This window comes from Prenolepis imparis, unplaced genomic scaffold (genome assembly GCF_030444845.1).
Source record: "Prenolepis imparis isolate NDT839.2.m4 unplaced genomic scaffold, iyPreImpa1.0 SCAF_4, whole genome shotgun sequence".
NCBI lineage: Eukaryota > Metazoa > Arthropoda > Insecta > Hymenoptera > Formicidae > Prenolepis > Prenolepis imparis.
The window spans coordinates 1,413,932-1,884,558 of NW_028141162.1; the positions used below are offsets into that span (position 1 = coordinate 1,413,932).

The 470,627-nt window shown below is 35.8% G+C and overlaps 67 protein-coding genes and 1 pseudogene across 124 annotated transcripts; 34 read left to right on the forward strand and 34 right to left on the reverse strand.

Annotated features, from left to right (window-relative positions):
* Window positions 1–5,500: 5,500 nt before the first annotated feature.
* On the reverse strand, window positions 5,501–7,880 carry LOC145935463 (FGFR1 oncogene partner 2 homolog). Its single transcript, XM_083036847.1, has 5 exons — window positions 7,744–7,880; window positions 6,958–7,177; window positions 6,334–6,468; window positions 5,986–6,237; window positions 5,501–5,913 (listed from the first exon to the last, which is right to left on the reverse strand). Exons 3-5 carry the CDS (start codon window positions 6,466–6,468, stop codon window positions 5,686–5,688), a joined length of 615 nt encoding a protein of 204 aa, XP_082892973.1. The 5' UTR covers window positions 6,958–7,177; window positions 7,744–7,880; the 3' UTR covers window positions 5,501–5,685.
* Window positions 7,881–8,612: 732 nt separating this feature from the next.
* On the forward strand, window positions 8,613–21,244 carry LOC145935452 (protein meiotic P26). The gene is made up of 9 exons (XM_083036822.1): window positions 8,613–10,397; window positions 10,980–11,311; window positions 11,411–11,615; window positions 11,709–12,216; window positions 12,526–12,696; window positions 12,834–13,087; window positions 13,190–13,547; window positions 13,660–13,892; window positions 14,202–21,244. The coding sequence occupies exons 1-9, from the start codon at window positions 9,690–9,692 to the stop codon at window positions 14,304–14,306; spliced, it is 2,874 nt and encodes a 957-aa protein (XP_082892948.1). The 5' UTR covers window positions 8,613–9,689; the 3' UTR covers window positions 14,307–21,244.
* Window positions 21,245–21,351: 107 nt separating this feature from the next.
* Ric8a (ric8 guanine nucleotide exchange factor A) lies at window positions 21,352–24,907 on the reverse strand. Its single transcript, XM_083036839.1, has 10 exons — window positions 24,665–24,907; window positions 24,245–24,384; window positions 23,721–23,833; window positions 23,336–23,631; window positions 22,997–23,163; window positions 22,660–22,909; window positions 22,255–22,399; window positions 22,006–22,153; window positions 21,813–21,932; window positions 21,352–21,615 (listed from the first exon to the last, which is right to left on the reverse strand). Exons 1-10 carry the CDS (start codon window positions 24,755–24,757, stop codon window positions 21,489–21,491), a joined length of 1,599 nt encoding a protein of 532 aa, XP_082892965.1. The 5' UTR covers window positions 24,758–24,907; the 3' UTR covers window positions 21,352–21,488.
* A 149-nt stretch (window positions 24,908–25,056) lies between these two features.
* On the forward strand, window positions 25,057–28,923 carry Mtmr6 (Myotubularin related protein 6). Of its 2 annotated transcripts, none has more exons than XM_083035646.1 (13): window positions 25,057–25,353; window positions 25,547–25,678; window positions 25,765–25,927; window positions 26,093–26,250; window positions 26,334–26,459; window positions 26,550–26,684; window positions 27,013–27,145; window positions 27,256–27,482; window positions 27,670–27,920; window positions 28,003–28,146; window positions 28,222–28,348; window positions 28,448–28,708; window positions 28,775–28,923. In XM_083035646.1, exons 1-13 carry the CDS (start codon window positions 25,330–25,332, stop codon window positions 28,916–28,918), a joined length of 2,025 nt encoding a protein of 674 aa, XP_082891772.1. In that variant the 5' UTR covers window positions 25,057–25,329; the 3' UTR covers window positions 28,919–28,923. The 2 variants fall into 2 exon arrangements, with proteins under 2 accessions (XP_082891772.1, XP_082891773.1); XM_083035647.1 differs by having other exon boundaries at window positions 25,565–25,678.
* Window positions 28,924–29,966: 1,043 nt separating this feature from the next.
* On the reverse strand, window positions 29,967–34,030 carry LOC145934849 (calnexin). Of its 3 annotated transcripts, XM_083035649.1 has the most exons (9): window positions 33,744–34,030; window positions 33,587–33,662; window positions 32,966–33,221; window positions 32,536–32,831; window positions 31,746–32,405; window positions 31,521–31,661; window positions 30,678–30,797; window positions 30,269–30,463; window positions 29,967–30,105 (listed from the first exon to the last, which is right to left on the reverse strand). In XM_083035649.1, exons 3-9 carry the CDS (start codon window positions 33,210–33,212, stop codon window positions 30,052–30,054), a joined length of 1,713 nt encoding a protein of 570 aa, XP_082891775.1. In that variant the 5' UTR covers window positions 33,213–33,221; window positions 33,587–33,662; window positions 33,744–34,030; the 3' UTR covers window positions 29,967–30,051. The 3 variants fall into 3 exon arrangements, with proteins under 3 accessions (XP_082891775.1, XP_082891774.1, XP_082891776.1); XM_083035648.1 differs by having other exon boundaries at window positions 33,587–34,030; XM_083035650.1 differs by lacking the exons at window positions 33,587–33,662; window positions 33,744–34,030 and adding an exon at window positions 33,292–33,311.
* Window positions 34,031–35,013: 983 nt separating this feature from the next.
* On the reverse strand, window positions 35,014–36,385 carry LOC145935665 (transmembrane protein 14C). The gene is made up of 3 exons (XM_083037181.1): window positions 36,139–36,385; window positions 35,419–35,608; window positions 35,014–35,345 (listed from the first exon to the last, which is right to left on the reverse strand). Exons 1-3 carry the CDS (start codon window positions 36,212–36,214, stop codon window positions 35,285–35,287), a joined length of 327 nt encoding a protein of 108 aa, XP_082893307.1. The 5' UTR covers window positions 36,215–36,385; the 3' UTR covers window positions 35,014–35,284.
* An 880-nt stretch (window positions 36,386–37,265) lies between these two features.
* On the forward strand, window positions 37,266–42,505 carry Gclm (Glutamate-cysteine ligase modifier subunit). 6 transcript variants are annotated; one of them, XR_014425254.1, is made up of 8 exons: window positions 37,319–37,705; window positions 37,885–37,947; window positions 38,034–38,151; window positions 38,220–38,419; window positions 38,498–38,612; window positions 38,692–38,803; window positions 39,782–40,152; window positions 41,692–42,505. XR_014425254.1 is itself a non-coding variant. In XM_083037174.1 (7 exons), the coding sequence occupies exons 2-7, from the start codon at window positions 37,616–37,618 to the stop codon at window positions 38,841–38,843; spliced, it is 738 nt and encodes a 245-aa protein (XP_082893300.1). In that variant the 5' UTR covers window positions 37,266–37,348; window positions 37,411–37,615; the 3' UTR covers window positions 38,844–39,688. The 6 variants fall into 6 exon arrangements, 4 of the variants coding, with proteins under 4 accessions (XP_082893300.1, XP_082893301.1, XP_082893303.1 ...); XR_014425253.1 differs by lacking the exon at window positions 41,692–42,505 and adding an exon at window positions 40,890–41,659; XM_083037174.1 differs by lacking the exons at window positions 39,782–40,152; window positions 41,692–42,505 and having other exon boundaries at window positions 37,266–37,348; window positions 37,411–37,705; window positions 38,692–39,688.
* Window positions 42,506–45,072: 2,567 nt separating this feature from the next.
* LOC145935656 (uncharacterized) lies at window positions 45,073–95,440 on the forward strand. Of its 8 annotated transcripts, XM_083037159.1 has the most exons (12): window positions 45,073–45,210; window positions 47,157–48,012; window positions 48,602–48,635; window positions 57,292–57,416; window positions 69,784–70,259; window positions 78,784–78,970; window positions 79,493–79,766; window positions 90,975–91,197; window positions 91,538–91,734; window positions 91,941–92,155; window positions 92,396–92,702; window positions 92,994–95,440. In XM_083037159.1, the coding sequence occupies exons 5-12, from the start codon at window positions 70,081–70,083 to the stop codon at window positions 93,533–93,535; spliced, it is 2,124 nt and encodes a 707-aa protein (XP_082893285.1). In that variant the 5' UTR covers window positions 45,073–45,210; window positions 47,157–48,012; window positions 48,602–48,635; window positions 57,292–57,416; window positions 69,784–70,080; the 3' UTR covers window positions 93,536–95,440. The 8 variants fall into 8 exon arrangements, with proteins under 8 accessions (XP_082893285.1, XP_082893286.1, XP_082893283.1 ...); XM_083037160.1 differs by lacking the exon at window positions 57,292–57,416; XM_083037157.1 differs by lacking the exons at window positions 45,073–45,210; window positions 47,157–48,012; window positions 48,602–48,635; window positions 57,292–57,416 and adding an exon at window positions 64,087–64,868.
* On the reverse strand, window positions 95,383–99,427 carry Oaf (BRICHOS-like domain-containing protein out at first). Of its 2 annotated transcripts, XM_083037173.1 has the most exons (5): window positions 99,069–99,427; window positions 98,692–98,805; window positions 98,285–98,603; window positions 97,942–98,181; window positions 95,383–97,456 (listed from the first exon to the last, which is right to left on the reverse strand). In XM_083037173.1, exons 1-5 carry the CDS (start codon window positions 99,162–99,164, stop codon window positions 97,446–97,448), a joined length of 780 nt encoding a protein of 259 aa, XP_082893299.1. In that variant the 5' UTR covers window positions 99,165–99,427; the 3' UTR covers window positions 95,383–97,445. The 2 variants fall into 2 exon arrangements, with proteins under 2 accessions (XP_082893299.1, XP_082893298.1); XM_083037172.1 differs by lacking the exon at window positions 95,383–97,456 and having other exon boundaries at window positions 97,494–98,181; window positions 99,069–99,425.
* Window positions 99,428–100,594: 1,167 nt separating this feature from the next.
* LOC145935151 (uncharacterized) lies at window positions 100,595–101,298 on the reverse strand. The gene is made up of 3 exons (XM_083036262.1): window positions 101,086–101,298; window positions 100,886–100,980; window positions 100,595–100,784 (listed from the first exon to the last, which is right to left on the reverse strand). The coding sequence occupies exons 1-3, from the start codon at window positions 101,296–101,298 to the stop codon at window positions 100,655–100,657; spliced, it is 438 nt and encodes a 145-aa protein (XP_082892388.1). The 3' UTR covers window positions 100,595–100,654.
* Window positions 101,299–102,638: 1,340 nt separating this feature from the next.
* Window positions 102,639–155,909, reverse strand: LOC145935664 (chymotrypsin-1-like). Its single transcript, XM_083037180.1, has 4 exons — window positions 155,905–155,909; window positions 103,282–103,577; window positions 102,922–103,173; window positions 102,639–102,779 (listed from the first exon to the last, which is right to left on the reverse strand). The coding sequence occupies exons 2-4, from the start codon at window positions 103,495–103,497 to the stop codon at window positions 102,645–102,647; spliced, it is 603 nt and encodes a 200-aa protein (XP_082893306.1). The 5' UTR covers window positions 103,498–103,577; window positions 155,905–155,909; the 3' UTR covers window positions 102,639–102,644.
* On the reverse strand, window positions 106,241–117,642 carry 7b2 (Secretogranin_V domain-containing protein 7B2). Its single transcript, XM_083036237.1, has 12 exons — window positions 117,597–117,642; window positions 117,057–117,144; window positions 116,304–116,661; window positions 115,743–115,930; window positions 115,559–115,627; window positions 113,509–113,515; window positions 110,171–110,484; window positions 109,811–110,062; window positions 109,590–109,665; window positions 106,941–107,287; window positions 106,601–106,852; window positions 106,241–106,375 (listed from the first exon to the last, which is right to left on the reverse strand). The coding sequence occupies exons 2-12, from the start codon at window positions 117,126–117,128 to the stop codon at window positions 106,241–106,243; spliced, it is 2,070 nt and encodes a 689-aa protein (XP_082892363.1). The 5' UTR covers window positions 117,129–117,144; window positions 117,597–117,642.
* Window positions 107,124–113,637, forward strand: Trf (TATA-box binding protein-related factor). Its single transcript, XM_083037178.1, has 11 exons — window positions 107,124–107,263; window positions 107,339–107,634; window positions 108,104–108,196; window positions 109,407–110,136; window positions 110,227–110,503; window positions 110,567–110,850; window positions 112,234–112,440; window positions 112,504–112,610; window positions 112,699–112,942; window positions 113,034–113,232; window positions 113,331–113,637. Exons 7-11 carry the CDS (start codon window positions 112,342–112,344, stop codon window positions 113,405–113,407), a joined length of 726 nt encoding a protein of 241 aa, XP_082893304.1. The 5' UTR covers window positions 107,124–107,263; window positions 107,339–107,634; window positions 108,104–108,196; window positions 109,407–110,136; window positions 110,227–110,503; window positions 110,567–110,850; window positions 112,234–112,341; the 3' UTR covers window positions 113,408–113,637.
* On the forward strand, window positions 123,065–127,561 carry LOC145935655 (uncharacterized). The gene is made up of 2 exons (XM_083037155.1): window positions 123,065–125,407; window positions 125,885–127,561. Exons 1-2 carry the CDS (start codon window positions 123,239–123,241, stop codon window positions 126,782–126,784), a joined length of 3,069 nt encoding a protein of 1,022 aa, XP_082893281.1. The 5' UTR covers window positions 123,065–123,238; the 3' UTR covers window positions 126,785–127,561.
* On the forward strand, window positions 128,768–142,925 carry Vglut (Vesicular glutamate transporter). The gene is made up of 9 exons (XM_083037165.1): window positions 128,768–128,905; window positions 131,208–131,340; window positions 131,606–131,829; window positions 132,109–132,425; window positions 132,778–132,952; window positions 133,068–133,360; window positions 133,487–133,867; window positions 134,016–134,225; window positions 134,684–142,925. The coding sequence occupies exons 2-9, from the start codon at window positions 131,267–131,269 to the stop codon at window positions 134,927–134,929; spliced, it is 1,920 nt and encodes a 639-aa protein (XP_082893291.1). The 5' UTR covers window positions 128,768–128,905; window positions 131,208–131,266; the 3' UTR covers window positions 134,930–142,925.
* Window positions 144,928–150,028, forward strand: LOC145935660 (pancreatic lipase-related protein 2). The gene is made up of 7 exons (XM_083037169.1): window positions 144,928–145,220; window positions 147,005–147,122; window positions 147,555–147,703; window positions 148,371–148,625; window positions 148,943–149,134; window positions 149,307–149,475; window positions 149,659–150,028. Exons 1-7 carry the CDS (start codon window positions 145,157–145,159, stop codon window positions 149,771–149,773), a joined length of 1,062 nt encoding a protein of 353 aa, XP_082893295.1. The 5' UTR covers window positions 144,928–145,156; the 3' UTR covers window positions 149,774–150,028.
* Window positions 150,765–165,934, reverse strand: Syt1 (synaptotagmin 1). 3 transcript variants are annotated; one of them, XM_083037168.1, is made up of 10 exons: window positions 165,544–165,934; window positions 161,079–161,199; window positions 160,596–160,718; window positions 159,973–160,118; window positions 159,793–159,885; window positions 159,185–159,379; window positions 158,814–158,990; window positions 158,393–158,644; window positions 157,712–157,928; window positions 150,765–157,363 (listed from the first exon to the last, which is right to left on the reverse strand). In XM_083037168.1, exons 2-9 carry the CDS (start codon window positions 161,194–161,196, stop codon window positions 157,734–157,736), a joined length of 1,299 nt encoding a protein of 432 aa, XP_082893294.1. In that variant the 5' UTR covers window positions 161,197–161,199; window positions 165,544–165,934; the 3' UTR covers window positions 150,765–157,363; window positions 157,712–157,733. The 3 variants fall into 3 exon arrangements, with proteins under 3 accessions (XP_082893294.1, XP_082893293.1, XP_082893292.1); XM_083037167.1 differs by having other exon boundaries at window positions 150,765–153,681; window positions 159,793–159,891; XM_083037166.1 differs by having other exon boundaries at window positions 159,793–159,891.
* A 2,267-nt stretch (window positions 165,935–168,201) lies between these two features.
* On the forward strand, window positions 168,202–176,245 carry LOC145934724 (uncharacterized). Of its 2 annotated transcripts, none has more exons than XM_083035417.1 (4): window positions 168,202–168,545; window positions 168,675–169,125; window positions 169,203–169,582; window positions 169,668–176,245. In XM_083035417.1, exons 2-4 carry the CDS (start codon window positions 168,742–168,744, stop codon window positions 170,383–170,385), a joined length of 1,482 nt encoding a protein of 493 aa, XP_082891543.1. In that variant the 5' UTR covers window positions 168,202–168,545; window positions 168,675–168,741; the 3' UTR covers window positions 170,386–176,245. The 2 variants fall into 2 exon arrangements, with proteins under 2 accessions (XP_082891543.1, XP_082891544.1); XM_083035418.1 differs by having other exon boundaries at window positions 168,827–169,125.
* An 811-nt stretch (window positions 176,246–177,056) lies between these two features.
* On the reverse strand, window positions 177,057–180,585 carry LOC145934726 (serine/arginine-rich splicing factor 7). Of its 3 annotated transcripts, none has more exons than XM_083035419.1 (4): window positions 180,318–180,580; window positions 179,652–180,031; window positions 177,574–177,791; window positions 177,057–177,484 (listed from the first exon to the last, which is right to left on the reverse strand). In XM_083035419.1, exons 1-3 carry the CDS (start codon window positions 180,324–180,326, stop codon window positions 177,578–177,580), a joined length of 603 nt encoding a protein of 200 aa, XP_082891545.1. In that variant the 5' UTR covers window positions 180,327–180,580; the 3' UTR covers window positions 177,057–177,484; window positions 177,574–177,577. The 3 variants fall into 3 exon arrangements, 2 of the variants coding, with proteins under 2 accessions (XP_082891545.1, XP_082891546.1); XR_014425095.1 differs by lacking the exon at window positions 177,057–177,484 and adding an exon at window positions 178,414–179,011 and having other exon boundaries at window positions 177,655–177,791; window positions 180,318–180,585; XM_083035420.1 differs by lacking the exon at window positions 177,057–177,484 and having other exon boundaries at window positions 177,649–179,011; window positions 180,318–180,585.
* A 436-nt stretch (window positions 180,586–181,021) lies between these two features.
* On the forward strand, window positions 181,022–182,963 carry Ift52 (intraflagellar transport 52). The gene is made up of 6 exons (XM_083035332.1): window positions 181,022–181,278; window positions 181,401–181,618; window positions 181,724–181,832; window positions 181,900–182,182; window positions 182,299–182,547; window positions 182,642–182,963. Exons 1-6 carry the CDS (start codon window positions 181,145–181,147, stop codon window positions 182,912–182,914), a joined length of 1,266 nt encoding a protein of 421 aa, XP_082891458.1. The 5' UTR covers window positions 181,022–181,144; the 3' UTR covers window positions 182,915–182,963.
* Window positions 182,964–183,123: 160 nt separating this feature from the next.
* Window positions 183,124–189,002, forward strand: LOC145934688 (uncharacterized). The gene is made up of 9 exons (XM_083035330.1): window positions 183,124–183,494; window positions 183,770–184,538; window positions 186,229–186,609; window positions 186,752–187,018; window positions 187,087–187,381; window positions 187,663–187,891; window positions 187,985–188,234; window positions 188,304–188,488; window positions 188,584–189,002. Exons 1-9 carry the CDS (start codon window positions 183,404–183,406, stop codon window positions 188,691–188,693), a joined length of 2,577 nt encoding a protein of 858 aa, XP_082891456.1. The 5' UTR covers window positions 183,124–183,403; the 3' UTR covers window positions 188,694–189,002.
* Window positions 188,979–192,528, reverse strand: LOC145934689 (lymphoid-specific helicase). Its single transcript, XM_083035331.1, has 7 exons — window positions 192,304–192,528; window positions 191,572–191,921; window positions 190,877–191,490; window positions 190,036–190,688; window positions 189,551–189,945; window positions 189,206–189,464; window positions 188,979–189,115 (listed from the first exon to the last, which is right to left on the reverse strand). The coding sequence occupies exons 1-7, from the start codon at window positions 192,374–192,376 to the stop codon at window positions 189,045–189,047; spliced, it is 2,415 nt and encodes an 804-aa protein (XP_082891457.1). The 5' UTR covers window positions 192,377–192,528; the 3' UTR covers window positions 188,979–189,044.
* A 426-nt stretch (window positions 192,529–192,954) lies between these two features.
* Window positions 192,955–197,942, reverse strand: LOC145934687 (sterol regulatory element-binding protein 1-like). The gene is made up of 8 exons (XM_083035328.1): window positions 197,712–197,942; window positions 196,710–197,258; window positions 196,273–196,504; window positions 195,806–196,194; window positions 194,805–195,740; window positions 194,296–194,600; window positions 193,607–193,768; window positions 192,955–193,479 (listed from the first exon to the last, which is right to left on the reverse strand). Exons 1-8 carry the CDS (start codon window positions 197,809–197,811, stop codon window positions 193,126–193,128), a joined length of 3,027 nt encoding a protein of 1,008 aa, XP_082891454.1. The 5' UTR covers window positions 197,812–197,942; the 3' UTR covers window positions 192,955–193,125.
* A 627-nt stretch (window positions 197,943–198,569) lies between these two features.
* Window positions 198,570–199,872, forward strand: Rpl21 (ribosomal protein L21). 2 transcript variants are annotated; one of them, XM_083035909.1, is made up of 2 exons: window positions 198,570–198,710; window positions 199,345–199,872. In XM_083035909.1, the coding sequence occupies exon 2, from the start codon at window positions 199,356–199,358 to the stop codon at window positions 199,833–199,835; it is 480 nt and encodes a 159-aa protein (XP_082892035.1). In that variant the 5' UTR covers window positions 198,570–198,710; window positions 199,345–199,355; the 3' UTR covers window positions 199,836–199,872. The 2 variants fall into 2 exon arrangements, with proteins under 2 accessions (XP_082892035.1, XP_082892036.1); XM_083035910.1 differs by having other exon boundaries at window positions 198,653–198,778.
* A 168-nt stretch (window positions 199,873–200,040) lies between these two features.
* Window positions 200,041–203,178, reverse strand: Usp12-46 (Ubiquitin-specific protease 12/46). Its single transcript, XM_083035908.1, has 8 exons — window positions 202,774–203,178; window positions 202,153–202,233; window positions 201,786–202,002; window positions 201,632–201,712; window positions 201,265–201,560; window positions 201,041–201,178; window positions 200,701–200,844; window positions 200,041–200,599 (listed from the first exon to the last, which is right to left on the reverse strand). Exons 1-8 carry the CDS (start codon window positions 202,774–202,776, stop codon window positions 200,492–200,494), a joined length of 1,068 nt encoding a protein of 355 aa, XP_082892034.1. The 5' UTR covers window positions 202,777–203,178; the 3' UTR covers window positions 200,041–200,491.
* A 759-nt stretch (window positions 203,179–203,937) lies between these two features.
* Las (lipoyl synthase, mitochondrial) lies at window positions 203,938–205,885 on the forward strand. The gene is made up of 6 exons (XM_083037071.1): window positions 203,938–204,129; window positions 204,263–204,574; window positions 204,752–204,908; window positions 204,988–205,045; window positions 205,162–205,317; window positions 205,450–205,885. Exons 1-6 carry the CDS (start codon window positions 204,073–204,075, stop codon window positions 205,817–205,819), a joined length of 1,110 nt encoding a protein of 369 aa, XP_082893197.1. The 5' UTR covers window positions 203,938–204,072; the 3' UTR covers window positions 205,820–205,885.
* A 374-nt stretch (window positions 205,886–206,259) lies between these two features.
* On the reverse strand, window positions 206,260–208,240 carry Prosalpha6 (Proteasome alpha6 subunit). The gene is made up of 5 exons (XM_083037075.1): window positions 208,081–208,240; window positions 207,272–207,522; window positions 206,937–207,096; window positions 206,635–206,844; window positions 206,260–206,495 (listed from the first exon to the last, which is right to left on the reverse strand). The coding sequence occupies exons 1-5, from the start codon at window positions 208,081–208,083 to the stop codon at window positions 206,286–206,288; spliced, it is 834 nt and encodes a 277-aa protein (XP_082893201.1). The 5' UTR covers window positions 208,084–208,240; the 3' UTR covers window positions 206,260–206,285.
* Window positions 208,241–209,417: 1,177 nt separating this feature from the next.
* On the forward strand, window positions 209,418–210,990 carry LOC145935582 (uncharacterized). Its single transcript, XM_083037070.1, has 2 exons — window positions 209,418–209,622; window positions 209,686–210,990. Exons 1-2 carry the CDS (start codon window positions 209,596–209,598, stop codon window positions 210,847–210,849), a joined length of 1,191 nt encoding a protein of 396 aa, XP_082893196.1. The 5' UTR covers window positions 209,418–209,595; the 3' UTR covers window positions 210,850–210,990.
* Window positions 210,991–211,041: 51 nt separating this feature from the next.
* LOC145935579 (elongation factor-like GTPase 1) lies at window positions 211,042–250,745 on the reverse strand. Its single transcript, XM_083037068.1, has 5 exons — window positions 247,501–250,745; window positions 247,142–247,264; window positions 246,694–246,842; window positions 211,968–212,155; window positions 211,042–211,686 (listed from the first exon to the last, which is right to left on the reverse strand). Exons 1-5 carry the CDS (start codon window positions 250,026–250,028, stop codon window positions 211,498–211,500), a joined length of 3,177 nt encoding a protein of 1,058 aa, XP_082893194.1. The 5' UTR covers window positions 250,029–250,745; the 3' UTR covers window positions 211,042–211,497.
* On the forward strand, window positions 213,208–220,451 carry Aos (protein argos). Its single transcript, XM_083037072.1, has 4 exons — window positions 213,208–214,424; window positions 219,103–219,323; window positions 219,631–219,802; window positions 219,972–220,451. The coding sequence occupies exons 1-4, from the start codon at window positions 214,170–214,172 to the stop codon at window positions 220,215–220,217; spliced, it is 894 nt and encodes a 297-aa protein (XP_082893198.1). The 5' UTR covers window positions 213,208–214,169; the 3' UTR covers window positions 220,218–220,451.
* Dsx-c73a (doublesex cognate 73A) lies at window positions 230,676–246,261 on the forward strand. Its single transcript, XM_083037069.1, has 5 exons — window positions 230,676–231,412; window positions 242,789–243,043; window positions 244,923–245,073; window positions 245,319–245,441; window positions 245,531–246,261. Exons 1-5 carry the CDS (start codon window positions 230,780–230,782, stop codon window positions 245,611–245,613), a joined length of 1,245 nt encoding a protein of 414 aa, XP_082893195.1. The 5' UTR covers window positions 230,676–230,779; the 3' UTR covers window positions 245,614–246,261.
* Window positions 250,746–253,283: 2,538 nt separating the features above from the next.
* LOC145935094 (very-long-chain 3-oxoacyl-CoA reductase) lies at window positions 253,284–257,178 on the reverse strand. Of its 2 annotated transcripts, none has more exons than XM_083036160.1 (4): window positions 255,109–255,400; window positions 254,651–255,026; window positions 254,072–254,415; window positions 253,284–253,952 (listed from the first exon to the last, which is right to left on the reverse strand). In XM_083036160.1, the coding sequence occupies exons 2-4, from the start codon at window positions 255,023–255,025 to the stop codon at window positions 253,694–253,696; spliced, it is 978 nt and encodes a 325-aa protein (XP_082892286.1). In that variant the 5' UTR covers window position 255,026; window positions 255,109–255,400; the 3' UTR covers window positions 253,284–253,693. The 2 variants fall into 2 exon arrangements, with proteins under 2 accessions (XP_082892286.1, XP_082892285.1); XM_083036159.1 differs by lacking the exon at window positions 255,109–255,400 and adding an exon at window positions 256,828–257,178 and having other exon boundaries at window positions 253,286–253,952.
* A 1,365-nt stretch (window positions 257,179–258,543) lies between these two features.
* Alg3 (Alg3, alpha-1,3- mannosyltransferase) lies at window positions 258,544–260,152 on the reverse strand. The gene has a single exon (XM_083036154.1). The coding sequence runs from the start codon at window positions 260,111–260,113 to the stop codon at window positions 258,788–258,790; it is 1,326 nt and encodes a 441-aa protein (XP_082892280.1). The 5' UTR covers window positions 260,114–260,152; the 3' UTR covers window positions 258,544–258,787.
* A 973-nt stretch (window positions 260,153–261,125) lies between these two features.
* Manf (mesencephalic astrocyte-derived neurotrophic factor) lies at window positions 261,126–263,545 on the forward strand. 2 transcript variants are annotated; one of them, XM_083037289.1, is made up of 5 exons: window positions 261,126–261,320; window positions 261,768–261,870; window positions 261,955–262,079; window positions 262,178–262,319; window positions 262,404–263,545. In XM_083037289.1, exons 2-5 carry the CDS (start codon window positions 261,792–261,794, stop codon window positions 262,580–262,582), a joined length of 525 nt encoding a protein of 174 aa, XP_082893415.1. In that variant the 5' UTR covers window positions 261,126–261,320; window positions 261,768–261,791; the 3' UTR covers window positions 262,583–263,545. The 2 variants fall into 2 exon arrangements, with proteins under 2 accessions (XP_082893415.1, XP_082893416.1); XM_083037290.1 differs by having other exon boundaries at window positions 261,771–261,870.
* Window positions 263,546–263,708: 163 nt separating this feature from the next.
* LOC145935727 (sushi, von Willebrand factor type A, EGF and pentraxin domain-containing protein 1) lies at window positions 263,709–278,218 on the reverse strand. 3 transcript variants are annotated; one of them, XM_083037283.1, is made up of 32 exons: window positions 277,464–278,218; window positions 276,987–277,274; window positions 276,662–276,917; window positions 276,006–276,188; window positions 275,678–275,842; window positions 274,220–274,402; window positions 273,768–273,983; window positions 273,487–273,687; window positions 273,068–273,316; window positions 272,427–272,675; window positions 271,889–272,098; window positions 271,675–271,769; window positions 271,269–271,584; window positions 270,989–271,201; window positions 270,606–270,767; window positions 270,226–270,528; window positions 269,894–270,036; window positions 269,705–269,804; window positions 269,417–269,630; window positions 268,756–268,913; window positions 268,528–268,616; window positions 268,355–268,464; window positions 267,718–267,890; window positions 267,224–267,438; window positions 266,911–267,118; window positions 266,620–266,793; window positions 266,148–266,239; window positions 265,692–265,828; window positions 264,665–265,547; window positions 264,322–264,493; window positions 263,976–264,167; window positions 263,709–263,894 (listed from the first exon to the last, which is right to left on the reverse strand). In XM_083037283.1, exons 1-32 carry the CDS (start codon window positions 277,767–277,769, stop codon window positions 263,716–263,718), a joined length of 6,834 nt encoding a protein of 2,277 aa, XP_082893409.1. In that variant the 5' UTR covers window positions 277,770–278,218; the 3' UTR covers window positions 263,709–263,715. The 3 variants fall into 3 exon arrangements, with proteins under 3 accessions (XP_082893409.1, XP_082893411.1, XP_082893410.1); XM_083037285.1 differs by lacking the exons at window positions 276,662–276,917; window positions 276,987–277,274; window positions 277,464–278,218 and adding an exon at window positions 276,520–276,556; XM_083037284.1 differs by lacking the exons at window positions 276,662–276,917; window positions 276,987–277,274; window positions 277,464–278,218 and adding an exon at window positions 276,520–276,544 and having other exon boundaries at window positions 275,678–276,188.
* On the forward strand, window positions 274,397–276,453 carry LOC145935732 (uncharacterized). The gene is made up of 3 exons (XM_083037291.1): window positions 274,397–274,890; window positions 274,969–275,086; window positions 275,323–276,453. Exons 1-3 carry the CDS (start codon window positions 274,760–274,762, stop codon window positions 275,461–275,463), a joined length of 390 nt encoding a protein of 129 aa, XP_082893417.1. The 5' UTR covers window positions 274,397–274,759; the 3' UTR covers window positions 275,464–276,453.
* A 57-nt stretch (window positions 278,219–278,275) lies between the features above and the next one.
* LOC145935728 (uncharacterized) lies at window positions 278,276–282,456 on the forward strand. The gene is made up of 7 exons (XM_083037286.1): window positions 278,276–279,612; window positions 279,692–279,970; window positions 280,126–280,237; window positions 280,354–280,993; window positions 281,092–281,267; window positions 281,488–281,691; window positions 282,015–282,456. Exons 1-7 carry the CDS (start codon window positions 279,344–279,346, stop codon window positions 282,285–282,287), a joined length of 1,953 nt encoding a protein of 650 aa, XP_082893412.1. The 5' UTR covers window positions 278,276–279,343; the 3' UTR covers window positions 282,288–282,456.
* Window positions 282,457–282,516: 60 nt separating this feature from the next.
* Window positions 282,517–285,350, reverse strand: LOC145935729 (protein SHQ1 homolog). 2 transcript variants are annotated; one of them, XM_083037287.1, is made up of 9 exons: window positions 285,062–285,350; window positions 284,778–284,968; window positions 284,457–284,644; window positions 283,886–284,290; window positions 283,690–283,813; window positions 283,454–283,617; window positions 283,223–283,377; window positions 283,100–283,144; window positions 282,517–282,760 (listed from the first exon to the last, which is right to left on the reverse strand). In XM_083037287.1, exons 1-9 carry the CDS (start codon window positions 285,202–285,204, stop codon window positions 282,625–282,627), a joined length of 1,551 nt encoding a protein of 516 aa, XP_082893413.1. In that variant the 5' UTR covers window positions 285,205–285,350; the 3' UTR covers window positions 282,517–282,624. The 2 variants fall into 2 exon arrangements, with proteins under 2 accessions (XP_082893413.1, XP_082893414.1); XM_083037288.1 differs by lacking the exon at window positions 283,100–283,144.
* A 484-nt stretch (window positions 285,351–285,834) lies between these two features.
* On the forward strand, window positions 285,835–288,934 carry LOC145935301 (serine/threonine-protein phosphatase Pgam5, mitochondrial-like). Its single transcript, XM_083036491.1, has 5 exons — window positions 285,835–286,281; window positions 286,381–286,568; window positions 287,933–288,147; window positions 288,249–288,379; window positions 288,470–288,934. The coding sequence occupies exons 1-5, from the start codon at window positions 286,115–286,117 to the stop codon at window positions 288,618–288,620; spliced, it is 852 nt and encodes a 283-aa protein (XP_082892617.1). The 5' UTR covers window positions 285,835–286,114; the 3' UTR covers window positions 288,621–288,934.
* A 278-nt stretch (window positions 288,935–289,212) lies between these two features.
* LOC145934669 (nuclear speckle splicing regulatory protein 1) lies at window positions 289,213–291,567 on the reverse strand. Of its 2 annotated transcripts, none has more exons than XM_083035295.1 (2): window positions 291,437–291,567; window positions 289,213–290,547 (listed from the first exon to the last, which is right to left on the reverse strand). In XM_083035295.1, exon 2 carries the CDS (start codon window positions 290,397–290,399, stop codon window positions 289,398–289,400), a length of 1,002 nt encoding a protein of 333 aa, XP_082891421.1. In that variant the 5' UTR covers window positions 290,400–290,547; window positions 291,437–291,567; the 3' UTR covers window positions 289,213–289,397. The 2 variants fall into 2 exon arrangements, with proteins under 2 accessions (XP_082891421.1, XP_082891420.1); XM_083035294.1 differs by lacking the exon at window positions 291,437–291,567 and adding an exon at window positions 290,611–291,154 and having other exon boundaries at window positions 289,216–290,547.
* A 131-nt stretch (window positions 291,568–291,698) lies between these two features.
* On the forward strand, window positions 291,699–302,815 carry Svr (Carboxypeptidase D svr). The gene is made up of 15 exons (XM_083035261.1): window positions 291,699–292,160; window positions 293,156–293,400; window positions 293,531–293,686; window positions 293,912–294,087; window positions 294,177–294,327; window positions 294,431–294,528; window positions 296,443–296,942; window positions 297,457–297,912; window positions 298,133–298,407; window positions 298,753–298,927; window positions 299,001–299,374; window positions 299,457–299,598; window positions 299,731–301,222; window positions 301,346–301,522; window positions 301,618–302,815. The coding sequence occupies exons 1-15, from the start codon at window positions 291,699–291,701 to the stop codon at window positions 301,743–301,745; spliced, it is 5,007 nt and encodes a 1,668-aa protein (XP_082891387.1). The 3' UTR covers window positions 301,746–302,815.
* Window positions 302,816–302,972: 157 nt separating this feature from the next.
* On the reverse strand, window positions 302,973–306,311 carry LOC145934667 (ATP-dependent clpX-like chaperone, mitochondrial; annotated as a pseudogene). Its single transcript, XR_014425085.1, has 5 exons — window positions 306,025–306,311; window positions 305,793–305,831; window positions 305,517–305,658; window positions 304,325–305,088; window positions 302,973–304,231 (listed from the first exon to the last, which is right to left on the reverse strand). The product of XR_014425085.1 is annotated as an ATP-dependent clpX-like chaperone, mitochondrial (transcript).
* Window positions 306,312–306,727: 416 nt separating this feature from the next.
* Window positions 306,728–309,040, forward strand: LOC145934668 (mitochondrial outer membrane protein SLC25A46). The gene is made up of 5 exons (XM_083035293.1): window positions 306,728–307,032; window positions 307,368–307,647; window positions 307,745–307,801; window positions 307,875–308,151; window positions 308,232–309,040. The coding sequence occupies exons 1-5, from the start codon at window positions 306,858–306,860 to the stop codon at window positions 308,643–308,645; spliced, it is 1,203 nt and encodes a 400-aa protein (XP_082891419.1). The 5' UTR covers window positions 306,728–306,857; the 3' UTR covers window positions 308,646–309,040.
* Window positions 309,041–309,215: 175 nt separating this feature from the next.
* Window positions 309,216–314,065, reverse strand: Clpx (Caseinolytic protease chaperone subunit). Of its 5 annotated transcripts, none has more exons than XM_083035282.1 (8): window positions 313,928–314,065; window positions 313,186–313,330; window positions 312,849–313,052; window positions 312,536–312,684; window positions 312,198–312,390; window positions 311,028–311,932; window positions 310,696–310,938; window positions 309,216–310,025 (listed from the first exon to the last, which is right to left on the reverse strand). In XM_083035282.1, exons 2-8 carry the CDS (start codon window positions 313,253–313,255, stop codon window positions 309,999–310,001), a joined length of 1,791 nt encoding a protein of 596 aa, XP_082891408.1. In that variant the 5' UTR covers window positions 313,256–313,330; window positions 313,928–314,065; the 3' UTR covers window positions 309,216–309,998. The 5 variants fall into 5 exon arrangements, with proteins under 5 accessions (XP_082891408.1, XP_082891406.1, XP_082891407.1 ...); XM_083035280.1 differs by having other exon boundaries at window positions 313,850–313,984; XM_083035281.1 differs by lacking the exon at window positions 313,928–314,065 and adding an exon at window positions 313,450–313,710.
* Window positions 314,010–320,760, forward strand: Pgm2a (phosphoglucomutase 2). Of its 4 annotated transcripts, none has more exons than XM_083035276.1 (10): window positions 314,010–314,136; window positions 315,091–315,314; window positions 315,423–315,679; window positions 315,760–316,222; window positions 316,302–316,489; window positions 316,566–316,743; window positions 316,841–317,064; window positions 317,146–317,251; window positions 318,627–318,850; window positions 319,418–320,760. In XM_083035276.1, the coding sequence occupies exons 2-10, from the start codon at window positions 315,237–315,239 to the stop codon at window positions 319,518–319,520; spliced, it is 1,821 nt and encodes a 606-aa protein (XP_082891402.1). In that variant the 5' UTR covers window positions 314,010–314,136; window positions 315,091–315,236; the 3' UTR covers window positions 319,521–320,760. The 4 variants fall into 4 exon arrangements, 3 of the variants coding, with proteins under 3 accessions (XP_082891402.1, XP_082891403.1, XP_082891401.1); XM_083035277.1 differs by lacking the exon at window positions 314,010–314,136 and adding an exon at window positions 314,320–314,432; XR_014425084.1 differs by lacking the exons at window positions 314,010–314,136; window positions 319,418–320,760 and adding exons at window positions 314,579–314,967; window positions 317,786–317,883 and having other exon boundaries at window positions 318,627–318,743.
* Window positions 320,761–321,179: 419 nt separating this feature from the next.
* On the forward strand, window positions 321,180–328,705 carry Hip1 (Huntingtin interacting protein 1). Its single transcript, XM_083035271.1, has 18 exons — window positions 321,180–321,600; window positions 321,771–321,983; window positions 322,249–322,312; window positions 323,006–323,363; window positions 323,450–323,511; window positions 323,639–323,913; window positions 324,020–324,216; window positions 324,791–324,929; window positions 324,998–325,085; window positions 325,203–325,291; window positions 325,363–325,566; window positions 325,645–325,825; window positions 325,935–326,222; window positions 326,370–326,611; window positions 326,701–326,853; window positions 326,973–327,073; window positions 327,247–327,476; window positions 327,559–328,705. The coding sequence occupies exons 2-18, from the start codon at window positions 321,942–321,944 to the stop codon at window positions 327,720–327,722; spliced, it is 2,877 nt and encodes a 958-aa protein (XP_082891397.1). The 5' UTR covers window positions 321,180–321,600; window positions 321,771–321,941; the 3' UTR covers window positions 327,723–328,705.
* A 358-nt stretch (window positions 328,706–329,063) lies between these two features.
* Window positions 329,064–343,168, forward strand: Polybromo (protein polybromo). 8 transcript variants are annotated; one of them, XM_083035263.1, is made up of 27 exons: window positions 329,064–329,219; window positions 330,143–330,259; window positions 330,358–330,603; window positions 330,724–330,852; window positions 330,937–331,116; window positions 331,189–331,633; window positions 331,746–331,858; window positions 331,965–332,063; window positions 332,269–332,331; window positions 332,416–332,568; window positions 332,639–332,806; window positions 332,886–333,049; window positions 333,123–333,417; window positions 335,146–335,351; window positions 335,438–335,777; window positions 335,876–336,460; window positions 336,568–336,725; window positions 337,107–337,279; window positions 337,363–337,535; window positions 337,696–337,767; window positions 338,626–338,808; window positions 339,172–339,294; window positions 339,931–340,171; window positions 341,090–341,240; window positions 341,328–341,377; window positions 341,653–341,770; window positions 341,872–343,168. In XM_083035263.1, exons 2-27 carry the CDS (start codon window positions 330,155–330,157, stop codon window positions 342,089–342,091), a joined length of 4,953 nt encoding a protein of 1,650 aa, XP_082891389.1. In that variant the 5' UTR covers window positions 329,064–329,219; window positions 330,143–330,154; the 3' UTR covers window positions 342,092–343,168. The 8 variants fall into 8 exon arrangements, with proteins under 8 accessions (XP_082891389.1, XP_082891390.1, XP_082891391.1 ...); XM_083035264.1 differs by lacking the exon at window positions 329,064–329,219 and adding an exon at window positions 329,749–329,891; XM_083035265.1 differs by lacking the exon at window positions 329,064–329,219 and adding an exon at window positions 329,772–329,914.
* A 376-nt stretch (window positions 343,169–343,544) lies between these two features.
* On the reverse strand, window positions 343,545–344,307 carry LOC145934685 (uncharacterized). Its single transcript, XM_083035327.1, has 2 exons — window positions 344,190–344,307; window positions 343,545–344,017 (listed from the first exon to the last, which is right to left on the reverse strand). Exons 1-2 carry the CDS (start codon window positions 344,284–344,286, stop codon window positions 343,878–343,880), a joined length of 237 nt encoding a protein of 78 aa, XP_082891453.1. The 5' UTR covers window positions 344,287–344,307; the 3' UTR covers window positions 343,545–343,877.
* Window positions 344,308–344,975: 668 nt separating this feature from the next.
* LOC145934684 (succinate dehydrogenase assembly factor 4, mitochondrial) lies at window positions 344,976–346,056 on the reverse strand. Its single transcript, XM_083035326.1, has 4 exons — window positions 345,827–346,056; window positions 345,494–345,722; window positions 345,321–345,419; window positions 344,976–345,145 (listed from the first exon to the last, which is right to left on the reverse strand). The coding sequence occupies exons 2-4, from the start codon at window positions 345,543–345,545 to the stop codon at window positions 344,976–344,978; spliced, it is 321 nt and encodes a 106-aa protein (XP_082891452.1). The 5' UTR covers window positions 345,546–345,722; window positions 345,827–346,056.
* A 601-nt stretch (window positions 346,057–346,657) lies between these two features.
* LOC145934674 (putative protein phosphatase 2C T23F11.1) lies at window positions 346,658–348,452 on the forward strand. The gene is made up of 4 exons (XM_083035302.1): window positions 346,658–346,844; window positions 347,406–347,611; window positions 347,712–347,937; window positions 348,041–348,452. The coding sequence occupies exons 1-4, from the start codon at window positions 346,658–346,660 to the stop codon at window positions 348,379–348,381; spliced, it is 960 nt and encodes a 319-aa protein (XP_082891428.1). The 3' UTR covers window positions 348,382–348,452.
* A 268-nt stretch (window positions 348,453–348,720) lies between these two features.
* Arfgap3 (ADP-ribosylation factor GTPase activating protein 3) lies at window positions 348,721–352,188 on the reverse strand. 2 transcript variants are annotated; one of them, XM_083035286.1, is made up of 8 exons: window positions 351,869–352,188; window positions 351,375–351,566; window positions 351,124–351,255; window positions 350,987–351,019; window positions 349,973–350,269; window positions 349,624–349,895; window positions 349,190–349,544; window positions 348,721–349,072 (listed from the first exon to the last, which is right to left on the reverse strand). In XM_083035286.1, exons 1-8 carry the CDS (start codon window positions 351,941–351,943, stop codon window positions 348,815–348,817), a joined length of 1,614 nt encoding a protein of 537 aa, XP_082891412.1. In that variant the 5' UTR covers window positions 351,944–352,188; the 3' UTR covers window positions 348,721–348,814. The 2 variants fall into 2 exon arrangements, with proteins under 2 accessions (XP_082891412.1, XP_082891413.1); XM_083035287.1 differs by lacking the exon at window positions 350,987–351,019 and having other exon boundaries at window positions 351,869–352,187.
* A 132-nt stretch (window positions 352,189–352,320) lies between these two features.
* Window positions 352,321–355,183, reverse strand: LOC145934673 (uncharacterized). 3 transcript variants are annotated; one of them, XM_083035301.1, is made up of 8 exons: window positions 355,099–355,183; window positions 353,879–354,057; window positions 353,740–353,803; window positions 353,542–353,645; window positions 353,256–353,472; window positions 353,049–353,182; window positions 352,618–352,782; window positions 352,321–352,554 (listed from the first exon to the last, which is right to left on the reverse strand). In XM_083035301.1, the coding sequence occupies exons 2-8, from the start codon at window positions 354,049–354,051 to the stop codon at window positions 352,452–352,454; spliced, it is 960 nt and encodes a 319-aa protein (XP_082891427.1). In that variant the 5' UTR covers window positions 354,052–354,057; window positions 355,099–355,183; the 3' UTR covers window positions 352,321–352,451. The 3 variants fall into 3 exon arrangements, with proteins under 3 accessions (XP_082891427.1, XP_082891425.1, XP_082891426.1); XM_083035299.1 differs by lacking the exon at window positions 355,099–355,183 and adding an exon at window positions 354,493–354,634; XM_083035300.1 differs by lacking the exon at window positions 355,099–355,183 and adding an exon at window positions 354,312–354,453.
* LOC145934679 (MIT domain-containing protein 1-like) lies at window positions 354,977–356,795 on the forward strand. The gene is made up of 4 exons (XM_083035316.1): window positions 354,977–355,154; window positions 355,348–355,586; window positions 356,050–356,246; window positions 356,332–356,795. Exons 1-4 carry the CDS (start codon window positions 354,977–354,979, stop codon window positions 356,492–356,494), a joined length of 777 nt encoding a protein of 258 aa, XP_082891442.1. The 3' UTR covers window positions 356,495–356,795.
* A 5-nt stretch (window positions 356,796–356,800) lies between these two features.
* Insc (INSC spindle orientation adaptor protein) lies at window positions 356,801–361,922 on the reverse strand. Of its 2 annotated transcripts, XM_083035272.1 has the most exons (5): window positions 361,472–361,922; window positions 360,800–361,129; window positions 358,226–358,660; window positions 357,933–358,140; window positions 356,801–357,848 (listed from the first exon to the last, which is right to left on the reverse strand). In XM_083035272.1, the coding sequence occupies exons 1-5, from the start codon at window positions 361,759–361,761 to the stop codon at window positions 356,874–356,876; spliced, it is 2,238 nt and encodes a 745-aa protein (XP_082891398.1). In that variant the 5' UTR covers window positions 361,762–361,922; the 3' UTR covers window positions 356,801–356,873. The 2 variants fall into 2 exon arrangements, with proteins under 2 accessions (XP_082891398.1, XP_082891399.1); XM_083035273.1 differs by lacking the exons at window positions 360,800–361,129; window positions 361,472–361,922 and adding an exon at window positions 359,786–360,054.
* A 66-nt stretch (window positions 361,923–361,988) lies between these two features.
* On the forward strand, window positions 361,989–440,236 carry Eya (eya transcriptional coactivator and phosphatase 2). Of its 3 annotated transcripts, none has more exons than XM_083035291.1 (9): window positions 361,989–362,126; window positions 436,864–436,985; window positions 437,364–437,529; window positions 437,788–437,968; window positions 438,036–438,171; window positions 438,497–438,583; window positions 438,859–439,124; window positions 439,470–439,920; window positions 440,055–440,236. In XM_083035291.1, exons 2-9 carry the CDS (start codon window positions 436,874–436,876, stop codon window positions 440,234–440,236), a joined length of 1,581 nt encoding a protein of 526 aa, XP_082891417.1. In that variant the 5' UTR covers window positions 361,989–362,126; window positions 436,864–436,873. The 3 variants fall into 3 exon arrangements, with proteins under 3 accessions (XP_082891417.1, XP_082891416.1, XP_082891418.1); XM_083035290.1 differs by lacking the exon at window positions 361,989–362,126 and adding an exon at window positions 433,228–433,367; XM_083035292.1 differs by lacking the exon at window positions 361,989–362,126 and adding an exon at window positions 433,228–433,367 and having other exon boundaries at window positions 438,500–438,583.
* Window positions 370,082–377,811, reverse strand: LOC145935155 (cilia- and flagella-associated protein 70). Its single transcript, XM_083036265.1, has 18 exons — window positions 377,619–377,811; window positions 377,253–377,411; window positions 376,913–377,211; window positions 375,335–375,511; window positions 375,120–375,220; window positions 374,912–375,039; window positions 374,650–374,774; window positions 374,426–374,562; window positions 374,187–374,310; window positions 373,351–373,494; window positions 372,933–373,118; window positions 372,737–372,870; window positions 372,460–372,608; window positions 371,996–372,159; window positions 371,491–371,637; window positions 371,110–371,240; window positions 370,895–371,015; window positions 370,082–370,363 (listed from the first exon to the last, which is right to left on the reverse strand). The coding sequence occupies exons 1-18, from the start codon at window positions 377,809–377,811 to the stop codon at window positions 370,199–370,201; spliced, it is 2,784 nt and encodes a 927-aa protein (XP_082892391.1). The 3' UTR covers window positions 370,082–370,198.
* On the reverse strand, window positions 378,290–404,083 carry LOC145934654 (uncharacterized). 2 transcript variants are annotated; one of them, XM_083035259.1, is made up of 27 exons: window positions 403,856–404,083; window positions 403,262–403,549; window positions 401,166–402,887; window positions 395,801–395,965; window positions 395,038–395,223; window positions 394,736–394,912; window positions 394,385–394,550; window positions 392,732–392,843; window positions 392,532–392,652; window positions 391,380–391,431; window positions 391,121–391,296; window positions 390,671–390,861; window positions 390,448–390,589; window positions 389,599–389,744; window positions 389,362–389,518; window positions 388,949–389,175; window positions 384,507–384,619; window positions 383,043–383,281; window positions 382,750–382,890; window positions 382,000–382,431; window positions 381,298–381,516; window positions 381,135–381,236; window positions 380,816–380,994; window positions 380,535–380,730; window positions 380,166–380,314; window positions 379,909–380,067; window positions 378,290–379,490 (listed from the first exon to the last, which is right to left on the reverse strand). In XM_083035259.1, the coding sequence occupies exons 1-27, from the start codon at window positions 404,081–404,083 to the stop codon at window positions 379,370–379,372; spliced, it is 6,306 nt and encodes a 2,101-aa protein (XP_082891385.1). In that variant the 3' UTR covers window positions 378,290–379,369. The 2 variants fall into 2 exon arrangements, with proteins under 2 accessions (XP_082891385.1, XP_082891386.1); XM_083035260.1 differs by lacking the exon at window positions 382,750–382,890.
* On the forward strand, window positions 398,296–404,007 carry LOC145934671 (carbohydrate sulfotransferase 11). Of its 3 annotated transcripts, none has more exons than XR_014425087.1 (6): window positions 398,296–398,610; window positions 398,905–399,053; window positions 399,149–399,480; window positions 399,706–399,905; window positions 400,050–400,355; window positions 403,871–404,007. XR_014425087.1 is itself a non-coding variant. In XM_083035296.1 (5 exons), exons 1-5 carry the CDS (start codon window positions 398,461–398,463, stop codon window positions 400,278–400,280), a joined length of 1,062 nt encoding a protein of 353 aa, XP_082891422.1. In that variant the 5' UTR covers window positions 398,296–398,460; the 3' UTR covers window positions 400,281–401,171. The 3 variants fall into 3 exon arrangements, 1 of the variants encoding a protein (XP_082891422.1); XR_014425086.1 differs by lacking the exon at window positions 403,871–404,007 and adding an exon at window positions 402,615–402,751; XM_083035296.1 differs by lacking the exon at window positions 403,871–404,007 and having other exon boundaries at window positions 400,050–401,171.
* Nero (deoxyhypusine hydroxylase nero) lies at window positions 407,744–409,232 on the reverse strand. The gene is made up of 4 exons (XM_083035305.1): window positions 409,080–409,232; window positions 408,608–408,980; window positions 408,207–408,527; window positions 407,744–408,133 (listed from the first exon to the last, which is right to left on the reverse strand). The coding sequence occupies exons 2-4, from the start codon at window positions 408,885–408,887 to the stop codon at window positions 407,820–407,822; spliced, it is 915 nt and encodes a 304-aa protein (XP_082891431.1). The 5' UTR covers window positions 408,888–408,980; window positions 409,080–409,232; the 3' UTR covers window positions 407,744–407,819.
* LOC145934653 (small subunit processome component 20 homolog) lies at window positions 410,804–422,445 on the reverse strand. Its single transcript, XM_083035258.1, has 10 exons — window positions 422,272–422,445; window positions 421,909–422,189; window positions 416,615–421,813; window positions 416,149–416,404; window positions 414,048–415,728; window positions 413,545–413,978; window positions 413,183–413,452; window positions 412,058–413,068; window positions 411,195–411,511; window positions 410,804–410,998 (listed from the first exon to the last, which is right to left on the reverse strand). Exons 1-8 carry the CDS (start codon window positions 422,314–422,316, stop codon window positions 412,919–412,921), a joined length of 8,316 nt encoding a protein of 2,771 aa, XP_082891384.1. The 5' UTR covers window positions 422,317–422,445; the 3' UTR covers window positions 410,804–410,998; window positions 411,195–411,511; window positions 412,058–412,918.
* Window positions 423,171–426,064, forward strand: Nf-yc (nuclear factor Y-box C). Its single transcript, XM_083035297.1, has 5 exons — window positions 423,171–423,517; window positions 423,755–423,887; window positions 423,955–424,422; window positions 424,502–424,675; window positions 424,769–426,064. The coding sequence occupies exons 1-5, from the start codon at window positions 423,495–423,497 to the stop codon at window positions 424,940–424,942; spliced, it is 972 nt and encodes a 323-aa protein (XP_082891423.1). The 5' UTR covers window positions 423,171–423,494; the 3' UTR covers window positions 424,943–426,064.
* On the reverse strand, window positions 425,339–445,545 carry 26-29-p (C1 family peptidase 26-29-p). The gene is made up of 26 exons (XM_083035285.1): window positions 445,418–445,545; window positions 444,598–444,645; window positions 444,356–444,523; window positions 444,057–444,229; window positions 443,829–443,933; window positions 443,590–443,749; window positions 443,270–443,462; window positions 442,984–443,201; window positions 442,753–442,853; window positions 442,483–442,614; window positions 442,182–442,371; window positions 440,047–442,097; window positions 439,400–439,911; window positions 438,792–439,138; window positions 437,345–438,240; window positions 436,251–436,467; window positions 433,985–435,357; window positions 433,577–433,744; window positions 433,266–433,500; window positions 431,053–432,034; window positions 430,369–430,610; window positions 430,099–430,229; window positions 429,882–430,028; window positions 428,750–429,361; window positions 427,820–428,284; window positions 425,339–427,444 (listed from the first exon to the last, which is right to left on the reverse strand). The coding sequence occupies exons 2-12, from the start codon at window positions 444,635–444,637 to the stop codon at window positions 441,913–441,915; spliced, it is 1,665 nt and encodes a 554-aa protein (XP_082891411.1). The 5' UTR covers window positions 444,638–444,645; window positions 445,418–445,545; the 3' UTR covers window positions 425,339–427,444; window positions 427,820–428,284; window positions 428,750–429,361; window positions 429,882–430,028; window positions 430,099–430,229; window positions 430,369–430,610; window positions 431,053–432,034; window positions 433,266–433,500; window positions 433,577–433,744; window positions 433,985–435,357; window positions 436,251–436,467; window positions 437,345–438,240; window positions 438,792–439,138; window positions 439,400–439,911; window positions 440,047–441,912.
* A 293-nt stretch (window positions 445,546–445,838) lies between these two features.
* LOC145934682 (trafficking protein particle complex subunit 2-like protein) lies at window positions 445,839–447,914 on the forward strand. The gene is made up of 7 exons (XM_083035324.1): window positions 445,839–446,096; window positions 446,286–446,409; window positions 446,924–446,967; window positions 447,147–447,319; window positions 447,408–447,495; window positions 447,589–447,668; window positions 447,759–447,914. The coding sequence occupies exons 1-7, from the start codon at window positions 446,058–446,060 to the stop codon at window positions 447,799–447,801; spliced, it is 591 nt and encodes a 196-aa protein (XP_082891450.1). The 5' UTR covers window positions 445,839–446,057; the 3' UTR covers window positions 447,802–447,914.
* A 916-nt stretch (window positions 447,915–448,830) lies between these two features.
* Window positions 448,831–451,834, forward strand: Cct2 (chaperonin containing TCP1 subunit 2). Its single transcript, XM_083035289.1, has 7 exons — window positions 448,831–448,989; window positions 449,353–449,662; window positions 449,742–450,178; window positions 450,261–450,338; window positions 450,428–450,652; window positions 450,886–451,267; window positions 451,406–451,834. The coding sequence occupies exons 1-7, from the start codon at window positions 448,987–448,989 to the stop codon at window positions 451,576–451,578; spliced, it is 1,608 nt and encodes a 535-aa protein (XP_082891415.1). The 5' UTR covers window positions 448,831–448,986; the 3' UTR covers window positions 451,579–451,834.
* Window positions 451,835–451,974: 140 nt separating this feature from the next.
* LOC145934675 (NADH-cytochrome b5 reductase 3) lies at window positions 451,975–456,702 on the reverse strand. Of its 2 annotated transcripts, none has more exons than XM_083035303.1 (4): window positions 456,478–456,702; window positions 453,306–453,635; window positions 453,042–453,230; window positions 451,975–452,902 (listed from the first exon to the last, which is right to left on the reverse strand). In XM_083035303.1, exons 1-4 carry the CDS (start codon window positions 456,499–456,501, stop codon window positions 452,519–452,521), a joined length of 927 nt encoding a protein of 308 aa, XP_082891429.1. In that variant the 5' UTR covers window positions 456,502–456,702; the 3' UTR covers window positions 451,975–452,518. The 2 variants fall into 2 exon arrangements, with proteins under 2 accessions (XP_082891429.1, XP_082891430.1); XM_083035304.1 differs by lacking the exon at window positions 456,478–456,702 and adding an exon at window positions 454,087–454,636.
* An 860-nt stretch (window positions 456,703–457,562) lies between these two features.
* On the forward strand, window positions 457,563–458,341 carry LOC145934683 (transmembrane protein 60). The gene is made up of 2 exons (XM_083035325.1): window positions 457,563–457,912; window positions 458,165–458,341. Exons 1-2 carry the CDS (start codon window positions 457,703–457,705, stop codon window positions 458,339–458,341), a joined length of 387 nt encoding a protein of 128 aa, XP_082891451.1. The 5' UTR covers window positions 457,563–457,702.
* On the forward strand, window positions 458,249–460,655 carry LOC145934680 (uncharacterized). 5 transcript variants are annotated; one of them, XM_083035319.1, is made up of 5 exons: window positions 458,249–458,387; window positions 459,443–459,691; window positions 459,861–459,995; window positions 460,087–460,192; window positions 460,279–460,655. In XM_083035319.1, exons 2-5 carry the CDS (start codon window positions 459,449–459,451, stop codon window positions 460,437–460,439), a joined length of 645 nt encoding a protein of 214 aa, XP_082891445.1. In that variant the 5' UTR covers window positions 458,249–458,387; window positions 459,443–459,448; the 3' UTR covers window positions 460,440–460,655. The 5 variants fall into 5 exon arrangements, with proteins under 5 accessions (XP_082891445.1, XP_082891444.1, XP_082891443.1 ...); XM_083035318.1 differs by lacking the exon at window positions 458,249–458,387 and adding an exon at window positions 458,701–458,870; XM_083035317.1 differs by lacking the exon at window positions 458,249–458,387 and adding an exon at window positions 458,924–459,066.
* On the reverse strand, window positions 460,278–463,701 carry Apc4 (anaphase-promoting complex subunit 4). The gene is made up of 7 exons (XM_083035274.1): window positions 463,575–463,701; window positions 462,993–463,366; window positions 462,713–462,913; window positions 462,286–462,567; window positions 461,963–462,186; window positions 461,309–461,871; window positions 460,278–461,216 (listed from the first exon to the last, which is right to left on the reverse strand). Exons 1-7 carry the CDS (start codon window positions 463,678–463,680, stop codon window positions 460,795–460,797), a joined length of 2,172 nt encoding a protein of 723 aa, XP_082891400.1. The 5' UTR covers window positions 463,681–463,701; the 3' UTR covers window positions 460,278–460,794.
* Between the last annotated feature and the right edge of the window lie 6,926 nt (window positions 463,702–470,627).

Genomic DNA, 470,627 nt, shown 5'->3' on the forward strand with positions numbered 1-470,627 from the left:
TTGCGCGACCGGCTGGCTGCCGCTCCTCCCTCTTCTTCTTTTTCTTTTTTTTTTTTCCTCTTCTGCTTCTTCTGCTTCGCCAACGCGAGTTTAGGCACCGAAAAAAATGCTCGTACAAACTCTAGTGCGTGTATATATGCACATGATGCGGCGCAATATCTTTTTATACAAATAATTAAATCTTGACACAAAAACCATATGCGATATTAAGATGAGAATCTGAAAAAATTTATTAGTCCGATAATGACAATTGATTTCTGTTGAAAAATATGTAGACTTGTTTTTCTCTGAAAGGAAGTGAAGGGAATATATATATATATTATATATCCGCGGTTATATAAAGGGCGCATATTTGAGTATACATATAAGCACGTCGCATATTCTCGCACAATCGATGCTCGTTGATTGTGCAACATATATATGTTTCTCCTTACAGCTGCATGAATTCATCGCGTTCTTATTCTTCCCTTTAGCCTTTGAACTGACCTTTTCTTTCATACAACATATATCAATAGAGGAAGTTGTTATCGTGTTCCTCATGAAAACGGTAGCAAATCAAGATAAGCATTGTTTACATTTTCCAAATAGCTTCGAATAGCTCTATCTTGCTTCGCGTTCATTGCTGGAAACTAACTGCACATGCATGGACATCGCGGTAATGACGAGAGTCACCACAGCAAACACAAAAACGTCAAATATAGTTTCTTAGTCAATTTAAGATATGTTGTACAAATATGTCGACAAAGATGCTGAAAAACAACAAGAGTAGCGACTTCTTTGTCAAATTTTATTACATCCGGTCTGACGAGAAACTCTCATCTAATATCAATAATTATATATTTGCATTTATATATAAATCAATCATTAAGAAATATCTTGAATAAATCTTTACAAGAAATTCTTTGACATCACGTAGGTACATCGTGCTTTTTAACTGTCTTTTGTCATCGCGAAAAAATTACAATACAAGATAGAAAAATGTTTATAACATTTATGAAAATTGTACTGTTAAATAAAGAAATAATTTCTAAATGCAAACGCTTCCAGGTCAGCATAGACCTAAGAAGGAAAATATCATTAAAAAAAATATAATTAAAGAAAAAATATATCATATCAACTATACATCGAAGTCAAAAAATTCTACTGTACGATTATTTCAAAATATAATTTTTCTATATATATTATATACACGCAATTCAAAGCACAAGACAAAAATTCTACTTTGTCAAGTAATAGTAAAAAAAGACGTCGAAAAGTCGTCGAAAAAAATTTCGCGAAAAAAAGCAAGATCTTTTCGCTCCCTCGGCTCCCCTCGGCGGAATGCTAATAATTCGCGGAAGGAAGACCCCCCGGTTACGTGTGCAATTTCAGCATACGACCTTGTAACACTTCCGCGGTAAAGGAATCTAACAAAAAGAAAAAAAAAAAAAATGAAGAGCTCGCAGTGAGCTCGCAATCAAGGAGAAACTGGTTTCTATTTGCGGGCTTCCGCCCGTTCGACAACCCCGTGGTCGATGCACCGGGCGTTTCTCGTTCAACGACTTTTTCGGCTGAGAAGCGACACGGAGCAACGACTCCTGACAGGATTCTTCTAGAGGGAATTGTCTTAAGAGGCGTTGCCACGGCCGGCTTGAAAGTTGAGTCGCTCTACGGCAAAATTCAAGCTTTCAAAAGCTATTGCGTTTCAGCTTCTTTTTTTGTACTATATTAGATCGGTGCACAAGTTTTTGCCGATTTTTTGACATTTTTCTTTATCGTAATAAAAAAATATATACAACATAAATTAAATCAAAGTATTTCCTGTCCATTTCTTACGACATTCTTTCATCTTTCAACCAAAACCATTTTTTCTCACAAAATTATATTAACGCTTGCATAAAGGCATCGGCAAGAACTTTTGCACCAACCTAATATAATAATAAATAATAAATATAATTTTTTGTGTAAACGATTAGCCGGAGCATCCAGTTACGCTGCTGTTAAAATATACATAAAATGCGCTTATTCTTATTTTGAAGTAAAAGTTTAACATAAAATTAATTTTATTTTTTTGCGGATTAATTTTTATATACTTTTAGAAATTCTTTTAAAAAATCTGTGTATCATGAAAGCAAGAACGATTTTGACGTATCAATAATATATCTGGCATTTTTTATCAATAAAATGGAAGTTTTCTTTTCACTTATGTGCGATTGTCAAAAGCTATTTTCCAGAGAGAAAACTTTCATAATAAAAGTCAAACTTTTGTTGTTGAAATATGAAGTTCTCAAGCACTCTGGAAAGATTATAAATTAATTTAGAGCAGAAAAAAGAGAGGGATAACGAAAAAGGGGGAGAAAGGGAGAGAAAAGTAATACTATTTGGAGCAGGGGCAGAAATCCGTAGAAGAAGAAGAAAGCAGAAGCAGAAAATCGATGATCGTCAATCGGATCGACAAAGAGCAGCGGTTGTAACAGGTGCCGCGCTGTTAGATAGCGCAGGAAAATGCTAGCCGGTCATTGTCAGAATTCCAAGGACACATCGTTATAAAAACCCTTCTATCGCATCCAAGAGAGAATATATAAAAAAAGAGCTGAGGGGAAATAGAGAGACAAAGATGAAAGATGGAGAGAAAGAGAGGAAAGAGGGAGGTTGACCTTGGTGGATAGGGTTGTCCAATGAGGACTCGAAAGAGAACGCATAGATGCGTGGTGAATTGTGCGTGAACTCGCGTACGTGTGTAAGTCACTTTCCCCGTGTACGTGTAGCATGTAAGTGAACAGCCGTGAATGTGCACGCCCGTTATACAGGGTGTCCCACTGTGACGAAAAAAAAAGATGCATAAGCAAAAACTGTGCTTTTTTTATCTCTCTATTTGATTTTTGCAAAATATTTGTTATTATGAATTGTCGATACGGGACTGTATTTTTTTCTTTGCCCTTTAGAATATTCTACATAAAAGATATAAATGTTTTATATCTTTCTTTTTCAAGATGTGCTTTTATTCATGTATTTTTTTTTTTCGACCATTACCTCAGAGAGCCCGCAATTGCGAGTCGTGTACGGAAAAAAAAAGGTCGCGCGGCCTTGACTAAATGCTTTTTGAAGTTTTTTTGGAAGAATTATTTCGAAACCTAATAAATTTTACCCTCAATTGAGTTAGGGCAAACCTGTATTATATAGGGAAGCATAGTGGAAACAGAGTGGAACTTAAAAAAAAGTCGTCCATAACAGATTTCATAGAGTCACCGAGGCGAATATGTTACTCGACATATTTTGTGCAAATGTCGCGATCTATTTTTATTGTCCTTGTCATGCCTGTCGGGCAAAAAGAGAATGAAACTTTCGTTCGACAGTTTATGACACTTGAACGCATTCAATTAGAAAGAAATAGTAGAGTAACAGTAAAGATTCCCGTTAGATAGCGACGATTCTTCATTATTTGTGTCTGACCTGCAGAGAATCGACACATAGTTTTGAACGTGACCTTTTTTTTCGTGACTATCAGTAATTAAGAGAGTAGAAGCGGAACACCCTGTAGCTATCCGAAAAACGGAGCCGCGGACTGCAATTCGGGGCCGGTTTAAAGTTACTACGCTATCCCGCTGCCGAGTCGACGTTCGAGGGCCTCATCAGGTCCCCCAAACGCTATATACATGTGCTCTAGAAATGTGTACAATCGGGTGAATTGATGTATAATGCATGTGTACGAGACGCGTTACATCTAATTATCAAATTTCCTCATAATATTTAAGAAACATATATGTCTTGCGCATTAAATGTATGATTAAATTGCCTTGTGCTTGAATGAAAAGAAAAAACGAGAAGAATCTGTCCTCGTAAATGCAAATGCATCGGTTAATGACCCCGATTGTACCCAATTTCTTCACAATTGCGCGATATAATAATAGACTAGAGAGGCGCCCATATATGTCTTTCAATATTCATTAAATACATTTCCCAGATGTATTTTCGAAAGAAATTCATCATATCGCAATTATTTATAATCAAGGAAAATAAAGTGAAATATTGAATATATCTGACGAAAAGCGAAAATATGAATATTATTTTCAGTATTAGATGTGTCAGAAACAGTGACATAGATATGATAATACGATAAATAAATTATTAAATAAAATAAAACAATAACAATAATAAAAAAGTTCTCTCTCCGTTTTTTTATATTATTAAAAATACGTACATATAAACGTAGCTGCATATGTCTTTTTGTAATCAATTTCTATATTTTTTTGTTTTTTATATAAAAATTAATATAAAACACAAACTTTGTTTTATATAAATATAGTCGATATAAAAAAAAAACTTTATTTTCTCGAATCAGAAAATACTCTCACGAATTTAGAACCGTAATTGATTTCTGCATACGGAATTACATTGCCACATACATGTAATCTTCGTTCACTGATCTTCGAATAATTAACCGATTTCATGTGCTAAATTCAAAATTTCTTTCTTAAGAAACAAAATAAAGGAAAGAGCTCTCTATTCATTGTGAAAATCGATACCATAAAATTTTCTGTCATCGAAAAAATGAACACAACAAAGCTACCTTTACAATTCAATAACGGCTTTATGATCAATTGTCATGTGTTCCTATAAAAATATTTATAGTCTTTTACTATTTACTTTTTGCATACTTTTTCAAGAAAAGGAATAGTATACGCGCAAAAAAAATGCGAAGATACCAGAAAGCTATTAGAAAGATTGATATATCTTGCTGAAAAAAATCGTGAAAAAGGTAAAAATAAAAAACCGAGAAAGTGCGACTCACAATATTCGACTAATAAATATTTCCTAATTAAAAGAACATAAAAATTTGCAATAATATATGAGCGCCTCTTTATCTTTTTATTCCTACCTAGATAAGAGTTATCAAGGTAAGAATACAGGCAAACAAAGTTTGTATCTTTGTAAACATATTTTTATCTATGCATTTTATGAAATCTACTTTTTATATCGAACACGAATAATAGATAATAGATGGTTCGATCGATATTGATCGAAATATATTTTTATCAAAAACGTGGTTGTGTCAAAAGTGTTTGTTGCACTTATATTTTACATGTAATGATGTAAATTTAAAAGAATATTCCAAAACTTTTCTAACGGATCAAAATGCAATAAATTTTGTTTCGCCCTTGCTATTCTTTTTTGTACGATTCTTCCTTATAACTGTACAGATCTTTTTCTTTTGAAAAATAGAGAACAGTTATTTGGGAAATATTTGCTATTATATAACAAAAAAATTTGCCACGACAAATACATATCAAACTTTCTCTTTAAGAATAACTTAAGTGGTATTGACATATATGTATATATGTATATATGTATATGTAGAAAGATGAAAAAAGGAAAAATTATATATTTTTCCTTTTTAATGTTTCTTTCTTTTTCTAGAGAAAAAAATTTTGTGAAATATAAAGAAATGTATAATTAAAAATAGCATAATTATAATAATCTTAATTTTAAATTAATTGTAAGATAAATTAAATATGATTGCAAATGGCTTATACAATTTATTACAAATGTTTAATAGATATATATATACATACTACAACTTGCACATACACTTCTTGCCTATAAATAGGATTCTATCTAATAGTAATATATGTCATGAAATTTTGTGTGAAATAAATACTGTCAACTTCTTATAAAAAGGATCGAAGGATCTAGGAGCGAATTTCTTTAATCTATTGGGAAATCCGTTTGAACAGTTTTGTTTTCTACAGAACATTCTTTGTTTAAAGAATCATATTTATTTGCAATATTTACTATTTCTCGAAGTGTGGCATTTTCCTGTTTTAAAGAATGAAATGCTTCCTTTTCCTTTAATTCATTTTCCTCATCTAAAGCAGCAGCTGTTTGCATTACAGCTGCCATTTCATTAATTTTTTCTGCTTGACTGGTTATTATCTGTATAAAATGTATATGAAGGAAACATTGCATTTATTTTTAAACTAATAAATAAATTTCTTTGTAACTTACGTTGGCATATTTTGAATTGTGCAACGATGAAAAATCGGTTTTGTTGAGACGTAACATGGAGGCCATTTGTTGACGATACTTGGACATTATTAGCTCGAGTGCGTGTTGGTTATCTTCTAATGCGTTTCTCAATTCTTTATTTTCTGCTTGTATTTCTCGCAAATGTTTGTTTTCCCTTTGGATTCCAGCAATTAATTGCAAATGTGGCCTTTGCTTAGCTTCCGTATTTAAAATATCTACTTCTTCTTGATACTGCAAACATAAAAACCCATATTATAAATATATATAACATAGAGCAAGTTATGTAATAAGCTGTTACACAAAATATGTAACGAAAACAATATTTACCTGTTTCATATTATCAATTTGCCCACATACAGCCTCTACCTCGCTTATCAGAGTATCCGCTGTATTTTCATGGTCCGAGATTCGAATGACCAACTTTTTGGCATCTAATATAATTTGTTGAAATGTCAAAGACATCTGTAAACATATATAGATGGGCTCTATTTACTAACAAAGATTGACACAATTATTTTGTTTATCTTTAAGCGATTATAACTTTGTCAAGTAATAAAACAAATACACTAATTTTTAAACAAATGAAAGCAAAATGCTATTACACGATATCAAAACACGCGCGCGTTGGTCTTTTAAAATGTAAAAGTTTTAAATAATCCGAGTGTGCAAAACGTAAAGAGCAAGAAAACAAAAATTAGAGATCCATTAAAATGATTCCATCTGGAATGATTTCTATTTAAAATGATTTGCATGCTTGCTCTTACGTTATACAATATTTTCTTTTTCCGTTTTATACGATGTTATATTTCTCCAATTTTTATTTGCTCGCAGGAGCTTCTTTTCGCGAGGAAAACTTTCGTTAAACGAGTCTCTCGAAAGCCCTCATCGTGCGAATTATCGTTCGCTTCCGCAATAATTGTACGCATAGTCGATAACAGGAGACCCACGTACCTTTTACAACTCACGATGGTCCAGACTCAGCAATGCGCGACTACAAAGTTCATTCGGTGTCGATGAAACGTCTACGACGACGTCGAGGTTATGGAGGAGACGATCGTACAAAGTTTTTTAACTCCCCTCGCGTATCCTGCTGCACGGTATATATGGCCCCGTGTATGGCCTTTAACGCTTGTACCTTGTACTATTCCTCCACGTATTCAGTTTGCTACACCTGTTTCAATGTATATATATATATATATGTATTATGTATGTATGAATAAATCAGCAACGTCAGCTGGTAGTCGCGCAAAAGTAGAAGTGTGCCGCCGCATGTAATATACATACACATATATACGTGTCACGCACATATGTATTATGTATGGATGAATTATGTATGTTGTATACCTACACATACGCGACACGAACGATGAAAAGAAAATGGCTCTCGCGCGATTTGACATTTGCCCGCGAGGAAAACTCGCCTTGACATTTGCCCCGCAAATCAATCTTTTTACTTTTAATTATAGGACTCGATATTGATTCTCTTTAAAATGTACGCCATATTTATTCTAATAATGTACTATAAACGCTAAAAAGAATTCTTTGCTAGAGATTAAACTTTTTCTCCTTCTCCGAGTCTCTCTCTCTCTCTCTCTCTCTCTCTCTCTCTCTCTCTCTCTCTCTCTCTCTCTCCTCTCTTTCTCGATCAAATTCTTTACAAAGTTTTAACAGATTTCATTAAAAGAAGAAGAAAAAGAGAAAAAATACAAAACGCACACATGTTTTTAATATATTTACCATTTTTGTTTCTAAATTTCACGTTTAAATGGAGCCTAAATATCTTGTGGTTGTTGAAGGACCGTTGATTAATTTGGACGACGAGTTTACCGGTTGTTGTTTCAAGTTTCAATTGACTATGATTATATAGTCTATATACATACACTAGACGTCGAACGTGCTTAATAAAGCGAGGTAGATTTCTATTCGACGATACGCAAAGTTTCGTTTAATCGACCAATCAGGATGAAAGAAACAAAGGATTAGGACCTATCAAATTATTTCTTCTGCATATGCTTATGAAATTAACCAATCAGATGTCTAAGGCCGGTATTTATAGTCGGTTCTTATATTTAAGAATGTCTTAAGTACAATCTTAAGATGTGATTAACCAATCACAGAGCCGTATTTGCATCTTAAGACATTACTTAAGACGGTCTTGAAATAAGAACGGACTATGAATACCGGCCTAAGGCCTTGCGCACAATAAAGAAAATATTAGGAATAAATATTAAATATTAGGAATAAGAATTATTCTAAAATAATAAAATCGAAAAAACTCTGATATACAAATACAAATTCAAATATAAAGGGCTCTTATTAGCTTATTAGCCTTTATTAATCCTTTATATCCGAATTTGTATTTTTATATTAGTCTTTTCGATTTTATTATTTTAAAATAATTCTCTTATTCCTAATATTTTCTCTATTGTGCGCAGAGCCTAATGTATAAAATGCTACCATATGAATATACAAATTTGTCCGGATGGACTCTAATTAATTGGTTCCATTTGGTCAATCAAACGCTTCGTAATCTCATAAATTTCGAAGAGATGCGCGGCCAATGATTGGTCGCCGCGTCGCTTCCTATCGCGCATGCGCGCGCAATCACTCGCGCAGCCTCGCGCTTTCCCATCTTGACGTCGACTATTCGAAGGTCCTCTGCATCGAGGGGATGAGCTCTTCTTGGTTCGAATGATTTATTCGTTTGTTCCACGTACGAAGGACTGCGAAATACTCGCGGACGAAATACTCGAGGCGTTGATAGCAGGGCAAAATTTCCAACTCGTCGTCGTGGAAAATAAAGAAAGGAGGATCCCGCGCACGCATGTCGAGAACTAAATAATGTTCAAGAGTGTTCCCGATACGCGAGTCGCAGTGCCGAGCGCAAAGTCGACGTTCGGATTCGGGAAGTTTTAGTGCTGCTACAGCGCGACGATATACACGACTACGACGACGAGGAGGAGGAGGAGGAGGAGGAGGACGACAACGATCGACGCAGTGCGTGATTAAGTATTGTGATGTGAGTAAATGTACGCGCGCGATCGGTTGCTATTCCGCGATTCTCGTGGTCCTTGTTGAGGAAGGACGCAATCTCGAAGTAAGAAATTGCGTGATATATACGAGTCGAACAACCGTTAGTCGCGCACACGTACAAACACACATACACATATAATATAAATCTATATATATATATATTTGTATAGATATATATATACACATATATATAATATCACACACATACACATCTACGCGGCCAAGCTCGCGCAAGATAGATTTTTTTTTCTCTCGAGTATACGTTCTTGGTGTGCGGTCCGTTTCGCGCGACTTCTTGCCAGGACGACCAGCCGAGAGCCAGTCGGTCCCGATCATCCCGTGTTTTGTTTCTCGCGCGTTCTCGAGCGAGCGAGCGCGACAGTACGATGTTTCGCGCCTCGTGAGAAGAAGATCCGAGAGAATCTTCGCCATCCCTCTCTGCCTTCGCTCTCTCGCTCTCGGCGGAGCCGCGTGCAGAGGCGACCAAGAGTAGGGAGGAAAAAAGGAAGAGAAGAAGAAGAGGAAAAAAGTATACACTCTCTCGCGGGACGATCCGAATCCGCGAGCGCCCGAGATAAGCACGAAGCACGGTCGGAGGACGACGACGTAGGGACATCGCTCTCCCCCCTCCCCCCTCTCCTTCTTGCAGGATGGCATCGTCCGTTGTCACGGTGGCCGTTGTTCCGTCCGGGGCCGCGACGGTGCCGCCTCCGGCCACGACGAACGGCGGCATCGTCACCGGGGCTGGCACCGAGGAGCTCGACGGCGGCGACATGTTCGGCGAGCAGTGCAACTCAGTCGGGGGCGGCTACAACGGCGGCAACCCCGGGGACGCCCTGGAGGAGATGACGTGCGGCAACGGCGAGGCCAACGATCAGAGTTGCGCCTTGTGTATGAGCAAGCTCTGCTCGCCCAGGGTGCTCACCTGCCTCCACGTGTTCTGCGAGGCCTGTCTGGACAAGCTGCTCATGGACGAGGCCGGGGACTCCAAGGTGGGCTCGATCATCAGCTGTCCCGTATGCCGTCAAGAGACTTCCGTTAGTTCTAAGGGCGCCGCGTCGCTCACGTGCGACTACGTTCTCACCAATATATTGGACATGTCTGCTATCGAGAACATGGCAGTACTGTGTACCTCCTGCAAGGCCAAAGAGAGCGCCGTGGCGCGTTGTTCGGATTGCGCCAATTTCCTCTGCCCAAATTGCAACACGGCGCACCAGTTTATGCGTTGCTTCGAGCACCATAAAGTAGTTGCCTTCGAAGACTTGAAGCAGTCCAACGAAGCTATTCCGATACACAAACCGATATTTTGTGAAGGCCATCCCGCTGAAAACATGAAGTTCTACTGTTACACGTGTCAGGTATTATATAGAAATGCTTTTCCGATTATTTAATACATTGTGTAAATATTGCTCGACTAATATTATCTTAAGAAATTGTCAAAAAGTAAACCCTACATTGAGACATTTAAGTATTTAGAATAATAACGGTAAGGCATTGCAATTTAAATTAAAAATTTTGCATCGATGGGTTTTTTTAATTAAATTTTTGTATAAATATAAAGTTTTAAATATACAATATGTACATGGATTGAAATTTATGATTCATATAGTGTGGAAATTATATTTTACTCTATACACATACAGAAGAAGAATTGAGACATTAATTTCTTAAATAATTTACAAATATAATTACTGATTGTAGAAAAGATAATATATATATATATATATATATATATATATATATATATATCATTATTTTATAAAGAGGAAAATAATTTATTATATGACAAGAAAAATTAATAATTGATATAATAACTTTTATTTATTTATCTTGACATATTTATGCATTATTTTGTATATCTTTGAAATAATTATCTCGCAATCAACTTAATTCTGATATTAATAGAATCTCAACTATAAAGTTAAATTATGTATGATTAGGAACCTATTTGCAATGAATGTCTGCTTGTGGAGCACAAAGCACCGGAGCATCAATATGAACGACTGAAGGATGCGGAACCACGACAGAAGGAAGAGTTAATCAATTTGATGACTGAAAGTAAAGTAAAAATGGTTGAATGCAATCAGGTTTCAGTACAATTGGAAAATGCACTTAGCGAGCTTCAAGTACAACATGACCAAGCAAAAGATTTAATTACCGAGACTTTTCAAAGTTATAAGGCCATATTGGAAAAATGTAAAAACAATGCGTTAACCGAACTCGAGAAATTGCATTCGGACAGAGAACTTGAAATCATGGATACTATGCACAGGTATATACACATTTGATATAGCTGTCTATACTTTATTAACAAAATAAGACAGAAAGCAAAATATTTATATACTTCTAATATATTTAAATTTTGTTGCAGTGCTGAAAAAACCGTCGATAAAATAGATGATGCTTATCGTTTTACTTCGAGACTCCTAGAACACGGTGATGCAGTGGAGATTTTGGCCCTTCGCCGTGTTGTAGGAGCTCAGTTAATGAATTTAATTAAAAATACACCAAAACACAATGTAACATTCTCTATCGAATTTCAAACGGATTATAATCAATTTGAGAAAACTGTAAAGGTAAATATGCATAAATATAATTATATGATTGATTAAATTAAATTATATTATGTATAAATTCAAGAAATTTCAAATGTAAAATATTTGTTATAGGAGGTATTTGGGAAATTTCATACTGAAAGTACACTGGAAGTGAAACCTCTTCCTGAACCAATTTCAACAGTATCAGGAGTCTCTACGAATCAACAAATTGTTCATACCACTTCAATGGGTTGTCCAAGTTCTATCAGCACAAGCTCTCCTATTTCACTTCCCACATCAATGCAATCCTCTTTTGAAGGTGAACCCTCATTTGTTATACCACCAACTTCGAGTCCTCAAAATATTCCACCACCTCCACCACCCGTACCTCTTCCACCAGGTACGGTTCCTATCCATGGACTGACTAGTATCCAAGAATACAATCTACAACAACTGGCCAGCTTAGCGGAAAAAGTAGATATGGTGGGCGACACTGGCGTAGTTGGACCTAGTTCGAACCCTAGTCCAACTCCGTCCTTCACTTTGGCAGACTTATTTGCTGGGGATCTAAGTTCAACAAGCCATGCCATCAATAATTTACAAGCTCTTGCAAAATTAGGAAATACTCTTGGTAATCAAGGTAAGGAATGCAATGTTAAAAAATTTATGAGTTTATAGTGCGCTTCTATATACTATGTAATACCATAGTCTTTTAAGAATTTGTTAATCTACATTTAAGTTTTATACACAGATATTTTATGTACAACATATATTTGGCTATTGCTGCTTAATATTTAATTGCTATTATGTTTTTTATGTACATATTCTTTTCTCTTTATAAAATTAAAAATCTTTTACTTTATTACATACACTAAAAATTGTTTTAAATTTACTACACGAGTTATTATTTTATCATAATGTATCTAACAAATTTATTCCAACAATACAGATCTGGGAAATGCCACTATTAACGGTGGAGGTGGATTAGTATTGGGACGTGGACCTTCACCAGCCATTGTAGATACCCCAAATCTAGGTTCTTTGGCTGCCAATAATCTATTAAATGGAGGATTTCAGTCATTGTCCTCTTCCACTTCGCCGATACTTTCACAGGGTGCTGGTAAGATTATCCTAATCTTTAATCTTTCATAATTAATGTTGCTTAAAAAAATTTTTTTTGTTCATAAATAACAGTTATAAAAAAATGATTTTAAATTATTGCATTTATTTTTATTAATATCGATATTTTATTTTTAGACGACTTAATAGGTGATTCTATGCACAACATGCCTGTAGTAGGAAATACCGTTGCCAATGTAACTGGATCAGGGACAGGGAATTACCCTGCTCACCCGAGGTCATCTCAGAATACGAAATTGACGCCTATGCATATCCGGAGCAAGTTTGGACAATTAGGACCCAGTAAAGGTCAATTCAATTCTCCTCATGGATTTTGTCTGGGAACTGATGAAGATATTATCGTTGCAGATACGAATAATCATAGAATTCAGGTAGTTATCTCAACATATAGAGACTTTAACTATATCTTTATAGAGAAAAAACTGTATAAATTTTATAATAAATTATATAAATTTTATACACGTTAATTCCAGATTTTTGATAAGACTGGTACCTTCAAATTTCAATTTGGTGTTCCTGGTAAAGAAGAGGGACAATTGTGGTATCCCAGGAAAGTGGCCGTCATGAGAAATAACGGCAAATTTGTTGTATGTGATCGTGGAAATGAACGATCTCGAATGCAGATATTTACAAAGAACGGTCACTTTATTAAGAAGATCGCTATTCGTTACATCGATATCGTAGCTGGCCTAGCTGTTACCAGCCAAGGACATATTGTGGCTGTTGACAGTGTGTCGCCAACTGTGTTCGTAATCAGTGATACTGGAGATCTTTTGAGGTGGTTTGATTGCAGCGATTATATGAGAGAACCAAGTGATATCGCTATCAGTGGTAGGCATCATTATTATTTCCTTTTTTCTTAATAATACAATTCTTATAATTTTTGTAACAAGATTACTGATGCTATAATTCTATATGTTGATAATTCTTTCTGAATTTTTAGGCAAAGAATATTTTGTTTGCGACTTCAAGGGACATTGTGTCGTGGTCTTTAGTGAAGAGGGTAAATTCCTGCGTCGCATTGGCTGTGAGAATGTAACAAACTTCCCAAACGGGATTGATATTAGCGATGCAGGAGATGTATTAATTGGAGATTCACATGGTAATCGCTTTCATGTAGCTGTCTTCTCTAGAGCTGGCTCTTTAATTTCAGAATTTGAATGTCCATATGTAAAGGTAAGAGCACACTATATATTTTATCAAAAGACAATTTAAGATATAATGTATATACATGCACACACATTTTTTTAAATATATATATATTTAGGTGTGCCAGTAATAATGTATTCTTGTACTGGTTAATCAAATATAAAGAGAGCTTGATAAATAATTTAATATTAATATCTTTTATATTTTATATTTTATTGCATTTCACGTTTTGTTTTATTTACTGTCTTATTGATTGATATTATAGATATAATAGATTTTTATCAAATTTGTTAATACTTGCACATTTTGATAATGTAATAATGTTGTATATTATAGGTGTCTCGATGTTGCGGCTTGAAAATAACTTCGGAGGGATATATTGTAACACTGGCCAAAAACAACCACCATGTCCTTGTATTAAACACTCTTTATATATTGTGAAGTGGCATCAGACGAGTAAGTATGTTGTAACTTTCTCCCGCAAGCGAAAAACTTCTTTGGAAACTGCTCTCAACGAAAGAGATGAGAAGGGCATGCCCAAGGCATTACGTTCCAATTTTGGGCCTATCGAAGCAATAGAAACAAGTGCAGCATGCAGCTTTAATAGTTATAAAAATATAATGCGTCCCCGTTTTATGAAAGTAACAATATTGAAAACAAAAAAAAAGCAGAAAGGTAACGTACGTCTCCGACCAAACAGTATAATAGTAACTTAGCAATTTGCATTTTGGTAAACTGCCAAAGTAAATTAAATTAACTAAGTGAAAGCAGTTAATTGAGAGAAAGAAAGAGAAAGAGAAGCAGTAAGCTATAATCGACCAACCAGCCAGTTGGGTCGCTTGTAGTAGCGAAAGCAATTTACAATGGCCTTCCGTCAAAATTGGTTGTTGTACATCATTTTTGACACACGTCAGTATTTTAAGTATGTTTATAAATCAAATTATTCTAGTCTCCGACGAGCACTTTTTGCGCGCTGGTTTCGATTCGTGCTCGAAACAAGATGTTCTCTCGTCTTGATTTTTTATTAATCAAGAATGTTTGTCTTCTTAGTCCTAACTGATGCTTCAAGATGCATATGAGTACAGAGATTATGTTTAAAAGGTTTTCCTTTAAGAGCTTCGATAAGTAACTAATAAGCTCACAGCAGGATAAAAATTTCACGATAAAAAGGATCAAAATTTTTCGCTTAACAGAAAAAAGAAAAAAAAGAAAAAAAGAATGTTGCATGCTGCGAGGTAGTTGATAGTACTTCCTGCTCTTATCATATCGTATTTCTAAAGAAGAGAATGAAACAATACTCCTCATTGCAGCAGGCACAAAGCTTAATAAGAAGCCATGTTCCTGATTTCTTTCTGCGCGTTTGAAAATGATAGTTGAGAACATAATATAAAAACAACGTTAATGTGCAAGGAATAGATTATGGTATGTTGAAAATCAAACATTTAATATCTTATATAAGAAGTGTCGTACAGAGAGGATACACTTTGAACATAACAAAAAGGAAAATAATTATAATATTTACATTTACGAAAAAAACGAGTAGATCCCATTTGTGCATTGTTAAAATTAGACGAGACACATAATGGTTACAATATTTACTCAGGATGCTTTATTATGTGTGGTCCACCATATGAATATGAACATATATGCGTGTGTGAATTATATTGGTTTGTGGTGCTAGTGAATAATGTATCCATACCGTGTAAATGTATTTGTTATAAAATTACAGAAATCGTTCCCGCGCATTTTTTTACAAAATGCAAGGCGACGATTTCGCGTAATATATTATATAAGATTCATAAGAGTACCATATACCACCGGTATCATAGGGACGATACTTTATCTATGTAAAGAAAAAAAAAAGAACGTACAGTTTGCTAAACAACCTCTATTTATGTATATAATTAACGTGAGATCCATTGAAAAAAAAAAGGGAAAAGTAAAATTACATAAAACACATACATATATAGAAATACACATATTTTTTAGGGTTGTTTACATGATCAGCCTTAAGATTTGATTGAACTAAAATGCAATGTGTATACAACATATGTAAATCGGATATTTGGCAGATTGCTACACACTGTGTTACCTTACATTATCTACAATAATGTTTAATTAACAAATACTATCTTGCCATACCAAATGCTAGGTAGCACACCGTCATATATAAATATATATATACATAAATATATATATATGTATATAATATATATTTAATATATATATATATATAAAATATATATATGTTTATATTTATACTTGACTAGCTTTATCAGATTCGTTTGCATACACAGGAAATTTTCGATAATATCTGATTTCATTATTCGTATAAAACAAGTAAAGAAGGGAAAAAAAATCAGACGAATGAGAAACACACAAAGAGAGCAGTACTAGGAGGCTATTTTAAAGCTCGCGCATATAACATCGGCATTTGTAGTAAATTGCACGAAGCCTACGTATACATACACCTAAGCTAATCAGTCGTACTCATCTCTCGTGTAACGTTAGAAGTTTTAATTTTATATGTAAAAAGGAGAAAAAGAAAAGAAAAACTAATTCTGAAAAATATTTAATAGTCATGGTTAGCAGAGTTATATAAATAATGCCTGTGATAATAGTATCGTCAGGATAAGTTGTGTCCTTAAAGAGTCTCTGATGTTGTTGCTAGGTAAATATATTGATTAGAAGTGTGTGTATCAATGCGAGAGATTATCATTGGTGCCGACTGGAAGGTGTGTTTCGCAAGCACAATATAACACCTAAAATGCCAGAAGGCCATCAATCGTCTCTCCGATGATACACGTTAAATATAAAAAGGAAAAAAAAGATATTCAAAATAAAAGAGAGAACACACGTTGCAAAAATTTTTGCCAGTCATATTAAAAACTCATAGCGTGTAACGAATGGATGACCATTAACGAGAGGGTCTTTTACCTCACAAAATTATTATATTACGCTCACACCTTATATATACTTGAATATTTTAGTATAGATTTACTCTATTTACATATTTTTATCTGTGGAAGACTACTTGGCTAATTTAGGCCACTGTTGAAATTCACCCCTTATTTGCCTTGATGTTTAAATTACAACAATAATATAAAGAAAAATGAATAATAAAAGAACGAGAATTACTTGTTACGTAAATGGTAATTGTGATAGATTTTTTGATGATTTTTACAATCTCAAAAGTCTTATTATATCCTAATATGTATAGAATTATATAGTCACTCTGTACGTAATAGATAAAACTTTGCTTACATTGTTAAACTAATATTTAAAAAAAAAGAAGCTCTCATATATAACTATATCCACACTAAACAGTTTTACAACTGACAGTGTAATCGAAGAGAAGATCGTATTTTGGATATATGCAATAGGTTCTCGTGTATTACTTTAGCAGTACTATTTTTATTGCTATACAAAACTTCCAAGGCCTTTTAGGTGCCACAGAGATTCTCTCCGATATAATTTCGAACACAGAATTATTTGATTTTATACTATACGACCGGATTTTTCTTTCTTTTTTTTTACGCGCTATATTTTCGTGCTATGGAATTTCATTTACGGTATCGTTTCCTTTTATATAATGTATAATGTACTTTTGTAGTCGTCACTTATTTTATTTAGAAATCAAAATTAGCACAATTTAACAATATTGCATTTGTTCCCAATTCAAAATTTGATTTCGACATATACCATTTTACATAAACACTACTTTACGATGCAACACACGAGGAAGACAATTACGAGCGCTTTTCGAGCTGCTCTACTCTAATCTAAAACTTGAAATTACGCAAGACAGAATATTTGTCAATCATAAAATATGTCGTGTATTCGAAGAGAAAACAAAAATTGCTATACATATATATCACACACACACACACAACATACACAGATACACGAATATGTTCCTGATTTTGAAAAGAAAAAGAATCGCATACAATTAATACAATAAGAATTACTGCTGTGCGAGGTTCATAACATCTACAATTATATAAATAATAGGACTAACATGACACGACATAAACTGAATTCTAGCCTACGGTTAATCATAGTCTTCCTAGAATCCTAAAAAAAAAAAGAGTTATGACTTTGCTATATTGATTAGGGCATGGCCAATTAACACTATATAGCTGGTTATAAATGAGGAGAGAAGCGTAACAAAAGGAGGATGATCTTACACTAAATTTACAGCAAATGATTACATTTTATTATATTTTATTACACATGGCTTATACATTAAAGGTCCGTGATCATTTTTTTTCTTTTTTCTTTCTTTTTTTTTCTTTTTTTTTCCATATCTTCAGCATAATTTAAGTTATATATTTATACATATTTATAAGTTATATATTGAAAGAAAAGGAAAGTCTATGATCAAAAAGAGAAAAAGGCAAAAAAAAAAGAAAAAGTTGTAGTTTATTATGTGGTAAGCGTTCTGCATTATTTTTGTAACAATATTTTTATTCCTTACTCGCGCGCTCATATACACCGTCTTATATATCATTAATTTTATCTTTATGCAAGCATTATGTGTTCGATTGGCTGTTTTCGACGCTATTATAGCGTACTCTTATCTGGATACATATTAGAAATAATTCCTTCGGCAAATATATTGCCAGAGGTTTACGGTTGAGCTTTGCTCCATTTTGATCTATCACATTTTTATTTATGCGATATTTAAAAAAAAACACGGAACTGCTTCCATATAAATGTGTATTTATATTATTTATATATTGTTTTGTTTAATTGGTTTTATTAATTTCTCGATAGTTGTATCTCTCTTATTTGAGAGAGCATGAGAAAAAGAACGTATATATATATATATATATATATATATATATATTTCTATTGCACAACAATATTCATTTGCCTTTTAGTTGTATTCTTTTTCACGTTTATTTCGTTTTTTTAAATTTTTTTAAATTGTCATATTTTCTTTTTTTTTTTTCTTTGTTTAAAATACTCAATCTGAGGTGGGATGACAACGAAATTGTATTAACAGCTTGTCGTACTACTTCACTTGAAAGGAGCAGAAGGGAGCGATTATATAGTTCATATAGATGTAACGAGTATTCATGTTAATTGTAACTTTACGATTTAACTGCATTCCAAAAAAGAAAAATCAATTATTTTATCCTTCACACATTTTTATGGGATAGATAAATTAAATTCTTTAGTGCCAAAACACCGACTAATCAGAGTATTTATATAACATATGTGTATATTGCTTATGACTTGTTTTTATTCCTTACGAGTTTATTTTATTCGTCTCTTTTGAGTTTTTTTTTTCGCGTCGCGTCGGGATATCGAAGTTTTTAGAGTAAGAAGACAAAAAAATTATAAGATTATAAATCCTTACTTAGTCAGTTAAAGTACAAATATTTAATATATATTCTATCTTTAGACGATAAGTGTAACGCGAAAGGTGTGTTAAAAGGCGTATATACTGTTACTTGGTTTCATTCCTCAAACAGCACTAGCTTTATTTATTTGCATTAGTTTACACGAATTGTAATACTTAACAGGCTGAGAAATGAGGGTAAAAGAGAGAAATGCTTTCGCCATTGCCCTGTATATATTCATACACAAACACACCATATATACGCGTGTAATATTTATTTTAAATATTACAATACACGTTCCTTTTGGAGGTACTTTGTTTACATATCAAATTGACCACTGAAACACGCGTTACATACAGTTGCATTCCAACTTGGTATGCTAAAAGGTGTCGACGTTTCAAGTAGCATACCCACGAATTAATATATCCCTGATCTCTCCCGCGTTTTTTCATTTTACTTTTAAGTAGCAACCGCGAGGCTGAACGAAAGAGCAACTTTTTGCGGTAAAGCAATTACTTACGTATTTATCATCGGCATTATCGGTTTTCTGTTCGTAAAAGGCTTTTTTTGTTAGCAACGGATCTTTTTTGTAAGCGCGGAAAAAAATGAGCATCTGTTGTAACATCCAAGAGCGATTGCTTTACCCAAAGTTTAGCCTCTGGCTCCGGTACATTTTCTCTACGCAAAATTAGTTTTAGCATTAGTTTCTCTCGGATTTATCTCTAACACGATACACATAAATAACATGTATTCGGAATGAACTTTTCAATTATTTAACTTGCGTTACACAACATAATATATAATCTGTAACAGCTGTATTGTGTGCGAAAACCGATTATGGATTACGCTGTGTGTAAACCATGTTTTCCTGAAACCTCCATTGGTATTTTGCATTAAGAAACTATATCTCTGAAAGAAGAAAAAAGGAAAAGATCTTAAATAATGTTCCGACATCACACTTCTCTACTTCAAAATGTAAACTTGTATAAGAATAGTACAATGATGATGAGAAAAAGGTAAATTGTAAATGCAATATGGAAAGCGTGTATACCGATATATTTTTTATATGCTAATGGGATGGCAAGGAGCATGGTCACCTTGTAATGTATTATTTAGAGCTATACACGTCCAAATCGCGCGACTGTGTACACGCAAATCAGTTTGCCCGAAAACTATTATTCAGCCTTTGTATTATGCACCTCCCTCCTCCCCCCTGTCGTCGGACTACTTGAATTTCAAAGTATTTCAATATGTATCTATCTCTCTTAGTTTACGAGTTTTACGAATTTTTAATCTTCCAAAGTTTGTCAAGGCTAGTCCCCGAGATATCTGTAACAGATCTACAATTCTTTTTTTGTTTTCCTCCTTTTATCTTTTTATTTACCGCGTATCAGCTTTTTTTCTATATATATCTTGTATCTATCTACAAAATTTTAAGTTTCATTTTTATATAAAATATATTCAAATTTAATGGTATTATACGTATACACATCTATATACACTTTTACAAAAAAAAAAAGGGAAAAAAATATTTTAATCTACATACCGTATTACATAATTAAAGATATGAAACATTTGCTACTTATATATATATATAAATATATATTTGTCAAATGTATTATATTGAAAATATTTTATTATAGGATGGACACAGAATTTAGCCTTAAAAAAAAGAAGAAAAAAAAAGATAAATGCTCTTCGTTGATCGTACATTGCTTCATCATATCAACTCAATTTGCCATTGCCTGTCAATTCATATGTACTATCCTATACTAAGATATTCTCAAATGATATATCACTATATGCAGTTATTTGAAACGTGTAGAGGTATACATTCTTGTCTGCGCATAGGCTGCAATGCAATAATAATATATTGTGATGCTCACAAAGCACATAACACATTTTACCAAAATTGTAATGTTTAATATTTCATGTGATTTTGGAGAAACTGTTATATATTTTTTATTTCCTGCCAATTGTTTAATTTGTAATGTTGTTCTTTGTTCTTTTTCAATAAAGTAATCAACTGAATGTCCAATTCTTTTTATTGACAGCAATCTCCTCGCGATTTAATTTATGCGAAATAACTTGCGAATTTTCGATATTTTTTATCATAGCAATTTTTATGTTTACAGGTATCCAAAAAGCAACGATTTGGTACATGCCTACACATACACACATATGACAGAGATAAATTATTCACTTTAGACATCTTTATTCGAAAGAATATCGATATATCTATACATGCAGATCATATCCTGTTTTGGAAATGTATTTATTCGGAGTCGGAGTCCTTCCTGCCGTATTGTTGCCTCGGTAATTCGCTCTGTAATTCGAGAACGTGTTCTATGGGTTTCGGTTTTCCATCATCGCCGATGCGGCAAGGGCGCACGATTCCCTCTCTAAACAAAAACATTGTTTTGATATATTTTTTTATACATAGAAAGATATACGACCACGCATTGTAGTTGTTTATAGCCGATAATATATTACAGATTTACATATATATATTATATAGAGACTATGATGTAATTGTATATCTCGCGCATATCTTTTTGATCTGTGACGAATAAATAAAGTTTCAATATACACAACTCACCTCGTTAACTTATCAACAAGATTTACTAGTTGTAAGGCTTCATATTCCTTTTGCGCATCCGTCATACCTTCAAGTGGATTTGGTTTAGGATTCTCGAAACATCCGGTTACTGGGTTTATTCTTGACATGAAAAATATTCATTTGTAAAATATTCGAGAAAGAATTTCATTCCTAAAATATATCTCATACTTACTGCTCTTTAAACTTTATGTATTCTTCCGTTTCGCTATCTTCCGATGACGAAGAATAATTTGTTTCCGCCTGATTACGACCCAACAGTCCTTTCTTGGCGAACATACCCGCCGCATTTCCATATCCTGTATATTTCACCATGCGGCTAACTGTAGATAATATTTACTCTATTATAACGGCGCTGTATTAATTCTAGATGAAATCGCGCTATAAAAGTTGTACGAGATGTTTTAATACAACAAATAAATACCATTCTCTTTACAAAGGATAAATAAAAGTTCTGCAACTAGGTCGCGCAATTCTGTGATAGGCGAGGTTAATAATTTGCATAACTTGGCTCTTAACGTCGTCCCTTCTTCAGGACGATTCATCACATCCTTTAATGGAGGTAGAATCTGAAACATTTGTAGTTTATATTTGTAAATTATCTGTACTATATTTGGGGCAGCTTTAAATTTATATTAATTTTATACTACAATTATTAATTATATACAAGATCAAGATTTTTAGGAAAAATTTGTTATTTCTAATGGTAATTTTCTTTTCTGAAAACAAACTTCCCAATTTTTTTTTTACAGTATGAGTAAATTATTCATGAAAAAATTTTATTACTACAAAAAAATTATTTATATGCTAATTTGATCATGAATTTTACCTGCAATCTCACATATTTGCGAATAATCTTCTCCGATTTGACGAGTCTGATCAGTGCAGTAACTACTGGAGAAACATTTTCTATCAAATTTGTCTTACAGTCTAATCGTTGATCTAAAAATCTAAGTAGAACGCATATTGCGCTCATATCGATATTTTTAAATACATTTTTGCAATCATCGCTCTCAACAGGTTGTACAATTGGTGCATAACAGCTAGATGGTATTACAGTCAATAAATTGATGACATTGCTAAAACAGGATAGTAAATATCAAATTATATATAATTTTTCTTATAACATATGACAATCATTACACTGTATCACAAATATATTTTACCTTTCCAAATCATCTTGTTGTAGTGAGTATTTAAAAATTAACAATTTATATAAAATTAACACCAAGTTTCTATATTTCTCTTGATCTTCGACTCCAGTATCATCAGAATGTATATACAAATTAAATAGAACTTTCAAAACTTCACAAACTACTGTTAATTCCTCAGTCTGAAAATAAGGAAGAGATTTAAGGTAATTTTTAGATACAAATATATGTAAGTATGATTTGGGTCACAAAATGTCTGATAAGACATTGTGAATAAAGAGATATATATGTATCTATAAATGTTGACGCATATATGTATAAACATTCTTTACAATATGAAATAAAACTCGTTACCTTAATTACTGTTGTTCTATCATTACAATTTTGTGTCACAAATTCCTCTATTATTTTAATAAGATATATATCACCGCATAAATCAGTTTTGACTATATCTCTTGTAGATATATTTAATGCAGTGAGAAGGAATAATATTCTCATGTCAAATAATTTGACATGGTGAGGAACATTAATTGTATAATTTTTGACTCGGTCAATAAGATAAGGCAAGGAAGATATTAATACTTTCGACTGTTGTACTTTTATACTATTAAATAGTAAGTTGCACAACAACTTTAATGATTCTATTGTAACTGCAATTTAAAATATTTATATATAAAAATACGTATATTGTCTAATAAATGTAGAAGATACAAATATGTATGAAAAAATTCATTTTTACCAGTTGTATATGAAATTTGTTCTTCCTCGCATATTTTTGTCAAGTCTGCATTTTGCAATATAATTTTTATTGCCTCGTCAGTAATTAATTCATTCAAATTGGTTTTATCTCGGCTGAAACAAGAAAAAATAAAATATATAGAAATTATAGCAAGTGTATAGAAATGTAGCATGTAAAACTTATTTATGACATTCATATTTCTTAAATCTACAAAATAGTAGATAAATTCTTGTTTTTACATTAAATATAAGTTTAATCAGAAAAAATAATTGTAACATTAAGCTGTATAATATAATACTCTGCACATACTGTGCATTCAATGATAAATAAATTATGTAATCTATTTATTTTTATATTGAAATATAATTATTTCTTAAAGAGCTCTTTTATGATAATTATATTAGATGTCATTATTATAGTCAATAATGATCTATTATGGATATTTTATACTATCTCAATTATTCTATGAGATATATATATATATATATATATATATATATATATATATAACATAGTCAAATTACCTGAGTATTCTTAAAGCAGCTAAACAATGATGATGATGGTCTAGATGAGTGTAATCTGTTAAATAATGAAATAATCTCTTCCAGAGCTTCTCTCGTAAACAGTTATTATTCAATTCTTCAAAATTAGTCTTCTTATCATACTGAAACATAAATTGCAAAATATGGATAATTTGTCATTTACACTATTCTAAATACTAATGTTGGTGCGCACAGTAGAATGATTAAAATAAAAAAAAAATCAATTTTTGAATGATTATCTTCTATGAGATAAATTGTTTAAATTTCATTGCACAAGATTGCTATTGAAGTCAATGAATTGAGGTGAAATAAATTGGCAAATAAAGTACTTTCAATGTAAATTTACAAGTAATAATATATTTTCTATTACTCAATCACATGTATGACATAAAATATACTCACAATTTCTAGAAACACAACAATACTGTCAGAAAATTCTTCATAAGTGCCGGAGATTAATTTTGAGATCAGCTCGCCTGTATTAACCTTTTCCATATCCGTTTCCTTTTAATAACAGGCACTTTCAAATCGCATTATATATTTTATTTCATAATAAATTCAAGTAGGAAAGTTTTGACAGCTGAATTCTCGTGCAGAGGAAATATTCGCATTTGCAAGAGATGTTTCCGCCTCTGTTCACATCATCGTATCCGACATCTGTCAACGCTATCTGTCAACTTTTTACTTGAAAATCTTCAGCACCGACTGATAATACATTTCTACATTATCCTCTGCAGTTTTTTATAATTCAAAAAGAAGAGCTCGAATCTATAACGATATACTTCAAGCCCCAAATGACAGTTTGACGTTTGACGTTTGACAGTTCGTGTGTTTGTTTGCGTGAGTGTTAGATATTGCAATCTAACACTTTGGGAAAAGTGATGGCAGCAATTTTGCCTATTAGTTTTAGTTATCTGACAAGCGATAGATTACACTTAGAATAAGTGACATTTTTATTCTACTCGTGAAAGTTGAACAATATATATTATTAATCGCGCATATGTTAATCTCGTCGCCTAAATAAAATATAATTATTTGATAACAACTTTTTTTCAAAGACTACAAAGATGGAGCAGATAAAGATTCCTAAGGTATTAAACAATTTTCAATTTAATATTCGTTTTAATTTTGCTAGTAACGACAGACAAGTGAATATTAGGATCACGTATGAGTTTCATAACTTGCAAACATTTCTTATTATAATTAAACTATGAATAAAATGTGATAGCGATTAAAAGAAGTCTCCTTGTTTTTATATTTGTATACACAGTATAAGTTTTCCAGGAAACAATACGTTTGCAGGTAGAAAATGTGAGAATGTTGGATAAATATAGCAATAATCATTCCATCGGTACTCTCTACTTAACGGTGACACATCTCATTTTTGTCGAAAGAAGTGGCAAAAAGAAAATATGGGTAATTTTAGTTATCAGACTCGTTATATCTATCGATTGGTTTGAGACAAAAGTAATGGTTCTTTATACATAATGTTATAATTGCAGGTATTATACACGCATGTCTCTAACATAGAGAAACAGCCATTGACAACTACAGGATCACCATTGTACATTAAATGCAAACACTTCTTTATTGTCACATTTGTTATTCCAAAGGAACGCGATTGTCATGAGATTTATCTCACGTTATTAAAATTATCTTGTCCAGGTAAGGGTTTATGTATCTCTGTTTATATCTCATTGGTATCTTCTAAGGATCTTTTAAAGAAAAATTTTATTTTATTTAGAAAACTATATTTATTATATAATATAAAAGACATTTTAAAAAGCAGTTTTTGGCATAATAACAATTTATCTTTTCTTCTTCGTGTAGCTAGTTTAGAAGATTTGTATTGCTTCAATTATCAAGAGAACGAAGATACTTTGCCTCAGCATGCAGGGTGGAATTTCTTCAATGTACAGAGTGAATTTCAACGGCAGGGTGTTCCGAATGAAGAGTGGTCGCTTTCATATTTAAATACTAATTATGAGGTATGTATCCTCCTCTATTTCTATCATTCTCTCAATATGCATTTTCTATTCTCAATAATATACCAAATCATCAATTTTTTCAGCTTTGCGATACTTATCCAAGGTACTTATACGTTCCTAGTACATGTACTAACAATATTTTATTGGGTAGTGCAAAGTTTAGAAGCAGAGGAAGACTACCAGTTTTAACATATTTATATTCAAACAAGGTAGAAGAAAGAATGAATCAGATGCATTTGAATGAAATCATTTAAATCAAATAAAATAATATTAATCAATCAAATCAAATAATATTTCAGGCTGCCATCTGTCGCTGCAGCCAACCACTCTCGGGATTCAGTGCAAGATGTCCTGAAGATGAACAAATGATGTACAATATATTATGTACAAATCCCAATTCGAGATATATGTATGTTGTCGATACAAGACCGCGGGTGAGTATATTCAATTAAAATATATATAATGTTCTGTTATATATATATAAAATTCGTAAAATTGGAGATATTAAATCTTACATTTTATTCCTGTATATTTTGTATTATCTTTTCCTTTTTCTTTATAATTACAAATAAAAAATCTTTTTCCAAAAGTTTGGAAAGCATAGAGTTTATTCCCGATTAGTACTTAGATCAAATTGATATTTAATTATTAATGAACGTATTATAAATATATGAAAAAAAACAATGATTTTGTATCTCCAATTTCATAGATGTAAGAGATATCTTTAAAAACTAAAACTTAATTTGTTTTCTATTGAATTAGATTAACGCCTTTGCTAATAGAGCCGCGGGGAAAGGATACGAGAACGAAAATTTCTACGACAATATAAAGTTTCATTTCTTCGGAATAGAAAACATTCATGTGATGAGAACAAGTTTAAATAAACTTTTGGATTGTAAGTATAAAACTTTTTCCTAAAAGTTACCTGTATTGAATAAATATTACAGTCGCTTTCACGTTATTGTCAAATCTCTATCTTTGTTTATTTTGTTTTGTGCACCTTAGTGCAAAGATCGACCTCCATGAGCGCATTTTTGAGCGGCCTAGAAAGCAGCGGCTGGTTAAAACATATTCGTTCCATTCTGGAAACCGCTTGGTTTATCGCACGGGCTGTTGCGAATGGTGTAAGTGTAGTGGTACATTGCAGTGACGGATGGGATCGCACTGCACAAGTATGTTCTCTGGCTGCATTATTGTTGGACCCATTTTATAGAACCATCCAAGGTTTTCAAGTAAGTAACCCTTTTATTTATTTCTCAAAATTATTAGATAATAATGCGTATTATTATACAACATATTATTATACAACAAATACATAATATGTGACTCTTTTGTTTAACACCCTGTATATTTCACTCTGTGTGAATACAGCGAGTTATAAACTATAATATAGTTAAAAATAAAAAATTACTTTTTAAGGCTTTAATAGAAAAGGATTGGCTGTCGTTTGGTCATAAATTTAGCGACCGTTGTGGCTACATCAGCAGCGATGGTAAAGAACTCGCGCCGATATTTACACAGTTCATAGATGCGACGTATCAATTGCTGCAACAGTATCCAAACAAATTCCAATTCAATGAATATTTTCTTTTGACACTACACGATCATGTACATAGCTGTCAACACGGTACATTTATCGGAAATTCGGAGAAGGAACGACAAATGTTGAGGTATTCTTTCATTCAATCCCTTTCTTTATGTGATATAAATGAAAAAAAAAGTTCTGATAAAAATTGTCAATTATTATTTTAGATTATCCGAACGAACGTATTCATTGTGGGGTTACTTAGCTAATAATACAAACGAGTATATAAATCCAATCTACAGATGCAATCGTTACAATAATGAGGACTCTGCTGATGTTCTTCAACCTAAATTGGCACCTCAATCTATCATGTGATAAATATGTTGCTTTTATATAACGAAACTTAATAGTCACATATATGTGAATAAATTCGAGTTATTTTTCAGTCTTTGGAGAGGTTTATACTTTAGATTTGAGAACGGAATACATCCTAGAGAAACATGCGAAGATCTACTTCTAACGATCCATGATCACACAAGCTCTTTAGAGGATCATGTGAAGCTTCTGCTAAAAGTATGTATCACAATTTTGACAGAGAACTTAGAAATAGATAATGTTTTAGTTGCTGTAAAAAAAATCGATGTTTTTTAATTTGTACTTTGACTTCAACAGCGAGTCAATTCTTTGGGGCAACTTTTAAATACAAATAACTCTCAAAAGAAGGGAAAACATAAATTCGATAATAAATTTATGAAGGAGACTCTATCGGAGACTATAATAGAGAATACTACAAATCATGAAGAAAAGATGAAAGCTAAATTAAAAGTAAGTCAATTGGAGAATGAATTGAAAACGATTGCTCTGGAATGGAAATCGTCGCGAAATATAGAAGAATGCGGATGTTCCACCACATTTGATGCCTTTAACAAAAAGGTATATTTTTCTCAGTTTGTAACTTGAAATCATTTGTTCTTGTATAATGCGATGATTTTATTTCAGCATCATTGTTGGTCCTGCGGTGATGTATTGTGCACAAGATGCATGGCGGTACACACGAAACTACCCGGACATCTATCACAGCGCGCCGTACCTACGTGTAAAACGTGTTATCAAAGTTCCGGGATATCCGCCACTAGTCCATAAACTTAGTACTTTATTCAATATCGACATATAGTTATATAATTCATATTTGTATGTGTATGTCTCTCAAGCGAAATAATGAAGAAGCCTAGCATATATCATCAAACAATATATTGTATTTCAATTTCATTTATATTTGGTTTTTCTATCTCTTTGAATTTTATTTTTAATTCAATTTGGTCGATCAATACAAACAACGTAGTACCTGATTACACTAATACATTATCATACAGACTTATTCTTAACTTAAATAACTCAGTAACACATTAAAGTTCGTGAATATTATATAAATAATCGTAACGATAACGGCAAATTATTGATGATTAACTATTATACAGTACAGTGAGTAATAAATTGATTGCATTTTTCAAGTTACGTATTTTTGTAAATATTAGAAAAAATGGTATATATAGTTATTAAAAGATAGAAATAAGAATTAATTTCTAATTGAATTATCTGCGTCGCAACTAAATTTGCGACCTTTGATTCTGCCATAGTAGTCGAATGATACAGTAATTATTGAATCGCGTGAAAAACTTTTATGACATTTCAGGATATGTAAATTATTATTGTAATTTAACATCTCTTGCATTCGCATATTATGTTCATAGTTTAGTTGATTTTTTACTATCTTTTACTACAATTTATCCCATTTTGACATTAAAGATATAAACTGAATAAGATAAATTTGTTTTCAATCTTTAATTCTAAAACATTTTGACATTATAAGCAAAAATACATAAATGCAACACGTTAATTAAGGCAGTGTCCAGGTTAACGGACAGCACTCTTGCAAATTTATATAATACATATGCATCACATATCATTTATTACACGAAAGCATATGTAATCTCAGAGAATTTTTTCGAATATATCAATGAAAACTTGCATATATATATATATATATATACACATATATATATATATATATATATATACAAAGTAAAAAATCAATATCCTTAGAAGGAATTTAATACTTATCGATCACATCATTGCAATGACTGAACTTGCTAGAGTGACTGGTAACCATCTACTATCCACAGTAGCAAATGTGATGTGGAATGTGATAGTATTACATAAATATCAGCAAAGACCGCGCGCGCGATAATAATTTCTTTTTATAATTTTTCTTCTTCCTATTCTTTATTTGGTTTTCTTCGTCGTGGTCCTTCACCAATTGGAGATGTATCCTGCAACAATTATACGCGTTTTCATGATTAAAGATTGCAACAGTAAAAATATAAAAAGAGGAACGCATTGTGTATATTGTAAAAATTTTAAATTATTATAATTAAGATTGCAATTCCTCCTGTAAAAATATATATATATATACTTTAAAATTTAATTACTGACCTTATCACTTTCAATTACTTCCTCTGTTCCAATCTCTTTCTCTATATCTTCCGCTTCTTCTGTAGTAGATTTTTGCTCAGCTGGTTCAGAATTCAAAGATTGAAGATTTTCACCTTCTGCATCTTCTGCGATATCATTGCTTATTCCTAAAGGTGCTTTTTCTTCTTCTTCTTCGTCTTTGAAATCCGATTTATCCTGATATATTTGAGGAGCGATATAAATTATATTTTGACACTAATAATATTAATAATGTAAATTACTACGATTTTTAATGTACTCTACAAAGCAATCAACAGAAAAATATGGCAAGACAAAATATTTGCTTTATGGTTTCTAAATATCTGTAAAAATATACTACTTTGTGCAAGAATACTTGAGTTATTCTTATTTTGTATTGACCAAATTATACCTCTGAGAAGCAGCAAAAATATATTATCAGTACTACAGGTATTGCAGCTAGCAATATATATACTGCCCATATCCATGGATGCTCCGCGGTAAAAGTCGCGATTCGATTCCATATAGTCCACTGCATCAGATAATCGTAAAATGCTACACATTATATACATACAAAAGCCTATTATATACGTAGAAAATATATGCGAAATTCGAACAGAATTAGCAAAGCCATTGCTAATCTTTAAACGATAACGAGATTCCTTTATTACTCGAGGTATTACGTGAGGATTGTATATATATCATATGTATATACGTATAATTCGTTAATATTACTCCACATAATTATATGTATAACTGAATTATATAACTGAACTTATTAAAAGGTGTAATATAAAATAAATGCTATACAAATGTACAATTTATAAAATATGCATTATTGGAACTTGTATAGGATTGTTACGCTTTATCAAGCAAATACTTTTAACGTCTACACGCGAATGTTGTACCTCGCGAGCTCGTTTGTACAGATACCAGATGTAAGCTACAACTGGTATTGCACAATACAAGAAATACAGTGCCCACCAGCCTGGTTTATAATTCATCGCTTTCATCATTCGACCCCATAAAGAAGCCTGCATATTTAATCCATAATCCACTAATGTAAAAACTGTTATCAATCTTCAAATGTTAATCGTTAATTTCGGTAAGCTAATTATGACTGTTTTTATATACTTACGCAATATTATCTTTATATACAATACATATCTTTTCAAGTGTACGCGTTTATATTGTAAAATTATATTGTTATAACGACGAAATAATATTTAAAAAATATAGATAAAAAGATACTTACACTTTCCTCAGCAATTTTAACACGTCGAATTTCAAAGCTATCATCCGCCCATTTCATTGCAACTTCCTCATCATCCGTTATAATTAAATTGTCGAAATATATGTCGGGTGACATTGACCACAGTTCAAAACCAACAGCACTCTAAAACATTTTTATACGTTAAATACGATTATGATTGTTAATACAATAATCATGCAGTTGACAAACATTCTATCGTTTACATACAATTGATAACATCTTGAAGGGATATTCGTCGTTAAAGTAATCAGGATTATGTATAAGTTTAGGCTTCCATTTTCCCTTGTAATTAGGGTTGTTGATGAGCGGTGCCAGCCATTTTCCTTTATATCGCGGATTCTTCTTCATTCTTTGCTTATAAGGTCCGCAACCAGGAGCGTCCGCGCATTTTGGGTTCGGTATTTCTGGCGCTTCCCATTCGCCATCCATCTCGACGTCCCAATCATCGGGTTTAACCGAATCCGGATTCGGTATCATCGGCGGTTCGTCCTCGAGCCATCCCTCAGGCATAATGTCTTCCTCATCGACTATCTGCGCTGGAGCGTCTTCATCCCAATCCTCAGGTTTCTCCGCCAATGGATCGGGAATCTTTTCTCTATCGTCCCAATCTTCGGGCTGTTTATCATCGGGATCTTCTATCTCCAGAGGCGGATTCACGGGAGGCACAAAATCGTCCAATAACGAACCCGAATTTAAGATCTTATTATCCACTTTAATCTCATAACTATTATCAGGCCGTATGATCAAAGTATACAGATGCGGCTGTTTATCTTTGAAATAATCTTCCAGTCGATCCTTTGATTTCTTACAGTGTTTCTCCGTGATTGTACCGTTTAATGGATTTTTATGTCGAAATATAAAATGCAGCTGAAGAAACAAATATAAATTTTAGATAAAAAGCTCAGGAAAAATTAAATCTCAATCAATTTTAGTTATATCTGTGAAAACAGATCCACATAATATATAAAAATTGTAAGACAAGTATATGTATTAATACCTTGTGATCATTGCCACATTTATCAGGCCCAAACATTATAGCATACGGTGTTTTATCATGGAATTGTCTAAGGTCGTCATGCTTATCGTCTAATATGAGCAACTTAAGATAGGCGCCACCACATTCCTGTCCTTCTTGGAAATTAACTTCATATTGTACAATTAAAGGTTTGTCTTCAAAGTAAAACGGCTTAGTTAATAAAGTAGAAACGGCAGCATGTCTAGCTTTGCTCTTAAGCACTAATCCTAGATCTCCTTCCTCGGCATGTTTCTTAAGTTCTTCAATGGACCAAATTCCTAATACAAATAACAAATATAAATAAATAAATAAAAAATAAGAGAATGAATTAATTTCATACTCTTTGAATAAAATCTATTAAATAAATAGTAAAAAATGTCAATTCTGTATTAATATCATATTCTGTTTTTACCATCATATTTAGCGATATCATCGTCGGTATCGTCTTTCTTCGCTTCCGATAACAGCCAGGAATTTCGAAATCCCTCTTCACTATCAAAGTTCTCCGCTAAGTAAGCAAAACCGGAGGGTTTTGGACTTTCGTAAGACGGCTTCTGTATTTCATCATTGCCACTGCCATCATGACTCTCATCCGCATTTAATATATTACAACATGCACTAAGATAAACTAACACGATACACGCTACAATTCTTGCCATTTCATATTCCTAAAATAAAAAAAAAATATATATATATATATACATAGATAGACCTCTTTTCGTTCAATTCAGTAATTACATTCAATCGTGCCTTCAAAGACTTGACGAAATATATATTCTAATTAACGTAGAAAAGTTTCATCAAAGATCGAGAAGAGACATTTCATTCACCATAAAGTATTTAATTAAATTATATTTTTTAAGTCGTCAGGCGAAACTTAACCTCAAAATTACGCAGACCACGAAATTACATATATACACTTTCGCGAGAGAAACTGACCGTACACGACACAAACATGAGTTCTATGTGTCATACGATCAAATTACATTAATGTTACACGTAGCTTGATATTTCGTAGAAAGAAACGTCTTACCGGTATGAAGGAAATATTAAGTTCGTAGATTCCTCGGAGAGATATATATATATATATAAGTGAAACTGGTCTAAAGCTGCGAAAAACGGAATACGTATTATTCAATTATTTAATAATGATAATTTAATCTACTTATACACGTAAGAGACTCGCGTACGCGATGCGTTCCGAAAAGGAGCGGCACTTCCGGAAATTAATACCGGCGAGATTGCATTAATCGAGACAGTATCCTCCCCTCTCTCTCTCTCGCGCTGCGTTTAATCGAATTTATTATTCCACTCGATTGCTTATTATTGTGTCTATAAACGCGTGACCCAACGACAAACTAAACGCAACGTCAAACGTGTAGAACAGCGATACGTCTCGTCGATGACATGTCAACTCGAGCGATAAATCTGTTCTTTTGATGCAGCTGCCCCTTTTACACCCTTCTGACCATTCTGCCTCTCCGCTCTTTCTCCCTTCGAAGCTTGAATATATATCTGTTTCGCTTTATCTGTAAATCTATATCTATAATTTGTGTTCGAAAAATTTCTATTCGTCGAGTAATTGAATGACCAATCAGAACAGAAGGAGCAAACATTGCTTCGTTCCGATTGGTCAATCACGCGTTTCTATCAACCAATGAGAGGTCATCGTGTGAAGTTGGATAAAATTCATTCAGGCATACTCGAGTCGAATGTCTAGATATTCGTGCGTCATGATATATTGAGTTTAGCAACTGAATTTTACGCGGCATTTCTTTCTCTCGTGTAAAGATATATAAAATTAAATGCAAGTTAAATTATTAAATTAATATTAAGGCTCCTGGCTCCTTGCCGACCATGTCGAAATCGTGACGTCAGAGGCGAGAAAATTAAATTTCTTAGATGCCATTTCGAAATAAAAAAATATTTCGATGAAACAGCACTTCAGATGGCTTTAGCACACTCTTAAAAAACCCCGAAAACTATCCTTTCCTCTTTATAATCAATCAACAGCTGTAAAATGTAATATTATGAAGCCCAGTCCGTCTGGTCTTTGCACATGCGCAGTCATTCCGCATGTCAAAGTCTGATATCTCGATCATTTTACAGATGTTGATTAATTATAAAGGGAAAAGAATAGTTTTCGGGGGTTTTTAAGAGTGTGCTAAAGCCATCTGAAGTGCTGTTTAATCGAAATATCTTTTCATTAAAAAATGGCATCTAAGAATTTTCAGCGTGTGCTTTCTCGCCTCTGACGTCACAATCCAATATGGCCGCGGTGAGCAACCAGGAGCCTTAAGTTAATTAAGTAAATATTCACTGCCAACGTCCTCGTTCCACAGCTGTCAAATGTAAGACCTATAATTGATGATAAATATTGATTTCCTATCAAAAATTTTATATTTTACTGAATTACATACACAGTTTAGATATAATAGAGATAATGAAACACATTTTAGATTAAATTTAAACAGATAGATTTATTTCAACAGAATTTTAAGACATTTTACTAATTGATACACTTAATTGAAGTTATTAATTGATATACTTAATTTTTACAAAATCTTGCCATTATATACATAATATATAAAGTCAAAATTAATTCAACCATATTATTATATATAATTACATTTGCTTATTAATTCTTATAAATCTATCAAATTACATTCTTACCCTTTTACCAAAGAATAGTAAATTAGATTAATAAATGCAATAATTCAAAAGTTAATATTCACTCGGTTTTCAGCGGTGGTGAGAAATATCTCGTAACTGTCCTTAGAATCATCGCAGCACTGAAAGTTATTCCAACATTAATACATTTGCATATCTAACACACGGATCATAACGTAAACTGCATTAGAATACCTTAATATAGCAATTACTCCAGCTGGCATTATTTTCCCGCTATTGTAAAATCGATATCCCATCAAGCCTCCAAGGGCTGTACTTGTTCCTAGAAAAACTGCTACGTTAGTAGGATCTTGAGAGGTCTGATAAGCTCCGTAGCCGAGAATAGATCCGAATAAAAGACCAGCAGCCAACGATGGAATAGAACCTTTTAAGAAAAAAAAATAGAATCATATTATTTTGAAACTCTGAGCACGTAAGAAAACTGTTAAACATCAAACATATATGTATAAAAACACTTATAAAAAATATTATAAATGTATGGCTCTGATAATAAATAAGGTAAGGGATAAAGGGCCAATTGAGAGCCAAGCGCGGTAATTGATACGCTAATGTATTGTGGTTAATTAAAAGAAATTTATTTGTACGTTTCGGTCCTCAATTTTTGGACCATCTTCAGCATCTATGGAATGTACAACAAGTTTTACTAAGTAGATTATTACAAACAATAAAAAGTTGTCGTTTATACATACGTGATTTTAATATCAAGAAAATTCTAACGAGTACAAGGGACTACCACGACCAATGTCTTATAAAAAAATAAGATATATAAAATATTAATAAAAATATTTAAAAATCGTATATTTGGAAATCCTGGAGCATGAAAGCTATTAAATGTCGAATATATGTAAACACATATATGGCTGATAAGGAACTTGAATGACAATTAAAACTCACTTGATTTCACGTAACCTAATATTCCGCCGCCAGCCACCGCAGCAGCGTACGCGAATGCGGGGATATCAATGGGCATTTTTGTAAAAAAATTCACACAAATCTCTTCAATTGTATGCTACGATGGCCCGTGCGCTATCGAGTGATAAGCGAGATATCAGATTTTCTTCCGGTCACTCTGTCAATGTTGCAAATATTATGCAAACATCGGTGTAGCAAACTCCTGGGAGAAGCTTTTCCCTATTCGTCTATCTTGCCTCTTGACAACTCGTTATTTTAACGAACAGCTCTGTAACAAGCAAGATTCATATATTCATCTACATTTATCATCAACATGGCATAATTTATGATACATTGTATATATGGATATATAATAAATATATCGCAATATACGATTTTTCACAGTAATTTTAGAGCTGCCATGCATCGTTTGTCGACCAATCGTTGCATCGATATTCGTATTAAATCGAATTCAATATATATAGATGTCTAAACTAACTAGCATAGATATCTATATGTTGTCACAAACTTCATATACTTCTATATATTAACATAATCTTATAAATAACATAATCTTCCTTTATATTTCGATTCTTTTGAAAATATACTTCATGGAATTAGCAGACTGGATCAGTCTGGATAAACTTTTAAGGTATTTGTTGCACAATTATTTTTTTCTTTCATATTATTTTCAAAAATATATATCATACAAAGATATGAGATAAACATCAAATAAAAAATAACTATATACTTTATTTCATCTATTTAAAAAATAATATATATAGTGCTTTGCAAAAAGTCCACTTTAATAATCGATTATTTTTCGCGTAAAAAGAGCAAATACAACACTTTATCACATATATATATAACTCATCTATTTAATTATAAAAATGTTTAATAAAAAATATCGATTTAAATATATCGCGTTGAGCCGCCATTTAACAAATATAAAATTTGAAATGTTTTGAGCGCCTGTGGCGGAGATAAATTCTTTTTATAAAATAAACTTGTTATATCAAAATGCCTCGAGAGAGATGAGCTATTTTGCGATAACAAAAGATGTTTACATAAAAAAAAAGCCTCTTTCATGCGGATAGGAATGCGCCGACACATGAATTTGCGCACAATCGGAGCATATATATGTATATGTATGCAATACATATATTATGCGCTAATTTATGTGTTCAAAGGCATTCCGTCTCCGCGTGTGTATGTACGTACACTTGCTTCATTTCCGCAATAGGAGAAAATTCTATATATATATACTCTCAACAGGTGTGTAAAACTGGCTGTGTTCAAGGATCTCGAGAATCGAGGCATGATGTAAACTCGACGCAATCTCGTAGGATTTCAGTTTTCCTAGCCGTAAATTGAAAAGTCACGATAGCGATGACATCACTTTTCACCGCAAGCGTATAAATGTACGGACAATTGTCAACTTGGACGGACTTGCCGCGAGAAATTCATATCGGTCGGCAAAATGCTTTCGCATAACTTACTCGTCAACACCGGGAATATACTTTCCCTGAGCGAGGCGAGGCAAAAGGCGAGTCAAAATTCCACGGACGAGGTCAGTTGACAGGCATTGCGTAATATTATGCATGCTCTCCCTAGTAGCGTCGTGTGTAGTTGAATGATGTCTCTCGTCGCCTCCGTGATTTACGTTGAGGAGTCGAGGTTATATCTTTTGTTACACTCTTCGAAATTGTTCGCTCGAAAAAAATTAAATTCTTCATTGATCTTTTTCAGTTGATTGAGACGTTAAAAATTATCCTGAATGATAAGCAAAGCAAAGGAGATGGCACAACAATTGTACGTATATACAATTTATTAGTAATTATTAATTGGAAATGTATATGTCTGAGTATTCGGTAAAGTTTTGTTAATTATAATTGTAGATCAATGGAAAGGAGGATACCAGTTTACAGGATGTCGATAGAAAAGACTTGAAGATTACTGTAAAAGTATTTATCTCTTCACCCGATGTTGACTCGTTGAAGGAGGCATTAGATCAAGGTACGTTATAAGTCGCATTATAATAATATATTTATGATAGATTTCTAATCTATTATATTTTATTGTAGCATTTAAAGCATTAGGTACAAATATCATAGAATCCTTAGTGATAGCTTACAAAAGCGCTGAAGATCCAGAGAATATGTTATCGTCATTAAAAAGAATATGGTCTGCGGTGGGAGAATACGTAAAAGTTGGTAAATTATCCAGTGTCGGATTGAGCGACATTAACACAAACACATTCATCGAATTGTTTCAGTGGGCTGATGTAAGTATAATTTGCTATTTAAAAAAATATTTTTTTCCTAATTTTTTTACCTTTATTCTTAATATTTCTTTGTTACAGGTGAAGCCAAATATTGTACAAATTAATTTAGCCACGTGTTGCGTAGTACCACCAGCCTTGCAAGAATTCACTAAGGAAAATGACATTCAGTTGTTGACGCACAGTGATCCGTCTGGTGAGTATCTTAATCAATTAAGACTATTGATTATTAAGCGTAACAATTGCTTTATCTATCTCTGTATACATCTCTATAGAGATACTTCCTCAAGAGATATTAGAGGGTATATTTGGCAGTGCTGCTCACTTGCGCTGGCTGATAAGATATCAAATTCATCTTAAATGCCGTGGAATTTTATCATCGAAAGGGTACTTATTGTATATTAATAAGTCAAACTCTAAAACTTAATGTTGGTAGTACTGCTATAGATTATTTCCATTTTTCATAGTACACAGGTTAATATAGTGTGCATATGGTACACTACACATACACAACACACATATAGTTTCATATTAATTTATATTAATGTGATTTTCACAAAAAACTTAAAATTGTTAAATTTTGTGATTATTAGCATGTTGACTATTTTAATGTGTATATAAGCATTTTTTATAGTATATATAAAACACTGCATATATGTGTTTTATATCTTTATCTCTTATTAATTAGATCTTATACATTTTTGTAAAATTTTATAGAAATTTTTATAGAAAAAGATACGTAGAGAAAATGCGCGTTTTTCTTTTTTAGCGAATGTTATCATGTGTTGTTTCTTCATAACTTATCAATAAATTATTTGAGAATAATAAATCGTATGTATATACAGCGGACCAATATTTTGCCCAATTTCGTGTGAAAAATGACCGTTTAAATTGGGCTTTGTATAAAGTAGTACATTTTTTTTAAATCTGCTGTGAAATAGAATCTAGATACGTATATATAAATCTTCGCTAGTAGCCCATAAAACTAATGTAAAAAGCGATACAAAACTATTAAGTAGCATTGGGTATAAAGCTATAAGGTCTCGTCAAGAATTAGAAAGTGTTAGAAAAACAAAGCGAGCGAAACGACACGATTATATTATATAAGTTTAAACTATTGGCTAATAATAATAATATTAATATTATTAATTTACTTTAACTTTATTTTTTTTTAATTAAATTTTGTCTAAAGAAGTTATTAAAAATGACTATTCAATGTAGAAATATCTCTAAAAATCTTTTACACAAAACAAGTTTTACTTAAAATATCTTTCCCAAAAATTAATTTCTAAGGAAATGTTTTCAATATGTATTATGCTTTTGTATACGTTTTATCTTTTTTAATTTATCTTATTCTGTGTGCAGACTGTATGTCTAATAGTTTTATCGTCCTTCGAGCGGCTCGCAGCCCTTGCTAGCGGTAGCCGATCGGGAGCCCGGTGGACAGCGATGACACCGGAGGAGAGTCCTTCCTTTTGTGTGTGTGTGTGTTCCCGGCGTCTCCGTCGTCGTAGACCGGCCTCGATATATGCCGCTTCGTTTTTTCCCTTTGCCATCACCGCCTTGTGCTGCTGCTGCTGCTGCTACCTTCTCGGATCTTTTCCTTTCCCGCCAGTTCTACGCTCTCTGCTCTCCTCCACCGCTCCCAAGAGCCCTTTTGCGTTAAGCCGCACCGCGTGGCACACACATTTACTGCGAGGCCAACGAAACGATGGGACCGTATCTTTGAAGGACTGGTAAATAGCATAAACTCACTGTACCTTCTTTCTCTCTTCTTTCTAGTGGCGGATTTCACGAATATTAGATTGCGTACGCGAAAAAGCAACAAATGAATAGAACCATTCCAAATTTCGAAGAGAGACTGTTTTATATAACATTCAATTAATATAAATATTGAGATATTATTTTGTAATATTTGATAAGATATATTCATTGTCTTATGGCAAAAAATAAATACCGAATATATAATAATATACAGATTGATGTAATTAAATGTAAGATAGAGTTAATAGCTTGAGGTGCTTAAATGCGAGGGCCTAAACATGTGTGCGTTTATTTAGAAATCCGCCACTGATCCCTTTTTCTTGCCTTTTCCTCTTTCGTCCTTTTCGCGCGAGTCCTTCGCCGACGCACGCACACATGCTTTGTGGAACGACGAACGCTTTACCGCGTTTGTCGTTCCACCCTCTTCGCTCTGTTCTACACATATACATATATACATTCAACAGTGGTTCCTCTTCTTTTCTTTCATCTTTCTCTTTCTCGGATACGCACATGCATGCGAACAAGCGCGTAATATATTCGCTTTCTCTCTCTTATATTCGCACACATATATATCTATACACACACACAGCCACTGCGTCGAGAAGTAGAATATGCGAACGCCGCGATACTATGTTATGCCTACGGATTGCGGGTCTGACATACTTTGTATGTTAATGCAACATAATGTCGGTTTTGTTCCTCTTTTCAGCATTTATTTGTTCGGCTCTCCCTCGCACAGTTGCTTTTGTCGCGAGCGTGGACACGACGTGATGCTACCAGGTATCCCTGTCTCCCAATCAGTCTCGTCTAATTCGCGGAAGAGATCTCTCAGATATTTAAAGAGGGAAGATTTTGAGTTGAATGGATGAAATTTTATTCCCTGGGAATAGTCGCGCCTGCCAAGAACGAACCGATATTACTATAGGAAGGTGGTTTTACCTCTTTTTTTTATTTAACTATAATATTAAATGTATCTCCTCTGTCTTTCTCTCTCTCTCTTTTATTTAAACGCGTAAAGCGCTAAGTTAAAATAAGTTCGAGCGACTCGTCACTCGGGGTTCATTGTTCCTGGACGACAAATCAGCGTCAGAATTCCCACAAGTCGGCCGAGTAACGCACGATATAGACCTGCGATTTTACGTTGACAGGTGATGCGGTCTCGCGCGGAATTGCCCTTCGCAATACGCGACCGCATCACGGCGGTGTCGCGCGAGCAAAGTGATACACCTCATCGCTATCATACGGTCGGAAGAAAATGAGAAGGAGATGTCGCGCGACCGAAGGTACACGAGACAAAGAGGAAGGAGGAAAGGAAAGAGAAGGAGGAATCACGTTTATTGCCTGGCATAAGGGCTCCCTGTCTTTTGAAGTCGAAGACACACAGCCGAGGAACATATAATTACACGAACCCCATTTAAAAAAAAAATAGCTGATCGAAAAAAATAAATAATACATTGTTACAAGGTACGGTAAAACACTTAAGTATCGAAAATAATCGTAACGTTTTACAGCGCAAGAAATAAACAACTAATTAATGAAGCTGTTAAGAGACGTCGGACAGGAGGATATGATTAATGAGACGACGCGAGAGTGACATAATCCAAGTTACGTACGCATTGCAAAACCGGCATTGAGAGGAAGGAAAGAACCGGGAATCGAACGAGAGAATAGGCGGTAACAGCAACGACAACACAACGACAATACTCGGCAGTAGCCGAGTAAACGCAAAAGCACCCTCGCTCGGTCCCCGGCGCGATGCAAAGACGGGGTATAAATAAGCGGCTGTCGTTTGCGGAAGCAGAAAACGGGCAAAAGGACAGAAATAAAGAAGAAGTCGAGAAAGAAAGGGAGCCACAGCGACGGAGAAAGGAATAAATAAGTCGGGGGAAGGCGAGCGCGCGGAGCGAAAAAAGAGTGAGAAGGAGAGAGAGAAGAGACTCGGCAGCATCGGCAGTTGGTCCAGCTCTCAAGTCCCTTGTCGCTTTGCTCGACCAACGCAACGTCCCGATCTACTACTTTCGCGGTTTACGTCCTTTCGCATTGAAAGCTTTTATTTCCGCCGTGTACAAAAGTCCAACCAGCAGCCTGGCAGGTGTATTCGCGTCTCGTTATCCGTAGGACCACTTCTTTCGAATAGTAAAAGGATACGTCGAAGATGAAATAAATCACGAGAGAAAGAGAGAGCAGGGAGAGAGAGATCAAAATAATAATTTAATCGAATAATTTGATAAATTTATATCGGCATCAAAGAGATTAAGGGAGGCTGTAGGACAAACATGCAAATTTCAATTTTCAATTAAATTCAAATTATTTTCTTCAATTTAATTTTCGAAATACGCTTTCAACTATTAAAGATACTAAAGCGATATTTTTTTAAAAGAAAAATGCTACTGCGAATTCGAATATCGTTAGAATCTAACATCGAGATCGCTGAGGAAACACCCTGTGTACGTGTGCATGCGTATGTGTCTTGGTGGCTGCGAACAGAGCACAGAACTCGAGAGCGGAACCGAATGAGAAACGGAACAGCGGCGAACGCAGCGGAGAGAAGCGCGAGCTGACTGCGGCAGGGGCGCAGCATGTTTATTGGCGCATCTCCCAGTCTTAAATCTTTATGTTGTCTCCGCGACGGGGTCTGGCCATCCTCCCTGCCTTTCCCTTCCACCCCTGCCCCCTTGGTTGGCGGGGACCATCCTCGCGCGGGAGAAAAGAGACGGAGAAGTCCCGTGTGGCACCGGCTGCAAGGAAAGGGGGCGAGAAGGAAGAAGGAACGCGGAGTCGGCGGTCGAGGGACGGGCGGCTCGCAGGGCGCGCGTACAGGGGAGAGATATATCTTCCCGGCGGAGTTTTGCGGTCGCGAAATCGAGTCAAGAGAGTCGGACAAACCGAGAAGAGGCGCGCAGCATCCACCGCATTACGCACACAGAAGCCGCGATTTTAACGTGCCTCTAGAAATGGCCGCGTGTCGCGCCGAGCTCCCCGAGGGGGAGCCGGTCCCTCTCGACGATGCTAAGAGCGCATCCGAGAGACGGGAATCGGGAATTATTAATGACCCGGGCTGTTGGGATACGCAAGGGAAGAGCGACAGAGCGGGAGAGTTCGAGATAGTTGGTCTCCGCGCGTTCACCGCTCGATGATTACGTCATCAGCGGGTTGATGGGAAACGGATACGTAATCACTGCGCGCTGTCATTTACGATTTTTAAGATTGGTCTCGACGTCTCGATGTTATTTTAACATATAATATTTTCACGTATTTTTTTTCATATATATATATATATATATATATATATATATATCACACACACACACGTGTATAAATTATTTTTAATAATATGTGTAAATTTATTATTTTATCGTATAATTAATTGTATAGATTAATATAAATGTATTTATAACAATATTTATACATTAATCGTATAGATAAATATAAAGTATAAATGCTCTAATTCGCGATCTTCCGACGACGATCAATTTTAAATTAAATCGAGGACCGAGTCGCGCGAGATCGAGATATCGATTAACTTCGATCTTTAGCGTCCGTCAGTCAGGTTGGACGAACGCGCGCTTCACTCGACTCGCTGTCGAAAAATGAGCTCGTTGCGGAAGACACAGCTCATCGTGCCGGTGATGTTATAACGCGCTATATCGTTATTATCGTTATCGTTATCGTGCATAAAAGATACGCCAGCTGAGCGTCTTTGACAGGAGCAAGTGAAAAACAATCGATAGTGGTTATGGGCGACGTCCGGGGTAAGTTTATAGCCTATAGCCGATATATGTCGTTTATCGGATTGAGCATTTATTAATTAAATATGGTGGTAATCGGAGATAGCTAGCTTCGTTGCTCTCTCTAAGTTTTGGAGCGAGAAAATTAATCGGCGGATTAATAATAGCGAGATAGTTTCAAAATTGTCATCATATATCGCTCTCTAGTTCTTTTGTTGGCAAAGATATATATCGCTCTCGAATTATTCTCCTTTCAAATTAGCAATGGCGTTCCGAACACGCTCGCTCGCTCATGAATCTGCTTAATTTGCGAGAGGTGGCGCCACCGAAACGTGCGTAGGTGCCTAGGCTAGGTATCGTCATATTTAAAAGTTGAACGTTGAACTTTTGCGACCTAACGACGACAAATGTACTCGCAGTTTTGCTCAACGGTTTACCGGGGTTTTTATCATCTGCATTATATATTTTACTACTTGAAATATACAATCGTAATAGTTGATACATAATATGAGGTTCGAGAGGCTAAACGGTTAGTATGAATCATTATGTTGAAAGAATCAATTTTTATAACCTTGATTCTTTGATATTTCGCTCCGAAAGATGCTCAACTTGCGCATTTACTTAATTAGACGATTGCTTTCATAAATAATAGATAATTTATTTACAGATATACATAAACACACATTTTATATATTAGGTAATTTATTCACACACACGCACGCACGCACATATTCATATACAGAAAGAATTTTCTCGTAGAATTTACCCTGAAAATCATGGTAATCGTTGGACAATATGATATGGAAAGAATTTTATGAGAATTTCTCTGATTAATATTTATCACAATAAAATATAAAACATGTTTGATTAATTTTATACTATGCATTAGTAAAATATTAATCAAACATGTTTTATATTTTATTGTGATAGATATTATTTTTATTGTGATATTTTATTGTAATAAATATTAAATATTAATACCAAATATTAATACCATGAGGGTAAATTGTAAGAGAAAATTCTCTCCGTGTATATATAATATATATTTTGCTATATATATTAATTCCTTTTTTGTTGTTTTTAGATTCCATCAACACACGGAGTAATCAACTTGGAATAATTTTGTGCGTGCAATGCTTGGACCGTTCGAGATTATCAGCGGAGTGAGGCTGCATCATACAAACATCGTGAAAGGTGCGTCTTCGATATGCATGTCATCAATTCGAAGAAAGAAGGAGACGCGGCATTTCGCATCGCGTCGGAATCCCCCGCTCGCAGGAAGGATTTTGACGATCCCTAAAAGTAAGTGAAATATCATCGGCAATCATTCACGCGAGATCTTTATCGCGGCGCGCGGCCAACGTGATCCCTGACCCTCGCCGAACTCGGGAGCAGTTTTATGCCGAGCCCCCGCGGTGCGCGAAGAAGCCGATCGCCAGGAGGGGAGGAGGAGGTATCTATCGATCCGCGGAGATCGCGACGCAGGAATGTGAAACGCTTCCTCTCGAGGAGTCGCGGATCCACGCAAGGATCGCGCTCGTGAGTGCGGAAAAGTATTTGCTTGCGACGTCGCTCGCCGCACGCAGGCGATAATAAATAAACTTCGACATTTCGCGCGTTTCTTCCCGCATATACAGACACGATTTCCGATATTCGAGTATCTTTTATCTCTGCTGGTCGTCGAGCCATTGCGGAATGCGATCGTTAGATTGGATAATAAAATTAAGACACGCTTTTTAAGCTTTGAGCTTTAATAATTCGACTATATCGAGATTTTTTCTTCTTTTTGCATATTAACGTTTCATCTATAAAGTGTTTCTAAAATTAGTATGCGCAGTTTTTACTCTATTGTACTATATATAGTTGTAAATATTATCTCGACGTATTTATATTTTTTAATAAAAATCAGCTGATAACAGTCAAAAATATTAATCAAGTTTAAGGAATTATAACTTATTATTTAAAATATATTATTATTTTAATTTGTATAACATTTTTATTTTAAAATTTAATTAACAAATTAACACCGTATTAATATTTTTTCTCAGAAATCAGCTGATTAAAGAGTTAATTTGCTAATTAATTTTTAAAATAATATGTTTTAAATAATATGTCATAATTCTTTAAACATTATTAATATTTTTGACAGTTATCAGCTGATTTCTGTCAAAAAATATTAATCGCAGATAGGTCATTATAATATATTATTTATAACATATTACTATTTTACATTTTATAACATCTTATTATTTTAAAAATTAATTAGCGAATTAACGCTTTAATCAGCTGATTTCTGTCAAAAAATATTAATAAAGCATTAATTTGCTAATTAAATAATAAGACGTTATAAAATGTAAAATAGTAATATGTTGTAAATGTTATAATTCTTTAAACTCGAATAATATTTTTTGACAGAAATCAGCTTACTGTGAAAAAAATATTAATCGAGTTTAAAGTACTATAATATTCTATTTAAAACATACTATCATTTTGATTTTTATAACACACACACACATTATTATTTGAAAATATAATTAACAAATTAACGTTTTAATCAGCTGATTTCTGTCAAAAAATATTAATAAAGCATTAATTTGCTAATTCAATTTTAAAATAATATGTTATAAAATGTAAAATAGTAATATGTTGTAAATAATGTTATAATGCCTAATACTGTCAAAAAATATTAATCGACTTTAAAGTGCTATAACATTCTATTTAAAACATATTATTATTTTAATTTATATAACATATATTATTATTTTAAAAATTAATTAGTATATATGTATATATATATATACATATATACATATATAAATTAACTCCTTAGTCAGCTGATTTCTGACAAAAATATAAATTTGTTAATTTGTTAATTAAATTTGAAAATAATAATATATTATAAAATGTAAAATAGTAATATGTTGTAAATAATATGTTATAATGACCTATCTGCGATTAATATTTTTTGACAGAAATCAGCTTACTGTCAAAAATATTAATAGAGTTTAAAGAATTATGACATATTGGTTAAAACATATTATTATTTTAATTTTTATAACATTATTATTTTAAAAATTAATAACCAAATTAACTCCTTAATCAGCTGATTTCTGACAAAAAATATTAATCGCATATAGGTCATTATAACATATTTTTTACAACATATTACTATTTTATATTTTATAACATATTATTTTAAAATTTAATAAACAAATTAACACCTTAATAATATTTTTTGACACTGCCAGTTACGGGACGCGCAACACATCAAGGTCGTCAAGTCGGAGTTGCCCGGACCGCCGAGCCGAGCCGAGCCGAGCCGAGCCGAGCCGAGCCGAGCCGAGCCGAGCTGAGCCGAGCCGAGCTCCGACGCACGTACGCCGCGACCACCGCCATTACGACTTTGCGACCTTGTCGTGCTGCACGTCCCGCAACTGGCACAAGCCTGTCTGTTGGTAGATGCATTTACGGTTCGCGATCAACGTTTGCGCGCTCATCGCCGGTCCGCGACAGTACGAGTGTGAGTTTAGTGTGTTTACGTACTTAATTATCGTACAAATCCGATCGCGTCGCGAAATCGTGTACCGACATCGTGATCGCGATCGCACGGACCAGTCCATTACGCGACGCCATTACACGGGCGGATCGAATTACCGTTGCGCTTTCGACGCGAATTTCCGGAGTTTTTCGATCCGATTTCTACGTCGTTGAATTGTGATATATAAAACATAGTGAAATGTAGTGCCCATTTCTTGGGATCGACGACTCTTGTATGCGTCGTGAAGTAGTCACCGCATCATCGTCGTTCGATGAGGCCTTCCGATAAGTGGGCGTTGAAAAAAGCGGCGACGCGAAAACAGAGCATCGGTTTTATTCGCGCGCGAATAAGCTCTCGCGATTCTCGCGTTTTACCGAAACGCGTCGAAATGTGATAGCTAAAATCCGGGCGTCGCCGCGCGTCGCGAACGAAAAAAATAACGCGAGTGCAAGTGTTTGGAGTCGATGCCATAACCATAAAGGAACGACGCGGAGAGTCAGAGAGAGGGAGAGAGAGAGAGAGAGGTGGCCCGGGGAGGCATCGGGCAACGGCAGAGCAACGATAGGGTATATATTTTTTATTTAACTTTTCATTTGTTATTTGTGAGATTATCTATAACTTTGCGATAATGATTCAAATTTTACATTGTTGTATAATAATAAATATAAAATATCCTGGATTTTATATTTTGAAATGCTTAGAATATTTAATAATATAATAATTTTTTAAATAATTTAATAATAAATATTTGTATATGTATAAAATACAATTTCTACATTGTATTTTATTTAAGAGATATATGTAGATACAATTATTTATGTAATGCGTATCTAGATTCTCTTACTATTAAATATTTTAATTAAAATATTTAATAGTAAAAATAAATAGTAAAATATTTTAATTTAAATATTTTTTATAATTATTTCTATCTTTCTTTAAAAAATATTTCTTTTCAAATTATGTAGTTTTTTAATATTTATAATTAAAGTAAATAACAAAAGTTAATTATGCGCATAATATAATCATTTTTTGAAACATTAAAATTAATATTTAAATTTTCTCAAATTAATTTTAATATTTGATTTGAAATATTATAAATGATTTAAATATTTTAATAATTGTTTTATATAATATTTATACGTTTATATTTTACAGATTAACATGGTCTACAATTCCGCACATCAAATTGGTGAGTGTTGAATTATTTTAAAAAATATTAAGGTAATGTATTTGTGAAAATTATATCAGAAATATTTTAATACATATATATAAGATAAAAGTATTAGGAATAAACCTTTTTTCTCTGATAATTATAATATAATTTGCAATAATAGATGTATCGGTAATGTTCTTTTTATTCTTATTTTAATTCTTGCAAATTGTTTGATATCTAAATTTACCTTCTTTATACTTATTACATATTAAAAGAATTAAAGTCTCAAGTTAATCGTAATATTATATATAAATATATATTATATATATATCACAAATTCATTATCTTGAAATAAATGAATTGAGATCAATTATTGTATATATGTGTGTTTAATTTTTGAATGTGTATCATAATAGAGATTTTTTCAACATGCATATGTTATAAACATAAAAAATAAGAAATGTTTAATAGTTATTTTATAACACATTTCAATTAATTTAATAGAACGCGCGTTAATAATTAAATTATATCTATTTTTATAATGCGCTAATTTTATTTTTTCTCCAAATTTATTTATGCAAAATATTTTTAATTTTTAATACTTGGATATTTTAAGAAGTCAATTATTAATAATATAAAAAAATCTTTATTTTTATAGTAATATCTTATTTTAGCAACTGTAGTAATAAACATGTAGATATAATTTGATTGAAAAATAATTCAATAAGCTTCTTAGAATTATTTTCATGATATAATTTATTCAAATTAATTATGTTATGAAAATAATTGTAAGAAGCTTATTGAGTTACTTTTTAATGGAATTATCTACCTACATGTTTATTACTACAGTTAATAAAATAATATATTACTATAAAAATAACGATTTTTGTTATATTATTAATAAATGACTTCTTAAAATATATCCAAGTATTGAAAACTAAAAATAATTTTACATTCTTGAGAATTCAAACAAATTTATATCAAAATATCTATTTATTTAAATACATATTCTTTCTTTTTCTATTATAAAAAAAGACATGTTAAGTTGATTCTCGCAAGTATTGTTGCATCTTTTCCGCGATGCTGATAGACTGTCTCGATTGGTATTATGCGTTATATTCGTAGCATCGAGAGGCTGTCATTGCGAGGATTAGCATTTTAACAATTTGTTTAAAATAAAATTAAATAAAATAATGTTTTAAATAATATGTTTTAATACTTTAAATTCGATTAATATTTTTGACAGTTATCAGCTGATTTCTGTCAAAAAATATTAATCGCGGACAAAGTATATATTATAAGTATATATTATTTACAACATATTATTATAATTAAAATAATAATATTTTATAAGTAATATAATATGTTATAATACTTTATCCGTGATTAATATTTTTTGACAGAAATCAGCTGGATAACTGTCAAAAATATTAATCGAATTTAAAGTATTAAAACATATTATTTTATTTAATTTTACTTTGTTTACGCACAACGCGAATTGAGACAGTCAATCAACATCGTGGAAAAGATGCAACAATACTTGCGAAAATCGACTTAATATGCCTTTTTTAGAAAGGAAATAAATAGATATCGGGTGCAAACAAAATACAAAGTTATTGTATTTGCGAAATGTGTGAATGTAATACGAATTTATATTTACGAAATGTGTCCGCCTTAACGGGGCACATTTACCAATAATCAGTGCTCCGATATCGATCGAATCGATCTAACGTGGGAGGTAAATAGAGAAGCCGTTTGCGTTATCTCGATGTTTACGCGTTTCGAGCCGCCCCTCGTTGCCCGAATGAATAGACGGCGAAGGAATAGGTGCCGTCGGTTTCGCAAAATGATAATTAGGCTTTTTACGGTACACGGCCAATTCCAATCTACATTGTGTGTTTGAGGTGAATTCTTGCGCGGTAAGGAAATCGCGCAATACTTTTCGGGGGCCCCCCGGACGTGCACGCGTTGCGAAAAAGTGAAATGTGTTGTGTACCATTGCGTTTCCATTGTTGTGTCACGGGGAGGCGTAAAACGGGGCAAGGTTGCCACTCGCGATTGTTGGGGAAAAAATCCAATACAAGTTCGATTCGCTCCCAAATCCTTCGTATTTGCGCTAGATATCTATCTCTCTTATTATAGCGTATTAAGTATATATATGTATATATAATACACACCGATATATCGACTAACTGAGCTTAATCCACGAGTCTCTATATATATATATTTTAATTTAATTATATACAGAGAGAATTTTCTCTTAGAATTTACCCTGAAAATCATGGTAATCGTTGGACAATATGGTATATGGAAAGAATTTTATGAAAATTTCTCTGATTAATTTAGTACAATAAAAATAATACCTATGACAAAAATAAAATATAAAATATGTTTGATTAATTTTATTATACAGTTCAGTTAGATATTATTTTTATTGTGATAAATATTAATCTGAGAAATTCTTATAAAATTCTTTCCATACCATATTGTCCCATTATTACCATGATTTTCAGGGTAAATTCTAAGAGAAAATTCTCTCTGTGTACGCGAATATGTCGAGATAATATTTACAAGGAATTATTGTAGAATAGAGTACAGAATTGGGCGTATTAATTTTAGAAACACTTTGCGCGACATTAAATCGGTGACATTAACTTTCTACGACGATCACGAGACGCACGACGTTCTTGACAAAAAATTATCCTGAAATACGCAATCTCTGTGGCGTAAATGAAGACGTTGCGGTGAGAGAGGAGAGTCGGATGATGAGAGAGCGAGAAAGAAAGAAAGAGAGAGGGAGGGAGATTCTGCGAGTGCGCGTTTCCCATTGTGAAAATCTCGGGGATCCCTGACCTCTGGTGGCTGCTCGCTTTAATTACGTTTGTCATTTCATAGCCCGGTGTCTCATTATAAAGAAAGTTCGAGACATAACTCAGCACACTTGTTGCGAACCTAGGTGGCCTCTTTCTGGTAACGGCACTAACCAGCCCAACCAGACGACCAGCACCAACCAACCAACCAACCAACCAACCGACCGACCAGTCATGAGCCCCCTTTTACCTTACGTATAGCCCTCCGCGTGCCTCTCTTCGCATCGCCGCTCTAGATCTTCGGATAAGAGTCGAACACCATTTTAGCGGTTCCTTACACATCAGACATCCGCTCTTTTCCTATATGTATATGTATATATATATATATATATATATTTATATATATACGACGGCACTCGGGAGAACCTAGCTGCATTTTTTTCGCGCGAATGTCAAGCGGAGGGAAAGACGCGAAGAAAGGAAGGGATGATGGACGGGTAAAAAGAGAAAAAGAGCGATGTGTGGTGGAGAAGAGTGAAGGAAAGAGAAGCCGAAAGAGAGGAAGGAATTAAAAAAGGATAGGGACACACGTGTCAGAACCGAAACCTTCTAATCCTTCGTACGCACACGGGTGCCCGGTTCATAAGTACGCGTGAGACCGGAGGTAGAAAACGGGATACGTACCGTTTTGTGTATACGCGATAAGGGTTTCGCTCCTCGGCGTATAATATTCCCTGCAATCAGAGCGACGCGTTTATTGTTTGACGTTTAGCTGGACCGAGAATTCCGCTATTGTTTCGATGGATCATGGTCATCTTATCTCTCAGCGTTTGTTTGAGAAATATTCGATTAAAAATACGCGTCGGGCAATTTTTACATATATAAGATCGAGATATGATTAGCGAATGTTGTTTAGTTAATTGATACAGCAATCTCTTCATTTTTTTTAAATTATTCATTTAAATTATTCATTTATAAATCGATGGTAGATATTTTAGAAACTGATTAAACAACTGATTAAAATTAAACTTACGTGCACATTCTCTGGATTTTCTCTGGATTTCACAAGCGGATGTCGCTTATCTAGCGAGGTCTTCGCTGTTATCCCGTAACGTTACTTCGTCCGCGAGATGCCTAATCGCGCATGCTTCATATTCAGGTTAATTTCGCATTTAATTGCAGATTTATCTGTTTACGAGACCTATCCGCTATACAGTTAGAGCGATAATCAATCTCACCGGGAACGGTGAGAAGATCCACTTTAGGAGAACCGTCACTTTATAAAATTATGTGCTGCCACATTGTAGAGTCATATTTATAATTGTAGCAACGCGAGGAATAATTAATCCTAGTATAGAGCTGGCAATTATAATTAATGGCACAGGAAATTGTGCGCATTTATTACAACCGAATATAGTATATTCAAATACGATTAGAGAGTATTTATTAATTTAATTAACACAGTATTCGGATAATCAAATCTTCGATCGAGGGGCTATATAAATCGGGATAATTGACAGATTTTTCTCTCACAATCAGTATATATAAAAAAAAATATAGACATTCCTTCCTCGCTCTTTTTCTATTATAAATACATATATACATATAGGATACCGATTTCGGCCGAATCTAGACAACGACGTCGTATATATAGCTTTTCGCTGCGAAATATCGTCGCCGCAATTTCCCCGCGATTGACTCGGCGTTGCATGTAACTCGATTGCGATTTGCGTACGAATCCCGACGGCACGGCCTATTCGATCGCACATAAAATCTAGCTTTGCATGCTGATAAGAGGGTCCCGGCGCACCTGTGTGCTGCGCGTCACACTATGCCGCTCTCGTGCGTGTATACGTGCAATAACGCACACGCGTAAAGAGACCTCGCCGCGCTATATTACACCTCTCTCCCTCCCCTCGTTTCCGACCCTCTCCTTCGTCACCTTCTCCCTCTCGCGCGTTCTTTTTTTTTCTCTCTCTCTCTCTTTTTCTTTTTCTCTTTCCTCTCTTCTAAGCGTATACGCGCGCACGCAGATCCCGCGTGTCGATGTGGGTACGGTTATTAGCCCAGAAAGCAAGGCCCCTGCTTCCGGTGTAGGCACTTCAGTTCGAGAGTTTCTTAACCCCTTCTTATACACGACTCTTGCTCGGCCTGGCCTGGCCTAAGACTCTGCCCCGGCTTGGCCTGCTGTCGGTTGCGGGTGGTAGGTAGCTAGAGTACCGTAGAGGTACACGAGCAGAGCTATAGCTTATACAGGGTGTTCCCAGACGAACCTTATTCGCAGACTCCTCCCAATCTGGAGCCGGTTTTTTTCCCTCGAGATGTCGAAATTATTCTTGAATTGTAAAATCGATCGAGTCAATTGAGAATGACAAATATGAATAAATCAATTTCGAGCAGATTTAATTTGTAAAAAATTGGATATATTAAAAAATAAAAAAGAAATAAATAAAAGAGGAAATCAAAGTAAGAAATCGTGATATAGAGACGTGAAATCGAGTCCTCATCGTGGGGATAAAATCTCAAGGCTTGTCGCGAAAAAACTATAGATATTTCTCGAGCACACATTATACAAACACCCTGTATGTATAGAGATATACAGAGATAAATATATATCCGGCGTGCACACGCCGGGGTGGATTATCAAATGGCGATTTTTTCCCGCGACGCGGTGGACCCGCGACCTGTCTCACCAGGAGAGCTCGTAGATTTCAAGAGACACCACGAACGATGCGCACGATTTCGATGCACGCGATCTCGATTATCCTACAGTAGCGATTCGCGATTGCATTAATTTATAGACTATATAGAGACAAACGGCTTTATATCGCAGGATAATTGACAAAGAATTTAGAGAAAAGATATTTTTATCGTAAAAATAGTATGCGTTAACGAGGCCAGCCGAACAGCTGTCATCTGTCATCTAACGTCATCTGTCAGATTTAAAACTTTGGAAACTAAAATTGCAATCAAATTCGATTGGATTCAATATAGGTCTGAAATTAACGATTAACGACGATAGAGAAAGAGAGAGAGACGAACGTAATTTCTAGACAGAACGAATTTTGCGGTATTCCTCAGAGTCGCGAAGTCGTTCGTACATAGAGTCGAGACGTTCGCGGTCTTTCGAAAGTGATGACCCCGCGAGCGGTAAAGGTGCGTGCAGCTGCTTCCTCCTCGGAAAGCATTTTATACGTATGGAACAACACTAATGCGATGGAGATTAGCTTACCTGCTAGTTCCCATGAACTATTTTTGAGCTTAATCGTTGCGCTGATCTGCTGTTATACGCCGTAAGGAGGCGCTGCGTTGTAACAGATAATTACTTGCGTGCTGGCGGGGAATAGACGTTCCTGGATCGCTGCTAATGAGCCTCTCTGAAATATTATCGATGCGCGTACGGTAGCGTGTTTATAACCGCTCTTCTTTTCCCGGGGACGAGGAATATTTTTCCAACGCGCTCTCGTCGGAAAATCCTTTGTTACGTTCATTTCTTCTTTTGCTTTCAGCCATACTTTTCTTCGTGAAAAGAGAGAAATTTTTCAATCTCGATTTTAAATTATCGTAAAAAAAATTTGCGTTCGTCATTCGCTGGCGCGTATCGCGTCTGGGTCACAGGTGAGAGATTAAAGAATCCGCACCCGACTTCTCTCTCTCCAGTTGAGAGCTCACGTGGAAATGGGATCGTATGCTTGCACGCAACCGTTGTAATGGTCGTCATCGATTCAAGATGCGTTGATGTAATTCGCAAGCCGACCGATGGGGCGTTTATTTTACTCTTCCACGTGAAGGATTTACGCGTTGATGGATGAAATTATTTTAATTATATTTGTATTAGAATTTTTAAAAAAATTAAATTCACATTAAATATATAATACATATATGCGCGGTCGCGACACGAGATTCTCTTGGCATGAATTCGCGTGATTCGAATCGTGGTCTCGCTAAAATCGCACAGTAAAAACTATTGCAACGTCGGAAGTGGCAATGCCCGGCAAGAGAGCGTACGGTTCTCAAAGGGTTAATTGGGCATAGTAACTCTTCAGGTGACCAAGCTCCATGGGAGTGTGACGGAAAGAACCCGGTTTCGTGCGCGCGGAATTAAGTATACAGTACCCACGTCTCTATTTATAACACCTTATAGGCGAAAGGACCTTATAGGAGAAGACTCGCGTCTTCTCACTCATTTTGCCGAAGCGAAATAGGGAATGTCCTTGCGGCATCGACGTTCGTTACACCCTGCTATAACAGCGAAATGTTATTATCGCGCGTCCGTTCCCATATATCTCTCTATCTACATATTACATTGTCTCATTAACGCGATAACATTTCCATTCGTCAACATTTATATTCTCATCTGCTTTCGCTTGGAGATGTGAAAGAATAAAGAAGAATTTTATTTAATTTTTATTTATTAAGATAATTAAAGATGGATTATTTAGAAACTGCATGGCTCTATTTAAAGCTATTTACAATATAAGATACTTTTTGAAATGGTATATTAAATATAGTGACTCTTATTCGTATATAAGAATATATTGTGCGTACGATATTATATGCATACGGTCGTTTAAAATCGATGACGTTATACTGGGAACTCGAGCCTTCATTATACTCCGTCTCCAATCACGTGTGACAAATTATTCGCGCGTCACTTCCTTTAGTGCACTGACGAGATTTCCACGGGGTACGACCTGAGAGACAGACAGTCTGACAGCCATGCCCAATTCTCTGTAATACATAATACATAATACATGCGCATCGCAAATCGAAAGAGTAAAATAATTAAAATTAATCGGATGTATATTTTGTCGAAGCAAAGAATTCGAGGTTTTTAAATAAATAGAAAAAGAGCTTTTTTGTAATATAATAAGTTTCGAAAAATTAATTTTTCAATTAAATTTCATCTTACGATTCTCAATTAGCGGAAAATTAAAAGATTGCCGAATAAATTATAGTCTTCTACAGACTTTTCGTTCAAGAGGAACGTTCTCACGATATCGACGACTGACATAACGTAACGTAACAAGTCTTAATGGGATATTTCTTTAGATCGTGTGCATATTTTATCGAATTTTCGATATCCTATAATATGCAGAGAGAATTTTCTGTTAGAATTTACCCTGAAAATCATGATAATCGTGGGACAATATGGTATGGAAAGAATTTTACGAGAATTTCTCTGATTAATATTTATCACAATAAAAATAATAATATCTATTCCAATAAAATATATAAAATATTTTTGATTAATTTTACTATGCAGTTAAAAAATAAAATTCTTTCCATACCATATTGTCCCACGATTATTATGATTTTCAGGGTAAGATCTAAGAGAAAATTCTCTCGCAATCAGTGTATCATATCCAACTCTCGATTCGGCGCGTTTCGAGAATTAAATGTCATAAAACCATTTTTGTCTAAATTCCACGATAAGAAAAAAAGGAAAAGCGCTGTAAACTAGCCTGAAAATGATCTCTCTGCGAAAGATGGAGAAAATATCGATAAAAATCTGTCTCGATATTAAAAAATGGCGAACAACGTCGCGCGATATTCTCGCCGACAGTATACACCGTGCGGTTCAGGTCAAGTCTCTCTCTCTCGCTCTCTTTCTCTCAGAATAGGATATATTAAAAGAAAAAAAAAAGTATCATCCTTGCGTGTCGGAGCCGCGGCTGAGGTCGAGGAGCAGCGGCGGCGCGGTACACCACACGACGCCACAGCACACGAGGCGGTCGTGCATAAGTCAGCACTCAGGATATTTCGTCATTTCCTGCTTCTCACGCGATACAATCTAAATTAACTATGTTCGCTTGGCTAGGCCTCCTCCCTCGCACGGAGAGTCTCTCTCGCATCTCTCAAGAAAATTTCTTATTTCCTAGTGAGGAGGGCCGCGTCGCCGCCGCTGCCGACGTCGCCGACGTGCACAAGGTGTACACCGAGGGGGACGAGAAGGCCGAAGAACCCGAGGACTTTCGCAATGTTCCCGTTTTGCGCCGTCAAATGAGTGAGTTGCCGCTAATTCTTGCATTTTCTCCACGGCTCGGAAAATCCGGCCTTTTAATGTGTCCTCTCCAAACCGGAAGAGAGATTACGCGTCGCCCTCTTCGCCCTAGGAGAGAATCTCCTAAGATATCTGTCTAAATTCCACGATACGAAAAAGAGGAAGAGCGCGCGACGAGTCTAGAAATTATCTCTACGCGAAAGATGGAGAAAATACCGATAAAAATTTCGCTCGATATTGAAAACAAAATTTAGGACGCTTCGTTGCAACGTAAACAGTGTCGTCGTCGAAAGAAAAGTCGAAGCTAGGCGATTTAGTTAGGTTTCACACACCGACCGGTTGCCAACCCGACTGTGACTTTTGCGGATTCCCGGAGGATTCTAATTTGCGCGCCTATCCTCGGGGGGAGAGGCCGTTTTACGGCTCGAACGAATAAGCAGCCGTGCGGAGGAAGTAGGGCGTAAAGTGCCTTGAACTTTGAACCGCACGTTTTTTTTTTTTTCTTTCTTCTTTTTAAATGACGCGAATAGGGAACTCTCTGCGAATGGGAAACACGCGATAATCTCTGTGTCAGCACCTTATAATTAGTATTAATATTCTTAGATCGTCATCAACGTTAATCTTAAAAATCAAAGTAAAAATACAAGATGATATTTTTAGATCGTCAACAACATTCATCTCAAAAATCAAAGAGAAAGAGAGCGGGAGAGAGAGAAAGGCAAACATAGCGTTTTTATAATTATTTTCTTATTTCTACTTTTGATGCCGTGATCACAAAATTTTCTCACGCTATATAATTGATCATAAAAAAACATTGTATAGAGATTTCAGTCTTATTCTATAATTTTATGTGTTTCGGAAATTAGGGGTACTGAATTTCTTTTCCAAGTCTTTTTAGCTTCCCAGAAATATTCATTAAACTAAAACGATTCCGCCATTTAAAGGCTTTTAATTAATTCGAGAGTTACGGTAGAAGGTCACGCGCGAGTCCACCAACACGTGGCTTCAATTTTGGACGAACGTCTGACCAGTGATGGAGCGCATCACTTGCCGGATGGTTCCTCGATATTCCTCTCTTCCTCTCCTCGCGTTCGCGCATAAACTCCGTATATGCGCGGGAAAGGCTCGCGAGAATCGCGATTAAACGACACGCGCGATGATCACGATCGGACGGTACTTTTTCAGCAATTTTGTAATTACGATCGAGCGATTAAGTTGCATTTTTTCTCCTCGGAATCCTCGAGGTGGTAGCAAACTTCAAAGAACGCGCGAAGGGAACGAGCGAAAGAAAGGAGATGATATCGGCCGCACATGGGTGTGTGAAGCGCGGAAATGTTGTGCGGAGAACACGCGCTCTAGTGTGTGAAAAAGAGAGAGAGAGAGATAGAGCGAGAAAAAGAGATGCAACTGACCATGGTGCGAATACACGCGTTCGTAGAAAAACGGGGGATACACGGGTGTTTTGCATAGGACGAGCGTGACGAGCGAGCTTTCCCTTCTCGTCTCTTCTCGTCTTCTCTTGCTCTCGAGTAACGCGACAACTATCCAACCCCAACCAATGATCGCTAATCAACGATTAGCGATCATTGGTTGGGGTATTCATAGTTCGATCTTATATCAAAGATCGTCTTAAGTCCGAGCTTAAGATCCAGACCAGACTTAAGATGATCTTAAATATAAGATCGGACTATGAATACCGGCCATTGATTCACTCTAATATAATTAATTTTTTCCTAAGAATATTCGACAACCTTAACCAATCAACGCACCCATCTTTCGCCCATGGTTTTCCCATATCTCGCGAGTCTCGCGAGTTCGCGCGAAACGGGGCCGACCAACGTCGCGTGACGTGTCACACGATATACACACGCGCGATCGGGTCCCCCGGTGCCGGTGGCGTTTCTAACAAATTAACGGCCGATATCTCTCGTCGTTTACCCTTCTTCCTTTGCCTTCTGGCTCCACCTCCCGGCCCGAGAGAACGCGCGCGCGCGGGGTCGCGGGCGCGTCTGGAGAGAGAGATCATTTTTGCCACGTATTTGCAAACTGAATAATAAATACCACGGATGTATGTACGCGAAAGAGCGACGCGTTCCGCCTTCACGCAACTCGCGCTTAGCGCGGATTGGTCGCACCGGCCGCGAGGGGACGGTACGATATTCATTCCGTCGTCTCTCCTCCGCTCCGTGGACCTACTTTGTACACGCACACGCGCGTACTCTCCCCGAGTCCCCGGGTTGCACGTGCAGGATGAATTCCCGTGGAGGGGACACGTATGCACGCCGTTGTGTGCGCCGTGTATCTTTCTCTGTCTCTCTCTTTCTCACTCTTTCTGTCCTCCCGTCTCGCGGAGAGAAGCGGCATTCGGCTCGAACGAGTCCGTCTCCCTTGGTCCGCTTCTCTATGTCTCTCTTTTTCCTCTCTCTCTCTCTCTCTCTTTCTCTCGTTTTTTGAGTTCCTCTTTTGTCATCTTACTATATTTGGTCTTATAGATTGCGCAGATGCATTTTTTGGTAGATTTCTATTTCTTTTTTCACATAATTATATGTTATATAACTTTACATAATTTATTTTTATTATACATTACAGTTTTATTTTATAAGAAATTTTTGCATGCGATGGAAATTTCTCGTTTTCTTTTCCCATCAGTTTTATATCGCTTTCCTTATTTGGTCCTAATATTTTTATATTTAATACTTAATTTTTCTATATTGCATCTTGTTTTACTTGGAAAAGTTCTTTCGAAAGAATACAATAAATATCTCTCTTCTTTTCTCTACGTCCATTTCTCCCTTCGATCTTTGATGGGTCAAAAGTATACCTGCCCGCATAACCACAAACGAATACACATTCATTCTCCAACAAATGCTTTGCTCAATAGGATATTCTGTCCTCGTTGCATTTTCGGCTTCCCTAAATCTAAACCTGTCATTTAGCAGGAAGCGAGAAAGATACATGGCTGACGAGAAACGTTTTGTCGGGAAAATTTAAAGATTTCAAGATAACCGAGATTATCAATAATAGATCAATAATAATCAATAATAATAAAAACAATATTTTGCAATAATATGCCTGAAAATATACGTGTCCTATCTTTGTTATTCGTACAAGTTTTTCGAGAGATTCAACTTGGGATAATAAAATAATTTGAAACGCTAGCTATAGAGAAAGAAGGAGCAGATTATAATTGCGAGAATATCAAATTTATAGGATAATAAATTTGATTTGCGAGAGAATAAATTTAATTATTTTTTTATCGACGTGCGAGAAGAAAACTTCGCGTTGAAAAGATAATATCATCATGATTGATCAATAATAGAAGATCAATAACAACAGAAACAATATTTTGCAATAATATGCCTGAAAATATACGTGTCCTACCTTTGTTATTCGTACAAGTTTTTCGAGATATTCAACTTGGGATAATAAAATAATTTGAAACGCTAGCTATTATAGAGAAAGAGAAGGAGCAGATTAATTGCGAGAATATCAAATTTATAGGATAATAAAGTTGATTTGCGAGAGAATAAATTTAATTATTTTTTTATCGACGTGCGAGAAGAAAACTTCGCGTTGGAAGGATAATATCATCATTGAAGGGATTAATAATAATAAGAAGCAAGACGGAATATATCAATGATAATATACGCGACGTTCCCGTCACGGCTGTAGAGAGAGAAAGAGAGAGACTTTATTTCGTTTTAGGGATTGTTCGAATAGCATAAATATTTATGCGCGTACGCAAGCATTACGCGCTTGCCAGCGCATTAACGAGCACAATGCACCTATATCGTTTCATATACATACCAACTGCTCAGGTGAGTGACGACCGCCCGAGCGTGTGATGTTTTTCTCAGTTTACTTTACGGTTCTTCCTCGGGGATGTCGCTCTCTTTCGTACATCATCAGCTTCTGTGTTGTGCGTTTCTATTTTTATATATATCTTTTATAAGGAGTAATAAATATACAGGGTGTCTCCGGTATCATAATACAATGTGGCGATTCTCTTCTCGTGAAAAAATATATAAAATAAGTTTTTTTAATTATAAAAAATTTAGTGCAAAAAATTTAATCTGTATTTATTCAAATCTTCTTTGTCCGTCGTACATCGCGATCTATGCAGGTTGCGAGACGCATTTCGTATTGCTAATAGATCAAAATAGACCGATAATAGTCTGCTAAATTATATGCATGGAGAGAGATTAATAGCGAAGAATTTTTTTTCGAATGTTTTCGTCTCCGTTCGCGCGGCGGCTACGCGAGACGGCTACGTCATCGAGATCGATATCGATCGTATTATCGAAAGGGCAGCATGCCGGTATGCAAGTCGAGCGAGTTAGCACGACTTAACAGCCCCCCGTATCCTCTCCCTCTCTCTCTTTTTCTCTTTCTCGCGCGCGACTTGGTTCATAATCTTTTAAATATTCAATTTTGTACGGTCGGTTTTACATTCACTATAGCGTATCGTACAGCCGCTACGCTAGACGAACTCGCACACACGTGCATACATGCTCCAACTTATGGAAAGAAAAAAGAAAAACGCATTTGCAGATCGTAGATCGAGCCACCGTTGATTTTTCTCGAGACGTCATTAATTAAACTATCAATTAAAGATTGATTCTCGATAATATATTTCTAAATTAACCAAGATATTAAAGCTTAATTTAAATTAATTAGTCTCGACGACAAGATTACTGTATCTTCGACGAAATTCACGCGATACTCGAGAAAAAATTCTTTCGAGCGGATAAAAGAAAATGCGCTCGAAGAGACTGACGCATGTTTTTTTTTTTTTTCGCGTTAATTTGCGATGCGTGATTTTGCGCGCGCTCGGAATAATTAACGCATCTCCTCCCCCCTCTTTTACACACTTACTTTACACGGGATAAAGTTCGACGCGTAACGAAGCGTCCGACATTAACGAAGCGTTAAAGCGAGGCAGGTGTGTTGCATTAATGTAGTAAGACCGGGAGGAATAATAAAAATCGCATAATCGCACCTCGCGGAGAGGTCGTATTAGTAATAATAATGGGATAAAGATGCGCGCGCGATTTTTATACCGAGGAGATAACCACTCTCGCGTAGTTTATATTTAGACTCTCGCGCTTAGAGTGAATTTATAGTCATTGCTATCGGGGGGGATCCTTTATGCACACCGTCCCTTGGCGATATTGCGGTTGTGCCTACACTCCTCTCTGTACGCGCACCTTTTCTAGGTTCTCAAACTTTTTTTCGCTCGCGGCGGCGCACTATTATCCCGTCGCGAAGTCGAGTTCTTCGTCAGAAACTTCGTTGGGCCAACAACCAATTATATTTATCGCGACGAATTATATAATATATATCGCAATGCATCATTTTTTATCTCTAAAAGTGAGGCAAAATTCGTATAAAGGAGGACGAGGTGTAAATCATTTGATGTCCGCGAAAATGTTTCAAATCTTTCAAACGATGAAGCCTTTGAGAATCACTGCTCTAGACGTTAAAGAGAGAGAGAGAGAGAGAGAGAGAGAGAGAGAGAGAGAGAGTATGTGTGTGTCTATATAATCTCTCTAGGCTTTTTTTTCACGCGCGTGTGATGACACCCACGTGGTCTCGCCGCGACTCTTGGCTCGCGATTCGCATAGAGCCAATATTCTATATGGCCGCAACCTTTCTCCTTCTTCGTGTGCTAATCAATCTGCGTGCTTCCTACGCTCTTTTACGCGATTACGCAACCGCGGCATTGTGAAGCGAGAGTGCGCCTCGCGATGAAAAATTTAAAAAAAAAACGCCAAATCGAGAATCCCGCACGCCTCGCATTCCGAAGAACCGCGAAACACCTCAGGATCTCGTCGCGTGCGAACTCGCGCGCGGCGATTCTCGGCGAGTGTTCTTTATATATACACACGATATCTCATATTCCAATGACATTTGCGGATACTTAAGTATCTAAGAGGATCGACCGTTGAAACGCGCCGCCGCGCGCTAGCTGCGCACTTTACACGCGCGCGAAATTATTGGCGCGTTCGACCGCCGGAGGCGCGATTCGAATCGCCCATTCCGCCAAGCGATTAAATTCACTCCAATCTAATTTCCATAACATATAATTAGTGTATTCGAATTGTGCGTCGAATAAAAAGCGATCGTTAAATATTTCCGAGCCCATTGTTTTACATATCTGTCAATTATCGTCAAATCGATATTTCGCGCGAGCGCGCCTCTTTCGAAGGATTTATATTAAAAAAAAAATTCTCTCCAAGAATTCCTTCTCCTCCGCCAAAAAGCTCTCTTTTTTCTCGTCCATTTTTTTTTTCCTCGAGAATCGCGCCCTCCGAGGAAACTTTCGCGGCGATGGCGAACGTATATAGAAGAGATGCACGCCGCCTATGCACGGGCGGATCCGCGAGGCTGCGCGCTGCCTCGAGGGGGGCACTCGCTTAGCTCGCGCGGGGCACCTTCTCCCGCCAGGTACACCCGTGTCCACCAACACGCGCGCGCACATACATATGCAACGTGTACCGTGTACACACATATAACACGCATACGGAGAGTGTGTGTTTCCTTCTCGTATACGCTCGACCGGTCGCAACATCATCGCCGCCGCCGCCGCCGCCGCGATGTGCTCGTGGTGGTTCGCCGCGCCGGGCCCCGGCCCGGCCCGGCCCGAGTAAGCAAGTCACCTCCGCTCACCTCGGCCCGACTTCAGTTCGCCGCTCGGCTCGAGTCGTCGTGCAACACGGAACGGAACGCGCAGGCAAGCGGGCCGGCTCGCTGTCGCGCGCGGGCCCCGACGTGCTGTATTACAGTGCACGCGTATAAGCACGCGTTGCTCCGCTTCCGATAAGGACAGCTTTGTCCGCTCTCGCTGTTATTACGAGAGAGACACGCGTGACGTGATATAATATAATACGAAATTATCGCGCGCGCGAATCTCGAAGGATCGGAGTTCCTCGAATGTTTATAGTTTTGCGGAAAATATATCGGAGACGTTTTCGCGAGACAAGAGAGGATTGAGAAGCCGTGGGCAAAAATTCCGCGCTCTGCGCAGGCAGAAACGGAAGAACGGAGGTATTATGTCACACTCCCACGCGAGCGACGGCCGTCGCTGCCGTCGCCGCTCCTGTTGCTGCAGCTGCTGCTGCGAGGCCCGACAACATCCTCGTCGTTTGACATTTCCGCGGGCGCGCAGCGCCTGACAGATCACGCGCTCCATTGTGCGGTTCATCTTGTTACGCCCCGGTGCGTCTCGATACCGATCATCGTACGAGATTTCGCGAGAAAGAGAGACATCTTCCCGAGTGTTTTTCCCGAGTGACGCGATAAGAGAGAGAGCGCAGTAACTTCTTCTCGATCATCGCTAAATAAGAGACTCGCGCGCCAAAGATCGAACGAAACTCTCGCACCGTCGGCTCCAGAAAGATCGTTCCCGAATCGCATCGTTTGACGACCTCCCGTGACAGGAAGAAGGCGACAAAGGTAACGATAGAGCGAAAGAGAGGAAAAAAAATTGGCGCGAGCGCGCGCGTTTTCCACGATCAAAATTCGACCTGCTCGCTGACAAGCGTCCAACGGTGTCGCGTATCGGTATGGCACACGCGATACCGTCGTCGACGACGACGACTCCGTATGAATGTGTCGACGACTCGTCTCGGCTTGGCTCGGCGCGGCGGATCGATCGCGACGCCGTGGTATGAAATCGGTAATGAGCTGTAAATCTCCGGCGTGTACATCGAACCGCGTATATATGCGGGTGAGTCACACGTCACAGATACACGTGCGCGCGCACACATATACACAAGGATACACATATGTATGACGCACATAATGTACGTAGACGTACACCTTCTCCTCGGTATTCTTTTCCCTTCGGTAGAGAAAATCGAAGGAAAGGATAATAAGCGAGAAATACACTCTCTCTTACCCGCCGGCCGGTTCCGTGGTTGGCCGCGCGCGCGTGGGCGTAAACAAGAGAGAGAGAGAGAGAGATCGGTATAAGGAGAGAGAAAAGAGGCAGAGGCGATTTTCTGAAAAATCCACGGTGAAACGTTCGTTAACGTTCGGTTTAGACGGCACATAACTATCCGCGTGCCATCCATCGCCCGCGGCGGATAATCCTGTTTTCGATCGAATCGATTCGACTCGTCGGAAATCGATCGTCGTCAAATACGATCGGCGAAAGCTTGCCGGAAAGCATTAGAATTTGTTTCCGTCGAGAATGCAATTTTATGCGCGTTGTTTTTTATTAACGAAGAGATATAATGCATGCGGCGATTTATATTACATTGTCCGATAATTTAATGGGCACATTAAAGAGCGATTAATTTTGCGCGATCGCGCGTGCGATATTCGACGTTCGAATCAGCTGACGAAGCGGAATCGGTCTCTCTCTCTCTCTCTCTTTCTCTCTCTCTCTCTCTCTCTCTCTCTCTCTCTTTCTCTCTTTCTCTCGTCACGATTACGCGAATGACTTCTGAAAATTCGCGATAGAATATCTCATACACGCGATCGATGCGCAGTATCGTTTTACTACAACGCGACTCGAGATCGAGAGACGGCATCACGCTATTCTCAATTATGCTAATAATAATAGTTTCTTCTAATGCATGCAGGAATTCGACAATTATTGCTGCAAACTTTGTTTCGAAATCACACGAGAGAGAATGCTCCGAAAATTTAACTTAGAAAAAGATCTAACATTAATGTTTTTTTCGCGCATTTTTTGTTTATCTCGCAACTTTCTTTATTCAATTGTAAGTAAATGTAATTCATCTTCACGCATCTGTGCATTCTTGTACTAGATATAAGATATAAGATTCGAACAATTTCTGAGATGGAAAAGACGCGTCGCGTAAATAATTCGATATTAATTACAATAATAATTTAATAATCCTGTTTCGAACCATCAGTTCATAATTTGATATTAATTATTATAACACTAGCGGATCCTGAAGTCGATAATGGAGGGGGATTTTTACAAAATTACTTGATTTAATACTGAAAATATTTTCGCAAATCGAATTATAATTATTTCTTTTAATTTGGAAGGGGGGTTTTAACTCAACCCCCCCCCCCAAGAATCCGCCAGTGAATAATAATAATAATAATTTATTATAATAATTGCGACATTAATTCTCCTTCGTAACTTTATCAGGATTGACAAGTCGGGATGGGAGAGGATAGTTTTACACACTTCTCGCGAGAAGACAACGCTATTTCGTCTCCTCGATTTTTCCGAATCACGTAAAAACGCAGAGATCGCTCATTGCGCGACATTAGAAAGTAATATTGATTTATACTTCGATTTATCGAGAGATATCCGTCCCGCGATGCGGGTCTCATCGGGGGACGATCCCCTCGCGATCGCGCGCGTGCTCATTAAAAGACGGACCTCGTCACGATTACGCATATTAACCGCGATCGAATACGCACGCCGACTCTACGCAATACTCCGAGTATCGTAGAGAAGAGCGTCACGTGAAGGGGAAGGGGGGAAGGCGACGCAACACACAGGTCTCGCGCGCGCGCGAACGAAAACAAACAAACTCTTGACGCGGCGGTGGGGAAGCGGGGCGCGCAGAATCGTGCAGTAATAATAAAGTTTTCGATTGAAAAGGCGCGACGTTCTCCCGTTGTCGCCGCGCCGCGCATTCCTTCGTCTACCTTCGTGACATCGGCATCCTCGGCATACGCGACGGACGTATCGATCTGCCATTGTGATTATTATCGCGTTATGCGTACGTCTCGCCGCGTACATATGTATGTATGTGTATGTGTGCACGTGTTTGTATCTGTGCACGCGAGGATTGAGGATTGAGACCTCCGTTGGCGACGTGTGATGCCTTTCCTTATGCTTTTCATCGTTTTGTATGTATAATATGTACGCACATGTACGCGTTATAGATCCTTTTCTCTTTTTTAAATTAAATTATTTAATTAATAATATTAATTTTAATTATTTTAATTATTTTTTAATTATTTTCCTTCGTACTCGAGGCGCGTCTCTCTTCCTTCCGTCTCTAATTAAACGTCGCATCGAAATGCGCTCTCTCTCTCTCTCTCTCTTCGAATGATATTCCGGGATAGTCTCCGATTACGTTTTGTATGCGTCGAGGAGAGATTCCGTGTACTTACATCCACGTAACCGCGTCTACGTAATCGGATAATCGCGAACGAGTTGCACGCGAGTATCGGGTTTCGTAGGTTTCGGCGTTCATCGCATCAGGACTTGTATACTCATTCGTAACATTCCGCGCTTAATTGCCATTCGCTTCGCGTACCGGCGAAACGTCGCGGGCGTTTTACCGGCCCGGTTATTTACTGGCGATTAATCCGATCCATATATATATATATACGATATCGCAGCGCGATTAAACGCTCCGAGCGCTTTAACCAGCTGGGATATAACACAGTGTCCTAACTCGCGCGGTGGTCGAGACGATCAATTTCGTCGCGAAAATTTAAACAACGAAACTGTTTCTTTCTCTCTCGGCTATGTGTGCGTGTATATATATATATTTTTTTTTTTTACGTCGCGAGTCGAATTGATCAATTCGGACGTGTAACTTATTTAAATTAAATAGATATCGCGTCGTGGATCTAATTGGATCTAATTGGAAAAATTGAGTATTCGTTGCTTGCATGCTTATCTTTGAAATTCTTTCGAGAATATATGTACATAAGAAACTTTCTTTATCACGATTTCTGTCGATATAAATTATATTAATTGATATATTTTCTGAATTTTAATGAGAATGATAAAGAGCTTTTAATATTGCTAGCTGACATAATGAAAAAGTGTCATTCAAGTGGAAACTCAAAGTGTAGTTGTTCAATCAATAACTTTTAATTATTATTAAGTTTTTAAATTATATCTTATGTACTATTTGTGATATATTTTTTAATGATTAAATATCTCGGATAATTCTCAACACAAACACGACATCGGCGTTCCTTCGATCGTTCGATCCGCGTTTTAAATTCCTGCCTTTCAATAATTTTCTCAATCACGGGCGAGAAAAAATACGATTCGACGATATTAATTTTTGCGCGATGGAAACTCGCGAGTGATTATAGTCATTTTCGTAAGATATCCTTACACGACGGCTATTAACCGTCGGAATCGCCCAAGCATAGAATAGAAGTCGATCGAGATATCCAGATGCCGATCGCTATCCGACTTTTCGAGCCCTTCGATTACGTGAGGCTCTTTCCCTTCTTTTTAACCTGTTTACGATTAGAAATTAAATTAAAACACTTTTATTAAAATCGCGTTTATTCTGCATTTAAACCGAGAGAGAAGGGGGACGAGAGGAGGAAGTTTATATACGGGGTGTCCGGTAATAGTCGCATCAACCGTTGTGTGCAGATTCCTGGGATCATTTGGAGACGATTTTTCCTCAGCGAAAATGTCGAGGGAGGTCATTATTTTTTGCATGTTTTCAATTTTTGCCATCATGTATCTTTGTAACTAAGCCTTAAATTAAAATTCTATTAAAGTAAACTCTACCTAAAATTAACTGAAGAATGTGAATTTATTATTATTTTATTTCCACAAGGCTTAGTTTGCGAAAAACCCTTTATTTTCAATCGCTTATAACTCGAAAATTATTGGTGTCTCGACATTTTTGCTGAGGAAAAATCGTCTCCAAATGATCCCAGGAATCTGCACACGACGGTCGATGCGACTATTACCGGACACCCTGTATATAATCGCGGGATTTAATCACTCTGTCAAAAGGTATCCGAGCGCGAGATTTGGCAGCTATTGAAGAAACTGCACCTAAAAATACTCTACGACACGAATTAAGATCTAATTAAATATATTTATCAAGTAAATATAATTTCGAATCAAATTATACACAGAGTGAATTTTCTCTTAGAATTTACCCTGAAAATCATGGTAATCGTTGAACAATATAGTATGGAAAGAATTTTATGAAAATTTCTCTGATTAATATTTATCACAATAAAAATAATACCTATTACAGTAAAATATAAAATAAGTTTGATTAATTTTACAATGCAGTTTAGTAAAATATTAATCAAACATGTTTTACATTTTATTGTGATAAATATTAATCAGAGAAATTCTCAGGATAAATTCTAAGAGAAAATTCTCTCAGTGTATTGCGCGTGAAAAATAAATCTTGGCCGATAGGGTATTTATTTATTGTCTCATTATCGTCGGGAAAAATTGTCACGTGTCTCGTTTCACCCGACGGCGAAAATAATTCTCGTTATTTAAATTCATCGACGGTCATCGACATGCGAGTCGCGCGACAGGAGAGTCGTCTCTCTTTTTAATAACCCGCCTTCATCGATTATCCGTCTAAATACGTATGTATACGTCATTAATACTCAAGTAAATGAATCTATTTTCCATGATTAACAGGCGACGCGCGTGCGAATGGAGGATCGCGCTGGGAGCTAAACGGACGATTTCACGCTGCGAGCTCGACAGGACAGGACGATGTCATTGTCATTGAGTGTCGCGTTTCCTTATACGTTGATACGAGAGTGCGAGTGAATTACGAAGACAGAAAGAGTGAGAAGAGACGGGGGGGGTAGAGGGAGAGGGAGAAAAAAAGAAGAGAGGAAGAAAACGGAAGGACCGAGAGAGGGAGAAAGAGTGCATCAAATGCGTGTGAGATGGATGATAGGCCAAAGAAAAGCGAAGCAGTGCTAATATATGGATGCCCATGGGTGGAACTTGGCCGAAATGTGCCAGCGTTACCATCACGCTATTCCGGCAGCGGCGGCGGCGCAGAATTCCTCGCCAGCTAGGGATCCTACCTCGGCTGCCATCGTCCAAGGCCTGTCAACAGCCCCGCACATCGATCAAGCCAGTCCGTCTTATTCTCACTACACGTAAGTCAAAATCTATATTTTTTCTTTTCTTTTCTTACTTTCTTTCTCCTCTTAACCCTCCGTCAGCAATCCTGTCTTTTTATTAATTTTACCATCAGCAAACTGGGTTTTTAAGTTCACCCCCCGTATCATTTTTATGTTCTAGACTTTCCAAAAATCCCCCAAAATTCTGGATTATTTATTAATATCTCTATTACAATATCCAATAGATTTTAAAGCCAAATATTAATCCCAATGGTTTATACAAAGCGAAATTTGAACAGCAATTTGAAAAAATAGAAATTTACTTGTTCCTTAAACCCAGATTGCTGACGGAAGGTTAATTATTTATTTCATGAAATTAATATCCGGCGTAATCGGGACGTGCAATCGATTCGACACCGAGAGATCTCTCTACTTTTCGCGCGAGCATAATAGAAATGTCGAATCGGGGGGGCTTTCATCAAGAAAAGATTCGTGATACATGTTACCTTGACGCTTTCGCAAATAGCGAGACTCTTTAACGACGTACCCGAATTTCGGCGCGCGTGGCCCTCCACCTCCTTCCTCCCCTCATCCCCTAGATATCGTGAACGTTATCGCGGGGCTCCGTGGTCCCGTCCTTCCTTTCTCTCAATCGTATCGCGTATATATTAATAACGATACGGCGAATTAGGGATAAGTATACGACCGCGCAGTCAGGCCCCCCCGGTAATCCTGTTATTAGCGCTGCGATTAGGGGAAGATGATCCCCGGGCAAATTGCAGGGGCGTGTACCGCGCGTGTTTGGTTAACATAATCGCCAATCGCGCTCTATCGCCGATCCGCGCGAGTCTCTCGAGAGACGATACACGTACATATGTATATATACATGCATAGGCGAGAGGTGATGGATAAGGACGTTTCTCTCAACCCCCTCGTCGGGATCTCGTTTCCCTACTTTTTAAGTTTTCTTGCTTCTTCTCCTCTCTCTCTCTCTTCCCCCTCTTCTCCACCCCCACGTTCCTCCACCCCCACGTTCCTCCACATGTCTTGGTGTGTTGAAAATCCATTAAATTGCAGTTTACGCTCGAGATTCAATGTTTCACTATCATTACGTCGTACGAAGGCAAAGAGGATAAAAGTGGCTCTCTCTCTCTCTTTCTCTCTCTTTCTCTCCCTCGACCCTTTGGGACTGTTAAGGAGGAGGTTGAGAAAATAGCATGCGCACTGCTGGCCGCGGCATGCGTTTCTAACGTATCGTATAATTTCAGCTATTTCTTATCTCGTTTGCCCGCAGTCTTATTTGCTTGTGTCTTCTTACGGCACACGTATTTGCGAGATGCTGCGAAAATTTCGCATTCAACGTGTTCTTCGTTCTTTACCCTTGCGCGTCCGTACAAAACTACCGAGATTTGAAGGGTGCAAAAAAAATATCGCGAATGCTGTGAAAATAAGAGAGAGTTTGCCTTAAATTTTATATGCAATTCAGATCTCTGTTAAGTTTATGTGTCGCGCGTGGCTAAAAATTGCGCGTAAAAGGATACCTATTAGTAACGATCGGTATTTTTTTTTCGACTGCGGTGTTTCCTGACGACGAAAATCAGCTTCATTAAAATTGTTCCGCCCATTTGTCTCCATTTGTTGCTGCCAGCCGTCGCACGGATCGCGTACCACGTCACGTTATTTCATACGCACGCACGCAACATTCCGGCAGATGTTATTCGAAACTTTGACGAAAAAGTTGGAGAGACTTTTAACTTGTTTTACTTTTAAATTCACGGAAAAAAAATATTTAGCTGACCCTATCTTATACCTGAAATTTAGTTAATCAAACAGGTGCACAGAGAGAATTTTCTCTTAGAATTTACCCTGAAAATCATGATAATCGTATGGGATAATATGGTATGGAAAGGAAAGAATTTTAAAAATATGTTTGATTAATTTTACCATACTTTTAGTAAAGTTTACTACACTTTTAGTAAAATTAATTAAACATATTTTATATTTTATAGTGATATTATAGATATTATTTTTATTGTGATAAATATTAATCAGAGAAATTCTTATCAAATTCTTTCCATACCATATTGTCCCACGATTACCATGATTTTCAGGATAAATTCTAAGAGAAAATTCTCTCTGTGTGTAATATATAGGGACAGCTAAAATTTAGCTATGGTGGCTAATATTTTTTTTCTATGAACATTAATTTTTTTGTTGAGATTTTTATAAGATATATAATATAAAGTATGAGTTAATTTTTAATTGTAAACATTTTTAAATGTCTTTCCTTTTGTAATGTATCTTTGGGTGGTCTGTGAATTTACGATGAAGATAATAACGCTGTAATAACGTCGCGATACGTGCTCACTTGTCGATCGATTCTCATATCAACAAGGTAGAATAAAAATGTCCAATGGAATATATCGAGAGATGAGGATCTTTTTCGTCCGGTATTAATTGTTTTCATCTGTCGGCGATATCTCGGAAACGTTTAATTCGCATCAACGGGGATTTCCGTTCGTTTTATCCAAGATTAAAAATAAATATTGGTCGTCAATTTAAAATATCAGTCACACACACTTGTTTCAAGTATCTTCACGCTACGTGCCGCGGCATTTTAATTTGACGTTTCACGCAAAGGCAAATTATCGCACGCGAGCATAACTTTTATTCTCCCGCGTGATAAGAATTAATATCTCGACGCGGTTGTCGCGCTTACTCGAGGCGCTCGGAGGCTCAATTTGCAAACATCGATTACATATATATCGACAGGAACGTCAATAATTCCGTGAACGACACATTACACCGTCTCGCGGGTCTCCGGTTTTTCTCGGTACTCGCGACTCGAGCTGGAAAAATAATAAGTCCTCCTCGAAAAACGCGTCGTCGTTTCTTATTAAATTTGCACTTATGGACGGCTTGATGAATCGATATTTCGGTGCGGGATTTTTCAGCTTTTTGTTACGCCGTTACGTCGGAATGCGAAATCGAAGAAGCCGCTTGTTATGGAGCGATGACGTCGCGTTTGACCCCTGGCATGATGCGTGTCGACGACGACCTTGTAATTTCTACGATCGCGGTGACTCAGATCGGTGACTTGACGATTAAGCAATGACTGGCAGTTAATTACGGATTAACAGTCGGTTATAGTTATTTCGACGATTTAAATATATACGCTCGGCAACAATTTGATGAGACACGTTTACCGATGTTTGCTGCGAGAGATGTTGCGTGCGTGTGATGTCACGATTCTTCATCTATGTATATCATTCCAAGATTTTCTTTCGATTCACATATGTATGTTTTCTTTTTCTTTTTTTTTTTTTTTTTTTTTCCAAAATGCTATATTGTTATCGTTTTTTGCGCCGAATACGAAGATTGCGAGATAATAAACTTATATTTGCATCGTAAACGTGGATTGACGCAATCAATGTAAGCTTGAAACTCGTGTACACTCGACGATCGCTGCATATCGAACGATCGGTTTTCGATTCGCGGATACGTCAGTATACGAAAGAGTTGGACGATTTTAGGACGATCGTAAATCTGCAGTGCATTTAAACGTAATGGCGAGATAGCGACTTATCGACGAATCGAAACTCATTTGCAGCTACGTAAATTTGCATCGTTGAAAACAATGGCCACGCGGGATTAATGAATTGAGATAGAATTAAATGTGTCCCCCTCCGTGATACGGGCAAATATATTACCGGATGTTATTCGATCGATTGACGCTTCGTTGAGGAAAAAAAAAAAAAAAAACAAAACAAAGTTTTTTCGAGACATCACTCGAGGTAAACAGATGAACAACAACAATTTTAATGTATAATATTTTTCCACGTGTGTGTAAGTAATCTCGATGAAAAATCTTATTGTCGTTTTTTTTTATTCGAAAAATATTCGCGTAGAATTTTTTCAACGGACCGTTATGTCGACTTTGCGTCTCGACACAGTTCCGCAATTAACGCAACCGTATTCCGGTGAGGAGAGGGAGGGGGGATTAAACGGCCGCTATATCCTCTCGAGAAGCTAGGCCTGGGAATTTTCGTCGCTCGACGGTATCTCCGGTCGTATCGCGCGCGGACACCTCTTCTTCCCGAGGTGTGCTGTGTAGAAATCTTCGATTCTTCCTTACTCGGTCGCAGGAAGTCGTACGTAATGGCTCCGCCGTTGCCTCTGAGGTCAGAGAAGGTGTACTATACGAGAGAGAGAGAGAGAGAGAGAGAGAGAGAGAGAGAGAGAGAGGCGGGGATAAAGACACGAACAAGAGAAAGAGACGTAGAAACGGACAGACTTTTGCACGGCAGTCCGTTCCGCAGTCTTAAACAACCCGAGTAAAGGTTTCGGGGATGCGCTTTCTTTCGTTCTCAAATCTGAAACGCGCCGGAGCGTTAGTAGTGCAGAGGTGAGCGGCTGGGGTCGTCACTTCCGCTTACCAACCGAACCCCAGCGTTGGCCATTCGATTTGAAAGTTTAATCGGGGGCTTATAAAATTACGGTCTCTGTATCTCTTCAGGTTTGCTTCAGGCTTATTTAGTCGAGGCGAGCGAATTTTTTTGCCGCTTTTCTTATCGCTCGTAAGGATTATATATATCCGTATTGCATAGGGATCGGATTTCTTGAATTTTGAGCATCAAACGGCCGTAATATCGTTCGTTAATATGCGCGATGCGCGTTAATAAACACGCGCCTTGGTCGTGTAACGGTACAGTGTCTCCCCATCCGTCGTGATTTATTTATGATTGGCGCGATCGGGTCCGCATCGGCGCATTTCGCGCATATCGGCGCGAATACAGATCGATTCTCCACCCACACACGTGAATATACGCGTGTTGCACGTAATGGTTCTGCACGCGCGTGCACAATAGTGTATATATACGCGTGTATATGCACGCGCGCGCGAGTATGTTTCGCCACTTTTATGCGAATGCGCCGCGTCTCGTCTCGTCTCGCCTCTCGTCGAGCAATGCAAAGGGTGTGTTCGATCCGGCGCGATTATTTGAATAAAATGCGCCACGACGTCACAGAGACGCGCGTTTCGAAAGCTTTCTCCGTTCTTGTCTTCGACAATTCAATCCCCTCCCCCCCTTCCCCCCTTTCCCCGTTTTGATTCAGAAGGGGAACGAGAAGGAAAGGAATCATTTATCCAAGGAAGGAAGCGAATTATTTATTTAACCCTCCGTCAGCAATCTGGGTCTTTTAAGACACAGCATTTTTCTCAAATTGCTGTTTAAATTTCACTTTGTATAAACAATTGGCTTTAAAAACTATTGAATATTGTAGTAGAGATATTAACAAATAATCAAGAATTTTTTGGATTTTTTGAAAGTCTAGAACATAAAAATAATATGGAGTGAATTTGAAAGACCCAGTTTGCTGACGGAGGACTAAGGATCTAGAGATTATATAATAATTTAGCCAAGTATGCAAGCGAATTTTTTGCAACAACTTTCGCAATGACAAATTTGCGCGGTTTCATCACGTATAGTGCGAAATCAGCTTGCGTCATTCCAGACAATTATTTGTTGAACACCATTTCTTTGATCGAACCTTGTTCGAAGAAAGATATACGTATCTCCATGAAAAATCTCGGTCTAAAGATCGCAAAAAAAAAAAAAAAAAAAAAAGAAAAAACATTCAAGTGTGTCTTGTTGACGGGAGAGAACGACTCGTGCGAGTGCCTGCTCCGGTTGCCTGGTCCGGCCTGCGTGCCGACGAACCGTGCAGGACGAAAGCACGGCGGTTTTCCTTCTTCCCTCTCGAAGGAGAGCGTCGTCTCCGCGACGGCGGAGATTCATGAGGCTCGACGGACGGACGTGCCGATTTAGAGGATCGCCGCTCCGTTGTTGTTCTTTGTCTCCTCGCTCGGCCGACTCTGACGTGTATATAGCCGCGTATATAGCGTGTCTGCTCCGGTAGGTCGTGGCCTGTGGCAGCTCCTCCGTGGAGCTTATTTGTAACGTGGCAGGCGACGCGTTTCGGTGTGTGGAAGGATAACTGTCCGCTTTTCCTTGACACGCTTTGCGCCGACGTCTCGTCACCGTCGCGGCATCTTGGCATCGACTTTTTTTCTTTTTTCTTACGATGTAGACTGAGATTTTTCGGCAGAGATGCGTGTTTCTCTCGCCGGACAGATTTTCGAGACATCTTCAAAGACACTGACGGATTCTGATGCCGATCATGGGAGGGGTTTCGACAAAATTATTTGGTTTGATATTTTTCTTTTGGTATCACAAAGCTTTGCTTTTACTCTAGGATCAACAGCATGAAATTTCTAATCTCATTTTTATTTTTTTCAATTTTTATATTAAAAAAAATTTTTTCTTTATTATTTATTGACTTCGAGTTCTGTTTAATCTAAACAGGCACCAAACATCTTCAATAGACGACGTCATTAAATCATGAAATTAGCATAACTGATTTTTTTTTTATTTGAAAGAGGGATTAACTCTAAAACCCCTCCCTCTAGGATCCGCCAGCGATCAAAGAAATGATTTATCTCGCGTGAATCCGAAATAATCGTACGGCGCGTAGACTCGTCATCGCGAAAATTTGCGTATGCATTATGTTTGCTTATGAACGCGATGCATCAATGCCCGGCGATGACTCTTGGCGAATTAATATTTTCGAAACGACGCGTGCTCATTGCATTCGCGATTGGAGACCCGCGTGTGTGCTTCCTTCAACTCTCGCGGTGCAATCACCCCACATGAATCATTAAAGAAACAATGCTGAAGGCAGTGGCGTATCTATCGTACGCGTGGGTGGTGCAGCTGCGCCGACGCGGGCGAAACCCGGGGAATCTTGGCCGCGGGTTTAACGGCTTTTAATTTTGTATCGTATCTGGTATCCGCCTCGAGAGGTTCCGCCAATATTTTTTTTTTTTTTTTTAATCGGCGATGAAGAGTACCTTCTTCGCGAAGAGCTTTCAAGAGCGATATTTCGCTTACGTTATCATCATCATTTTTATTTACCGTTATTATTACGTTGTTATATTGCTGTTCTCTCTTTACAACCCGAAACAGATTATGGACTCTACAACTTATCGTTATAAATTGATTTTCCAGATTCTAGCGAGTTTTTAAATACTTTTTCAAGAAAAGTGCCCTCTATGTACAATCTTACTCCATTTAATCACGATAAAGCCGCGTTCTCGCCTCGGTTAAGCCGTGCGATTCGTATCGGGCTTCACATATCGATATGTCGAAACAGGAGCGCGCGAGGTTTTATCAGCGCGACGGAGAAGGCGGTGGGAGGTAATTTCTCGCTACGTAAGTAGTATGAGGGGTGGCAAAAACGCCGCGGCCAAGTTTATTGAATGAAAATGCCCGCGGTACGTTTTTGTCCCCGCGGAGTCGCGGCATCTCGCCGAACCCAATGAAACAATGGCCATTATATGGAACACTCGCGCGCGCGCGCGCGCACGCATATACATACATTAAGCGCGCACGTGTGCATTACATGTGTCGTCACGGTTTGCCTAGGACCAAATAGTCGTCTGTATGTATGTGTGAGTGAGCACATGAACCCATCTCGCGCGCGCGCGCGCGCGCGACAGACAGCTGTTCGTACTATTATACTCGGCGCACGGTCGCATAATGCCTTAAGGACAATCGTGGGAATTCCATTAAGTGGCCTTGAATGGTTCATTCATGTCGATCAACTCTTTTTCCTAACGGAACGGTTGACAGATCAATCGGCCGCTCGGGCACGCGGAGAGCGACCCACGGGATTTCGCTTCGTTCGGTTCGCGTTTCTCGCTTCTTCCTCGAGAGAGAGAGAGAGAGAGAGAGAGAGAGAGAGAGAGAAAAAAAGAAAGAAACTATGCACAACCAAAGTCAATTACTATCGCGCAATCCGCGATACGAAATCGATCTCTCGCGCCGCTCGCCCGATCATCATTGCCTATCGGGTCTCAATAAGAAATCGAACGCCGTTCGAATCGATCGGGGAACTCTCCTCGCTTTTATCGTCGCGTTCGTTTCTCGGAAGAATCGATGCAACATTATCGTCGAACTTTCCACCATCATTCGATAATCGATAAACATTTCCATACACATATTTCATATATACATATATAGTTTTAAATACTATTACTTGTATAAAATGTATATATATGTATATTTTACATATATTTATATATAAAAATTTCGAATATTATCTTCTATTTTCAAGATTTTTATTTTAATAACCCCTTTATAATTTTAATAATTCCTACACAGAGAGAATTTTCTCTTAGAATTTTTTCTGAAAATCATGGTTATCGTGGGACAATATGGTATATATGGAAAGAATTTCATGAGAATTTCTCTGATTAATATTTATTACAATAAAAATAATAATATCTATCACAATAAAATATAAATTATGTTTAATTAATTTTACTATGCAGTTTAGTTTCTCTCAGTGTAGATGAGAAAAATATCGAGGCAAAGTCATTTGCTATGATTTATGATATTATTTTCTCGCTTATATTTCTTTAGGGAGTTTATTAAAATAAAAATGTGGAATTGTGTGTGAGATTTATATTTCATTAAATGTTATATTAATTTTTCTGCAGGATGCTGGACAATTATGACAGGGGTGAGGTGACACCACCGCCGCCGGTGAGCGGTTACGGCGGCTCGCCCGGACTCTTGGCACTCCATTCCTCGCTTTACGCGACTCCCACGTCGAGGGCCTACGACATCGACTCCGGCATCGACGGCAACGACAGCTCGATGCCCATCGATACCCAAATCATCTCGGTACGGTCTTTCCGCCAATTGCGAATATCGCTTATATATATAGAGGGGAATCATCTCGTTCCCGCGCATACCATTGTATTATATATAGTATATATACATTCTCACGCGTACCTTGGTGTTGTAAATATACACCTACGTTCCTCACCTTATTCACGACGATTCGTTTGCGTTACGAACTCTTTATTCGCGGACGAACGCGTGAGAATAAAGTCAAAATTCTCCGCCGCGAGAGAAACAATGGCGGAGGTACGATAGTAAAATTGCACGCGCCGATCGACTCATTAATCTCGCATGCTTGTACTTCAACGACACGCGTTATCGGTGTCGAGTACAGCTAAATAAATATCTATTGTTCGCATCCCCCTTTCTCGCGAGACGGTATTTTCTTCGTATTTCAATCCTCCTCGTCGCTTCGCGTATCTTTAGTCAGCTAACTCTCTTAAAAAAGAAACACCACCACCGGGTTACATAAACGTTTCGCGGGAAATATGTTGCGCGAGGTACATGAATATCCTTTTCCAGATCCCGAGCATGCTGAGCGGTCCGGCGCAACAGCGGCTGGAGGACATGCCCTGGCTGGCTTCCGGCCCGTCGTTGGAATACCAGCCTGGCATCTCGCCGATCCCTGCGGGAGTGAAGATGTGCCATCCCGGCGGCGGCACTGCCCAGAGGAGCCTCAAGGAGCAACGGATACGTCGCCCGATGAACGCGTTCATGGTCTGGGCAAAGGTCGAGCGCAAGAAGCTGGCCGACGAGAATCCGGATCTCCACAACGCCGATCTCAGCAAGATGCTCGGTAAGTGTGTTCGTTCGCGAATGGAAAATAATATTTTTCCCTTCTCGCGCGCGGGACTCTCTCGTTTATATGTATATTATATATAGTCGAGTCAGATTGTCTTTCAAATCCGATCTCTGAATATATATATATTAATAAGTTAGGAGAGAAGAAACGTTAATTTTTTCTTCTCTTAGCGAGAAGAGGTGTAAAAATTCTCACGGAACTGAAAAATCCACTATGCCGCTTTTAATAGAATCACTGAATATTCAACCTTTCATGTAAAACGCAAAACGTATGTAATTAAATATAAATATTGTATCGTTTAAAAAACACAATTAAAACGTATCGGGGTTGGAGACCCGTTAATATGGAAATTTTTTTTTCTTTTTTTTATTCTCGGATACGAGGACGAAGATGAAGATGCGCGCACACAAGATTAGAAAGGGTCTCGGCCTTTTTAAAAATACATGTAACGCTGAAACAATGCCGCGGTGGTTTCTCGCGCGGGAAAAAGACTTTTCCGCCCAGGGGGGAAACTGACTCTGGGAATAAGAAAGCGGGAAAAATCTCGCTCGCGCGGCCCGTCATTATAAAATTAATTGCAACGTCGGGCGCGGAATGGAATTAATCTAATTGCACGTCGGAGCGCGAAGGGAAAGAGAGAGAGAGAGAGAGAAGGAGAGGTGAGAGACTTCCTCAGTTGATGGATGAGAAAGAAGAAAAAAATAGCGTTACGTTATATTCCGACCCGACTCGTTAACACCAATGTTTATTCTGTCGCAAATGCGCGTAGCCGATATAACTCGCGGCGTCTCACCATAGCTCGTATCACCAGCAGCCACCTGCGCGATCGAGATAGGGAAATCGTTCTCTTATCGGCGTCACGCCGTATATTCGAGGTTTCTTGTCAAATCTCGCTCCGATCGCTGCACTATCGCTCGGCGATAGTTTCCCAAGAGTAACATCTCTTTCTCGCTCTCTTTAAGGCAGCGCGGTACAGACATTTCGAGGATAGCTTTGCTATCTCGTGTTAGTACACATTCGTCGATTTCGCGTAAAGCGAAACGCTTTCAGCGGCAGACGGTGGTTTTGCGGTTGTTCCTCTCTCTTTGTTCCTTTTTTTCTCTCTCTCTCTCTCTCATATTCTTTCTTTCCCTCTCATTCTTGTATGTCTCGTGTCTCCCTAGTGTTAAAACCGAGAGAACCCATCATCCGGTACCATCCTAACGATCTGTCAGCGCCGGATCTCGCGCGCGCGCTTGCGCGTTATTGTGGGGCAGGTACACCTTGAATTATCGGCAATTGGCATCCGCAACATTATTGGCATTTGAACGATCGAGCGGCCGTCGTGCAGAAAATTGTAAACTTCTCTCCTCGCGTGTGTAACCACCTACCTCTACCCACCACCCTACCCCCGTACTCATTTCAACGCTCGGTGTGTCGTGTCTTATATGTTTATACTCGCGCGTGCCCTCTCATCCCTCCTATAACGCATCTTCTTCCTTTCTTCTTCATCTCCAGGGTACTCTCTCTCTTTCTCCGTCCGTTTTCTCGATTCGTTCGTCGAACACACCTGTAAATCACCGATCTCTCTGAACCCTCCCTTTCCTCTTGGCGCCGGTAAGGAAAACTCGTCGTCACGGGTTTCTCGATCGAACATTAGGCGATGCTATATTGGCATGATGCGGTTCTCCGATTGCTATGCGCGCCGAGTTGCCTTTGCCGCCCCCACCTTCTCTTCCCTCCCCCTCGCGTCTTTTCTTCTTTTTTTTTTCTTTCTTTCTTTCCAGACATCCTACATATTCATGCGCGTGCTGTGTGTCGATCCGTCCGTCGTATGTCCGTTAGCTCGTCCATCCATCCGCGCGTGCTGCGGCCTGCGCGCGTGCATGTGTGACGTCACACACGCACGCACGCACAAACATATATATACCAGCACCAGAACGCGATGATGGGGGCGGTGTGGGCACCTTATATCCGGTGACACGCGTGCCCGCGCATCTTTATTAATCGTTCTCCCCCGCGTCAACTCGTCCTCGAGATCTGTCAACATCTGGTGAAAATCGATTCCGCGCTTCTCGCTCGAGTATTGTTTCCGGCTGTCATTTTGATTATCGTCACGCGTCTCTCGTTCCTCTATACACGCGCTCCGTCCGCCGGAGGTTCCCGGACGGTCGTTAATTTCGTTGTTAATTAGCGGAGCGGTGACGACGTCGGCGATTCGCACGCCTGGTATATCGCGAAAGATCGGTCCTGGCTGGCGGAAGGAGAGAAACCGCACGTCGTTATCGTCCTTTATACAGTACGACGACGCGACGCCACTGCGTCGTGTCACGGGAACCTGGGGCAGAGGGGGACCACCTACGACATATGTGGCAGCCCGCAAATAATACACCGGGGCGTGCGCGTGTGTTGTATACATGTATACATCGGCGACACGGCGGAGATACAGAGCTCTGAGCTCTGACTGCCAACGCGGTATCGCGTAGTTTAGTGCCTCTGATTACCCTCCCTTACTTCTCCTATGAAAGACATGTATATATACGGGATGTTGTCCCCCTTCGATCGCGGATGTTGAACAAGAATGCGTGAGAAAAGCCTTGCGTCGAATAGACCGATCTTTATTAATCCGATGAATGTTTAACTTAAACGGAAAAAAAAGAACTGTTGTCCAGATATTTATATATTAAAATATTATATCGATGAACCTTTCATCTAGATAAATCTGAATTCCTAATCTGATTTGTTAAAAAAGTTTTAACTTTCGGAGAACGATTTTGAGACACCCTGTATATTCTTCCCCAAGGAAGAGAGAAAGATCGTTTCTTCTCTCTCGTAAAATACCAAACTGCCTTCCGAACGCGGCCGGATTCGCGGTCCTTAAACGACGTGTATGTATGGTATCTCTCGCTATAATGGTGCTCGGTGCGGAAGGGCCGATAACAACGTCCCGATCTCCGGTTGGTCGATTTAAGGGACGGTGCGCCGATTGAAAGTTATTGGCCGTGTTGTTGGTACCAGCCACCTCGCGCGCTATTTATCTTGCGCGGAGCGATATTTTCTCGATAGCGATCTTCCAATCTTCTCCCAAAGACGGGGTTTGGAAATAATTCCATAATTACGCGCATTTGGAGAAATTTTGAAAGAAATTGCAAACAACATCTCTGGTGCTCCGAAATTCTGAGCTTCAAGAGATCGCGCACAAACAGTCTGGAGCGATGAGTAATGAGAATTCGATAACAAATGCGTAATATGCCGTATATATATACGCCAAGATACGGGGTGACCTTTCGCGATAGCCGCGGGATAAGAGATCGGGAAAAGATTGGCAACCGATTGAAATTAATACGCGATAGAGAGAAGTGCGTATAAGAAACTCTCCGAAGGGAAAGGCCCGACTTTTCTCCGGCGGTGCTACATTATATATACATACATATACATATCACCTTCCCGATACCATCCTCCCGCTCCTAACTCTCTCCTCCTCCTTCTCTCTCTCTCTCTCTCTCTCTCTCTCTCTCTCTCTCTCTCTCCCCCTCGCGTTCCGCTTCTCCTCGTCTCTCCATCGGGCGGCTCTCTCGGAACAATAGCAGCACCTCGACTGCACGGTGGATGAACTTCTGAGACTGGAATCGGGCTCTGCCCACTCTGTAAATTGCGTTTTCGTAAAAAAGTATTCGTACAGGGAAAAGAGGTCGATCTTAAACGGCAACCTACATCCTGCTACACGCGGCTAAGTGCAGCGTGAATATATATAGGCCTCGATCGTTGATTCGCCGTTGAAGAAAGACGTAATTTCGTACGAATCGCTTCGAATAATGTAAAAAAAAATTGTTATATATAGTACACCTTTTAAATACCTATAACTTTATAAATAAAAAAAATATGTTTGATAATACGGAATTTACGCGCGTATTTCCAAGTTTGTCAGTCGCGCTCGTAAATAAAATCGGCGTAATCGGCGTATTCGACGGAGCGAAAATCATAAACGCGCTGGTCGTAATAAATATTGTACATATATGTACCATAAACATCGGTATCTAGAGTAATATAATACGTTAACAAGCCACTGCAGTTCGCAGCGATTTATGATGCGTTTAATAATCGGTAACGTGTCGCCGATATATATTTTTCCTCTTCATCTCCCTCCCTTTTCCCAACGTGTGCTCTAGTTTCTGCATTCTAAATTATTCTCGCCGCCAAATCGTTTGCAATCTTGTCATTCTCGTCCAAGATTATAATGAATTTTGTGCCCAAATTTATTTTTTAATTAATTATGATAACGAAACCGGCCTCTCCGCGTGTCTCTTCAATTAGACTCGTTTACTCAACTTTGTTTTCTTCTTCTCTCTATTTCTATGAGTACGTTTACATGGCACCCTTAATCGGGTTTAATAACATCCATAGTTGTAAGACTGGCCAATCACAGCCGTTCCATTCTTCAGGGAAATGGCTGTGATTGGCCAGTTTTACAACTACGGGTGTTATTAAACCTGATTAAGGGTACCGTGTAAACGTACTCTATCTCTCTTACGCTCTATCGGAATTCGACGTACGGAGAAACTTGTTCGCCAGCGTTGCTCGATTAATCCGAGACAAGATCGGCCTCTCGTATGATCACGAAACTCATTTGTTCCTTTATACCATCCGCGCGCGCGCGCGGGTCCACTGTGCATTAGTAAACTCGTTTCGATCTAGCGCACTTAACTCTTCCGCTGGAGAGTTCAGCCGAAAAGCGATCGGTACAAACGTCTCGTCCCCAGCTGTAAACGAATTTGCTTATGTCATGTCATCCAAGATAATTTTTATAAAATTTAATTTTATGATATTATGTATGTGTTATTCTTATATAACAAAATCAATTTGCTTTAAAAATTTATTTTGATGAAATACAATACGATATAATTTAAAACAAGGCTACATTATCTGATCTTAATGTTGATGAAATATCTATTTGCTTATTTTATTTTGTAATAAACAAGTTAAAGCGATTACCATCGTAAAATTTTACTTGCGCGATCGCTATTTTAGTAGTCACTTTTAATAGCGAAAGAGTTAAATCAATCTAGCGATCATTGATTAATAAAGTTGTCCGACACGATTCTTAATTCTCGTAAATCGATCATTTAGCGTTTACGTCGGAAGTTACTTAAAGTTTCGCGTAATCGTAGGTACTTTTTTTCTATCTGCGAAACCGCCGACTGGCCGGTGGTGGTTGCACCTGGTTAAATCTCTCCGAGCAGCCTCTTTATGCACGCTTTTCTCCCTCCGACCATCCGTATACCGACAAAGTATCTCGACGAGTCCGGCATTACGCGCGGACAGGCGGAAGAGAGAGAAAGAGAGGAGCCTCCTTTAGCCATAGCGGTTTGTAGACGATGCGCGGCATAACGAACCGCGAGACAAGATCGGGACCAATAATTGCGCATACATATAAAATGAGTCCGGACGAGGGAAGGATCGTCCAAGGAAAGGATAAACAGAGCATGCACACGTGCTGCAAATCGATTGATAGGAAGATGAGGCGAGAACAAGCTTCTCTCTCTCTCTTGAAGTTTTGTCCTTTCTAAAAACATGAAATTAGGTATATTATTCTCGTAAAATTTCGACGACAGTATTAAATCGTCACGTTTCGCGCGCGTCATCCTATATCTTACGCGCATGCATTGTATATATACATATACGGTTACATATTATATGTATCCGTCTGTAAGAAGGACGAAGGAACCAACCAACGGGTTGGCTAAGCTAAGGCAATAATAAGCCATAAGCGCGGTCTCTGCATAGAATGCCGGGTAATGAGGTGGAGTCGAGAGCGGAGTCTGGCCGCACCCTTACCTTACCTTACCTTACCTTCCGACGACGCTTATACGATCGACCCACCTATCCTCGACGACGACGACGACGATGACGATGACGACGAAGACGAATCGTGATTGCAACATGTGTATATCCTCGCTCGGTTGCGAAGAGATAGAAATAAATTATTATATTTATGAAAATACACGTGGCACACGAGAGAGAAGACGGACGAGGGTGCGGCTAGGAAGAGGAGAAAGGGGGAGGGGAAAGGCTAAGAGGGAGGAAGAGCCCTCGAGCATCGACGTGGCGTTGTAGGCGATTTATCGACGACTTCGAACTTTTGTCCTCTCGGATGATCTCCGGCGGCGGAGATCATCCACGCCACGCCTATCTATCCCCGGTCGGATCACAAAAAATGACAGATGGAGTGATATGATAATTTGTACATCTTGCGCGTCGATATATGCATTGCGAGGTACAGGGCGATTTAAAGTACGACGAACATCGGCGCGAGAATTGACAGAAGATATTAAATATTGGATACATATTTAAATTTCAACGAGCAAGAGTAAGAGCCGGATGTTGGTGCGTCATTAATTTTATAGGAAAGATTAATTCATTCATTGAAACTGACTCGTTGTGCACAAATTTTTCTTGGTACCATACCAAGAAATTAAATAAATCTCAATTATTAATTATAAAATAATTTTATTATTAATTATTATTATTAAAATTTCCAGTGAAGATTAATTTTTCCTTGAAACTCTCTCTCTCTCTCTGATGCACCAACATCCGGCTCTTACTAAAGTCTTATTAAATTAAATCTTATTATATACAGAATTAAATCTTATTAAATATAGAATCTGGATTTATGCGCGAAAACTCTCTTTGTATACGCAAGATCGCGCGATTTATCCGGCGAGAGATTTCTCACGCCGATTGTCAGTCATCATATCCCGCAAACTTTCGCAAAGTTCGGCCAAAGTTTACGGCACGATTATGACGCAGTCTACGTCCTGTCCACGTATATATACGCATATATATATATATACGCTCTCGACGGGAACGTGTCACTGTCTTTTCCCCTGGCAGCGCGGAAATGTTTCTTTGCCTCGGTTTCTTCTTCGCAAAAGTGACGACGACGCGTCGTTCTGGAAGAACAAGCCGCGACTAATGTGCGACGGCTTTTTCCGCGGTCGTTTCTTCATCGAGAAGACGGACGTTAAACGGCCCGTCTCTCTCTTCCCGAATCGTTTCGTCTAGTTCTCTCGAGAAAACGCGTGGGAGAAACCGCGAGCGGTTTTAATCTCCTTTGCCTCCACGTCATATCTCGAAACTGCTCGCATCGCATTTCACGCGCCTCCTTCCGAGTTTCGAGATACTTCATTAAGATCGCACGCCGCACACGGCGATTATCCCTGACAGATAGGTCTTTCTTTGCGCCGAGGGGACGCGCGGAAGTCTCGTTGTCGACGAGGATTGTCCACGTGCCATCATCTATGCTCGAATCGGTCGCTTGACACTCGACGTGTCTGAATGGCTCGGCCTGTACATACATTGTATGCACGAACCTGTCCCGATGTCTTTGTCCCCTGGAAAGTAACTGTCAAAGTGAACGTCATCGAGGGTCGAAGAGTCGCGCCACGTGCAATATGATGAAAATTCCTGCGAATTTTACGAAATTTCCAAGTTTAGCAGTCTAATTTTCTTTACGAGTCGATAAAAAATTAGCTCTTCTCTCTCTCTTCCTATTTATTGTCTCTCCCTGGTCGAATTTAAGAAAACGTTTCGGAAATGACATTTCTTGGTCGTCGCGCCTTGCAGCTGCATCATCATTGATGCTGCGCATCTGTGTGATACGTGTCGATGTATATTGTGCGCGCGTGCGCACAACGCCGTCGGGAGATGAGATACATCACCGGGACCGGAGACGTATTATTAATGGTGACAGTGGGCGACCCAGGTTGGGCGGGGTGCGCGCGCGATGTGGGCCCTCTCGACTCCGGGCCCTCTTCTTCCTCTCTTCCTCTTCTTCGTCTCCTCTCTCACCAGTCTCTTCCGTCGCGTAGGTACAACGTTGGATTTATCCGGCGCGAATTTGGAACCGCGTCGACGACCCCGTTTCGCCGTCCAAAGAAAAAGAGGCGCTTTTCTCGAACGATCGTCAAACTCGAGAGAACCGGGTTCCGATAGATTTACGAGCGTGTTCGACGCTTGTACATACTTTACGACGGCTAGCTCGCGCGAGGAATATTCTAATCCGGTTGTAAGAGGAAAGATTTATCGGGTATCGTGCGTAATTAAAGTCGTGTGACGGGAGGATTACGAGCTCCAACTCCATCGACGGAGTATATATATATATATATATTCTAAATGCCGCACGCGTGCGAGAGGTTTTCTCGCTCGATTCCGCTCGAAAATGTCACAACACGTGCCAGTGTCTGCATTCGTGACCACAACGAAATTCTTATAGACAGATGGAAGGAGAGAAGAAACGGCGAAGTTTAATCAAAGGAGTGAATTAGCGACGGCCGTGTATGCGTAAATCACCGCGGAATCGTTAATTAGGCGGTAGAACGAACGAGGCTTTCTGGAAAATGTCAACGACTGGGGAAATCGCGGTGTTCGCCACGAAGAGACTCGATCGAGACCTTTTGACACGCGTGATTTCGCGAGGAATCTCGTAATTTGTCGCGACCGCTAATTTCACATTCTCCGTTAGATTCGCACTCTCGATAGATGGATCCGCGCGAATCGATCGCGAGATCGCGATTCTTATCAGATACCCACGTCGCGCGAATTTCAACATTTGGGAGAAAGAGAGAGCTCGAAAGAGATTTGTGTGCCGAATTAATTATCCGATTACACGCGAGGATCAAACAAACAAACAAACGGTTTCCTTCCGACGCTCCTATTATAATCCCCGACGTTCGCTTTTCGCTCGAAATTAATGAAGTCGTCCGACGAAACCTTGGCCTAAGCACGGTAAATTAGAGGTACACGCCAACCATTAGAATACTTAACGAGGACATCACGGTGGGACTCAGCCGTGCGCGGGTGTGATGATGAATCACCGGCGGGTAACTCACCGCGCACGCCCAGGAATATTCAATTAAGTTTACTTATTGTTAGCCGAAAATCTCATTTGTGTCCCTTTTGTCGCGTGTGCGGGATCTTCTGGATCCTTTTTTTTTATGCTCGTACAAAGAAGAGTCGGCTAGTCTGGAACCGGGGAAAAAAGAACCGGAGAAGTCAGTCCTTGACGGGAAAACGAAATTCTTATGTGACAAAAGCGATATCCTTTTGCGAATAAGTCATTCTCTTTCGTTCTCTCTCTCTCTCTCTCTTTCTCTCTCTTTCTCTCCTTGCTCCTCCTTTGTCTCATAATAGCGTTTCGAGAATATATTAAGAAAAAAAAGAAAAATAATTCCTACAATTGTTCATGACATTCATTAAAGAATAAGGGTGGACGCGGTTCTCTGACGTGCCAAAGTGCGAGAGATTTCTCTCTTATTTTCCCGCCCCTCTTCCGGAGTCCTCCGGGTTAGCGTCCCTCTCTCTCGCTCTCTCCTCCGGAGAGTTGAAATATACAAAATGAAATATGAAATAATGGTTCGTGCCTTGTGGCTGGCTGAAGGCACGGGCGCACCCATATCTACGCCCCCATGCACCTATGTACCTATACAAGACACGTACATATATATGTACATATATGTATATACATATAAATATATTTACCGACATAATCCTATGTATATATATATATTTTTTTTTTATATACGCATGTATATGTATATATGTATATATATATATATATATATATATATATATATATATATGTAGGCCGTATATATACCTACGTCCGCCTCGCGCTCAATTTTTTCGTTCTTGTCGCGAACATCTTACGTTCGTATTAACCCTATGCCTCGCTTAATGATATTCCGGCCTACCATGTTGGCATATTGAACGCAACTGAGGCAGATTCCAGGCTTGGTCGTCAGACCAAGACCCGCCGCCGCCGACCAAGCCCACCTGTAATACAGATACGTATGTATCTGTACATACGTACATACGTTGTATATACACGAGAGACCATTTCTGTGCTCGTTTTGCGCCACGTATATCGAGGCGACGACAGAGAAAGAGAGAGAAAGAATGGGGAAGGGGGAGGAGAGGAAGAGAGATAGGAGCTGATGCTCTCTCGCGGGCCGAATTAAGCGCGTCGTTAGCTAAAGGAATCGACCGACGATTTTATCGAGATTCGGGATATCGAGACGTATACACCGGGGGCTCGCCCCATTATTGTCGAGCAGGGTAATTTATCGGAGTATTTACAGACGCGAGGATCTCTCCCGCGAGGATCGATATATTAAAGCACGCCATAACTTTGCGCGCGTCGACGAACATCTTCGCGGACATTCTTGCCCGATGAATTCATCTTTGGAGAACGGACATAACAGATGATAAAACTTTACTTTTGTCTGTCTCTCTTTCTCTCTTTCAATTTGTTTAAAATTTAAGATTTACTAGAACAAACACAAGCGCGCGCTACGCGCGCGTTATTCCTCGATTTTATATAAAAAAGAAAGATATTTTTATATAAAGTTTGTTTAAACTTGATTAATATTATTTGACAGAAATCAGCTGATTAAAGCTGATTAAAATAATATGTTATAAAAATTAAAATTAAACATATTTTAAATAATATGTTATAATTCCTTAAATTCGATTAATTTTTTTGACAGTGATCAGCTGACTTCTGTCAAAAAATATTAATCACAGATAAGGCATTATAACATTAGTTACAACATATTACTATTTTAAATTTTATAACCTATTATTATTTCAAAATTTAATTAGCAAATTAACGCTTTATTAATATTTTTTGACAGAAATCAGCTGATTAAAGCGTTACTTTGCTAATTAAATTTTAAAATAATAATATGTTTTAAATAATATGTTATAATTCTTTAAACTCGATTAAAATTTGTGACAGTTATCAGCTGATTTCTGTCAAAAAATATTAATCGCATAAGGCATCTTCGAGTATAGCGAGGGAGCGAGATAAATATATTACAAATCTCAATTTTATTTTTTAAATAAAACTTGATTAAAAAAATAATCAAGTTATTATTCCCCCCTTTTTTATTTATTTACAAGTTTATTAATTTCATTATTGCCAATTTGTACAATTATCTCTGAAAATATCTTAAAATCTCATTATTCAAATATATATATACCGCTCTCTAAAAAATATTGTATTATATCCTTTATATCCTTTTCGACTGTTTATGGCTGCACGTAGAGGAAATCCTGGAATAAGACTGGTAAGAATCATGCTGTATATACCGTGTGTCGTTTAATTATTTTCATTGTTTCTATGTCTCGCGTTGTTTGATTGAATATGGCTTTATTCCTTCCCAGGAAAGAAATGGCGAGGGCTGACGCCGCAAGACAGAAGGCCCTACGTCGAGGAGGCCGAGAGGCTCCGGGTCATACACATGCAAGAACATCCGAATTACAAGTACAGGCCGCGGCGTAGGAAGCACGCGAAACGAACACCCGGTGGACCGTCCTCGCCTCCCTCGGCGACCAACACCGTGGGCAACAGGTCCAACCCTACCGGCCCGACGATTCATCATTCCATGTAAGTTGATACTTGGCCCGTACTTTCCGCTAATGAAGGCACGTACGAGTAAAACCGCCAGTTAATTGAGAGATCTCGGCAAGATTTAACTCGAAACGAAACGCGCCGACGCGACGACGGCACTTATGACGATGTTGATGAAAAATACGGAATACAAGATGATAAATTATCTTTAATCTTTCGTAATTCAGCAACTACGATCTTCATGCTTATGTAACATTTAATTTGAAAGTTATATACATTTATGAATCATTCTGTCTCAATAATCACGATGATGTAATTAAAGTAACAAAAAATTGTATCCTCAATAATTTAATGCGTAAATCCAAATGCGTTTAAGGTCCAAGATGGACAGTTACCAGGGCATACCTCAGATCCCATGGGGTGGCCATTCCCCGATCTCATCCCTATACCATCAGCAGCAGCAGCAGAGTATCCAGGAATACAAGTCGGAAAATAATTCGCTTTACGGCAGCCCGTACACGCCCATCATTCACACCCCGGACATATCTCCGGTAGCGAGTCCCGAGCCTGACGGTAAGAGTCTTTAAAGCAAAAATAAATCTCGCGGACGTCTGGCGATAAATTTATTCGAGATCCTCCTATTAGATAGACGTGTTAAAGTTGATATATAAAAAATATACGCGACGCGATGCGATAATTCGTGAAATAATTATTACCGAGAGCAATTATATCATACGAGTCGTCGCACACACAATCGAGATGATTTCACAATCAACCAGGTGACGGCGGCCATCTATCGTCTGCTCAGAATCCGGATCAGGAACGAGATCTGATGGAGGGTACCTCGAAGCAGCACGGAGATATGACCGATCAGAAGCGATACACCTTTATGAGCGGCGACAGTCAACTGCACTCGGGTCACGCTAGCAATACTAGCGTATCGTCGTGTCAGAATTCCGGCGGTTATACCGATACTTTAACGTATAAAAAATCCGTACGTACTTTACACACGTCTCTGACATATGTCTACGATGGCTCTAATTTTCCTAATCTATAAACCACCTTATCGTTATACAACTTGCAATTTTAGAAACAGCATAACATATAACATATAAAAATATAAAACTAACATTTAAACACAAGATATAAAAATAAATTGAATTTCTTAACTTAATTTCCTAAATGACACGAAATTCTCGGACAGCAGTCTCGAATATATCTCGAATTTCATCAGGTGGGTTACTTGAACTACGAGAGACAGTCGACGAGCATAGCCGCGGTGGGCATCGCGAACGGTATGATGGTGTCGTGCAACAAACTGCGTTCCGGTTTTGACAACGTCGGCTCCGTCACGGGCACGTTTTATCCGCCGATCGCCTCGCCGCACGATCAATCGATGCAGCATTACAGCGGCTCGCAGTCGTCCAAGAGCACGACCAACTATTCGATGCAGTCCACCGTCGAGAACAATTACAATCCGGTTCAGTGCGCCGGCAATCGACAGCAGTCCATAGGAATCCGCGGAGCCGAAAGTTGTTCCGGTAATTTAGAGGCTTGTAGTACTCATGAGATGCAACAGCACATCAAGAAAGATATATAATATATTTTTTTAAACAAGATTATATTTCTCAGAGAAACCACGTAGAAAAATATCAAAAAATACTCGAATTTTTCTAAAAATATGTATAATTGCCGAATTATATCAGAAAGAATTGTCAAAGTAATGCAATTAATTTTTTAAATATTTCCGGAACTATCTATATGCGCATCTCGCGCATTTATATTCGGCCATTATGTCATTACATCGTCGTTCGACCTGTCATTTCTTGCAGGCACAGTGACGCATCGATACCAAATGCCGCATCATCAGGAATATCAGACGGACGCGTCCTCGGGCAGTGCTCAGCAGCACGCGATCCTCGGCGGTCACATCGATCCCGGCATGAGCGCCGAGGAAGATCATCAGCAGCAGTTGGAAAAGTATTTCAAGTATTCTCATCCGACGAGCGTGGCACACTCGAGCCTGTCCTCGCAGAGTATGTTGGACAGCAATCATAACTACGCCAGCGATCTGCGCTACTACGGGGCACCGTCCCAGTTGGACATGTCGAACTCTCAGTGCATCGTCGACGATCAACAGAGCAGCAAGGACGCTCGTTGCTCCAACGTCGCGATCGGTCACACCATGGAGCAATATCATCAACAGAATCTAGAGGTGTCCAAGTATCCGGATCACTCGGCCTCGCAACAACAACATCAACAGCCGCAGTCGCAGCAGCAACAGCAGCCTCAAAGTATGGAACACGTGCCCAAGGCTGACGATGATTTCAGTGTTATACTTGCGGACGTGCGCAAGACCTGCTACAGTAGCTAGTGTTTCTTCTTTTACGTTTCTACGTTTTTGGAATTGATGGACACTGACGTGTGAATTTCGAGGATAGTTCTTTCGGATCGTGATTGGAAGGAACAAGAAACACTTGTTACACGTTTTACGTCATCGTACTTGGTGCTACTCGAAATATATCAAAGCATTTTTATCTCGCGATAGAAGGTACGTTTCTTCTCGTTAATTTCAAGAGTAATATTTTAATTCTGTCAAATTAAATTTTACAAGTGAGACATCCATTTGCAATCCGATTCGTTTAAACTTTAAATCTAGCACGGACAACATTTAATTTCGCAGTTTTTATATTCCATTTTATCTTTGCATATCTGCGTGTAAGCACGATCTCTTGTAGATTTCAGTTCAACTGAAATTACACATTCATCGAGTCAGTAACATGATTATCATCTATCGAGCTGAGGTAAGCGAAAATATAAAACAAATTCCAAAATTATATAATACGAAATGTTATAATATGATACTATCAATCTATGTGACATGAATATTGTCCAATGTCATTAAATTATTGAATTATTATGCGTGTATAGTACTTTATTTTATTGAAATGACAAGATTTTCTTGGATAAAAATTTTGAAAATTGCTGAAATAATTATCTTATATTTATATACAATATGAGCATAGATTTTTATAAACAATTTAGAAGATCTCATATAAAACGTAATGACAGGCTGCTAATGGTGCACGGCTGATCTAACGTAGTATAAAAATGCCGAGAGGATTGTACACTTTTGTAGATGTCACTTCTGTAGTTCTCCACTATCAAAGGTAATAGTAGCAAAAATAATAGCAATAGCGAGAGATATTTTAAATTTATATTATTAAATTAGAAAACTTTTACATATCAGGAAATGTTTTGCGTCAACGAGTACATATATTTTTAATTCGAAATAATAACATTTTCATTAGACTCATTTGTTTGAAAATCTTTTATCAAAAATCTACTTTTAACATAACAGAGCCATTTTTTAATATAAAACTGAAATGTACGTTCTTGTTGTATAAATAAATTGTTTTCTTGCTCATCAGAGTGATATTTCTAGTGTGTGAATTATACATTAAGTATTTGGTAAAAATGCAAATGATGCAAAACATCTTTGATGTGTATAGAGATTTGTAAAGAATAGTGGGTTAAACTAAATTATTATTACTATTATTATTTTGCTATTAATAATTAAGATTATTATTAATGTATCGTACTTAATAGAATCGATTACGAACAAACATTTATTTGCATATATTCTTTAAAGAATATTCTTCTACAAAAGATATACGTTATTATCGAATTTATCGTTGTTACATATTGTTTACTTTATTGTAGCGCACATATGATAGACATATAGCATATGTATGACACGCATACATATACATACATTTATATTACAAAGTATTATGTGCTCCTCATATATCCATATTTCTAGTTAAAATTTCCACTAAGAAATTTGATACACGATGAACTTTTACAGTGAATTTTTCGAAAAACTTTGATACTTTTTTTGCGAAATAATTATATATTGTACAAATAAATACATTTTAATTAAGCATGTATTAAAAATAATCTTTCAGGATTATTGTTTCAAAATTACGCAGCATTAAAACACATCTATGTATGTATATTAATTCTTTTTATTAAATATATATAAAAAATATGTGTATAAGATACAACATTATATGTGTAAAGCTGAAATCATACATAGTGTAGTGATACCCATAATTTACATCAAAGGGGGTTGAGACAGAGTGATTAAACATTGATGAATATTTCATTATACATATATTATATGTAATTGTGCTTTTGATATCTGAGGTCTCAAATAACTAGAATGTATAAAATCTTTTTTATTGCTCAAACAAATATATTAATTAAACTACAGGCACATGAAGAAAGTAAATATTAAATAAATTATAAATATTATAATCTCTCATTTATAGCAATTCTTTCTTACTGGACATATCGCCCTTTTTTATTATTATTTATTATGTATATAAAGTCATTAATTAAAATACACAACGGATACTAAAGTCCATACAATAAAGTAAGACTTCGAAATTAATCTTAAAGTCTCTGCTGAATCTATATACATATTTCTGTACAAATAGCAATATTGTTCTATATGTTCACGAATTTGTTCTGTCATACCTTTTATGTATTAATCCCCATTGATTTACATGTTGCTTTACTGTTGCAGTATTCGTGGTATAATATAAGTGATGCCAACATTCAATGCAATTTATCAACCGTCTATAGCAGAGTTGGGATTTCAACAGTCGAAACGAAGGAATGGATGTTTTATTAACAAAGATTTTTTTTAAATTTAGAGCTATAGTTTTTTAAAAATTACTTTTTTATCTTAAAATAATTACTTAACATTTTTAATATTACCTTGTCACTTGATAACTTTTAAAATCGATAATAAATTTGGTTATTTCATTTACTTAATCCCGACTCTGTTGTCAATATAATGTGTCATAAATGCTTCGATTTATTGCATTGTTACATCTTCTATTCGCATCATAATAATTGCTGTGTGACTAAAATGACACCAAATACCGCTAGATATTTATTATAAATGTTTTTGCAAACGTCGGATTATAAGCGTAAGTATACGTATGTAATTCTCCGGTATTCGAACAATTTCTCTCTTATTATAAATGCAATGTATATAATGTATAGATTTTTCAGAGAGCGCATAATGTCTCAACTATTAAACATTAAATGGACAGATTTTGCAGTCTTGTTCACAATGATCCGCTAAATAATTCTCTCATTCATGCAAAGACATTCGTTACAGATTGTTGATATTCGAAGTATCAATTAATATTAAAAAGTATAAATTAATAACATTCTTATAAAGTTTCGCATTACACACAATGCTGCAAATCTTATATTGACTGTACAATTATCTCAACTATTAACACAAGAATTTATATGTACACCTAGATCATTGTCAAATATTTATCGTTATTTGTGTGTCTCTGCATATGTGCCTGCATGTAATATATACAATTAGAACTTATAATGTATACACACATACAATGTATAAATGGCAGCTTTACAAATCATGCGTATAAAATTTTTCTACATACAAATTATCCTGATATTTCTGTTTGTTCACACAGGAAATAAAACGGAATATTTCTAAATTTTCGAATGGATTATTTGTAACATAATATAATCAGTACGAAGAGAGAAAAAAATATTCTAGATATGAAAATTAGTGGATATTATTACTGGAATGGCTTCACTCTTGTAGGTGTAAATAATATAATAATCGCGCGGGAATGTGCGTTAAATAAATTTAATGAAAGTAGAAAGATTTGTAGAGAAATCTTTTGGAATATATAATTGTTAATCACAGGAAATAATGCTTTATATATGTATCTTTATCTGTGGATATGATTTGCAGTTTTTAAAGTTTCCATAGAGAAAGATTAATTCTACAAAAGTAGAATTAGGAATAATACTTTAAACTATTTTATTACAAATGTTGGAATGTATTGAATACTAAAATTCCGATACAATTTAGACGAAAAAATTATGTTACAAATATCCATTCTTACAGTAAAATCTACATAACTATATAAATTATGTAAATCATACACATATATAAATTATATAAATATTATATAAATTATGTACTTGATACAAAACTTCTATCAGAAAAAATTGCACAAAACTTTTAAATATTTAACGATTTTCCATTTTGATTCAAATAAAAATCGTGTGTCTCATCTCCTTAATATAAATCCTTTTAGAGCATAGCTTACATTTACTGATATACATTTTTTTTTCTTTCAGAGAGAGAGAGACCCAGTATATAAATCTAACATATAATAATGCAAAAATATTTTTGTTCGATTTGCTTTGGTTTTTAATAATGATTATATATAATCTAGAATAAAAAATATATATATAATAACATGATTTATATATAATAACAATGATTTTTTATATTCAAATTATTCTACAAAAGAAAATTTTTAGAAAGTTAGTTTCTATTTGTCGGAGAAAAAAAATATTAAAAATTATATACATAAATTCAATTAATAAAGGAGTATTAAAAATTTTAATTTGTTCATCTTCGAATTATTTGAGTTTTTTCAATTAATAAAGGAGTATTAAAAGTTTTAATTTGTTCATCTTCGAATTATTTGAAATTCTAACTAGCTATAATATCATTCTTGAGAACTTTTTTGTATTTTATTTGTTCCTAGCATAATTCCCCCATTTCCTTTTCCCCCAGCTCTTTTCTATTACGCTGTACACATTAATATTTTAAATTTAATATTTCAATCTATAGTGTCCTTATACGTCATTCGTCCCATAGACAATTCTGTTTCATCTTAGAATAATATGAGAATATAAAATATTTCTTACAGGTTTTTATACCGCATCGATAAGTGCTGGCTATCTTCTTGCCATCAGACTTTCCTTTGCAGAATTTTAGACCACACGGATACCAACCGACACATAACTCCAGAGAGCATGTGCAAGGTGCCCAGAGATTTGATGTGTCAGCGCATTTGGAGACCAACAATGATCTTGTGTCATTCGTACCTGATTGCGGCATAGTTGTAAAGTTATATACAGCTGCCATGAGTAACTCTTCCGAAGAACCTTTGCAATATTATACAAATTATATTATAGCTTTACAGAGTTAATTATTATAATATACAAACATAAAAACTAACTGTACTATATTAATTTGGCAGATAATTACCTGGTCTTTGAATCCACTGTTTTATATCATCATTCCTGGTATAAGTCGATCCAGCTGCTTCCGCGCAAAGCGTGGCAACATGCTTCGAAATTTCTTTAGATTGAGATACATCCAGAAACAGGTCCATTGTATAATTGACATGACCTCTATCTTCCTCCGCTACACGTACGGTGCCTGGATTTTTCTGACGCAGTTTAGACATCGCGTCAGATGATATAAAATCTACTTTATAAAAATGATTCACAAAACACATGACTTGATATTGATTTTGTCCGCGTTCCTCCTCACCGAGTACCAAAGCCTTTATAACTTGAACTTCCTACAATTTATACGAGCAATAGAGTATAAAATTTATAAAAATAATTTATCAGACAATCGAGAGTTTGTTATGTTTCAGAAACACTTGCATTTTTGAAATCGATGAGTTGCGTGACTAGTGTACCATCGGAACGTTGGAATTCTAGAGTAATCAGATCTTCCGTAACATTAGACGAAATTGTTTCTAGAAGTATATCACCGCCCTGTAAGTAGAGTATAATTTATTTAATATTTGTAATCGAATTACTCCTTTAAAATCTACGTTAATTGTTGTAGAAAAAATATCCCATGCTTATGTCAAAGTCTGTTAGGGATTGATTCGAAAAACATTTCTAAGTAATCAATTATTTATCCGAAAAAAAGAGACGATATCCTCCGTGTATTATAAAATCTATGCATACGTAAACAGTGTTATTTTTTATTATTAATAAGGATGTGCGATGATTATATAGATATATTATCGTACCTGATTTTTGACGTTTATGAGCAAATGTGTAGTGCATACATGGCAAAAGTATTGCAATACGACGCAGGTCGCAAGAAATTCGTTGAATCTCTTCATTGTCGCATGTTGTTTGCTATCAGTACTCGTCCCCACGTCTGACAAGCCGAATCAAAAAAAATCACTCCATTGAATATAACCTAACGTAGCAAACAGCTGTCTCTTTCATCCTTCGACGGCCACCATGTTTTCGGCTCTCAGTCAAGTAACCAATGAATATAAAGAAAGAAAACTTTGCTAGTTTTTTAAAAATGGAAGAGAAACGCCAAGTTTGAATATCCGCTTTTGGCTAAATTATCGCAGGCGCAAAGTATTGGATTGTAATATAAAGGCTGACCTAAACGCCTGTCAAAAAATTATATAGTAAAAATTGCGAGATACAAAACTTTTATTTATATATTATATTCCATAAATTTTTATTGTAAGTATATATAAAGCCAACCCAAGTAGCAAAGTGACGTCAGAAGACGACATTATGACGTCTATTTTTAGTCATTTTTGATCCATGACGTCAGTGACTAATAATGGACGTTTATAAGACGTTATTTTTTAGATCAACTAAAGACGTTATTTTGAAGACGTCTTATGACGTCTTAAATTCGTCCAAATTTAGTATATCTATCTCATATTTAAGTTTTAGTCATGGAATTATATAAAACTGGCAAACAACTGCTATTAAAATTAAAAGTATCATATAAGTACCAAGTACCTCTGACTATAAGGTACACTTGGCAACAGAAGAATGCCTTTTTAACAAATAAATTTACGTATGCGCATAAATTTATTTGTTAAGGCATTCTTCTGTTGTCAAATATACTTTAAACTTTTATATTCTAATTATCTAATTTATCGAATATGTAATATATTTATCGAATGATTTATTCTTACTGGGCTAAAACTGATGCCATGTATTAATTGTTAAAATATTCGAAGTTTTGTCAATTTTAAGTATTATATTCGTCATATTATGTCATCAATAAGAAGTCAGAAAATGACGTCTTGTGGATGTGACATATCGACGTCATTTTCGGGTCTTATAAGACCTAATTAAGACGTCTAATCGGTCTTTTTGTGACCAAAATTTACCGTCATTACGACGTCATTTTGCTACTTGGGAACTTGCAAATACACTCATCGTTTATTCCCATATTATCGCAAATATTGATTATGACTGGTTTGTTCGGCGCCAAATAATTTTGATTAGATTATTTACTCTTAACTTGCCATTTATTCTATATATTATCATCGCTATATGCACGAGTTACATTTTTCTTTTTTCTTGTTTTTTAAAAATATCTTTTATTCTTTTAGAGTGTATATTAACAAGGATAATATTTGTGGCTTAGTATAAATATTCAAAATTATCTGAAAAAGATATATGATATAGGAAGATGAAACTGCGCCCTATATATATATTATAATATAGAAACAAACATTCGTAATGAAAAATAAGTGAACGACAATTTGGTATATTTTTTATATTTAGATGATCTATCATTTGTCATCATTATTGAAACGAAATTTCCCTGATGATTTGGTGTCTCATCATCTCACTTTTGATGCGCATTATTCTTTGTAATATCGCGGATGCTGAAACGAGAAGCGGATATTTTATCCTCCTCGCTTATTCGTGCGGTCGATGATATTTCTCTCGAGGATTTGCTCGGCGCAGTATTCTCTCTAAAAATTAAAATATGTCTAATTATATATATATATATCTCGTGATATTTGAAAACTATATAAGCGAACCACTGTAAATAACGCGCGAAATACGCACTTACGAGAATTGCAAATGTAACGCCGATAAAATGATTGGAGTTTCCGGTAGTTGCACAGGTTTCAAGTCGTATACTTTCAAATGAGCGTAAACGGGAATCTATTATACAAATTATCATATCTTTCGTTATCATAATAACACCACGTGAGATAAAATAATTTAAATAATTTTTTCCTGTGGATTTATTGAGTTGAATAATCTTACGTGTAACAAAGACGTGTCCAAAGTTGTAGATGGTACGTAACACGTTGGCAAATCGGGAAGTTGATAACGATCACCAAGTATTGGGGATCGCAGTTCTCTACCATAAACCGCATCGAATCGGTCAAGCTTTTTTTCTGATTCCGAATGATTTGTAAAAGAAATATCATCTCGAATATGTTGTTTATTCGCTTCTTTTTCGTTAGATATGTTCATATCTGCGATAAAAATATATCTAAAAAAGATATATATTCACAAAACGACACATATATTAATAATAATATAACGATGACTCTCTAAAAGTAAAATTATGCATATACTTTTACTGAAAAAAATACAGATTTTACATTCATTAAAAATTAATAAATATATATTAAATATATATTAAATAATATATTTTTGATTGAATTTTAACAGCTGGTTTTTGTACCCTGAATATGCGTCACAACACACACGTCTCACTTGATGTTTAATCGATAATATTCTTTTATCTTTCATCCATACATTTGAACTTAAATATACTGCGTCGTTAAATTATATTCATAAATGAAGCGATAAAAGGATGAACAATATAATTAGGAATTTATTTTGTAAAATGTAATTCTTTATTAAGATAAATTTTCACACTACTTGCAAATTTTTTGGAAATTCTTTTCTTACTAACTGACAATGAGATCTTATAGAAATAAAAAAGAAAATTTTATTTTAATGGTTCCATTTGTAATAATAATATTCATGTAAAAATAAATTTAAAAGAACTCTAATCGAATCGATTCTATCAATGAATCGAAAGAAATTTTCTTCCGAGCTAAAATTCTTCTCCACTTTCGAAAATCCCGGATAAAATCTGGGAAATATATCCCCTATGAAATAACCAATCAGCTCATTTGGCAATTATAACAGCTATAGGCTAGGTTCACGAAATACCGCGGTCTAACCTCTTCCCGAAGATTTTTATATAAATATTTCTTTTCTGTATCCTTTATACAAAAATATTTAATTACAGAAAAAAAAGAGAAGTGCGGAAAATGTTTATATCAATTCGAAGTAAAACATGAATATTAATATAGTAACTAATCTTCGGAATCGACAATTTGAAATCAACAATTGTTATGGCAAAAGATACACGAAAATCTTTAAGAAAATTGGATGAACCTGGTATTATAAGAGAAAAGGCAATTTAGATAAAATGTATGAATGGTATTTTCTACATCATTTAAAAAGTGTAAGTTAAAATATTATATTTGATAAGACAGACATTTATTTTCTTTATTCATTTCTGCAAGGAATTATATTTAATTAAGAAGAATCAAATTATATTACAATTTTTCAATAGGAATCACATTTCATATATTTATCAAAGAAGGAATACTCTAATAAATTTAATTATAGTTTATTTGTTATTAATAGGAATACATATAAGAATTTTCTCTATTTTCAGAATGCAATTGACACAATTGCATGTCTCTTCATAAGGGAATTATATGTAATGAAGCAACAATATATTTTGATCCATTAATATGATAAATCGGATAGCCTTATATCATACCAAACATCTTTGTTTACGACGATACAATGAAACTGTTGTGGTGAGCAACACTGGTGTAGACATCAGGTACACCAACAGCACAAGGTGCAGACCAGGAGACAACACCAACTTGTCTGCCATTAGCGACCAGAGGGCCGCCACTGTCACCCTGAAAAATTAGAGAAACATTTTTTATTTCATTTTATCTTGTATTTTTTAGCAATTGTGAATTACAAGCTAGCAGATTGATCATCTGCCAGAGTAGAGGAGATCATTACTAACGGATACATATTCAACGAGATGTTACTCACCATGCAAGCACCAATTCCACGGCGATTGTATGCGCACAAGTGGTTGCCAGTCAAAGGCACGCTATAGTGGCTCCTCTGACATTTAGACAGCGAGATTATAGACTGGTTCATCTTCAGAAGAGTCCGTGCGGCCGGTCCAGTGGCGCTTGTTCTACCCCATCCGGACAAAGTAGTCAGCGTACCGGGAGCTGGCACAGAAACGGCTAAAGCGATGGAAGATTGAGATGGATTGTATTGAATTGGCGTTTCAATCTGAAATGAAGGAAAATGGTAAACACAAATGATTTAAATAGAAGAAACAAAATGAGAGGAAAACCTATTGAACCAAAGTATTAAACTGTTCTTAATATATCGACTTACAGTAATTGTAGCGATGTCATTCACCCAAGCATTCCTTTGGTTGACGCTATAATTTGGATGTTCTCGGACGCTTTTCACACGGTGGGATTGTCCTCTAGTGGGATCATTAGACCCGGTGCGAACATTGAAATTGTTATAGGGTGGCTTTACTATGCCGTGCACGCAGTGGGCAGCGGTCAATATCTTGGTGGGAGCGATGATGGAGCCACCGCACATATGTTCACCGTCCAGTTGCAAGGAAACTTGCCATGGGAATTCTCCTGGTGCGGCAGGCGTCCCACCGACGATCGCCTCAGGTTCGTCAGCGAACGTCTCTATAAATCAATGTATATGACAATTATATATGGCTCTTATAAAGCGACACATGTATGATTTTAGAATGATTGATGGATGAAAAAGATGTAAGACGATTGAACAAAATGTTCATCAAAAGCAGAAATAACGAAAATATCATATTTCGTTTAACTGTACGCTGCGTAAAAACGCCAACCAACAAGAAAACAGCTAATGGCAGCATGGATAATTAATGCGAGCCGGGTCGAAAATAAAATTAGGAGTGAAGACGACAGCCTCTACTCCCTTTTTATATTGGACCCATATCTGTATTTGACCTCGGCGAACAGCTGTTCACATTTCTTACAGTCAATAAACGCAATGACGTTTCTATTCTGCGTTTTGATGAGACAGGTATGAGATAATAAAAAATTGTGTAAACTTAATTATATAGCATATAAGTTAAATGAGAAGGAATGATCAAACATACGTTAATAATGTGATGATTGAAACGTAATAATAATAATGATGATTGAATACTGATAATTATATGTGACGATAATTAAGAGATACGAGGGTGGATCAATAAGTACCCGTGTTAGGAATGAAGATGCAAGTTTTTCACAAAAATTTTTTTTTATTTTTCAACGTAATCTTTTAGGACGATACACTTTTCCCAACGTCCCTGCCATTTCTTTAACCCCTCCAAAAAATACGATTTGTCAAATTCGTTAAAATAGGCTTCTGTCTCGGCGATGACCTCGTTTAAGCTGAATTTTTTTCCCGCGAGCCACGTTTTCAACAGTTTGGGGAACAGAAAGAAGTCGCAGGGAGCCAGGTCGGACGAGTACGGTGGGTGTGGCAGCAATTCGTAGCGCAATTCATGCAATTTGGCCGCGACGATTCCGGATGAGTAAGCTGGTGCGTTGTCGTGGTGGAACAGCACTTTTTTTTTTGCAAAATGGGGCCGTGTCTCTTTCAATTTCTCGTCGAATCGGTCCAATAATTCACTGTAGTACTGCCCCGTGATCGTTCTTCCTTTCTCCAAAAAGTCCATGAGGATTATTCCCTTCGAATCCCAAAAAATCGTGGCCATGACCTTTCCGGCCGATGGGACCGTCTTTGCCTTCTTTGGAGCAGATTCGCCCGAAAAACTCCATTGTTTTGATTGCTGCTTGGTCTCTGGCGTATAGTGATGGATCCAGGTTTCATCAACGGTGACGACTCGACGCAAAAACTCGACTGCGGATTTCGCTTAAAGAGGTCTAAACACTGCTTCGACATAGACAGCCGTATCCGCTTGTTGTCCACCGTGAGCAATCGCGGCACCCATCGGGCCGACAACTTTCTCATTCTCAACTTATCATGTAAAATATTGATTGCCGTTCCGTACGACACGTGTACGTACTCTGCTACTTCGCGCACTTTCGTTCGGCGATCAGCGAGAATCATGTCGTGGACCTTTTCAACGATTTCCTCAGTAACCACGTCTGCCGGGCGGCCTGAGCGCTCTTCATCAAAAACAGATGTACGACCACGTTTAAATTCATTAAACCAATATCTCACGGTTGTCATAGATGGTGAAGGGTCCCCATAGACAGCATCCAACTTCACTTTTATTTCTTCGCACGTTTTTCCATTCAAAAATAAAAAGCGAATTACGGATCGATATTGCTCTTTTTCCATTGTATCGAAAAACCAAACACGTTTAATACAAATGGCTGTCAAATCAAAACTAATCTATGAATCAGTCTGAAATTTGGTATAGCGTCGTTTGAAAGATGATAATACACGATGATAATCCGAACTTCCCTCAGCAATGCCACCTGTCAAACACGGGTACTTATTGATCCACCCTCGTATATACGAAATCTCTTTATTATGTCTCTTATTGTATTTTATATATATATATTGTATATATATAATGTATATATATATATTATATATAATGTATGTATGTTATTATTATATGTATTATATATGTATATAATTTATATATACATATTATTATAATTTATATATACATATATTTATAGATATATACAGATATATATTTTTATATCTCTTTATTACAGAATTGATTGTTTATCTGAATGAAATATCAAGAAACCTAAAAGTAATATATTATGCTGACAAATTAATAATAATTAATAATAAACAATAATGCGAACTGAAATAATCAATTAAATAGATGACTGATAAGAAACGTATAATTTTTTTTAAAGAATATAAATTTAATCATTCATTATTTCTTTCTTTTTTCATCACTCTTTAATAAGGACACAAATATTTCTGTTTCCAAGTTTTAGGATCTACAAAGAATAGTTTCATCATCAATTGTGTTGAATGAATGATTGACCATTAAAAAAGTTTTCTTTTTAATTGAATCAAAATTTCTTACGTACGCGTATATATTCTAATTCTTATTAAAGAATTAAATTATACTATAATTCTTCTCAATAAAAATTATCATAGTGGGAGGCATTTTGTACATTTATCAAAGAAATCAGTCTATTAGATTTTTTTTTAATCGTAGTGTTTATTTGTTAACATTTAAAGTACATAAGTTTCTTTAATTTTCAGGATGCAATAACATATTCTCTCGGTGCATTGACATGAACTTAAAATGATAAATCATATAGGTTTATGCTGGTTTATGCCTCGTATCGTGCCAATATGTGTCCGCCTATGACGATAGAATCCAGGAGCGAAGAGTAGCAACGTTGGCATAGGCATCAGGTTCACCAGCAGCGCAAGGAACAACCCAAGAGGTAATACCGATTTGTTTACCGTTAGCGACCAGAGGGCCACCACTGTCACCCTGAAAAATGCAGAGAAACATTTTCGTTAATTTTTTATATAATTTTATCTCGTAATCATTTTTAGCAGTATTATACAAACGGATTAATTATCAAGACCATCAGAATAGAAGAGATTATTTCCATATTCAATAATGGACTGGATACTCACCTGGAGAGAGCGTATCAATATATCGTCTATCAGAATAGGAAAGATTACTTAACTATGAATGTTATTGGATACTCACCTGGCAAGCGCCAATTCCACGACGGTTGAGGGCGCACACGTGGCTGCTATCCAAAGGCATACCATAGTGTCTTTGCTTGCATTGAGACAGCGAGATCACGGATTGGTTCATCTTCAGAAGAGTTCGCGAAGTTGGTCGATTTGCGCTTGTTCTACCCCATCCGGACAAAGTAGCCAGCGTACCGGGAGTTGGTTGGGAGTCGGCCAAAGCGATGGGAGATTGATATTGGTTGTATTGAATTGGCGTTGTAAGCTGAAATGACGAAAACAGATAAACGAATGATTCAAACGGAGAAACAAAATGAAAAAGGACCAAAATGTTCTATAATATATCGACTTACAGTGATCACAGCGACGTCATTCCTCCAAGAATCTCTTTGCAGACCCGTGTAACTCGGATGCATTCGGATGCTTTGCACATTGTAGAATTGTCCTCTGTAGTAATCGATGGTTCCGCAGAGAATGCGTAAATTGTTATAGGGTGCTTTTAAGTTCTCCACACAGTGAGCAGCAGTTAATATCTTGGTGGGAGCGATGATGGAACCGCCGCAAATGTGTCCGTTGTTCACTTGCAAGGAAACTTGCCATGGGAATTCTCCTGGTGCGGCAGGCGTCCCACCGACGATCGCCTCGGGTTCGTCAGCGAACGTCTCTGTAAATCGAGGTATGACAATTATATATAGCTCTTCTAAAACGATAAGCATATATTATTATTATTATTATTATTATGTGATTTTAGAGCATTTGATGGATGAACAAAATATTTATCGAAACAATAACGAAAGTATATTTTATTGAATTATACGATTCGGGTTTACTTACGCTGCGCTAGAACGCCGACGAACAAGAAAATCGCTAACGACAACATGCTTGACAATTAACGAGCCGGGTCAAACATAAAACCAGGAGTGTAGACGACAATTTTTACTCCTTTTTTATATTGGATTCATATCTGTACATGACCTCGGTGAACAGCTGGTCACATTTTGTACAGTAAATAAACGCAATGACGTATTTTACACTTTGATGAGGCAGGTATGAGAAACTCAAAAATTACAGACTTAATTGTGACATACGAGTTAAATGAGAAAGAATGATAAAACATATGATATGATTAAAAAGTACAATGTGATGATTAAAACGTACAATAGTCATGATTAAATAATAATAGTAATAATGATGATTAAAACGAAATATGTACAGAAAAAATTTGTGTACGGAACAAATTATTTTCACTAGAATAAGTACATATCTAATCATTCTTTGCTTCTTTTTCGCCGTATCTCTTTAATGAGAACAAAATCATATGATTTCTTTTCTTTATATAAATTTTAAAATTTAAACAATTTATGACCAGTCATTATGTTGTACTATAAATGTATAATTATAGAAAATTCCATTTACATTCAAGGAATATTGATATGAGAATTGTTATAATTAGTTAATAATAGATATTAATAATACAATATTACCATATTAATATTAATATTACATATTTTTTCAGATTTTTAGTAAGTTTTACTGTAAACTCCTAAACATTTGTAAAAATAATTATTTTAACAGAAGAACGTCATTTTAATTATAAAAGAATCACAAGGTACGTGTTCAAGATAGTGAATAATACATAACTTTGTTGGCAAGTCAAAAAATTGATAAGAACAATCAAATATTAAAAATTGCAATTTTCTATTACAAACTATGTCAATTCGTCAAACTTTCTTCAATTTCGAATGATTTATAAAAGAAATATCTCAAATTCTTTTTATCTTTTGTTATAAATAGTTATCTTAATATTTATTATCATACAAAAGTACTAAATCGAAAAAAAAAAAGAAAAAACGCAGAGAAAATTCGGAATAAAGTTTAAATATTAATATAATAATTTCTCTCTTTCTCAATTGACACAGTTTAAAATAAACAATTGTTATAGCAAAGAATAAATAAAATGTCTTTCTTTTTTAAAAGAGGAGATGAGTTGAATGAGTTTGTAAATAATATTTTTCTGAACGAAGAGGCAATTATTTGAAATAAAAGATGGAATTTTTTTACGTTATCTAAAATGAGTAAATTGATATTATATTTGATAAAGAAGAAAAATAAGAGATTGATTTTATTTATCTCTATTTTTACAATAATTTATATTTTATAAGAGACTTCCTTATATATTTGTATTACAAAAAATATTTTAATGCATTACTATGTTATTATACTTATTATTAGTTAGTGTATTAATATTATCTGTAATTGTCTTTTAATTACATTTAAAAATAATTTATTAATAATTAGTTTTTATTTAAAATTGTGTTGAGATTATTATCACATATTGATAGAAATTTTCAATTGAATGATTCTTATTATATTTATTATCAACATTTGCTGCTGAAATGTATTAAACTGTACATGCAAATGTGCTGCTCTATCAAATTGCATGGTGTATATGGCATGTAATTCTGGAATTAACAATACATATTGTTGTATTAATAAAATACAAATCATTATCTATCAATCGCGCCAATGTATATTTAATCTGCTGTCAATATTATGATAATGAATATCTCGTTTTATATACACTGATGATACAATTCTCGGTTGAATTAAAATTGATTGCATACATATATCTTAATTCTAATTAATCAAAAAATTAAATTGTACTCTAATTATTTAGTAAAAATTATTGGCGAGGCATTTATTTATAAATTAATTATTTATAAATTAAAAATTAAAGAGATATAAATTATTCTACTAAATTTAATCATAATGTTTATTTATTAACATTGAAAATACATAAGAATATTTTTGATTTTCAGGATACAACTGCTGCAATCGCATGCCTCTCAACATTGCAATATCATATTCTTTCGATGCATTAACATGAACTGACATGATAAATTAAATATATTCATGTCTCAAAGCGTGCCAAGATGTGTCTGCCTATGATGATTGAATGAAGTTGACATGATGGTAGACATTGGTATATACATCAGGTTCACCAGCAGCGCAAGGAAGAACCCAGGAAGCAAGACCCACTTGCTTGCCATTAGCGACCAGAGGGCCACCACTGTCACCCTGAGAAATACAGAGAAACGGTTTCGTTAATTTTTTCGTTTATTTTTTATTTCTTTTTAACAGTTGTATTACAGACTAGCGTATCAATGTATCGTCTATCAGAATAGGAAAGATTACTTAACTATGAATGTTATTGGATACTCACCGAGCAAGCGCCAATTCCACGACTGTTATATGCGCACAAGTGGCTGTTAGTCAAAGGCATATCATAGTGTGTCTGCTGGCATTGAGAGAGCGAGACTACAGATTGGATCATCTTCAGAAGATTCCTCGGAACTCTTCCATCTACGCTTGTCACACCCCATCCGGACAAAGTACACACTGTACCAGGAGCTGGTTGGGAGTCGACCAAAGCGATGGGAGATTGATATTGGTTGTATTGAATTGGCGCTTGAAGCTGAAAGGACGAAAACGAATAATTAAATTAGAATTATAGAAGAAACAAAATGAAAAAGAAATTATTGAACAATGGTATTGAATTATTCTGTAATATATATCGACTTACGGTGACCACAGCGACGTCGTTCTCCCAAGAATACTCTACATTATCCTTGTAATTAGGATGTACTCGGACGCTTTGCACACGATGGAATTGGCCTTTAGTGTTATCAGTGGTGCCGCAGAGAATACGGAAATTGTTATAGGGTGACGTTACGATACCCACCACACAGTGGGCAGCAGTTAATATCTTGGTAGGAGCGATGATGGAGCCGCCGCAAAAGTGTTCGCCGTTCACTTGCAAGGAAACTTGCCATGGGAATTCTCCTGGTGCGGCAGGCGTCCCACCGACGATCGCCTCGGGTTCGTCAGCGAACGTCTCTGTAAATCGAGATATATGGTAATTATACATGTCTCTAATAAAAAACAGTAAACATGTGTTAATTTAGGGTGTTTTTGATAGATGAAAAAAATGTAAGACGAATGAACAAAATGTTCGAAGGCAAGAAAAATAAAAGCGCACTATTTCATTCAGTTATATGACACTTTATTTATGTATTAATGCAGCTTTACTTACGCTGCGCGAGAACGCCGACAAACAAGAAAATCGCTAATGGTAGCATGCTTAATAATGAATGCGAGCCAGGTCGAAAATAAAACCGGAAATGAAAACAACGATTTCTACTCTGTTTTTATATTGGAATCATATCTGTTCGACCTCGACGAACAGCTATCGCATTTCTTACGGTAAATAAATTGACGTTTGTATTCTGATGAGGTAGATATCAGCAAAAATCAAAGATTACAGACTTAATTATATTGCATATGAGTTTAATGAAGATGAACAATCAAATATATGTTAATAATGTGATGATTAAACATATAAAATATATTTCTTTATTATTATTATATATATATATATTCCAGAATTATTTCTTTATCCAAATGAAACGTAAAATAATCAGAAAGCAAGTAGAAGTAATTAACACATATTTATTTCAGCAAATTATTATTAATAATATACAATAATGCATGCTCTGGAAAGATTAATTAAATAGATGAATGTAGAGTATTTCGATATAAAAATGATTTGAATATATTAAAGTACATTTTTTGTATAATTAATAAGAGATAAGTAAATAATTTTCTAATTGCCCTAAATAATCTTGTATGTATAATAAACAGCATATTTCTATATTTCACATTTTGATTAAGTTATATCAATTTTATCAAATATTTTAAAAATAAAGCTCGTGGAATATCTGTTGCAAAGAGAAATAAAAATACAGTAATGCTTAAATATACTAATTTGAATTTTGCTGTTTTAATTACATAATAATACAGATAATCCAAATGAAATATATATATATATATATAAAATGTTACAAATCAAATGGAAGAAAAATTAAACTAGACTTTTAATGTGATGTACATATATATAAAATATATATGTTATATAATATGCTTGAATAAACAATTAGGTGAATAAGAGAGCGCGTCTGTGGAATAGGATAAAACACTTTTTATTGAAAAAAAAAAAAAAGGAAAAAATATTATCTCAGTCGATTTTTATTAAAAAATATGTATGTATATTTTTTACATTAATTAAATGAGAGTTTGATGTTAAATGACACATTTTTTGATACATTTCATTTACTAAATTCAAAGTAGCAACTGTGTGAATATAAATATATATAATGATCTTAAAAGAATCTGTAAAGTATCCAAGTGAAAATAAGAGCTGTATATCTTTTATTATGTTTTATGTATTTATAATATAAATTAATATAAATATATAAATTTTAATGCATATGGCTGTGTGTATGTGTACATGTAAAAATTAACAATGATTTAACATTTAACTATTTAAAGTAACATATTTACATTAAATTTCAAAATTATATATTTAATTGAATGAATTTATACATTTATATATATATTATTATATGTTAATATTATATTAATTTATTTATTATAATAAAATTTATAATATTTATTATTATAATATACTATACTAATTCTTTCAAAAGAAATAAAAATACTAATTATGAATAGGCAGATTAATAATTATATCGACGGTGGATAATTTGATAATTTTCGAAATCCTGTGACTGCATTCATTCATTCTAGGCCAGTCAAAGCGTGCGTTAGGTTAGGCAATTTTCACGACTCAAGCACATGTGAGCGCGAATATATTATACTGGAGTGCTTGTTTATAACGTCGGTGACTCTTGAAAAATGACACAAATCGCGCTGGAGGACAACGAATTAAAAAGATTGCTCAATAATCCAGCGAAAAATGCGTGCGAAGATGGATCCATGGCTCCACCGTTATCGGTAAGCTATAAAATACATCCGATTATGTATGCGAAATTTCTAGAAAAAACACGAATCTCGTAGACCAATGTGCCGAGGCCAAGCACATCGCAAAATGTCAATCCGCAATCGACGATGAGCGCGATGACACCAGCTAATAGCGCGAAGAATACTGTGGAGCCTTGCTTACAGTGAGTTGCACAACATATGTTTACGTTACATAAATATCGCAATATACTCGTCTCATCCTTTCTTAAAATTAATACATTATTTTTGCAGGAACGTAGTCTCCACAGTTAACTTGCAAACAGAATTAAAACTCACTTATATTAACGTAAGAACAAGGAATTCTGAATATAATCCAGCGAGATTTACCGGACTGATTATGAGAATACGGAATCCCAGAGCGACAGCGTTGATCTTCAGCTCGGGCAAGATAGTATGTACAGGTGCAAGAAGCGAAGACGATTCACTTTTGGCAGCAAGAAAGTTTGCCAGAATAATCCAGAAGCTTGGATTCTCTGTAAGTTTTATTCAAACAAACTGTTTCTTTTGTATATATTTAGAAAGTCTTGAGATTTTAATCAACAAACTACACTTTTGTATTTCCACAGGTAACGTTCTCCAGTTTCAAAATACAAAATATTGTTGCAACATGTGACGTAAAATTTCCAATTAAATTGGAAGGCTTGTATCGGGAGCATTCTCAATTCTGTAGCTATGAGCCAGAATTGTATCCTGGCCTGATATACAGACTATTAAATCCTAGAGTGGTATTACTGATATTCGTGAATGGTAAAGTTGTATTAACAGGTATGTCTGAATGTCTATTTTAACTTATATATTACAGAAAAGAAGAGACAAAATATATATATATATATATATATATATATATTTGTTATATTTTACAGGAGCGAAAAATAGATCTGATTTAAGAAATGCATTGAATATTATATATCCAGTATTACAGCAATACAGAAAGTATTGATTAAGATATAATCTGTTTGTAGGCAGAACGAATTGCTACAAATAAAGTAAGTGTATAACAATGTAAATATAGTTAAATATCTAGATAAGAATATTATGTACCTAATCTCTATGAGATGAAGGGAAATGAGATTGTATTTTGTACATGTTTCTATAACGATCTACATCTGTATGAGTAACATCTTTTACATAATGATGTAAGAAATATATGTGATTTGATGTGTCTATGTATTCTGTGATTTTATGTGTAATACACATAATTTTGTAATTTAGACACAAACAGTTATATTAGAAAATATTTAAAATTATTAATTAGTTCTAAATTGCATATACCATTGTATATATTTTCTTGCACACTTTAAGTTGGATGTATGCTATCGATATTTTGTCGATTGATAGTTTAGTCTAGCATTAAAAAGCTATTAGTTATTATGAAAGTGCGTATACTTATCAATTTGATGTCGACTTGACTAAAAATTCAAAAGATAGCTCGACATTTTGGCAAAAGTATTGATCGACTCTGTATCGACAAAAAGTCATTGATTCTGTCAATTTAAATTTACAGAAATTTTTTTGTATTTTATAAATATTTATATAATATACATATATATATATACAAAATAATTTAATGTATATTAATATATATTCATTAATTATTAATATTTAATTTTTATTATATATATTAATAAAAAATAAATAATAATGTAATGAATATATATTAATATATTAGTGTGTGTGTATGTATATATATACACACAAATAGTTTAGTCGATGGAAAGTCGATAATATGCGCCCAACCTTAGTAATCATGATTAGGCAAAATTAAAAACATACGTGCTTTTGTTTCTTGTTAAAATATATATTTCAGAGACTTTACACGATAATGAAAATAAACATTATATATATATCTCGATATTATTAAAATAAAATATAATTTTTAAACAGAATAATGCATATGTCGTATAGATAGTTTATACAGTGTTTACTATACCAGGATTATTTTATATGTGTACATGTCGACATTTACATAACAGTAGTAGATCTTTCTTTATGTAAAATTTGAATATAAATATTTGGATATGTAAAGTTTAATGGAGCATTCAATCGCTATCGAATACAGGAGATGTTTTATAAATGTTACGAAATATTCTCGAATTCTGCAAACCTTACAAAACACCTTTATGCATTCCCGTGGATTGAAAGAATATCAATATATGTCGAAAAATTGTCACTATCTCATAAACTGAATGATCGCATGAACTGTAGACTTTATAATGTTAAAATGTATACACATTTATATGTATCTGACAAAATTTTAATCTATCCATATTAACAGCTCTATGAGAAGAAAATGTGTATGTATGTATATATCTATATTTTATATATTTACTTTAATACCCGCTGTTAAATAGCCATAGTAGTCCATTTAAGAACTTTGTTCGTGCATCATCAGACTTGGAAAACGTACATTTCACAATGTTTGACGCTTTAACGCTGCGTAAATGCGTGTATATTTTATTTATTATCTGATTAGGCGACACAACTATTATCTGATGTTTATGTTAATCGAATTAAGGCTCCTGGCTCCTTGCCGACCATGTCGAAATCGTGACGTCAGAGGCGAGAAAACACACGCTAAAATTTCTTAGATGCCATTTCGAAATAAAAAAATATTTCGATGAAACAGCACTTCAGATGGCTTTAGCACACTCTTAAAAAACCCCGAAAACTATCCTTTTCCCTTTATAATCAATCAACAGCTGTAAAATGTAATATTATGAAGCCCAGTCCGTCGGGTCTTTGCACATGCGCAGTCATTCCGCATGTCAAAGTCTGATATATATCTTGATCATTTTACAGCTATTGATTGATTATAAAGGGAAAAGGATAGTTTTCGGGGGTTTTTAAGAGTGTGCTAAAGCCATCTGAAGCTGTTTAATCGAAATATCTTTTCATTAAAAAATGGCATCTATAAGAATTTTCAGCGTGTGCTTTCTCACCTGATGTCCAATATGGCCGCGGTGAGCACCCAGGAGCCTCTTAGATTTTCAATTTTCTCTCATTGTCAGTGTATATTCGAAATTTTAATAATGAAGTATATGTTTCCATTTTCCCCTCGAGCGATCTCGCGCGTTTGCAGAGTCTCTAATTAATCGATCACATGTATACCCTTCTTCGCAGCTATCGGTAGTTTCTCCCCTTGAAAGAACGGATTCTCTTCCTGAAAGAAATGTCAATTTTAACAATGTTCAATTTTCTCTCTCCTATGTATAAAGATAATTTTTTTCCGAAAGATTAAATTGTTCGCAGAAATTAACACAGTGTGTCTCGGTTACCTGGAATTGTTCGACGATTTGATCGAAATCGGAATTCGAAATTTGCACATTGGACAGACCGTTGCTGTTTCCGGCATCGTTGGAGCACTCCAACATGTGTTCCGTGTCGCACATGCAGTCCTGCGCGCTCTGATAGTCCCGGCTAAACGCCGCGGTGTTCTCGAAATTGGTCAGGCAATTGTTCTCGCCTGTAAGTAAAAATTTCAAATATTTTTCGTATGCAAAATTTTCATTTTCTCTGAGATTTTTTTTTAAAGAAAGCAGAAAGAAGACATTCATTCCTAATATTTTTTTGAATATTAAAGAAATCTTTACATCCTCTAGATGTCCTCTGAACATCTTTTGGACATGTGTGCTGTTAGGGATGTTAAAGAATATTATAGAAATTTATTAAAGATAAGATGAAGTAATCAGAAAAAATAAGAGAATATATATATAATGTAAATCCGAGAAACATATGGATATATAGAGTAGAATCTTTACAATTGGAAAAATCTCATGGCATATAATCTCGATTTTGTTTAATTATTATTAAAGATGAATTTTATTTCATAAACTCACTCGTGTATCCGACCGGACAGGGATTCGGAGGGGTGCAATAAGCCGGTAAAGGATTTTCCGCCTTTTCGTCCTTGATTCCCTTCAGACCGGCCTGAATCCTGTGCCTATCGTTGCCCTTATTATTGTTGTTATTAATACGTTGATGACTCCACAGTGTACTGTGTTGCAGATACTCCTGATCCCGTATACTTGGATTCGGATTCAGCGTGTCCATGCCATCGTAATCGGCCGGCAACTCCAGGGGTAGTTCCTTGGCTTTCTCCGGATATTCCAGGTACGTGTCGCCCGCGTTAGCGAGATCATTTCCCATCTGATTGATCAGCTCTCGCAGAAGGGCGTCGGTCAATAGATTCTCCTCCTGGGTATAATGAGTTATTACATGAGAACAGAAATTACTTCTCTGCGAAACCGAATTACTGATTGCATGGCTTCTTTGAGATGTTGTGCAATCATGTCTCATTTACAGATTTTTTTTCCATTTTAATTGGTACAAGAAATAATCATTATAGAGACTATATCGGGAATCTTTTCAGAATTGAGATGTAGATTTGTGTATCTCTCCTTGTTCTTAATTGAGATACAGTAATGATATACATACACATATATGGTTTTTCAAGGAGAAAGGTAGAGGAGTCGAGAAACTTTAACTATATATCACTCGTCGACTTCGGGGGTCAAGTTTCGTTTTGCAGAAAAATTAATTCCTTTCACTTTAATTCATCTACTTTTTTATGTCAAGGTTCTCATAATTACCTTGATCGAGGGCAAATAGACGTTCGCCTGTGCAGCAACAGCGATCGAGAGGAGCAGAATGCAGTACGGCATGGTGGATTTCGTGCACCTGAAAAGAGAGCAAAACGTAATATAATTAAATAATATCTAATATTAGTTTTTATATTATATTTTATTTTATATAATTATGTTTGTTTTATTATATTTTTATATTATATTTTTATGTTATATTTTATATATATTTTATATATTTTTATAAATATATAAAATATAATATATAAAAAATTATTAGCATTTTTATAATACAAAAAATTGAGCATATTGTCGTTTATAACGATATTATTGTTTAACCACATATCATTTCAATCTGACAATTTGTGAGAGCCGATGAGATTTCTCGTACAGCCTGCTACGACGAGTTTCTCTCGCGATCCCTAGATTCTTTCGGAGCGCATTCTCGCGTTAATTAACGTAGCCGTATATATTTTTTAATGAAAAACGAGCGAACGGAGGGGATGGTCGTTCCATTTGTTTTTCTCGCGCGATAATATTAAAACTCACCGGTTGACCGGTCGACGAAGTGGCTCGCGACGACAGGGACAGCCCCGGAGCAGAAGTGTGGACCGAAGATATCCTTCGGAGAAGAGAGAGACGCCGGTCTTCGCGTCAGCTGCACACGCACACGCGTATCCACCTTCTTCTCCTCCTCGTCGTCGTCGCGACGAGCGCCGTTCGCGGTTTCCGCGAGTACCAGAGTATTGATTTTACCCTTTTTCCCATCGTCGTGTCGTATAGTTTTCCCCTCGTTTACGACCACGTTCCGACGACGTGTTACGTCGCCTATACATACAGCCGGCCGATCCACATCCGCGGAATCGGGCCGCTGCCAAAGGTCACTCGACGTGACCGATGTGCGTCACGTGGTCACGGGGAATGGGGGCTACCTTTTGGTAGCGATAGATGCGCTGATGAATGGCACTGATACGATACTTTGAGCTATATATATATACTCGGGAAACGCGTTATTAACTTTTTACATTTTTTTTTAAATTTAATGCGTCTATTTTCTGTATATAATATACATCCCAGACAGCACCATGTCCAAAATTGGAGCATAAGACATCTTTAAGAAATCTTTAAGACATTTTAAAAATATCTTAAAGATGTCTTATGCACCAATTTTGGAGATGATGCTGTCTGGGATAGGAGGTATATATACATTCCATAATAATATATAGGAAAGGTGTATATAACATAATATATGTATGCAATATAAAATTTCCATTAATATATACAAAGCATTCATATAAGATGCATGATTTTTTTTTATTTAAGTCAACTCGGCTCGACTCGAGGGGAATCTCGCGATATTTTTCTGAATATATTAAAGAAATGCGAATATTAAAATTCCGTGTGACACGGACGGGTGCTAATTGCACCATTTTTCCGCGAATCTCCCCTATCACCGGCAGTTTTCTCTTTAATTTCGGTACGTAATTTAAAAATGCACTTATATTAATTTATACAAAGATATCTTTCCTCGATGCAAAATCATCCGATTAATTAACAACGTATCGGTTATCCGCTTACCTAAATGACATTCATGAGCAACGGTTACCGGGTAAATGTGATTTGTGTGCAGGACACGTCGTTCGGATAATCCGATATAAAAGCCACAGCTCTCTCGTATCTCCTGTCTAGCGGCTATAAAGTTTATAAAGTATACGAGGTCGTTTTGTTTCGCGCGCGGATAACGAAATACGCGAGTTAACGTCATAAAAGATGTAATTTCTTCTCGCAGTAACAATTCTCCCTTCCAAAAGTGAATAATCTTGTTTCCCTAACTACGCGTTTCATCACTTCCGGGGATTAACCGCATACTAATATCACTATACGAATTGACACGAATGTTCTGGTTGCTTTTTATGTAGCAATTTTTCTTTTTTTACAATGTAATATGAGAATGCGAGGGAAAGAAGGATGATATGTCGAGTTAAAAGACTTGCAAGAGAGAGAGCGCGATAAAAGGAGGCGAGAAATATTCTCTTCAATTTAATTTGTAAATTCAATTTAATATTAAATTATATGAAATATACAGGACTTTTTTCTCTTTACTTGTGTTTTAGCAGAGAATAAAAATACAGATCAAAGAAGAGATGAAGACACAAAGTTTCGTATTAGAAAATCTCAGAGTTACATAATTGTTGGGAGATTATTTACCCCCTTTCTTGTAATTAATCTCCATATCGCTTGCTCTGCTCAACACAAGTATCTCTCTCGCAAAATTTCTTCGCCAAAATTTGAGGAAGGATAAAAAGTAGAAAATTTTATAAAAGCTCGGTGAACCGATATACAGCAGCGGTCGTTTGTCAGGCCGACACTTTCATTAAGCGTATCGGTTATATAGGAGGGTCTAAATACAAAGTACAGGGGGAGAGGAAATGGAAGATCAAAAGATCCCTTCCCTCGTTGTTACGGTCGCGTACAAACGTCCATTAGTCGTTTGCACTCATTGCGTGCCGACAACTCAATTTTCAAAATTAAATTCCCTCCTTCCCTCCCCCTCGTATCTCTCTGCGGATTGATTATATTTACCGCGTTGATACGCCCTTTAAAATGTTCTTAAATTGCTCGTTACTATATTACTCCAAAAATTTCACGTACGCTCTTCTTCAACGAGTAATGATCGATAAGAATTAATATATGCTGATATATCTGATGACCCAGAATACATCGCTAAAATTTTTCAGTCGGTTACGTTTTCTACGATATATATAATATATATAAAATATATATAAAATATGTATATATAATATATATATATTAGAATATATTAGAAAATCGGAATCTTTTTTATTCTCCTAATTTTTTCGATTTTGATTAAATATTTTCTCCTTTAAAGTTGTGCGCGATATGACATTATTTACTAGCGCGAGGATTGCTAAATATAAACCAATTTGTCGAACACGAGTATCGGGACATTTTTGAAGCTCCCCGAGTGATCTTCAAGCATGCATCCTCCTGTTCGAAGAAAAGTGCTAGAGTCTCCCGATGCCGGAGATTCCTGCACACAGTCTGAATTACATTCGCGTAAATTGCACATCCCGTTCGACGTCGAATTATTCCGGGCATAATGCTCGCGCTAATCTTGCGTTCATTTTTTTTTTTTGCACACGAGTAACAGTTATAGATATCGCACGATGGAATCGAGGGGGTTGATAATAACGTAACCGGAAGTGAAGATCGCGACGAAGCCAACCGACCGTGCTTATCGTAGGCACGATATTTCATGCTTAATGTACGGATGGATCGATGATGGAACCTACTGTCGACGTATCCGGTCGCCGATATGCTCCCATTCTTTATTTAGGTTTCCGGATATCACTTCGATGTATTTACTGCTGTGTGGTGAAAATTTCGCTCGCGCGCGATAACTGCAACAGTTGCACACGCAATTCATCTGTACATCTCTCGAGCACATCAGTTTGTTCGAAAGCTGCGCGAGCCGCGATTCGACGAAAGCTCTCGGCAGCAATTGCATATCCGGATGTGACAACTGTCACGTAATTAAATAGAGTCTTAAATTGCATAGTCGAGATGAAGGATTTAGCTTCCGAATAATTAATACGTCCGCAAACTGTCAATTCCAACGTTAACAACCGTGTAAGTCACTTCATTATTATCTATCTCTCTTTATTCTATTGCGTGTATATAAATAATTTAAAAAACCGATAAAAATTTTTCTTAACAACAAGAGGTGTCATTAACGCGAGGGATATCTCGCGATCCTGGGGAAGGATGTTTTCGCTGGCGTCGGGAACATCTCGGAATTCCTCTGTCGGCGCGATTGCGGGCAGAGGATCCGGGGATTGAAAGGGGTGAAAGGGGGTGAAAAGGGAGGCGGCAAATGCCGCGTGCGTGGTCGGCTCTCTCTGCGTGGGGTTGTTACGCTCTCTCCTCCGTCTCTCTCGCCGGTCGCGAGTATTGATCCCCGCCCGGAGGCCGCTACGTGAATGGGTTACCGGCTGTCTCGCACCGTATCGCAGAATTTTCGGACGGCCCTTCTCTCCTTCGTCTCTCCTCGAGAGATCTCTCCATTTCCCCTTCCCATTCTTGGCTACCCTTCCGAGGGAGCCTTTGTATATTTCGCTGCTGGTCACCGGGGTTGCAAGGGGGTGCCACCGGTATCAACACGCGTCACGCGTACTCTTATCGCGGATAATATGGGATACGATGTCAAATGTGCAAGAGAAAGAAAGAGGGTGCGGATTGCCTTTTTATCGTACACAGAGAGGTAATTTGAAGCTCGTTTGATTAAAAAAGGCGATTTTTTAAATACTATTTCTCTATTTTATAAAACATCAAATTTCTTTTTAATCCCTGATGTTCAAAGTCATCACTCGAGATATAGGTTTATCCGTAAGATTTAAATTGACTTAATTAAAAGTTGACTCGATGCACAATTTTTGTGTGCGCGCATTTTTTTTTTTTTTTTTATTATTTCCTCTCTTCTATTTTAAGGGTTTTACGTAATACATATATACACTGTATCGCTCTCGTAATGGCAAGAATTAGCATATTTATAGTGAGTCCGCGTGCGGCGGTAATAAAGTTAAGCAGTTTAACTGAAGGCAATACGCGACAAATTGTCTCGTATAATTGCGTCAGGCGGTCTTAAAGATTATATAAGGATCCAACGAAATGAATATTGGGGACATTATTATATGTGATTATCATAAATACCAAGTATTTCATACTTATCATGCGAAAGAATGTGTTAGTTATATATAATATATATATATATATATATATATATATATATATATATATATAACTGTATAATATAGATATATATAAAACTGTGAACATAGGAAAAGAATTCAATCAGCTGATGCAATTCTTGATTATTGAACCCATCTTCAGTATCACGGATAGGAATTGATAGTGACATTTCTAGAGGTTGTGTATGTACATACATAAATACATACATACATTTGTTGTTAAATATTTAGAATGTTTATTGTAGAGGAAATATGTAAAGATTATTCGAGATAGGCGAAAAATTATTGTAGAATTTTAATATACTGTAATCGTGTGCAAAATTAATCTCAATTAATTATTATGACAGACGACCACCTATGTATGCCGTGTAGGAACGAACGAACATTATCGGTAATAAAATATTACTCATATAAGTTACAGTCCAATTACTTTAATTAAATCATTAAACAATAAATATGGCAAAATTTGATATATTTATATAATTTATATAAATATTATAATTTATTACTATTTAATTTATATATAATTATATAAATCATAATATAATTTATAATAGTATTTATAAAATTTCGTATTTTATATTTATACGTCAAATTGTAAAACGTGGTGCTCTTTTGCTATAGAAAAATATAAAATAAATTATTATATATGTATAATTTTTTAAATGATGTTTTATAGTTTATGTTTCTTATGTTTTAGAAAATATAATATGATTCTGAAATATATACTTACATAAATCTTTTCTCGCATGTCGCGCTTATATTTTAGACAAATTCATGCGATTTTACGAGCCGAGACGCGACGTTCGATTTAGAGACATACGAGCCCTATCTCGACAAGATTCGAGAGCTCTTCGTGTCCAGCCTGGAATACAGAATCCATTCCTTGTTGGAAGAATTCGTATATAGCAGAGATTCTCGATGGGCCGTGCAATTTCCATATTTCAAGAAATTCGTCGACGCGATAGCCGCCTGGAGGGATCCTCTAATCAAAGCGGCCGAATACGACATCGGGACGATGGAAAGAACGATAAGAAGTGCCGTGAAACGCGTAGCGAAGAACGACTTGGTTACCTGCTTCCTGGATTCCATCACTCTGTATTATAGATTGAATAAAATTTGCCGCGAATTGGACGCGCTGGAAATCGATATCTTGCGAAGCTTGAATGTGTGGAACTTTGTCAACGAAAAGGATCGCGTTTGCTTCACGTACGTGTGAATCGCTATCATCTAAAGTCACATGTCTGCATCTCAAGTATGTCTCTCAACACGGCTATTCGAATTGATAAAATTCTAGTTTAATTGAAAAGTCATTCGCCCACGTTGAAATGAAACGAGTTCCAATTGTGTAAGGAAAAAAAGTTATGCCGAGCTTTACTCAATAGGAATCCCGATATCGCGGTGGATTGTAACGTGAGTTTGATGTCATCCTGCGACGTGAAAGGGCCGGCCAGGTGTGAAAGAGCCATCGAACTAACGACGGACGATGTTTGTCCTATCGAGAAAAAACTCGAGCAACCAACGACGTCGAAATGTTCTCAGATTATTGACTCGAATCAAGATCCTCAACGAAAAGGAGATGATTATACACATGATAAGGAGGCTGCGAAGATAGGGAGATTGAAGATGATCATCCGAAAGATGTATCCGGAAGTTCGCAGTAGTCGGAACACATTTTCCAGATCTATCGTCACGTCTTGTCTAGGTCTACCTTGCAAACCGAGCGATCTGATCGGACGAATCTTCGAGGCTGATCCGTCTTTGGCCGAGTCTTGCCTCATAGTGATAAAGCGAAAATTTTTGATGAACGTGTACAACGTTTGCTCTTGTCTCAACGACATTTTGGGCAAATTAGACAATGTCAAGTTCGCGAGAACGTTGTATCTCAATTGCGAGATACATCCCGGATATATCGGTTTCAGGTTGAAAGGCGGCAAGATCAACAAGTTCATCGCCAGGATTCCGATATGTCAGAATGTTCGCAGACGTACGATTCAACGGAGTTCCGTCATCTCGACTTGCAGGTCGAAGCTAAGTACGAATGCTGAGGAAGGATCAAAGTGTTCCAAACGTGACGATGACGATAACAATCTTAACGATACACTTTCGTGTATTGATGAAGAGAGCGAAGAAGCGGATGACACATCCTGGTCGGATCAAAACGTAAAAGACACGGCGATGTCACGAGACGAGTGTCTTCAAGATCTTACGAGCTTGTCCTGTAAGAAATCTTGCGAGATCGTTGCCGAAGAAACATGCGACGCGACATCGCACGCTGATAACTCGGAACAAAGAGATGGAAAGTGTCATGAGATCTCAATGGATTCGATAAAACTTGATTGCGAAAAAAATGACGCAGAAAGGGAATGCGGAGGGAAATTTTTCGACTCGGATAATTCGATTCGAACAACGAATGACGAATTTGCACGAATCGATGACACGAGTTCGTCGGAAAATCTCGTCGAAACCAATAGCGAAATCGAGAATATTTCCAGCGATAGAGAACCCCCGAAATGCGACTGTCAAACTCGATCATCGGACAAAGAGTTGAATTTGGAAGACAAAGATTGCAACGCTAATACGTGCAGTATCGCATCATTCGTGCAGGATTCCGGGCGCGACAAACAGCTGGTGGAATTGAACTGCAATCGTTTCTTCGACAATGATATCAGCGCGATCGATGAACGATTGGGGGACGATGGTTCGTTAAATTCGAGGGAAATTAGACACGACTCTGCGAGTCATCGCGATGATTTTACAGACATCACGATCATCGATAGCATTCCCGGCGTCATTACTTGCGCCTGCGAAGCCTCTCGGGACGATCTTGATGTGATCTCGGTGAAAACTCGCAAGCATTCATCCGAGGATTTGCTGACGGTTTCCGTTCAGACGTCCAGATTACGAGTGTCATCGAAAGGCATCAACGTGAACGTGAGTTATCCTCGGACCGTAGTTTGCTCGACATCCGGCGAAGACGATGCAAGCTTGTCCGCGAAGATACGCGACGTCGAAGTGGCGGATCCTCTGATCGTTTCGCGGAAAGGGCGCGAAATTCTTTGCAATAAGAGGGTCTTCGATAAAACGCGGGGTTTTATTCAGCCATCAAGAAGATCTCCTGTATCGAGGAGCGAGCTTAGATCGAACGGCGACTCGAAAAGTTTCGATATCTCTGAAGAAGAGTACCTTCGCGCGACATCCAATCCGTCTCGATGCTGTCGCTCGACGAGTAAGTTTATTGCGAGCGAATTCGGAAAATCTCGCAAGTCAAGAAGAACATTGTCGAGGCTCTGCGTAAGCTCATCGAATGATTTTCGCAGCGTAACTTCTTTCACGACGATCAAATGTGGGACGGCATCGCGTAAGGATTACTCTGCCAAAGTACGATCGCAAGCGATACTCGTGATGGCGAAATTTCGCGACTCCATCGACAGGTCTGTCGATAGAATAAAGCGTCTGATTCACGCGAGACTGAGAAAAATATTGTTCAACGACGAAACCAAGACGAATGCGTCGAGAACCTTTTGGAAGAACGAAGAATCTTCCGAAGATACTACGAGAGTAAGGACAAGTGGAAGATGCGTCAGACAGGTACATATATCTTTGTAAAATATATATATGTATATATATATATATAATATAAAAAATAGATGACGTACATATATCTTTTGTGAAAAAAAAATAGATAAAGATTTTATACACATTTTATTTTTTTATTTATTTATAAACAAAATAAGAGATTCTTTTAGTACCAATAATATTTTAAATAAATATTACAAATTATAATATCAACAAAAGATGCAAAATGAAATGCTAAAAAAATTTAAGAATAATCACCTTTCAAATTATAATAAAAAACCCAACATATTAAGATGTAATAATCTAACAAAGACAATGAGATAATGAATGTTTAAAGCACCTGAAAGACATAAAAAAAATTATTTATACGTGCAATTAAATATTTAATCTTCAAGATTAAGATTTAATTATTAAATTGTCTTCTGACACTTTAAAGTAATCTTTAAAGCGCTAGAATAATTTTGTATTTTATTTATTCATCTCTTGCAGGGCTACAGCATAACTTCGTGCTCGACTTCCAACTGTTGCTACAGACACAGCTGTATCCTATCCTCGCGAGAGTCTTCCAACGTGATTCTATCAATCCGCAAAAATCGACATAGAGAAGGAATGAAGTTTCGCGATCGTAGATTGACCGGTGGTAGCGAGACCTTGTCGACTTTTCGCTCGATCGAAGCTTCTTACGATTCGTTGACTTCTACGGTTGAGGATCTGGAAGAGCCCGAGTTGAGCAGAGGCGATCGATGCGACAGAAGGAAAAAAATCGAGCGAAGTGTTGTGAAAAACTCTCGTGACTTTAGAAAAAATAACACAGGGACAGGTATAACAATTTCCTCGGCTAAGGTATCCGGAAACGAGTCGAGATACCTCGAACGTTACGCGATCAGCGAACAGCGGGAAAAGACACGTGACGTTAAACGTGATCATAAACGTGACCATGACGATGAAGGGATACGTAATAGAGATCGATGGAAGCAGGAGCGACGAGGATGCGAAAGACCGACGTACAGAGAAATACCGAAACTCTTCAGCAACGAATCTCTCGGGACGTCATCGTACACTCGGAGAGGAAAAGTCAGGAACGTGCGCGAGCAATCTCGATCTGACAGATCGAAAGCGAGGGGAGGATTCGCATCTTCGGGCAAGAATCGGCAGATGTGCGAGAGGCAAGAAGTAAAAAATCGTTTCGACAACGATTGTCTGCGTAAGAGACGCGTCTTCGGGATTCTGAATGATATCTATAACGATTACGCGGACGATCTCGATCTGGACTTCAAGTTGCACTTGTTGCGATACGTGGAACTCTGCAAGAACGTGAAGCGCGCGTTGACGAAGACGTTGCGATCGGATTTTTACGAATTTGAGTACCCGATGGCGATCTACGGATGAGTTTGACCGACGCGATAATTTCGCGACGCTGTAAAATAATATTGTTAATACGTCGCGTAATAAAACACTCTCGAGACATTAATAGCGAGATATTTATAGTCGACGCTAGAATTATCTGGAAATTGCTTTTTGCTCAATCTTTATTCCTTCTACGGATCTATCTTTTTAATGAGAAAAATAATAATAGTGTATATATAATATGCATTTCTCTTAAAACACACACACACACATCTCTTACATATGCATCAAAGTAAGATAGAGCATCTGGATGCATCTAACTAAAACCAAAGAATAATCTAATTTATAAATAATTACTCTATCTTTTGCTTTTATAAAAAATTAATCCAGCTTTTACTTTTATAGAAGATAAATCTGTGCAAAGAAAGAGAGATTACGCGAGAAAAAGCGTCTTGAGTTGCATAAGATCCTTTTTATATCACGCATATTTCGAACGTGACTGAGATGACGAGATATATTGTTCAAGGTCTTGAATAAAGATGTTGCAGAGCACATCGATCGTTCGTTTCGCGAACCTCTCGAAGAATATGAAACGAAAGAAGATATAGAATTCGCGGCCTGAGAGCGCGGAAGTTGTAAATAAAAGTCAAGTCACTTGGAAGAAATTTTCTTAGACGAAAGAAATATATTCGTTTTTTTTCCTCGCGTTTTGTTAGAATCATCGAAGAGCTTTAAGCTTTATCGGCGATTCTTTACAGATTAAGCCGTTATTCCCGCGGGCGTTCGTCGACACGTCAGGACGATAGTGAAATCCGAGTTATTTAGGGCGCACCGCCGAAAGAGAAAGATAAAGTATTGTACCAGCCATTGAGAATACAGCAGCATCCGTCCCTCCGGGCAGATCGATATTTCCTGGCAACCACCGGAAAGAGTGTCTACTCCCCCGCCCCCTCATCCCTCGATCCCTCTCTGTTTGTAACAATGCAAGTCGGAGAATTTGGGGGAGAATTTGGGGGAGAATTCTCTCTCTCCCTCTATCATCAATATGGTATATTTCTTAATTTTTAGCATCTTTTTTTATTCTTTCTTACGACAGAATAAGATGACTGTGTGAAATCTTTAAAATGTCACAGAATCATTGATTTTTGTTTTAATGTCAAATGCTTGCGTGTATTTGAAGTTGATAATTTACTTAAGATTTGGCATTTAAGAGAAAAAAGTTGCTATTATAGTTGTTTTTTTTTTTTAATTTTGCGACTTTATTTGTATAATATTGTATGACAGGCGAAATGATTGGAATAATAAGGGGTTGTGGCAACTCCAATTTTAAATTTAATACCAAATTCATTCACGACAGGTAGAATAATGTAATTGTAACTCAGAACTTTAGTTTGCTGTAGAATCTTCATTCTTAATTGCTCGCAATTCGAGAATTTGACTATAGAGCCCGATTACGCACTGACCGTAGAATCAATTATCGAAATTAAATTTGGATTTTAGAGGATTAATTTTAACAAATAATTAGTATCATTAATATAATCTCAACGACATCCTATCTTACAATTACAGGCACGTCTCGAGGCTTTTAAGCAAATATGACACTCCGTTCTCATCCCCCTTCGCAAATTAGAAACCAAATCCAACCCTCTAATAGTCTCGCCCGATTATCAAGTCTCTCGGGGGGATGAAGGGGGTTGACAGTATTACTGGGACCCGAAGTAACGTCGCGGACTGGCCGCGATAACACGCGCGTGTTATCCCGTTTTAATACCTTAACGCCGTTACGATCGCTTATTTCCGTTGCGTGTGCCGTTTTGTTGTTGCAAAACTTTCGGCCCGGGGGTGCAGCCGGGAAGCTCCGCCTGGGGTCAATCCAAAGGGGGTTGCAAATGCCGGCGATTGGCCAGTGATATAGATGCGTCGCGTCCTGACGATCCAATCGCGTGTTCGCGCGGGGATGCGCTGACGCCGTGATGTGGAAGTCAACTTGGTTGCCAGCGACGCCGACGCCGACGCCGACGCCACCGTCGACAGCGACGACGGATGGCGGAGGCGGCGGCGACGACGACGACGACGTCAGGCGACGTCGACGACGTTCTCCGTCGCGTACCCCGCGCTACTGTCACCCAATCCGCTCGTAATCGCGTCTGGACTTAATTATTGGTGAGTGCCGCGAGTTCTCCCGAAATCTCTCGTCGCGTTTTCCTCGCTTTCTCGATTATTATCCTTAAAAAAAAATTGCGAGTGGCAATTCCATTCTCGCGAGCGAGCGAAATGGGGAACGTACGTGAGGCTTCGAGAGGGATGGAAACAAGACCTACCCAAGTGTTGTTAAGATTATTTAGATTCTCTCTCTCAGATGATGAGAGACATTCGGAGATGATTTTGAAAGAAGTTCGGTGACGAGTGACAATCGCAAAGTGATGATACTTTGATTTGAATTCTGAAAGTAATCTGAAAATGTTTAAACTTTTTTTTAATTCCGATGTTTAGTCATCGTCCATTTTTTATTTGAGCCGGAATCTCGAGAAGAATTCTGTGATTAATGGAATCAAACAGAATCGAGAGAAGTGACGATACAATTATTTATCTCATGATTCGTACCTTCTCTTCCCTGATGGGATAATCGAAAGGAATTCTCTTAACATCTTCATTTTAAGTGAAAACTTTTTATCTCAAAAATTCTCGCGACAGATCGCGAAGAGTAGAAATCTTGCTCGTATTCAATTTTCGAGAGTGATCCATATCTGAGAGTGTTCCCTTTTCGTGATGTGAGAGACGTGGAATCGCGAGAGAGTCTGACGAAACATTTTTCAGTGTTGATCGAGTGTGAATTTTCGGATACGTCAAAATCGTAGCGCGAGTGAATGAGTACATTAAAGTTTCCTGCATCCCCTGTATTTCGACTTGAATTACCCGGAGGTTGCCCGAGGCTGCGAGATATTTCAGTCAGCCTCGTTTGCACCATTCTTCCGCCGATTAGCTGCAAATTGAGTTTCCGCTTTAATTGGGATCCTCTCTGAATATCGCGCAGTAGATCCTTCTATTAGCATTATTTATCATCTATTCACGAAAATGAGCTTTATCTCTATCTCGCAATGCCGACTGTTTTATTATCTTCTTCATATTCAGAGAAAGACATATTTAGAGACAATTTTAGAGAATTTCAAGGGGAAGAGAGTAATATATTCCACCCTCTAGCTTTCTCTTTCTCTCTCTCATATCACAGTTACCAAAAAAATTACATCTCGATTCTATTTTCTTTAAACGGTACGTCTGTGTTGAAATTTTATTCGTATATTTTTCCTTTCGAAATTTGCTACTTTTAACGGGAGATGACACAAAGTCGGTGACTCGGAGTGCGAGAGAGAACGTCGTTTGCCGAATATCGCTCAATGTCCATTAAGTTGATTCAGCATGTCCCATACTCGTCATTCTCCACCCCGATTCGTTAACACGCACTGTGCATTTTGCGCCTATTGTCTGTCACGTGCCGTTTTAATATCCAGAGAGCCATTGTCCTCCGATGCGCCTCTTTACGATCTCGGCGCAGCACCCTCGTAACGATTTTTGCAGGCTCCGTCGACGATGGCAACGACGACGATGACGAGTACGATGAGATTATCGCAATCGTAGACTGGAAGCGCGAAACGATGATAGTGTGCAAAAAAAAAAGCCTACTTTAGGATGTAAATTGCGAGAAAAAAAATATATATCGAAAAGTTGAAAGTATAAAAATACCAAAAAAATATGCGAGGATTACTTTTAGCATTTATTGTTGTGCACTCGCAGTCTCATCCCAGATTATCCTAGATTATTTTGAGAAAATCGCTGAAAATTTGCGCTTATTATACCTTGCTTAGACTCATCAGGACGTTTTGATTTAAGGATAAATCCTATTAAGATTTTACAATTTAAACCGACGAAATATATACAACCCGGGACGAGCTCTAAGTGAAAAATATGATCTCGGTGTACGGCCGACGAAACGTTTCTTCTCACAGTTTTCTACCCTCCGAAGATGCTCCCTCGAGAGTTCGGGGATTAGGGGTGAGAGACTGCCACTCCAAATAAACAGTCCTACCCGAGAGTCTCCCCCTGGCTGTATGTGCCGTTCTATAGAGATGCTATATATAGATATATAGCAGACTTTCTTTCGAAAGGAGCTGCGGGTGACCGAGATGGCGAGACGGTAGCCAAGCGAAAGCTATTTCTGATAATATTGGAAATGCGCCACTTTTTTCTCTCTCTCTTTCACTCTCGAATTATATGTTTGCAAAATTTTCAATCTCAATATGATTTTGAGAGATCTCTCTCTTGAAATTCGTGCGACGTTTTGCTTCGCGATACACGTGAATCATTTAACACGTTTCGTTCGTAAAGTTAGAAGCGCGTATTATTGAATTTTTTATAAAACTGTGCACAAAATAAATAGAGACAACTTTTTTTTATGATTGTTCCGCAGGGGCTGCCGATTAACATCGCGATCCTACAAAATCCCAGAGCAACCCCAATAATTGGAAAATGTCCGGATTCGCAACGGCGGGTCTCGTAGCCTTCGACTCCATCAAGACGAAAGCGACGCTAAAATTTTCCCAGTAATATTTATACACACACTATTTATATTTATAGAACTTTAATATATATCAAAATTTTGTCTTGTACAAAATTACGCTAGACAATTCTTAATTTATATATAATATTCTTTCAATTATATTCAATTGTGTTCTTTTATATCGCATCGTGAATGCTTTAATTATAGAAAGGAATCGTTTCGAAAACAGCAAAAGTTAAAAAAAATTTTTTTTAATCTAACGCAGCGAGATAATTCCTTTTCAAAGAACTCTCGACTCTCCTCTATAGATTGAGAAGGAAGAAGGATCAAGGTTACGATGAGTTTGAAAGCTCGCGCGAGGATAGCAAGGACAATAGAGGATTCGAGGATGAGAGAGGGTACAGCAGGCATGCCTCGTTCGAGTCGCTTCCGGAACCGGAGAGACCACCGTTACGTCATATTGATACATATTGCATGCCGGAGTGTCCGTGCCTTTCCAAGAGGTACACTATCGCGACGCTGGCTTGCGTGGGTAAGAAACGGCGAATAAATTGGACGAATAAATTCGTCGTCAATTAAATCACCTAGAAAATCCAGTCTCTTTTCATGATAAACTATAAGAATTTTAAAAAAATATACAGTGAATTTTCTGCAATGACTTTTCGCGTGAAGTGGAAGAAGGCATTTAGCCTCGTTATATGCTATCACGCGATTAAGGGAGTAATACTCATTAAAGTTTCACATTCTAACTAATTGTAAGAGAATTTTCGAACCAATATCTCGCTCTATCTTAATTGATCGCGAATTTCAGGATTCATCATTTCGTTCGGCATGAGATGTAACATGGGGATGGCCAAGTTGGTGATGAAAAACACCACGGAGGGCGAGAACAGCAGTATCAAATTCAACTGGACGATCGGCATGGAAAGTGCCCTCGATTCGTCCTTCTTCTGGGGTTACCTGGTGACGCAGGTGCCCGGTGGCTTCCTCGCGTCGTTATATCCCGCGAACAGGATATTCGGCGCCGCCATCGCGGCATCTTCCTTCTTGAATCTGCTGGTACCTGGCGCGTTGAAGGTGGACCCTATCGTCGACATGATGGTGCAAGTGATGAAAGGACTGGTCGAGGTGAGTATCTGAAAAAGTTGAGCTCAAAGATAAGAATTTAGAGTAAGAATATGCTCTGTAACAATATGATTAAGAAAATATAACTCTAATATCGATGAAATTGAATTCAGCTTAATAACATTGAATTCGATAATATTGCACTTCATTAAATCGGATACCTGTCTTCTTTAGAATAAAAAAGAGGGCTAAAGGATTAATAAAAATTAATAAAATTAATAAATTAATAAAACTCAAATTTAAAAAATTAATAAAATTATGATAAAAACAGATCACGAAATATACTGTAAATCTTCGAATTTAATCGCAACCGTAATTAGTCCAAGTCAAGTAATAACGAGAGGTTGTCACTCAGGGTGTCACGTATCCGGCGTGCCACGGAATTTGGAAGTACTGGGCGCCGCCTTTGGAGAGATCGCGTCTTGCCACGTTAGCGTTTTGCGGATCGTACGCCGCGATGGTGATAGGTATGCCGCTTTCCGGCTACCTGAGTGCCTGGTTCGGGTGGACGGCGTCGTTTTACTTCTACGGTAAGGAAACATTCCCTGTATCCTTTTCATCCTCGATCGCGTAGAGAGATTCGTCGACATTCGACGTTGATAAAAAGTACGAAATTTTAGATATTTTGTTTCTCGCGAATTGTAGGCATCTGCGGCCTGATTTGGTACGGTTTCTGGCTGTGGCTGGCGTTCGAGAAGCCGGCGAAACACCCGTGCATCTCCGCCCGCGAGTTACGTTACATCGAGGACTCGCTCGGCCAAGGACAAATGCACATGCCCGTGCCCACCCTGAGGACGACGCCTTGGCGAAAGTTTCTCACCTCCATGCCCGTGTACGCCATCATCGTCGCCAATTTCTGCAGATCGTGGAACTTTTATCTGCTGGTGCTCTTTCAACCGCGCTTCATGCACGAGTCCTTCGGCATGCCGCTCGTCGAGGTTAATAACACATATATGTATAATAATTATTATAATTTTAAATATACGTGTATAATAATTTTTTAATAATTTTCAAGCGCGTAATATAATTGTTTAATTATAATTTTTATTTGCTTCGCTCGACAGACTGGAGTCATCGGGTCGCTTCCGCATCTGCTGATGACGATGATCGTACCCTGCGGCGGTTTGCTGGCGGATCATCTTCGCAAACGCGGCATTATGTCGACAACGAATGTCAGGAAGGTTTTCAATTGCGGTGGTTTCGGCATGGAGGCGCTCTTCTTCCTGGTAGTGGCAAATGCGACGACGTCCAAGAATGGAACCGCGGCTACGGTCGCCCTCGCGATCGGCGTCGCGTGCAGCGGTTTCGCCATTTCCGGTTTCAACGTCAATCATCTGGACATCGCGCCCAGATACGCCAGCATCCTGATGGGCATGTCCAACGGGATCGGCACCATCGCTGGTCTTCTGGTCCCTTTCTTCGTGGATAACATCACGGAGAAGAAGGTACGAGAAGGAAATAGATCTTCGTAAATTTATTCGCCAGTGTGTCAAAAAAAATGAAGGAGTAGCTTAAATACAAAATTTTATGACCGTAACTATCGGTCTATAATACAATACATAATATTATAAAGGGGAAAAAAATTCTGCGCAGGACCCGCACAGTTGGCGAAACGTTTTCATCATTGCGGCATGCGTTCACATGTTCGGAGTGACGTTTTACGCGATTTTCTGCTCCGGCGAGTTGCAACCCTGGGCCGATCCCACTCTAGAGGAACAGAAGAGCTGGAACGCTATGGACGAGTTCGGACAAACGAAACCGCCCGTGCCACCTCCGCCGAAAACCATGCAATCTGAATTTATAGTAAGTGCGTCAACAATTATTCCCGAAGGATATTCATATCACTGTGTCGCTATATCTTTTCGATCACTTGCTAAAATCAGCGCGCGAGTTGACATATAATTTTTAAAGAAACTTTAGAATTGTTTTATGCTTTTCAAACTGTAAACTATGTCGATCTAAGATTTTAAAGATTTTTTTAGCCCTTTAATTCCTATTGTCAGATGACATTTGTTTTTAGCTTCCTAGCATTCAGTAATGCTGCTATCTATCTCTGTTCTCGATTTCTCAAGTTAATTATTCCTCAATTTAACGTAAAAAAATTTTAAACTTTTTAAAAAGATACATTTTTATTTAAGAGCCATGAAAATTAAAGGGTTAATTTTTTTTTAAGATTTAAGATCTTTTATCTTTTTTTGAAAATGAGATTACTTATCTCGGGAATACGGGATAAAAAAAGCACACGACAACCGTCTTTCCAGAAACAACCGTCCCGGGACGGAGTCGCCGACGACTGGAACACTTACGAGCAGCCGGCGCCTGAGAATCACTTGTACGCGCAACAGGACAATAAAGCCCCCGTGATAAACTACGGTTCGACGGAGACCAACAGCAATCCGTTCCATTCGACGAATCCGTTCGCCAGTGACGTCAGCGCGTCACTCGTGCAGCCTCCGGCGATGGACGACTATGCGCACGACATCGTGCACAATCAGCAGTGGAATTAAGAATGGTCAGCCTCCGGATAGAGAGATCGGATACGAGAAGAGTAGACTGCGTTTTCCCAAGAGGTTGTAGGTCATTTGTTATCATTAGCCGTCAAAATCCGCCGGTTCCTCAGACATGCCGCGCCATTTATCATTAGATCGGCCTACTAAGATCATCAGATTCGCGCTTTTGTTTCTCTTGAGAGAGAAAGGTCTGAACGGTCTTATTTTCATCAACGAGGAAAATGTCTCGTTTTATTTAAATCATAATAATTCTGATGATATTTTGAAGGAAGTGCGAGATGTTATACGTATATTAAATGTAATTTAATTTTAATTACAACTGTCGTTCGATATCAATTTAATTGTTTAACGAATCTCGCAGTATGTCTGAGGACCGTATAAATATATAAATAAAATTTTAATGGTTTGGTCATTCTAACTCGAATCATAAAGTGCAGATAGTTAAATGTTAAAATGTACATTTTTAAGTTTAACGTTGAAGATTCTCGGTAAAGAGAATTTTTTTTTGTTGAGCGTAATATCTAAGAGTGCAGAGAATGGCGCTACGAATGGCCACGCGAATAACTCGAGAAATGATAGGAGAGGGATTTTATCTCGGCTATGTCGTTGAAAATTAACGAGATTCATCGACAATAGATGAATGACCGAACGATTATTATTTATATGAACTTTATCGGAGATATATATATTCTTTACAGAGCGTTTTGCGATAAATGAGGTAGGCAGTGTGCCTATAAAACTGAATCTGAAAGATGGTTCTCTCAAGTTTCTGCTAGAAAGAATTTTATATTCGCAATTTTTCTTCATCGGCCTTTGCATGCTTTTTTTTTAAATCAAAGTAAAGGAGAAACGAGGCCGATCGGTCAGGAATTTTGAAAATGCATCCTATATGATTAGCCGTGTTTAATATTTTTCGGGAGAGATGCGATGATTCATAAAATGCGGTGAATATGTTAATTCTTTCATGAGATATATTAGGTGAAAGAGAACGTTGTCCTAATTTATAGGAATTTATAGGACAGCCTAAAGAAGATTCTTTAACTCATAAAAAAATTCCAGAGTGTGTTTTAAAGATACACGATATCCGCGAAATATTTGCGAATGTCTTTTTTATAAAAAAAAAAAAAAGTATTAATAATGAAGATGCTGCTTATACAATATATTAGCGACGAGATCGAGATATCGTCCCGAACTGACAATAATTCAAACCACCGCAGACAATAATTTTCTCCGTGGATAATAATTAACGGCAATGGTTTGAAGAAAGAAAAAAAAATATATAGCAATCGCGAGAGATCTCGGTGAGCACAAACATGGCTCAATCGCTGAAACTTTTAGATATTTCTTCCCCTCTCCCTCCGAATTTTTCTTGTGACTTATACAATTATTAAGTTACTTACGCGAAGAAACATAGCAATAAAGAAGGGAGAAAGTTTGCAACTCGAGATAATAAATCAATATACTAAATGGCATAAATCGTTTGTCGAAATTATAAAATTATACGCAAAGACACGCGACATCTTTACGCACACTTGGATGTAATACAATTAAATTTGGAAATAACAATGGAATTTTATCCGTACAGCATAGATATTCGGAGAAATTATCTTTGAATATATTCATTTTGCATATTCGAGAGAGTTGCAGTATCCAATTTTTCGGATACTCCTTAACTCTCGAACATATATGTTGACATATGACATAAAATTAAAAAATGTTTATGAGACAACAATTAATTGTAACCTTACTAAAGATTCAGAGATCTGGATATCGTGAGAAATTTAATTATTCAAAAATTATCTATAAATATTCACGCGTGATATTTATGTTGTATGGATATTGCGTGTGCGAAGTTGATGGGGAAAAGAAGCATCGAAAAACCGCAAAGGGGAAAGTGGAACTATTAATTTTTCATTAATATTCGCCAGAAGCAAAGTGCGAAAGATATAGTAGAGATCGGAACGAACGTAAATTGATTGAGTTCGCGACAATTATACGCAAATCGGATTCTAAAATTGATTATTATCTGGCGCGAGTTTTTTCTCAATATCCGAGACAATATCTCTGAAAACATAGCAACCTATAACTTGAAATGTATCGAAAGTATTCGTAAGAAAGTGATAACGAAATGAAAGTATCATAAGAAAGTACCGATAAGCTATTAAGTAGATAAATCGATGAAAGTGAAATATACAAAGATCAAAATAAGATCAAGATATTTAGAACAAAAAAAGAAGCAGTATATATATTATAAACATTGTCTAGATGTATTTCGTATATTATACATACACATACAACACACGCATACATACACACACATACACACATATATACATCCTTCATTCTATATAAATATATATAAATATATATATATATATATATATATATATATATATATATATATATGTATATGTTCTTCGATCACGCATATGCGTGATCAAAGATTAAAAACGGGACGCGTACAAGGAAGCAGAATGAAAAGCATACGGCGCATCTCGCCGAGTGAATGGTGGTAAAAAAATTAGGTCTCTCGAAACGGCTAATTTCGACTGTTCCATTTTTTTGAGACGCAGAATATTCAATATTTGACGCACGCGACAATAATGGCCTCTTTTTAGAAAACTAAAATTATTTCTTTTTTTTTTTTTTCGACAAAAGTATATGAACGGAAGATGGAGAAATAAATCCCTTGTATTGTGATCGGATAAGAGAGAAAAGACCCTTAAGTATCACGAATGATGAAGCCTTATTGTCAATTAATTTTAGACGAACTTTGCTTTCGCACATAAACTTGACTCGGATAATTAGCATAAAAATTAGCATTAAAAAGGACATTAAATTTTTATATATTTTTAATCGTGAAAATTTGTAGGGGAAACATTATTTCAGTTCTCCAGCAGGAACATTTACACATCTGCTATTGAACAACACTCTTCTAGAAAAGCGTATCTTACATCTCTCCAATTGTTGCAAATGAACCTAACATAGAAATAATTTTTATAGATAACGAAAATTGAACAAAGGCGCAATTAACCGATTCGATCGCCTAGTGCTGAATCTAATCTGATGTGCGTTTACGTTAATAAGTAAGGACATTGTAGTACAAGTATGTTGGACGCCACGTGCGCGTGTGTATATGTATGTGAGCCTACGAATTGAGTAGCCTAGATTTTCCGTTTTTTCCTTCCAAGGAGGATCCACAAAATTAGTCAATTTACGCGAGATTTATACCTTTTTAAAAATACATACCGATACGATATGTGTCGACACTTATGGTATCGGCAAGTATTATCTCGCGTTTTCTCGTCGGCAAATAAGATTATACATAGATATGTCGTGCGCGTTATATATTATACGTTATTATGTTGTACGTTAATATAAATGTAATTATATATACTGATTTATATATATAGAGAGAGATATATAAATCATATGTCATAAATGTATATTGCATACATTAATGACAGCAATGTGCGTGGATGATTGATATATTTAAGAATGAGAAAGAATTACAATTTACTACATTACGCAACATTAGGGCATAAAGACGCGCTTCGAAGTATTGATTATCGGGCGCTTTACTATACGACAATAATACTTAAACTAAAGCCTGATGCACATGTTACAACAGAGCACCAGATTTAAAGTTTAATTATTTGTTTAATCACACGTGACTTCATTACGTTGATAGTTGCGAATTGGGGTGTTTATAGGAATTCGCACGCTTACAATCAGTAAACGGATTAATCCTATTAATATATTAATGAATATAAATTTATTATAATAATATATTAATAAAAATTAATTTACTTTGCTGTAATATAATCATAAGAGAAATGAAAATTAAAATAAATATTGAACTGTTAATAATTTCTCAGATAGACGAAAGAAAAGAGAAATTTTGATGAGTTATTTTTCGAGTTATTTAATTTACGGCAAGCTTTTTAAAATTTTCAAGCAAAAAAACATTTGTATAAATAAAAAATAATTTATATAAATAACAATTTAAAAAATCATATAAATCATTAATAAAAAATAAGTTCCGAAATTTTTAAAATTAAAGATATTAACACAAATAAATTTGCTTTGTTATAATACATTATATGTCAGGAGAAAGGTAAAAATTATTTTAATCGTTCGATGACTTAAACGTACTCTTTCAGTTAATCAAAACTCTGAAAATTATCAGAGTCAATTTAGTATCTGGTTTAGAAAAAGCAATATCTTAATTTAACTCGGAAGTCTCGGTCAGAAAGGGAAGCTGTTTAAAGAACGGCCTTTCGACAAAAAAAAAAGGAAGAACATATTCGTCGCGAATTACCAAACACCCCCGCACACACGCAACGGTAATAATCTCACTTCGTGACATCGATGACAATGCGGGACGGATATATAATGACGGGTCACGATTAGAACGGGCTCGCATTAATGACGACACGAAAAATGCATGACACAACGCGCATTTTTTTTCGCCCAGTGCATCGACTCAGTGAGCGACACGTTTTAAAAAGGGGTCCGCGGGATGATAGAAAGTCGGAAACACACTTGCGACACACTTGAAATTAATGATAGACCCGTGATAACTGTCATCTAGGCGTTGTGTACCATCTGCGTCACTATTACGCCAGGGAGAAACGATTCGTTGTCAGGCTGGGAAAAAGAGCGGATCTGAAACATCAAACAATGACAACCTGCTTGAGGACAAAATTAAAAAAAAGAGAAAAAAAAGCGAGACACCGCTTTCCCTCGGCAAATGACCAGATGTGCGCGAAAAACGATTATTATAATCTTACAAAGGAGATCGTAATGGAATATAAAAATAAAGATATAAGGGGGAATACAAAAGACATAAAATATAAAAAATTTTATTAATTTTTTTTCTAATATTATATTTATTTTTTTAAGTGTCGGTTTTCGTATTTTTTTAATTCGATATTTCTGCTCTAATCGTGACTCGTCCTTATAAGACAGATAACGCGTTACGTTAAGGATCTCTATATATAGATATATTTCATCATTATATGTATATCGAAGTAGTGACTGGCCTAATGTTATTCACGACTTCATTCGGCGAAACCAGAAAAAGAGTTGTTTTCTGGGACTCGAGATATTATCTATATAAAATATAAAGCGTAATAATTGTATTACGAGAAATCTAGGATATAAGTTCTAATGCTGTTCGAACAATAATACCGATAATAATATTTACATATATACGTATAGCTCCAGTAATAATTTACGACAATAAATGAAAAACGGGGAGGGGGAGGGGGTATGTGCCGATGTCAGTAGTAGATGCAAATCATCATTTATGTATTAAAAAAAAATTCCTCATTATCGATAACGTGTATTACGAAAAATTGTTGCTTACGTTAGATGGATTAGCGAAGCTTTATTTCTTCGGCATACCCTGTATCGCTTTATGAAAGATTTTAGCTTTATACATATATATTATATATACACACATATTATATATATATATATATATATATATATATATATATATATATACTATATATTATAACCGAGATTACAGATTCGTATTTGCTTTTTGCGAGTTTCAATAGCGCGAGAGAGGCAGAGAGTAAGAAAAAACTCAATTGAAGAGAATGTCCCTTTATTTTCCTTCGTGCATGAAAGATAAAAATTCGCGAGAGAATATACGAAAGATATGATGAAAGTATAACGAAAGTATTCGAGATTGTATTTACATTTTTCCGCCTGTTTCCCCATATTATATTTTTGTAAAGAGCTCGCATCAGATTTTTTATGTGTACCACGAAAGTGACAAACAAGGGAGAGAACAAGACGAGGAATTAATCTCGTATCATATATATACACACAAGGATCATATATTTATCCTTTTGACAATACAAAAATACACATTCGTGGGACAGAGCAAGACGATGCGTGATTCGTGAATCGCGAAGATATAAAAATATATCGTAAATTTGATATCATATCTTTCTCCGATTCAGAATGGTGAGAATAATGTCGGAATTAATAAGCTTTTCGCACTCTAAAGAGTCCTGTGCGATTTTTAAATATTTTTTCGCGTAAAAAAAATAAAAATAAAAACCTATATACGCAATATTTTACCATTTCGCAGCTTTGAAACGAGCGATTGTAATTTACGAATTTTACGTAATTTTCATTATTGAATTAACTTAGAACGCGTAGCTTCTCGTGACTCTTTCAGCGAGAGGGGAGGATACATTATACTTATAATTCTGGAGAGGGGCACAAGCATTCGACAGAGTTTACGATATGGAACCACATCTCTATACAACACTTACATATTTCTATATACATATATATATATACACACACAATATACTCCTATATACGTGTATGTATATACCTTACGCAATACTTACAATGCTGTATACATACATATATACCCGGCGTTTGTCGCGTATTTGTACATCCTCGGCGCGACATGTAATTAAATTAAATTAAAGTAATACTAATTTACGTATTTCTCGATTGAACGTGTTTACAAAAGTGTATCAATTACTGTATCGACAATAACGATGAAAGTTCGTGAAAGAATGAAAGTAATATGTTGTAAGTACAATAAATAGACAAAGAAAGTTTCAGAGAGATATATATATTATATTAAATTGTAAAAACGACGCGAAATTCTCGCAAAATTCATTCATAGCCATGAGATGATGTGATACATTACTTTTTTGAAAATATATAATTAAAACATATAGTTAGTCAAATTTTTACATTAGCTTTATTTATATATTTATTAATGTTTTGTTAAGAAATTTAAGGTAAATATTTTCTCTTATTCCTCGTAAGATATTGTTTGTCCGATATTTTGAGACAAAACGAGAATTTCACGCCGAGAATATAGAAAGTATTAATCAATAAGTGTTACATACTAAGCTTTTGATGGCTTGATATTATGAATCAAGTGTAGATTAGTAAACTTTCTCATTGTTACCATTTCCGTTTGTGGGAAACTCTCGTAGATATATTCTCAATATTCTCATTCTCCGAGCGAGGATTCGAGAAGACTGTTTTGCGTCACGCGAAATATTTGTTCGAGAAATAACTCTGTGTTAAAAAAATATGCGATTGCGCGATAGTACAATTAATCCGAAAGAGATTGCGTTATATATATATATATGAATAATTGCTTTGTGTAAGTTGCCTTTTATATATAATTGCACAATTTTTAATCACTTTATAAGCTTCTTTCATTTTCACGAGGTGTTTAATTCTCGCGAAAAGAGGCTGTACCCTACCTGTGTTGTATATTGATTGTTGTATTGTTTTCTTTCGGTATATATCTCGCTGGCTGAGAAATACCGCGCGTTGAAGTTTTGTGGACAATAATACGATGTTAGCTACGTATATATATATATATTTAAGATTTATCGATATGATTAGGAAATTGTGCGTGAATCAAAAGAATCTGCTCTTCCTACGCTGGAGCAAACGCGAATTCAGCGTAAATATAGCCCTCGCACGATCCTGATTCGCGATCTTTGTGTATTCAGAATTTTCCGGCGCGATTTCCATAAGCGTTGTTTGATAAATTAACCGAGATTTAATCGAGATTCTCAGATGATACCTTCCCCATCGCTTCTTCATCTAGAAGAAATAAGAAATCTAGAAGAAGAAGAAGAAGAAATTTCTTTTCTAGATGAAGAAGCGATGGGGAACTCGATCGAATCGCGATTCGATTTTAATAAGCAAGATTTATGGAAATGGTGCGAATCTTAAATTTGGATGTTTAGAGAAAGAGAGACAAAAGCTGTACCAGATCTGCGCACTTTTTATTTTTTTCCCTCCTCATTGTAAATTCACGAGTGAACGAAGTCGGTTCTAATCGTCGACGGATATATATATATACATATATCCGTCAGTCGTTTATGCAACTCCACTTTGTCTATTGTTATTAATAATGTCTCGCCTCTTTAACGAAAGAATAGAATTATATATTCCGGAGATGTTTTCTAATAATCTTCCGAAGCGAGAGACGCGACGAAAAAAAAAATATATATATATATATATATCTATTTTGATCGTTTGTATTAGCAGGACTCGCTCTATTACTGTACTGTATAGTCCGCATTATTAGAGATTATTGTTATCATACGCCGGTGCAAAATCTGGTTTGTTACTGATTATTATTCAACGCTAATTATTATGTAAAATATGTATGTAATACTGTAATTTTCAGTGTATCATGTAATTAAAACGAGAGGCACGATTCTGGCGGTAAAAATAAATTGAGACAATAAATCGTAAGCCAATCTTTTCAAAACTCGAACTTCCACCTGGATCTTTGGAGCGAGGAAGGCGCGCGTTAATTAATTACGAAAGCTAATCAAATGCAAAGATTTTTTATTGCGAGAGATCCTCGACCTGTTTTGCACATCGCGTCGATTCCGATTACCGATCAGAAATCGATCGACCTACAAATTGTTTGCGTAAAAAAAAAATGTAGAATGAGGACGTTGGATAAAAAAGAATGACATTCTTATCATAGACAAATCCCATTGATTACTATCGATCCTCGCTTAGCCTCGAAGCGGTTGGCTATTAAAAACATGACATATGCCCTCGTTCGCATTTGTTGTTATTACCTTCTCTCAACTTTGTTGCGAGAAGATCATATTTACACATAGATATATGTATGTGCATGTAGTATATATCTCTGCATGCATCTCTATATGCGTGCATATCTCGTCATCGTAACATTTATTTAACGAACTAAACGCGCATACAATCGCGATATTTCCTTCTCTTCTTCTGTTTCCGTATGTATTTAGCCCAAAATAATTATATATATATATATATATATACACATATATATATATATACATATATATATATATATATATATATATATACATATATATATATACATCGCGATGTACGAGGACGAAAGTGGTCAAATAGTTCGCGAGTAGTTGAAAGAGATAATATATATACTTGCGAGAGATCTCTCTCAATTTCCCCATAAACAGAACAGCAATTTGTGTGCGACAATCGTTAAATAGACGCTTCGGATTCATTTCTAGTCGTTGCATAATGCTTTGTTTACGGTAACGTACCATCTGGTAGTTATGCAGAAAGCATTTCCGCGAGGTTATACGTGAGAATTAACTCTCTAATAATATCCCGTGAAATTAATCTATTACGCACGCGGAAAAGTGATTTCCTAATATGTCCGTAATTATTTGTTGAAACATCGAGGATCATGTAGTAAGTCACATATCCGACAATACGTTTACTTTCATGAAAATGCGATGCGAAATACACAAAATTTTCCTTAAAAATTTCCTTAAAATTATCAATATTTTTTTTTAATAGTGCTTTTCTACTCCAACATTCTTTCGAAGAAAAATAAAGCCTAAAACAAATTCGAAACAACAAAAGGAATGACAAGTGACATTGTAATTTGTCCTCATAAATATGAATAAAACAACCATACATTGTTATTTCTCAATTATCTAACAATAAGTAAAATTAAGAGATAATTTTATCTTTTTAATTATAAAGAATAATTGTGTATAATCAAGGGATTTTATAAAGATTAATTACATAGAATTGAAAACTAAAAATTAAAGCACAATTTAAAAAATTTTTTAAATTATTTAATTAATTAAATTTTAAAAATTTTAGGTAATTTACCTAACCAATTTTAATTTATTTTTAATCTTTATTTAATAGCCTGTCAGTTAAATATATTTAATTCTTTATCAAATTCAAAATTCAAAATTAAATTTTATTCGATTTAGGAGAGAACCCGGACACACATGCGTAAACAACACAATATGGCAAATCGTTTTATCGCATCTTGACTGCAAGAAGATGAGATCGGTCTATATCTTACGCGACAAAAAGCGTGTATACGCACGTGATCGCTCGCGTGCGCACTTAATCGGCGCAGCTCGTGCGTGCGCGCATATATGTCGGGCGTGCATGCGTGCATTTGCGCATCGCGCGCGGGACGCGAGGAACGACAAGAGGAGAAGCGCGCGGCTGTAAGAAATAGCCGTAAAAGCGTCGCGCCGCGCGCAAGTTGTATTCCTCGTTACTTTCTAAATTCCCCCCGCGCGCACAACGCGATATATATCCCCCCGGTGACTTTGCATTTTGCAATCGTACACGCACGACGCGGCGGCGGGATTCGCGTCCGCGTACGGTGAATTTTCGTGCCTGAATGTTATATCACAAATCGCAGGATCACCGCGGGAGATGGCGGTCAGTGTCGTGAGATACCACGCTCTCCTCGTGCTTTACGGCGTCCTGCTACGGTACCGTAAGTAAATAATTAATAGTACTCTCGTACTTTTTTTTTTTGCCGCGATTCATCCATCTTCATCGTAGAGTGCGATTCGATTTCTCGAATCTCGATTTCGTGGGTGCGCGCTATCGAGTTTGAGGGTGCGATCTCTGTCGAAGAGCACGTGAGTGATTTAAAATCTCTCTCTTTTAAAATTTATAATCTTTTATAATTTAAAATATCTTAAGATAAGAGTCTGCTTTTGCCTATATATTTCTACAAAGCCGAGACGCACGTGGTAAGTCAAAACAAAAGTGCTTTTTTAAAAATATAATGAGACATCCCCAGTCTGGCACTTTTTAAAAATATAATAAGGCATCCTGTCTGTCACTTTGAGTTAAAGATGAAAGATGAAAGATGAAAGACTGTCCTTACTGTCAAAAAACACTGTCTTCAAACAAGAATACTGTCAAACAGTTTCGGTTCAATGTGTGCTGAGTCTTAATTATTTATTCGAACTTCAAGTGCTTTTGACATTTTATTTCTGGTATTTCTTGCTCTTTTTCATTATACCTCTTAATTTTAATTCTCTTCCATTTGTTATTAAGTCTTATTGATTATTTATTAGCTTCTCAATATGTATTTTATACATGTGAATAATAAATCTCTAAATATATACCGGACCGAACCGGAACCAAAACCGATAACTGTTCCATAATCATTTTTTTAGTAGAACCGAAACCGCAAACCGTATTGAAATTCTATTAAATTTATAACATCGAAACCCCATAACCGGACCGTTAAATTATTTTCAGTTTACGGTTCTTTTCGATATTTTTTTCTATTTTTGCGCAAATGACGGAAATGTCATGATAACCGCCTCCTTGAAGTGCAATACAATTAAAAACAAATTATTTTTAAAATGTTTTGAAATACATGTATTATCGCAATAACGATAGCTGTGAGGATAGATATATTTTCCGTTATATATATATATACAATATAATGTAGCCTATATAAATATATTTTCATGTATAATATGAAGTTTTGTTTATTTATATGTCATAAAGATTAATAATAATTTTTTAAAGTAATATAATTTAGAAATTAATTTAATTAGAAAAACGAAAAGTAAAAATTTTAAAAACCGGAACCGGAACAGTTATTAAATATTTTATTAAACCGTAACCGAAACCGAACCGTAATATATATAGTTAGAGATTTTGTATATACATACTTTACATTAGAAAATACGTCTTACACAACAGCGTCTTTAAAAATCAAAATTAACATGTAAAGGAATTCCGCTTTTGTAATATAACTTTCTTCGAGACCGAAACTGTAGCATTCGCGACAACTTTTACTTTCAATGAGTTTGACTTTTACTCCAAGTAAGATAAATTGTACTTTACTGAATAATGCGGATAAAACAAATTGTATTTTTCTTGTTGAATTATTCTATCATAAAGTGCTATCACGTGTATCGATCGAAAAAAATATTCAACACGAATCTGACTCACAATTAATTATCTCGTAAAAGAAACGACTCGATTAAAAATTAGCGAAAAGATGAAAAAAAGAGCAAGTGTGCAGCACCTTCCGTTTTCCATTAAAATTTATTTATAGCATCGGCGTATAAACTAACAAGATCGCCGACCTTCACCTAGTTTCGTATAACGGTCCGATAATTTTTAGTGCGCGATATCCAGATTATACGATTGATTGACTAGCCGACGATTAATCGAACGTAAGCGTCACTCGATTATTGAAAAAAAAGGAGAAAGAAGATTAAATCGATCAATGTCCAATTACTTTTTCAGACAATGCGATGGCTCAAAACACCCAAAAGACCCTTCAAGATCTCTTCAACAGCACGTCCTGTGCAAAGCCACCTTACACCTGTCCGCATCCGCAGATAGAGTTCTACTTGTATACCAGGTACCTTTCAACCAGGTATCTTTCCGTAAATCTTCATGTAATGAAAATGTAGATTTAAATGCAAATCTATTCTAAACCTTAAAATGAATTTATATTTTATGCTCCAGTAAACTTGATGATTGATCGACTCTCGTTTCGATTTTATAGCGTTAAAGAGATATTTAATTTACTTTCGGTTTCATTCCCAAGTTTCGCAAACCAAACGCACGAGGAAACGTTTACTCTCAGTTTCAAGATCACGAGCATTTCATACTCTATACTGAAAGTAACCTCCTTTCCAGACTCGTATACCTTTCTCCGGCATCTATAGTATCGTCCAATGCTCTCACTATCATGTCTATATTTACGTAGCGGATGTAAATTGCAACTGCGAAATGTTGCATTCATATCAAGTACGTAAACATATATACGTACCTCATGTGCAATTTTTAGGGAAACGCAACAAAATCCGCTGTTATTAGACGTTCGAGATTTTAATTCTCTTCGGAATTCCAAATTCGAGAAGAAGAATCCGACGAAGATCATTATTCACGGCTTCGGCGGTGGACGAAATTTAGCGCCCAGCACAGATTTACGAGATGGTAAGATTAGCCATTTCCCCTAAATTTTTAAAATTTTAGACCATCCTCAAGTTTTTGCAAAAGAATGTTATTTATAATTTAAAAAGAAATTTTTATGTGAAATATATTTAAATAGTACACTATTAAAAATGCATCAGGCATTTAAAAGAATATTTTCAAAAACATAATTAAAATTGAAAAATCTCAATTCTATTTTCGTACATAAAATTTACCGTGAAAAAAGTATATAAAATAAATCTACCAATATCGATGATAACACGATATCGCTTATATTTATACACAGAGAGAATTTTCTCTTAGAATTTACCCTGAAAATCATGGTAATCGTGGGACAATATGGTATGGAAAGAATTTTATGAGAATCTCTGATTAATATTTATCACAATAAAAATAATAATATTACAGTAAAATATAAAATATGTTTGATTAATTTTACTATGCAGTTTAGTGATCGATATTAATCAGAGAAATTCTCATAAAATTCTTTCCATACCATATTGTCTCCACGATTACCATGATTTTCAGGGTAAATTCTAAGAGAAAATTCTCTCAGTGTAAACATATAGAATTAGAAAAAAAAACCTATGAAGAAGCGCAATGGAGAATATAAAATCAAAGTTCAATCAAAGTATAATAGCCAAAAATACCACCCACGATTCGATTTCAGCGTATTTCACGCGAGGCGATTACAATATTATAATCGTGGATTACGGTTCGTTGGTACGCGAGCCCTGTCTCTCGCAGATCTCATGGGGCCCGGATTTCTGCTCCAAGTGCATCGCGCATCTGGTCAAGTACCTGAGGGATCATCCGCGAGGCACCAAGGCGGAGAACGTACACGTGCTCGGATACAGCGTGGGCGCGCATATCGCTGGACTCATCGCAAATTACTTGCCCAATGACAAGCTCGGGAGAATTACGGGTAATTGCTCGTATGCAGCCGATCGCTGTTCCGCAATAAATCTAAATCCTCTAGACGTAGTACGCGATTTTCTCCTTGTCACCCTAACATGAGAGAATTTCTTCCAATTAATTATTTTTCTTCCAATTATTTCAAAGCCAAAAATTTCGATTTTACTTCCGAATTCTGAAGAATGATGTAACGAACGGAATGTAAATATAGTAAGGATATTTTTATCGGTTTGACTCCATTTATCTACCGATATTATGTCTGGAGAGAGTGTTTATAATTCGTCATCATATAGCGTCGACGTTAATTCACGATTGCCTTCTGTTCAGGCCTCGATCCGACGATATTTTTCTACATGAACGGCAACCGCTCGATGGATTTAGACGAGACGGATGCCCATTTTGTGGACGTGATCCATACAGCCGCGGGCATCCTGGGCCAATGGGGCCCCACCGGCCACGCGGACTTTTACGTAAACGGTGGCTCGAGTCAGCCCGGATGCGCCACTTCTTCTATACTCCGTAAGTAACGAGCGAAAAAAAATCGATCGCCGCAAAAGGAGTGAGATTTTTTTTCTTTATTTTTTTTTTAATGAGACAATAATATAAAATCGAGAAAGAATGCGATTCTCTTCTCGCGCGCGCACGCATGAAAATGTCGATAATATGAATGGACCCTTCTTCATTCTCGCAGAAACGCTCTCGTGCGACCACACGAAGGTGACGCCGTATTACATAGAGTCGATCACGACGAAAAAGGGATTCTGGGCGGCGCCGTGCGCGAATCTGTTCTCTTACCTGATCGGGTGGTGCAATCCCAAGAGAGAGGACCACATCCTGATGGGGGAGGATACCCCTCTTACGTAAGTATAGCAGTATATCAGTAGTAGATCCGTATTTCCATGAGACTGCATGCTGTTGCTGCGACAGATCGATAAATTTCGATATTCCTGAAAATATACGCATGTCAAAAAAAAGAAAAAGAAAATATTCGAGAAAAGTAAATAGAAAATATACGTCGTCAAAAAAAAAAAAAATTTTGACAGCGCACGCGGCATCTTCTATCTGTCAACAAACGCACGCAAACCGTACGCCCGAGGACTGCCCGAAAAAAACCAGCGACGGACAAGTCGGAAGCAATCGTCCTCCCGCCAGTCCTGAGCCTGCTGAAGCAGCTAATCAACATAATTATAGAGTAGCGTATAGTACGTGTTGTACGTGAATCAGTCAAGAGAAAAAAAAAGTTAAGTTATATATTATATATAAATATTTGTGTAGATACGTTATCTCGATATATAAGTTTTTTAGCTCTATACACCGTCGCGCGCACACGACTATTCTTGTACATTTAATTAATCGTTCGGAGGAATTTTCTCTCTCCCCGGTTCTTTTTTAATAAAAGATGTTTCGCGTGTATATCGCGCGAAAGCAAGAAATTTCATTAACGGCTGGTCGACCGGTGTAATTGACGTGTCTCGCACATGTGGTCGACACGTAACACTTTCACCGTTCAGTTTCGCGCTCTTCTCTTACTTGCGTTGCACTCTTCGTACGCATTATATTTACTCAGTGGCGTATGTTTTTTTTTTTTTTTTTTTTTAATGACGAATGTATTCAATAGGCGAATCGATTTGTCGCTTGATTAATATCCGATCCATTCAACGAATGTGTCATTGAGAAGAGCAAAACAGATTCGAGGTCAAGTAGCATCGAGCAAAAAAGTTTTGCGCAACGGTGAACGGAGATTGTATCTCGAAAGTGGCACGAGTTTGTTTTGAAAATTCGTCTCTCATTAAAATTTATAATGCTATTGCGTAATGGGAGATGAATCTGAGAGCTCCGCAAAAACTACGAGAAATTAATTCGCTCGATATCGGATCAAGGTTGCACAAAATCCATCTTTCGCTCCCGCTTTCATCACAGTTTCTGATCCCGTATACGATACGTTATCCGATACGTAATTAATTAATTTTATAATCATAATTTAAACCTGCAGGAGAAATACCTTTGACTCTCTTTCTCTCGTAAGGAGAACCTTTGTTTAATACAGACATCGCTCGAAGGACCACAGGTGCAGACGCTTTATTCAAACTCCACGATCCCCACTTTAGGGTCGCCCTGGGGGACAGATATCCTCGTGCAGCAACACCACTTCGCAACAACAGGCCCCGTGTTTATGTTAACAACAATATTTATTACATAATAATTATTACGAGATACGGTAATAACTTCTATGGATTTACAGTACATTGTGTCGCACTAAATCTTATAATATAATAATAATATATATATATATATATATATAATATGCAATGGAATGATTACAAGATACATTCTCGTTTCAAGCCGGAGGCTCCTCGATGTGACCTCGACGATATCTTTTCTTCCCTTAGGGTGGATCTTTCGCTTACCTACGTTCTCCGGAAAGGCGTGTAACCCTTCCGTGATCTCGACACTCGGGACTGATCGATCTGCACTCTCTTTCTCTCTCTGTTTCACACACGTACACACTCACACTCACACGTACGTACGTATAATAGGCAAAGGTGCATCCGAATTTTCGAGTGTCGGCCCTACAATTTCGAGATTCGACGAGCATTTAACGTCGCCTCGAAGATTTCTCAGATTAGTTAGCTACGTGATTTTTCAGATTAGTTAGGAAATTAAATAACACATTTTTAAAGAATGTCATTATATGTAAACCATAAAAAAATGTAACGATCTTTCTCAGCTCATTTCGTCGTCGAAAAATCTCCGTGCAAGAATCTCTTTCGCGGACGCGGATGCAAATATAATCGATCGATATTATATATAAATTGATTAATGAATCTGAAAAAAAAGGGGAAATGAGAGTCGATCAGATTTTAATCTCACCGTCTATCGGGCCGGATAATCAAGTTTGATAAATTATAATGATCTGACCGATCACACATACATCCGATTACTCTCTTTACTTTCCCACAACTTTCTTTATATATTATATATTATATAAAGAGAATCGCGGGACATGTGTTTTAAACTCTCTAACATTTTGATTTAAAAAAATTTAAGAAAAAATTAAATTATATATCGCTGTGTCGTCCTGACGTTTTTCTTCTAGCTGTCAGCGAGAAGAAGCAGTTTGATCGGTTCGCTTAAGAGGCTCGTGATTATTTTGCAAGGCATTTATCGGATCATTATCATCGTTCGAATCGCTTCTTTTTCGCAATCCGTGGAACGAAATCTAGAGAGAGTTACAAACGCAACATTATCGTTCGTTCGTAAAACTTTGGGCCGATCGCATCGAGGACGTATATTTCCACAAACTAAAAACTACAGCTTTACAAATACACTTCTCTCTCTCTCTCTCTCTCTCTCTCTCTCTCTCTCTCTCTCTCTCTCTCTCTCTCTCTCTCTTTCGCGCGTGTTCCTCTCTCTTTTTTTTATTTTTTTTTTATTTACATCTCTTCTCTTCGTGCGCCCTACGTACCGTTGCTCGGCATACAAATGTGCATGAATGGATTTAACGCTAACGATATATCGATATTATTTAAAAGCGGAGACTCGCTTTTCTTCCTCTTTTCTCTTTCTAATCGATGCATTCGCAGAATCGCACTTGTTTCGCGATCCAGATCGTTTTCTCTCGAAGATCGCACGTTTCATGATGATATTCTCGAAATAGGCATACACAGTGAATCGTAAAAGTATATACTCTCTTTAAAAGTTGTTGACTTTTTTTTTATCCTCTACGAGCCTGCTCGGACAGATCGCGATTTTCCCTCATCCAGAACATCCGCACGTACGATCTACGATTAATCATCACGGTCGCATTCACCTTCTGTCATTTCAATCTCGACGCGTTTTTATTTTTACTCTGCTTCTAATTAAATATGTTATTCGTAAATGGTAGATGTGTGTAGGATGAGATAATCGATATCAATGATGTCAATATAGCGGGCGACATTGTACATATGGGACGTACATGGTTCTCCTTATACCAATTCCGTTCTCTTCGGCAGCACGCTTGATCTCTCCCTCTCTCTTTCTTTTCTTTTTTTAATCCTCTCTTTGTATAACGTGACAGGTCTGTCTTATTTTAAGTATGGAAAGTGCAAAAAAAGCGCAGCCGAAGAGAACGAATCTATCTCTAGCTAAATTTTTAACTCGAGAAATGGCGTCGAGCGGGATATCGATGGTGAAAATCATTTTGTACGAACCCAATAATAATAATAAAACTGAAAACAGATATTAATTTTTTTTCACGAAAGAAAGAATTGAATATTTTTTATTCAAATGTAAAAAATATTTCAATTTTCTTTCTCTCTTTCTCTCTCATTGGATTTCCGCAATCATTAGCCAGATAAATTAATACTGCAGCTGTTGTCCCCAGTCGACGCCACTCTCTCTCTCTCTCTCTCTCATTCCTCAACAATGTATATTATAATTCGAGAATTCTCGTTTTAAAGTATATTTTAAGTACAATGCTGCTGAGTAATAGCGTGCCCTCGCACATGCTATACCGATACATTATCGTTTAATTCGATAATTGGTCCTGGATAAACGGTAGAACCAAACCCAATAGTATAACGCGCGATATCGCGCGAGTATAAGGGAGATCTTTCGCGATTTCGCGATCTCGCGATTGTCGCGAATATCGGCGACGATCGCGAATTCGCGCGATCGGAGGTGAAAATTTTAGGGATAGGGGGGAGGAGGGGAGAAAATCTCCTCTCAAGGCCTACTACGAGACACGCTACGAAGGCTAAAAGACGCACTTTTACACACCGCTAGTCTACGCGCTATCATCGCTAATCGCTCGGCGATCAGATTTATGGATCAACTAAATACGCGCGCGTTGTAATAATTAATTAATGCGTTGTGTTTCGCTTCAAGGTGGACTCCGATGAGAAGGGATCTCTGATCGGCGATTATCCACGATTCGCAAAGTGTAAATATCCCTTCAAACAGCTGATAACATCTTAGCGTCTCGCTCGCGCACACGCGTGAAATTCCAATTTTCTTACTCGATTTTCTTCTGCTTCGAACTGAAGCGTAAAGATGAGAACGAGACGCGCGTTGCATCATCAAAACTGTAAAAATATCATCGAAAATATTTAAAAATGATTGATGATGAAGAGAGGAAAGTGGAAATTTAAAAGTAAAACTCCTCGCGATAGATTTTAATAATTTTAAGAGCTATCCAAATATGTAAATTATACAAAGAGTGCGCAAAATTGCTTAAAACATTTACATACATTCATTATAAGTAATTATTCAAGATAAAATATTTTTTGCATTAATTAGATTTGTATTGTTATTTAATCGAGAGAAAAGCTGATTGTGAATAAATCGACGAACGGAAACATCTTGAGATCAATGTCTTCGATTCTCATCGTTACGCTTCCATCATTTCCGGAAGTAAATGGTGATGGAGATAGACTTGGATTTTTTTCGTAACAGCTCTCGTTAATAGGATAGATATACAGATGGATATATCACCGAATTAGCTTCGAAACATCGGGAGATACGGGAAAAGGACTCCGAGAATGTTAACGGCGTATCCCCCTTCCCCTTTTTCTTCCCGCGTATAAGAGAACTTCATTCTACAATAAATTACTTTAATCTTCATCTGTTATAACGATAATAGATATATATATGTGTATAACGCGTAATTATATAATCTTACATACCGAGTAAACGCTACGATACAAAGCTAGAATCAATAGATATCGCCAAATAGTCTCCATTCTCGCTATCCTTGGTTATCATTAACATTATTATGATTATTATTATTTATCATTATATATTATCGAGAGATCATCCACATCCTTATACTTGAGGTGATCACGTTTCTTTATATCGCGAGATTAAGAAAATTGCGCGACTGTTATAAAAATTCTAAAAAGAACTCGTTTGCAAGAATTCTTAAAGATTCTAAAATTCTATCAGATATGTTGATATTTTATTTGTTACAAAAAAAAGATATACTAAAGGAAATAAATATATATATATAGTTAGATTTATATATATAATAGATAGATAAAATAAAAAAATTTTTTAAATATATATTTTACAATTGTGGCAAAATTATTATCTCTTCGATTAATATGTTTTTGTAATATACGTTAAAAAATGTTTACACCATTCGTGTAATTCATTAGAATAGCTGAAAGAAAAACGGAGGTGTTCACAAAGCTCCGGGACTTCAAGGTGATCACTTCAAGTATATCATCAACCGGACGTTACCGTATATTTTTATCATATCGTGACTAGAAGTTGATATAGCATATATGTATGTATAACTTCTCTCTCGGAGGGGGCGTTAAAACTAAAATTGCATTAGCTACGTATAATCGAACGAAGTGACAAGTGATAAACGGCGAGGAATCGTAATCTCTGAAAGGACTCATGGCTAACGTACATACATATATTTACAAAAGAAGAATTAGACTTTCAATTCAATCAGACGAGAAAGAGAGAGACCGTATAGAAACGAAGGGATCTCTTTTTTTTTTTAATCAACTTTGACCAATCGTATCGAACTTGCATCGATAAGAATTCTTCGCGATTCGAGGCTTTGTCGCGAAAACGATATATATTTCGCGCAAAAAATCCAACAAAGTTGCATTCGCAAAAGCATTGGAATATCTGCAGTTAATATTATCATAGAATTTTTTGCTTTATGCTTACCACCGCGATGTGCTCATTGATTGTATCCTTTCAACTTCCCCGTTTTCCATATTTTTACATTCGATCGAAATTCCCCACATATGTAAATATCCAAAGATATCAACATGGGACACGCACTGTTCCTTCGATTGCACGATACCGTGGATGATTAACGAATTATATGGATTTAACACAAGTCGAGATGAATAGGCCCGTTCATGATTTACGACTAAAAAACAATAATTTAACAATAACTGTCTGCGGATAATGCACTCGCGTTATATATTATGCGTATAATATAATATATATATGTATATATATGAATGTTTACACAGTTGCATGCAGATGCGCACGTCCGTCGTAAATCGCGGATCACGAGCGATGACGGATGGATGACAGCGAGTAGAAAACTGCACATAGTCACGCGCGAAAAGAACCACCGCGTGATTGCGAATATACGATTTCTCCTTTTTAAAAAAAAACCATACATGATCTCGAGCAAAAATAATAAACACACACACACACACACATAGAACGTTATTTAATCTCAACAAACTTTCTATAAATAATTTTATATCTGCATTCGATATCAGAATCGCAATCTCTTTATTTTTGAGAATTTATGCAACGAATAAAAAAATAATAATGGTTGATGCGGTAATAATATACAATATAATAATAAACTCTATAAATTATATATATAATTCACTAAAATGTTATTTTAAAAAATATTTTTGGATGCAAGCTTAAAAAATTCGAGGATAATTCTTTTCGCGCGCGGTTAATTTTTGCCTCGTGGATCGTTCTCGTTCGTACAAGTGGCGCATAATGAGTGGAGAGTCTAACTATAGTATCACGGGGTTGTATATCGCGGATTCAAGCATCGCCTGTTTGCACGAAAATATACCGGGGTGTCGTTTTACTCGGAGATCGATACGGAAACGTCCATCGTCCCTGAGTGAAGCTTATGCACGATTGTTCGGAGTCGCGCTCTGACCTTTCGTGCTCACGAAAGAGTTCAGTGCACGACGCGATCTCGATTCTTTACGAAGCGACTCGAGACGATGGAGACGCGATGGATCGCGAAAATGCGTGACATGTAAATAATGGCAATTTTTTGATTGAAGGGCCTGGTAGAAAGAAAGAGAGGAGGAGAAACGAGGTGCGAAAGAGTGAGAAAAATACGTAAATAAAAAAAAAATTTTTTATATAAACATATATACTATAATTATTTTTATTAAGAGAAATAATTTTACAACTGCCCAAAATTTCGAAAAAAGAGGTAATTTTATATTGATTTAATTTAATTTCGATTTATAACTTCGCCTCTCGCCAGTATGTGTTATTTTATGCAACGCTATTTCACTAATTGGCCTCAATTGGCGAATTAACATCCATATTTCGAGATCTTTTTATGAATTCGATGATGTTGTCATCCATCACATTATTTCGCACACAACTGTGAACGTTCGCACCACTTTTGCTCTACATGTTTCTTCTCTTGGAAGAAAATTATGCCGCTATTTTTACGGATACAACCGAAATAATTATAAATATATATATATATTATATATTTGTAACATATGAACGACGCATTTAGACAAAGTTTATGACGGAAATTTGCGCCGAACGGCCGAACCAAGATGGAAGCCTATCTGCGGGTTATCTAATAACGTAGATATTTTCTCGAGATTGTGAGTATATATATATATACATATATATATATATATATATATATATTTTGTGAATCTTCAACATTTTCGTTTCTGTTCAATCGATATTTCAAAAAGAACGACGCGTTACTTTAAATTATTCAACGTTACATCTACAGAGAAAAGTATATCAGATATAATATATGTATATATACAAGACACTACACTCTCCATACGTGGGAACATATTATTTTAATGTTAAATTCTTCATGGTTGGTATTTTTATCGTTTAATTAATCATAAATTATTAATATCTATTAAGTATGTATTTGTTATCTTTCTCTCTCTTTCTTTGGATATATTCGCTTTCTCTCTCTTTCTCCCCCCCCCCTTCACTATATTCCCTTTATCTCTCCTATTCTTCTCCGTACCCTTTTCCCAATCAATTATCCTGTAAAAAGAGGGCCGCTTTCAGAGACAGAATCCTTATCACAAAACTTTTCTGAATCTTCGAGTAAGCAAGATAAAGGCAAGAAGAAAATTGCTTATGGTTCGATTGCGCAGAATGTACCGGAAATCGCCGATCTTAATGAGATTTAAATTTAATCTTAATCAATCTTTATTTTAATCTTAAATGTAATCTTTCAGAATCTATTAATGTCGTAAAATGGCAATTAAGGAAAAATTGATTTCGAATTAATCAGAAAAAAAATGATCGGAAGTAAAAATTGTAACTTTGACATATTCTAGAACATCCTGCGTATCATTCAATCCTTCGTACTGATACTGAATGCGATACCTTAACTGGAAAGTGAACGTTCTTAGTCCTTCTTATCTCCGTCTTCGGGGTCTTTTAGCGTGTGCCATTGGGCGATCGGGCGCCTGGGAGACGCCAGCATGTCGGACCAGTGTCTCAATTCCGTTCCGCTCGCGTTATAACCCAGGATCACCTTTCCAATCGGTTCTGACGTGCCGATGCGATCGTAATCGACTACAGTGACGACGAGTTGTACTTTCTGAAATGTCATCACAGAGTTACACGTGGTGTCGCGATCATTAGAATGAATAATCACCTATTATTATCACCTTAATGTGTATTTTAATTGAGAAATTGTGATGTAGACAGCATAAGTAAAAGTGTTATTTAAAATAAAATAAAATAAATTATAAGTAAATTTTAATCCTATAGTAATTTTTTTTTCTATTGATGAGTGAAAGAAATTTGTCGTATCAATTTTTAAAAACCATACGTTTTAGAATTTTTAATAATTAACAATCGCATTAATACGAGATACTAATAAGTCGATACTTCATGGTTCATCGAAGACTACTTACATAGTAGCTCTAGTGAAAAGTATATAAGTGGCAAAATTAATATTGATACAGGTTTGTAATATTTTAGTAAATTGAACTGTCACTGACTCAAAACTGACATAAATAGATATTTTAAAGAATGTTAAAAAATGTGTCCTTTCCGTACCTGTATCTGCTCGAAGGGTACTTCAAAGGTGAATGATTCGTTGTAATACGGATTAAGGGTGCACTTCTTGATCGACGTTTTCTTCTTCTTCAATCTCTTTCCATTCTGCATCAACGCGATTTTAACGTAAGGATCCGAGAGACCACCGACGTCCATCTTCTTCAGGTTCTTGGCTTCCAGAATGACAACCGTGAGTTTTCCAGCCGTTGGTACGTATCTCAATGAGAAACATATGTCTCCCAGTTTGTTATCCTAAATTACAAAAAAATTTGATGTATAATTTTAATATGTTAAATTACGTCAAATTTTTAATTATTCATATATTTAAGCGTCGTTTTTCATAAGGACAAATGCAAGAGTTTATTTCACATTCTCACACTATATATTGTCATATATTGTGTCACAATTTCATTGGCCTCACCTGTCCACCCTCGCCTTCGACACTCTGCAATTCTCTCCACTCCTCGATCGTCTGCGCCAAGTCGATTTGGCAGAGCGGCACTTTAACCTCGCCGATTTGATCGTGTTTCGAAAATCTATCGAAGTCGAAGATGGCGAAGACCAGAGTCTTGTTCATGGCATCGGCATAAGGGACGCTCTATACAAGTACGTTCGTCAATAACAACACACACAGCGAATCGTATGCGTTGCGACAGCTTTCGCACGTGTAAATTCGCATTTAGAACGTGAAAAAAATAAATAAAGGTCCGAAGCTGTCTAGAGATCGCATTCCAGATTAATTGTACAGTTAACCGATTATTTTTTAGAAATATTATTAATTATTGTACTGACCTTAAACGTGAAAGTCTCGTTGAAGATCGGACTCAGTGTCTTTCTGTGAACCTTTGTTTCAAACTTTTTCTTCTTATCCGGCAATAAATACACTTTTACGTATGGATCTGATGTGCCACCCATGTCCAATGCAGGCAATTCTTCAGCTTGGATTACTGTCACGGCAAGACTGTTCGAATTAAAATCGTATTCGAGCTGAAACCAAGCGCGTTTCACTTTTTAGAATGTCTACATTATATTGCATATATATGTACATATATAAAGATAAAATTAAAACAAAATCCAATATAGTTGCATTAATAATAAAATAAAATATGATATGAACTATTTGTCATTTAAAATACAAGTATCGTAATTAAAAACGTACATTGGTATATATATATACGAATAAAAAGCAATATTAGAGATATTCCAATTTCTTTGATGTACTTTTCTCAATGTGAATTCAGTTTAATTTTAGAATACTCTCTGATTTGATTTTCCATTTGAAACAATTGAAAAAGATAAAGGGAGAAAAGATAACACATAAAAGGCGGCTATATATAAAATAAAATAAAATAATATAGAAAGATAAAAAAAGCGCGAAAAATAAATGACAGTCTCTGTACCTTGTATTGTAGTTTTCCGAGCTTAACTTCGCTCTGCTTGCTTTCAGCTTCATCCGGTTCCTCGGCATTGTCCGTCAATTCTTCCATATCCGGCTGTACCTTTACATATCGAAGTGGATTCCACGAGTGTAGAATGTATCTCTAACATCTACATGAAGTCACGGCACACCGAATACATACCTTGTCTTTGTACGTGCTGCCCAAAAGCTGCACGGATTTTAGGTCCACCGCGCCCTTCAATCCCTTCTTGCCATCTTTGGAGCGTCTCTTGCGACAGCATCTTCGTATACAGCAGAAGCAGATACCAAGAACGATTACGCCTACTCCTATACAAGAGAGAGAATATGAATAAGTATTATTATAAAATTTCAGTATAAATTTCTTACACACACATGCACAATTGCATATTATCTAAAATTTATTTCAAAAATTGCATATTATCTAAAATTCATTTCAAAAATTGCATATTATCTAAAATTCATTTAAAAAATTGCATATTATCTAGAATTTATTTGAAAAAAAGAAACACACGCACATAAATATATCAGGGAAAATAAAGCACAGTTATGCAATATATTTAAAGTAAGATGTACAGTAGATACGTAAAAAAAATATTTTATCTTTAAGCATGATACTATATCTATATTAAATATACTGCATTATTTTGCTCGATGTTTAACGTCGTTTCGCGGAATAATCAGCTATAGAGGGATCTTCCGTTTACAGGTAATGAGGATTGATTATTCTCGATTGATTGAGATAAGAAGCCGGCTTGTATGCCGAGGGGGCATGCGCTTCTTTACCTATTAAAATAGCGACAAGACCCCAAGCCGGTATCCCTACTTCTTGCGCGATGCCTTTCCCAAACTTCTCGATTTTATCCTCGAAGGACTTCGCCGCGCTTTCGGTAATGGCCTCATCTGTTCCTGAAAGCACCGTAAGCTCGGATTAATATTAAATTAGCATGAAAACGGATAAATTATACAGAGCAGAATATAAGCGCGTTCTCCAAAGTATATATGTACTCCGCCAAAGAGTTCAGCATATATATACAATATCGAAAAATAATCAAATTTTAATTCCGCGACCGATGAGAAAAGAACTGAAAAGATTTGACATATCTATGAGTACGTTTACACGTCACCTTTAATCAGGTTTAATAACATCCGTAGTTCTAAGAGTAGCCAATTACAGTCGTTCCATTCTTCAGAGGAATAACTGTGACTCAGTGACTCTACGACTATATTCTTGAGAAGAAAAATTTTAAAAATTACGATGATACTTACCAGCCTTCTCTTCGATTTCTGTGCTGAAAGCTATGTTGGAGTCGGTGATACCGGCGTTGCTGGGCTCCTCGTTACGTGCCTCGGCGGCACTCACGTCCCTTTTCGCGAGCGACGGCATTTTCTGCGTCAGGGAGACATTATTATAAACCCGCTCACACAAGAGAGTCGGCGGAGGTAATTTATTTTAGACGGTATAAACACGGTAATTTTTTTTTTTTTTTTTTCCAATAACGAGACGCCTGCGCGCGTCCGATAGCTATTATTTCGCGGAATAAGATACTCTCTGAAGTTCAATCCCCTTATCCCTCTTTCCAGTGACAGATGGATCTAATGACGCGACGTAACATTGTAGTACACGACGATAAATCATGCGGACGACTAACTGCGGACACCGTTATAGAGATTTCGCAATCTACGAACGCGTTTCCGGTGGTTGAAGCCGCATGCGTATCTATCTCGCTCTGTAAAACTCGCCTCTACGTAATATATACATATATGTCCAACGTCGGCGAACGATTTTATTAACGAGCACGCAATACGATATACTCGTGCGCGACGTCACAGAGATGTTTTATACCAGAGGGAGGTGCCATTTATCACGTAAGAAGGTATAGAAAATAGCATTGTAGCGTAAATACAGTGGCCATTCATAAAACCGTTAGAGTCGCTAAAGAGAATTCTTATTACAATGATATCGACCTTGACATAATGATGAGGTTTTTTCAAAGGAAAGAGATTTATTTGAGGAACGTGACCTTATGTGTGTGCGAGGCGTTTTTATATACGAGAGAGTCTTCGATTAATTTCCATTAACTGCAGCTTCCCCTTACGATCTAGGAATTATACGCGCAATTCCTGACTAAACCACGGCTCATCACTTTAGCGCCTCGATTTCTCGCGACGACGGAGAACAATTGCACGAAAAGGTTGCTGAGGACAGGAAAGCGGACAAGCGGTGGCGTACAAAGGCGATACGTTGCTGTGATGTATTTTATCGAACAATGCGTGGGAGTTTTGTGCGCTTCATAACGACGTAAGAAATAGGAAGAGATGAGATGGAAGGAAGATAAACTCTCGAGATTGTCGGATTGTCCGAATAAAGTGTGAAATGTCTCCCATATCGTTCTTCGATGATTTTTATCTTAATATTTTAATAAAATGTTGAGACGCGGAAGAGATAGATTTGTGCAAAAAAAAAAAGACACGCGATTAATTTGCAGGAATATATAATTATAATTTAAAGATACGATATTTTTGCTCCTACTCTTTTTATAAACAATTGAATGCGCAAACACAGTAGGTGTGCAAGATCGATAACTCTCAATAGGATTACTTATCCCAGATACAACGGGCTCGTTCAACAAGATGCTACCTATAATGTCTATCTTGATAAAAGTCGGTTCTCTCTTTGAGAAGACAGGGCGCTCAAACAAGTATTTTTTCTCGAGGAGAATATTTTATCAAGGGAGATAAATATTCGATTAAAAATAGCTCGATATTAAGTTAAAGAAGCCATTTGTTATAAACTCAAGATAAATATATCACAAGTTTGACCATCATACGTCTTTCATTGTAAAATCATCGATTCTTCTTAATTGTTCATATTCGTCAAAAATATTGCATCTACATTCTATATTTCTCGCAAAACTGCTACAGGGAATTTCAATTAACGGTACAAAGATTCGCGCTATCTTTCCATCTTGCTTCGCGGCCGCGCAGGTCTGGTATTAAACGATATTGAAAATTATTTCAGACGTAAAGAATTAATTGATCTCATAGTGCACATTGAAACCCAGCGCTGCGAAAAGATTAAAAATATTTCCACTACTTATTTCATAGTTGAAATTCTCTTTTGATGTCGAACATAAAGTCCCCGGGAAATTTTATCGCTATCAATAGCACATCGTTTGCTTTGTGCATATACATATCTATTTTTTTTACAGAGAGATCTTTTTTGCGAGAGCTCGAACGGTGCGGACGAAACCCTTTGATCAAAATAATCGAAGATCCTCTCCCATTGTGTACCATTTATAAACCATTCTCAGTCTATCATCAGACGCGGTTAAAGTGTTCCTACGATTAGCCGAGCGAGTCTCGCTGCGCCTTAATTGGGATGTTGGAGACGGATGTCTAAACGGCCCCGAGATAGATGCGCGCGTGTGCGTAAATGAGCGAACATTTAAAGCGCGAATCAATATAACTTGCTACTGATAAGTAGATCGGCTGATATCGTCTATAATCATCTTACATCCTTAATAAAATCGATCCGATTATTCCGACAAGATAACTAAAAAAATCAATAATTTCTGTTATGATGTAAATAACTTTTTATGTGCATAATTATATATGCATAATATATACCTAGGTAACAAGGTTGAAATTTGATGTTGTTTTCTTTTACGCCACGTGTGCGTCATTTTTTTTTTCGAAAATAACCGGGTTCAAATGATAACAATCTACTATTACGTGATACACGGAAGTCACTTTCTCCTCTCCTCGTCTTCGTCAACGTCATTTTGACAAAAATTTCCCGTAAACCGACATAATGATCACGTAGCCGCGACATCTGTCACACGAACCTGACAGGCACTTAAACTTAAAACTTTGAAAAATGCACGTTGTAATTTATTACAACGGCACCGTATAAAATTTCACAAATAATTACTTGTGTGTGCGGATGCATTTTACACGGTTCACATACGATGAGAAATGTCAATAAGGAGTTTCAACAAAACTGACATTTCAGTATATATGACAGAAGTTTACCCAAGTGCGCAGATCTCTCGAGTCAAACGTTTCCTCATCACAGATACACAAATATGATCGAGAGAGTACTCAGATGAAATATACAACACATGAATTGTAAGTAACGATAAGGTATCTTACTTTTTTAACAGAGCGCAAAAAAGGATCGCTGTATCTCTTTACGTTTAAAGTAATCAGTCGAAATAAAATGATTTCGAAAAATTTACGCGGCTAATTTGATACAATAACAATTATTATAGGATTGCAGAAATGTTGAAAATATAATTGTGGAAATGGGATATCAATGGTGTCTTCCCTCTTTAAAAAGTAATGGTTATTCGACTATCGACTGGCCTACATCCTTCTCAAGGACGGCTACAACCACGATCGTTCTTAGAGCATCGAACGCCCTTTTCATGAATGAACATCCTCCCATGACCGCTGTATAGCACGAGCAAAAATGCTGTTTGTGAAGAGGGGAAAAAAGGTCTTCCGCCCTAACATTTTATATATATATATATATATATATATATATTTACAAAACTATGACACGCGCAGCTTAAATACATTCCGATCTTTGAAGACCGCTAATTAGCCTGTCGGAATAGTAGTCTAAATTATTTGGATACCGTAGCAATTAGCACGAGTCTGTTAATGAACACAGTGTATTTACGAAATTCACCGGCACTTTTACGTTCTCAGAGATCAGACAATCTCGTACTCGAAGAAATTGCGACTTGTCGTGCCGACATCTGCTTAGCATGTCGCGGAGAAAATTATGCACTGCGAATCAAATAAAATGTGTTTTATTGTATCCCGTGAAAAGAAAAACACAATTTTGTTGTACATTTTATAGGATATAATATTTTTAACACTACTTAATTTGATATACTAACAAAAATAAATATTAAATCGCAATTTCTTTGAATGCTATAATAATATCTCTTCTACTTGTATATTAGTAGAATTTTATGTCTTCATAATTGAATTCGAGCTTACGGAAATTATGTTAGTAAAATTGTATTAAATCTATGTTTTGTTAAAAATAATATTAGATGACGAATCAGATGTCTTTATCCTTTTTAATCGCCTGAGAATTATTGCGCGAACGTGCTATAAATGTCAATAATAATTAAATTCGTCAAGAAACGCTCGAGGATCAAAAAATAGATTCTTATATCTTATCTTCTATCTATAACCGTATTCAAATATCGGGTCTTATACTTATCATTTTTCCCCTTCTGCGAGAAAGCTTTAAAGATTCATCGATTGCTATAATTTATCCAAACCACCGCGATTTGTTGTGCGTTTTCGGAAAAAAGCTGGAATGTAAAATACGCGCAATGCGCAGTTTTGACAGAAAAAAAAAAATAAGTCAGAATCCGAAAAGACGAGGAGAAAAGGAGGAGATCGTCTAGCGGGCTACGTCGGCCGGAAAGAAAGTAGGCAGGAAACGATTATATCGCTTCGACTATAGAAATGTTTATTCCCTGTGCACCCCGTTTACTCTTCGAAATCTGCGCCACCCTCGAAAGAAATCATGCAGCAGTTAAAGGCAACTTGATACTCGGTTTCCGCCGAGGCCGAGTATCGGCGATCGGCGAGGGTGCGATTGTACCTTACATACCGCGAAGGGGTGATCGATTACTAATTTTACATTCGTCGCGGATTGGTGAAAACATGGACGAACTTTGATTCGTTTCGGAAACATGGTACTCACGAAAGCTCACGGAAGCTGTTTCGTCGACTCTATTAATACACCCTCTCTCTATATCTGTCTATCTCTCTTCTTTCTTCGAGCTGCTTCCACCCCTGGGCGTTACTCGACGGCGGCCTCGACTCTCGGCTGCAACTACTTGACGGACTTGTCGCGTCCGCAAACAACAGGAGCGGAAAAAAAGAAACGTTCGGGGGTTGCGGTATTTGGTCACTCTCGCCCTCTCAACGTTTTACAGGAGCATCGCACGCTACGTCGTTCGCGACGCGATGGCGGTAAACGGTCAGGGGGGACGAGAATCTATCCTTCCACGACGATCTCTCGTCGACGACGACGACGAGGACGACGACGACGACGACAACGACGTGCCGAGTGCGCCTGACTGGTGATGGTGAACGCGCGAACATGGCCGCCCGACGTAAATCGATAAAACACGTTACGTTTTCCGGCGGCGGCGTCTCGACGCGCCGCTCGGAGCCGACGCTCTGCGTCGTTTTCTCACCCCCGTCCCCGCCGCCGTCGCTCCTAGCACTCCGACGACGACGACGACGACGACGACGACGATGCCGAGGAACGAGCGCCGATCGACGTCATCGGTGCGCGCGGACGTTCGATATAAAGCGGTTTTCTTTCTTTCTTTTTCTTTCTTTCGAAATACTCTCGCCGGCCTTCCGGTGTAATGACGATGATGCTCATCGGTCAATGACGTCATAATCTACCGATCGTGATTTTAATTAGCTCTGTTCGCGTTAGTCTCTCTCGTCGGCGTCAAAGGGGCAAAGGGCATTTGAAGAATAGTACAGTTAATTATAATTAAATTATTAATTAAGGCTAGCTATCACCCTCTACTATCCTCTTTCTCCGTTCTTTCGTCTAAACGCGTTTTACGCTAATGCTCTTACGCAAAACTCCTGATGATGCAGCTATAATTTTTAATCTTCTATTAAAGTTTCTTTGTCGTACATTCGTACTTATGAAATATATTCGGCTACGTCTATTTTTGTATTTATTTGGAACTACGAGAATATGTATAATGGGGGGGAGTGGGCAACGTTTCTTTCAGTGTATAAAAAAGCAAAATCTATTTCTTCGATAGGGGAGGAATATCGAGAAGAAAACATCTATTACGTATGCATGTGTGTGTGAAAACAGAAAGAAGTATATAAAACTCCTCTATATAAAACTCGCATCCTAACTTGGCACATTCCCGAATCTATCTTACTGCGACAGAGATCTTTCGGTATATAAAGTTCTCGAGCTGAATGGAACCTTTCGATAAATATTTTAGGCATCGAAAATAATAATAAAAAGAATAAGTTTTCGAGAAAAAATAGAAATAAAAAAATTTCATAAATAATTATATAAGGAATGAATTGTTTTTTTTTTTTTTACCTACGAAATATAATAAATAAATAACGAGACGTCTCTTTTAATTTTTGAGTCAGGAGAAAACTTGATTCGGAGTATCTCTGTTGTTCTCGGCTATATGTATATCGAACGATAAAAGTTGACAATTCTTACTTGCTTATAGGTCGTGCGCGACGATTCGAATATCCGAATGCTATTTTAACGTTAATAATACAATGTGCACTGTTTCGAATCTCGAAATAGCGATTTTAATGGTGAGATATCGACCCCACAGGTCGACGTTAATATAATCTAGAGCTCGCATGCGAAAGGGGCGACGATTCTTTCCGAGAGATGAAACATTACGATTGGAAGGAAATCGATTCGTAATTTTATTCCACTCTCTCTCTCTCTCCCTCTCTCTTTCTTTCTCTCGCACTCACCTACTAGAAAGCTGCTATATAAAGCTTCGGATCGTAACACCTATGCAACGAGCTATAACGAGTACAATTTGCATATGTACGTTATCTGTTTATACACAGAGATCTCAACATGACGCAAAGTTATCGCGAGAAACAAAAATATATACAGACATAACAAATATCAACTTTGCAATCTTATATATCTAACCCTGACGCGGCAGATATTCCGTTAATTGGAATTATTAATTTCATTTATTAATTAATCCCCTCTGACAAAAATTCCAATAAACATATTGATCAACATATAATAATTAATATGATTTATTGTATAGAGGATATATATATATATATATAAATATTAAGTAAATAAAAGAGAGAGAGAGAGAGAGAGAGAGAGAGAGAGAGAGAGAGAGAGAGAGAGAGAGAGAGAGAGAGAGAGAGAGAGAGAACGACGCGGGCGTCACAGACTCGAGATGAAACATCTCGATCGTTTTTCATGCTAGATACGTGTATTTGAAAGTACCCGCATGTATAAATAGACAATTTTCAAATGATAAAGAGAATTATATCCTGTACAACCTATACACAATCTATATATTTCCTCATATTGCTTATAATACAAAATTACGTACCCGCTCTCGTCCACCGCGATCTCCCGCCAGCCGCCATTACAATTAAGTGATCGGAGAAAGTCACGTGAGCGATGACGTCATACGATTTCTGGATAAAACAGAGAGACCACGACGTTACCGACTGTAGTCAAGCAAACTAATGTTTCTCGAGAGCTTTTTTTTTTTTTTTTAATATATTTATCTCGAGAGCGAAGAGAGCTGCGAGCGAGCTTCCGGACGCTCCGTCAGGATGACGTGTCGCGTCTGTTCCCTCATCCCGGGGCGTCTCGTTCCAGAGCCAGAGACGCCAGAGAGCGGGTTGTCTTCCCCCTCCCTCGAAGAGAGAGTCCCCTCTCCCGGAGCTTATCAAATATTTGTATAATTTGTAATTACGACGTCCCTAGATATATCGCCTCGTCGCCTCGAACGATGACGAATTTGGCGCGGCCCTCGTCGTTAGTCCCGTCGTACACTTTGTACATTGATCTCCCGGATTTGTGTGCTCGATACTATGGTGAAATGGCATAGCCGCGCTGACGTGCGGCTAGTATACGCGGTGGTCGGCGATCACGCACTCGTCGGAAGACGGATCTCCTGTCGTCTCGTTTTGGCTATGTCGTATTTGGTATGGATATATCTATATATATATATTTGTCTCTGACCGATCGGCGATGACACGCGAGGCGAGAGTTATCGTTTATTTTATCGCTCCGCGTGTCCAATTTTACTCTCCCTTTTTATCTTTCGACTATAGCCCTGTGTGATCTTCCTAATCAGATGAATACGGAGATAAATAAGGATCGGGAGATTTTGTTTTATCGATGCCGATGCAAACACATACACGTAACGTGTTGACGAATCTGTTGAATTTTTTTACAAATTATTGCGATATTTTTTCTTGTTTAGATAAACGAAGGATGGGTTGCGTCAGTAGTAGGACGAACGTTTTTCAAGTGATAAACGTGAATGACCAGAGTAAACCCATTGCTCGAGGACGTTTGGAAATCACAGAGATAAACATTATATTCCACCAGAATGGCAAGCAACAGACCATGTGGCCACTACGCTGTTTACGGCGATACGGATACGATTCGGAGCTGTTCAGTTTTGAGTCTGGCAGACGTTGCCCCACAGGCGAAGGCATATACGCCTTCAAGTGTAAGAAGGCGAGAGATTTGTTTAATCTTGTACAAACGAAAATTCAGGTTTGTGCAATTTCTTCCTCTTCAATATTAATGTTTCATGTATATTGCAGAAAACATATTTATTTGTTTATTAATAGGTGTACACGAGCAGTGGAGATGACGCACAGTCGAGAGACTCAGTTACGTCGCATCCTACTCCAGCAGTGCCAAGACTGGCAGTACAAGTAGAGCCTACTTACTTAGATCCAATAACATCTAATAGAAGCAACAGTTGCGTGGAGTCTAGAGTTAGTCATAGCCAGCAAAACGGTATCGGAAGATTGAGCAGTGTCGGAAGCAGCAGTGGTCCTATATCACCCCAAGGGACCGTGGGATCACCCTCGCCACCTCCTACGATGCCGCCTCCGCCACCGATATCTCAGCCTCATCCGTCCTCTTTATACGTCAATGAAGAAGTCTTGTCATCTGGCCTCACGGAGCACAATAATAACAAGAATCTTGGAAGAGCAGTACAAAGGTAGCGCATCAATTTAATCGATCGGATGAGACATGAGTGTAATAGTTGAGAATGTAATATTAATTAATTTTTATTCTCGTTGCAGATCACCACTACAGACCGTTGCGGTCGAGAATGCGATAGTTAACAATGGACTCGCAGAAACAGAATTAATACCCGTTCAGCCTAGTGCAGAAGCTACCAATTGTGACCCAGCGTCGCTGGCTAAGGTCCCTTACATGAATATAGACGTCAACTACAGTCCTATCTCGTCGACGCACAGTACTTCCGAAACGAATCAGTTCAAGGAGGAGAGTAACCCAGGCGGACATGCTTACATAAACGTAAATCCCGGACAGGACGTAGAGAAGATCCCTGTCAAGGTGCGTCCGCCTCCATTACCCGCCTTGCCATCGGACGCTGAGGAAGTCTCGAGGCATTACTACAATTTGGAGCCGTGCGAGATCCAGAATCTGAAGAAGAGATTCTCCGGCGCCTCGATAACCGAAAAGTCGCCCCTAGCCCCCTCCACGCCGACGGAATGTCCGACCAGGGAGATGAATTACGCGGTCCTGGATCTGGATAATAGAGATTCGCCCGCTGGGACGTCCGACAGCAACGTGAATTCGCCGCCGTCTCCTCCCGAATCTCCAAACAAGCCGCAAGTAGGCTACGCCACGATAGACTTTAAAAAAACGGTCGCGCTCTCGCACTCCGTCAATCCCAATCACGATAACGAAGGCTCGAGGAAGACTCGTCACAATTCCACGATAGACGATCTGGTGCCGACTCCGTGCAAGCACAATTCGTCAGTAAGTGAGTAACACATTTTATACTTCCTACAATGAGATCGTATTCCTCGCTGTTTTGGGGGAAAAAAAAGAGAAATTGGAAAAGATCGATTTAGTTTTGCTATGAGCTTCTGGAAGTCATTAAACTCATTTTTTAATTATTCATTTAATGAACTCATTAGGCTTTAAACTTTCGACATTTCTTAGCAAATTGGAGGCTATCATAGTATAGTTGATATATCGCGAGATATATTTCTAGCGTATGGATTTGTAAACAAATTTTCAGTGCATTTTATCAGAGCAACAGTATTCATAAATAATAAGTCTTTTTTCCAAGTTGGAATAAGGCAGCATAGAAAAAAAATGTTTTTATACATATGACATATAGATAAGTTTTTTAGTACTTCACACACAGATTTTTTACATTTAGCATTTTACAAACTAATGTTGGAGGAATTGGAAGTTAAAGTGCCCTAATCTTTTTCTGTAAATATCATAGAGATTAATATGGCTCAAATGATCGTAACGGAGACACAAAGTATGAAAATATATACGTAAAGAATATATATATATGAGTTTCGTTGAGAATCATAATGTAGTGGTTAATTTTAAGTGATTGCTGTCATTAATTAGTTATTGTATCTATCGCAAAGGTAACTGATAACAACAAAGTGTAAGTTTATAATACGAATATTTCTATGACTAAGTAATCACTTGAAATAAGATTGTGAGAGTGTCATATTCATTTAAGTTTGATACTTGTGATGCGAATGATTAATGATATTAAAAACAATACGTAGTTGATGCAAGAATTTATTACGTTCCAAAGATTATATATATTTTCGTTTATAGTAAAAAATTTATATACGATATATTTAGCATTATCTATTAAGATATCTTATCTATTAAGATATTAATGATTCAAGTTGATTTGGATTTTTAATTTTTTCTTCTGCTAGAGCTCTTAATCAGCTGTGTAATAAAATGCTGCAATACACATCCAAGATGTAAATAAGCATCACTTATGGAATACAAACAATAATTATTAATTTTTTTATAGATATGTACATTGTTATCTATTACATTTACAATTTATTATAAAAAAGTAAAATTTAAACCAAATACATCACATATGTTTACACATTTTTACTTTAAATCATAAATATATCTACAGAAAACAGATATAATCGAATCAAGTAAGAGTCTGTTTGTCAGTCAATAAAATATTTTTTGACACACACGCGCGCGCGCACACACATAGAAATACAATTACATTCACGTGTGTTGAAAGATACGTAGAAAATCTTGCATATTTAAAAAAAAACATTAGGTCTTTATTTTTTATGTAAATTGCATTCCAGTTCTTTCTCTCTCTTTATCTCCCCCCCCCCCTCTCTCTCTCTTTCTCTCTCTCTCGCTATAAAAACTTAGTTTGTGAGCCACTATTCTCGATAATTCAATCGACACGATTGAATTAAGTCGTAGAAATAACAAGTCTTATTTAAAAAGAAAACATGGTTTTCTTATAAAATGCACGGAATATCTCACCTATTTCTTTTAAAATGTATTGCGTTAGATTGCACCTTGCAGATATCTTTTCTGTAAAAATAAAAAATTTCTTAAGTGGCAGCGACAATAAGGAATTGTTTGCCATAAGAGCAACAAATTATCGAAATAATCGAAAAAGGAATAGTGTGTTAAGTTTTACATATCGTAGATACATATATAATTAATTTTATGCAATAGATATATATATATATGTAGAATGTAGATATGTGTCTGTTTTCTTTTCGCTATTCTCTATTTGTATGAAAAGGAATAACTTTTTTTATCATTATGTATATCATGTATAGCATATGTGATCTATTATGGGTTGAGTGCTCCTAATTTTATTTGTCATATGATTCATTCGGCCTTCGGCCGCGGGGTTTCCCGCGTTTGTCTAATTGAAACGCGTGCGATCACATGTATATAGATTCTTGTCTCCCGACAAGTATACATTGAGTTAATAATCATACATTTCTGCTTATTACGAATCGATAACTCGAAGGTTGTTATTGTTTGACGTAATGCTTTCGTTATTTATTACTGGTTATTTATATTATTGACGGGATTGCCTGATAAGATTTCCATAGGTCGCATTCCTTTTTTTTCTCTTAATACAACCGCATTTATCTAGTTTGCGTTGGTCTCTTTGGACTCAATATTTAAAATCAGTGTCTTCAGTATTTTTTTTCTCTTTGTTGAGGACAATTTGTTATGCATTTAAATTTTATATTATATAGGGAATATCAAAGAAATCTGCATTTCCTAATAAGTGACGCGAATGAAAGATGAAGATTCTTCTTTGTCTTCTCTTGTTCCAATCTTGTTTGCTTACTTTGGGGATTGCTTGCTCGATAAAATTCATTCTTTTTATTATATAAAGTTTTCTATTATTTATTTTATTATAATTTATCAATTAACGCCTGTATCGGAGAAAAAAGATAGAAACCATATCGAAAAAATTATCTAGTTTGCGTTGGTCTCTTTGGACTCAATATTTAAAATCAGTGTCTTCAGTATTTTTTTTCTCTTTGTTGAGAACAATTTGTTATGCATTTAAATTTTATATTATGCAGGAATATCAAAGAAATCTGCATTTCCTAATAAGTGACGCGAATGAAAAATGAAGATTCTTCTTTGTCTTCTCTTGTTCCAATCTTGTTTGCTTACTTTGGGGATTGCTTGCTCGATAAAATTCATTCTTTTTATTATATAAAGTTTTCTATTATTTATTTTATTATAATTTATCAATTAACGCCTGTATCGGAGAAAAAAGATAGAAACCATATCGAAAAAGGAGCGTGACACAATTTTTATCTATTAAGATCTCTTTTAATGATTATACATAAAATAGAATCGATATATTCGAACACTTGGATCAAAGACAGCGCGATATCACATGTTAAAATAAAAAACTTGAAAAATACTGTTCGATGATATTAACGTATTCACTGCCATATATTTGAGGAACAAATATATTAGTACTTTTGCAGTTTGTTTAAAAAATAGTTGAGATATAAAAAATATATATGTGTATATCAAATAATTAAAACTCATGTGATAATTTTTACAATGCATAAGTTTGAATAACTTGACGACATTATTCTGAATATCTTATTTATTGTCTATTTAGTCTATTGCATTAATATCATTTATGTGTGCGTGTGTGTATAATTTTTCAATATCGCGAATACTTTCAAATAATATACAAATGAATACTTTTAACTGAATTAATCGATAAAAGACTGAATTAAATGATAGTAGAAGGAAAGATTTAGTAAATCCAGAGAAAATACTTTACAAATTGTGGAAAGTAAATTTTTTATTAATGTACAATTTTAAATACTTTTTAATGCAACGAAGATTAAACGAGTGATTTCAGGCAATAACGTTCAACGAATCCGTTTTGTATAATTTTCCGCGATAAATCATATTTTGTAAATAGAATTTTTTTTCTGCAGGTTTTAAACCGATTAAAAATTGGTAGTGAATAAGTTAATACGAGATCTCACTGGCTTTAATGTTCAACAATTTTATACAAAAAAAAGAAATAAATTTGTCTTACATAAAAAACACTTTAGAGATATAGTTGACAGAATAAAAGAAATTTTTATTTATGATATTATATATATATATATAAATTAATTCATTATGTTATCCATTCAACTTTCTAATATAAATACACATTTTGTGTCAAAGTAATATATATATATTAAATTAATTATTATATGTGAATAAGCTTCATTTTAGTAGAAAGCGAAAAGAATTCAGGCCTATATATCAGTTTATGATAAATGTCAGAGATGGGCAAAATGTTAAAATTACAAAATTTCAAATTTGGCAGATCTCCTAGCTTTTCATCAATATTTTTCTAACTCTGAAACTATTGTAACGTTGACATCGTTAGAAGATATTTTCCGATTCTAAATAATTTTCAGAATATGAACAATAAAATATTAAAATATTGCGTGATGAAATGCCCATGTAGATAATGCTCATCTCTAACAAATATTATAGTATGTATCACGGAAAGATTCTATGTAATATATAATTTGTATAATACATGCATGCATCGTGGAGAGAGAGTTAGAACAATTAATGTTAATAGGAAATATACGACGAGAGAGTAATAATGTGCAATGCTTGGAATAGATAAGATTTTTGTTCTTCGCATAGTATTTTACAAACACAACAACAAACCTAATACAAAGGCCTCTGTTGTAAAAGAAATATATTTTTTCTAAATTATTAAAAATATACGGATTAATTCGTGTATCTTAATTTTCATAAATGTATACTGTGCAACATTTTTATATATAGCGTGGCCTATATAATTCTAACAAAATTATCATTAATGCTCAATATATTAAAATACCATGGATGTATACATTTAAAAAATGTACAATTATTTATCCAAAGAATCCATCTGTAAGAATGTATGGTTTAAGATATCTTAATTAGACGACACCGTGAATGTGTCATCGAGCTCTTTCGTTACAATAATATTCTTAGAGCCACATTAGCGGAGCCAAACATGAATTTTGATAACGCAATCCATACGTTTTCCTTGTGCCAGATTATTATGCATTATAATTGTGGTGATTTAATAAGATTAGGATTTTTGAAAATTTAAGAATTATAATTATTGTAACAACTACAGTAATGGAAAAAAGAAAATATTATCGAAAAGAAATATAAATGTGCATATCGAGCACATTACTATGGGATACGTTGTGGATTGTTTTGTTAATACGCAAGTAGAATGTGCCAAAAAAATATAAATCTGTTTTATAATGTTTCAAGTTCGAGTATATATATATATATATTCATGGTTTAGGCTTTGTTGTCCTACATGCGTTTTAAAAATGGCCGATAACAATGGCAGTGTCAATCTTGAATATGCAATATAGCAGCTCTGTTATAGACAAATACATCGAATTGAATTTCTATCGAAGGGTGTGTGTTTGTGTGTGTATAGACGTATGAATTGTATATGCTACACTAAACGCGCGTACTTTAATTATATGTGACGCTCATAAGAAGAAGCTTCTTATCGGTAGCAGCCAAAAAATTGGGCAAATGTGTCTCAGCACTCGTCGTACGACAGTATTAATAATTAATACGTATGCGTCTAGCACACCCCTTTTCCGGTTCCCTTTAAGTTTTACAAAATTCGTAATGATCTGTTGAAATATATATATGTTTTTAATATTGATCCGTTAAATAAATAATGTTATAAAAAATATATATAATATATATATATATTGCGCGATTAATATTTCGTACAATCATTGACAAATATTTTTTCTGCTTTTTTGTGCGATGCACAAAGAGATTTAAGATCGATGGTGCAAAATGTAAAAATTCACAGCTATGAGACATGTTTTGTAATGGATGTGTGTCGAAATGATCGAAGAAGGATTTGTACGTTCATTTCTATCTTATTCTATCCTATGTGCATGTAATAGGAAGAAGGCTGTATGAAATAGAGGGAAGACGTATTTATTTTTATACAATGTCTTCTTGACGTTTTAATGTAGCAAGATATAGTGAATTATATGTATTATACATTGTGTACGAGAGAGAGATTATTATTATATATAATATTTATGTTATAAAACTCTAACACACACAGCCTTCCAGATATCATGTGATATACTTTGAGGAAAATGGTTTATATAAAATCCGTTTATACTTATATAGCTATACATACGGACATGCTCCCGATTTATTCATTTCCGCGCTTTATTTTACAGATTGTATGGATTTATAAAATATACACTAATGTTATAAAAACTATCTCATTTTATTAATTATCCTCTTCGAATAATTCGGCACATGGATAAGTTTTCTATAGGTATTCGCTAATAATAATTCGAAATCGAGTCCTCAAGCTTCTCATTGTACTTCAAGATCAATTCTTCGTTCTCGAATTTATTCGTTGGCAAATCTAATTTTCCACTTGTATCTTCCTCGCGCGAATTCTCCGTTGTATCCCTTGTCTTCGTCGCGTGTGTTCGGATTCTCTTGAAATGATTCATCGGAACCGGCTGCTTCATCGTAAATCGTAAGAGGAATTATTTGTTTACGAGACTGAATCGTGGTGTCGACGACATCGACATCGTCATCTCCATGTCGGTGAGACTGTCCGAATCGCTTAGCTCATCTTAAGCGCCGAAGTGAACTTTAGAAAAAAAGCTGCGCGAAGATGCTTCACCCGCCTAATATAAGTCATCGCGTGCGCTTAATTGATCTCGATTATTCTCGCTCATGCAATTGGCTCGAAGCGAAGCGATACGATGAAGGAACGTTAACCTGCGAGACACTTCGCTTTCTCTACCAAAGTTAAACTATGCTTACGTTCGTCTTGCAGTAAAACCACGCGCTGCAAATGACTTTACTAATAAAAAACTCTATTGACAATACTTAGAAGAACTTTGACAGAACTTAGAAATAGTAAAAATAGTATATTTTTATCTATAAAAAATTGAACTATATTTAATAATCTTTTTTTATCGATTATTCGTTAACGCAACTTCTTCGAAGTTCGCGATATGACGCATTTGCGAATTAAATCACGTTGATGCTACGCCTATTAACTCGCTCTGCCTTCTGTAAAGTAATGATGACGGAAAAAAAATTTCGAGATTTGGGCCGAGTTCTTGTCGTTAAACTATACATGTATTTGTTTGATGCGAAACTGAAGATTTCGACGAGACATTGATTGAACGTATAATTAAAGTATCCAATGTATAAGCGTGTGCATGTCCGAAAAATTAGCTCTTTATTGAAATATTGATTTATAAGTAACACACTAACTATGAACACAGAGCGAAGAGAACTTTGGAAAAACTGTAGTAGTAATAATACAATAATGTGTTTTCCTTTTGTGTACAAAATAATCATTTTTCAGTCATTTATATATATATATATATATCTATATATTCCAAAACAAGTTGCTTCTATATGCACTAAATGATAGATTGATACAATTGAATTGTATCGAAGAAACATATATCGCAGCTTCAATTAAATCAAAAGAGAAATTCACTGAGACCACGTCGATTTCACACAAATCATATCTCCGCTAAAACAAAAAATACAATATATTATTATTCAACTTAATTACAATATATTATTATTCGACGACAACAAACGATATTTAGCGATACTTACCCGTTTATCTACTTCGCGATCTGGAGCCCGATCGAGATTTCGACTTGGTTCGATCTTTGGAGACAGACTTGTGTTTCTTGTTACGATATTTATCTTTAACACCGGCGCTCTTGCTGCGGGATCGGCTGCGCCGCGACGAGCGCGAGCGATTGCTACGGGATCTCGAGCGGGAACGTGAGCGCGAGCGCGATCGTGATCTTGATCGCGAGCGGGACCACCTAAAGTAAAAGCCACAATGAATAAAGAGTATAATGACCACGTGCGCGTTATCCTATACTATTACGAAACACTAGCATGAAACGTGAGACGTGGTTTCACTATTGTCTTTATTAGAACTCGAGATTACTGACTTTTACGTAGCACATACTATCTCCAAAATTAACGATTACGCGTTCTCGCCAATATAAAACATATTCCTGTTGAACCTTTAATATGTATATACCCACTTACGTGCATAAATAAAATAAATAAATATAAATATCTATATATATGTCATATATCTATGAAATGTAATTTCTTAAAAACATTGAAAATGTCTCCATATTACACAAATTTGTTGAAATGCACATTAGAGTATGTATAATATATAGACCAAATTATATAAAAACTCAGTTTTACTTATTAAGATCTACATAGTCTTTAATTTCTATTGGATAACTCTTCGCCCAACTTATTTCCATAAATATATGCAATTAACTTTAAGAATCGTGCAAGTTTATGTATAATAATGTAACACGGTTTTCTCTTCATTACGCGCATTCAAAAATTCAATTCACTCTGCGTCACCGTAATACATTAATCCATGTAGAATTATATACTTGACTGGTTCTACTTATGTACCATCCTGGTTCCCTGGGCTGTACTTATAGCAGATAATCGTGGATCGCGTGCGCGCGATGGCTACGCCGGGAAGGGAGACAGCGGACGAGCGCTTTTATGCAGATGAAATCACGAGAGATGAACGGAGATGAAGAGTGGCTAGAGATGAGAACGCTGAAAGTTTGTCTCTCAGCGATCATTAGGTATTACGAGGACGACGACGATGACGATAACGACGACGACGACGATGACGACGAGGACGATGACCGACGACGACGATGACTGATGACGACGACGACAACGACGACTAGGCAGAAATCACAGACAGCTGAACGAAGAACGCCGACGTGCATAAACTCTCGATCTAGATGGTCAGTGGATCGTAGTAGGACTAGTAGCCGCCGTGTCCGGCCCCCATGATTTTGCCGCGCTTTCTCGCTCGCAGAGATGTGCAGAGGGAAACCCAAAGTAGGTGGGGTGCTCTACGCTGTAACTACGACGCGCGGTGTGTGTGTGCGTTCACGAACACGTGAACCCAAGGCGAATCTCGCGCGTCGCGACAATGTCAGGGCGGCAACACACATTTCTCATGCGTGTGCCGCATGCTCAGCCGCAACTCCTATAAATAACGGGTAGTATTACGTTGCCGCCTTACAACCAGTTTCTTTATGTTTGTAGGAAAAATCTTTTTTTTTTCTCTTAATCATTGATCATCTGAATGACTTATCGATATTGGACCAATAATGCGACCTATGCGATCTTTTTGCATAACTATAATGACAATAATTGTAATACTATGACAGTCATTTGATCAAATAAGAAAATGTTTTATATGTAACAGTATAGATCACCTTATTAGAGATATATTAAATATATTTTTTGAACTTAATTATCTCCTAATTATTGAATGTCAAATAATTAAAGTATATTAAAGATACTTAAAATCTAAACACGACTGATAACATTTTTAAAACAAGTGTTAAGCTTGGATTATACTTAAACTTATATAGCAAGATATAAATCTATATCTTTCGATAACTATTCTATAATCCTTTCTCATCCTGCAAGTTATGTCCCCATACATGTACAAAGGCAAAAATTTGCATACAAAATGTAAACGATTCAATGTACAATCTTTTAAACATGATGTAAATTTAATATGTACAAATTTTAAAAATTGTATTTATATATACAATAAATATGAATATGAAATAATATATTATTTATTCTATTTAATAAGAAATTTTTAGGAGACTTACCTTCTTCTGCGAGAAGTCCTATGACGATGACAATCTCTAGCGTAGTGGCCCCTTTCGCCACATTCGTAACATTTATCTTCCGGATGAAAGGGTCTTCCGCTGCCTCTCCTAAAGGAGCTTCTATCTCTCAATTTCTTTCCATTTGACAGTTCCACACGAACACGTCTTCCGCATAAAGTACGACCATCCAGTCCTCTCACCGCATCCTCTGCATCTCTAGGATCCTCAAATTCGACAAAGGCAAATCCAGGAGGATTTCTGGCAACCCAGACATTTTGTAAAGATCCGTAGTAGGAAAACGCATCCTCCAATTCTTGCTTACTAGCGCTACTTCCCAAATCTCCCACATAGACTTTGCCATCGGAGGGATAACGTGACATCTAGACACACATATATGTGTAAGATTAAAAATTACAAACAGAATACTGATAAATAAGATAGAGGAAATCTACATGTAACTATTTTTTTTATCTCTTCATTATATTAGCTATATCTCTCTGTATATGTCAAGAAGTGGAGAAAAAGGGGAAAGAAAGAGAAAATTAAACATTTCATTTCATTATGGTTCTTTGAGATAAGAAATATAGAGAGTAATAAAATAACAATAACATTTCGTTAATTGAACATTTTTAAGACTGTCGACAACATAATTTTATACTCTTATACCTTGCTCATTTTGCTTGCTTCTCGTGAATTACTCTAGTAAATATGAAGAACTATATGGCAGAAACTATGCCGTATTTTTGCGAAAATATCGTAATAAAGCTGATATCCGTGATTAGCGAGATGGCTTCTCATGCACACCATATCGATTCGAGAAACAAATTACGAATTGATTAGAGAAACCGCTTTTCATAGAAGCAATTTTTCAATAGCGTTTCCACTACACGATATTTACGAGAATGTCCACCAATACCAGTGATACTTCATTGCGTTTCTCAATTTGACTGACCAATCCGTGAAAAGGACTTGGTTTCTCTATATCGCGATTTTTTTCAGGAATAGTATACCAACGACATCTTAATTAATGATAAAATACTAACAAAAAAATTTTGTTATCATCAAACGAAATTAAAGAGCACCGATATTATCGATAATATCGCGAGATTCAAAGCGCTAAACAATCAGAAAAATAGAGGAACTTGTCACACAGAAGAATGTTTTCTTATATCTCAAAAAAATTTGTTAAAAATTATTTTATTATTACAAAAATATCGATGGAGAATGATAAATAATTAGATTATTGATAATTGAATATATGTATATTTGATGTTACCACGGTTGTCATAGTAACGACGCGATGGAATATTTTGAGTATTTTGACAGTACATACTTTGACAGAATATTTTGAGTATTTTGACAGTGTTGAATATCATGTAAAATAGCATAACATGTCAAATATATAATATAGTGTGCTGTATTATATTATATAAATAATCTGTTAAATCGATTTATAATAATAATATTAATTTAATAATAATATTAATTTAATCATGAGCTCGATTTTCGGAAGTGGCAATAAAACTGATAACATTGTTATTTTTGACGTCTCGAAAAATGAAAGAAAATTGAACGACGATTTCAAAGTACTTCAACGAAAATTAAAAGCAAAGTGGAAATTTATAGAGTAAGTAAAAAATAATTCTCATACAGTTGTTTGTATATCGCATAAATTATACTACAAAATTCAAAGTTTTCTTACATTAAAATTGAAAATAAATTTATACTTAAAAAATAATAATATTTCAGGAACAACGAAGTGATATCGCAAGAATTATTGACAAATGCCAAGATTTTAGTATTGCCAGGACCATTAAGTAAATTTACCGAGCTTGAAATGAATTCCATTAGAACCTTTTTGAATTCTGGTGGCAATGTTCTTGTTACTCTTGGAGAAGGTGGTGAAAACAAATCCAACACAAATATTAACTTTTTACTAGAAGAATTTGGCATTATGGTAAACAATGGTATGTAAAATATTCAAAAAGAAAGAGAAAAGTATTCCTTTGAATATATATCTTCTTATACATATACATATATAAACTCATAAATTTTAATTTTTCTATTTCCAGATAGTGTAGCTAGGATGAGTTACAGTCAAACAATGCACCCTAAGGAATCTTTAATATGTCAAGGTCTGTCAAACAAGTCTATATTTCTAAAGAATCATGACGAATGCATGTAAGACAATCTTTTAATATTCTACCATATTTTTTTTACCAATTTTCTTAATGTATAATTGTTTCAGTGGTGTGAAATTTTTGTATCCTTATGGTGCAACTTTAAATGTAGTACAACCATCTGTCGTCGCTTTGTCCAGTGGATCAATTGCCATTCCGATGAATAGACCCATTTGTGCCTACCACTGTGTAAAATCTGGTGGTGGCAAGTTGGTCGTGTTAGGTTCATCCAAAATGCTAGCAGATACTTATATAGAAAAGGAAAATAACGATGCCTTGCGTGAAATGATTTTTGATTTTTTTGAGTTGGATGTCGCAGAGATAGTGGATCTTCATATAGATGATATAGAAGTACGTTTATATTAGTTGTATAAATTAATATAATTCAAAGAGAGATTACAGCTTTCTATATTCAGATATATAAAATCTATTTGCAATTGACAAAATGTTTTTTTATGTATTTGCAGTTTTGGGAATACAACTTTGTGCCAGATTTAACACAACAGGCAGATAATCCGAAAGTTTGCACGCAAGACTTGGATAATATCGATATTCCTCGCGAGTACACCAAGTTATTTAAACAGCATTTTTATTCCATAAATTTGAACATGATACCAGCTTGTATAAAAACATACGAGGCTTTAGGAGTGAAACATGAACCGCTTACTTTGATTCCACCTCATTTCGAGGCACCTTTACCTCCCACACAGGCTTCAGTAAGCATTGCAACTTGTGTGCCCAATTTATCTCTATTTCTAATTTATTAGCACACATAATTATTATGTAAATAACTTCGAAATAATCCTGTAGGTATTTCCTCCGAGTTTTCAAGACTTACCACCGCCTGCTTTGGAACTGTTTGATCTAAATGAAGCGTTTAGTTCTGATTTCTTGAAACTGTCCCAGCTCACTAATAAATATATGGCGACGAAGGACTTTTCAAACGATAAGGAGCTAGATCATTATATCAGAGAATTTGAAAGTATTATAATAAGGATAAACCATTCCGAGACATATACCGCCAAAGAAGTATTAAATTTTATTTTTCAGAAAATCTGCAGTTACAAAGCGACGCACGATTGAAATCTTTGTATAGGGGAATGTATTAAAATTTATCGCCGATTTTCTAATAAAATTCAATCCATTAAAAACAAGTATTTAACGAAAAAATTATTGCGTTTTATTTAAATTTCCCACTTTTTCATTTCTTCTTTATTTAGCGGCATCTATCGGCAATGTTTGAATCAAATTTATTTGCTTTCTGTTCGGATCTAGCGTAGCGTTGCTATCTGTGACAATTATCAGCTGATCCAGCTGATGACAGTTCGTGAATTCGAGACAGGTGCTGTTGTAATTTTTGCGCGACGATATTCCAAACTCGTAATCCTCTTTTACAATAAAATTCTTGCAACAATTTTTATAAACTTTATAGTTACGTCGGAGTTACACAATGTGATCAATGTGTGAAATCAACGTTAATATCAAAAAGTATAGTACTTTATATAACAGTAGAGATTAATAGCATTTTGCAATTTGCAGTGCAAATATTCTTTCGCTTAAAGAGGGAGAATCATGGAGTCACACGAAGCTAATGATGTAGCTAATAATGTAGCTTTAAATGCACAAACAGTGTTAAGATCATGTGTTCCAACAACTAACGAAGGTACATATAGATCCACTGGTAGACTGCTACTTTGCACCTTTAGATACTGGATGCTGTACCTTTATTTTGAAGTGCTTCTGCATCTAGTGCCACTAGCACAATTTTTCTGTTGCTATGTTTTAACTTATATTAATAGACTAAATTGCATATCAAATTACACAGAAGCTCGGCACACTGAATCAATTAATAATCGCACAAAAATGGCTCAAACTATATGTCATAATTATGGTACAAAAGATTATGGATGATAGTAATAATAGACACTTTGAATTTAGCTGAAAGATTACGAAATCTCCAAGAAGACAAGCACTCAAAATTAACGATTGGAGCGTTCTTTGAATTTATGAGAACTGCATACCAAGTTAATGACAGTTGCGAAGGTTTGGCTACGATACTAAGTGCTAATAGCGAAATTGATTGGCAAGCATTAGCAAAGATTAATTTAGATCTAAAAACGCATGGAGGTAATAAAGTCATTAATGACAATTGTAATTTCAATACTCAAGAACGGCAATACAAACACAATGATTCTGTACAAGAGTTATCGCCACAAACAACAAGTAAAGAAGCAAGTCCATGTATATCGAATAGTACAATATATTCGCACAATTCCACAATCTCCTGTACCAATATTTATGAGGCATGCAATAAGGATGACTCTACGCACGACTCTAACAGCGCAGAAAGTTCTAATAAATGTTTAGAAACAGGAGATGTCAGAGAAGTGAATCAGTTGTCAGAAAATTGTCAAACTTTAAATGAAAAGAAGAGAATTTCACAACAAAAGGAGGAGAGCGAACATGGTTTAGCAAAAATCATGAAGGAAAATCTAAGAGATATTTTACACGAAGGATTGTTAGACTCTGTTTTGCCGTACATGCTACCCAAATCTGCCCTATCGCAGCCTGTTATTAAAAAGTCTACCGTTGTCGCAGATGTTAAAAAGAATTCTTCATTGGGTAATGTGACTGAGAATAAAGCGGCAGCCTCAACTCATAAAGAACGGGACAAAGAGAAAAATAAGATAAACAAGAAATCATTAGAGTAAGTATTTTAGTTATGTAAAACAGTATATATATAATACTATATCATAATATATATTATATTATATATTATATACACACACATATACTGAGTTTTTGACATATAAAATACTGGAATTTTTGACATATAAAAATTAATGTAGCTTTATCCATTAAAGATATTTTTAACTTTGTAAACAACAAAATAATTTTTTATAAAGCCGCATGCATATCGAATGATATCAGCAACTTTAATTCGCGAGATATATCGTTTCAAGAGTCGATCTACTTGTGACGCGATATATTTTATTCCAAAATATACAATCGAAATTCACGCATTGCACGCGTACATAAATCCCGTGAAACGTATATATTAATAATAAACAAATAAGTACAATATCACAATTTTCCTTTATTCGAATTATTCGATCCAATGATTCATAATTATTCTGTGCACTTCCGATCCGATAGTTATGGGCGAATTATATTATTTAAAGCGCGATGTGAAATATATTTAAATCGAAAGATTGTAGAAACATTCTCGCGTACTAATAAATATCGGAATAAAACAATAATTTATAATTGCCATCGCTTATTCTATTTCTATCTTAAAGGAATAAATTGCGCGAAATATGTACATATACATACCTAATATGTACTTCGATAAATAATCGTCGCGTCAACACACTTAATCATCAATCATCAATTGTAATAATTGCGTGGAGAATAATTGCGTTTCTTCAATTAATACAACACATGTATACTCGGCGCTCGATCACGATCAAATGCGTACGCACATGACGCGTTGGTATGTTGGTATGCGACCTTGTGTGGGTGTGGCGGGTGGTGGGGGAGCGCCGGCGCGAGGCTGAAGAGTGGGGGAGCGCTGACGCGTCACGTGACGTGACCACGTGACGTGACCACGTGACGCCTGACGCGGCGCGGTAGGGAGAAAGGTGGGGGGGTGGGGGTGGGGGTCATGTCATTTCATTCTGTCATTCTCGTGGCTGCGTACGTCGTCGTTAACCTTCGTAACGCGATTGGGAGAATATTGAGAGATGTCAGATACGATCACGATTAATACTAGCGATCTAATATTAGCATTTATCGGTCCGCCTGATTAGGTAATCACGATTAATCATTTGTAAGAGTGATCACGGTGATGTAATATTTTTGAAGCGTGTATCTCGCATGATATATATGTATTTATTTGAAATAGGAATCTATGAAGTGTAGAGATTAATTGTTGTTTCAAAAGAACACATTTACATGTTCGATTATATATGTATTTGTTTTTGTTAAATATACCTCGAATATATGTATATCGCGTTTTGGTTTTGAATTCTTCGTCTATTCGACTGTAATTTACATACATACGTAATACTCATTTTCTTTCGGATCGAAAGCACAGAATAATACATAAGTGATCGAATGATTTAAAACACATAAAGAGATGAGAAAAGTGATGTATCGATTTCTTTATTAATAATACATTTAATTTCGTGGGATTTATATGTTCGAAATTAAATTACACTAAAATATATATATCTTTTTTGTTCAATTATTTTGTTATTTACAAAGTTAAAAATATCTTTAATAGACAAAGCTAGATTAGTTTTTATATGTCAAAAATTCCAGTATTAATATTACCTTAATTTAATTAATATTAATATTATCTCTTTATATATTCATCAATATGTTGTACCTTTTAGGAACGATGTGGAAATTCACGTATGTGACGAAGATAAGAATATTAAAAAAAACTTTCGATGTCCACAAAAACTTCTTATACAAAAAATGTGTTATTTTGCTGATGTCACTGCGGGCCAGAAGCTTGATGAGATAGACATATCGGTACATTGTGATGTCGTTATTTTTGACTGGCTGATGAGATGGGTGAAGAAGGATATCATAAAAAAATCCGAGTGGCCAGTTCTAGAGGCGAGTAATGTCATTCCAATTATGGTATCCGCTTGCTTTCTTCAAATGGAGCCGCTTTTGGAGAACTGTCTTCAATACTGCCATGACAACATGTCAGATATTTTGAAGACGTCAACAATTTTATCATGTCTAGACGATAATCTTCTCACAAGGCATGTATTTTATTATTTACATCAGTAGCATTTTTAATTATATTTTTGATTATATATTCTGATCATGTGGCAAGCAATAATAAATAGCTATTAAACTTTTTTCTTTTTCGTCATTTTATTGAGACACGATTATTATTGACAGACTGGCTGTATTATTTACAAATGAGGATGTCGAAATGTTAAAAGACAAAAAAGATAAAGTTCAGAGTCGTTTGTTCTGCAAATTAATCATGTCACTGGTGGAAGCCACTCCGGATAATAAGAAGGGACATTACAGTTCGTTGGCTATGCTGTTCAAATGTGGAAAATGCAACAAGAATGTTGTACAATCGATTTCCGATTTTGTGCCTTGCATCCCAAGCGCAATCAAAATTGACAACAAGGGAGCTGTTCATAGCAAACATGTCAGGTACACTTTGCAACACTTTACAACATATGATTTATACGCAAAAGATGAAAAATATCATTATTTTACAGAGACCTGACTTGGACATTGAACGATTATATCATTACCTTACGATCGGAGTTGCGTTCCTGGCGTAAAGTTTATTGGAGATTGTGGGGAGATTGCCATTTCTTGTTTTGCCAACAGTGCAATGTGTACTTTCCGATACATCAGATTGATTGGTGCTGTTATCATCCAGAATCCGCGCAATTCTTCGTCAATGAGCAACAGAGGCCTACGCCTTTTCCTCTGGGAAGATATCCATGCTGCAGTCAACGTGCCTATAGATTCGAAGCTTTGTCCAGTCAAAGTGGATGCAGGTACAAAGTTGGTATCAGCATATTATATTTTTTTGTAACTACAAAGGAATTAAAAAGAATTTACTTTTATTATATTAAATATTATTATTCAATTATGTATTGAATTATTATTTAATTATAATATATATACATATATATATATATATATATATATATATATATATATTGCAATATAATTATAATTATTAAATATATAGAAGTGTACATATATAAATATATATAATGTACATATAAAAATGTGGCTTACATGAAGTTCTTTTTTTATATGCTTTTGTATATTTGTTTTAGGAACATGTACCAGATGTAAAGAGCGAGAAAGAATTAAACGTTTTAAATATTCTGACAGCGAATAGAGAAGTAATAACCATCGAACCGCCCCAGCTCTTTTTCCCGGAAAAGATTACACGATTGGTGACACGTGATCCGTCTCTTCGACCAGGCAAATTAGTATGCAAGGATATAATGTGGTGGAATGGCATAGAACTCGTGCCATCAAGGCCGAAACTTGGTCTGCTCGGTAAATTGATTTTCAAAAAAAAATTCCTTTGTTTCTTATAAATTATTATTTATAATGCGCACAAAAACATTTTTTTTCTTTTCACAAAAACAGGAAAGATTTGGGGAGGTTCGGGACTCCGTCGATTACTTCAAGCGCAAGATTCGCAAAAATCTTTGCAGAAACTTCGTCGACAAATTTCCGCGACTACTGACCTTTTGTCTCCCGCTTCTTCGATTACGGACGAGGACGACGAGGACGATGGCGGAACCGCATACGAAGACAGTAGTGTAGACGACGAATCATATTACAGCGAAGAATCCAATACGTGCGCATTAAAACCAATGAATAATGCGAAGCATAAGTGAGAAATCGTATTGATAATATTTATATATAAAGCAAAATCACTTTGTCATCTTATCACATTTTTTAGAAACAACAGTAGATGTTGGAGCGGTAATTTAAACGTAAGACATAATCAAGATAATCAGAGAGATTTTGAAGAAAGAGCCGCGGCGCAAATGATAGCTCTTCTGACAAAGAGAACGGTTACGGAAAACTTTCTTTCGACATCTTACAACAAGCAACAACACAATTATAAGACTAAACAACCTATCGGTATGTTTCTCATGTGCAATGTATATGTAATTATATATTAAATTAAGCAAAAGCGAAATATCAATATCGCATAAATAATACATTATCTGAAACAGGTGGGACGTATACGAAGCTAGAAGCTGAATTTCGCGAACAGCTCGCGCAGTCTTATAAATATAAGAACTCTCTAATAGGGAAGACTCGTATGAAATCGAACAAGTCTTGATTTGCCCAAAGTTAAATAATTCATCTGGAATATCGTGTTGAAAAAATTATTCTGTCGATGTAACGTAAAGAGAAGAAGGAAACACTGCCATGCACAATACTCTCACATTGTTTAATAAATAATTTTATTTAATTAAATTCATTAAACTAAATTCATTAGAAAACACAAATTAAAAAAATAATGCGCATCTTACAACGCCGTTCATCATTATTAAAAAAAATTCATTGTAAAACTATATTACTGCAAAAATGTATTCAATATTGTATTTGTGGAATGAAAGATTTGCTTCTTTAACAATATAATTAGTAATTATTGTATGTTTCTGATTTTTTCTTGAAAATTATGTGAGTCTTATTCTTTATCAGTCGCTTCTATCAAGTCGCTTCTATCTAACAGTTTGTTCAACTCTGATTCTGTAAACACTACAAAAAAAATATCAACCTATTAATTTCTGTACAATTCTTTATATACATATTCTGGCGATCTGTATATTATGTGACAAAAACACTCACCTTCATGTTCAGAAGTAACAACTTTATATTCCTTAGATTCCATTAGCTGCTTGAGTTGTAACAAACCCTCTTTATTTAAAAAATTAATTCCACCCAATTCTTTTGACATAACTACTTTTTCTAAAATACGTTTAGTCTCGGCACGCTTCATTATCGCTTCATCAATCGTTCCCTTAGTGCATAGTCTATAGACAACCACAGGTTTCGTTTGTCCTATCCTATGACATCGTGCCATAGCTTGTATATCCGCTTGTGGATTCTGTATTTAAAATTCGTGAGCGTGAATAAAATGTAAATATTGACAGACATGAAAAAACCAGAACTATACCAGAATTATTAACTCACCCAATCACTGTCGTATATAATAACAGTATCGGCGCCCGCCAAATTTAATCCAACTCCACCAGCTCTAGTAGATATAAGGAACAGGAACATATTCGGATCGTCGTTGAAAATTTTAATATTTTCTTTCCTCATTTCGATTTTAGTAGAACCATCTAATCTCACATAATTATAATCTCGTAATGAGAGATAATCTTCGATCATATCCAAAATCATAGTCATTGTCGAAAATAGCAGAACTTTATGACCTCCCGCTTTAAGTTTCGCCAGCATAGCATCCAGCACTAAAAGTTTGCCGGAGGCTCTGATCAAATCGTTGTCGATTTTTGGCAAACCGACTGAATCCAATGGGCAATGAACCAAATATGGATGATTTACAATCTTCTTGTACATTGGCGCTAAAATATATATGGACATAAATGGAAATAATGAAGTAAATAATGTATTAAAAAATATGAATCAAATATATTGTTATAATGATAACTTACTTCTATTGTGATAACTAATACGGACAAAAAAGTCCATATTACGCTCTGTAACATCAGTATACTGTTTCCACATAAACAAATTTTGTAGGTCCGCGGGTTTCATTGCACGCCACTCATTTGTATCATTACTATTTTCGATTTCCTCCATCAAAATACTAGATGACATTTCATTTCCGAAATTATTTCCGACAGATCCGTATCTACTTCTCATGAAAGCTTGTCTTTTCGGTGCTTTACCATCTTGAGTCTGTATAACTAGATCCGATTTCTCAATTTTGCTCAATGTTTCTAAATCACAATTTAATACTGCTCTGTAAAGATCGTGTTGCAGTTCCGTGAGCGGTGCATAAACTACCAACTCCTTCTTAGGAGGAACCTTCAGATTAACTTCATCTTTTATTCGTCTTAACATAAATGGCTTCAAAATTTCACGCAATGATGATAATATATGTTTTTCTTCTTCTTGCTTCAAAACTTTTTCGGTGCCTCCCTGCTCAACCTCTTTAACGTTGAACCATGATTCAAACACTGCTAAATCATCAAAGATATCTGGTAATAAGAAGTTTAAAAGGGACCATAGTTCGGCTAAATTATTGTGAAGTGGAGTTCCAGTCAATATTAGTCTATTCATGGATTGCATCGTTCTCAAGACTCTAAAAAAATTAATCAATTTTTTAAAACAAAAGATGACAATATTTGTAAAATTAAAAGTTCTTTAAAAATATATATATATATTTTTTTTAACATTTATCATATAAAATATTTTTTTATTACTCTTATATTAATTTCGAAAATAACTTTTAACTATTGATGTTTTTAATTAATTAAGCAATCGACATACTTGACAAGCGCACAGTTATGATTTTTTATTCTATGTCCCTCATCTACTATGATATATCTCCATTTCTGAGATTGAAGAAATCTAACTTCCTGTAATGGCACTTCATAAGTAGTCAATACAACAGGCTGTGTTTTATAACCATTTAAAACATGGTATTTATTTTTTATATTTGTACGTATAGGCTCTCTTTCTTCTTTTGTACCATGGAGTAACACAACTGGTATATCAGGAGCGAATCTCTCAAATTCTACCATCCAATTTGGTATAGTGGAGAGAGGTGCAATTATCAAATAAGGTCCTCCTTGTTTCTTCTCTATAAGATGGCATATCAGGGCTATCACTTGTATTGTTTTCCCAAGCCCCATTTCGTCAGCTAGAATCCCATTGAAGGCATTCTCATAAAGCACCTTTAACCATTCGAAACCATCTTGCTGATAATCATATAATTCACCCTGAAAGTATTTTGGTTTAACAAAAGTGTTTTGCACAGTAGATGATTTCATTTCAGTAGGTGATGATTTCATTTCAGTGTCTGAATCTGCGGACAATTCTGCTTCTATCTCCTCTTGATTTAGATTTGTTAGGTCCTTTTTAGTCTGCATTTGTTTCTTGATCTATAATTTTAAATTAAATCCTCTTGTACTTGTATAATATTACAAACTATGATAAAAATTCAAATATTTTTTATTACTTACCTCTGGAAGTATATATTCTTGTACATTATATTTTTTTGAATCTGTCTGCTTTCTTATGCTTTTTCTCTTATTTGGCGGTGGTACATTTTCATTATTAACAACAGATTGGCCTTTCTTCTTGACATTCCTTTGTTTTTTAATTCTATTTACCAAGAAAGTCGAATAAAATTTACTTTCATTCAACAAGTGCATCAATCGCTTGTATCTTTGTTCATGTATTTCACGATTATATTCTTCTTCTGCAAGCCGTCTTCTTTCAAGCTCACTCTCGTTGAATCTTTTTCTTTTCTTTTTCTTTTCTTCTTCCAACGGTGTATTATTGAATTTGACATTACTGGCGAGTGGTATATCTTATAAAAGAGAAAATAAAATATATTAAATTATATTAAGATAAAATATACACATATATTTCTTCTTTACAAAATCATTGTTTGCATGTGGCTGAACGCAAATTTATTTTTTAGGATCTTCTAACGAAATATGTAAATTAATTAATATGTGACAAAAAATGAGAGCAAGCAAGATAGAACAAAATTTTATAAATTATTCTGATTATTAAAAATAGGTAAGATTCTTATTCTTTTAAGAAATCGGAATAATGTGCGAGTTTTTCTTTAACCAGAGTAAAACATGATTTTATTATCGAGAGAAATACTATATCGAACAAAGAGAAAAATGCTTACTAAAAATAACATAAATGTTCGCATTTTTTGTATCGATAAATAAATTTACCTGTGGAAGAAACTGAACAGTCTCCAGAATCAATCATATTTGAATTATCATCAACAAAATGATCGACATCCATTGTTATAACGATACAAGAGAATTAATCAAAGTCTAAATCCTTTAAAACAAAGCAAGAAACTCTTCGATCTTCGGTTGGAACAACGGTCGAAAAAAAAGTACGGTTAAAAATATGAACTGACACGAGAAACACGAAAGGACGATATGGGACGATACAAGATACAATACAAATTACGGTTGTAACTTGTAACGATAAATTGGCGCCAACAATATACAGGATGGCAACTGTCGAAACGTTAGTGAGAAGTATATAGGGAAAAAATGAATGCCTAATTTTTACGGTCATGTTGGCAATGTTTTCTTCAAAATCTTGGCTCCAAAATATGCTGAGAATAAAATTTTCCAAAATGCTGAAAAATAAATTTTCAATTTCTACATAAAGATGTATACGAGGAATTACAAATAAAAATAAAATGTTAACTTTAGTAGTCTGAATATATGTTTATTTTATCGATGTTGTTATAAAAGGAAGATATAAACATATGTAATTGTATAGACAATAAGTAATCCCCAAAATATTTATAAACAAAATATAACTTATATTTATAAATAAAGAAAAAAGTTAAAGAGAGGATAAAGATTTATAATCTTTAATAAGAGTAGAAGAAAATAATTATACATATAAAACAACAATAATGAGATTGTACATGTGTGTGTTTTGTGTGCATAAATTAATATTTATATAAATAATATGTATTTTATTGTACATAATATACGCGTAAATTCGTAAAACATACATAAATCGATGTCTTAATTAACAGTAATCGCGGAGCCTAATTGCCGCATCAATTTGTAACATTCCTGAAGACGTTTCCTGTCCCCTATTCGTTCAAGCGTTTTGGCGGCCTCCGCGAGCATACCGGCGCGTTCTCCCGGCGAAGCTAAGAGTAGCGTTGGCAGATGTCTGCACGCCAAACATAACGCGACCGCGTGTTCCCGCTCGCCGTTGTTCTGCTCCTGCGATCGATCCTTGCCGCATATGATCGAGGAACGCGAGTTTCTGTGGTGCAGACTTCGATCTAGCAAAATCTGAGTCTTCACCGGCGTCGCTCCAGCCATAATGCGTGCTGTGGCTTCGTACAGAAACACTCGTGCCAATACAGACTGAAAAATAAATAGCACATTCTATATATATCTTAGATAATTTTCTATGTGTATGATAAATTTTATTTTATTATGTCATTGTGTAAATTTCGCTGATTGAAAACTGATATATGAGATTACAGCTTACTGGGATATGTTGACACAATTGTCTCAGGCATGCCAAGTCTCGTTGGAATCCCGCAAGAGACATACTCGCGACAGGTTTTTCCAACTCTACATCTTGATTCAAGTCTTGCCACAGTGTTGTGCGTATTTCGAGAAGCCAGTCACAGACCCATAATTGAGTAAGCTGAAAAAGAGTAAACGTAATAGATTAGTATGCGGCAAAGAGATAAGAACACATTCGCACACATATGAATCACAAGTAGACATAAAACTATTATATGGTGCTGCGACCTGCCACAGGAGTTGCACTGCAGGAGTATTGCATAGTTATATTTCATGCAATGCAACTACAATGCACACTTGTAACAGGTAAACGATAGCACAGGTTACACTTGAAAGAGAGTAGTACCTTCAAATAAAGTATAACTATTTTAAATATCTCTAATGTTCAATCAATGGGGAACTCTTGAAATTTTTACAATAATAGCAATAGCTTTTGCACAAAAATATATACTGATCTCTTTTAAGCAAAAATATATAATCTTTTATCTATAAATTTTTCAATTCTTTTACAAATACAAAGTTTCACGACCAATAAGTCTGCAATATTCTTGCTATTTCAGCTTAAATATAGACTAATATCACACATTTAATATTATGTCTGTCAATTATTCGTAATTAAAATCTATTACAATTAATCTGATAACTTACCAAGATTTTTTGTGACGATTGCTCCTTGCAATGATAGTACACCATTGATTGTTCAAGTAGCAGTCCTGCCTGATCAATGAAACGCGTGGAAACCAACTTAGTAGAATGTTTCGCTGCCTGCAGAACATTGAGTACGGCATGTGGTAAAGGACTGCTGCTGCTATTGTCACTGATTTGGAAATTCCTTTCGTAAGGAAATTTACTCTCCACGATGTTCCACGCCTTCGAATCTTCCTCTCCTAATCTCCAACTCGCAGCGGCGCAAATCACCGCTCCCCACCATAATCCAATTTCGTCTTCACACGCTGCAAAGAAAAAAGAGATGAAATTGATGATGTAATTTGTAATATCTCCTATCAAATTTTTAATTTGAAAGATTAGGTCAACTTTACACATAGATACGGATATGATATAAAAAAATATATTATTCATATATAAAAATTTCATTATTTCACATATAAAATATATAAAGACTTTTTGTAAATTTTTTAAATAGTAAATTCTCGTACTTGCTACACTGATCTTGTCAATAGATGGGAAACAGGCGTCCACTTCTGCAGAAGCCATAATGGTTCGTCCTAATTCGAGTACGGTAGACGCGTGACACTCTCCAGCTGTACCGGTCAGTAAACGCAAGCACTGCTCGATCAGATGATCTCTGTAGGCGCGGGCCGCGTACGATAACGGGTCCGCTCGGCTGCTTTGCGATGTGAACTCGCTGTCGGACTGTTTCTTGTACCGCCACCTCTCTCTCTGCGACGCCAAAAATCTGGCACCTTCATCAGTCATGATCCACTTCAATTTCGGGGGAACGGCGCACGAGGACAGCAAGGCGCGTGCTTTACCCAGATAATATTTGTGTATGTACGGGAAGAAAGATTGCTTCAAACATAACGCGGCGTTCACGTATATCTCCGCCAGCAGCGGCTTCGGCATACTCTCGCCGGCGACCTCGGCGTAATTGACGGCGCATAATGCGAGATACACCGTCGAATCTTTCGTACCCTCGGACAAACGAAGGCAGAGCATGTGTTGGTAGACGACCGCTATCTCCACAGACATTTCCGCTTGCTGCCGTTCTGATTTCTCTGAAAACCACTTGCCGATCAGGGTGACCCATCTTCCCAGCCATAATTTATGAAGAATTTGCCTCAGTATTTGCCACGTGGTCGCGAGAAAGATCTCTGTGCGCGACAACGGGAAAGACCGGCCAAAGTATTGCAACCATTGATGTAAATCTCGATACGCCTGGGTGTACTCGTGTTTGGATATATTAAATTCGGCCTGACGTCGCCAACGACGTAGCTCGAGGAAGATCTTGCTGTCGGTAGGAAAAACTGGATCACCGTAAAGCATCAATTTAGAGAGACCACCCACCAAAAGTATCAGATTGGTGAACCAGAGAATAACGTTGCTCCACAATTGTTTGTCCGATTCCGGCTGATCTGGTTACCAAAGAAGAAGAAATATCAGCGATAGTGAATTCATCAAATTAAAAAAAAATCTTTACCTTGATAATTGAGTATCGTCCTTCCGTCCAATTTCGTGTTCAAATAATCGTAATTGAATTTTCCAACGTTGTTTATGAGAATACCAAGAGGATTGAACGCTAAAAAGAGTAGCATAAATCCGCACAGGGTCAATCGGGTGTGATCTCTCATGCCTGCAGAGGTGGACACGGGATGAAGATTCTGCAGAACATCCGAATCGTCCTTTATCGACGACGGAGAAGGCGGCGACATCGGCGCGGGTGCAGGCGACAGGGACGGCTCGCTCGAATCTGAACGCGGAGGCGTAAGTTCCCCGCACACCAGGAGGTCGCGAAGATTCTGCCGTTGAGCTGTCATTTTCAACGACATATTCTCGGCTTTCAACTTCGTGTTCGTGTTTTGCAAATACCTATAATTATACGCGAGAGCTAATTAGAAAATTTGCTCCTCATCAATGTACACACGAGATAAGATTAATTATCCTTGCCTGATATAATCGATAGTTTTCCGTAAAATCGCCGACTTGTTTAACTTGGCGTCGATGCCGACTATAATGTTCTTTAATTCAATTATCCTATCGTTGATCGATGTCCTGTAACGTCGCTCGATAGCATTGTGAGCGCTGCGTTTCACTTCTCTCACTCTTGGTACACCCACGTGTGCGCCTGTGTTTAGCCGATTAATTTGTACTTTGTCGGTGTCGAGTACTACAGGAATCCCTTAAATTGAATACAAATATATTGATATGTTTTACTAAAATTATATAACTATATATGTTTTTTGTATAATAATTATATTATAATATAATAAATTATACTATACTATAGTATTATACTATGTGTATTTATAGTATAATACTATAATATTATACTCAGACAAGATTATAAATATTTTGGAAATAAGCTTATCTACTTTTATATTTACCAGTAGTTAACACTGCTCCGTTTGCAGTATTTACAAGAGTATGTATCTGATGTTGAACAGGAGTCGATGTAATAGTCTGTTGGCCACCTTTAGCATACACAAGAGACTCTGATTTTATCAATTTAGCTGGTAGAAGTAGCTGCCGTTGTTGAGTAACTGGAGCCAAGGTTACAACATTTGGCGATTGAACATTAAAATTCACATTTTGTGGTATCGTGTATTGTGAGCTAAACACTGTAGGCGTTGTTGAAGCCACTGATATTCTCTGTGGTCTATTTTGTGGTATGGATGTAATATCTTGCTGCATATAAGTAACAGGTTGATTACTATCCGTCACTGATTGCTGTGTTACTATAACATTTGTATTTGGTGATTCAAGGATAGCTGTATCCTTGAATTCTTTAAAATCCTTGAATTCATTATTGTTAATATTTAAGAAATCAAACGTATCCCCATCCACCGGCATAGGCTCTTCCAACTCAGAAAGTAAAGCCTCGTCGCTGAAAAGCTCATTTTTCAATAATTCACTCTCGCAATTTGTTAGAAGATCTGCAATATATAACAGACAATTATCACAATTAGGCAATATAGTAAAATATTGGTAAATATTTAATACTAAGTGTCAGTTTTTTAAATTTATTAATTGTATATTATCAATCTTAAACTGTTAAAAATTAGATATTAAATATAAAACATCAATCATGATAATATGAAATATAAAAAATTATTTCTAAAGCATTTCTTGTGAGTGAAGAAATTTATATTATATATATAATAATTTTATTAAGTAATTGAAGAGCAAATTATTTTGATGTTACTTTCGCATAGGTTCATGCAGTACTATGCAGACAGATAAAATACAATGACATGTCAACAGCTGAGAAAGATAATACCTGCTGATAAAATAACAGTGCTCGAAACTTTTCGCGCGAGTCTAGGATATCTCCGAGATATTGGAAGGAAAAATGCTTAGCGAGAAATTACATTGCCGATGAGACCTACCATCGATGCCAGTGACTTCGTTCAAATTGAAGCTGTCATTCGATTGAAAATTGGAGAAATCATTGTCTTGGGCCGGTGCCCATCCGCCCGGGTCTGCCATTACGTAACCCGCGTTGTGTCAAATTTTTTAAAATATTTCGTCGCATCGAAATAAATCCAACAATACGACGGATAGCTCGTGCGAGCGCAACACCGACATGTCAAGTGCAATAACTAAAAAATTACAAACGATCGTATGATCATTGCACGGCCAATCCGGACGCCGCAACAGATCGGACGATGTTACGTCATCAAGCGCGATACTAAACTCGCGAAAATGACGCCTTCGGCGTTCTTTCGCAGGATCGAAAATACGAGAATCCGTCCAATTTGTCAACGTATTAAAAGCGCCCTTTCAGTCATTCGTTTTTTCTGATTTGTCATTTATCGGCTCTATCTGATAAGCGGCGTGAGAGAAGCGATAAGCCGGTATAAATAAAAAAGTAATTGAAGTGTTAAGGTGCCTTTTCATCGTGACGCTCGACGCTCATTTTTAGCGTCAAAAGACGTCACGTGACCAAAAATAAAGATACCAATTCGTCAATTTTGGTCACGTGACGTCTTTTGACGCTAAAGGCTCATTCAGACAGGACTTGTCAAGCGTCAAGCAGCGAGCAGCAACCAATAAGGGTGCCGTCACATGGGGCGTAACTTGCGTAAGCGTAATCAGCGGATCGCCAATCACCGAGTTATTCCGATAGAGCCCTTCGTCGAGCTCTATCGGAATAACTCGGTGATTGGCGATCCGCTGGTTACGCTTACGCAAGTTACGCCCCATGTGACGGCACCCTGATAGGCCGAGTTTTTCGCGCAGTGACGTCACGCAGCTCGATGCGACTCGCGTTGCGAGATATCGAGATTTCGATATAATATCGAAACTTATATCGCGTATCTGGTCGCGCAGGCGCATCTCTCTGGAGTCTCTTCTTTCGTGGCGACGACGGGACGTGAATTTTCTACGTACGTTTCTGTCAATATTTTCGAGATTCTTTAGGAATTTGGCTCGAATTGCAATATCCTTTCTCGCTGTATGTAAAATATAAGTATATATTTTCGTTCGCCGACATCCCGGCAGCTTCATTAACTTGGCCGGGAGACACAAGACGTCAAATTTCGCTCTCGTTGATTTTATACGCGAGCCACGTGCATATTTCGCGTCATACGTAAAACATTTCGTGCAAAAATCTTTCGAACAACGACGAAAAGTTATATTTAAGAATCTAATATCACGCTCGAAACTTGAAATGTAACTTACATTATTATATATTCGTTCGATTCGTATGAAAATTTTCAGAAACATTTAGGTTAGGGTTCTTACACGATAATCTGCTACATAAAAATTTAGATGGATTATTCGCTTTTAAAAGGAATCCTCTGAAGAAATATCATCACAATTTTAATTTATAAGCATAAATGTGTTGATTTTTATTTAAAAAAAAACTTTAATTAAATCGGGCTTGATAAAAGATTCATATTTTTAGAATGAGAAATCTTCCCAATTTTTCTCGTATTATTTACGACTCACTTTCTGTATAGGATATTGATAAGATATAATATTTTAAATCTAACAGTTACGTACAATTGTTTGTTACAGATTGACACAACATGACCAACTCAAAGGGTTACAGACGTGGTACGAGGGACTTGTTCTCCCGCAGGTTCCGTAAACATGGAACCATTCCCCTATCCACGTATATGAAAACGTACAAAGTCGGCGATATTGTCGACATTAAGGGAAACGGTGCTGTGCAAAAGGGTATGCCGTATAAAGTCTATCACGGCAAGACCGGTCGCGTCTTCAATGTGACGGCGCACGCTCTGGGAGTCATCGTGAACAAGAGGGTGCGCGGACGTATCATCGCCAAGAGAATCAACGTTCGCATCGAACATCTGAGCCATTCAAAATGCAGAGACGATTTCCTCAAGCGCGTCAAGGAAAACGAAAGGCTCAGGAAGGAGGCAAAGGAGAAGAATATACGCGTCCAGTTGAAACGACAGCCGACCGCACCGTCTAAAGCGCATATCGTGTCGGGACGTGAAGCGCCCATCTTACTTGCGCCTGTTCCATATGAATTTATTGCTTAAACTATTGAATAAACTATAAAAATTTTCAAAATAAAAATCAGAATTATTATATTACCATTGCGTAACATCACTTAAGAGTCTGAATAATTAATGCTGTCTTCTTTTAAGAAATTACATGTATCGCATATGAAATTATTGTTTACATGTTTGCATATTTAAATTTCAAATTATATAAATATATTGCACATGACAAATGAAATGCATATTCTCATAACAATATTTTTATTCTCAGTCATATTTTCTTTACATTTGTATAGAATCTGATAGTGCTTCCAACGTTTCTCTCTATATCAATGGACACTTAAATTATTGTAATAATGTAAATTATTCATTCTCTTCCAAAGACAGACTAGCTTTCGGACATACATTATAAATAAATATAGCATTACACGTAAACTTTTTTCAATTTTACTGAAATAATCGGTGGTTTATACGAACCAAAAGTTCTCTAAAATTTAGATAAATTATGAAATCCTATCTCGCGCTTCTTCCTATTTATACTATAGGGGCCAAACCATAATTAAACATATATCATTCTCATAAATAATTTAACATACCATTAGAACATTCAGATTCACTGCGCACTTTGTTAAAATACGAAAATTAGCATAGCAGGAGTGTGCTTAACTTTACAATTGCTATTTATATATTAAACTTTAACTACAATCACGCGATTGATAGAACAGAATATAACCAGTTTCAGAGCTCTTTTGAATATCTGATGTGAGTCCATAAAAATCTTCTATAGTTGACGCATCAATTTTCTGGAAACATAAAAATATCTGATTTTTTTGTTCTAAATATGTTTTGATAATGTCTATATTATATGGATAAGACACATTTATGTAAAAATTAAAGAACTTACATCGACCATATCATCGTCAAAGAGCAACCAGAATCCATGGCTTTTAACTATAGAAATGTAATGCCCTCGGTTAGGCCCACTTCCACAATGTATCACAACTGCCACCAAATCATACAAACGATCTGGGTTTACAGCATCATCACTCTGTAATTAAAATAAATATATATTGCTATTAAACATGAAATAATTATATATCATTGCCTTGAAGAGAAATAACAATATTTTTTGTATTTATAAATGATATTTTTCTAAATATTATATTAAACACACACATATGTGAAATAATCATATAATTCCTAAGATTGCATTTTAAAATATTTTATAGGATAAAAAAACTTACAGTATTGAAAAGTCTGAGTTCCAATGGAAAAACTACCCTGTGAGATACTTTTATGTGACGATTATACTGTTCCACATATTTAAATCTCTTTAGATGCAATGCTAGGATCATAGGTAGTTTTTTAACTCTCATGCGTTTCTGTAATTCACAAAAAACAATCATGTTTCAATGAATGAATTTGTTCAAAAGGCGACAACGAATCGAATATTGTGTATGGTTAATACCTGAGCTTCCTGATAACTACTGCAGTGATCACATTTGAATTTGTTATCACTACACAGGGTCTCTGTATTGGAGAAGCATCGGAGGCAGTGCGTGATCGAAGTGTTTTGATCTACATCAACTTGTAGATCAAAAAAGTCCTCGTCTTTGCTAGAAACAGTCTCACAGTTAAGGCAGCGTGTTTCCGAGGTCAGTATTCCTTGGAATATCTCGTGAACCCATGTAGGTTCCGGTGGCGAACCAGCAGCATCTCCTGCTCCACACTTCCCTCCGGCCGGCTTGTTCTGAGTTCTCTCCGCTAACGTACAAAATGATAATCAATAATCATAAAGATATCAAGATCATAAGATGCGCTATAAAAATACTTACCCAGAATAATTTCATTTATATGATTTATGAGGAAGTTCAAAAACTCGTGCGCATCTTGTTGCATATAATTATCAAATTCCTCTGAAAAGAGATATTAGAGTTATTTACAACATTTACTATAAAACACATTTATGATGATGCTTTATATACCGACCTTTCTCTTTTCTCAGTCTGGCAATAAATTTTTTTGGTGCTATAGAACCTACTTTTTTCTTTTGTGTTGCAATACTGTAAAACAGGTCTGCTAGGCATGTTAATAGTGTCTCCTTAGTTCGCTTATTTCTGGCTTTGTATTCTAAAACTTTTTCTCTAAACGGCCGACAAAAATATAAAGCTTGCAACACTGAATTACTATAACAAGTGTTACCAAACTGCAAAAAGATATTATTTTTATTGTGTTGAATAGAGTTTATAATGTAAATTAAATAGGCTTACAATATATGAGTTTTTAATCTTTGAATTATATATATATATATATATATATATATATATAATTTCATCAGATATAATGTTACACTTACATTGACTAAGCCGAAATAATGTTCGTTAGGTGGAAACTGATCAGAGCCAATATCTCTTTCTAATTGTGATATGTTTGCACCCTAAAACATTACAAATAAAGATATTATTTGCTATTTCTACACACAATGTTTATTACACAATATTAAATTTACATATTTGAAAATATATATTTTGAAAAAATTTACATAAATTAGATATTATAAATTAGATAATTTGTCATTAAAATAATTGATTGACAAAAAAATATAATGGAATAAAATTTTGTAAAATGTGACAGTGTATAAAATTACAATATACGTCAATGTGTAGTTCATTAAAGAAAATCTTGCAGAAATAATTATGATGAAAAACATAAATATTAACGTAATTTACTAATTTTTCGATATCTCTTCTTTTGTGTAAAAATACAGAAAATAATATATATAATGGTATGGCACATTGATCGTGATATCAGTCGCAGGAATGTGCGTACGTAAGTATATCAAATGAACTGCCAAAGCTTCGTATCTCCGTTTTCGAGGATTATTTATCCCGGGATCATTTTTCAAGGCCCCCGGTGTGTACATACATATGTACATACATACATATGTATGTATGTATGCGGTGTAATATATACTTACCATTTTATGACACAATAATTCGAGCGTGACACTGACAAGCACTTAGCACGGACTTTAGCAGCGGCATAAACTCCATCGTATATCGACGGATGCGGGATCCTGTCTTCTAGCTAGAGCATTTCCACGCGGATGAGATATCGTCGCGGCACCGCAGCTGTAACAGCGCTCTTCCCTGCTTCCCCGGGTTCCACGTGTCCGTGGCTGTCGCGCAAAAAACGTCGTCGGCCGACAAGCTCGATAATTTTCACCACGATCTGGCCCTCTCGGATCTGAGGTTCTCGCACTCGGCGTTTCTTCGTTCTCGCGACGACGAATCGGCCGAAATGGACTTGCAATAATCCCGTCGTCGCACCTCTCTCCGGGAACTCGCGATCTCGAGCAGTCAAAACGCACCCCTCCCCTGCCCCCACCCTCCGGCCGATTACGTCATAGAGTTCTCGAAGAGAGCTAGATGCGCTCGCGAGAAATGATGTTTATGATCCGTGAAAATGCGGCTTCAAATTTCCGCCAATTGCGATCAGAGTCCTTAGAAATACTTGTAGGGACTATAATCGCGACCAATCACGAACACGTATTTATTCGTATTTATTTCTTAGAGCATATAGGCCGGTATTCATAGTCGGTTCTTAGGGTGCCGTCACATGGGGCGTAACTTGCGTAAGCGTAACCAGCGGATCGCCAATCACCGAGTTATTCCGATAGAGCTCGACGAAGGGCTCTATCGGAATAACTCGGTGATTGGCGATCCGCTGGTTACGCTTACGCAAGTTACGCCCCATGTGACGGCACCCTTATATTTAAGAATGTCTTAAGATGCCTTTTCATGCTGACGCTCGACGCTCATTTTTAGCGTCAAAAGACGTCACGTGACCAAAAATAAAGATACCAATTCGTCAATTTTGGTCACGTGACGTCTTTTGACGCTAAAAATGAGCGTCGAGCGTCAGCATGAAAAGGCACTTTTATACCTTTCTCTCTCGCACATATGTTGTGAACACTTTCAGCCAGTATTCTCCCTCCATATCTATATGCTCTGTTATCGCATGGCTTTTAGCCAATCAACTTGCAACTTTTCTGTAAGAGCCGAATTTGCGCATACGTTTCTCTTGCGAATGAATTCAAGAATCGAGCCCCTGATTGGTCAATTAAATGTCATATTCCGATAAATGGATTTTTGAACTCTTGAAAGTAAGGTTAAGTCGTGTGACCTGTTGTTTTAAAACATGGATCAATTGATAGCCTTTGAACTTGAGCTCTGACAAATTTTGTCTCAATTAAATTGTGTCAAATACGACAAAGATGTTACGAATATTCGCGAATCCAAAGTGTCCTCTCGGCTGTCACTTTTATCTGACGGTAAATTTTAACGATTGTCTTTATTTTATGAAAGACTCAAAGATTTCTATAAATTTTTAATAATTTTATTATTCGTCGCAATATAGAGTTATATAAGAGCTTGCATTGAATCTATGAAAGTGTCTTGTTACAGTATGCACGAGCTTCGACTGAAAGTAAGAAGGAATTTTCAGAAAAGTTGGAAAATGGTCCGCAATTCGAGGACTTTGTAAAAGATACTGCTCAAGAGTACAATGGAAAGTTAAAATTGGAAAAGGGTGAATCGGAACGACTGAGACTACCACCATGGTTGAAAACGGAAATACCTATAGGCAAAAGTTACAGTAAGATAAAGTCACAGTTAAGGCAATTACGGCTGAGCACAGTCTGCGAGGAAGCCAGATGTCCCAACATTGGAGAATGTTGGGGCGGAGGTGCTCATGGTACAGCAACCGCTACCATCATGGTTTGTATGAAAAATGATTTAACTATTATATTGAAAAGTCTTAAGGGAATTATCCCACATTAATGATATATAGACTTGATTTAATTGTTTTAATATAAGTAGCATCAAATAAATTTTAAACTTGTATGAAATAAATAAATCTCATTTAAGCCAAGATAACAATGGCTGATTATTTAGTTAATGGGAGATACGTGTACCCGTGGCTGCCGTTTCTGTTCGGTTAAAACTGCACGTACACCACCACCATTAGATGCAGAAGAACCAATCAATACTGCTAATGCAGTAACAGACTGGGGTGTGGATTATATTGTTCTAACATCCGTGGATCGTGATGGTTAATTGATTATACAGGCCATTCTCTAGATAGCACAAATAAATTATAGAAGCCATTCAATGCATATCAATTATTTCAGATTTAAAAGATGGCGGGGCCAGTCATATCGCATCGACTGTCAAAGAGATAAAAAAGAGGTAACAAATGTTTTTTCTTTTCTTATTTGTTTATATATATTTATTTATGTAAAATAAAAAAGAAGTGGCTCATCTTTAGATATCATATTGTAGAGATTTAATTTATTATGTTGCAGAAGCAGTATTCTAGTAGAATGCCTGGTACCAGACTTTAGAGGAGACGAAAATTGTGTCGCTACGATTGCAAATTCCGATCTAGATGTGTTTGCGCATAATATCGAAACTGTGGAACGTCTAACTCCCTACGTTCGAGATAGACGCGCTCAATATAGGTATATATATTCATTATAAATTTATCATAACATATAATTAGTAATAATATTATATAGTCTCATATGTATGTTATTTAATGTATACACATTTATTAATTCAGATTTTAAAAATCTATTGTTTATTATGTACAGGCAATCACTGGCCGTATTGAAAGCAGCTAAAAAGTTCAATCCTAACTTAATCACAAAATCGTCAATAATGTTGGGTCTCGGCGAGAGCGATGAGGAAATTAAACAGACAATGCGGGACCTAAGAGATGCTGATGTAAATGCTCTAACATTGGGACAATACATGCAACCCACTAAAAGGCATTTAAAAGTCATCGAATATGTAACGCCCGAGAAATTTAAAGCATGGGAAAATCTAGGAAATCAACTAGGTTTTTTGTATACCGCCAGCGGCCCGTTAGTACGATCATCGTATAAAGCTGGAGAATATTTCTTGACGAATATATTGAAACAACAAAAGAAGGAACAGATCGATGATCATACAGTAGTATAAAAAGAATAAAAAATTCTAGTCTAGTCCTGTAAACACAAGTTTGTAAAATATAATATTATTAGGAGTCATTTTGTAGTTATTTATAGCATGAATTTTTCTGTCAGTCGGCACTGCATTGAATGAGATTCCAACATCGCTCTGGAGTCGTATATATACTTGGTAATAAATAATATATATATATATATATATAACACTTATTACCAAAAATACAGCTTCAGAAGGATGTTGGAATCTCGCTCTATATATATAATCCAAAGTACATCGTAAAAAAATTGTATTCTAATTTAATTGTAAAAAAAATTTAAATATATTTTACTATGTGAATAGACTGGTAATAAATATTTTGTCGGATTAATTATTGTTACAAAACAGATATTTAAGCATAAAATGTGCTTTAATCTTTATATATAAATTGTATAGGATAAATTTTATATATCGTGTTTAGTTTAAATTTTTTTATTATTGCTTAATCTGTATCCATGGCAATGGCTACTTGAGGATCTTGCGGGTCTTCGTCGGCAGGCGGATCTTGCGGAGGCCTATCATCCTGCGCAACCTGCTCTGCAGGCCTAGCACGTTTATCGTCCCCTTCGATCTGGGATAAATAGGTGGCTGTCGCTGTTTCGTCGAAAATCGTGAAACCATAATCCTTTCCTACTATCCCAATTGATACATTCTGAAACGTATAATTAGTGAAATTTGACGCATTTAAAAAAAAATTAATATTGGCAAAATTAAATTATTTATTGTAAGTTATTACAATTGCTTTGTGATATATTAAAGAAATTATATTAGAGAGTAGGCGAAAAATTTACCTTTACTGACAGATCGACTTCATTAGGTAAGGTATCGCGTAATGCTCTAAGGCCATGCTTCACCAATTCGTCGAGATCACACGATGAAAATTCATTCAAATGTTTCTCCAAGTACGTTCTCGCGCTCTGAGAACGAGATCCTATAGCCATTGCTTTACAATCGAAATAATTCGCTGATGGACATGTTTGATATATATGCGGCCCTTGATCCTGTTAAGGATAATTATCCTTAGAGAAGCACAATATTGGTGTATAACGTGTAAACCGCGTAATCATTAATATAATTTTCAATAAATTCTCACATCGTATCCCGCTACGAGTAAACCGACACCATACGGACGTCTGTCATATCTCTGCGTGCAGGTCTGCATTTTATTTCCCAGGGACATGATCAAACGACTCACAGGTAATGTATCGTCATGAGCGTACTTATAGTTTAGGCATTCGGTTCGCATATAACGGCTATGAATAACAACAATATATTATCGTAAATAGCGAGATAACGAAATATATATAAAACAAAGAAGTCTTAAAAGAGATCTTTTCCTATTGTATACATCATATAACATATAATAATAAAATTTGACAAAAATTAAACAAATAAACTTAATAAACTAAGTAATAACTTAGATAGTACCTCAATATTCTTGCATCAGCAGTCAAACCCGAAATACTGATCCCCATATGCTTGTCTATCGGTATGATCTTCTTTTGATGAGCCGACAGTTCCGACGATGCTCTTTTTAGTGCAATAAGAATAGCGTGTGTTTTATTCTTGAGACCTACAGTAGCCGATCCCAGTTTCACAGCTTCCATAGCATATTCCACTTGATGCAGACGTCCTTGTGGACTCCATACTGTTACATCACTGTCATACTGATTGCGGAACTGAAAAATACATTTATATTGTCAATAAATTTAAAGATTTTATTTATATATTTCCACATTATATTATAATTCCACAAGTTAATTAGACATTATATTATGGATTCCAGAATCATGGCAATATTGTCACCATATTGTTATTCTTGTTGTTCACCAAATGTTAAACAAGAACGACATGCTGACATAATTTTGAAATGCAGCTTATATTTTTGCCTTATTATTATAAAAATATTTATTGTATTTTTTATTATAAGTTTTTAGTATAATCTATTGCTTGATATATTTAGCTTTTTATTCAACTTTTCAATATCAATAAAAAGACTAAAGTATACTTATAATACTCTCGATTTTTGTTTATTAAAATATGAATTACTGAAAGAAAGCTATATATGTCTTTAATTGTTATTATTTCTACTTTTTCTCCTATTTACATAAACTCGTACATAACCACACAACGACTTTGACATTACAACACTTTGAGATTTGACATACAAACTTTCTTCACAATATAATTAAATAAACATAAAATGTATTAAAAATGAAAATCAATCAAGTACTCACCATTTTTAAAAGCCGTTTTTCTTAATCGCAAGGATACAGAGCAAGGAGATAAAAGAGAAATATTAGTTGCAAAAAATATTCCACACAATTCCAGAATACTAGCGGCTTGGCTTTTCGTAAATCAACAGTCATGCAGCAATATAGCTATAGATACGTCCTGTCATTCATGTTGGTTCATGTCCATGAAGAACGATAACCTAAAGCCGCATAAATATGAAAGAGTGGCAGCCATCGTCGATTGGCCAATTCATGCACACAGGATCTTTCGATTGGTTGGTTCGGGAGAGGCTCACTTGCGCACAGTACAATTGCACACGTTGCAATTGCACACCGTGCTATTAGGGCCATTCCACAATAGGTTGCAAATGCTCTCGTTGCCAGTTGATAATTGCGGATTGACCAATCCGATTGGTCAATCCGCAATTATCAACTGGCAACGAGAGCATTTGCAACCTATTGTGGAATGGCTCTTAGGCCGGTATTCATAGTCGGTTCTTATATTTAAGACTGTCTTAAGTATAATCTTAAGATGTGATTAACCAATCACAGAGCCGTATTTGCATCTTAAGACATTACTTAAGACGGTCTTGAAATGAGAACGGACTATGAATACCGGCCATAAAGTTGCGCACAGTTCTTTTGCCCACAGTTCTTTTGCGCACAGTTCTTTTGCCCACTGTTCTTTTGCGCACCGTGCAGGTAGGCACCCCTACCGACGGGTTGGGTGCGGGAGGGGGGCCGAAGACCCCCCTTGCACCCCGTGTATGTGTGTGTGTGTGTGTGAATAGAGCATGTCGCGCATTTTCGTGTCCAATTGCACGGTGTGCAAACGAACGGTGCGCAAAAGAACTGTGCGCAACTTTATGGCCGGTATTCATAGTCGGTTCTTATATGTAAGAATGTCTTAAGTACAATCTTAAGATGTGATTAACCAATCACAGGCCGGTATTCATAGTCCGTTCTTATTTCAAGACCGTCTTAAATAATGTCTTAAGATGCAAATACGGCTCTGTGGCCGGTATTCATAGTCGGTTCTTATATTTAAGAATGTCTTAAGTGTCCACTTTTATACTGGGATATATACTCACTTCCGTTCGCTTAGCTCGAGCCATATGCTCCCTCCTGTTTCTCTTTACTCTTTGCTGTTTCTCTTTACTCTTTGAATAGCACGGTGTGCAATTGCAACGTGTGCAATTGTACTGTGCGCGTGCGCAAATGAAGGCTTCTCGTTGGTTCAGTGGAAGAATTCCGAGCACCAATCGCTGTGAGTGGCTGCTGTCAATTGCAACGTGAGTCAAACGAGACACTCTTCTATGAAAAATAGTTTATGACCGACAGAGGTTTTCATCATTTTCCTGTCGACTCTTGGAAAGTAGCGTTCGAAACAATTTTTTTGAGGTTATTGATTATTATTATTATTTTAAAGAATCGCTACCTACTTATATATTTGCTCCCACGCTAAATAATTAATTATTAAGATCTTCGCTGTAGAGAAATTTGTTTTCTCAGCTTAAAATGTCGAAGGCTGAAATAAATAACGAGGTGAGATATATGTATGATTTGAATGAAGCATACGCGATTGTTTACAATTGTCATTGCTTTCAGATTGTTGAACTGCGACATACAGTTCGTCAAGCACGAGTTTGTGTAGTCAATAAGCTTATCAGAGAGGCTAAACTCTTACGGAATAGACATGGAAATGAAACTCAACAGGAAAAATGTAAAAGAAAAGCTGATAAGCTTCTCGCTGAAGTTTATGCGCTAAAAAAAATTAAAGATGATGATATTTCCAAGTTTGGTATCGTAAATGAGAAAAACTTGACTACAATATTACAAGATGAGTCTTTAAGTCATAGTGATCGCGTAATAGCAAAGGTTGCACATTATAAAATTTTAAACAGAAGACTAGAACAATTTAAGGAGAAGTTCCCAGACTGTAAAAAATATATTGTGGAAGGAAAGAAGAAAATTGTTAAGTTGAAGAGTAAGGGTGCTGCAAAAACTAAAAAGTCTTTGAAAGAAAAGCCTCAGCCTCAAACTGAAAATTCAGAGGAACAAAAAATTGCTTCTTATGAAAGCATTGAACACTCTCAATGTAATTCTAAAGATGAGGAAGTACGCAACACTGAATCACTTGAAGTAATAGATAATTCGCGCGAATGTAAGAAGTCATTGAATAAGGATAGTGTACCCTTGAAAAAAGAAAAATTGTCAAAATTGAAAAAAGATGATAGATTGGAGGAAGATACAATTATACATAAGCAACCAAATGTAATTGAATCATGTAGCATAACAGAGGAAGCCACTGTAAAGAGATTTACAGAACTCTTGGAGGAGCAAGAATCTAAAAATGAGGAGACATCTATCAAAATTCCAGATTCCGCAACTGAACAAGCAACAAAAATATTGGATGATTTTTTTGTTACGGAAGACAATCAAGATTCTCAGAGGAGTGCTATTGATGCATCAACATCGCATATAAAATCTGACAAACCACCATTCAGATCAAGTAACAGAATTAAGAAGCAAAACATAAAGTACAGAAATGATACAAAAGTTAACAAATATCAGGATAAACCATCTTTCGCTAAAAAATCAAATAATAAAGCATCCAACAAAATTAACAAGGATACAAATAAGAGAAATTCAAATGATGTTAATAATAAAGAAGAAAATACTGATTTGCATCCCTCCTGGTTGGCTAAAAGAAAACAACAGAAAATTATGACTCAAGGATTTCAAGGAAAAAAGATTGTATTTGGCGATTAGATAAACATCTATAATAATTTATAGTAATAACACAGTCTGTAAAATTATAACAAAAACTTGTAAATTGACCAAGGACTTTGTGTAAAAAGTACAAGCAAATACGTCTGTCGTTATTTTAACACAAATGTATACATATGTACATTTATTTGATGTAAATAACATTTATGCAAATATTCTATGATAATATTATAGCGTCTTTTTTTTTACTTTATATAATTTATAATCTTTGTCATACAGTTGTGTACGAGATATTATACATTTTCACTCATATGTATCCTGTTTTATGCAAAATATCTCAGTCATATTATATAACAATTTATTTGGAAATGTTTAGTCCAACAAATAAAGGTGAATAAAAAAATGTAATTTTAAGTGATCAAATCAAGAAGATATTCGGTTTAATATATAATTTTTTCAAAATTAAACATTGCTCGGCCAATTAATATTTTATTTTCACGTATGTATGACGAAGAAAGAGAAGCAAACATTCTTTCTTCTGCTCAACGTATACGTTCGCACTCTAATTATACACCTTTGCAGATAGAAAATTTAATGGACGTAAAATAATCAAGTTTCTTCGAGTTGGAAGGGTGAAACTTGGAGTAAATGCGCTTTCCGAACGTAATAATCGCGCAAAGGAACTTCGCATCACTTGTTCTTCGAAAGAGTGCGTTGTTTCTCAGCGTGCGAAACTAGCTGGGAGTCTACAGGCAGGCCTTTTCTTCGACGAACCGCGTCCATGTAGCGTTTAGCTCGATTATCGCTGTCCGCTTTTTCGCCGAAATGAAGATATTCTTCCTCCGTAGATGGCACCCAGTAAGGATCTTGCTCGATAACCTGTAGAAATCCCAAAAACACTTAAATTAATATAAAATAAAATTAATAAAAAAAATATGGAGAAAAAACATCTTTCTCTTCGATATTTCCATAGACTCCAAAACTCAAAATTTATTTTTTTTTAAACGTTTTAATAATAATTAAAAATACCAAAATATTTGAAAGAGACGTTACTCCTGTATTTCCATTCTTGTTTTTTTTTTTTTCTAAGAACATCTTTCTGCGTAATAAGATGACGCGCGGTAGATATACAAAAGATACATCCGTCAGCTTTTATGTACCTCCCAATGACTAAAAACTAGTTGCGGACTGGCCAATCCAGACGTTTGCGTCCGCAGTTCTCTTGCGAGGTGGAAACTCTCCAGAACCGGTAGGGTGGCCAAAACTCTGAATTGTCCGCCGAAGCCGTAAGCATTTTCCGTAAATACGATACGACCCTGCCTCTTGCCGAATACGGCGTACAATTTTCCTGTAACGAAAATAAATAATTGTCATAAAAATGTATCTTTGATCTCTCAAAACGAACGATATCGTAATGAATCGCCTCTAATAGTGTGCTATTTTAGCATCTCTTTACAGTATTCTTCGTACGGTATATCTTTTCCTATTCCCCCTTATTAAGGATAAATATCTTCAAGTCAAGAAAATTTTTTTTATCCCTGTTATATTTTTCTTTAGACCCATCTTAAGAATATGCAAAGGCATCGCAAATAACTGAATTAAGGTTTCGAGCAATAAACCCTCGTGAATAAAAATGTAATGATGTTTTGGTAAAATATTCATATCGACATATACTTGTGCTTTTAGAAATTAATGGTCTGAAAGGATACACGAAATGCGAAATGTAAAACGTTCGGAATTGCAAGAGATGAACGGATTTAAAGTCTGATCGAAAGACGCGCAAAGAGAAAGAGAAAGAGAAAGAGAGAGGAAATCATTGATGAAAAACTGGCTCGCGAGGGGAGAGGAAAGAGACCGCGGACACCGATGCACAAAAAGCTACGCCGAACGTAGTAAATTGCGGCAAAACAGATCGTGCGCGCGCGAGCGCGAATGCAAACGGGTCGACTCTGGAGAAAAAGTAAAACGCTCGTTGATACGTGTTCCTTCCCGGGAAGCGCGCCGTAGAAGAGAGGATGCGATACAAGGACAAACGCGACGACGACGACGACGACGAAGACGACGACGACATGTCTCGAGAAAACGGCGACGATGAAAACGTCCGGAGAGGAGAGGAGAGGAGAGGAGAGGAGAGGAGAAGAGAGGAGAGAAGAGGAGAGAAGAGGAGAGGAGAGGAGAGGAGAGGAGAGGAGAGGAGATAGAGAGGCCTCTGGATAGAGAGTAGTAGTGGGGATGACGTAAGAGCAAGTGAAAGAATGGGAAGGGGGAAGGGGATAGAACGAAGCAGTCAAGAATGAGACGAGGAAGGAGGAGGAGGAGGAGGAGGAGGCAAGGGAGGGAGAAGGGCAAAGGAGAAGAAGGTGGGGGCATCCATTCATGCTTTACTTCTGGCTTCAAGAGTCCAGTCGAGCGGACGGCATACCTTCGCGCATAGGTCGATCTCGTCGTCCGACGTTCCGTTTCACTCGACCTCGGTGATCGAGGTTTTACTCGTTTCATTCCCCTCGAGAGGAGACACACGTATAAGGATCCCTCCCTTTGATAAAGGAGGACTTGGACTCACTTGGACGATCGATCGATCGATTGGATCGGATACAAGACGAGTAATTTTGGGCGACGATCGGCGAATTCGAGTGAGAGTGCGCGGATACGGTCTATCGGGCCCATCGGGGACCAGGGGAGATCGGTCACACCGCTCTTTCATGTTTCTAGAAATCGTACGGCGTGTGGAAGTTAAAAGAGAATTTCAAGTCGCGGTAAATAGAGACACGTGACAACGTTGTTGTTCTCGGAGCGGGAAGAAGAAGAAGATTGTAAGAATTGTAACTGGCTCCGAAGTAGAATTCTCTCTCGAGAACGCGTCAAAAATTCGAGAAGGAAGATTCCAGATTGCGCGTTCTTCGCAATTTCATCCGAGAGATCCTTTCGTATCCTTTTAAAGGAAATATCCTTCGATCATCCGAGTGATTTATCACCTTCCGAAGAAGACTCTTCCGAGATATAACGGATTTAAAAAAAAAAAAAAAAATCACGTCTGAAAGTCGTGAAAAATGGACTTCAAATAGTACATCGAACTATTTCTTTTAATCGATCTCTGAGAGAGATCATTCTACCGCGAATATTTTTACTATGATTATTCTCTCGGTTTCCTCGCTCATTTCGAAAGTCACATTGCGCGAATAAAAAGGCGTATTCGAGAGCCCTTTCCATTCTTTTTATCGCATCTCTCTCTCTCTTCTCCGATCGCGAGTAAAGTAAAACGCAATAAAAGTTCGTTCCGAACGAGAAGGACGCAAACGAGGGACCGCCGGGATTTTTTGATTGGGAAGAGAATTTGGCTCTCCTCTCGTGCGAGACACAAGATGACTGGCAAAGTGATACAGCACCTGCTGTACATCCTGCTGGCGATCGTCGGCGTCGTCCGTCGTGGCAAATGCGAGTTCTTCGAGAGGGCCGAGCACGACGATTACCTAAACGAGTATTTGCTCTTCGACGAGAGAGGGTACCTCGGCGAATATCAGGAAGTCGACGACACGATGGTCGAGATCGATCTGATCAATCGTAATAGAAAGCACAGATTGACGCACGAGGCGCCCAGGGTGCTCTATCAAGTGGGGGTAAGCCACTTAATTCATTGTTTTTTTCTCACTTTCCCAATTTCTTTCCTAAAGATTCTCATACCCCTAATTAATGATTTTTCTCGATTGCCACAAGGCAATATTATATATTATATGAACTTTTATTATTGTACACAGAGAGAATTTTCTCTTAGAATTTACCCTAAAAATCATGGTAATCGTGGGACAATATGGTATGGAATGAATTTTATGAAAGATTCTCTGATAAATATTTATCACAATAAAAATAATATCTATTACAATAAAATATAAAATACGTTTAATTTTACTATGCAGTTTAGTAAAATTAATCAAACATGTTTTATATTTTATTGTGATAAATATTAATCAGAGAAATTCTCGTAAAGTTCTTTCCATACCATATTGTCCCACGATTACCATGATTTTCAGGGTAAATTCTAAGAGAAAATTCTCTCAGTGTAGGCACACATTGATCAGATACTCCAATTTAATTGATTTTATACATATCTACATTATAAATTAGAATTTAGAATTAAATTAAAGAGTATCTGATCGATGTGTGACTGCAAATCGCAATTTTATATTTGTTCAATAGAAAGCTGAAAGCAATATCCTATCTTTAAACGATGCCATGTCCCTTTATATCGCTACCTTCGTATTCTTCTTCTTTGAATATTCCTCAATTGATCAAGAGTATACATTAGATTCCTATACACCAGCGTCTCTTTAAGTCAATTTTACTCTACTACTACTGTTAGAATCACACATTACTATTCGTTAAGTTCTCTGAATAAATTATCATCTCTACAAAGCGATTGAATATTAATGAGTCGCGCAAATGCATCGCCGGAAAAACATCGCCTGCAAAAAGAAAAAATATATACACATATTTCGCGTTATTTATTCGCGTCTATTCATAATTTCTTCGTCATTAAAAGAATTTTTTTTTATAATCGGCAATTTCGCTCTCGAGCATCGATATTTTTTTTTCTTCGAGACAAAAATGGCGCGTTTCCTTCGTAATTTTTCAGAAAGTTTCGCGTATGCACCTAGTGTTCGCAGCAACGTACATATGCGAGTTCATATATTCTCTCGGGTAACATTCCGAGGATTTGAAGCTAAATCGTCCGCTTACAGGCGCGCAGGAAGTATCGCGGGGAGAGGGAAACGTAGCCGTTAGCAAAGAGCGGCGCCCACTCGATGCTCGAACCTGTTGCTGTCGTAGCTGTAAACACCTACGTATCGGCCGTATATACGTGCGTGCGTGTGTATATATATATATATATATATATATATATGCATGCATGTATGTATGTACGGGGTACGTAGGTTTACACGTGCGGGGATACGGCGCAACACCCAAGTATGACATATCGTAGATACGTACGTTCGCACGTGGGCCGAGAGTACGTGCGCAGGAATGATATGGCGGGGATGACGATACACGTATGTGTGTATATTGAGAGAGAAGAGAAAAAAAGTGTGCTCTCTTTATATCGGACAAAAGTCTCGTGCGACTCGCGCTCGGTTTGTCGTCCCCCATCTTTGAATCGCATATATGTATATACTCGTTCTTGACAATTTTTCTTTTTTTTTTTTTAATGCGTTCTCTGTATTTGGTGCACCTTTCTCTTTCTCTCTCCGTCGCTAATTATACATCTACTTGTTAATTTATCCGGATAAATTAGAAAGCGCGGTTTAACCGAGGGAGAGTAGCCCTTTCCCGTTCTCCATATGTAAATCATATATACAGGAGATAGATTGGAGAACGTATTAGTACAACCAGAAAGAAAGTAATTCCTCGTGCAAAAATAAGTACCATTGCAGACTATTTAAGCGTGAATCAATTTTCTTAAAAGCGAAGCCTCATGCAGAAAAAATTTAATCTACATTTTCGATTTATTTTTGCGCCTTTTTTCTTGATTGCACAAACTCGCTCTGTATCACAGCTATCTCTCAAAATTCACGGAACGATACGAATCGCGATTAATTATCCCTCGATATCGAATTATATCAAGCAGTTCCATTATATCTTCGATCGGCGCGAGATTTCCGAGCTCTCTTAAGAAACATCCGGTATAGCGATGTACGGTACGATGAGCGAGCGATCTTTTTACTAACGTCATCCATCCATCCATCCATCCATCCGACCAGATTCCCTGCGTCGTCGTGCGTCTCCGTGCCTCTCTTTTCTTCTTTCTTTTTTGTTCCGTAGCTTCTACCTTGTCTCGCACGCCCTTCTCTCACTCTCTCTTCGTCGTCCTCGTACAGGCCGCTCTCTACCTCTCCACCATCTCTCCGTCTCTCTCGTCTCCTTTGCCGTCGTGTGGTATGTCCATCCCGAGTGCCAGGTGTCATTTTCATTGCGGCCGTGCGAGAAGCGAGAGACGCGTGAGAACTTCCGGATGGTTTACGGCGCCCTTCCGGTCCTTCTATTATCCCATTTTAGTTTACCATCGCATATATTCGTGAATCCCCGCCGCTATATATCAGCTTCAAAAACTTCCTTCGCCTTTCGTTACGCACGCCTTTTCTTTTCCCTCTTGTTAGGACCGACGGAAGTAGGATAAAGAGATGCGTAGAAAATGCGTTGTACGGGAAATGCGGATAAACACGATTAACGATCGGAAGCTCGCTTGAAATCGGAGTAAGACCGGATGGTGTAAGACCGGATTATATAGGCGTGGTTTGAAAAATATTCTAAAGATTTTCTTCTTTTTTTCCATCATTAAAATTCACCTGTACCTTACTACATTCGAACAGACTGAAGCGCATTTTGAATGGATATATTAAAAAAAAAAAATAAATCCAAATAATATTATCTATAGATAATGGATTTTCGTTATATATTTTTATTATTTAATTTAAAAGCTAAAACGCTGTAATGTAAAAAGAAAAAAAAATGTTTCTCTACGACGGCGAAGAAAAAAAAAACCTGGCAAAATCTATCTCGTGAGCAGATGGAAAATTATTCAACCGTTCGCGTAGTTTGTCGCTTGATTGACGGTATTCGCAGATGTAGGCTATAGACTTTAGCGCGAACGGATATCCAAGAGAACGAGATCAAGGAGCATTTTCCTCGTAAAAAGCTGCTCGTGCGATCCGTTGTATCGTGACGGAGATGATCGTAGTAATAGTAGTGGCAATAGTAAAGTAGTGGAAGAGAGCCGCAAAAAGACAAACGAGATGAACGGAGGATGGATTGTGAACAAAAAAGTCGAGAATGCTCACAGTAAGACGGTAAAACGGCGGAAGGCCATTTCCTCGAAAGCCTTTTCTTCGCTGAATGGCACGTTGGTTAACTACTTCTGCTCACGCACTATCCTACACTTCGATAAGTATATCTATCGCGTTAACAGAAAATGCGCGTGACTTCTCGCGACGAACGTTTATTTATCTTATTTCTTTTTTTTTTTTTTTCTTCCATAAAACCATAATGTATCCGGGAATACGTGGAAGGAAACGAATCGACGAACTGGAAGTAAATCAATGATGTAAATAAAATGATCAGTGAATGACATTCTTGATACTCGTCGCGACGAACGTTTATTTATTTTTTTTCTTTTTCCTTCTGTAAAAGCATAATGTATCCGGAAACACGTGGAAAGACAAATCGATAAACTGAAAGTAATCATTTTCCGAATTCAATGATGCAAATAAAAAAAATTATCAGTCAATGTTGCTCTTAATCTCCTCTTTGCGTATAACAAGCGCGTTTCTTCGATAAGGAGCCTGGAAAAATGATTAAGCGGCTCAAAATGCAAAATCGCAAATCGAATCTGGGGAAAAATTTAACAGCGCATACTAACGACACAGATATCTCCGCCTTACGGTAGTTGATGTCGTCGATGACGATAGGCCGGGGACAGGACGTACGCGATTGCCTCAATGAATGGACTGGCAACATCTAAATAGTCCAGTTACAAGCAGACTTTGTATCGCCGGCGCAGGAAAGAGCGGATATACTTTAGTTACGAGTCTGTGCGCAATCGCGTCTCGTTTATTTCATTAGCCGTGTCCCATAGCGCGACACACGTTCAGACGTTTCATTATTACGCAACGGTACAATCACTGCGATCTTAATCGTCCTGCTAATATTAATTCCGTTATCATTTCGAGACGCGTTTCTTAATCTTATCACGTTTCTTCAATCGCCATAATATATATAAGGACATATGTGATGTTATATAATAATATATATTTATATTAATAAATATAACAAACATATTATAATATATATTATATTATATTATAATATATATTATATTATAATATTATATAATAATATATATTAGAGAGTGATAGAGATTTTTCAGCCGATCAGCTGATTTGTCTTTACCTTTTCGCGCGATTACACAGAGAGAATTTTCTCTTAGAATTCACCCTGAAAATCATGGTAATCGTGGGACAATATGGTGTGGAAAGAATTTTATGAGAATTTCTCTGATTTAATATCTATCACAATAAAATATAAAACATGTTTGATTAATATTTTTCTAAACTGCATAATCTGAGCATTAATCAGAGAAATTCTCATAAAATTCTTTCCACACCATATTGTCCCACGATTACCATGATTTTCAGGGTGAATTCTAAGAGAAAATTCTCTCAGTGTAGGAAATTGATCCGCGAAAATTTGGCGCGAAAAAATCGATCGAGCTCTATTCATGACGCGAGTATCTGTTTGTTTGCGCAGGACAGCGAGAAGGAGTTACCGGAGTGCGTGGACCGGAGCGAGGTATGTAGCAAGGTGGATTTATATGGTGCACCGTGGGTCGAGAGACAATGTCGTTGTCCGAATGGCCGTGCCTGCCCCAGCAGTCTTCACGCGGACGACGGATACACGATCGTCGATAAAACGCGCCGCTACAAGCTCTGTGAACCCGTGAAACGACTTCCTATCTGTCGTTACTTCAAGTTAGTTGAAGATCACGTCACGTTATTCTATTCGATCGTAATCGCGCTCTTCGATTCTACTATCCGACATTTTTTCCTAATTTCTAATTTTATAGATTCATCAAGAATTGCTTCTTTCTGTATAAAAGTTTAATATAAACAAATTTACTTTACTTACAAAAAAAAAATTTTTTTTAGCTTTGATGACTTAGAGTCGCTCATACTTATGAGATAAATATGTAATTTAACGTTCCTTCTTCGTTTCGAGGAGAAAAATACATTTTTTTGTATACACATTTCGAAATATCCCGGCTTTTTTTTACCGCAGAGACATTACGTGGACTCTGGCACCAGGAGGAGGCCCGGCAAACGCGACGGTACAACGAGTTCACTGTCGATGTCGGCCAGGTAGCGTGCCGTATCTAGTTCGTAGGCAACCTCATAGATCACCGGATGGAAATCAAGGCTTTATCTACGCTTTCGCTTGCTCTCCGCAAAGCGTAAGTCAACAAAAAAAAAGTTCAGAAAAACACTAACTCTGTTCATTTATAGAAGTGCAATTTCTTCAGAAGAAGTTTTGTTAAAGTCGAGAAAGTTATCTACATTCTACATTAATTAATATAATGGCGTGTGGATTGGCTCTTAAAAGAAAAGTGCTTTGCTCCTCAGAGATTACGGTGCCAGCATAAAGAGCCCTGTCGCCTGTTCACCGTACGTAAGAGACGCAACTCGCAGCTCGAGGAGGTGAACGCCTCGCCTCTTTGCCAATGTCCCCGAGGACACCGATGCCCGCGAAGGCACACGGATCCTGGCTCTTCACCGGCGAGATCCTACGCCGGTGTCTTAGAAATCAAGACCTACAGCGGTTATTGCATACCCGCCCACGACTTCAATAGAGAGACCTACGGTATCTAGAGCTAGAGGATCGTAGAATCATCTCCACTCAATATATCGGCGATGTCGATGATGTCGGAGTATTTGCCACGCGCGACGTTAGAGTATCATAATTGAATGACATTAATTATACGTTTCTGTTAAAAAAAAAAGTGGTGAATCACTAATCGAACATACGAGGGCAGTTCGATAAGTCCGTGACTTTTACAAGATATGGCACTCAAATCGCAATCTAATTTTATTTCTGATATTTACCATCTTATTTAAGTATACACACCAAGTTTCAAGTAGATCTGTCAAATAGAAATTTTTTGACAGCGTTCTAAAGCGGATAAGTTTGTGTTTTTTGCTAAAATGGAAAAAAGTGAATTTCGTGTGCTAATAAAACATTACTTTTTACGTGGAAAAACCATTAAGGAAACTGAAGAAAAGCTAAAAAAGTATTATGGGGACTCTGCTCCGTCGCATGGAATGGTTCACAAGTGGTTCACTGAATTTCGTTGTGGTCGTACAAGCACGAATGATGCTGAGCGTCCGGGACGTCCGAATGAGGTCACAACTGAAGAAACAGTCAATAAAATCCATGATATTGTATTGGACGACCGTCGAGTGAAGATACGCGAGATAGCCAAGATGGTAAACATCTCAAACGAACGTGTTTTTAATATCTTGCATAAACATTTGGGCATGAAGAAGCTGTCGGCCAGATGGGTGCCGGCGCTTGCTCACAATCGACCAAAAACCACAACGAAATTCAGTGAACCACTTGTGAACCATTCCATGCGACGGAGCAGAGTCCCCATAGTACTTTTTTAGCTTTTCTTCAGTTTCCTTAATGGTTTTTCCACGCAAAAAGTAATGTTTTATTAGCACACGAAATTCACTTTTTTCCATTTTAGCAAAAAACACAAACTTATCCGCTTTAGAACGCTGTCAAAAAATTTCTATTTGACAGATCTACTTGAAACTTGGTGTGTATACTTAAATAAGATGGTAAATATCAGAAATAAAATTAGATTGCGATTTGAGTGCCATATCTTGTAAAAGTCACTGACTTATCGAACTGCCCTCGTATATTTAATGTAATGACAATAATAATCTAAGAATTGCATCTAATATCTTTTTTTTCGCGGTATAGTTTATAGTTTTTCAAGCGGCTGTTCTCTTCCTCGCGAATAAAGCGCGCTTAATTCGTACATCGACACGACTCGAAAGCAGCCTCGACGACAGGAAATTGATATATTTGTCAACCGATCATGTATCATTAACCGTACAATGCCGTGCCACGTGGTGGTCTCTAATGGCGCGTTGGCGAATGTTGAATGTAAAAAGTATGTACAAAAGTATATATAGGGATAAGAAAATTTTTGCGTGCCACCTATACAATTTTGTACAATATATAACGTTTGGATAATCCTTCGCTTTTTCCCGCCAATAACTCGATCATCGGTTATTGTACAACATCTCTTGTAGCAACGATGAGTCTCTTTCCATTTTAGTGCTATCTACTCGACTCCTTGTATACCGCTTCAGAAATTAATATTACAGACGTCGCAGTTATACATTGTGTAGTCGTTGTAACTTGTATATACATATCGGTCTCTGATCCTCTCAAAGTATCATTCGGGGAGTATATTTGTATATGATAGCATTATAAGACGATTCGGATGAGACTCTCTCTCTCTCTCTCTCTCTCTCTCTCTCTCTCTCTCTCTCTCTCTCTCTCTCTCTCTCTCTCTCTCTCGATGTTATATTTGTTAATTTTACCTTAACTTAATAAAAAATATGACTATATTATGCTTTACTTTCTTCAGTGCTTTTCTGTCCCGTGACATCTTTCTATTACACATTTTACGTTGAGCGAACGAGAATTTAATTGAATACTAATGTGATTGACAAATAATTTCGTAATAAAAAATGTATGTATCTATGCGAGTCTTGCAAAATATATTATATATTTAATAATATAATATTATATATTATGTAAAATATTATATATGATAAAGAAGCGACAGATTTATCGATCTTTAATGTAGAATTTTCAACCTGCGCCGCAAGTCGATAAAAGAGATTGTGACAATGCTTTCAACGATAAATAAATAAATAAATAATTGATAATAGTTAGATAAAACATTTCTCATTATATAGAAACAATAAAGTATTTTGATATAAAACACTATAGATTGTTTAGACAGTTCCAGCTTGATAAAAGTATAAAAAGCTCGACTTGTCATTTCAATCAATTTAGTCTTGCTATGTATTTTCATTTATACATAAAAATATAATAACATCACTGTATATCTAACATTATCTAATTTCTCCTAATTTCTACTATATGCAAAATTCATCATCATATATTATATAATAACAGTACTAATTAAACTATCTAAAGTCTTTCAGTCATATCATTATACATTTCTTTCTTTTTTAAAATAATGTATACCGTATAATATAAAAAAATAACACATGTACATTTCTCCGGAGAGATCGATGTTTCAGAATATTATTATAACGCGTTATTATAAAATGTAATAATTAAATATCGGATAGATTTCTTTTCAAAGAAATGTCGGCTTCTCATCTCAAAAATACAGTGGGGAATCGCTCTCTCCGACAAGATATCCTCGGATAACTTGACATAACCAGAACGCGAATGAGCCGTCATCGGAAGCCATGAGTTATCTGTGAGAACGTTACGGTCCATCACCCGCGACTGCTCGCGGATGCTCTACTCGCGCGTTACCATCTGCACGACACCGTTACCGCCGCGCCGCGATGCTCTTTGAATCATTGAATCATCTTCTCTCAGTGTATGCAAACATACGTTCTGACGTTCTGATGTTCTGATATGCATTTGTATGATCGATCAAAATCATTCAATTGTACGTTTAAATCGAATCATTGAATCATCTTCTCTCAGTGTATGCAAACATACGTTCTGATGTTCTGATATACATTTGTATGATCGATCAAAATCATTCAATTGTACGTTTAAATCGAACGACATTAATCTATTAATACACTGATTGTGAGAGAGTTTTCTCTTAGAATTTATCCTGAAAATCATGCGTAATCGTGGGACAATATGGTATTAATATTTATCACAATAAAAAATAATATCTATCACAATAAAATATGTTTGATTAATTTTACTAAAAGTATAGTTTTACTAAAAGTAAAATTAATCAAACATATTTTTAAAATTCTTTCCATACCATATTGCCCCATGATTACCATGATTTTCAGGGTAAATTCTAAGAGAAAATTCTCTCTGTGTAGCACCAGCAATAATGGATAAAAAACATTTTTTTCATTATCTGAAATTATTCAATTATTGAAGAATATATTTCCAACGTTGTACTATGAAATTTGAAGAGATAATAAAGTTATGGAACATCTTCGAAAAAGTGCTTTAGAGCATTCAACGGAATACGATCTGACAAATTTGAGACAAATTTTTCTCAAAATCACACTTTTCGAACTAGTTGTCAATATTTCTGGAAAAAAGTGAACTAATTCAAACTTTTATATTCCAAAATGTATTGTTAATTGTACGATGCCTTCTTTTCGAAACAATATTTATTTTATGTTTAAAAAAAACTGACCTAATTTTTGATAAAAAATTGAATCATTAATTTTAAATAATCGCTGATCAATTTTGTGAAAAATTATTTTTTAAAAGATAACAATTTCACGATAGCATTATTTAAGATTAAAAATGCTATCAAAATTATATCTCAAATTAAAAACTATATATCTCAAGTGTCTAGATATCAGAAATCTTGATAATCGTCAAAAAGTTGTACAGGATGTATGTACTTTTTCAAGAATTATTCAAGTTTATTTTTACTATAATATATAGCATATACATATTATATATAGACTCTCTTTAGGCACTACTCTTTTTAAAAAATATATAATTTATTTTTTGTATTATAAATACAGCCTAATGAACTTCATGTGCGTATTTCTTCGACTTTGCAATAAATTTGGACTGAATAGAAAAACAGTCAAGTCTGATGAGATTAATTTAACGTGAAATTGAAGCCAAGATAAAAATCAAGAGCACATTAACAAAGTATTGTCCATTCAATTATTTCTCAGCGATTAATTGCCGTGAAAATAATTGATCGCATCTTCGCATTAATTTCCATGAGTTACTCGATAACTATCCGATCGTTTGTAATAATACACAGCGAATATATCAGCCATGATAATTGCCGCGTAAAAGTTGAGCGCTTAATCGCGCCATCGTATATACGGAGCATTATCGTGAAGACTAGTATCAATTTTAGAAAGCGAATTCTCTCATAAATATGAAGAGGATTTTTCCTTCGGGTGAAAACTTATTTGGATATCGCGTGTTTTCACAACTCTCGCGTTACGAACATTGGTAATATTTTTATTAGTCAAACTTCTCTCTCTGTGTAGAGAAGAATCTTACGTCTTGCAAGACCCTAGCTCGAAAAACACGTCGTTGTTGTCGCATGATCGAAGCTGTTCGTCGACACACTTTTATCAGAATTCTTTACATTATTTGTTCCACTCTTTCCAAAGACCGCACTCGAGCGTAAAAAAAAAATAAAAAAAAAATAAAAGAACTCACAACGCGTAAAGAGCAGATCAGTTTTTCCGATTCCCAGAGCCGGATCAGCCGACTGTTCCCAATAGAATCGGTATCGGTATCGTGCCGAGTATCTACGATTTCTTGCCTTTCTCATTGCTTCGCGAGAGAAGCAAACAACAATCCCCCATTCGGCCAACTCTGATGTAGCCGAATAGTTGCCTCGCGCTGCACCGGGGCAGACAATGATTAGCGTCCATACGTCAAATCGATCTCGTGTCTATTATAGATAGCCGCAGACTTTCACCGAGATGCATCGCCAAGCCGAGAAGAATACGCATTCGATCTTTGGAGAAAGGCCGTGTACTCAATGTGTTACTCGACCGTGTCTACGATCAAAAAGTCGCGATAAAGCGAGAGCCCCATCGACAACGGGAAGTAATAACCCGTGAGGCCTTGCTCTCTCGCGTATAATTCATAAAGAGAATTATCTCTCGGCTGTAAGCATTAGATTTACAAGAATGAACGTGGTTCGACACGCCAACCGATTGCTCGGTAGTCTTTCTAAAATAACTCGCAATTTGTGTTTACTCGCTAATTCAAGTCAATTGGAATAATTGTATATCTATTTATAATGTATAATATCTATATACTTTGCTCGCGAGATTTTTTCCATAATTTATCATGTCTCGGAGGAAAATTTGTACATTTATCTTATCTTCTCTACTTTGTACCTTTCGTCCCGTCAATATATTTAACTGTCAATTTTCATCTGTAGATGTAAAAATCTATTTATCATAATTTTCATATAATTCTCTTATAAGCAGAAAATGATCAGAAAGTTACAACTTTGAGTAATGCTTAGAAATTTCTCTTTAGTCGAAAGATGAAGAGACACTCGCGAGTTTAGTTGTAGTATAATAATAAATATATAATAAATGTCAACGTGATATTCTGGAATGAAGATTAAATTAGCGGAATAGTTGACAGCTATTTAATAACTTTTATCTAGACATCAATGTTCAATTAACAGAATAAAAAAAAAACTTGACAAACTTCTGATAATTTATCAAAATCAATTAATAGTTGATGAGAGATACCTTCGCGGTTGATCAAAAGCTAAATCTAGAAACAATTGCGTTTCAACCGCGAAACTCGCTCGCTCTTTCATTGCGTCGAAGGAGCAAAAAGCGCGAGGAATAAATCTCGCACGAGCGCGAATACCCCGTGTACGTGCCCGAAGTGAGCACCACGACGCAAAGCACTGGAGGAAGGAAGGAGTGGAAGGTGGATTGGCGGAGATGCACAGCTTAGGATTGCCGAGTATACCCGAGCAGTTTCTGGTTGGTTGGTAAGTGGGACTAGCGGGGACTCATAGGCACGGAGCGTCCTACGCGAGGCCGCAGTCGGGCGCAAACCCCGAAACAATCTCGCATCTCGCGCAGTTCATCTTCATCTTCATCTACCGCAGTCTCTTTCTCTGGTAGCATCCAAGTAACACGAGGGACGCCCTGTTCCGCGCAAGAGGGTGACTCGAGGGTGCTAGCAAGAGACTCTAAGAACGATTCATCGCGATCCTGGGTGTCGCGGGGTCTTTCCGAGCCAGAACATCTCGCGTACTCGATTGTTATAAGTGCGAACAAACTGCAGAATTTCTTTCCGAGAGGCGACCGATCGAAAGCACAGGTGCTAGATCGACCGCAGACGCTGGATTGTAAAACCGACTGACCGGTTGTCTATCGGCCTTGTCAAGCGGAGTATACGGACTTCCTTCTTTCCTATCAGGGATCGCGGTCGAGGTCGCTGCCGAGGTCGCACTCGAGGCGAAGCGAGGACGAAAGTCAAGGTCGAGGGTCAGTGAGTCCACTTACGTGGCGCTTCACGAGGTACGAACTCACTCATTTTCTTTGCAATATTAATGAGTATACGCGTGAGACGAAGCGACTTGTTACACTTGATACACGGAGAGAATTTTCTCTTATTGTTAGAATTTACCCTGAAAATCATGGTAATCGTGGGATAATATGGTATGGAGAGAATTTCTCTGATTAATATTTATCACAATAAAAATAATATCTTATCGCAATAAAATATAAAATATGTTTAATTTTACTATGCAGTTTAGTAAAATTAATCAAACATGTTTTATATTTTATTGTGATAGATATTATTATTTTTATTGTGATAAATATTAATCAAAGACATTTTCATAAAATTCTTTCCATATTGTCCCACGATTACCATAATTTTCAGGGTAAATTCTAAGAGAAAATTCTCTCTGTGTACCGTTCGAGAATTGACTTCTAGACATCATGTTTTGAAAACATATGTATATGTAATTCGTCGTATAAAATTTTTAATATTCTTGTTATTTTTCTAAAATTTATATAAAGGCCTAGTATGAATATTAACTAAAGTATGTACCTGCATATATTATCCACGTTTTATTCTTAATCATTATATTATCCATCATTTTATAATTCTATTGGGATGTTTGTCAGCATCAGCACAAATTACTGCGCTTCGAGAATAAAACAATTGCTATTATTTTTATTCTTCATAGCCGTGAAAGGACGGTTGCAACCTTAGTGCATCACGACGTCAAGTCACGTCATCTCTGATATAATTGTTATAAACGATATATTTTTACTGCCGATGTCGATGCGATAAATTCGCGCGAATATTGTGAAATACGAATTCAATTAAAAAAAAAAAAAAAAAATAGAGAAAAAATATATCTGCGCCCTCTTTGATTTGCTCTATTTGCGAACGATATTCGACATCGATAATTCTGTCGCGAACTAGGTAGATATTTCTTCCACTTAGAAGAAGAAGAGAAGCAACATTCCGATCGTCCCCTTTTGCTCTTCGTACTTCCGTTACAATCTACGGAACATGCCCAACTACCGGCGCTACCGATGCGAATCGGGGCGGTGGGCGGTGTATTCTTCATTGAATGCCTTATCCCAAATACCAGAGAGGGTCGGAGAGCCTCTCTTCTTCTTCTACTTATCGCGAATATTGCTGTTTCCTCTTTAGAACGAGCGAGGGAATGTAACGATATGTTATTTTCACCCTATATTATGTATATCTTCGTCGAGTGATTTGCGAAACAAATTACAATATTTTCCTCTCGAGAAAGGAATCTCATTTTACTTTTGCAATAATGACGGACACCGATTTCCCATTCTCGGCTCATACTCTTTCAACTTTACACCTCTAAGGTATAAATCGGCACGGCTAAGACTAACCGGTCTTTCGAATTATTTCGAAGAAAGCGAACACATGTATAATATGGCGTATAGTTTCTTTGATACTACAATCATCCGCGATCTCTCTCTCTCTTTCTGCGGTGAGAGATGATGTAACTACGTTACAATGAACCACGACGAGGGAAAGGGCCGTAATATGTTAAGCCAATTTAACCAAAGATCCGTTAGACAGTTAAAGTCGCCGGCGAATCGCATCGCGGGTTTCTACGTTTCGTCTTCCTTTTTGTTTCCCGGTTTCGCGGTTCTCTCGAAGGTAGCGCGAAATTTACGTCCTCATCCTCGGAACAACGTAAAAATGGCGAAAACGCAAGGAAACGATGTTACACGAGAGAGAGAGAGAGATCATCCTCTCGGAACTTAAATATCCCGGCGTTAATCGCGGCTTTCCTTTCAGTCTTGTTAGTCCGACAAATTGCCGAAACAAACGCACGATGTATCGGTCCATAAATATCGGATTCCCTTTATACTCTCTCGCGAGAGAGAGAATCAATTAGCTCGGCGCTTATTAAGCGATGAAATTATTTTCACCGCTCGTATCGAATCGCCAATTATTGGACAGAAGTGAGTTTTTTTTTCTCTTTTATTAAGCACGCATTAAAACTTTCGAATACGTGTTTTTCGTCTAATTAATTTTTTCCTCTCTCTCTCTCTCTCTCTCTCACGTGACTTGCACTTCTACTGTGCAACACTACACGTGTGGAAACGTGGGTATATATATATATGTATTCACCGTCTCTTTTGTGTTCATTCTCCGAGACTCGTTACCGTTTCGCCTCCTCTTATTAGATGACCGTTCTTCTTTCTCCGCGCCCTCCATTAAGAAAATAATCTAATTACTATATTGTTCGCGTAAACACGCCCGAAGTCGCAGACATTTAAGAGCTTCGTTTGCGGTTTAAACGTGGAAACTCCATTCTCCGTCAAACATTGTGCGGTTCACCCCGTGACGGAAGAGGCGAAGAAGAATATAAAAGCAGAAAACGCGGATTATATAATGCAAAAATTCTCAAATAGAAGAATAAACCTTCTGTCGCGCGACAAATAATTTTGTCCACCGGAGATCGATCCAGATATCGCGGAATCTGCGATAGAATCGTTATCGGAGAAATATCTCTGTAATAAAAAAAATTCATTCGGTCCTACATATCAATATTACGTCTTATATATTATCCGATAGAGGAAAATGCGTGGAATATTAATGTGCGTTACGCTTTTCAGGCTCATCGATTATATTTAATCAGTGTCGTTTATCGGGTCGTTATCTCAGTCGCGGATAGCTATGTTGGTCGAAACGATCGCATAATTCATTCCTTGTCGCCTTCTCACTTCCGTTAGGTCTTTCTCTAATCGTGTATTCAGCACGTGATACGTGTATGTGTATTATTATATATATTCCGATGCACGCGTAATATCTAATAACATATGATGCTCGGAGCGCGCGTGCGGTTTGATACGGCCTTGCAAATGCAACGAGATAACGGCTTCGGTTTGCGCCGACGAATGACCCAATTTCACCGGAGTGTCGTATGGCAAATGGTGCGATAACTGTTGCGGCAAAAGACAGGATCGAGCACGTGAAAGGAAAATACGATAGGTCGGGAAGCGGATGAGAGGCGGATGAAAGACCAGCTTCGCCATGGACCAATGCGCGGACATTCAGAAAGACGAGCAAAATAAACGCGCGCATTTCTCTCTTCCTCCCCCGCTGCATCTCCTCGTCTCCGCTAATCTAATCCTGTCCTCTCGACACAAATGTCTCGAGAGCGAGAGAGCAAGGAAGAAAGAGAGAGAGAGAGAGAGAGAGAGAGAGAGAGAGAGAGAGAGAGAGAGAGAGAGAGAGAGAGAGAGAGAGAGAGAATTATTTTGCTAAAAATCGAAAATAAAAGTCACGCGTTAAATGTAAGACAGATGTCTTGAGATAAATTCGCAGCAGTCGACTTTGAATTTATCCAACAAGTACAGGTGAAAGGAAGGATGCTATATAATTGTATACATTCCACGGAAGCTGCACACGATTCCTCTAAGTACATCATATCGCGATTACGTTAGATTACAACATTTTGATTGCGATAAAACCTTCGTTTCTTTCTCTTTTCAGTTGAACTTGATCCAAACATTTGGATCATTTTCCGTATTTCGGCAAAATATAAATTTTGCACGTATATAAATTAATTAATTAATTACGGGAGAGAGAAAAAGAGAGAGAAAGAGAGAGTTTTATCTGTTGAAGCGGTAAGTAATGCTTTGGATAATGAGTACGTAATGGTAGATATGTTTTATGTTATCGCATCACGCGTAATTTCTGCAAAACCGCAGAGATACGCGATCGATAATCCTTTCCCTCGTTCGATGCCATCGACACCGCGAAAAGCGAGAGTGACGATTTTTCATACGCGAAATAAAAACAAAAACATAACGCAAAGAGATTCCGTACACGCAAACAAACAAGAAAGAGCAGAAGAGTGAAAATGCCATCACGCACTGTATATATTTTCCTTTAAAATATTTTTCATTTCTAAATATATGTAAAATATATAATTGTAAAGAAAAAACATAATTTCTCGAGATACATGAATTCCATTTCACGCATCTCACCATAATAAATAAAATTATTAACACGATTCCTATCTCATTCGCAGGTCCTAAAGCAACATCGGGGAACCTCGTTTCACGACACAAAAGGAATCATTTTCCTAAAGGAGAGCGAAAATACGGATTTATCCCCCTAATATCGACAGATATCAAGAATGCGGGCCATCCGATTCAGTTGCGTCTTCCTCGCCCTGCTCATGACAGCGTCGGCCGTGCCGGCGTCGTCATCATCCTCATCATCGAAGGGTGGTCGACCGGACGATCCGATTAAAGGCAAGAAGACCACGCCGATCGCGCCTATCAAGACCGCCTCCTCGAGCACCGCGACGACAGCCTCAAGGCCGCCGCTTGGCCTCGGGAATGCGACCCTGGCTTATGTCACCCTGAAGAACGCGACGACGGCTCAGGCTCCAGCTGTCACCACGTCCGCCACGACGATGCTGAAGCTGCCGACGATCACGCCGACGACGTCGACGTCGGCGTCGTCGTCCACGTCGACAGCCACCTCGTCCTACTCGTCCTCGTCCACGGCGAGTCTCGCGATCATCTCGAGCGACCCAGCGCAGAACGCGGGCTCCTCGAGCTCCGCCTTCACCGAGACGTCGCCGAGAATAATCTCGCCCACTCAGCACACCGCGGCCACGTCGATGCTGTCGTTGAGAAAATCAGCGGTCTCCGCCGCCGCCGATTTCACGACCACCGTCCCTCTAACGTCGGCCAAGGAGACGCGAGAGTCGCCCGGCAAGATTAGACCGCAAATCAAGCTGACGACAAATTACACCAGCGAGGTAAGTGCATCAATCCCGACTGACCGGCTCCGTTCCAACTGCAAGCTCCTCTCCTGATGCCGGTCTCAGTCGTGTGCCTCGTATTATTCGGTCTCGCCGCGAAAACCGCCGTTTTCAACTAACTCCCCCGGCACAGATTCATTCCCCTAGCTGCTCTTCCACCTCGCTTGTAATTAACTCTAACGCGACGGTGAACCGCAAACAGGATATCGAGTCCCAATTGAATTATATACATTGTAGCATACCGATCTCGCGGATCGACGTACTAATTTCGCGGGCTGGAATTTTTCGTCGTCCTTTGTACACGAGTTTCGCCGACATATATAGACCGAAACGCACGATGATGATTTTCGAAACGTCAACGTTCCGGTTTAACGTAAAGATTGAAGTAGCGTGTCATTCGCGACTTTGCGAATTTCGCTAAGAAAATCGGAAATCGTTCGGAAGATAAATGAGAAAAAACCAACATAGAAATGTTCTCGTTCATTCAGGTTTCACGGAATGTAGAATAAATAAGTTTCATAAATAACTTTCATCATAAGTTTTCATACTCGTAATTCGCTAATTCAAAGTTCCCTTTTTATAATCTACACATACTAGAAGAAACTGAATTCTTCTCTCTCCTTCTTTCTATAAAAATTCATCAAAGAATCTCTGCAAGTCTGTAATAGAAAATTCCACACTATTTTCCTCTCCCCTTCGAAATATATAAAATCCTACAAATGAAATTCCAAATAGATCGAAAGAAAATAAGAAGAAAAACAGTTGTGAGAAATTTATTATATAACATTCTAGATTGTCAAAGATGTGGACGCAACATCGTGAATCGCTAAGCTTAAGCTAAACAAACTTGGGCTTTTTTTTCTCTCTTTTTCCTTTTATAATAGAAAAATCCCAAATTTCTCTCTCTCTATCTCCTGTGCACGTTCTTCCTACTCATTTCCCCTACTTTAAAGGAGCGCAGAAAAGCGTGTACCCGATGATGCGCGATAGAAAGGCACCCAGATTCGAGTTATACAGCCAGCATGGATGGATTGTATGGGGTTTGAGGAAAAAAATCGCATATAGGTCGACCGAGAAAGTAGCGTGTGCACGTCTTCGTATGTATCTGTCTCTCTCTTTCTCTCTTCGTATGTAGAAAATATTCACGGGGCTCCACTCTACTCTACTCTGGTAGACGGGGCGCGCGCACGTGCAAAATGGCAAAAACGAGAAAGTAAATCGGGTATTCGAGCACGCACACATATACACACGATACGATTATACTTGGGACGCGCGCGGTTGGGAATTACCTCGTAATTATCCAAGTTAATCGAGTGTACGTCGTGTTGTGCGCTCGTACGTCAACGTTCATTTCTTCGTTCGCGATAAGCAAGAGGCAATCAGGCAATCGGGTCATCATCATCTTAGGCGCGAATCTTTTACAGCCGAAGGGAGAAATTTTTCTTTTTTCTTTTTTTTTTCTTTTTTTTCTTTCGTTCGATGAAGATGCAGAGAGAGACTTCTGCAGTTGGCTCTAATTTACACGTTTTAATACGCAATCTTCCTCTCTCTCTCTTTCGCCGGAGCTCTCTTTCTCCCTCTTGTTTCTTCGAGATAACGGCGGTGTATACCGATGGTGTATGAAACCGTTGAGTCATTTGCGATCAAATAAGCGAATATAACGCATCTCTTGATTACAAGCGGACGATTTCGTTCCGCGGAATACGGTAAATACGCGCATAACGGAGCGGGGGAGGAAGAGGGGAAGCAGAGGGGTAAGGGGAGGGAACACATTAATAACGATTAAGTACTCTAACGTATCTGTAATAACCGCAATGACGGCAAAATGCGTAAATTGGGTACATAATACCTCGCGTAATGGAGTTATTTGTCTATCTGTTACGGCCGCCTCGCCGCAAAGCGAGACCGTATATAAGGATTGGACCAGCAGCAGTGATTGTACCATACGCAAAAAAAGGGATGTCCATTATACGTCCGCGCGAAGAAACGCTATCTCAAATTGTGTACGAACGCGTTGCAACGCGTTATGTTAGATTTTTCTTTCCTTTTTTTGGTCGCGTCAGAGTTTACTTTCCAACGCAAAGTATTTTCCACGTTAAATTTCCGAGTATAACGCGGAAGAAAAAATATTTAACAACCTCTTTAAAGTGGTAACGAGAATAAGATACGCGTCTATATGACCAAAAGTAAAATTAATTAACTGTGATTTCATTAATTCTCTTTTCTGTTCACAAATCGCAACACTTCTCCTCTTACGATATAATACGATGGAGAATACGGGAAGAGAAAATTCGATTAACCGGTTCAATTTATCAAGGGTTTAATTACCCGTGATTAATTGAACTCGCTTCCTATATACCTGTACTGTTCGGTTAGACATGATCTGAAAAAGAAAAAAAAACCAAGGAGAAGTACCTATGAACCGCGATTAAAGTCGTAACCGTCGGTGAAAACCGACCGATTTGAGACTTTGGTACGTAATTGGCACGCGGTAAAGTTTTGCGGTAAACCGGTACGAATAAACATACAATGCGCGCGGAGGAAGAAGGACTCGACCTGTCTAATGACGGGTTTGCGGAGGTGATACGAGTCGCACCATTCATCCAATATCGAATGGAAAATCGCTGGGAATTGTTCGCGTGAATATACCGCGTCGACGAATACCGATTTCTAGCGTATGGGAATTGGATATCGTCACTGGGGCAGGAAGATTGTAATAAAACGGTCGTTTTTCTCTTTTTTTTTTTTTTTTTTCTTAAGGCGACTTGGGAAAAAGCGAGGCGCGCAATAATGCATTTTTTTCACGAGGCTACTAATTTTACACAGTTGGAAAATTTGTGTTTTCTTGTTAAAAACGGTCCCCGTTAAAATTTTTGTGTTAAATTAACATATTGCTGTTGTGTTAATTGAACTCAAATGTTAAATTATTAAAATAACTGGAAAAAAGTGTAAAAATAACACAATGTGTATTTACTTTTAATTTTACACAATAAATATGTTCGATATTATTAGTGACAAGATTTATCTGTTAAAATTTACAGAAAAAAAAAATGTTAATTTTACTTTATAATATAAGTGGGGATGATAAAATGTAAAATTAACCATTTTTTTAGTTAATTTTTACATTAAAACTATGTTAATTTAACACAAAATTTATTTGAAGTTTACTTGAAGTTTGCATTTATTTTATGTTAAAATATTAACACAATATTCGTGTCATCATTTAACATATCCGTATTATGTTAAATCAACACAAAAATTTCTGTGGACCGTTTGGGACATGTGATATTTGTTAAATTTAACACAAATTTTTCAACTGTGTACGACATGGAATTTCTTCGAAGAGACGATTCTCCTCGATCATTTATACAATATCGTAAGAAGGAAGCACGCTTGGTCAGAGGGGAAACCATTATTACAGTGTGCACACGCATGCATTAGTCACGCATGTCTAAACTAAAGGTAACAATCGTGTCTTGAACGCTAAATTCCTTTTGATATATATGTACTCGGCATATAAATTTTTGATTTATCGAGTAACCCCGATTTTATGCTTCCATCTGTCATCATGATCATCTATTATGAATTCATTATTCGCGATTATTATCATTATTGTTATCGTTACTTCCTTCTTGAACACTGATCGGAGTAGCACGTGTTAAAAAGAGCCAAATGTCTCGCCTTTAATGTGAAACTTTTATCGAAGACAAACACCTGGTTGATGTTACCCCTGGCTAGCGGTATAAAATGCCAAGGATGAAACATCTTGTAACACGCGATAAGATTTTCTACGTAAAATATTATATGTTGCGAAATAAAACACGCTTATGTTTTATTATGAAACCTTTCCAGGTTTTTAGAGGCAAGAAAGACGATATCGAGATACATCCACATAATTAATTTGAAAAAAAAAAAAAAAAAAAATAGATCGCTGAATCTATAAGAAGATTCAAGAATAATAACGCTTCCTATAAAATATAATAATGCGAACCCATTACCTTTTCACAGATCGCGGATTCACTTTAAAACTCGTAATAAAATCGTAAATTTCCATCTTGTACGAGTAGCATTTTTCAGAGATCTTTTTTTTTTTTTTTAATTTTCCGCATCTCGGGGTATTGTATAAGAGTATCCCGATACTTACGACCGGCCTTTCAACGGCGGCTCGCGCCGCATTAGCGTACGATAGCGCGAGCGAGATGGAAATAGAGAACTTTACTAACGGTCCCGAATAGGAATTTTGCCCTCGCTACGCGCGCTTCCGAGTTACGCGCGTAACGGAGTGTTGCTCTAGCACAGTTTTCCGAGCGCGATGACGAAATGAATAATTGCAAAATTAGAATAATCCCATGACTGGTCGGAACAAGTTGGAGAGTAATAGGAACATAATTCTGATCTACTGTATCATTATTTTCTAATAATTTTTTTTAATCTCTTTTTCTCTATCCTTCTAATATATAATTTAATATTTTTTTAATACCTCAAAATTAAAAATTCTCATTACTTTGATAAGGATCGTCATTCAACATCGTGATGAAATTTTTGCTGCAATGAATAAATAGAAATTATTAGATAAGAAAATTTGTTTCAAAATTGAAAAACTTTGTCGAAACCTTAACTAAAATTAATATTTGATTTTTTGCATTATTATATTTGATTCGTTGTTCATAATGCAAAGACACATAAAAAGTTTTGTTTGGATCATTCTATTTCTTACACACATAAAATAATTAAGATAAGTTGACACATATATTGAGAAAATTGTGAATTTTAACAATTAAAATTTTCATAATATAATATTAATGATATTGATGAGGTAATTAATAGCATACTAATTGCAGCAAAAATTGTATCACAAAATCGCATAAGCAATGTTATTGCAACAAATTGGCTATCTGATCTTTCTAGCGTTAATTAATAATCAACTTACATATTACATTTCCGTATTTAATATATTTATTACTTTCACACATTTTATCAAAGGAATAAATAATTCTGTATCTCAGAATCTCTCATGCTAGAGAAAAGAATGTGTGTCGTAATTAAAGCGAGCAAAATAGATGACGGAAATATGTCACACACTCTTATGAAAGATTCGTGTTACTCTTCCCATTCTCCATAAAATGTATAAAGAGATATATAAAGAATCCCCATCTATGTGACAATCCAAGCAATGATAGTCGCTGTTTCGTGCGCGACGAATAATAGTACTAGATAGATGCTCGATACATATAGTATATATATATACAAACGTACACAGCTTAATCTAACAAAAACAACCGTGAAAAGAGCGCAACGGTAAACGAACCGTTGGGTTCTTTTCCACTAAGGTTAATAATTGTATTGTAAGAATCTCTCGGAAACGCGCGGCATCCGCGACGATTCGTCACGACGAACGAATCATGATATCCGAGACTTACAACCGCAGGAATTACTCCCGTCGGCTAATGATCGTCTAATTCTTAAATAGATGATGCTTCAATTACGAACATCGCGGATTACACACAATCGCAGAGATATATTAAGAACCATAATTCTAGCCACGTTTCTCGACTAGCCACTTTGTCGATTAGAATCTTTTTCGTTCATTGTCAATACAAATAATGCAAAATTGAAACGTGAGAATAATGTAAAATTAGAGTGCTAGAATATTTATACAATTTGTATATACAGGGTGTCCCAGAATGATGGGGACTAAATTCGTGCGCAGATTCCTGGGATCATTTGGAGACGATTTTTCCTCAGCAAAAATGTCGAGATACCAATAATTTTCGAGTTATAAGCGATTGAAAATAAAAGGTTTTTCACAAACGAAGCCTTGTGGAAATAAAATAATAATAAATTCACATTCTTCAGTTAATTTCAGGTAGAGTTTACTTTAATAGAATTTTAATTTAAGGCTTAGTTACAAAGATACATGATGGCAAAAATTGGAAACATGCAAAAAATAATGACCTTCCTCGACATTTTCGCTGAGGAAAAATCGTCTCCAAATGATCCCAGGAATCTGCGCACGAATTTAGTCCCCATCATTCTGGGACACCCTGCACAGTTGGAAAATTTGTGTTTTCTTGTTAGAAACGGTCCCCGTTAAAATTTTTGTGTTAAATATTTAACACATTCATGTGTTAAATTAACATATTGCTGTTGTGTTAATTGAACTCAAATGTTAAATTATTAAAATAACTAAAAATAAGTGTAAAAATAACACAATGTGTATTTACTTTTAATTTTACATAATAAATATGTTCGATATTATTAGTGACAAGATTTATCTGTTAAAATTTACAGAAAAAAATGTTAATTTTACTTTATAATATAAGTGGGGGTGATAAAATGTAAAATTAACAATTTTTTTAGTTAATTTTTACATTAAAACTATGTTAATTTTACACAAAATTTATTTTAAGTTTATTTGAAGTTTGCATTTATTTTATGTTAAAATATTAACACAATATTCGTGTCATCATTTAACATATCCGTATTATGTTAAATTAACACAAAAATTTCTGTGGACCGTTTGGGACATGTGATATTTGTTAAATTTAACACAAATTTTTCAACTGTGTGTATATATTAATTTTACTCATCAATTTGTTTAATTTTCCTCCCTCTTTCTATATGTACAATATACATGCTCTGTCAGAAAATAATGAGATTAAATATATAGCGCATAATGTAACAACAATGAAAGACGTAATCATGTAAAATAGTTATCCTTCCTTTAAAAGCACTATAATTTTGACTCGTTCGGATACGTTCATGTGTCATAATTTTAATAAGTATGTATTAATAGACCTTGTCACCGTTTTTGTTATGGGCGATAAAATATTGAACATAAAAGATATGCGATAAAGTTTTGTGTTAAATTGAAAGAGAACGTCACGAATTGTTATAAAAAGTTAAAAAAAGCATTTGATGATCATGCTTTATCACGCTTAGGTTTTTACCAGCGCACGATTCATTTTCAACCATTTCGTAGTCTTTCGAAAACATTTATTGCCACCGAAACATCTGAGCACGTGATAAAGCATGATGACCAAATGCTTTCTTTAATTTTTATCGCTATTTTTGTTTAATATTTTGTCGCTCCATAACGATCACGAATACAATGACGAGGTGTACTAATACATGCTCATGAAAAATATAATAACACACGAACGTAATCGAACGAATCGAAACTTGTACTGCTTTTGAAGAAAAAATCATATTTTACATTCAGCATGATTACGATTTTTTAGTCTTGCCACATTATACGCTGCATATTTAATATCATTATTTTTATAACAAACCACATATATAGGATTGTTTTTATTATAATTACGTGCATTCACATTCGAATATCGCCTCTCTAATTCTTTGATATCTATTTTTTCGCGTGATAAAAATAAAGAAGATACTATATATATAAAACATTTTTTTTATATAAATACAAAATAATTTAATTTATTTATTTTTTATTTTTTCACTCGAGAAAAATAAAGAATATACTATACACATACATATGTATATATAAATAATGTTTTATATAAATACAAAAATAATTAAATTAATCAATTTTTTTTAGCGGAAAAAAAATAAAGAATACACTACACACATACATGTATATAAACAAAATTTTTATATAAATCCAAAAATAATTTTTTTATATACATGTACGTAATATCTTTATTTTTCTCACGCGAAAAAATTGATATCGCCAAATTAAGGCTTAAAGATGCGGAATTCGAATTCATGCGATTTATCATAATCGATCCTAATCCGCTTCTCGCATTATAATATATCGGTATCATTTCGAGTAATTATTTGTCTCGCTTGAAAAATCGATTTCCTTCACGCTCGCTCGAGACAAGCATGTCTGAAAAATATTGCGAGCATTGCCGATACACCTTGCACCTTGCAAGATGTATTGGCTCGACGAATCTACAAAAGGCGAAAGGAGGGCGAGCGTTCACGGTCGTGACGCAAACGGATCAGCCGGTGCTAATATCGGTAGTGGAACGTGACGATGTCGAGACGAAAAGAAAATGCGAAGGAAAAGAAAAGAAAAGACGCGTAGAGAAAGAAAAAAGAAAGAGACAGGATAAAGGGGGGACGAGAGGATAGAGGTCGATATTGCTACGGATAATTTACCACGGCCTATTCCTCGAGCTTTAATCGATTCACTCTGTGCTACTTTGTGTTATATATATTTGTCCATGGATAAGTAATTCGCGAACAAGTACTCTTCTTGCATACTCTGTATTTAGGCGGAATAAAGACGGCAAATCAATTAGCGGTTCCGTTTTAATCGGATACTTACCGTCATTCGACTCGACGAAGCTTTATTTACGAGCGTCTTCTACGACATAGAAGAGGGAAGCGAACGACGAACGAGAAAACGTAAAAGAAGCGATAAAAGGAAGATACTATGTCTTTATTATTCGAATAATATTTTAACGATGTGATTATCTTCTATTATTACTGTACGAAACTTTTTTGTATCTTAAGCTTGAACATATTTATTACGTTTTTATATTTGTATTTTCTTTTGACGATTTCAATAATTTATAGACAATTATCATATCCTGAATAGCTATTGGATATAATGTTAGTTGTTTTTTTCTTTTTTAATTAAATTACCTTTTTTAATTAAATTACAATTTTAATCCTATCATCTATCTTCGATCGCTGCTGCGTTGCAGCTGGCTTTGCTATTCAGAACTTATCTTCCTCATCTCATTGCTTATCAAAACCGTTATGTATTCGAACGCGAGTGAACTTATCTACGAGTAAATACATAAGTACACGAATACGGAACTCGGAAGGAGCGTGAGGAGATGATGGAAAAAAAAAAGAAAGAAGAAAACGGAGAATCCGCAAAATTCCAAAGAAATCGCACGGAGTAAACCCGGCGTGAAAGAGTGACCCCGGCAGAGAGAACTCGAGGGAATGCGATCGCGTTTCGGTCAACGACCGCTTTATAAACGAGCGTTTTGTAGCCCGAGAGAGCTATACGTGTGGTGGATTTATACAGCACGCGATGACATTATTTTTAAAGTCGGGCGGGTTTTAACGCCGGCGACTCTCTCGGGGTCAAGTCAACTCGACACCGACGCCGGAGAGAACGGCAGATCATCTTGAAAAAATATCAAGTCGCGGATCAACGGAGGCCAATCACCACCGCCGATTACGATCGCGACGCGAACAAGGTCGGGGAAACGAAAGAGGCACAGACAAAGTTCACCAAGTGAATCAAGGATTTCTCCTAGAAGTAGAAACGAGCCTTGTTCACCATGTTATATCGAGTGTGAAACGAAATGATACATATTTCGGATATCTTTTTCTCCGGAAGAGCTTCAGAGTTTGGTCAACATTCTTCCGCGAGTTTTCATTATTTCTTCATTTATGTTCAACCTATCGCTTATCAAGATGGAAATTCATAGGGGAAGGGAGGAGAGACTTTTTATAGAGACACCCTCTCGCGAGCATTATCTTTTTAAAATATGTAGAAGAAGATACAGTTCCCTTTCTACAGATATTTGCAAATCTGCAATTTTAATTTCGACCGGTGTTTAATAATTTTCAGAATTATATTGTAATATTGATTTGAAAATCACGCATAGCTTCCCGGTTTGAAGGACTGAGTAGTAAAATCCGCGATACGCGAGCAAAACTATTTATATCGTCGTTCTCTCCTGGATCCGTAGCTTTTTTAAGACAAGATCAAGTGAGATGATTGCGATTCGAGTGCGGTAAATGAGATAAACGATACGCCGTAAAGAAAAAGCGGGACCCGACGATGGAGGCGAGGAGGATCGTTTCTCGAGCATAGTCTCACGTTCCAGGAAGTTGACCGGCGATGGATATCCGTACGAACCACCATCCTGTACCCCCATCGATTTGCCCAAGCGTTTTGCCTCCGCCTGTCTGCCCGGCTAAGGCCTCTTCTCTTCTTCTCTCTCTGTCTCTCTCACTCGGAGCATATTCCGCCCGTTTTCTTTTTTGCCCCCCGTCTTCTTATTCCTCTCCCTCGTAGCTCGCTTCCTTTCTCTACTAACAATTTCTATCACGCGATCGGTAGGTACGCGTATACAGCATCCTCCCGAAATAGATATCGAGGATCTATTTCACTGAAGAAACTGATTTGCCACTTTACAAGCTAGTAATTTTGCGCTTGGCGAGGTCTGCCTTTCTTTCTTTTTTTTTTTTTTTTTTTTTACAAATGAGAGATCTTTGTAATGTATCGAGTGTGTAAGACGTCTAACTCTTTGACGATACATGCGCTTTTTGCGAACAACTTGACGATTTCACGAAATTGAATCGTTATCGGAATGGAAATTTAAGTCTCGTGCTTCTTTTAATTTACATATCTCGTGTCTCAATTGTTTGTTCGTGAAACGGTAAAGGGAAAGTGTAAATCACAGAAGTGAAAAGACGCCGCATAATCGCCTATGTAACACAGAAACATTGCTAATGAGGCAACCGTATACAGTCTCGTTTACCGCGGAATCATGCTACAGTAACGATGTACTGGTTTCATTCCAATGAAATGACACAATTGAAATAAGAGCATTTTCATTTTCGTAATCAGATTCCTTATATAGTCTCAACACCATTAAGATGTCCCTTTAATAGCAGATTCTCTGCTTCGATTTAGAGTCATTTTTCCTCTACAAAAGTATCGAAAGAGGTCATCATTTTTTGCAAGTTTTCAATTCTATCATATGTATCTAACTAAAATTCTACACAGAGAGAATTTTCTCTTAGAATTTACCTGAAAATCATGATAATCGTGGGACAATATGGTATAGATACAATACTAAACTGCATAGTAAAATTAAACATATTTTATATTTTATTGTAATAGATATTATTTTTATTGTGATAAATATTAATCAGAGAAATTCTCATAAAATTCTCTCTATACCATATTGTTCCACGATTATCATGATTTTCAGAGTAAATTCTAAGAGAAAATTCTCTCAGTGTATCAAAATAAATTGTACTTGAAATTAACCTGAAGAAAATTTAATCTTTCGAACAAAGTTTGTAAAGAGCTCAAAAGTTATCGATGCCTCTTCGCTTGTAAGAAAGAAAAAAAATCATCTCCAAATTGGCCAGAGAATCTGTTATTGAGAAGAAATTATTTTTAGAATGTATTTCTGGAGAGATGTTCGAATTTGAACATATATATAAACGGAACGGAGTTAAACGAACGCGAAGATAACGGTCGTGTCAATCGAATGAAAGAACGTGAGTCCTTTTAAAGAGGAAGGAGCCCTATAATCTGCCGTAGCTTCGAAAAATCATTTTAATTACGTGATATGTTATTACGTGACTCTGCCAAAGAGTACGCAATCTTTTTTTCTTCTTTGTCTTCTTCTTTTACAGACGGGGGTACGACTACCGGAAGGGGCCAGCGCGGCGCTCGCGAAACCGACCAAGTATCACTACTATCCGCACAATCAGCACATCTATTTGCTACCGGAGTGCGCGGTCCAGCAAGTGTGCAACGCCGTTTACGTCAGATTGAACTTCACGCAACCGCTGTGCGCTTGTCCCGGAAGATACCGGGATCCGTGCAGCGCGTCCTTGGACAGCGACGACCTGCACACGACCGAGCTGGTGACCGATCCGCGAACCAAGGTTGGTTGAGAACTTTCGAATGACTCTCTTTGGCGATAATGTAATTGTCGACTCATTATTATGAGGCACAGAGATACGAGAACGTGTATATATCACTTGCAGATACTGATAAATGCGCGATTAATAAAATGTCATAATAAATAAAAAAAGAGTCTGATATAAATATAAAAAATAGCTAGTACACTGAGAGTATTTACTCTTAGAATTTACCTTGAAAATCGTGGTAATCGTGGGACAATATGGTATGGAAAGAATTTTATGAGAATTTCTCTGATTAATATTTATCACAATAAAAATAATAATATATTTATCACAATAAAATATAAAACGTGTTTGATTAATTTTACTAAACTGCATAGTAAAATTAATTAAACATTTTATATTTTAATGTAATAGATATTATTTTTAATATTTTTAATTTTTTGTGATAAATATTAATCAGAGAAATTCTCATAAAATTCTTCCCATACCATATTGTCCCACGATTACCATAATTTTCAAGAGGTAAATTCTAAGAGAAAATTTTCTCTGTATATAAGAGCTAACAAGCATAGATATTAGGTGTAACAAAATTATTTTTAAATTCCTTTATATTTTTTAATTCCTCTTACTCTATTTATTTTGAAGAAAATAAGTGTAGAAGAAATTAATAAATATAGTATATAGAAAAATTTAAAAATTACGTCTGGCTCTTACTAGCCTTTTTTTTATATTTAACTTTATATTTAATAAGCAGTCAATATTATCAACAGTTTCTGTCAGTATTTAAAATGATTCGAATCGTAAATTCACGAAGATATTACGAGACGATATTATCGATAATTACTCTGTAAATTATACGTGTTACAAGTAAAAACGATCGTGTACACAATCGAAGAAAACGCGAGAGCTATAAAAGTTGCCGCATTTCCTACACAATGTTTTATTCCAGTACTTAAGACATCGAGTTGTCACGGAAACGGTACCTTGTACAAGGTACAAGGCGCCATCCCCGGTATGACCGACTCGGCTCGGATGCTCTTAAACGCGAGTTTCCCGCCGTGAGAAAAACTCGTTCACTTTCGTTCGTGTATTAACCGTGACTTGCACGCCAACTTGAATCACCGTTCGAAAAGACAGTCATCGCGGAAGTCCGAGGAACGAATTTAAATATTCGACACGACGATTGTCCCGTATTTACGGGGCAAAGCTTGCTTTCACGTAGATGACTTTTCCAATTTAATCAAATTTCAATATCACTGTAATTTTATTACTATAACATACCGTAAAATCCTAGCATATATCAACGTTGCAATAAAGAAAGGTCTAATATTTTTGTAAGAAATAATAAATAATCAACGATTATTGGTCCCCAAATACGCTAATCGCGATATTTTCGATTTTCATTTCCTTAAATTGTTCATTGTAATGCTACGTAATGTATATTTATTTCCTAACGATATTATATATATAACTAATAGATAAATAATGTTATATATGTATACATAAATAAATAAATATGATATACACGTACATATATATGTATATATGTGTATCATATTATTTATGTACACAGAGAGAATTTTCTCTTAGAATTTACCTTGAAAATCATGGTAATCGTACGGGATAATATAGGTATAGAAAGAATTTTATGAGAATTTCTCTGATTAATATTTATCACAATAAAAATAATATCTACACACTGAAATATAAAACATGTTTGATTAATTTTACTAAACTGCATGGCACTAAACTCATGATTTTCAGGATAAATTCTAAGAGAAAATTCTCTCTGTTGTATATATATATTATTAAAAAATATATAACACACATAATTACAGTATATCTGATTAACAAAGAAACTCGTAAAACGACAACGCTCATTGCGTACACTTTCCAGGCCTTGACTTTAGTAAAAACGTGCGAGCCGGTTGCAGAGATGCGCGAGTGCAGAGCGTCACGAGATTGGTCCCTACTGGCGCTGCAGAACGTGCGTACGGGAAAATCTCATTATCTCGTGATATGCCGATGTCCCGATACAAACATACTCGGTAAGCATTTCAGAAAAATTTCGCTTGATTAATTTAAAATTTGAAATTTGAAAATTGATGAGAGAGAGAAAGCCTTCCTTTTCGTAAATTATTCTAATCAATTCCAATGGAATGATTATTCCATTATAATGGAAATGGAAATAAAATTACCAAACTCTTTTTGAAAAGTCACAAAGAAGCAGAAAAACTGCTAGTTTATGTGTAACACTTTTCATGCTTTTACGTCTTATGTTCTTTCTATGTAGAAGGACCTATGAGTCACGATCAGCCGACTTATGCCAGCGTTCCGGGCATTCGAGTATACGGGATGATGTGCGTGCAGGGGAACAGAAGAGGACGACCATTGCGATATTCCCGCAGCATTTCGAGTACGCGTTCTAAACATTACATAATACTTAGACAGAACTTTGAGATGTAAATTTTACGACTGATAAAATCTTTCGATCTGTTATTATAGGTCACGTAGAGGACGAGGAGAAACCGCGTTTTCCCTGGCACAAGGTGCGACAGCTGATGGCGACGTCGTCTCTATGGGAATAACGCGACGCAATATTCCGTCCCATATTCTGCCATCGACGAATTTACACGTTTAATTAATAACGCTATTATATTTATAATTCTTCGAGTCGTTCCTCGCTCGAATTCTACGTTCCCGTTTTGTTTCCCACGTAGTTTACTCTCACGCTTCCTTAACTCCCGAACGGGCGCACCGGGATGAAAAAAAAAAAAAATAAAATAAAATAACGCAAGCAATTCACACTAATTATTTATTTATTAAATGCATTTTGTATATTTTGCAATTTTTTCGTTAAATATTCGAATGATTATTTTTGCGCTTACGTACGCAATGACTTTTATGAAGGAGTAAAATATAGAAAAAAATTAATTTTGTAATTAAATAAATTAAAAACTTTGCAAATACACGTACACCGGTGCGCCTGCGCGAAGATTAGTAGATACGATAGGATGAAATCGCCCCTATGTGATTTGTATTATCATCTTCACTTATAATTATTCATTGTATTTATTATTCATGATTTTTACGTTCATAATATGAGAGCTGTCGCGATTAATTATATATACGATACGCAACTCCGATAAACGGATTAACGATACGATAAAGAAGACGAAATGGCTTTGCTTTCTGTATAACAATGTAAAGAGTCTAATGACGCATAATTTAAAAAAAAAAAAAAAAAAAAAAAGATAGGAATATATATGGTACCTGAGTTTTTGAAATGCAAAATTTTATATGTGTATTCTGTCCCTTTCCTTCCCTCTCTCCAAGTAAGGCATTAATATAAAAATATGTCAATCTCTATTATGTATAGATACATCGCGTTTGTTTGCTTTTCAATTCAAATTCCATTCGATATGACAATATGATACTTTTCAATTCAAATTCCATTCAATGTGATAATAATCCGTCACTCGCGGATAAAAGAAAAAAAAGCATTGATGCGGTGTATATTTGTACACAACAAGTTCGTCATGCTCTGCATGACTTAAAAGAAGGTCGGAAAAATATGTGCTCTCGATGGTACGGGATTATACGACTACAGTGAAACCCTATATACGAGAGCGATTCTCGTCGATGTAATATTGTATATTATCACTCACCGAGAACGTCGGAGTTGACTAAAACGCTGCAGCTGTACATCGCCGTCATCAGTCGAGGATGCCGCAGGCTAAAGATCCGTCGACAAGCTTCCTTACACGCCGACATTAACTGACCGCCTAGATGTCCTTGGCTTTGACCGCCTGAATCGCTGCAACATTAATGTAAATTTTACCCGAGCGAATGTAATGTCCATCGTAAATCCTCGGTACAACGTGATCAAATATATGAGCTTTTTAATTTCATTAATAATACTGCTTTTATCATATTATTTAAAGCACAACATAAAATGCATTATGATATAATATATCAGAAAGAATGCAATTTCAATATCTGCTTTTTATAACGATATATTTTTTTATAGTCGCAAATATCACTTCAAGGTATTTATTTTTATATTTATATAACAATCAGTAAATTGATATTTTAAAATTCTCGATGCATATTTACCTTTGTGGAGTGTCAAATATTTCCCACTTCTTTAGAAGAAAGCAGACTCCCATCATAGGCTCCTCACATAAGGGACCAGCTAGAGTGGCGAGTTGAAATCCATTGACTATGCTGCTATCATATCTGAAAAATAATTTAATAGCAAACTATAAACACATATTATATTATCATTCGAAACGAATCTCGGCAACAAAGTGAAAGCAGTCGAAATATGTTTTATTTAATATTCATGCATTACACATATCATCAAAATATAATTTATTAGACAATATATTGCAATAAATTACTTTTTCGTTGCATCGACTTTATCCGTTTCAAAGAAATAAAAAGGTTGGCGTTAATTTTGAAAAAATACTTACATCGTTCGAGAATCGACGTTTGTGCTTTGCTGCTCCCAGTATTTCTTTTGTTTATAATCGGTCTCGTTCAACAGTATATTGGATCCGCATTTCCGAGGCCCAAACGACCATATTTTATCTAATACATTATCGTTCCATCCCGCCTCGAGAAAAGCTGCCTCCAATTCGTTCTTGAAGATTTTCGCTTCCTTCTGCTTCTTATCGGACATAGATCTCTCGTTCGGTTGAACGATTTCATCGGAAAAATTCTCGTGTTCTCCATTCACACCTCTATCGCTAGCTATATAACTGTCCAATAATTTGATCAAATTAGTATTTTTCTCCAACAATTTCGTTACGTTTTCCGGAAGAGGCTTCACGTCTATCTCGAAGCAACACTGTCGATTCGACGTCCAAATTTCGAACGTGACTTCTTCCACCTTCTTCTCGATCGCCTCGTTCACCATATCGAGTTTCGGAGGCGGCACTATGGTCTCGCGGAATGGCACGATTGGATCCGAGACGTTAATGCCGACATTTGCGTATCGCAATTTGAGATCTTCCAAACATTTCTCCAGATGAACCTCACCGGCGGTGCTCAGGACAATCTCGCCGGTTTCTTGCATGTGAACGATGGCGCAGGCGTCCGCCTGATTCAACAGTTTCAAGCCGCTGATAAGCTTGGGCAAGTCATTCGAATGCTTCGGTTCAAGAGCCACTCGTAAAATGGGAACCGCGAGAGAAGTTAACTCCGTGAAGGAGGGACAAGCGATCGTCGTGGAAAGTGTCGCAGTCTTCAGTACATGCTCTTCAAGGTCGCCGATCCCGAAGACATTACCTGCTGGAACTTTATTCACAGCTTCCAGCTCTCTTCCCATAAGAATGTACAATTTACTTACAGTCACCCTGGTGATGTGCCTTCCAGATTTCAAATCCTTGAGCACAAGCGACGAATCCACCTTCTCGCCCAACCTCTCGCGTTCCAGAGCAATTTCGGGATTATGTTTCGGTCCTAAAACGAATACCTCGTCTCCGATCTTGATGGTCCCCGAATATATTCTGGCGAAGGCTACTAACGTGCCGTCCGACCCATCTTCAGTGACATCCTCGTGTTTCACGTTCTGGTCGTTATTCTGGTCGCAGACAACCAAATTGTACGTATCTTCCTGGTGATTCTCGGTAATAGCTTTTCGCTCCAGTCGTTCCGCATGCATCTGTCGAACAATCTCTCTTCTTTGTGCCAACTCTTCCGCTGTTAAAGATTTTGGTCTATTCTCAGGTAGCATATCTCTTTCCACCGGAAACATCTTCGATATAAATATAATGATGGGTACTTCTGGAGATGGATCGCACAAGAATGCAGTTTTGAGTCGCTGTGTTTCAAGAGGTAAAGCAGAGAAGTCGTTGTTTCCGCTTATCAATCGTTCAATTTTCTCATCGGTCAAGTTACATGGTGCTGGCACCTTCTCGCATACCATATCAAGACAAGTCTGTGCCAGAGGAAGCCACTGGGAGCAAACAGCTTGCAGTTGCGCTTTCGGATCTGTATGTCTCAAGTCTCGCGTTGTCAATTTGATATTTAACTTTTGAGCCATAATTGGCAGTTTATCTTTGTCCTTTCGTATCACTATGGTCTCATACAATACCCAGATATTATCCAAAATAAATTGTACGAAAAGCGGCTTCTTGGCCTTTTCCTGAGCTCCTTTCATGATTCGTTTTGTTTTGTTATTTATATAAAAATCTCCCCATAGTGTTTTTCGAAGAACGTTCTCGCTGAATCCTAATTTATTTGAATAAATTTTAGCAAATTCCTTTATACCAAATCCCCAGCCATCGATTGCACTGGTAAAGAGAACATTTCCTTGTTCTGGAGAAAAATATAAATTTGAATCGTCTATTTCTTCTAGCACCGACTGCCAATCAGCCAAATCTCTTTCGTTTACCTTGTTTGACGTAACTGTAACTGTTTCCTCTCGTTCTCCACGTTCTATAACATCGCTCGCAAACAACTCACCCATGAGGGCGTTTACTTGCTCTAAAACTTGCGTCAAACGAACATAGGCATCTAATGGCGTCAATTTCATTTCTATAACCAGTCTGTCGATTTTATTAAGTACTAAAATAGGTTTCAAACCCTCGACATAGGATGTAGATAAGGCGCTGCGTGTCTGAGGGCATACACCTTCTACTATATCCACCACGATAAAAGCTCCATCGGAGAGACGAACAGCCGTTGAAACTTCAGAGGAGAAATCTACGTGTCCAGGAGAGTCGATTAGATTTATTACATGATCCGTTTCATTGTGTATGTGGCACAGTGTTATGGAGCTGGATTTCATTGTGATTCCACGTATCTGCTCATCCGGTCTGCTGTCCAAATACCGAAGCTTGCCAGCCAATTTGTTGGAGATGATGCCATTGCTCGCAACGAGAGAATCTGCCAGAGTTGTTTTTCCATGATCCACATGTGCTAGTATACATATGTTTCTGATACGCGTAGTGTCACTCTGAATTTCGCTCAGCTTCTCAACACTGATGAGGCGCATCGTTAAGCTAGATAGAATAATAGAAGAGAAAATGCGAAACGTTGAGCAGTGTATATACAAATATATATATATGCTTTTTATATTATATGCGGGTGCTTCAATAGCAGCGGATTATAGTGATAACAATGAACAGTGAGCGAGTGTCGCACACGTATAATACAAATACAATACGGAATAAACTATATTTATATAAAAAATAAGTTAATCGAACCCCGAATCGCACCCACTCAGGTATGCAGTCGCAGTAAACACTATTTCACTTTATTCTGTCTCCAACAAAGTGCGTAAGGTTTGTTGAACGCGAGGATATATCGCAGATTGAATGGCCTCGCTCTCGTCGTGAACCGAAACATGCCAGCGGACATCGGTTATCGGGCGCGATGGAACACACACACACACGCACAGGGAACGACGTGCGTACAAGCACGTGCGGGATCTCTTCTTCTCGACGGCGTACAAGCGCGACGAGAGCAGCAGCTCGAGCAGCGGGTCCCCAGCGATGGGAAAACGTGCCTGATCTCTCTCGAGAGGTTAGGTGCGCGTAAACGTGACTTCGCCCTCGACTATTTCCGGCTCGTTTTCGCGCGATCGACTTTCCGCGAGATAATATCCGCTCGCGATCGCAACACGATCCACGTTTTCGATCGGAAAACACTTTACCACTCGTACCTCACGCGAATCTCTAAAAGTGGTTATCCGCTGAATGCGTGGGCGGTCACGGCCATATTGCTTTAGAAGGCGCGCGCATGCGCGGAGAGAACGTGCCGTTCAAATGGAAATCGAATCAAAATATACACGATTTTATATTAATTACAACAATTATCTTTCGACTGTTAATTAATCACATATATCTCATTTAATCACCCCATTTGTATGCATACGCAGGTTATCGAGCAGTTCAAAATCAAGTTTCAAATTCAACAGCAATAGCGTAAATTTCACAATAAATAAATATTAAAGACAAACATTATATATACGCAGTGATATTAGCAGTTTGATTTGAATTCAAATAATTTCGAGTTATCTCGAAAAATAGCGCTATTATATGTAAACATGGCGTTATATTCAATTTATAATTATTAACATTGTCTTTTTCTGAATTCAAAACTGGTTTCAAAAAATTTATATAAATTGTATGTGTATGTGTATGTGTGTGTGTGTGTATGCGTCGATATATATTTATATCATTCGTATAAAAAAATTATACGCGTCTTCTCCGCGACCTTCTAACTTTTATTTTTATTTCTTTTATTATATATGTTTTGTCTTTAAAATAAAGGTTTTCTTTTGTATTTAGTAACACACGAGCTTTGATACAAAATGGATATATCGCATATATATATATCATGTCACGTAAAAGTTATCGTTGGGCGTGGGAATATTTCAAGTTAGAAGAAGGCATCGAATACCAGGCAAAATGCTCCATTTGTGATATAATTTATCCAACCGATAGGACAAAAAGTATTAGAAGTCACATAAAAATTAACCATAATAGCATTTATAAAAGCAATGCCATAAGAGCGGATGAAATTAATTGGGAACAGAGATTTTGCACAATACGGAAAAATAATATTCAATGTATACTTTGCAATAATTTTTTTCCTCTATCCATAAATATTACGCTTCCTATGAAACTCCATTTAAACAAAGTACATAAAATGACTAAACGTAGAACGAAAATGCTTCGCATCTGGATATCGGATTATTTCACAATGAATTTCAGAACCAGGCAAATGACATGCAAGTTTTGCAATAATTTTGTTTACCAAAGAAACAATCTTTACAATTCACTCAAACATTTGAACAATGTTCATCGCATTATTGTGCCTATAATAATAACATATGTATGAGAAAAAATGATAGTAAGTTTTATAGATATTACTAATTTACATCTTTTTCATATTGTTTATTATGTATTATTCTTTCTCATACATACAAAGGACAAGAAAGCCTTATAATTTTAATTGAAAGCTTGTGTACGTATATGCATTTATAATATATGTTATTTATAATATATTTTTAATATATGTTCTAATATGTTTTTTGCAATTTTTTATCGGATAATTTAAATTATGTTAAATTTTTGTCCTTTTGTATGTGTGTATGTGTGTATATGTGTATTGTACATATACCTACACATACAAATATAGCATATATTTAGATTAGTTTGGCATTTGTTTATCATAAATATTACAAGATAAATGTTTCAATAAATATTCTAGTCGCCTCCATTTTAACTAAATAAAATTAAAACATCAGATATGACAATTCAGATTTGTCATCTATTTATAATTCAAACTTAATTAATAATTTATCAAAATGTATACAGTTCAGTAATCAGGAAAGAATATTTTAATGCAAATATATATAGTATTCAAGTTTTTAAATATTGGATAAGATAAAGATTTAATAATGGTAGTTTTGATTTCTAATAATCAAACTCATTCAAAAAAGATTAAAGAAAGATTTTATAATACTATATATATATATATAATTACAATTATCTTTCGACTGTTAATCACATATATCTTATTTAATCACCCCATTTGTATGTATACGCAGATGATTATCAAGCAGTTCAAAATCAAGTTCCAAATTCAACAGCAATAGCGCAAATTTCACAATAAATAATATTAAAGGCAGCATTATATATTAAGCAGCTCGATCACTATTAATACACACAGTAATAGCAGTTTGATTTGAATTCAAATAATAATTTCGAGTTATCTCGAAAAAATTCCGGCATCCCTGATGTATTATTATATATATATATATATATATATATATATATATATATATATATAACTTGCTTTTTTTAATAAGCAATTTCACAAATGAAACTTTGAAACTATTTTATATACAAATATATAAATTTTTAACTATTTTTTTACTATTGAACTAGTTCTTGTCTCAATATTATATGTATGAAATTTTGATATGCGTTATATTCATATCTTTTGTCATATGTTTCTTATGATATCATGTAATATTATAAAAATAATATATATTAAATAATTGTGTAATATTATATTGTATTGTAATATTAAATGATGTATATATATAATACGCACATAACTATATGTATATATTTATATATATACATATAGTTATGTGCATATTATACATATATATTATGCATATTATGTGCATATTATATAAGCATATATGCAAGTTATGTAATAAGTAAATCTCAATTATGTATAATTAATTATATTTTATTATTACAATCATTGTAGTATGTATATATGTATAATATACAAAATCAATTAAGTGTTTTTTTTTTCTTTCAAAAGTACAGTAACAAATTCAACATTAGGATAAAATTATCCTTCATTAGCCTTATTATATACATATAAAGGAGGTATATATGTTTCATTAAAGAAAAAGTTGCCTATATAAGTATATATGTTAAAAGAAAGAAGAATCAGCTTGCGTTGACGCCTGCAATATAACTTTTTACCTTACTTTATTCTTTCATTCATGTAATCAGAGTTATGAATTTCATCTCTCACTACAGCGAGAAATAACAAAACAGGATGTTTTCAAAAAATAATTTAGATATAAAAAAAAGATTTCGATATAACTTAATTAACACAAAACAAAAACAAAAAAAAACAATCGGAAACTCGACAACAATTAACAAAGTAATACGCTGTATTATCTCATCAACTGCTTTTAGTGAGAATATCTTCTTGCGTATTTTCTTGGCTCTTCATCTTTTTCCGAAGAGCTCGTCCTCTTATATTGAGCATCGTTTTCGTCACCAGCCACACTGCGCCAGTTTCGCACATGAAACGTAGCGAGTCAATAACTCCAATAATTAGAAAATGCGGCGGGTATCCGGTCGTACGTGATTCAATACCGACCGTTTTTAATGTCGCCTCTACGAACTTTTCCGGTGTAGGCGCCATCCAAGTTGGTCTCCTTGAAGAAAAAGAAAGGATTAAATAAAAAAAAGATGAGAAAAATTGTTAAAAATTTGATTCTCTCGATCGTCTCTAAATCTGAAATTCTCTACGAATCGTTACGAGGATGATTCTTACTTTATTTTTGATATCTTCGTGACTACCGGACCCGGAAGAACGCACTGAACAGTGACGCCTCTCGGTGCAGCTTCCGTTGCTAAATCGGCGCTCAATTTATCGATATACGCTTTGCTGGCGGCGTAAACGGATAGATAGGGACTCGGTATAGCCGCGCTCGCCGAACTGACATTGATAAGGACACCTTTGCGTCGTTCCATCATTCCGGGAAGTATCGCTCGAGCCACTCCGGTGACACCGGCTACATTCAGTTGCAGTATTTTCGCAAACGTTTCTTCGGACACGAGCGTGAATAGTTCGGGATGATCATAACTCACGCCGGCGTTATTCACGAGAACACCCACCTGGTAAAATATTTTCTGTGATTATTCTCCTTCATCTTTTTATAGAAAGAAAAAATTCTTTTTTTTTAATACTTTTCTTTAAGAAACGGAACGTCTTTATTTGCCTTTTTACATTTAAAAAGTCAATTTCTTTTTTTTTTTTTTTATTTCTTTACCTATTATCTACAATTCTCTCTGTTAAACATTCTTTTGAAGATTCGTGCAAGATATTTGTAGCAAAAATTATATTCGTTACCTCCAAATCCTGCGTCGCTTTGGCAATATTTGCGTAGACCACCTGACCCTCTGTCAAATCGGCCTCTACTACGCGGGTCTCCACTCGATATTCCTGCTCGATCTCAGCGGCTACGTCCTTCAACTTCGACATAGATCGCGAGATCAGAACGACATCCAAACCCTTTTTGGCGAACGCCTTGGCGAACGCTTTTCCGAGTCCGTCTGTAGCTCCGGTCACCACAGCCCATCTTCCTTGAGTTCGAATGTCTATTCCAAGACCAAGAGTCGGGGCGACTAACTTCTTCCACACCAGAATCCCGGCTTTTACAAAGAGCCTCAAACTGAGGAACGCTATTATCACCAAAAATATCTTCTCCCACCAGATTAACGCCATTCTACAATATAAGCAACAATAGAATTGATTTAATCGATTTTATATTTATTCGCTTAATTTAATCAAACGGAATAATTAGTTACATTTTTTAAATTAATAAATTATTAGTGACCATAATATATGATCATTAATAGTTATAATTTCTTTATACGCAACGATGACTCAAATAAATTAAAATGTTCACCAACGTTAAATTAAAAAATATTAGATTTGTGATTTAAAATAAAGCTTCAAATGGGCACTAGTCGTCATGAATGCTATTTGTCGACTATAACTTGCTATATCATTGTCGGTTCGGTTTCTGAATGTCGTGACCCGGCATCGCATTATCTATCGGCCGATACAATTCGTTATCCTATTGGCGCATTCGAAGTATTACTTTATCGTTATTTTTTGCACTTACACGAATTTAATTTTTTGCCTTTATTTTCGTTATATATCTATTTTTTGTCAACACGAATTCTTATACAAATTATCATTTTTTATGAATATATGTTTGTATAACTATATATATGTTTATTTATGCGCATGTACAATTTTATGTCGTGTTAAGTGCTTATAAAAGAAGAATTGATTTAATGAGAATTTAATAGAATTGCAGAGAACCGAGTACAATATCTTTTGAATAAAATGGTATCTCTTTATTGAAACAAATGATTATAGTCGCCATTTTCAAAATAAAAAATGATAATTGGAACTGTATCAGCTGATAGGTAATGTGATGCCGACAAATTGTTTAAACGATTAATTATTCATGAAATATTTGATTAAATTGATTAGGAGTTATCGTTTTAAACCTCTTTTTATTATTAGATTTCGATACCTTAAATTATACATTTCTGAAATATTTCTGATAAACGCGATTATACAATATTTCATAATTTAAGGAAAGACATTATATATTTATACAGAAACATTTTTTATTTTTTTGTAAGTTTTTTGTAAGTTTATAAAATTACATTAGCAAACATGCAGCGTTCCTTTTTATTTGCTAGCTGACTTTTATTATACACTATTTTTAGCGAATGCTTATTCTTATCGAAACTTTAATAGAAGGGTTTAATTATAGTGACTCATTCAAATATCATGGGCACAAATACACAGAACCGACTTTCATTATCATACAATGTAATAATTATTATGCAATATTATAATTATTCTGTTGACTTTATGACAGAAAATCGTGTTCAAACTTTGTTAAAACATTCTTATGAAAGTACTCACAATATACTAGCAAATAAATTTAACAAATACTTATTCAAATTAACGATAGAAAAGTCAACAAATACCACAATTGTGGATTAAACTTGTTTATTTATTAAAATTGTTTTAAAAAAGCAACAATTATAAAAAGATAAGATTATTTTATATTAATACTAATAATGTTTTAAAAAGAGCTATCGCATTTATAAATCTCTCTAATCTTTTAAAATATATACATATATATATGTATAAAGAGAGAGAATTAAGAGATATATTATATCTATATATACACACACACAAACAAACTTATTCATCTACACAATAATCTAAATTTTGCGTGAATAAATATTAATAAAATTATTATTATTATTAGATGTTTCTAATTTAACTGTAATAAAAAAATTTAATTGAAAGACCAAATGTTTCCCACGAATGTAATTAATCCAGCGGACGATTATTTGACACACAAATTGTGGTAAAAAATTCCATAAAATTTCTCCAAGATACAGCTTTCTCCAACAGTATATATATATATATATTCCAATATGCGGAACGATAGCTTCGCGATATACTTTCTCACTTTCTCATCTGTATCTTACCTGGCAATCAAGTCTTTCAATTCCGCGATCCGTCCCACGAATGATAAACTTTCCTCACCGAAGGGCTCTTGATCTCGAGAGATCTCTTCTCTCACCCCCTCGCTGACCAACAAAATCGACGTGCGATATCTCGCAAGGCAGAAGCGCGACTAGGAGAATCGAAGGACAAGGTCGCGAGGAGAGAGTACAATGAAAGCCGACAAAGGTCGGACGGGAGGCACCGCAGAAAAGTGAAATCGCGGAAGAGGGTCCAGGTGAGTCGAGCACCGGTTGATGCCCCGATGACCGTCGATGCGGCACTGCACTGCTGCTCGTCGCGATCGATATTAACGTCGGGAACGGTGGGATATCAAGAGCGCGCGCCAGCGCGGGCAATGCCAGGGCTGTTTCATCTCTGTTCGCGCGATAATATTATGGTCCCCCTCTCCAGAAGAGGAAACTGTGTAGAGCAGTCCTCGTCCACGTGGCCGAGCAAAAGGTTCGCCGTGCCGCGATGATGGGGAGCGGTGGGGAGGCAAAAGAGAGAAGACGATTCTTTCTTTGACACACTTACTTCGTCGGTCCGCATATCTCGGCCTCCTTTAAATTTATATATGTATACGTACGATCTCTTTGATCGCACAGCAGTTTCGCTGATGATAACTGTAATATATATTGGCGAATTTAAAGACGTGACCTTTATATATACATACAAATATAGCTACGCGTGCTACTTAAAGTGGTAGCGCTCTCGTACTGGAGGTTGTTAAAGTCGCTCGAAATAACACAACAATGCGTGCTATTTCCTGGTTCCTGATTCTCATGAAGATGTTGAGAGAAATTTCTCCAATATCTAAGAAATGTTATTATTAATACTTATACATTATCCGAAACAATTAGGGGAGCGCTTTAAAACTTGCAAATTTTACCGATTTTTAAGAAGGCCTCTCTCCCTAAAAAAAAGCTGAGATATGGCTTCTTAAAAATCGGTAAAATTTGCAAGTTTTAAAACGCTCCCCTAATTGTTTTGCGTAGTGTATTTATTAAATATTTATATATATTAAATGTATGTGTTACATTGTATATTTTTAATCAACTAAAATCAGAAAACTTGCTATCGTGTTTTATGCGGAATAGTAAATATATTTTTTTATTAATTGTGGCACGAATTTTTAAATAATGCGTATATGATGTTTACAGATGAACTCGACATTGATTTTCACTGTTTCTTAATTTATTAATAATGACCACCTAATAAAAAGTTATTACAAATTAAAATAAAATTTAAACTCTTATTCTTAGATCACATATTCATACAATTAGAGATTAAATTAAGATTGCAGAGATTGATATATTTTGCTATCGCAAAAAATTATGTTATATTTACACATCATCAAATTAGTTCATATATACATTTACTTCTGATTCATTGAAAAAATCGACTAGTATTTATTGCACTTTGTTTAAATTTTTAACTTGTATGTATATCTTAATTAATTTATAAAAAACTTTGAATTCTGATTTTATCTGCAAATATTATTCTAAATGGAAAATATAAATCGCAACAAAATATTTATGGAAAAAAAAGTAATACACATATATCATATGGTACTTTCTTAAATAGATTAATATCCCACAAATTTGTTACTAATCAAATCATTCATATATTATATATCAATGCAACATTGTCTTAAATTTATTCAATTACAAACTGTACAAAAGATATACATTACATATATATTCACACATTATTTAATATTATAATAGATATAATATTAAACAATCCTATACAAATTTCAAGATGAATGTCAGATAAATAAATATATTTTCTTTCATAGAGACACGCATATAAATATGGATGTGTGATAAGATCGAAACTTTGATGGGAAATGTTATCTTAGGACATTCTCATTATTCTATACGTTCCATACACAATATAGGAAGACAATCAAAATAAAAACATAATACTTGATATGTGTATTTATTTTTTTATCGTATTATCCGATTTAGTTTTAAGACTACCATATAACAGAATTATATGGCATATGTGCAACGCTGCGCTACTGTATACCGTGCTTAGATATACGTTCCAACACAACTCAATCACACCCAGGACAGTCAATTTAATAGCAGTCTTATAATCGGTACACCACGCGATGTACGGTAATATATGATAGTACCACACATAGAATTGATAATGCAACGATCTGCTGAACACGATGCCGATAAAGTTTGAAATAAAGAGAGGATAGACAAACAATTGGCTCACAACACACATATAATCTATCTTCTCTTTCTTAGGAACTTGAGATTTCAAGCTCTGCTCCACATCTTTCAATTTTGCATACGATTCCATGTATACGATCCAAATGCGCAAGCAGTAGAGCAAAGTTGACACGTGCAGAAGTAATAAAAAGTTATGAAAGTATGGATGAACAAATACCTCCTCCGGCAGAAATCTCCAGTTTACAGTCCACTTAAATTCAAAGATTCTTCCCAAATTGAAGGCACTCTTTATGTACGCGATTGGATTCTCCAGTAAGAACGGAAGGCCAAGAGTCAACTGTACAAATGCGCAGATATTTAAATGTACCAGTGTTTTGAATAATCCTAGGATGCACAGGTAGGCGACAAGAAGCGCCGGGGCGAACAGCAGTATGTTCATCTTGACGGACACGGCGAGGCTGTACAATACGCTACCCAGGTACCAGCGATCGTCCAGGAACGCGTTGACACTCGCGTACAGCAGTAACATCGCTATGGGATCGTTGAAGAGCCTCAGGACAAATATCGAGTGTATTCTGTAAGAGGTGCAACACATGAGGATCAGCACGTAGGGCGGCACTTTCCTAGTCCTGGCGTAAATTTTAAGGACCAGGGTCAACGTGATCGCGTACACGACCACGTAAATGTACTGGGCCGTCTTTATATCGGCGCCCCGTGACGTCACGTAATAGAGGCCGGAGAAGACGTAGACGAATCCGGCGGGATAAACTAAAGGTCCGGTGTCACCTTGCAGCTTCGCGTAATCCGTCGTGCCGTTTAGGAATCCTTCCACCTCCTGCATATAGGCCCGCCAATCGATCTCGGTGTACGGCACATTTTCCACGACCAATATGTTCAAAACTATCTCGGCGAGGATGAAGAACTTGATTGTCGGCGACAGTTTCTTCGGATCGGTCAGCAAGGAAATGATCTGCTGCCATAATCGCAAACAATGTTCTATCCAACTTCTGTTGCCTCTCTTCCAACATTTTTCGGGATTGAGGTTATTCCTTGTTTCTCCGCTTCTCTTGCTTACCGCCATATTGTCTGAAACCTGAAACTAGAGAGTCTTCTGAGAGAGCTGTCACTTCTCCGATCCATGGAGGTAAGAAATAACAGGAGGGAGGATATACCCCCCTTGCCTGGCAAGCAGACGTAAGGGGGGAACACTAAGCGCGATATTGGTGTGGCTTATCGAAGCGCGACATTTGAAATAGTGATGAAAGCACACACAAAAAAAGGAAAAATTCATAAATAATATTTATAAATATGATATATATATATATATATATATATTGTATGTACAATAGTAATATATATATTGTGCTATGCCATATAAGGCTTGTTTTCTATTCCTGCACTGGCTGAACTGTGCACACTGGTGCAATAAGTTAGAGTGAGACAAAATATACTTTATTGTCTCATTCTAACTTATTGCATCAGTTCAGGAATAGAAAACAAGCCTATTGTAAGCGAATCTGTATGTATTTAGTAGCATGGGCATTTTGTTTTATAATATTTTACAACTTTTATATCTTTTTAAAACAAAATTAATGTGAGATCCGATTTATTCGCCAAACATGTTTCTCACTTACTTGGTTGAGTTAGGTTAGATAAGATAAAAAAAAATACAAAACGCCATATTACTGTGGCCAACCAATCACATTTGGTGTTGTTACCCCCTCTACTTAAAAGGCTTTACACTCCCTCCTCTTATTTCTTACCTCCATGCTCCGATCACGTTGCACGCCAGGCTCACGCTAGCGCGCATGCGCGGGCAGATGACAGGTCGCTCTTTTTCTTTCTCTTCTCTATCTCCAATTTTTTTTTTTTTTATAACATACGCGTTTTTTCACAAAAGTTAAAAATATAAATATTAAAATTATACGCGTTTAAAAATCCTATCTTTCGAATAAAATAGAATTCGATTGACCAATCCGAATAAAGAAATCTTCGAACGACTCCTCGACGAGTAGATTTTCGAACGCGAGCCAGTACATGTATATACAATTCAGTGTTTATGAGTCATCGCGACGTCACGAGTTAACGACCAATCAACGCGCGCCAGCTGGGAGTCCGGGTTTTTGACAGAAGCCAACGTGTATAAAGTCGTGCGCGGAATAAACGGCAGTTGGGATTCGGTCATTTGTTAAAAAACCAAGCGGATGAATTAAAGTGGTCGCTGGTAGCTGATTTATCGAACGACGAAGACTTTGTATCGACGATACGTTGATTATTACATCGTAACGGTATGTAACACGCTTATTCCCCGAATAATCTAATGTACGATCCCGCGACAATTTGAGAATTTACATTTTTTCTTGCAATCTTGTGATTTTCTCGCTTGTGCGCGCTATTGTTTTATCGATATTACCGCATATTAATAATACCTCACGTAAAACTCTTATGAGTTAAAATGAGTTTCTAATGGACGAATAAAAAACATCGAGATGATGTTTGATAAACGAGCAGCGAACAAAAATTTTCAACATTTTAAAGAATGCTCTGACTTCTCGTGTCCTCTTTTTTGCAATACATTTTGTTGAAGTGTTTATTTATATAGACACCATTTTATATATATATATATATATATATATATATATATCAATTAATTGAACAGTATATTAGAGTTGCAAATATCCAATATTTTTTGCAAATGTATCATGGTGATTTATTTGATAATATTATATCTTTAGCAGAAAACGCGAAACGAAAGAGAAATGAACGCTTCAATAATATTTTCCATTTTTCTTGGAATTGTGTGTACTGTTACAGCATTGAAAGTAGGTGATTGCGAAGGTAAGTATTTCGTAATCTTTCTTGTATTTAAATTTATATTATATAAACTTTTATAGTTTTCCTTATTTCTGCGCTATTTTATAGTATGCGTCGCTGTTGTGGATAAATTTAGTCAGACATTAACAGAAGATATTAAAATTGATCCCAAAAAGATTGAAACAAAGTTTCGAGAATTCTGTAAAAGCACCAAATCAAAAGAAAACAGATTTGTAAGTAAAATAAATCTTTACAGATGAAATAAAAGCAAATATGATATTTCTTCAGTTGAATCATTCAAATTAAAACTATACCTATTATGTTTTTCTAGTGTTATTATTTAGGTGGATTGGAAGAATCTGCCACTGGTATTTTAGGTGAATTGAGTAAACCATTGTCATGGTCTATGCCTGCAGACAAGGTATGCGAGAAGCTGAAGAAGAAAGATGCTCAAATATGCGATCTGAGATTCGGTATGTATGATTTTCATAAACTCTGTTGTAATTTTTATCGCAAATGCAAGATGCATGCATGTAACATTGATATTCTTATTATAGAAAAACAAATTGATCTCAACACGGTGGATCTGAAGAAACTCAAGGTGCGCGACTTGAAAAAGATTCTGAATGACTGGGAAGAGGTGTGCGATGGTTGCATAGAAAAGACAGACTTTATTAAACGAATCGAGGAGCTCAAACCTAAATACTCCAACAGTAACTCAAAAAAGGAGCTCTGAAGTATTATGGTCTTCGATTTAGACAAGCAATTAAGTTAGTATGGCTAAAATTTGTCTTTTTAATTTGCAGAGGAATTGTTTACAGCATTTAGAATATGTATTTATTTATGTAGCCATATGTCTACATATGTCTACATAATACGCAATTTGTATAGCCTTGTTCTGTCAAAGTTGTCTTTGACTGTCAAAGTGACAGTCCTTTATGCTAAAATATTTAAGTTTCATTAAATAAAATAGAAGATATATTATCGTAAAACGTTAGGATGAAACAAACAATAATGGACAATGAAAATTTTGTCAAACAGCATGTTTATTTCTTACAATTAATTTCGAGAGACGTATATTATATTAGTAATCTGATTTCTCTCTCTTTGATGTAGCCATGCTAAGAATGTACCTACTTTACTAAAGGTGCTTTATTTATATGACATCAACTCGTTAGGCATAAATTAGGATATACAACATTTATACAAAAAAATTATTTTCACATATATTTATCTTTATTGTTCTTCCTCAGATAGTAATATGCAGATATGTTTGTATAATATGTCCAAATGATATTTATACCAATGCAGTTTATAATGTCAAATTTATGTGTAAGAGATATTTTGTCCAATCACTGTATGTTATTATATTCTTGTTCTTATATTATTTAATTGAAGCGTGAAACATGAACAAAATGTACAATGAACTCGTGTAGTATCTGTCGTGGCCAGTATTGATCAACTATTGTACACAAATATGCGAGTTCCAACCAATGCCAATTTTTGAGATGATAATTATTTGTATCGATATACACCAACTTTTACAGTTAAACATGATAAAAATATATATGTATTCTCGAGAGAGGAGTACGATAAATTGAAATTAACCATATGAAAAAATTGTGCATAAATAATATTTAGATAAGGTATTACCGCATATCTGTACGTACTATTCTGGAAATCCCAAACTGAGTTATTTATTTCGTGATAAGACTGCGTGATTACGTTTTCTATATCACATTCGTGAATCTTGATACGAGAAGTCAGAAAGAAATAAAAACATATGTGTTGTTATTATAAAAGCGAAATATTCGTCCTTTTAACTACGCGCGACAACAAACGTTGCGTTAAGATATCACTTGATGCGAATCATGTGCCTTGATTTCCGTTACATTTCGGCGACTCGTTCCATCTTCCATCGGCTTGACAAGTTATTACTCCCTGCTTTTTATCATTAGGACACACGTACGTCAATTGATCTTGAAATAGATAAGAACGGCCATGGAGCATGATTTCATGCTGGATCTGCGGTTTGCCGCATGATATTTCTGCAAGTAGAAGTAGATTTTTTGAAATTGACTTTGCTGGTGGATAAATTTAAATTATTTTATAATTATTTATACACGCACTCGAACATCTGCCATTTAGTCTCGACCATTTTCCGCTTCCCAAACATCTCAAAGTCGTATGCCCGAATGTACGATAGCCCGGGACGCACTGATAAGAAATCATGTTACCAAAAGTAAAGTTCTGAGTCCTCTCGCTAATATCTCGCTTGAGTATCGCATTGGCTAAGATCGGCGGCTCTCCGCATGCTACAGCTAAAAATGTTAATATATCATTAATATTAATTTAATTAATATATTAATTTATAAATTAGTTTAATATATAAGGGTTTAGAGATATCTGATATTTTCAGATATCTCTAAACCCTTATATATTAAAAGTTAAGAGAAAAGAAATTGTTTAACATACGTTTGCAAGAGGGTAAAGCGGACCACGTGGCGTTCGGTAAACAAACAGATCGTTCGTCACCTTCGAGAATGTATCCATGACGGCATTTAAAAATGAGGACATCGTTGATCGTCTTCCGACCGTTGATGTCGTCTGTATTATTAATATTATCTATATATCCGTATTTTGGTATCTACAAAAAAGTATCAGTCAGAATTAATATAATTTAGAATTAAATATTCAGCTTTTATATGTAAAAATATTTTATTTTATTTTTAAATTTCTAAATTTCTATATCTTATCGTTTTTAATATTTTATAATATCTCAATCCGTTTGATGATTTCAAATTTGTGCTCGAATTACCTCAGGAGGTGCGCACGATCTGTCGCAGACATAAGTCGAGTCGTTCAACAGCTGTTCGAGTTCAGCTTCCTTCAGCGATAAATCCGAAACCGTCCAGCTACCGATCTCGTTGCACGTCCACGTGATATTCGAGACCGTCTCGTTGCTAATCAGCTTATCCAGGTTCATCAGCGTGTCATTTCGACACGCTAGGATTATACGTTGCCCGTAAGCCCTTCCCTCGACCAAGATGTCAAACTGCTTAAACGCGCCCGTGACATTTTTCGCGCCGTGCCATTTTTCGTCGTCGAATTTCAGCGACGTCACGTCGTTTTCGTTCTCCAATTTTTTGAAAATCTGAAAAATCGGATGATCCCTCACGGAACAATTCCGCGGCGCGCAGATTGAAGTCGAGGACCAAGTCTCGTTGGTACACGTTTCGATACTATCCCCGATCAATTCGTATCCCGGGTCACAGACGACGACGATTTCCGCGCCGGAAACGAACATTTCCGACGAGATTTCTTTCGCCCCTCCATCCTCGTTGCGAGATTCGGACATCGCGTCTCCTTCCGCGGGAATCTCGATCGTGATATTGTCTCCTTTCCTGAGGAAGATTCTCGCGTTTTCCACGCGATCCGGCCAAGGACATAGGCGGGGAACGCAATCGGGAACGAAACCGATCCAGCTGCCGTTGATGGAACATCGCAGTTTGAATTCTGTCAACTCCAGACCGCGATTTCCGGGAAATTTGTAGCCGTGATGGCAAAAGAATCCAACGACATCGTCGTAATGATACGTTCTTTTGGCGAGATCGTCGATCGTATTCTCCTCGGGACCGTGAACGGAAGTCCGGTTCGACGATTTGTCGGAATTCGCGAAGACGACGTAGCCGTGCTTTATTCTACGTGTTCGGAGAACGTTAAGCAGTTTTAAGATGTTCCGTTAAACGAATTTTTTTTTATCATGCACAATATTTTTTGTTGAAATAAATGTTTGACCTAATTTAAAATGGACGAATCGCGTGATAAACATGCTTAGAACGCACTTTTTCAGCGGAGGACATCCGTAAAGTACACAGGACGGTCTCTCGTAGTCCCAAACGCCGGTCTCCAAACAGGTCAAATATCTCTCGCCTATTAAACGGTATCCGGGATTGCATTTGAATTCCAATTGCTGACCAACCTGAAATAAAATTAAACACAAATAAATCACGGCACAGCTCTTTCGCAAAGTACAGAGAGAATTTTCTCTTAGAATTTACCCTGAAAATCATGGTAATCGTGGGACAATATGGTATGGAAAGAATTTTTTAAAATATGTTTGATTAATTTTACCATTTTACTTTTAATTGATAGATATTATTTTTTATTGTGATAAATATTAATCAGAGAAATTCTCATAAAATTCTTTCCATACCAGATTGTCCCACGATTACCATGATTTTCAGGGTAAATTCTAACAGAAAATTCTCCCTGTGTATAAAGCCTGTACACATACACACCTGTAATATCGTGATATCATCTCTTTCATTTTCTTCCAAAATGTATTCTATATCTCCATTTTCGGGGGCTAGCAAGTTCTTGCACGTCATTCCTATCGAGCAGAATAAATTTGACAATTAATGTTCGAAATAGAATATTTAACTGAACTCTTATTTTTATTATTTAATAATTAGTATAATATTATATAATTGTTCAGCTGATCCCTGCATTTTATGAGTTTTTAAAATGAAAAAAAGATTTGATCGAAAAATAATAGATATTAATCACATTTTAAGCAATTGATTCTCTCTTGTATCGAAAAGATAAGGGATATTTCGGTCAAAAAGTTGAAAGCTTCTCTAAATAGCTCCTAATTTTAAGATATTAATTTTTTTATTTTGCCATAGTAGGGAAAGCAGCTGTGTGTGTGAACAAGGGTATTGTAATTTATATTTAACAGAGATATTTTATTTCAAACAGTCGCGACGTTACCTAGGCAGATCGGAGGTAGCCCGGTCCATTTTCCATCGGAATTGCAAATCCGATGAGGATTCCCACGAAGTTCATAGCCAGAGTCGCAAGAGTAGTGTATCTCGTCTCCGAATAAATACGATCTGCCGTGAATGTTTCCGCGCGGAAAGTATCCGGGAAAGCCGCATCTTATCTCTTGAACGTGAATGAGAATCTTCAGTTTCTTGACACGCTCGAATCGCCATCACTTAATCGTCATTGAATTAATAACGTTAAAAATGATTAATTCTCTTTATATCCAGATAATCTTACTTGTACAGATTGGCGTGTCGTGTCCCTCCCATTGGCCGTGCTTGAGACATTTTCTACCGAGGGACCGACGTTCCTCGCCATCGAACCGAATCACGTATCCGCTGTCGCAATAATACGTTACCTCCGACAGGTCCTCGCTCACGTTAATGTTACCTTTGAACGGTGCTACGGGTAAGGGACATCCGCGACAAAACGGGCTAGCTAAGATCTGAGGGGTATTGTGAGACGATCATCGCTTATTACGGTCTATCTCTACGCTAATTCTAAGATTGATGATGAGCTTTACGAGAGCTTAACGTGTTTATAAAATTACCACTACGTCGCCGTGAATATATTGCTGCATCTGCGCCCAGGCTATGACGTTCCCGTCATATCTCTCGCAACTGTTCCATAGCGTTGTAATGTTCTTCTCGTCCAGAACGACGTCCCACATATCTAGCAAGCCGAGTTTTCCCAAAAACGCTTCCGATTCGGAAAAACCCCCTCCCAGATGATCCTGCTCCTGTCCAATAACGAGGGATCCATTGGCTAGACAGAATAATCGCAATTGTGTAATTCGCGTTTACTCTACACGTGCCATAGAGATGATTCTTGATTCAACGCGATTCAATAAAATATAATTTTTCAAAAAATAAAGTAATTACTCGGTAAATTTTTTAATAGAAATTCGGTCTCCAAAAGTTGTAATACGAAAAACTCTCACTGCTGTGATATTTTTGTGTTAAACTTTGCGATTCTATATTTTATCTTCAAAATATATTATTTTCGTGTCGCACGTATAGTTGACATATCTGCATATCGCTTTACCTGGCACGATGGTTCCTTTGGCTAAACGAATGCCGCTATCCTCGAGGATTCCGTCGACAAATACGCGCCAGGTGCCGTATCCGCTTTCCCAAGTAACGCACAGGAAGTGCCAATAACCGTCGTTGACTTTAATATCGGTCACGACTCTTTTCCCGTTAATGTACAAGACAAATCTGCGCAAGGACGCGGAGAGTTTGCTCGCAATCGAATAGATTGTACCAGAATATTTTATTTTATATTATAAAAAATATAGAGAATATTATTTTTTTATAACTCTTTGATAAAATACATAAATATATGTACACTCTGAAAGAATTGTTAGAATTTACCCTGAAAATCATGGTAAATAGGAAAATATAGTATGGAAAGAATTTTATGAGAATTTCTCTGTAATTAATATTTATCACAATAAAAATAATATCTATCACAATAAAATATAAAACATGTTTGATTAATTTTACTGATAATCAAACATATTTTATATTTTATTGTAATAGATATTATTATTTTTATTGTGATAAATATTAATCAGAGAAATTCTCATAAAATTCTTTCCATACCATATTGTCCCACGTTTACCATGATTTTCAGGGTAAATTTTAAGAGAAAATTCTTTCTGTGTATATGAAAAACATACCCGTTATAATCCGTTAATGTGAAAGCATTGTCGTCGAACGTCGTCGCGTACGATAACACTGTACCGTAATTAAAAGTATCCATCGATTGTAGCCACAGACAAACGGACAACTGCAATCAGTGAGTTTAATTAATATCTCAATCAGTTTAATTTCTCATTTTTTTTCGCGCTACCTGAGAAAGATCCTCCGCGGGTCCTTTCACGATGACGTAGTCCGTCGTGCTGGACTTTGTAAAGTGCATCGCGTAATCGGATGACAATTCTATGATCATTAAGATATAAATTATATATTATAATATATAATAGGATATATATTATGTGACACAAATTAAATGAACTTTTTTAACGAAATATTTTCGTAATATTCAAACATTTTTGCGATATTTTAAATCTTAACTTGCCAGTTTCGCAGTTGCGTCCTGCGAAAAGCATCGGGCAATCACAAGTGTAATTGTGTATCTGATTGACGCAATTTCCATTGTTTAAGCAAGGCGAGCTCTCGCAGTAATTGATCCTAATCGCGCAGTCTTCTCCAGTGTATCCGTCAGGACATTCGCACCTAGGACCAATAAAATATCTTTTCACAATGACAGATGAACAAACATTACACACAACTCTCTGCACTACGATCGCACATAATATATAATTACACAGAGAGAATTTTCTCTTAGAATTTACCCTGAAAATCATGGTAATCGTGGATAAATTATCGGATAAATTATCCCGGATAATATGGTATGAAAAGAATTTTATGAGAATTTCTCTGATTAATATTTATCACAATAAAAATAATATCTATCACAATAAAATATAAAACATGTTTGGTTAATTTTACTAAACTGCATAAAATTAATCAAACATATTTTATATTTTATTGTATAATAGATATTATTATTTTTATTGTGGTAAATATTAATCAGAGAAATTCTCATAAAATTCTTTCCATATCATATTGTCCCACAATTACCATGATTTTCAGGGTAAATTCTAAGGGAAAATTTCTCCGTGTATAATTTTATATATATATATATATATTCACAAAATTATCAGCTGTGTGTGTACCTATAACTCTCTCGCGTCGCGTTTTCCTCCCTTACGTTCACGCAAATCGCGTTCGCGTGACAGGGCAACCAGTCGCAGGGCAATAGATTACAGTGGCGACCTAGGAATCCGGGTTTGCAGAAGCATCGCCAGGTTCCGTTGACGGTGCGACATACGGATTCCTCCTCGCAGGGCGTAAGCTCGCAGTGATCCATCGGAATTTCGCAAAACTGACCTAAACGATGCAACGGAACAACCGAAACGGGAAAATTTTTCTTGTCAATGTTATATTAGCGAGGACGGATGTACCTTCGAATCCGTCCTTGCACTCGCAGGCGAAATCGCTCTCGGTGCTCGCGCATTTTCCGCCGTTCTGGCAAGGATTAGTGGAACATTCGTCTATATAAATCTGCACAAGAGAGAGAAAGGGCAAATATTTGTTTTTATTTTATTTATTCAGAACTCATCATCTTTTATTTTATTGCATTCTCGTTTTACCTCGCAATTGGTGCCTGTGTAACTGCTTTTGCACGTGCATTCGTATGTCACAGAATTATTAGGACGTTGTTGCATCTTACACGATCCCTCGTTTAAGCACGGTGAGGAATTGCACGGATCCCTGAACTCTTCGCATTTCGATCCTGAAAAAAAATTAATCCGCGACAAAATATGTACGCATAATCAATATTTATATAATGGCGCACTAAAAAGAAATAAAAATTAAAATTTAGAGAAAGAAAGAGATGAAAATTACACTTAGCGTCTAATAATATAATATATAATATATTATTGCCTTATCATTTTGCGATTAAACAACCACCACATCTTACCCACATAATATTCCTGACATTCGCAGACGAAACCGCCTTCGTCTTGAACGACGCATCGTCCACCGTTTAAACACGGATTCGTCCGACAATCGTCGATCTCTTTAATATCGCGTATGGCCAAGCAATCGTCGATGTTTACGGAGCCACGTTTTTCCGTCGTCGTGTTGAACGGACACGGCAAACATTGAGTTTGTCCGTAATTTGGCTGATAGAAACCGATGTCGCACGCGAAACAAGGCTCCGTGGCTAAGCGCGATCCGTGATAACGTTTATGCTGAGAATAATATCCTGGTCGACACATAGCTGTAAAAAAATGAAGATATATATACAACATATAAAATAATATATCAGACCGATATAATATCTGATTAAAGTCTTACGAATGCAATCTTTCAGCGATTTCATGTGCATCCTCTTCGTGAAAGTATGCTCCGGACAAGATATGCACTTTAGCGAAGCAGTCGCATTCTGATATTGTCCGAAAGGACACGGTTGGCAAATTCTAGTTGAGACATTGTGAAATGTACCCGCGGGACATTTTACTGAAAAATGTAAAAATGTACAACGCGCGCATATATATAAAGCAATTTATATATATATATATATATATAATCGTGTATTTTTAATATATAAATTATTATATTGAAAAGAATCGTGTGACTGAATTCTTATATTAAAATAATATATATTTTTTAAATTATTATATGAATTAATATATAAGAAAAAATATACACATATATTTTTTATACATATATACACTTACCGCAACTGTGTTTCTTCAGCACATTTCCGGCATCGCAGAGATCTTGAGGCTCCTTGAATACGAGATGCAGATTCAAGGCTAGTTTCGCGATTTCCTCGTTGGTTCTGTTGTTGAATAAATCCAATTTTCCCAAATGTTGCATCGCCTCGATCTTCTCTCTCAACTTTTGCACTCCTCGTTTAGGATTTTCAAAGTTTTCTTCGATTATTCTGCCTGTAGAAACGATTTTTTTGGTATTATTTAAATAACAGATAAAGCTCGAGTAAAATTTAACTTATACCTATAAACTTAAATTTAATCTCTATCCTCTCTTTTCTTGGTATAGGTCTTTCTTTGCTTTTATCTTTATTGACGTTGGAATTCAATTTAACTGCGCGTTTCAATCTCTCGAGCATCTTATTATTTTTGGAAATTATGGTAGATCCGTGATTGTGCGCGAATCTTCGTCTTCTTATTAAATTATCCTCGAGACTTTTTGATGTGGAAAGATCATCTTCGCATTCAGGATTAAAATTGATCTCAAGATTGCACTCGATGTCATTGCCGCAGATATCCAACATTTTCGATTTTAAATCGTCAGTAATATTATCATTTAACTAAAAAGAAACAACGTACAAAAATAATGTCTTTTTGTATTTGTAAATTAATTTATTATTTTATATATTATATTAGATGCAAATGCTCACTTCGCGAAGAGCAGTTTTATTGTCGCACATTGCACTTTCATTGCCTTGCAATATCACTGTTCCTTCCTTAGATATCGTCTTTAATATTTGCGCTTCTATTAATAAACGAAATTATATAATTTTAATTTTGGTCAGAATATATCATCATATTATTATAATTCAATTAGAATAATAAGTAATTGATTTATTCTTGATAAATATGTAGCGTAAATACCTGAACATTCCGGTAGATAATTGTTCTCCCATGTATGATCGCTGGAATTACATTTTAACAACAGCTCGTCATTGACAACGTTGAAATTTATTGGCTCAAGTGCAAAATCGTAGCCATTTTCGCAAGTTATAACGCATTGCATTTTGCGATCATCTGTCGAAGAACAATTTAACCGTCCATTGACGGGTGCTGTCAAATTTTTGCATATATCTGTAAGAAAAATTATATATGCAACAGTTTTCGAATTGAACAGAGAATTGAAAAATATTGTTAAAAAAATTAATTAATTATATTGATTAATTAATGTTAGGTAGAGTTGATAGAATTTTAATTTAGAGCTTAGTTATAAAGATATGTGATAGAAAAAATTGAAAACTTGCAAAAAATAATGACGATGAAGAAAAAATCGATTCCAAATTAGCCAGAAAATCTATTATTTAAAGGACATTCACGAAGATTTCAAGACATTTTATATGAAAAATTCTTATATATTGTGTCAAATATAATAAGTCATCAATTTTTCGAAATAAGAGTATACCTTCTACTATAATATTCAATACGCAACTCGCCCGATTGTCGTACTTGTCAGTAGCATTATAGAAGACTCTCGTTCGACCGATCGGAAAGGTACCCTCGCCAGGTTGATGACTCTGATTAACTCGCACTGAAGTCCTCGAATTATCATAGAATACGGGCTCGTCCCACGTTACGTTATCGAGACCATTATCGAGATCGGTGTAGAAAGTCGGCGGGTCGATGCAATTCTCGATCGTGGGCGGTTCTCTATCTACGATCATTTAAAAATATGTCTGTCTTTTACATATCCGGCTGTTTATCTCACAACTTCTCTCTTTTTCTTTCTCTCTTGTACACTGAGAGAATTTTCTCTTAGAATTTACCCTGAAAATCATGGTTATTGGGACAACAATATGGTATGGAAAGAATTATATGAGAATTTCTCTGAAATACTAAACTGCATAGTAAAATTAATCAAACATATTTTATATTTTATTGTGATAGATATTATTATTTTTATTGTGATAAATATTAATCAAAGAAATTCTCATAAAATTCTTTCCATACCATATTGTCCCACAATTACCATGATTTTCAGGGTAAATTCTAAGAGAAAATTCTTTCTGTGTGTATAAAATATATATTTCTATAAATATAACTTACCAAGAACTCTGACCTTAAATTTGCATCTGGCCTTGTTGCCGTTCGCATCTTGCGCTACGTACACGACGATGCGCGTACCGATTTTCACCTTCCACGGCAGGACGACATGCGGTTTCGTCCACAAAGTAGGCGACTCGTCCGCGTTATCCGTCACCTCGGGCACCATCCAATTTACGTACGCGTAATTTCGACCCATCGCGGTTTCCGCGACGATGTCGGTCGGGCACTTTATCGAGGGCGGCATCTTGTCTACGCATTGCGTACAAAATTCAATTTATTACAATCATTGAAATGAACTTTTAAGTATTTAAATTTAATCTCCAGAATAATTTTTCATTGTGCAAAAATAGAAGACAATTAAAAATTTCTTTTTAACGATAAAATAATTTTTAATCTTGATTTGTGTCAAGTCGACGGACCAACGCATCCATTAACGCTGTGACGTTGGGACCAGATCCCTGTACGTCCGCTGCACGATCTACTGGAGGGTCCTTCCAGGACGAAACCTCTGTCACAGGTAATCGTGCAATTGGTAGCGAAGGGCACCTTCCCTGTGCCGGTACAGATTTCCGGAATGATGCTTCCGTTCGCGATTCGCGGCAGAGGTTCGCATTCCACAGCTACAGAGAACACGATGACTTTTGTCAATATCATCGATACATCTTACGTTGAAAACTAATGTCGAAACATTGTATTTTACCCTTGCAAGTGACCTTCAGACCGTCCCACCGGGACAAGGGTAGACAGTTGCGTACTTTGCTGCCGCGAAGCTGATAGCCTAGGTCGCATCTGAACTGACAACGCGTGTCGATCGGATAAACGGTAGAGTTCTCCTCGAATCGATGCTGATAATTCTCATCGTGTTCGCACTTCATACGACCATGCGCAGGTGCGCGTAGAGCCGGACAGGTTTTCACTGCAAAATCATATCGTTTTATAAAAAAATTTAGATGTATTATTTTTAAAATGATGAAAGATCTAGAGACTTTTGTATATTCGTGCACAATTAAGAATTCGCTAAAAGAGATCTCTTATAAAAGATGATTTTTTTTTTACAATTCCTCAGCTTAACTCCTCGAAGAATTCAAACTCGGCGTTAAAGTCTCCAAATCTTTCGCTTCTCTTTTTAATATTTTTCCGAAACACATTTACGCAAACATTGCGGCTCGTTGCCGGACCAAGAGCCGTCTTTCCCGCAAAGTTGAATGCTGTCTCCCGTAAGGTGAAAGCCGATTCTGCATCTTATGCCACATGCCGCATGCACCACGTTGCTGCAGGCACTCGCCTTTACCAGATAGCCATTTTCGGGGACTCTTAGTTTCAGGCACGTTATAGCTGGAAAATACATTTACTGTATATATTACATGTATATATTATATATAGGATATATCCCGTATACAATAATTGGAAGGCAATAATTCAGTATGAAAAAAAAAATTAATTTTTTTTTTCAGAAACAAAACTATATAAAAAAATGTTATTCTACATTTTAAATTTAACTATGTTAAATGTGAGGGAGGAGAGGGGATAAATGTATGTGTATGAGTTTATAATGTTTGCGAATAATTTCACGTTATCATTTTTCTTGACAACCGCGAAAAATCCTTTTTTTTTAATCGGATTTGTTTATCAACCGCGAAGAGCCTCAAGTTTAGGATTTCTTTTTATCAGATTTATTAAATTAGACATTTCATGGATACACGTGGTCGAAATGTTCGGGATTTTGTCGCGGTATATCAAAATTTGACCGAGCACTTAAAGAAATCGCGATTGACACAGATGAAATGGTTCTCCAAATACGAGCCGTTATTGAAGGAATACGAGTGAGTGTTTATTTAAAAAAATAATGCCAATGTCCAATATTTTATACGATATTAATATCGAATTAAAATATTTTGAAGAAACCTACAACAGGAACTGAATAAACTTTATAAAGAGAGAAGTGTCAAAATTAAGGATGATGCGATTATCGAAAAAGAGAGGACTTGCTTGCCGATTCCAATCACAACCAGCGGCGAAGTATATTGAATCAATAATATTGATACGCAAGAAATGCTCTAAAATAATTATATGTATACATATATATTCCTTAATTTTTAATTTCATTCTCCTTTTATTTATTATATTATATTTATATTTAAAATATTATATTTTTTTATTTATTATTCAATATATTTTCAATTTATCAATTATATTATATTTAAATACTATATATATTTTTTTACACATATATAATTCGATGTATTGTGAGCTAGTACGGTTGGCTCGCGTCGAAACCGGAGTTTCGTCTGGAGAAGTACGGCTCGTGCATTGTAAATTATCCTGCCCCTTTCAAAGACATAACTTTCATTCCGGGAGATATACCGAGACTCGCGGCAGGCAAAGGTCTCATTTAAGATCCAAAAAAAATTTCAACTTTGTTATTGAACGAGTATCATTTACAGAGTAGTTCATTTGAAGGTACGCTAGTATATATATAGTTCGGCGTTTTATTTAATTTATTCTTATATCTCCCCCATAAAATTATTTAATCTGTCGATCTATCGGCGACAATCTAGGATGATGAGGTTTATCGAATGCTATACACAATATATATATACACGATATTACCCTCGCACTTATAACCGTCCGTGGTGAACCCGGAAGCGCACACGCAATCGAGTATCGAGGTCGCCGGAACCTTGATTGTGACGTGATTCGCGTCCGGGCAGGGTACGCATACAGCGGTGACATCCCCGGAAGCGTTTCCAGAAGCGTACGTCCCGTTCGGGCAAGCTATCACAAAAAGGGCACACAAAAGAGAGAAAATTTCGGAAAATTTGGAAAAAGAAAAGAGAATCATAAAAGAGTAATTAAATATGTGATAATCGGAACAATTAAATATATCGAATAAATCGTAAAAAATAGATTTAAAACGCGTCCTTCCTTTTTCACCTACGTTGGCAGAAACCTTTAAGACCAGAACCGAAGTAACCGGACGGGCAGATGCAGGCGTAATGCCCGGTTGCGGTGCCGCAGGTGCAGGTCGCCAAATCGTCGCAGCAGGTTCGATTGACAGCCGAACAAAGACCATTGCAATCCGTCGATAGAGTCACGGGCACGTACTGTCCGGTCTTCAGATCTAATTTTTTTTATTAAATATATTAGGTAGCTTTTTAATAAATATATTTTTAAATATTTATATTTTCAACTTTTAAAATTGATCTCTATAATTTATGTTTTCAAACTTTAAACTAGATCTTTTATATTTTAAGTATATGTATATCACAGAGAGAATTTTCTCTTAGAATTTACCCTGAAAATCATGGTAATCGTGGGACAATATGAAAAGAATTTTATGAGAATTTTTCTGATTAATATTTTTATCACAATAAAATATAAAATATGTTTGATTAATTTTACTAAAAGTATGATAAAATTAATCAAACATATTTTTAAAATTCTTTCCTTACCATATTGTTCCACGATTACCATGATTTTCAGGGTAAATTCCAAGAGAAAATTCCCTCTGTGATACAATAAAATGCTGTGTGATATAAATACGTATAATTTTCAAAGAACGTTTAATTATATTATACGATACGAGATGCGCACCGCGATGCAGAGCACGTCGCGCCAGAGCCTCGAACTCGGCGAAACTGTCGAGGAGATAGCTATGCGTATATCCTGGCGAACTGGCGATTTCGCGCAGCTCTTCTACATTTCCCGTACGAATCCCGAACGTGAACACGGTCGCGCCCGTGTTCTTCAGGAGATTGGCAGCGGGTCGTGGATCGCCACCGTTGCTGAAGCCATCGGTGATCAGAAACACCACTTTGTTCGCCGTTTCGCGAGCCTTCTCGAGGATCCTCTTGAAAGCGAAGAAGAAAAAAACAAGCTCGCATTTTTTCCCGGTTTGACAGTACAATAAGATACTCACCAGCGCCTCGAGAAGAGCGCCGCGCGTATAAGTTCCCCCGCCGCTGTAAGTGATATTGCCGAACTGCTTGTTCAACAAATAGCACTTGTGATCGTTGGGTCCGTGGCGTGAGATCTGATCGATGTTACGGTAAACGTTGCCCCGGCCGCTGAAGGTGACCACCGCGACCCGAGTGGTCGCCTCGTCCACGGTGAAGTCCGAGAGGAGCTTCGTCACGAAATTCAGCTCGCTGCGGAAATTCTCCGCGCCGATCGAGCCGGACGCGTCCACCAGAAACACCAGTTCCACCTGATGATGCGCGCGATTCGGACAAAACCGTTGGACGATCAGGGATCCGAGAGATTCGACGAGGAATTGAAATCGAGGATCGTTCGATTAGTCAAACCAAAATCTCCGCGTTCTTCGCATCTTTTTTTAAATATTGTATTTAAAGAAAAAAGAGAGGGAGAGATACGTCTATCCTATCTCTAGGTCTACCTGATTGGTCTTGTTGCACAAGCGATCTATGTGCATCTTCAAGAGATGGGACAGAATATCGGTTTTACTGTTCAGTATCCTATCGGCATCTTCGTCCAGATTCTCGTACCAGTAACGTCCATCTCCGTTCGCTTTGCTTTTATCGAAATTTAGGAACGTCGACGTTACGTTGCTATCTCCTGATGTATTTGTCTCCACCGAACCATTATTCGATCCTCCGTCGAGGATATTATCGGCGCACTTTGCGAGATTTAAAAATAGAGAGAGTACTCCGATTATCAGTGACAAAACTTTAAAAACTTCCATAATTGCAGACCGAAATCGTTACCATCTATTATCTACGATTTTCAACGAAACTTGGATGCTGAATAATCAAACGAGATTTTTCGGGACTGTTATTTTATTATTACAATTTATATAAACACACAAGTTAAAGACACTAAATTTTTGCTATTCTTCTAATTATAAAGGAAGGGAAAAGACATACACGTGTATCTAATCCGGAGACGATCTTTAGCAATCGTTTCGACGACTTTCACGTCCAGCATCCTTACAGCCACGAGCGGGAAAATAATGCAGATATAGCGAGGACGTGGAGTCGAGAGTTTGTCGTAAATTACCGTGTGCACTTGATTGCGAAAGGTAGACGAAAGCATGCCGGTCGCGCATAAGAGAGACGAGGCTCTACTGAGCATGGCTCAAGAAATCGCGTTAAAAGAGCACGACGCTGATGAAGACAAGGGAGAACAAGGGAGCCTCTGTTTCTTGAGTTGGCGCGTGCATATATTTGTGTGTGTGTACAGTCAGCGATTTGTCTCTCTCGTCGAAATATATAATAATTTGATTAGTATCCGCGCGAATAAACTCGATTCGGCGTCGATTTTTTATTACGACATTAATGATACTGCGATTATTTAAAATCGCTCAATCCTTTGCGTCTTGAAAAAAAAGGAAAAGATACGTACATTATATACAATATTTAATATTTATCTCCATTTGCGCGCGTTTTATCGTGTCGAGATAGCGCATTTTTTTAATTCGACGTAATATATACATATATGTATAGATAAAATGGACCAACACGAAAAGTCACCACCCCACATATTTTGTAAGCATTTTGCCTGATTAAAATATATTTTAAAAAGCCGATTAATTTTGTCTTCGAGGAGAACATATGATAAATTCAATCGCGTTGCTTCATCTTTAACTTGAAAATTTTTTTTAATTTGTGGCCAAGTATATAGTACATCGTTTTAAAGATGTTTTTTTATTTTCTTTAAAATCTGCATCTTATTTATCTTCTTCGAAAGACAGAGCTGACGTTTTTTCAAAGTTGTACTACATCAGTCGACTCCAAGATAAGCAAACTATTTATCGTGACTCACCCTGTATCAGTATAGCGATGAGATACATATATGAAGCAAAAGTTCCTCGTGATAATTAACTGTTGTGTCAACTGCTAAACCCTGTTACGCGATGTTTCTATCGTAAGAGTGTTCATCATGTTTATGTCACGCATGGAGAAGGGATGAGGCACGCGCTATAGTATAACATACATGTCACAAGAGGATCGCTAGACAGTTTCCACTTGACCCTCCTACGTGTCACGTCAATGTGACATGCCGGTTAATTTTTGCGATTTATTAACGTGGGATATATCATTAATTTCTGCATATATCAATTCAAACGAAATTTATCATCTCGCTATATACTTATATCACCTAGACGCGTTAAAAAAATCTTTTATCACGATCATAGAGAAATATATTTTCATCTGATTTGATTCAACTATACTGGTACTTTCAAAGTTAATATCAAATAATGATTTACTGAGATAAAAAAAATTACTATGCGCACGTGGGCAAGTGTTAGTGTCAGTCATGTTGGTCGCAAAGATATTCTTGATGACTGTATTCTTCGTTATGGGTTTCGCATCGGAAGGGACCGGCTATTCGTATCTTTCGCGCGTATTTCGATCAAGGAACCGTCGATCATCCGATGACGCGATGAGGAAACCGAGTATGCAAGACGAACCCGAGTATATCGAACAGTGCGGTTTCGTGAATGCGTGGAAGAAACATCTTGGTCGAGTAAGCGTGCTAGCTTTCTTGGATCCTACCTGGCAGTATAGCTTCAGACAGGCCGTCATGTGAGCGAACAAGAATTATCGTAAACGACGTAAAAGCGATTTTTAGATCCCTTTTGTTATAGTTAATCGATCAATTTAGGCTGAAGATATTGAGCTCGCGTTTGCGGAAATCCGGTTTCCCGGATATCCGGTTTTTCGTGATAGCACCGCCGCCCGACTTGATGGAGGACAAGACCGAGGATATTTATGAGATCGAAACGTGGCGGAAAATAGCAGCGATGTACGAAAAAGATCTGGATGCCGAGGACCTCCTTATCAAGGACAAATCCGATCCGGAAATTATCTCTCTTCAAGACGATGAGTTTCGTATTTGGGAGAAGTTTCGCGCGTCCAGGGACCAAATGGTCGTCATCGATCGGTGAGCGAGACTCAATTAAATCAATTGTTTCTGTTATTTGATTTAAATTAGATTTTGATTATCATATTACAATTATTTTGACTTTAGACGATTTAATTTTTTTCTTTTTTTAATATAACAAGGCACGACTGAAAAAATTATCAAAATGATTTTAGATGCGGCAAATTAACGTATCAGGTGATGGTACCCTGGAGCATTTTATATTTTCCTTACGTGAAAGCGGCTATTCTATCTACGTATCAGGAAGACCCTTGCGGTGGATGCGATGTGAGCGCATTTTTTTAATTTTATACATTTATCACAATCTTCCGTAATAATTTAAAATATTTACAGACTTATGTACAATTAAAAAGACATTATCGCTGGAAAATATAATTTTATAGCCCACCATATATCAAGCCTTAAGTCACGAAGATTATTTCCCGAGTTTAAAAAGCACCACTCCTGAAGAACCGGATCCACGTGAAACCAATGATAACGCCGACGTCGATCTAATTTGGACCACCGAACAATCTTTGAAAAACGGTAGCATACATCTTGAAGAGTCACTGACAGATGAACACGAAGCGAGTACTACCGTATCTCCCGTTATCTCCGACAAAATGATACACGATAGCGATGACCCTCCGAATGTCTCCAACATGACGGACGCGTCAGTGGTGCCCGAAACTACTTATCGATATGATAACGTTACGACCGAGTCTTTTCCTGACGAGGACGATCCGAAAGGAACGCCGAGACTAGAGGACAGTTCGACGACTTCGAATGATGCAGCAACCTCCGCGACACTCGAGCTACAACAAGACGTTCCTCCGAGACAAGATGAATCTGCGTCGATGAGCGATAATTCTATCAGCGGGGAAATAAAAAACGAATCGACGACTAGCGAAGTAAAAGATGAGTTTATTTCCACGAGAGAGACAACGATTGCGGATATCGTCGCGGGAGACGACGAGATTCCAGATAAGGACGGAGATGAGGATGACCGTCTGATCACTGAAAATGAGCAAAACGATTCATTCGGTAATAATTGTGATATTCAGATGTGATGATCCAGCCACGAAGCTGAAGATTGTTACTCTGTTCGACGATTATATATATTATATATCGTTATTTCGCAGGTAAAAGTACCGAAGCGGAGTTATCGTTACACGTAATTATGCGCGCGCCGCATGTGCACGGAAATGGAAGAAAGACGAGGAAACACACGCATTTAATGCTAAAGATCGGCGATCCCGATTTTCACGAACATCCGGACACCGGAATCGACGCTACATCGTCTACAGCTTTGTGGCAGGTACATGTTACATTCGCTATTATCTCTATCGCTGTTTTCATTCATTTGAACATTAGTTTGTCTATCATGTATTTTAATTAATTTAATGTTGATTAATTTAGTGTTAACTCTGATGTGTTACATTAAAAAAAAATATTTTTTATATTATTTTATATCATTTATCTTGTTTTTATATCGTTCTCGGAGTCTTGATATTTTGAAATTTCTCGCAAATTTTAAGGACACCGATCCTCAAGTCGCAAGCTCGGAAAAAAACGATTGGGAAACGACGGAAGTGAATCGAGAGAACACCGATTGGACGTATACATTCGATAAAGACGAAAGCCCGGGGTTGTACGGAGAAATAGCGGACTATTGGAGAGATAACGACAGCGATGTTAATAAAAATGAGTCACTTAACGACGATACTTATAATAATTCTACGGTAATAATCTCCGTAAAGGTTTTTGCATTTATAACACATATATACATATATGCAGTAGAATCCGAATAACTTTTGTAGTATCAGAATAAAGAACAAAAAACTTTTGAATACAGTAAACTCCTTTAAATTAATTTTTATAATTTTTCTGGTATTTCTTCTATACTTTTGGAAAGATTGTATGACATTATTGTTATTGTAAATGTGCATGCTTAAGGACTACTAAAGTTATCCGAAAATCTACACCGCATATTTATATATATCTTATCGACACATTAGATTCGTTAATTTAGCCTCGATTTTATATTTAATTATTTAATTTGCAGACAAATTATAACGAAAAACATCATACCAATGTCAGCAGCCACGCAACGACTCCTTCAAAGTCATCAGAGATAGACGAAAACTACTCAACCGCAAATATTACAAATAGTAACAAGTCTACTAATTCACAGAATACCGTTAGAGTAGACAAGACTGATTCTTCCGAATCGATTAGTATAAATAATGAGATCAATAAGAGAGAAGAGATGCGAAATAATCTAATCAAACATTACAATAAACTGTTATCTTGGATTGATTATAGATTAATTAGATAAATCTCCGCACACGTTTAAAAATCTGGATTAATGAAAATGTATTCATTATACATGAATTTTATTATAGCCGATGTGTCATGTATTAACATTTAAATAAATATATTCCTATATATATCTATAATACACATCTTGTTGGTATAATACTATTGAAAAATAATTTCTATAGAAGTTATAATATGTATAATAGAGACTTATGATACATAACATTATATGAAATAACGAAAACATGTAGATATAAAAAAAATAATTTTATTATATATTTGTAGAAACAAATTTTATGAATTAATAAAATTACTTTACCTTGTGTTACAAATTATAATAAAATGATTTTGTCATTTTATTCAGGTTCACTTAAGTCGTCAGAATCAAGACTGCTACTACTGCTGGTAGTGCTACTTGATGTAGTACTGCTTTCAGAATCCGTTTCGGAATCTGTATCGCTGCTATTCGTTGAACTTGTATTGCTCAATAACCTGCATTCATATACACAGTGATTAAAAAAGTAAGAATTGCTGGAGTAATTAATATTATAAAGTCTTGCTTCAATCATATGTATAATACACGGGTTTATATTAAATAAATATCCAGACTCTATTTTTTTGGAGTGATTGTATTATGTGGAGCTTTAGTTATTATGTAATATGTAATCAAAAAAGTTAGACATTATCTACACATGGAAATAATATAAGTTAAATGTGAATATTAGGTAAATATTAAAAATAATACAAAGAATAATATAAATGTTAGACACACATACACATATATTAAAAACAGTTATAACAATCAAACCAAATATATATGAAAATACTTACAAACGTTTAAAAAATTGTTTGTTAACATGATATATATTCTTTGGCCTTTAAAACAAAATTATAGACAAAATTATAGACCGACAAAATTTGAGAAACTTTACAAAGGGATAACTTTCTACTCACTTTTCTTTCTCGGCATTATTCAAACACAATTCATCCATTTGTCCAACCATCTCGTGAACAGCATTTTCTATAACAAGACCCTCTTCTTGAACAGAGTAAGCTGCCACTTCCAGTTCTACTAAATCCAGTCCCATGTTCGCTTTGTTTGGATGAATCTTTATAAGATAATAAAAATTTAGATAAAGAAAATACTAAATAAATATATTGTAAATATAATTTTTGTAAACTTACATTATTTAACATAGAATGAAGCGGTTCTATTAAGGATTCAGGAGATGCTTGCAACCAAATTAAAAAGTCCTTTATATACAATTGATTTAATATGTATCTTGGTTCATACGAGTTGTTAAAAAGGCTATGTATTTCACAGAAGACTTTGATAATAAATTTCTTTCCTGCAATAAAGATGTTTAAAGTAGTAAAAACTTGCTAAAAAACTAATAATTCATACCTCAATTTATACTAACCTAATGCGAGAACCTTTTTAACATCTTCAAAAACTTTCATAGAAAGCTCCCAATTTCTGTAAAGTGGATAACAAAGTGATCTTCGGAAGCACGCCGTGATAACTTCATCCATAGAAGTAAAATTCTGAAAATATTTTATTAATTAATCTTTTGCAAACCTTGCAATACAGACATTTTCAATAATTAATAAACATACTTGGAACCAACATAATGTAGAGCTTAGTTTATTAACAGTCCAGCTACTTTCTACTGTATTTTCTCCTAATGTAGTTCGATGATTGTAACAACTGGCATATAAAATATCAACAAGATTGAAACATAACTTTTTAATATCTTCATCATCTAATAAATATTCTTTATTTGGAAGCTCTTTTAATATATCAACTTCAGCTTCGCTAAACGTAACTTTGTCTTTTTGCAGTGTGTCCCATTCCGCTGTATATGCTATATATGATTCGGTACATTCTGGCTCCATGAGATCTGCCATATAATGTTCTTCATTGAAATCTTCTAATTCGCGTTTTTCTTGTAAACTTTTTCTGTCTGCTTCAGGAGTTATATCAGGGGTGGGGAGATCTATTATTTCCTTAATCCATGCTGCCTTAAAATTTACAGAAAAATATACATTATTATTATTATTATATAGTATGATCAATTTAGTTTCAATAAAAAATCTTTTGAAAAAATATTTCACATATTTGTAATATAAGAATTAACAATAAAGTTTATCACAAATGGTATTACAGAGAAATATTACAGAAACACACCTCGAAAGCAGTTAAAGCTCCTAATATTTTGTTCGCAAAACCATATTTTGGAGAGCCTATAAGAACTGTTGCATTTTCTGATGGATTATTCTGAGGTACGAACCAATTGTCTTCAGAATCATCATTACTTGTGGTATCATTGTCATTTAAATTATTATCAACGTTTGCTGAATTTGCAGATGGATTACCTAAAATTAGGAAAAAGACATACATTATTAATGCTGTATATACTATGCCAATTATATATATTTATATACAATATATATATATAAGAAAAATAATATATATATATATATATATATATATGTTTATACAACGTACCAATTACTTCAATATTAGGAATGACGGTACTTTTCTTTTTCGGTGGTGCTAAAAGAACAGTTATCATATCCAAGTTTTCAAAGTGTTCTCCTTTATTCACTTTCGAGAAACGTAAAGTAAAATCACCCTTCTCGCAATCATAAGAACCAGAAGACGAATCATTCTCCTCTATCTCACCTGGCAACTGTAATCTATGAAAATCATTCAGCGTAAGTAGAGCATCATCCAGTATATAGAGACTTCGCTCCCGATATACGCGGTTTTAATTAATTCGCATAGATTACCTCAAGTAATAGGGAGTGGAATAAAATCTGAAATCTGTCCCATCGACGTACACTTCTGTATCTTTTATATTGGCATACGGAGCGTGCACTTTTATCGCGACTTCTGTATCGGTTTGCGTAATTTTAAAGCGCGGAGTCAACATTTCGCGAGCGTCACGAAATCCTTTATATTCAAACGATATATGTATACTTAATTACAACGAGTATATATGTGTATACATTAGATAAATAAGGAAGAAATTCTTTAACATCTAACCTCTACTGTTTACTGCACTTTTGGTTCGCCTTTCGATTTGTTTTGTTTGCACTTTCTACACTCGCAATCGGACACGAAAAGGATGACAACTTTAAATCGAGATTTAAAAATTCCCTAGAGCTTCATCGTCTAGCTATTTTTCCCTAGTCATAACAGCGCGAAAAGGATGACAACTTTAAATCGAGATTAAAAATTCCCTAGAGCTTCATCGTCTAGCTCTTTTTCCCTAGTCATAACAGCGCGAAAAGGATGACAACTTTAAATCGAGATTAAAAATTCCCTAAAGCTTCATCGTCTAGCTCTTTTTTCCTAGTCATAACAGCGCGAAAAGGATGACAACTTTAAATCGAGATTAAAAATTCCCTAGAGCTTCATCGTCTAGCTCTTTTTCCCTAGTCATAACAGCGCGAAAAGGATGACAACTTTAAATCGGGATTTAAAAATTCCCTAGAGCTTCATCGTCTAGCTCTTTTTCCCTAGAATCGCGATTTTTAAAATTCCCTGAGAATATTTTGCTTTTACCGCGTCTATCTTCGCACACGTGAAATGAATATTTACTGTCATCTTTCAACACCTGTCTTTTGCGTGACGGCTGAGGTCATGAATTTAATGTTATTTACTTAAGATATCGATAAAAGTGGAGCATGATATTTTGTTTTATTAGTGAACGAAAATCCGGTAAAGGAAAAACAGAAACGGAGCGAAACAAAGCGGAGTGACATTTTATGCGGACTTTAATATTGTCACAACTCTGATAGTTGTCATAATTTTTCTTTTCTTAATTTTTTTAAAATAAAATGCCGAGTGTTTCACATTTGCGTAAATGGGCTCTAGGGCTAGGTGCTGTAAGCGGCACAATATTATATTATTATAAAGTACACGTTAACAAAGAGTCCTTGCACGTGCATAACTCGTGGACGACGAATTACACACCTTCGGTGAAATGGGATCACAATTGGGACAGGTGATTTATTGTCTCGTTACATTTATTGTATCATTAAGAGAAGTAACTCGAAAGCGAATTGTTTCGCTGAGAGCTTTATATTTACGCTTATACTTGCAGGAGAGATCCAAAGAGCCTGGTGAAGCCAATATCAAAAAAGAATGAAATTAATGAAAACGATGAGAATAAATATAATGAAAAGTGCGAGGCAAAGAAAGCAAAGGTTGTGCGACATATACTTTTGATTCGGCATGGGCAATATCACACGGAGGGGAAAACAGATGCTGAGAGAGTGCTAACTGAACTTGGTACGCTGTAGCTTTTGTAGGATTAATAAAAGTCTGAATAACACATTAAAGTAGTACAAAGGTCAATTTGGAAGTGAGTTTTTTTTTATTCTTGATTCAAGATTATATAACATTATGGTGTTGTCATTCTTCTATTTTTTAAATATATTATACATTATGAAATCTTTTAATAATATAAAGCATGTAAAATGTTTCTCTTAAGTTTTAGTGCTGCTTATTTGATAGATTATATTTATTTATATTTTTTTACTTATTGATAGAGCTTAATTATTTGTAGATCCTAGCTCAAGGCAGGGATTTACAATAATTTATCACCAGCAAATTATGCACTTTTTGAAAAATATATTTTGTACAAATTCTACTATTATATGTTTTTTAAATGTTTCTATATATTACTAAGATAAACATGCTTTCTATTTAGATATTTATATCTTCCATGATGTCATATTAGAAGATGGCTAATAAGTTATTTTGCAAAAAGTATGTAATGACTTGCAATACTGCATGTTACGTTCCATTATCACTTATCAATAATTCACATATTATTTACATATTTACATATTATTAAAATTAATATTAAATGAAAAGGCCTAACACTAGTATTTTCAGTATTCACTACTATTTTTTCAAGAGATTTGTAACTTGTAGCACAAATAATTGTATCTGAGCTTTCTATTTAAATTTTTATTTTATTTTTTTTCTTAATTTTACACTTATCACAAACATATAAATATATATATATATATATATATACCGGGTGTCCCATTTTAAAGGACCCACTCAAATATCTCAGAAACACTGCGTTAAATAAAAAAATGTTTCCTACAAAAGTTGTAGGGTTTCGAGGGGGACATAACATAGTAATATTCATATGACCTTGGGCGGCGTCTCCAAGGTCAAGTGGTGAGAATAAATTTTTTAAATGGAAACCCATATTTTTTATTATAACATCTTTTTCTACTAATTAATTTGAACAACTTTTATCTGAAGCATTTTTTTATTTTCTTCAAAATTCATTCTCATCTTCACTTAAGATTAACCTTCACTAACCTTGGAGACGCCGCCCAAGGTCAAATGAATATTACTATGTTATGTCCCCCTCGAAACCCTACAACTTTTGTAGGAAACATTTTTCGATTTAACGCAGTGTTTCTGACAATGAGATATTTGAGTGGGTCCTTTAAAATGGGACACCTGGTATATATAAATTATGAACATACCATATATATACATTGAATTCTATCCTAATTGAAATAAATTCAATTATTATTTTGAGGTCATATGACCAATTTCAGTTAAGATAAAATTCAGTGAAAAGAATATGTTATTATAAAATTACAATTAAAAATTTTATTATTATAAAGGCAGGAAGCAAGCTGAAACAACGGGACAAAGATTAGCAGAGTTAAATCTGCCTTACTCATTAATAGTAAAATCTACGATGGCACGCGCTCTGGAGACTTCTAAAATTATAGAAAAGAGTCTTGTAAATGTGCCAGTTGAGGTCGATAATATGTTAATCGAAGGTGCGCCTATACCTCCGGAGCCGCCTATTGGTCATTGGAAATCTGAAAGACATGTGAGTAGAATACAATTAATTATTTGCATTATTGAATATAGTTGAGAGATTTTGAAATAAAATTCTGTTACAATGGATATGAGATACTAGCTATGTTCCAGTTCTTTCAGGATGGAGCTAGAATAGAAGCTGCATTTAGAAAGTATTTCCATCGTGCAGATCCTAGTCAGGAATATGATTCATATACTCTTCTTGTGTGCCATGCAAATGTCATTCGATATTTTGTTTGTCGGTAAGATTTTCTCCTTTACTCAGATTTAATAATATTTTTTCTTGTATATTTTTCTTGTATATTTTTCTTGTATATTTTTTTTTTTTAAAGAGCATTGCAATTTCCACCAGAAGCATGGCTAAGAATAGGCTTGAAACATGGAAGCATTACTTGGCTTTGCATTCTTCCCAGTGGTAGAGTCACAATCTATTGTCTGGGTGATACAGGACACATGTTACCACAAAATTTAACATCTAGCTAAAGGTCTAGCACGATTCATATCATATATAATTCATAACAATAATAAATATTAAGTTTATTAATAAGCATATGTATATATATATGTATATCAAGACTGTATTTTCCAAAATTTACAATATGTAAAAGTTTGCATGTATGATCTTTTTATCGAGGAGATAACTCGTTTTTTGCATCTGTTACATTAAAAAACTGTTCTCTTGCTGCTACCATATTGAATTATGATGCTAGTTCAAATGCGAATTTTGAATATGGACTTTTATTGCAAAAATAATATTTTAGAATAATATTCACGCGAAATGTGGAATTGTACAGATATAAATGCTAAATTTTAATAAAAATAGTATTTAACTAATAAAACAAACACTCAGAAATGAATAATACAGAGAATGAAGGATATTTTTAAAAAATGTCACATTTCATATATTTTCTTTCACTTTCAATGAAATTAAATATATTGTTAACGAATAAGGAAATATGACTAAAAACCCAGAAAAGTTAATCATAAATCTAATATATAAATTACAAACTATTGTTTGAGCATTTAAATTTTATATATATATATTTCTAAATACACTTCAGTTTTCTGATGCTATAATTTTCAATTTCAATGCTATATTTTTTATTGTACACATTTTTACAATCTAAAATTACATCGCCTTATATGACTTTGCCAGTAACATAAACAGTATTCATTTATTTACATCTTGATCAATATAAAAAAGAAGCAAATTATATATTATAATTGTTATGATTAAAATAATTATGAATTAATTACTATCTAATTCACAACAGTTAGTCTCTTAGCTTTTCTTGCATAATATTTTTGTAATGCTTCTTCAAATAATGGACCTACTGTTCTCTTTTTCCAGATTGAAGATCTATCTTTCTTTTCAACAGGTTTTTCGCTCTCGACTTTATCCTCTGGATCAATTTTCTTGCTGTCTTCAGGTATTTTCAAATCCTTTACATTTGAATCTTTATCCTTAACATCTATGATATTTTCAACTGTATTTACATTATCTTTATCTAATTTTTGTTTCTTTTCTTCTGGTTCTTGTATCTCTGATTTATCGGTATCTTTGCTCATTGATGAAACAATATTCTGCTCTTGTTTCTTCTCCTCTTTACTCGTTTCAGTTTCAGAATCAGATTCGTACGTTTCTATCGCTCTTTGTCTATATTGCCTTGGTTTTTTAGATTTTACAACTGGTCTCGGTATTTCATCTTCAGTTGCACTTGCCGTTTTATTCGCTGTTGTATTTTCTTTTCTTTCATCTATACTACTTGTTGAATTCTTTTTCTCCCTTTCCTCTGCATTCTTCTCCTCGGTTCTAGCGTTTTCATCTTCATTAATCTCACTCTTATGATCAACAGTCTGCTCATATAGGTGGCGATAAAAACCTGACATATCTTGCTGCTTCGTCACATCTCCGATAGCTTCCAATCTACTCATTCTGGCTTCCTCCTCTTCCATTTTCTTGAATTCTTCCAGCTTCGCTTTGTACGCCGACGTGACGAAGCTCTCTTTGTCCGCGTACATCTCACCTTCCGCTTCGCGTTCCTTCTGCACCATTCTCTCCACTCTATGCTCCTGTTCCTTCTTTCTTCGTTCAGCCGTTTTCAAGAGTTTCTGTATATACCTAGGTTTCTTCTCCTTCTCCTTGCCGACCTCCGATTGACTCTTGCTCCGCTCCATGGCGTCGTAGACTTCGTCGTATTGATAAATCGTCGGATCCTCATCCAGAGCTCTTTGTATGTCGAGTTTCGTCTGCTTTTTCATCTTATTCTTCTCATTTTCCGCCTTGAGGGCTTTCCTGACCCAATCGGTGCCGTCGTCCTCGTCCGATGCGTTGTCGTCTCCGAAAACATTACCGAGCTTCGGTGCCGCTTTCTGTTGGTGCTGCTTCTTCGACAAAAGTAGACCGTATCTACGTATCGAAGAAAAATAATAAATTAATTATCGTACAAAGATTTTTTTATCGTTTACTTACGGTTTATTAGCAGCCATCGTGCTTGATTGTTTACTATTAATTAAAATCCCCGCTAAATACAACGAAAAACCCAACCTATTCTCTCACTCTCTATAGATCTAACCTAATCTATTCGATTTGTATTTGACATATCGATCGTAGCAATCGCGTTTACAGTCTCACGGTCTTTTCAAATTATCACTGCGATTTTACGTATGCAAAACTGCAAACACGTCCACATAATAAACTCTCGAACAAATTTTACAACCTTCTTTCGTTCACGCGACCAAGAGGGATTTTCATTAAGCGATATCGCGCGTTATCGCGATTTATCGCGCACGAGCCAATGAGGAATGAGAAACGTGCTGTGATTGCTCGATAACGATTATTTTGACATTAGTCCAATTACTTCCCCTCCCAGGGGCGTAGCCAGGTTGAAGTGCTAGAGAGCAGGCAAAAAAATTGACAGAGCAGGAAAAGAAACAGGGCGGACCATAAATTTATAAATTTTTTCAACCTATTATTTAAGTTAAAATTATTAATTAAACAATTAAAAAGTAATGCCCTTGTTTATTGAATAAATAAAGATGGTGTCTATTTTTAAAGCTCTCAAATAACTAATTTTGATTAAGTATTATTAACAACGATAACAAATTTTAAAATAATAATGAATGATAATTATGAAAAATAATTATTATAAATAATGAAATATTATAAATAATTTGCGAATATTTTAATAAAAAATAAATAAAATTTATTTATAAGAAATAAAAATTATTTATAAACAGCTAGGCCTGCTCTGCCCCCCCCACCCCCCACCTTCCCTAGCTACGCCCCTGTCACCTACTTCTACTCCTACTCGCTTGATTTCCCTCGTCTCTCCGCCCGATGACCGATGACCTCTGTCTGACGCGGTCGCCCACTCATTTATAGTGCGAACGTCAGCAGTGTATATACATATACGTATATATGGAAGAATTAAGAGTCTTGTGATATGAGTCTTTGACAGCCGTCGACTTGACAGCTGTTGACTCTTCCTCCGAGGGAGTAGCGACGATTATAAGCGCGAGATCCCTTCTGTAAGGAAAGGAAAGGAAAGGAAAGAAGAAATGGGAGGTGAACGTCGTGGTTTCCTGCTCGTCTGCGTCGCCGTGTTTGTCGCGCTGGTGAACAGCCGTCAGTTGAAGAATAGCCGCTACGAACATCAGGATGGTGATTACGTCACCACGTCGTACACGCACTACGACGAGCTGAAACGGCTGTTCCGTTCCCTGGAGCAGAGGTATCCCCATCTGGCCCGGGTGTTCTCCGTTGGCAAGTCGGTCGAGGGTCGCGATCTCCTGGTGCTGGAAATCTCGGAGAATGTCCGTCAACGCCGTCTCGGTGAACCTATGGTCAAATACGTCGCCAACATGCACGGGGACGAGGCCGTGGGACGGGAGCTGCTCGTCATCCTCGGACAGCACCTCCTGGACCGGTACGGCAAGGACGATCGTATCACTCGGCTGGTGAATCAGACCGACATTTACCTGATGCCGTCCATGAATCCGGATGGCTTTGAGAACTCTGTGGTAGGATCATTGGGATCTTCAATCTCTCGCGCTGTTAAAATCTGAATTTTTCCACAATAATAGGTCTGTTCGTTTTAGCTGAATTGGCTGCACTAGTTCAGAGTTTATATTTTTTACTCGACATTGGAAGGAAAAAGATAAACTCTGAACTAATGCAGCCCATTCAGCTAAAACGAACAGACCTATTGATAAAATAACAAGGGGTGTCTCACTGTCGCAATACATGTACATTTTTTCTGGAATTATGCATTACTTCGCATTACTTTGCATTGATTTACAAGCATAAAACAATAATTAGACAAGATTAAAACGTCTTAAAAAGTAAAAATGACGATGATGTTATGACGTTCTTTTAATATAATATTTTACTAAATATTATAATTTATGAAATCATTAATATTTTATATTCAATTTGTTGAGAACTAATCTAATTTTATTTGTATTTTGCATGTGTTCAAGTTTATATAAAAGAAATTTTTATTAAAAATAGTTTTTTAAGTTGATTTTTAAAAATTTCTGAATTTTTTAATCATGAAGTTTAAAACAAGACATTTTTTAAAACTTATAATTGGAAACATAACTTTTTGTTATATCTTTATTATAATATATTTTAATTTAGGTGTTTCAACTAAATATTTGCAATATTAATTTTTAAAAAATATTAATTTAAAATTTTCTGCATAATACATTGGTACTATATGATTTACAATAATATTTCATAAATTTATTTTTCTTAATATTTCTTTTTATAATCATTCTAATTACATTTTTCTAAATTAAACAGTACTAATATTTAAATATTGTATTTTATTTTAAAAAAAGAATTAACATAATTGCATTCTGTCGCATTATTTAGAATTATATGGCACATTACATGGAATTACTTAGAATTCTCGGTAATTTGCAATACATGTACAAATTTTTGATGAGTGAGACACCCCTTGTAAAATAATGACATTAAGATTGATGATTGAAAAACCTTGTTGCATTTCTAGGAAGGAAAATGCGAATCCAAAGGGGACTTTTCTGGAAGGGAAAATGCCAATCATATTGATTTAAATCGGGATTTTCCCGATCAGTTCGATAGAAGACTGAGTCAAATTAGAAAGGGAATATCTATACTAAATGGTCGTCAGAACGAGACGGTGGCTATGATGACTTGGATTTCCAATGAACCCTTTGTACTCTCTGGGAATCTTCATGGTGGTGCAGTAGTTGCCAGTTATCCATATGATTCTGGGTAAGTATATATTATGTATGCTGTAGAACTATTAGTGATAATAATTGTATTTTTTATTGTTAAAATGTTATAGCTTACATTATTAGAAGTTCTCTGTCTATTGTCCGATGAAATAAATATATCTTTTCAGTATCCTAAAGTCATGCTGCATAGAGAGTAAAAGCCCGGATGACAATTTATTCAAACATCTTGCCCATATTTATGCAGACAATCATCTAGAAATGCTTAGAGGTGATGCTTGTCCACTAGATTTATTCCCAGGTGGTGTTACAAATGGAGCATATTGGTAAGCATAATCTTATTATGATTTCTAGTATTAGTCAATATTAATTTTTCTAGTAATCTTATTAAAACTATTAGACATTTATTATCATTTTGGAACTTAAAAAAATTTAATTATATTTATATATTTAATTGTATGTAATTTGTGTGTGTGTGTGTAATATTTATTCTACAAAATTAAATTAATTGAGTCAAATTGTAAATCTGCTTAAATCTGAATTTTTAACAGGTATGAAGTAATTGGTGGAATGCAAGATTATAATTACGCCCGTTCTAATGCATTTGAGATAACATTCGAATTGAGTTGTTGCAAATATCCACCTGGTTCAACGATACCAGATCAATGGGAACTAAATAAAGAATCTTTGATTAAATATCTGGAGCAAGTGCATATAGGAATCAAAGGTAATGTTTATATATACATCATTTGAATATATTAGATTAATGGAAAGAATTTTTATATTGTATTGTAATGTTTCTTATTTTGTTTGGAGGTTTTGTACGCAATAGGGATAATGGTAATCCAATTGAAAAAGCAAACATTGTCATGGAAGGAATAAACCATAATGTAACAACCACAGTTGACGGCGAGTATTGGCGTTTACTACTCCCAGGAACTTATTCAGTTTACGTTACTGCATGGGGGTATGTATTTATCTTAATTTTTTTAAGATTAATGTGTGATTTATTACACCAAGTTGGAGATATTTCTAGCAAGCTTAATTTTATCATATCTGTTGTTATTTAGATATGAACCCAGCGAACCAGTAAAGGTATCCGTACTAGAAGGAACGCCGACAATTCTTAATTTTACATTAAGTCGCAGAGAAGTATCTGATGAACAAGGTAACAGAGACTTAGATTATCCTCAAGTATCGCTCTTTAATAAATTTCTTGCCTCTCCTTATGAGATAATAGATTACGATACACAGATTTATAAATAATTTATATTCGAAAATATTTAAATTATTTAATTATGCTGTCGGTCTATAGCTATTACTATAACGCATCAGTTATTCCATTGTTTTTTAACAGTTAATACATTTTGTTTGTATTATAACATAAGTGCTATTCATAATTTTATTTCAAAAAACATTTTGTTTCGCGAAAAATTATTTTTTTCCTTAACATTATATGCATTTTTTATTATTTCTTTTTATTTTGTTTTACAGACAATTAGAGATTCAGTTGTGACATTCAGATGTACACAGTTTTGATTATTGTGTGCGACTGGGGAATCTTACTCGCATTTTTTAACATTTTACATGACTTTTTTCATGGCATTTTATGACATTTTTTTCATTTTATAATATTTAAGTAAATATATATATATATATATATATATATATATACAATTATACACACAAGGTATGGAGAAATGAAATCTTATGAAAAAATATGGAAAAAGGGGAATGAGGATTTTTAATCTATTTTTGTCATAGTTTGTACATAAATGGAAAAGAATATTTCAACTATATTCCAGTTTGACAGAAGGCATATACATTCTATTATTGTTCCTTGTTTCTAATTCTAATATTAATTCTGCCTTATTTGCATTTATTTCTTTATAGATATATTTATAAATAACTTCCATATTGTGTAAGCTAATATTTATATGGATACAACACGAATATGTGTACATTATAATATAGACAAGTAATGCCCTGTCTTCAAATTGGAAAGTAGTACCTTATAATTCCAGTGCAAACACTAACTGATCAAACATATCTTTACACATAGAGATAATATATGATTATCTCTATATAATGTTATACTATAAACTATAAATTACTTATATTTTGAATCAAACTCAATTTTTTTTACATTTTTTGAGTTATATTTTTTTTATACTTATGTACTTATGAGCATATGAACAAATTATGAATTGAAATATGCTTTTTTTCTTTAACAAAGACTGAGAGTAAATATACTTTTGCCTTTTATCGTCAATATTATTGTTAATTTAACAAATTATATTATTTATATTATTTACTAGAAATGTCAATATATAAATTTGTTGCAATATAAATATGTGCAAAGATCTTTTTCAGATATTTTGAACAATTATTTTCTTTAATACACAATATCTAGTTATTTAGTCTTTAATTTTGTTATTTGACAGAGAATTATTTAAAAAGATAGATTTCGAATATATGTGGGAAGATTATATTTAAAAGTAAGACACAGGACAATATGTGCAAAACGTTTTGTCTAACTTATTTCTTACAAAACCACCGCAAGTACATGAGAAAAGATAAGTGTACTGTATTTTGCATATATAACACTATGTAAAATACATAGTACTGCCAATATTCAGTTTATTGTACATGGAAAATTATCTATATATATTAATAAATGTAGATCTCTGTGAGAACACGTTCATCGATGGACGATATAATCTGTATAGCGATATATATATTCCAATATTTTCCCTACAATATATATGTATTGTTCAAAGCTAGAGAAATAAAAAAAATTGTTTCCGTCTTGAACAATGAGTAACTTTTTCAATACACATATATCCTTTTCCTCTGAACCTATGTACAATTTTGTTGTATATTTAATTTATTTGTTATCAGTCTTTTCGTTTTCTCCATACCTTGTGTTTCATCATTTATCTTTTATTATTGTTTGCGTTTGCTCTTTAATTTTAAATCAATACGATTATATACACGATCTAAATTATCGGAACAATTATTTTTACGATTTTTTTTTTTATTCTCAATTCTTTTGATAGATAACATGATTCGTACAATGCAGGAAAAGATACCGTTGACGAAGTAGTAAGACCCATCGACAAATATGGCTTTTACCACCCCACGGAGTTCAAGCATCACAACTACGTCGCGATGGAGAGATTCCTGAAGGAGCTGAACGCGAATTATCCAAACATCACGAGGCTCTACAGCATAGGCTCCTCCGTGCAGGGTCGCGAGCTCTACGTCATGGAAGTCACGAAGAACCCCGGCAAGCACAGTCCCGAGAAACCCGAGGTGAAGTACGTCGGGAATATGCACGGAAACGAGGTGGTGGGCCGGGAGATGCTGCTGCTACTGTTGAAGTATCTTTGCGAGAATTACGGCACCGATGAGAGAGTCACGCGGCTGGTGGAGTCTGTCAGACTCCACGTGTTACTCAGCATGAATCCCGATGGATACGAGATCTCCAAGGAGGGCGACGTTTACGGAATAAAGGGCAGAGCGAACGCGATGAACGTGGACCTCAATAGAAATTTTCCCGACAGCTCCCAAGTTAGCGGCGTACGTTCTCTCTCGTCTTCATGAATCGTATACAGAGTGTTCCATTTAACTTACAAGCAAAATATTTCGGTAACTAAAATTTATAGAAAAAGATATAATAAAACTATCAATTTTTTTTATAAAAATCGATTTCTTACAATATTCTACATAAAAAGTTATAAGGATAGGATAGTCAAAAAGTTGATGGTTTACGAGATATTTTATACTTAAGTTTGACATAGTGAGAAATTCATTTATATAAAAAAAAATATGGTGGTTCCAATTTAAAAATTCAAGATGATCTTGCCCTGACTTTAGCAACTCTACCTCTAAGGTCGAAGTGATAAGATCAATAAAAAGATATTTCAAAATCCTACAATTTTTGTTTGAAACATTTTTTTCTATAAATCTTATTTTGCTGTGTTAAAATGGGATACCCTGTATATACATTCAATATATCTCTAAACTCTTATCATCTTAACAATATATAAGATTGGAACGAGCTTCAACGGGTATCTTGGTGTATCTTTTATAGCTCAATCGGCAGCAGCAGCCCGAGACTGAAGCGGTGATGCATTGGATAGCGAGAATCCCGTTTGTACTCTCCGCCAATCTTCACGGAGGTGCGTTGGTCGCGAATTATCCTTACGACAACGGTCCGCAGGAATTCGTCGCGAATCCGAGTCCCGACAACGACGTCTTCAAGATGTTATCGCTGACGTACTCGTACGCTCATCCGCGGATGCATCTCGGGAAACCGTGTCCGTCGATGAAAGGCAGCAAGTCGCTCCTCGACGAACGTTTCCCCGAAGGAATAACGAACGGCGCCGCCTGGTATCCCGTTCCCGGTGGTATGCAGGATTACAATTACTTGCGCAGCAACGCCTTCGAGATCACCCTTGAAATCGGATGCACAAAGTTCCCGAACGCCAGCGACTTGCCGAATTACTGGCTGGAGAACAGAGAGCCGCTTCTGCGTTTCATCGAGATGGTACATTTCGATGTTAAAGAATAATTGTCAATAGTCTTTGATATAATAATTCTTCTTAATCTTTTATACACAGATAGGTATCCTGTTTATATCCGCACGAATATCTTAAACTGTTGATCTCGAAAAAATATTTCAGAGTTGAATGATTGTAAAAAAAGACATAGTCTGATGTCAATAGATTTTTTGCAAATGGAAGATAATATATATAATTTTCTTACAGTCTCGCAAAGGCATACACGGTATGGTGAGTTCGTCCATCGGCACTCCTATACCCCACGCGAAGATCTCGGTGGAAGGTATAAAGCATGACGTCTACACCACCGAAGGGGGTGATTATTGGCGATTGCTGGTCCCGGGACGATATAACGTGACTGTCAGCGCGGTGGGATACGAGAGTCTCACGCGGGACGTCAACGTACCTCGTTACGGTGAAAAAATCGGAGACGCAGAGACGACTTTGGACTTTACGTTAATGCGCGATGATCCTCTACACTGGTAATTAGATTTATTTGAAATATATACTTTTCGATATCCAACTTGAAAGATTGTGTTTTTAATAAGGTGGAAAACCGACTGGTGCATAACTTCATGAATGAATCTCAAATAAGTTTTCTAAAGATGTTTTTCTTCCTCGGATTGAGATCTTTCTCGAGGAGATAACTGAAGCAAATTTTTGAAAGGAAGATAAAAAATCCTGCATATTTAAGTTATTATGTTATCATATAAATGTCTTTTATCTTTATTTAATAGAAAAAAATGTATCTTCAAAAAGTGGAGAGAAATGTCAAGAAATGTCTTTAAAAAAATCGATGTTCTTATAGAGATACTTCTCTCTTACAGGTCATCCGCATATGATTTTGGTTTGAGGGCAAACTTGCAGAATGGTTACTTGAAAAATGCCGACTTGAGCGCGAGATTCAGTCAATTGGAAAACCATCAGCCTGATATTGCGGAATTTATAGCCAATGACTCACCGATTAGCATGGCCATTCATTCGTTGAAGATCACGCATAATGTGAGTTTGATTTCGAGCGACTGTATATTGCTTATTTAATTGCTTATTCAATTTAAGACTTGGCACTTTTCAGATGGGATCGCCCGACGAGAATAAGTTCCATATCGCGTTGGTGGGAGGATTGTTCGCCTCCCAACCGGCGGGTAGGGAGATCCTATTACGCTTGGCGACGCATATCCTCATGGGAAATAGGATTGGACATCCGCCGATCCAAAGAATACTAGATAACGCTTTGCTGCATTTTATCCCGGGCATCGATCCGGCATTCGATGACATAGAGGAGAGTAAAGATTGCAATCCCGTGGTCGGAAACGAAGTGGGAGACAACTTATTATCGGAGAACAACACTAAGCGAATAGATAGAGTTACGAATGCGTTTGAGAAAATGTTACAGACCGAGGATTACGACGTCGTCGTGATATTGGGAGGCGGAGCCTCGCAAATCAGGTAGGTAACACAATGTGTAATGTGATTATGAATGAATACGTAAAAATTTAATTCTTTTTGTGATCAATTTTTATCTTTCAAGTTATTTCAACGACGACCTGAACGCATTTAAAACTCTTGCCGAAGAGTATAAGCACTCGAGACACAAGGAAATATGCAGTTATTCGAGTAACAGCACGCAACGCTTAACGAATTTCATACAGCGTGTATACGATATACCTGCGGTAGGTGTAATTTATTTTTATACAAATTCATTCTTTATATATTAATTATAAGTATTCAAAACAAAAAAATTGTCGAATTTTTAGCTATTTTATCGCCAAGAATTTAAATATATTATTTCTTTGCGTGTGTAGATGAGCATAAGTTTGTCGTGTTGCAACTACCCGCCCGCGGGTTTGATCCCCATCATTTGGCGTGAGAATTTAGGACCGCTTATGGAACTCGTGCAGAATCTTGTGAGCGGAATCCGCGCGACGGTGATGGACGAACACGGTGCGCCACTTCGTGGGGCCAGTATGAAACTGGGAAAGAGAAGCTACAGTGTGTCGCATAACATGGCTTATTTCAAGATGATATTGGTACCTGGTGAATACACGTTGACCGTTTCCTGCGCGGGATACGATACACAAATATTGAAAGTTTCCGTGCGACAGCAAAATGTAACTGATGTCGATATCAGGATGACATCGCAGAAGAATTCGACGCAGGTCGACGCGGCAACAGATCGAGTGCCTGAGAAGTTGAGCTATGTAAATCGAGTCTTGAGCGATTTGAACGCCAAGTATCCGCGACAAACGACTCTGCACACCATCGGCAAGACCGCGAAAGGTAGCGAGATCATGTGCCTCGAAATTGGTTCCGACAACGACCGGATAGAGCGATCGTCCATCGTATTCTCGGCCGGTGTGCTACGAGTGGAACCGGTCACGTCCGGAGTACTCCTGCATCTCGCTTCGTATCTCCTGGACAATTATAAAAGTAACGCCACGATCGCGCGTTACATCGACAACTTTTCTATATACGTAGCTCCGGACTTCTTGCCCGATGATATTAATCAAGCGAATCTCACCTGCTCGTCACCGCGATCGGACGGTCCACGACAGTTTCCGATTAACAAGAAGCTTGACGATGAAGCGGCTATGATCGCGAATTGGTTCAAAGATGTTAACGCTGTGTTGGCCGTGAATCTGAATAGCGGATCGCGGCGCATAGAGATTCCGTTCGGTCGCGAGTACGAAAGGATGGACGAACGAAGATACGAGAGCGCCGACGATGATCTGTTGCAACGTTTAGCATCAGTGTACACTAACACGAGAGCAGACAAATTGTCCGAGAGCTCAAAGTGTAGGCGAGACTCGAATATCGGCGACAATAGCGTGATACACGCAGGGATGGGAATCGGCAGAGGAGGTCATCCTCTGATGGATTACGTCTATTTCAATACGAGTACCTTGATGATAGACGTGTACGTCACCTGCTGCATTACCGATCACTCGAGCGTCGTGTGGCAGGAGAATAAAGACAGTTTACTGGCTTGCGTGCAAGAGCTGAACAAAAGCGTAAGAGGATACGTCACCGATGAAGACGACGAGCCGATCGTGGACGTCGTTTTGTCTTACGACAGGTCGCCCCATGCGATTAGAAACGGCAAGTCGGGCTTCTATTCCATTCTGTTACCGTCCGGAAATCACAATGTAACAGCTACGGCACCGGGATATCACGAGGAAACCAAACTCGTTTCCACGCATTTATCCGAAACGAGGAAGTACTCGAGATTAATGTTCAAGCTCATCCGTGACGATAACATCATGGGGATGCCAAGACTGGTATTCATTATGATAACGGGTAAATATCAGAGTTTATGAGATATTTAACGAGCGAGAATAATTAAAGATGTAAGATGAGGAAGACATTTGGTTGATCGTCAATGTAAACTTTGTAACATGACGCAATATAATTCTATTACAGCTATGATATGCTTCGGCGTCGTGTTGTGCTGCATATGTATCTGCACGAGATTCCAATCTTCGGAAGACCCGGAGAAAAGCAGAAAAGGATACGCGTTCAGTTTACTAAAGGACGGCGGCAGCTTTTTCGACGATGATGAGAAGGAAATTGTGATATTTCGAAAACCAATAGACGAAAGTAATTATTTTACTACATGTACTAAGATTCTAAATAATCTTATAAATTTCAATGTGTACACAAAATAATGCTAACTTTTACTTGTCATAATGTAGGATATTCTTCAAATGATAATGAAGTTACAAGGCCGTATTTCGACGACAATAGCTCCGAGGATGGCAGCGATTTAGAGTTTATCCGGCCCGAGCGTGAGTGGAGCGATAAAATACCGAGCCAAACGTGATAGGAAATGTTTTTGTACGATATACATATACAGTTTTTTACATAACAAAATTTAGCATTTCTTTGAAATAAGAAGAATTAACCAAATGCAATTAAACGGATATAACGAGGTAGAAATAACTGTTTAATTTCTATCAAAAACAAGAACTAGGGTCCAAGTGCGAAATACGTACTTATATATACATATATTATTAGATATTTCTGTGCTACATTTTGAAGACGCATGAGAAAACATTATTGATATACAAATGTTTTGATATTTTAATTTTGATCTGATATTTTTACAAATATGTAAAGATACAAAAAGGAATATAAAAAATTATATAAGAAAGAGTATATAAATATCAGAAATTCTTATATTAGAACTTTAAATGATAAGAAAAGTGCAGAAAAGAGTTTTTTAGATTGTTAATTTTTATTTTTAAGAATAGATGTATAATGTAAGAGGAAATAAGATCATGTGTCGATATTATATATAGGAGGCTATATATAATTATTATATTATTACATGTTAAAATAATCTAGATATGACACATTCAATATTTTACTTATATATATTTTAATATTGAGTATATAGGATTTACTCATGCGTGATGAATTTTTTTTGTTTATATCACATATCGCACAGAAGTTTTAATTTAATCGTGCAATCTACAGATGCCGAAATCTAAAGTCTTGTGTTGGTTCCTTTTTTTCTATTTCTACTATTCTAAGCTACTTCTACTTTTCTTGAAATGTCTTCCTAAATGATAATTTTCTAAATTACATTAAGCTGCATTCTATTATTCACTGTCAGTACTGGCAATCTATAATATATGTAACATGATTACTATAGATTTCCAATATTGGCAGTGAATAACGGAAGGTACAATCATAATTTATATATTATTTATATATATATATATAATAAATTTACGTATTTATATATCATAATTTATAATAGTCTGATATAATCATAATAGAATTTACAGTTGAAAAAAACTACATTAGTCATATCACTATGATAAAAATACTACAATTTATCAGATTGTTAAATAGTTTTATTAAATAATTCATCTAACAGCAATACGTAATACAAAATGTTACCAGGATTTTATATTCCATATTAAACGAGAATTATACTCATTGCACTTTATTGTACATAAAGTTTTGTAAATTAAAATACTTATTGATCAAATTATATATAAATTTTATTCATAAAACCAATCAAGTAAGCATAAAAATATGATATTGTTTCTTATCTCTTCTGTTCTCGAACTTCTTTTTATATTTTATATAAAGAGATAAGATAAAATCAAATTTCTCTTTTTCTATTAGGACTTTACTTCGGGTATCGAAAAAAAAAAGAGAAAGCATCCGTGAAATGGTTTTGTCGAAAGTAATAATTGACTATCGGATAAAGAGAATTCTAGGAATTCTTCATATCTAATAAGATACATTCGATAAATATTTTATCATAGAAATATAATCTCGCCTTGAAATAATACATGGAGTGAGAAAAAACAATTTATAAGCCATCAAGTTGTGAGCGAATTCCGTAGAGTAAACGGGAAAAAACATTATTCGCACAATTATTCAGTAAAATGTACTTATCATCGCCTCATTTTCTGTAGAAAAAATGGTTAGAATGATTTAGAAGATTAGGAAAGCATATATAAAGATCGGTCCGCTTAATTATGGAAAACCTATTGTTAATCCAAGCATATCATTTAATGTCGACAAACGTGCCTAACCGATGATAATACGTTTACATCAGACCTATTATTAATCCAACATATCATTTAATATCGACAAACGTGCCTAACCGGTGATAATACATACGTTTACATCAGACACAAAGTTATAATATATTTTAAATTATAATATTAAATTATAATTAAATTAAAATTATAATTATATTGAATTATAATATTATAGTATACAATTATAATATAATTATATACTATATTGTATATATTGTTTACAAAATAAAAAAAAATAGAGCAACTTATTAAATATTCCAATTTAATGTTGATAAACGTACTTAACAGGTGATAATACGTTTACACATCAGACACAAAATAATTATATACTATAATATATATTTTTTTGTAAAATATAAAAGTAAAAAATATACTTATTAAATACGCAACTTATTAAATATTCAAATTTAATTTTTATATAAAAAAATCTATTAGAAAGAAAATTACTTATTATTGTATTATTAGTGTTATATTCTTTAGTTATTGCTAATTATGTACATGCTAGATTCGCTCTCTGAACATTATCCTCATTGTTCTCGTCTCGTCTGATGTATTGCGGATTTTCGTGACCTTTTACATATTGTTCTGTGATATGAACAGCCTTTATATCACTCTCTGGTACTTGATACATAGGCTCCAAAAGTAACGCGTCTATTATCCCTCGCAAACCTCGAGCACCCATTTCTCTTTCTATTGCCTGAGAGGCGATTGTATTCAATGCCTTGATGTCAAATGTTAGGTCTACCTATGTGTATAAAAATTGAACATATAATTTATAATTACTAATCTGTTATTTAGAGACAAATTAAATTGGCCAAGTGAGATTATTCAAATGTACCTTGTCCATTGAGAACAACCTCTGATACTGAGGAACGATGGCATCCTTCGGCTCGGTCAGAATTCTCGCTAGCATATCCCTGTCGAGAGTGTGAAAAGGCACGAGTAAGGGAAATCTACCGATGAGTTCGGGTATCATACCAAAATTGATGAGATCTCTCGCCTCGACCTGTTGCAACATATCCTTATTGTTCTTCTCGGTCGAAAGTGACATATTGGCGATATCGGCCAAAATCTCGTTCGGGCTCTCGGTCGTGGGCACAGCTTCAGAATACCCGGAATAATTTTTTGATTTATTACGTTTCGCGATTAGCTTGTCCAAGCCATTATAAGCGCCCGATGCAATAAAAAGAACATTCGTCGTGTCCATATTTATTATTTCCTTGCTCAGCAAACATTCCTTTAACGGCACATTCATGATCGTTCCCTCCAACATCTTCAGCAACTCCTGCTGTACACCCTCACCGGCCACATCCCGGTATTTCCCAGACATAGCTTTGATCTTGTCGATCTCATCCAAGAAGACAATACCTATTTCCGCACGTTTTACTACATTATTAGCATGCCGAAAAAGCTTGTTTAGAATGCTCGTAACGTCGTCACCATAGTAGCCCGATTGCGTAAGAGTGGTACAATCGCAGATGACGAACGGAACATCCAAATACTGAGCTATCATCTTTACGAGTAACGTTTTACCGGAGCCTGTAGGACCAAGCAACATTATGTTGCTCTTTTCCAATTTCAATCGATCATGCTGCTTGCTATCTAAAAATTTCCAAGGATTTCCAATGCCTGATTTATACAGCGTATTTAGAGACAAATAGTTTACAGTAATCATACATAATAGCATGATGTGGTATTTGTTTTGTTTATGAGAGAATGCACAATAAATTGGAAATGGAAATATTGTTTCAGATCACAAACTGTTTTATCAATCGCTCTTTTATAAGAAATTGTTAGTGAATTGTATTTTTTCATTTTGGTTTTTTAAGTTATCAGAGTTTTTTCATCTTGGTTTTTTAAATTTCCTCGATTTCATAATAATACGATAAATTCTGAATATAATTTTTAAATCAAATTTCATAATACTGATAACATAAACATTTGATAATGTAATGGCTTGATAATATAATCACTATTTACATGGCTTAGAATCTTCAAAGAAATTTGTTTCCTGTGTGCTGATTACTTACTCAGATTATTGTTGGTTTGATTTTTCAAATTTTGTTCAGGCACATTGTTGTAAATTCGCTTGTAGTGATTATAAACGGCAACACTCAGCACTTTCTTAGCATATTCTTGACCGACAACGTGTCTGTTTAGATATTCGAATATCTGAAAAAATATCGTTTTGCATTATTGCAAATATTTTTTTTCATTCAACTAAAGCAGATGTATTTAAAATGTTCCAATTTTTCTTTGTAAAGTATCTACATAATTCTGAATTAAAATCAATATTACTAATTTACCTTTTTTGGAGATGGAGGTTTCTTAGGGATATCACTTTCCTGTAAACATACTTAATTATACTTGCTGCATAAAAACACTTATTGTTAGTGTTATAATTTATGATTCTAATGATAAAATTTACAGCTGACAAAACTGTGTTAATCTATATATCAATAAACTATAATTTTTTAGTATTTTTGTTAATTCTATTAAAAAGAATTCATCATAACAATATATATTACAAAATATTACCATGATTTTATATTCTGTATCACACAGAATCGACGAAATCGCAATTGTTTTTTAACGCACTTTAATATACATAAAAATACATTGTAGATATTAAAATATGTTCCTTATACAAATTATAAAGTTTTATTTATAAAGTCACTCAGCAAGCATAAAAATATATATAACACTATTCTAATTTGTAATATACGTTCACATCGAAGATCAGTGCTTCACGCTTCCTTCGTTTTTAGAAATATCTTCTTCTTCCTTGTGTTTTATGGCGCCAGAGTTTTTAGTTTTTAGAAATATGAACAGAAGAGAAAGAAGATTCAGAAGATGAAAATGGGACGTCCCCGTAAAATGTATTTCTCGAATTTACCGATTGACTGTTGAATAGAGAATTTCTAGGGTCTCCATCAAGATTCTAGGAATTCTCCGACCAATCTCCATACACTGGACAAATATTTTGTCGTGTAAATGCAATCTCGCCCAGTGATGCCAATTTCAGAGGTGAGCCGCGAGCGGCGGCGGGTGGTGGGGGGAGTGGCGTGGTGGGGGCTGGGGGATGCGCGCTCCGTTTCGTCACGTGACCGCGTCACGTGGCTGCGTCACGTGGTTTGGCGGCTGCGCAGAGGTGGGGGTGGGGGGCACACCAAACCACGTGACGCGGTCACGTGACATCGAAATTGGCATCACTGATCACGCCTTGAAGGAATGCGCGGGGTGGGGGAAAAATCACAATGGCCGCCACCAAGTTACGGTCAGCTGTTTGTGAACTCCCCGATGTGAAACGGAGCTTATTTGCAAATGTTTCGTGAAACGAATTCGTCGTCGACTCGTTTTCTGTAGGAAGAATGGCGGGTTTGGAAGGCTACGAAAGCGTATATCGAGGTCGGTCAGCTAGATCATGGGAGACGGCAGCCGGGCCCTCCTACCCACAAAAGTATCACGGTCGAGAGGTTATCCATCCTCTAGATATACCTGTTATGCATCCTCTGGCAGAGGACAATCCGCCAGTCGTCGACGATGGTGAGTTACCTTTTTTTTTCCCCTCTCGTTTTCTTACAACAGATTAATTGACAGACGTTCGATATTTTGTAAATAAATATTTATACGCTTTATACATGATTTTTTTCGTTAAATCGTTAAATTTCTTTTTTATTTCATTTTGTATCGAAATCATCGATGTAAATATTTACTGCGTCGAAATGATTTTCTAGTCTTCAAAAACGTCTTTCTTACTACTCATTTTACATTATTGAATGATTTTTATTTTTCAACCATTTGTTTTTACAATAAAACTGCAAAAAAATGTCGAATAAGATTGCAACTCTATTTGATAAACTTATTTACTTAATTTCCAGACACTGTGAGCAAGTACGTAGGACTAGGTTGCGGATTGGCGAGTTTAATAACGGGAAATCTGTTGATACACCCTTTTGTGGTATTACGAAGACAGTGTCAAGTTAATCCAGGCGCGACAAAATATCATTTAATGCCCATAACTTTAGTTCCGGTAATAGTACGTTTACATCAGACTCAAGGTATAAATACACTGTGGAAAGGAATTGGTTCAGTGTTACTTGTGAGAGGCATGACGTTGGCAGTCGAGGATTTGATCTCAAAGATCACACCGTGGCCAAAGTAAGGTGATCGTTGAATAATAATGTTCAGTATCTTGTAATGTTTGTAAAAGGATTTCTATAAAATTGTCTTCTCAAAATTCGATATTTAATTACAGGAAGATTACTTGTAACAGCTCTTTGAAAGCAATTGGCCAGCATATCCTTCTCAAATGGTAATTGTAAGAATATATATACTGATGTAAATTTATAATCTCAACTTAATGGGTATAATTTTCCATTTTATAGTGTCTCCATAGGTATAGTGACTCCTTTCTATTCTGCGTCGCTTGTGGAAACAGTCCAGTCCGAGATTGCTTCCGAATGTCCTGGAATTCTGGATGTTTTTCGTGATGGTGCAATCCGCTTGCTGGATGTATGTAATAAGGGTAGACTTATTCCTATATATGCCCTTGTGCCACCTACTATAGTTTACGAAGTATCGAAATATCTTTTTACTCTAATTGTGAGAGGGGTTGCTAGTCGAATTATGCACGTCAGGCATAAACATTCGCAGGAGGCAAGAGTATGTATCTAATTGACTTTGTTAAACATTATACTTTTGAGTAATATGTATTTGCAGGAGCATATTATTTTCTATTTCAGGGCGCGTATAGTAAAGATTTACTATCTGAAAGTGTTGTCCAAGATATAGAAATGCAATCTATCCTTGTTTCGACGTGTGCTGCGGACGTTGTGTTTTATCCCCTTGAAACCGTTATTCATCGATTACATCTTCAGGGTACACGCACCATTATTGATAACTTAGACACCGGAAGAAGCGTCACACCATTGTTGACCGGATATAGCAGCGCGGCCGATTGTTATCGTACGATAATCTCGACCGAAGGGCCGCTTGGCTTGTATAAAGGATTCGGTGCTCTTATTTTGCAATTCGCGGTACATTTCATGGTATTGCGCGCGACGAAATGGCTTTTGACAGAATTAGGCACGATGCTGATGCCGAAACCTAAACCAATAAAGCCACAGATGAAATCTCCGTACTATAATGAAATATGAAAAAAAATAACATTTATAACAAAGTATTGTAAAATATATAGGATTATTTATTAATTTGTAACGAAGATCATTTTCATCACAATTTTTAATAATTCTGATGAATTACTATTTTGCAGTTGTTTTCATAATTTTTTTCCATATCGTTAATGATAATGGAATTTTCAAAAATGTAATTTGTGCAAATTTTCTATTTCTATATCGTACGTTTTACACAAGCACAATGCAAATTAAATAAGAGTATAATAGATCTATATAAAAATTTTTTAAATGTTATAAAATTGGAATGTGGACAATACTTGTAAATATAGTCATTTCGTATGTTATTATTTTTACCAAATCAATTTCTACGCATACCATGAAATGTGTGATTATGTGACTTTATTAGAATATTATGTTGATATATATATATTATAAATTGTTTGAGGTAAATAAATTAAAATATATTACAATTGCATATTACAGATTTATTACAAATACAGAATTATTCTATATATATTATAGGGTATCAGGTATCAGATCATATGAAATAAAGACTTAGGAAAAAAACTCGTGTAATTCTCACATTATTCCGTGTTTTATTTTATACAGTCTATTTTTCTTTGTTTTTCTTTCTTTTCTTTCTCGCTTTTGTACAGTTAAATCGGTAAGTAAATTATAACAGCGAGGATGTAAATATATCGCGTACAATGCGATCTATAAACAGGTTAGTAATTACATACAAGTCGTACATTATTCACATTTTCCTTTTTACTAATCTATAATAATATGTACAATATATTACATAGACACTTTCGTCTATATTATATTTCGACATAAAATTATGTATTTTCTTTATTTTTTCTTTTTCTCGCAATTATATTCTTCCATCATCAGCAAACAAGTGTTTATTCCGTAATTTATTATTAATCAAGTTATAAGACCTTTTTTTAAATTTTTTTTTAAACCGCGCATAATTAGTACCCTCTTTGCAAACAATCCTGACATCATGACAATATATGAAAATTTATTTTGAATGGTTGCATCAAAACTCTCTTTATTATATGGCTTTTTTTACAATATTTTCAATCATATTCAATCAATGGTAAAATTCTTTATTTCATATTTTTATGTCTTAATAGAGTCAGTTAATTTAAATTATGATCTCTCTCAGAATTTGTTTCACTGCACCTGATGTTACATTTAGATTGTCAAATCGATTTTGATAACATTATTTTGTGAATATATTAGTATTATTTTTTGATGATATATATATTCGATTGTTAGATTCATGGCGAAAACGATTATATCGTTTTGCTTTCAATGTTATCACCAATAAATGCATACATGATGTAAAGCTTGATTGGATGTGGAATGCTAGTATGTATGCTTTTTCGATCTTTCCTGCAATATGAATGAATAAAACAATACAAAATATATTTATATCTTTCCGTTGTTAAATATAAAAATTAAGTTTACATATTCTCTTTATTCTATTCATCTTCTATTTATGCGACACTTTTTTTAAGCAGGCATTTATTATAATGCTTGTTTCAAATATAAGCAAAAATGCAAAAGTAATAACTTATGATTTTTAATAGTTTTCTCACATCAAATAGTCATCTCGAATGATATCGGCATTCATCTCTATTTTTAATACTGTTGTGATTCCGCAACAGCTATACTTTTGTTATATAAAATGACTGCCAATAAATATATACGCATACATGTATGCATATACTTGTATATAATATTTCATATATGTATACATATGTATATAGTTACAGAAAATATGTGCAACTTAATAACAAATATAATGTCCAAAATCGATAGAAATTTAGTATAGGAAAGAAACTTATACAGAGAAACAAAACTTGATGTAAATATACAGGACAGTTTGAAAGACTGTGTATATGCGTTGTTTGTACTGTTTTGGTCATAAACTACATATTTTTTTGTAAAATAAAATTAAAATAGAGCAATTTATCAAATGTTTCTTCTAACTAAACATCTATTGGAAAAAAAATAATTATACCAAAGTGTCGCATTCTTTAATTATTTGTTAATTATGTACATGCTGCGCTCGCTGAATATCATCCTCATTGCTATCGTCTCGTCTCACGTACTGCGGATTTTCATGGCCATTTACGCACTGTTCTGTGATATGAACGGACACTATATCACTTCCCGGTACTTCGAACATAGGTTCCAAAAGTAAGGACTCCATTATCGCTCTTAAACCTCGTGCACCCGTTTTTCTTTCCATTGCTAAAGTGGCGATTGCGTTTAATGAGCCCATGTCAAATGTTAACTCCACCTGTGTGTGTGTAAAAATTGAACATGTGATTTATTAATCTATAATTGGAAAATAGATTTAATTAGACAAGTGAGATTATTCTAACGTACCTTGTCCATTGAGAACAACATCTGATACTGAGGAACAATGGCATTCTTCGGCTCGGTCAGAATTCTCGCTAGCATTTCTCTGTCGAGAGTGTGAAAAGGCACGAGTACGGGAAATCTACCGACGAACTCGGGTATCATGCCGAAATCGATGAGATCTCTCGCCTCGACCTGTTGCAACAACATGTCCTTCTCCCTATTATCTCTCTCGGTGGAAGGTGACATATTCGCGACATCGGCCAAAGTCGCCGCCCTCCTGCCTGGGCTCTCGGCCGCGGGCGTCGCGCCAAATCCGAGATATTTTTCCGATTTGCGCCGCGCGATCAGCCTGTCCAAGCCGCTGTAAGCGCCCGACGCGACGAAAAGAATATTCGTCGTGTCCACTTGTAACATCTCTCCGCGCAATTTTCTCGAGCTATTCCTCTCCGGTACATTCACGATCGTTCCCTCCAACATCTTCAGCATTCCCTGCTGCACACCCTCGCCGCCCACATCTCGCAACTGATGGATCCCAGGTATAGCTCCGATCTTGTCGACCTCGTCCAAAAAGACTATGCCCGTTTGAGCGCGATCTACTACATAATTGGCATCCTGAAGAAGCTTAGCTATGACGCTCTCAATGTCTTCGCCAACGTAGCCCGCTTGCGTAAGAGTGGTACAATCACAGATGGCGAACGGAACGTCCAGGCATTGCGCTATCGTCTGTGCGAGTAACGTTTTACCAGAGCCTGTAGGACCGAGCAACAATATATTGCTCTTTTCCAATTTCAACTGATGCTGCTTGCTATCCAATATAGCCGATCCGGGTGCAGATTGACTGCTCGTCTTTTGCTCCCCTCCCGGATTGATTGCGTGTTGAAATCCAACTCCCGGAAATGGATTTCCAATACCTGATATATGCAGCAAATCTAAAGAGACAAAACTTATGATAATCATATGTAATAGCATAGCGTAGTGTAGTATATTTTTTTCTTAATCAGGGAGTACAACAAATTGTGAGAGAATATTGTTACTTCAGATCACAATCTGTTCTATCAATCTCGCTTTATAAGAAATTGAACTAATTTTTTAAATTACCTCGATTTCATAACAATATTCATAACAATAGATTCTGATTAGAATACAAATTTCATAATACTGGAACACTTATAACATCGGGGCATCGCTATTTACGTGGCTTAGGACCTCTGTGAGTGAAGGGATGATTTGTTTCCTGCGTGCTGATCGGGTTGATGTTGGTTTGCGTCTGCGAGGTTTGTACTGGCAGATTGTTGTAAATTCGCTTGTAGTGATTGTAAACGGCGACACTCAGCACTTTCTTAGCATATTCTTGACCCACAACGTGTCTGTTCAGATATTCATATATCTGAAAATATCATTTTGCACCGCTGCCAAATATTTTTTCTCGTCCAGCTAAAGCAGATGTATTTAAAATATGCCAACTGCTTTTGCTTTGTTTTTAAAATATCTGCATAATTCTAAATTAAATAATCAGAATTACACTCAATTACCTTTTTTGGAGGTGGAGGTGGTTTCCTGTAGAATCCTTGCTTACCATCTTCCGGTCTTAACGCCTCTTTCAAACTCCTTTTTGAGTCGATCTCTGACAGTACAACGAAGAAGTGATGGCACTTTTCGCACTTGACAAATCTTGTAGATGCTGTGTTATTTGCAAAAATAATTTAACGCTGTATTAGAACATACAATATTAGTATGAGAAAGTATAGAAACTTTAATATAAACTTAGTAAAAATTTCCAGTAACTTGACAGTACTAAACTATAATTATCTTTCTCATTTATCATCGCAGCAACATTTTACTTACACACAAATGTCTCAACATGCGTGCAAGGATCTCCACACTTTGGACAGGTGAGCGTGTTCTTCTTTCCACCACCAGTGCCATTACCAGTGGATCCGCTGGATGTAGTATCTTTAGAAGGTGGCGTAGGTTCGGTTGGAGCTTTTGCTAAGCTGCCGCTAACTGTCAAAGCTCTACTGGCCACAACGATTCTCACAATTTTATGTACTGCGCAACAGATAATCTCACATTAGATTTTCGTTACTTTTGTGATTAATAGCATTCACCATCAATATATCTCCAATAGAGCACAAGATATACTACATACATATATAGAAACCATTTACAAACTGATACTCACCATGATTGTTGACATGGTTAGACGACACCAGACGACCCGCGCTAATCAAGCAACAACGTACGGTACTCATGATCGGCGAATTTCAGTGCGAACGAAAGACAGAGATGCGAGGCCCGACTGTCTTGGACGTTCCGAACACGTAAATCTAAAATCAGAAAGGTATTGCGTATTGCTGAATCGACGTGATATATGTCTGAAGCTGATGGCTGCGCCCGCGTTTGCGAAATAACACATCGAATGACAATATGTCTAGCTATTGTTTACTGCGTGTCAAAATACGAGATCCTCGCGCAACATTCTTTTTTATCCCTGTTGATCGTCCCCGTTGTTGCCCTCAAACGAGGTGTTGATGCCCTCGTGTTCGATTCATACTCGACGACACTTTTGCGGGACGATCGAAAAATTCGCGAAAGTCCAAAGAGAGATGAGAGAGACAGCCAAAATCCCGCAATGTCGGGCAAAGATTGGCAAATCGCACAAGGACGCGCGATAACGTGATGAAAAAAAAAAAAAAACGTTGAAAAATATCGGTCGCGCGAGGAGAGAGATGAGAGAGAGAGAGAGAGAGAGAGAGAGAGAGAGAGAGAGGGAGGGAGGAGAGAGAATATAAAATACATCCCTCGCGACTGGCCGATAAATCGATTCGCATTCGCTCGCATCTTACCTAAATTTTTAATATAAAACGCGACAAAAACGTCAATGCCGCGGACGGCACACAACACAGCTCAAAATATATACATACATAGGAGCACTCGGGATTTTTATCGACCGAATCGCGCCCTCTCGCGCGATTTCGCGGACTCGTTTCACGTCACTCGCGAGCTCGCGAGCGAGTGCAACGACGAATTGCGCGCGGGTGCAACCTAGACCTTTTCTCCTGTCACATCTGTCATTTGTGTTACATATATATACATATACATATGTATAGGTGTATCATCCTTTATATACATGGTATGTGTATGTGCGCGCATACATAAATCGAAATCTCTCACACACATTATATATTATTATAAAATTATCAAAAAAATCTTCAAACTTATCAAGATTCTTTTTATTTATTTTTTTTTTTATTAGATATAATAATAATGTTTTCATCCATATTCCTTTATATTCATATTTTTTATTATATAATATCGCGTTAATTTTATTAATTACATGAAAGAAAAAAAATATAAAACATATATATATATATATACTTCTTCTTTATTTAACACTGCATATATTTATTTATGCACCATTTTTCTGGGGTACGTATTATTATTATAATTATTAATTAATTTTAAAAAATTGCATTTCCCTGCATTGATCAGTAAAAAACGTGTCGATGCATATTAAAGAAAAAAAAGAAAAATATACCTCTCCCTTCTTCCCTCACGTGATCGTCTGATCTACTAACATATATATAAAAAGAATCAAGGTCTCTGTCACACAATTGTGCAAATATTTCGTGTTATCTCGTGATTGAAAATGATGTGCATTCAGCATTAAACGGATTGTAATGTGATATCTTTTTTCATTCATGATGAATCATATCAAATAAAATATAAATTAAAAATATCATATCATATAAAATATACGGGAGTCGTACCATGGAAAGAGCTGTGAATGATGCTGTTATCGTAAATCGTAACCTACATCGTATAATTGCAATCTAATAACAGCAGCATACGCGTCTTTCACTTTTTATTGATAAAAGATTTTATATAAATTTTGTACAAAGATTAGTGATAGATAACGAGAGATGGAGAGAGATAAAACATTACAAATGCATGTACAACACTGGTGAGAGAGTGGTTTTTTTTTTACACATATTTCTATTATATCGCGTATTTGTGAATAGTTATCACTGATTGCACAATTGTCCTAATCTTGAATGATACAAATTTGTTACGTATTATGTTACAGAATATTCGAAAAAAAACAGGCCTCCATTGGAAGAGGCGCTTCCATTTATGTGAGAAAAATTATGTTAATTAATACATTGATCCAACAAATTTAATTGTATCAAGAACAATCTAATTGTACATTTAACTTGACATACTATCAGTATTATGGCTCTTCAACAGTCAGTAAATACAGGCAATGGCAATCTGGATACTAGGATCATTGAATGGCTGCAATGGAATAAGGTATATTTATTTTCTAATAAATTTGATAAATATATATGTTTTTAATATGATTATTTGTTACACTAATGATTGTTTGAATTATATAAATTTTTGTATTTGATCTTATAGGATCCAAAGGCAAAAGATGAGATAATTGAATACTTAAATAATGGACATATTAATATATTATCAAAATTGTTCCTCAAAAGACTCGAGTTTGGAACTGCAGGTCTTAGAGGTCGTATGGGACCTGGTTATAGTCAAATGAATGATTTAGTTATTGTGCAGACTGGTCAAGGATTAACGAAATATTTGATGGATACTATATTTGATGTACTACAGAAAGGCATCGTTATAGGATACGATGGGCGTCATAATAGTAAAAGGTGAGCTATTTATATATTTATATAATGTTTGCATTAAAATTTAACTTATGTATGATAGTGAGAATTAATTTAATTTTCAGATTTGCTGAATTAACTGCTGCAATTTTTATAGCCAATGGTATTAAAGTTTATTTGTTTTCCAAAATCTGTCCCACACCATTTATACCTTATACCATATTGAGATACAAATGCGCAGCCGGAATCATGGTCACTGCGTCTCATAATCCAAAAGATGACAATGGATATAAAGTCTATTGGCAAAATGGAGCGCAAATTATTTCACCTCATGATAAAAAGATTCAAAGCTACATTCTTAATAATCTTGAACCACTTGATTCCTCATGGAATGTGAATGGAATCTATAATAGCTCTTACTACGAAGATCCAAGAGAAGATATTATGCGACTTTATTACCGAGATCTAAAGGATACAGTCCTATATCCTGAAGTTAATAGAAGTACCACATTAAAATTTACATACACTGCTATGCATGGTGTCGGATATGAATATATGACTGCTGCATTTGAGGCGGCAAACTTGAAGGTATACTATCCTCATATACCAGTTCTTCAGATATTAGCCATTTCTTCTTATTTAGCTACTCTATCTTATTTATTTTCAGCCATTTATAACTGTAGAGGAACAGAAACTGCCAGACCCAGAATTTTCAACAGTCAAATTCCCGAATCCAGAAGAAGGAAAAAGTGCTCTCGATCTTAGTATAAAATTAGCAAATAAAAGCGATTCGTCTGTAATACTTGCTAATGATCCAGATGCAGACAGACTTGCATGCGCAATGAAAACAAAAAGGTTTGTAAACTCATAATATAAATTCGTGTATTAAACAAACAGCAAAATATACATGATGATTTGATGATCTTTATAGCGGGAAATGGTATGTCTTCTCTGGAAATGAACTTGGTGCATTATTGGGTTGGTGGATGATCCACACTTATCAAGTTTTACACCCTGATGTTGATATGAGTGATACATATATGTTAGCATCGACTGTTTCCAGTAAAATCCTAGCTTCAATGGCCAAAAAAGAAGGTTTTAATTTTGAGGTTTGTGCATTTAATGTGTGTGTAATATATAATAAAAATAAAAAAGAAAATATCGATTTGTCTTAAGTCTGATGAAAATATTTCATTTTCTTGACAGGAAACTTTAACAGGTTTCAAGTGGATGGGTAACAAAGCTATTGAGTTGATGACGAAAAATAAGGATATTTTATTTGCGTATGAAGAAGCTATAGGCTTTATGTGTGGCTCCAAGGTCCTAGATAAAGATGGTATCAGCGCTGGTGTACGTGTAGCTGAGTTAGTGGCTTATCTTGAAACAATAGGCTTAACCTTGCTAGATAAATTGCAGGAAATATATCAAGAGTATGTTAGACATTTATCAAAGCGTGAAATATATATTTTAATATACTATAATATAATAAATTATAATTCTAATAAATATAGGTATGGCCATCATATCAGTGACAATTCTTATTGGATATGTCACGACTCGGACGTTATTAAGGCGATATTCGAACGACTGAGGAATTTTTCTAGCAAACCAGACACAGTAAGTATTATTTTAATTTTTATATTTATATTTTTATATTTTTAAAGAGATTTTTTCTTTTACTTAAACGTGTAGAAAAAGAGTATATTTTTTAATTTGCGCTATAATTTATCTATATCACTTTTATCTTAATCAGACTTATATGGAAAATAATGATATTTATAAAAATGAGAGCTCTTGCCACAACAAGATTTAATGAATAATTTTATATTGTATTGTATATATCATTATATTAATTTATTTTACATTTGCAAAAAAATCATGTTTATAATTACATTTAATTGGAAAATATAAATATTTTTATAATTAAATATATATATATATATTTATTATAAAAATATATTAATATATATATAATACATATCACATGCATATATACACATACATAAAAGGTACAAAGTTATTTTTTGTACTAATTTTCTATATTTCATAATATTTTACCGCTATGATGTAATAATAAATAAGCGCTGTTTAATATGCGGCTAATATATCTATATATGTTCTAATTTGCATCTAATGGTATATGCTTACAAGGTCGACAGTCAATAAAGTATATGTGATGCGTATGCGATGAGATAGCATATAAACTGACTAATCACTTTAAAAATAATAAAGTCCAAGCGCCGGCCGAGGTATTTGTGCATGTGTCATTCTAGGTGATAGTTGTGTCGCTTTATTGCTAATTTCGTAATAAAATATCAACAAACGTAAAATGTAAACACGTAAGAATGTATGTGTATACATGACGTGATGTGATATATTCAGTGGAATTACACAGTAGTGATACTTAAAAAACGTCTTGTTGGGATTAATTTTGATTTTTTGCACGCATAATTGTTAATTGGATTTGTGCTGCAATGACATGTGATGTCTAATAACAACACCAAACAAAATTATTTCGAAGATTTGGTAAAAATTGTTTTTTTCTTTGTTTTTTTTTATAATGCTTACTAAGATGAGGAAAAATAATGTCTGCAATAAGTATGTAAATATGGCTGTTTTAACGTTGACACTTTTGCCTTCCGTGCTTTTTGCCGTTTTATTTGTTCCGCTAATACAATCATTATATCATCTTACACCGTTTTTTACGGAAGAAACAGAAATAAGCGAAGTGTAAGTATATTTCATAACAATACTTTCCTCGTGTAAACTACTTTGGAATATTATATATTAATCTTAAAATATTAATTATTTGTGAATCTTATTCTATTACATTCATGCATTTTAAATCAACTTTATCATAACGATAAAAAATTATTAATGTAAAAGTTTCTTTTGATGGTTTGTATTTCGCTTAACATTATATTGCACACTTAAGTTTTTGACTTCTTTTCTGTTTTTCATGAAGATTCTAATGTAATTTCTTTAATTGTAGTATCCAACCGAAATTCTGGAAGGAAAATATATAATAACTGGTGTTCGAGATTTGACAACGGGATACGACAATACAAAATCTGATAATAAAGCAGTTCTTCCTGTATCAAAATCTAGCCAAATGATTACATTTACATTTAAAAATGGATTAGTCACTACTTTAAGAACTAGTGGTACAGAGCCTAAAATAAAATATTACAACGAATTATGTGGATCACCTGGAGAGTAAGTTTTTTTAGCAAATACTTTATAAATACTTGGTAAAATAATTCATCTTTTTTCATATCTTTTATTTAATGCTAATGATACTCTAATATATTTTAACATACAACATACATAGAATATTCCAAAACCACTGAATGTTTTTTTAATAGCAGAGTCTCTGATTATTTTGGATTTGATCATTTTATATTTTTTCTGAGTAAAAATATTTTTAAAAAATTATTTTTTGCAAGTTTCTAATTTTTTAAATTATATATCTTTGTAAGCTTTAAATTAAAATTCTGTTGAAGCAAATTCTACCTAAAATTAAGTAAAAAAATCTAGTTTTGTTAAATCTTTTAAATCTTTCCGCAAAATTTAATTTGTAAAAAGTTCTTTTTTAATCGCTTATAATTCGTAAATTAATGGTCTCAATATTTTCGGTCAGGAAAGATCATTTCTAAATTGGCTAAAGAATATGCTATTATAACAATATCTGATAGTTTTGGGATTTTGTATATTAAAAATTGTGTTATCTATAAAAATTTATATTGTCTCGTTGTGTTTAATATAACAACAATTTTATTTTAGAGACTTAACTAAACTGAAGAGTACACTCAAGGAGATGGTATCAGCTATTGTAATAGAATTTCTTCAACCTGAAATTAATGGGCTTATTGCTCGTGAAGAATAAATTATGGTAATAACTGTCTGTACTATGTCCGTATATAAGGATGTTTATATAAGGAAGACTCATTTGAATGCTTAAAATGCAATGTCAAAATAGGTCACGTAATGCATTCTACGAATACTATGCTGTAAAATTGCTTTAAATACGTTTACTATATTATTCTTTTATATTATTAGGTTTAATTAATGATTATTAGGTTTGTTCTTTTCAGCTGAACTGGCTGTACTAATTCAGAGTTTATCTCTTTCATTCCAAAATGTGGAATAAAAGAGATAAACTCTGAGGTGCAGCGAGTTCAGCTGAAATAAAAACAGACCTAATAATATACAAGGTGTTTCTTAAACATATGTCAAAAATACAAGGGATGATTTCTGAGGTCATTTTATGAAAATTTATACCTCTGATAGTTTTTCGAAAATCGCTTTGTTTTGAAGATACAAGGCGATAAAAATTACAAGAAATATAATATTTTTATTATATTTTTTATTTTTATTAATACAATATTTTCTGGCAACACTGATAACGATAATAAAGAAGTTCTTTGAACACTACATTAATAACTTTTACAGATATTAATTATTTTCTTATAAATTTTATCGCCTTGTATCTTCAAAACAAAACAATTTTCAAAAAATCATCAAAGATATAAATTTATTCATAAAATGACCCAAGAAATCATCCCTTAAATTTTTGACATTAAGAAACACCCTGTATAACACATTTGCGATAATTTAATTCTATTAAGAAATGAGTTCCATTATAATTTTTAAAATGGCTGTGTACTATTTTATATTATTGTTAAAATTGAATGTTGAAGGAAAGTTGGTTAAGTTGCACATTCATGTATTTTTTTCTACTTTTATATAATTAGCATATCAATTTTAAAACATAATACAGAAAAGTATACAAAATACTTTTTTTTTCATATTTAATTTTGCAATTGAGAAAAATCAGAATCTATTAAATAAAAAACGAAAATAATTAAATAAATAATAATTCAACGATTATAATTTCAACAATCCATGCAGAATTCAATTATTGATGATTTTAATGTGAGTAATAAACTGATTATTCATTGTAAAGATTTTATATACATAATTTTAATTATGTATATTTTTCTCTACACTATATATATTCATAGAATATTGAAACTTAATTCATCTCAACTATAATAATGATGGTTATTAGAAGACATATAATATAAAATTATATAAAAATTTCTTTTCGAGAGCAACTAATGTATTGTATATCAACAATAATGTAAAGTATTATTTTATTGTACAAGAATTGAAAAATTTATACTGAAAATAAATAATTTACAAAATTTATTGCAAAATGTACTCCTTATATATATACCTAGATATATACATTTTTTTTTAAACAAAAAATGGAACAATGTTTCTTTTTATAAAAAAAAGGCAAAATTATATGCAACAGGAAGATTTTATTTGACGCTGCCTTCCGTTAGATGGCAGTTCACCGTTCTCTCAGAACCCTACGAATTTCGTCAAGAGTGCGTTCGGAAATCCTCCGTAGAATAAAATAACCATAGCAATCTTTCATCCTGATTGGTCAATTAAACGCTACATCGCCCTACGGAGAAGATTTTCGAACGCATCCCATTACGGCTTTCCGGTGCAAGTAAGCATATGTATTATATATATATATATGTATATATTCGTGCGGATTTGTTATCACGGTTCCTGCGAATTATCTGTCATTTCAAGTGCCGATCATTTCGGTCGAATCATTTCCGTAAATCGGCCGGAAAGTGTCGTCGTAGTCGAAACGTGGTTTAAATAATTGGGATATAAATCGTAGGCCATCGCACATCCTTTCGCGTAGATCCGCTTTATATACAAGAAGCGTGTCCAATACTCCACCCACGAGCGGAGTCGCAGTTATTCGTGGAATAATGCATACGCAACTGTCAAGACGTTTGTAAGACACCGCGAGAACATCCGAGGCGATATTTCACGAGGGCGTGTGTAATTATCGTTCGAACATGCCTTCGCGAGGAAATCACGAGCAGAAAGTGACTGGTTCGAACTCGGAGTTTACATATCTATTCCAGAGACTTCAGGTATGTGTTTGTGCTCTCTCTAAGATCAAACGACCGAGGTCTCGTTCTTGAGGAGACATATATTTTAAATATATCTATTTTTTTTATGTATCTGTAAACAATACACAATGCAAAGAATTGTTATTTTTGTGTGAATAATGAAAAATTATAATAATTTTGAATTTTTACAGTTTTGCAGATAATATATACATTCAGCTATATATAAAACAATTTACAGTTTATATCTGTCTGGAAATTATGCGAGCTGATCTATAAATTGACGAATAATATCTTTTCGCATTTAGTGGAAATTATTTTGTATTCTATATCTTCCCTTTTGGTGAATTTATTATGCTATCATCATGACCACGATACCACTGACTGATAAGCAGCTTCATCAACTGGTGAGTTTACAGATTATGATACATATGCATACATACATATACATATACACATATATACATATATATTAGGGATACAACAATTATCTTATATCCTGAATGAATTGGAAGTCGTGTAGATGATATATTGAGAGTCCCCATTTAAAAACCGTACAAGAAAATCTTGCTCTAGATGATTAATACTGAAATTTGTATGATTTATACTAAAATTTATGATTTCTTTCCTTAAATTATTAAATTATCATAAATGTATATTTATTGTTTGTAGAGTATTAGTATTGGGAAAGCTGTAAATGTGACGGAAACCCCTGTAAAGGAGAAACATGTGCGAAGTATCCTTTTTTTACTTTAGAAAATCTGTAGAAATTGAGTAGAACCAATAACTCTTTTCATTAATCGAATGAAAATTGTAATTGTAACTATAACAATATTATTATAATACTTTCTTTTTCATTCAAACTTTATAATTTAAATATTTTAAAAAATTAAGACAGAAATAGAAAGTTAAAGAATGTTTATTTTAATTAATTGACAAAAATGTAACTTTGAAAATGTTAAGAATAGAAGAATCATAATTTATGATATTTTAATATATAAAAACAAAAGATAAAAAGAGTTTGCAATAGAGAGAGAGAGAGAGAGAGAGAGAGAGAGAGAGAGAGAGAGAGAGATTTAATATTTTATTTTAAATATAATATATAATAAGAAAGAAGGAAACAAACTTTGATATAGTTTTATAAATGTAAAAAGAATAAAAATTGCAAATACAAAAATTATATAATTCAATAGAAAAATAAAACTAGAAGAAAATAATTTTGGAAGAACTATATAATCGAAAAAAATAATTTATGAAAAACTAAAATAATTCTTAGAACAGTTTTTAATTTGTTTTGTTGGAGCACAATTGTAATTAACCGAAATATCATTTCCCTGTTTAAAAATATATGTGTAGTCGTACATTTATTATTAAGACGAATAAAGGCAAATCTAAGAGAAAGAAGAGAAAGTTCCTTATAAATAAATAGGTGCGATTATTGGTACATATCGAGAAAAGAGCGGTGCTATCTTTTGGACATATATGTTGAGGCAGCCGTTACAAGAGAATCAGATTGTTGCATGGAAATTTTGTCATGTTCTGCACAAAGTGTTACGTGAGGGACATTCTCGGGTTATCGTCGATTCTCAGCGGTATCGTGGCAAGTTGGAGGATATTGGGAAATTATGGCAACACCTTAGGGAGGGCTATGGCCGTCTCATACAATTGTACACAAGACTATTAATCACTAAATTAGATTATCATAAACGGAATCCGCGCTTACCTGGAAATTTGCAAGTAACGCCGGAGCAACTAGAGGCGATTGGAGAAAATGATATTAATATATAGTGAGTTACATTTTTCTTACATCTCGCTTCAATACTATATGTTATATATCTCCGTATACTTATATATACACGTCTGATCCTTTTAGCTTCCAGATGTCTGTCGAGATGTTCGATTACATGGATGACATCTTGAACTTACAGCATGCAGGTATGCTGGGAATAGACTGCATCAAATTTTACACGCAATTATCTCTCGCATATATTTTTATCTTCGAGATATAAATCTTCCACGTAATCCGCAGCGCATTTATCGAACTCTTTACCAAATATTATAGTCTTCGGCTCACTGGACTTGTCGCGTTCCAATTCGATGACACCCTGCGGACAGTGCAGACTCGCACCTTTGATCCCCTGCATCCAAGACGCTTCGCAGCTGTACGATTGTTCTGTGAAAATCTTGTTTAAGCTTCACGGCGCCCTCCCGGCGGACACGTTGACCGGACATCGCGATAGATTTTCGAAGCAGTTCCACGAGTTAAAGAGCTTTTACAATACCATTAAACATATGCAGTATTTTAAACATTTAATAGCGATTCCGTCGTTACCCGAGGTAATGTTCCTTTCAATTCATCGGTTGACACGATTATCAGACGAGAGTTCGTCTTATCACGAAATATGCGGTGTATATGAAATTTTTTTGCACTTGAATATTTTAGAACCCACCCAACTTTTTGATACAAGCCGAACTGAGATCATACGTCACGCCGATAGTAATACTTCCACCAGAAGAATCCATAGAGACTGCCATAGAAAACCTTATTGATACGTCTGATACAGGATCATTTACGGGCGATCAATTGGATTCTACGAATACAAGAAATGGCTCGATATCACCTGATGCTCTTGCGGAAAGGTATAGGATTTACGCGTCTATCTTCCTCTTATCTATCTCTTCTTTTTTTCTTTTTCTTGACATAAATTGGAAAGCGGATAAGATAGCATATATATATACAGACAATATTTTTTTTTAATGTAAATTGAATAAAATGTCATATCTAAGATATAATATTTTTTAAAAGATAAACTGGATATATAAGATAACACATTTTTTAACATAAATTGGATAACAAATCTCAATTTAGTTATATAAAAGAGTTCTTTTTAGATTCTAAACTTAATACTCGCAGTGAATATTAGTTTTGCATGTGGTGTATAAGAATGTCAAGATGGGAATACAAAAGCAAATATATCAATTATTTGAAATAATTTTTGAAATGTATTTAGCAGTGGAAATATACGAGTCATTCTTTATATGCTCTTCTTCGGCTTTTTTTCTTTTTTACAAACTATTCTTCAAAACATTTCTTTTGTGATCTTATAATGATATATAAGAGATGTTTTAGAATTATATAAGAGTTTTATCAGAAATTATAATGTATTTTGTAATAATTTAAAACTTTTTTGCATATAAATGTGTATTCTTTTAGAGACAGTCTTATTGATCATCTGTATCAAGTAAATGGTCGCCAAAGGCAAGAAATAAATCGGTTTTTCATAGAGCATCAACAAATAATTGCAGATCTTAGAAGTCGTGTTCTAGAACTGGAATCGATACTGTCTTCTAAGGTAAATTCACTACACACATTTAATAATTGTACTCTGCTTCATTAATTTATATCGTGCAAACATTTTAGAGCAATGAAATCGTGGCAGAGAAACAAACTTGTCAGAAACTAATGAAGGAAAACGTGACTATATTAGAAAGATTTCAAGAAATAGAAGGTTAGTAAAATTTTAATTTGTAATTTCTTTATGATTATTATTGTTTACTTATTAGAAATATATAATATTTCTATATATAACAAATAATGATTTTGTATGTATATTAAACTTTTTAAGAAAAAAATGAAGTCATAGAGGAAAAATTCAAAAAGCTAAAAGATGTTTATTCGAAATTGAGAGAAGAACATATTAGTTTGATTCGAAAGGTAAGTATTTGACAATGATGACGATGAGATCATTTATCTCTTATTTACGACATGATTTATTGTGTATAAAGAAAGCCGAATTGGACAAAGAATTGGGAGGATTGAAGCTATCACGAGAGCAATCCGAACGCCGAACGTTGAAGGCTGAGGAAAGACTGCAGGAATTACTTCAAGGACAAGGATCGGCAGAGCAGGAAGCACAGAAAGTAACGCAGGCACGCAAAGATTTAGAGGATGTTAGAAAGAGGCTGGACGCCGTCCAAACCGAAAATTTGGTAAAGATTTTTAATTGACGCTTCAATTTGTAATTATTCTATTTTATACTGACGAGAGAATTTATTACACCGTTATAGGCATTAACGGCAAAAATAGATTTTATTACATCCGAGAAGACGGCTTTGGAAGGAGATCTTCATGACTTGTTGGTGCAGAAAGAGGAGTTGGATTTACGAATAGTAAATTTAGAAACCGATGCCGAACGATCCCGCAATCAAGTAAAAATGGATGCCAATACTGCTTTATTTGATTTATTACGTGAGTATTATAATAAATTGTATAATATCGAATGCACACGATAATTTTATTAACATCATTTATATGGGATTATAAACAAAGAAAATAATATTCACATGTTATATTATAGTGAATGCTGTATCGGAAGCGGAATCTATTTTACATCATGCGATGCACGCGATCGATAATCCAGCCATATCGGCACTGACCTGTACGCCCGATTATCTCGAAAGTTTGTTGGAGCCGACGGAGAAATCGTTGAACGATTTAGAGGAGGCATACAATAATTATTTATCCGATACAACAAAGGGAAAAACGCTGATTCGCACCGCTATACACAGCGCATACTTGCTGGCTCTCTATTTGATATATGCAAAATCCACTTCGAATACATCGACAGATATCGGTTTAGCCGATCGTAAGTTTTTCGATCATGACAAATCGATGATGACACAATTAGTAATTTATTTATATAAACTTTGAGAACGTGTGGAAAAAATTTATATCATTTATATATATGTATAGTTAGTCTCCAGTTAATCTAAAATAAATTATATTTGTATAGGATTTGCCGACGAGTGCAAACAATTAGGTTCGCAAAGTTTAATTATATTGAGTTATATTAAAGAAAAATCCTCCATGACCATGGTACAAATTGCGAATGTCAAAAGTCAATTACGAAAGATTTCGTCTCTCATAAATGCATTATCGAGCACTCAAAACAATGTGGAAGTTATTGGAAACTTGGTGGAAAATGAGTTGCAGAGTATGGATAAAGCTATAGAAGAGGCGGTTGCAAGAATACAGGTGCTTATTATAAGCGTATTTATACGAGTAAAGAGACGAATAATTTACTTTTAACAGGAAAGAGTGATTTACTTTTACGCAATTTACAGGATATGTTGGACAAATCACGCGCGGCGGACTCTGGTCTAAAATTAAAAGTGAACGAACAGATCTTGGATTCTTGCACGGAACTAATGAAGTATATAAGGAAATTAGTGCAAAGGTCTCGCTTGCTACAGAAAGAGATTTTGGAACAGGGAAGGGTATGGAAAATTTATTTTAATAATTTTACTTATATTGCCGCTTTTATATTATTAGATAATAATACACTCTATTGTCATTGAAAAAAATTACGATGGGGAATATTATGGGGATACTTCAGGGAACCGCTTCGGCTACCGAGTTTTACAAACGCAATCATCAATGGTCCGAGGGTCTTATTTCAGCAGCAAAGGCGATTGCTATGGGCGCAAACTTTTTGTTGTAAGTATAGTTGCCTAGTAATTTCTGTTTTGCTAATATTGTGACATTAAAATATATATTTATGTATTTTTATATATAATATTTATGTATTATTAAAATATATACGTATATATACACATACATTTGTTATACATATAAAATGTATATTTATATAAATTTATGTATTGCTACAGGGAAGCAGCAGACAAAGTTGTATTGGGCAATGGTAAATTTGAACAATTGGTTGTTGCCTCGCAAGGAATCGCAGCATCTACTGCCCAATTGGTAGTTGCTAGCAGAGTCAAAGCTGACAGAAACAGTAACAATTTAAGTGAGCTCTCCAAGGCTTCGAGAGAAGTGACTCAGGCTACGGCAAATGTTGTTGCGACTGCTAAGAGTTGCAATCATCTTGTCGAGGAAAATGGTATTCGATTTGAAAACTTTAACTATGTGTTCTGTCTATCATGTAACATTGTCTAATATTATTTTATTCGAAATTCCTGTAGAAGATCTAGATATGTCTAATCTCAGCTTACATCAGGCCAAGAGACTGGAAATGGAGGCACAAGTTCGAATCTTGGAGTTGGAACAGGCTTTGGAAACTGAGAGATTACGTTTAGCCGCTCTTCGACGTTATCATTATCAGCTCGATGGTGACAACGAGGCGTAAGCAAGCAATGGATTTGAGTTTTCAGATTAACGGATCTATTCTGTAAAAATGCTCTATAACGCTGTATCTCTAGAAACTATGTAGCACTGTAGAGCAAAAAAGAAAGAGCTACAGAGATACAGAGCTTATAGAGCGAGAATTTTCTTACACAATATATCACTAAGAATATTCAGCGAAATATTCACGAAAATTTGATGTAGATAAAGAATTATAGCAATCATGTAAATTAGTTTACTAAACTAACTAATGTTATGAAGAAAATTTGTTTCTTCGTCATTAGAAACGAAACTTATTATTCATTTAGTCTCAGCATTTATATATCATGCATGTTGCGTGTCTCGAAGATCAACAATAATTTTCTATCTTGTAGAAATTGATTGTGAATGTACTTTATTGAATGATGCTCAAATACATTTATATATTTACTGGCTATATATAGAAATAATTTATATTGTGTCATTTTTAATCTAAAATTTGATATAAAATTTTTTCACGTTATTTCTCGAATGGTATCGTCGAGCATTTATGAGATAAAGTACATCTTCCAAAAGGAATATTGTAACGAGCAATGAAATTCAAAATGTCCAAGTTTTTTATTACATTTGGAGTAATTTTATAAGAGAATCGTGTCTTTTCCTAAAAAATGAATATATACACTTAAAGAGGATTGTCAAGTAGGCAATATTAAAAAATTTAAACTTATAAAGATTAACTTTATTAGTGCATAAAGCGCTCTTCTGTTCTCTCTTAAGTAGATGATTTGTATTTCGTGTAACGATTAATTTAGGCTTTATTAAAGCACAATTTTTTTTATTTTCACCGCCGAGAGATTCCAAAATGCCGAAATGTATAAAATGTATGTACATATACATATTCGGCGCGTATATAAAAAACTTAACATAAAATTCCTCTAACAAGTCTTACCAAAGTTATTTTATGAACACAGTTTTCTCAATAAATCATCGAGAATCATCTGTGTTGCTAATTTTCGTGTATAACATGCTAACTACACATATATATATATATATATATATATATATATATGTATATATTTTTTTGTTATATATAAAGTTGTCCTCTTTCCATATCTCTCGGAATATCATGTTATACTGCTTCTATTTTCCCATCGTAACACGTTACAGCTATTTACAGTTTCCTACTATACCGAGAAGATATTTTATCTCAAAATTATCACTTTTGATATGACACAAGATCTGTGGAAATCTCGTATCTTCAAATAATAAACACATGGAGCATTTGAAGAGAAAAAGAGAAGGGCGAGGGGGGGAGAGAGAGAGAGATGTACCGACACGCGTACTTTTTCTATACCGGAGGAGCAAGCATGGCGTCGATCGGGACGTGTCCCGTCCACCTGGTACGCAGCGGACGTAAAAGCGCAGTAACGCGCTTGTAGCTCGCGCGTTTTCGAAGGGAATCTACACAGACCTATGTTTGCGCATTAAATGAGAATCTCCTTACGTGGTAGCGGGTGGACAGGTGAGCAGCGGAGCGGAATGGTGGTAAAAAAAAAGGAGAAAAGAAATTCGTCGCGCCCGGGCGATCGCGAGACGGCGATTCTTCGGAAGGGGGAGAGAGACGGAGAGAGATTGTTCGCGGAATGCGGATCTAGCTAGCTGTTCGCGAGGACAAAACTACGGGCGTCCCGGACGACGACGTTGATCGATGACGGTGACGAGTGAGCTTCCTCGCCGGCTCGTGTTCGAAGCTGGTGCCGCATTTCGAACAGCGGCACAGTGGCGACTTGTCATGGCGGCGAGATTTTTTTAGAGCCGCCAGAGAGAGAGAGAGATAGAGTATCTTGCGGTGTATCTCCTCCGGTATTGTATCCTCCCCCCCCCCCCCGATATGTGTGACGTATCCGAGGAATTCGCGCGAGAGACGTTGACGCACTCGTCGGCCGCGGTCGCGAGACCCTTGGTGTCTCTCTTTTGGGACCCCGTGTAAATTCCCAACCGTCTCTCTCTCTCTCTCTCTCTCTCTCCCTCCCCCCTCTCTCCCTCCTTCTCTCTCTCTCTCCTTCCTCTCCCCCCTCCTCTAGGGAGAGAGAATATCTCCGGACCTCTCTCGGCCGCGATATTTCCGATAATAACGGCGCAACGACGATCTCGACGAATAAGCTTCGTGTTTCAGTTCAAGAACCCTTTTTATGTACATACATTTTATGCGCACACGTACGCGAATTGTATATATATATATGTGTGTGTACGCGCATACGTACATTTGTTTACAAAATTGTGGATAGTCTCGCTCGAGAAGCGTTACAGCCTTGCCTTTTTCGCGTTGCGAATTTTATTACGTGTACCGATCTCGTATATATAATTCGTGTGATGAATCTCTGTTGTAGATACATTGCTATAAGGATTCCCCATATTCATTTGTATCTTGTGTAACTTTTTAAGATACGCCAGAGGATGAACAAACGTCGTAGAACATCGTCGGTGGCGAGTCGCGGGACAGAGGACGACGGCGACGATATTCCACCTGAACCAACGAAGAGGAGGAAAAAATTAGATCCTGTGAGTGTCTGTGTGTGTGTGTGGGTATATATATGTATGTGCGCTTTTTACCATTCGTAATCTCTTATATTTGTTATTTCTCTGCCTTGTATATGTAGAGTGACTTGTGCCAACAATTGTACGATGTACTTCGTAATCAAAAAAAGGAGGATGGAACCTTGTTGTGCGACGCGTTTATACGTGTGCCCAAACGCAGGCAAGAACCGGGCTATTACGAAGTTGTTTCCAATCCCATTGATCTTTTGAAAGTGCAACAGAAGCTGAAAACCGACGAGTATCGCGATATGGACGATCTCGCTGCGGATATTCAGCTTATGGTGAACAATGCGAAAGCCTTTTACATGGTAAGTTACGCATGCATTGATCAATCTATCCAGTTTATGCGAATATTGATATACGTATAAAATGTTTGTTATTACATTTATTTCTCGGTGATTGATATATTTGTTGCATAATTTTTGTAGCGTACATCTCCTGAATACAAAGATGCGACTGAATTATGGGAGCTATGTGTAAATACTAAAAATCGTATCACGGAGGAGTACGAAGATCCGGAACCTAAGGGAAAACTTATCTTAAAAGTCGGGAGATTGGTAATTTTAACGATTCGTTGAAATCTTTGTCATATATAAATACATTAACACACATGTTAATACATATATTGATGTACATTTAAGGCTCGTAGAGCGGCGGCGAGACAAGACGACGCGGAAGATACTTCCGAGAGTTCTGCAAATCTCGACGAAGAAACTATACAGCTCTTTGAAGACTTATTTGCAGCAGTTATGACGGCGACTGATCCTACTGACAATAATAGATCTCTTCATATTATGTTTCAGCTCAAACCATCCAAAAAGGTTTGCACGGTTCTTTGAAACTGAATCTAAATTTACTTATCATATTTGTTAATGAAATGTCTAACATTGCAGCTTTATCCTGAATATTACGATGTCATTGACACACCCATCGATTTGAAAACTATCGCAAGAAAGATTCAGGAAGGCGCATATAGTTCGGTCGGCGATATGGAGAAAGATTTAATGCTCATGTGCCGCAACGCTTGTCAGTTTAATGAGCCTGGTTCGCAAATCTATAAAGATGCCAAACTCTTGAAGAAGATTATTACTGCGGCCGCAAGGAGACAAGACGGCGGATTAAGTAGTAACAATCCCAAGATGGCTGCAACTGCACCATCGACTAGAAGCAAAAGAGGCAGCCGTACCATGGCGCAATCGTTAATAGCGCAAACTGCATCCTTACTCGATGAGGATGACGAAAGTGACGATGAGGAGGAAGAACCCGCCGAGACTGAAGAAGCTGATAATCCACAATGGCAACTATTTCAAACCATACGGACAGCTCCTAATAATCAAGGTATAATAATAATAATGTGACGTAAAAAAGAAATATAACCTATTACACAAGTATTACAGAATCTTTCGTGATACAACTATATATGTATGTATGTATAATATTGTGCTTGTAGGTGTAAGAATGAGCGAATATTTTTGGAAGCTTCCATCAAAGAGATTATATCCCGATTACTATAAGATGATTAAGAATCCTATATCTTTATTACAAATACGTACAAAAATAAAGGTATGTATTATTATGAAACAATATAGTTTTTACATCAAAAGCATAATGTTTTAATAAAGTATTACTTTTGTTATCTGTATTTTTATATGTAAATCATGTTTTTCAGAAAGGCGAGTATGGTACTGTTAGCGAAGTAGCTGGAGATATGAATATCATGTTTGAGAATGCTAAGAAATATAACATACATACTTCTCGATTATATAAGGTAATACAATTATGTAATTAACATTTTGCTTTAACATTTTAACTTAATTGTAATTATTTTTAATTATATGTATAATAATTAAAACTAATTTTATTATATAAAATATAACACAAACTCTTAAATTTTAAATAATTTTATATTAAATTGAGAAATATTACTGTATAATAATTGACAGTTATACATTTATCTTTTCATTTGATTCCAGTCTGCTGTTAAACTGCAAAAAATAATGCAGGAGAAAGTACAAGAGCTTCTAGAATTTGATCAGGTAATATATTGCGACATCAAGTTAATCACGACTTTATGTACAGTATTTTTTCTAGAAAATGTAAATATATTTAATTTTCCATAGGATTCCGATTCGGATAGCGAATCCGAGAATAGCTCCTATCAACCTAAATTAATTAAACGCGCTTCAAATTTATTGACGCGAGGAAAATACAAAGACAATATACCGTTGAAGAAGAGGTTGTACACATTAGTCAAGTGTGTCATAGAATACGTTGTAAGTAATTCCAAAATACGTCACAATCAACTTGATCAGTCGACATATAGCGTGCTATAATGTTTTACAGTGCGAGGACGGTCGGCAACCTATGTTAATGTTTATGGAGAAGCCTTCCAAAAAATTATATCCAGATTATTACCAAGTGATAGCTGAACCCATAGACATGCTAGCGATTGAAGCCAATATTAAAGCAGAGAAATATCAAAGCGAAAGTGAATTAATACAGGATTTTAAGGTACTATTTTCATAATTTGATCAACTTTGAAAGTCTTATGGTAGATATTTCGCTTACGGATATTTTCGTTATTTTTTAGTTAATGTTTAATAATTGCCGACAATATAATGAGGAAGGTTCATTGATATATGAAGATGCTAATACATTGGAGAGAGTTTTGATGGATAAGGTAAAAGAATTAGGACCTTTGCCAGATACGTCCAAATCCAAATCTACCGCATCAACTCCAACTAGAAATGTCGGGTATGTTAGTTTATGTAAAGAAGTGAATAAGATTTTTTTCTTTTCTCTATATTTCACTTCTATCTATGTTTAGGAGACCGAAAAAAATAGTACCGCTTCATTTGCAAAAATTACGAACTCTATATGATACGATAAAAGACTATCACGATGCAAAAGGAAGACAATTATCTCTAATTTTCATGAAATTACCAAATAAAAATGAGTATCCAGATTATTATGAGGTAATAAAGCAGCCTATACATATGGAGAAGATAGCTTCCATTTTAAAGAATAATGGATATGAAAATTTGGATGAGCTAGTATCTGATTTTATATTAATGTTCGACAACGCGTGCAAGTATAATGAGCCGGACTCACAAATATATAAGGTTTGTATATTTAAAAGTTTGTAAGTATGTTGTTATTATTAATTTATAATGACAGATTTTTTGATCAATTTATAATTTATTTTTCGGAGATCATCATTTATCATATAGTCTACAATCTTTAACATAAAAAATATTGGTGATTAAGCTTCAAAAATTCTGTTAAATTCCATCTAAAATTAATTGAAGAATGTAGTTTTGTAATCCAGCAGAGATATAGTTTGCAATTAGTTCCTGAAGTGTAGTTTGTAAAAGGACTTCTTTATTCTCAATTTATTGTAATTCAATAATTAATGATACCTCGATATTTTTGCTAACAAAAAATTGATAAAAAAATCTGTTGTTAAAAAATACTGCACAAAAATAGTGCAGAATATTCTATATATAAAGGTATACGTTATATTTCATTTTATTAAAAAAAATTATATTATAGAGATAATTTATTGATGTTACTAATAATAGAAATATTTCAAAAATTTGGCATAAAGTCAAGTAACTTAAAATTAAAGTTTGCAAAAAGATTGACAATATATAACTGCTTAATTTTTTATTAGTTTTCAATTGCAAAGTTTAATCTGTTTTAATTTTCATAAAAAGTAATTAATGCGCAAAAAACGCGCATTTTAAGATAACATTTCATTCTTTTTGACATTGGATATTTTTTAAATATTGTGTTTAAAATTCCAATCCAAATCTCAAATATTTAATTTATAAAGAAGTGATTCTCAAATATATCTTCAAAATAATTTCTTTTTTATTTCAATAATCTATAATCTATAATTATTTCTATATTAGAGCAGAAAAAATAAGAAAACATTTATATTAATATATTTATCGTTTATGTTATGTATAATAATAATTATTATTATAATATATATTATGTTATAATATATATTATATTAATAATAATTTATGTTAGTGTTATATTAATATATTTATCATTTATGTTTGGCAAATTCAATGAAGATCGGTTTAAAGTTTAATTTAAAAAAAAATATATGGTCGAGAGATTTTAGAATAACACAAATATATTGGGAAATTTCGATGTAAAAAGTGTACGAGTATAATAAGAGAAAGTTGAAATTTCGCGGCAAAATGGAAAGCCTCTGTTTACACGGTGCTCCGAATTTTTGGAGGTTACGCGAGGCTTCTCCTCTTTCGTCGCTCGCTCCAAGACTCGCCGAGAGTCTCGGTTTGCCGTAAAAATGCATCGTGCACGCTCGTGAAAAATGTGGCGCGTGACATATAAATTAAAAAAAAAAAAAAATTATCGATAATGTGTTTATATATTGATCTCGATGATGCTTGCACGTTTTAACCTTAATAGACCAATTAAGATATTTTTTATCGCGAATTATTTATCTTCCGAATAGACGAGTTTTTACGGTAATTCTTCGTGGATATTTTTATTTCCTTTCCACGAGGGAATCTTTTATACCCTCGTAATCGTGTTCGAAAATCCCGAAAGAATGTTCGTACAAAGCAAGCAGAATGCATTGAACGCGGCGCAAAATCCATTAAAGGTCCGACCATGTTTTATACGCTTGTTGAGAAACAAGGAATTAGATAAACACATACGAAAGAGATATAAGAAGAGCGAAACAGAAGTAAAATATATCATTTATACGTTGTGTTTCTCGTTATAATCGCGCCCGTTGAAATCTCTATCTAGGAGATGAGAGCTGGCGCGAGTATTTATTGCCGTAAATGACAACATAACCAATATTTTAGGATGCTTTAATACTACAAAGATTAGTGTTGCAAAGTAAGCTACAGCTGAGCGAGGACGAAGAAAGTGTACCTGATGTGTCCGCTGCGGTTCAAGAGATACTGGCGACGATATTCACCGCGCTTTATAATCATCAGGATGAAGAGGGAAGGTGCTACTCCGATTCGATGGCAGAACTTCCAGAGCATGACATTGTTGATGGAAAAAAGTACGAATGCACACTTTGCATCTTGTTCTTTAGATTAAATTCATTCATATTTTATTAACGAGTGTCTATATTATTAAAAACAATAGGATACGAGGGCTGTCGTTGGATCTGATCAAGAGAAGATTGGATCGAGGGGTTTACAAAAGATTAGATCGGTTCCAAGAGGATGTTTTCACGTGCCTGGAGAGAGCACGGAGACTATCGCGCACAGACTCGCAACCATTTGAGGATAGCGTGGAGCTTCAGGCATTCTTTCTGCGTACTCGTGACGAGGCAACCCGTGCGGGAGATCTGTTACATTCACCGGCGTTAAATTACACACTCCTCGATCTGTCCTCTCAAGTAGCAGAACTCAAAAGGACAAAGCAACAACAGGAATTAAATTTACCTAATGAAGATGAGAGCTGTGATGGAAATGAGACAAAGGTAAGTCAGACTCTCTTGTGGTTCACACGAGACGTAAACGTCTGTTTCGAGAAATATTATTGTTTAAACTGCGACTTAAAATATTTACTTCGCTATAGGATTCGGAAACAAATACAAATACTGAAACGAACAATAGCGATAATGGAGGTTCCATGAGTTTCAATCAAGAAGTGTATAGGGCTGGTGACTTTGCATACGTTGAGCCTTCCGAAAGAGGCATGGAGTATAGTGTGGTTCTCATAGAAAGACTTTGGACCAATGCGGAGAGTCAGCAAATGTTGTACGGAAATCTCTTTTATAGACCGAGCGAAACGTATCATGTAGCGTCGCGGAAATTCTTGGACAAAGAACTATTTAAGAGTGACGCCCATGTGGCTGTACCTTTAGCCAAGGTAGCAGGTAGATGTTGTGTTTTGAGCGTAAAGGATTACTTCAGAATGCAACCGGAAGGTTTCCTGGAGAAGGATGTCTACGTATGCGAATCGCGTTATTCCACGAAAGCGAGATCCTTCAAGAAAATCAAGGTCTGGAATTTCGATCCGGATCATTTGAAATTAGTTCCTAGAGAGAAACCATTGGAACCAAAACGAGTCATCTCCGTATACAAGGAACGATTGGAGAAGCACAAGGAAGAAATTGCAGAGCTGGAAGAAGGAGAGAAACTGATGGAAAAGGAGAGACCCGTAAGTAATCTTTCTTATTCGCTTATCTTAAATGTCGATCATTCATATTCGTCCCCTTAATTATTTTAATTACACTATTTCATACATTTTATACATTTCTTGTTCAGAATGTGATACTGTATAATCCGGAAGATACCGAAAATACATACTACGAGCAGTACAACTCGTGCGCGGGATCTGTAAAAACGGGCGATTTCGTTTACGTAGCGACAGACGGAGGTAGACAACAAATAGCACAAGTCGACTCTATATGGTCAACCAAAGAGTGAGTAATAAATCTGTGTTCAAATATGCTTATAACATTTACATCGCGTTTTCCGGCAAAAGTAGTTTCGTTCTTTACTTGTATCTCTTCTTAGCTAAAGATTGGTAATTGACTAAATAAATACATCGACATAAAAATAAATGGAAATTTCTGTCGATACTTTTTTTTAAATTTCTTACATTTATATAATAAATAATAAATACATATATATTTTTTAAATTTCTTACATATATATATAATAAAAAATAAATACATCGACATAAATGAAAATAAAATACATAAAAAATAAATCTAAATTTTTGTCGATACCTTTTTTTAATTTCTTACATATATACATATATATAATATAATATATAATATAATATGATATTGTATTTTCAGCGGAAAGTGCTATTTCAAAGGTCCATGGTTATTAATGCCTACAGAAGTGCCACATACACCTACGAAATTATTTTATAAGCAAGAATTGTTTCTGTCCTCTGTAGACGGCACTCATCCTATCGTAGCTATTGTTGGCAAGTGTGCCGTTCTCGATTACGGAGAATACATATGTAGTGAGTACATTCGCTATCCGATAATCACGAACAAGATTGATAAGAGAAACAAATTTACTATATACATTATCGCGATTATACAGGTAGACCGACGGAGATTCCAGAGGATGATATATTCATCTGCGAATCGTTATACGACGAGGGCAAAAGCTTGATGAGAAAACTAAGCCAGGAAGGTTTAAAGAAGTTTAATCACTCACCGACGGTGACCGAAGACGAGATCTACTTTTTCCGAAGGCCTATCAATCCTGCCAAGGTACGTTATATATATATATATAAAAATTATAAATATTAACTAACAAATATGCATAAACGTTAATCTCTCGGTATAGCAAAATTAGTAGGATACATTCTACAATTTCTACGCGACTAACTGAAATGAAGTTATCGCTTTGCATGTCCTGTATGTGTTATAGGTTTCGAGCGATGTGGCTCAGACGCAAAATCAAGTCAAGCCCGTCACGCCCAGCTCGGCACAGTTTGAAATGGTAATTGCTATAATCCAGAAATTTTACATCTCTTATTTTCAATAACGAACAATATATGCAGCCGCACGTTCCTTCAAGATCACACGCAAGCTAATTAAAATATCGAATTTTGCTAATATTTTGCTATTTTATATACACATATATGTATCTATATATGAGAAGAAGAGACATATTACATGTCTTTTCCTTTGATCTATGAATTGTTTGCGTGTGGTACGATTATTTTATTACATCAACAAGAATGCATTTACACGCATGCATTTTCGATCTATGCCGGCATATTCATTTTTCCTTTCGTTTCGTTTATATGTGCAACTATGTGTTAGTGTCTGTGTGATCGAGCGATTTTATGTATTCGACAATTGAATCAGAGCACCTGTTGGGTTTTATATTGCTAATATGTTACGAAAAGCATAAAGCACCACCGAAAGATCTTGCTTCCATGTCATTCTAACCCAACTAATGTAAGAATGAGTTTAGAAGGATTCGCTTTAGAATATATATATCGACTAATCTGTTTATATATATATATATATATATATACAAAAAAAAAACGAATGTACATGTTGCATCTTACGTATGCATATAGATATGTATATCGGTATTCAAAAATGAGTATGGATTCTATATTTCACAATTAGAGATTAGATATTACAGAGCTTCAGAGAGAAATTATTAATGGGAACTTTTCGCGGTAGCTTTTCTTGGAGACGAGCGCGACAGAGAATGACGACGTTATCGTAAATTATTAACTTCTACCGTTGGAGAAAGAGAAAGAAATATATAGTCACGAAAATATATCTTGCAATCGGTAATAATGGATGAGAAACGAAGGTAACATAAGCCTAAATGGTGTAGGAAGCATCACCATTGTTACCGAAGCTGGAACCCGATGTACTAAGCATGGGGGTAGGATTAGGAGTGGGAGTGGGAGTAGGAGTTGGGGAGGACAGCATGGATGCTGGTGGTCCACCATCCGTTGGATCTACGGAAGCTCAACCGGTGCTCTCCAATACTCAAACACCTGTGTCGACTAAGAAGGTAGGCTTTACCGTGACCACTTATTTTTTTTCTTTTTTTTCCCTCACTTTTATCAACTATCGTCACATATCATATTCTATTTGTTTTGTTTCACTTTCTTTTTTATTTTTAGAGAAATATGCCAGCATATACATACCTCTCTTTTCATTTAATTTTTTTTTTGCACCGTTTGAGATATCACTTGCCTTGACGATAGATCGACAATTTGATGTGACTGCTCTAAAGAGGAAGATATTAAAGACAATATGTTTGTTCACACACACACACACGTACACATACGCGCATACATATATACATACGCGCACGCACACACACACACACGAGAACGGTGGCATTATAATTTGTGTTCCTTCTTCTGTTTAGAAAACGGCGGGTAAGAAATTAGTTACGGGCTATATTTTATATTCGAGTAAAATGCGAACGCAGATTACACAAAACAATCCTGAATCGACCTTCGGAGAGATTAGCAGAATTGTTGGCAACGAGGTATTTATTTCTTTTTTACTCTTGATTTTTTACTGTTCATTAGAAATGGATCTTTGATAAAGGAACGTATGCGGAATAAATTTTCTTTATACACAATTATGATTGTCCTCGATTTGGGCGTCAAATTTGCGTTAAAAACTTGTAAAAATTCTATTTATAATTGGTCGTGTAAAGAATTGCTCTCGCTTTGTATTGGTTTTTTGTATACGCTCATTAAACATTATTCAGCATACTTGGTCCTTTATCCAAAATGAAATTATATTACATCTCAGCGGCTACTCTCTATTCTTACAGGTACAGCTGTCCTATGTAAATGCATAATAATGCAAATTCTATATTCTTTCACAGTATAATACAGTAGTGTGTATATATAAACTCTTATAAAATTGTATATTGTGTGACTTATATCATCCATATTAATTTGTAATTTGTATGGTAGTCATTATTCTTTATGTATATAAACTTTATTCTGCATTATTATTCTGCGAACAAAGAGAGTAGCCGTGATCTGAAAACAGTTTGTCGAACTAGTTTTCAAAATATTGGAAAAATGGTTTTGCCGATTGTATGCTCTCTCGCAAATTACAAGCAACGTGAGACATAACTCTCATGCATGTAAAACGATTCTCGTTCCAGTGGAGGAAGCTGCCTGCAGGGGAGAAGCAAATCTGGGAGGAACGGGCGATCAAAATAAACGAGGACGGCGGCCAGCTAAAGGGAACGACCACGATAGGCGCGAATGCTACGCAGGATGTTGTGTACGAGTGTTGTTGGGACAACTGCGACTTTCAATTCGAGGACATGACTGACTGCATCGATCATTGCATCGCGGAGCAGACCGGTCACGTACAAACATCGTTCGCGAACGCTCTTAACGGTGAGTACGATCCTGCGAGAGGAAGCTCCTGCACGTGAAGCCCACACAAGAGGTTCTTTCCAGCTAAACTGGTTGCATTAGCAGGGTGTATACTTTCGGGAAAAACCTTGAAAACCTGGTATTCTCAGGGAATTTTGTTTTACCTTGAAAAATCAGGGAATTCTCGTGGAATTTGATTGGAATTCAGGGATTAAAAAAAAATTGTCCCTTTGATAATTTTACTCGTAATTAACACTTAAGAAACATATGTCTTACACATCTTTGCAATATTTAAGTTTTTATTAAAATTTTATGCGATTTTTTTATTGACGATCTATTTCAGTATCAAGAACTTGTGTAAGTTTCATAAAAAATTGTTCAATTTTTTAACAGGTAATATTTTTAAAAAATTAGTACTTATTTATTTAATAAATATATAATTAAATAAATAATTTAATAAAATACATAATAATTTAATAAATTATTAATTTAAATAAATTAATATTCCTTAACACGTTTATAATAAATTATTTTTTGTTTTCTATTTTTATTTTATATTATATTTTAATTTAATTTTACAATTAATAAATCAATATTAAATGTTAGAAAAACTGCATTCTTGATAACTTTCCAATCGTATGAATAAAAAATATTAAAAAGCGTATACAATGAAGGAACTTTTAAAAAGCTGCATCTACAAAATTTTTTATTATACCTGAAATTTTAAACGAAAATACCGGGAAGATCAGGGAATTCTTAGGGAATGTTTTTACAAAATTTGAGTATACACTCTGATTAGTTCAGAGTTTATCTTTTTTACTCCATATTAGAAGGAAAGAGATAAACTCTGAACTAGTGCAGTCAGTTAAGCTGAAAAGAATATACCTATAATTGTGAAAATAGAACATTTAAATTCATTATTGCCAATATATTTCGCAGACGTGGAGTTTCAATGCCAATGGCGCGGTTGCGGCCGAACAAAGAAATCCGTTCCGCCGTTCCCGAGTGTACAGAGACTCGCGAGACACGTCAAGGAGGTGCATATCCTCAAATCGCACGGCCGTATAATACCGCCCGCCGAAAGAAGCAGGTATATAAATTATTTCTTGCTTTTTCTTTATATCGCGTTATGTAAACTACATTAATATACATATATTAATTACGTGTGTTCTTGCAGAAATTATATGCCTTCGAAAGGACCCACGGTATTATCATCGATGGAAACAGGTAAAATTATATATTATATACATATTATTATATTGTTATATAATATTATATTAATTATATATAATATATATATAATATCCTCCTAACAGCACAGAGGATGTTTAACATCCTGTGGATGTTTAACATCCTGTGGATGTCCTCTGAACATCTTTCGAACATGTGTGCTGTTAGGGATTATATATATATTATATATAATTACATATACAACAATAAAATTCTGCGCTAAATTGCATATGATACGAATAAAAGTTGAAAAAAACAAACACGTTTCGCAGAAACTTCAGCGGCCGCGACTCAGACAAACAGCGTACCTGCCGGTAAGCAACCAGAACCGATGTTTGTCGCGGTACCACCGAGACCAAGTCGCGTATTACATTCGGATGCGTATTTGAGGTAAGCTTTTTAAACATTAATACACATTTTGCAATTTTTTTTGACAAAATATATAATAAAATATATATAAAAAAATAATGTTTTTTTCCATTTACGTACAGGTATATCGAAGGATTAAATGTGGATAATCGTTACATATCAAATTGGGACAAGCAGATGAACGCCAATCCGGATAACACGCAAATACCCGAAGGAGGGGCGAAGCTGCCCGCCGAGTGGTTAGGCAACGGCGTTGGCAATCACGGGAATGTAGTGAACGCCTTGTGGACACTCAGAAACATGATGATGCGGGATGTGTTAGCCATCAATAAAACTTTATAGTTTATAAATTGTTAAGATTTATAATTTTTGACGCGCAATGCAACCTACACTATACAGATCCGTTGACGCTAGACGAAAGACTGATGATATTCAATCATTTGAATGTTACAATATTTATATTTAGAGAATTTTTTTTTTTTTTTTTTTTTGGCTTACATATACCTATTTTTTCTTAATTTTATTATATACAGTGTCAGAGAGATAAGTTTATTTGAAATTTTAGACCAAAAATATATATATTCTGTAAATCTCAAAAATTATTTGAGATATTTAATTTGAAATTTTTATAATTAGCGATAAATTTTATCTTTTTTAAATGTTTTTATCTTTCTATTTTTAATTCTCGTTAAAAAAAATTCTGTTCTTTACGAACTTTTAACCGTATATTTAACCATTTAAATATACGATGTATGTACATAAGAGAACAAAGCACGTACTATCTAGAAAACAATCATTTATGTAAATACGTCTGTGCTAATTTTCATTTTCACTTTTCGAACAAAATTTTATACTTTCTGTATAGCGCAAATAATACATATTCTTGTATCAAGAAATACAAAAAATGAATCTTCATCGCGCGCGCGCGAAAATGCCTATATAGTGTAGGAAGTTGTATATGTATATAGAAACTACAGTAATCTCTGCGAAACATTGAGATGATATGTCTCTTGCGCTCTTTTATTAATACTGCTTCAATATTCTCAGAAGATATTGAGAAAGGTGAAATTAATCAAATGATTTTACTTACTGTTATTTATATATAATAGTACAAGAAGGACGAAATCTCTCTCTCTCTCTCTCCTCCTCTTCATCTTGTACGCAACAATATAATACCTCATAGTAGATTATTTTTTAGGACAAATTTTTCTCGATACAATTGGAAGAGAATTTTCAAAACGTACATGCTGAGGCACATATGAGATGAGATTTTTACTACAGTATTCTGTACATATGTTTCTTGATACGATGTTATATTTGTAGGATTAACTACGCTCTCTTTTTCTACGCGAAACGGCTTAATATTGGAGTCCTGAATTTATTATATGTCTTGGCTAAATAAATTTTCGCTGCTATTGACATCGTGAAATACATTTTATAAACAAAAAGCATAAAGATTACTTTTAAATTTGATTAATACGCCATCGATAAAGCCTCATACTTTTACACAAAGTTTGATTCTATTATTCGTTACTCGTTAACTCAACTCATTACTAGCGAGAAATTTAATTGATTTGATGTATTAAAATGTGTTTGTTATCCTCTCTAATATACATTATTTAGTACTTGTGACAAAGTATCGTATATTTTTGTACACATAATATACCGATAATCTACATGACACAAACTTCTCTATATATGTAAATTATTATAGTGTCAGAAACTTTTCACAAGAAAATGATTTGAAATTAATAGTATATCTAATATATAGAACACAGTTTCTAACGAACTCGCAGTGATTTCTAAAAACTAGTTTTAAAATTTAATCTAGCAAAAAAATACTTTATTTTTACATAATGTAATTTATTACTATGCCGATAAAATTTTTGTTCGTTTTACAGATACTTTCTTATATGTGCATAACACATCAACTTTACATTTTCCTACATCGAAGAAATTTATATCGCTTCACTTGCATTGACTGTCGAAAAAATTGAATCTGACTTATTCTCCACAAATAAATTGCAGTGATAAATTGATTGTATTATATTATCGAAGAGTAAAAGGGGATTCCTTTTTTCAGTTCTTCAAATATATACACATATGGTTTATAGAAAATGTAATGTCTTTAAAAATCGCTAACTCTGCCACTGTGTTGCCAGTCTCCCCATTTAGTAGGATTCTTCTCGCTATTTGTTATTAACTCTCCAGTTCTGGGATCAGTTTCCACTAACACCAAGTCCACAAATCGTTCCCGCTGTTTTATTTCTATATGTTAAATTAAGAAAGAGTTACAAAACTACGGAGAGTCTTACAATTAGACATAGTCAGATTTTTATAGAAAAACTTTTGTATTTTATAAAAAGAATTTGTGCTGATATCTTTGCTATAAAACTAATTATTTTATCAATTATATATATATATATGTGTGTGTATATACTTGGTATCGGCTGCAGTTTGAGTTTTTCATGAAACTGCTTCATTCGCGGCGACTCTTGCACATTTTCCGAGTCCTCGTCGCTTAATTCCTTTTTCATTTTTAACAGCGAAGTATCTAATCAGATTACTCATATTAAATTTTTACATATTTCTGTACAAAAGAAACTTTGATATACAATTGGTGTGAAAAAAGTGATATATATAAAATACGAAGAAAATTATATTCATCAAAATGTATTTCGATAAAATAGTCTAAAGCAAACTTGGCTCGTACTTGTGACAAATCGCCTGCAACTTCTTATTATCTGTAGATTTGATCGATTTATGCAAATCATTGTACAAATCTTTTGCTAATAATCGCCATCCATCAACGCGAAAGTATCAAGATAACTTTTTTAATTTTGTTAATAAAACACTGTCGTCAAGATATGCGAGGCAAATTATACTCCTGCAGTGAAATTTTTTTGTATCTTTGTCTTTAAAGAATCAAAGATATGATTTATCAATCCTGATTTTGTTTAGAGAAACTTGCATGACTGAAATCTTCGCGATCGCGACAAAAACCTCTCGTATTTTACAATACAAACTTTATATATATATTTACATATTTATAATTTTTATTCTATATAAAATAGGTATCCATTTTTTATGATGTATACTCTATATTTAATTCGATATCGTATTATAATGATATCGTATTATAATGAAAGACATTTAATTTAATGTCGAGGTGGTTTCTAATTATTAATAAATAATTTAGATAAACTCTTCTAAGATGACAGAGGGTTCAGAAGTCCGTCACGCGACCCTTTCTCTCCCAATCGCCGTAACGAGTTGGTTCTGGTCCGCGAGGACCTCCGATCTCGCCAGTTTCCGGGTTCGTATTGTTCGGGAACGGTTTCAAAGGTTCTTGCTCTTGATAAGGATGCTTGCCTTCTTCCAACTCTTCTAATTTTTCTGTCATGTTTAAAAAATTTGACTTATTTTAGTCCTACAGAAATATCACACGCATTTAAGAGAGAGGGAGAGAAAGACAGCATCTCTCTCTTTTTATATAGTAATAATTTTTTTACTATTAATTAATATACTTCATACTTTTTATACTAATATAATTGCGTAAGAATAATATTACCTATAGGGGCTCGTTCGCGCAATTTTTTTCGGAATTCACGTAATCTCGGACTGTCGCCGGCCTCGTCCACGCTTTTGGATGAGAATAAACGTGCAAGATCTTTAAGAATAAAATAAAAAAATCATGCAATATCAATCGTTCGTGATATAGATGCTGATATTTTTCGTTCGTACCTTTCAAATGCAATCGCGAGCTTGAAATCGATGTGCAGATAATTCCTGCCATTCTTTGCTCGCGCACGAATATTTTCTATTCCTTTCTTCAAAATATAAGATCCAGTCTTCTCGCAGATTTCACAATAAGATCAAACGTACGAAATTTTTTACGAAACACGAGTTGACAAGTTGAATTTATTTATTCATATGCGCACGTGTCACGAATCAGCTGTTTCTCTCTCATAACCTAGAAAATATTTATTTAAAGTTGTAGATTCTTTTTTATGATGATGAAGGTGACGTTTTATAATCTAACAATACAGAAAATATATATATGTTCTATTACTATACTTTTAAATTATTATTAATCGCACAGATCCATGCATATATATGATTTCACGTAAAGTCGGGCACTTTAAACGAGTTACACTCGTAGATCGTCGATAAAAATTGCATCGGATGAAAGAGAATCCAAGATTTTTCTCATTAGTATATTTAATTAATGTTGATAATGATCCCAGTGTGTTTATTTCTGAACGTTCAACATTTTGCACCGTTCCTCGAAATACACTTACAGTAAATGAACAGAGAACGCGGAGTTTGATGAGTTCAGAAATTTTATCCGGATGCACCCCCTAAAGATTGGCCTCAAAAAAAAAAAAAAAAAATATATTAACAAAATAATATCGATTTGTGCTATATGTATATATTGAAAAAAAAATAAAATACTCCAGTGTGACCCGGAAACTTTCATCCTCGTTCGAAGACCCCGGTCCACAAACGAAGAGGTGACATCCCTGAACGATGACGTCATCGATCCCGATCAGCTGTTCATCTCTTCGGTCGACGTTTGCTCGCTCGCGACGCGGCTTGTTGTTTTCCCTATGACAGGATAGGACGGGACGGAGTTGACGACCGGGAGTTAAGTTTACGAGAAACTATTATGAGATCGGAACGAAGTGAAGATCGCTCGAATCAACGGCGACGACTGTTATCGTGAGTCTTGGCGCAAAATTCTGCACAAACCGATTGATTCTTCAAATGAGTACCACGTAGTATAGCGTGGAATTCGTTTAATTCCGAGTCTTAATAACTTAACTCCGTCGTCGCGACATAAGATGTTGAAGTATTGAAAGGCGTTATTATACGCGAACGATTGTATAATCCGGCCAGGGCGAGAGGATGGGGCAGACGCTCAGCGAACCGGTGACGAAGAAGAAGTCGGCCTGCTGCCGGGACAGCAACTATCGGGTCGGTAGCTCCTGCATGCAAGGATGGCGCATCAAGATGGAAGATTCGCATGTGCACATCCTCTCCTTGCCGAGTGACCCGAGCACCGCGTTCTTCGCCGTCTACGATGGACATGGGGGTACATATAAGCGCACACATGTTTCTTCTCTCTAGAAACAGAACAAACAGCTAAACAGTTTAATCAAATCTTTTCAAATAACCGCCTTGTATGTAAATCCACAAATCTTAAGGTACCATTTCATGCGCAGCAGCAGATCAGTTATGTAATCAAAATTTGCTAGAGCATATTTCTTTGTTCTCTTATTATTTCAAGTTAAAATTACGGTTTTTGCTTTTATATTCTTATAATCATCAATTGTATTCTTAAGGCTCCTGGGTGCTCACCGCGGCCGTATTGGATTGTGACGTCAGAGGCGAGAAAGCACACGCTGAAAATTCTTAGATGCCATTTTTTAATGAAAAGATATTTCGATTAAACAGCACTTCAGATGGCTTTAGCACACTCTTAAAAACCCCCGAAAACTATCCTTTTCCCTTTATAAGGGATCCTCTGACGTCACGATTTCGACATGGTCGGCAAGGAGCCAGGAGCCTTAAAATCTATTATTGATATGACAATAATAACTGAAATAATAATACCTTTATATTTACATAAATATATTTTTGTATACTTTTGTAGGTGCAACCATGGCGCAACACGCTGGCAAACATCTTCACGAATATATAACTAAAAGAAGCGAGTACAAAGCGGGCGATATTGTGGAAGGTATACAGCAAGGCTTCCTGGAACTGGACAAAGCGATGCAGAATAACGTGACTCTTAGGGATGAACATGCTGGGACCACTGTCATCGCGCTACTTATCAAGGATAACGTTTTGTACAGCGTAAGTCGTTCGTTATTTTGAAGACGAGATGTCGGTTCGAGTCGGCGTAATCTCCTCTTCGCACATTCGAATACCTGACCCGAATGGAAAAGCTTTCCAGGCCAACGCGGGCGACAGCAGAGCGGTGGCCTGTATCGGTGGCAGGACGGTGCCTCTTAGCCGGGATCACAAACCCACATTGAAGGACGAGCGCAAGCGGATCGAAGCGGCAGGTGGTTTCGTCGAGTACAAAAGGGTCAACGGCAATCTGGCCTTGTCTCGCGCCCTCGGGGATTTCATATTTAAGCGAAACGATCATAAATCACCGCAGGAACAAATCGTGACAGGTAAATAGAAACGGGATCTATATAAATGGATGGCTAGAGAAACTGTAATGCAACTTTCAATATATATATATTGGCATATTTGACGTTAACAAATCTCCCGCAGCCTTCCCCGAGGTACAACAATTTCCTATAAGCGAGGAATGGGAGTTCGTTGTTCTGGCGTGCGACGGTATCTGGGACGTGATGACCAGCGAAGAGGTTGTTAAATTCGTGAGGACGCGAGTAGCTCAGACGAGACTCGGCGACGCGGAGTCGCAACGCAACGTTACGATACATCCCGAGGAGATCTGCGAAGAGCTTCTGAACTGTTGCTTGGCGCCGGACGCTCTTATGGGCACCGGTTGTGATAATATGACAGTGATACTTGTGTGCTTTCTCCACGGCAAACCGTGTTCGCAATTGGTGTTGCGTTGCCAGGACTTACCGCCGAGTATAGATCTATAACTAGTTTAAATTTTAGCGAAAAAAGAATTGTAAATTGTTTTGATCTAAATTATATTGTCAAGTATATTTTACTTTCGTCTGTGTGTATACCTTGACTTTTGATATAGTAATATTTGTTATGACAATGTATTACACAATACACTGGTTTTGTTGATAAAGATGAGCGGACGTTATATTTATAAAATACATTTTGCATTTATATCTCGAAACTGCGCAACTCTCGTATTGCACTAAATTTTCAACGATCGCCGGTTTTTTGATCGGTTTCGTACAAAATCATACAATATCTATTGTATCTACGTGTGCGCGACAAACCCGTAGAATAAGTTACGCAAAAGCTCAATTATAAGCTTTTATTTACAGTTCTGAACAATGGACAAGACTGGGTCCGGATAATAAGTATTGTAACAATTTTCGTGAAGCGCAAAAAGGTTTAAAGTCCATAACGATCTTGTATAGAGGAAACCGCCGCGTTTGCGAGCGAGCTGAGCCTTCCGGCGACCTTGTTTACACCTTGACGCACGCTCTCTCGGACATCGTCGAGATCCACGACACCGGCTCTCCCTGCGGTCAGACGCATAGATAACGAAGACGTGGGCGAAGACGGCGTTGAATTTTCAGTGCCGAAATAATCAGCCGACGAAATGCTAGACGAGCCCTCGAAGCGACGCAAATTATTCTTACGTTCCCACTAAAAATTTAAAAGATACTTAAGAATTATTAAAAAAAGGAGCGCCAATATTTTTTTTAAAGTACCAGTAAAGTTTTACAGGAACCATTGATACACTGAAATATAGTTTACACTCACCACATTGTCGGAAGTACTGTCTTGAAAGTATTGTTCCGAACTAATGGCCTTGGCGCTACCGAACTTTTTCTGGGCTTCTCCTTCGATGGTAGACGAAGGTTTCGTGTTGCTCTTGACGTTTGCGATACGGCTGCTTGTGGGAGCTAATCGTTTAGGCGGTTCCGGTTCTGCCACGACCACAACCTCGTCACTACGCGAAGATGGTTTGCTGTTAGCGTAAACCGAGTAAAACTCATCCAAGGTAAAGAAAAGATCAGTTTCTCCTGATAGTACTTCCGCAGTCGTTAACGTTGACGTAGTTTTCGACTCTTGCGTTATTGTCTTCATGTCGCCAAGCGCAGAATGACTCGCGCCACTAACAAGAAAGAGAGAGCATTTATATAAAGTCGCGTTAAATAAATTTTACATAATGAGAAGAACGCAAACTTAGTTACCTTCGTGCATTAAATCCCATTCCAAGCCGTTCTGCTTGCGTGGCTTTTGATGGATCCAACTGCTTCGCTCTCTCCTCTATTTTCTTGGCTTGTTGACTCAAATTTTGCTCATACCGTTGGGCTAAACGCGTGGCGAGCTCCTCCTGCTCTTCTTTCGTCACTTCCTTGTCCTTCTCTTGCGCTTGTTTACGTGCCTCCGCGACGCTCTTCTCTAATTCGTCAAAATTGGTCTTGACTCTTTGAGCTCCTAAACTCCCAGCTTTCTTTCCCAACTAAAATTAAGTTCAAGAAGCAATGATAATTGCGATTTGTCGCATATTATAGTTTTATCATAAATGCACAGACTTACACCACCAGGACGTTTGGATTGTGCTGTTCTGCAACCTATAGTAGGTTTCCTTGCAGTTTGTACGTTTGAAACAGGATCGAAAAGGTTAACGGAAGGACCCAAGGAATTAGAAATGTCTTCTGCTGCACTTTTTTCTGTACTATCAACATTTGGCACAGTATTAAGTGCGAGGAATACTTTTTCTTCCACTGAAATTAACGTATTGTTTTGATGCGAATCTAAATTTTCATGCTGCTTGAAGAAATCTGGCTCGTTTGTCTCTTCTGGCATTATCTCTGTACCTTCCTCTAAATGCAGCTGTAAAAAAAAAGAATTATATTTAAATATAGGATATTCTTAAAATATTTGGCCAAACATTACCATTAATGGACAGTCTAACAGAATTGACACTATTACTTCTATCGTTATTCAATGTCTAATTATATTTGCTTACATTTCTGAATAAATTAAATAATAAAATATTTATATCCTAAATATTTGTTCAGATCAAACAATTTCATATTGAGACGATGGAATATGTTTACTAATTTACAATTAGTTTATAACTTGAGAAGCATCCATTTATTTATATATTCATAATTATGAGATTTTTTTTTCATGATTATAAATCTGAAATTCCCTGGTAAAGTATGGCCAAATATTTTAAATGTATCCTGTATAGATTATTAAATACAAGCAATAAAAAAAATACATATATATTATCCTATTGAAACACATTGTATTAAAAATGTACATGTATATATCAGGTCTTCACAGTGAATCTGTTATAATGATAAGAATGAAAACAAATAACAACACTTTTGTAAACATCAAAATTACACAATTTTGAACAATTTTGTGAATTCTTACATATACTAATAACTGTGCACTGACATTGACTGTATGAGGAAAAATTACATATGTATGTATGTTCATATGAGAAGTAGAAAGCGATTTTTAGAACAGTGCAATAAGCAGATGTTAGTAAAATTCTGAGAAAGAAAAAAAAATGAATTTTAAAAACATTTAGCTCACCATTGTCTTATTTTTTGACGTAGGAAGGGAAACCTATAATATTATCATGTTCATAGTTATGCTAGATCTCTAATAATGTCTCTACTACTAACTATGAATTCAACTACTATTATATATCTATCCGATAAATTTCATACCTTTGTGCCATAACGACGCATTGCTTGGGCGGACGCTTGGCCTAATTTTTCCCTGTACAGCATAGCCGCACGTGAATTATATTTCTGCTGAGCGTCAGTCGTGGTACAGTTGTGTTGTGTAAAGAATTTTTTCTAAAAATTAGCGATACGCGAAAACAGAGGTGAGACATATGGCGATTGAATTACAAATTGTAATTTGATGAAAAAGAAAGAAAAAAAAAGGAGGGAAATTATAAGCTGTGGAGACTAACAGCATTGGTATTACCACCCAGCTGCATGTTCCTGAGGTGCAACCATGTCCAATTTGTGTCAAGTTGCGTAGATTTGACAAAGGTGAGATGCACTCCCAGACTACGATGCACCGCCGAACAGTCGATGCACAAGAAGACTCCGTACGTCACGCTGGCCCATGCTGGATTCTTCGCGTTGCAGTCGAAACATGTCTGAAAGAGTGAAAGGTGTTATTGAGGTAAAATTCCAAAATTACCAAAACATGGAACAATCATTGATAAATTGGACTTTGTACATCATAAATGTGTCCACTGAATATTATACAAATAAATATATATAAATGATCCGTGAAACGTGTAATACAGCTGTTGTTCTATAAATTGGATATGTCATCGCAGGATCCTGGCTTTCGAATATGTGTTACATGATTGGGAGAAATTGCAATCGTATCGTTCAGTTCCACGTTATTTCCCGTATTTATTACTATTGATTTAAATGGCGTTCAAAGACAAACCTTGTTAGTCGAGGTGGCCCGTAGTCTCTTGAAAATCTCCTCGATATCGGCTTTGCTGGGCACAGAATCTGCCATTTTTGACGTGTTGTCAACGTGCGTCACGATAAGATTCTGGGACGCGTGGCGAAAGTCGCTTGCTCGGCGCTAAAGTCACTCGAGCGATGATACGAGTTTTCGCAGGAAAAAGGAGGGAATACAGGAAGTGTTATGAATGCAATAAAAGGCATACGAGGAAAGTGCCAATATATCGCTATGATAGCAGTACACGAATATGTAATTATTTGCGGAGACACGAACCCTTGTGTGACGCTACATTAGACTGCACTATCGACTTTACCAACCGTATCAAGGCGTGCTCTACTTTACCGACTTACTTGAAAATATATCTTTTTGTAAAATTGAAGATATAGATCTAAAAGATTCTCTTTTTTATCAAATTGTAATGCAAAGAAAACAGCAAGATTCGATCTTTTATTTTGATTTCAAGGTGACAAAATATATAAATATATATACACATGTCACGAATGAATGAAACGATGCTGTAATTCTTCATTTATATACATATCTTATAATTTATAATACTTCAACATCTTTTTTTATCTATGGATCCATCTATGGATCGTTGCCCCGTATTTGGCGAATCGCTTACGTTTACTTCCTCTTCTTCCACTTCCATACTGTTCAATCTGAAAGTATTAAAATTATCCCTGTATTTTCTGTGAAAAAAGTTTTATTTAAAAAAAACTTACTCATCCTGTTCGAGGCTGTAGAGCATTTGAAAGCCAGCGTTCAGACTTGGCGGAAATCCCTTTTCAGGATCGAGTAATTGTAACGTCGGAACTTCTCGATATACATTGCCGAACTCGTCTAGTTCCTCGAATTTTAGTTTGCTAGCTGCTTCATCTAGAACCATCCTAAAGAACATCGACAAATGTTATTTTGATGTAAGCAACATTTACTCCATTTGCAAAATTGTTTCTACGGTTCTATGGCCGGTATTCATAGTCCGTTCTTATTTCAAGACCGTCTTAAGTAATGTCTTAAGATGCAAATACGGCTCTGTGATTGGTTAATCACATCTTAAGATTGTACTTAAGACATTCTTAAATATAAGAACCGACTATGAATACCGGCCTATATGCAATACTTAGTATTACTACAAGCATTAAGTTCAAGTTGCCTCTGTTTTTCCATCGTTTCCACGACCTGCTTCCTCATATTCTTTTCAAACTTCAAGACGTACTCCTGGTAATAGTCGTGCAACGCTGCAACTCCTCCCACACCTGTCTCGAGCAGCACTCTTTCTACAGCGTCCTAGTGAAAACAAAAGTTTGTCATGTAAAAAGTGCATAAATATTTTAGTAATTAGATATTCTTCTCATCTTACAGGAAAGCCATGATCCCTCTGTTCAGTTCCTACTTTCAATAAGAGAGTCATTCGTCTTAAAAAGTGATCTGCGATATCGATTAGTGTTTCTATAGCAATATCCGATGAATTTTCGAATCCGATGTGAGCCAACAAAACAGTCATGGTGTATCTCAACAAATTCCTCGCAGTTTGTGGCATCAAATGATGTACAGTGGAATAATCATTAAGTGCATTTCTGAAATGATGCAATTAATAATTATATAATTATACAATACATAATTTAAACTGAGAATGCAACAAATACCCTTTTGATTGAGGTAGAAAAGGAAATAAATTTTTCGAATGTATTTTCTCTTTTGAATCCTGTTCCTCTATGACAGTCATATTTCCAAGCATAGTTCCTTCTTCCTGTAAAAAGAAATTTATCATCGTTACTCTTGAGCAAGTAACATATTAATTTGTGATAAATATTTGAATCGCAAGATGTATTTGAATTCTGTACCATTGTTCGTAATTGTTGATGAAAATTTATGGTATTCAATACATGTAAATTTCCCATTGGTAATCTATAACGAAATAACATTAACAGTTTTCATATATTAGTTTAGCTCATTGTTACAATACATAAATATCATACTCACTGTAGATATTCAGACTGTCTGTCAATCCGGTAATCACAATCCGTGTTGTTTGAATCATCCATGGCTTGTCGCCAGACATTTTCTATAAGATCCGGTGTTATTACTTCCTGCTTGAGCATCTCTCGTGATGGTAACTCGCCCCACAACCCACTTAAGCTTTTGCTAGACTTCATCTGGTGCTTGAAAAAAAACACAAGCAAGTATTATTCATTTGGATTACATTTGTATTTTCATTATTAATAATCTAAATTTAAATTTGTAACAACCTAATAATATATATATATATATATATATTAAAATTTAATTTAATTTAAAAATCAATCTGGTAAAAAAAACCTATTTAAATAAATATTTAAATTAATAATTAATCTATTACATTTGCCTCGATTAAATCACAGTGAGAACAGTTTGATTCATAAAATAGCGAAAAAACCTAGATTGGGAAAATACATCCCCCGTCAGGAGTGCATTTTATTCGAAATGACATCCGTTGGAAATTCCCGCCCGTTGATACCGATGACGTGCTGTCGCGTCAGCGGAACGTAGTCACTTTCGTGTCGATCGAAAACGGCGATGCAAGGCTTTTCGACTAGTCCGCGATTCCCACATCTTACCGGATGATCATCGAGCGCGACGCGAAAGGTTCTTCCCCAGGTAGTGTGACAATCCTCGCGCGTCCAGCGGGAAACTTCACGTTCCGCCGATGAGCATCTGTACTTGCGCGACGAGACAACTTCCCCGACACCTTACAGCTAGGTTAAAATCGTTTATATACGTCACGGTGCGGCGCCATGTTCGAACAGAACGATTCGCCCAACGATCGCGAGCGGGCGGCTCTTTGATGTATTTGAAATTTGAACGGGAAGAGAAGCAATAAATAAAAAAGTGCGCGAAAGCGAGCTTCGTCGCGTCTAATCGTTTATTGACGTCCCAAACGTCAAACGTCAAGAGCGTTCGAGAGTAACGCGACACTCGAGAATCACATGACAATGTACGTGTCGCTTCGTGTTCGTATATAACAACGTATGTCCAGCCGTGTTATCGTGCGCACAAAGAAAGTAATCGATAGAGATTACGGAAACAACGAAGATTATCTTCATGCCGCGATCGCGTCGAACGCGAGTTAGTCCTTTGTTCAAGAGTCTTGATTTTACGATGGAATCCGCGGCGGTCTCGGTCCTGAAACGCGCGGTCGAGATGGATAAGGAGGAAAAATTTACCCTGGCGTTGGTATTGTATCAGGAAGGCGTGCAGATACTCCTCGACGCTGTAAAAGGTACGATGTATACGACATTTTTACGCTTCTCTCTCTCTCTCTCTCTCTCTCTCTCTCTCTCTCTCTCTCTCTCTCTCTCTCTCTCACGCGCGCGCGCGCGCGCGCAAAACCTCTCTGTTACGTTAAAAATGCTATATTATTGTTACTATCCTCTTGATCAAGAAGCTCAAGAATCGATAATAAAACGATGCAGAAACAAAGGAGGCCTACAAGGTGGAGTACCTCACGACCAAGGCGAAGGAGTATCTGGACAGAGCCGAGAAGGTGAAGAGGCTCATTATCACGAGGAAATCGGCCGGCATATACAGGGAATTGAGTAAGATCGAGAGTGGATCGACAGGACATGGTTACGCAAGTGTTTTTGGCAGATTCCTGGACGGTACCGTCACATACATCAACATCGAGGATCCGTATATACGAGCCTTTCACCAGGTGTGTATATGCTCTGCGTGTCTCATTCCAGTCTCGTTTATTATAGAATATTATCAGATTTACAAGTTTCGAAAACTTTGCAAGCTCGTAGTTTTTGCTAAATTGAATAAAAAACCATGTTTAGTCAACATAGTTTCGCAAATCAATCCTTTCCAGAATGAACAGTCATTTTGAAAATATATGTGTTACCTAGTCGTTTACACTTTAATCATGTTTCTTTAAAGAAAATTTAATAAAAGAAAAATATAATAAATAAAGTGCCAGAAATGCATATTTAATAAGATTACAATTATTATTATTTTTTAAAGTTTTACATAATTCATATTCTTTTTATTCATTTTTTATTAAATTATTTTTTATTCAGTTTAGCGAGCCTGTAAAATTTGGTACCATCTTTTCCTAATATCCTATAGATTAATTTATAAGAAATTATTGTGCACTAATTGCAGTATTTCGTCTATAGTGTCAGAATCTGGTTAGACTATGCGAGCTGGCTGTTCAAAAATGCTGCGCACTATCCAGGATATCCCTGCTAACAACTTACGAGTCGGAGGACTCTAACCAAATTTCTAGATTGGCTGAATTGAAAGAAAGTTTAGCATCTCGCCAGATCTCTTTTGATTTTTCCTTTTCTGAAACATTGCACGACAGACAAATTACGTAAGGCTGACAACATAGTTAATGTGGATTGAAAATTTTGTTCTTACATTCTTTCATTCAGGTAATCCCTTACTTTATTTCACAGATTGAGTAACGGATGGGTGATAAAAATTGGACGTGGATTAGACTATTTTAAAGCGCCAGAGGGCAAATTTGTTCTTGGATCGTGTGATCTAGAATTAAGACCATGCTTGGAGACTACCATAGACATTTTTCACAAGAATCAGCTTCAAAATGAGACAAGATAGAGCTTAACATCAATTGACAATAAAAATATGGTTAATATTTTTTTATATAATTTTCATGAATGTGTTTTATATATACATATATTATGACATATATTTAGCGTGTGATAATGATATGAGGCATCCCTATTTTTACAATATATATTCTTATCCCTGCGACATACGATATGTGTGGAGTAAAATATATTTGTACATATTTAACAAAGACTTACTTGCTTCTGGCATATTATTTTTTTAAATATAAATCGCGATTATAAAATATGTAAGACATAATATGTACAGACTTCTTTTTCATGTTACGCTATATCTCAGTTATTTGAAATTGTACAACTCTCTCCGCCATAATAGATTTTCCTTTTTTTTTTTCCAGAGTCCTCTTTCCTCAGTCCAGTGTGCTGTGATCCTTTGCCTTGGCGATTCCGATTTGCTTCGCAGCCTTCTTACACGCTCGTCTCAACGACCTGGTGTATTTTAAGAAACCTGTTTCCACTTGCATCTCCTCCTCCGTTTGGATATTGTTGACTCTGCATGGTCCTGTGAGACAATCTCCGCCACCGATCGCGACCACTTGCCTCGCAATCTCCGGTTCCACGCACAGTCTGGTCAGCGCGGCCGCCGCGGTGATCTCCAGCCTTCGGTATGCGTCCTCCAGACCTGGTGGTCTCATACGGAGAAAGGAGACCAGCGCTACGGAGGCTCGGGCCCCGGCCAGATGCGACCGACCTTCAGGAACGCGCGCCAACTCGCCGATCAGAGCGGCAACCTGCTCCATCAACCAGACGTTATCTCCGACGGATTTCTTCACGCTTCGCAAGAGTTTCCTCACACTATCCTGCTCCAGGATGATCCCGACACATAGCCTCGATTTAGATAAGTGATGCAACGCTGCGGCGGCCAATAATAACGTTTGAGCGCAATCAGAGCTCTCGATTAACCGGTTCAGCGATGGAATTAAGGAATTTGCGAAAGGTTCGAGACACGGCAGACCCCGCGCGTCGGTCCACGGTGCTGTGATCTGCACCACTAAGGCGGTAGCTTCAATCTTCTCCTTTTCGGAAGATTCTACTTCTAGAAGATCCGTCAGAATCTCGGGACCGCCGTCTCGCGCAAAGTGCTCGATCGCCGTCGTGGAAGAGCATACGCTGGCCAGAGCGCGTAAGGTGAGAGCGACAAAGTCGTTTGAAGACGCTCGACCGGTGCTGATAAGGCACGTCAAGAGGGCCTTTATACCGGAACATCGGGCTATGCTGCTTCCTGCGCGAGGATCCGATAATCCTAAAGCCGTGAGGGCCGCTAGAGCTCCTCTAGCTACGCTGTCGTCCTGCCGCGGAGCCTCTTCGAGACCGCGGATGATTTTCTATAAAAAATTTTATTTATTAGACAATTAATTTACGGCTACTTAGGTCGATGAGTGTAATCGCAAAAATATAATTTGACCAACCTCGATGTAAAAGTCCAAACGCGTGTCGATCGTGCAGTCGACGTAAGCCTTCATACTTTGCAACTGCGCGAGTATGCTTCTCAAACTACCCTGCTGAATCCTGCGAGGAGGAGGCGCCCTTAACTGAGAGAGGACCGAGAAAGCGGCTTCCTCTATGCTCCGAAGCAGCTCCATTTCGGACCTACCGCTTTCCAGCCGTGTTATCTTCCTACACAATAACGAAATACATATAATTGACATGTGATCCGTATATCTCTCCATGTAAGACGAAGAAACAAAGGACCCGGACTCACTCGACGATGCTCCGGTAATGTTGCTCGAAACGTTCCGCGCTGACTAGGAGCTTGCTCGCAGCGGCGGTAGCCGTGGAGGACAACATCTTGAGGTCTCGCGCGTGAATCCCGCCGGAAAGTCCCGCCATCCGACTTCGCGGCAGAGTCTTGCTCTGCAGGGTACTGCCGCACTCGTTCTCGGTCTCTATACGGAGATCGGTCAGCCACGCTCTCATGGACGACGATTGACGATAATGCCAGGAATTCAGCACCTCCCTGCCTGCAGCGATCGCGTCCGCCGCGGGGTCTGCACTAAGACTCCGCGATCTCGCTGATGAAGATGACAGCTGTACGCTATCCTCCGGTGGTTCGGACGCGTACAGAAAATCGCCCAGACGTTCGCTATCCTCCAGCGAAACGGACACCTTAGACTCGTCGCTCCGCTCCTCGTTGATCCTGGAAAAAGAAAGGGAAACCCGTGAGTTCTCGGTAAGTTTTTGTATTAAAATGAAATGTATAGAGATCTTATTTTTCAAATATTATTCTCTCGATCATCCGTTTCGTTGTCGCTACCTTAAACGAGCCATAGCGACTCGACTCCAGCATCATGACACGACTGTTATCATTCTGCCACTCCGGCGAAACTCTCGCGACACAATATACCCTACTCTGAATCTATCTGTCACCGCTGACTTTTTTTTCCGGAAACGTCGGTGGCCGGGAGCGATTTAATGGAATGCGAGAGCTGACTAATCGCGTTGAACGCTCTCTCTCCTCGAGAGCTGCGACTGCAGGCGATGACTAATTTCGTTGTATTGTAATCCGTCCACCTGTGCAACGGCGTTATAAAACTGAATTCCTCGTAGATACGCTGTCGCGCACCCGGCCAAGGAGCCCGGGCTTCGACTTCGACCTCTCGCGCGCTCATTCATTTACGTATTCTTCTCTCGCGCTCCGCGCGTTGTTGCGTTGAGTCACGTACGGCACGAATGGAACACGTTGACTAACGGAAAAAAATCAGCGTCTGCACGAGGATTCGGATCCTGATTTCCTAAGGCGAACTCGACACACCCAAAGGAATCGAACCCTCTTTGATGCCCCTTTTCGCGTTCTAATATATATGTAATTCGCGATGGAACTTGATTTGTAAATCATCTTCTACGAGAGATACGCGGGATACAAGATGCGTATGTAAAATATATTATAAGGAAACTTGTCGTCTCGAATTATGAGAGATAGATGTAGGTTTGATATAGAAAACCCATATATACGCAGCATGCATAGAAGAGTTGATTACTTTTTTTGTACTATTTTTTTCTCCATTCACATCTCGTTATACTCGAGATATAACAAGTCCAATCGTGTGTGTGTGTGTGTGTGTATATATGTTTCCGGTACAATTTACATGATTGCGTTATTAGCATAGCTAGTACGATCGCCTTACTGGTGCTCTTTAATCAAATCGCGACACAGCGGATACGCGATCTGATAAATAATCATTCTGTCCGGAGGCAAGAATAAGAGGAAGCCGAGATCGCGCGTGTATTTCATTTATCAACATCGAGATTTGAAAACTCATACCTCTCGTTACACATAGGTGAAAGATCCTTGTATAGGAGTTGTACGCACGAAAGAGAGGACGCGATGCGCATACAATGGTTCGACGATAAGGCCAAAGGCGCGACTTGACGATTCAAGGACTGATAATCATCCTCAATGATACTCTCCGAGTCTCTGACGCATCTCTCGATTATTACGATCGGCGAGACGAAGAGGGAAACGATTCTCAAACGTGTGTCATCGCTTACGACACCTATATACAACGTGTTACACATGCATCATATTTTTTTTTGATTGAAGAAAGGGACGAGCGCGAGATAGCGACGACCAAGTCGCATTCCTATCGAATTGGCTCATTTCTTCAATCTTATCGCGCCACTCGTTTCTCAAAGAAACGTCTTCGAAACTTCATGACTTGCGTGACACAATTTCGCAGGTAAACATTACCGTGAATGATATCGACAGCGCAGTTTTTTTCCCGCGGAATTCCAAACACGCGCTGAATCAGGATCGATTGTTCTTGTAATCGTTCGATATTTCGGCAACGTGTATATGAAATAAGGTGAATGATCGCTCGTCAAATAGCTGCGAAAATCGCGCGATGATTTTTTTTCCATTAAATTTTCATCAAAGGAGAGCCTATCAATATCTTTTTTCTCCTTTATTCACACAATTAACTCTTCTGCATAATTTTTTCCATCAATGTATGGGTACCTGGATGCCAACTGTGTTTTCAACACATTACACATGATAAAAATTATCATGTGTAATGTATTGAAAACATAATTATGTTAATAATTAATAATTAATTATTAATAATTATATTAATAATTTTTTTATAGCAGCTGTTGGACATCGAATGTTCTTTCCAATTATATTTAGGAGGTTTTCGAATACAAAGGCCCTTTGTATTTTATTTCGGGCGGAGAAAAGTTCTATGACACATTTTTAATTTAATTGAAAATTGCTTCAGGTACCCGTTCATTAACACAAGGATTAAATATAAATGGCTTATGTTTTATATTATTCGCTTACCTCTCTCCCCGCGACAGACTCCTCGTAGATGGCTCGAAACGATCTTTCGCGAATGTCCTGGAATGCTTTGGCGTGGACGTGTGCTTCGGCATTGAAGGAGATCCCTCCTCCAGCCATGCAATTCCCATAGATTGCATCCTACGCTGCCTCGTTCTTTTTCTTCTTCTTAGTTTTCGTCGCGGAGTCACGTTTTCATATCCCTCCGAGCAGTCTGATCTCTCGGAATCGGAGAACCCAGAGTCTTGGCTTCTGAGATCTTGGCTCGAAGGGCTATAGGATCTATTTCCGGTGACGGTTTTACGCTCTTCCTGTACGTCCATTTCCACCATTCTGGAATATTAAAATATTATATGTTTAAAATATCATTAATTCCTCATTTAATAAATATTAAAATGTAATAGAGGTACGATATTATTAATATATAATATATATTTTTTTCTCTCTATATTATCAATGTAATTTTTTTTTAATTTATACACATTTTATTATTTATTATTTAATTATTGTTAGACACATCGATTATTTATTTTTACATATATCTTACTTAAAAAATATTAATATTTAATATTTTTTAAATTACTAAATATATGTCTTTTTATTGTTAATGATATTTTGAATTGTAATTTTTTTCGTGACAATTATTTAACGGCAGACTTATATTATTTCACGTACCTACGATGTGCAATACTTTCATCGCGTGTCAACGAAATTTGACACGCGTCCTGTTTTGGACTCTCGTCGCTCTGATTATAGACACGTATCGCGGTAATATTCGCACCATCGATCGTGTCGTTCTCCGATCTGTTGGTGGAATCTTCTTCCTCTTCTTCTTCATTTCCCTTTTCATTGAAAGAGCGACGCGAAGGCTCGTTTCTCTCTATAAAACGAACCTCGTTCTCCAGATCGCGCGAAGCCATTTGCTCGAAGAACACCTTACTCTGGTATCTCTTGAACGCACTCATGTTTTCACCACTTTGCCTTCATTCGATGAATCACAAAACACTCGCACCGAAATAAACCGAAACGAGAAGAAAAGAAAGCACAATTTTTTGCAAAAAGAAATGTCCAATCTCTTCTCTTATATAAATTTTTTCAATTTATTTTATTATATTTGCAGGACGCGGGACGAACGAGGAAGCTCCCCGATAAATGTCCCGGCGGGATCTCGAGGTGATGCGCTACCAGGGTGCAACGCTATGTTACTGCAACGGGGTGTTTTCACGACTCAGCGGAGCGAAACGACCCTCCCACGGCTTGGTGGTCGCGTGCGGCTGCTTGGAGAACCGTATGGTGTCCGTCGTAACCCCCATAGGTCTGCTGCTTAATGGTGAGTCTCGCATGCGACACGTATATTTATATACTCTTCTTCCTCTTCGGATCCCGATCTTCACAGAACGCGTACAAACTTCGTAAAAGTTCTATTAAAAAAAAAAGAACAGAACGTAATATATAGAGATTCTCTATTCCAATATCTCTGTTCGATTTAATTAAACAAATAATTAATTATATTAATATTATATAATTATTATATATATTATATATTATTAATATTATTAATATATCATAATAATATTAATAATATATTATTAATATTATTAATATATCATATTATTATTAATACATTATATTATTATATATATTATTAATACATTATATATAATATTATATATATTAATATTATTTAACTTTGATTTTAATTAAATTAAATCGCGAACCTGTGAAGATCACTTTCTGCTGATGTGCTCCGAGAGTATCTCGGCGAGATTCTTTTTCTTTCGCGAGTATAAACGCACGTACGACTAATTTATCAGCGGTGCGATGATTGACCCAAGCGCGTTAATGCCCCACAATTGACTGACTCCCGGGCTCGACTTCCGACTTCCTTGTCGCGCGCGCGACTCGATCTCCTCCTCGTGTACGATCTCTCCCCGCCCCAAAAGCCAAGTCGTGTGAAAACGCAGCGGTGCTCCTCCTCTCCCCTTTGTCGACTTCATGGGGGCAGCTTGCACGACCGCTGCCTTCCCCTTCACGAGCGCACACACGCGTGCATATAATATCGTCCGTGCGTAACCGTCAAATCGTAACGAGGTGCGCACTCTCTTTTACACGAGAGATGCGATGTAAGGTCTTTAATTGACCTTCGATAGTTTGATCTGGGCTCTAATATGCAAAATAATCGATCTATATATGAAGGCAATTTTTGTTTAGCCACCCTCTTTTGTAAACGACGCAACGATATTGGAATATTTATAATTTATATAATTATAATATTCACAGATAATGAAATTAGCGTTTTTTTATTTCTTGATATAGTGACTGCATTAGAACTTTATTTTACGCGGCTGATTAAAAAGTTTGATAATAAAAAAAGTAATTAGAAATCATAAAAGAAAATTGAACGGATCATTTCGTTCTGAAAGAGCAAATTAATTAATTAATAATAATAAATATATGAATAAGTAAGAAATGCAGAAACATTTCTTGATCATACATTTTAATTATCAACTTACAAAATATATATATTGAAATTAATAAATAAATATTAATATATGAGAACAGAATCTCCCGATAAATATTTATAGGTATGCAAATGTTAGAATTTAGCGAAAGGCTAAATCTTTCAAAGAAAAAAAAAAAGCGTGTGACATTTTCAAGTACAAAGTAAGTTTAAAGATAAAATGGGAAGTCGCTTAAAATTCATGTTCAATAATAACCATTTGCCGTCGAACTTCCATAGTGTCGATTCGCGAACGAGGAGTAACAATACACTTTCAACAATCAAGCCTCTGTGCACAGTAGGAGGCGCAGGAAGACGCTTTTATTTTACTTGTTTTACTTGTCAAAGGCGATAAGTCTTGTCTCCTCGAAGACGATCCGACATCATTGGCGTAGTCAGTCGCAAAAAAGAAATTCGAAAGAAGACCGACTCGCTCCGAAAAGCTGAAGGAAGATGTTCACGAAATCACGCCAATGGTGTTTTTAAGGGCCAGGTGCGTGACTATCGTTACCCCCGGTATGTGCGCGATCGAACGGGGGTCCGGAGTCCGGCCCCCTCGGAAACGACTCTCTATGCTAGCCTCTATTTCCCCCCCAGAGTACACGATGTGGAGGCACGCGCCATTCGGGACATCTGCGTCTGTAAAACGCCTGCCCTAATGCGTCACGCGTGAGACTTGATGAATCACACGCATTCGTATCCGTGTTAAACTTTAAAGGAATTTCAATAATTTTTTAGCATGTACACACATGGAGAAGTCTAGTCGCACTCACAGTAGAGTAATTTTGAATTTAAGGACATGATGCTGAAATTTGAATCAATCAATGAATCATCATTCAGTCGAGGACATTGATGCTGAAATTTAAAAGGCTCGGAAAAGAGAGAGGGCATTTAAATTTTCTATTGTGAAATCTTTACTTTGATTTGACTTCAACATTCGTATCCGTGTTAAACTTTAAGGCTCCTGGGTGCTCACCGCGGCCATATTGGATTGTGACGTCAGAGGCGAGAAAGCACACGCTGAAAATTCTTAGATGCCATTTTTTAATGAAAAGATATTTCGATTAAACAGCACTTCAGATGGCTTTAGCACACTCTTAAAAACCCCCGAAAACTATCCTTTTCCCTTTATAATCAATCAACATCTGTAAAATGATCGAAATGTCAGACTTTGACATGCGGAATGACTGCGCATGTGCAAAGACCAGACGGACTGGGCTTCATAATATTACATTTTACAGCTGTTGATTGATTATAAAGGGGAAAGGATAGTTTTCGGGATTTTTTAAGAGTGTGCTAAAGCCATCTGAAGTACTGTTTCATCGAAATACTTTTTTATTTCGAAATGGCATCTAAGAAATTTTAGCGTGTGTTTTCTCGCTCTGACGTCACGATTTCCACATGGTCGGAAAGGAGCCAGGAGCCTTAAAGGAATTTCAATAAATTTTTTAGCACAATTTTTACACACACACATGGAGAGACCTAGTCGCACTCACAGTAGAGTAATTTTGAATTTATTGTTTAATTAAAGGACATGATGCTGAAATTTGAATCAATCAATGAATTTTATCATTCAGTCGAGGACATTGATGCTGAAATTTAAAAGGCTCGGAAAAGAGAGAGAGCATTTAAACTTTCTATTGTGAAATCTTTACTTTAATTTGACTTTAACTTTGCTGAAGATAAAAAAAAATGGTGATTTTTGCGCTACTGGATAGACGTATTTATAAATGTGATAAATCGCGAATTGTTGTTTGTGTGTGATATAGGCATGCGATGAATGACACGTCAAGGTAAAACCTCGTTAACGAGGTTTCGTTAATTGACGAAGATCGAGGCTATCGATAAGTACAGAGAGAATTTTCTCTTAGAATTTACCCTGAAAATCATAGTAATCGTGGGACAATATGGTATAAAAAGAATTTTATAAATATGTTTGATTAATTTTACTATACTTTTAGTCATTTTTACTATACTTTTAGTAAAATTAATCAAACATATTTTATATTTTATTGTGATGGATATTATTTTTTAATGTGATAAATATTAATCAGAGAAATTCTCATAAAATTCTTTCCATACCATATTGTCCCACGGTTACCATGATTTTCAAGGTAAATTCTAAGAGAAAATTCTCTCTCTGTGTAGGAAATATCGAAGTCGCTAATGAAGAAGTATAGTAATGGTATAATGGATAATCTCGACGCTTTTATCGTTATTCTAGAGATTGTCAGGCTACGGCCGGTATTCTCTCTTCTCATTGTCTACGCGAAATACGCGTACATATACATACATTCATCGACGATGATCCCAGCCGTGCGTCTTGTAGAAGCGCGAAGGGGTCCTCGTACGACCCCTATTGTACGGATAGGGGACAGATGCGTACGAACCGTTACATGAAAGCGCGTGCGCTGCGTACACATCTGTGGACGTTTGAATTTCGATGACATTTCGAATTTAGGGTGAACACCGATGATTGATTCCTGCAGGAATTTTTATCTCAATATATGTAATTGTTCAGGATTCAATATTATTCGAAAATTAAATCGCGAAATATGAGAAAATGTTCAAGTAATCGAAATAAAATGTGTGATAATATATTTTAACATTTGAAATATTATAATATATATTATATTCGATTATATAATATATATTATTGATGAAAGAAAAATCTAATAAGTATATTTATTAATATATAACATTTTTTTATAATTAATTGAAATTTGCAGCTATTTATTAATTCATAAATCGAGAAAAAAAATCATCATTTCAAATCTCTCTAAATATTAACTTTATTTATATAATTTATATTATTTATATTATCTGAACTCGTGAACTCGAAAGAAGCATTTTCGTTTATGACATTTCCGAATAGTGTTTTCATTTTTTCTCCATCCTTAAGGTAAGTAGAAAAAAAGAATATACTCCTAAAAATTAGCTACCTATTTTTGAAATGTTGCATGTGTAAAATTTTTATTTACAGAATAATTGAATTATTTTCTTAATATATATTTTTTTTTAAATTCTGGTATCTAATTTACAAGATAAATGTCAAGAAATTATAAGCGCCTGTAAATATTCAATCTTTTTTGTAACCGATGTGCGCGTGACTTAATCCGGTATTCATAATAGTTCTTATATTTAAGACTGCTTAAGTACAATCTTAAGATGTGATTAACCAATTACAGAGCCGTATTTGCATCTTAAGACATTACTTAAGACGGCCTTGAAATAAGAACGGACTATGAATACCGGCCTTACATACGGTGTATTTTACTTGTAGCCTAGTTAGTGGCATATTTATGATTTTGTTTCGGGATGAGGGGGGAAGGTTGGAGTTCTGAGAACGAACGAATTATTAAACCAAATTTATACTTAACATTAAATAATTGACTAGTGTTTTGCTTAATAACCGTGCTGCATAAGTGCGAAAATGCTGACAGCATGCTTACGTCAGTTAGAACTTGGATGAAGGCGTGAAGAGGGGCTAAAGCTTCTTTCATAAATACGCCACTGAACCTAGGATATGTGAAAATGATAATTTGATTAATTGTATTAGGTATAATTTAGAAAATTTACATTGTAATAGTTTGGTATTTAATGGAAAATGTAAATTTTAATGATATTTTTGTTATATCTAAGAGAAAACAAACTTTTCTATATTATTAAACGTCGTACATCGGACAAGTATGAATCCTGCATAAGAACATGCGCGTTGCATATGCAGTTTGATATTACAGGTCGGCCAACTTTATCATTATTTCGTTCGAAGAAGATATAGTCCTCATTGATCACGTTGCAATTGATTACAACGACTCGCAGTGACCGATGCGTGGAGTTTCTCTACTAGACCAATCAATGAAAAGGTTCTGTGTTGAATTGGCCAATTGGCAACGTGGACTAACGTGGATATGATTCCGTTTGAAGATGCGGTCGACTCTATCTTATTTCGTTTCGAAAAGGGGAAATCCCTTCTCTTTTCTCGATTAAAATTTATCTCTAGGGAATTCCTCCCACAATTTATCTTTGTATTGAAGAGGGTATAAATATCGCGACGGTCACAAGTTGCGTCTTAAACCCGGTGATATTTTGTTGCGAATGGAACGTGGCCTTCACTGTCAATTAAAATTTACTGAAATCTTCATACAAGTTTTCATCCAGCTGAAAAGAAAGTAAGTCATACACATTTGCTTTATTAATTTTTAGTGTGTCTATAAATTATTTTTAAATTTCTAAAAAAATTTTTTTTTTTTTTTTAATACTTTATACTTACAAGTTTAAAATATAAAAAGAGTAATAGCAACAAAGTAATATATAAAATTATGGTAATATGTAAAATAAAGATAATATGTAGAGATAATAACATTTTATTGAATGTTTGTTAAAAAGAATTATTATTTATAAAAAGTCTGTTAAAGAATTTATATAATTTAAAAAAAATACGTGACTTCGAATAATTAACAATCGAAATATTATAGTGCAATAGCTAGTAGTATATGGCTAATTTAATAGGAAGTTAATATATTGAGAAATACAATATACTTTTTATATTAAAATGTATTTAATTTTTAACTTTGTTCTCTCTCTCTCTCTCTCTCTCTCTCTCTCTCTCTTCAATTATAATTTAATTGTTTATTTTAATGATTGTGTGATACGGTATATTAATATCTCATCCAATATTTGCAATTGAAAGAACTGTAGATAGGTATATAAGAGTAGACATAGTGTATATCTCAAGTAATGTAATAAAAAAGTCTATACATTGAAAATAAAGCAATTTTTTTGTGATTTTTTTAAATTAAACATGCTTGATTACTCGATTCTCTTTTCTTCGATCTTTTTTCTTTGATATTTCTCGATCGGAATCTATAAAGATTTATGTATCTAATTTAATAAAACTTTATTCTTTTGTCTTTTCTAGATGGATTCTAAAGATCAATCTAATCGTACTAATCAGTGCAATCCTAATAATCCTTCAACTGGTCCTGGTCGTACTGCAGGCTACCAAGGAGCAGGAACGAAAGCTGATAAGGACAATCATTCCAATCAACTGAATCCGAATAATCCAGCTTATAAAAAGTAAAAACAAAAATTCATGTTTTACAAAATATTAATGGCATTGCAAATAATGTATATGCTGAGATTATGATATAATAAAAATGGAATAATCCATAAATATCTCTTTTCTCTTCTCATACCCTTATTATCTTTACATATTTATTTACACGCTCCTATCCAGTATTTTTGTTCCAAAGTTTGATCCAAAGATATTAATCGTAATATTTAAGTAATGTAATATTAATTGTAATATATAATTATTCATCGTAGAAGCTAGTCATTGTGATGTAACATAATTATTGAACGCAGATCTTTTTTTTTTATAAGTGTCTTTAATATAATTCGAATGGGAATTAAAGTATCTTGCAAAATTAATTTTTTGATGTGCGCATATATCATTCACAAAATACATAGAATAAAAGAAAAAAGAAATATTTTATCGCTGTTATATGAGAATATAAAAACAATTAACAATTAAAATCAACGATCAAATTATCTGCCGGGCTGTTGAATCCAGTATCCCCAGGGAGCGAAAAAATCACCATTTTTTTCTTGCATAGGGCCACGGAAAACTTTTATTTTGACCCGTTCAATGTCATCTGTAAGCGAAGAGCAATTATATATTTTATCGAGAAATTGTAATACTTTAACTATTAGCTTATTAATTTTAATATTATTTTAATATTATGTTATTATATATAATATTGAAAGAAATTGCATTTTTTTCTTTTAATTATTTTGCACTATTTTATCGCAACGCAAGCACTTTCGTGCTTTATAATATTATTTCCGCACAGTCTGCGAGAGATTACCTTTTTTTCCAACCTCGTGACGTATGACACTTCTTGATTCATCGCATTTAACCGTCGCAATAAACATCGCTATTTGAAGCAGACTGAGTATAAAAATAGTACACTACGCACAGAAAGTATTAATTATTTGATTAATTATTTGATGTGACTCAATATTCCATTGCGCGTATTATTGCGGAATTTAAGTGCAGCTAAGAATAGAAGATTTAAGAATACAAGGTGTCTTTCATAATTAATGATACAGCCGAAAAGATAATGATGCTACATGAAATAAAAATAAGTCGAAAATATAAAAAACAATTTTTTACGAAGCTTTATTTTTAGGAAAAATTGACTTTGAAAATTGAAAAATTAATAACGCTGTTTTAGTTTGAATGATCTCTAACAATTATGTAGATTTTTTTATCTCGTGACTATTAAAATTTGTACAAAAATTTATATATTTACTCTATTAAAAAAAATTAAGTGTCTCTGGATACTTTTATGTACATTTTTTCAGTAACTTTAATTATTTTTAATTATTTTAGTAAATGGAATATTGTACTTTTATATTTATGTATTAACAATCATTGTCGCAAAACGAATGATGAATTCGAAGATGTAACGCAAGATTATTCAAGCTTGAAAATTCATCAATATGTTTTTGCGTAAACAAAAACCTTATATAAAAAATTTTATTTTACATTTTTGACTTATGTGTGTGTGCGTTTTTTAATAGAATTGTTATATATTTTTTATAAAATTATTATCTTCCGGTTGTACCATTATTTGCGAGACACTGTATATTACATCCGTGTTGTCCGCGGTCTGACTCACCAATAATCTCATCGCGATCGTCATAGAATAGACTGACTGAATCTTCGAATTAAGGAGAGGAGAAGCTTATATGTATCTATACGGCTGCATTTAGAGCATGACCGGTTTTCCATCTCGCGGTTTGAGGGATCGTTTTTCTAAAGAGAAAGTCGTGCCGTCCTGCGAGACAACGACATGTCACATATAAAAGTGAACGTCAATCGACGCTTCTTATTGTTAATAATTTTTTACTTGAGCGATCTGTTTCCGACATTGAGCGAATTCGTCGTGACGCTGCAAGGACATGTTTAACAGACACAAGTACTTCCAAACAGTCGCGTTACGATTGTCGATTTGATTCGCTTCTGATAAAGCTGCCTCGGCTTCCGTAAATCGCTGCAACTATTAAGTGATTTTTGTTAGCAATTTTTTTATACATGTATAAAAATAATTTTAAAAAATTCTTTATTTTATCTTTTATATTTTCTTTATTTCTTATTCTTTATTTTTTTTATTTTATTTTTATTTTCTTTATTTTATCCTTAATTTTATTTTTACTTTTTTATGTTAACCTGTTTTATTTTACGGATCTATAGTGACTGACAATGAGTTGTTCTTGCTTTCCATTCTATTCATTTAATTTATTCTGAATTTTATTTTATGATTTATTGCACCTATTAATGTTATATTTATAACATTCGCCGTTTAATTTATTTTGAATTATGCCATATTAAAAATAGAACTCTCCCTGGAATAAATTCTTTGGCGCGTCAATATCTCCTTTGGCTCTTACTGCTTCTGTATTATCATTTGATTACCATTTCATGAGCCTTAATTAATTACTTGTTTTTTGTAATTAAAAAAAAAGTTATGTATATGCGATTTAATTTGTAATTTTTTTTTAATTAGCAATTTTATTATTATTTAATTTACCTCGTAAAAAGCGATACCCGCACCGAGCCACGTTTCGGCCGTCGGTGAAGTTTGGCATGCGTTGAGGAAAACTTTTAGTGCGCGCGTGTAATCACCAATATCTTCGTAATATAGTCCCATTCTATTGACATTGTGTAATGTTGTCATAAATAACTTGTCTCGGTCTTTTTCTCCTTCAATCGTCTTACGTAATACATCGAGACAAACAATTTTACCTCGTCTGTACGAGATGCAAATCGTCTGGCCGATTATACATCGCGGTAGAAAATTCATAGCAACGAATAGCTTCCATAAAATCGCTCTTTTGAAAGTAACAGTGCCCCATTAAGCCGCTTATCGAATAATCCTAAAAAAAATATTTAGAAATTTAAATATTTGTAATTCATGAGTTATATATAAATTTTATATAATATTTCGTATAATTAATTAATTTTCTATATATTTATTTGAACTTATCTACGACTCTATCTTTTATCTAAATTGATTAACTAATTTATTCTATAATTTCCATAATTACAAAATCAAAATTTAGATCAAATCAACGGTTAAGATATTTTAAAGAAAATGAAAGAAGATAAAAATAATGACAGACAGACCAGTCCGTAGATAGATTCGACTTCTCTTAAATGCGACAAAGCATCTTCGTATTGGTGTGATAAATAATGCTGCATAGCCAGATAATATAATACGTGGACGGATCTACCTGAGCGAGACATTTCTTCCGTAAGTGCTATGCTCGCAAACTGTACGAAAATACCAAGTATGACGGTGATTTGTTCGTTTTTATAATTAAACATAAGTTTTAAAGATAAAAGTGCACAGAGAGAATTTTCTCTTAAAATTTGCCCTGAAAATCGTGGGACAATATGATATGGAAAGAATTTTAAAAATATGTTTGATTAATTTTACCATACTTTTAGTAAAATTAATCAAACATATTTTATATTTTATTGTGATAGATATTATTATTTTTTATTGTGATAAATATTAATCAGAGAAATTCTCATAAAATTCTTTCCATATATCATATTGTTCCACGATTACCATAACTTTCAGGGTAAATTCTAAGAGAAAATTCTCTCTGTGTGAAAAATAAATTACGTCGCAAAGATGTAACTTCATTAGAAGCGTGGCCGTTATCATGTACACGTTGTCCTGTGGACAGTGAATCGTTGTCCAAGCAAGGGGATCCTCAACCGAGATCTCCATCTCTGCATCATCGTCCTTCATGCATTTTTCCGCTATTCGTAAAGTGAGATCTATTCCTAAAAGAAAATAGAAGGAAATAGAAAAAGTATTTTTATATCTTTTATATAACGCAGATTTTTTTATACACGTATAAAAATAATTTTATTAATATTTTTTTAATGCGCAATTTAATTTATATACGTAGTTTTTTTTTAATAAATAAAATTAACAATTAAATTTTATGTAATTTATATAATTATTATTATATTCTATATTAAATTATAATTATAATTTAATACATTATAATTCCATATATTATAATTTATTATATTAATTATATTATAATAATAATTTAATATAGAATTTCTGTTATATACCCGGGCCATAATTCATGCGAATGTAAAGCAGATGCAAGATAACCCAGCCTTCGACGAGTCGTGGATAAAAATTGGTAACGGCTTTCAGAAAAATCTCGGCTTCCCGATAGTTTTGCTCTTTGGCGAGAATTAATCCGTACATCAATAAACTGCACGGAGATGAGAGAAATATTTATTATATATTTCATTTGTATAAAATTATGTATACAACTCTATCTCTGGTTCTTCTCTGTATATGAGCCTAACATAAACGATATACTCTCTTATCTCTACGCACGGAATTTTATCGCGTCTATTCAAGAGAATTGCTTCGCGGCAGGATTCCTTTGCACGTTCCGTGTCGCCAATTTTTAAGAGAAATATCGCGTATTTCGTCCACGCTTCGGGATTACTTGTATCCGTCGCGATCGCCTGCGAGAAAGATTATGCATAATAATACGTTTGATTACCTTGATATAGAAGATTGAACGTACAGTCTGATGATGTCGCCTCGCATCGTCGATGTGACCCAACTCGTAAGCTTCTTCGCCGTAGAAGTATAATTTTTCGGATATCGCAACTTTCGGCGATTCGTCGTCTACGAGACGGCTTTCGACGATTTTGTTGATGGCCAGGTGCATCCGTTCGACGAGATACGTGTATACGGACGTCACAAAATTCTACATATAAATTGTAATTTGCGAGAAAACTTTATTCTCCTCTGCCAGATAAATTCATGAATGAATCTACGACTAAAGAGATATTTTTTATAGCCGCAAAACTGTTTTCGTACACAATAAATTTCAGCATCAATGTCTTATTAAACAGAATGATAAATCTAAAATAATCGATAGAATTGTTTTATATATAATATCATTTTATAAAATTGTGTTAAGTAATAAATTTTTAGACCTGACTGTCAGTCGAGTGTACTGTATGTACGCTCGACTTGAATCTCTGATCCAGCATGGAAATTACTTTCTCCTTCAAAGTGCTACGTACACTCAAGTACGTGCCAGTTTTATATAGATATTGCGTGAAGCAAGTTAACTCGTCCTGTGAAAATTGTCACAACGTAATAATTTTTTATTTATGTTTTCAACATTGATCTCACCTCTTCGGGAACGAAGCAATACTTCTTTTTGTTTGTCGTTTCATCATCTGAGTCATTTTCTTGTCTTCTCGAAGCGGACAACTTTTCTTGCTTTTTCTCCTCGCGAAAGTCCTAACGTGAAAAATTTATCTCACACTACGTAATATTTTAATTTATAATACAATATACCAGGTGTCCCATTTTAAAGGACCCACTCAAATATCTCATTGTCAGAAACACTGCGTTAAATCGAAAAATGTTTCCTACAAAAGTTGTAGGGTTTCGAGGGGGACATAACGTAGTAATATTCATATGACCTTGGGCGGCGTCTCCAAGGTCAAATGAAGGTGAGAATGAATTTTGAAAAGAAGAAAAAATATTAGGAAAATAAAAAAATGTTTCAGATAAAAGTTGTTCAAATTAGTAGAAAAACATGTTATAATAAAAAATATGGGTTTCCATTAAAAAATTTCATTCTCACCTTCACTTGACCTTGGAGGCGCCGCCCAAGGTCATATGAATATTACTATGTTATGTCCCCCTCGAAACCCTACAACTTTTTTAAAACAACTTCCTTTAAAATGGGACACTCGGTATATCTGAGATGTAGGTGATTATCTTTCAATATATCGTAACGATATGGAAAACTTGATACCCTATAACTCTCTGTAATGATCTCCACTAATTTTCGAATACAAGTTGCGTATTGTTCCTCCGCCACATCGTCGGAATAAATATAACGCGGTTTCGTTATCTTCGGTGTCATCATTTTCTCGATTCTAGAAAATGGGGATAGATTTTAAAACATGGTTTGATAGGAATTTATTATTTAGACGTGATATTTTTCGCTATGATATATTTCTGAAAAACGAACCGTAATAATCGACAACTTACACGTCCGAAAAATCAGTTTCGAGTCTACAAGGAATAAATGGATAATAAAGCTCGACTTCGATTATGACGAAAACGGGCTCACCGATTTCCGAAATTAACCGAGTATTTTGCGAAATTTCCACGTCCGATTGAATCGACTGTTGGAAATAAATTAAAGAAAATTTTATATTTAATATATATATTCTTTCTTAATTTTTTAAGACATTATATGTATATCAGCTCACTTTTTTTGAGTTTCGTTCCGAGTTCTTATTCCAAGGCTCTAAGATATTTTTTTTTAAACCAGTCTTTTCAGCTATATCGGACGTGTCATGAGTGTACAATTGGGTCATTACGCGAGTACTTTTTGCTGCAAAAGAAATTTTATATCATTATTTAAGAAGGAGGGCCTTTTATATTCTTCAGATTCTAAGCAATGTCTATAAAAATATGTAGAAAAAAAGCAGTGTATTATTTATTATTTAAAATAGATCCACTTGCACTTACTTCCTGGAAAGACAAGTTCCGATAAGTCAACGTAACACTGATAAAGTTGACATTTAGCCTCCTTCGGCCTAATATTGTCCTCTGTATTTTTCTCGACTATCATAAATTGAAACGGCCAATACTTATACCTTCGAGTATAAAATTTATTCTAATATTTAATATGGAATCTTAAGGTTCTTATGTAAAAAAAATTATAAGAAATATGTACTTGACAATACGTTTCTGCATTGTTTCAATTCCTACATCATACATCACGTTACGACTCATAAAATTCCACTCGATCCTAGGCTCGTCCTGGCATATTTTCTTCTACAAATTAATTGCATATTAATCTACCCCCTCTTAATCATTAATTTAAATGATGAAGGTTGATAATGATAAAGGTTCGATTAAATTGCGAAATTGCAAGTATTTAAAATCTACCTCTAAATCGAATTTTGCATCAAGCGTATTTTTTATATTTGCATAATCGCGACTAAGTTTCCACTTCGACAATCTGGCACGACTTTGTAATTTCGATAAGCTCTGCCATTGTTTGGTCTTTTCCACATCACGATACTTTGTCCATTTACCGTCTCCGAATATTACATTTTCCGGGATCTGTGATAAAAAATAATTTTTCTTTTTGAACGATTAAATGCCACACACAGGTTCTAATTTTTTGTTCTCTCTTATTCTGTATTATACCGGGTGTCCCATTTTAAAGGGCCCACTCAAATATCTCAGAAACACTGCGTTAAATCAAAAAATGTTTCCTACAAAAGTTGTAGGGTTTCGAGGGGGACATAACATAGTAATATTCATATGACCTTGGGCGGCGTCTCCAAGGTCAAGTGAATGTGAGAATAAATTTTTTAAATGGAAACCCATATTTTTTATTATAACATCTTTTTCTACTAATTAATTTGAACAAACTTTTATCTGAACCATTTTTTTATTTTCTTCAAAATTCATTCTCACCTTCACTTAAGGTTAACCTTCACTAACCTTGGAGACGCCGCCCAAGGTCAAATGAATATTACTATGTTATGTCCCCCTCGAAATCCTACAACTTTTGTAGGAAACATTTTTCGATTTAACGCAGTGTTTCTGACAATGAGATATTTGAGTGGGTCCTTTAAAATGGGACATCTGGTATACAGACTGCTCAATATAGAAATAAGATATACAGATCGATACACCATTCTGACAAAATTAAGCATCATTTTCCTTTGGAAAAATCTTTGGAAATACAGTTTTCGAGATATCTCATTTTTTAATACTGTGCATTTGCTGTTGTTTTGCTTTTTCGCATTTAAATATTTCCTTGTGTAAAAAGTGTACTGTTATAATTACATATTAGAAAATAAAGTCTCAAAAAGATGCATTTGCGGACATTTTGCCAAAGGAAAAAAAAAAGTGTTTATTTTTCAAAGATTCAGTAATATCGATCTGTACGCTATTTAAATGATATATCCTGTATATCGTGGTATTTATATATATTACTTTTCCACACTATTATATATAACACATAGAACTTATCTAAAACGGAAATGAGAGGAAGCGAGAGTTAATGATAACGATTAAATAAAATTGTAATCTGTTGTTTGATTTCTTTGATTCCATTCTTAGAATTGCGATTATTCGCCTATCATCCGCTTGCATACTTTCATATCTGTTCCGTTTATATTTCGATGTGTCTCATTTCATGTTGCGCTTATGCATGCGTCGTTGCAACTCGTATAAAATTTTTTTCGCACATACACACTCAAAATTAATTATATTTAAAAAAACGAAAACATACAAAAACAATATTTTATTAAAATATTGTGTTATTTCTCAATTTAACATATCGACATAGAAATGAAAAAATTAGTTTATTTTTAGTATATATATATATATTATTTTTTTAATTGGATTAATTTTTAACACATTTCTTTCTTTTTTACTCTTTGCTATTATTTATTGCACTTTTAATATTTTTTATATTGCCATAGTGATACGTAATTATTCTTTGATTACCTCATCGTCAATATATGTTATCGTGCCCGCTTTGTATTCTGCATCTTCGGCGAAGAAGACTGGCGGATTATAAATGCTTTCTATTGTAATACTCAGGAAATTAATTCTCGCTTCCGAAGGAAATATCTCTTCATCGTCATAGATCATTGTCGCGTTTATTATAGGAAGATTTTGCCATGAGACCGCATTGCCATCGAGTGAGAAATGTGGTGTTTGCACTATTAATCTTTCGGTGAGTGATTTTTCACCTGTGAGATGACATACAAAATCTAATAAGAAAAATACTGCAAATATATCTTAATTTCATTCTTTTAGTTTTACAAAGTATAAAAATCATTACCTAATAATATCGGCATCAGATCAAGATTGCAGAGACCGATCACATTTGACGACGTTAATGTCTCTTTCGAAGTATTTACTGTTGCTTTTTTTTTCGAATCCGAATTTGATTTGACGGAATTGGTCGAGCGCTGATTTTGAGTCTCGCACATTACCTTTACTGACGAAACAATTAAAAAATATAATAAACATTTATCATATATAAAAATTCAAAAATATAATAATAGCCAATTTTTTAGTTGGATAAAAATATAATAGTTACATTAATCACAGTTTAAAAAAAATTATTATACTCATATACTAATAGAATATTATATTGCATATATGTAGATAAAAATAGATTGTGAAATAAAAATGTATGCGTTACTTAAAATCGGCGTCGATACGACTGAATTCATGCTATCGCGATCATTAATTATAAATGAAAGTTCAACGGCGAAATTGACATCGTAAACTTGCGGCGGTTCCTTGAAACCCGGATCGATAAAAAGGGGAATACTTTCTCCCAGCACTACGTCTTTGTGCATCACGACAAACGATACGCCAGTTTCTTCTCTCATAGTCTATGTGCGTTCCGTAAAAAAGTAAAAGTTTTTTTATAATTATTAATTATAAAATACTTGGGGAAAAAACTTACGATATTTTCAATGGATTCTATGATAATTTTGACACTTTTCTCCTTCGATGCTTCTTGAACTGAAGATTGCTCCATTGAAAAATATATTATCGCTAGTCCACTAACTTTCAATTAATTATTAATAATGCAAAATAAAAAACCTAACTTTTTAATATTCTTCTGCAAGAGTGCAATAAAATAGCTTAACATAGCCTACTGAGTAGGCCTTACTCTTCGATATTGATAGAAATGATAATTGCGAGTTTACTTTCAATCGTTTGTTGATGCCTCGAAAGAGACTTCAAGTCGAAAGAGAAGAACAATTTTCTGAATCACTATAATATGAATATCTTCCAAAAATTTCATTGCGAATAAGTAGACTATTATATGATATAACAATATTAATTTTATTTATCAATAGTATATATATATGTGTGCCTTCTCTCAATAAATAACAAGCAATTATCTTTGGTATATACGTGTACGCGTATAAATTATTTTATATTATATTGTACATATAAATGAATTCTCTGATATACAATTCTAATGGACGGTTTACAAATCACAGAAGAGAGAGAGAGAGAAGTCTCAAATAATGTTCAATAATCATTTTCATAAACAAATTCTAGTCTTATATAGCATTTGATATTTATTCCGTAAAAATTTATAAACATTCGTCGATACTTTTCTTTGTAGCGCGTTTAGAGTATATTTTATATATTAGAGAGTTACAATTAGATTTACAAACAATTATGGTATCGAACAAACGAATTTAAACTTTCGACTCGCGTCGAAAGCATCGTCGATTCCGAAGCAAACTCATCGCTATAGACATTGGTCTCTTCTTTTATATCTTATATTTTTCTCTTCCTGCAACTCGTCAATGTAGAGTTGGTGAAGACAACAGTGAGACAAAAATGTTTTTTTCTTTCTTCACGACGTCAACACAATTTACGTCACGAGCGCTACAATGTAGAATTGAGCTAAAATTTTGCGATCGCGAAATTTCAACAATCGTCGAATACAAAGGCACTACAGTTCTCCAAACGCACTTACGTCAAAGTGCACATCCTTTATACAATCATATAAAAAACTAATATACATGCGTATATGTATTAAAATTACAAGTATCAAAACTTTGCCGAGTTCATTGTGATGAGAGAAAGGGGAGACGAAAGTCGTGACACGAGATGAGCTCTTTCTCTCGTTTTTTCCTGACATTATACAATTATTAAAATCACATCATTTCGCTCTATTTAATTTCCAGAAGGAAAATATACAGAGAAATACGCAGGAGAGAAACGGCTGCTTGCTTGTCTCGGTATATACGTTGTAGAAAATTCTCGTCTATACCCTAAATCGACTTTTAAAACGGATCATTAAAATCTTTTCTCTGCGTAATAAAGCAGTCTTCTGGGGTAGTTCGTTTAATGATGAGACAACGATGGGGGCAAAAGGTTAAATAACATTACGCAGATTTAATTCGAACGGAATGATCGGGGTTACAGGGTCTTCATGGTTTTGTCGATGTTCCTCAACGTCGTTTCCGGCACCGCGTCCGTCAACGCTTTCCGAAATCCCTCGCAGCGAGTCAGGCGTCGAAACATCTTTTTCGCATAATTTCTAAAAAAAAAATATTTATCAAAATTCTAATAGAAATTGCCATTACTACAGTGAGAGAATTTTCTCTTAAAATCGTGGGACAATATGGTATGGAAAGAGTTTTAGAGAATTTCTCTGATTATTATTTATCACAATAAAAATAATATCTATCACAATAAAATATAAAACATGTTTGATTAATTTTACTAAACTGCATAGTAAAATTAATTAAACATTTTATATTTTATTGTAATAGATATTATTTTTAATATTTTTAATTTTTTGTGATAAATATTAATCAGAGAAATTCTCATAAAATTCTTTCCATACCATATTGTCCCACGATTACCGTGATTTTCACGGTAAATTTTAAGAGAAAATTCTCTCTATGTAGGAATAACAATTTTAGACATGAAAGAACGATAAAAATCGATTTTACCTGGCGTCTAGATTTCCGTCCATCAACAATTTCGCGCCTGCATTTAGCAGCTTATTCTTCGCGTCACGTGGTAAGATCATAATGTGATCTGGTCCGATGCGATCGGTGATGTCGGATAGCAGTCGAGCGGTCGCTGCGCGCACGATAGCGTTTTGATGGCTGCAACAGAATAATTAGGAAGCGAAATTAGAAAAGTGATAAAATAATATAGAGAATATGTACGAATCTTTCCTAGCAATTTAAAACTTTAAATTTACCTCGCTCCCCGAAGTACGATAATACCGATGGTTTTGTGAGGCGGAAGATACTGCACCATCTGATCTAGGGCCGCGTTGCTGTCCGCTCGAAGAAATCGATTCGTATCAGCTGTTCTTTGAAGCAACGCTCCAGCTATATCGTCCAAATCCTATGAAAAACAATTACATGTTGGATAAAAATGATAGGCGTCAAGTAAGATTACAAAAATGATGTCAGACTTATATATACATATATAATCCATGCGAATTCGCGTTGATCGATAGTATTGATAGATCGCGATGGTGTGTTTAGGAATGTAATTGAATTCTTAATCACTGAGATTAAAATCAGTTATTATTTATTCTCGTGCACGCTCGATCTATATCTACCTGATCGATCCCCCGGATCTGCGAGCTGAAGACATCGCTGGCAGCGAGACACGCGGCACGCGCCACTTGCGAACGAAGATTCTTTATATGTCGTCCGAGAAGCCTGCCTATCGTTCCGGTCGCGCACGCGTCCAGACACTCCGGATGCTGCTTCGAGATCTGAGATAGGCTCTTCAAACCCTTCGTCGTTATTTCCCTGAAACGTATATGTAGAATACGAGGATACTCGTGCTTTAATAGACTGGATTCTTTTTTTTTTTTTTTTTAAGACTGACGCTTACCAATCTTTATTATCCAGTTGCGCGAAGCATTGTTGTACCATCCTCTTGGATTTTTCCAGAGAGGACTTCTCGGTCGGAGAAGCTGTTTTATTGGAAGGCGCTCGGTATCTACTGATGCTACGTATCGGTACCTTTGAGACGATTCTTCTACGCGACTCGATAGCTTCCACAGACTCAGGCTGTGTTTGAAAAAATTAACAAACAATTTGTTATAACACCCCTCATTGAGAAAGATTTACTTGTTTCACGCATAATGAAAAGGATTATATTATTATATGTATATAAACAAAAAATACATTTTTTTTATCATAAGCTGTACCTCGATCTTCAATATTCCCGGTTCGGTATTCGTTTCGCTCGTGCTGTCTTTACTTTGTCTGTCCTCCAAGGTGTCGTTTACGCTGGACTCCTCTTCCGTGGACTGAAACCGTAATTACATAGATTAATGTCTCCTTAGCAAGGTTACACGCGTGATTTCTTACCTCCTGCGTGTGAATCTTATTACGTGAGTTCTCGAGATTCTCGGTAGTTTCGTGAGAATGGGGCCTCGACGCGATGATGATCGCCGGTGATTCACCGGTCATACTGATGTCTATGGGTGGGCGAGCGATGGTGTCCAACGATGATTGAACGGAAGCATCCTCGTCAGGTACTATGGAAGCGATTATTCTCTCCTCGCTGGAATCCCTGAGATTCTCGGCCTGATATCCAAATGATTAAATGTTAAATAGATGTACATATATTTTCACTGACAATGAGAGAATTTTCTCTTAGAATTTACCCTGAAAATCATGGTAATCGTGGGGACAATATGGTATGGAAAGAATTTTATGAGAATTTCTCTGATTAATATTTATCACACAATAAAATATAAAATATAAAATATAAAATATGTTTGATTAATTTTACTAAATTTTACTGCATAGTAAAATTAATCAAACATATTTTATATTTTATCTTTTATTGTGATAGATATTATTTTTATTATGATAAATATTAATCAGAGAAATTCTCATGATTTTCAGGGTAAATTCAAAGAGAAAATAAATTTATGAAATGCGCCAATTTTACTTACAACTGTTACTCGGATAGAAACGATTATTTATCGATAATTCTATCAATTTTTAACGATCAATTATTAATGATAATTTGATCAATTTTTCTACAATTTGCTGTCTACTAACCAAATTGCGCGAACCGCAGCGAGAATTTCTTTTGGACGGCGATTGATCGGAGATTGGCGAGTTATTGATGCTGTGATTCTCGGGTGATCGGTACGATTCCGATTTTTTGGGACTCGTGGCCTTGGTTTGCAGCAATTCCTTGATCATCTTTGGATCTTCGTAGGGCAAAACGCGTTCGTTCGGTGTCGCGGATACGATGGATCTTCTTCTCGCGCTCGATCTAACATCTTCCAACTGCGCGCCGCAACTGCTCTCCGTGCTCTCGCTGCGATTCTCGTTCACGATTAGCTCCCCGTGAGTCGAGTGCCTCGAAATCGATCCCATTCGACTCGCCGGCTTCGCGTCGTCCTCGCTGTTCCATTTCTTCGACGTCTCGTCCGGTACGTTTGCCATCTGGCTCGGGTATTCCACTTTGTTGGTGTCCAACGGCGTCTGAAATTATTCGAGAAGGTTATCCGGATTATCCGTGTTGCGTAAAAATATCTAGTAAATAATAACATTTGATTTAACGAGCAAAAAGTCTAAATCTTCTCATATTAAATGTTATATATTTTAACACACAGTAATAACATTTTTTTTCTTTAAATGTACAAAATTTTACATTATTATATAATAAAGAGAGAAATTAGAAAAAAGTGAGAAGCAAAATTTAAAAAAAGAAATGCCTATTTAAACAGAATAATTATATAGAAAATCAGTCAATTTTTCAAGCAGACTTTCATTCGCAATTCTAGTTTGACGTTTAATTACCGTGATATTTAATGTTGGAAAATAAAATGTCGCGTCAAACGACGAACGCCGTTCGTTAAATTTTCGCTGAGGAAGTAACGACTCCACATATGCGAAAAAATCTATTATCGAACTATTAATCTTCATTGTTGGTGAGTCACCCTGTATGTGTGAAAATTATGTATTTGCTGATTTGTTATTAGGGGCGGGGGCGGGAAGGGGAGAGATTCGTTGACGCGTGTCGGTCAAAAAAAAAAAAAAAAAAAAAAAAAAAAAAATTGACAAGGGCGATAATCTGGAAAGGCATTTCTTACGAAAAAGGAGTCGACGTCGTCGCGATCGTCCTGACGATTCGTCGTGATAACGTCGAACGCCGGATCGTCATCCTGACTTCGCGGAGTTGACGATCCGCTGTTGTCGCTGTGATTACAACGCGACACTGCGCCATCCCGATTCTCGTCGATCCCTCGTCGATCGCTCCTGGAAACGTCCGACGATGAGCTGTCCGCGCTTTCGGGGCGACCGCGCGCGACCGAGAAGGATCGCAGAAACTCTAAAAATTCAGAGACATAAATTATACTTCGTAGAAGAGATTGATAAAACGTTTGGTTTTTCCACAAAATTTGAAAAAACAGATAGGGCTGATTTCTGCCTAAAATAACATAATTTATACACGCAATCTTACATTTTCGCTGGATACGATAACATTTTTATCCTTATTAAAGTGATCAAAATTCTTTTATGTCTAATTTATGTTACACCTTTTTAAATAGAAAAATTATCCCATTTTTTTTACAAAAAATACTACTGTATTCTTATTCTTTTTTTATAAGAAAGATTTGACTCTCTCTCTTTCTCTCTCTCTCTCCATGTGATGTGCGTGAGGAATATCTTACGGATTTCATATAAGCAATAAAGGAAGCTGGCATCCAAATATGAATATAATTCGGCGGATAGATGGACTATCGATTTGACTTTTCGTACGATGCAACGCGCGCGGTTCGATCGTACCTTAGACTTGACCAGCGGAATATTGATCACCGGCTAAGTCTAACGAAAGCTCCCTATATGTATGCACGACGAGGTGAAGAACCTCTCGCTCCATTTCCATTGTCTTCAGCTGCGCGTTCGTGCCGAAAGCTTCATTCGACAGTTTATTCGGCATCGCCTTATCGTTCAGCATCTCCGTTAAGTAATCCATCGAATTGATCCCCTGAATCCATCCTCGACACGACAGACAGTCGTAAGCGCAACTTCTAACCGATCGGTACCGATTCGCCATAGTGTGTCATATTTTTTTATCAAATATAGCGTGAACCAAGGAGTTAAAAATCTCCAAAGAGTAGTGGTTATTTTTTTTCTTATCAAGCATAATAGAAGAGTTTGTTTTGAAAAAATGGAATTCTCTTGGGAAGAATACAGAGAGAGAATTTTCTCTTAGAATTTACCCTGAAAATCATGATAATTGTGGGACAAAAGAATTTTATGAGAATTTCTCTGATTAATATTTATGACAATAAAAATAATAATATCTATCACAATAAAATATAAAATATGTTTGATTAATTTTACTATGCAGTTAAAATAGTAGTAAAACATAAAAATTAATCAAACATGTTTTATATTTTATTGTGATAGATATTATTATTTTTATTGTCATAAATATTAATCAGAGAAATTCTCATAAAATTCTTTTCATACCATATTGTCCCACGATTACCATGATTTTCAGGGTAAATTCTAAAAGAAAATTCTCTCAGTGTAGGACTGATACATACCTTGGTACCGGGATTCCTCCTTGTTCGAGTTTTGCACCTGACAGTTCTTCGCCTCCGGCGACAAGTGACGTTTGTTTCGCGCATTGTACTCCTCTTCCTTTACCGCTTTATCGCTGCAAAAAAAAAAAAAAAAAATACAGAAATAGAAATCCAATCGAAAGTTTCTACGCAATCACGTAGATTCGCGCTCTACGAACGCATTAATATTTCAGTATAGCGATGCCTCGCGCGATCGCGCAAAGTAGTATTTTTACATGCGCCGCATATATATATATAATATATATATATGCTTATATAAGTTCAATCGCGTCGGTATCGCGGAATTACGAATCAGGCAGTATAAATAAAATAACACGAGAGTCACGATTGACGAGGAAGGCCAACGTGCGTCTTATATACTTGAATCTATTAAATTCTATCTCCACACAGATGTTCGCCACATTTACTTTGGTGACTTTTTAAATCGAGCTAAAGTCGACCTTTCCTAAAAATTTTGACGAAACATTACCTGAAATAATTCTTTTAAGTTCTTTAATTTCTCAATATTAAAAGTCATTTTCATATATCACGCTATCTCTTTTTTTTTCTCTCTTTTTGTTTGATCAATCTCAAGTCTATCTTTTCTCAAAGATTCGAAAAGCATTATCTTTTCCAATAGCGTCTTTTAAAAATAATAATAATTATTTTGATGGTAATTATTATTATTAATATTAATTTTAATAATAATTATTAATAATTGTAATTGTAATTAAAATTAATATTAATAATATTAAATATCACCCATTTTAATAATAATAATTATTATTTTATCTTTTCTACGAATTATGCTATTATTTCACAAAGAAATCTCCCTCGACGAGACGAAGGTCAACGTACACCGTGTCGCCGTTTCGATTCAGTCTTAGGGCGATGACAGGCGTGGTGGCTGTGGTGATGACAGTCGAGATGGACGCGGCGCCGTCGTCCACGTCGTCGCTGTCGACGCCGACCGATTTCCTGCATCGGAAAATGCACGGGCAGCAACGGAGAACGGCGTCCGCGATCTTGTGCTCCTCCTTCGCCTTGCTCGGCCACGAGCAAAATTTCAGGATCATCCTTCCTCCCGTCAACAGTCCCGTTCCAGAGTTCTCGTCGACGTCGATGAACTGAGCATGTCCAGCAAGCGCGACTTCTTCATAGCTCGAGCGATAATTGTCGCGCGTTTTCTATATCTTTATCGTACTAGTAATTTGTACTTGTTCACTTAGGTAGCAATCCATCGTTCGCGGATCATGTCATCATCACGTGAAAATGTCCATCCTCTCGCTCGCAAAGAAGGACTGCTTCTGTTAATCATCGACCGACTTCTAATGACTTTTGTTCGCTCTATCAATTTTCCAACTCGACTTCTTAATCTCCGAGCCATTTTTTCTTACTTTGTATTTAATTTTCTAATGAACGTGAGTGACAGTTAATATTGTGCACCGTACAATGATGGGATGGTAGCGGATTGCATGTGCGAGAGGTTAAATATCGCGACGCCTCGACCTTCTTAAAATCGTTAAAAGGAGAGAAATATAGACGCGCGAGAGAGAGCACCGAAGAATCAATCGATACTAACAACGACAATTTCAAAGTTCACTAGCTCTGCGCGTCGCGAAATATCCGAAATTGATGACGTCGGAATAATTCGAACGACGCAGGAACTCGCGTTAGATCGGGCCACCGATTAATTATCGATTAGACGTCCAAGAAACTCGCATTCCGAGGTTCAAACTGACTGACTGTATATTTTTATCCAGTTCTCGCTTCTGCCTATTTTACATTATTTATCCCTATATCTTTATTATTATTATTATTATTTTTTTTTTCGTTAACTCTATTTTATTTGCATCTACTTTTTTCTCAGCCTTTAACATTTCCCGAGTCGTCGTTCGTTCCGATTAAATCTCTGCATATAATTTCGCACGATCGAATTCGCAATTATTCTATACTGTCGCGCATTCGATCGAGATTTTACGATACTCATCGCGCTACCATCCCTAGGAGAGGCGACTTTTCAAGGGCGAGTCGTCCCGCTAATCCACGTGTACGTCGCGGGTATATACACACTCGGATGCACTCGGGGATGCGTTTGCAGTCCGATTTAAATGACAGAGGTCGACGACACTCGCGCAAGCACATGATCGGGGTGGTCGGGATGGTCTAATTTCGCGCACCGTGTTCCGCAAATTTCTCGCGAAAGGCGGGAAAGGATGGTGAACGGAAATGCATAATATCGCGTTCACGAGGGACACGGTACGCTCGACAATCGACCACTTACGCACGACTGTGGCTTAGGCTTACGTAGTGGAGATGGCGAGGCGTCCCGACGCTGACCGCTGCCGCCCCACGTCGTCCCCGACGCCCCCCCATGTCCGCTCGCCCCCTCTTGCCCCCTCCTGCCCCCGAAGCCTTCCGGCGATTCCTCGTTCTCTCTATAGTTCTGTATATATATATATATATATTTTTTTTTTTTTTTTTTTTTTTAAGAGGAGAAGAAGATAAGAATGTACGAGCTATGAATTTAAAATGTGTTTTTTTTCTCTTTTTAAAGAGAAATAAAAAATAATAAAAAATATTTAAATGTGAGAGAATAAAAGCATAGAAGTATAACTGAAATGTGGACTGAACGTCCAATTTTACAGATGAAAAAATATAATGATAATGAGATTATATATTTTTCTTTCCCCCTCTTTTATTCTACGCTCTTACAAACCACCCTCTCTTTCTCTCGCGAAACTAAATACAAGCTAGGCTGACCGTAACTCACCCTTTTCTCCTCGCGGTCACGAGAAGAAAGGGCTGCCAGGTCGAGTCATGCGATCCGCGGTGAAACGCGGTTAAAGAAGGTTGAAGCAAGTGTTAACCGCAATTGTCCGCTTTTCTTCACAAGTCTTGGAATTTAGACTAAATATTTTATAATTTTGTAGAATATAAGTATACAGTTATTCGGATTTCTAAATTTAAATTTCAATCTTATCTGAATCTGAGATTATTGTTCACCCATATTTTATCCTTGTTTCGGCGAAAATTGATTCTAATTGCCGGCACGCGAAATTCCCAATTGTCTCATACACATCGTCATACAATTTACGTTTCGAAAGAAACAGCGTGATTCACGTGTAGAATCATATTCAAAGAAATTTTGTATTTGTATTTTTAAATATTTGAGAGAAAAATATCTGAGATTATTAGGGGGAGAAAAGTTGGGCAAAATTAATTAGGAAAATTTTATAAAAAAATTAAAATATATGGGGGAGATTAGAAACAATCTAGTAAAAAAAATTACACACGTACAAGGAGGTAGTTTCTGCCTGTATTCGCGTTTATATAGCAAACATCTCGGGATAGGAAATATTGAATAGCGATTAGCCGCTATTCGTGTCGGCTTAGACGTAAAATATTCAACGAGGAGGAGAACGGACGATAGCGCGATAAGGCGTTTCGACAATCTACAATAGTCCCGCATGATGTGCACACGTTGTGGATATGGCATAGGTTTTTAATACCATGTATAAACGCTCTGGAAACACTAGGAATTTTAAGTCGTATAATTTCCGTATACAAAAATAAAATTCTCTCTCTCCTTTTCTCGAAATTTTTTCTCGAAATTTTTCTCTATATCGTGTCGCACGCACGCTTTCCTCTCCTTCGAGGCGAGACATTTTCTTCTCTCCTTTAATTTTATCGACCGGCTAATTCGAACCGGTTAAAATTGTTCGCTCGTGACATACTTTATACGCGAGCGGGTATTAAAAATTAAATCCGCGATCAGCTCGCAATCTCGACGAAAGAACGGAGAATGCGGATTTATAAATTTAAAAAGTTGATCGGAGGGTGTTTATCGACTTGAAAAATCGTCGACATGCGATAATTCGCCGACCTGAAATAATTCACCGTCGTACCGTCTATATCGGCGATTTGGATCTTACCACGCGTCGCGTTAAATGTGTTAAGAAATAATGTGTGCCACGTGAACGAGATGGAGATTAAGCGAAAATACGAGGTCGCGCACCTTCGCGAGCCGTCACAGCCTTTCGCTATTATCTCGAACACGTATGTAATATCTTCGTAATTACAGTCTCGAGATGAGGTTTCTTTCGTTCGGATGGAAAGAAATTACATCGAGCGAGTTGCAAAGAGTTTCGCATTTTTTAGACTCGTTCTTTTATATGGGATTCGAAATATATGAAAGTTCTAAAGGGCGACGTTTATTACTATACGCATATTTCACTCGGTGATCGATAAACCGGGCATCTTGCTCGCAGTTATTTTAGGACAGAATCGATCCTGTCTGAAATTATGTGCTCTCGAGAGCTTAAAAGAAATTAGATATATATGTCAAGTCGGTTCGCCAGGATAAGCGTGTCGTCGCCGATTTTATTTCGAGAGAACGTGAGCTTTAATCTTAAGAGACTTACATGTCGTACATCGACGCGGTGTGAAATCTTCTGGAGGCCAATTTGACGAACTGTCGCGGTCGATGGAGTTCCGAGGGTGACAACGATCGTAGCCTCCGACGATGAGGATTCACTTTTTCCACGGGAGAAGGTCCGTTCTCCTGTGAATCCGACGAGGCCAGATCCATCTCGGTTTTCCGCTCTTCTTCCGCCACTTCCGATCCATCCTTGCTCCTACAATCCTTCGACTGCGACACGATTTAAATTAGTATTCATAAATCTAGATTCTAAATCTATAAAATCAAGAGACCAATTTAAAATCAAATTGTCTAAACATCGAAGGGTCATTTTTTTAGCGAGATTATTGTTGAGAAAATTAAACATTCAATCGTTGTCTTTAATTAGAGAAGGAGCGATGAAACAATTTATCTTACCCGGTATATCGTGTTTCTATTATCGTTATCCGAGACTTGTGGTTTTAGATGCTCGGATTCATCATACACGCAAGTTAATGGATTCGGAGCAGTTCGTAATCGTCGATACATAGTTCTATCCGCAAGTTTTCTCTGTCGCTCGTGAATCGAGCTGCACCTGTAGAAACGAAAATCAATCATGCTGATTGTGAGAAAAGTTTTCGCGGATCGGAAAAGATTGATGACTCGAGAACTCACATTTCGACGAGCGTCTGTTGCTGCATATTTCTGGATAATCGTTTACGTCCTCCTGCGCGATCCGAGTTTTCGTTCTTATCCGTAAAATCGTCGTTTACAAATCTGCCGTAATTGTCATTCGAGAAATCTCTGCTTCCCACGACGCTCTGCAAAATCATAGAGAGATATAAATGTAAATTGCAATTTGAATATATTTTTATAAAGATATACGAGGAGATACCCAAAAGAAACCGAACTTATTTTTTTAAAATGTATTTATTTAATTTTTAAACAAAAAACCTTCAATCCCCTTCGAAGTACTCTCCATTACGATAACGCCCTGCTCACACAGCCCTGTCTGTGCGCCAATTTTTGACCAAAAATGGCATGACCCCTGTGCCCCATCCCCCCTATTCACCCTTGCCCCCTGCGACTTTTTTTTATTTCCCCGAATGAAAAGGGACATGAAAGGAAAGCGTTTTGCCCACGTTGCTGAGATGAAGAAAAAAACGACGGAGGAGCTGTCGAGCATCACAGAAGACGAATTTAAAAAATGTTTTGAACAATGGAATAAAAGATTAGACAAGTGTATTAGTGCCAGTGGAGAGTACTTCGAAGGGGATTGAAGGTTTTTTGTTTAAAAATTAAATAAATTAATTAAAAAAAAATAAGTTCGGTTTCTTTTGGATACCCCCTCGTACACACGCGTTTTTTTTATTTGATATTTAGATCTTTTTATAATTTTAAAGTTTGTTACGATTTTAATACTTAATTTTATATTTTTAACTTAATATTTATTAAATATTTCGTAAATTTTTCATTAAATATGTAATTTTTTGTATGCGGAAGAAAATGAATGAAATAACTTACGTTATATTCTCTATTTGTTATTTCCGGAGCTTTCGCATAAGATGAACGATAACCACCGCAATGCGAATCGAATGTCTGATTCAAAGTCTGACTCGCCTCTTGTTGGAGACGTTTTCGCCTTTGATACGCAGCCGCATACGATCTGCATGCACAATTAACGAGTGTTAATTCAATTCGAAATGTGTGAAATGCGAATTCTCGCAATGATGTCAATGATGCTCACCGAATATTTTCTTGCCGCGAATTTATGCGGTTGCTATTGCTGTCCAACGCATCCTTCATTTGCTTTCGCGAATTAGAATTGATGTATTCCAGATTGATGGATTTTTCACGATTTTGCGTAGTTATTTTAGGCCGCTCGCGTGTCGGCAATAATATCGGAATCTTGGATTCTCCTCGGAGAGCAGTGCTTTCCTGTAAGCACACATTTTGCACAATTAATAAATGTGTAATTTAATAATAATAATATATTATATTATAATTTCACAAAAACATCATATAATAAAAAATAACTTATTACATTGTACAGTATATTTATAATATACAGGCCTATAATCAGTAGTATAAATAGAAAAGTAATGATTCTACATGAAAAAAAATTAATTGAAAATATAGAATATATATAAAATTTATTATACGCTCCCTGTATTTTTTATACAATTGTAAGTCTTACCTTTTCTTTAGCAACTTCATTAACGTTTTTACGATTTCGCGCTTTCTGTTCAAAATTATTGTCGGAAATCTCCCTGTGATTTTTAGCATCTGTCTCAACGAAATCGTACTGATCCGTTGGTGTGTAAGATACTCGCAGTTGCTCTTCGAATCTTAAACTGACGTTTGAGAATACTCCTGCAGAAAATCAAATTGTCATTACAAAATGACTTCATAAAAGATCAAACTAGTTAATTAAAATTCGGGAAGGATCGCATTACCCGCATTTACGTTCCGTCCGTTCGAGCCTTTTATCTCATTTCCATTGTCGTCCTGTAACAAAACCGAAAATACTTAAACACGACGTCGAACCTGAGATAAAATTACGGCGGGATACTCTAACCCTCGACACTTCTGACAGAGACACATTTCCACGGACAGATATTTATTAAACGCGTTACATAATTGCGTTACGAGATTTTGTATTTTAAAATATGGACTCTTATGTATAAAAAATTTAATAGAGAAAATATTTATATAATAACCTATATTATAGTGGCAATATTTTTGTATCTCCTATCCGTGACATGCCATCGGAATTGATTAAAGAAACAAACGAACGTGACGCCGTAAAAATGTTAAAAATATACTGGCCATTTTTTATATTTTTCACCACACGGAGTATTTTTATATTTCAGTGACCTTAATAAACCTGATAATCTCTATTTAAACGTTCGTCGACGAAATCAACTGATATGCAAATACAAATTGCGAAGATATTATGTTATTGAATCACACGCAAAGTACAATGTTTCTTTTTCGTGTTCAAAGCTCCTTACTCAATTCTCGCACACTCGACGGGGGAATAATTATAAAGGGTTGCGCGAAGATATGCAAAATAAAACTCGATGGAAAAAAATGTATCCCACGTTTCCTCGTTTTTTGCTTCCTACTTTGTTAAGTGTTTGCTATTAAAGCATTTGCATTGCAAAGCTCAATAACCCGACGAATAATGTGACGATGACATCAGGAAAAATTGGCAGTATGTAAACGCTATATGTATATGGAGAAATCGATAACACTTTATGAAAGTAATAACGTTAATGCCAAAAGTCATTAATATAATTTTTTTCATTAATCTATCGTAATCTATTAGCATCAACCTGTTATACATACTTTTTAATAAATACGTAAAGAGATATGCGTATTATAGAAACTCTCTTGCGATATAAAATTAATTGTGTTTACCTAAAGAATTAATTTATAAAGTTACAAATAAGTTAAAAATATAGTTCCAACATATATCTCTTATTACTATTTTTTTCTGTTATTAATATGTTCCATCTTTATGAACGCATATATATTCTTGTATGAGAGGATCGTAAAATGGAAGATGTATGGAGAGATAAAATGGAAAATGTAGGTCATCTTACGTTAGTTTGCGAAGGCAATATCTGCCAGGCGGTCGATTGTTCGGTCTTAGATTGCAAACCGACACCAAGCGCGACGAGATTTGGTCTATCCATCCACGAGTTTTCGCGATTGTTTTCGTTCCTAGAAGAAACAGGGCGATGATTCAGTGATTTTACATGGATACATAGTTTTATATTGAATGGTCTTCCGAACTACTTACCGAGATGCTCTTCCTTGCGCCGATCTAGATGTGGCGATGATCTCACCTCTGGTGCGACCGGTACCAGGTGAGACCGAGCCGCTTCCCGCCACGATCCAATCGACATCGGGACCTGTTCGTAAAAAAATCGAGGATAAATGTACATTTAAGTTGTCAACTAAAAATTATGTTCTTTCGATCAAACGCGGTTCCGCATATTTGCGCTTGATACAAAATTAATGTGTACTCTCACCAGAAAAAGAGAGAGAGAGGAGAGAGAGGAGAGAGAGAGAGAGAGAGAGAGAGAGAGAAGAAGGGAAAGAAAAAAAGATAACACATGTAGTTAAAGAGAACAAGCTTTACGATTGCGTGTAGATAATCAAACTTATATGTAATATTAAACCTCGTGTTTTACAACGAAATGTCACGCGGCTAAACATGAGGCTTTAAAATGTTTATTAAATATTCAAATACTACATGGTTTTTTCCACGTACGTGATTGTAAGACGAATCAACATAAAATATTAATTGTAGTACATTATTGTATTCAAACTTTACAGTATCTTTTAAGTTACGAAATTTTAATTTCTGTTATAAAACGAATAATAATAGAACAAAGTTTTTATTGTGATGTCTTTTAATTCTGTTATAAAATTTAAAGTTTTATTATACAATAGAGTTTCTGCTGTACTAAATTACTTGATAATACAATTTTTCAGTAAATATATAGAATATTCTGGAATTATTGAATATTTTTTTAATCTTTGGAATATTCCAGATTCTCTAAATTTAAAGTCAATTTCTCCTTAGCGAAAATGTCAAGAGGGATTATCATTTTTGGCAAATTTCCAATGTGTTGCATCATACAACTTTGTAACTAAAGTCTTAAATTAAACTTTCATTAAGGCTCCTGGGTGCTCACCGCGGCCATATTGGATTGTGACGTCAGAGGCGAGAAAGCACACGCTGAAAATTCTTAGATGCCATTTTTTAATGAAAAGATATTTCGATTAAACAGCACTTCAGATGGCTTTAGCACACTCTTAAAAAACCCCGAAAACTATCCTTTTCCCTTTATAATCAATCAACATCTGTAAAATGATCGAGATATCAGACTTTGACATGCGGAATGACTGCGCATGTGCAAAGACCAGACGGACTGGGCTTCATAATATTACATTTTACAGCTGTTGATTGATTATAAAGGGAAAAGGATAGTTTTCGGGGTTTTTTAAGAGTGTGCTAAAGCCATCTGAAGTGCTGTTTCATCGAAATATTTTTTTATTTCGAAATAGCATCTAAGAAATTTTAGCGTGTGTTTTCTCGCCTCTGACGTCACAATTTCGGCAAGGAGCCAGGAGCCTCAAAATAAATTTTATCTAAAATTAACTGAAGGATGTAGTTCATCTTTTGACTCCACAAAGTTTGGTTTGCGAAGTTTTTCTTTTTCAATTCTAACTCTAAAAAAATTATAGAAGCCTCGATATTTTCGTCACCTCCCAAATTGATCGGAGAATCATCTGCTATTAAAAGGAGAGTCGGGATGATTTCAAGACTCATTCAGCATAATAAAGATCTCTATTCAATTTGAAAATTCGCCGATAATTCGTTATATAACTTTATTTTATCTACACGCATTATACGCTTCTCTCGTTTGTTCCCGGTTATTATTACCCGTAGCGATCTGAACAGTCGATGAAATTTGCAAACCGTACACCACAAGGCCATCGGCCGACACCAGGGGCAGCGACTTCCTGGCCAGCCGTGCTCTGACGGCGGCCAGCATTGCCTCGGCATCGGCGTGTCCGTCGGCCGCTCGTCTTCCTGCCTCGAGAACCTCCTGCGAACACAATAGACCGCGCTGTCAAATGAAATCATTCTAATTGTTAACTGCGCGTGTTATTTAAAACCAAAGCTTAAAAATAAAGCTGGTCCCAGACGTATTTTTCTATATGAAACGCCAAGTTGCAGAATTAGAATCGCGCATTATTCATAAAATGTTGCATAAGTTTCTCCGAGCTCTACCTCGGAATCATAGATCTGTCCCAAAACGGCTAAAGCATCGAGAGCAGCTTGGCGAACTCTGCGTCGACGATCCGCGACCATCGCAGCCACACGGCTAGCTACAGTATCCAACTTAAACTCGGTGCTCGGGAACGTCACCAGCGAGAAGATCAGCAGCTGCAGCGCGTTCTCTCTCGTCTGCGAAGAACAACTAAACTTTAGCTTGGGGCAGGGAGGGAGCGATAATTTTTATTCAGATTTTTGCTCTCGAGATATCGACGAAGAATCTAAACTAATGAACGAATTACGTCAAACAGATTTACTTTGGCGTTTCTAGCGCTTAGACAGTGAGGCTGCAGCAATTGTTCCAGAAGGAGGCTGGGTTTCAGTCTGAGCATCGCGATCCTAGCGAGCTGCGCCGCAGCTGGACCACCCTGTCTGGCGAGGCCCCAAGCCAGCTGGGGCAATCTCTTTCTCAAGGCGTCTTCCGAGACACCGGCGACCACGATCTAGAAATGCGAAACAGTCTCTATATAAGAATGTCGACACGTGGGACGAAAAATCGACAACTATGGAATATAGTTAGCGTTTGACGCTATGCTGCGTCATAAGCCTATGACATTACGAAAGAATTGCAGAATATATTCTCCAGCTGTCGCGTTAAAAGCGTCTTCTACGCAACTTACGATAAAAGGATATACATGAAACATAGGTGTCCTTGCAACTTTTGTGCTGTAAGAATTGTAAATGCTTCTAGGATTGAATATCGATAATATGGACTTCATTCAGGAATCTCTTACGCGCGCGCGCGGTATCGAAAACAATGTTCAACTAATCTTAAAAATATTTTTAAATATTTGAAGAAGGCGATATATATACAAAAATGTCGAAATCCACTGTCAAGGTTCCTTCTCCATTGGAGATACACTTTTCGCGCGCGATATACATGTACGTACATATATTTTATATAATAACGAGGCTCACAATCAGCGTTATCCGCTGGCAATTACCTCGTCCTGGCAATAAATTAGCCGAGATCTCCGCGCATTTAAGGCTTGGTCTTGACGAAAGTTACGAGGAGCTTACCTTCGCCACCGCGAACCCGGCGGCGGCCACCCGGCAGCTCCTTTCGCCGCCGAGCACCGCATGCAAAAGCGATCCTAATCGCGACTCTATCGCGATCAGCGCCGAGGACGTCCGCAGAGCCGACGCGACTCTCTCCAAGCCTCTCACGCGTGCCCGCCAATCGTCCTGAAAGAGCAAGACAACTCCTAATTAGAAGACGATTAAAAGCTCTGTCATGCATAATGCATTGTAATAGTCATGATCATATGATTATTTTTGTACTCCAGACATCTCTTACGGTTTAATAAACACTGTCAGATACTTAAGCGCAAAGAAGTTGCTGTTATCTTATCTTTAAAAAATTATTTTTTAAATCTTTTAATTAAATATCTATTAAATATTATTTTTAATATATTAAATAATTTGTTAGAGAAGAGAAAGCCTTCGGGAAAGCTTGAGAAGATTTTAATTTTTTCAATAAAAAGATTGATTTTTCTTATCATTATATATATATATGTATATAGGCAACATTATATTTTCTATCTGTGCTCATCTCGCGTGCAAGCCTCCCAATTACACGTAATAAGAAAATAAGCCGCATTTGCCTGTTCGTTATTCTTTGAATTAACTTAGCCAAATAGCTGAATCGTTATAAAACCGCCACTAGGTGAATTACACTCGCGTGATTCATCTTTAATTACGTACATATTGATTTCTGTTGATCTTGCTTGAATCATTTCTATCCTGCCTCCATTCGTCTCTGTCGAGGAATAAATAAAATTGCGATATATATAAGGAGACATTTTTTTTTATTCGCGGGAAATCCAATTACACGAGAGCGAATGAGCGGTGTGTCGCTGGAAATTCACGAGTCCGACATTATTGATCGTCAAAGCGAGACCGAATGCAATATGCACCGGTCGGTGCATCTGCATTCTCACCGCGTGTTCTCCTATCGAGCTCTATAACCGCGGAATCGATACCGGGCTTAACATCTTTTTTTCTTCTTACAATATCTCTCGTAGAATCTCGTGTGTAGAATTTTGTTTCTTTTTTCTTTTTTTTAATATCCTCAAACGCGTCTCGTCAGCGCCGGCGAACAAACGACCGGCTGATTATGGCGCTTACGATGAATCAGAGAACGGCTTGAAAATTACATTCGGTCGTGGTGGTACAATTGCCACTTGATTTGCATATACAAGGGAACGGGCGCTTTCCTGGACCGAGCGACGTGACACGCAATGGCTAATTATTTTCTTGCACCTTTTCCCTCTCTCTCTTTCTTGCGCGCGGTGTAATGATTCGCGAGGGAAATCTCTCCCGTCGTTTTTCACCCTCTTTCACTCTCACCCCTCATCGTAGAATATTCATACTTTGCTTTGGCATAGCGCATAAACTCGACTTTGCTCTGCCATAAAAAAACGACGTAATAATTTCGACGAAAGCGTTTTGCATTTATTTCTTTTTTCATGAATCATTATCGAATTAGGTTTCATTCATTTGAGAATTTAATTGAGAGAAACTAACAATGTATTTATGACCATAGAAGAACGATGTTCTTCAGATTTAATTTTTAAATAAATTTTACTTTGACACCAATAAAAAATTGAGTAGGAAGTATTCAAATGAGATGCTCATCGATTCGCGGAAAATTGAAAGATTACATTATTCAACGACAAATAGCGATTTCTATGAAACTTTTATCCGGTATAGAAAACTGACTCTAAAGCGGGTAGGAAGTAGGAACCTGCAGGTGACATCGCGGATCAATTATGCAGCGCCTATACAATGTGTCGCAAAAAGTCAAAGTTGGGAGAAACATATTTCGTTTTCCCGGATACACAAACGACTTCCCGTAGAAATCGATTGTGCGCGCAGGGGGAGGGATTTAAAGGTATTTATTTTCATAGACCTCTCCGAGCAGACGAGGCCGAGGCCGCGCGTGCATTCATAAAAAGGTCTAGTGCAGTGACCTTGACGTTAGTCGCTGAATGAACACAAGGCGCACCTGTGACAATCGCGATCGTCGTTCGGGACGTACGACAGCCGTACATAAATAGATTAGTATCGCGAGCACGACAGAGGAATTTAATAGAGATTGATCCGTTAACACGTTAAAGTCGCTCTTTCGACAAGTTTGACATATCGATTTTATATATTTGTATTTTTGGAATGCTTTCTTTTCAAAGAACGTGTCACACGAGTTTGAACAGCTGAACTAACGGAATTAATATGCGGAGAACGTCTTTGGCCGTGACGTTCCCCACTCAAACCTCAGGAGTGGACCTTTGTTCATCGATATCGAACCAATTTATTCATTCTTTCCTTCTTTGCTAAATCATCTTTCGCGTTCGGAAAAATTATCTCAAAATTAATTCTGTTATTAAAAAATCATTCGATCATTTTGAGACGGTCTAAAGCGATATTTTTTCTTACAATTACGATGATCGGTGATCAGCTCGGGGCCGATGATACTCTAGATCCATCACCATCACAATTGGTGAACACAAAACCGGTCAGTCAGTCTGTGCGTAGAGTTGGTAAAGGAGGTGTAGAGAATATGTTTGCCTTGCGAGAGAACTCTAGGAAGAATTCTGTTCTAACATTTCTACGGTTATAAGCGAAAGATACACGAGGTGATTATACATTTATCCGGAATAATCGCAAATCGCGTCTCGATTATGTCAAGACAGCAGAAACGTGTGCTTTTCCGATTATTTCAAATCGTCGTCTGCCTCGGCGTTATTTTGTCGACATTAAAATTGTTTATTATCATTATCGGAGATGAAGATAAACCTCTTCCCACCGCCGATGAGTTGAGAAAGCTGTTGGTGAGTCACACGTTGCATTCTATTAACGATATTGATGAGGAAGACAAATGATAGGTAAACAAAACCGATTTCTGCCTAAGAAGAATATAACGTAAATTATTCATATAATTTTATGTTTTCTGCTGAATGGAAGTGGTTAGATTTTATCTTAAAAGTGTTAAAATAAAGTCTTAAAGACATAAAATTATATGTATAATTTACGCTACACTTTTTCGACAGAAATAGGCCCTTTTTATCCGTCATGCTTTTAAATTTCAAGAGAAAAATCTCGCGATTTTACATCATTCATCTTAGATCGAAGCTGAAATAGACAACACACGACGATTGTTGAACGTTGAAAGAGTATGCAAAAAGTACTATTTAGGCTCCTATCGAAAGCTCGCTGAAGATTTGTCATTCAAACATCCACCCGCGCCGCAGTACACCGTCTTCTACATGGACAGGTTCATTATAAGAAAAGAGAATACTTTGACATTATAAAGAATCAATTAAATCGAGATCAAATTTATCGAAAAGATCGCGCATTTTGCCACAACAGAGTACACAACATATCCTACTGCCCGGTGTACAAAGCCGGCACCACGACCTGGCTCTACAATCTCTGTCTATTGATGAACGTGCCTATGGAGACGTTGGATAGCGGTAGGGAACAATTGTCGACCATCGCCAGGAGGGCGATACCGGAACTCGAGTACCCTGAGGCTGAACGGGTCCTAAACGCGAGCGGAAGACTCTTGGTCGTCCGGCATCCGTTCGAGAGACTGTTGAGCGCCTATCGCGATAAACTCGAGAACTCCGTCGCCGGCCGGGAACACGGAACATTGCACTTTTATCGCAAGTACGGAGCCAAGATCGTGCGGAAGTATCGCAGTAAGTCACGAGAAAGTAAAAGGGTGAGAGAGAGGGAAAAAGTGTGTGATCGCGATAGTTCTCTTCTTCGCGCAAGCGATAATTGTTATAAATAGATCTTGAAATTCACGATTTATATATAATATTTCAAATTTTTTTTGTCATTTTAAATGACGAAAAAAAATGTTCGATTGCTCCGAATTTTATACGGAATACAGAGATGATTTTTTTTTCTTAAATCTTTAGGAGAAAATTATACGGAACCACGACCGGATCAGGTGATCCGACGCGATAATGTACCATCTCCGGCCGGTGTAGAACCGACCTTTCGAGAATTTGTTGATTACGTGATCGACACCGATCTCGGAAGTTACGGTGATGATCACTGGATGCCGTATTACCTTTATTGCACCCCTTGCCTTGTCAAGTATGACATTATTGCGAATGTGAGTGTCGGAACCCGCGAAACTACGTATTCGTTGTCTGTCTCTAATGTTTTACATTAAATATCTCTTCAAAAATCAATTTTTTAATAAAAAAAATTCTCGCTTTGAATTAAATTTTCTGTGAATGTATCATTAACTTTGTAGGTGGAATCGCTGTGGCGAGATCAAGTGTACGCGATCAATAAGTTAGGATTGCGGGACAAGATCAAGCCTAGATGGAGGCATAGTAATGGTAACGTCAACGCTTCCAGGATATACTTCCGTCAATTAAACGGAGCGACGGTGCGAAAGCTGTACGAGAAGCTAAGACTAGACTTCGAGCTTTTCGATTACTCGCCTGATGTTTATTACGAGTACGCCACGTCCGCGGATTAATTCAAGTCGATCGAATGCAAATCGAGGTCACACATCTCCACGTGAAGCTCTCTACTACGTCTGGCGGTCTATCTGGTGAGACGTAATTTTCTAATAACGACACATAAAGTGCCGCGATATGATGTTCGATACGAAACATCGCAGAAAATAAGTACTTCGTGTATGTGCATGAGATTAAAAAAAAGGGGGGAAGAAAAAGATACGTTAAGGGCCTGTGTACGCGTGCACACGTAACCCCGATAATTGATGGAGCTTAAATCACGTTACGTCACGCGACGAAACTTTTGTCGACGAGAATCGATCGACCTACTTCTCACCCGTGTACTAATGTATCGGACCGGCGACCTGTCCTAAAGTCAAGGGTCCCCGAATGAGCATGTTAATCCCCGCCGCGAGTCCCAGAAGCGGAGCGTTACCCTACAACCGCGGAAATGATACCAAATATTTTCGCGTAAAAAAGATGTCAATGTCTTCTCTGACGAGATACATAAATAAATACACGGATATATTGAATTATTTACACTTTAAATTACGATCAATTTATAATTCAAAAATTAATTTACACGAATAATAAATCATTCTCGTCCTCGAACTTGACGTAAATATTTATATTATTTGAGAAATTTTATAGAGATTAAAAAAATATATACTATTTAGAAATATCTTAAGAAAGAATTATGAAGGACTCATTTCAATATAAAATAAAATATCTCACTTTTACAAGCGATAAGAAACGTACATTTGTACTAATAAGAGAATCTTTAAAAAAAATTGATAATATATATACAATAAATTTACATATGCAATACACATGTATAAAATATTTCGTGTATTTATTAACTTCGAAATTATTCGAAAATATCTTCGCTTTCTGAATCCACTCACCTTATTGTGCAGATCGTCCAGCACCTCTTGACCGACCAACCCCAATTTCTCCCAGCTAGGTTCTCGCGGTTTACCCTCGCCCTCGCTGCTGCTGCAAGTGACACTTCCGTTCCCCTCCGACGCGCTCTTCCGGTTGCCGAAGCATTGACCGCTCCGTCCCCTTCGTCCTTCACTGTTACCGTTCCTGACGGACACCTCGCCGTCGTCGTACTTGGTCGCGCGATCGTCGAAAATGCGCACGTCCTCCCGTTCGTCGTCATCGACAAAATCGCCGCCGACCAGGCGATCTATTCGCGCCTCGCATTCGCCGTTAATCGGCGATCCGAATGGCAGATTGTTGGAAAAATCGCGAGCAAAATTGCTCTCCGATGCTTTCCGAACGTCTTCGTTCGAGCGTCCTCTCTCCATTTCGAGACCGTCGTCCTTGCTCTCTTCAGTTGCCTTTGGACCACTTGGACCCGACAGCTTTGTCGGCGATAAAGTCTTCTCTCGCCGCGAGATAGTTTCGGAAACGTTCTCATCGATCGCGTGATTTCCTTCGAGGATCGCTTGTTCTCCTTTCGAGGACGCATTCTTCGGTGTTGCGACTGCAACTTGAGCTGCCTTGGACACGTTATTTTCATCCTTCGCTCGATTATTTTCATTATTCTTCGTCAGTTTCTCATCTTTATTTGCTTGAGCTAAGGTGGTATCTTCCTTCCTCGACATCTCGTTAACTTCTTTCGAACTACCATCTACCTTAGAACCTTTATCCTCCGAAACTACTTCGCCGCTTTTTCTATCTTTCTTGATTCTCTTAGCTTCTTCCGTTACGGGGTCGATAACGATGACAGGACCGTCCGTTCGGGTGAGGATACTCTTCTTAGGACTCAGTTGCGCGTTGTGAGTGTATTCTCTCTTGGGACTGCTGGATGCCGACCTGGAAACCCGTTTTCTCGATCTTCGCTTCTCCCCCGCATGGGGACTACAAGGTTGCGACGATGGTCGTCTTCGATTCGTCGTTTCCGGCATCTTGGTGGCCGGCGACACGGGAAGCGGGATCCTCGTCTTAGGTGTTATCTCGATTGATTCTGTCTCGTCGCTATCGGGTGTCCTCAACTTGACGATCTCGCCGCCGAAGCGGACGCGTCTGGGCGTCTTCCGTTTATCCTCGTCCTTCCCCTCGTCCCCGCTCTCGTCCTCGTCCTTCTCCTCCAGGATCGTCATCGTGATGGCCGTATCTTCGTTGAACTTGATCTCGGTCTCCAGAACAACCCTCGCAGGTGGTATAGCGCCCTCGTCCTCTTCCTCGGCAATACCTGAAGTGTCGCTGTCGCTGTCCCAGGACTTGTCCAAGATACGCTCTTTCGTGTCGGGTTTGACAATATCCCGCGCGTGATTTTTCTCAAGCTTTTTCTTGTTCGGCTTGATGTTGTAAATCTTGGAAAGAACGTCGATGTTCTTCTTCAGCTTGTCGTCGTAATCCGCCAAGTAGCTCTCGAACTCTTCGTCGCCGACCTCATCGCGAATCTTCATAAGGGATTTGAGAACGGCCTCCTGGTGCGGTACCTGGACCAATCGTGCGGCGAAGGCGACCGTGGCGTCTTTAAGGATCTGCATAGTTGGTGGGGGACTGTCGGAGGACGGGAAAAGCAACAGCGGTGCGCTCAGAATCACCCCCGTCGTCACGTTCGTCTGAAACGGATTGTGAGCGTCCGGTCGATTCAAGCCGTCGTGAAGGATCTGTAACAAAAATACTCCTCGTTAACGTATATTACTTTTAAAAGAATTCGTGAGAACCAAGTAGTCGCGAGAAAGATCTAGAAATTTGTATAAATTTCACATTTATATATATATAATTTTTATTTATAAATAAATTATTCTAAAAATTTATTTATAACGAAGAGAAAATTGTATGATAAAATACATAATTCGTGGAAATTTCTCATTATCGAGTAACAAAGTAAAATTTAAAAACTAAAGAAAAAAATGAGAAATTTAGATTTATAATAATTGAACAGATTAATTTAATTTAATTTATAATTTAATTTTAATTTAATTGGATATTTTAAAAAATGGAAGAAAAGCTTCTCTTTCAGCGCATTGCGGGTATTTACATTTTTGACCACGCTGTCTTTGTTGGGGGTGTGAATGAGGTAGACCCGCAGCGCGTCTAAGGCACCCTTGCGTACCGCCGGCGCTGGATGCCCCAAATTATTGATCAGCTCCGGCACCACCGGTTGCATGACCTTGTCAACGGCATCGGCATTCAGCGTCGGTAGAACGTCCATTAGCACTCGCAGAGCGTGCTGGCGCACCTCCCATTCCGGGTCTCGAAGTCTCTCGGAGATCTCAATGAAGGTGGCCTGTGTGTCGATCTCGGATGGAAACCTACGCGTACGCACCTGGCCGGAAAAACCGCGAATCGCAAATTCTAATTAGAATTTCCAATCAAAAAAAAAACAAAGTACATATATTGTGCTCCAATTTTTGAAATTAAGAAATACAAGAGTATAAAACACAAAATAAAATATAATTTATATAGATATAAGATATATAATAATCTTGATAATATAATATAATAAATATAATTATATATTATTATATATAATTGTATAATATTATATATATATAATTATATAATATACAATATAAAATATTATAATATTATGAAATATGATTAATTTAATATATTTTGTCTGGACGCGTACTACGTGTTCCCAAAGTGGAGTCAGCTGTATCGTTTGTCCGGACGGCGGGGCGGATGTCATCCGACGTCGCAGCTGATGACGATGACGGCGGCCTCGCCGAGCCGACGAGCCATCGCCCTCGGACAAAGGTCTGAGGTCGTAGGTCGACGGCGGCACGGGATCTTCCTGGGGCTGCAGCGGCCCCGCATCTGTCGAGCCTGTCATAGATGACGACAAGCAGCCGGACATATCCCCCTACGTCTCGTCCTTCAGGAACCACCGATTATCCCTCATCATCTCCCGCGATCGCGAATCCGACGACGCCTGATCGCTCATCGATGCTTCCGGTGTACATACACATAATTTTCGCACATAATACAAACTACTGTGCTATAAATTGCATAAAATCGCTCTATGATATTGATATATATTCTTTCGTATTCCTTATCGTAAAAATTTTTACCTTTGAACTTTCGAATTAATATTTGCATATATTTTTTTCACTCCTGTTTTATATTAACATATCGCAAAAAAACGTCCAAGCTTTAAAACTGAATATCAATAATGATGATAATGATTATGCAAGGAAGGAAAGGATAGATCGATTCTTTCTACAAAGTTAATTAACTAGGATTGTAAAGACCGGATATGCTGACATAAGGGTATGCCAATTTAACGATCGACACGTAACGCCGAAGCGATTCTTACATATATAATTCCATCGTGTGGTTCCAAATTGCGTCAAATGCAGTTTTGCTTTCAACGTAGTAAAGTTATGAGACTTCGTTATGATTTAAACACATGCAGTTTGCAAAAAAAGTAAATAAATAAATAAATTGTCAAATATAAAAAATCTTGTCAACGTTTACAAAACAAGAACGAAATTAAACGCTCCAGCTCCATCGTGTTTGCGTGTACCAGATTGTGACGTCAAAAGAGCGGGAAGTCGGAAAGAGAAACATGCAACTTACCGCGCAAATCGCGCACACACATTAAGTTTTAATTTAAATATTATAACATTCGATATTAATATTCGAATGCGAGATGTCAAATCTGCTTCCTCCTAAACGTCTGTCGAATCGCTTCCGCGATTCCTTATTCGCGACAACTTTTTGTCCGGAATCAAGAATCGGCGAACGATTGACGTTTGTTTTGCTTCCGGCATATCGAGAGGCGCGATTGACGTTACAAAAGACAGCTCGTCGTTGTCGAAGAACAGCTTGGGAGCGATTACTTTCAAGCCGAGATATGCATATTTTACGAACGAGTAGCTCATAAATAAGGAAGACCGATCAAAACACATCAGGCGCACGAGATGTCATTCATCGTTTCGTGTTATGCGCTCGCTGTATATTCATAATATCCGCGATTTATTGCGAGGAGATGAGATTTCCGTTTCTCCTAATCTCCTCTATCGTCGAGAGATAATGCTCAAATAATTTTAAGATTGAATGAAATATATATCGGAACGACACATCGCGCTCGGCACGTCATATTGGTATTTCTTTTTTTTCAACGTACAAGTCTCGCAAGGGGAAAACCGCAAAGTTTATCATTAAATCTCTCACGACACGAAACTCTCATGTGAAAAAAGTAGTACACACGAAAAGCGATTGCATAATTCGAAGAAAGAACGTGCGTATTTCTTAAAATATTGTACGCTGGGTCAAAATTGTGGGAGATCAACGGAGACATGCTTGATAATAATTATAATAATCATAAATTTTTATCGAAACACGATGTACATATTAATTCGAGATGAAATTGTTGTATGCGTATAATTTACTATTTTAATAAATTCGCAAGAATTGACAAAATTTTATTTAGATTATAAAAACTTGATTATATAATTAATCATTTTCTTTCTATCCTTTCTAACGCTATTCTTAATCATTTAAATTTTTTAATTGAGGAATTAAAATTTTGAAGAAATAGGGAGAAAGGTCTAAAGACTTGGGAGATTCTTCTTTGATTTCAAAAGATTTGTACTCGATTTGACAAAAATATTTCTATATTAATATAATACTCATGGCATTATTATAAATCTAATGTTTTAACAATTCAAATTTTTTTTATATAATAACGAAAAAGGAGAGAATAGAAAGAAAAAAAATACATAAAACTAAATTAGTTGGTACGTGTCAAATTGAGGAATATTTTAATCAAAAATATACAATTTTAATATGCATTAAAAAGTTTTGTATAAAATTTTTAAGCGATTTTTTCATCAATTCGACGATATCAATGAAAAAAAAATTGTAACTTTAGTTTAAGAAAAATTATTTTTTTGTATCTCTTTTGCAAAAATTTATAGGAACCAATTGCACTTCAATATGAATTTCGTACATCATTTGAAAGCTAAAACTATACTATAACGAAAAATATTTCAGATAAAAAATAGCAATTAGAAAATTGATTGTAAATATCTGAAACGTTATTTTTTTTCTCGCTATCGTCGAATCTTTGGCGGTGAATTATTGCAATTAATATTTTGAACGGACGAAGAAAGAGAGGAAGCGCGCTTACTTTAGATGAAGCAGGAGAGAGCCAGTACACAGCGAGTACACTCGACCGCGGTCGGCATGTGACTAACTCGCCGCCACCGCGGTTCTCCGCGAGGTAAGGTGCTTCGCGGAGTTAATATCGACCACCCCCGTCCATCCCTCTGCCCCGCACTTTGGCGAGAATCGTCTTATACTTTTACAGCGAGCGATAGCGTCGCATATACATGTGCCTGGACACAAGATATATTGCAAAAATAAATTATTACCCCAAATTATCTTCTTCCCTCGAATAAAAAGATAAGTCTCGTGGCGGGAGAAAAGTTTGCGCGCGCTTTCGCGCGATCGATTAATTATTTTTATACCTTATAATGGCGTGTTAATGGATTATTTTAATGCTATGTTAAAATCGATGGAAAACGAAGGTATAGATGTGCGAACGCGAAATATTCGATATTTTGTTGATATCATATATTTGATTAAATTATTACGTTTGAAAATGTGTATCGCGCGCATCTCTTTTAGACCGCAAAACTCTTTCATTTATAAATGAAAACAAAGCACGTGATTCTGTATATATATTCGCGAAGATTGCTGAAGATTTGACGAACTATATCCTACTTGTCCAATATTTACAACGCGTCAATCTTGCTTTAGACTCTGATTAATCGTTTCATTATTCAGTTTAAGTCAAGCTTCTCCCCTTCGACCTATCAGGGAGAAACGTTTTTTATGCCTACAAATTCCCCCTGCATAACACCATCTAAATGACATCCTGACATCGTAAGAAAACCGAGAAATATTTATCTTGACAGAGTATATAAGTCATAAAGGTTTCTGTGTGTTTATAGTAATAAATGCTACGACTATATGCCAATGAATGCCCGAGGCGGCACGCGATATTCATGAAATTGAGCACCGACAATATCGAAATTCCGCTGCAGGTATATAAGCCAACGCTACACATACTTACAAACGCGATTATAGAGAAATGATTCGAATAAATGAGGTTTACGGCGAATGTAAAAACATTGGACCGTGACGTGGTTGATCGATTCCGCTCGGAAAGGCCCGGTTCGTATCGCGCGAGTCTTATCGGACTCATTTAACGGTACACCCGCATACATCGTTGCAATTCAATCTGCCGATTTTACCGTTTCCTTGAAGAAAAAAAATCATCTTACGTGACAGCAAAATGCAAACTTCTTTTACGATCGATTCGCTACAGTCTTAAAGATTTTTTGCATAATCTGAATTCAATAAAAGCAGACTATAAAAATTAACACCGCAAAATTTAGAAAATTAAGACTGAGGAAACAGAAGGAATATATGCATTCATAATATAATATAATCGTTTAAATTGACTTTAGAAGGTTGCATTGAAACCACGAAAAAGTATATACAACTATTGAAAAGAAAGAACTTGGTTCTTTTTTTTTCGAAATATAATAAATGTTTTATATACATTGTAAAGACGGATATTTTTACGCAGTAGGAAGCTTGGCCAATGTATCCGCGTATTGAAACTCTGAACTGTTCTCGTAGTCGCACATGTCCAAAGCGATGACGCAGCTTTCGCGGACGACTCTTTTACTATCACTGAGGTATTTGTTCAATATCTCGTAGCACTCGGGAGTGGCGATGGAACCCAAGGCTTCCGCGCACTCATGCCTGACCATCTCGTTTTCTTCTGTATTTTCTAAGGATGCTTGCAATCTTGGCACGGATGCCTCTTCTTGAAGTTGTCCCAGGACAAACGCTACCTCATGTTTGAATAAAGCGCTACCGACTTTCAAACCTGCATTGCGTAAAGACATGATTAATTACTGCTCCATATACTATCTTCCCTTGTATTAGAATAGCGTAATTACCTTCGGTAAGAGCAAGGATGCTTTCCTTGGTGCCTAAATTTCTCAGCGAAAACATTGCCCTATATCTATCAAACAGCGACTTGCTTTCATTTAGTAAAATTTCCTTTAAAGTATCCACATTTGTTACATCTGCCGGAGGTGCAGGATCGATGGTCGAGTATTGATTTTTTTGCAAGCTCTTTATATTATTATTAGATTCCAACCACTTTAACCGATCTAAGGCCAACTCGCAGGTTTCCGCTACTTCCGGTACAGGATCCTTGCGATATTTTTCCAATAATGGAATCACACTCGGCTCACCAATAGCACCTAAGGCCTCTCCTGTTCAAATTATACTCTTTATTGTCTTTATCAATTCCAAAACGGGCCACTAAAAATTAAATAACACACCAAACACATACCTGCTTCATGACGTACCATAGGTTCTTGTGAAAGATCTTCCAACACATTCGTTAAAATGCTAATCGCTATAGGATCCCTCATCTGACCCAGGCAATATGCTAGCTCGTGCTTTAACAGCGCCGATTCATCCTTAAAGCATGTATTGATCTGATTTATTGCCGTTGCACCACCAATATTCTTTAGAGTGAATAGAGCTCGGAATCTTTCTTTCAAAGGCCTGGCAGAATCATTCAAGACTCCGCCTATGGTTAAGATATCGCTCTCACTCGCTCGTACCATTTTCAATAGACGTATTAAATGTTGAATATTAAAATCATCAACATAAAGGAAAAATATTTGTGTACAGATACCTTAAAGATGATATGTATAAATCTGTAATCATAAAAGTGAAATTACCGGTAATTTTAACCTATAAATTATATATAACACAAATATGTTTAAAAATTGATAAACATTTGTGAGATTTCTTACCATATCAACTAAAATTTATAACTGGATGTTCACCTGTTTCAATGAGATAAATAAATGAAGACAATGTTGTAATTAAAAATTGTAGTTAACAATATTTCACACATGCAATAATTTGAAAATATTACTCATTCCAATACTGAATTTTCTAGGTTATAATTTTTTGCGCATGCGCAACAATGTTCAGAATCAAGTTTGCGTTCAAAAATCAAATTTTTGTTATTTTTAAAGATAATCTCTAAAATTATGTAAAATTAATGTTTACATAATTATACGACATTTGACATAATTGTTTTATTGTGATACTAATTATAAGAAGTACTCTAAGGTTTTCATTTATATTTTAACATAGAAATTATACTATATATAATATTATATAATATAAATTTGTTGCAAAGAATAATAATATAGTTATATTATCAATAATTGTATAAAATAAAAAAAATATATAAATTGTAAATTATTTTACAAAATCTAAAAAAAGAAAAGAAAAATAACAGTTATATAGAAAAATATATAAAATTAATCAAACAAAGAGTCTATTGAGTAATATTCATTGTAACAATTCTATCTTTAATTTTCAGTAATAGTGCTAATTCTTCTTTCTTTTCTAATATACCATTTTTCTCTACAAATGAAAACAATATCTTTGCTGCTGAGAGAGCACATGCAGGATCTATTTTCTCCTTCTCCTTTTCCTCTTTCTCCTCCTCTTCTTCTTCTTCCTTAATATTTTTATTCTCATTTTCATTTTCTGTAAAGTCAATAAATATCTTAGAAAAGAAAAATATTCACTATTTAATTAATAAAAAATTATTTTAAAATTGATATTTGAGATGCTGAAAAAAAAAGTTTACCATGTTTATCTCTTGCAATCGCTATTTCTATAATTTCCTTATTAGATGGTAATTCAGGAAATATATCATCAGCTTTTAGAATCCATTTTTGCACAGTGTCTTGCATAACATTTTCATAATTTTTAATTTTATGCAAAAAGTAAAGAAAATCTTGATCAGTGGGTTCTAGTGATAAACCCTCAGTTTCATGTTCAAAACGTTCCACTGATAAAATATTTCTCCAAGATTTAAAAATTGTATTTGTAGTGACTTCATTCCATGCATTGATTAACCAGTATGTAGCATCCTTAATAGTTAAAGATTTCAAATGCGTAATGGCATCGATGTTTCCTTTTTGCTCATTTAATAGTGATGACAAAAGCTTTACTCTATACCGTCTTTTCAAACTTTCGATAATACCTTGGTCCATTGGTTGAATTAATGCTGTTGTATTTGGTGGTAAATCATAGGCTGTAATGTTATTAAACGATAAAGTTTCAACTGAAGGATGCCATAGCGCATCGTCGAAAAGAAGTACTGCTTTAACAGGTAAATTTTTTTCTTGTAAGAAAGAAGTAACTCGAGGCACAAATTCACATTTAAACCATGTCTCAAAAATGTTACTTTCCATCCATTCATTATTTTCATGCGCATAATAAATAGGAAGTATATGTAGAATATTTTTTATGATTCTTGGTTTTTCATGTTTTCCAATTACAACCAATGGCAATTTCAAAGAACTGTCTACATTAGAACAAAGCATAATAGTCATATAATCTTCATTTTGCTTGAATGCAGATGCTTGAGGGTCTTCTTTTTCCATTACAGTTTTAACTGGTAACATTCTAAAATATAAGCCAGTTTTGCCTACATTAAAAATCTGTGCCAATGTAATATTTTCATTCTTTATTTTTTGAGATAATTCTATTTTAAATTTATGAGCAGCGTCTATATCAACACACATTTCTTTATCAGTAATATGTAAGTTGCGAATGCCATGCCTAAATTTCCACCTACTAAACCAACCATTACTACCTGTGAAATTTTCTTGCAAATCCATTTCATCAAATAGTTCTATTGCTTTTGCTAAAAATAAGTTTAAAAAAATTAGTCTTAAAAAATTAGAGATAAAGAATGCACTTGAATATTTTCTTAATTTCTAATTCTTAGCAAATATTGTTTTTATATTCATATTATGAATATTGACAATTTAATATAAAAAAAAGTTATAAATTAATATTTTATTATTTTACTTAAAATAATAAGAAATATATATATTCACCTTTAATAATAGAACTAGTTAATGGAATTCTTCTCGATCTCATTTCAAGATACCAGATATATAAAGCTTTATCGAGAGATTCACATATTGGTTTCCTTACTCTTTTTATTTGTAAGTTTCTCTCATTTTTGCTTAATTCTTCCAATTGCAATTTCCTTTTTTTCCAATTCCTTATAGTTTGTTCGCTAATATTATGGTTTCGTGAAACTGTAGGTACGGATGCATTTTCACATTCTTTTAAAATTTTTAATTTATCAACTGTAGTAAAGTTCTTGCATGTTCTTTTTTGCCTGGTATTTTCATTATTTTCTTGCATTCTAGAAATATTCATATATATTATAAATACAACAGAGTAATATATGTTAAATAATATACATATATAATGCAGAATATCTAAATATACATTATTTTTAACAAAGAATTTTACTTTACTTTTTAAAGAATTCATTGAAATGTTTTTCACAGTCAATTATTTTTTTACTAAGAAAAGAAATAACGAATGTTCTTTTTCTCAATTTCTATAAGAATTGAAATTTTATGAATACATGCAGATATATAAAATGATACAACTTGATTTTGCAAAATAAAAAACTGAAGAAAATTGTAAATCTAGTATTAAAATTAACACAATAATAATACAAGATAGATTAAAAAATAATACATACAACTAAAAAAAAAATATTATTTTTACATAAACAATCACGCATTTTTTTCATATTACATTTTCCAACTTATGTGAAAGGTGAAAGATCAAAAAGATAAAGAAAAGAAAAAAATATGATTCTACCATGATTTAACTTAACCTAACTTAACCTAAAAAATTAATTATTAAAATCTTTTAAATTTTATAGTTTTAAGTTTACCTTTTTGTACTTTAAAGCAGGAATAATGGTTTATTCCAAATTGGCAGAATATCAGATATGACAGTTAACAGTTTTATAGTTTGTAAAAATTTTCCATTTCTGTAAAAACTTTGAAAATTTTCATTTGCAACGCAAGAGATTTGTTCATATTTTGCTTGCACTTTTCACATTTAAATTCTCTTTGCTCTCTCTTTCTCTCTTTTCAATAAATACAAATTCCATAAATACATGTCCGTTAACGATCGCCGAACCTGTCGTATGCAGGTAGAACGAACTATAAACAAACTGATAAATTGATATGAGTAGCAATTGTAGCAAAGTCCTTCACAATAATTATTATGAAATTAATTTTAAAAAAAATCGACCAATGCGCGCGGCGAAGCATTGGCATTAATAATTAATTTTAATTATATATTGGCCGATCTTTTTAAATTAATTTTTTATTCTGGATAAATCGTAAAATTATCTAGTAATCTAGTTTGAACAGGTGTTCGGCCTAGGAGAGATTAGAAATAATATATTATAAATATTTCTCTATGAAAACAAATTGTTTAAAATTATAACAAATTTTCTTTAAAAATATATCTATATATAAAATAAGATCTATATTAATACTCACTCTATATATATATATATATATATATATATATATATATATAAAAAATATCTTTGCACAATATATATTTACTCGTAGTCTTTATTTTTGACTTCTCACAATTATAAAATTTACGTACTGACGTTGTGTATACTTTTGTATGCTCTGTAAAACTGTTACACAATAATTTGTACATATATATATTACAAATATTTACAAGTAGCAATTATTTATTGTGCAAATTATAAATTCTTAGAAATTATACACTATAGGACTTCATCCGGGTCTACTTTCTTTTTGCGTTTCTTGACTACTTTATTTCCTTTTATATTACTTATTTTCCTCTTTTTCGATTCCTTCTTCCTTTGTTGTTTGGCCAATTTGCGTTTGGCTGCCAGATCAGGATTAACTACGAACTGGAATAAATATCATGTATATTAAGTTTATATGTGTTCATAAATATTTTTTCCTATAATGTCTCACGTAAAAATTATCTCAAATATAAAAAGATAAATAATAAGTGAACTTACCTGTTGTGTGCGAACTCTTCTCCTCTCTGCTCTTCTAATATCGAGTTTTTGTTGTACTCGATTTAATAATTTAACATATTCTTCGTTTCCTACAGATTTTTTAATCATAGCAAGTACTTCTTTAGCAAGTCGACGTAATTCAACGTTTGTTTCTTCTGTTATAGCTATCTCTCGTACCAATGGAGACATGATATTAAAAAGTATCGCATTTAAATATTCCATGGGAATTGTAGTTACTACACCAGCGATAAATTTGAATATTGCAGTTCTCTGAAAATGTATGATTCATATAATTTCTGCATATATACTGCGTATAAATTTTCAACATAGATAATATCCGATAAATAAAAATATATCCTTACTACTGATGTTGATTTGGGAGCTTGTGTTATCTCTATATTAACAGCTTTTCTCAATCTTCTAATAAGCCAGGAAAGAGATAAATTATTGTTATCCTTGGCTGTATTTTTAACATCCTGTTTGTCACATTGCACACCAGATATTTTCATCGATTTTAATATTTTTGCGATAAAAATTAGATTTTTCACAACTTGATCTGCTAATTCTTCAAATGTCATATCCGGATAAAGTTGCGCTATTAGATCTAAAATCAAACTTTTTAAAGTATCCACAGGGTTTGAATACATATATCTTCCTTGTTCTTTGTCATTTTCTGGATTATTTAAAAGCTCCACAATTTTATCAACGTCCAGAGCAGTCAAGACAAATCCAATAAATTGTGCGGCAGCTAATCGAACCCAGAAATGTGGATGAGACAGCAAAGATTGACTATATTCTGTGAAATAAAATAAAATATATATGTACTTGCTGAAAAATGGCCTATTTATTTATAATAAATTCTTACCGGCAAAAGAGTCGATGGAATCTTTGTACTTTTCATCCGTAAGAAACGATGTGTAACGTGCTATCTTCAGCAACAAGTGTAACACTTGAATTAAATGATGATCTTTTGCTCTTTCCAAATCCTTTAGATTGAGACTTTTCTGTAAGCGATTTTCATTGTTTAATTTTACAAATTTTCCAGACTTTTCGTCGTCGGAAATGGGGAAATTTGCGTGGAACTGCTTCAATAACAATGGCAAAACTTGAGATAATCGTGAATCAAACTCATTTTTTTCAACAGTCACAAATATGCCGCATAATTGTGCCGCCAATGTCCGGTATCTTATGTTGGAATCACCTAGCCACTGAACGGGCCACTTGTCGAATAATTTATCCTTTTCGTTGTTGGATATCCGGGTGAGTATTTCTGTTATACATTTGGCACAAAGTTTACGGCAGGTCGGATCATCGTCGTCTATTAATCTTGGACTCATCATTAGAAATATAATCTCCGATCTTTTGATTAAAACTTTTAACGGGAATCCTGTGACGATAGTGTGAATCATCTCCAATGCGCTCAATCGACCTGGCTGCAGCTCGTAACTCAATTGTTTGAGATAAAAGTATATGTGTTTGTCTAAATGTTTGCCAAGCGGATATTCCATCAAGTACGTATAAAATAAAGAACGCGATTGCGACCTAACGTGCTCCAGTTCCGTGGTGATGCTTAGTTTGGCAACCTTTTCCATGACAGTGTGCATTTCAGGGACGATCATTTTTCGATGAATTATAGCCTTGAGTAATGTAAACGCGGTGGCGTGTTTATCGCTGTCGTGCAGATCCTGTTCCGCGTATAAGATGAGGACCTTCAATTGATCGGCGTCGATGCTGAAGTATTTCACGTCACGGACGATCACGGACATGCATTTGAATGTGGCTATCACGAGATCGAAGTTGTCTCCCTTGCTTAATCCCGCGACGGCGTATTTATGTAAGATGCCGAACATGGCTTTACAGATTCCCGAGATCGATGCCGACGTCGAAGTTAAGTTCATCTTCAGCATCCAGTTTAAGCATTGTAAGGCCACGGTGCACAGCTTAACGTGATGAGAATTTAGACAATTGCTCAAAACCAATATGAAGGGTTCCAAGTAGGGCTTGTATTCCGTACAAGAGATTTTGTCCCGTTTCAATAGTATGTGATATAATTTCAAACCGAATTCTATCATTATGTGAACATTGGTGTGCTTGGTGGTTTTCGCTGTAGCTTTAATACCCATTCTGTTTTTGGGTTCTGATGGTATAATGAAACAATCTGATTGCTGCGGCAAGAGATATTTCGTTTCCTCTTCCGCGAGCTTTTTGTTGTCCTTTTCCGGCATAAGATCCGGTATGCTTTCTGAGATAATGCCGTAGAGAAATATGAGCATCTGTTCCAGTGGTATGTAAGAGTTATCCGCCAATCCCAGAGTTACGTTTCGAAGACATTCCGTAACTTTGTTTATCGTTTTGTACGAGCGCGTTTTCATCAGCACTTCTTTCAATGGCAGGATTAAGTCCAATAAACAAGATTCCGTTATAAACTCTGCTAATATATGGAAGATGTCAAAGCTTTTGGTACTCCTTGCTTCCGACACATTTTTAACAATACCAGATATCTCCTTTTCTTCCGCAGTTAATCCAAATAGATCGACTTTGCACACCTGTGTAAAAATAATTTACTTAAAGGTACAGAAAATATCTGATCAAATTTTACCGGTGTGTTCAACTAATTGTACTGATAAAAATATGTTGTATAAATGTAGAATTATAAATGTTGTTTTAGAATTACAAACATTACAAGTTTTATATTAACAAAACTTTTGATAATTAAATAAATTTTGTTAAGAATATAAATATTAAAATTATTCGTGCTCAAACATAATGGCAAAGAATGAAAAGAATCAAGAGTTGAATATTAAATAACAATATTATACATATATGTATGTATCTTTTTAGAATTTACAATTAGTAGAATACAAATGATAAAATTTATGTTGCGCAACTAAACATTTTAGAAATATTTTATATACAAATTAGACATAAAACACATTACATTACAGCAATTATAAATAAATACTTACAGATAAAATACTTTGTAGATTATGATTAATGTCGAATTTCTGAAAATAAGGCTTCAGGGAAATTAATACAGACTGCACTGTGTACACGAGAACGTGCACTTGGAAACCTCTTGTTAATAATGTATTCATTTCTTTCAAAAGATGATGAAGATATTTTGGTCCTAATGTTATCATAATTTTTTGCAGTGTCTCGCGAGTTGTACGTCGAATTGACTCCAAGCGCGATTTAAGAAATGTACACAGTTTCATAAAAATTCTGAAAAAAATATATAAAATTAGCAAAATTAAATAGACAAACTTTGTCAGTATGTTCTATATACATACAGAAACATTGGTTTATTCAATTAATTGTTTCTATTTCAAAAACACAATAAAAAAAAGAATATGTCTATACAATCAGATAAAATAGAGATTTTGTCTGCTCCTAAATTAGATAAATATTACACTGCATGATATCTGAACTTACCCTGGCAGGTTCGCGTCCAAAATATTCCTGGGCATTTTCTGTAGTAATTTAACAAGTGCGACAGCGATGGGAACTCTCAGCAAATCATCTTCCTCCGTTTCGGACGCGAATTTCTTCTTGTTGAGCTTATGGCTGCTGTCCTGCCGCGTTCTAGCCATGATGGATCGATGCAATTGGGGTAACAAACCGTTCGATATTCTGAACATCACTTTCTTCGCTCCGCTTTGCGAAAGTAACGTCTGCTTCTCGATTATTGGTAAATCTTCCTTCGTTGCTTCATTATCCCGTTCTACTTCTTCAACATTCTCGACGTTTTCATCATTTAGCGCTTCCTCCAATATTTCTTCCGCTTCTTTATCCTCGAAGTTCGCATCTTCACCGATCGCTTCATTAGGTTTCTCTTCATCAATCGCTGCATTAAGTTTCTCTTCGTCGATCAAAGTGGCATCATCTTTGGTTCCTGCCGAAGTAACTTTGTCCTGCATGATGATATTTTGGGCTTCTTTATACTTTGAGAGATCGTAATGGAACGAGTCTAATATCGCTACTACTATTCTAATGAGTTGTTTCTGAAACTCTACAGATCTCTTCAGCTTATTTAAATAATGTCTCAAGATGATCTCGTAATGATGCCACGGTAAAAGTCTGCACACCACCCCGACAGTTTCGATGGCGGCGTCGATGAGGCTGTTTTTATTAATGAAAGCCTCGTTGCATAGGTACGACGAGCAGAGGGGAAGGATGAATTGCGTCAAGGTTCGAGGATTGAACGGTTTCCGTGACGTCTTGGCGAGTGTACAGAACTTCAACAACGCGCGAGCTCGTCTGTGTAACTGCAAATGCTGCATATTCTCGAAGAAATCGACCTCAGGATCGACGCGATTGGCGAGCAACAACATGTCTCGCAAGATAGGATGCACATCCGCGCATTCCAGAGCCATGTGTCCTAAAAGAGCTATCGATTGCAGGCGAACAGTCTCGTTCTTGCTCGTAATCCCCTTTCTCGTGAGCGCCAGAATTGTATCGTCCATCAGGTAACGTCTGTTAGAAGGATTATTCTGGTGTTTCTTCGCCAATCTGGATCCCACGAGTTTTAAGCACTGGCCGGCGCAATCTCTCATCGCCAGATCCGATTCGGTCTTCAGAAAGTGAAAGCAATTGTGTATCACAATCACGCCGAATTCCAGCGTGATGGCGTCCTTCTCGGCCAAACCTTTGATCTCGTCGAAAGCGTCCAATCTTCTCTGAAAGTCGGGCTGATCGATCCACCTGCGATCCCACGCGTTGAGCGCGATCAGGACATCGCGATCCCGCGTCATAGTCTCACGACATTCCTCCGAGGATCTTTCGGCGATAGCTCCGTACAGCTGCAGAAGAAGCTTGCGAGCAGACACGTCTGATACAAGACCCATTAGCGGCGCGATAGCACGCACGTGAATCTCCGGCTTGTTCGCAATTTTTACGAGATTCATCACGCTCGTCGTAAGCTCCACGATAGCTTCTTCGTTATTGCCAATTGCAGCCTTCTTGACCAGTACAGGTACTATCAGTTTCAACACTGTGTCGCACGTCTCAGCGTCCGTGACAAATTCGGAGATTCGCGACAATATGAGCAATTCGGTCTTGTTTATGCCTCTATTGGATTTATTCAGTTTATTTCTGATAAATTCCAAAATGCGAGGGACGTGCGGCAAAAGGATGGAAGAGCCATAATTGATCCCGTTCGGTAGTATGTCCTTCTCCCTGTCAAGCAGATTCGTCAGTATTGGTATTAGCGGTAAGGACGGTGGACTATCCACTTGCATGCTATCCTCGTTTGATCGTCCGTAATCCTGTAACGTCAGCAATTTCTCGATAATTTCCAAAATAGCATTGACGACAGACTGATGCGTTTTGGGATTCAAGAGGAGTTGCACGATGTAAGGGAGAGGGGTGATCGACTCGTCGTCCTCTCGATGCTTCACGAACAATGGATGATATCGTGGATTCTGGCCCCATGCCATGAACAGCTTCAGCAAGGCCGTGGGACTATGTATACCCTCGACCGGTAATTTCTGCAACTGGGGAAATATCGCGACGTGATAGACCGCGTCGATCTCGTGTCGCTTCCAATCGTAGTCCTCGAAATGCGCGAAAAATCTGGCCAATATACCTATGCAACTCGTTCGCACGTTCTTGATCGCCGACAGGTATCCTGGGTAAATCTCGTCCGATCTACCTAGAATTCCGATCACCTCCGCCAGGATGCAGATCAATATCCTGAGCAAACGCGGCAACAGCCTCGCCGACATCTTACCGCCGAACTGTTCCATCACTATCGCCAGCAGATTCACGGCACTTTGCATACGTTTAGGTGGCATAACGTTACCCAGGTCGATCGCGTCGACGATGTTCTCGGTGTATCGTTTCAAGTCGAACGCCTCGTCCTCCTCCACCTCCAGCGACACGTACGATTTGAAGGGTCGAAAGGCCATTTTGACGAATACAATCATCTCGTCCTCCTGGGTGCCACCTAGGAAACGCAATATCATTTTTCGCCGTGTAAATCCACCGGCCTTCCCGCCGGTTCTCATACCGGTCTTCATCAGCATTTTCGCATAAATAATTCTCATTATAATCGGTATGAGATTCTCACGATGCGCCTCCTTTATCACGTCGCTCTCTCGATCCAGCTTAAAACGTGCGAGTTCGTTCTTCATATTCTTTTCGTTTATCAGACCGTACAGCGATTCCTTGTACAGCAAAAGATACTCGTGCTTATACGCAAAGAGACAATTTAAGGCGGCTTTCTGTATGTCAGAATTTTTCGAAGAAAGTAGGTCCAAGTAAATCTGACGCATCTCTGCTTCTCTGTGCAACATCTTTGGATTTAACACTTTTTCAAATATCTCCATCTGAGCAAGTAGGTGTTTCACCTTGTAATTTCTACTCTTCGCGTCCGCTTGCGTAGTTTTTACGATTTCAATTCGTTCTTCTTCTTCGTCTTCCTCTTCGTTTTCTTCTTTTTCATCATTCATGTCGATTACGTCCTTACGCTTCTCGATGTTGCAATACTTGCCATCTTCAGAGTTGGATTTGAAGAAATTTATATTTATAAAGTCGATAAACAATCCAGTTAAATCTCTGTTCTTCGTCTCGGCGTAATGCGAGAAGTGCGTCATACATTTCCAGAGGAGTATCTTGTAATTTTCGAAGTCAGGCTTGTCGTCGCGCTTCTCTATCTGGGTCTCCAACGAGGAGATAACGTCGCAATCGAACAACGATTTCGATTCAATTTCCGGTACATTGTTGGACGTTAATTCGGCCAGAAACGTCGGCCAGAACTGTGGACACTCCTTGTTGCCGTAACTAGCTAGGACTATATTTACAGGTTGCCAGAGCAGAGAGAAATTGATGTACAGATTAGCGATCAGGCAACGCAATGGGAATTCGTAGTACTTTTGATTTAAATCAGCTATCGCCTGACTCTGAAATCCTAAGGCTTGCAAATGCAATAATTTGGCACGATAGTTTTGTACTGTCGCGGATTCGCATTCCGCCAAGTAGACAAGTTCCATGGCAGTTTTGCCATTATCCTGCGTTATCAAAGGCCCTCTCAAATCTTCAACGTTAGAAAATAAAGAATACAAGTGTGCTACGATTAACCGAGTACTGCTGTAAGGCGAACTCATCCTCTTCACTATATTGTTATTTAATATATCAAAAAATGCGGAATTGATATAGTTCGCGTGATACTCTGAGGTAACGAAATATGTTAAGCAGAGATCTATCGCGTTCAAGATGTATTTGTTATCGTGATATTTGTTAATAAGATCAGTTATTGTTATATTGGATTTTACAAAAAACTCGTGAAGCTCACTCGGCTCCGATATATGTATTATCGACTCTAGCATTAATAAAAATATAAAACTAGTTCTATCGATGCTTGCAGTATCGTCTATACTTCTATCGTCTTCCAGCAATTTTTGATACGTAAATAACAATCCATTTTTTAATGCGGTCTTAAATTTTTCGTGCAAAGGTTTCAGATGCGGTAAAATTATCAATATCCTAATTGCATCGAGCGAAACAGAATCAGTAGACAATGTCTTCAATTCCGACGAGAAATAATCGATGCTTTCAACTTTGATATTCCGTACGTCTAGTATATATTTCTTCCATTTGTTCAAATTTATACCATTAAGACAAGGTGATGCTTTGATAAGAATTATTTTAGCAAAAAGAAGCAACGTTTCACTGTCAAATCCAATAGAAATAATGCGCCGTAATGCGTGAGGTAAAACTAAGGTTTCAAATGCAGAATAATATACCAACTTTTCAACAGCAAAGTACAATAATTTTGTATCGTTCACTGCCATAATTTTCAACAACAGTTGACTCGAATTTTCCTGCATTAATTTGACATTAGATGCCAAGAGAATAGCAACAGACACATTAATAACCTCTTGCAAGATATTATCATCCTCGTTCAATGTGTCCATTATAAGAATTAATCTTTTTATCAGAAATGTAGCATCGATCAAAAACTGTCCATTTTTATAACTGATAATGATATGTATAAGACGCAGGAATAGAATTAGCGCGTCTTCTCTCTCGGAAGATTTCAACGATTGTTTCGATTTTTCAATAAACGTATCTATTACTTTTAATATAACGTTCCACATAATATCACACTTTTGAGGATATATATTTTGCAAGATGCAAGTTATGATCTCTTTCAATACTTCATAAGTGAGACTTTGATTAACAGACTGATCTTGCAAAGCATTAAAATAAATCAATAACATTTGCTCGCCACAAGAATGAAATTGCCCTTTGATGCCAAAGACAACCTCAAATAATAATTTTCCGCAACCTGATACTCCGTTTGCATTATCTTTCAAAATATGTAGTACTAATTTTAGAAAAGAATCTTTATCTTTGATCTTACGAACTACAAACGCAAAACTTTCCGCGGCAAACCTATTTATATAGACCGGTTGCGTGTCAGACAATAGAGGCAACAATAGAGTGACCACAGTTCTTACGTTTCTTATCAGATATCGCCATAAAAATTTAAATAGATACGCCAGAGTGGTAAATGTATACTCTATCTGCTCCGTATCTTTCGTTTGTAATAAATTGATCATTTCCGATAAGAATGTCGGAAAGTACTCATAAAAATCCTTTTGAAGATCTCTCGCTACAGCTATTACTAATCTATAAAAAAACAAATCATATAAATATAAAAACCATGAAATATAATAGATGTATATATATCTATGCAGTTTTTTATATTAGTAGTTTATATTTACTCTAGAATAGGCTGCAGAAACAAGGGATCCCGTTTCTTCAGATGCTCCATGAGCATGTCGATTACATATTGCTTCTTGTAAATCAATTGAGGCAACGTAACGATGTCTCTCACTTGCTTCTTGAAAGCGGCATAACTATCCGTTAGGTTGAGAACATTCCATTTCTGCAGCGTTTGGTGAAAATAAGTTTCTATTTCCTCGTCATTATCTTCATATCGATGCCCCACGCGGTGAAAAATATCGACATCGATTTCCGTAACTCTTTCAGAGAACGGTTTAAACTGTGCAAAAGAAAAAGACCGGTGTTTAATAGAGAAACAATAAATATTTAAGTTAGTTTTCCTTTCATCAATTTTTTAATACCTGAAAAGTGTTTGTTTCCTTATGACGGGTCGGTTTAGTCTTCATTTTTGGAGGGAGTGATTCCTTCGTTGATTAAAATCTATAATCATATAAACATCACTAAACACGAAAATCTAAAATATGTACGACATTTATAAGAAATGTAGCATGCATGTGCACGTGGTAGGTGATAGATCTGCTTGTTGGAGTTTGTTCGGAATTTCTACCTCTATGTACAATAGAAATAGAAATATATCCACCAATAGGAGCAGGGAATAGATATTATTCCCTGCTCCTATTGGTGGATATATTTCTATTGTACATAGAAGTAGAAATTCTGAACACACTCCAACAAGCAGATCTATCACCTACCACGTGCACATGCATGCTACATTTCTTATAAATGTCGTACATATTTTAGATTTTCGTGTTTAGTGATGTTTATATGATTATAGATTTTAATCAACGAAGGAATCACTCCCTCCAAAAATGAAGACTAAACCGACCCGTCATAAGGAAACAAACACTTTTCAGGACCTACCACGTGATATGCATGTTACATTTGTTATAAATGTCCTTTTTTCTTATATTAATAATATGTATGAAATAGAATAAATTAATGTTGCACACAAAATAAAATAGAATTTATAATTCTGTGAAAGAAAATATCTACTTGTTTTTGAGATGGAGGGACCTCGAATACATAAAGGTGCCTTTTCATGCTGACGCTCGACGCTCATTTTTAGCGGCAGAAGACGTCACGTGACCAAAAATAAAGATACCAATTCGTCAATTTTGGTCACGTGACGTCTTTTGACGCTAAAAATGAGCGTCGAGCGTCAGCATGAAAAGGCACCTTAAAGGTGCTTAAAACATGCGTATACGGGGATACTTTTACGCTATCACGCATGCGCGAAAAAATCCCTCCATTTGATATCACTTGTCCGTAGATCTATTTTTCTTTGCAGAGTCAAATAATATAATAATATGGCACAACAATTGCAAAATCGTAATCATTTGTACTCTTGTGTAAACACTTGTGATTATTAACTCAAGTGATAAGTGACACACAAGGAGGATCAACTCAATTTGTTTTTTTTTTTTTTTTTAAAGAACCGCCTATAGGAGGTACAAGAGTTTTAATAAAAATATAATTGAAATGATAGTTAAATTTTCTGCAACGATGAAGTTTTCATAATTAAAGGATCTTTACCTTTATATGCAATCAAGTGACAGCTGCAAAAATGTCTGTGTTTTTCCTAAATGCGTAAGTAAACATACTTTGTCGTTTTATAGGTTAAACGTTATTATATTTGGTATACATATATATTAGTAAAGTATAATAAATATATGGGGGAAAAAAAAAAATATATCCTATAGATAAACAATTTTAATTCTGATTTTTAATTACATATATATTTCTCAATTTTTTTAATTTGTCTCTGAAACGATACAGCCGAAGAGGCAAAATTACACAAGCCTATATATTGTTATACATTTTCAGAAATCAAGATAGCGAAGTAGAGGGCGATTCAAATGGAGACCTGCAAATTGCATCACCGGGCAATTCCGAGGCCCAACAAGCATTGGCTCACTTCTGGCCAAAAGCTATGGAAGAAATAAAAAATATTACGACCGTTAGTAAGACTAACAATCCAATGAAGTTCAGTTCTCTTCGATATTTAAATAAACAAATATTTCTAGATGGATCTTAAAACACAATCCTTACCATTGGCAAGGATAAAGAAGATTATGAAATTGGATGGTGATGTGAAGATGATAAGTGCAGAAGCTCCCATGCTTTTTGCCAAAGCGGCGGAGATTTTTATACACGAACTGACTCTCAGAGCTTGGGTGCATACAGAGGACAATAAGAGAAGAACCCTTCAAAGGAACGATATTGCAATGGCGGTTACAAAATACGATCAATTTGATTTTCTCATAGATATAGTGCCTAGAGACGAAATCAAACAAAGCAAAGCACAGAACGAGGCCACTGTACGAACATCTATGAACTCTGATCAGGTCCATTATTATTTTCAATTGGCACAGCAACAAGCTTCGGCGAATCAAGGTGTACAAAGCAGTGGCAATACTACGCAACCTTTACAGATTGTCCAACCTTCTAGTGGTCAAATTCAGACTATCAATATTGGCAGTCCAGTAGAACAGGTATGCATTTTCTTTTTTAACTAATTCAGACAAATTTCGCATATTTCAATATGTATTTATAATATTTTATCAATTTTAGGAGACTACTAATACGAATACAACCCAAACGGTTACGGTTCAAAATCCGCAACAATCGTCTGGTCAACAAATTATACAATTGCAACAAGCACAACAAACACCCACCACTCAGACTGGAGGAATACAAATCGTACAGCAAATTGTCACTCCTAGTGGTGAAATTCAACAAATACCTGTAAATATAAAAGAAATTTTTTTATAAAATATTCATTTACCTAGTCACTTATATTTTTACACGTTCTGCATTTTTTCATTACTTTTTGTTTAGATTCAGTTGACTCCCCAGCAACTGCAGATGATTCGTATGCAAGTACAAGGTGGAAGCAATCAACCTATAATAATTCAAACTGCTCCTATTCAGACTCAACCACAATTAATACAAGTTGCGCAAGGTGCTCAAGCTCCAGTTTTCTTACAAACTTCCAGCGCAGATACCGAATAATATTAGTATTTTAGCTATATATTATAAGCAATATAATATAGTGTGAAGAAGTGTGGATGATAAAAATATTGTTGTGTAATTGAAATTACCCGACAATTAATTAATGTTAAGAATATATACACACACACATACACCTTTTTCTATTATATAAGCAACACAAAATAATGTCATAGAAATTGAATGAATTGTCTGGTAATTATAATCATTCAACAATTAATCTAGAATAAGTGTTTGTTGTGATGAAATATGCAAAGCATTTGAAACAACTAAATTTTTAGTTGCATAAGGCCTTTTCACTTTTCATGCTGTATCTTCAATCTCATGTTTTCAATCTTCATGTACTCTAATTTTCCTAATATAATTTTATAGAAAATTGTATACTATTATTTATTTTAATCTTTCGTGATTAATCTAATTATCCCAAAATTATTCTAATTATCTAAATATTTCCGCCAATATTTGAGGATTCAAGAATTTTTGTTCATATGATCGCGTGTGTACGGACGTTCTGTTATAAGATGCCGATCGAAGGGTTGGTCACTGAAGCGAAATGAGGTGAATCGAGACGATGTAAGGTGAAGAATAAAGATAAGCAGCCAACGCAAGATGTAATCTGATTCGTACGTCGCGTTCCTTAGCCGCTGGCTGTCCGCTTCGCATGGCTGAGCTTAGGACTGGCTGGTGCAACTTGTATTATGTTTCATGTTGCTGCGGTTGTTGTCTGGCGAGTTCTGAAACTCAAAATCTTTACAATAGCTTCGAAATGTCACGTAATAGCGCGTCCATATATATTCTTATTAATTTTTCACACATTAAATTGAATACTAGTTATCTTAAAATAACTATGCATTTATTAATCAATCGATCATCACTTATGCAGTTATTACATATGCGCGCACAACACACACAATATATTTATTATACATATAAGAATTTATGTTGCGCTCCTATATTTGCTAATAATAATTTCTTTCTTTTTTGTATAATGAAATTCAGTTATATGATTTGCATGTTTATAGCATCTCGTTTATATTTATATTATAGCGATAAGGGCATTGCTAAATTATATACAAGTATTGTGCCTCACATTAAAAACATTGTATACAAGATTTTATAAAAAAATATATATATAGAACTAGTCGTGCAAATGAAATTATAGACACATATATACGTATATGTATAATATATGTATATAGTTATTTTGCAATCTTTTTACATATATAGATATTGATATATAATGGTCTTTTTTAATCTTTTTTAATTTTGATTATAATCCTTTGGTTTATCTCAATCTATACATTTTTCGCCCAAGTTGGAATTCATCTCAAGTGGGACAAGATATCGAAAAGAATCTCAAAATTTTAAAACAATTTTCGACTTTCAAAAATAAAGTATTAAATTTTAAAGTTTAAAGTAAGCAGCCCCTTGATATTTGATTTTAATTCGTCTGTTATTTACTAGCTCTAGCATGAATAAAATAAAGAGAGTTAACTTTGAATACACATGGAATGAAAAATTATGCGAATAAATTTTATCTACGAATTTTTTAGTTAACTTTAATATTTTTTTCTAGTAAAGATTTTATTAAGTATCATCGTTCTTTAACGTTTTCAATAGATTGATAATGCGTTACATTAAAAAATCTATTTTCAATGAAATTAAATTAATAGCTTTGTTCCTCATTTTCATTTATAATGAGATTAATACGTGAAAGCCGGCGACTCTCGATTCCGCGACGATGTTTAAGGAATTTTTTAAATCTCATTTATGAGCAGTCAGCACAATCCCAAGTATATATGTGACATATTCCAGTTCCCAACTATATAGTTTTTAAACATCGTTAGGCGCATATTCTAAACTAGGACCGTTAGGATTATTAGGTGTCTACATACAGACTATACAGACGCGTCCTTTTTATTAGCACGGAACAAAGATGCGCTTTCCATTTAGTGACGTTGCCACTGGCGATCCCGGTTGTCAGGGGAACCACATGCGGCGTCGCGATGCCGCATCCATGCGAGGATCCTCATTTTCGGGTATCAAAAATTACGCAACTAACCGAATCGGCAGCGGAGTTGAAATTTTCCACGTCGCTCTAGGAAAAAAAAAATCGGATCTTCGTGCGAATATATAAGCACAGCAGAGATGAGATTTCGGCGCGGTTTTAATTAGGGCTCGAAATTATACCGCGGCTCTGGCGATTCTCGATTTTAATTAATTCCCCGCCTCTCGATAGATCCTTTCCACCCCGTGATCTACGCCACTGTGGGAATACTCGGATTTCACGACATGTTTACAAAGATCCTAGAGATAAGTTGAGAATGGCCGCCGCAGCCCCATGCTTCCTCCTCCTTCTCCTCCTCCACCATGGGTGTAAGGTGACAGCTGCCTGCGCCTGCGTTGCATGCACACACAGGGTGTCCTTGCCGAAAATCATTCGTTCGTCATCGCCGCGGAATTCGAGGATGATCTCCGGGCGAGAATGCGGCTCAACCGCTCACCCTGAAAAAATTATAGTAATATCAGTATATCAGTGTAGTTATAAATAGTAAATTAGATTTCGGAAAGAGAGAATTCCTCATCTACATACTTCATCTAACAAATTTTACAAAGTATCGATACTATAACAATAAGCGCATATGTGCAACATTTATTTAAACCATATTTGATATATATTATAAGATGCGAACAAAAAAAAGAATTGACTTCATTGATCTTGAAGGAAATTTTTTTTTCAACAGCCTCACTGCAGGAGGGTCAATTTTTTCACATGTCTTTTTCTTTTTTCTTTTAACCGGGTCATATGTAACGCTTTGTCTTTGTATAGTAGCGAAACACCCTGTATAACGAGAAGGGCGAACGCACGTTCGTACATACCTATCTACCTACTCATACAGATAGAGATATTTCCTCGTTGTATATACACATATATCCATCTCCTACACACACATCCGCGTGCAAAACGGGGAGAGAGATATCTCTCGCGCTTACTTAGCTCCAGCCCGAAACTCACGTAGGATCCTCTACCACACGTGTGTGCGACCACTTTTGCAGGACCGTATTTTAAGTATATGTCATGTGTTTCTTCTTATGCGTTGATACGATATTATTTTGCCAAAAAGACTGCTTTTTGCAAATCTGCTACAGTCCTGGTGGAACTTGATTGCTCGCTCTAATCAATATGTTTAAGATTGTTGGCTTTACATACATCGCAATTCGTTAATTTTTTTTCGAATCCTCATTGACGATTGAGTGTACTGTATATCACACATCCATTAACCCTTTGCAATTCTCCATCCAAAGGTAAACTTGACATGATTCATGACAATCCGCCGCGTGGGTCTACAACAAACACTCGAAGCAATGAATGATTACGATCGATAAACCGTAATTCTAGGTATTTTCATAAAATTCTCTCAAGATAACAAACATTGATATATTACGTAATACTGACTACATTAATACGAAAGCAAAATGACTTATTAAAATCACGAAATTAATTTAGATCACATAAAAGATTAATCATTATTTTTATATCTCGATCCGCTGGACCACCAAATTAACTTTTTCATTAATTTGTATATATTTATCGTTAAATTTTCTTTCTCGAAAGAATGTAAATCATAAAAATTAAGTGAAATTGAAAATAAGAAAAGAGAAGATATATATTTTTCAGCGAGAAAATTATTTGTTAAAATAAGAGGAATAAAAAGATAAAATACAATAGAGCTTAAATAGTGCTCTCGATATTATATTCTAAGGATTAATAACGTTGTTATCTTGGCATTTTAACAATAAAACGCATACCTCAGGGCCTACTTCGCAGATCCCACGACGACACCGTATACGTCTCTATGTCCCTGCATTTTTCCTGGAGTACACAATGAGGTATACATACACCTGGGTGGTCGTCACATACATACGCCTACTATGTATATTAATATATCTTGAAGATGAGGACCATAAGTCTCTCATAGAGAGACTTCTCCAGAGAAAAAAAATTATATATTTTTTTTGCAGTTTGCAAAAAACTCCCTTATTAAAGGATATCGCCAAAACCATTATTCCGCCATTTCTCCAGCGGCTGCGACCAACCCACTGCAGAATGATGTCGACGCCATGTCTATCTCTCCGGCGCGTCTTCTTTTATTATCCGCTGTCTCTACGTTAGGTGACTCTTGGGAAACGCAATAATGTCCGTCGTATGTTAGAATCGATATTTCTTTCACGAAGCTGGTGTATCGCACTTATCTCGAAGAGCAGCACACGATACGAGAGTCGCGAGCTCCCTCGGGAAGAAGATTGAGAATTTCATTCGTACGTTGAAAGTGTTGAATTCTGTAGATAGATGATAGAATGAAGAAACTCTTTGTCGTGAGAATTTCATATTTAATCAACGTGCATATCCACTCTCTATTCCTAAAATAAAAAGAAAATATAAACATTCTTACACGAGAAAAGATCTTGTATAAATAGCATCGAATAATCGACGAAAAAAATATTTTACGCTAATTTTCTACATTAATTTTTCGGTTTATCTTTTATATTCTAAAATCACAGGATGTTCTCTTAATAGCAGATTTTCTGGCTAATTTAAAAACTTGATCTAATTTAAAGAATTGATCTTTTTCTTTAGCGAAAATATCGCATCAATAATATATAATAAACTATATGCGATTGAAAAAGAACTTTTTGCAAAACTTGTGGAAGTTGAAAGATTAACAAAACTTTAAATTAAGATTAAAAAATATTTTTTTTAGTTAATCTCGGGTAGAGTTAACTTTAATAGATTTTAATTTAATATGATGGAAAAAATGAAACCTTGTAAAAAATGATTATTTCCCTCAACATCTTTAAGGAAAACAAATTGGCTAGAGAATCTGTTAAAGAACATTAAAAATCCTTATGTGATTTATTATTGAACGACAATTTTACTTACGCAATATATCGCATTTGTATATTCATCTGAAGCAAATGGATAGTATTGCGTAAGATAAGGTCGATGATTGGGCCGATTTCAATAAAGGAGATGAACATGATGGTCAATCTTTCCCAGAAATGCGAAGAGATCCCTGTGTTTGCTGTACTGTGAAAATACAAAAACCGGAGGGTTGGATTAGCCGTACTTATATCCATCCGACCCTCGCATTACTCACCGTTATGTAAAAGCATTATTCTCTTTTGTCATTCGTCACAAAGCTCTGATCAAGATGTCGATCGCCATATATTCTCTGACAACATATTCATTCGCTATTCCATACGTCTAGTTTTAGTGAACACGATTTTCCTGAAAAAATTATATCGGTCAAAAATTATATTTCACATAATGATTATGAGAAATGTTTATGAACATTCTACATAATATCAAATATTATCGATCGTGCGCATAAGAAGCTCTTCGAAACAATTGCAAACGAAAAGCATACCAGAGTAGAGCTTAAAATGGGAAAGTTTCTTGAGATGCTTTTATGGTAACGTTAGCAAGAGACTTTTAACGAAATTTGAGAGTCCATCAAGCTGGTGGAAAACATACAATGGATGTTGGTATAGGATGTAGAAAATTATATTGCCGCCCATGTTATTCCTCATTTTCGTCATACCGTCCTTGAAAAATGCAGACTCACCCTCGCCGTTACAAAGTTACATTAGCCATAAAGAGGTTTCACGTCTAAAACATTAATGAAATAAAGTTTCTCTCGGAAAGAACAACTTTTTAAACAAATAAATTAAGAAAAAATTAGGATATATTCCACAAAACTATGAATTTTTAATTAAAAAATGTTAAAAATTATAGTTCTTTTTCCAATTTTGTCTTATTCATTTGAATAAAGTCTCTTTAATACGGATTTAATAAAAGAATGTTAAAAATAATTACGGGCAATTTCTTTACATATATTTTACAAGCTATTTATATAATAAACATGAAATAAGAAAAAAAAATTAAAAAAAATAAACATCTAAATATTTTGAAAGCAATCCGCGATTAAAGATATGCAGATTTCTGTCAGTTTATCTTAATCTACTTTCCGCGTGACAAATGTAAACTTTTTTTTAATTTTAAGGGTTGCGAATGAGACTATATACTTTCTCGCAAGCGACCCGTTGCTCACCCTCCGTTATTTCACTCACGACGCGGGCCTTAATTTGTTTTGTCACACAGTGACAGAGGAAGCGGACATCTCTCGCGGCGCTTTTATCGCGCCGTAATCGATAAAGCGAGGAAAAAAAGGACGCGGGAACATTCTCGCCTCTTCCAGGAACCCATCGAGTATGACGTATCGCCTCGGTGGCGTGGACCTCCCGTCAAGAATTCTTTATCTTCCCTACTCTTCTCTCACGACAAAAAGAAGGAAAGACCGAGAAAGAGAGAAATCACGTCACGATTCGCGAATTTCTATTTGTTGGAACAATCATTTTTCCAATTTGTAATAAGTATTATATTAATGCTTCTTGTTCGATGCTAATTTCTTGCCAAAATCGAACAATCGATTGACAGCAGTTCTGATGTCTAGTACAAGAAAAATAAAAAGATGTAAGATTTGAAGAAGTAAGAATCAAAGAAGTATGCAAAAATATTTTACATGTAAAACTATATATATTTATATTATATATATAAAAGTACATTTTCGACGTAGAAACGCGCGAGTGATGCTTCTCTTTCTTTCCTCCTTTTATCCTACACACTAATTCGTAAGGTCCTAAAACACGTATTCTACGACTCTTATCTAAGATCACCCATATAGATCCTTTTAATCGCTGTTCTTTCTGGAAAACCTGCCCCGCGCCGGAGAAGAACATCATTGCCGAGCGATTTGTACAAATGAATGGTGACAAGAGGTGACAATTATGTAGGGAGAATGTAGGGAGTAGGACCATCTTTCTCTCCCGTTGATTCAGGACTTCTCTTTCTTTCTCTCCTTTCTTATCTTTGTCTCTGTCCTCTTCGTTTCTTTCTCCTCCTTTATCTCTCGCGCTATCACCTACCATGTGCGCGGCTCTAATTAATGAGCGATCTGTGTGTGCCTGCTAGTGAGAGCAAGATGAGGAATATACAGAGAGATAGAGAAAGAACCGAAGATTTTTATTGCGATCCTGAAACACACAAAAAATTAGATATATTATCTAATAATTGTTGTAAACGTAATGTGTAGAACATAAAATATAAAAAGTGAAAGAGGAATGAGAAAGAAGAGATAATAACGAATAAGCAAAAGAGGAGAGAGAGAGAGAGAGAGATGAAAGAAGAAAAAAAAGTCATCCTGGATGAATTCTTTCAGGATGAACATATATGATACATCTGGAACACTCATGGAACATTTATGGAGCACTTTGGAACTTGGAACACTGCAGCAATTTAAAGAAAACAAAGGTAGAAAAAAAATAAAGACAGAAGAAAGAAAAAGAGAGAGAGAAGAAAACACAGAAAAGTGAAGAAAGGTATTAAAGGACGAAAGGTACACCGCGAAACAAAGAGAGATGAAAGAACGAGAGACGAGAGACGAGAGAGACGAGCGAGGGAGAAAGAGAGAAAACGCAGGGTGGGGAAGATGGGAAGGTGCAACGGAGAAGAGCCGAACGAGCGGGCGACCACGTGACCACCGGGCGGGGGTGGCAGGCGACATTTCGCATGCTCAGAACTCAGAACTCTACAGGCCGCCGAGGAGTATCGCACACACACGGTACAGTGTTCGCGCCGATATATATACGCACACCTCTCTAACGCGCCGGTGAAACAATGGTAGCGAGTTCGTCGCGAGAATAAAAGGATCCGCCGAATCGGGATCTCCGCGAAAAGCCTCCTGCGAAAGAGCTCTACCCCGAGGAAATACTCGTTAAAATTTGCTCTCGATCCTCGCGACAAGTGGTGGATTCTTCTGGTGGGGTGCAACCCTCGGGAACGCGAACCCTCGGGCGGAATCCAGTGTGATCCTGCGGCGGGAGAGATCCTGCCGTTTCGCATCCTCGCGCCGAACATCCGCTCGCAGTCTTCGCTCTCTCGCGAGCTCGAAAGCCGGACGTCCGATCTGTGTATATTCGATCGGATATTATCGTGATTTTCGACGAGACGGTGTTTCTTCCTCATCTGTGCCTTCTTCTGCGTGCGTGTGCGCGCGTGTATGCCGGGCGGTGCGCGAGAAACGTAAAACGCACGAGCAGGGAGGATCCTAGACGAGCTACGACACGATGTTCCCGTGGTCGCGGAAAGTGCGAGAAAAGTGAATCGGCGAAATTACCTATAATTATTATGCGCGTATCCCGATACGCGTTTACGCGCACGTAGACAGACACGTACGCACATACGCACGTTACACGTTACGTTTACCTCCGGGATAACGATGCTGTTGTCGGGAGAGGATCGCCGAAGGCTTCCTTGAACGTGCATCGGAGGATATCCTATCTCGAATCTGGAGCGACGGGACGCAAGGTTCGCTCAACTTTACTCAATTAGACTTCAGTCACAAAGATTTTTTCTTTTTCTGTCTCTTTCTTGATTCATGTTGTGTATTTAGTCGCGGTTTTTCTTAAACGACGCAAGAGTAGATCTTTGCGTGAGTTTCCTAATAAAAAATAGAGTTTAGTGAAGAAAATAAAAATAGGGATTGTTTTTTTCAAATGACTATATAATAATCTCACCTTTTAGTCAGATATAAGTTTCAGTTTCCCAATCGTCAATTATTAATTTTTAAAAGGCTTATCCAATCCTGCGAGAGAGAGAGAGAGAGAGAGAGAGAGAGAGAGCAAGATCAGTTGGTTTGGATAAATTCTCAACAACTGCATCGTCTATGTTTCCAGAATTATAATCTGAAAAAATATCCATCTATCGTCGAATTAAAAAATTGTAAATTAAAACTTCAGAACTATTACATAATTTATAGTTTCGAAAAATTCAACAGTATACTCTGTCGAATATATCTGTTTAATTAAAATTTAATTTAATTTAGTTTAAATTTAATTTAAAATTCTTCAAGAGAGTTATACTTTTTTCTTCTCGATATCTCATAACATAGAAACGGTGAGAAATTAATATAGAGTATTAAATACCAGTCTTGGCGTGTAATAAAGTTTTCCGAGTGTTACGTTTTTCCTGGAACTGTATTAGAGACGCAAGAGCCGCTGTTCGCACACACGCGGAAACGTCATTATCAATTGAGCATGCGTAACTTATGCATCTCATTCGGCTCGTTAGGGCAGTAATGTATTTTAATTGGCCGTTGCGTAGTATCAGACAATACATTCCCTCCAAAAAGCCCGGTGAAACGACGAGTTCCTCTTCAAAATATATATGTTCGCTGACATAATAAATTGTTCGTTCCAATATATTAATCCTTGCACGCGTGTCATTTCATAGAGATTGCGAAAACTGAAATAAAAAATGAAACGATTTAGAAAGATTCAATCCAGATATATATTGCGGAAAAATAGTTTAATAACCAGTTTCTTCATCTCCGGTTAACTTTAACTTCCGGTTAAACTATATCTTTTTGTCTCTTTTCAGATACGTTCTTAAAAAGAGACAAAGCTATAGTTTAACCGGAAGTTAAAGTTAATCGGAGATGAAGAAACTGGCCATAAGATTACTTAAGCGAAGATTATCTAGAAGAAAATAAAATCGAATTAAAAGTACAGATAATGAAAATATAAATCAAATAATATGTTAATGTTTAAAAAAATCTATTCCATGGTATCAATTATAATAAAGTTTCATGAAAAAAATTAGCAATAGTAAATTAAAACATTAACACATCGGAATATAGTAATTTGAGCAATGATATGAACCTGTTGTCAAAAAGAACTCGAAGAACTTGGAAAAAAGTAATTTTTTTAAATTAAGAAATAAAGCAAAAGTGTCTTACGAAAAGGACGTTTTATGGTTAACATATTTTGCTCAGGCAATAATAAATTCAGAAGCTATCGTGAATGGGAGCCCGGGGCGGAAAACAATATTTTCAAGAGGCGCACCCTTCCTAGACTTTTCGTTTCTTCCATCTGACACACGACTAGGTAGGCTCTCGGACAAAAAGCTTTTGTCTCGACGAACTGTAGCCATCCTTAGCGCTTTGCTTTTCCTTTTCTTTCTTACGGTTGACGACGTAAGCCGAGCCGAGACTGAAGAGTCCTGCGGGCGAGAAAGAGAGAGAGAACGAGCCGGCATTCCTCTCGTTTCGTTGCATTTTCTTGACGCTTGACGGACAGACAGCCAAGCCAGACAGCAAGCTAAGCAACTCGCCCGCGATAAACACTTCGGCACGGCCTTTTGTTTAGATAAGCGGAGTGCCTTTCATCTCTCTCTGCTTATACGCACGCCGAGATGAGCAATAATGATATACAGGGTGGCGACAATTTCGTATCCGTGACGTAACGATGATATATCCCTCGATTAATTCGCAGGCGATTTCGCGTAGAAAAGTATCGACCTGAAAAATGATCTAGAATGAATATTCAAACTTGATAATAGATGAAAAAAAATCTTATTCTCTTTAACTCCATTTTTACGCGCGTTATTTTAGCAATATAAACAATCACCTTGATTAATAAGAAATATAAGTGTAGGATGTTCTTATTTAATTTACTTATATTTAATACATATTATCTTTATTTTAAATTCCAAACAAAGTCGGTCGAACACGCTGTTGTTCTAATTGTCGAGTCAGTAATAATGTTTATTATATTTGTCCTGTTAGGTGAGATGAACTTATTTTATACTGTAACGGTATAAAGTCAGTCGTTTTAGAGTTGTCGAAAACGTGAGACCGAATAAATCAACTTTATAATCACTAAATTATTTAACCAAATAACATATCTTACATAAGTAAATTACGTATTATATATTATATTGAATATTTTCTGTTTCTTTTTCAAATTTAATAGTATCTCAAACGATTGCATTTTAACGCGTTTCCGCAGGTGAGAGAAGATACTCGTAAAGTTGCAAAAGTTCGCGCATTATATATGTGTACTTATAAAAATTTAGAAAAATTATTCATTAATGAGAATCAAAATTTTTCACTCGAGATAAAATTACAAAATCTTGGAAATAGAAAAAAAAACAACCGATTAAGTTAATATTTATATCTCGTCCAGAGTGTTAAACCATCATTTGGATGAAATTTCTTATCGAGATTCTTATTCAATTTTAAATATTGAAAAAAATGTGACAAGATATATGAGATGCACTTATACTCTCATTTAAGAAGAAACTGTCCTTAAATTACATCTGCATGGTTACACCTTGGCGTAAAGGAGCTTCGCGTAGAAGGTACTTTCCATGGCGTGATATATATATACATGTATATATATGCATACGTACACACGCATAATAGGGCGGAGTGCAGATAGATAGTGACTTGGCAACATAAAGAATACATAATGTAAAGCGTCGTGAGAGGTTCCATTGGCTGCTTTAGGTGCCTCGTGGTGTACGCCTACCCGACCAGTCACTCCTCTTCGACACGCAATTGGCAGACAATAATGAAGTTCACACGCGAGCGAACCCCTGCGACCTCGCAGGTGCAATCTTCTTTCACCTGTAGAATCACGTTAAAGTGCAATCATTTGATGTAGTCATTAAATTAAAAATTACAAAAATCACTATATTATTTAATATATACTATTATTATTATATTATTTCATATAATATAATAATATTAATAAATAAATGTATCATTAATATTATTTTATTAATTTTATATTACATATTTGCGCGTCCGCGATTCATTTTATTCGAATTACTTTAAATTCGATCTTCCCGCAACAAAGAGATATATCGAGAGTCGCCAAAATATCGATAATTTTCAAATTAGAATAATTTTCAAATTAGCATGATTTAACTTATTGCTTTCATTAACTCGTAAATTATCTCTTTCATTCTCTTCTGATGTTAGAGACGTAACAATAATGAATCGATGATTTATGTTATACAGATAGAGTGATATGTTAACCGAGGACAATGATCCGACGAAACCAGCAGGGGTTTTAGACAATGCTGGCAACGTGTCTTCCTCGACAGAAGCCTCGGTACAGCATCCTCGCACTACAAACAATGGTAAATAGGAAGATCTCTAACTGCATTGGCGTGGAGTAAACGTGCACCGATCAAATGACCGCATGTATTCAGCAGATATCTCGCTGGGTAGATCAGAGATAGATTCAATATTGTGAAACACCGTTATCTCTTTATATAAGCAGGAGAAGAGGATATATGTTTTACCCAGAACTAAAAATTGAGATAAAAATAATCACTCATGTTAAGGATCGTTCATTTATTTGTGCACCTATGCTTCATTTTTTTCATGACGTTTACTATAAACCTTGCCTACTTTTCGAGAAAACAATCGAAAGATTGGCAATTAATATTATTAAGTTAAGCGCGTAAATATTTTAGAAAACAATATTTATATATACCTGTTCATTTTCATACAAGAGGCCGAAGTTAAAAACGAGGTGCAGGACTGTCCTGAAAACGATAGCGTTCCTGGCGGCGAACTGTACATCGATGAGAATGCTGAGGAGAAGGAGCAGGAGTATCCGGATTCGATGGAAAAGACGGATTACGGATCCCTGTATGATACCAATCAATATTACAACAGGTATTTAATTTGCGCATAGTCTGTCGATTAAATAATGATTTTAATTAAAAAAAAAATGATTACGACAAAAGATAATATTTTATTTATTCGAGGAATGTATTTTCAGGATTAGATAAAAAATAAGCACCTTTTAAAATAAAATTAGTATCATTATTTAATCATTGGACTGCGTTATGCAATTAATTCGCGCACAGCCAATTTTTCATCAGCGTGAAAACTTATCTTTTTCTGTTTGTTTTCTTTTTCCATCTCGTCTAGTCTATACAACCCGCCGCCTTACGGATCGACGACAGTTTCGAAAAACGCGAGTTTGCAGAGCACGTACCTAAGCTCTTACACGTCGTCGAGCTCGATGGCGCAGTATACACCTTACGCCGGTTACAACAGCGGGACGACGACATTCCCGAACGTCTCGCAGAATATATCATCGGCCACCCAGGTGACCACTTTATTTTCACAATTTCTCCAGCGAACGCAAATGTGACACTTTTCATTCTCTCTTTCAGAAATTAGACTATAGCGCTTACAGCAGTAGTTTGTACGGAAATGACAGGGTACCGCTTCAGTATTCCGGATATTATCCCGTACCCGGGTACCACGCGCCGCCGACCTCCTTCAATATCGGCAACATCAACTTTGCTGGTGAGATTTTCATTGAATTGCGTGCTTTTTCTTATTTCCTTTCTCTCTATCTCTCGTAAATGAAAGTACCTGTAAGGAGTAAATAAAATACAAATGTTTACATAAACTATTGTTAAAAAATGATGGGTATAAATTGGTAAAAATAAAATTTTTATATATACAAGTTGTTTCGAGAGACGATGGGTATATCACGCTTTTGCATTCATGCTAATGTGTCACATCTTCTCCGTAATATTTCGAATCTGTGTATATACTTTCGTTGCTTTTAAAATTAATACTTCTCTTTACGTCGAATAATTGCAATTAATTATAATCGTTTCGCAAGAAGATTCAACAAAGTCCGCGCTCACGTTGGACCCGACGACGCACGATGCGAGCGATCTCACTGCGAGGGAAACGGTAAACGTTGAAGGTAAAACCGATTCGTATCTCTTGCTTTGTTGTAACACGTATTTTGTATAAATTTCCAAACATTTTAGTCGCGGATCTCTAGCCATTTAAATTGGACTTTGATTTTTGTTACGTCTAGTTTAAAAAAAATGTCTACGATATTTTCACATAATAGCTAATATACGTGTATATACTCTACATATATACTTTATATATATTTTTGTTCTTACATAAAAGAGATCAAGGATATTTATCGATGAGCGAATGACACTTTCACTAATGTTCTCGCTTTCGTAGTGGCGACGACGAAGCCGTGCAGGCGCGGAAGGAGGCAGAGCGGAAGCGGAAACAGTATCGGTTCGGCGGACACGACGGAAGCCGGCCCCGAGCGTATATTCATCTGGGACCTGGACGAAACCATAGTTGTGTTTCACTCTCTGCTGACCGGACAATTCGCCACGAAGCACCGTAAGGATCCGACCCTCCTGGCCCAAGCGGCGTACAGAATGGAGGAGATGATATTCACTTTAGCAGACACGCACTTCTTCTTCAATGATATCGAGGTGATAAAATCTTCCTGCACACGTATAAATTTTTATATACATAATATATAATTTATTAGAAATAAAAAAATATCCGATCAACTCTTCCAAATATATATATAAACAAATATATAAGTTATATAAAAATGCATATATGTATATGATTCTTTTACATTAATATTTAATCAATATTCTGCGAATATTTAATAATTGTGTATAATGTTTTGTAGTTGACAAGATGATATTCAGAATGTGTTACTTTGTCTTGTGCTATTCATAAATGATAGTTCAAGTACCTGGTTTGCGAATATGGCTCGTATAACTTTAATAAAAGCTCTCCAGCATCTATTTTCTTTTTCTCCATAGGACTGCGATCAAGTGCACATAGACGACGTTTCGTCGGACGATAACGGACAGGACTTGTCGTCCTACAACTTCACGACCGATGGCTTTCAGTCCGCGAACAACGGGATATGCCTGGCGTCCGGCGTACGAGGCGGCGTCGATTGGATGAGGAAGCTCGCATTTCGTTACCGTAAGATTAAGGAGATCTACTGCAGTTATCGTAACAACGTGGGCGGTTTGTTAGGCACGGCCAAACGCGAACAGTGGCTGCAGTTGCGTTCCGAGATCGAAGTGCTGACCGATAAATGGTTGACGTCGGCCGTCGAGTGTCTCAACATCATCAATAAGAGGAGTCATTGCATCAACATCCTGGTGACGACCACGCAGCTGGTGCCCGCGCTCTCCAAGGTCCTCCTCTTCGGCATCGGCGGGATATTCCCCATAGAGAATATATATTCGGCCTCTAAAATTGGTAATTCAAACAGAGAAATAATTAAATTATACATATACACTTGCTCTTCATAAACAAATTAGAAACTTGACAATTTCTTTTTTTCGCTGTTACTTTTGCAGAATAACAGCAAAGTTATTTTTTTACCGTTTTAGGAAAGGAGAGCTGTTTCAGCAGAGTGGTCGCCCGATTTGGACGTAGATGTACGTATGTGGTGATAGGTGACGATTCAGACGAAGAGACGGCAGCGCGAGCGCACAATTTTCCTTTCTGGAGAATAAATAGCCATTCGGATACTCAAGCCCTATACAATGCCTTAAAAATGGGGTTCCTTTAATCAAAACAAAGATACATATATACGAATACAAGACGAGGAAGCGTTTCGCCCACACGAAAGATTGCATTGTGTCTAAAGCGAAAAGAAAAAAAAACCGACAAAATCATGCTTAACTGTATTTCTCCTTTTCCCTCTTTCTCTGAAACAGTTTTTATCATTTTTATCGTTACACACACATATATATATATAGTGGCTGTATTCGCCGATATCGAAATATTTCACGAGCTCGATAGGACATTGACATATGTCCGTAAGTGATATAAAATGAAAGTAAAATTTTTAGTGATGAGTGATAATTTTTAGAGAAAAGTTTGGATACATAAAAATTTATATACAAGATTCTTTCAGACTTTTGGCTTTAGCGTCGGCTCTGTAGTCGCACATGTACTATATAAACTAAAACAAAACTGCGAAAAGTATACATATAATCCTTTTTTCATGTACTTAAATACTATCATCTGCGTCATTTTATTTTCACGATAACGACGAAATCAAACAATTTTTACTAATGTACGATGTCAGGTTTTACCAGAGAGCAACATTTTTTTCATTAAGACTTGTTCGATATCACTTTTCATGTATTAACATTTTAGTTCGCTCTCTCTCTCTCTCTCTCTCTCTCTCTCTCTCTCTCTCTCTCTCTCTCTCTCTCTCTCTCTCTCTCTCTCTCTCTCTCTCTCTCTCTCTCTCTCTTAATATCATTGATATATATAATATCAAGACACTGTGTAAATTTATTACAAAAAGTTAATTTAATAGTTTGATACACATTTCCATTTTTTATCTTTATGAATGTGTTCTTTGTATCATGTTCATAATTTCTACATTCCTTTAGTTTATATGTACGCAGATATAATAAGCAGCATTACTTATGTATATTTTGAAAGTATCCATATCATTAAACATTACTACACGCCCTTACTGGACAAATGCACACATGCTCTAGGAAAAGTATTTATATATTTGTAAAAATACTATATAGTTATTATCGCGTATTTTGAACTTGTACAAGGCTATTTGACAAACAGAAAAATGCATTAATTAATATAATAAAAGAAGAAACGAATTAGTATAGTTGCTAATTACGGTTGACATCGTTATGTGTAAAAACAGTTTATAAAAATTTCTGAATATATATCGTATTATTCGTTAACAAAGCTATTAATAAAAATATAATTGAAAATATGATGAATAGCGTTTGTATTCCAAAAAATTAAAAAATTTATCAAAAAATTACTTATAAATTTAAAAAATCGAGTCTATAAAATTATGTGATACTAATTTAATATCAGTTCTCTATTCTGGAGATAAATATAGGATTCTTTGCTTGAAGCATATATATGCTCATTTTAAAAATATATGCAAATACTTTTTATTAAGAAACATTTTATTTCTCCTATATTATTTCTAATTATTATATAATTTCTATATCTTTATCTTCATCTACCAATTATAGTAAGTAGAATCTTCAACAATTTATTATAGCTTATTTTCATTATAAAACATGTAACTAAACAACTAAATATATTTTATGTAGCCTCTCATAATTATTCTTTTATTTATATTTATGTAAGCTTTTGTTAACTGAAAAGATCTTAGAGAGCACTATATAATATTGCAGTTTTTAGAAATAGAAATATAGATAATTTCTTTCTTATAAAGAAATAGAGATATTTTTACATAGTAACATATGTAGGAGCAAGAAGAACTCCACAATCGTCATCTTTTTGTGCAATCAGAATATATCCATCATTGCCCCAATAATTTGACCAGGAGTTCTTTATCAACCAATAACCCTTCCCATTCATAGTGCCGTATCCAACGGCCAAAACAGCATGATCTAATTTGTCCTCTGTATTGCCTTTTGAATCCAAAAATATAATAATTGAGTAAGAAATTTGTGAAAAATTTTAGAAATTGTAATAAAAGTGTTGAAATCTCATACCACAAGTTGGATCGTAATACACTCCATGAGAGTAGAAAGAGAATGTTTTGTGGGAGGCGTCAATGGCGACGGAAATTGGACCGTGCTTAGCAATGGCAATTTTCAAAGCATCTACATTGCGTGGAGTAACATTGACGAATCCCGTAATCTTAGCTGTCAACGTTACATTATTTATATGACAGTATCCATCCTAAATAGAAGAATCATCTTTATATTTTTCGTTTTCTATATGCAATAAATATAAGTAATTATATCAATCGGACAAGTTTTAGTCCCCAACAAATGTAATCAAATAATTTACCTGTCCCAAGTAACCACCATAATCTTCTTCATTAGGTAAGCCACCATGTTTCATGATCCATTGATATGAACGGAAATCTTCCCCACCGTCACATCCATTATTACCGAAACCCCATGAACAATCGATAAGAGCCTGCAATATTCATACTTCGTTTATTATTGCCTGTATAGTACATTAGTATTAAAAGTGCCAAATAAAATAAAAAAGTATAATAATCGCGCACACAACAGAATAATAAAAATTTGTAAATTCTAATTACAAATTGCTTACCTGTTGGGATAGACGTACTAATTTATTATGCTTCAAGAAATATGCGCCTTCTATTGTTCCAGTACTACCAAAACTCCAACAAGAACCACAAACCGATTGATCTGTTAAAATAAAATACATTATAACAATTATAATTAAATTGTTATAGTTATAATTATTATTACATTATAATTATAACAATATCCCAGTACATATAATAGCAAAGTGCGATATTGTCTATGAATTACAAACCTTTGACTGGTGTCACAGCACCATACAGTCGCCAATCTATACTGTCCGGAACATCTGCAATTTCCTTCTTGATATCATGAGGAAATAGTGCTCCACCATTATAACCCGGAGTGTATTGCTTGCCTAGTAAAGCTTTTAATTCGAGATCACTGCGATCTGTCAAATGATTTACCTTTAACTGATAACCCAAATTGGCGCGATTTATAGAATGGATAAATCTGAAAAATATTTGCATAAAGTAACCGAGTAATTTTTACAATGTGTACTCTCTCTGACAGAATTCTACCTTATATTTTGTCTAAATAAATTTTTGCGATACATCTGATCCAAGTCATTTTTGTAATGTTTCTTATGGGTTTGTTTAAACATGTCAAATGCTTCATGTAAATGATCTTCTGAATTATGAATAAATTCACGCATTGGATTAAAAGTGTATATGTGTTTTTCACCCGGACCTGGGAAACTAACGCATGTTGCATCTGCAAATAATAAGTAATGTCCTTTGTAATTAAATTCGATTTAAAAATAATATTATTCTGATATTAAAAAGAAAATTCTTATCAGGGTAAACTAATAACTACTGTAAAAATCAGATATTTTACATACTTTCTGTGATTTTAAAGACATCATTGGAAGGTTTATCAAAGGAATACCAATCATATTCCAAATAATAATGATCATAATGCGAGCCTAAGAGATTATTAAATCCTCTCATTTCATATCTTACAGGAACGGGCTCCTTAACTTGCGGTAGATATGGTGATTTCTGTAAAGACAGTTTCTCCTTTTATATACTGCAAATATTATCCTATTGCAACAAATTACACAAATAGTCAAATTCCTACCTTATAACGTATCCAGAGTGTATATTTATTCGTCTTCTCTCCAACTTCTTGTACGAGTCGCCATTTCTCGCACAACAATCCATTGATCATCTCTTCGCCAATGCACTGTATATAAATTTCATTTTATTAAGTTCTGTTATCATTAATTATATTAAAAATATATTAAATATCTATATTTTCCATATGTATATTTATAAATTATTAATTATATTGACAAGTATTATTTACCTCCATTTCAGAGGCATCTGGAACAATAGATTGAGGCTGTATCTTCATATCAAAAGTGCCATTTACTTGAAGACATGTATCTTCATTATTAACAGTTTCAGTGGTAACAGGTGCTATTTTTATGCTGGCTCCATATTGCCCTTTATTTGTCAATTGAAAAGTCTTAACCATTCCTATTAAACAAAGAATAATAGGCTTATATGCATTGCTCATACATTATGTATATATGCTATATAACATAAGCTATATCTAAATTAAAAATAGATGGAGAATGAGTAAGAAGTTTTAAAAATATCTACCTCCATAGTAATCAATCCGACTAGATCCACTACTGCCATCATACCATGCGTAAAAAGGCTCTCGGATCTCCGCATATGGTATATACAAAGTTCCTTTTACAGTATATGTTTTACTGAATGTTGGTGCTGTTAAAGGTTTCTTGGAAATCGCCGTTGCATAACATATCCCTATATAAAATTTAAAAGATATATTAAAAAGATAACTGAAAAGATAAATTAACAATATATTACATATTACTTACCAAAAAATATTAAAAATATACTACTCCTAAGGTTAGACATTTTCCTTTCTGAAATACACAAAGTAAATATATATATATATGTATATATATATTTATGCATTTATCAGTATTCCGATAACACAGATGACCTAATGGGATCACATTGATTGATGGATGGACATATGTACATTAATCGAATTAATGTGCACACTATTACATTTTTCTTGTGTAAAAAGAGGTATAGAAGCAAAAAGGCATATTAACAAAATGGATATTATCACAGTGGTAAATAATGTTTATCAAGGAAGGAAAAACCAATAATCAGCAAATTTATATACATAGATATATATGTAAATAAATGTAAAATTAAGGATACAAATGTATGTATATATATATTATGCATTAGAGCTTTAAAATATAAAAACATTGTAAAAATAGAAATAAAAGATAAAAACAAAATGCCAAAGAATAATCGACTAGCTTAAAATTTTGTTTTTCTTCTTCAACTATTATTGTTGAAAATGTAACAATATTATTTTAATTATATTTTCTTATTCTTTCCACTCTGATATAACATTCTAATAATTTTTTTATCAAATCAATATTGAATGCTCCAAAAGAAGTTTTAGATTCGATTTTTATGAACGTTTGTTTAACCCGAGAAATATTCAAACTAAATCTCGAATCAAAGTGCATTTCATTAAATATAAAACTGAAAATACGATTGACGAAAAAATAAAAAAAAAAGAATTGTGCTCAGTTTGTATTTCGTTGAAAAACGTTACATAATTAAAAAAAAAGATATTGCTTGAATTACAAACATATGTAATGTGAAATTTACCTCAATTGCGACGAGATTTGCCTTCGTCGAGGACACAACAATAATAGCAAAGTGTGCAATAGAATACTTTCTCATCCGCTTGCCAGTGTTGCCAATTTCAGGGGCGAGCGGGCGAGCCGCGAGCCGCGGCGGGTGGTGGGGGGAGCGGCGTGGTGGGGGCTCGGGGGTGCGCGCGCCGTTTCGTCACGTGACCGCGTCACGTGGTTTGGCGGCTGCGCAGAGGTGGTGGTGGGGGGCACACCAAACCATGTGACGCAGCCACGTGACGCGGTCACGTGACGAAACGGCGCGCGAACCCCCGAGTCCCCGCCACGCCGCTCCTCGCCTACCCGCCGCGGCTCGCCCCTGAAATTGGCAACACTGCCGCTTGCGTTCGCAAAACTTCGCGGAAAACTTCTACGTTTGTATACAAACACAAACACGAGAAGCTAAATGCGCTAGAACGTGATTCGTGAATGATATTGCACATGTGCAGTTCACATGATACCTCTCATAAAGCGTAGTTCACACTGTCATTTTTCTCATTCTTGCTATCTGTTTGCAATGGAAATAATCAAGACTTGATAATAATCGTATGTCATAATTGCTTCTTCTCCAAAGTGTTTATCTGTCAATTCAACTTGGAAATTTATAATGTACCATGTCACAGCGTACTAAAGTTATTCAATTATACAAAACGGTAATAAAGTGTATTCTTCATATATTTTAATAATAATTAATAATTAATAATATGTTCAACATGTAGTATCTTATTTTATAATGATCAGTATATTTTAGTATTATTCTTATAATATAAATAAGTTTCAAAATTTAATTGTTTTATTAGTTTCGCTTATATTTCCTCTTTTTCTTATTGAATTTTTTTCAGCTATTGTTCATGGGCCGAGACTATCCAAAGGGATATCAATATTTCAGGACTAAGCTGAGGAGAGCTTTCGATAAGAACAAGACAGAAACTGATCCTGAAAAAATAGATAAAATGATAGGACACGGTAATTTTGTAATAAAAGAATTAGAAGCTTTATACATGTTGCGCAAGTACAGAACTTTGAAGAGAAGATATTATGACCAATAATAGAGAAGGAAGAAACTTATATTGTATACCAAATTGTACAAATGTATCAATTCTGCGTTAATTGTATAAACACACTGCTCAATCGATGCAGTATATACTTTCATAAATTAGAATTATTGATTTGTAATATATGTATGTATATATACACACTTTTTACATATTTGCATACTGTATATAATACAGTTTTGTACATGAATAAATATTAATATTTGTATTTCATATTTTTTTTTACTATATAAGTAAATTTATCCATTGAAAAATAGCATTTTAATTATTCAAACGACTGCACATATACTAGAATACAGTTACTCTAACCTAATATCGCTATTAGTTACGGAATGTTTACCCTCGCGATTATTTTCACCTAAAAATACATTCAACAGAAAATGTGTGACATATTATAATTAAATCTTTTTATTGCGTTTTCGTAGAATCTCCTAAAATGGCCGCTTGCGTAGCTGTAATTGGCAAAGATGCAAGTATATACGTTCTTTTCGAATTTACAGGTTACGATCGATTAAGATAAACAGAAATTTAAAAAAAAATGTAATAAAAAATGTGTACATATTCAAATGTATCCTCATAAGTCCTGCGTATCTGGTCAAGCTGCAAAGATTGAATTATTCGCGATTAATGGAAAAATATATTTTACAGAACTCTCCAAAATACATCAAGTGTGCGGATGAAGCCTCTGCCCTGCAATTTCATTATAAAGTGCACACGTCAATTGATATTATAGAAGAAAAACTGAATGTAGGGAATAAAACGACAGTTGATATACGCGACTTATACTTGGGTTTGTTATTCGCAACTGAGGAATATAAAATGTATGTAACGTCGTGCAAAGAATATCACCTTCTCTGAGAGATGCAAATTATACGTTAAATGTTTACTTCTATTCATTTCTGTTTTTAGATACGGCTATGCGACTAACACAAAGATTAAATTTGTCATAGTATTACAGTCGTCCAATGTATCATTAAGAGACAATGAAGTGAAAATGGTAATGCTTTGTTTTTCTCTTTTCTTATATAACTTTGATTACTCATAATTACATTAATCATATTGTAATCTTCTTAACAACTTCTGATTACAGATTTTCAAGAAGTTACATGCTGCATACTCCAATGCTGTTTGCAATCCATTTTACATTCCAGGTGATCAAATAGTTTCTAAGTAAGTTTACTCGCACTTCTAAATCTAGCTATACTTTATATGAATGTTAGAATTAATGAAGATACTGTAATCATATATTTGGTTTTTTAGATCATTCAATATGGCAGTGCTGGAAATAATGGGTGTTATTTAAAATATTCTAAAGAGATGTTTAAAAAATAATTCACATAATCACAAGACACAAAAACTACATTATACAAATATTCTGTAATAAATATAAGCTATGGAAATAAATAACTTGATATAATTCTACAAAATATTTGCAACATTTAATTATTTCCTTCATAAATTTTCATATTTCTTTTTTTAAATTTTCCATATATTTCCCCCTTAAGAATATATATATATATATATATATATATATATTTATAATTGATATATACCAGGTGTCTCATTTTAAAGGACCCACTCAAATACACAACATCTTTTTCTACTAATTAATTTGAACAACTTTTATCTGAAGCATTTTTTTATTTTCTTCAAAATTCATTCTCACCTTCACTTAAGGTTAACCTTCACTAATCTTGGAGACGCAAGACAAGGTCATATGAATATTACTATGTTATATCCCCCTCGAAACCCTACAACTTTTGTAGGAAACATTTTTTGATTTAACGCAGTGTTTCTGAGATATTTGAGTATGTCCTTTAAAATGGGACACCCGGTATAATATAAATTTATATTTGTTGTTAAAATTAGTATTTACATACGACAAAAAAGTTTGATATAGTAATACTACAAAACTTCTTTTCTTCTCATCTTTTTTAAGTGATATTTTTTGATCAATTAATTTTAAAATATGAGATCTCTGTCTATATACGATTTTTATTATTGATACACTGTTTCTTTTTCTTATTTGTTTTCTTACCTGCACTTAGCTATCTCTTTTCTTTTGGATGCATCTCGTTTCAACATATATGATTCATCCGCGTTCAAATCGGGACATAAAAGGAAATTAAATTCAGAATACGACATACACAACGCGTTTTAAAAGAGAAAGGAGCATTTCTTGCATTTACACGATTAAATATCGCGATCTTTCAAGATCCTTTCCGATTGGTCTGTTTCTGCATCCGTCTTCTTTATCGCGTTTCATGATTCGCTCTTCGTTTGTGTTGCAGCGAATCATCGACAGGCAGAGGATCGAACGTTCCATGGAAATGGGTCGAAAGTTACGTCACATGACGCATGGCTGCCTGAATAATCGTGAATTCGTGAATAATCACATCAGAACATTTGCCATTGTACGATTATTCCCATTTTCGTACATTTGCGTGATTTTCTTGCAGAAAAGCAGTAATCCTCACATTAATTTACAATGGTAAGTTCCGCACGTGGTCTCGTAATCTTGTTTACCTGAAAATTGTAGTAAATATTAGGTATTGCCTCGATCAAGAACCCGGTCTCCTGGAAGCGAACGACAAATGGCGTACGTGTTTCGTCGAAAAAGCAAAAGACAAATTTGCACGCGATAATTTCAACTGCATTACAATGTTGCACGATGTGATATTCAGGAATTAAATTTATAAACCAATTTTCCCGACATTAGCCATAATATTTATAAACGTTGTAGTTACTGCTTAAAAGAAACGGATGCTGCTCCATTTCGAATCGGTTCAGATATTATAGATTTGATATTATGTGAATAAGTAAATAAATTGTTTACCAAACTGTTTGTTCCAAGGTCTCCTTGAATCCGATGCGGATCCTCAAACATGAAGCTGGAGAGGAAAAGGCAGAGATTGCTAGGTTGAGCATGTTCATCGGAGCTATAGCCATTGGAGATCTAGTGAAATCCACCCTAGGTCCTAAGGGTATGGACAAGATACTTATATCTCACGGAAGGTCTGCAGGGCAAGTGCAAGTTACTAACGATGGCGCTACCATCCTTAAGAGCGTCGGTGTTGATAATCCTGCTGCCAAAATTTTGGTAGACATGTCTCGTGTCCAAGACGATGAAGTAGGAGACGGCACTACTTCGGTCACCGTTCTTGGTATGTACAATATTAATTATTTGAATTTAACATTCTTCTTAAACATTGCTTGATTCTTTTTGTTTATCTCTTCTTGCAGCTGCTGAACTCTTGCGTGAAGCGGAGAAACTGATTGAGAATCAAAAGATTCATCCACAGACTATTATTAGCGGTTGGAGAAACGCTACTAATGTAGCGACAGAAGCTCTGATTAATGCATCGGCAAATAACTCGGCGGATCCCGAACGGTTCCACGAGGATTTACTGAATATAGCGCGCACAACATTGAGCTCCAAGATCTTATCGCAACACAAGGAACACTTTAGCAAGCTCGCGGTTGATGCGGTGTTGCGTCTTAAAGGTTCCGGTACCATGTCTGCTATTCAAGTTATAAAGAAACGCGGCGCGACGCTCGCTGATTCGTTCTTGGATGAGGGATTCCTGTTGGATAAGAAGCCTGGTGTTCATCAACCACAAAAAGTTAACGACGCACGCATACTTATCGCTAATACATCTATGGACACGGACAAAATCAAGGTATATATTTCTACTATATTATGTACAATATTTTTCTCAATTATCTAAATGACTCTAACGTTGCATGCATTTTTGTTTGAAGGTATTTGGTTCCAGAGTTCGTGTGGATTCAATGGCGAAGATTGCAGAATTGGAAGCTGCAGAAAAAGAAAAGATGAAGGTAATATATAATATTTACTTTCAATTTTTGTCATGCATATTCCTAAACTTTTAATCAATGTGCGTGTTAATTTCTGCATTTTATCTTAGGATAAGGTCGACAAGATCTTGAAGCATGGATGCACCGTTTTCATCAATAGACAGTTGATTTACAATTATCCAGAACAATTGTTCGCCGACGCCGGAATTATGGCTATCGAGCATGCAGATTTCGACGGTATCGAGAGACTAGCGCTCGTTACTGGTGGCGAAATAGTCAGCACCTTTGACAATCCAGAGTTAGTCAAGCTTGGAAAATGCGATCTTATCGAACAGGTAAATTTAGTTTTTTTTTTCTCTTCACAATTCAATATAGGATATTTCAGATATCCACAATACAGCACTCTGTATTAATGCGATGATTATAAATAACGTTAGAATTTAATTTTGTTATATATTATACATTTACATTAATATAATTTATAAGTAACATATTACATTAACACAAAACACACACATACAAATTTTATATATTATATATTTAATCAATATATATTGTTTCTATGCAGGTCATGATAGGGGAAGACACGCTCCTGAGATTCTCCGGAGTTCCATTAGGTGAAGCATGCACCGTTGTTATTCGCGGCGCGACTCAGCAGATCATCGATGAGGCTGAGAGGTCGTTGCACGATGCGCTCTGCGTCTTGGCTGCCACAGTGCGTGAATCGAGGATAGTCTACGGCGGTGGATGCAGCGAGATGATTATGGCTTGCGCAGTTATGCGAGCGGCCGCTTCCACGCCAGGTAAGGAGGCGGTCGCGATGGAAGCGTTCGCACGAGCGTTGCAGCAATTGCCCACTGTTATCGCCGACAATGCTGGCTATGACTCTGCGCAGTTGATTAGCGAGCTGAGAGCTGCGCATAATTCCAGTGGCAGCACCATGGGATTAGGTAAGTTTTTAACTATATTTATCAGTTCTGATATTTTTGTGATATATATAACATCATTGCATGTGTGTGTGTGTGTGTGTGGATAGTTTTTGATTTACACAGGATGTACTAAACTAAATTTATCGTATGATCTTGCAGATATGGAATTGGGTAAAGTTGGTTGCATGAAGCGTCTAGGAATCACTGAATCCTGGGTAGTAAAAAGACAAGTTCTCGTAAGCGCAGCCGAAGCAGCGGAAATGATATTACGTGTGGATGACATTTTGCGTGCGGCTCCTAGAAAACGCACTCAAGATAGAGGACGTTGTTAAAATAAAAAAATCGTTGTTTAAATAACGAAATTTTTATCTCTTCTTCGATTTGCGATACTTTCACATGGCTATTACCATTGCCATTTACTTTCTTATGCAACATCTAAAATTAACATGTTTAATTATAACAAGATATTATTGGAGTATTATTTAATTGCGCGTTATTATTTTATTCATTTGTCCACAATGTTATATATTTGATACTAATGTACTAATTATCACAGTAAGCAGAATATACCATTCACATTGCTTTGAACATTGTGTCATATTTCTATGAGAATTGTGTTTTACTTTTCCTAATTTCTCAAATAAGAGATTGTACAATAAGCAGAATGTCTCTGTATTCAGAACTTTTTATAACAATACAATAGATTCAACATTAATAAATGCTTGAAAAATATAAAATACTTTGTATGCATATTCTACACGAACAATATACTTCAGTCACCTAATTTTGTACACTTTTTTATAATAAATACAGGATTGAATAAATTATATTTTAGTCGTAAAGAAAATGTTTATTTCGTGTAAATTTAATGATTTATCGTTTGTTCTAAAATCTTGTTTGATCATAATCTTTAAAATAAAAAAGAAAATAAAATTTTTTTGGTATTTTATCTTGTTTAACTTTATATAGATAGATATAACTATATAATCATCTATACAACACGATTGCATTTCGTTGATTTTATAACACTTATATAGAAATTGTACAATACTGTTCGAGTTGTCTTTATGAATAAATTTTGATGGAAATTTAACAGATAAACTTTTGATTGGTATTGTTTGTGAGTCATTCAATATCCATCATAATAAATGCCAAGCAGACTGTATACATTAAGTCAAACATCAGAAATTTACCCCTAAACATTGTTGAAGTACTAAAAGCAAAGTAAATCTTTGCAAACTTTCTATGGTGATCTGCATGACAAATCATCAATTAATATGCGAATCGTAATTTAGAATCATAACCAAGTTTATCAAGATTTGGAGTGCAAGCAAAATTGATCATCGGAGGTGGACCACACATTAGTACGATGGTATCTGATGATGGTGGGAACATATGTTTCTCTATTATATCAGTACTGATATATCCTGTGCTATAAAGCCATCCCTCGCTACTTGTGTCTACTGTGTACCAAAGTTTCAATTTGTTTGGATGTCTTTTGGCAATATCGTCTAATTCATCTCGCAGCAAAATATCTTTCTCAGTCTGATTGGCGAACAGCAAAGAAGTTTGAGTTTCGTCTGTGGGGTCTTTTATTATCGCACGAATTAACTGCAACATCGGTGTAATGCCTGTACCACCAGCGAGCATAACAATCTGTGCAGAGAAAGAAATATATAGATTTATTATACATATTCTTTTAAGAAATACCTAGAGTTGCTCTTAATAATGATAACAAAAACACAAGTTTATATAACAACAATCGTATTTAATATATGTAGAGAAATGTATTTGCCTTTTTAACATTATATTCCACAGGTGGTTCTTTCCTAAGAAGTTTTATAAAGACCTTTCCATTTCCTTTATAAATCAATCTACCAGAGGGACCTCTAAAGTCAATGGTGTCTCCTATTTCCATGCTCTCCAAATATTGAGACAATTTTCCTCCCTCTGGGAATTTTGGATGCACATTTTTGAAGTATACCTGAAAAATATACATTAAAAACATGTTATCATTATTTTTTTATATTATAATTAATTTAATAATTCAATTAATTACCTTGATGACGAGATCCACGTAGCCATGATCATCATCACTTGAAACAGGTGTGTATGACCGTACCGCAACATCTTCTCCAATTTTTGCCGTTAAATGTACATGTTGACCAATAGGTAAACCCAGAATGTGATTCGGTGTTGGTAAGCCGAATCTAAACTTTCTTGTATCATGACTTATTATGTCTTTTTCGATTAAAGGTAAACTATACTTGACTACTGGATCAACTAGCAGTATTGGAGACTTTTTCCTTTTGTCGCTCCAGGATTTGTATATTTTAAATGCAACTCCTATAACAACTACTGTTCCCACTGCAGCCAAGACTGGAAGCACCTAGAAATATAAAACTTTGTTTTAATATAAATATGACAGTTTTACAGTTTGTATTTGTAGAAAATCTCATCATTTACAACTTTTATAACTTTGCCTAAACATTTCTTTAAAATTTAGACGCAGACTTTGTTGAAAGTTTTTAGATTAAGAGGGATGTTAATGGATGAATGCCTTATAAACATTTTTTAGAATTAATATTATATAACACAAAATTATCGCGAATTCTCACAGAATGATACTTAACACATAAAAAATTGAGATATAATAAATCGTCTCTTTTTAATACACATCAGTTATCGCTCCAACTCCGAATCTAGCACATTATCGTAAAAAAAATTAAAAAAAAAAAAAAATACGCCTATTGCGCAAAGTACAGACATCGTTCGACATTTGTGGGATGTTGGCGAGGTTGCAAACATTCGTTCGGTTTCGATCGAAATCGGCCACTTACCAATGCTCGTACGTTTTGCATCGCGGTTGATCCGACCCACGTGGACCCGGGGCGCGCGAGAGCAAAAGAGAGGTTAAAGAGCAAGACGACAGAGTAGAGACGAGTGACGCCGTGAATTGCAAATTGGCAAATTCGCGACGATGACGTCAAAGCGATCTCGGAAGATCGGATGACAGCTTGGAGTAGCTATTCGCGAGTAGCCGAGAATTCTCTCCGTCTACTAGGACGTCTGGTTTTAGGAGTCCGGAGGGTCAACGGGACGCGCGACCCTACTCCGAACCTAGTCGCTCCAAATCCATTAAAATAGACTCGGCTTATTCTCGCGTTTTCGGAATAGGACCATTATTTATAGTCGCGTCACAAGAGAAGAGGCATTATGTATTAAGAAACATATGTCTTTCTGTCATCAACCGATCTGTTGTAGATGTATAGGCCGGCAGATCGTATCGCATATAATATCGCATATCTTTTGCGCAGTCAGCGAAGAAATGTAAGGAATTTGGCCTGTTCGCGTTCATAATTGCATATTTTCTGCGCTTTATTTCATGTCTCCTTATTCCCTCGATACAATCCGATATATTTATTTTACCTCGACAAATAATTTTTCATTAAATAATATAATGACACGAATGACTACATTTCGCATTATTAATATACCAAGTGTCCCATTTTAAAGGACCCACTCAAATATCTCATTGTCAGAAACACTGCGTTAAATCGAAAAATGTTTCCTACAAAAGTTGTAGGGTTTCGAGGGGGACATAACATAGTAATATTCATATGACCTTGGGCGGCGTCTCCAAGGTCAAATAAAGGTGAGAATGAATTTTGAAAAGAAGAAAAAATATTAGGAAAATAAAAAAATGCTTCAGATAAAACATGTTATAATAAAAAATATGGGTTTCCATTAAAAAAATTCATTCTCACCTTCACTTGACCTTGGAGGCGCCGCCCAAGGTCATATGAATATTACTATGTTATGTCCCCCTCGAAACCCTACAACTTTTGTAGGAAACATTTTTCGATTTAACGCAGTGTTTCTGAGATATTTGAGTGAGTCCTTTAAAATGGGACACCCGGTATATATAATTATCATATATAAAAAAGTATGACTTTTAGTTTTGTATCGGCAAGGATCGCGATCTTGATTACATATATGCAAATTACGACTCATCCTTTTGTTTACGAATATATATACCAGCTGTCCCATTTTAAAGGACCCACTCAAATAACTCATTGTCAGAAACACTGCGTTAAATCGAAAAATGTTTCCTACAAAAGTTGTAGGATTTCGAGGGGGATATAACATAGTAATATTCATTTGACCTTGGGCGGCGTCTCCAAGGTTAGTGAAGGTTAACCTTAAGTGAAGGTGAGAATGAATTTTGAAGAAAATAAAAAAATGCTTCAGATAAAAGTTGTTCAAATTAATTAGTAGAAAAACATGTTATAATAAAAAATATGGGTTTCCATTAAAAAAATTCATTCTCACCTTCACTTGACCTTGGAGGCGCCGCCCAAGGTCATATGAATATTACTATGTTATGTCCCCCTCGAAACCCTACAACTTTTGTAGGAAACATTTTTTGATTTAACGCAGTGTTTCTGAGATATTTGAGTGGGTCCTTTAAAATGGGACACCCGGTATATATATTGAATGATAAAAGTTTTATGTTTACTCCATGTATGACAACATGTCATATATTAGTCATTATAATTTCTATCATATGTTAATTTGATGCATATATGTGTATATTATTATCTCAAATGTCCTTCATTGCGTTTAAGATTTATTAATACTGATATATCCTACGATCGATGGATGTATATGTTTTGTATGTATAAAATATATATATAGAATGTTCAATGTCAATTTCGTTTTTATAAACATAGTTATATTATATTATTGTTTAATTTTTGTCTGATTGTATAATAATGAGCGATTATTACTAGAAACAAAAAGATATTTATTGATAAATTATTAATAATTAGATGAGATGCACATATGTACCGCGATATTTTTTATTCTTCAATAATAATTTCAAATGCGTAACTTTTTGTTTATAAAATCGTGATACACCAACACTTATTAATCAGATAAAAAGAATAAGATACCCAAATTTCAAGGTCAAAAGAGATATATAACCAAATTTGCTCTCTATTTAAATTTTTAAGAAAAGTAATTTCGAGATGATTATTTGAACGATATGAGTATAATATATATATATATATATATATATATATATATATATATATATATATGTCACGTTCAAATCATTATTATTATTCAAATATACTATAAATAATCTAACGCTTTTATTTATTTAAAATTCACAAATTATCATGACATTGAAAGGAACTCACTAAAATGCGAAGATTTTATATACATACTTCAGAATCTATTGTCGTGTTCATATTTTCAATTCCAGTTCTTCACACATTAAATAATGTGCGCACACAATTTTCAAACTTCCAAACGTAGATCAGCTGTTTGACGCGTTGGTATTGTTTCAACTAATTAATTAACTGCTTGTATAAATGAGAATTGAGTGAGACAAGTAAGGAGCAAAAGATCGACCTAATATTCTCGGATAGGTCGAGAGACTAATCGCGAGAGATCGTGTTTACAGATTGAATGTCGAGTGACAGTAGTGTAAACGCATTAAATTTGCCCGTTCTTTTACTAAAAAAAAAAAAAAAAAAAGATTTTTAAATACAATCGTCCATCTCGAATTATTTTATCTCTTAGCTCTCTGTGTTCGTGTGATCTTATAATATCAAATTAATTATATTAAAAACGATACGATAATAAAAGTAGCTAAAAATGCAAGGAAAATTGTAAAATGACGATAATATATTAAATACGAATTTAATGAAAAAAAAATCTATATATTTTCTTTGTTCTCTATTTTCTATTCTCCCTTCTCTGTTCATATAATAGTAGTGTTTTTCTTTGTTATTTTTTTCTTCTTTCCGGTGAATCTTTTACCATGGTGAACAGTGTTTGCAAGATACGCGACTGCCATTTATTAACTTACGATCTTCACACGATGACGTTTCCTCGTACGCGAGATTTTATTGGCCATATCGATAATGGGCGTCTTGGCTGTTCTTTTCTAATAACCGAGTGCGCATATCGCAATTCTTTATCGCAATGATATGAAAAATGCAAACAGGTTATTGTAAATAATCGGTGAATAACGAAAAACTAAGCAGTAGTATATATATATATGTTTTGATCTATTTTTCCCTTTTTTCTCTGAAATGTCAATATAATATATATTTTTTTTCCTCAAAATGTAATAAAATATAAATGAAAAAGTATGCATAGAAACAATATTTTAATAGAGTTATTTATAATTTTCTTTCTTTTTTTTGTGGACTCGGACTTATACACACGATTTTAATTTTCGCAAAATTATCGAACATGCAGCGCCATCTTACGGACTTCTAAAACATCATAAAGACAAATCTAAAACAATATCGATAAAATAGAGCGATTGAAAATATATACTTTAGCATACTGTTGGTTATGAAAGGTTAAAATTGTCAAATAACCGATTATGCACAAATGTATAATCTTTTTGGAATTGTTGTGCATTATTAACTGTCTTCCATGGCTGTTTTGCATCGCGCCTTGTTCACGTGGTTCAATTTGTTAATATTTTTGGTCCTGCTAGTTTTGAAGCTTGACCAAAGAATACAATGGAACTGGTTCATTGTTTTCATTCCAATGTGGCTCTACAACAATATTCTTCTCATGTACATTATTTTCAACATGATCTCACATTGCAAGAACGGACGTCTCAATAGTTTGCACAGAGAGGCAAGTATTTGTCAAGTCGCAGTTCAGCAAGACGTAGACTTTCTTTTGCACAGTCAAAACTATTCCAAACTTGTTTTTATACACACATATATATATATATATATATATATATAGTTTATAAAAATGTTGGATTTACAGAAATATGGAGGTGCAATAATGTTATAAAGAAAAAAAATTTAATAAATTTATAATTTTAATTAAAAAAGAAAAATTATTACCTTTCGATATACAGTAACAATGTTATTGTTCCAGGTATGGTATATAACAGCTGTGCTCCTGAAGCTATGTGCTCAGCTTCTGATTTGTTCGAAATTGGAAGCACCTGAGTTTTCACTACCAGCCAAAGTGGTACTGGCACCTTTCTGGCTGCTCCTTCCAGCATTAGCAGTTGACGTCTTTATCCATTTGATACATCAGTCTAGATATTGACAATGGATAAGTGCCAGCTTGTTACAAGCTATCTGAGGACTTATACGTATGGTTACATTAATAAAATATCGATATTATCATTACTTTCTATATAAAATCAAATATACAATTACATATATACTTGTTTTTATAAATTGCTTAGTTTATATTCCAATAATTTTATTGGATAATAAAGTATTGTATTGTTACATACACACATTAATTTATATCAATTACATAAAAATATACGAATATATTTTATTAATTTAAATTAAATATTTGGTGTTACTAAATTTTTCCTGTAAAAAAATCAATAGATTAATCCTTATGGCAAGATCTGAAAATGTATAAGTTATGTATAAGTAATGTATAAGTTGTCACACAAGATATATAAGTCTAGTCTGCTATAAATACTTGGTATTGCACAAGGCCAAATAGGACAGAGTTAAAAATAAGTAACTTCATAACAGTGCTTGTCGTAGTAATTCTCTCATCAGTAACTGAAAGAGCATCTTCTGGTTTAAAATCACAAATTTATGCTAGTGCTATGGTTAGTAAGTTCGTTTATATAGAAAAAAATAAAAGCAGTGAACTACACATAAGAGTTGCTCTTATGATTACGCAACATCGTTAACTTCGTTAAGAAAAGCCTTTTGTCTTGCATTGTGAACTGAATGATCATTGTGATAAACATCTGTGAAGAATAAATTGGTATTAGCAGCTGTAGGAAAAACAAAATGATCAATGTAAATAGAATGTAATTATTAAATTGAATGAGAGGAAAAGACAGAATAGCAACATCTGTCAGTCTGCTGATATTGGTCGTGACAAAATACAGCAATTGGATAAATTTCTATCAGTCTTATATTTTCTTGTGCATATTTTTCTTTTCATATATACAATATAATTTAAATACATGAAAAAATATATATATATATTCTCTGATTCTATCTATAATTAAATCTCGAAATAAAAGTATATACATATTAAATAGCTATTATATTAGGAAGAGATATATTTCTTCTCTACAAATTCAGTATTATTTTGTGTACAACTGATAAAATAAGTGACTTTATGAAAAATTTATACCTGTATAAAAATTTCTCTAACGTTGATTTCTAGGTGACAATGTGGTTTTTTATGCTTTTTTATTCATTATTTATATTACGAAAATCTGAAACTGCAAGTGATGTAATAACAGTGAGAGAAGTGAAAGTTGGACACTTGGCTGAGCTTCCATGCTTAAGTATTGACGAACATCATCGTTTTATGTTATGGCAATTTGGAAATAACGATGTCATTGGTCCAGGAAATCCTTTAAATGTAAAGAAATATAATTATGAAGTATTGACTGGCACACTCCAAATAAGAGTAAGTTTTCAGATGTTTTACAAATATATTCTAGATTTTCTTTCTCTTCTAAACAATAGCTTAGGTGTGCAGTAGAAACTTAAATGTATAAATAAGATTGTTATATTTTATAATTTTGTAAAGTACAGTATGTGTATATTTACAATTTATATATTTATAATGCTTATAGGGTGTGTCAACAGCAGAATCTGGATTTTATAAATGTATCTCAAAAGGTTTATTCGATGAGTCTAAATTTAAGATTAATTCAGTTGAATTAATAGTCAAAAATGATTGGGAACAACTTTGGGAAAATGACTATGAGGTACCTCTTACAATTAGATATGAAATATATATAAGTGTCAAATAATTTTATGGAATTATATTTGAATTTTATTCAAACTTATTTTGTCTAGACAAATTTGTTACGAGGAATGACTGCTGTTATGATATTGGTGGTTGCTATAGCTGTTGTTCTTCTAATTATTACCGTTAAGAGAAAGAGAAGTCAAAGATTCTTTGGTAAATTTTTTTTGTAAACATATGACTAGAGAAGAGGATACATTTTTCTATAGATTGTAAGAATTATCTTTCATTTATTTTTACAGATCTTGAAGAGTCGAGAGATAATTCTCCAGCACGATATACGCCAAATAATACACCCGGTGTTTCATCAAGTGCTGGGAATGCTGGAGTAGATAATGCCGCTGTTGATATTGATTTTCCTAAAGTATTTAAACAAATGCAAAAAGAACAAGCAATGCCGTAGATTGTACTTATAAAATAGGAAATTACATCAGGAAATTTTTAAGAATACTTGATACAGTGTCTGTTCTTTAATTTTGGATTTATTTTATTTTACACAACAAATTTTTCCTTACTATTATTACAAAATAGTGTTTATATTCATTACAACTTATTAAAATAAATATATTGTAAAAATGTAAAATATGTATATGTCTAATAAATAATTCTATATTCAAAATGAGTTTATAGTCCAGACTGAGAACAAATAACCAAAGATTATATGAACCATAAATTAAGATTTTTTTCAGCTATTTGAAAAGTTATCCAACATTCGTAATCTTTTCGTATGTATAGATTAAACATACCTTAAATGAATCCTAATAATACTCTTGTAGATCAGTTCTTGTTGCTTCTGCGGGGAAATGTGTGCTGGGTGTGGTATCCATCATATTTTCCAAAATTCGTGCTTCTTCTTCTTCATCATCATCTTCATCCTCGGGTTCTGCTTCAGTCTCGAGTAAACGAATCTTTCTATTATTTTCGCTCAAGATGGCAGCTACTTTTCGAGGACCGCTAACTGCTAGTCGTCTCGCGGATATTCCTTGGAACGGTTTTGGCCACGTCGTACCAATGATATCGACTAAAGTCACCGTATTGTCTTGATACATACAGGTAGATAAGTTATGCAATGGCACTTGCACGAGAGACGATGCATGAGTCTGTTTGTTTAATATAAGTAAACTAAGATAATCTTGCGAGTAAAATTGTAAATCTACTATCACAATATCCGTGCTTTCTCCTATATAGAACACAAAAAAAAGTTATGTATTTTTATGTTTTGTAACAAATAAAATAAATTTTTAATTGTATATGCAATATGATATCACTAACCTTGCTTATGATTCACATCTATCGTAACTGTCTTTGAACCAAGAGATGCAGGTTCCGCAGATGAATATGCAATATTAAAAAGATTCAAAATTTTGCTGTCAGCATCGCTCACAGCTAATAAGAGATTTCCGTTGTTTGCTATAATCTGCGAGGATACGAGAGATGCAAACAATGGCAGAGGCGTTGAAACCATTATAAAGTGCTCGACTAAACCCTGATAGGCTTCTGCGAAAACATTTTCCACAGCAGTGACTAATTTTGTATGGGACTGTAGTAAGGATAAGTTGAAATCTTGCTTCACTATATGCGCGTAATCGCGCAAACAATTATTCGTCTCGAGCATGGCGGCCCATTCGCTTCCTTCCGAGGTCAGAGGAGTCTGTAGATTCTCGCGACGCAGATATTGGCCTAATTTTTCTAGATTTATCCTGTTCGTTCTCGGCACAGTTTTGTCAAAACCGTTCAAAAATTCGGCAATGAACGTTAATTCCTGCTGACTTACGCGGCTCACTTCCGATGGTGCTTTTTCATCTGTTAATTGGAGGATGGCTACGTACAACCATCTATAAATGCAACGAGAACGAAATTAAAACTAATGAAATATAAACAATATTAAATTAATTAATCACTCGATTTGTAATTCGTACATCATACCGGAAAAATGCTTTGTAATTGCGCATACTCTGATCTATAACTTGCTCGATTTCATACGACTTTGCCAGGAAAGCCTCGGATTCATTGATGGCATTAGTAACGAGCGTTTCGTCGCGCAATCCTAGTGCTTCGTATATGCTGCCTACCCTTACCATGCCTCTTAATTCGGCTAATTGATAAACTAAGGCCATACTGACGCTAGTTAAATTTTTTGAGACCAGTTTCTGCAAAAGTATAATCGAATGTTAAAACTATAATTTTAACAATTTTAATATAGAAGCAATTAAGTTAAAAAAGATGATGTTCGATTTATTTACAAGTACCTGTATATTACTGTAACACATTTCAATACTGTGCCCAAATTTTTTCAATCCTTTCTCCGTAAGATCTCGAAGTAGAAAATGTTCTAAATTCTTCGTAGGTATTCCGATCATTAACAGTTCTAAGAAATCTGCGGCCATACTACCAGGTGGATTTGCTTCCGCGTATCGCGTGAGTTTCTCATCCATTTCCAAAAGTATTGTCTCCCAAGCTTCACAAGTGGCCATTAAAGTACGTGACAGATAGTCTTTCAAACATTCTATATTAGCTTGAATTTGCGCAACCTGAGAATAGAATGTATATTTTAATAATTTAATGTCTCTTCTTTATGTTGTTTTAAGTTATTACATGATACTTTAAGAAATAATGCTTTTTGAATTAAAACTTTTGTTATAAATGCAATTAAAAAGTGTGTTATATATAAAAAACCTTAAGAAATGCTATGCTCTTCTCAAGTAACGAACAGGATACTCTAGTCGTTTTGATGCAACTGTTATCTCTCCATGTAATCCACATTGGGTCACCAGATCCGCCTATGATTTGTAAAATTGGTCCACTGCCTACATTTATTATGCCACAATAAAACATTCCAAAAATGTACATTAAGACTGCACCATTTTTCTGGCCAATCTACAAGAGATGTGACTATTATTCATTATAATCCTAAATATTCTGTAATAGTCTGTCTATTGAGTCTTATAATACTTACAAAGAGCATATCTAGAGTGTGAGACAAAAATTCTTTGCGTTCAGGCTCTGCACTGTAACTTCTGATTAAACTAGGCAGAGATGGCAGATAATTGCCTGTAGGTTCATTAGTTTTATCATTCATTGGTAGATTCTCATATTCTGACAGCGACAACCATTTAACACAGACAATTGATTCGTTTGTTGGCAATTTGGTTTTGTGAATAATGTTTTTAGTTTCAACATCAACAAGACAGAGTAGTTTGGATATCTCGTAGCACACTACGAGAAGTTTGCCATCGGGTCTCCACGCTAGATGAACAACCGTATCGGATTCATCTTGAGGACTCAGCAACCAGACTCTTTGCCACGTGAGCCTGTGAAGAACGACTTCACCTGGAATATTTTATATTAAGATATTGAGATATTGAGTCTTCTAAGATAAAAAAGTGGTTCTGAATTTTTTTTTTTATAAATGTTGCAAATTAAAAAATTTGATTTTCAATTTTTTTCTAGAAAATTAGAAAAAGAAGAGAGATAAAGTTAATTTTATCTAATGTCAAACAAGTATATGCTTTTAAAACGCCGACTTTCAGAAACTAACCTTTCACATTGCTAACTGCTAAGAGATCCATTTTCGGTGACCACAGCATCGTCGTCACTTCTGCAGGGAGTTGACGTTCCTCTAGCTGTCTCATTGTACCAGCCATACCTTAAAATTTATCTTTCACTCTAATGTTTCTTAAAAAGAAAATCCTCGACAGTTCGCTAACCAGTCATTGCGCGTTTTGCCTTTATTTATGTTTTACACCTCTCTGTTTACACTCCTGTTCATTATTAGTTGACATTTTACTCTGCTATATCGATAGTTGACCATTTTTAAATAGAGACGGCGCCACCATACAAAAATTGCTACGCAAACATCATTTTGAATTTAACGTCAATTCATCGATACCTTTCATTCGTAATTAGTGCGTCGTTGTGATTGTTGTTGCGGTTGTTGCATTTATTGTAGCGCGTGTTATTTTCCAGTTAAAGTAAATCAAAGAGAGCAAAAACACCGAGAGCTTGTGCCGAGATATCGTAAAATTTCGCTATTATTACGAGTGCGCGGAAAAGGAAATAATAGAAGGAGGGTATATATGTTAATTTATGAACGAATATAGATATATTCGTTATACGATCGAGGTTACTTCTATTTAGCAAAGGTAAGCCAATTTTAGAAAGAGGAGCTTTACTTTTTTATTTAAACATTTAAAGAATAAATCGCTTCGAATTTTATAAATTTAATAATGTACATTATATGTATGAATTTAATAGAACGATTTGCTAGGGCATCGATAAAAGATTTATTCACATCATTCATTCATCGACATTATCGCTTTATAATTTATGTCATCGTTATTTTAGGGCTTATTTGCGATAATTCAATTATTGGTTGTTGTCGCTTCCTCTTTCTCTCTGTACCAACAGTTTATTTTAGAAAGAGGAGCTTTACTTTTTTATTTAAACATTTAAAGAATAAATCGCTTCGAATTTTATAAATTTAATAATGTACATTATATGTATGAATTTAATAGAACGATTTGCTAGGGCATCGATAAAAGATTTATTCACATCATTCATTCATCGACATTATCGCTTTATAATTTATATCATCGTTATTTTAGGGTTTATTTGCGATAATTCAATTATTGGTTGTTGTCGCTTCCTCTTTCTCTCTGTACCAACAGTTTAGGCAACTTGATAACTGAAAACGTTTTGCGGGTAGAGATGGCGCCACCGTGCAAAAATTGGCGCGCCAGCGTCACTCTGAATTTAGCGGGAATGCAACTACTTTTTCTTGAACTCGGCTCGTCGTCGCGGTTGTTCGTTGCTGCGTTTAACGTCGTGCGTGTTATTTTAATCAAAGTAAAGTAAATTTAAATCGAAACAGAGAAATTGTGCCGCGGTATCGGTAAAATATGTCGTCGTTGCGAGAAGAAAATCGTAGGAGGATGTCAATTATCGAACGAATAAAGACACATTTGTTATGCGACCGAGATGTTTGCTTCTGTCGTGCAAAGGTGAGTCCATTTCAAAACCATGAATCGCTTTTCTTTTTAAAGAATAAACCGCTTTGAATTTTCAATTTGATATTGTGTAAGTATATATATGATTAGATTCGATAATAAAAAGAGCATTGATAAAAGATCATTTAATATTAAAGCTTTACAATTTATTATTATCATTATTTTAACCGCTTCGCGGTAAAATATTTAATTTAATTTATTTAATTTATTTAATTTAAATATATTTTTTTAAAATTCTGGCCAGATATTATAATCAAGAATTGAAAAAACCTTGAAGCCTCTTCTCATTGTTTTCATATTAAAATTAAAGTAATATAATCCCTGCATTCTGTTTGCATTAATTTATTCGATTAAAATATATCAAAATATAGCAGTTTAATTATTGCAAAATATATATAAAAATGCACGCATCTCGAACGATTTCCGACGCGCGTTCACGACAAACGACGTTCAAAATGTCGGAAATGCTCTCGATAACTTTCTTATCCGGACCGGCTCAATGAATGTCTGCCTCCTGGTGCGCGTTGGAATGCGACGAAGACGGCAATGTTCTAATGTGCTGCAACGGGTGCAGGCTGGCGATAGGTGACAGGAATACGATAAGGACCACCGTTGTGTTTAGGTCTGTTAGCGACCGCGTTGTTGTGTTGTCTCCGTCTCCGGACGGCGCGGTAGAGCGAGAGGGAGGGGAGAGGAAGAGATATCGTCTCGTATCAACGGTGTATATTCCATTATGATTTCTGCCCGCGTGCATACATGCGCCACGTTCGCACCTGCAGCTGCGGCGAATGCAGGACGCGCGCATCCGCGCGAGAGACGCGCAACGTTATCGCGGGGCCGATCGTCGTTGATGTCGAGAGAATCGTATGCACGAATCTAACCGCGTGCGAATCTGTGTCTCGATCTCGCGCTTTCGAGTATTCGCGGCAAATGACTATTTATTTTTAATACGACGCGATTGTCAAATCCATTCTTTTACATCTCTAAAATCGGGCGAGTGCGATTTATAAACGCTAGATAAAATAATTAAAAACATACAACTGCGACCGGTTTGAATAGACTTCTTTATCAGATGTAATAATTATAACAGAATATTACACAGAAAGAATTTTCTCTTAGAATTTATTCTGAAGATCATGGTAAAATTGTGGGACAATATGGTATGGAAAGAATTTTATGAGAATTTCTCTGATTAATATCATAATAAAATAATAATATCTATCACAATAAAATATAAAATATAAAATATAAAATTGATTAATTTTACTAAACTGCATAGTAAAATTAATCAAAAATATTTTATATTTTATTTTTTATTGTAATAGATATATTATTATTTTTATTGTGATAAATATTAATCAGAGAAATTCTCATAAAATTCTTTTCATACCATATTGTCCCCCGATTACCATGATTTTCAAAATAAATTCTAAAAGAAAATTCTCTCATTGTCAGTGTAGAAGGTACCCAGATAGCACCATGTCCAAAATCGGCGCATAAGATATCTTTAAGATATTTTTAAGGTGTCTTTTGGATATCATAAGACTTCTTAAAGATATCTTAAAAATTTCTTAAGTATGTCTTATGCTCCAATTTTGGACATGGTGCTGTCTGGGTAAAAGGATTACTTGCGTGTTACACTGAGAGAATTTTCTCTTAAAATTTATCCTGAAAATCATGGTAATCGTGGGATAATATGGTATAAAAAGAATTTCTCTGATTAATATTTATTACAATAAAAATAATAATATCTATCACAATAAAATATAAAACATGTTTGATTAATTTTACTAAATTGCATAGTAAAATTAATCAAACATGTTTTATATTTTATTGTAATAGATATTATTATATATTTTTATTGTGATAAATATTAATCAAAGAAATTCTCATAAAATTCTTTTTTTATCATTTTGTCCCCCGATTACCATGATTTTCAAAGTAAAAAAAGAAAATTCTCTCAGTGTAGAAGATACCCAGATAGCACCATGTCCAAAATCGACGCATAAGATATCTTTAAGATATTTTTAAGGTGTCTTTTGGATATCATAAGACTTCTTAAAGATGTCTTAAAAATTTCTTAAATATGTCTTATGCTCCAATTTTGGACATGGTGCTGTCTGGGATTGCTTACGTGTTACGGATGTAATGCGTCATAAATTGCGCCTCAAATTAATTTTTGTAGATAATTAATTATAAATAAATGAAAAAGAGAGAAAGAGGAGGGAAGGGATTATAATATTATGGTAATGTTTTAAATGTAATGCTATTCAATACACATTTGGAAGGATTAAACCATTCGCAATGGCAGTCTTTAGAAACGCATAACATGGTCCTTGAATAGTTGCGCGTGTGCATGTATGTACAACATTACTGACATTTCGCTATAAACGAGCTTCGGTTAAACATGTATCGGATAATGTAACAATATCATTTGTACCATTAATATCGTTTGCCCCGGATTGTGTGTAAATTTCATTATACTTGCATTCGCATTGTTGACCGCAATTATCTTTATAGCGGCATAATGCGCGCGATATTATACGTCGTTAATTTATCGGTCGCCCTTTTACCCGATCCTATTTCGGATAAAACGGGAAATTCGGAATTGGCCAATGAGAATGTATGTACACTTGGCGTCGAGATCGCGTGATTCTCTGGGCTCGACACGTTCTCGTGCTCGCGACGATGGATCTCTCTGCGTGTTTGATTCTTTAACCTATAGAGGTAGAAAAACCTACAGCTCTGCATTTTCATTCCGTCGATTCATCTTCATCGCAATTCTTCTCCTTCCAAGTAGATATCGAAAAAATAAACCTGTATTGACGTTTTTCCTATCACGAGCTATCGTTGACGATAAATTCGATTATGGCCAATATGGACGGCATTAATGTTTTTTTTTACATGTTAATATCTCTTAGTATTGAATTACGTAAAATGGATGGAAAAGAAGATGCGAAAAGTGAAATAAAAGAAAAATGATTTTAAGAAATGATTCAGATATTGCAGAGGGAAAGAGCTCTCTTTCAGATTAGTCCAAAGATTACTTGAAGGAGATAAATTCATCCAAAGCGCGCTGGCAAGGAGTGCCGGAAAGGAAAGAAAAAAATAAATAAATAAATAAATAAAACACTAAACAGCCTTCGAAATCGTGCATATGCATTAAGAATGTACTTTAAGATCTTATGTACGATTAAATACAGGCTCCCAGCAGCTCTTAGAGTATATATTTATGTATATACCGTATCTTTCCAGGGTAACACATATTCCAATCTGGATTGAGAGAAGAGGCCTCGTCGGGAAAGAAACGAGAGACCGAGGGAAACGAGAGAAGCGAGAGAAACGCGACTGGAACGGAGTGGAGGAGCTTGACGAGGACGAGAGGGATGGGGTGAGTAAGAACGAGAACATTATTAACACTATGCATCATATACTGACTACCGAGGCCGAGGCTTTTTATTGCTCGCAAGATAGGTAAATCATGGCGAAATACCACAGAGAAACTGACTTTTCTCGCCGCACACTTTACTCTGATTAAACCCTGCTATATTCGTGCGCGCGCGCAAACAGAGACGTTTGACTATAAGATTGTCTCGACAGAGTTTCTCACTTTTGTCTATGTTGCATGCTCCGGAAGTACAGCTTCAACATCTGTAACCCCCGCGATATGAGAGAGAGAGAGAGAGAGAGAGAGAGAGAAACTTTCGCATAACTCTCTCACGAAATGCATCCCAAAGTAGATGTTTAGTTTAAAAAGAGTAATGTAGAGTCATTTTAAATATATCTTCTTTAATAAACAGGGATCCTAAGGTAATCTTATTGTGTTGATACAATATTAGTCAGTATATGTATTTTGTGAAAATAATTGAAAGTAAGAATTAGATACACATATTTTCTTTTAACAAAGAACAAAGGCATGCATACGATAAATATGTAAATGATATAAAATGTTTTCATCAGGATTATGATTATTTTGCGATTATATATTCATACGACTTGTATTTATTCCGCGGTTAAAATTCGTCTTCCATCTCAGAATGAATTTTCGTACAGCACACAATGTAACAATGAGAAGAAATACACGGGGGTATCTTTCTCTTTACATGGCGCCGTTTGCTTCACCGTGGACTCGTAAACATAAATCGGTTCCCGCGAGATCGATGGCGCGCGCCGTGCACACGGTACATTTCCCGCGCTTTACGAACGTAACCTGTGTGTTGCAACCCTATTTGCCACTCCACATCTGTACGTCTACGAAATTTCATTTCCAATTCCAATGGACACCAATCTCCAAATTGAGCGCCAGTTGCAGCGCGCGCTCGCGTTCACGAACGATCGTTTGCCCGACGCTTACGAGAGATGGTCGTTTCTCACGAACTTTATGATTTGAATTCAGAGGGAGAGTCTCGGTGTCGTTGCGTAAAAGAAACACGACCTTACACGACAGACTTGACTGCAGCTCGGCGAATAAAGATTGGTTTACGGGCGACAACCCATCTCGCTGTTATATCTCGGAGATTCAGATTGTCATATATTATATCTCGCGATAGGAGCATTTAGTTGGCAAAGAAAGAAAAAAACAAAACTCATTGTAGTCGAGTCGAGGTGAACAGATTGCGTATTCATGTAACGATTATTTAGTTATCAAAGCAACTGCATCGACGAAATTTATGTTGCGTGCCGTCAATATATAATCCGCTCAACAAACTTGATGTTTGTTTGAAACAGATAGTCATCAGTTTTAAACAGTTTCTTCTGTCAACGTAGATATCGCGGAAGATTCGATCGATAAGATACAATCGGACTGAATCAATTTAATAGCATTCTAATAACGGATATGAAATATAAGAGAAAAATACAAAAAGTAAAAGCTTCGTGAATTAAAATATTAACGCGTTAAAAGCGTCGCTTCGTAGAGAGAGTATACATATAACATATCGAGCGCAAACACATAGAACTTAATTATTCGATAGTTTTAAAGGGGGAGAATCCTTCCTCGACGAATATCGCTGCAAGTTTACGGACGACGAGAGCGCGTCTCTCGCAACAGATACCATCTAGGTGTGTTGCATTCCATTTGCCGACAAGTTCGGTTATAAGATAAGGACACGGTGAGATCTTCCGGCTTTAACGCACGGCTTGGAGCCGGAATTTCGGGCAAACGGACTTTGGGAGAGTTGATAACTCGGGGATCCCGCGAAACGTGTACAGGACACACGACTGGCATTAAGCCATTTCCCGCATTAACGATCCTCGAGCAAAACGAATTAATTCTCTTGATATAGCTCTCTCCGCACTCTCTCGCGACCGCTCGATCGTTTCGTTCAATTTAATTCATTCCTCGCTTTGTGCGTCGATTCACGCGAGTATTATATTGTCCTATCCATTCTGTACCTCGTTCTCTCTTTTTTTTTTTTTTTGCAACGAGCGATTAAATCTATATATCGCGTAATGTTGCTTTGGACACAAACACATACACACGCATATAACAACACGCGGTTATTGAAAATGTGCATTTTATTTGAAATTTTGAAAGCGCGAAGCTTGACAGTTTTCCGAATATAACACCATACGAAAGTGCCTCT

Bases quoted from the DNA above. Each gene is read 5' to 3' on its own strand.
- LOC145935463 (XM_083036847.1), bottom strand. From the start codon at position 6,468: ATGTCTTTGACATTTCAACAAATTATATTAGATGCCAAAAAGTTGGTC. The intron at 6,238-6,333 runs GTAAATATTGTT...TTATGTTTGCAG, and splicing joins AAATTGATAATATGAAACAG to TATCAAGAAGAAGTAGATAT. The intron at 5,914-5,985 runs GTAAGTTACAAA...CATTTTATACAG, and splicing joins ACAATTCAAAATATGCCAAC to ATAATAACCAGTCAAGCAGA.
- LOC145935452 (XM_083036822.1), top strand. From the start codon at position 9,690: ATGGCATCGTCCGTTGTCACGGTGGCCGTTGTTCCGTCCGGGGCCGCG. The intron at 12,697-12,833 runs GTAAGATTATCC...TTTTATTTTTAG, and splicing joins GATACTTTCACAGGGTGCTG to ACGACTTAATAGGTGATTCT. The intron at 13,548-13,659 runs GTAGGCATCATT...CTGAATTTTTAG, and splicing joins AAGTGATATCGCTATCAGTG to GCAAAGAATATTTTGTTTGC.
- Ric8a (XM_083036839.1), bottom strand. From the start codon at position 24,757: ATGGAAAAGGTTAATACAGGCGAGCTGATCTCAAAATTAATCTCCGGC. The intron at 24,385-24,664 runs GTGAGTATATTT...TTTATGTTTCAG, and splicing joins TTGTTGTGTTTCTAGAAATT to TATGATAAGAAGACTAATTT. The intron at 21,933-22,005 runs GTAAGTATGAGA...TTTCATGTCAAG, and splicing joins TACATAAAGTTTAAAGAGCA to AATAAACCCAGTAACCGGAT.
- Mtmr6 (XM_083035646.1), top strand. From the start codon at position 25,330: ATGGAGCAGATAAAGATTCCTAAG. The intron at 28,147-28,221 runs GTGATAAATATG...GTTATTTTTCAG, and splicing joins TTGGCACCTCAATCTATCAT to TCTTTGGAGAGGTTTATACT. The intron at 28,349-28,447 runs GTATGTATCACA...TGACTTCAACAG, and splicing joins ATGTGAAGCTTCTGCTAAAA to CGAGTCAATTCTTTGGGGCA.
- LOC145934849 (XM_083035649.1), bottom strand. From the start codon at position 33,212: ATGGCAAGAATTGTAGCGTGTATCGTGTTAGTTTATCTTAGTGCATGT. The intron at 32,406-32,535 runs GTATTAATACAT...TTGTTTCTTCAG, and splicing joins AATGTGGCAATGATCACAAG to CTGCATTTTATATTTCGACA. The intron at 30,464-30,677 runs GTATAATTTGGT...CAAATATATCAG, and splicing joins ATTTTTGCTGCTTCTCAGAG to GATAAATCGGATTTCAAAGA.
- LOC145935665 (XM_083037181.1), bottom strand. From the start codon at position 36,214: ATGCCCATTGATATCCCCGCATTCGCGTACGCTGCTGCGGTGGCTGGC. The intron at 35,609-36,138 runs GTGAGTTTTAAT...TTTTCTTAAAAG, and splicing joins ATTAGGTTACGTGAAATCAA to GTTCTATTCCATCGTTGGCT. The intron at 35,346-35,418 runs GTATTCTAATGC...AATAACTTTCAG, and splicing joins GGAGTAATTGCTATATTAAG to TGCTGCGATGATTCTAAGGA.
- Gclm (XM_083037174.1), top strand. From the start codon at position 37,616: ATGCTTTCGCATAACTTACTCGTCAACACCGGGAATATACTTTCCCTG. The intron at 38,420-38,497 runs GTAAGTATAATT...TCTTTGTTACAG, and splicing joins AATTGTTTCAGTGGGCTGAT to GTGAAGCCAAATATTGTACA. The intron at 38,613-38,691 runs GTGAGTATCTTA...ACATCTCTATAG, and splicing joins GACGCACAGTGATCCGTCTG to AGATACTTCCTCAAGAGATA.
- LOC145935656 (XM_083037159.1), top strand. From the start codon at position 70,081: ATGGATGCCCATGGGTGGAACTTGGCCGAAATGTGCCAGCGTTACCAT. The intron at 91,198-91,537 runs GTAAGTTGATAC...AATGCGTTTAAG, and splicing joins CCGACGATTCATCATTCCAT to GTCCAAGATGGACAGTTACC. The intron at 92,156-92,395 runs GTACGTACTTTA...GAATTTCATCAG, and splicing joins CTTTAACGTATAAAAAATCC to GTGGGTTACTTGAACTACGA.
- Oaf (XM_083037172.1), bottom strand. From the start codon at position 99,164: ATGAAGAGATTCAACGAATTTCTTGCGACCTGCGTCGTATTGCAATAC. The intron at 98,806-99,068 runs GTACGATAATAT...CTCTACTTACAG, and splicing joins TCATAAACGTCAAAAATCAG to GGCGGTGATATACTTCTAGA. The intron at 98,182-98,284 runs GTAATTATCTGC...AATATTGCAAAG, and splicing joins ACAGTGGATTCAAAGACCAG to GTTCTTCGGAAGAGTTACTC.
- LOC145935151 (XM_083036262.1), bottom strand. From the start codon at position 101,298: ATGAACATATCTAACGAAAAAGAAGCGAATAAACAACATATTCGAGAT. The intron at 100,981-101,085 runs GTAAGATTATTC...TTTGTATAATAG, and splicing joins TGGACACGTCTTTGTTACAC to ATTCCCGTTTACGCTCATTT. The intron at 100,785-100,885 runs GTAAGTGCGTAT...TTTAATTTTTAG, and splicing joins GCGTTACATTTGCAATTCTC to AGAGAATACTGCGCCGAGCA.
- LOC145935664 (XM_083037180.1), bottom strand. From the start codon at position 103,497: ATGTGCGGTGGCTCCATCATCGCTCCCACCAAGATATTGACCGCTGCC. The intron at 103,174-103,281 runs GTAAGTCGATAT...CCTTCATTTCAG, and splicing joins ATGACATCGCTACAATTACT to ATTGAAACGCCAATTCAATA. The intron at 102,780-102,921 runs GTGAGTAACATC...CTAATTTTTCAG, and splicing joins GTGGAATTGGTGCTTGCATG to GGTGACAGTGGCGGCCCTCT.
- Trf (XM_083037178.1), top strand. From the start codon at position 112,342: ATGACACAAATCGCGCTGGAGGACAACGAATTAAAAAGATTGCTCAAT. The intron at 112,441-112,503 runs GTAAGCTATAAA...CGAATCTCGTAG, and splicing joins CCATGGCTCCACCGTTATCG to ACCAATGTGCCGAGGCCAAG. The intron at 112,943-113,033 runs GTAAGTTTTATT...GTATTTCCACAG, and splicing joins TCCAGAAGCTTGGATTCTCT to GTAACGTTCTCCAGTTTCAA.
- 7b2 (XM_083036237.1), bottom strand. From the start codon at position 117,128: ATGCCGTACTGCATTCTGCTCCTCTCGATCGCTGTTGCTGCACAGGCG. The intron at 115,931-116,303 runs GTGAGTTTATGA...TTTTACTTACAG, and splicing joins CTGTCCGGTCGGATACACGA to GCGAGAACAATTGCCTGACC. The intron at 106,853-106,940 runs GTAAGTCGATAT...TCGTCATTTCAG, and splicing joins ATGACGTCGCTGTGATCACT to CTTACAACGCCAATTCAATA.
- LOC145935655 (XM_083037155.1), top strand. From the start codon at position 123,239: ATGTCATCCTGCGACGTGAAAGGGCCGGCCAGGTGTGAAAGAGCCATC. The intron at 125,408-125,884 runs GTACATATATCT...CATCTCTTGCAG, and splicing joins GTGGAAGATGCGTCAGACAG to GGCTACAGCATAACTTCGTG.
- Vglut (XM_083037165.1), top strand. From the start codon at position 131,267: ATGTCCGGATTCGCAACGGCGGGTCTCGTAGCCTTCGACTCCATCAAG. The intron at 131,341-131,605 runs GTAATATTTATA...TCTCCTCTATAG, and splicing joins GCGACGCTAAAATTTTCCCA to ATTGAGAAGGAAGAAGGATC. The intron at 133,361-133,486 runs GTTAATAACACA...TTCGCTCGACAG, and splicing joins TCGGCATGCCGCTCGTCGAG to ACTGGAGTCATCGGGTCGCT.
- LOC145935660 (XM_083037169.1), top strand. From the start codon at position 145,157: ATGGCGGTCAGTGTCGTGAGATACCACGCTCTCCTCGTGCTTTACGGC. The intron at 148,626-148,942 runs GTAATTGCTCGT...CCTTCTGTTCAG, and splicing joins CAAGCTCGGGAGAATTACGG to GCCTCGATCCGACGATATTT. The intron at 149,135-149,306 runs GTAAGTAACGAG...TCATTCTCGCAG, and splicing joins CGCCACTTCTTCTATACTCC to AAACGCTCTCGTGCGACCAC.
- Syt1 (XM_083037167.1), bottom strand. From the start codon at position 161,196: ATGCCGTCGCTCGCGAAAAGGGACGTGAGTGCCGCCGAGGCACGTAAC. The intron at 160,119-160,595 runs GTAAAGAAGCGC...TCTCTTGTATAG, and splicing joins TCTTGTCGCTATTTTAATAG to GAGTAGGCGTAATCGTTCTT. The intron at 158,991-159,184 runs GTCAGTACAATA...GTACTTGTATAG, and splicing joins ACGAGACTTTCACGTTTAAG to AGCGTCCCTTATGCCGATGC.
- LOC145934724 (XM_083035417.1), top strand. From the start codon at position 168,742: ATGCCGATGCAAACACATACACGTAACGTGTTGACGAATCTGTTGAAT. The intron at 169,126-169,202 runs GTTTGTGCAATT...GTTTATTAATAG, and splicing joins TTGTACAAACGAAAATTCAG to GTGTACACGAGCAGTGGAGA. The intron at 169,583-169,667 runs GTAGCGCATCAA...TTCTCGTTGCAG, and splicing joins CTTGGAAGAGCAGTACAAAG to ATCACCACTACAGACCGTTG.
- LOC145934726 (XM_083035419.1), bottom strand. The intron at 177,792-179,651 runs GTAAGTCTCCTA...CTTTTACTTTAG, and splicing joins AGGACTTCTCGCAGAAGAAG to GTGGTCCCGCTCGCGATCAA.
- Ift52 (XM_083035332.1), top strand. From the start codon at position 181,145: ATGAGCTCGATTTTCGGAAGTGGCAATAAAACTGATAACATTGTTATT. The intron at 181,619-181,723 runs GTATGTAAAATA...TTCTATTTCCAG, and splicing joins TGGCATTATGGTAAACAATG to ATAGTGTAGCTAGGATGAGT. The intron at 181,833-181,899 runs GTAAGACAATCT...TAATTGTTTCAG, and splicing joins AAGAATCATGACGAATGCAT to TGGTGTGAAATTTTTGTATC.
- LOC145934688 (XM_083035330.1), top strand. From the start codon at position 183,404: ATGGAGTCACACGAAGCTAATGATGTAGCTAATAATGTAGCTTTAAAT. The intron at 184,539-186,228 runs GTAAGTATTTTA...TGTACCTTTTAG, and splicing joins ATAAACAAGAAATCATTAGA to GAACGATGTGGAAATTCACG. The intron at 188,235-188,303 runs GTGAGAAATCGT...CACATTTTTTAG, and splicing joins ATGAATAATGCGAAGCATAA to AAACAACAGTAGATGTTGGA.
- LOC145934689 (XM_083035331.1), bottom strand. From the start codon at position 192,376: ATGGATGTCGATCATTTTGTTGATGATAATTCAAATATGATTGATTCT. The intron at 189,946-190,035 runs GTAAGTTATCAT...TATATATTTTAG, and splicing joins TATTAGTTATCACAATAGAA to CGCCAATGTACAAGAAGATT. The intron at 189,465-189,550 runs GTGAGTTAATAA...TTTTAAATACAG, and splicing joins TTATATACGACAGTGATTGG to AATCCACAAGCGGATATACA.
- LOC145934687 (XM_083035328.1), bottom strand. From the start codon at position 197,811: ATGGCAGACCCGGGCGGATGGGCACCGGCCCAAGACAATGATTTCTCC. The intron at 196,505-196,709 runs GTAAATATAAAA...ATTCAATTTAAG, and splicing joins CGGAGCAGTGTTAACTACTG to GGATTCCTGTAGTACTCGAC. The intron at 193,480-193,606 runs GTAAGCTGTAAT...TTTATTTTTCAG, and splicing joins AATTGTGTCAACATATCCCA to TCTGTATTGGCACGAGTGTT.
- Rpl21 (XM_083035909.1), top strand. From the start codon at position 199,356: ATGACCAACTCAAAGGGTTACAGACGTGGTACGAGGGACTTGTTCTCC.
- Usp12-46 (XM_083035908.1), bottom strand. The intron at 201,713-201,785 runs GTCGGTATATAA...ATCTCTTTTCAG, and splicing joins CAGACTGAGAAAAGAGAAAG to AGGAATTTGATAATTATATG. The intron at 200,600-200,700 runs GTAAGTTCTTTA...TTATGTTTCCAG, and splicing joins TTGACGATGATATGGTCGAT to AAAATTGATGCGTCAACTAT.
- Las (XM_083037071.1), top strand. From the start codon at position 204,073: ATGTTACGAATATTCGCGAATCCAAAGTGTCCTCTCGGCTGTCACTTT. The intron at 204,130-204,262 runs GTAAATTTTAAC...GTCTTGTTACAG, and splicing joins GCTGTCACTTTTATCTGACG to TATGCACGAGCTTCGACTGA. The intron at 205,318-205,449 runs GTATATATATTC...TATTATGTACAG, and splicing joins GATAGACGCGCTCAATATAG to GCAATCACTGGCCGTATTGA.
- Prosalpha6 (XM_083037075.1), bottom strand. The intron at 207,097-207,271 runs GTACTATCTAAG...TGTTATTCATAG, and splicing joins GCTGATGCAAGAATATTGAG to CCGTTATATGCGAACCGAAT. The intron at 206,496-206,634 runs GTAAATTTTTCG...TATACGTTTCAG, and splicing joins AAGTCGATCTGTCAGTAAAG to AATGTATCAATTGGGATAGT.
- LOC145935582 (XM_083037070.1), top strand. From the start codon at position 209,596: ATGTCGAAGGCTGAAATAAATAACGAG. The intron at 209,623-209,685 runs GTGAGATATATG...CATTGCTTTCAG, and splicing joins AGGCTGAAATAAATAACGAG to ATTGTTGAACTGCGACATAC.
- Aos (XM_083037072.1), top strand. From the start codon at position 214,170: ATGACTGGCAAAGTGATACAGCACCTGCTGTACATCCTGCTGGCGATC. The intron at 214,425-219,102 runs GTAAGCCACTTA...TTGTTTGCGCAG, and splicing joins GGGTGCTCTATCAAGTGGGG to GACAGCGAGAAGGAGTTACC. The intron at 219,324-219,630 runs GTTAGTTGAAGA...TTTTTACCGCAG, and splicing joins CCTATCTGTCGTTACTTCAA to AGACATTACGTGGACTCTGG.
- Dsx-c73a (XM_083037069.1), top strand. From the start codon at position 230,780: ATGCGGGCCATCCGATTCAGTTGCGTCTTCCTCGCCCTGCTCATGACA. The intron at 245,074-245,318 runs GTAAGCATTTCA...CTTTCTATGTAG, and splicing joins TCCCGATACAAACATACTCG to AAGGACCTATGAGTCACGAT. The intron at 245,442-245,530 runs GTACGCGTTCTA...CTGTTATTATAG, and splicing joins ATATTCCCGCAGCATTTCGA to GTCACGTAGAGGACGAGGAG.
- LOC145935579 (XM_083037068.1), bottom strand. From the start codon at position 250,028: ATGCGCCTCATCAGTGTTGAGAAGCTGAGCGAAATTCAGAGTGACACT. The intron at 247,265-247,500 runs GTAAGTATTTTT...ATTATTTTTCAG, and splicing joins AACGTCGATTCTCGAACGAT to ATATGATAGCAGCATAGTCA. The intron at 212,156-246,693 runs GTGAGTGATAAT...TTTTCGTTACAG, and splicing joins AGTCAACTCCGACGTTCTCG to GAAAATTGTACGCCGTATTC.
- LOC145935094 (XM_083036160.1), bottom strand. From the start codon at position 255,025: ATGGCGTTAATCTGGTGGGAGAAGATATTTTTGGTGATAATAGCGTTC. The intron at 254,416-254,650 runs GTAACGAATATA...ATATTTTACCAG, and splicing joins AAGCGACGCAGGATTTGGAG to GTGGGTGTTCTCGTGAATAA. The intron at 253,953-254,071 runs GTAAGAATCATC...TTTTTCTTCAAG, and splicing joins ACGAAGATATCAAAAATAAA to GAGACCAACTTGGATGGCGC.
- Alg3 (XM_083036154.1), bottom strand. From the start codon at position 260,113: ATGGCGGTAAGCAAGAGAAGCGGAGAAACAAGGAATAACCTCAATCCC.
- Manf (XM_083037289.1), top strand. From the start codon at position 261,792: ATGAACGCTTCAATAATATTTTCCATTTTTCTTGGAATTGTGTGTACT. The intron at 262,080-262,177 runs GTAAGTAAAATA...ATGTTTTTCTAG, and splicing joins AATCAAAAGAAAACAGATTT to TGTTATTATTTAGGTGGATT. The intron at 262,320-262,403 runs GTATGTATGATT...TTCTTATTATAG, and splicing joins AATATGCGATCTGAGATTCG to AAAAACAAATTGATCTCAAC.
- LOC145935732 (XM_083037291.1), top strand. From the start codon at position 274,760: ATGGATACACGTGGTCGAAATGTTCGGGATTTTGTCGCGGTATATCAA. The intron at 274,891-274,968 runs GTGAGTGTTTAT...AATATTTTGAAG, and splicing joins CCGTTATTGAAGGAATACGA to AAACCTACAACAGGAACTGA. The intron at 275,087-275,322 runs GTATATTGAATC...ATTGTGAGCTAG, and splicing joins CAATCACAACCAGCGGCGAA to TACGGTTGGCTCGCGTCGAA.
- LOC145935727 (XM_083037283.1), bottom strand. From the start codon at position 277,769: ATGGAAGTTTTTAAAGTTTTGTCACTGATAATCGGAGTACTCTCTCTA. The intron at 274,403-275,677 runs GTAATATCGTGT...TGTATTTTCCAG, and splicing joins GGACGGTTATAAGTGCGAGG to CTATAACGTGCCTGAAACTA. The intron at 270,768-270,988 runs GTAAGTGTATAT...TACATTTTTCAG, and splicing joins GCTGAAGAAACACAGTTGCG to TAAAATGTCCCGCGGGTACA.
- LOC145935728 (XM_083037286.1), top strand. From the start codon at position 279,344: ATGTTGGTCGCAAAGATATTCTTGATGACTGTATTCTTCGTTATGGGT. The intron at 280,238-280,353 runs GTGAGCGCATTT...ATAATTTTATAG, and splicing joins ACCCTTGCGGTGGATGCGAT to CCCACCATATATCAAGCCTT. The intron at 281,692-282,014 runs GTAATAATCTCC...TTTAATTTGCAG, and splicing joins ATACTTATAATAATTCTACG to ACAAATTATAACGAAAAACA.
- LOC145935729 (XM_083037287.1), bottom strand. From the start codon at position 285,204: ATGTTGACTCCGCGCTTTAAAATTACGCAAACCGATACAGAAGTCGCG. The intron at 284,291-284,456 runs GTGTGTTTCTGT...GTAAATTTTAAG, and splicing joins GAGCTTTAACTGCTTTCGAG to GCAGCATGGATTAAGGAAAT. The intron at 283,145-283,222 runs GTGAGTAGAAAG...TTTGTTTTAAAG, and splicing joins AATAATGCCGAGAAAGAAAA to GCCAAAGAATATATATCATG.
- LOC145935301 (XM_083036491.1), top strand. From the start codon at position 286,115: ATGCCGAGTGTTTCACATTTGCGTAAATGGGCTCTAGGGCTAGGTGCT. The intron at 286,282-286,380 runs GTGATTTATTGT...TTATACTTGCAG, and splicing joins TGGGATCACAATTGGGACAG to GAGAGATCCAAAGAGCCTGG. The intron at 288,380-288,469 runs GTAAGATTTTCT...TTTTTTTTAAAG, and splicing joins ATTCGATATTTTGTTTGTCG to AGCATTGCAATTTCCACCAG.
- Svr (XM_083035261.1), top strand. From the start codon at position 291,699: ATGGGAGGTGAACGTCGTGGTTTCCTGCTCGTCTGCGTCGCCGTGTTT. The intron at 296,943-297,456 runs GTACGTTCTCTC...TATCTTTTATAG, and splicing joins ACAGCTCCCAAGTTAGCGGC to CTCAATCGGCAGCAGCAGCC. The intron at 299,375-299,456 runs GTAGGTAACACA...TTATCTTTCAAG, and splicing joins GGCGGAGCCTCGCAAATCAG to TTATTTCAACGACGACCTGA.
- LOC145934668 (XM_083035293.1), top strand. From the start codon at position 306,858: ATGGCGGGTTTGGAAGGCTACGAAAGCGTATATCGAGGTCGGTCAGCT. The intron at 307,033-307,367 runs GTGAGTTACCTT...CTTAATTTCCAG, and splicing joins TCCGCCAGTCGTCGACGATG to ACACTGTGAGCAAGTACGTA. The intron at 308,152-308,231 runs GTATGTATCTAA...TTTCTATTTCAG, and splicing joins AACATTCGCAGGAGGCAAGA to GGCGCGTATAGTAAAGATTT.
- Clpx (XM_083035282.1), bottom strand. From the start codon at position 313,255: ATGAGTACCGTACGTTGTTGCTTGATTAGCGCGGGTCGTCTGGTGTCG. The intron at 311,933-312,197 runs GTAAATAGCGAT...TTGTCTCTTTAG, and splicing joins TCACAGAGGTCCTAAGCCAC to ATTTGCTGCATATATCAGGT. The intron at 310,939-311,027 runs GTACGTTAGAAT...ACACACACACAG, and splicing joins TGTTGTTCTCAATGGACAAG to GTGGAGTTAACATTTGACAT.
- Pgm2a (XM_083035276.1), top strand. From the start codon at position 315,237: ATGGCTCTTCAACAGTCAGTAAATACAGGCAATGGCAATCTGGATACT. The intron at 315,315-315,422 runs GTATATTTATTT...TTGATCTTATAG, and splicing joins AATGGCTGCAATGGAATAAG to GATCCAAAGGCAAAAGATGA. The intron at 316,223-316,301 runs GTATACTATCCT...ATTTATTTTCAG, and splicing joins TTGAGGCGGCAAACTTGAAG to CCATTTATAACTGTAGAGGA.
- Hip1 (XM_083035271.1), top strand. From the start codon at position 321,942: ATGACCACGATACCACTGACTGATAAGCAGCTTCATCAACTG. The intron at 325,086-325,202 runs GTTAGTAAAATT...AAACTTTTTAAG, and splicing joins AAGATTTCAAGAAATAGAAG to AAAAAAATGAAGTCATAGAG. The intron at 326,223-326,369 runs GTAAGTTTTTCG...ATATTTGTATAG, and splicing joins AGATATCGGTTTAGCCGATC to GATTTGCCGACGAGTGCAAA.
- Polybromo (XM_083035263.1), top strand. From the start codon at position 330,155: ATGAACAAACGTCGTAGAACATCGTCGGTGGCGAGTCGCGGGACAGAG. The intron at 337,536-337,695 runs GTACGTTATATA...TATGTGTTATAG, and splicing joins GGCCTATCAATCCTGCCAAG to GTTTCGAGCGATGTGGCTCA. The intron at 337,768-338,625 runs GTAATTGCTATA...TAAATGGTGTAG, and splicing joins GCTCGGCACAGTTTGAAATG to GAAGCATCACCATTGTTACC.
- LOC145934685 (XM_083035327.1), bottom strand. From the start codon at position 344,286: ATGAAAAAGGAATTAAGCGACGAGGACTCGGAAAATGTGCAAGAGTCG. The intron at 344,018-344,189 runs GTATATACACAC...TTTAACATATAG, and splicing joins CAAACTGCAGCCGATACCAA to AAATAAAACAGCGGGAACGA.
- LOC145934684 (XM_083035326.1), bottom strand. From the start codon at position 345,545: ATGGCAGGAATTATCTGCACATCGATTTCAAGCTCGCGATTGCATTTG. The intron at 345,420-345,493 runs GTACGAACGAAA...TTATTCTTAAAG, and splicing joins CTCGCGATTGCATTTGAAAG to ATCTTGCACGTTTATTCTCA. The intron at 345,146-345,320 runs GTAATATTATTC...TAAACATGACAG, and splicing joins GCGCGAACGAGCCCCTATAG to AAAAATTAGAAGAGTTGGAA.
- LOC145934674 (XM_083035302.1), top strand. From the start codon at position 346,658: ATGGGGCAGACGCTCAGCGAACCGGTGACGAAGAAGAAGTCGGCCTGC. The intron at 346,845-347,405 runs GTACATATAAGC...ATACTTTTGTAG, and splicing joins CGTCTACGATGGACATGGGG to GTGCAACCATGGCGCAACAC. The intron at 347,938-348,040 runs GTAAATAGAAAC...AATCTCCCGCAG, and splicing joins GCAGGAACAAATCGTGACAG to CCTTCCCCGAGGTACAACAA.
- Arfgap3 (XM_083035286.1), bottom strand. From the start codon at position 351,943: ATGGCAGATTCTGTGCCCAGCAAAGCCGATATCGAGGAGATTTTCAAG. The intron at 351,020-351,123 runs GTATGAAATTTA...ATAATATTATAG, and splicing joins TGCGTCGTTATGGCACAAAG to GTTTCCCTTCCTACGTCAAA. The intron at 349,896-349,972 runs GTAAGTCTGTGC...ACTTAATTTTAG, and splicing joins AATCCAAACGTCCTGGTGGT to TTGGGAAAGAAAGCTGGGAG.
- LOC145934673 (XM_083035301.1), bottom strand. From the start codon at position 354,051: ATGAAGTCTAGCAAAAGCTTAAGTGGGTTGTGGGGCGAGTTACCATCA. The intron at 353,473-353,541 runs GTATTTGTTGCA...GCATCATTTCAG, and splicing joins TTTCTACCTCAATCAAAAGG to AAATGCACTTAATGATTATT. The intron at 353,183-353,255 runs GTAAGATGAGAA...TGTTTTCACTAG, and splicing joins AGAGGGATCATGGCTTTCCT to GACGCTGTAGAAAGAGTGCT.
- LOC145934679 (XM_083035316.1), top strand. From the start codon at position 354,977: ATGCCGCGATCGCGTCGAACGCGAGTTAGTCCTTTGTTCAAGAGTCTT. The intron at 355,155-355,347 runs GTACGATGTATA...AAAACGATGCAG, and splicing joins ACTCCTCGACGCTGTAAAAG to AAACAAAGGAGGCCTACAAG. The intron at 355,587-356,049 runs GTGTGTATATGC...TTTCGTCTATAG, and splicing joins ATATACGAGCCTTTCACCAG to TGTCAGAATCTGGTTAGACT.
- Insc (XM_083035272.1), bottom strand. From the start codon at position 361,761: ATGAGTGCGTTCAAGAGATACCAGAGTAAGGTGTTCTTCGAGCAAATG. The intron at 358,141-358,225 runs GTGAGTCCGGGT...GTTATTGTGTAG, and splicing joins CATTACCGGAGCATCGTCGA to GAAGATAACACGGCTGGAAA. The intron at 357,849-357,932 runs GTTGGTCAAATT...AATTTTTTATAG, and splicing joins GTTTGGACTTTTACATCGAG to AAAATCATCCGCGGTCTCGA.
- LOC145935155 (XM_083036265.1), bottom strand. From the start codon at position 377,811: ATGAGAGAAGAAACTGGCGTATCGTTTGTCGTGATGCACAAAGACGTA. The intron at 375,512-376,912 runs GTAATCAAAGAA...TTTTTATCACAG, and splicing joins TAACATATATTGACGATGAG to ATCCCGGAAAATGTAATATT. The intron at 372,609-372,736 runs GTGCGTAGAGAT...ATCTCCGTGCAG, and splicing joins AATAGACGCGATAAAATTCC to TTTATTGATGTACGGATTAA.
- LOC145934671 (XM_083035296.1), top strand. From the start codon at position 398,461: ATGTCAAGACAGCAGAAACGTGTGCTTTTCCGATTATTTCAAATCGTC. The intron at 398,611-398,904 runs GTGAGTCACACG...CATTCATCTTAG, and splicing joins ATGAGTTGAGAAAGCTGTTG to ATCGAAGCTGAAATAGACAA. The intron at 399,054-399,148 runs GTTCATTATAAG...TTGCCACAACAG, and splicing joins ACCGTCTTCTACATGGACAG to AGTACACAACATATCCTACT.
- LOC145934654 (XM_083035259.1), bottom strand. From the start codon at position 404,083: ATGTCCGGCTGCTTGTCGTCATCTATGACAGGCTCGACAGATGCGGGG. The intron at 395,966-401,165 runs GTGAGTGGATTC...TTGCTCTTTCAG, and splicing joins TGGACGATCTGCACAATAAG to GACGATTGGCGGGCACGCGT. The intron at 389,745-390,447 runs GTAAGTTATTTC...ATGATTTTGCAG, and splicing joins TAACAAATAGAGAATATAAC to AGCGTCGTGGGAAGCAGAGA.
- Nero (XM_083035305.1), bottom strand. From the start codon at position 408,887: ATGGTACGAGCGAGTGAGAGCGATATCTTAACCATAGGCGGAGTCTTG. The intron at 408,528-408,607 runs GTATGTGTTTGG...TAATTTGAACAG, and splicing joins TATGGTACGTCATGAAGCAG to GAGAGGCCTTAGGTGCTATT. The intron at 408,134-408,206 runs GTAATTACGCTA...TACGCAATGCAG, and splicing joins CATCCTTGCTCTTACCGAAG to GTTTGAAAGTCGGTAGCGCT.
- LOC145934653 (XM_083035258.1), bottom strand. From the start codon at position 422,316: ATGAAGACTAAACCGACCCGTCATAAGGAAACAAACACTTTTCAG. The intron at 422,190-422,271 runs GTATTAAAAAAT...TCTTTTGCACAG, and splicing joins AGGAAACAAACACTTTTCAG to TTTAAACCGTTCTCTGAAAG. The intron at 416,405-416,614 runs GTAAGTTCAGAT...TATTTTTTTCAG, and splicing joins TTGGACGCGAACCTGCCAGG to AATTTTTATGAAACTGTGTA.
- Nf-yc (XM_083035297.1), top strand. From the start codon at position 423,495: ATGTCTGTGTTTTTCCTAAATGC. The intron at 423,518-423,754 runs GTAAGTAAACAT...ATACATTTTCAG, and splicing joins TCTGTGTTTTTCCTAAATGC to AAATCAAGATAGCGAAGTAG. The intron at 423,888-423,954 runs GTTAGTAAGACT...AAATATTTCTAG, and splicing joins AAATAAAAAATATTACGACC to ATGGATCTTAAAACACAATC.
- Eya (XM_083035291.1), top strand. From the start codon at position 436,874: ATGTTAACCGAGGACAATGATCCGACGAAACCAGCAGGGGTTTTAGAC. The intron at 437,969-438,035 runs GTGACCACTTTA...TCTCTCTTTCAG, and splicing joins ATATATCATCGGCCACCCAG to AAATTAGACTATAGCGCTTA. The intron at 439,125-439,469 runs GTGATAAAATCT...TTTTCTCCATAG, and splicing joins TCTTCTTCAATGATATCGAG to GACTGCGATCAAGTGCACAT.
- 26-29-p (XM_083035285.1), bottom strand. From the start codon at position 444,637: ATGTCTAACCTTAGGAGTAGTATATTTTTAATATTTTTTG. The intron at 443,463-443,589 runs GTATGTAAAATA...TATTATTTGCAG, and splicing joins TGTCTTTAAAATCACAGAAA to ATGCAACATGCGTTAGTTTC. The intron at 443,202-443,269 runs GTAGAATTCTGT...AATATTTTTCAG, and splicing joins TTATTTAGACAAAATATAAG to ATTTATCCATTCTATAAATC.
- LOC145934682 (XM_083035324.1), top strand. From the start codon at position 446,058: ATGTCACAGCGTACTAAAGTTATTCAATTATACAAAACG. The intron at 446,968-447,146 runs GCAAGTATATAC...TATATTTTACAG, and splicing joins TAGCTGTAATTGGCAAAGAT to AACTCTCCAAAATACATCAA. The intron at 447,669-447,758 runs GTAAGTTTACTC...TTGGTTTTTTAG, and splicing joins GGTGATCAAATAGTTTCTAA to ATCATTCAATATGGCAGTGC.
- Cct2 (XM_083035289.1), top strand. The intron at 449,663-449,741 runs GTATGTACAATA...CTCTTCTTGCAG, and splicing joins TACTTCGGTCACCGTTCTTG to CTGCTGAACTCTTGCGTGAA. The intron at 450,339-450,427 runs GTAATATATAAT...ATTTTATCTTAG, and splicing joins CAGAAAAAGAAAAGATGAAG to GATAAGGTCGACAAGATCTT.
- LOC145934675 (XM_083035303.1), bottom strand. From the start codon at position 456,501: ATGAACACGACAATAGATTCTGAA. The intron at 453,636-456,477 runs GTATGTATATAA...TTATATTTCTAG, and splicing joins ACACGACAATAGATTCTGAA to GTGCTTCCAGTCTTGGCTGC. The intron at 453,231-453,305 runs GTAATTAATTGA...TATATTTTTCAG, and splicing joins ACGTGGATCTCGTCATCAAG to GTATACTTCAAAAATGTGCA.
- LOC145934683 (XM_083035325.1), top strand. From the start codon at position 457,703: ATGGCTGTTTTGCATCGCGCCTTGTTCACGTGGTTCAATTTGTTAATA. The intron at 457,913-458,164 runs GCAAGTATTTGT...TTATTGTTCCAG, and splicing joins TCAATAGTTTGCACAGAGAG to GTATGGTATATAACAGCTGT.
- LOC145934680 (XM_083035317.1), top strand. The intron at 459,996-460,086 runs GTACCTCTTACA...TATTTTGTCTAG, and splicing joins TTTGGGAAAATGACTATGAG to ACAAATTTGTTACGAGGAAT. The intron at 460,193-460,278 runs GTAAATTTTTTT...TTATTTTTACAG, and splicing joins GAGAAGTCAAAGATTCTTTG to ATCTTGAAGAGTCGAGAGAT.
- Apc4 (XM_083035274.1), bottom strand. From the start codon at position 463,680: ATGGCTGGTACAATGAGACAGCTAGAGGAACGTCAACTCCCTGCAGAA. The intron at 462,914-462,992 runs GTAAGTATTATA...CATCTCTTGTAG, and splicing joins ACACTCTAGATATGCTCTTT to ATTGGCCAGAAAAATGGTGC. The intron at 461,217-461,308 runs GTTAGTGATATC...TGTTCTATATAG, and splicing joins AGATGTGAATCATAAGCAAG to GAGAAAGCACGGATATTGTG.